Source organism: Saccopteryx bilineata, chromosome 8 (assembly GCF_036850765.1).
Source record: "Saccopteryx bilineata isolate mSacBil1 chromosome 8, mSacBil1_pri_phased_curated, whole genome shotgun sequence".
In the NCBI taxonomy this organism is placed as follows: domain Eukaryota; kingdom Metazoa; phylum Chordata; class Mammalia; order Chiroptera; family Emballonuridae; genus Saccopteryx; species Saccopteryx bilineata.
Window position 1 is genome coordinate 36,205,132 of NC_089497.1, and position 576,716 is coordinate 36,781,847.

The window sequence follows — 576,716 nt, forward strand, 5'->3', positions numbered from 1 at the left end:
TAGTTCTTCTGCTAACTACCCATGTAACCTTGAGGAAATGCATTAACCTCTGATTTTAAATTTCTTCAGCTGTAAGTGGTGTAACCATTTCTATACATGGTATACTGCTCACAAAAATTAGGGGATGTTTCAAAATGAATATGAAGTGATAAAATACCCCTTTAATTTTTGTGAGCAGTATATTTGAATTGGCTCAAAAATTAAATATGAAACTGTAAACCGAGCAGATAGCAAAGGATTTGCATTCAAAACATGTTAATTCTTTTCCTTGGGGGAGACTTGCAAGTGTTGCTATATTGGGCTTCACATGTTAAAAAACAAAAACAAAACAAAAAAACCCAAAGCAGAAACAACAACCCCTCCATCTCTACTTATATCTGACATTAAAGAAGCCTATTTATTATTTCTATACCTGGTCACAGCCAGGAATTTGGTAGGTACCCAATAAATGTTAGTTGAATTCAACTGAAATTAAATTACACCCCCTCTCGGAGTCTCAGTTGTTTAATTAGAAGTCGACCACAGCCCAGATCTCATCGGCTAGTATTCAGCCAACGTAGAAAAGGACGTCGCCCTTGCAGCGTCTCTGCTCCATCTCTAGGCCCTGCTTTTTTGTCATGGTTCATTCCAGCTGAACTAAAATCTCCCCAAACATGACTGGAGCAATGGGCCGAATCTAACAAGATTAAGTTTAATAGGGATAAATGTAAAGACTTATACTTCAGTCCAAAAAAGAACCTTGTACAAGTGCTAGATGGGGAATATGGGGATTAGCAGCAACATGTGTGAAAAAGACTTAAGGGTTTTAGTTGATATTAAGCTCAATTAGTCAACAGTGTGCTTTTTGCTAACAGGAAAGTTGATGGGAACTTAGCCTGCATTAACTCCTGCCCAAGCCTGGTGATTACCCCACTGCTTTAGTTCTTTAGATTTAGCAGAATCTCCAGGAAGGCTCATTACAATTCCGATTACAGTCCCTGCTCCCAGAGTTTCTGATTCAGTCTTTCCAGGGTAGGCCTTGACAATTCACATTTCTACCAAGTCCCAGGTTGGTGCTAATGTTGTGGCTCCTGCACCATACTTTAGAAACATTCTCTTGCTCTATATTCTACCTGGTCAAGTAACACTGGGACTACTAATAACAGTATGACAGCTTGAAAACATAAGAGGAAAGGCAAAAAAACAAACAAAACGGAAATGAATAGTTGTTAGGTGCTAGAGTAATATTAGTAAAATTAGTATTAATAGTTAATATTTATTGAGGGTTTATTGTAGGCTAGAAGGTCTACCAAACATGTCATATAGAATTAATAACAGTAATAGTACAATAATATCAGTAATCATAATAATAACCACTGCCCAAATAGCACTTACTGTGTATCAATATTTGTTACTTACTGTGTATCATATTTAACCCTTACAACAATCCTATGAGGCACATATCACTATATATAGTTCCCTCTTATCTGTGATTTCCCATTACCAAGGTTTTAGTTATGTAAGGTCAGAAAATATCAGATGGATGACCCTAGAATCTATGTAAACACAATTAATTAAATAAAAATAAATAAAGAAGAAAAGAAAATATCAGATGGAAAGTTCCAGGAACAAACAATTCATAAATTCTAAGTTTCACACCATTCTAAGTTGCATATGAAATCTCACTGCATCCCACTACATCCCACCTGGGATGTGAACCATCCCTTTCTCCAGCACACCCATGTTGTGTACATTCAGTAAAATGAGATATTTTGAGAGAGAGAGAGAGAGAACACATTCATGTAAGTTTTATTACAGAACATTGTTATAATTGTTCTAATTTATTATTAGTTACTGTTGTTAATCTTTTACTGTGCCTAATTTATAAATATAACTTTATCATAGGTATGTATATGCTGTATAAGGAAAAAACATAACATATATAGCAGTGGTAGTCAACCTGGTCTCTACCACCCACTAGTGGGTGTGCTAGCTTTCATAGTGGGTGGTAGTGGAGCAGCCAAAGTATAAATAAAAAGATAGATTTAACTATAGTAAGTTGTTTTATAAAGATTTATTCTGCCAAACTTAGCGAAAATTTGACATAAAGTACTTGGTAAGTAATTATTATTATATGCTTTTACTTGCTGTAACTCTGTTTTATAAATTTTATAAAGTTACTTTCCTACTTTATAAATCACCATTACTGTGGAACCAGTGGGTGGTTTGAAAATTTTACTACTAACAGAGATACAAAAGTGGGCGGTAGGTATAAAAAGGTTGACTACCCCTGATTTGGTACTATCTGTGGTTTGAAACATTCACTGGGGTTTTGAAACATATCCCCACAGATAAGGGGAAACTACTGTACTCTTTTTAGAGGAGGAAATAGCTCACAAGAATCATGGGTAGAATTTAGATTCATATATGCTGACAACAAAATTTCTCTGATACCACATGACCATACTGGAGGCATGATTTAAGTAAAGACTGAGTGTTGAGAAGAATAAAGAGAGAAAGATGTAATATTTGATGGTGAATAAATAAACTGAATATGGTATATCTATACAATAGAATACTAGTCAGCAATAAAGATGAACTAAACTATTGAACACAACATGAATTAAAAGTCCTTATAGCCTTGACTGGATAGCTTGATTGGTTAGAGCAGGGGTCCCCAAGCTTTTTACACAGGGGGCCAGTTCACTGTCCCTCAGACTGTTGGAGGGCCGGACTATAAAAAAAACTATGAACAAATCCCTATGCACACTGCACATATCTTATTTTAAAGTAAAAAAAACAAAACAGGAACAAATACAATATTTAAAATAAAGAACAAGTAAATTTAAATCAAGAAACTGACCAGTATTTCAATGAGAACTATGGGCCTGCTTTTGGCTAATGAGATGGTCAATGTGCTCCTTTCATTGATCGCCAATAAAAGAGGTGCCCCTTCCGGAAGTGCAGCGGGGGGGGCGAATAAATGGCCTCAGGGGGCCGCATGTGGCCCACAGGCCATAGTTTGGGGACCCCTGGGTTAGAGGATCATCCTGAAGCACAGAGATTGCCAATTTGATCCCTGGTCAGAGCACATATAGGAATAGCACAATGTTTCTATCTCTCTCTTTTTCTCTCTATCCCTCCTTCCTTCTCTTGCTAAAATTAATAAATAAATAAAAAGAAAAAATAGAACAATATGAAACAACATGAATGAATCTCAAGATAATTATGGTGAGTCAAAGAAGCCAGCCAAAAAAAAAAAAAATAGCAACTGCTATCTACAATGACAGAAAGCAGATCAGTGGTTGCCTTGGGACGGTAGGAAGGGAACCCTGAGAAGAGGTGGGAGGGTGTAGGGAAAACAGCTGTGTTAGGCTTGCTCATTTGCACTTTGCATGATTAGTGCATGAGCACATGGCAGAGCCACATGTGCACAGCCTATGTGACCCTACAGGTGCTTTGGCTCAGGGTGGATTGCAGACCGCTTGCCCACCACTGAGAGGGGCCATTTTGCTGTTGTTCCCCCTTACTGCCATGAGAAGAGATTTTCCCCTGCCTGTTTGCTCTGCTCATTAGCCCTTGTGAGAATCTATTAAACGTGAATGGCCCTATGCTCTCCGGTTCCTCAGTTCCTGTACGGCCTGCCCAAGTCCAATGTGAACCTGCCGGGCCCACGCCACCAGCATTACAGAGGGAAGGATTACAAGTGTGCACAAGGGGCACTGGTTGGTTTGCTCAGTGGATAGAGGATCGCCCAGCAACCAGAGTCCTGGATTCCATCCCAGGTCAGGGCACACATGAGCAGCGACCATTTGCTCCTCTCTCCTCCCTCTCTCCCTTCTCTCTTTTGTCCCCTCTCACACAGACAGTGGCTCGATTGGTTCCAGTTGTTGGCCCCAGGCTCTGAGGATAGCTCAATTGATTCAAAGAGGATAGCTCAATTGATTCAAGCATGAGCCCAAAAGGGGGATTACTGGGTGGATCCTGGTCGGGGCACATACAAGAATCGGTCTATCTCCCCTCCTCTCATTAAAAAAAAAATATGCACAAGGACATTTCTGAGGGTGACCCATATGTTCACTATCTTTATAGTGGTGATGCTTTCAAGGATGCCTAAATATGTTTAAATTTATCAAAATGTACAGTGAAGATATGCAGCTTCTTATGTTGACTATAGTACAATAAAGCTATAAAAACAATGTCTGGTTTAAATATATGAAGTAAACCCCACAAATCCTGTGAAATAGACCAGTGTTATTATTTTACTAATAACAAATTGGTAATTGTGTTCAGTAAAGGTTCACACCTATAGAACAGGTAATTTAGATAAACCAATATCTTCATCATATCTAACATAAACCCAATATGTCTTACCAATTTCAGAGTAGAAATATCAATTAAGTAATAATTTAAGTTCTATAAAAACCTAAATCTAAGGAAAAATTTATTACTCAATTCTAGTTCATTAAAAAACAATTCATCCTTAAAAAGTTACAGATTCTAAAATCTAAAATAATATGTAAATATAATTACAATAGTTAAGGATATAGTAATAGTAAAAATTTATTAAATTCTCCATCAAAAGAAATAATCCAAAAAACATTGGCACTTTTCTTCCAAAATTATTAATAGCATAGATAGGATTATTCTATTTAATAGACATTAATATTTAAGTTGTCCCAAATATCCTTTTTTCCTAACTTTTTTTTTTCTTAACTGCTTTTGATAACACAGATCACAATATGTTTGGAAGTTTGCTTTGCTCAGTGTCATAATTTGGTTTGAAATCCAGTTAAATGTCCTGGTTTGTCATTGAAGCTCACCAATAAGCATAGCAGTCGATGCTTTTTAAAGACATTAATTAGGAAAATAATAATACAATTAATTCAAACAGCACATGTGGTATTCAGACTTGGAAGAAATATGATGGCAGTGAGCAAAGATTTCTAATCAAATTTGGAGACACTTCTCTAGAACTACTCTTAGAATTTTTCAGGGTTACTTATATACGCCGTTCTCAAATTAACTATGGCTTAGTAGATACAGGAAACCTTGGCTCATGATTACAAAACTGCATGTGCTCTAGAGGTGGGCATATACCCACTACACATTCATATTAATTTCAAGGGGAAATGTAAGTTTTTCAATTCTCTCACTGTATTCCCAGGGAGAATAAAGTACTACAAGTCAAGGATAAGCTCAAGAATACAGCTAAGCTTCTAAGATAAAGAGAGTGATGGAGTTTGGTGCAGAAGGAGTGAAGAAGTCAAGTTCTCTAACCATGAAGATCTATTCTCATCTCTCTACTTCTCAGTGAGTAAGATGAGGAAGAGGGGAAAGGTCTAGAAAACAAGAATCAGACTTGTCTGGTGGGCGGCCCTGAAATTAAAGGGGTATAAGTTCCAGGAAGGAAAACCAGGAAGGGATTTGTGAGAAAGGCCATAGTGACATAATAACATGGGTGCATTTATCATTTCCACCTTATTCCCACTGTGGAGGTAGATGATTACATTAAACCTCAGAATCGAGGCCTTGGGTTTTATAAACTGACAAACAAGTTGGAAGGAATGAGAGAACATCCTTCTAGAATTAATTATTGAGATTCTATTAAAAAACAACCCCACCCCAAAAATATTTCATGTTTCTCATTGCAGTTTGGATAGGTATTCTAGGTCCATTAAGAAATTACAGGCCCTGGCCAGTTGACTCAGTGGTAGAGCATCGGCCTGGTGTGCAGGAGTCCCGGGTTCAATTCCCAGCCAGGGCACACAGGAGAAGCGTCCATCTGCTTCTCCACACCTCCCCCTCTCCTTCCTCTCTGTCTCTCTCTTCCCCTCCCGCAGCCAAGGCTTCATTGGAGCAGGGTTTGCCCAGGCGCTGAGGATGGCTCCATGGCCTCTGCCTCAGGCGCTGGAATGGCTCTGGTTGTAATAGAGCGACGCCCCAGATGGGCAGAGCATCGCCCCCTGGTGGGCGTGCCGGGTGGATCCTGGTCCGGCGCATACAGGAGTCTGTCTGACTGCCTCCCCATTACCAACTTCAGAAAAATACAAAAAAAAAAAAGAGAGAGAGAGAAATCACGTTTACATAGCCCTTTCTAGGCTCAATCATACTTTAGATTTCAAATGTGTGCCTGGGGACACTTGATTTGGTCAAGAACCACTGAGGACAAAGCCTTGTGTCAAAGGCTCTCAATAAATGGAGAGTAACCACGACTAGGTTGGGAGAAGGACCCGTGAAGCTGCACAAGACACCCCCCCCCAACTTGGTTTAAAAATTTGCTGATGCTGTCTTGACATTCTTAGTAAGTTTTGAACAAAGGGCTCTGTATTTTCATATTGCATCAGGCATAAAGTTATGAAGCTGGTCCTAAGGGTAACAACATAATATCTGAATCACCGATCCCTCGCTTTCGGCAAATCTCTTCCGCCTGGGCACCTTGCTCCTCCTAGTTGCATTATTTGTCAAAAGAGATTATCATTCAAAGCAACTGCTACTACCTGATGAACTATCTGTCCTATTGTTCTTTAATAATAATTTTTAAATCTTGCAAAATTCAAATTTATTTAATCCAAAATTTATTTTACATGAAAAAAAAAAGTGCCAGAACTGTAATCCTAGGAATATAGTTTCATGCAGAATGTTTCTTCTTTCCTTTTTTCCCCCGTATATTAAGTTATCAGGGTGGCACTGGTTAACAAAACTGTACAGTTTCAGGTGCACAGTCCCACAACATGTCATCTGCACACTGTGTTGTGTGTTCACCACAACAAAGCCTCTTTCCATCACCATTTATCCCCCCTTTACCCTGGTCCACCTCACCCCACTCCCCTCCCCATGGCAAATATCACATTGTTGTCACTGTCCACGACTTCTTTTTTCTTTTTTGCTCAATTCCTCCACCTCCTCAGACCCTAACACACACACCCACCAACAGCTGTTAGCCTGCTCTCTCTGAGTCTTTCTCTATTTTGCTTATTAGTTAATTTTGTTTAGATTTCACATATAAGTGAAATCATATGGTACTTGTATTTGTCTGACTGACTTATTTCACTTAGCATAATACTCTCTGGGTCCATCCATGCTGTTGCAAAGGGTAAGATTTCCTTCCTTTTTTACAGATGAGTAGTATTCCATTGTGTAAATGTACCACAACTTCTTTATCCACTCATCTACTGATGGACACTTAGACTGCTTCCAAATTTTGGCTATTGTAAATAATGCTGTCATTAATGGAAGTGTGCATATATTCTTTCTAATTTGTGTTTCAGGTTTCTTTGGATAAATTTCAAGAAGTGGAATCACTGGGTCATAAGGCAGTTCCATTTTTAATATTTTGAGGTAACTCTCACGGCTTTCCACAGTGGCTGCACCAGTCTGCATTCTCACCAACAGTGCACAAGGGTTCCTTTTCTCCACATCCTTGCCAACACTTGTTGTTTTTTGATTTATTGATGATAGCCATTCTGACAGGTGTAAGGTAGTATCTCATTGTGGTTTTAATTTGCATTTCTCTGATGATCAGTGATGAGCAGCTTTTCATATGCCTATTGGCCATCTGTATGTCTTCTTTGGAGAAGTGTCTATTCAAGTACTTGGCCTATGTTTAATTGGATTATTTGTTTTGGGGGGTTATTTGTTTGTTTGTTTGTTTGCTGTTAAATTTTATAAGTTTCTTGTAAATTTTGGATATTAAGCCTTTTTCAGATGTTTCAGTGAATATACTCTCCCATTCAATGGCTGTCTTTTCATTTTGTTGATGGTTTCCTTTGCTGTGCAAAAACTTTTTAGTTTGATGTAGTCTCATATTTATTTTTTTTTCTTTTGTTTCCCTTGCCTGAGGAAATATATCAGAAAATATATTGCTATGAGAAATGTCCAAGACTTTACTGCCTATGTTTCCTTCTAGGATTTTTTATGGTTTTGAATCTAACATTTAAGTCTTTAATCTATTTTCAGTTTATTCTTATGTATGGTGTAAAAAGTTTCATGTTTTGGTGTTTGTTTGTTTTTTGCATGTATCTGTCCAATTTTCCCAACACCATTTATTGAATAAACTATCTTTACTTCAATGTATGTTTTTACTTTGTTTGTCAAATATTAATTGACAAACAAAGTAAAAACATACATTTAAGGTGTGATTTTATTTCTGGACTCTTCTGTTCCATTGATCTATATGTCTGTTTTTATGCCAGTACCATTATGTTTTGATTACTATGGCTTGTAGTATAGTTTGATATCAGTTAGCTTGATTCCTCCAACTTTGTTCTTCTTTATCAAGAACAAAGAGAAATTTGTTTGGAGAACAAATTGCTGTGGCAATTGGGGTCTATGTAGTTTCACATAAATTTCTGAAATATTTGTTCTAGTTTGGTGAAATACAGCATTGGTATCTTGATAGGAATTGCGTTTAATTTGTAGATTGCTTTGAGCAGTATGAACATTAATGTTGCTAAATCCTTCCTATCCATGAACATAATATGTACTTCTATTTATTTTTAGCTTATATAATTTTTTTCTTCAGTGTCTTATAATTCTCTGAGTAGAGGTCTTTTACATCCTTGTTTTGATTTATTCCAAGGTATTTTATTCTTTTTGAAGCTATTGTGAAAGAGATTGTTTCTTAGTTTCCCTTTCTGATAGTTTATTATTGGTGTGTAGAAATACAACTTATTCCTAGATATTTATTTTGTATCCTGCTACATTACTAAATTCATTTACCAGTTCTAATTGTTTTTTGGTGGAATCTTTAGGGTTCTCGATGTACAATATCAAGTCATCTGCTAATAATGACAATTTTACTTCTTCCTTTTTAATTTGGGTGCCACTTATTTATTCTTCTTGTCTCATTGTTGTGGCTAGGACTCTCAGCACTAGGTTGAATATGAGTAGTGACAGTGGACATCCCTGTCTTGTTTCCAGTCATAAGGGAAACCCTTGTAGTTTCTGCCCAGTGAGTATGATGTTGACTATGGGTTTGTATATATAGTTTTTATAATGTTGAGATATGTTCCCTTTACTCCTACTTTGCTGAGAGTTTTTATCATAAATGGGTGTTGGATTTTATCAAATGCTTTTTCTGCACCTGTGGATATGATCATTTGGTTTTTATCCTTCATTTTGTTTGTGTGGTGTATCATGTTTATTGATTTGCAAATATTGTAGCAACCTTGCATCCCCAGAATAAATCCCACTTGATCATGGCTTATGAACTTTTTAATGTATTGCTGGATCTAGTTTGCTAATATTTTATTTAAGATTTTAGCATATCTGTTCATTGGGGATATTGGCCTATAGTTTTCTTTCTTATTAGTGTCTTTATCTGGCTTTGGAATTAGGATAATGCTGGCCTCGTAAAATGAGCTTGGGAGTCGTTCCCCCCCTTGAATTTTTTGAAATAGTTTGAGAAAGATAGTTCTTGGAATGTTTGGTAAAATTCACTGGTGAAGCCATCTGTTCCAGGACTTGTGTTTGTTGGGAGTTTTTGATTACTGCTTCAGTTTCATTAATTGTAATCTGTCTATTCAGATTCTCTAATTCTTCCTAATTTAGTTTTGAAAGATTGAATGTTTCTAGTAATTTTTAAATTTCTTCCAGTTTGTTCAATTTGTTGGCATATAATTGTTCATGATATTTTCTTACAATCTTTTATATTTCTTTGGTGTTAGTTTTCACTTCTCCTTCATGTCTGACTTTATTTATTTGGGTTCTATTTTTATCTTTTTTTGTGTGTGTGAGACAGAGAGAGAGATAGATAGGGACAGATAGACAGGAAGGAGAGAGATGAAAAGCATCAATTCTTCATTGTGGCACCTTAGTTATTCATTGATTTCTTTCTCATATATGCCTTGACCGGGGGCGGGGGAGTTACAGCTGACCAAGTGACCTCTTGCTCAAGCCAGCAACCTTGGCTTAAACTGGTAAGCTGTGCTCAAACCAAATGAGCCCACGCTCAAGCTGGCGACCTCAGGGTTTTGAACAGTTCAATGCTCTATCCACTGCACCACCGCCTAGTCAGGCTGTAACTTCTTCTAAACTAAAACTACACCCACAAGCTTTTTGTCCATATTCACATGCACAATCTATTCAAACGTGTTTGACTTGGATCTCCACGTGTAAAATCACGCAGATTAGTGGATTGTGCAGGGAACTGAAGTGAGTACTGACTGAGTCCTCGTCTGTCCCTTCTTAGCTGCAAATGCCACTGGCAGAGGAACCTCTAACACTATTTCCTAACGGACGAGGCCCAAGTGAAATGACCAGGACCTGCTGATAATTAAAGTAAAGCTGAAATACCAAACAGAGTAACTTTTTAAGAAAGATATGCCTGGGTCCAAGCCATAAAACTGAATTTTTTCCCTCCTATTGTTTTGTGTTATTTTATTTCCTTTATCTAAGCTAAATTTAAAGGGTTATGTCTACAGCAGCCTAGGGAACACACACAGCTGTGTCTGCTATGGTGAATTAGATTTTCTAGCTGCAAAAAAAAAGTTAAAAGATCTGCAGGCTGCCTCTTTGGAATGAAAAGAACAAGCTAAATGTGAATAAATGCTGCATTAGAGGTAATGGCTAAAAAAAACAGCTGAAAGATGAAGCCTACAAAATTAGGATGGTCAGAAACTGTTCATTTGTATCAACACACTCTTTATGCAGATTCTAATTTCAATAATTGTTCAAATAATTTCATAAGTAAAGTAAAACCCCATTAATGCTTTAAACTAAAAATCTGTATAAGCAATATGAAAGAACACTGCTGGTTTACCTTTCTATCATAGGCACAGAAATGACAACTATAAAGATGATTATTGAAAAATAAGCTATATTAAAAAAAAAACATTTTCAAGCTCCCTTGGGAACTTTATAACTAATTCATAGCTCTGTTAGGGCGTTAATGTTAAGTAGTTGAAAATTTCAACATTTTTTTTTTCTTTTAAATTCTGTAATGGAGATTTTCCTCTTTATTGAAACACTTTTACTCAACCATTAGGTGTTGAACTCCTACCTCAAGCGAGAGATTGTGCTAGATGTTGAAAGGAACATGCAGAGGAAGATGCTGTTCCTCACTTCAAGGATTGGATTTCCAAATGAATATTTCCAAAGGTAAACGAGGTTAGAATAGGAGTGACTTAAACAGCCTGCTATGAGAGAATAGACAAAGTGTATGGGTTTTCGGGTTCTAACAAAAGCTGACCCTGAGACAAGAATATGTGTGCTTATGGTTTATCTGGATGTTATGGAAAGCACCATTGGGAGCACAAAAGGTAGACAAGAAGGCAAGGTAGCCAGCAAATAATAATAATGATAATAATAATAATAATAATAATAATAATGGGAAGAAAGAAAAGGGGAAAGGATGCATTATTAAGCATATTCCTGCTGTGAGTACCTGGGGCTGAATCGTGCTGGAGAACTCTGGGGTACAGTACAGAAGAGGCCTGAGTTATCCTAACTGAGGGGCGGGGGCACCTGGGTGTCTATCCTGCAGCTTGCTTTATTCATTGGTTAAGAGTCACTCCTGCTCTTGTGACCTGCCCTGGGTCCAAGTACAACAGTCCTCAGGCAGGAGAACGATACTCTTAGATTAAAGGGTAGGGTCCTAATGGTAGCTGCTCCACAAGAGGAAAATGTGACTCCAGATATGATCATAAAAGAAGGCTGCTGGAAGATGTGGTGTTTTAGTAAGGCCATATAAAATGCAGGTGTTGATCGAGGCGTCACTGGTGAAGGGGTTTTTGCCCCTCCTCAAGATAGAAATCAGGAGAGGAGGCAAGACGGACTCAAAAGAAGACTTTTACTGAAAACTATAGAGGAAAAGGAAAAAGGGACAGAGTTTGATGCATCAAGGGAGCACAGACTAATGACAGCCTGGTTCCCCAAACTGCTGCTGGGATGTGGTTTACACTGGTTCCTACTGTGAGCTGGCGCCCACCAGAGCAGGCACAGAATGGAGCTCTCTGCATTCCAGAAGCTCTTCACTTCCAGGTTCCCGCGTTGGCTGCTTTCAACGGGTACAGGCGCAGAGCAGAGCTCTTTGAGGGATTGCCTGCAGAGAAACTTTAACCTTATCTAGGAGAGGTTTTACAGAATAACAGCAGAGCATTCTCATCCGTGTAAGAGAGGCTCAGCCTGTCTCAGAGGAATGGCAGCGCCAGCAGTAGTAACTCCAAGACTAAAAGGCACAGAGATGGAGGGGGTGCATAGTAATTAATCACTAAAGACAGCCCTGTAAAGAGAGTGCAGTTCACAAGGAAGGAAGGAGAGAGGAAAACACAGCTAAGAAGACAAACAGTAATCAGAATGAGAAGGCCTCTTTAAATGTCTTTGTCTACCAACTTGAAATTTTCTCCTGTAGGTCGTGAGGAGACTGAATATATTTGATTACTGGAGTGGCATGATTACATTTTTATTTTAGCAAGATTGTTCCAGAAACGTTTCCATGATGTTCAGGATGGCGTGGAGGAGGCGGACAGGAGAATGTTGCTGTCGCCAGGGTGAGACATAATTAGTGATAGTACAAGGGGACTGAAAAACGGAGAAGCTGTTCAGGTCAAGGCACTTGGTGAGGAGCTGCCGGAGAACACGTGGGAGGAGCAGAGGAGCACCCGGAAACGAAGACCGATGAGGCAGGAGATCAATGCTTTTCCCTGAGCTAATAAGTCACAGCAGGAAAAGGAGGTTTTATGGTTGGAATTTGAACCTGTTGACTTCAGGGTGGGCTGTTGTTACTCCGGAAAGGTCCAGCAGGCAGTTGAAATATTTGTCCAAGGCTTCAAGGGAGAGCTGGAGCCAGAGGTATATACATTTAGGATTCATTCAAAGTTACCATGGAAGAAGATAAAGTGAAACAACTCCAGGTGAGTCTCCCCAAATACTCAGTTAGTGATGTTTTCCTATAAATATAATCTGGAACAATCATTTTAAGATACCCAATAATTACGATATAGAATTTCCCTTTCAAATTTAGGTTTTAAGTATGAGAGTAAAAGGCTTATGGAACTATAAATATAAAAAGTTTCCTTCTCTTACTCAGTATAATTTATTTCTACGAATCAGAATATAGGAATTACAAGTGTAAACGGAGTATACAATAAATGCACTCATTATGTTTTTGAGTTATGGTGGCTGAACGTACCTGAACCACTATATCCTTACAACAGTGCTTGACTAATTCCAGAAATACACCAATTGTGTCCCAGGAGAGGAGCAACTAATTTTAAAGTATAAAACAAAGCAATTACCCAATTTACATTTGCCAAACTCCTCTAATATTCTAAATTGGCCACTTGACTTCTTTTTCCAAATGTTGTATACCCTGGTGATCTGTACCTCCAAAGTATCCGCAGAATATTCTTGAGCAACTATAGGCCACCTCTTTGCTGTTTCCTTACTAAAGCTCAGCAGACAATTAATGATGAAAACATAGCTTGCAGTTTGTGGAGGTCCAATAAATAACACTACTGCCTTCCTCACTTGGGTTTTGAGTCAAAAGATGTTAGGCCAATGAAAAAAAATAATATATTATCTTTATTATTATTAGGATGATGATCATCTTAATCATCATCATAGATAATGGCCAGGTTAGACACTGTGGCTTACATGAGGAACAATAATAGACATTCTAATGCTGAACCCCTGAATTAGACAGATTTATCCATCAGCTACAAATTCATAGTCTAAAGAGTTATGGAGAGTTGGAAAACAGAAAGTAGAATAAGAAAAGTCCTCTCAGATCACTTACTCTGACCAGTCAGTACAGGGAAGTGGAGTGATTTGCCCAAAGTCACACAGTTAATTAGTGGAAGATCCCTTAAGTTTGAAGAAGAGATCCAGAAAAACATCATCATTTAATTCCATATTTTTGTGCACCACTCAAAGGTGCTTTTGAGCAGAAACATCAACCAGATGGTGATAACTTTTCCAAAAAATCTCTAACCCAGAGCAGGAACTTAATGAAGCAGCAGATTTTCATATGGCCCTTATTTATCCTGATCTGAACAATATTTCCTAAGGCCGTTGGCTGTGTTCCTCCTTCTACTCTCAAGAGACCCAGTCTTCTCTACACAGAAAATGGCAAAAGATTTATTATGCCTTATTTGTTTCTGAAGACTCAACTCCTAGCACAGAGCCTGGCAGATAGCAGACACTCAATAAAAATGGGGAATGCTGAATGAGTAAATGAACAAACACATGAATAAAGTTTTCCTCTCATTTTGAAAGAAGAATAAGATGTAAAAAAAAAAAAAATCCTTGCTGTTTCAGCTAAGGCAATAAAAGAACTCAATAGAGAAATGCATCAATTTACTTTCTAAAAGTTTTGCCTGAAATGAACACAAATATTAACAGTTATCATTCAAATTGACATAAGTAGAGAGAACAGAAAGGAAAACCAAGAGGAAAGAAGCAACAGGAGAAATATTCAACTTAAAAAAATGTTGAGAGCCACAATAGTTATTAAGAACAGTCCTGAAAACCCCATGGTTCCCCGGAACTGACAAGAAAACAGTAAGCAATAAACCAGCTTTACTCCTGACCAAACTGCTCCCTTTCTAAGCACCAGCCCTAGAACATTTGAAGGTCATATTTGTGCCAGGAACTTTAATATGGTATTCTATTTCACTCTTATAAGCACTCCACAAGGTAGGCATTATAAACTCTGTCACAAACTACACAAACCACGGACCTTCACAAATGTTAAACTGAAATAAAAAGCTTATGCTATATAAATCTATCTTGAAGCTTGTCTCTTTTTCTCTCCTTTGGCTAAAATTTTCATCTTGCTCATTCACATGCCAGTGCATTAATTTAAAAAAGTATTTGTTAAGCACAGGTGGGATAATAAATTCATATGTACAGAAAATTTAAAATTCAGTAATGAAAGTTAGAATAAATTCTTTTTGAAATAACCTCACAAGGGAAACAATACTTAGGAATAAATTTAACAAAAGAAATTCAAGACATATACACTGAAAATTTTAAAACTTTGCTAAAGATGATCTAAATTTAAAAAAAGAGATAGTTTGTGTTCATGGAAAAAAAAACCACCTCAGTATTGCTAAAATGACCATTACATTCAAATTAATCTAGAGATTCAATGCAGTTCTTATCAAAGTTCAAGGAGGATTTTTTTTTGCAGAAATTAACAAGCAGATTTAGAAAGTTAAGTGGAAATATAAAACATCTATATAGAATTACAGAACAATTTTGAAAAAAAAGAACAAATTGTAAGACTTTCATGTTTCAATTTAAAAACTTACCATAAAGCTATAGTTATCAAGACAGCATGGTACTGGCATAAAAATATAAATAAATCAATAAAACAGAACTGAGAGTCAGAAATAAATCTTGTATTTATGATCAACTGGTTTGACAAAGGTATGAAGGCAATTCATTGGGGGGAAAATTCTGTTCAACAAATCATGGTCCTATGATAACTGAATATCCTCCCCCAAAAGGAAAAAACAAACAAACTTTAAAATCTTACCTTATACCATATACAAAGATTAACTCAACATGGACCAAAGAGGTAAATGTAAGAGCTAAAACCACAAAGCTTGCCTGACCTGTGGTGGCGCAGTGGATCAAGTGTCAACCTGAAATGCTGAGGTCGCTGGTTCAAAACCCTGGGCTTGCCCGGTCACGGCACATATGGGAGTTGATGCTTCCTGCTCCTCCTCCCTTCTCTCTCTCTCTGTCTCTCTTCTCTAAAATGAATAAATAAATAAATAAAATAAAACCACAAAGCTTTCAGAAAAAAATAAAAGAGAAAATCTTCTAGATCTTGGGTAGGCAAAGATTTCTCAGATATAATGTCAAAAGCACAGTGCATACCAGGAAAATAATAAGAGATAAATTGGATCTCATCAAACTTTAAAACATTTTTTACTTTAAAGTTTATCATTTAAGAAATGAAAAGACAAGCAACAGACTTGGAGAAAATACTTGCATAAATCATATCAAATTAAAGACTTGTATCCAAGATATATAAAGAACTCTTACAAATCAATAATAAAAAGATAAAAAGAACTCAATCAAAAAATGGGCAAAGACATGAAAAAAGAGTTGAACAAAGATCTATGAATGGCTAATAGGCACATGAAAAGATGGATGTTTAACATCATTATTCATTAGGGAAATGCAAATTAAAACCACAATGAGATATAATTTTGCACCCACTAGAATGGTTAGAAGACAGATAATAACAAATGTTGGAAAGTATGTGCAGAAATGTGATCTTTCATTCATTGCTGGTGAGAATATCAATGGCGTATCCACTCTGGAAAACAATTTGATAGTTTCTCAAAAGTTAAGCATAAAATTGCCATACAAACAAACAACTCTGCCTCTAGGTATCTATTCCTACCCAAAAGCAATAAAAATATGGCTACAGAAAGAATCACACTAGGATGTTCATACCAACAAATAATGAAAAACCCAAATGTCCATCAACTGGTGAATGAATACACAAAATGAGCTTTACCTATGTAATGAATATTATTCAGCAATAAAAAGGAATTATGTGACGAATGAACTTCAAAAACATTATGTGTAGTGAAATACAACAGACATAACAGACCACATTTTGTATAATTTCACTTATATAAAATTTCCAAAAAAGGACTAATTCATAGAGAAAGAAAGTAGAAAAGTGTTTGCTTGGGGTTGGAGAGATGCACTGGAATTAGCTATAAATGCACATGAAGAATCTTATTAAGGGGGTGAAAAGGTTCTAAAACTGATTTATGGTAATGGTTGTACCACTTGATAGAGTTACTAAAAATCCTTGAATTGTGTACTTAAAATAGACAAACTTTATATAAATAAAGTTGTTAAATAAAAAATAATATAATTGGCCCTGGCTATTTGGCTCAGTGGTAGAGTGTCCACCCAGTGTGTGGAAGTCCCAAGTTCGATTCCCAGTCAGGGCTCACAGAAGAAGCAACCATGTGTTTCTCCTCCCCTTCACCATCCGCTTTCTTTCTTTCTTCCTCTCCCGCAGCCATGGTTCAATTGATTCGAGCGCATCTACCCCAGCTGCTGAGGATGGCTCCATGGAGCCTCTGACTCAGGCACTAAATATAGCTCATTTGTGAGCATGGCCATAGAAGGGTAGAGCATTGGCCCCGGTTGCTGATGGATCCTGGGTCAGGGGGTATGCAGGAGGCTGTCTCACTATCTCTTCTCCCCTCACTAAAAATAAAATAAATAAATATATATATATAATTAAAAACAAATTAGTAAAAGCCAATGTATCATTTGATTTTAGATGCAATACAGATCATTGATTCAAGCTCAAATCTTAAGCCATTACTGAAGCAATCCTCTTCTTCATAGTCCTAGTCATACAGATCAGGTATCAAGGCCTTCCTTCTTCTTCCTGTGATCTTTATTGGACTAACCCATTTATTTTTCTTTTTGAAGCCATCCTACTAATCCAGATTTTCCTTACTTCTTCAGTTAATTTTGTTATACTTGAACGTGATTTCCCTAACTCTATTAACGCCCTGTAGGTTAAGCAATGTTATTAGGTTAATTCTCCAGTAACATTGGTTTTATCTGGTTGCCTTTTTTATCCCAGACCTTTAATTGCTCTCATTGCATGCAGTATACAATGAAAACAATGGCTTTCCTGTTTGGACCAACCTTATGTTTCCAATTTTATTTTTCACTCTTATAACAATCCCTTAACTCTATCAGATTGGTTTCTTCATTGTCCCCGACATTAGTTTTCAAAGGCTACCATAACAAATAGCTACAAACTACATGGTTTTAAATAACAGAAATTTGTTCTTTTACAGTTTAGGAAGCCAGAAGTCTGAAATCCCAGTATGAGCAGGACCATGTTCCCTCCTAAGTGTCCACAAGAGACTCCTTCACCACTTCTTCCAGTTTCTGGTGTTGCCAGCAATCTTTGGGGTCCCTTGGTTTATATACATATCATTTACATGGACTTCTGCTCTGTGTGTCCTCTCATTCTCTTCTAAGGACATTTGTCATTAGGCCAATCTTAATCCAGGATGATCTCGAAATCCCTAACACAACATCTGCAAAGATCCTTTATTCAAATAAAGTCATATCCCTCGGTTCCAGGTAGACACATCTTTTGAGGCACCATTATTCAATCTACTACATTCTCCAAGCACCTTTTTACGCTTTAGCCATGTTATTACGGCATTTAAATTTCTCTTCCAGTCTTTTTCCCAGATCCTGCTCTGAATCTGAGTATAGATCACAAAGCTTTTCCTAATCAATGTATCCTATATTACTTTTTTTGAACATTGTTCCTTTCAATTCTGTTTTGTTTATGTTGATGATTGTAGGTCCTCTTGGTCAACCAGCCTTGAGTCTCTTGTAAGAAGATCTCAAACTCTAAAGCAGTTGATCTTTGCTTTGGTTGCATACAGGAATCATGTGTGGATCTTTAAAAAGATGCTGTTACTTTTGTCCCACTCTCAGAGGTTCTAATTTAACTGATCAGAGTTGTCTCAGATACAAGTATTTTTTTAAAGTTTTCTTATTTTTTTTCTAATGTGCAGTCAAGACTGAGAATACACTGGGGTTTTGTTTGTTTGTTTGTTTTGTGTTTTAGAAAATTAAATTTAATGTGGTGATATTGATCAATAAGAGTACATAGGTTTCAGGTAAACATTTCTATAGCTGATTTGAACTGCTGACTGTGTTGTATACCTATCATCCACAGTCAAATCATTTTCTGTCACAGTATATTTGTCCCTCTTTACTCCCTTCTCCCCACTCCCTCATCCACATATCTCCCCCCTGCCCAGAACCACTTCACTTTTATCTGTGTCCAAGTTTCATCCATGTTGTCATAAATGGCAATATGTCATCATTTCTTATGGCTGAGTTGTATTGCATTATATCAATAGATATGTACCACACTGTTTTAAAGCATACTTTCTCCGCCTGACCTGTGGTGGCACAGTGGATAAAGCGTCAACCTAGAAATTCTAAGGTTGCCGGTTCGAAACCCTAGGCTTGCCTGGTCAAGGCACATATGGGAGTTGATGCTTCCAGCTCCTCCCCACCTTCTCTCTCTGTCTCTCTTTCCTCTCTGTCTCCCTCTCTGTCTCTCTCTCTCTCCCTTTCTCTCTCCTCTCTAAAATGAATAAATAAAAAAAAATTTAAAGCATACCTTCTCAGCAGGGAGGGCTAAAATTGGTGCTGGGGGTGGGATAGGGGTACAAAAAAAAATCTTAGATATTACAATGGGCCAAAATATATGAATAAGTTTATAGTAGATATGTCTATGGTACTACACATATCTAGCTCCATCACTGTATGCTTACAAATACCAAGTACTCTCCTAAGTGCACCCATGCATCACTTCACTTTATAGATGAAGAAACAGAGGCACAGCAAACAATTTGCCTGAAGTCACTCAGCTAGTTAAGTGACAAAGGAAAGATTGGAACCTGGGCATTTCTGCTTAGGTACCTAACTGCTAATCATAGGGCCTCAGGTACCGGAGCTTAAGAATCACTGTTGTGGAGGGTAAGTAATGTGCTTCTTAGTTCTCTTCCACTTCCTTCCACAAGGAATGGAGTGCTTCATATATAGAAGAGGGCAAAGAGCACTTATTGAGTTAATGACAATGATACAAATAAAGAACCAAAGGCAGATAATAGTAGGGCTGTGGACCACCCAGATCAAAATCATCAGTCTGGAACACAAGGGTTAGATTCCACTGGCTGACTGGGTTAGTTACCTAGAGTTACATGGGCAAAGATGAAGACGCCTTTGTCCTTAGGCTAGGAAGTGTAGGTGGTACTTTGGAAATCTCCACTTTATTATGACAATTAACATGGAATTAAAACAACAAAAATCTCAAAATGTTCATTGCTCATTGTTTCAAAAGCTACTTGATCGTTTTGAGATTCCTTTAGATCAGGAGTTCTTAACTTTCCTTCAGTTCCATGGACTGCTTTGGCAGTCAATCACCTGTGAAGTCACATAATATCAATTTAGAAAACTATCCTGAGAAAGGGTAAGTTGTAGATACTACTTCTCAGAATTATGTTCCTAATATGTCAACAGTTATGAGATTACAAAGGAAACAAATAGTACATTGGATTAAATTTATAAAAATATTTTAACTGTATGATACAGTGATATCTGTGTTTCCTTATTAACATTTTTAAAAAGATCTACTCCCAAGTCTAAAACCGATAAATTTGATTTAATGATGAGTGTGAATATTTCAAGTTATACATAACAACTAAAATGTAACACAGAAATAGAGGTGGGCACAAGTAGGTTTACAGTTGTGAGTACAGGAAACACAGGGTTTATTCTTATATTATTATTTATTATGTATTATTTATTTGTATTATAACTGTAAACCCACTTTGTCCACTCCTGTATATCTGTGATTACTATTGGTGACAGTCACAGGTACTGTTAATACTAATGTGGCTGTTGCCAAATTCGTAGTAGAAAGAAATGCTAATTTTTAGTTAATGTAACTAAAGATGTAAATGTTTTCCTATCCATGGACCCTGGGTGGACTTGTGGATCCCAGGTTAAAACCCCTGCTCTAGAACTGTAGTAGCCTAATCCTGTCTGCTAAATCCTGCCCAATTTGATCTGTCTTGGTCTAAGAAAACTCTACTGACTAGCTCCATCACTGTCAAAATCTTTCTTCCAGGAAAGTTTGTCTAAAAGTTCAGTACACAGTCCCTTGACAAAGAAGCAGCTTTGGACACAGTGACCCTGAACAATGATAAGAATTGAGCAGTGTTCTGGGGAAGGACTAGTTAGAAGGTGTTTCTGGAAAATAGACTTTGTCTTTACTTTGCTTAATAATCAACTTGAGAATCTAGAAAAATATGTATATTCTTGAACAGTCTCAGGACCCTGCACCCCAACATACCTCTCTCTCTTTTCTCTCTACCCCCCACCCCATGCACACATACCTCAGAGCTTCTAATCCAGTGGATTGAGGTGGACAGAAATCTGCAGTTAAAATGATCTTGCCAGGTGATTAAGTTGCTGCTGCTCAGGTGCATTAGCCTAGAGTCTAGGTTACCAGAAACTTCTTTGAGAACAATTTGTTTCCAAACGGCAAAGAAAGAAGCCAGCAGCCAAGTCTTGCTGAGCATTTCTCAACAGCAGCCAGGCCAGCACCTCAGGCGGCTGGTTTAGGGCAGACACAGCCTACTCTAAGATTCACCTTCAGGGCAGAGAAGTGAATGGTTCTCATCAGAAATACAATCTTGTAACTAAATTTTCATTTCAATAGAAAGAAAAACATTCTTCCCCCTTTTCTTCCCCATCTCCCCAGGATGCTGCAAAGACTAAAAGGAATTCCAAGAGAGCTTAAAATCATAACCATGGTGCCAGATAAATACACTGATGTTTCAAGAACCCCTTAACTTTGGAGCACAGAGCGTAAGGACGTTTTGGACTCAGGAGAATTCCTGTTCCAAAGTGTATAGGATAACTCCTTTATCTTATCTGCAATAACTTGATCTACAATCTGGAAGATAATTTCAGATTGTGTTAAGAGAACAATGATTTAAACCTCTGTCATTCAACCCTTGGCCTTTTTCCCTTGTTTTTTTGCAAGAAACACAGGAAGGAAGCTTGAGGTTTGCCTTATCCTTTTATGTCATTAGTCTCACCAGTCAAGGCTTTATATTAGAAACTTAACTAAAGTCACCTAGATTCCATCTAGCACACAGGTGGTAAATTCTTCATTCAGGAATGAATGTATCTAAACTGACAGGTTGGAGTTGGAGTTTTTTTTTAAGTTGACAGAGAAGCTAAATAACATATTTTCCTAAAAAGTTAATTACATCTTTTATATGTAACGCAATGCCAAATCACATTTATTAGCAATTACAGTGTAATTTATTTTTTTCCCCTCTTGTTGTAAGACTATTTATAGTTCCTGGTAATTAATTTAATTATAAGTATTTTAAATTTTTTAAAGCTTCATATTTAATAAGTGATTAGTCAGTGAATATATTGAATTTATGGATTCTTTCCAGTGTTCCATCCACCCAACACAAATAACATATAGCACTTATTATGACTTCTGTTTGTTTCCCTGATACCTCTCCAGTGCTCTTACAACAAAGACAATACTTATTGAATAAATTCTGAGCCTGACACTGTATTTACTACTTTGCTATATAGTTAATCTCATTTAATCTGATTAATTAAATATTCTTCATTAAATTCTATGAGGCCAATTAGAATTATTATCACAAACTCATTTTATAAACTCAAAAACATGAATCGGAAGAACACTGAATATATTTCTAAGATTTCAGAGTATCACTGGAAAAACTAACACTAAAACTTGAAACTGGCCTGACCAGGCGGTGGCGCAGGGGATAGAGCGTCAGACTGGGATGTGGAGGACCCAGGTTCGTCAGCTAGAGTGTGGGCTCATCTGGTTTGAGCAAGGCTCACCAACTTGGACCCAAGGTTGCTGGCTCGAGCAGGGGTTACTCGGTCTGCTGTAGCCCCACAGTCAAAGCACATATGAGAAAGCAATCAATGAACAACTAAGGTGTCACAATGAAAAACTGATGATTGATGCTTCTCATCTCTCTCCGTTCCTGTCTGTCTGTCCCTATCTATCCCTCTCTCTGACTCTCTCTCTTTCTGAAAAAAAAATACAAAAAAAAAAACTTGAAGCTGGTTGGACCCTGAGGTTTATAATTTTTTAATCCACGGGTCAGTAAATTATAAGGATAAGGGTGATATCTGGCCCCTGCCTGTTTTATTGAAACACAACTTATTTATGACCCCTAAGGATGATCTGAAATAAGAAATATTACAATCTCCAAATACTTCCTAAATCTCAATAAAAACTAAACATGTTGGAAATATTTGGCAATGTTATTATGTTGACAGTATTTCAATAAATAAAGTGTGTATATTTGTCAGCTTAATCAGATCTTAAAACATGAAAACATATGGACCTTTACTAGTTTATTTATTAACTCTCCATCCTGATGTTCAAAGGCCACTTGATTATAAGAAACAGAAGCGCACTAGAAGCTTATGTGAAGACTAAATTCAAAGAAAATTGCAGAATCCAAGGGACGAATCACTGAGTCTCAAAGCTGAAATGGACTAAGAATTAGAAAGCCAGCAGAGTCCATGGCCACTTATTTCTCTAGCTCTCACTCTTCTCCAAAGCCACATAATCTCTCATTGCAATGCTCCATGCCTGTTTGTCACATGACCCATAGTGAATGCCCCTAAATGGTGGCCTTGCTATATGACCTTATATATCTAGCTTTGTGGCCATTAACATAACCTCTGGGTCAAATTTCTTGTTCAAGCATCTAATGCACTGTTGGAGAAATATGTGGTATAAAAATCTCTTTCTTCCGATGTTATGAAGGGTCAAATTCTCCAAGAAATCTGTGTGGAGGAGAATAAATAATTGTCATCGCTTTATGTGCCTTATTATATAAAATGATTCTCAACATGATGGAGGTGGGTGTCTATCCTTCAGATTGCACTGTAAGAAACCACTATAGGAGGATATCATGTCTTTTAGTTTTGTTTATCTGGATAAAAGGTAGAAAACCATTCTCCAATGTGACTTATAATAATGTGTTAAGGAGAAAAAGCTTTGCAGAAGCATGACATTTTGAACTAATGCAACAGTAAGTGTTGCTACTTAAAATATTTGGCTCTGTCCTTTTGGCTCAGTGATAGAGCATTGGCTGGGCATGTGGATGTCCCATCTTCAATGCTCGGTCAGGGCACACAGGAGAAGCAACCATTTGCTTCTCCATCCCTCCCCCTTCCTCTCTCTCTCTCTCTCTCTCTCTCTCTTTCTATCTCTCTTTTCCCTTACTGCAGCCATGGCTTGATTGGTTCCAGTGCATCTCCCGGGCACTGAGGATGACTCCGTGAAACCTGCATCTCAGGTGCTAAAAATAGCTCGATGTGAGCATAGCCCACAACGATGGGCAGCGCATTGGCCCAGGATGGGGGTGGCCAGGTGGGTCCTCGTTGGGGCACGTGCAGGAGTTTGTCTCTATATCTCCCCTCCTCTCGCTTGAAAAAAGAAGATGAATAAATATTAACAAAGTTTACCAACTCTTTAAGAAAATAAAGGAGGAAGAGTGAATAATTCCCAACTCACTTTATCAACACTACTATCATACCAAAACTATAGAGAAATATTACAAGAAAACTATAAACCAATATCCCTACAGACTCAAAATTTCTCAACAAAATATTAGTTAAATCCAGTCATAAACAAAAATAATATTGCATCATGACAAAGTGGAATTTATCCTAGAAATGTGAGCTTGGTTTAATATTTTAATTATTTTAAAAGTTTAAGGTGAGGATTTAGAACTAAAATAAAGCTTTAATGAGCATGCATGGGGTAAATGACTGATAGAAGGATGCTAACCATCAAAACTAGTATCTTATTTTTCTGTAGCTTCATGGACTTGGACCCAGTTAGATGCACAGAGAGGGTTGTGCAATCCAGACCTCAGAGAGCCTGTTCATGACATCCTTCCGGCCACAATGTTTGGTTTTTGTGTGGGTCCGATCAGAGTGAGATCTAAAACTTCTTTTTGTTAATGAAAAAAAAAGTTTTCTCTTACTCTGGAATTTAAGTCATACATGCTATATCTAGAACTTCTGCAACCGTTGTGTTATAAAAGGGAAGCTGACATACTAAGGTCAGAGAGATAGTCGTAAAAAGAAACTATAGAAAATGAAGCCCAGATCCAACCCTTCACAAAGTCCTTTATACATCTGAACTTTCTCATAGCAGTTCATTAATTCCAATCTTGGTTGGGTTGTTGTTATTAACTAAGTAATAAATAACTATAAAGTGAAAGTAAAATAAGCTCGTTCTATTTCCATTACTTTATTATTTATTGTAGAAATTTGACCATAATATTTAACTTGTAGAACGTAAAATTGATCAATATCTGTATCATTCTCTTGAGTAGCAGAAAGTCTAGAGCACTAACTGAAAATTCCTTACAACTTACAACCATTTCACATGTATCTTTATTTTAGCCCTTCAAATTATTTTTTAGTGTTTACTTAGATTAACCTATAGATTTATGTTTATCATCTCTTCTTGAATCTCAGAGCATTGATTTAGAATCACCTTCTTCCATCTGCAGCACATATTTTAGAATGTCCTTAGGTTAGGGATTGCTGATTACAAACTCTCAGTTCTTGTTTGTCTGAAATATCACTAGATGGCCCTTGCTTTGAAATATATTTTTTAAGGCATACAAATCCAGGGTGAGAGTTCTTTTGTTTAATCACATTAAAATTATTTACTTTTTTTTTTTGCCTTCCATCTTTGTGTTCAGTTTAATTATCGTTTCTTGATAATCTGCTCTCTTGTTTTGTTTTCTTTTTTTTTTTTTTTACTTTTTTTTCTTTTAAGAGTTTCCTTGCCACTGATATTCTACATTTATCTCCAAGGTAGCTGTGTGTTTTTGTGTTTCTTTTTTAATTTATCTTATTTGTGCATTTTGAACCTTTGAATACATGTTTTCATTAGTTCTGGAAAGTTCTCTAACATTAATTCCTCTGATATTGCCATTGCCCCACTCCAACTTGCACCTTTTCTGGAATCCCAATTTGATATATGTGAAATATGCTACCTCTGTCATTTATCTGGCAATGTCTCTCCATATTTTTATATCTTTGTATAACATTCTGTATATTTTTAGTACTATCTTTCAGTTCAATGATTCTGACTTCAGCAGTTTTTCATCTGCTTTTAAACCAACTTAAGTTTTTCCAAGTATTACACTTTTCATTTCTAGAAGCCCTATATGACTCATTTTCAAATTTAGCCATCTTTTTGTGTTTTGTTTCTTTAGATGTATTAAACAAACAAATTATGTTGATAAAAGGGTTAAAGCTTTTTGTGGGTTTATTGATTCTACAAGGCCTTACTCATATGGCCATGGTTCCTTGTGTATTTTGTGATTTTTGATGATGACCTAGGAACACTTGGGATTTATCTGTAGAAATTTTTTAATGCCTGGATTGAAGGCACCTTCTTTCTGAGAGGACTTGTGTTTACATTTTCCAAACCTGAGAGAACAGTACTAACTTGGCATTATTTTAAACTAACTATTCAACTTCAAGTTTTTCAGACCATTGGGTGGGTAGTCTAAGTATGGGGTTGGCTGTGGTTATAAATTTTAAAGAGATCATTTTCCTCCTTCAACCCATATCAAACTTTTTTTTGCAGTCCCTTAGAAAATGAAGAGTAGTGTAGGTTTATTTTACTGTCACACTGAATAAGTGTACAGATTCACCATCAGTGTCTAGTTCACTTGCACATGGAGTATTCGACATCTTAGTGAAATATCAGAATCTGAAAATTAAACTCCTTAATTTGAGGAGACCTTGGAATTAATCTTTTGTCCCTTGTATTCCTCAAGACCCAAAAAGTGAAGTTCAAGTTCAATATTTAGTAACTGACACTAAAAGATACTTTCAGTGTTCAAGTTCATGCTTTCACTCAGTTTTGGCATCAACATATTTCATACTTTCTTGTCACTTTATTGATGTGTTTAAACACAAGTTTATTATTTTTTTAAAATCTAGCATATTGGTTCACTTGTTTTATACTGGGACTGTCAGTCTGGGTATCTTAGTCCATCATGCTACCAGATATGGAAGTCCTCTTTCCATGTCTTCTCTCAGGCTATTCTGTTAGCTGAAGACTCTCTTCTGACACTGTGCTAGTTTCTAATTTATCATCTCAATTCCAAATTCACTTTTTATTGCCTGCTATGCAAAAATACAGCTGGGTCTTTTAAACATTTTTTATTTGTCAGCTGACATAATGCTAGACTTTGGCAATGTGGGTGATGGAGAGACATTTGCAAAATAAATGGATTTTCCTTCCAGTTCCTGGTGTGTTTCCTCAGCAGACTTCTGCAGCATGGGCAGCTCCTCCAGCATGAGACTCCGGTAGCATGCACAACTTCCCAGTGCCTGGCTCCTGTAGTGCATATAGTTTCCCAGGCACCCACCTCCTGCATGTGGGCAGCTTCACTAGCACCAAGCTTCAGGACTCTGGCAGCTTCTCCAGTGCAAGGCAGTCAGCAACAAGGAGTAGCCTTCAGCTTTCCTAAGCACTGCTTGGGTTGTTTCCCAGAAGAGTGCCTTTAGTGAGACAACTCCTTGTGAATTGTTTGCCCTTGCATCTCCCAGGGTGCATTTCCAGGACTGCCACCACAGGAACTTCTCTGCCACTCAGAGACTGATGGGCGTAACCTTTTCTGGATCTCAGACATGGGGGACAGAGGGAAGTTCTTCTTTGAGTACTCCATTTCAGTGCTAGGGTTGGGTTGTGGCTGATTTTTACATCTGCTTTTTCCATATTCTTTAAGGTTTTCTGTACTTGTTTCTAGTCAACTTCTTTTTAATCAGATACCCCTATTCTTTACATTAAAGTTTCCCTATTCAGGCCCTGGCCGGTTGGCTCAGTGGTAGAGCATCGGCCTGGCGTGCAGTAGTCCCAGGTTCGATTCCCGGCCAGGGCACACAGGAGAAGCGCCCATCTGCTTCTCCACCCCTCCCCCTCTCCTTCCTCTCTGTCTCTCTCTTCCCTTCCCGCAGCCGAGGCTCCATTGAGCAAAAGGTGGCCCGGGTGCTGGGGATGGCTCCTTGGCCTCTGCCCCAGGTGCTAGAGTGGCTCTGGTTGCGACAGAGCGACGCCCGGATGGGCAGAGCATCGCCCCCTGGTGGGCATGCCGGGTGGATCCCGGTCGGGTGCATGCGGGAGTCTGTCTGACTGCCTCCCCGTTTCCAGCTTCAGAAAAATACAATAAATAAATAATAAAGTTTCCCTATTCAACTCATTGTATGATTTTTGTCTCTGATTCAACCCTGACAATAAACACCTTCATTTGGTAATCTTCTCCCCCCTCATCAAGACTCAATTTAGCCATCATCCCCTTTCTAGTTCAAGTGTATTAGAATGAATCATATAAAAATGTCATTTTTGTAGGTCAAAAATAGTTGAATATTGACAATTTCAAGTTGTTCAAACTAATATTTTTTTCTCTGTAGTTCCTACTACATATCTCTGCCCGCATTTATCCTACTAATTGAAAATACCAATTTTTTAAATCTAATGTTACCTACTATAAAAATACACACTCTTGGGAATGATTTTTAATCTTTTATTCTTAATGCCTAATCCAATTCACAGTAATTACTATATGCTAAAAAAAAAAAAGAAGCTTGTTGAACTAACTGAATACTGGCAAATCATTTAGTCTCTCTAATCTTCAATTTCTTTCTCTTTTAACTGGGATCATTAACACCTGCTCTATTTAATTCAAAAGTTCTGAAAATGGACTAAATGAATAGTTATTCCTACTTTCTTAGTACAATGGAAGGCAGATCATGCTACTAAATGTGTTATTTCATGTGGGAAAATAATTGAATAATTACTCTTTTAATAGTAAGATTTTATTTTTAAAATATTATAATTAATTGCAGAGTAATTAAAGAATACAAAAATATAAAGAAAATAAAAATAAACTAAAATCCTACTAACCAGAGATAAAATTGTTAATATTTTCATCTAGTTATTTCTAGTACTTTTTTCTATAAATATTTTAAAAGCTGAAATTAAGAAAAAACTCTTATGTAGGAACTTTTTTATTCCACTTTTTCCATTTGATGTAATGTTGTGAACATTTTCCATGTCATTAAATAGTCTTTTAAAAACATTTTTTATTGGCTGAGTAATATTCTATCATATGAACAAAACACCAATAACTTATAAAATTACTGTGATATTTATAATGTTTTAATTTTTTGCAATTAAAATAAATATTCTTACAAGTATTTATGCACATCTCTCATTGTTTCCTTAAAAGAAATTAGTAGGATGGTATAGAGTAGGTCAAAGCATACAAATATTTCTATGGTTTTTTGAAACTATTGCCAAATTTCTTTCCAAAAACTGCACTAATTTATACTCCAACATAAGAATAGCATTTCAATGCATACTCAGCAACAAAATGGTTTGAAAATCATGCCAATTTAGTTGTTGAAAATACTATCTTTTTTATTTCTAGTAATTATTGTAGGTTTTCATGTTTAGTTTTTATGAAATTAAGTATCTATTTGTATGCATTCTATTTTTTTAATGAAGACAATGTATTTTTACTGTTAATTTTTAAAAGTTATTTTTATTATGGCTATTAACCAATTTTTCATATATTTGAGTTTTTTATTTTAGTTATATGTGTGCAAAATACAAAATTTTGATAGTCAAGTATCTTGATTATGTATTGAATATGTAATCAATCAATCCTTTTCCTAGTATTTCTTGCACTGATTTTATTTTTAGAGGATTCTTCCCCATGCTAATAACAGAGATTCAACTCCATTCTACCTTCTTCTATCCAGTCCTAGCTATTTTATTATTTCAGCTTTAGGGTATCCCATGAGGTAGACATTTATTTTCTTTTAAAAGTATAATAATATATTCATTATTTGATAATATGGAAATTAACTTTAATATATTTGCAAAATCTGTTGGCAATGCTAAATGTTGGAGGGGAGTGTGAGGATTTAAAGGAACTGAGCTATTTGCTTTATAAAATGATAATAAATATGGTTATATTTTATGATTGTCTGATAAAATGTATAGTGCCCATAATGGGGTACCTTACATGTCTTTTATTATTTATAATTTTCATAACAAGATCATTCTTTTCTTTTTTTTTAATAAATTTTTATTTTAATGGGGTGACATCAATAAATCAGGGTACATACATTCAAAGAAAACATTTCCAGGTTATCTTGTCATTTAGTTCTGCTGCATACCCATCACCCGAAGAGAGATCGTCCTCCGCCACCCTCCATCCAGTTCTCTCTGTACCCCTCCCCCTCCCCCTTTTCCTCCTTCCCTCCCCCCACCCCCCGTAACCACCACACTCCTGTCCATGCCTCTTAGTCTCGCTTTTATGTCCCACCAATGTATGGAATCCTGCAGTTCCTGTTTTTTTCTGATTCGCTTATTTCACCCCGCACAATGCTACCAAGACTCCATCATTCCGCTGTAAGTGATCCGATGTCATCATTTCTCCTAGCTGAATAGTATACCATGGTGTATATGTGCCCCATCTTCAACATGTGAGTGAATCCTGTTTTCTAGATTTTTAAAATTTTTTAAATATTACTTTTTATTCTTGTTTTCTAAAGTGAATTTTTCCAGCTTATTTGAAATACTGTCTTTGCTGAAGGAGTGTGTGTGTGTGTGTGTGTGTGTGTTTTATGTTTGTGAAGAAATATCTGGCAGAAATTCCAGCAGAGCTAAAGGAGAACAGTAGCTTTACAATGTGTTGCTCTTACCCATTCTTCTGGCTTCCAGTACTTTCTGCCTCTTGCCTGCCACAGTGGGTGACTTTCTTGTATTTTTGTCCTCTCAACAACATCCAACATCCAGAGTCCTTGGGTTGAGTTGTATAAGGACTAAGGAGGATTCTAGGGTATTCTACTTAGATATGACACATAGTTTAATGGAATTTATTAGAATTCTCCAAGAGATTTGTATCCCCCACTCATTCTTACTGGAGTTTGTTAATACATTTCTCAGCAACCTAAAATAATTATCCTCAAGTTTCCTTAAAAATACAGAATGAATCAGTTGAAGGTCTTATTGAAAACACAAACTGTCACTCTGGCTAATTCACTAAAAAAAAAAAAAAAAAAAAAAAAAAACAACTTAAAAGTATTCAACAGCTCATGGTATCTCCACAAAGCCTGGACAACCAGGATCAGAGGCTATCCTGCCAGACACGGTGCCTCAAAACATGCTGCAGCACTGGCCCTCACAGTGTGGCTTCCACTGTAACTGCCACTACTTGACTGCCAGGATACATTCTGAGTAGTCCCTGTTTCTCCATAACCTGGCTTTGACACAGTATCCAGAGTGGGTGAATCTGACTTTCTGACATAGTTGCAAGGGAGGCTTCGAAAATGAATTGCTGGTACGTTCAGTGCCTAAGATAAGGGTTACCAGTTTTATGAGGGAGGGTTTCAGATGCTGGAAACACAAAAGGAATGTCAAATGTCCATTCTCTAGACCGTTGCAGATAAACATCCAGTGAGTTTACAAGAATCTGGACATAATTTAACCAGAACTTCTCAAATGAATCGACAGCATCTCCATATACCATCTTGAGTGTCTTATTTAGCAAATACTTACTAACAGAAACCTACCAGGTGCAAAGCATGATACAATGTGTAATAAATTCTTGTTATCCTCAGGAGACTATCTAATCTACTTGTAGAAGCAAGACTTACATCAACAGATTTTAAAAGATTGATTTCATTGAAACACAAGGGCAATGCAAAGTAGTGAAGAATTGCTGTCTTGGTTTGGGTTTCTCTCAAAGCAGAACCTGAGGCAAGAACTTGGTTCAGTCAGTGTATTTTGGACTTGGTCCCATGAAACAGAAGCGAGGGAGTAGGGAAAATGCATGAGAAAAAGAAAAGCCAATATAATAGTGTCATTTAGAGGTCACCGTTGTAGACAATGGAGGCTTATTTCTGCCAGGATATCTAAGAAACAAACAGAATAGAAATGTCCACCTAAAAACAACAGACAAAAGTATTTATCCACTGGTTCCCACACCCCATAGATGAAGGATTTTCCCTAGGAACAATTACTCCCCGCACATTTCCAGGCTGGGCGGTCCACAGCATGAGAGATTCCCCTTACATTAGAGAAAGCCTTGTGAGCATGTGCATTTGAAGTGGGTGAGGTGAGATGCCCATTGAGTGAGGTGAGTATGGGTTTGCATGGGTGCTGCCACTACAGCTGCAGCTGAAATCAAAGGTGGGTCTAAGGGATGTGACAAGGGCACTGGGGGTGCCTGTTACCACGGTCAACGTACAGAGACACTGAATAGGGATGAGCACAAGGTCGCTGCAGGCTGGAGTGTCTGGGAGGTTGCCCTGAAGGAGGCTAGACTCCAGCGGAGCCTGAAGGACGGACAGAATTTCTCATGCCAGAAATCCTGCAACACGTCAGGATCTGGAGCAGGGGTCCCCAAACTTTTTACACAGGGGGCCAGTTCACTGTCCTTCAGACCATTGGAGGGCCGGACTATAAAAAAACTATGAATAAATCCCTATGCACACTGCACATATCTTATTTTAAAGTAGAAAAACAAAATGGGAACAAATACAATATTTAAAATAAAGAACAAGTAAATTTAAATCAACAAACTGACCAGTATTTCAATGGGAACTATGCTCCTCTCACTGACCACCAATGAAAGAGGTGCCCCTTCCGGAAGTGCAGAGGGGGCCGGATAAATGGCCTCAGGGGGCCGTAGTTTGGGGACCTCTGATCTGGAGTTTTCCAAAGTCTGGCTGCGCTGAAGGTAGCAGTTACATATTACAGTGTACAGTACCTCCATGATTCAGTCTGTATTCTATTTCTTTTCTTAAAATAACAATGCATGGATGGTTATAGCATTTAGGCATCTTTCCAAAGCTTGCCTAAGCTTCGACACCAAAATGACTTTTCCTCAGATCAAGTGATGTTAGAGTATTGGAGGTTCTGATAATAGTTAACAGTGATTACTTTTTTTAAGTTCTTACGTAAAAAAGTATGATAAACTAATAATGATTCTCATCAAATAAGCTCCTTACTGCTGAGTGAAATAGGGACAGGATTTTCCCTGTGAATATGCATAGCCTTGCTTTTAAAGCATCTGTAAAATAAAAAAAGACATTTTTTTTAATTTTTAGGATCCAGTAATGATATCAAAATATGTATATTTTAAAAAGTATTTATAATCTTAATGTAAAATGTGGGGCTAGCAAGAGATATTTTTTCACTCACTTTTTCTTATGTATTGCTGTCAATACAATCTGCCCATTATATTGGAAGAAGGAAAACTCCATTTCTCTAAAAATGTATGTGATACAGACTTTACCGAAACCCATCTTGCGTACTTCCCTTCAAAGCCAAGTGATTTTAGAGTAACAAGTGACTGGTTCACAGATGCCCTTGGCATAAGGCCACTTTGGTTGTCTCCTTCCTTCCTTCCTTCCTTCCCTCACACTCACACACTCACACTGAAATGAGATTCCTCACTCCTCACTCCTCTTTCTCCTCCTGTGAACGACCATTACCCTGGTTGCACTTGAGGGTACTATGGAAAGGCATAGGAATGGAAATAAATCCCATGTCTTCAAGTCCCACTCTTCCTCCCTTTTTTCCTCAAGTCAGTGATGACCGCTGGTAACTGCTCTTGGTTCCTCTCCCTCTTTCATCCCCTTGGGTGACAGTTATTCCCACCAGAGACAACTGAGGGCACTGAGAGGTCTCTTTAAAATACCATTCTGACCTGACCAGGCAGTGGCACAGTGGATAGAGCATCGGACTGGGATGCGGAAGACCCAGGTTCGAGACCTCAAGGATGCCAGCTTGAGCGAGGGCTCATCTGGTTTGAGCAAAAGCTCACCAGCTTGAACCCAAGGTCGCTGGCTTGAGCAAGGGGTTACTCAGTCTGCTGAAGGCCCGCGGTCAAGGCACATATGAGAAAACAATCAATGATCAACTAAGGTGTCACAATGAAAAACTAATGATTGATGCTTCTCATCTCTCCGTTCCTGTCTCTCCGTCCCTGTCTATCCCTCTCTCTGACTCTCTCTCTGTCTCTGTAAAAAAAATAAATAAATAATATTAAAAAAATAATAAAATAAAATGCCCTTCTGCTTTCTTTGGCTTCCCTGACTTTTGACAGTTTCCTCAGTAAAATCCCTACCTTTTGACCAATGAAATAGATAATATTCTTAGATGGGGTTTGTAAACTAAGAAGCCATGCACGAAGGCAGTACATTCTCATTATTTGTGATCTCCCCAAATAACCCAGGGCAGGCCTGATGAATGGAGCTCATAGTAAGTGTTTCAAAAAAGCAAAAAAGTCCGAAGTGTTTCATAAAGTTTCCTTTCTCATTGCAAAAATACACATACTAATCAAGGAATGCAATATTCCATAAAAATGAAAAATAAAATATATACCTTAAATTTGGCCATCCGATATTAGCTAGATTCTACTAATTTTGTCCTTTTTTATACATACAAGTATGATCATATTATGTTTACAATTTCATAACCTGCCTTTTTCAGTTTACATTATAGTAGAAAAACTTTTACTGTTATTATATACTCTATAACATCCTATAAAGTGAAATATTTTATTAAAATTTTACATAACAAAAATGCCAATACCAATACCATTAACCTCTTAAACATTGGAAGGTATTCAGAAATTCCCTTGAAAACATTCATAATTTTTTCCAGCTATCCCCTCTAATTAAACTTGCCTTTACTCAAATTCACTTAAATACATGCATATTAAATAGGTTAACTGTCTGATATATAAATTACATCTCAATAAAGCTGTTATTAGAAAACATTATGGCCTGACCAGGCAGTGGCGCAGTGGATAGAGCGTCAGACTGGGATGCGGAAGACCCAGGTTCAAGACCCCGAGGTTGCCAGTTTGAGCGCAGGCTCATCTGGCTTGAGCAAAAAGCTCGCCAGCTTGGACCCAAGGTCGCTGGCTCGAGCAAGGGGTTATTTGGTCTGCTGAAGGCCCGCGGTCAAGGCACATATGAGAAAGCAATCAATGAACAACTAAGGTGTCCCAATGCGCAACGAAAAACTAATGATTGATGCTTCTCATCTCTCCATTCCTGTCTGTCTGTCCCTGTCTATCCCTCACTCTGACTCTCTGTCTCTGTGAAAAAATAAAAAATAAAAATAAAAATAAATAAAAAAACTTATGATAAAAAATATAAATCCATTTCCCCCTAAATGTGATTATATTTTAAATTATTTGATCATGTGGCAGGATGATTTATTTAAATGTTAATCTGTGTTTTAGCCTGTGGATGTTTCCTCTGCTCTCAATCCCAGATGATAGCCTAGGATTTTGGATTTCCTTCCATACGGAGCTGTTTGTATAGTCAAGTAGAAGTTCCATGAAGCAAATTCCCTCTCCGACCAGGATAAAAATCAAAATTCACCAAAGAGTTCATGCTTGCTAAAGGTGTTCCATAGAGGAGAGATAGAGAAGACCCTTTCAAAGTAGCAAAGGGGAAAGGACGGCTGTTCTCCAGCTTGGGGAGAAGTCACGGGTAGAGGGACAGAGCGGCCGGTGGCCCAGGATTGCCGTGCCTTGCAGCGCTGGATTCCAGACACAGATGATTCCAGACACAGAAGAAACCAGACTCACCCGGACTTGCTTTGCCCCAGCGGTGTCACTGCAGCATCAGAACACCTGAGACGAAAGGGTCCTTCGAGGCTGGCCTAAGTCCCAGTGGAAACGAGGGCTGACCTCCGGGGGGAACCAGAACAGCTGCCCGGGAGCTCTGGCTCTTAGCAGAATCTGGAGGTTCTGTGTGGACACCTGCAGGGACGAGGAGTGGGGCAGTGATCACAGGCTGAGCCTGTGGCCAACCTGGAGGCCGAAGGTGCAGGCTCAGGTTTAAACTGGTTTACAGGACGAAAAGGAATGCCATCATTTTCACTAAGAACATTCGTATTTGCTATCCTAGTACTACAACCATCTAGATTGCAATTATTTTCTAAATATCGCCTCTCATAGATGTCATTGATTTTTTTAAGGCTTTTTTTCTCTCTCCTATAATGGAGTAGTACTACCCCATTTTTTTAAACTTGGGAGGGATTTTGTGGATCTATTCCATCCTTGTAATTTTGTGGATTAAAAACTTAATCCTTCAGCCTGACCTGTGGTGGTGCAGTGGATAAAGCATCAACCTGGAAATGCTGAGGTCGCCGGTTCGAAACCCTGGGCTTGCCTGGTCAAGGCACATATGGGAGTTGATGCTTCCAGCTCCTCCCCCTTCTCTCTCTCTCTATCTCTCTCCTCTCTCTCTCTCTCTCTGTCTCTCCCTCTCCTCTCTAAAATGAATAAATAAAAAATTAAAAAAAAAACACTTAATCCTTCAGAGGTTAGGTGAATCTGCCAGATTTGAACCTGAGCTAGAATCCAGTATTCTTACTCCTAATGGGCGCTTTACCACTTTCCTGGAGTGGAATCTGCAGTCGCCACATTCCATTGCTAATAGATTGATGAGTTAGTTATCAAGCCTGGCCAGACCCGCCTTGTTCACTGTGTGGATACAAATGTGGAGCTGGATATGAGTCACGTGTTGAGTTGTGATAAAGCCTGGCTTTTGTGTTATTCACTTGAGAATGGTGGACTTTGAAGCTTGTGTAGTTCACCAGAAGAACATGGTTGCAACCCAAATTGCATATTTACAGTAGCCCTTCTCCCAAGAACATCAATGAGCAATTGTCATCATTATGATATACTGTAAAAGCAAAAAACATCTCATGCTGTATAAGGAAGAGCACATTTGTTTCTTTAAAGGTTTCTACAGTGATTTCTGAAAGACACACTTTGACCTAAGTTTTTAGATATCTATAATATAACAGTGAGATAATTCAGATGTAAAGAGCCTACAGAAATGACAACTTAGGATGCAAAGGATCAGAAATTTTGTGAAACAAAAGAAATGATACCGGTGCAAGTGTCAGCCTTACATAAGGATAAATAATAATGCAAAAGATTACAATCAAGTAGATACTTTCACTTGTACTCTGATTAGGAAAATCAGCATCACGTGGAGTAAGTGTACATGGTTTATTGTGATACTCGAAGCGCTATTCTTCTCTTCCTTGTCATCCTTTGAATGCTGGTCCAATACCTGTTAGCATTTTATCACCATTTAAGCACTTTTCCTACTGACTAACTTAGAAACAATGTAAGCAATCTTAAATTCCCACTCTGGGAAAATAAAACTGCCATTAGAAGAAAACACATTTACTTTGATTTATTCCTATTTGGTCCATTTTAATTCAAAAATATACTTTTCTGATTACATCTTTATTCAATAACTCCACCTACACAGTATAGTTTTACTGAAGGAATCAAATGTATGTTTTATGTGGTAGCTTTACTAAATTTTAAATCTAAGGATTGGACTTTTTTAGAGTAGTCTTTCTCATTATAAAAAAATGTAAAAATGTTAACAGTTCTCTGTGGAAGAATATTTTGTGACACTGGCAGGTCACCAGTGCTGAAGTTCAAGTTCAGAAATAGGGATATCAGAGTCAGGAGCCAACCAGCAGCCCTGGCAAGACCTTGAAGGGTCCATGACCTTTGCGGTGTTTCCCCAGATCACTGGTGAGCCTAGAACATTATGGAACTAGAAACTTGATTTTGTCAATGTACTCAGACTTGATCAATTCAAGTAAGTATTTCCTCTTTATTAAATTCTCAAGGAAACTTATCTATAAGCCCAGATGCAGTTTTACTCCTTTATAATGGTGGGAATAACTTGAGCTCTGAAGTCAGCAGAACTGAGGTCTGATCTAGAGTCGTCACGACTAACTGTGAGGCAAGTTACTGAATTTCTTCGAGACTTGATATTTGCATCTGTGAAACTCAACTGCCATGAGGATGAAAAGAAATGTATAAAGTACTTAGCACAATGCCCAGTCCTCAGTGAATGGTGGTGTTCCAATGAGCACGATGATGGTGAAAACAACCAAGAAAGGGGAGAGGGAAGAGAAAGGAAAGGAGGGATGGGAGGCTGCAGAATCACAGGTATTAGAACACTTGTGCTGGTTGATCAAAGACAGTCAAGAGAGGATTAGAATCTGATATAGTTGAAAATCAGAGCAAAGTGAATTAAGCGGGATATTATAAAAGCTTGGGCCTTCCAGTGATGAGGATCTGATAGATCCATCTCTGCAAGGGGTGTATCGATCTGGCAGGCAGGATAAACTATTTCTATTCCAGTACCTACAACAGTGCCTGGAAAAATGATATTTAATAAATAGTTAATAAATAAATAGGTAGAGTAGCCCAATTCATGGGTAGTGTAGCAGATAATGCTAATTCCTTTATTTTGGGGCCACCTATTTCTGGACTCGATACAGAAATTGCTCTCTCCCATTTCTCCCTAATCCCCATACTACATGAATACAGAATTTCTTCAGTAATATAACCAAGCAGTACACAGACTTCTCAGTTATATCAATCATGTTTAGACATTGCCTAATTAAACTCAAATCACTTCATCATTCACCACAACCATTTTTCCAAGTTCTGTGAGTTCTGCCTTACAATCTGACATACGCTTATGGCATAGGCTAGCAGATGCTCTTGAACTCACGTCTTCTTCCTGAGCACCCAGCTAGATTACATTTCTTATGAACAACTCAGTTAGGTGTGGACATATGACTAACCAATGGAACGTGTACACAAGTGATGTACATTTCTTTTGAGCCCAGCAAATAAAATCTTCCTATTTGCAACTGAGATCTCTATCTTCATTTGTCCAAACAAACATAGAAAATACAGTGGTCCTAGGAGATTATAGAATCAATAGAAGAAAAAAATCCTGGTCCCTGAATATCACATGGAGCAGAGCCTGTCACTCTTCTCACCATCACTTGCACGCATCAACCCTCATTGAACTATGATGTAAACGAGAAATATATCTTTATTATATTAAGTCACTGAGATTTGGGGGCTATTTTTAGAGCAGCTAGCCTGTCCTGACTAATTTAGTATTATACTTATGTCACTTTACTGAACTTTATTTTAAATATGAGTATATATTTCTTGAAAACTTAAAATGCTTTTTTTTGTCCTGTATTGCACATTTATTTGGTTACCCAAGGCTTCTTTCTTCTGTCCTCTTACACCCATATCACACAAAATCATCAGTAAATAATCACTTTGCCCCTAGATATCCATTTCTCTTCATCCCCACTCCCTGTACCTGGCTTATTAGACCCCCTGATTCTCCTACCTGGATCACTGAAATAGCCTCTTATATTTTCTCCTTGCCCTCAGTCTTTTTGTTCCTTCAATTCATCGGCTAACCATTGCCACAGCGGTCTACCTGACATGAAAGTCTGATTTTGTCATTCTTTTGTGCAGAATTCAGTAACTCTCCATTACCTCCTGGTCCATACCTAGAGGAGTTAGTTTTCTTTTAGAGCCTCTTTGGTTGCTTCTCTCCCATCCTCCACACTAAACTATTATAGCTCAATGGTCCCCAAGCGTGAGTCTGAAATACTTGGGCTCCCTGGCATTACTGAAAAGAATTCCAGGTTCCACAATTGGTTCAGGCATTTTTTGTTGACTGAGCACATGAGATATAGCATGTGCATACACACACATATCTTACTACTAAATGAGTTAACTTATAAATGCATGCAAGATATGGGAGCTACTGTTATGAACATTTTCCAAATGTATGTATTTGCTATTGTGACTAATAGAATAAAAGTTTTTTTGAATGTAGCTATTTGTAATACATTTCCCAATGGTAGGATGTTAAAATATAACTATTGTCAGGCGCATTGGGAATTCAATATTTTGATGTTAAAAAGGGATCAATACTTGACTATATGAGAACACTTCTCTAGCCATTCCAAACCATTTGCAGTTCTTTGAATGGAGACAGACACTGATTCTATATATGTGGTGGTTGCTGTGACTTGGATTGCTCAACCTCCACTCTGCCTTACTTTCCAACGTGTCTTCCTGTGCTGCAGAGACTAGAAAGTTAAAGGCCTTTCTCAACTTTATTTGAAGCTAGTTTTCTGAATACATAAAATGTATGTACTCTTCTGAGATTCAGAAATTTAAAACGAGGCTGAGGCCATCTCTCTGTTCTCCCAGCCATTTTTCTACTGACAAGCAGTTTCGTAGCAATCTGTTCCTCCAGCAGAGTCCCTGTGTCTAGTGATAGCAGCACTCAGGGCTGCCTTCCTGACTCCTCGACAGTGGGTACCAATGTGTTCTTGGACTGAGTAACTCCAGTGATTGCCTCAGGGGTACAGTACTCTAGTTATTTGGAAATCATTCCTGGTGGGCCATTCTTCCAGCCCTTCCATGACTTTGTCTTTATTACCTATAAATTTTTACCTACATCCTTTCCTTCTTAAAATGAGTCATTGGTTTTATTTCTTGCTCTGAAGCTTAACACAGGCCTTGGAAAATACTGTTGTCTAACACAGAACACAAGTCTTCTCCTCACCCTTTGTCCTCTTTTTGTCCTCAGTTCAAGTGTCTTTATTTCTAGGAAGTATTCACCAATCCCTGCAGCTGAGAAAAGTAATTTTCCTCTCTGCCCCAGTCTTAACCCAAGGATGGCTTTCTATTGAATATTAATGGCCTATATTTGTCTATGATTTGTCCATAAATGTTAACTACTAAAGCTACTTTTTATTAGTCATTTGTTCCTATATAAGTGCACCATAAAGTTTTGTGGAGTGAATGAATGAACACATGGATATTTCCATAAATAATAATTAACGATGAGTAACTGATGCATAAAGGACTAATACAGTAGCATGGAAGAAGGCATGTAGTTTTTCTTGCAAAGTGGTGTCCCACGCAAGTTTATGTAAAATAAGGCAGATTGGAAATTACATGAGTCCACGTATGCCCTCCTTACACCCCTAACAAAGCCACCCATGTGATCTAGACCAGGGATTGGCATTTTCTTTTCTGTAAAGGGACAGACAGTAAATACTTTTAGGCTTTGTAAGCCTTATGACTTCTGTCACAACTATTCAACTCTGCCATTTTCAAGAGAAAGCAACCAAATATATAAGCTGATATTATAGAATGGGAGTGATTGTGCTCCAATAAACTTTTATCTCTTAACACTGAAATGTGAAATTCATATAATTTCCACATATCACAAAATAGTAGTATGTTGATACTGTTCAACCACTTAAAAATGTAAAACCATATAAAAACAGGTGGGAGAGATGGAGAAGGGAAAAGGGGATTCGGCCTGCAGACAGTAGTTTGCCAATCCCTCTTTCAGAAAATTAAGGAAAGGCCTGAAAATCTCCAGAAAATTAAGGGAAGTATGAAGTGACCTTGATTTTTTTTTTTTAGTGGACCTTTAGGTGCATTTCAATTTCTTCCCATGTAAAATGAAGACTACAATATGTTAATTATGTTTTAATATATGACTAATAGAATTAACTCTGATATTAAAAATAATAATAATAGAGACCCTGAGGACAGGCCTTCGTCACTTGTTGGTCTCCTTATGTTTATAAATACCAGAATATTTTAAGTATTAGATAACATCTGACATGTTACCATCTAAGGCCTTGAAGTTCTAGGTATACTGGTGAGCAGTATGTGATAAGAATCCATTCTCCTTTCAATTTATAGCATGGAAAGTAAAAAGGCACAAAAATATGTGGAAAATTACCACCCCGCTCTTGTTCCCATCCAAAAATGGACAAATCACTGTAATTGCAGTTTTCAATAAAGCAGATGTCAAGAGATTATAGGCCCACACATTATACCTGGTTTAGTTTCTAGAAGAAAAGAAATTCTTGGAGCTTTTCCAAGACTCACAGAATTAGACCTGACTTGGGGTAGCAGACACGCAATACAATATATAGATGATGGGTTATAGAACTGTACGTCTGAAACCTATTGATATATACCTTGATTAACCAATGTCACCCAATAGATTGAATAAAAAATAATAAAAAATTTTAAAGTGTGTGTTTCAATAAAAATAGATAAATAAATAGCCCTGGCCGGTTGGCTCAGTGGTAGAGCGTCGGCCTGGCGTGTGGGGGACCCGGGTTCGATTCCCAGCCAGGGCACATAGGAGAAGCGCCCATCTGCTTCTCCACCCCCCCCCCCTTCCTCTCTGTCTCTCTCTTCCCCTCTCCCAGCCAAGGCTCCATTGGAGCAAAGATGGCCCGGGCGCTGGGGATGGCTCCTTGGCCTCTGCCCCAGGCGCTAGAGTGGCTCTGGTCGCGGCAGAGTGACGCCCCGGAGGGGCAGAGCGTCGCCCCCTGGTGGGCAGAGCTTCGCCCCTGGAGGACGTGCCGGGTGGATCCCGGTCGGGCGCATGCGGGAGTCTGTCTGACTGTCTCTCCCCGTTTCCAGCTTCAGAAAAAAAATACAAAAATAAAAATAAATAAATAAATAAATAAAAAGAGACTCATGGAACTAGAAAGGTGGAAGGAACACCTCCCCGATTGAATTCTCAGGTGAGAAAACCTTGGACAGAATGGTAGTGGTAGGGCTGCGGCGAACCCCGGTCTCTGAATCCCATAGCAGTGTTCTTGCTGCGTTATCAGGCTTTAAAAAAATTATGCTGCTTGCTTTAATTAAAAGTTTCTAAGATTAAGTCCAATAATGGATTTACAGTATAGTTATTTATATGTTTCTCTGAGTGGCAAAGGATTTCTGTTATATAAAACACGGAGATACAGCGTAAGAAGCTCTAACACCTTATATTTTATTGGTAACATTATCCATCACTGCAGGCCCCGAGACATGAATCCCAGGGGAGGATTAGAAGGGAGTGAACTCAGAAAGAGAAAACAAAAACAGTTCTTGCCATCTAATGGGCGAGTATCACTGAGCTTCTCTCTGCTGCTTTTCAGCTGCATCTGAGAAATTAAGGAGTGACTTCTCACTTCTTTTAGGCACTCCAGCCGCTCTCTTTGCCTAAAATTGCCCAAGTACAGAGAGCTCTATACAACTTCATGAGAAAAGGCAGTCCCCCCACCCTTTATGTTTAAGCTCACTGAGCTCTATCCCGATCATCTCATTAAAAATTGGGACGCCGCTGCCTCCGCGCCCAGCCTCCCTCCCCCTGTTCTCTCCCATAGCCCTTCTCCCGCTTTGCACACTAGGGAACTAACTCACTCTGTGAATTGTCCATTACATTTCTAACCTAGACTGGAATGTAAGCTCCATGACTGCAAGGATTTTATTCTGCAAGGATTTTCCTCTGAGTTGAGTACCTAGTCCTAGAATGTTGCTTTGCACACAGTAGGCACTAAGAAAATATTTGTTGAATTAATAAACAAAATTGAGAGAATGAAGACTAGGGAATCGGGCATATTTAACAGATGACATGATTAGATTTGAAAGAAACCTGGACAAGATGCAAAGGAAAGGTGTGGAAAACAGAATCATCAGAAGACAAAGCAAAAGGATACTTATTGAGTGCTACCACACGCCAGGAACCACACGGATCTTAAAGCCATGATCACAGTCTTCTCACCGTAACTACTATTACGCTCATTTTTTAGTTGATGAAACTTAGGCTGGATATCTTGGTCAGGCTTATAAGACTGATAGGGGTGGAGTCAGGACTCAGAAACCCACGTCTGACTCCAAGCCCATGTGTGTAGCCCCTGCGTTGTAACACACTATGCAGTGCCACCTATGTGAACCAGAGTGCTGGTGCAGCCATCTCAGCATATGGGCCTGATTTTATTCAAGTGGCTCAACAGACCAGTTTCTTTTGTGGGACACTAGCAGGTTTATGGTGAAGATATTTTGCTCTTCTGAGTTGCAATCTCCAAATTTAGCACATAAAGAATGTCTATTTCCATTAAAGCTAGGAGGATCTCCTAAAACCATTCTAAATTAAAAGTAAATGAGCATCGCTTCATCTACCAATCAACCTGCCAAATGATAAAACTTCAGATATCAAAGTCTGTCATGTTGTCTGTGCAGGAGAAAAGGGCTCAGCACACTTAGTATTCACAGTTCAACATACTGGGCAGCAAGCATCAGATTGGCCTCTGTGGCTCATCTGTCTCTTACCCTGTAACCACTTAGGTCAGGCAATAGAAAGGTAGAGACTTCTACCTGACTTCAGAGGCATCTTTTCCACACACTGCAACTATTGTTGCCACTTTTACTCATATAAATATAAATATATATATATATATCCCTGGCCGGTTGGCTCAGCGGTAGAGCATCAGCCTAGCGTGTGGAGGACCCGGGTTCGATTCCTGGCCAGGGCACACAGGAGAAGCACCCATTTGCTTCTCCACCCCTCCGCCGTGCTTTCCTCTCTGTCTCTCTCTTCCCCTCCCGCAGCCAAGGCTCCATTGGAGCAAAGATGGTCCGGGCGCTGGGGATGGCTCCTTGGCCTCTGCCCCAGGTGCTAGAGTGGCTCTGGTTGCAACATGGCGACACCCAGGATGGGCAGAGCATCGCCCCCTGGTGGGCATGCTGGGTGGATCCCGGTCGGGCGCATGCGGGAGTCTGTCTGACTGTCTCTCCCTGTTTCCAGCTTCAGAAAAATGAAAAAAAAAAAAAATATATATATATATATATATATATATATTCTATTTACAAACTGGAACATGGAAATATAAGTTTTATTGCCTCCACGGCTAACAAATTTTTAGAAACACAATCAGATAGCAATCACAGATATCTGACTGATGTGATCAAAATGGATCTGGAGTAGTGATCAGGACAGAAGTCTCAGGGAATAGGTTGGAGATGTCATAGGGATACATGCCAGGGATGTATGAGATTTTTAAGGACAAAAGGACTGGGTCAGGAAGGTCCGCTTTAACAAGTTACAACCTGGAGGTGTTTGCAGAAACCGAGGGACTCTATGGATCCCAACATACATCTATTCACTTTTGCTCCATCCCCAGCCCTACTCTTCAATAACAAGGATAATGTAACACATTATCTGTTACACAACAAGCAGGGAAAGACAATTGTTTCTGAAGTCTAGAAGAGAAAGTAAATGACTATTAATCAAATGATGGTTGTTAAGGCATAAAGAACAAAAGGTTTAATGTCTGGTGAGGGTTTTACAGTGTGTCTCATAAATGTTTTACACAAGTTACCATTTAAATAATAAGCACAACCTGGCTGACCTTTGGGAGTAAAGCTTGCATGGGGAACACCATCCTTTATGTGGTTTAGTCATGCTTAAGCTTAGGTGTTAATAAAAATCAGCTGTGGTGGGTTATTTACTTAAAATTCAGAGAATTCTTCACACATCAAGTCCAGGAATCTGAATTTTTAACAAGTCACTTGGATGATTTGGATGAATCACATTTTGAAAAATGCTATCATAAGACTGTAGAGTGCTAAAGATAAAATGGTGACTTGGAGGTAAAAATGAGTTCTTGTTCTACGACGGTCACATATTCAGAAAACTAAACAAGTTGAGTCAAAATTGTATAAATACTCTGAAATTTTCCAATGTTACCAAATAATTGTGAAGACCTCTATATTTTGTAAAGAAAACAGTTCATGCCATACGCTGTAAACACTGTTCCACCTGATATTGCATTTTAGCAATCTTCAAAGAACGGGTTACCCAAATCTTTCAAACATTTTAATTATCCTCAGAAGATACATTTTCTATTTATCTTCCAGGGCTCCATGTCACTGGACACAAAACATTATTCTGTATGGCAAGCCACACTTAAAATAAAAGCTACTACTTATTGAATTTGGGGAACTGTTTTTATATGCAGCATCCAGCTTAATTTTTGCAAAAAGCCTTAGAGGTAAGAACTATTATAATCCCCTTGTTACAGTTCAGGAAACTGAGGCCTAAGGCTTGGCAGGTTTAAGAAGTCTGTCCAAGGTCATACAACTAGTAATTAGCAGGGCCAGTGTCTAATTTAGATCTTTTTGACTCCAGAAGCACCACTTCCTAAGCTCTAAGCAATTCAGCCTCCACTGGGAGCCTTAGTTCACACATACCCGATGAACATGCACGGATAAAGCAAATATCAATACAAATTGCATAGCTTACTGAGGATACACATTCCCAGTAGAGTAACAGGTCTATTCCATATAAAAAAAATGACATAAAATCAAAATATAATTATTCTCCAAAATATAAATAAAAACTAAAATCTACATCAATATCCAGTGTTTGTCATTCTTACCAGACACGCTTCATCTATGGAAATAGTCATTTCTGTTGGCAGCACATAAACTTTTGTTTGTTCAGTGTAGCTGCCTCCTGAAACCTCCAGCGTACCGTATTTCCTGACATATCTTCTTATAACCACTAATATATACCGTATTTATTGTGCCGATACTCTTAATACATTTAGTCTCCTACTGAAATTTCTGAAGCAAATAAAATAGTCTCTCTCAACCACTCACTACTACACACAAGCCCACGAGTTTAAAAAGAATAATACTGACCATAAAAATTATAAAAAGAACAAGTCTTTTTTTTTTTTTTTTTTTATAATTTTATTTTTTTAATGGGGTGACATCAATAAATCAGGATACATATATTCAAAGATAACAAGTCCAGGTTATCTTGTCGTTCAATTATGTTGCATACCCACCACCCAAAGTCAGATTGTCCTCTGTCACCTTCTATCTTGTTTTCTTTGTGCCCCTCCCCACCCCCTATCCCTCTCCCATTCCCCCCTCCCCCCCGTAACCACCACACTCTTGTCAATGTCTCTTAGTTTCAGTATTATGTCCCACCTACGTATGGAATAATACAGTTCCTGGTTTTTTCTGATTTACTTATTTCGCTTCGTATCATGTTATCAAGATCCCACCATTTTGCTGTGAATGTTCCGATGTCATCATTTCTTATGGCTGAGTAGTATTCCATAGTGTATATGTGCCACATCTTCTTTATCCAGTCATCTGTTGATGGGCTTTTTGGTTGTTTCCATGTCCTGGCCACTGTGAACAATGCTGCAATAAACATGGGGCTGCATGTGTCTTTACGTATCAATGTTTCTGAGTTTTGGGGATATATACCCAGTAGAGGGATTGCTGGGTCATAAGGTAGTTCTATTTTCAGTTTTTTGAGGAACCACCATACTTTTTTCCATAATGGTTGTACTACTTTACATTCCCACCAACAGTGTATGAGGGTTCCTTTTTCTCCACAGCCTCTCCAACATTTGCTATTACCTGACTTGCTAATAACAGCTAATCGAACAGGTGTGAGGTGGTATCTCATTGCCGTTTTGATTTGCATTTCTCTAATAGCTAAAGAAGATGAGCATCTTTTCATATATCTGTTGGCCATTTGTATTTCTTCCTGGGAGAAGTGTCTATTCATATCCTCTTCCCATTTTTTTATTGGATTGTTTGTTTGTTTGTTGTTGAGTTTTATGAGTTCTTTGTATATTTTGGATATTAAGCCCTTATCTGAGCTGTTGTTTGAAAATATCATTTCCCATTTAGTTGGCTTTCTGTTTATTTTGTTATCAGTTTCTCTTGCTGAGCAAAAACTTCTTAGTCTGATGTAGTCCCATTCATTAATTTTTGCCTTCACTTCTCTTGCCATTGGAGTCAAATTCATAAAATGCTCTTTAAAACCCAGGTCCATGAGTTGAGTACCTATGTCTTCTTCTATGTACTTAATTGTTTCAGGTCTTATGTTTAGATCTAAAAAGGACAAGTCTTAAAGCGGCATTTTCTTTTACTTAGAATATAAAGCCTACCTTAAGAATAAAAGATCCCATAATCCAGTCCTTTTCCTTAGCCAACCAAGGAAAACCTCTTTGCTCTTTAAAACAGCTAAACTTTGAGCACCCTCAGATCCTGTGTTTGCACCTCCGCTTTCAGATTCCTCCAGCATTGTGAGTGGGCTTGCCCTGCCTCCATCCCTAATCCCAAGGAACATTCTGTATTATGTGCTATACTGTGTCTATCTCTGCTGCTGGACCATAATAAGCTCCATTAGCGCAGGTACCACATCTGTTTGGTGTCTCTTGCAATAACCACACAGTACCTGGTGCAGAGAAGGCACTTAATAAGTGTTGTTGAATGAATTAATGAATGTGAAACACATGGAACTTACTGGCTGGCTCCTAGACTTTGACTCTTTATTCCCACCACACCAGAGTAATAACTTGAGCTTTGTTGGATGCTCCTGGATGCTTTACTTCACTCAGGACTCACAAGTCACTGGTTTCTCAGATGACCATCAAGACCTGGGATCACCTATTCTCCATTCATGACTCCGAGATACTTTTTGAGTCAGAGCTTCCTCTTCTTTTGAAATGCTAGAGACAACTCCAGTCTATGGAGGATGGCAGAGCAGATACCGCCTCCAAGTTAGGAAGGGAAGACTAGATGGAATTGTGGAGAACGAAAAGGGGAGGGCTTTCTGCTGCCTGCTTTTCTCCTCTGAAGAGAACAAGTATGACGCAGAGAAGGCACTCCGGGACTCCACCCAGCAATTAAGATTCACCAGGAGGGATGCACATTGTCTAAGTCAGGATAGCCAAAGGAGGCCTCGTCCTTGCTGCAGCTGCTGACTTGGTTATGTCTAGAGTAGATGGGGACGTAGAGGGCAGAGACCCTTATCTCTCTGTCTGGTGTTGCTTAAGAGGCTTTTTTTTCCCCCTAATCGAAAATCATCTACTTAGGGAGAGGCTTATTGTATATTTATTCCCCCCCCCCCCCCGCACCTCCAATCGTTACTCAGGTCATATCTATTTTTTTTTTTTTTTTTGCATTTTTCCCAAGCTGGAAACGGGGAGGCAGTCAGACAGACTCCTGCATGTGCCCGACTGGGATCCACCTGGCATGCCCACCAGGAGGCGATGCTCTGCCCATCTGGGTCGTTGCTCTGTTGCATCCAGAGCCATCCTAGCGCCTGAGGCAGAGGCCACAGAGCCATCCCCAGCGCCTGGGCCATCTTTGTTCCAGTGGAGCCTTGGCTGCAGGAGGGGAAGAGAGAGACAGAGAGGAAGGAGAGGGGGAGGGGTGGAGAAGCAGATGGGCGCTTCTTCTGTGTGCCCTGGCCGGGAATTGAACCCGGGACACCTGCACGCCAGGCTGACGCTCTACCACTGAGCCAACTGGCCAGGGCCTCAGATCATATCTAAATGCAAAATCAGAACCAAAGTTGGTGGCTTCTAAAGTCATCCCAGTATAACTTCCCTTAGAATGCGTCTTCCTCCCTTCCCTTATCTTTCTCTTTCTTTCCTTTTTCCCTTTCTTTTTTCGTACCCTCCTATTTTGTGACAAGGAAAGTTACCCATTTCATTTTTCCTTCTCTTGAATAGTGTGGCCAGAGGTTAGCACTTTAACGAACTTGTAACAGTCAATCTGACATTTGGAAAGAAACTTTTGCAATTGGACAGGTTAAGGAGTTTGTTTTTGAATGAAGAAGATGGTAAGAAAAAGTGTCCAAGAACAGGGAAAGGAAAACAGCCTCTTACAAATAGGCATGTAGACCTATTCCATTTGTAAAGACACTTCAGCCCAATTTCAAGTAATGTAGTCAATGTCTCCCTATTAATTGTGCCCCTGAAACTTATATAATTTTATTAACCAATGTCACTAATATTAATTCAGTTAAAAATAAAAACAGCCCTGGCCGGTTGGCTCAGCGGTAGAGCATCGGCCTGGCGTGTGGGGGACCCGGGTTCGATTCCCAGCCAGGGCACATAGGAGAAGCGCCCATTTGCTTCTCCACCCCCCCTCCTTCCTCTCTGTCCCTCTCTTCCCCTCCCGCAGCCTAGGCTCCATTGGAGCAAAGATGGCCCAGGTGCTGGGGATGGCTCCTTGGCCTCTGCCCCAGGCGCTAGAGTGGCTCTGGTCGCAGCAGAGCATCGCCCCCTGGTGGGCAGAGTGTCGCCCCTGGTGGGTGTGCCGGGTGGATCCCAGTCGGGCGCATGCGGGAGTCTGTCTGACTGTCTCTCCCCGTTTCCAGCTTCAGAAAAAATACAAAAAAAAAATAATAATAAAAAATAAAAAAATAAAAACAAATAAATAGACCAAAAAATAATAATAATAAGCGCCCCCCTTCTGAGCACTGTCACATTGTTCTTTTCAGAGCTGTCCTTTCTGGTAGGCTAGCTTCAGTATATTTGTTTTTTGTCAGTAACTCGTATATGGTGGGGGTGAGCTGAGAGGTGAATCCATACAAAACCGTTATTTAACCATTATTCCCCCCCACCTTAGTTTTATTTCTTTACCTCAAATATCACTTTGTTAGTTTACTTCTCAATTGTCTGCCTCTCCTGTCTGTCCCATCCCACTTCAGAAAAAGGCAACATTTCTCCCAGCTGTACTTCCTGCATCACAACGCACCTCCAGAAAATGTCCCTGGCCTATTGCCTATCTCCGATCCCTGATAATCCCGCTTCATTTGGGGTTTAAATTATAGCTTTCTGTTGGTTGTGCCTTATTGTAACTTTACCTGTGCAGTGCTTTTAATAAATCCTCCTTGTCTTCAGCTAGTTCGAGCAGATTGCTGTAGAAAGCAATAGGAAGTAAAAAATAAGTTTAAAAAAAAGTTAAGAGACCACCTGGGTACTCTTAATGAGTTCAGACTTCCCAGATCTATTGGCTAATACCTGAGAGTTTTGACAAAACAGGTAAGTAAGTTAGAACTGTTGGAGATTAACTGAAAAAAGTATAATAAATAAATAAACATCTAATGAAATAGTTTCTTTCTAAGTATATGTGGGTATAAAATCAGGCCATAGACATTCTGAGTAATTCTGTTTAAATTTCTTGGGGTTGAGGGGAAAGGTTGGATTCTGCAAATTATAGGTTGCTGAATGAGACGTGGAACCTAGATAAGACCCTGGAAAGTGCTATGTCATAGACGACCCATTATAGCTTCCTGTTCCTGAGTTCACTTTACTGCCTACAAACACCAAGAAAGCAGCTCGCCATAATAGAAGAATCCTTGCCCCTAACCTGGTGACACTGGCAGTAAAGGAGGTGATGTGCTTTGGTTTCCATGCCTGGTTATCCTTGCTGCCCTTGACTTCTGTGAGAGACCCCGATATCTGAACAATTCCCTTTTTTCTTAAGCTTATGTGAGTGGCTTTATGGCCCTTGAAACAAAATAAAATCTAAGATAGACAAATAAATGAAAGATCTGTATGTACTTAGAAAAAGGACAAAGTAATCCTTAGAAGCCAGCATGGGGTCACTAAGACTGAGATAAACTTATTTTTCTGTTGTAACAGTGTTAATAAACTAATAGCTCAGTTGCACTGCAGTTGTTAGAGACTTTACAGACGTTTTGTTTTCACCTGCCCACCATCTATTTGCCTTCTTCTCTTAGTAATACTACTCCAATTTTCCTTTGGGAACCTAGTAACTTTCTTTGTATGCAATCTTTTTTTCTATTGTTTTCTTAAAATTTACTTGTGTTTTCAAAAAATATTTGATACATATAAAAGAATAACATTACATTTATGTAAGTTACAAAATGAGCCCCTGTGAACCCACCAAGAGCTAGAATGTTACCCATACATGGGATGCACCTAAATATTTCTGTCAGAACTCAAGTCCCTGCCTCCCCTAGTATAGCCCCCCTCCTCCTCACCCCAGGAAACCTTGCAGTCTTGGTGGGAGGGTCAAGCCAAGTGTCCTCTTCTATTCTTGCAAAGGGTAAGCATGAAATGTAGGTAAACACAATTGGAGTCTTCCATTCCACTCTCTTTAGTGTCATAAAAAAAAGGGAGGAAAAAAGTTTGAGCAAATTCATCATAATGAAGATATTCTCATCTAAAGTGATCTCAATCCCTAGAGTTGACAGTGTCGCTGGGCTTTCTGATATCTGGTTCTCCAGTTTTTTTTTTATTTTAAGAACTTTCCCATATCCTTCCATAATTTCCTGTTTTTGTTTTATGAACCAGAGTTATTATACCCCACTCACCAAAGAACACCTCTATGATAACAGTAGTGAATGAAAATTTCATAAAGCCTTTTGATTGTCACATCCGGTATTTCCATGAGTGGACTGCAAAGAATATGGATAAAATGAGAGTGAAATTACAATGTAACGGTCACCTCTGGGGTGAAATAGGAAGGAATTGGACCAAGGGAGGGGACTTCAACTGTATATGCAATGTTTTATTTCTTATAAAGAAATCTGGGGTAATATAATAATATATTAAGCTGTAATAAAGCTCCCACCTGATCATTATATTATATTTTTCTCTTTATGTTTAATTTTTTTTAATGTAAGTGAAATCAGTTGACTCTATTGCAGTTAACAGCTCTGGCCGGTGGTAGTGCTGATTACTGATCAATGTTAACCCACTGGAGGTAGGTGCTCTTGGTTTTGCTTTAGGCAATGCTTTTAAAAATGACTTGTAAAAATGTAAGGAAGGCATCAAATGTGTGAATAAACCAAAGATGGTAAAATCAATAGCAAATACGTTGAATGAAATAATCAGCACACAAAAAAGATGTGGCAAAATTGAACTCTAGGCTGAATCTATCTCATCAGCTAAAGAAAAAAAAAACTCAATGGTTTACTGGCTGCTTATTATATGACAAGCACTGTTTTAAGTATTTTACCATCCTTTTTATACGTGAGGAGCTGAAGCAAAGATAAGTTACATAATTTTTCCAGGTCCACAAAGTTAGTGCTGGAGCTAAGCTATTAACCCCATGTTGTTGTAACTCCAAAGCCTTGGCTCTTAACCACTACACGATACCAGGATTATTAAGGTGTATGCCTCAGTTTCTCCAAAAGCAATTATATAATACAGATAGTTTAATAGCACACATTTCTTTAAAAATATTTTTAAAAGATTTTATTTATTGATTTTAGAGAGAGAAAAGTGGGAGGGGGAGCTGGAAGTATCAACTTGTAGTAGTTGCTTCTCACATGTGCCTTGAATGGGCAAGCTCAGGGTTTTGAACCGGCAACCTCAGCATTCCAGGTTGATGCTTTATCCACTGTGTCACTACAAGTCAAGCTTAACAGCACACATTTCAAAAATGTTGTTTTAGAGAATAACCACAAAATTAGTCAGCGAAGTGATGTGACTATCAAAACAGCAAGTTCCATCTCAGGCTGCAGTAGTAGAGACTTTGTTTCCATGATAAGAAAGCCTTGGTCATGCTGTACTCACATAGCCTCAGCCCCCATCTGGTCTGGGCATCCCACTTGAAGAAGCATACAAACAAAGACAATAGGCAAGGTTTGAGAGGAGACCAAGAATAAAGATGGTTCCCTAGGAAGAATGTTTTAAAGAACTGGGACTATTTGCCTGGAAAAGACACAACTCAAGGCAAGTCATTAGAGCTATCTTCACGTATTTCAAGTGCCACAGGAAAAAGAGATTAGATTGTTCTTGGGGTAACAAGGGAATAGAAAAAGGAACAACGAATAACACTTAAGAGGGGAGAAGTTATGTTAAATATCCAAAAGAACTCTCTCTAGTGGTCAAAACCATCAGAAGATGAAATAGATTGTCTTGGGAAGAAGGGAGTTCCCAGGAGCTCGATGTGTCACAGCAGACGTTCCTTTCCGGGGATGTTGTTGAAGCTTCTAATGAGAAAGTGGCTAGAAGGACCATCTAATGCTAGTGCTTACTGATTTTATTTTCAAATCCATTAGTGTAAAACCACGGTCCACTTAGAGACCTATTTTTATGGTGTGATCCTTAAATGACTCCTTGGTGATTCCCCCTGCCCCCAAAGGCAGCTAGCTTGCAGAACTAGGTATCCGGAATGTTAGTACTAACCCATCTCCACTACTAGTTATACAATATTGAGGGACTCATTTAACCTTTCCCTGCTTCATTTTTCAATCTTTAAAAAGAAGTTTCCTCTATCTGTCTCACCTATTTCATGGAGATATATTAGTAAGTTTGCTAGGCTATCTCAGATGTGTCTTTGGAAAATTAAAATAAAAGGCAGGTATAACCTATGATGACTGATGTAAGTTCTAGTCACCATATCTGACACCCACTCCCCACCTTATCTGGAGCTTTTGTCATCTGTAAATTTTCTCTGATTTTTCTTAGATTTTATAGTCTTTTTGTTTGCTTGTTTTGTTCATATTTTAAAATATAAATCTTTGCTGAGTTATTGTTACATGTTAGGCAATGTATAAGTTATTGGGCTAGCCACTGTTGGATAGATAAATGACTAATGCAACAACGTTATTTCCTTTAAGGTGTTTGCCATCAAATAGAGATCTCTGTCAATACACAGATAATGTAACACGAGGTCAGATATTTGAATGCCTTAAGAGTAAGACAAATAAAATGCTACAGAAGATAGCAAGAAAGTGGGAACTCTGAAAAGTTTTACCTAGCATCACTCTAGGAAAAGCAAGGTATTCTTTTTTTAAATGTATTTCATTTTTAAATTATTTATTTATTGGTTTTTAGGGAGAGAAAGAAGGGAAAGGGGGAGAGAGAGAGAGAGAGAGAGAGAGAGAGATATGATTTTGTTGCTCCACTTAATTTATGCATTCCTCAGTTGATTTTTATATGTACCCTGATTGGGGTTTGAACCTGCAACCTTGGTGTATTGGGATGGTGCTGTCAACCAACAGAGCTACTTAGCTAAGGCAAGTTATTCTTCCTTCCTTCCTCCCTCCCTCCCTCCCTCCCTCCCTCCCTCCCTCCCTTCCTTCCTTCCTTCCTTCCTTCCTTTCTCCCTCCCTCCACCCTCCCCTCCCCTCCCTTCCTTTTCTCCTTCTTTCTTTCCTTCTCTCCCTCCCCCCTCCCTCCCTCCTTCCTTTCTCTCTCTCTTTCTTTTCTTTTCTTTCTTTTTTTAAATCCCCAACTCTGCTGGGGTTCAGTAGAAGCTGGTTCTGCTCTAGATGACAAGTTTTCGCATTGGTGTTGAGAAGCGGTTCAACTGTCTGAGTTTTACATTTTAGTCCTTTGCATTGGCCTTGAGAAAAGAGGTACTAATTTCTCTATTTCTTTTAAAGATGAAAAAAGTGAGCTCAGCAAGGTCAAGTACAAGTCAGAAACTTGTGCAAGGCATACCCTCATCACTGCAACTAGAGTTTCAATGCACAAAACAAGACTTGTTTCAGAGTGATTTATTACAAGTTTGCCTTTTTAGGTGTTTAATAGTGGCCACCCAGTAGGATGTTTGCTTTTTCCTGGGATCAGGCTTAACTCCTTTTTATGTGCAGAGATGCTGAAATTAGCAGAATGTGGGCTAAAGGGAAATTGTCAACCCTGGACAAGTAAGTTGCAATAGGTTTCATAAACTCTTATTGTCCCTATTTTACAAACTAGGAAATTGAGTCTTAGTGTGTTTAAGGAATTCTCCCAAGTTTACACAGTTAGGAAGTGGTGATATCAAGATTTTAATATAAAGAAGAAATATATGAATGAAGAAACAAAATGTTATTTATAAACCTACTTAATATATACACTTGTACATACACATTTACACATATTTAAATTCACTCTATAAAAATTATTTCATGTGCCTTACAGCACAGGACTCATATAAAATAAAGAAAATAAAAAAAATAAAAAAATCAAGGCCACGAGAAGGAAGATTATATTAACCATGTGAGCTTAACCTATATCATCAAATGTGAAAACAAGAAAGGGAAAACAACTCTTTTAAAAGCTATTTTACCCATAACGGTTGTTTTTATTTTCGTAACCTTACATTAACAAACTAAGTAAACACAAGGTAAGCTATGATTTTTCCCTGAACATATTTTTAATATTTGAGCAACATTGGAATTTAAAACTTCTTGATATTTATTCTTAAATAAAATAATTTAAAATTTTTAAAGTATTTCCTAAATGTTGCAGTACCACATTACATTTAGTTCTAAGCCTCTTTACCTTACTTAGTGTTGATATAAGAGACTGGAATTCTGTTTTATTCCCTTGCTTTTTTCTAGAATCTGTCGTGCACAAGTGCACAGCACCTAGATCCTTCCCAAATAATAATTGGTAAATGAATATTGAATGATGCCTATTATACTACTGATATATGTGTGTATGGGTTTAAAATGTGTCATTCTCTTCATCTAAAGGCTCCATCAACTCACAAGTTTACCAGTTGTTCCTTCTATGCACATGATTCTCTCTTGCATCAGTCCTGGTCAGTTAGCACCTCTCACTATTGGAAGTCCCCAAATTTGAATGCAAAAGCCTGGGGCATGTGCTAAGACTATATCATAGGACTTTGGGAAGAAAATATTAAAATTCTTAATTTATTGTATTTTTGTCTCATGCTTTTTTACATTTTGTTTATGTATGTGCTATGTAATAATACATACTATATCTATTCAGTGGTGCATTTTAAAAATGTATACATAAATATACAGATATTGAGGGAACATGCTCAAGCATTTTACTGATAGCAATGTATGATCTAAAAGCTTGAAAGTGTAACCAAATTATTCTGCTAAATTAAGCATAATTTAACCAAAAATAATCCTTACAACCATAAAAAAATTACTGCTTTACTATGGTTGGGTTTAGGGGCAGGGAGTGGGCTGGTTTTTTATATTTTTTATAACATAAATGTACAAGTAAATAATTCGCAACAATTCACTTAGCAATTAAATATAGTGACTCTTGGAGATTGCTTTTCCTTCAAAAAAGAGCCCAGTTAAATCCTGAGAAAGTTTTTTCTGGTTTTTCTTCCATCTGCTGAAGTTTGTCATTTCGAAGGAAGGCTGTCAGGTTACTCAAAACCTGTGTTGGGTATGAAAAGTCCAGTCCTGTGTTTAAGTTCCTTCTTTACTGGTATTCTGTGTAATATTGAGCACATTATGTAATTTGCCTCTATCTCATTTCTTTTACGGATGAAATAAAGATAATAATACTTAGAATCTACCTCATAGCAGTATAGTATAGATAAAGAACACTTTGTTCCCTCTGTCAACTAAATGCAGTGTTCTTAAGTAATAACCTTGAATAATATCAGTTTAAAATGCTGTGTTTTTATATACTTTTCCCTTTTAAAACTTATTTTCATTAAAAAACAAACAAACAAAACATCACATTTCTAAGTACTACTATTTGTTTTGTAAACTTCATACACTTAGGTTTTGTCAGTATCTATTTCTCTCGCTCTCTTTCTTCTGTCTGTGTCACACACATTCTCTCTCTCTCTCTTTCTCTCTTTCTCTCTTCCTCTCTCATTCAATAAGGAAAACCATAAGATGGCATCAAGCAAAAAACAGGGGATTTGAAGTGAGTTCTCTTATTCAACTTTCCTTTAAGTTTTAGGCCATCCAATGGTCATGTTTATTTAATCGTCATGTGTTTGTGTTTAAGAATAATCCACAGACTCTTAAATCAGCAGCAATCTGAAAACATTTAGAGCCTATGATAATACTTGGTATATAGTAGATGATGAATAAAAATTGAATGAAAGGAAAATGCAGAAAGCTTCTTAATTTCATTTTTTTTTAAAAAAGAAAGAAAACAAAACTTAAAACCAATTCTGAGCATTAAAGTGACTAAGTTAGTTACTCAAAATTGGTTCAGGTAGTTTAAGAGCTGGATCTAGAATTTATTCCTCTTAATTTCCAGCTACAGGTTTTTTACCTCAGCAACCTGTTGCTTATATAGGACTGTTAAATATAATGTGCCAAAGATGCATCATAGAAAAAAAAAATCAGAATCCCTTGGGTTCACCATCTCCAAAAGGCACCTAATTATGTGGCGTTCACATATCATGTGAAATATGCAAAGTCAATATCATATACAAATATGCAAAATATAAATCGTGCACGTATTGAATTAAAATGTTTATTTTTAAAAGGAAGGGGCCATCGGCAATCTTCCATGACTTATTCTACCGTCTAGCACTGTTTGTATACCCATACAGGTGACTTGCAGTCCTCAGACCAGCTAAAAGTAGATTAGCTATTTCATCAAAATGTTTATCTTTGTCTCTGTGTATTTCTGTAGTGATTTTCTCTGAATTTACCTACGAATAAAGCATCACAACCCCAGTGCACTTAATAAACTTATCTTGCACTATTTTGGCCTATGTGATAGCTAACCCATTGACAAAAGAAATTCACTCTGATAAAAGCCTTTCTTGGCCACTTATCAGCCAGATCAGGCCGTGAAATCACAACACAATGCATGCCTCTTCCATGGGGCACTATACAGCAGCGATTAAAAAAACCCCTCACTTCCATATCCAGTGGAGTTGTAGTTTATTACTATCACCCTCTTAAGTCCAAGGGACACCAGTTTCCAGCCTTGCAACTTGGTGCACACAGGGTTTTCCGCCCTTCCCTCACTCCGCTGGGCCTTTCTACCTGTCCTCTCCTACTGTCTACAGGTCCCGAACATTAGAAAATAGAAAATGTGATGATCTTTGTGTGTCTCTGTGAAATGTGTGTATGTGTGCGTGTGTTTGGGTGTAACGGGCCTTCTGTTTGGCCGCGCGGCCTGTCTGTCAGGGCGCGGGCCAATGGCAGGCTGCCTTATATAAAATGAGTGTTTTCAGTCTCTCCGGGTTGCATGTACTGTATGTGGAGCAGTGTACAGTGGAGCGGAGGCAGAGCGGCTCCGCGAGCTCCTCTCCACTTTCCCATAGAGAACCCCTGACTGGCCGGGGAGGGCGAGCCACACACACGCCCTTACAGCCGGCGAGCCCGCGAGGTAGGCGCCCCTCATCCCCAGCCTTCGCCGGCGCTCTCCCCGCACTTTCTGTTTTCCTAGTCACTTGCGAGCCGCCGGGCTGCAGCCCCAAGGACTCCGCGGCAGGAGCAGCGGCGGCGGCGGCAGCCGGTAGGGTGGACTTGAGGAAGACGGAGGGAACCCCGCGCGTCGGGAGCCGCCGCCAGCCGCCCCGCTCCCCGGGCACTTTCCCCCTCTGCCAAAACTTTGGGTCGGGAGAGGTCGGGGGCGAGGGTCGCGGCGGCCGCGCCGGCGGGGGCGGGGGGCGCGGAGGCAGTGCCCCGCGGGCGGGAGGCTGGGGGCCGGGCTGGGGAGTAGTAGGCCAGCCGGTGCCAGGCTGCGTTTGCAACCAGCACCTCTCGGCACACAGGCAGCGCCGCCCGAGAGGGGGCACGGGGGCCGGGGCGCGGGCAGGAGCAGCCCGAGGAAAACAACAACAGAGCCCTCACGCCGGCGGGCGGCTCGTGGCCGCCCGGGGAGCCCCAAACTTCATCGCGGCGAAAGTACGTGGATCCCAGCCTGGTCTCGGCTGCCGGGGAGGTGGGGCCTGGGGAGCAGGGGCAGGGGAGGAAGGTACGCGGAGCCAGCCCTCGGTGGATTTATGGAACGTGTCGTGTGCGTTGGTGACCGGGAACGGCAGCAGCCCGGTGGCTCGTTCATCTGGAGTTTGGGATTTGGGTGTTCCGGCCCCGCGGATCGCTGCCCTCTCACCCCCCGCCCCCCCAACCAAATGCGCGGCGAGTAGAGAAAGTGCTGTTTTAGTGCCAGAGTAGCCAGGAGGAAGAATAGGAGGAGAGGGAAGAGGGCGAGGGAGAAGGGGAGAGCGAAGAGGGAGGGAACGAGAGGTGGGGGGGGGGGGACGAGAGAGAGAGAGAGAGAGAGAGAGAGAGAGAAGAGGGAAGAGAAGAGAAGAGAAGAGAACGGGAGGGAAGAGAGGAGGGGGAAGAGGAGGAGGGAGGCTGTGTCAGGATTTTGCTTGAATGTGGGATTATGTTGTGTCAATAAGTTTAAGGTGGAGAGAGCCAGGCTAGGGGTGGCGGTGGCGGGGAGGAGGAAGGCCTTGGCTGTTTAAAGTCTTATTTCTGAAGGTAAGTTATGGCATTGCATGGTTGCGATGACAGAAAACTTGCAGATCTTTCATCCGGGGATGGGGTCGATGCCTCTCGACAGAGCTCCCCAGCTCTCTAAAGCCACACTCGTGTTACACTGTTATTTGCCGCGATCCGGGTCGCTAGTAAATTACAGAAATCAGACTCGAGGTTTCTTTTCCTCCTCCACCTCGTCTCCGCTTGCTCACCCTCAGAAACGTATTATTATTTTTTAATTTTTTTGGTATCGTATGAAACTTAACGTAACTGAGACCAAACCCGAGTCCTGTAATTTACAAGGACCCTGAATCCAGGAATCTGGAACACGTTAATGTGTGAAATATCCCCCGATCATTTCTGCTAAATGAGGAAGGTAAAACGAAACGATGCAAAAAGCTAAGACACAACATGTACGACAGAGGGGGGGGGGGGGGAGAGGGAGAGACGGAGAGAGAAGCTATTTTTTGCTTTCCTTTCTGTAGAAAGGAAAATAAAGCATGCATTCCCCCTTCCTTCCCGGTGTGGAGGGTCTAGTCAATATTTTCACTGAGGACAAATGAGTCCAGGTGGCTCTCGCTGAAAAGTTTCGCGAGGTGGGGTGGAGGTCGGGGGGGTGGTGGCTCGAAGGGGAAGGTGGGTGGAGGTTGTGGGGGATGGGGACGGAACGAGCTCTGCCTCTGCTAATGATCATTGGCCTGGGGCTTTGAAACCATTGCCTGTCCTGCTAATGACACGTCCAGTTCTCGTCTCCCGTGCGCGGCCGCCGGGCTGCCGGGACTGGGGTACTTTCCCCGCGCGGGGAGGGGCGTTCTTCGCCATCCCCTGGGGCTGCCCACTCGCGGCGTGGGGGCCCTCACGCGCGCCCCCTGCTCTGCGCGCCGCCACCACCTCTGCTCGCGCGACTTGTGTAGCCAGCCCGCGGCGAGGGGGCGCGGGGGTCCCCGGCGCGGACGTCCCCGTGCGGCCACCCGGCGCCCGGCCCCACGCGCAGCGCGCGGTCCGAGCCCGGAATGGCAGCGCCCGGCCGGGCGGCGGTGCCTCCCTGGGGGGCAGTGGAGGCAGCGGCGGTGGCGGCGGGATCTTCGCCGGGGCCCGCGGGAGGAGGAGAGAGAGGAGGAGGCGGGGAAGGAGGAGGAAGAGGAGGAGAGGGAGGCTTTCTCTGCCCAGGCTGCCGCCAGTTCGAGCGGCCACGGCCGCGGGGATACCCCACTCGTTGCTCCTCCGTTATGAAAAGGTGTTCAGCAGACTTTTACGCCCGGAGTGTGGGATTTGCACTTCATTTTTTTTTTCTCTCCCCTCTTCCCCAAAGCAAGATGGACTCTATTCTCTTTCTCTTTCTCCCTCTGCCTCTGTCTTGTCAGCCTTTAAGATCGACATTTTGTACTAAGATGCAAACTTGATGGTGACCAGCAACAAAGCCAGGGTGGGATCTCGTGCTCCCTCCCTCCCTCTCCGTTTCCCAGCGCCCCCCACCCTGAACTCGCAGACCTGGTGGCCGTGCACTTGCCGCCCGGGGCTCGGGCTAGTGTGTCTCCTCGTTCGGTTCCGATCTCCAGTTTCGGGATTGAGACCGGAGCCGGGCGTTTGGGCAATGGCTGTGGCAGCCCAGGTCTGCAGGGCTGAGGGCTGCGCTACCTGGCCCCGCTGCCATCGCCGTGCTACCTCCGCCTGGCTCCTGGGCACCGTGGAGGCTCGGGCTGCCGATCGATTGCTATGATTTAGTTACTGGTGTATTTGTCCTGGGGGCGGCGATCACTTGTGCAACTTGATGAATGGTCGCGGTGTGGGTTTTGGGTTTGCAGAATAGATCAACTTTGTGCTTTGTACAGACGGGGAGTATAGGGAGGTACCTTGGAATGCCATCCGGGCTACCCTCAGCCTCTGCCCTCTGACTGAAGCCGGGGAGCTTCTTTGCTTTTATTGCCCCACAGTTCGCACGTGGGGTGAAGGGAGGGAAGGGGTTGATGACAGATGGACTCCTGGGTTTTGGGGGAGTCCTTCGTAGATGTTGCAGGAGTTGGGACTCTTGGAAAGCTCTAACATACTGATGATGTACCTTTATTTGATACTTTATAGGTCACTATCATATGACAAAGGCTTTGCCGCAGTTCATCTCCTCCCTGTGTACTTTCCATTTGCCTTCCTGGGTAAGTATGCAAACTCTTCATATAGGAAACCCGGATGGCTTTTTTTACTAATGACTTAAGGGTCCTTACTGTTTACAAGAGAAGATGCTTGATTGAGATTGCAACACTGCAGAATATTAGTTTCACTGAGGTTCCCATAGCAGAAGCCAATTTAGGATTCTTAGTATTTAGATTTCAGCTGCCCTTACTGTTATTTTAAGATAGTTTAAATGTTCATTGCACGTTTATATGCAATTAAGTGTTATTTAAAAACTTACTTCCAAATAAGCATTTTAATCGTTAATGAAATTTACAGAGTTGAAGGCTTAGGATATTTAATGTTAGTTAATATTGTACAAAGAGTGCAGCTTATGAGTGGAGAGAATTATTGAAAACCCAGGGAAGCATTGTACAGAAGGCCTCGCTAATTATAGTGAGCAAGTTTCGTTTATTCCTTCCTAGGCCTCTTTCTTTGGCGACTTGTGTTGTTTGTGACAATGACTTTTGTAGCTGGAAAGAGCGGACGGGACAGTGTAGTAAATCTAACATCTAGTGTACCAACCAGCTTGATTGTAAAGGCAAATAACTGTGACCATATTGATGATAATTTATTTCCTTCACAATGTATGTATTTGGAGAAATTGGGTACATTTTAACAGTCTGCATATACAATAGATAGTGACTTTGAAATTCATTATTAAGTACCTTTTTCAGATACTGAAAAATCTGTGAAATAATGTGTGGGACAGCAAGTGCCTGAAAAACTTGTGAGAAGTAATGGCGTCTGTGAAAACTGAGGGTTTATAGAGCATTAGAAAGCATCACGATGAGCTCAAACTGTAGAAAACCAACTTGTAATTTTGCCTCTCCCTTGTAAGGAACTCCTCAGGTACTCTTTAAGTTGCTGATATGTTAAGAAAAGTGGTTGTTTTAATAATATAAATCAGCCGTGGTGCTTTGTAAGCCTACCATAGTGAAGATGGAGATTAAACAGGGTGGGCAAAAGTAGATTTACAGTTTGAGTATGCAAAACAGAGATTATTCTTGTATTATTATGTATTGTTGTATTACTTACTTGTGTTACAACTGTAAACCTGATTTTTCCCACCCCTGTATTTTGTGAATGAAAATGAACTTGGACTCAGTTTTCCATAATAGAAAAAAAAAGGGAACTTATCTGTATTGTTTCTTGGCTTGCTGGGAAATTGTGCGTGTACTAAAAGGTCATTTTAGTATTAAGAGGAATTGAGTTTGGAGACCAGGCCTTTCTGGTAATTTCCATACAGTAGCAAAATATACTTTAACATTGCTGAGAACCTTAGATGAAGTAAGATATAAACTCTGTGTCAGACATCTTTTATCAAATGTCAATATAACATTTCAAATAGTTTTGAGAACTTCCTAATATAGCATACATAAAAGGCCAATTGGAGTGGTCAGATTGAGATTGTTCTGTAAAGTGAATTTAGTGCACACCAAAATATATGGATTTTATATCACTGATTATTTTTTAAGCTTGTTTGGGAGAAAAATTCTTTATTTTTGAACATATGGCAAGAGTATTCAAAGTGCATTCTTGATTACTAAAGAACATCACAGTTATACATGTGAGACACATTATTTTGCTCACTGGCACAAACTTTTAATGTTAGTTCTTTCTCCATGGAAATGTATTTGGCCAATTCAAAATTTAATATGGGAATCTGTAATTTCCAGAATAAAAGCTATTTGATGGTCTCTCATGTATTTCTTTGAGATATCAAGTAACTGCTTCATTAAAATAATATTATTTTCAAGAATAGTCTTGGTCTTTGAAGTCAAAGAAGTTTTTATAGTATAAAACTTGTAGTAGTAATTGTAAAAAGTCACCCTAACAGTGAATTACTAGTTATTTGCATCTAAAATGTACTTGCTAGATTTGAGATTTAATTATCAAAACAAGAATTTAGATAAAGGTTTTGCTTCTACATCACCAAGTGTTTCCAGATTTCACATTATATTAGTCTACATATCTCTTATTCAGCTCTGAAACTGAAGCCTTAGTTTGCATCTTATCTTTAATGCTTGCTATTGAAAAGGAGACTCATCTATCTTGTTTTTCAGTGCTATATATTTGGGAGGTACTGTGGCAGTTTTAGAAAGAATCTTTCACTGGAGATTTAGATATTAAATATTGGCAATTGTTACACTTTTTAAAATCCTTCTTGGTTTTAGTATCCAGATTAAAAAAAAAAAAAGTTCCAGGTTTAAGAGTTTGTGAGGCAACTCTGCTTTTAACATATGTATAGCTCTGCTATAAAACTTGAAAAGTATATTCCACCATTGGCTTTATAGACCTGATCTTAATGCTTAATCCATCGAAACAGAGGAGTTTTGCCTAGACATTTGAGTGAAAGCTAGGATGAACATGTAAATAATTGCGGTTTGTTTGTGCTGTAAGTAACTATGGAGTTGCTAAGTTTTTTGTACGTAGTAAAGGAAGAAGAAACAACAATCTTAAAATAATGTGGCACAACGCATAAAAATCCAACTTGGCAGTTAAAGTATTTAGCCATGTTTTCAGTAAAATTACGAGCATAATTTTTAATTATTAATCAATAGCTATCATACTTAAAGTTTGTTTTCCCACATTTCATAAAGAACGTGGGTAAAGCAAGAACCATCCAAAGGATCTTAACCGTGAGTATCAGTGAATTTAATATTATAGAACTTTAATAGAAATAATAAAGACTTTACATCTCAACCTTATTACAAAGTCTTTTTGAAAATAGCCTCATTATAGGCATGCCTGCTTTTGCTGTACTAAAGGAAATTCTGAAGTTATTACTGTCTTACAAAAGTGCAAAAAATGTTTAAAATTGTGCTATTTAAATGTTCTAAATTCTTTATTTTTTAAGAGGCAGGGAGGCAGGTAGACTCCCTCATTGCCCACCTGACAACTGGGTCTGGGACTGATGCTCTGTCCATTTAGGGCCACTGCTCGTTGCTTGGCAACCGAGCTATTTTAGCACCTAAGGTGAGGCCATGGAGCCATCCTCAGCACCTGGGGCCAACTTGCTTGAACCATTCTATCCATGGCTGTGGGAGGGGAAGAGAGAGAGAGACAGAGAGAGAAAGAGAAAGAGAGAGAGAGAAGGGGGAGGTATGGAAAAGCAGATGGTCGCTTCTCCTGTGTGCCCTGACTGGGAATTGAACCCAGCACTTCCAAACACTGGGCAGACACTCTACCGCTGAGCCAACCAGCCAGGGCCTAAATGTTCTAAATTATTAAATTTAGGCAAGGAATTTTGGCATATTGCATCACCACCACTGTGGCATACCTGTATTTTAATATTTAAACTTAATAAGCAGGTGCTTAACCTAAGAAGTACTTAACCTAAGAAGTACTTAACCTAAGAAGTACTTAACCTAAGAAGTCAACACTTAGTGAACTTATTTGAAGTCTTTTTGTTCTTTTTCCTTTTTTGTTTTAACAATTCATCACTAAGGACACCTTTTAAAATAGGTCCGAGTGGTATCCTATAGTTTTCGTAGGCTCCCTTCCCCTTACTATGAAATGAAAGTGAAGTCAAATTATAAGAACATTGTCATTATATGGCTTCGTTTTTATCATGTGCCCCAGGTAAATGAGATGCAGGTAATCCTCAGGCTATACATGAGAAACACTGCTCTGAAGGAGGTAACTGAAGACTGAATGGAAGTTCTTCCAATTAAAAAATTCTTTGACTGCCATTCAATGGGGAGTGGGGTGGGGTTGTACTATCTAAAGGGCAGTTATCACGTATGGTGTTGAAGTGCAGAGATTCCTGTGTTTTAAGTCATCCCTGAGGAAAGCACTTTGTGAGTACAGCTTTCACTTAACATTCATATGTGTTCATATTATTCCTTAGAAGGCAATTACAGTTCCTTGAAATGCCAGGACATCATTTCAAAAATGGTAAAGATATACACAGAAAATCCTCCTGTATTAATGAGAATTGTTTTCTTTTTTTTTTCTTTCAAAGAAAGAGATAAAGTGAGAATTAAAAAATCAATTATACAGTGGAAATGCAAAATAAGGCAAGCCAGTAAAGGATTCTGTCTAAAAGTATATAGAGAGAAGGTGGAAGGCTATGGGAATGAAATGATTAAATATAGGCCTTGAAACATTGACACATACCAAAATATAAACTTATTAAGTTAGAATGTGTGAGTCAGTTCAAGGATCTAGAGAATGAAATAACTTCAGCTAGTGAGAAGGTTGTATAAAATCTAAAGTAAATATCAGAATGAGTTGAATCTTATAAAATTTTAGAAAAGTTAAAAATATTGTAAAATAATGATTAAAGAATTAAACCAAGTTAAACATGGCCTTAGGGTGAAAATATCAAGGAATAAATAAGTTCCTGGAATGGAATCACTGAGATCTAAAAGGACAGAGAAGGATTTTATCCATGAATTATTCCATAGAAAGGGATAATTGAATGAAAGATTGATAACTTATTTCAAAGGAGAAATAAGAACAAGGACAAAAGTTGTTTAAAGCAGCTGTATTTCTTCAATGTTTTTTGCTGAGATGTATATAAGAAATACCTTTTATGTCCGAATGCACATATAAAAACTGAAACAGAAGTTTTTTGAAGCAGTACTAAGAGCAGTGCCCTCTGATGTTTTCTATTCCTATCTAATCCTCTAAGTCTAATCTGTTCCACATTATTTAACTAAGATATAAATGCAGGGGTCATTCACTAAATTGACTTTTATGACTTACAGTTTGAGAAGCACCAACTTTCAGTGCTTGCTAAAAGGAGAAGCCTTCAGGCCCCACTCCAAGATATTCTGAGTCCATGTGTCTGGTGTGTGGCTCAGGAATCGGCATTTTAACTAGTACTCTAGGGCAGTGGTTCTCAACCTTTCTAATGCTGTGACCCCTCAATACAGTTCCTCATGTTGCGGTGACCCCAAACCAAAAAATAATTTTGGTGGCTACTTCATAACTGTAATTTTGCTACAGTTATGATTCGGAATGTAAATACCTGATATGCATTATGTATTTTCCAATGGCTTTAGGCAACCCTACCGGGGTCGCAACCCACAGGTTGAGAACTGCTGCTCTAGGGGATACTGAGGCAGGCGTGGGGTCCTCTGATACACTTTGAGAAACTGGTATAGGGACAGACGGCTAAAGGTTGAATGGGAGTTATGTACTGAATTTGAGCTTAGAGTTCATTGACTTCTGAGGTCTCTTCCAACTTCAGAATTCTATGGCTGTATGTCAGTCAGCCTTTTGCAATACTGAGAGGACTCTCACTGTCCTTGTAGATACACTTGTAGATAATCCTGCAGTAGCAGCTGTAGTACAAGGAACAGAATCTTTGCAGGCAAAGAACCTGAGTTCTACTCCTGCGTCTGTTGCTTACTAAGCTGAGAGACTTTGAGCATGTCCCTTTGGAGTAAGCTTCAGTTATCCTATGTGCAAAAGGTCATATTCTTTACCATGCTACAGAATGAGAATTACAAAGACAACGATGTCTGTCATGACCGTTATACACAATCAGCACTAAAAATCCAGTGTAGATTTTTATAGTTACATCTCAACTTCATCCTAACTCCCACTAAGTTTGAAATATGTACCTAAGGCCCTGGCCAGTTTCCTCGATGGATAGAGTGTCAGCCCAGTGTGCAGAAGTCCTGGGTTCAAGGCCTGGTCATAGCATACATGAAGAGTGATCATCTGCTTCTCTTCCTCTCCCTCTTCCCCTTCTCTCTCTCTTCCCCTCTTGAAGCCAGTAGTTCAGTTGGTTCAGACATTGGCCCTGGGCGCTGAGGATAGCTTGGTTGATTTTTTTTTTTTTTGTATTTTTCTGAAGCTGGAAACGGGGAGAGACAGCCAGACAGACTTCCGCATGCACCCGACCGGGATCCACCCGGCACGCCCACCAGGGGCGATGCTCTGCCCACCAGGGGGCGATGCTCTGCCCCTCCGGGGCATTGCTCTGCCGCGACCAGAGACACTCTAGCGCCTGGGGCAGGGGCCGAGGAGCCATCCCCAGCGCCCGGGCCATCTTTGCTCCAATGGAGCCTTGTCTGCGGGAGGGGAAGAGAGAGACAGAGAGGAAGGAGGGGGTGGGGGTGGAGAAGCAAATGGACGCTTCTCCTATGTGCCCTGGCCGGGAATCAAACCCGGGTCCCCCGCACGCCAGGCCGACGCTCTACCGCTGAGCCAACCGGCCAGGGCCAGCTTAGTTGATTTGAACATCGGCCCCAGATGGGGGTTGTGGGGTGCACCCGGGTCAAGGCACATATGGGAGTCTGTCTGTCTCCCCTCCTCTCATTTAAAAAAAAAGAAATTCCTCAAAGATTTACCTGTACCTTTAATTTTAGTTTTCTCTAAAGCAGCGATTTTCAACCTGTGTACTGTAGCACAATGGTGTGTCCTCCAAAACTTTAAAACATTAAATACTTGACCATTTAGTCGTAGGCCTGCAAACAAGAAAATGACAACAGGTTCAGGTATACAGTTCTGTAATACATCATCTTTCTATTGCCTGGTGTGTTCACCACCCCAAGTCAAATCGCCCGCCTTCACCACCTCTTACCCCTCTACCCCCTTCCTCCAGAAACCTGTATAATTTTATTATCCAATGTCACTCCAGTAAAGTCAATAAAAATTTTTTAAAATGACAGCAACCATCACAACAATAGATGTCTGGTGTGAATGAATCAAAATTGTATCTTTTTTTTTTTTGGTCAAGATATATATTTTTTGGTGTGCCACAGAATGTTAGTAATTAATATTTGCCACGAGATGAAAGAGGTTGTGAGTGGCTGCTTTAAAGTAATTCTCAGCTCTGGTATCGTGAAACACTACTGTGTTTTTCACTGGGTGTGAGGAGCTGTTCAAGTAATTGGTTACTGAAGGAAATAAGAGTAACCAGAGGAAAGAAACAAAAAGAATAGCTGAGGCTTTCATAGCTAAGTACATTGCTCTTTCAGGTTTGGAGAAGGATTTTTTCACCTTTAAAAAAAAATAAAGCACAGGACAGGAGAATAGCTCTTTTCATATTCCGAGGTGGTTAGTTTAGTATTCCCTCTGGTGACTTGGATACATCTTAGAATGCTTTAGAGCATCACTTCTCATACTTTCTTCTACCATGACACACGCGACACATAGTTCACAGGGTGATGAAGCCACTTCTTTCTCTATAAGAATGTCAGAATACACCCTGGCAGGGTGGGTCACTGGATAGAGGATCATCCCTGAGCACCAAGATTGCAGGTTCGAACCCCAGTCAGGGCACATAGGAGAAGTAATCAGTGAGTACACAATTAAAATGGGAAACCTACGTGGAGCAATGAGTTAATGCTTCTCTCTCTCTCTCTCTCTCTCTCTCACACACACACACACACACACACACTTCTTTCACTAAAGTCAATGGAAAATTTAAAAAAAAATGACAATACAAGTAAGAATCATGTTATCGTAATGAAAACCTTGACTATACCCATACACACAAGAGAAATCCTTTATGAACTGTGGTACTTTAACTCTTTGTAACTAATTGCTTAGGGCACTCTTCATAACCAGTTAAAACACCCTTGTGTAAAGGCATGAAGATTGAGAAGCATTACATCCAGAGCGCGTAACAAATTATATTGCACAGAACAGACACTTAGATAAAAAAGAGGCAAGTGAAGAAGATGAATGGGAAATACACCAAATCCCTGAAATCTCAAACAATGTGGAAACTAAAAGCTGGGGAAAATGCAACACGTGGTCAAATGCAAAGGATGTCAAAACCGCTACAAGCAGAATCAGAGTTCTCAGACAGTACTGTCTTCCTCAAATACTCGTTACCTCTAACAGAAACATTCATTTTAAGTAGTCTCAATATTAATTTTATTTGTTTGAATTAATTAAAATGAAATAACTTTGCATTTCTTAATTTTTAAGGTTATATTTCCAAGGAACATCTTTTCTGCTTTGCTAAATTTTAATTTGGTATACTCTTTCATCTTCAATAAATTGAAATAAGTAAATCAGAAAAAGCTAAGAACTGTATGATTCCATACGTGGGTGGGACACAAAATTGAGACTCATGGACATAGATAAAAGTGCTGTGGTTACCAGGGAGAGGGAAAGGTGGGGAGAGGGGAAGGGGAGGGAGAGGGAGAGGGAGAGGGGAAGGGGAGGGGCTTAAAGAGAAACAAAATCCAGGGAGACAGAGGATGATTTTACTTTGGGTGATGGGTATACAGCAGGCGTCGGGAACTTTTTTGGCTGAGAGAGCTATGAACGCCACATATTTTAAAATGTTATTCTGTGAGAGCCATACAACGACCCATGTATGTTATGCATTATCCAATAAAAATTTGGTGTTGTCCCAGAGGACAGCTGTGATTGGCTCAGCCACCCGAACCATGAACATGAGTGGTAGGAAATGAATGGATTGTAATACATGAGAATGTTTTATATTTTTAAGGTTATTATTATTTTTTTATTTTTTTGTATTTTTCTGAAGTTGAAAACGGGGAGGCAGTCAGAAAGACTCCCGCATGCGCCCAACCGGGATCCACCCGGCATGCCCACCAGGGGGTGATGTTTTGCCCATTTGGGGCATCGATCTGTTGCGACCAGAGCCAGTCTAGCGCCTGAGGCAGAGGCCACAGAGCCATCCTCAGCGCCTGGGTCAACTTTGCTCCTTTGGAGCCTTGGCTGCGGGAGGGGAAGAGAGAGACAGAGAGGAAGGAGAGGAGGAGGGGTGGAGAAGCAGATGGGTGCTTCTCCTGTGTGCCCTGGCCGGGAATCGAACCCGGGACTCCTGCACACCAGGCCGACGCTCTACCACTGAGCCAGCCGGCCAGGGCCGGTTATTATTTTTTTTATTAAAGATTTGTCTGCGAACCAGATGCAGCCATCAAAAGAGCCACATATGGCTCGCGAGCCATAGGTTCCCGACCCCTGATATACAGCATAATCGACTGTCCAAATGATGTGGAGATGTTTTTTATAAATCTATGTACTCTGGTTTACCAGTGTCACCCTGTTAAATATAATTGTCTAAATAAAAAAATAAATTAATAAATAAAAAAATAAATGAATTGATTAGCACCTGACCAGGTGGTCGTGCTGTGGATCAAGCCTCAGATTGGGACTCAGAGGGCCCAGGTTTGAAGCCCCATGGTCACCGGCTTGAACGCAGACTCACCAGCTTGCGCACGGGGTTTCTGGCTTGAGTATGGGATCATAGACATGACCCCATGGTCGCTGGCTTGAGCAAGGGGTCACTTGCTCTGCTGTTGCTCCCTGGTCAAGGCACATGAGAAAGCAATCTGAACAACTAAAGTGCCGCAACAAAGAATTGATGCTTTTCATCTCTATCCCTTTCTATCTGTCTCTCCGTCTCTGTCCCTCTCTCTGTCTCTGTCAAAAAAGAAAATAGTAAGTTAATTAGCTGTATATGTTTTGAAAATACCTTTGTATTTTCATCAGTAGTAGTATTGGTTATATATTCACAGTACTTTATCTAAAAATAAAATCTCTGAAAAACTAAAAGCTTTTTTTTTTTCTCTCCAAAAGTTTGGCATCAAAACTTATTTGGTGGTAAATGCAAAACCTGACTTAGCCTGACCTGTGGTGGCGCAGTGGATTAAGCGTCGACCTGGAAATGCTGAGGTTGCCGGTTCGAAACCCTGGGCTTGCCTGGTCAAGGCACATATGGGAGTTGATGCTTCCAGCTCCTCCCCCCTTCTCTCTCTCTGTCTCTCCTCTCTCTCTCTCTCTCTGTCTCTCCCTCTCCTCTCTAAAAATGAAAAAAAAAAAAAGCACCTCTTACCTAAGAGTGTGCCTTAAAAACCTGACTTAAACTGTCAAGGGCATGTTTAAAGTAGTTTTAAAGCTCACATAGAAAGAGTATTCACATACTTTGCTGTAGATATAGCAATATGTTTGATTGTGTAGGCTGTCCTAGATCTAGCTAGAAGTCGTAAATAATCTGTGCAATATACTCTCACCTTTTTAAAAAAATTTTATTTTTCAATTACAGTTTACATTAAATAGTATTCTGTATTAGTTTCATGTGTACAGCATGGCGTTAGGCAGTCATCTACTTTACAGAATGTTCCCCTCGATATTTTGAGTACCCACCTGGCACCTTGCACAGTTATTACATTAGCTTTTTGACTTTTTAAAAAACATACAAAAGTCTGAAGCATACCCAGATCTAAGGATTCCACATAAGGGATTGTGATTCAATCATACTAATTTCTGTAGTCTACAGAGTAAAATTATCTGGTATTACTACCCAGTTCACTCAATGAAAATTCTTTTTTTTTTTTTTTTCCTGAAGCTGGAAACAGGGAGAGACAGTCAGACAGACTCCCGCATGCACCCGACCGGGATCCACCCGGCACGCCCACCAGGGGGCGACGCTCTGCCCACCAGGGGGCGATGCTCTGCCCATCCTGGGCGTGGCCATGTTGCGACCAGAGCCACTCTAGCGCCTGGGGCAGAGGCCACAGAGCCATCCCCAGCGCCCGGGCCATCTTTGCTCCAATGGAGCCTTGGCTGCGGGAGGGGAAGAGAGAGACAGAGAGGAAGGCGCGGCGGAGGGGTGGAGAAGCAAATGGGCGCTTCTCCTATGTGCCCTGGCCGGGAATCGAACCTGGGTCCTCCGCACGCTAGGCCGACGCTCTACCGCTGAGCCAACCGGCCAGGGCCGAAAATTCTTTTGCTAATTCTGATGACTGATCATTTGAACATTTTCAGCTCATTGCAAGCTGGCGAATCATGGAAGATATCTTAACATTTTAACTCAGTAAAACTATCTGTTGGAACACTTTGGCTTCAACTATAAGGGTCGAAGGCATTAGAGGTTATAAAGTCAGATAAAGCAAAATGGTAGTAAGCAAAAGTAGTTACTATCTTACATACCTCCCAAGTTGAGCAGGGTGAAAGGTTCCTGTCCTGGGTAAGGAAAGCATAAACACACACACACACACACACACACACACACACACACACCTGTTAGCCGAACCTCATATATCCACTTGACATTGCAACCTTTATGTTGTTATAATTGTCAGTTTTATTAGATAAACAAACACACTGGTATCCATAAACATTTGAAATGCTTACCATGTTGAATGTTTCTTATGCTACAGTGAACAAAATTTAGACTACTTTCATTATGGTTGGCTGTTGTGAGAAGTTTCACGAAGGGCTATATTTCCCTTATTATATTTGCACAGTTCTTACATCCTATTAGAGAAGTAAAAATAGAAAAGGTCTTCTGTAAAGTTAGTCTACTCTCAGTTGAGAATGTTTTTATATTTATTGTTTTATAGTGGTACCTTTATGTTCAGTAATTAACTGTGAAAATGTAAGTTAAGATCTCGTCTATGTACTTTTAATTTTCTATAAAACGATAGAAAATGGAAAAATTGGATGTGAAGAAAAGTCACTATGACGTTCTTGAGGAATAAAGCGATAGCTGATGTGATCTGCTGTTATGGTTAGACTTAAGTCAGTCATCAGTTGGTATAGACTGAAACTGTGAAGGGCTCAAGAAAGTTCTTCTTTTATTATTGGTTGACTACCGTAGGAAAGCCACAGATTTAGTAATTCGGAGCGGGTCTTATTAGCAGTGCTGATTCTTTTAGTATTAAGAAATGCTGAGTTGTTTCCCACTTTTGGTGTACCTCTCAAACTCACCCAAGTGTAGGGTTCTCATTGACTGCAAGGGAATGTGGTGGAACATGGAACAAATGAGAAAATAATTCTCTACATCCAGCTGTCAAACTGATTCTCTTTGGAGTTACTGAAGTTATAATTTATATTCTTTCCCTCCTTCCTTTCCTTCCTTTTCCCCTCTTTCTTCTCCTCTCCTTCTTTCCTGTCTTTCTCTTTGTCCTTTCTTCCTCCCTCCCTCCCTCCCTCCCATCCCTCCATCCCATCCATCCCTCCATCCCATTCATCCCATCCACCCCATCTATCCATCCATTCATCCCTCCATCCCTCCATCCCTCCATCCCATTCATCCCATCCATCCCATCCATCCATCCCATTCATCCCATCCATCCCTCCATCCCTCCATCCCTCCATCCCATCCATCCATCCCTCCATCCCATCCTATCTCTTTCTCTCGGTTATCCTTTTGTTATATTCTCAAATGTGCCTATGTGTGATACTGCCTGCAAATATTTGATATTAGAATCTGGATTTGAACTTTTTAAAAACTATTATTTGATTTTAAAGATTTGTTTGTAGTTTTTGAGGTGTTTTAGAATTTATCACTGTTCATATAATAAAGTTGATGATATATGAATGTAAGACTTCACCCTGTTCCCTACATGAAAGTGTCAATTAGGAAGGGGTTATGAGGTGCCTTTAGCAGAGCTATGTGAAGTAGTTACCTGTTGTTTTTATGAAATAAATATAAGTGAATTCCTTATTCAGTTATATTTGTGTTTTAGGGTGATAGGCTTACTGTATCATTTCATTTATACTTAAGGGAAAGTTTAAAGCAGTTTTTAGAAGAGTTTGCCAAATAGTGTTTACTTTGGGAGGAAGAGAGAAAGTGAATTTGGACTGAGGGCCTCTTTATGAAACACACATTTTACTTTTACTAGTTTATTTTTCACAACTGTCTGATGAGAGGGAACCCTATTTTAATGATGAGGAATCAAAGTTGCTGGCTTAGTAACTTGTCTGAGGTCACACAGGTATGCCTGGCTGCAGGGCCAGTCTGTTGCACCTCTTCTGTATTTATTTGCCTTTAGAGCCACATTCCATGAGGTTGGAAATAAAAGGTTTGGGCAACTTTCAGCCAAGACTTGCCCCATTTCTTTCTTTCTCCCAAAAGAGAAATCTTCATTTTGAAGTGATAGGGCTGGATTGCTGTTCTCTCTCTCTCTCTTAAGGGGGATAGATGAGAAAGTTTCTGAGCTGGAACCTGTTATCAGTGATGTCCCAAAGAGTAACCAGTCCAAAAGTTACTTTATAAATTGACAGTGAACTTTCTATCCAGTTGGTATGTGTAGTACAGACATGTCTAATAATGACAGTTATTGTTCTTACTATTTAGTAATTCCTCTGGTACATCATTAGAAATGATTTGTTCTTTTTGAGGCTGAATATTCTCTGATGTTTTTACTCTGGTACGTTTAACACTTAAATTTGTGAGTGTATTTTACTAAAGAAATTTACCAATATAACATGGAGAGTGTTTATGAAATAGTTTTCTGACACTTGCTTTGAAAAAAAATTCTTTATTAGTGGAGAAGTTAATAATCAGATTCATGGACTTTATTTTAGAGTGTCTGATGAATTAGATATAGGGTCATTTAAAAATTGCCAGCTTTTGAAGTGGTGTATAGGTCTTTGATTTATTTTACCTAAGAAACCTATTTCTGCTCTGATAAATAGAAAAGATTTTTATAAATTATACATTTTATACAAGTAGCAAATCATTTAGAAAGTATACAATAATAATGTTGTATTTTTATATTAATAGCCCTGTTCATCCAAAATTCTTTTATCTTTGCAAAATCAACAAAGTCAGAGAGTTATTCAGATATGGGAAATTAAAATGTCATTTCTTTTTTCTTTTTTCCAAGTGAGAGGAGGGAAGCTAGCAAGACACTCCCACATGTGCCCTGACCGGGATCTACCCAGCAACCCCCACGTCGGGCTGATGCTCAAATCAACAGCACTGTTTTTAGCACTTGAGGCTGATGTTGGGACCAGCTGAGTTATCCTGAGCACCTGGCCCGACACTCTAACCAATCAAGCCACTGGCTGCAGGAGGGCAAGAGGGAGAGAAGAGGGGACAAAGGGGGAGAGAAGCAGATGGTCACTTTCCTTGTGTGCCCTGACCAGGAATCGAACCCAGGACATCCATACGTTGGGTGGAGGCTCTATCCACCAAACCAGCTAGCCAGGGCCATCTTTCTTTTTTTGGATGGCTTTCCTTTTCCTCTGATACTAAGCCATGGAAATAGGGTATTTCCTATTTTGGCAAAGTAGCTTTTGTGGATGGTAGTCTTATTAAGTTTGCTCTTGCATTGTTTTAGCTGACTGATACTTGACTAAAGCGGGTGGGCTTCCATTTCTTGTGTTTCATCACCCCACAATAAACACTTCCATGCTATTCTCATTCAAGTGGGATGGTAAATTGAAACATAAATTTATGGCATCAGATACCTTTCTTTCTTCTTTTCTTGGGTGTTCAAAGAACATTTTGCATATTAAATAATATGCAAATAAAGAAATATGGTTCAGTTTTGGTGATATTTTGGGAGCAAAAACGATTGTCAATTTAATTCAGCCTTCATGGATTGAGTTCCTATGGCATATTGAGTCTGATTTAGATCTTGAGATTAAAAAGATGAATATGGAACAGCTCTTGTCCTCAAAGCAAGTGTGTACTACTGGCTGGAAAAGGCCACTAGATGTAAGTACCTATCATATAAGTTATTCTGTGCTAATTGTTCTAACAGATACGGCATAAAATAGTACTGAGTAAATACCACTGAAAAACTAGTTAATTCCAGCGTGGGAGCTGGACACTGAAACAGCAGGGGGTGGGGAAGGGTCGGGTGGAGTTTGTGGCACTGTCATTAAGGTATAAAACTAATTTGAACCAAGCACTAGAGTGGATTTTAAAAATTAGATTTCTAATTGTAATTTGGCTTTTATTTAAATATTAGTGAATTCTTTTGGCTTTTGGTCTATTTTAAAGGCCACTGACTTTTTTTTAGATGAAGCTTTCTGTTAAAGTTATGTTTCAGTCAAGTGTTTCAGACTTCCTTTTTATTTCTCTTCATCTTTTGTTTATTGCTATTAATGTCACAATCTGTAATGACACTTTTGAAGTGAAGTGTTTGAGGATTCCACATATACCAAATCATGTTAAAAGCATACTAAATAGAAAATGTTTGAACTAAATTTGAAACTAGGGGTCCAAATACATGCCAATAAAATATTATAAACTACTATAGTTAATACTTACCTTTACTTAGAGAAATTATATTAGTTATGAGTATATTAATAAGACCCTAGTACAATTACTAAAGTACAACATGAGATTCCAAAAGAGGTGAAAATGCACTTTTCTATAGTCTGTGAGAGATTACAGATGGATGGAATCATTGGGTATAATTTTTAATCAGTTTTCAGGTTTTCCAGGATGCTTTCAACTTGTATTTCCAACTGTGGTTTGTCTCATGGCTTAGTAAGCCACGGGCTGGAGTCACCGATGAGTGTGGTTGCCTTAGTGATATGGGCTCTGGTGTTTGGATTCTCCTTTGACTTGATGGAACCTTTAGTATCACTTCTTTTCATCATGGCTTGGTTTATTATACCTCAGAATGTCTGCCTTTTCACCCGGTTTTTGTTGTGGCCCTCTTTTGACTGATCCTTTATGGATATCAGTTCAGTTCAGATTAAAACTTTGTTTCTAAAATATGGTGCTCAGTGTTCCAGAAGCCAGCCGTGGGTGCTTTTGATAACAAACAAATACATTCATAAGCAAAATCATAACAAAGAAGCCCATCTGGGAAAATGCTTCTTTATAAGCTTACAGCATTGATAATGACCCCAATGATTACATTTTAAAGCAGCAAGGAGGAACAGAGATACACAGAATAATAACTTGTCTTTCTTCCATTCTGTCTTGGGGCTGTTTGGCATCAAGGAAGCGTATACATCATGGAAGTATAGCCATTCAGATCTCAGTATTTACCAATCCTCATGGTAATAATGAAATTCTTTATATGTTCTGTGTATGGACATACATTCTTATCTCTTTTGGTGCCATCCGTTCTTTGTAGTCCCATAGAACATGTTCAGATTTGTTGTAAGGCCAGGGTTTTGTTTTATTTTCGTAATTTTCTATATATAGTCTTTGCATGAATAATACAAATCCATACAAAAGTTTTTGTAGTTTGAAAGGGCGTGTGGGAGGGGATCTATCACATGTGGACACAGAATTACACATATGAGAACTTTGTCTCATATATATAATATTACGTTTATTGCATGAGGAACTGTGACCATGAATCAATTGTTAGGAAGTAGATGTCCTTTTCTTTAATTTTTAAAAAATGTAATCACATATGTAATTCTGACATATCTTTCAGGTATAGCTAAATAGCCGTAAGTCTAATATATAGATCTTAAGAGTTAGGGTGATTGGTACTTCTTTTCATTAAAGATGTTTTCCTGAAAACTTTTTACTTAGTTTTCAAAATTAACTATATCATTATATATGTCATTATTGACAAATTCTAATTTCAATATGCTGCATGTGTATTTCTACAGGATCTATAGTTAGCAGTGGCTACTGATTTTACAGATTGAAGTTAACTATTCCCAGGATCCTATATTAAGTAATCAATATACACATAGGGGTGCTGTGTAAAGGAATCCAGTACTGATTATTTTATGAAGAAGAGCCATCTCAAATGATCATCCTCTATCATCTCTGTTTGGTAATTATGGGTTCTATATATTGAATTATCTTCATTTTGTGCAATATGTCTTTATTGAGTACTCAAAATGTATAAGGCTGGGTTAGGAATTCTGGGGCTTTTGGAATAAAATGGTAATGTTTCTGGCTTCAGCATGTTTCTAGTATAGTAATGACACACATATACCACATGTGAAATAGAAAATAGAGGTTCTGTACTATCCATGGGATGCAGGGATAGTAAGTATAGGGTGATAGGAGACAATTAGGGAGGAGAAATTGGAATGGACTTGAACTTTGAATTGCTTAGTATTTAGGTATTGTTGCAAGATGCTTACTTGAATTTATCAGGGAGAAAATGAAGTTGGTGGAAAGTCCAGGTTATAACCTACCTGGGCCAAGCACTTCATTCCAAATGTGTCATCATCTAAGCCAGTGGTATCTGGATTTTTTTAAATGTGGTCCTGTCCCTCTTTGCAAAAGCATTTGAGCATGTATTCTTGATACATTTATTGATAAATTGTATATACTCAGCTATTAACATGTATATAATAAAATATAAGTAGCATAGAAATAAAAATGATAAAGTGAATAGAAAGAAAAATTCTAATCGTTTCTTTCTTACCTACTCAAGTGACTCTGTCTTGTCTATGTTTGTTATTCAAGAGCCCTACTTTGGAGACCATGGGTCAAAATTGGGCAGTGTTACACTAAGTTCAGGCAAACTGCATTTGATCAAGGACTCTGTTTTGCTCACTGCTGTAATCCATAGCCCCTAGAACTTGGTAGGAGCTCAACAGATACTGTTGAATGCTTAGGCAGAATTAGGCTGTTTAGTGGGGATGGAGACGGAGTCTACCTCGCTGAGCATTAGGGACCTGGTAAGAATAGAGCCAATTTTTGTTTATTACTCTATCTCTCATGTCTATTAAAGTGCCTGCCACATATTAGGGACTCAGTAAATGTTGGTTGATTGAGTAGGCGTAGAGACCGTGTGTGACTTAACATGAGGGATCTGACCGTGGCCGTAGCTCCACGGGCATGAAAAGGAAAGGGCCAGGAGGTGCCCTGAAGTGGGACAGAGTATGTATGGCTAGCTATATGCAGGCAGAAAGTTATAGCCGGAGGTGGTGGTGGTGCAGATAGTGGTAGTGAGGGCACAGCGTTAGTACAAACATCTCAGAGGAAGCACTTTGGTAACCTCAGAGCTCAAAAAAGACAACATTCTTAAGCAGTAAGATCTGTATTTTACTTATCTTTGAACCCGCAGTGCCTAGGCCACAGTAGAGTAGGTGTCTGATTAATTTTTGTTGGCCTGCTCTGTTTTATACTATATATTAGGTGTAAGAGACGCTGCGTGTACAGGAATGGATCGGTGTCAAGATCAGAGGCCTGTAAATGAATCCTGTCCTGATTGAAGCAAAGCCAGTGATTCTGGGATGACCTCATACATAGATATGGTTTTAAGCCTTGGCGGTGGTGCCTGCACAGAGATGCTCTAGTGACCGCAACCGCCAAATTACAGTTGTTTATTTAAAGGTCATTATTAACGTACTTTTATTAACATATTATCAGCGAGGAAAGTGGAGTTTACAACAGAGTCGTTTGCTATATGCTATTATTCTCCTTCCCCATCACTAAAGCTGGGATATGTCATAGTTCACTGCAATGTAGATACTATTACAATTAGGACTGGATTTCTTTACACATAAAGGAAACAAGGTACTTTGCATTTTCTTGACTCTTTTTGGAATACCTTATTCAGACTTCCTCTTTAAAAGGTGGTACCAATGCTAATTTGGTAGTCATAAAATAAACCTGTTATGCATTATACTGAGTACTGTTGGACTGGGGAGAGCAAACATTTCCCCCCAGCAGTTATGGCGTTAACGCTCTCCTCTAGAAGCTGGCCAGATGAGGGCATCCGTTCTTTTTGGCTGTACCCTGGTCAGGACGGGTGCCTTCTTAGCCCCTTATATTTTTCAGTCTCATTTAGGACATATTTATTTCAAGCAGTTTCACATCTGCACAATTAATAAATTACTATGCTCTGATTTGCATTTCTGCTGTCCTGTAGTAAATAATAGGAAGTTCCCCTTTGCCTCTACAAAAACAGTTTGTTCTGCCCAAGCTTCCTAGCACTGGATAAAAATTTCTTCAGGAGCCCTCATACATCTTTAGCCACAGTCTCATCATTAAGTCATCAAATCATCAAATCTTTCTTTATTGCAAGGCTGTTACCCTTAAAGGCACAGTAGTAACATTACACTTGTTACTGCAATCTAGAGTTTACACTGTTGATTTCACTGACATCTTACTTGCTCTTTAAAACCAGTCTGTGAAGTAGATAGTAGAGTATCATTATTTTCATTTTGCGGATGAGAAAATAGGCTCAATGTTGTTAAGTGGCTTGACCCAGGTCACTGAGTTTGCAGTGGCTCCTGTGAGACCGGAACTCGGTCTGCTGCTGCTCCTCTAGTGAGCTGCCCACTGGACAGAGCAGAATATATCTTATTTGAATGAAGATTTGTTTTTTTTTTCCCCTTTTACTTCTTTTTAACCAAGTAAGTTATTGTAAAGACATGGAATAGCAGCGCCCTTGACGATATGGCAATTTAATTGTTTATGCCCAGTGGAATATAAAATATCAGTGAAATGGGCCTTTAAATCTTTGGTCTACTTAAATCTATTTGTGTATTTAAATAAATGTTTGCAGATCATGTGAAATGACTGTCCATTTGACTTAACTTTTTTGTAGCTAACGATGGAAAATTAAATACATAGGGACCACATTCTGACAAAGACATGCTTTAGAGTGTATATGAGGATTCTTAAGTGAGATTTAGATCATGTATTGGTGCCATTTTTTTCTTGGGAGACATTTCTGAAATTATAATGAAAATGACTTGGAAAATATGAATTGATATATCTAGATATTTGAGATACACCCATTTCTGGAGCACATTCATATTCTAATTTGGTATCAACTGGTGTTTTCAAACGTACGAAAGCATTCTTTTTAAATTTAAAAGACAATTTAATTTGGCACTTTGTGGAAAAGGAACATTTCACAGACTAGTTAGAAAATTCAATCCATCACCTCTGCCAACTATAAAAGAAGATATTTCTATCCAAAAATTACTACGGGATCAATTATTCAATTAATATTTTACATAGTAGGAAAGTTTTATTTGTTAGGATCTTATTTTTAAGTTCCCCAAGAGTAAATAGGCTCGTAATTATTTTACTGTGGGAGGATGTTAACGGATTGATTGCATTCGAGCTCCAGAAACTTTTTTAATATAAAAGATTTACAGTCTGACACAGAAGCAGTTTATTTAGAATGTTTTTATGGATTCCTTTTACTTCAATTTAATTTTTATAATTTGTATTTGAATATTTATACCAGCGTTTGGACATGATGTAGGTAGTAATAGTTAAAGAAGTTGGTTGAAGAATTGCAATTTGAAGGAAAGCCAGAGAATGTGGGGAAGGCATATAAAGATAGAAGGGTTTAGTAACTAAACTTTCCTTTCTTGAGGTTGGCTTTTCATGTAAGATGGGGTGTGAAAATAACAGTCCTGAGGATTACTTAAAATCCTCAGTTTTTAAGTGATTATATAAACTCTGAATCCAGTGGTGCCTCTCTTTCTACCTTAGCCTATGAAAAAGGAATTGTCTTCATTTTAGAACTTGCCTAAGGTCATTCTTCTGGTAAGTGATGGAGCTGACCTTCCATCTCCGCTCACCCTGTCTGTCTGAGGAGGCGAAGCTCTCCCTCCCTCACTCCCTGACACTGCCTCTTGTGCTTCCTGCATGGCATTTGAATCACTCCATAAAGCTCTGTACCTGTCCTGACTCCTACTGAAGTGTAATGCTGAGGGTTTAAGCCAGGGGTCCCCAAACTACGGCCCTCGAGCCACATGCGGCCCCCTGAGGCCATTTATCCGGCCCCTGCCGCACTTCCAGAAGGAGCACTTCTTTCATTGGTGGTCAGTGAGAGGAGCATAGTTCCCATTGAAATACTGGTCAGTTTGTTGACTTAAATTTACTTGTTCTTTATTTTAAATATTGTATTTGTTCCCGTTTTGTTTTTTTACTTTAAAATAAGATATGTGCAGTGTGCATAGGGATTTGTTCATAGATTTTTTTTTATAGTCCGGCCCTCCAACGGTCTGAGGGACAGTGAACTGGCCCCCTGTGTAAAAAGTTTGGGGACCCCTGGTTTAAGCACAGCTTTCTGCCTCAGGACAATTTTTTCTTTCCTTGTGTTTCTACATTGTCATGCCGATTGCCATATACACAATTACTCATTAATAATAAGTTTAGTTCTCAAGTTAAAGTTAGTATTATGTAGTATCCTAAGAGATCATGATTATAAAAAGTTGTGCCACCACATAAAAAAGGAAATAGTTTTGGGATTCACATAACTTCTTACATCCAAAGAAATTAGTAGAATTTTAGCTCCAGGAGAGAGATTGCAGATGATCTTGGAGTGACGTAATCCGTCGTTTTAAATTTGGGGAAAAAAGGCCTGGTGTAACAGATTGGGACCTAGACCATGCGGACGGCGGAGCTAGAACCAAGATGTGTTTCGCCTTCGAAATCGATTTGGCTCCAAAATAACCTAGCTATAATTTTAGTCAATTGATGGCACCACTTTTACAGCTGGAATATGTGACTTTTCTGTTATTATCTGTAAATAGTAAAAATAGTTAAAAACTAAAATGTATTATTAGATTTTTAATTGAATTTTATTGGGGTGACACTGGTTAACAATTATATGGGTTTTATTTATTTATTTATTTATTTTTTTATTTTTCTGAAGCTGGAAACGGGGAGAGACAGTCAGACAGACTCCCGCATGCACCCAACCAGGATCCACCCGGCACGCCCACCAGGGGCGATGCTCTGCCCACCAGGGGGTGATGCTCTGCCCCTCCAGGGGGTCGCTCTGTCGTGACCAGAGCCACTCTAGCACCTGGGACAGAGGCCAAGGAGCCATCCCCAGCGCCCGGGCCATCTTTGCTCCAATGGAGCCTTGGCTGCGGGAGGAGAAGAGAGAGACAGAGAGGAAGGAGAGGGGGAGGGGTGGAGAAGCAGATGGGCGCTTCTCCTGTGTGCCCTGGCCGGGAATCAAACCAGGGACCTCTGCATGCCAGGCCAACGCTCTACCACTGAGCCAACCGACCAGGGCCTATTATATGGGTTTTAGATGGTCTTCGTCCATCGTCATCATCATTTATCACCTCTATACTCTTCTCCACCGGCCCCCCCCCAATTTCCATATTGTTGTCTGTGTCCATGAGGGTTTGGTTTTGTTTTTTAGGATAAAGCTATATGTAATTCATTATACATACTAACTTTGAAATCATTTTAATGTCTTACTAGTTGACTTCTAATTTTTTGGGGAGTATAACAATTTTGTAGCCAACGGATAATAAACTGAAACATGGCTTGGTGTGGTTCCCTGAGTCCTGTGAAAACAGGAAGAATTTGCATAAACAATACCACATTGTTAAATGGCATCTCAGTTTATCAAATGTCCTAAGTTTATTACAGTATCGTTTTATGAAAAACCATTCCAGCCTTACAACAGTTTATCCTAATCTTAAGCAAAAGAGCCTTCAAAGTTTCCAGGGCTGTTAGATTTTGTTCTATCCATCAAAGTAAAAACTGCTCATTGCTGTTGATCAGGAGAAAGAAGTTTGTATAACCTAACAGCTTTATGAGTTATTTAACTGATTTGTGTGTTACAACACCTCATGGTGGCCTTATTAAGAAACTGCGGTAGTGAAACAGAGTGACTACATACCTTGTAACTCTGATTGAATCTACTCAAATGTATGTGGACTAAACATTAGTGAGTAGATGATATTTTCAAGGTTGGTGTTTTTATGTCTCATTTACGAGCGATTAACCTCTGCTTTGCAGTTCAGGGAGGAAGTCTGGTATGCCTTATCAGAGGTCTGCTTCTGGGAGTTCACCTGGGAATGTCATCCCCCAACACCTGACTTGAAGAAGAACAAGAGCCTGGTAGTCCCAGCATATGTTAGCCTATTTTTCTCCTTTCTGTATATTAGAAAAAAAAAGGCACCCTTTTCTTGAGATATTCTAGTCCAAATGTTGAAATATTGTTGTAATAGGTTGATTTTTGTTAGAAAAAGACGCTTCACTGGCTTTTGGCAGGAAGTTGTCATAATGAATGTATAGATCTAGGGTCTCTGCTGTGAATGGCGCCCCCTTTGGGTGATGCACAGAAAAAACTTGTGTAGCTGTACTTGAGGACCCTTCCAGGAATTGTAACCAAAGAATTATGTCTTTAGATATTAAACCATTACATCTGGAAAACTCTAAATATGGTGCTTAAATATAAAATACTAGTTATTTATGTAGTTCTTATTTTTAAATTTATAAACATTATAGAAATTAAAATGAAAGAAGAGATAATGGAGACATATCTTTACCTCTGCGGTGTACTGGAAAAAGGCGCTGTGTTCTACTGCACAGCTCTTGGCCCAACCGATTTAATATATTTTCAAAGTTAGTCTGGCTTTTGGAGTTCTGATTAAAGAAGAAAAACTTCTGACCTATATATAGGAGCATTCCTAAATTAGATAGGTGCAGTAATAGAATGCAGAATGACTTTAAGCATCCACCGCTTTTATTCATCAGTAACACTTAGTTGTCTCACCATATAAATGCAATTTGATGGGATTTTCCGCGTACCAAAAATCCTCAATCTGTGATGGGGAAAGTATGCTCTGTGAGGACTTGAATTATGGAAAAATAAAAGGAAAAATTAACTTTTTATAAATCTTAAGTGGCAGCTAAATGGAAATAAAAGCTTTCAATTTTTGTGTGAGAATAGTGATAGAAGATCAATATCTTGTGTTTGGTTGGAAGCATAAAGTTTCAGAACGCAGCTTGTCTGACTTGAGGGTGGGTGTTTGGGCAAGTAGAGATTGTAGAAGTTTAGTTCCCTACACATTTGGCAGGCTAATAATGCCTTCAGCATCTTTGTGCTGGTCCGTGGAATTATTTTCTGAAAAGGAGCAATAGCTACCTTTCTCCTTCTTATTTAAAGAGTGGCAATTGGTAGGATATTCAGCAGGAAATCCATTACTCTGTTGATAGTCTGGTGCTTCCCTGGTTGAGCCTGGAGTTTGCAGTAGGTATTGATGCATTAAGTAGTTATAACAATAGTTGTACTATGTCTTTTATTCAGCTTAGTGACATGATTGTAAGATATAGGATTCAAAGCACAGATTTTGAAATAGTGTTCTCTTACCAGTTCTCACAGTTTGGGAGAAAAGGCATAAAATGTTGCTGGCTCGTAAAAAAGGAAGACTGCTTTGACAATAGCTCGAAGGTGCTAATTGTTTCTAGTAGGACTGTTACACATGAAGCCTCAAGGTAATCCTTAACTTTGCACTTTTATTTAGTTCTCATTGGCCAGTAACCAGATTGCCCACACTGTAATACCAGATGTTTACTGCTGGCTTCCTGACTCATGGCAGACAGATTGGATAATTTGGTTTGTTCGAATCTAAACTTGACTGTGTCCTCTGAAGATCATTTCTAAGAGTTGGGAGCCACTGATCATCCATATTTGATTTCTTAACCGAATTGAGATTAATACTCTAGTTATTCCTGCCCCTAAATTACTGCTGTTTAAATTGATCACATTTGTAATTTACTGTTGTCATAATTTTTAGAAATGTTAGTACGAGTAATTTAAGGACTATATTTTTAAAAGTCTGGTTATTTGCTTACTTTGTTGACTGAATAAAATCCAGATTTTTTTAGATTTCATAATACAGGGCCACATAAATAAATCACTATTAAGTACTTTTAGTAACAACTGATTTAGGAAAGTGACAAAATTATTTATGCCACATAAGATACTTTTTTCAAGAAACTCATGTCTTCTTTTGGATTTAAAAAATTTTTAAGTATGGTTGGTATACAATCTTATATAGATTATATCAGTTTCAGGTGTACATTACACTGACTCAGCATTTACATATTTTACAATGTGATCAGCCCACCAATTCCAGCAATCCTCTGTCATCATGTAGACTGACCACAATATTATTGACTCTATTCCACTTCCCCTTTTCACTCACCCACTTTTCACTCACGCTCTCCCTTCTGGCAATCATCTCTTCGGTCTCTGTTTCTATGAGTCCGTTTTTGTTTTTTTGTTTATCTTATTTATTTTTCTTTAGAATTCACAAATAAGTGAAACCAAACAGTATTTGTCATTCTCTTCCTGCTTGTTTGACTTTGCACAATACCCTCTAGATTCATCCATGTTGTCTCAAGCGGCAAGATTTTATTCTTTGTTATTGCTGTGTACTATTTCATTGTACCACATCCTCTTTCTCCATTCATCTAGCATTGGACCCCTAAGTTGCTTCTGTATCTTGGCTATTGTAAATAATGCCACAGTGAGCATAGGGGTGTATATCTTTTCAAATTAGTGTTTTTATTTTCTTTGGCTAAATACCTAGAAGTGTAACTAAGTTATTTTTAGATAATAAAAAGGGACTTCTTAGCTAAAGAATACAAAAACTTATTTTACCCTCATAAAAATTCATAATAATCATGCTGTTTGTTAGTATAAGAACAAAATTTTAAATGTCATTACTTTAAATTGTATGAATTGGATTTTGAACATAATATTTGAAAAGCTGGTTGTTGTTCTGAGCCTTTCATTTATTATCTACACAAACTGCTGTAGTGCTAGAAAAGCTTTTGCTCTGATAACATGAAATGAAAATCACAAGGTTCCAGTTTGGGGGGTGTTAAGATTTATAGCTTTAAATCTTTGTGATAGTTGGGATATGACTTTGAGAAAAGTTTGAAGGGGCCCTGGCTGGTTGGCTCAGCGGTAGAGCATCGGCCTGGCGTGCGGGGGACCTGGGTTTGATTCCCGGCCAGGGCACATAGGAGAAGCGCCCATTTGCTTCTCCACCCCCACCCCCTCCTTCCTCTCTGTCTCTCTCTTCCCCTCCCGCAGCCAAGGCTCCATTGGAGCAAAGATGGCCCGGGCGCTGGGGATGGCTCCTTGGCTTCTGCCCCAGGCTCTGGAGTGGCTCTGGTCAGGACAGAGCGACGCCCCCGGAGGGGCAGAGCATCGCCCCCTGGTGGGCAGAGCGTCTCCCCTGGTGGGTGTGCCGGGTGGATCCCGGTCGGGCGCATGCGGGAGTCTGTCTGTCTCTCCCCGTTTCCAGCTTCAGAAAAATTAAAAAAAAAAAAAAAGAAAAGAAAAGTTTGAAGGAATCTATAATGGTTCTAAAATATATCTTTAGTAAATTAATGGTATTGATGACAATTTACTAAATAAATATCTGTTCAGTGAATGAAATTATTGAACTTCATCTTATTTGTAGAGGTGATCATTGTACCTTATATGCTTGACAGTACCTACTTCAGTACCTGTCAAGTCAAGAGGTGTATGGGAGTTACTGAATGGAGGAATGAAATGTAAGACTGAATTTAGTTTTACAGGCTTTTCTGACATGTATAATTTTAAGATCTAATTCGATCTTTCCCAGATTCTTATGAAACCTATATATATTTGCCCTACTCTTCATTAAATTAATAAAATATGATATTAAACATAACCTGTATTTACTACTTATCGTATGTACCTCAGGTGCTCTTATATACACTTTCAAATATCTCACTTTAGCAATCAGGACAAATCTGCTGGTTGATATAATTGTGCACCCTCCTCACTTCTATTTTTCTTCCCTCCCTCTGTTTCCTCTCCTCCCGAATTTTGAAACTCAGGCTCTAAGAGAATAAGCAACTTACCTAGCAGCACAGAGGAAGGCCCACAGCACCTGAGTCCAAACCCAGCGCCCTTTCCAGTGTCTTCTCTTATCCTGAGAATCTTATACCTGGACTCTTTTTTTTTGTATTTTTCTGAAGCTGGAAACGGGGAGAGACAGTCAGACAGACTCCCGCATGCGCCCGACCGGGATCCACCCGGCATGTCCACCAGGGGCCACGCTCTGCCCACCAGGGGGCGATGCTCTGCCCCTCCGGGGCATCACTCTGCCACGACCAGAGCCACTCTAGCACCTGGGGCAGAGGCCAAGGAGCCATCCCCAGCGCCCGGGCCATCTTTGCTCCAATGGAGCCTTGGCTGCGGGAGGGGAAGAGAGAGACAGAGAGGAAGGAGAGGGGGAGGGGTGGAGAAGCAGATGGGCGCTTCTCCTGTGTGCCCTGGCCGGGAATCGAACCCTGGTCCCTTGCACGCCAGGGCGACGCTCTACCGCTGAGCCAACCAGCCAGGGCCATATACCTGGACTCTTAAAATTTGATTGCTCACTCAGTTGCTTTTTAAAAAACTTTTCCTTATTTGATTGGCTTCTGTTTCATGATTTAAAACTGAGTTCTGGGCCTAGCCATAATCTCAGAAACCTAATTAAGCTGGTCTTTTAATATCTACCTGGGAGACACGTGGTTCAGAAGTATCATCAGGTGTCCGGTAATCCCCATTTGAATGCCATCTCTGCCGTCCCCCAGCTCGGTGAGTTTGGGCCAGGCACTTGTGTGTCTTGGGACTCTGGTTTTCAAATCTAGAAAGGACAAAAATAATAGTTAGCTTTTTAAAGTCATTTTGAAGATTAAAAGATAAAAACCTATGTAAAGCAGTCAAGTTCTTTGCATATAGACACTTTGCTATGAATTTATACTACTTTGTATAAATTCTTCTCTCTGTTAGATATATTGAGTGTATCTGTGTTTGTGTGTTTATCTATTCACAAGCATTAGATGATGTATTTACACTCATTTATGTATAAAAGACAGATTTAGAAAACAAGTGGTTTTCTAGGTGGTTGGTAGAATCCTGATATTGGGTAATAGTATATATTTAAAGATTAATAATATAATAATTCTAGCATTCATTCAACAGACTCTTGTTGAGCTTCTTCTATGGGCTAGGCTCTGTTTCCACTAAACATTGATCATTTGAAATATGGCCAGTCCAAATTGAGATATTTTGTTAGTGTAAACTACATTAGATTTCAAAGACTTAGTATGATGAAAATATTCAGAATATCTCAAAATTTTTTATATTGGTTACATGTTAAATTATATTTTGAATATATTGATTAAAGGTATATTTTTAGAATTAATTTTACCTTTTAAAAATGTGACTTCTAAAATTAAATTAAAAATGTGACTTCTGTTCCAGTCTCTGGGACTATTGCAGTAATAGGATGGTTAAAAAAATGCTGTCTGGGCCCTGGCCAGTTGTCTCAATGGTAGAGCGTCCGCCTGGCGTGCGGAAGTCCCGGGTTCGATTCGTGGCCAGGACACACAGGAGAGGCGCCCATCTGCTTCTCCACCCCTCCCCCTCTTCTTCCTCTCTGTCTCTCTCTTCCCCTCCCGCAGCCAAGGCTCCATTGGAGCAAAAGATGGCCCAGGCGCTGGGGATGGCTCCTTGGCCTCTGCCCCAGGCGCTAGAGTGGCTCTGGTCGTGACAGAGCGACGCCCCGGAGGGGCAGAGCATTGCCCCCTGGTGGGCAGAGCATCGCCCCCTGGTGGGCATGCCGGGTGGATCCCGGTCGGGCACATGCGGGAGTCTGTCTGACTGTCTCTCCCCGTTTCCAGTTTCAGAAAAATACAAAAAAAAAAAAAAAAAAAAAAAAGCTGTCTGGATGGTAGGGTACCTTCTAGTGGGGTAAAAAATAAGTTGTATGATATGTTAGCTGGTAATATATTACAGGAAAAATAAAGCCAAGGAAGGAGAGACAGTACAGGGTTGCAGTTTTCAACAGGTGGTTTGTGATTAGAGAGTGGTTTTGCTCCGTCAGCAGTTGGGCAGGTCCAGGAGTGGTTCATGCAAAGATGGAGAGCATGTTGCTGACTCCAGGAATGCCCTGTCCTCTTCCAAGTCCCAAGTGCTTTTTTTCTGTAACATTTTCATTTTATTTTTCAAATTATAAGAGAGAGTTTATTTAGAAAGTTACAAAGGTAGTAGAAGTGAGCCAGCTGGGCTGTGTAAGCTCAGGAGTCCAGTTACAGAAGCAAAAAAGAAAAGTTACAGCAGCAAAAGAAGCCCACTTGGAGGATAGGAGAAAGGCAGCGGTCTGGGCTTGGGGGAAGAAGAGGAGGAAGAAGGGGAAAGCACTGGCTTGCTGCTCAGAGGGAACGTGCACACTGGGTCCTTCCTCTTGAGAGTTTTAACGGCTGGGAGTTCAGGGCAGGTCTTACAGGAGGGTCTCAGTAGAATAGCCGTCAGCTTTACGCTGATGTGCCAGAATGAGATTTATCCTCCTGACTTCATTCATCCTTGGATGTGGTTGACACAGATGTCATTAATTGGGTTTTTGTTATCCAACACCCCGAGTAGGGTGATTTAAGCTATTTTGCCTTCTGATCAGGGAGGAGAAGTGTAAACCAAGTATTCTTGGTTAGGGAAGATAGGATTTGGGGATGTACTAGGTGGCTTTAAACTGCTTGGCCATTTGACTACCTGTGTCAGTTTCCCTATTCCTCGTCTTGGCTTACTAGTTTGTCTCATTCCTCTCCAAGAGACTTTGCCCCCTTTTTGGAGGGCTCTGGCACTCTTGGCAATATTTCTATTTAGCATAAATTGTGATACAGAAGTTTGTACCTGGTGGCCGGTTTTGGGCGAATGTACTATTATGCGTGGAAGAGGATGAATAGTAGTCTGGGTGGCTTTCTCTGTAGTTGGCAGAATTAGGAGCAACTTTGTGCATTCCTTGCAGCCAAAGTGCCCACTCATACTTATCTTAAGACTTTTCTGTCCTGGCCGGTGGCTAAGTGGATAGACGTTGGCTTGGCCTATGAACCATCCCGGGTTTGATTCCCAGTCAGGGCACACAAGAGAAGAGACCATCTGCTTCGCCCCTACTTTCTCTTCCCCCAACCTCTCTTCCTCTCCTGCAGCCACGGCTCCATTGGTTTGAGTGCATTGGCCCTGGGCGCTGAAGATGGCCCTGTGGAGCGTCTGCATCAGATGCTAAAAAATAGCTCTGTACTCGAGCATTGGCCCCAGACGGGGTTGCTGGGTGGATCCCGGCTGGGGCGCATGCGGGAGTCTGCATCACTATCTCCCCTTCTCTTACGTAAACAAACAAACAAACAAACAAACACTTTTTTGAAATTCTGTGATACAGTTAAGTGAACTAGTAAATAGACTTTTCAGACTGAAGAGTATCTTCGGCAAGTGCGCTGTTTATTAATTGTCTTTTTTTTAAAGTGCTGATAGCAGAAGGGGTACCTTTAATTATTAAAATAATCTACAAGGAGTCAAGACAGGGAGTAGTGTTGAGCTAATACTTTTTTTAAATATATTTTTTTATTGATTTTAGAGAGAGGAGAGAGAGAGAGAGAGAGAGAAGGGGCATAGAGGAGTTGATACTCACAGTAGTTGCTTCTCGTACATGCCTTGACCAGATGAGCCTGGGGTTTGAAACGGGGATCTTAGCATTCCATGTTGACACTTTATCCGCTGTGCCACCACAGGTCAGGGAATACTTTGTTTTCAAAAATTCTCTCCCCCTATATTTATTTATATATCTGTTAATTCTTTTAGCGTATATTTGTTGAGCATCTACTATGTTCTAGGCATTGTGAATGTTCTTAAGCAGATAAGGTGGGTAAAGTGGTATTCCTGCTCACAAGGAGTGTGTACAGTAGGGAGAGGAAGTACAGAAATAAGCTCTTTACGAGACACTAATGAGGTAGCACATAGGGAAGAAGCTAGCACATGCCTGGGTGCAGCGGATGCTCAACACCTGTGTGTTGACTTTTAGATGAATGGATTAGTCACACAGGAGAGTAAGACACTATGCTAAAATGATAGATGGATGACAGGTGAGGGAATAGTAACATCTGGCTTTGTTATTAGGGAAGTCTTCGTGGAAACTTGAAATGTGTCTTGAAGATTGAATGGGATTTGGTCATACCGCTTGAATATGGGGAAATTACCTTACTTGGTTTTGTATTTTTAACAGGTGGTACAGAAGCAGCTGTCAAATTTTTGTTGGATGGGAAAATAAGGGGAAAGGACCATCCTGGTGAAGGGAAAAGTGAGCGCATGGGCATCCCAGAGATTGGGAAGCCCACAGGTGAACGCGAGGGAAATACTGCTTCAAAGTAATAATGGAGTAGGTCGTAGAGGCTCATAATTGCTAGGCTGGGCAGTGGAGCATCTTGAAAGGAGGCTTTGTGCCAGCAACAGGTAACGTTGAAGATGAGGAATGACTGGCAGGCGCATCAGGTAATGAGACTATTACAGCATCGGAGGCCGGAAGTAATTAGGAACTCATCAAGGGTGGCCACTGATGGAGCCAAGTGATCATTTTAGAGGCTGAAGTGACAGCATGCTAAGCTACTTCAACTGGAGCCCAGTGGAACGGTTTTGAAGGCCTCCTTTTGCTATAGGAGCTCTTTGAGAAAATGAAAACATCCAATCATATTAACTGGAAGTTTTCTAAGATTTTAGCACAAAGTCCTTATAGACCCTATGAAAGCAAAGGAATGTTAAGTAAAATTGTTAGGAAATTTACACCAGAGTTCAATTTTTATATTACTGTAAATATATTTTTATAGTCCTTTTGGGTCCTTTGTATATTCTGTGTTATAAATACACACACACACACACAAACACACATGCACCAGGAAAGGAAAGGAAATACAAAAATAACCACGTATTAGTGATTTATTTGATGATGCATCTTGAATCAGTAATGTAGCCCAATGATAACACTTCGTTGATTTTTACATGAAAATTCTTTATAATCATCAGTTTTATAAAGTGGTTTCCAAGAAACATTTCAGGGAGAGTTTTCTTTTCTTTAATTTAAACAAACATTTAGAGTAGTAATGATGTTTAAGTTTTGTTTTGTTTCGTGAGAGAAGGGGAGCTAGAGAGACAGACTCCTGCATGCGCCCGGGCCAGGATCCGTCCCGCAAGCCCACTCGGGGGTGATGCCCTGTCCATCTGGGTCATTGCTCCGTTGCTCAGCAACCCAGCCCTTAGCGCTTAAGGGAGGCCATGGAGCCATCCTCAGCGCCCCAGACCAGCTTGCTCCAATGAAGCCATGGGTGCAGGAGGGGAATATAGAGAGAGGAGGGGGAGAGGTACAGAAACAGATGGTCGCTTCTCTTCTGCCCTCACCTGGAATCGAACCTGGAACATACACATGCCTGGTGATGCTCTACCACTGAGCCAACAGGCCAGGGCAGGGATATTTAAGTTTTATTTAGAGCAGGGGTCCCCAAACTACGGCCCGTGGCCCCCTGAGGCCATTTATCCGGCCCCCTCCGCACTTCTGGAAGAAGCACCTCTTTCATTGGTGGTCATTGAGAAGAGTACATTGACCATCTCATTAGCCAAAAGCAAACCCATAGTTCCCATTGAAATATTGGTCATTCTGTTGATTTAAATTTACTTGTTCTTTATTTTAAATATTGTATTTGTTCCCATTTTGTTTTTTACTTTAAAATAAGATATGTGCAGTGTGCATAGGGATTTGTTCATAATTTTTTTTATAGTCCGGCCCTCCAACGGTCTGAGGGACAGTGAACTGGCCCCCTGTGTAAAAAGTTTGGGGACCCCTGATTTAGAGCAATGGATTTTTGTTAGGAAAAGCATTCTTTAGAAAAATTGCCAGCTTTTGCCTTCATGTCTAGCATAAATATATAAGACTCTAAAAGAGGAGACAATATGAAAGTAATATGTATGTCCTTTCTTTCAAGATCACAGACCTTAGTAATGTACTGTGTGTGAGGGTGTAAGTGCTGAAAACTTGTGCAACCAGATTCTAGCCCTGGCGTTTGCACCACTGAAGAGTGTAGCCTGTGCCAGACATTGGATTTCCACAGGCTTCAGCTTTCTCATCTGTGAAATAGGGGCTGGCCTGGGATGGTCAGGAAGGGCCTTCCCGGGGCAGTGCCTTTGACTCTCTGACCTGTTAGAGCTGCAAAGCAAAGACACCCCCATAAATATTCACAAACTGTAATATTTCAAAACTCAAGTTATTCGGTATTCTACATAAGTTCTTGCCCTGTGTCATTTTTCGTGTAGGAAGCTGAAAGGCACATATTTACTTGTGTTGCAAAACATTGCCTTTTTTTGTGAGCAGAGTGCGAGACCCATGGACGATGCCCCCAATAAATAATTGCAGGGTATGTTTCAACTGTGAGAGACATTAGGGTGTTAAGGAATAGCTCTGGGCCTTGGTCTCATCCTTTGCTGATGTTAGAGAAGCAGCTGAAACAACTTGCTTTATTCAGTAAACTCTTGAGTGGACAGTCACAGAAAACCATTACATTCACTCAACGAGCATTTATTGAGCTCCTGCCATTTGTGTGACAAGTGTGGTATTAAGCCTCGGGAATATACAGTTAACAAAAATAGTTACCTCCAATGTCAGCTTCCGTAGCGGTAGAGAAAAGAGGTCTACGGCCATACCACCCTGAACGCGCCCGATCTCGTCTGATCTCGGAAGCTAAGCAGGGTCGGGCCTGGTTAGTACTTGGATGGGAGAAAACAGGCGTTATGGACTCAGTGCGAATAGGTATTACTCCAGTTACAGCTGGAAAAGCATGCAGTGAGTGTCCTCTAAATTATTGTTAGAAGTAAAAAAATAAAAAGTAAATGCACTAGAAAAAAATTAAAAGATAGTAAGACTCACCCCAGCTTCTCCTCCCGCAGCTGCAGGCTCTTTCTCTTGATGGAAGACGGCGAATTCTCGTCTGGGTTTCTTCACATTTCCCTTGTGTGGATGTGAAGAACCAGGGACATTTCTGAGAGTCGCAACAGCTGCGACAAGAGCAGGGAGATCTGCAGCCTCCAAGAACATTGCAGCTCCAATGCTTTAGCAATTTATAGATAAAAGCCATTTTTAGTCATTTTTGCTGAGGTAGCAAAGACCTCATTTTACCCATCCTTGAAGTACTGGACTTCCTTTGACTTAATAAGGAAGAAACTCTTTATTTCAAAAATTTTACTTTGGAGTAACAAAGCGACCTCATGTTGGTAAGGATCTGCTAAATTTGTCGAGTTTTAACAGTCTAGTCAGTAGTGAAAAGTTTGGCTTATTTGGTATTGAGACATCCCGTTAAAATAAAGGGTCAAAATCCTCACTGTGTTCTACTGATAGATTTATAAATTCTTCAGTATTTATAATAATAAAGGCTACTGGGTATCGAGCATTAATCACCGGGTATGTTGTGATAGGTATTTTAAATTACCTTATTTAATATTTACAAGTAAATATCCTGTGAGGTAGATTTTATCATTCCCCATGTTACCTATGAAGACCATATGGTTATTTCTGTGTTTCAGGATTTGAATTCAGGTCATTTTGACTCTATAGTCTAAGCCCAATTTTCTACTTTTCCCCATGCTCCCAAATAATTATGGCTAAGGTCTAAGCCTGTGTATTTTTATTTTTGTTATATTTATTGGGGTGACATGGTTAATATAGCATTATATAGGTGTCAAGTGTACAGTTCTGTAACACATCGTCTGTATATTGCATTGTGTGCCCACCACCCAAAGTTTAGTTGCTTTCCATCATAATCATGTGACCCCCTTTACTCTTCTCATTCTCTCCCACCCCCTTCCCTTCTGATAACCACCCTTCTGATGTCCGTTTTGTTTGTTCACTTGTTACTTTCTGTTTTATATCCCACACGGAAATGAAATAACACAGGCCTGTGCTTCTTATCGCATGGGCTAAAGGACAGATTAGGTAGATGAAGGTTGTGTCTGTGAGGACAGGATGAGGGAGGAGAGACTCAGGCATAAACAGGAGAGGTGCATTTTAGAAGCTAGGAGAAGATGAGAAAACAATAGCCAGGATGAGAACTGTTCCAGAGAGAATTGTTCCTGGACTGCCATGGCTATCAAAATCCACTGTGGTTCAGCCCTGGCCAGTTGGCTCAGCGGTAGAGCGTCGGCCTGGCGTGCAGGAGTCCCGGGTTTGATTCCCGGCCAAGGCACACAGGAGAAGTGCCCATCTGCTTCTCCACCCCTCCCCCTCTCCTTCCTCTCTGTCTCTCTCTTCCCCTCCCACAGCTGAGGCTCCATTGGAGCAAAGTTTGCCTGGGCGCTGAGGATGGCTCTGTGGCCTCTGCTTCAGGCGCTAGAATGGCTCTGATTGCAGCAGAGCAACACCCCAAGACGGGCAGAGCATCGCCCCCTGGTGGGCATGCTGGTTGGATCCCGGTCGGGTGCATGCGGGAGTCTGTCTGACTGCCTCCCCGTTTCCAACTTCGGAAAAATATAACAACTACAAAAAAATCCACTGTGGTTCAAATCCCTTATATGAAGTGGCATGACAGTGCATAGAGTCAAGCCCTTCACATCTGCACACTCCCTACCATGGATCAGAAATACTGCTTTCAGACCCCGATTGGCTGAATTCACAGGTGCAAAATCTGGGAATATGGAGGGCTGACTGTAAATTTATTGAAAAATATCTGCGTATAAATTGGTCCTGCATAGTTCAAATCTGTTGTTCAAGGGTCTGCTGGTATAATGGGTATATTTTTCTTGTGTTTGCCTCTTGGTTTAAGGTTTTAAATGTACCCAACTCAGAAAGGAATTTATAGATTTCCAAGGGCACTTTAGCAAAGAAAAAGTGGTGTTTAAACATTAAAATAATCTACGCAAATTGAGTTTTTCAATAAAGACCGAGGAGATATCTTGAGGAGTGCTTGTTAACTTTTTCAAGAAGATGTTGACTGCTCTGGTCACATCACAGCTAGAATCATAAAAAAACGTCCAACAGAAAATTATTCCTCAAAAAGCAGAAAGTACAGCCTGACCAGGTGGTGACACAGTGGATACAGCGTCAGACTGGGAAGTGGAGGACCCAGGTTTGAGACGCCGAGGTCAACAGCTTGAGTGCAGGCTCATCTGGTTTGAGCAAAGCTCACCAGCTTGGACCCAAGGTCACTGGCTTGAGCAAGGGGTTACTTGGTCCGCTGAAGGCCCGCAGGCAAGGCACATATGAGAAAGCAATCAATGAACAACTAAGGTGTCGCAACGAAAAACTGATGATTGATGCTTCTCATCTCTCTCTGTTCCTGTCTGTCTGTCCTTATCTATCCTTCTCTCTGACTCTCTCTCTGTCTCTGTAAAAAAAAAAAAAAAGTTAATTAAAACAAACAGAAAGTACAGCCTGAACAAGCAGTGGCACAGTGGATAGAACATAGGACTGGAATGTGAGGACCCAGGTTCAAAACCCCAAGGTCACCAGCTTGAGTGTGGGCTCACTAGCTTGAGTGTGAGGTCGCTGGCTTGAGCGTGGGGTCATAGACATGACCCTGTGGTTGCTAGCTTGAGCCCAAAGGTCTCTGGCTTGAAGCCCAAGGTTGCTTGTTTGATCCCAAGATCTCTGGCTTGAGCAAGGGGTCACTTGTTCTGCTGTAGCCCCCCGGTCGAGGCACTAAAGTGCTGCAACAAAGAATTCATGCTTCTCATCTCTCTCCCTTCCTGTCTGTCCTTATCTGACCCTCTCTCTGACTATCTCTGTAAAAAAAAAAAAAAAGGCAGAAAGTACACAAGAATACTGTCCCACTCAAGTATAAGAACATGATGTTCATCTTCTGGAAATACAATCTGCATCTCTAGGTTAGGAAGAAGGTTAAGGAAGCCCTAAGTAAGGGCTTCTGAGACACTGCTGGAGTGGAGAGCTGTCATGGAAGGAGACCCTCTTTTTGACTACTGAGAGCATCTCTGATTAAGGCTGTGAATTCACGGACAAAGACAAAGAATTATTCACACAATTTCTCCTGAATTTGAATGAGTAATAATTTCTTATAGGCCTAAAATTTCTGGGTAAATACTCCCCCCTACCCCCAAGCATGACCATCTTAAATAATAGGACAAAAATGATATAAACTGTTGTCCTTTGAAGATAAAAACTGAAAATAGACATTCTGAAAAAATATAACTTACTTACATTTATGTTTAAAAAGTAATGGGGGCCCTGGCCGGTTGGCTCAGCAGTAGAGCGTCGGCCTGGCGTGCGGGGGACCCGGGTTCGATTCCCGGCCAGGGCACATAGGAGAAGCGCCCATTTGCTTCTCCACCCCCCCCCTCCTTCCTCTCTGTCTCTCTCTTCCCCTCCCGCAGCCAAGGCTCCATTGGAGCAAGGATGGCCCGGGCGCTGGGGATGGCTCCTTGGCCTCTGCCCCAGGCGCTAGAGTGGCTCTGGTCGTGGCAGAGCGACGCCCCAGAGGGGCAGAGCATCGCCCCCCGGTGGGCAGAGCGTCGCCCCTGGTGGGTGTGCCGGGTGGATCCCGGTCGGGCGCATGCGGGAGTCTGTCTGACTGTCTCTCCCCGTTTCCAGCTTCAGAAAAATACAAAAAAAAAAAAAAAAAAAAGTAATGGGGGATTGTAGCAAGTAGGAGGTTTTGGAGCTTATCTGTAGTCTCGTGAGAAGAATGTCAGGGGAGGAAGCCTCGCTCTTCCACAACAAGCCCTGTCTCTCCTGTTAGATCAAGTGCTGGCCTGTGTGGCTCAGGGTCTGCTCAGCTCTGTTGTTCACAGGCTCTGGTATTCCTATCTGTTGCTATCCTGCCAAGTTTCTCCTAGATATTATGACTTTGATGTCCATTTTAGAAAAATATTGGTTAATAGAAACCACTGCCTATTCAACTATGATTCAGTAGATGTTTGTTGAAAAGGTTATATATACTTATTATTATATATAGAATGGCTCATATTAGATTCATAATTTTGATGTGTTTTATATATTTATTTTATTTTATTTTTTTAATTAGATGCTATTTTAGATACTGGCCTTGAGCCAGTCTTTTGCTAAGCAAATTTTCAAAGCCCTTCTCCCAGTAGAGGAGTATTCCATGTAAATGCTGGGTGTTCAACAGCCTACAGGTATCTGGTAACTTTCTGCAGCTATTTCTTCAGTTAACAGAACTGGTGGGACTGTCTCACTGGGGCTACTGTGGTTGTGGTGATTTTCTGTTATTTCCTTTGAAGAGGTTTTAGGAAATATGTTTTAAGACACGGATCAGTCTTAAGTGCTAAGTCTACCAGGTCAGCCATTTAAATGGATAGAAAGGGCTCAATTTATATAAAGTATTAAACAAAGATGTTAAAAAACTTTAAGGAGCCAAGCATTTGGCTCGATTCCGGAACTCTCTTAAATAAACCTAGAAGCCAGAAGCAGATGGGTCTTTGGTTTTATTAGTGCTCTACTTCTCAAATTTTTAATTAATGTTTCGGAATGCGACAAGAAAGTAAACTTATATTCTTATGAAGTCAGGGGTCTTAGGCCAAATTGTGCTACCAGAGCTAATATTTATTAAAGTTTCTAGAATGTTTTATCTTAAAAATTCCATTTGAATATTCTAGTCCATCATGTATATTTTTAAAAAGAATTTAAGGTAAAATTGACATCTGGTGAAATGCATAGATCTTAAGTATAGTGTTTACAAAAGCATACACACATCTATCAAGAATATACCTACATTGACTGGTCAGGTAGCTCAGTTGGTTAGAGCGTTTTTCTGATACATCAAGGTTGCAGGTTCTGTCCCCAGTCAGGGCACATACAACAATCAAATAATGAATGCATAAATAAGTGACACAACAAATCAGTGCTTCTTTTTCTTTCTCCTTTCCTCTCTTTCTCTCTAAAATCAGCCAATAAAATATGTAAAGAATATACCTGCATGTTTTAACATAGAAGTAGTATTTGAAAGTATTTTCTTTCTAACATTTTTTAAAGACTTCATTCATTTTAGAGAGGAGAGAGAGATGGAGGAGAAGCAGGAAGCATCAACTCCCATATGTGCCTTGACCAGGCAAGCCCAGGGTTTCAGACTGGCAACCTCAGCATTCCAGATCGACGCTTTATCCACTGCGCCACCACAGGACAGGCTTGAAAGTATTTTCATCAGAATATACATATAGGTTTTAACATAGAAGTAGTATTTGGAATTATATTTCATCATTATTCAAAAATTTACTTTTAAAATTTAATGGTTTGTCATACCACTCTGTATTCCCTAGAGATGGTGGCGGTGGACAAGGCGTAATCATTCCTTTTTTTTTTTTTTTTTCTGAAGCTGGAAATGGGGAGAGACAGTCAGACAGACTCCCACATGCGCCCGACCGGGATCCACCCGGCACGCCCTCCAGGGGCGACGCTCTGCCCACCAGGGGGCGATGCTCTGCCCCTCCAGGGTGTCGCTCTGCCGCGACCAGAGCCATTCTAGCGCCTGGGGCAGAGGCCAAGGAGCCATCCCCAGCGCCTGGGCCATCTTTGCTCCAATGGAGCCTTGGCTGCGGGAGGGGAAGAGAGAGACAGAGAAGAAGGAGGGGGCGGGTGGAGAAGCAGATGGGCGCTTCTCCTATGTGCCCTGGCCGGGAATCGAACCCAGCTCCCCCGCATGCCAGGCCGACGCTCTACCGCTGAGCCAACCGGCCAGGGCACATAATCATTCCATTTTGAGAAGCATGGACTTCATCAGGATAGCTGTACAAAATAACTAGACATCATAATGGCCTTTCTTTAGCTAAAGCCTAACATGAGCTAGAGAAGTTGGTTAATCTACTGTTCATCGAAACACCAAAAAATGTCTACTTCTCTAGTTGAAAATAGATTGTTTATCAAGTCAAGTAATAAATCTGTGATCAGGAAATTAAAGATTCATCCCTATTTATTGTTTTTACTGGTGCTCTATCTTATAGTAAGACTTCATTCACATGGATGTGATCTGTCACTTACCATCCTTGTCAGGATAACATTGGACAGTTTGCTTTGTAGCAGTCCTTCTCTAGAATCCCAGTCACAATGCACTCCCAGCTTTTTCTTCCTATCTGTTGAGTTTTTTTGTGAACATCGCCTGCAGCTGTTAGTGTTGGACTTCTAGGTTATCATTTCCTCCAGGTTATTTCAGAGAGCAGATATTAAAGTTGCCTTTCAGTAGAAATCAAATTTTAGTTACTGTATTTAGTGCAATGCACAATACAGTCAGCTCACTAGGTTGATTTCGGATGTAGATATTGGTGTTAGGTAATAGAGAAGACACAGAGTTGGCTAAGGATAGACCCTTTGCTCATGAATGTTTAGTAATATCAGGGGAGCTGATGATGGTAATTAATACTTATTAAGAGCTTTTTATATGCTAGGTACTCTTCTAAGCTTGCTGCCTGTATTGTCTGATTTTATATTCATAATAATCATTTGAGTTAATAATATGCCTGCTTTATACGTTAAGAGGCTGTGTATGTTAGGTCAGGTTTCCTAGAAGCAGGGCCGGAGATGCAGATTCTTGTGCAAGCGGTTTATTGAGGGGGGACACTGGGGGAACGTGGGCGAGGAAGGGAAGCAGGAGCGGGCAGCAGTGGTCCCTGGACCAGCAGTGACCGTGTCACTAGGTAGAAATACGTGTTCTCTCGTCTCACGCAGGTGAGCTGGGTGGCGGCCTATGGTTCACCTGGTCTTCCAGGTGATTCTGTGTGATACTAAAATTTGAGAACCACTTGGATAGAGGAAGAAGCCAGGTAAAGGTGAGGGTTTTGGTAAAAATTTAGCCTAGCAGGATCCTTAGAGGAGTTTAGGAGCATGAATGGCACCAACAAGTTCCACTGAGAAGAGGGCCACCTCCATACTTTGATCAGTTAGGCGTTGGCTGGGGGAGCAGGGCAGGAGGGGACTGCCCCGGGGACGGAAAACGAGAGAGGTATAATCTCTGAGGATCCCCGGAAAAGGTAGCTCCTGTGCACCTGTGGCCTGTGAGCTGTTTGCATCCAGCACTCCCAGCAGCTGGGCAGTGGGTATCCTGGCCTGAAGGGGACCTGGGTGGGGCATCCCAGCATCCACTACACTGACATACACAGAAGTTAACTAGCTCAGAGCCCCGCAGCTAGTCGTGGGATTTGAACTTAGGCAGTCTGGGTCCAGAGTCCATCTTCCTAACCATTAGCTGTACAGTCTCCTGGGGTCAAAACAACAATGGCAATAACTGTGAGGATGTAAATGAACAAGAGACAATTTAGAGGAGAGAGCTGCTTCTGACTGAGGTTTTGCCTTGAAGTAGAATAAGATCTGGGCATGTAAAAGTTTATGTGAGAGGCTTTTCAAGGTAGAAAGACTAGCGGGGAAAAGGCACAAGGGCATGCAAGTATGGATTTCTGTGTAAAAAGCTAGGTATTCTGTTTGCCTGAGATTTGGTTTATTAAGGAGTTCTGGGAGAAAAGTCATTCAACATGGTTTGAGGCCAGGTCATGGCTATCCTTAGATGCCAGGCAAGAAAAGATTTTTAAACTGGAAAGGGATTTAGTCAGAACTTTACTTTAGATCAAGGGTAGGGAACCTATGGTTCACGAGCCAGATGTGGCTCTTTTGATGGCTGCATCTGGCTCACAGACAAATCTTTAATAAATAAAATAATAACATTAAAAATATAGGCCCTGGCCAGTTGGCTCAGCGGTAGAGCGTCGCCCTGGCGTGCGGGGGACCCGGGTTCGATTCCTGGCCAGGGCACATAGGAGAAGCGTCCATTTGCTTCTCCACACCCCCCCCCCTCCTTCCTCTCTGTCTCTCTCTTCCCCTCCCGCAGCCGAGGCTCCATTGGAGCAAAGATGGCCCGGGTGCTGGGGATGGCTCCTTGGCCTCTGCCCCAGGCGCTAGAGTGGCTCTGGTCGCGGCAGAGCGACGCCCCAGAGGGGCAGAGCATCGCCCCCAGTGGGCAGAGCTTCGCCCCTGGAGGGCGTGCCGGGTAGATCCCGGTCGGGCGCATGTGGGAGTCTGTCTGACTGTCTCTCCCCATTTCCAGCTTCAGAAAAATACAAAAAAAATAAATAAATAAATAAATAAAACATTTTCATGTATTACAATCCATTCATTTCCTACCGCTCCTGTTCATAGTTGTGGGTGGCTGGAGCCAATCCCAGCTGTTCTCCGGGACAACACCAAATTTTTATTGGATAATGCATAACGTACACGGTCGTTCTATGGCTCTCACGGAATTACATATTAAAATATGTGGCGTTCATGGCTCTCTCAGTCAAAAAGGTTCCTGACCCCTGCTTTAGATTAATATGACAGTAGATATGTAGGATGAGTTTTGGGAGGAGAAACGGGATCAGCAGAAGGGAGACTAATCTGTAAGCAGTAGTATACACCAGCTATTTTCAACTTTTTTCATCTCATGGCACACGTAAACTAATTACTAAAATTCTGCAGCACACCAAAAGTATATATTTTTTGCCGATCTGACAAAAAATAGGTTTAATTTTGATTCATTTACATCAGATGGCTATTGTGTTGGCTATTGGCATTTTTTATTTAACAGTCTAAATAAAGAGATCACTGTCTCTGACTAAATAAACAAGTACTGCATGCTTTAAAATTTTTTTGTGACACCCCAGTGTGCCACGGTATACCAGTTGAAAATTGCTGGTGTACACGATAAATTAGGACCTGCTCTTGGCTGTGGCAGTTAAACTGGGAAATAAAGCAATTTAGGAAAGATATTATAGGCCCTGGCCATTTGGCTCAGTGATAGAGCATAGGCCCAGTGTATGGATGGTCTCGGGTTTGATTCCTAGTCAGGGCACACAGGAGAAGCACCCATCTGCTTCTCCACCTCTTCCCCTCTTGCTTCTCTTCCTGTAGCCATGGCTCGATTTGGAGCAAGTTGGCGCCAGGTGCCGAGGATGGCTCCATGGCCTCCACCTAATGTGCTAAGAAGAGCTTGGTTGCTAAGCAATGGAGCAACGCTCCAGATGGACAGAGCATTGCTTCCTAGTGGGCTTGCTGGGTAGATCCCGGTCGGGATGCTTTATGGGAGTCTGTCTCTCTGCCTCCCCTCCTCTCACTGAATTAAAAGAGAGAGAGAGAGAGAGGCCCTGGCCGGTTGGCTCAGTGGTAGAGCGTAGGCCTGGCGTGCAGAAGTCCTGGGTTCGATTCCCAGCCAGGGCACACAGGAGAAGCGCCCATCTGCTTCTCCACCCCTCCCCCTCTCCTTCCTCTCTGTCTCTCTCTTCCCCTCCCGCAGCCGAGGCTCCATTGGAGCAAAGATGGCCCGGGCGCTGAGGATGGCTCCTTGGCCTCTGCCCCAGGCGCTAGAGTGGCTCTGGTCGCAACAGAGCGACGCCCCGGAGGGGCAGAGCATCGCCCCCTGGTGGGCAGAGCATCGCCCCTGGTGGGCGTGCCAGGTGGATCCCAGTCGGGCGCATGTGGGAGGCTGTCTGACTGTCTCTCCCCGTTTCCAGCTTCAGAAAAATACAAAAAAATAAAATAAAATAAAAATAAATAAATAAGAGAGAGAGAGAGAAAGAGAGAGAGAGAGAGAAGAAGATATAGAAGATGCCATACAGGAAGTTGGGGGAATAAAGAATAACAAGCCATTGAAGAAGCTGCCAGCCTAAGAGGATGCTAGTCCTTGTACACAGGATGGAGCTTCCGCGCTGGAAGGCGTTGGAGAGTGTGCAGAGAAAGTGCAGTTCAGACCAAGGAGCAGATTCAGGAGTGTGGGATTTGCTATGAGGCATCCATGTGGGGATGTCAAGTAAGCAGTAGGAAATGCTGACCTAAAATTCAGGGATGGGTAAGACTTCATTGTAGAGGCAGTTATTGAAAGGCACAGGTCTGATAATAAAATTGTCAAGGATGGCAGTAATGAGAAAGGGTTAGTGTCAGGATTAAAATTCTTGGTCTCTTCTTGTTCAGTTTTTTAAATACATTGATTCACATGGCCTCCAAATGAATAATGAAGTTACATTTTGTATATTTAACCAAGAGAAAGTTAAACCTCTTACTGTTTTCTAACTCAGGGTAGGGATTACAATGGGAAAAATGAAAAAAAAATCCTTAAAAATTATTTTAAGCAAACCTGTCTTTTTTAGCAATTTCTAGGTAGTGTCTTGACTTTTCATTTTTAAATCTCTTGTCTTTTTTTCCCCCAAAGGTAACTAAATAGTTTGGCTTAAGAGTCTTTCTCTCTTGCTCTTGCTATAGCTTGGATATATAAATAACAGGCAAAAAATATTAGCTAAGATACTAAGTAAAGTCAAGAATTTAGAGTTAATAACTAATTAATTTAGAATTAAGAGTAATTTAAACTAAGAGTAAGATTTTATTGTGATAAACCATGAATCTCAGATTTAGTTATATTTTCAGTTGTTTCGTTTAAGATATGTATAATCAGTTGCTTTAGAAAATAATATTATAAATACTCTGTATAATGGAGCTATAGGATGTCATTATGTGCTATAGCTCATTTTCTTTCTTCTGAGTCCAACTGTCATATCAGAAAACACTTCCATTTGATGTCACTATTATTATTTGAAGAATGATTTCGTAGGCTAGAAGTTTCTGGAATTTATACTTGGCCGAGGAGTGAAAGTGAATTTATGGTGGACATTCTGTTCTTCAAAAAGTAAGTGGGAAAGTGAGACATCCCTGTCCTCCAACCACTAGGTGGTGGTATCACTCCCTGAGTCATGACAGCCTGAATGTCCCCGAGTAGGCAAAAACCACCTCTGGTTGAGAACCACTGTACTAACCTAAGTGAATCAAGAACTATGAAAGGGAATAGTTTGTATATAGGTGTTGTAAAATGTGGAATAAATGAAATTTTACCATTTTAGAAACCGATTCCTTGAACATTGTGTTTAGGATAGATTATCCTGGTTATGTAAAACCCATTTCAAATCAAAATACAGTTTGAGACAACCAGTTAAAGTGGAGCAATTTGTCAATACCTAGCAAAAGAAATACAACAATTCGATGTCTAGTTATACCCTAGAGAAACTGCCAAACAACAGCACAAGGGCACAGGTACAAGGACATTCATGGCAGAATTGACTTGTAATAGAGAACTGGAAATGCATCATTGGCCACCGGTAAGGAAATAGATACGGTGTATTTAGCACGATGGAAGAACCGTGAAGCAGTTAAAATAGATGAAGTAAATTAGTGTGGACCAATCTCAAAAATAAAATTGTTGAACAAAAACCAAATCACAGAATAATTGTTATTTTGTATCTTCCATATGTTTTAGAAAACAGCCAAAACAATGGTATACAATTCATGACAGTGTCCACTTCTGAGGAGGAAGGGATGAAGTTGAATGTTGAATAGGACTAGGGAGAGAAAAATGGGAGAATGTCAGGTTTATTTATTGCTTTGTTAATTTTTTAATTTTAATTTTAGTTTTTTAAAATTTTCCATTGATTTGAGAAAGAGGGGGAAGAGGGAATGAGAGAGAAAGGGATAGTGGGAGAGATGTTGGAAGTGAGAAAGGGGTGAGAGGAGAAAGAGAGAGATAGAGAGAGAGAGAGAGAGAGAGAGAGAGAGAGAGAAGCAGCAACTTGTTCCATTTAGTTGTGCATTCATTAGTTGCTTCTCATATGAGCCCTGACTGGGGATGAACCTGTGACCTTAGTGCACTGGAATGACTGTATCTACTGAGCCGCTGGTCCAGGACCATTCATTTTTTAAAAAATATCTGAAGTATATACAATTAAGTCTTGAATGATGCTGGAGTTAAGGGTTCTCTCCACTTCATGCAGTTGAAAATATGCATATAACTTTTGACTCTCAAAAACTTAGCCACTTGGCCCTGGCCAGTTGGCTCAGAGGTAGAGCGTCAACCTGGTGTGTGGAAGTCCTGGGTTAGATTCCCGGCCAGGGCACACAGGAGAAGCGCCCATCTGCTTCTCCACCCTTCCCCCTCTCCTTTCTCTCTGTCTCTCTCTTCCCCTCCTGCAGCCAAGACTCCATTGGAGTAAGTTGTACTGGTGCTGAGGATGGCTTCATGGCCTCTGCCTCAGGCGCTAGAATGACTTCTGTCCTAACAGAGCAACGCCCCAGATGGACAGAGCATCGCCCCCTGGTGGGCATGCCAGGTAGATCTCGATTGGGCGCATGTGGGAGTCTGTCTCTCTGCCTCCTCACTTCTCACTTCAGAAAAATAAATAAATAAAAAAACCTTAACCATTTTAACCTACTGTTGATTCAAAACCTTATTGATAATAGTCTATTAACTCATGTTTTGTATGTTACATGTATTACATACTGTATTTTTGCAATAAAGTAAGCTAGAGAAAAGAAAATGTTATTAAGAAAATCACGAGGAAGAGGAAATACATTTATGATATTTATTTCAAAAACATTCACCTATAAGTGGACCCATACAGTTCAAAATGTTAAATTTCGGTTGTAGGTTCATGCATGTTTGCTATCTTTTCAGTTTTCTTTTTTCTAAAAAATGAGATATAAAAGAAATACTGTAATACTTGAGATTGTATATTGATATTCTTCAGTGTTTCTGGATAATACTGACTTGTACCTTTTCCTGAAATACTTTTAGCTACAGGTTTAATTTTCAGTCATGTGTTTGAAGGAAGTGATTGTGCTGTGTGCTATTTCCTAGTCACATTTCCACGCACTAAGTCATGATTTCGTGATTCATTCTTACACAAACATGTGTAGATCTGGATTCTCACACATCGAACTAAACGCAGCTGTGTTTATTTCATTGAGATTACATTAAAATAAACACACATGCGATCCCTTATGAGCGTGAACCCGTAAAACACTTGTTGATTTGGTTCTGAAATTGTGTGTTCAAATAAACACACTTGTTGTAAGGGAAGTTTCACTTTACTCAAATGTTCATGCCTTGAACATGTGTTTTATAGTAGGGAGATGTGGACATGAGTTCTTTAGAGGTTGTCATTGCTTTTAGACAGAGGCAGGCTTTATTTGATGGGCTATTTTTAAAAATGTTTGTAGTCCTATGTAATTAATTAAAAATAATCTTTGAATATCATATTTTATATAATTCATTTACTCTTGACAAGTTAACTGACTGGAATAGAATTTTTAACAAATTAAATAACATGTAAAATATATATGTGAGTACATTTTTAGGAGCTACTAATGATAAATTAAAAAGTGGAGAAGTTTTTGGTTTTTTTCTTCAATTTTGGAAACTGCTTCTTGTTTAGCCAGACTTGAAGTCTTGTGTTTCTACATTCTAAACTGTAGAAGGAGAGTAGAGAGAAGTTCCAAACCAGCAAGCATGCTTTTCACATTTATAGGTATTTCTGCTCAAAGAGCTGTAGGTAACCTGAATAGAAATGAATTAGTTAATTGAACATGCTTCTGCCTTTTACAAAATATCACAGAATAAAACTTACAAAATTCCAATATTTGAGGTTATTTTTTCTTTAACCAAATGAACCACAAGACTATAGTAGCCAGAGACCTTATTTTTTTTTTGTTTTTAAATATGGGGGATATTTTTACGTGTTGTATTGTGTAACTATTTGGGAAGCAAACTGACATTTGTTTTTGACCTGAAAGCCTGGAAGTTAGTGTCCAAGGTAAAGCAAGGTCTGTGGTGTAGAAGCCTGTCAGCCCCACGGCCTCGGGCTCTGCGCAGCCCTTCCTGCTGTGTAGAAGGAGCTGGGGGCAACAGTGTGTAGTGCAGGGGTCCCCAAACTACGGCCCACGGGCCGCATGCGGCCCCCTGAGGCCATTTATCTGGCCCCCACCGCACTTCCAGAAGGGGTACCTCTTTCATTGGTGCTCAGTGAGAGAAGCATAGTTCCCATTGAAATACTGGTCAGTTTGTTGATTTAAATTTACTTGTTCTTTATTTTAAATATTGTATTTGTTCCCGTTTTGTTTTTTTACTTTAAAATAAGATATGTGTAGTGTGCACAGGGATTTGTTCATAGTTGTTTTTTATAGTCCGGCCCTCCAACGGTCTGAGGGACAGTGAACTGGCCCCCTGTGTAAAAAGTTTGGGGACCCCTGATGTAGTGTATGGTGGTGGGGAAGTAGGTGGGAGGTGGGAGGCTTTTAATGGAGGGGCATCTTCAAACAGTCTTCTTTGCCCAGTTAGGGCTGGAGTGTGGCCTCAGGGGACCCTTCCCTGCCTTTTTCTTAAGACTTGTGTCACTTGCCCACTACTTCTGTGAAGCCCAGTGTGGCTCTTAGCTTCATCTCTGAAGAATAGACACAAGTCACTCCCCTCCCCTTGGTGCCATAATGGATGTACAGATATCTTGCCACAAGTCTGCATTCCATTTATTAAACCCCTGTGTATAAAACATCTCATGTAGACAAAAAAGTCATTGCTGGATTTAGCCTTTTAGGAATATTTGTCCAGGCATTCCAGAAGGTTAAACATTATCAGTATATGCATAAATTCCTAAATGTAAACTATTATATTGAAAATAATCTTTTATTAAGTATTGAAAATTAGCCTGACCTATGGGCACGCAGTGGATAAAGCATCCACTTGAAATGGTGAGGTCACCAAATCAAAACTCGGGGCTTGCCCAGTCAAAGCGTGTATGAGAAGCTGCTAGGAGTTGACGCTTCCCACTCCTCTCCCCCCGCCTTTCTCTCTCTCTCTCTCTCCTCTCTCTAAAATCAATAAACAGTGAAATCTTTTTAAAAAATATTGAAAATTAATGTATCTATTTTCAGTAACATGCGCATACATTTTCCTTTGTCAAAAATCAACACATTCTGGAATAAATATAATTCTGGTTTATTTGTCCTAGTATTTACTAATTTCTGAAGTTAATTTAAAATGAAAAGCATTTTAATTATTTACTGGCTTCGATGTTTAGAGCCGGCCTCTTTCTTTCCAGAGAAGGAAGCTTTAGGGAAACGGGACTCGATGTCTGTTTTGTTGGTTCCATGTATCCGGTGCTGTAATAGAGCCTGATGCTAAATAAATGTTTGTGGATGAGTTCTGAATGAAGAAAAGATTCAAACTTCCTTTTGATTCTATTCCCCAATGATAATGTTTTGCCATCCACTGCACAACCTCCCCAAGCTAGATAGATACTGTGTCAGTCAGGTAGGTGTGTATTCTTTAGAACCCAAGAACCCTTTCAGTGCATTTACTTACATACATACAAATATATGTATTTCATTGAAAAAAGCAGAGCATGGTCATTATTTTTCTACACCTTTACCAGACTTGATACCCAACTTAAAATTTTTTCCAGTCTGATGTATGAAAATGGTATCTGGTTTTAATTTGAATTTTCTATAAAGTAGAGCATACTTTATCTGTTGTTTAGCCATTTTTATTTATTTGTTTATTTTTTTAGTTCCCTGCTTGTACAGTTCTCCCTTGGAGTCAGTGTGGGACTGATTCCAGAACCCCCATGGATGCTCAAGTCCATTGTATAAAATGGCATAGTATTTGCATATAACCTGTTCACATCCTCTTGTATAACTTTAAATCATCTCTAGGTTAATTATAATACTTAATACAATGTAGATGCTATGTAAATAGTTCTTACACAATATTGTTTGTGGAATAATAACAAGAAAAAACAATAAAGTCGGTACGTGTTCAGTATAGACGCAATCATCCTAAGCCTACCTACATGTCAGCAGAAACGCAGCGTTTGTTTTCCTGAGTATTTGAGACCTGCGGTTGGCTGACTGGGACCTGAGGAGACAGAGTGCTGACTGTCTCATTTGCCTGCTTGTTACCAGGCTTCCCTTTCTTTTCTTGCTGTTGTTTTTAAATTAGCTTTATATATATATATATATATATATATATATATATATATATATGGCCTCTATATTATTCCTTTATCTAATATATATTAATAAATGGTAACTCTCAGTTTATTTTTCTTCTAACTTTGTTTTCAGTGTCATTTCTCATGGGAACATTGACGTTGTCAATTTTTATGTAGTCAACTTTATCAATCTTGTTTTTTTTTTCCCTGTACATGCACTTCGTTAAAGGTCTTTTCTACCCCATAGTCACTGGTATACTCCCTTGTATGTTCTCTTATATGATATATGTGGACATCTGTTGGGTTCCCATGTGGAAGCCTTAGAAAGAGTCTTCCAGCAGTTTACCTGAGTGAGACAGAGACAAATCTTTCTTACCCCCTCCCAGCTCTCCACTTCCCCCCACAAAAGGAAAGTCTTTTGTACTTGAGCTAATCTGAAATGATTTTATCATGCACAGCTGTATTTGGGTTTGTATTTGAACTCACATATCATGTTCTAATGATGTCCTTTTCTCTGTTTCTGTAGAAATAAGTTAGAATGATACAGCTTTATAATACCTCTCTTACTAGTTTTACTGGTTTGTCAGTTGATCCTCTTGGGCATTTTCTTCCAGAAAATCAAATCCTATGTAACTAATAACAGTTGTATCACCTTATCTGATCTTTTGCTTTTTCAATTTTTCTTCTGTCCTTTCTGCTTTTGGCTAATGCATTGGCTGGTCCTTCTGGATCAATGTTGATTATTCCAAGTGATAGTATATAACTTTTGTACATATTTTAATACATCTAATACTTATTTCACTACTATAAATGATGTGTTCTATAAGCTTCTCCTAGATATTCTTTATTAGATTAAGGAAATTCTCTCCTATTCTTAGCTAGGAAATTTTACCGTGAATGTGTGGTAAGCTGTAGTAGTTTGTTGACTTGATCCACGTCATTTTTCTGCGTTTACCATGTTAATGTAGTGAATTGCACTGAAAAATTTTCTGATGTCAGTCATCCTTACATTACTGATATAAACTTAATTTGCTGTTACTTTTTCATGCTCTTTTATTATCTTTTTAAATTTTACTTAAGAATTTTATATCTGTGTGGAAGTGTTCTTGGACAATATTTCTTTTCTTGGCTAGTTTTACTAGGTTCTAGTATGGGGTTGTGTTAGCCTTGGCTTGCGTAGGTCCAGATACCTTTCTCTTCAGTGGCACAGTTTGCTCCAGGTGAAAGTTATTCAGAATGTTTACTAGACTGTTTATAAAACTGCCTCAGGTTAGTGCCTTTTTTGAGGGTGTAGATCTTTGGCTGCTGCTTTTATTTTTTTACTTTGGTTGTTGTCTTGTTAGGTTTTCTACTTGTTCTTTGGTAAGTTTTGATAATTTGTTTTTTGTTAGGAAACTGCATTTCACGTAGACTTTAAAGCTGTCGATATGACGTTGTTCTTAGTATTCTCTTCTAGTGCGTAATTTTTTCCTCTGTCTTTAGTCTTTCTCATGTGTTTATTAACTGTTTTATCCTAATTCTTCTTTATTTCCTAGTGCTTGTTTTGAAATAATTCATTTATTTTCAAAATGTTATTGTTTTTTAAATTGTCATCTGTTGTGCTCTTTCCTGTGGTATATCAATCACTTCGATGACATCTCACAGGTGTTCTGTGGAATGGTCATTGCTGATTTGAAATATTTAAAAATTGCACTTCGACTTACTCTTCAACCAGCAACTTAGCAATACGGTTTACATTTTTCATTTAAACATTTTTGGCTATCATTTTATTACTGATTTTTTTTTTATGTTACTGGATTTAGGTTATTGAATGTGCCCTATAAGACAGCAATATTTAGGAATGTATTAATATAAATATTTCCTTAGTTTGCTGTGTAATCAATCTCTGAATATTTCACATCTTTGAAAAGAAAGAGACTTCTTTTTATGTGGAGTCCAGAGCCAATTGAGTCACTGGCTGCGGGAGGGGAAGAAGGAAAGGAGAGAAGCAGATGGTCACTTCTCTTGTGTGCCCTGACCAGAATCGAACCCAGAACATCCACACACTGGGCTGATGCTGTATCCATGAGCCAACAGGCCAGGGCTTTTTTTTTTTTTTTTTTTTTTTTTTTAATTTAGCCTGAACATATCTCTGAATAGGTGAGTTTATATTTATTGTGACTTAAACCTGATATTTTTTAAAATTGTTTTATTACTATCTCTTTATTTTACCTTTCCAGACTTCTTTTGGAATGATCAAATTTTCTTTGTTTTATTTTTTATTTGCTCTGCTGGTTTGAACAGCATATATTCTTTTCCTATTTTTGATTTATTTACTATTTTCTCTTGGTTTTATTGAGATATAATTGATGCACAGGACTGGCTAAGTTTAAGGTATATGGCATAATGACTTGAATTACATATTTTGTGAAATGATTACTAAGTTAGCTAACATCATCTCATATCGGTATATATTTATTCAACAGTTTCAAATACGTATCACAGCAGTATTAAATATAGTTACGCTACGTGTTAGTGGTTTTCAACCTTTTTACATTGGGAAAATAAAATTATTTTGGGGACCACTAAGGTAGAAATCATCCTAAACATAAGCAAATTTGACTAAGATAATTGGGTATATTATCTTCATACAACATCAGGGTGACTATTTCATAGACTGGCAGGAAATTTCTGGCGGACTTGTCTGCAGACCAATAGTTTGAAAAACACTGTTGCCTGACCAGGTAGTGTAGCAGTGGATAGAGCATCGTACTACGACGCAGAGGACCCAGGTTTGAAACCCCAAGGTGGCAGATTGAGCACGAGCTCATCAGCTTGAGCATGGAGTCGCTGGCTTGAGCGTGGGATCATAGACATGACCCCATGCTCACTAGCTTGAGCCTTCAGGTCGCTGGCTTGAACCCAAGATCACTGACTTGAGCAACGGGTCAAATCACTTGCTTTGCTGTAGTTCCCCCCCCCCCCGTCAAGGCACATATAAGAAAGCAATCAATGAACTGAGGTGCTGCAATGAAGAATTGATGCTTCTCATCTCTCTCCCTTCCTGTCTGTTTGTCCCTATCTGTCGTTCTCTCTGACTCTCTGTCTCTGTCAAGAAAAAAAAAAGAAAAACACTGTTATATGTTCCATTCTCGCTTATTTATTTTATAACTGAAAGTTTACACTTTTTTGACCAGTTTCATCCAATTTCCTCACCCCAACAAAACATTTTTAACATAAATATTTAAATATGTTTTTCTAACAACTTCTAGCTCCTTTCTTCTAAACAAGAACTTGAACTTGGCCCTGGCCGGTTGGCTCAGTGGTAGAGCGTCAGCCTAGCGTGCGGAAGTCCCAGGTTCGATTCCCGGCCAGGGCACACAGGAGAAGCGCCCATCTGCTTCTCCACCCCTCCCCCTTTCCTTCCTTTCTGTCTCTCTCTTCCCCTCCCGCAGCCAAGGCTCCATTGGAGTGAGGATGGCCCGGGCGCTGGGGATGGCTCTGTGGCCTCTGCCTCAGGCGCTAAACTGGCTCTGGTCACAACAGAGTGATGCCCCAAATGGGCAGAACATCACCCCCTGGTAGGCATGCCGGGTGGATCCCGGTCGGGCGCATGCGGGAGTCTGTCTGACTACCTCTCCGTTTCCAGCTTAGGAAAAATAAAAAAAAAAAAAAAAAAAAAAAAAAAAAAAGAACTTGAACTTGCTCTGTTTTTTTTCTGCACTTTGTCTCCGGAGTCTCTTAGGTTGATAAAAACAGAAATAATCCCTTGCATTATTGTTGAAAGTGGAACTATCTCTTTTATGGATATTCTCTTTTTTCTTGATAATTTGGAACATTTTTGGTTTATCCTTGTTACTCAAAGTTTCTCCAGGTAACCATATGATTTTACTTACATGCGGAATCTAATGAACAAAACAAACAAAATACAAACAGACTCATATGCAGAGAACAGACTGACAGCTGTCAGAGGGAGGGGTGTGGGAGGGGCTGGGTGAAATTGGTGAGGGGATTAAGCAAAAACAAACAAGCAAGCAAACTCACAGACAGAGATAATAGTATGGTGATTACCGGACAGAAAGGTGGGTGAGGGGAAGATAAATGAGGGTAAAGGGGGGTATATGGTGACAGGAGACTTGGCTTTGGGTGGCGAATACACAATACAGTATACCGATGATGTATGTTAGTATTGTGCACTTGAAACCTATATAATTTTAGTAACCAATGTCACCCCAATAAATTTAAAAAAAATTTTTAAACTCCCTTTGATATGTCCAAGTGTTTTGTTTTTAATTTATCCCAACTGACACTCAGCGGCTCCTTTTTAATGTGAGGCTTTATTAATCATGTTCAATTATGTCAAATTCCCAAATACTGTTTTCAGATATTACCTCTTACCGACTCTCTCTCTTCTCACCTCTTTGAATTGCTGATAGATCGATGGAAGATAGATCTGTTCTCGCTCTCTCTGTGTCTCATAACTTTCTTTTTTTTACCCTTTATTTCATGATTGATTTTTCTTTCTGCAGAAATCTTTGGCTCAGGTTTGAGTTGACTAATTCATTCTTCAGTAATATTCTTTTAGTGGAGTTCCTCTGCTGTCTTTTAGTTCAATAAAAACTTTTTTTTTTTTTTTAATTTCTAAGCTTTCCAGAGTTTCATTTCCAGGATTCAGAGCTCTTTGAGTAGACATCCAGATGCTTTTGAAATATGTGTAAAATACATGTCTGCTACAAGCGTACTGATTCCAACAATCACACAGATCTCTGTTCAGATCTTGTCTCACTACGACTTAACTGTTCGTGGCTGTTACTTCATGCCTGTGTTTAAGCCCTTTCTAGCAAAGTTGTGATAAAAATGCCACTCTACTATACACAGTGTGCGGATGAGATTTCATAATCTTAATAATATTAGCTAACTTATTAGACACAGTATGACAGGAACTATGCTACGTTATTTTACTCGCAAAATGTTATGTCATTTAATTCAACAATTCCTTGATGGCAACCCTAAAAAATATTCTTGATAGTTTTGGGTATCTTATTCCCCTGGAAGCAACTCATCATGTTATCCTAGTTGTTGAAATTCATGGCAGAAACCAATCTTGACCACCGGCTCTCTTACTGGCTTCCCAAATGTAGTAAGTAAACAGTAGTTTCAAGAGAGGTAGGTATGTTTGGCCTACCCTTGACTGTGTGTCTTTTGTGCCGTGAATTCTCTTTTGTCCTTACTTTTCTGCTTAGTGTTTGGTCCTTCTGTGCACACATGTGCACGTGTGTGTGCACTCAGACACAACATTTGATCCACTTGTTGGGATTCACTAGTCGAGCTTGATATCATTGGTTCAGATTCTTTCTTCTTGCCATTGACTGTGTCGGACATTTACTCTTTCTAAAAATATAATGTATTTATTTTGTAAAGAAATCATTTATCAAGCCACTATGAAAAGGTAAATAAAAGTTACAGGAAATTGTGTCATACTAGAATAAGGTAGCAAGTAGTGTACGTGCAATCACCCAAGCAAGTACACTGCTTATTTACTTATTTTTCAAGATTGTACTTATTTATTTTAGAGAGGAGGGAGGGAGAGAAAGAGAGGAAGAGAAAGAGAAGTGGGGAGGAGCAGGAAGCATCAACTCCCATATGTGCCTTGACCAGGCAAGGCCAGGGTTTTGAACCAGCGACCTCTGTGCTCCAGGTTGACGCTTTATTCACTGCGCCACCACAGGGCAGGCAAGTACACTATTTCTTTAAGGTATTTAAGATGGTATAGTGACTGTGAACAGAACTGTTGTGTGCTGGTGGCTACTTCTGAAACTGTGCATCCTGAACTTGTTGGAATTGCATATTCAGAAGGTCCTTTCCTTCTCAAAATTTCTAGTGAAAGAATTTGTGACAATCACTTATTTTAAAAAAATAAGTGCAAAAAATTAAAACTCATTTAATACATTGTCTTGAGATGATTAGTGCCTATTAAAGGTCTATTTTACCAGGATTGTGATTCTTCAGAGAAGCCAAAAATGCCTGAAATGTATTGAAATGTATTGGACAGGGGTCTCCAAACTTTTTACACAGGGGCCAGTTCACTGTCCCTCAGACCATTGGAGGGCTGCCAAATACAGTGGTCCTCTCACTGACCACCAATGAAAGAGGTGCCCCTTCCAGAAGTGCAGTGGGGGTTGGATAAATGGCCTCAGGGGGCTGCATTGGGGCCCGCGGGCCGTAGTTTGGGGACGCCTGGTGGAGATAGTCATGTACTGAAAGTAATTGCATGTTAGTTTGTCTTTATATCTAAATATTTTATAATTACAGGTAAACTCAACGTGTTACATACATCCTTTGTTCTCTAACTTCTGATCATTAGTATGTTTTCAAATTCTTTTTTAAAAAGGTTAGGTTAACATCAATATGGTATAATCATTTCAGTGTTTAATACACAAATGTGTAAATAGGCTGATTTAAAACAGTAACATTTTAAATCATCAACCTTTCAAATGAAAGATTATTATAGTTATTGAAGTATGACTAGGAAAGCTATTTTTTTCAGGAAAGATACTGATTTGCCACTGCTATGTAAAGAATATAAAACAACACCAAACAGATTTCATTAATGGAAATTGTTAAATAAGCAACCCTATTTATTTTGACCTCAAAGATATAAGTGCCTTTAATTTACTACCAGTGTATCAACATGTTTCTGGCTTACTTAGACATTTTAAGTAAATTTGCATCTCCTACTAATTTTTAATGTTATCCCATTAAGTATAAATAGCAATAACTCAGAGAAAACAATGAAAATATTATACTCAATCTCACGCCCTTGTTATTGGAATAAGATCATATTCATAATAATTAACCTACTTTAGTACAACTTTCCTTAAGTATTTCAAATTATGTACATAAATCTAAATAACAGCAAAAATAAATAAGTTATGTTGAATGGAGATAAAAAGTATTCTTGATTATTTAGTAAAACCATTGAGAATCTGTATAAACTCAAAATTTCTTGAAGTACAAATGATAAAATATTTATGAAAAATTAAGTAGGCTTTAAAAATAAAATTTAGATTAAACATAGTTACAGTTTTAACTGTTTTTAGTAGATTTTAGAGGCCATGCCCTGTTTAAGTACATGTGTATTTTAAGTTATCTGTTAAGGTTTCGGCTGCCCTTTGGAAATGATGAAGGATAAAGGATCATGCCGTACATATTTTGGTATTTCTAAACCTAGCACAGTATCTGTATAATAATCACTCAATAATTATTTGTTGAACTGAAATAAAGGAAATTCTTCATTTGGAGCTTAATGAATAAAAATAGGTAAAAGGTATGTAGCAATATTTCTTGAAAAATCTAGTTTTCAAGACATCATTATTAATGTGACTTAAGATGAAACCACATGTCAAAGAATATCTCTTACCTCTTGTGCTGTGTGCTGTCCTTTCACATTATAAACATACAGATTTATTTTTCGGAAGGAATGACTCAAGGCTGTAGAGGGCAGTGTAAACCAACTCAAGTGGACTTTCTGGGTTAGTGAGGTGCTAGAGTAGTTGCTGTTATCTAAATGTCCAGTTATGTTTTGACACTCCAAGTTTCTGACCACAGATACTAGAATTATCTCAGACTTAAAAATAGAGAAAGATAAAGATACGTTAGAATCAAAGAATTACCTAAACCCACAAACACGCTGGTTATTAAACACTGTTTCTACTCTTCTAAACTCCAGTGGGAAAACCAAGACCGTTACCTGGATAATCTAGGCCTAAAAATTTTTGTTTCAATGAACTTGATGATAAAGTTTCCTGAAAAGAATTTTCCCCTTTAATTGTCTAATTATATAATTTCCAGCACCCAACCCCGAGTTTTCTCCTTGTTCTCTCCCCTTCCTCACCACTTGATGAAGGCATAGGCTACTTAGTTGTGGATCAAATTATGAGCCATACTAAATTTAGAAAATATTTAATACTATCAGTTCAGGTTTATTTGCCATTCTCTTATTCTGTTGCCAGTATTCATGGACAGTTTGATTGTCCCGGGTTTGCTTGATTATATCACTTTTCTGATTAATAAGATATTTTAGGACTATTTTGCAATAAGCAGCAGAGATTTCCATTTATGGGGGAAAAAACCCCTCCTATTGCACAAATATTTTAGTTTCTGGCAAAATTGCCACCAGTGTTGCCTATACTGACCCTCTGATGGGAATGTATATCTATAGTCTGAAGAAATAGTGTACAGGATTATGCTAGTTATAATACGATTTTTATTGAAACACCACCTCATCTACCCATTTCTCTTAGGTTTTTGGTTTTAGCTTTAGATAAATACAATGTCCATGGCTGAAAATTTTATAAGTAAAAATCATAACTTTAATTATTGCTGCCTCAGTAATGGTTATTGTACTAATTCCACTGGGGAATTATGTCTAATTTAAATAATTTTAATAGGCATGTGGTCCTTGAATAACATAATACTGTATCTCCAAAGTTTTTAATAAAAATGAAAAAGCAAGTTTTGAGGAAGCATATATGCCAGAAATGATAGGAGTGCTGACTTCAAGTCTTTCCTTCATCTCCGACACTTTCACACAGGATGAGAACGAAGGAATATGTAGTTTAGAAAGCCTAACTTCATCATTTTAGATCCTACCCATATCATTATTTGATTTTCAGAGCAACCTATTGATGTCGTTAGTGTTGCCATTATTGCCTTTGCAGATGTGGGGAAACTGAGGCTTAGGCACCACAAGGAACACGCTGAAGTTGAGGTCGCGGGTGACCCATAATGCTACAACTGGAATGCAGTCCGGCCGATCGTGTTTGCTTAGAATTCAATGGCTATTTTATTTTATTGGCATAAAGAGAAATGATTTCTTCAACATATTAAGAATCAAAACACTATATTTTGTTGAATGAATAACTCATCTTCTTTTTTAATTTTTAATTTTTTTATTTTTATTTTTTTTTAGTAAAAGGAGGGGAGGCAGAGACAGACTCCCTCCTGTGTCCCGACTGGGATCCATTTGACAAGCCCACTAGGGGGTGATGCTCTGCCCATGTGAAACCATGTTTTTAGTGCCTGAAGTGAAGGCTATGGAGCCATCCTCAGTGCCTGGGGCCAACTCGCTATAATTGAGCCCCGGCTGCAGGAGGAGAGGAGAGAAAGAGAGAAACAAGGGGGAAGGGTGGAGAAGCAGATGGACACTTCTCCTGTGTGCCCTGACCGGGAATTGAACCCAGGGCATCCACACACTCTACCCCTGAGCCACCCAGTCAGTGCCCTAACTCAGTGGTCCCCACCCTTTTTTGGGCCACGAACCGGTTTAATGTCAGAAAATATTTTCACGGACCGGCCTTTAGGGTGGGATGGATAAATGTATCATGTGATCGAGACAAGTGTCAAGAGTGAATCTTAGACAGATGTAACAGAGGGAATCTGGTCATTTTTAAAAAATAAAACATCGTTCAGACTTAAATATAAATAAAACGGAAATAATGTAAGTTATTTATTCTTTCTCTGAGGACCGGTACCAAATGGCCCACGGACTGCTACTGGTCTGCGGCCCCGGGGGTTGGGGATCACTGCCTAATTGACCTTTATTTAAAATAAAAAATATATTACCTGGAAATTCTCTATAATAGTATATAATTTCAATTTATTGACCTCATTAATCCACTAACTTTGGGGCGGTTTCTAGTTTCAGTTTTGCTTTAGAGGTCTTTTTGTTTGTGTATTTGATCTAAGCTTGTTTGTATATTTCAAGGATATGAAAGCCACAATAGAAGGCAATTTATAGAACTGTGACCAAGTGTATGTTAACAGGAAAAAATTGTAAGCTGAAAAAATTTGTGATGCAAATTTACTATCTGATGTATGTATTCTTTTGGTACAAGTCAACATTACAGGGATTGACCTATCTGTTATTTTACCTCGTGAATTATATAAGGTCTACTGGAAAGTTCTGTCCGTTTCTATCACAACAAGTTTCGACACATAAGCACATGTTTATTTGGCGCATGTGTGCCTCTCTATTTTTATCACTTAATGTATACATACTGACGTAGCAAATTAACTAAAACAAAGTTGATTCATGTTAGTCTTATGTGTGAAGCCATAGTGTACCCATGGCTACTGATAAAGTTCATTTACGCCACTGTATTGTATACAAATTTCAGCAAGGAAGAAATGCTACAGAAGCATGTAGAAATTTATGAAAGTGTTTGGTGAAGGTACAGTTTCTGATAGGACATGCAGAAGACGGTTCAAAAAATTCGAAACAGGTGATTTCGACCTTTCTGATAAGCCACGTTCTGGGCGACCATCTTTGATCGATGACGATGTTGTTAAGACCATGTTGGAGTAAGATCCTTTTCTGACAACATCAGAGATCGCAGAAAGGCTTAATTCAGCTCAGCAAACCATTTCGGACCATATTCGGAAGATAGGATTGGTGTGGAAATATATTATTTAATAAAGTTTATTGACGGTAAGAAAAATTTGTATTTTGTTTTAATTCCAAAAACGGATAGAACTTTCTGGTAGACCTTTTATTTTGGCATTAGGTTCTTGTGTTTGGCAATAAAGGAGTCACCAGTACTTATTATTTTTCCCCCAAAGCTCTTTATAAATATTAAATCATAAGAACAAAATTATTTTTACTGCACCTCCGAAAGGCACATACAGATTTTTGCCATAAATCCCATTAATTAAACTACTAAAAAGGATCCCTAACACACCTGTTTCTTTTTAAAGGGTGGATGTGCACCAGTTGTGATACTATTGGTGTGTGAAGCATACTGTGATTCACCTGGCAAGGAAGTGAATGCATATTTTTGTTTACATTTATTAAACAACATTTCCAAAGAGAAAAAATAGTAGGAATAGAAGGAAGGATTGGAAGATAAAGTCTTCTGCCTCTGTCTTCCTAAGAGAGGAATTTGAAGCTTACTTTAAGTGTGTGACTTTCGGCAAATTACATCAGTTTTCTTACCTTAAAGTGAGATAATACCCTGGCCAGGTAGCTCAATTAGATCATTGTCCCGATATCCCAAGGTTGTGGATTTGATTCTTGGTCAGGGAATATGCAAGAAGCAGTCAATGAGTGCATAAATAAGTGGAACAACAAATCAGTGTTCTTCTCTCTCTTCCCCGTCCTTTCTCTCTCTCAAAACAATTTTAAAAAAAGATAAAGTGGGATAACAACAGTATCTCTTCATTGACTACCGAAAGGAATAAGATAAAATATGTAAATGGTTTTATACTTCTTGGCACATGGTATTCTCTAAGTAATTGATAACAATAGCAATAGCTCTCGGTGCTTCAGTAATCTTAAATGAAAATGAATTTATATCTAAAGTTTATTGGTAGCAAAAGGAATGGACAAAAAAGATCAAATAAGTGAAGACTGGATAACTAGACTCCATAAGGCAGGGGTCCCCAAACTTTTTACACAGAGGGCCAGTTCACTGTCCCTCAGACCGTTGAAGGGCCACCACATACAGTGCTCCTCTCACTGACCACCAATGAAAGAGGTGCCCCTTCCGGAAGTGCTGTGGGGGGGGGGGCGGATAAATGGCCTCAGGGGGCCGCATGTGGCCTGCGGGCTGTAGTTTGGGGATGCCTGCCATAAGGGCTTCACAACTGGTACAGCGCGGTGCTGCAGGAAGGGGACCCCGACAGGGCTGGGCCAGTTCAGGCGCAGGGGCCTGTCTTTTAATGAGATGGTGCTCTCTCTTGCCTAAGAGACCGTTTCCAAAGAAATCCCAGTAAGGCAAAGTAGTGGTTAAAATAATTCAGGATAATTTTTTTTTGACACATTTATTTTACTAAATTGGTGCTTAACAGTCATCATTTTAAGTGCTTTTAGATAAAATGTGTATTTGGGGGAGGGGGGTGGGAGGGTTTCTCCTGCCTAAATAATTCAAGTTTTCTGTACTGATTTGTTTGATTAGTGCATGTTCTTCCTAAACAATCGAATGGCAAAATTCCTGCCATTACTTTAAAAGAATCAACTGTTTTTAAGATAACAGTATCTGGAAGCATGGCCAGGTACATTCTCTGCACTGCAAAAGGGAGACAGGGGGAGTAGTCAGGAAGCTTGTAGGTGGGAAGGGTTTCCTGTTTCCAGGCAACAGCGAGGAGCTACAGAGGGAAAGCAACTTGAATATCAATTCATTCAGGAGAGGACATTTTACCACATTGCCTTCTAGCCTGTGGGGACACAGACTTGATTCTGGAAGAGAGGGTGGGGTTTAAACCTCATTTGTCAGGGGGTCAAGTTATTGTAAACCAATTTCTCATCAGATTTTATGTCCACAAAAATAATAATAGTAGTAATAATAACAACATCCTAGTAGCCAGGTTAGAATTTTAGTGTTTTGAAAACAGTAGCACCTGCCTGTTTGCCTCCTTCCTCATTTTCTAGAAGCACGGGCTTCCTGTGGCTTTATCTCCCCATCTGTCTGCTTAGAGAAAGGAGGAGCTCATGGCCTTCCAGCCCACTCCTCCCCGCCTGCCCCCATCTGCAGGAAGGAGAGAGAAGCAGGGCACACTCGGCACCCTGGGAGGTGCTCCCTCCTCCAGTGGAGGCAACCCAGAGGCTCACCACGACCAGATGAGGGAAGCCCTCCTGCTTCCTGGGCCATGCGTGCGCGTGCGGCGCCCTACTCATCTGCTTGTGACATTTCCCCTGTCCTATGAAACGGAGGAGAGGTGGATTTGGAAGAGTGGAAGAAGCATTTGCAGGAGGCAGCTACCTGATGGGGTTAATCTTGAGGCTTTTGAGATACTAAGGAAGGTGGTTGTTTAAATATTGCCCCCCCCCTCCGAGTTTTTGTAAATGATACAGAAACTCCATGGGCCCTCAAGGACCCTCTTGTTCTATACTCCAGTCCTGGAGTGCATGGGCAGTTGTCAAGTTTACAGACCAGTGGGAAACCAGAGAAGGATTACACATGCTAACAGTCGATTTGTAGAACGCATGCGTTCTCATTCTTTGCTTTCATATTGTGTTCCTTCTAGAGCAGCAATTTTCAACCGGTGTGCCGCAAGAATTTTGAGAACATCCAAGACCTGACTATTTAGTCAGGGCACTGACCTCTTTTCTCTTAGGTTGTCAAATAAAAAAAATGACAACAGCCAACACAACAATAGCCATCTGGTGTGAATGAATCAAAATTATACCTATTTTTTTGGTCAGATCAGCAAAAAATGTATGTTTTGGTGTGATGCAGAATTTTAATAATTAGTTTATGTGTGCCATGAGATGAAAATTGAAAATCGCTGCTCTAGAGTTGTTGAGGTGAGCTACTTTTCCTTTAATATCTGCTTTGCATTGTTTCATTATACTACTTATGTTTAAGAGTTTTCTTTAAGCCTGACCAGGTGGTGGCACAGTGGATAAAGCGTTGGACTGGGATGCCAAAGACCCAGGTTCGAGACCCTGAGGTTGCAGCTTGAGCTCATCTGGTTTGAGTAAAAGCTCACCAGCTTGAACCCAAGATCTCTGGCTCAAGCAAGGGGTTACTTGGTCTGCTGAAGGCCCGCGGTCAAGGCACATAAGAGAAAGCAATCAATGAACAACTAAGGTGTCACAATGAGCAATGAAAAACTAATGATTGATGCTTCTCATCTCTCTGCTCCTGTCTGTCTATCCCTCTCTCTGACTCTCTCTCTGTCGCTGTAAAAAAAAAAAAAAGTTTTCTTCAAAATCTAAGTGAGATGCTAAGTCTTATAAAAGGGTGAGTAAGCACTGTGGTGGATCTTGCACGGGGATTTGTCCCCTGCTCAGACAAGAGGAGAAAAGCAGGTGCTGTTGTTGGAGGGCTGGTTTGGATGGGTTGTGGCGTTCTTTTTGGTCAGTCTGGAGCCTCCATTAGTCACTTGTCCCAGGACTGTGGGTGCTGTACACCCTCTCATTGTTACAGGGCCACAGAAAGAGCTGAGCGGCTGCTTATGCAAACAGGCAGGACCCAGTCTTTAGAGTGGATCCTCCTCACCATGTGCCTGAGGATGAATCACCTCTTGAAGGGTCTAATCTGTCTCCTTATTGTCCTGTCTGGAAAGCCACATTATTTAAGTGTAACTCCTGAGAGCCTGGCAGGTCTTTTCAAACAAATGTTGACAGATGCTCCTGCAGTCCCTCCCATCTCAGCAGATTTCTTTATGCTTCTTTTTTACATAGACACTAAACCTATGCTGAGGGTGCCTCTTTTATGACCCAAGAGAAGAAATTAAAGGACTTGAATCCTCGCAGTTTCTGTAGTTTGTTCTTCCCCAGGTTGCACAGCCAGCTTTTCGTCAGATGTCGACCCGTGTCCCTCGCTTTTCATCTGTCTTCCTCCTGTGCATATGTTTTCAGTATCCTGTGGGACATTAAGAAGGGCCCTGTGGTGGATTATCTTTAATCTTACTATCATTTTCTATAGAATTAATTTTTAAATCTAGTTTTAAGAACATGACTTGGCAAGTTCTGGTATATATTAATGGCAGTGGATTTTTTTTTTTTCCCCATGCAACTTTGGATTGTACTTGAGAAGCTCATTTAAATCAGTGCAACAGATTTTAAAAAGCCAATAATCTTTTATGTAAAATCCGAGTTACTTATGGCATTTAGATAGGCAGTTAATTCTGTCTGGTTCACTTTAACCACTTGATATCAGTTACAGAGTTTAATTTCAGATATAGGAAATTATGAAAATTAATGTAATAAAAATAGACTATGCACCATGCCTTTTTTTAAAAGGATAAAACAAAGAGTTTAGTTTACTAGGATTTGATGTTGGCTGTTTATCTAGCTTTTAAAGAAATTGCTTCTGTTTTGCTAGCATTTTGGACAGAAGATAAATCTAAGTCCAAAAGTTTTTCGTTGTTAATTTTTTTCTTATTCTCATTATTCTCTTTCAACATTGTTATCTTGCAACTTTTTTGAATGTTCAATACTGTTATCTTCTACCAGCACACTCATATGATAATATATATTAACAATTTGTTTTATTTTCCTGAAGATTCAAAAGTAAAATTTCCATGTGGAATTCAATTAATAAAAAAAATTGTCTTTTGATGTCAGACTCATTAAACTTTAGCTTCATTCTTAATAGGTAAAGACTTACCAAAAATGTGACTGATAAAAAAAGAATGTTACTGATATATAGGTATGCTATCAGAATATAATAATCTTATGATTTAGAAATATTAAACGGTCATTGTTTTTAATGAGATATTAAGTTTCACAGTTTTAGTCTTCCTTAATTATACAAATAAATGAACCTTTGTAAATTGTTATTCAAAAGTGAATTTTGAATGAGTTTGCTTAAAGAACAATCTATATTTAACTAATGGCAAATTTAAATCACACCTCTAATTTTTCGTAGAAGCTGCTTGTTTTGCCTTAAAATATCTTTAGTCGTACTTATTGAGCTTTTATAATCACACTGTAGTTCTGAAGTATGGGCTGGATAAAAGAAACTTAAGTAAGACCTTTCCCCTACATCCTGGGAAAGGAGTAGTCTGTTCCCCGATCGGTGATAAGGGCCAGTCTCTTTCAGGATTCCCAATCTCAGTAACTCCACTTCCGTGACCCGTGGCCTGTGGCCTGCTCCTATCGAGTTTACAGTGAAAGGGTCCTAGTTCCGCACTCTAGTTCATGCAGGGCCTCACCATGCTTTGCACAACTAGACAGGTAATAATTGTGGAATTGTGCCAAGATTTGTAAAAAGTAACTTGGAGAGTAGAATTACATGACAGATTATAACCAGTGTTTTGCTAATTGGTGTCCGTTGTGGGCCTGAACTGATGTTCAGTTTTTATACAGTGCTTGTGTCCTTGGTATTTAATATCCTTGAGTTGGCTGTTTACTTTGCAAGTCGGAATTTAAGATAAGAAAACTTATTGAAGTTATAGATAAAGAATACAATTTATCAGCAACAGGGCTGACTTTATAGGATTTATTAAGTTAATTCTCAGTCATGTACTCCGTCCCCTAAGGAATAAGTTGTATGGTATTTTTTAGAAGAGATTTATGGTATATTATTACTACTACTAAAACATTTAAAATAGAATTTAGATTTATCAATTTGTAGGCAGAATTACTCTAGAGTGGCATAATTTAGACAACTGTATTGCAAAGATTTAGGCAGAACAATAATTTGTTAGGGTATCAGATATTTTGGCAAACTTTCTCTTTAGTAAAATATTCATACTAACCTGGTAGAAATATTTTTAAAGTACATTCTATAGTTAGCAAATATTTTGCAGAATTGTTTTATGCTTTTGAAAACATTTGGCCAAAATTTGTACAGTTTTTATTTTTAGACTTTTTAGCACACATATGGCATATATGGAAACTCTTTTACACAGCCTTCCTCCCCCCACCAAGTCATATCTTTTGACCACTGTTACCCATCTGTTTTATATCCCAGTATCCAGTGTTTCTAGAACACAGTGTTTATAAAGATTTTCTTTAAGTATTGAAATTATCTTTGTAGTTGAGAATTTCTTAATCTGCCTTTTAAGTAGTCATCTTAAAAAACCCAGAGCCATTCAAATGCCAAGTGATACTAGTTTTAGGACAGCTTACAGAGGTCAATTTCAGCAAAGAAGAGTCTCTTTTCCCAGTTTTTAAATTTATTTTCTTGTTTCTTTTTCATCTTAAGTGGACACTTTGCTCACGAGTGTGTTAATAGTATTATTACTGTGTTATTACCTTACCAGTATTTTTCTTCCTCAAAGCTGTTGGCATATAACTAAGGTGGTACTTCCTGTGCTAATGTTTTATTGCTAGGATCATAATGTACCAGTTAAAGTATAATGCTTGTGAGTTTAAGCTATAGAAACTTTCTTAAAAACAGTTTTTAACTTTTTAAAAACTTAAGTCTAAATTTTTAACTTTTCAATGATGATATATTTTCTTGACTTGCTAAATAGAATTTAACAAACATGAATTTTTACCTTTTTTTGATAATTCAAAATTGTTACTGCTGTTAGGATTAAGAGGATAGTGTACGTATGGGGTATAAAGGTATATTGCGCTTTTGGCTTCCCTGTAAATGAATGCTCTCTGTTGCTGTTCTTAAAGAATGAGCTGCTCTTTCTTCCTATTCTCTTATACTGTCCCCCTTTTTCCTCTTCTCAAATTTGCTAGCCGCCTAGCTCCATGACTTGCTACTAGATAATGAAGCGCATTGCAACAGGGATCAGAATAAAAACCCTGATCAACATGTTGTGAAGCGTAAGGCCTGCCTTAAATGTATGGGACTTGTGAGGTGTTAATAAAAACAAATCCTGGCTATTCAGAAGACTTTTGATGTTTTTCACACTTACCATCTTTTGCATTTGAGTAAACTTCCCAGAAGTGGATTTTGTGATTAACTGGAATGTGTTAGGTTTCCTGGTCTATTAAATTTTCCAAAGTTTTGGGAAGGACCTCTAAGATCAGCTACTCAACCACTCGTTTTATAAATGAAGAGACAGAGCATAAATGATTTGCGCCTCATTACCAACAGCACAGGATACTAGAATTTTGTAGTAATTAATGCTGCGTTTATCATTTTAAGAGCAAACTGAGCCATTAAGAATAGTTTTAAATGTTAATTCAGGTTTAAGAAATGTTTATTCTAATACATTTATGGTTTTCTTTGTTAAAATCTGTGTTCTGCCCTGGCCGGTTGGCTCAGCGGTAGAGCGTCGGCCTAGCGTGCGGAGGACCCGGGTTCGATTCCCAGCCAGGGCACATAGGAGAAGCGCCCATTTGCTTCTCTACCCCTCCGCCGCGCCTTCCTCTCTGTCTCTCTCTTCCCCTCCCGCAGCCAAGGCTCCATTGGAGCAAAGATGGCCCGGGCGCCGGGGATGGCTCTGTGGCCTCTGCCCCAGGCGCTAGAGTGGCTCTGGTCGCAACATGGCGACACCCAGGAGGGTCGCAACATGGTGACGCCCAGGATGGGCAGAGCGTCGCCCCCTGGTGGGCGTGCCAGGTGGATCCCGGTCGGGCGCATGCGGGAGTCTGTCTGACTGTCTCTCCCTGTTTCCAGCTTCAGAAAAATGCAAAAAAAAAAATCTGTGTTCTGCTGAGCCTGAGTGGATGAATGATTCTGCAAAACCAGTCTTCAGTTTTGATTTCTGAAACTATTTTTTTATAGGACTGTATTATATTTTTAAAATGCCAGTATTTTCAACCTTCAGGGTAAATGTACTTTAAATTTTACATAGTATCGCTAATATTATTAGTTCTTCTAAAGTTCAACTAATTTTACGGTTTGTTTTTTTAACATCTATAAATGAAATTATGCATATGATGCTATTCTTTAATTTTACACTTTTAGAATCAAAGTCAGTAGTTTTCAGTTTAGTTTGTGAAACTCATTCCTCCTGTCTTCACTCCCTCCTTTCCTTCTTTCTTTCTGTCTTTCCTTCAGATGTTCAGGTACAGAAAGCTATGTGCTGGGTACCAGGATCATAGCCCCTACCCTGCATTTTAATGAGGGCAGTGGACATCAAATAATTACTCCTGCAGTTCTTTTAATTCAGATGATCACAAATGCTCGAAAGCCAAACAATGGAGTAGTAAGAGAATTATAAGTGGGACACTGACCGAACCTGTGAGAGCAGGGCAGGCTTCTTTGAGGAAGTGATGTTTCAGTCGAAATCTTAACTCATAGGCCTTTGGGAGGCAGAAATGCAGACTTTAGGAAGGAAGCTGGAAAGAAGGCAAGTGGAGAGGCATCAGTCACTGCAGGACCGGAAGACTGGCCAGGGAAGCAGGAGAAAAACCAGGAGAATGTCAAGTCAGTAACTCAGCTGGAGAAACCCATCAGGTGAGGCTGTAAACCACCTGTTGCACTTAGCAATGTTTAGGCCCTGGGTGATCCTCTGGAGAGTCGGTTTTTTTTTTGTTTTTTGTTTTTTTGTATTTTTCTGAAGCTGGAAACGGGGAGAGACAGTCAGACAGACTCCCACATGCGCCCGACCAGGATCCACCCGGCACGCCCACCAGGGGCAACGCTCTGCCCACCAGGGGGCGATGCTCTGCCCCTCCGGGGCGTCGCTCTGCCGCCACCAGAGCCACTCTAGCGCCTGGGGCAGAGGCCAAGGAGCCATCCCCAGCACCCGCCTGGGCCATCTTTGCTCCAATGGAGCCTTGGCTGCGGGAGGAGAAGAGAGAGACAGAGAGGAAGGAGGGGAAGGGGGTGGAGAAGCAAATGGGCGCTTCTCTTGTGTGCCCTGGCCGGGAATCGAACCCCGGTCCCCCGCACGCCAGGCCGACGCTCTACCGCTGAGCCAACCGGCCAGGGCCTGGAGAGTCGTTTTTGAGAAACGGAGGGGGTGAGCACCTGCGTCATAGTGATGTGAGGAGCAAGTAGGAAGGGAGGAAAAGGTGATAGTTGCTGTTGACAAATGTTTTAAAAAGTTTAACTGGGGGAGGGGGAAGAGAAAGAGGATAGTACCTGGAAATGGAATGAGGAGCCAAGATAAATAGGATATATTTTTATGTCCAAGTCGAAAAAAATAGCTTAATTTCTTAAAAGGTCAGTACTACGTATATGAAAACTAGTACAGATAAAAAGTCTTTATTCCATTTTTTTTTGTGATTTCTTTTCCAGTTCTGGGGCTTTTTATCTAACTCAATTTGCAAAAGTACAATTCTATTTCTTTTTTATGATCTTTTATTTTCTTTGGAAAATGTTTTATCAAAATATATATTTCTTAGTGATGCTAAATTGGCAGGAGCCACTTGAAATAATAAGGGAAATATTTCCAGAACAGGAAACCTCTGTTTTATATATATATGATTTTCCAGGTTACTAAAAAATGAACTTATTTTAATTATGTTATTAAAACATAGTAGAATAGTGCAGGAAAACAAGATATTAGGTTATAGTATATGTATTCACTTCACAAAGAAGGTCAGGAATACCTAAACTACGAGGTTCCTGAATCTTCATATTTCAATCTGCAATTACTCTTACAGGTTAGGGTCACGCTTCCTAATTTTTGGACATTTTTGTGGAAGAACAATAAGATATCAAGTGTCAGATGTGTTTTCTGATGCTCTTTCATATGACTTTAATGTCGAGCAAATGTTCTTATTTTAAGAAAACCCAATGCAAAATCAGAAGTTAATAACAGAGGATAATTATTTAACCAAAATAACTTATCCACATGGTTCTTTTTAAAAATCAGTAATCTGCTATTTGAAAGAATTTATTTGAATAATTTACTTATATATTATTAACTATTTTCCATCAGGGAACTATAGCTAATAGGCAGAGAAATTTAAGGGTATAAAATTTTAAGAATCACTAGCACTTAAATATTAGTCAGGAATGAACACTGGTTCAAGTATTCAGTTTGTTGTACAATACATGCCCATACTACAAATATACATGGACTCATTCCTTGAGAGATACCCTACTTCTGCTTTGTAAAATCTAGGTTTTTTGAACTTGAGTCAAGTAATGGACATATCCTCAGGGGTCAGCTGATTCTTTTTTTTTTTCTTCATTTTTCCGAAGCTGGAAACGGCAAGGCAGTCAGACAGACTCCCGCATGCGCCCGACTGGGATCCACCCGGCATGCCCACCAGGGAGCGATGCTTTGCCCCTCTGGGGCGTCGCTCTGTTGCATCCAGAGCCATTCTAGCGCCTGAGGCAGAGGCCACAGAGCCATCCCCAGCGCCCGAGCCATCCCTGCTCCAATGGAGCCTCGCTGCGGGAGGGGAAGAGAGAGACAGAGAGAAAGGAGAAGGGGAGGGGTGGAGAAGCAGATGGGTGCCTCTCCTGTGTGCCCTGGCCGGGAATCGAACCCGGGACTCCTGCACACCAGGCCAATGCTCCACCTCTGAGCCAACCGGCCAGGGCCAGCTGGTTCTTAATGAACTTAATATATATATATATTTATGTTTCCTGTAGCTGATAAATAAAAAAAGAAAAATCTATTTTGGGGGTGGCCCGATTAGGTAACTTATGATTGAACATCGCTACTTAGAGATTTTCATCTCTAAGTTTGCATTGGTGTTTATGATACTGTTGACAAGTTAAAGTGTACCTAAAACAAACATCTTACTGTTAAGATCATGTTTCTTAGACTGGGGTCCACAGAGTTGTTTGTGAATTTGTTTTTGTTGTCAAGGCTAAACAAGTTTGAGAAACAGTGTTCCTGATTATGGCCTGTGATTATTGTGTCCAATGATTTAAACAAATGATTTCACACTGTTGAGGGCTTTGATAGTTTATCTTGCTTTATTTGAAAATATATTTCACCACTACTTCTGAATATTTTGAAAATTTTTAATATTTTTTAAAAAAAGTTAAATTAGTTTTTCTAAGCTTTTGAGAATATAGTCCAAAATTGGAATGATTTGAATCTTGAAATTAAAAGTATTATGAGCTACATATTACTCTTCTAACAGTTCCTAAAGAATCGGTTGGCCCTGACCGGTTTGTTCAGTGGTAGATTGTTCACCCAGTGTGTACATGTTTGCCCCGGGAGCTGAGGATGGCTCCATGGCCTCTGCTTCAGGAGCTAAGAAGAGCTTGGTTGCTGAGCAGTGGAGCAATGCCCCAGATGGGCAGAGCATTGCCCCTTAGTGGGCTTACTGGGTGGATCCTGGTCGGGGCTCATACAGAAGGTTGTCTCTGCCTCCCCTCCTTTCATTGAATAAAAAAAAAAGAAAAAAAAAGAAAAGAAAGAAAAGAATCGATTAAGAATATGAAGTTTTTTGGCCCTGGCTGGTTAGCTCGGTGGTACAGTGTTGACCTGGCATGTGGATGTCCCAGGTTCGATTCCTGGTCAGGGCACACAGGAGAAGTGACCATCTGCTTCTCCACCCTTCCCATGCCCCCTCCCTCTTCTTTCTTTCTATTTTCCTCCTGCAGCCATGACTCAGTTGATTTGAGCACATTGGCACCAGGCTCTGTGGAGCCTCTGTCTCAGATGCTAAAAGTAGCTCAGTTGCAAGCATGGCTCCAAATGGGCAGAGCATCGGCCCAAATGGGGGTTGCTGGTGGATTCCCATTGGGGCACATGCAGGAGTCTTTTTATCTCCCCTCTTCTCACTTGGAAAAGAAGAGGGTAAAAAAAGAAAAGACAAAGTTTTCCTTTTTGTTATGTACTGTTAATTATTAAAAATTGGGACCTTGTCCTAAAGGAGAACCTGTCTAGGGGCAGATGCTTGCAGGAGCTAGGCAGGGAGCATGAATATGGGAACTGGGCATTGGGTAAGAGGGGTAAAAGGTAGGGGAGGTCATGCCTTAACTGGTGGAGCCTGCCCTATCTAAAATTACTTGGATTCCTTTTCACCTTTGCTGGGCAGGCCGGACCAACACAATTTGTAGGCTTTAGGCTCTTGATCCTCACCTTATTTGGGAGAACAACCTAGTTGGGGGAAGCAAAATATAGAGATGACATGGTTTAGTCATAGTTTGAGACAGTTGTTTGTTCACTCATTCATTCGCTCATTCATTTTTGCATCTATCCATCTTCTTCATTTATATATGCATTAATTTATCTTATTTTATTTATTTATTTTTTTGCACTTTTCTGAAGCCGGAAACGGGGAGGCAATCAGATAGACTCCCGCATGCGCCCAACCGGGATCCACCCAGCACGCCTACCAGGGGGCGATGCTCTGCCCATCCAGGGCGTCGCTCTGTTGCAACCAGAGCCACTCTAGTGCCTGGGGCAGAGGCCAAGGAGCCATCCCCAGCGCCCGGGCCATCTTTGCTCCAATGGAGCCTTGGCTGCGGGAGAAGAAGAGAGAGACAGAGAGGAAGGAGAGGGGGAGGTGTGGAGAAGCAGATGGGCGCCTCTCCTGTGTGCCCTGGCTGGGAATTGAACCTGGGACCCCCGCACGCCAGGCTGACGCTCAACCACTGAGCCAACTGGCCAGGGCCTATATGTGCATTAATTTATTGATCACTGAAGTACCTGTGATGTTCCAGGCTTTAGACATAGATGGAATCCTTGCCTTCAGTAATTCAATTTTACAGCAAATTGTCAGAAAGCCAACCAGAAATAGTACAGAAGTCACCTTGTTTTCATAATACATATCACTGACAAATCATTGTTGCATTTTAAAAATAATTTTATATATTGATTTTAGAGAGAAGGAAGAGAGAGAGAGAAGGAGATAGAGATAGAGAGAGAGAGAGAGAGAGAGAGAGAGAGAGAAAGGCAGGGCAGGGAGGAGCAGGAGGCATCAACTTGTAGTTGCTTCTCATATGTGCCTTGACCAGGCAAGCCCAGGGTTTTGAACTCACGACCTTAGCATTCTGGTTGATGCTTTATCCACTGCACCATCAGAGGTCAGGCAAATTATTTTTGCATTTTTTTTACTTGTTTATTATCTGTTCTTATGACAGTAGAATCTTGTCTATTCTCTTCCCCCTTTCTATCTCAGTGCTCACAGCAGTGCCTGGTATACAGTAGGTGTTAAGCAAATAATTATTGAATGATTTAAATGAATGAAGGTTCTGATTGTTCAGTAAGACTTTATGGAGGGGAGGGAACATGACTCAGATATTAAAAGGTGGTCAGGCATTGAGGAGGTAGAGAAAGGAGGAAGTGATTGACAGAAAGAAAGAGCTATATGTAAAACATGGTCACGAAGTAAGAGAAGGGGCCTGGAGCATGGAGGTTGGGGGTGGGGTGGAGGGGTAGCAAATAGGAGGATCAGTAAGGAAGCCAGCCAGGACTGAGGAGCCATTTTGTGTGGAGAGAAGCCAGGGGCTACAAGTTATTGAATGAAATGCAGATGGAAGGAGCAGAGGGAGGTGGCATAGCATTGCACTAAGAATGCAACTTGGTTGCTAGAGTGGAATCACACATTTTGGGTTCAAATGTGAGTTTACAACCAATAAACCAGGTAATTGTGTTCAAGATGTTTCACTTCTCTGAGCTTGAATTTCCCAGTTTCAGTAAAAAATAAAAATAATAATAATAAAAATGTAAAAAAATTAGTCATGAAGATTATGTTCATCAATATTTTTCATAAAAGCAGGAAATGTTTGTACTGTTTTTCCTAAAACATACACGAGTAAAAAAGAGCAGGATAAAAATTTAACATAGAGCACCTCGCACCTACTGAGGCGCCAGCTTTCGGGTTACAAAGAAAGAAAGAAAAGCGACTAGGAGTCAATATTGTCAACAGTAGTGTGATAATAGGTGATATTTATTTATTTTAATTTAAAAGGCACATATATTGTGTGCTCATGAGCATTCATGAAGGTGAGAAGTTAAATCTCCCAAATTAGTTAAGAAATAACATACGTGATGTTTACAAGGAACATCTGTGTTTTCAGAATTAGGAATGAGGTGTATTACACATACGTATGTTCATGTCTCCGTTGACGCCCATGAAACTTCTATTTGGCCTTTTGACATATCCAGTTAGAACCTTTACATATCATTTTATGTCATTTCACCTATTTTTAATGCAAGCTTGCTTTTAGTGGGGAACAATGTGTAACCATTTTTAGTTTATTATTTGAGCTCATTAATTATACTCAGTGAGTCAATATCTTTGGACATCTGCTGTTTGACCATTATTTTGTTATGTTCTATGGACATAGATGAAGAAGTGTATTTGGTTCCTTAATCTTCTAAAGCTTATAAAAGAACTAAGAAAACAAAGCTATTAGATAGAAGAGAGTAATTCGAGAATGGTTGAAATCAGAACAGTTTAATCCTGAATTCAGAACTATTCTTTGGGTTTCCTGCCTCCTAATCCAGTGGTCTGTCCCTTGCTTCCAGAGTGCCTCCTTGATCAAGTTACTTGGTCCTTCAGATAATTATTTAAAAACAAAAATATAACAGAGGAATGACTGCTGATTCATATACGCCAGCTGCTTCCAACTCATCAGCACTAGTTTAAGTGCTCAGATGACTCTTGGCACTGTTCCAAAAAATTCCACCAGAGGAAGCAGGAAAACCTAGCTGTTGACTTGGTTTCGAGCAGTGCCACATCGCAGTACTTTCTCAGAGTTTCAGAAGGGGATTATGCTCTTTATGTTTCTCTGCGAAGAGACCAAGAGAGGGCAGTTGAACCTGACTATATAGTTCAAGTACAGAAACATCTCATAATTTCTCAATCCATGTTTTGAGAAATTTGGCCTCCTTAATCACAGGAAAGGCACACTGATGTATTTAGAAAAAGGGCAAGATCTAGCAAAACAAAATTTGTTTTAAAAGTGTGATTTTCACAGTTGGCTAGAGCTTTCGGATCATGCTCCGTGAATTTGGATGAGGTTCTATATGCCTTTGTTTTAGTGCTTCCATCGTCTTGGGGTCTGATGTGTTCCTTCCATGTTTTACACCAGGTCCTTTTGTTTTTCTCCGGGAATATATGTCTTCACTTGTATAATACAGAGTTACGCAGTTTCAAGTATAAAGTATTTTCTTAAAGTGAACCTGTGTAAACACCGAAAATGTTTTTATAAATGACCATTCTGTGCGACCAGTGTTTTTATTTTATTTTATTGATTGATTTGAGAGAGAGAGAGAGAGAGAGAGAGAGAGAGGCAGTGGGGAAACAGCAGGTATGTACCTTGACCAGGCAATCCCAGGGTTTCGAATGGGCAACCTCAGCGTTCTAAGTTGATGCTCCATCCACTGCGCCACCACCGGTCAGGCAGTGGCACCAGTTTTAAGATGGTTTTACAAATCAAATAATTAGTTATATGCTTTATGATATGGTTAAACAGAAAATGACTTGTATGTGCATATATTTTTTATATCAGTTTTTAAGTCTTTCTCTCTCTCATTTTACCCAGCCCCTCTCGCTTCTTCAGATCACTTTTAAGGTTAAGCTGTGTCCACAGCACATCCTACCTGCATAGTCTAATTCCTCCTTCTCCTTGACCATGCTGGGCTCTCTGTCTCACATCTGCGAGCTTATTTATTATTCACTCCATCATCAAAAGCTACACCAATGGGCCTGAGACCCTCACTTGACTTTGGGACAGAGTGGGAATTAAGCTTTGGAGTGCTAGGTCAGGGATTCCACTCATCAATAAGCACAGGTTGTGTGTGGTCCCAACAGAAGTCACAGCTTTGCCTGCCCCCAGAATTCTGGAAACTTAGTCACTGACCTTCTATGACCTTGATTCCTTAACACTACACGTAAATACCTCTAGCTTCCAGGCAATATCTACTCTTGGGAATTGGCCAATTTCCTAATGGTTAATGGCATTCGAGCTAGTTTTCCCATAGTCTTAAGGACAGAATCATAGATTAAGTATAGAATCACATCATTAGTTTTCAAGGTATATATACTTTCTCCTTGGCACTTCTAAATCCTAAAAGAAGCCTCCCCCCCACCTTCTTTTTAAAACTATAACACCTATCTAAAGAAAAAAAGTGAACTTAGGTAATTTTCCAATGAGACCTCTAATGTTCTTCATTTTTCATAGGACAGTGAAGAAAGTTATAAAAATAATGAAAGAGTGCAGTAGATTAAAACCATGGTTAGAGAATTCAGAAGAGCAGGGCAAGTCCTGGGTTTAAGATACTGAAATAAGCAGTCAGCTGCTCGGTGGAGGTAGGAGAAAAAGGAGGCATTTTAGAAGCATGTAGAATCCCCCCCCCCCAAGTTACATACTGCATTGGTGAACAAATATGTTTTCGAACTTTTCAGTATAAGCCAAAGCATCTGATTTCAAGAAGACTGAGTTTAAATCTTGACTTTTCAGCTTATTAAGTAGGTGAGATGTTTGACCTCTCTCAATTTTGGTGAGAGAGGAATTATATTTAATTATAAATATAATTCTACTTTTTAAAATGTAGATTTTCATGAGTAAAAATTTTGAGGTATTATAGACCTATCTTAGATGTCTATGTAGCTAGAAGGCACTTGCTCTAAGACATTTGCAAATTATGACTTCCCAGTATGAAACTCTCAGATCTAGAGAGATGTTAGAATATGATAGAGAGAAACCTTTTCTTTGGAAAATTTACCAGATTAAAAAAAAACATGCATATATGTAAATAATGCTTTGCAATCCATTTTGAGAGAATGAATATAAGTCTACCAAATATGACATTTATTTTGTATGAAATTATAAAAACCAACAAATGTTACATGTGGCAGTAATCGTATGCACTTACAAGAAGACCCCAATCACATACTTAATCACATTTTATGTATATTGAATAGTCTTAGTAGTAATAGAAATATTTTCTTGAGGCAGACTACTGGATATCCGTATTTGAAATTTTTAGTAAGATTCATTAAAGTTAAAATCAAAATATTTATGTAGTAAAGAGAACCTGTAACTTGCTAATAAATTTACGCTTTTTAGGCTTTATAATCATTATGGTACAAAAAAATGCATTTTTTTGGCATTGAACATATAACTTTAACTTGTAGATGTTTATGACCCTGGCTTTTTAATAAAAAGATTTACCCCTTTAAGAAGTTGCTAATATCCTAGTTTAGTGTAACTTTGATATTTGAGAAAACCTGTAAGCCTGTCAGCCTGCAAAATGTAATCTACTTACTGTTCTTTTTATCTATCTTTCTCTTCTTAATGTTTTGGGTTAAAAAAGCATGTTAAGATCTTTAGGAGATTGCTGATTTTAGAAAATATCTTAAACTGATTTTTAGTTGAATAGCAGCCTTAGCAATAAATAATGTTCAACCTTAATGCGTCTTAGTGTCCAATAATGCAAGGAAATCTTAGGGAGATTTGAAACATTTAAGAATAGATCTTTAGGCCCTGGCCGGTTGGCTCAGCGGTAGAGCGTCGGCCTGGCGTGCGGGGGACCCGGGTTCAATTCCCGGCCAGGGCACATAGGAGAAGCGCCCATTTGCTTCTCCACCCCCACCCCCTCCTTCCTCTCTGTCTCTCTCTTCCCCTCCCGCAGCCAAGGCTCCATTGGAGCAAAGATGGCCCGGGCCCGGGCGCTGGGGATGGCTCCTTGGCCTCTGACCCAGGCGCTGGAGTGGCTCTGGTGGCGGCAGAGCAACGCCCCGGAGGGGCAGAGCATCGCCCCCTGGTGGGCAGAGCGTCACCCCTGGTGGGCGTGTCGGGTGGATCCCGGTCGGGCGCATGCCGGAGTCTGTCTGACTGTCTCTCCCTGTTTCCAGCTTAATAAAAAAAAAAAGAAAAAAAAAATAGATCTTTACATACAACCTGAAGTTTTTTTTTGTTTTTTTTTTACAACCTGAAGTTTTAAAGTTTATTTATTTTGCTGTGTTTACTAGGACATTGGACCTCAGGTTTTATTCACAAAGGGGTGTGTGAAATTTTGGGGAGTCCCCAGGTAACTTCTTCAAACAGGTATGTTTTCATTTATTAAGATAGTTATCAGCTTTGGCAAATTTCAATAATATTGGATGGTCATTGATTCTCAGTCTCCCTTCCTTATACATATACCTTAAAGGCCACCAATTTCTGTTATTTTATACCATATAACTTATGGAAGAGGCTTTTTTTAAAAAAAATTCTAGATTAAGGTAAAAAGTTGTCTTAGTACTGCCTTTTCAAAGAGCTCCATCGGAAAAAAATAAAAGTATCATATTTTCAGGATTTTTAAATTGTTTCTAACTATATTTAATTATAATTTTATACTTCTAAAAAGCAAATTATTTGATATTAGATGCTAACGTGTTTTGCTAAGTCTTTTAACACTCTTCTGGTAGTTCAAGGGTAGTCTGCATTTGTCCTATGGGGGTTCTAATAGCAATAATCAATTAATCAACCAATATACAAGTGTTTATCTGATACTGGCCTTGTTCTGGGCACTGTCCTGGATATTATGGGATAAATAAAGCCCCTTGAGCTAGTCAATAAATTTTAAGTGATCATGACCCTAAGTCATATATTTTGTCCAAAAACTGAGTACTGGGTATATATATGTTCAGCAAAGAGGGTATTGAACCATCATCCCAAAGGTGTTTTCTTTTTATTTCCTCAGAATTAGAATTAGTTACCCACTAAATTCTAATCACTTTTGGCGATTGAAGATTATCATTCTCTTAAGACAGCGGTTCTCAACCTGTGGGTCGCGACCCCAGCGGGGTCGCCTAAAGCCATCGGAAAATACATAATGCATATCAGGTATTTACATTCCGAATCATAACTGTAGCAAAATTACAGTTATGAAGTAGCCACCAAAATTATTTTTTGGTTTGGGGTCACCACAACATGAGGAACTGTATTGTGGGGTCACTGCATTAGAAAGGTTGAGAACCACTGTCTTAAGAGATAGGCTTCCAGAGTAAGCCCGTTGGCAAAAGAAAGAAAATTCAGTCAAAAAACAGGCTTGAAAACTTTCAGCTAATCTTTTCTAACATTTATTGAGTGCAACACAGTGTACTAGCTGCTGGGATTGTGAAGATGAACAAAACATGAATTCTCTCTCTTCTGTGGGCTCCAAAAAGGGTGATGGAGAAACCAGATCTGGAGTCACAAACGGGAGTCCTCAGTGCTCTCGTGGTGGCGTCTGCAGAGCATTTGGGAGCTCACAGGCTGCAGCCGAACTCTGCCTGAAGGAAATGGGCAAACTGTGGTGTCCGCCGGTCTCTTGAAAAAGTGAAGAAAACAGACTAGATTTAGACAAAAGCCACAGAAGAAAATAATGTAGATTAAAAGCCCAAAACGTAGCTATCCAAAGGAACTCTGAAATAACATTGCAGAATATATGATTTAAGATTTGCCAAAGGAATGGAATTTGCAGTGCAGGTAGTACTGTACCCTGATACTTTGAGTCAAATGCTTTTTATTGTGCCTGTATCAGGTCATCAATGAAAGTTGATTAAAGTGATCGCATTTTCCCCCCAGGGTCAGATCATTGTTATGTAGACAGGGAGTAGACACCAAATTATATCATAGGCCAGGTTTTGGACATTTTTATTTTTAGTATTCCTTTAGGCACCTGATAAAATTGTATAAATAAATATGTTTGTTTTTCTTAGGTGAGCCCCCTCCCCATTTCTCTGTCTAGTAGCTGATTTCTTTCCCCATGTTTCCAATTTCAGGCCACCATTTAGTTTCTCCATTCTGCTGCACTTTATTCTCTTCCAGGGAACAGCTTCTTTCTTGACTTCTTCCCTGAAGCCCTTCCTCCTGTCAGTCTCACTTAGTCACATTCTCCGCTCTTTCTGTCTCATCGCTGGGGTGCATCATAACTCGGGCCCTCTAGGCTAACTACAGAGAAGACTGATGGTGGAGGTGGAGACGATGATGATGGCAGTGCTGAGAGTAAGGGTGGTGCTATCATTATAATCCTTCCCAGAGAGTTTATACGACAGCTCGGAGCTCGAGCTGCGGAGTGGGGGGTGCTCGGGCTCGGTGCCAGCCTCTTCCACCTCTTAGCTCTGAGACCTACGCGGATTGTGTTACCTCTCGGACAGAGTCCTTCCTCATCCTTAAAACAGGAATGATAATAAGAGCATCTATTATGCTATAGGATTATTGGGAGAATTAGATGAATTAAGAGATGTCACATAATAAGAGCTCAGAAATGTTAGTTATTATTTAGTAGACTCAAGCTTGTAACTGGCGCAGTGCTGAGGATATTCTTTCTGACATCCCAACAACAGCCTTGTAGGTACTGTTATTATCTTTTACAGCTGAGGAAATTGAGGCTTAGCAAAGTTAAATAGCTTGCCCAGGGTCACATGGTCTGGATTCAAACTCAGACCTGTGTGATTCCAGAATGCCTTTGGACTGCCACCCGATGCCCTCCGGGGACGGCGGAGCAGCAGGAATGGTGCTGCAGCTCACTGCAGCCGCCCCAGCTGTTTCCGCGGGCCAAGCCCGTGCCCTAGGGAGCCGCGCTGGGCCATCCCACTGCAGGACTGAGTTCTAGTTCTGACAGCCGCGCTGGACCATCCCACTGCAGGACTGAGTACTAGTTCTGGCTTTCCGTGCCTGCCTTTTGATTTTGAGCAGGTCACTGAAGTACTTTTGAGGCTCAGAAGTAAATCAGTCGCCTGTAAATCACAGTATTGTTGCTTAAAGGGTCAAGTGAGACTATAATACTAATAACCACATAATAATTCATGGAAGAGAATAAAGTGCCTAGCTTGCCATATGGATATTTTAAATAAGACAGAACAGGTAATATCAGTTAACTTTTTAAAACCTTATCTCCCCTTTGCGGTTTTTTGAATTTTATTTGCTACTTTGGAAAGTGAGAGGTTTATTTCTGGGAATGAGTCTAAGGTAGTAGATGTAACTAGATTGGCCTGGCAGCTGAAGCTTTGGACTACCAATCACTGTAAGTAAAAACATTTAGTAAGCAGGTAATAAAAATAACATGTAGCTATGTGTTGGTGGTTGGGTAGGGGATGGACTTGATACTAAAGAGAATCACATCTGCAAAATGTTAGGGCTTCCTTTCTGTGAATCTTTTGGTATAGCAGACTGAGGTTTTGGATAGAACATAATATACAGTTATATCTTTCTATACATTACTCAGCCATCAATCAAGCAGTCTCAGTGATCCAGAATCCATCTGACCTCTGTAGAAGACACACATCCCTTAAATCCTATTTAAGAATTAAACAAACCGATCTAGTTAGCTTTCGGGCTGATTTCCACACCTGTAGCGGTTCGAATAGAGAGGAGAGCTCCATGCAGGCAGTCACTGGCGAGAAGTGAGAGGAGGAGCCTGTCCCAAAGGGGGAAGAAACCCAAAGCATGTTTTCTTGGTATGGACTCTAAGAAAAGCAGGTTCACTTCTGTAAACTCATCTCAGTTTTGTGAAATATATAGTTTAAGAAGGTGATGTTAACTTCTTTTTATAGGGAAGGAAATTGGAACTCAGGGAGTTTCATTACCCGCTCAGGGGCTGGCAGCTTGTGATGGGCAGGCAGGTCAGGAATTGAACCCACGTCTCCCACTTGCTGGCAGAAATGCATGGAGCGGCCTGACCTGTGGTGGCGCAGTGGGATAAAGCATCGACCTGGAACACTGAGGTCGCCGGTTCGAAACCTTGGGCTTGCCTGGTCAAGGCACATATGGGAGTTGATGCTTCCTGCTCCTCCCCCTTCTCTCTCTCTCTGTCTCTCTCTCTCAATCCTCTCTCTCTAAAAAATCAATAAATAAAATATTTAAAAAAATGCATGGAGCTAAACAGGAGGAACGTTGTAGGTCTTGGGGGCATCATATAAATGCCCAGCAGGATTGGTGTTCGTCATAATTGTCTGGGAAACACCAATGAAAGATTACATTATGTTGGTGTGGTGTAAGAAGGTGGGAGGGAGTTCCCCCTTTTAAGAATATTTTTATTTGTAAGTTTAAAATTAGGAGCAAAACTATTATGGTACTCAGAATATAACCAGAGGTAACTGGAAACGCACATAGCTGCTCTAAGTGGCTCTTTTTCTGAGGTTCTAGATTGCTGTTCTCTTCTAAACTCTGTAGTGACGCTTGAAAGGTGCTTTGGAATGGAAGAAGGGTGAACCAGTGTAGTGGTCTTTAAAGATTTGGGCTCCAGTAAAAGATTTTGAAAACTATGAATTCCCTCATTGGCATTTAAAATTTTTGTTAGAAGTTTAAATCACTTGTATGGTATAATTGTTGTTGATTATAGATACTGACATTTCTTTTTTTTCTATTTATTGATTTGAGAGAGAGAGAGAGAGAGGAAGGAGGGTGGGAGAGAGAGAGAAACATCAATTTGTTCCACTTATTTGTGCATTTATTGGTTGATTCTTATATGTTCCCTGACTGGAGAATGAACCTGCAACTCTGGCACATTGGAATGATACACTAACCAACTGAGTTAACTGGCCAGGGCAATAGTGACATTTCTTAATAAACTTACCATACCCTTCCTCCTAAAAAATTGAGTCAAACACCATAGCTGTATGATACCTACCACTATCCATTTACAAAGTACTCGGAACAGAAATTTTCGTGTTAATTTTTCTCTCCTTACACTTTTCTCACTAAATTTTATCCTTATGTATTATTATGTTTAAAAATCTATTTCTGATTACCCTATCACACTTTGGTGATAAAATGTAATTTACTGTGACAAGACTTTTTGTAATTTTTTAAAGTTATTACAGTGATTATTAGTATACAGTTGATCGTAATATTGTGTGAATTATAAATTTTGATAAATATTAGAGAAAAATACAATTTTATTGGAAATTTATCTCAATGTATTTTTGGTGTTTTTCTTCTAATTAGTTCATAAATCAGTGGATGAATATTATCCATTACAAAAAGTTCAGCATATTTTTCATACTTTTTAATATATATGCGGTTGAATTTTGTTTATATAAATAAGTTGAAGAGGATGAGAGTGTTAATAGAGCAATGTCAGTTCTTTCAACCTCATTCAGAATCACAACGATCTATCATTTAAAATATTTTTAATGATTTATCACCTGACAACCAAATTAGGTTCTCCTCTGCTATTATTACAAGCAAAGAATTGGCAAAGACATGTTAAGTTGCAAGAGAACACTGATTTGATATTGGCCATATGCTCATCTACCAACAGGATTTCTCCTGTGTCCTGCCCAGAGGTTCTTTATTGCCCCAAGCAATGCCTCAGAGTGAGATTTGTGATGGGTGAGCTGTGTGCCTTGATTTTGTGAAGTGGGAGAAGGGGAATTAGAAAGAGAAAGCGGGAAAGGTAAACCTTTTCTGTAGGGGCGTTCTCAGGTAGAAACCAATCTACCTAAGAAAAGGTGCTCTGGGATTGACTTAACATCTGTAGTATTTATACCTGTGTACTCTTCGTGCCCTTTGGAAGTCCCAGGTGCTTCCAGGAGTTCCCCTATCCTAATTTGAAGACTGTAGTTTTTGCAGCCAGTATATTACTGGCTCTCAATTTTAAAAAAAGTTCCTTTTACACCTGATGTGTATACATGGGTGTGTGTGCGTGTGTGTGTGTGTGTGTGTGCCCTTTAAACTTACAATACTGCTGACCAAGGTAAATTAGTTGTCTAGGGTAATGTCATAGGTCTTTATTGTTTCTAATTATCTGTTCATAAATTGTCCTTTTCTGAGCATGAGTCTTCACGATCCTAATTCTGTCTAAAACTCTCCAGATCAGGATTAACACTTGAAATGCCTTTGTAACTTGTTCCCCTATACATCTTTTCGCAGTCCTACTGATTTTCATCGGTACTTTGGCAAAGCGTATCTTAAATTAGCTCTCTATAAGCAATTACTTGCCATTTTGAGTGAACAACAAACAATTGGCCACAGTCAGATTACATTTTTTTTCTCCTGGCTTCTTTCTTTTGGGTATCAGTGCATAAAAATTAAAAACAGTTCAAGAGATAATCAGATATAATTTATATTAACTCTTTCCTTTTACAGAAAATAAAACCAGAGATATTAAGCCAGTTGTCCAAGGTCACACAGTTGGTGTTAGAATAGAACCTGGGTCTCCTAATTCCCATTATTACACCCTTTGCTACATCACACCTTCTGCTGCCTTTTGCTAAATTGCATTCCTCACCTCCGTCCTATTTAATATTATTTCTCCTGGGGATTGAATTGAGCTTTTGTGGACTCAGCATTATTTTTCATATAGAGAGGCATTTGCTTTTTTCATTGAAGACTTTTCTCAAAACAAAAATACTCCTTTATCCCCTGGCAAATACTTTCTGTAGCACAGTAGGACACAGCCAGGCAGGCCTGGGGCCCCGCGGCCCCATGGCAGTGGCCCTGGGGGAGGGGGGTGTTGACAGGTCAGAGTAGAGGTGGATTGGCAGAGCGGGGGCTGGTGGGAGGTGGGAAGCTTACATCATTTCCCTGCAACTGGGCTCTGGCGAGGCTGGAAGGCCTCACTTTCCCCTGTGTAATAGTTTACCAGATTGACAGAGATTCGTCAAAGGAAGAAACGGTAACGGCAGGACGGATGCTCACCCTGTTCATAAATCTGTGGTGGAAGATGAAACTGTCAATAAGTAACTAGAAGCAGCCAGGACTGTCTGTGTTTCGCTGCCCCCCCCCCCCCAGCTCAGTTCCTTTCTGCTCCGCCCCATCCCTGCTCTCTCTGCTGCTCAGATCAGCTTCCTGCTTCTCTTGAAAGCTGTTCTCCTACAAAGCTGGTCTGCTTTCACTGAAAGCATTATATTCATAAGAATGAGTCAGGTTTTGTAGAAGTATTGTTGGTTTGGTTTTCTTTTGGAAGATGGAAAGGGAGGGAAGAATTTAAAAAAAAAAAAAAAAGAAAGGGGCAGGCTGATGAAAAAGCAAAATCATCATGAATTTTGTTGTCACATCTTGCCGGTGTTACAACCAGCTCTGTAGACTGCCGCACTGAAAACATTTCTGTGAGAGGTATGTGCTCGGAAATGGAAAGGTGACTGTGGACTGTGGAGGAAACTGGCCGCCCAGCCGCTGCTCAGATGGCTGTGAGGTCGGAATTCTTTCTAGTGTTTTGATATGGCAAGGGCAGTCGTTACTTGAAACGTGCTACAGTTAACCAGCTGTTGGTAAAATGTTCAATGTGTGCTTAGTGCCCACATCAGGACTCCTGAAGTGCTCGTTCGTGCTGAATGTGTCTAGTCAAATCCACGGTGTTATTCCAGCCTCTCTTGGTGGTGGTTGTCTGTAAACAAAATGATGATCTTTAATACCTTTCTCATTATTTATGAACCACATGACATAGATTAATGAGAAAGACTTCCAGTAGCCCAGAAGAAGCTTCAGATTCATTAGGAGCATTTGCATTGACGGAGGGCAGAAATAAAAGGAAATGGTTGATGACTTGCCGTAACCTAAAGTGAAAGTTTTAAAGTTTAGAGAGTGTGTTATGGCTTAAGTGGAAAAAATCTAGAGGGGCCACTAAAATTTGGGATCATAACCCCACCTATTAGAGTGGTTGCTTGACCTACATATATTATGTCCAGAGGCTCTTGAACACATATGGATGTATCTTTTCAAAGGAAATTACGGAATGTCTATTTAGTGGTCAAAAGAATAGGCTTAAGAATAAGAATATAACCAACACTAAAGGAGATGTGGAGAACTGCATACTGGTTACAAAATACTTAGGCTGTTCTGCTGTAAAAAGTTTTAGAAAGCATTGAAAGTAGGAAAATATAACATAATTCTGTCATGTACGTTGGATAAGCGAGTGGTTCGCAGACCATTCAAAGTACGAAGTAGTTTCTGAATGATTTTTAAGAATTATTTTATCATGTAATAAACTTGGCAATTCTTGAATGTTAGACATGTTTTAAATTTATTTTACAAAACTTAGGAATTAAATTGTTAAAATTTATCAGCATATAACGTGCAGGTACTGCTGTTCTTTTCCACAGAGATAGTGGTGCTTAAATCCTTCAAAGCCTTTAATGATGAGTGAAATAGGTTAGCGATTGTAAGTCAACCTAAATGTTTTCCTTTAAAAAAAACTGTGCCATTGAAACTTCATTTCTTCTCAAATATGTGCCAGGAGAGCTCATCTTCATGATCATAGAGGATGACGTTAATAAGTTAAAAATGTAAGAGGCTCTAAAACAAAAGATCTGGGAAGTAAATCTAATTTGTGCTCCTGAGAAGGAATCCCGTCAGCATCACGCAGACAGGTGGCTGTCCTTGTTTACTCTCAAGAACGTAGGAGTAGAAACTCCGGGAGAACTTTCAATACCTACCATTGCCCAGGCCTTGCCCCAGAGAGTCTAATTTAATAGATAGAATTGTAACTATTCCCAGGTGTTGTTAAAGTGTAGCCAGAGTTGACAATAGTTGCGTTTCCTGAACATCCGCGCATCCGCGGTGAAGCAGCCCGTTCCCTTTTGTGCACCGTTTGGATCCACACCAGATCTACTTTGGTATGTGTCCTCTTGGGTCTGAACTTTGTCACTTGAAACTAAGCAGATATTTGATATGTCTCCCCCAAGACTTAGCTTTTTCAGGCTACGTAGTCCTGGTTCTTCCGTCTTCGGGATTTCTTTCTAGGTTCTCTCCTATCCTGGCCTCTCCCTGCCATGGAATTGCCCTTCGTTGGTATCACTCTCAAATAGGATGCCCGGCGCAGGATGCGGAGAACACGGTAAAGCGTAATTCCCTTGTGCCAGACGCTGCCCTTCTGTTATTGGTGGCAAAGATTATGTTAGCTTTTTTGGCAGTCATATCACGCTGTTGACTCATGGTGAGTTTGAACTCGGCTCAAGCCTGTGAAATATAAGAGGAAAATCCAGTGAATCAGTTATTCCCAAGGAGAGGGATGTATCCAAACTGAACGGCAAAAGTGTACTATGTGCCTATAGCAGCAACTTCAATGAGTGATCTAGCGTATTCATTTGAATCCACAGTTCAGTTTAATCTGTTAGTTTACTCTGTTTTTCAGTGTTCCTTCTGACTCATTACTCAACACTTGCTGTTCAAAGTTAAGAACCTCTATGACTGTGCAGCCCATGTCGATGTTTGTATTCAATATGTAGGGGAAGAAAAATACATTTCTTTCTGCCTTTCTAGGTTCTTCTGGCTGACCAAATAGTAACGAGACAAATCAATAGGAGAAAATAACCACATTTATTACATACTATATTTACATATGGGGGCTCCAGAAGAATGTGGCATCCAAGGACAATGGGGTGAGGCTTACATGCCAGCTTGGACTACGGAGAGGGAGGTGGTGGTCTAGGACTTGAAGGAACGGGACACAGAGAAGAGTCTTAATAGATTTATTGGAAGGCGATGGATAGCTCCCTTCCTTTTTTTTTTTTTTTTCATTTTTTTCATTTTTTTGAAGCTGGAAACGGAGAGACAGTCAGACAGACTCCCGCATGCGCCCGACCGGGATCCACCCGGCACGCCCACCAGGGGCGACGCTCTGCCCACCAGGGGGCAATGCTCTGCCCATCCTGGGCGTCGCCATGTTGCGACCAGAGCCACTCTAGCGCCTGGGGCAGAGGCCACAGAGCCATCCCCAGCGCCCGGGCCATCTTTGCTCCAATGGAGCCTTGGCTGCGGGAGGGGAAGAGAGAGACAGAGAGGGAAAGCGCGGCGGAGGGGTGGAGAAGCAAATGGGCGCTTCTCCTGTGTGCCCTGGCCGGGAATCGAACCTGGGTCCTCCGCATGCTAGGCCGATGCTCTACCGCTGAGCCAACCGGCCAGGGCATCTCCCTTCCTTTAATCAGAAATTCTATCTAAATTTCTTTAGGTGGGTAAGGGCGAGGTAAAAGACTATCTTTGAATCTTTTGTTTCTTAACAATAACTAGCTTAAAATAATTAATATCCCCCAAAAGGCATATTTGGGAGGCCCACTCTGCCACCCCTCAAATGCTTTGTCAAATGCCTTTCCAAAATCAGAATACATCATAGCCACAGTATTCTCCTGAATTATTTGCGTAGTATCTTTATTTTAAAAGGCAGTGTGTTGAATTTAGCACGGCATTCTTGTTTGATGAGAGAAATAGAAGAAAATATTTTGCGAATGACCCGGGTGACGTGTCCAGGATCACACAGGTCACTACTGTCAAGGCTAGAACACACTTCTAGCTCTGCTCGTCCGCTCTCCAGTGCTCTGTGGATCGAACCACAAGCACTGATGCCATTTGCTATTTAGGATAAGACTGGAGAAAACGGAAAGGAAGCAAAGCCTCCGTGGATGCTTCTCTGTCTCTTTTGGAACATTTAATATTTAATCCCTTAACATATAGCCCAACCAACTTTTGATTTTTTTATTTAGTGTTCTGCCCAGAGCAGTGAGCAAGTAGTAGAATGCCCAGCCAGCATTACTAAATTAACTGCAAAGAATAGAGTTCCAGGAGTTTGGGCATTCTATTCTAACTCCCCTTGGAACCTTGTCCCCTGCTCCCCCCCACCTGTTGATGGTAGTGTTACTTTGCTTATAATAAATTATACCATGGGAAAGTTTTGTATATTAAGGGAGAGGTCTGGATGTTCAGTTTTCTAATTTTCCAGATGAAGAAACTGATGCCCAGGCGGGAAAGGCTTGCTCTATCCACAGTGTGTAGCGGTGTGTTTAGTGTATCAGCATGCTTAGTACCCAAGACATACTTAGTAAAGAACTGGCTATTGCACAGCTTTCTTCAATATTGTTTTCTTTCCACGTAGGAATTGGTTTCACCTTCCTTTCTCTCCGGCCTTGCCTTTGGGCACTCATTTCTTAAAAGTGTTGAAATGGAACAGATTTTTCAAGAATACCTATTACTTTAGAAAAGCTCCAGTGATACAGTAAAAACTCGGCTAACCAGGCTTATTTTCCAGTTTTTGAGTTATAGGAAAATAAGTCCCTTTCCTTCCCTTTAAAAAAATTTGATTTAACCCTTTGAGTAGTGCGGATGTTCGTGTACGGCCTCATGCCTCCCGACTGTCCAAAGTACAATTGGGTTATTGTAAAAACGTGCAAGGCAACGTTAAAAAAAGGCAAATGCATGTTCTTCTTGTTTCATAAATTGCTTATCAAACAAACATGATTTTAAGTTAATAAAACTGTAACTGTAACTAATTTCATTTTTTGAAAAAAACAACAACACAAACTTACTCCCAAGGGTCAGTGAGCATGAAAAAAAAACCTCACTACTCAAAGGGTTAAGACAATTTAGTGAAAAAGTAAAAGTAGTAGAGCATCCAAAGAATAAATGGCCTAGGACCTGTCTGTATTCATCTAGCCCGATTTTCCGATGGCTTTAGGCGACCCCTGTGTTTTGGTTGTTCGACCCCCTGCCAGGGTCGCGACCCACAGGTTGAGAACCGCTGATCTAGCCCAATGTCCACATCTTCATTAGGGTCCAGTGAAAACCGATGCTCACAGCCAGGCTGACCCTACTGTGTGATAAGACCTGTAGTCACCAGTGATTTAATCATGTTCTCTATACTGTACTCACTAAATAACAGAGTATATCTTAATACATCGGAAAGGTTTACAGTAGCAGTGGTTGAAACAAAAAAGCTTTATGAGTAAATTTATTCATTCAGACTAGCTCTGTTTCTCTAGCCTTCGGTCAATATGGGTTTCACTGTGTGTCCTCCTTTACCTCCCGTTTGGAAACACCTGCTTTCGTGAACCCGAGGCTGGCAGAGTGTCAACAGCAGTGCCCTGGGAAGCCGCACTTCTAGAGCATCCCTCACTTGCTTTGCCCCAGCAGTTCCAAGTGTCTATTTTCTGTTTTCTAAGCATATTTAAATTGCTTCAATTAATAGTGGTTATATTTTTACATGGCTGTTGCTTTTATCATATATGCTGAAATTCATTCATGTAACCTCTTCATTTTTTTATAATTCAAAATGATGCCTCTAACCAGATGCTTTTTACAGAAAATGAGGATTAAATGGTTCCCAGAACCATGAACTATGCATGTATACATCAGCCATATAAAAGAATACACTTTGAAAACTATAATGCGACAGATTAACATGTAATTGCTAGTGAAATTAGTTAATTCTTAAGCAGTACTCAGTCAAAAGTTTAATTTTTTTTTAATTATTTTTATTTATTTTTTAGAGAAGAGAGAAAGAGAGAGAGAGAGAGAGAGAGAGAGAGAGAAGGGGGAGAGGAGCAGGAAGCATCAACTCCCATATGTGCCTTGACCAGGCAAGCCCAGGGTTTCGAACCGGCGACCTCAGCATTCCAAGTTGACGCTTGATCCACTGAGCCACCACAGGTCAGGCCAAAAAAGTTTAATATTTAATTTAAAATAAAAAATGGATTACCAGAGAAAAAAAGAGTTGGGAAATACAGATTCATTGCAAATCTTGTAGAATATTAAAATGTAAAGACTTTAAAACCTAACCTAAGTGACTATTCAAATACATATCTTCTAAAGCTTCAACCAAGTTACTTTTTACAAGGCACATCCCAGAAGTCATTTTTCTATGTGTTTTTCTCTTTGTTATTGTTTTCAATTATAATTAAAAAACTGATTGGAGCTTGTCAGACTTTAGAGATAAAGCTAGATAACTGAAATTTTAGGTCAATTTTTGGTATATATTTATAAAGCATGTCTTTTACACAGGGAACTTAACCTCTAAGAAAGTTTACGTCCATGTGAAGTTGCCCTTTAGGCCTATAAAACGACAAAGAATTGCAAGAAAGTAGGTAGTTTACTGGTTGCTGAAGCATTCATAATAAATAGCAGTCTGACTTAGTCTGTTGAGGCCGCTGTGACAAAGAGACTTGGTGGCTTATAAACAGCGTTCTTTTCTCAGAGTGCTGGAGGCTGGAGTCCGAGCTCAGGGCGCCCGCGTGGCCAGGTGAGGGCTCGCCTCTGCGTCACAGATGTCTTCTCTTATGCACTCTCTTTGTAAAAGCACTATTATTCCCTATGCCGTACACCTGAAACTAGTGCAAAATAATATTAACTGTAAACTGTAATTGAAAAAATGTTTAAAAGGGGTCTTAAGTGGCAGCCCTAAAAAATAAATAAAAACATTAATTGCATTCATGAGGGCTTCACTCCATGTCCTAAGCACCTCTCAAAGACTCCACCTAATGCCATCATATCTAACATTAATATTCCAGCACATGAATTTTGGGGGGAAACATTCAGGCTATAATATTTTGCCCCTGAGATTCCCAAAATCACATTCTTCTCATTCTCATATGCAAAATACATTACTTCCATTCAGTTGCCCCAGTACTCTTTTTTTTTTATTATTAAGTGAGAGGTAGGGAGGCAGAGAGGCTCCTGCATGTCCCCCAACCAACATACACCCAGCAAGCCCCCTATGGGGTGATGCTCTGCTCATCTGGGGCTGCTGCTCTGTTGCTCAGCAACCGAGACAGTTTAGCACCCCAGGTGAGGTCATGGAGCCACCCTCAGTGCCTGGGGCCAGCTTGCTCAAACCACTCAAGCCATGGCTACGGGGGAAGGAGGGAGAGAGAGAGAGAGAGAAGGGAAGTGGAAGTGGAGAAGCAGATGGTTGCTTCTCCTTTGTGCCCTGACTAGGAATCAAACCCAGTACTTCCACACGCTGGTCTGAAACTCTACTGCTGAGCCACGTCCTCAGAACTCTTAACTAGTTCTGACATCAAGTCAAAAATCTAAAGTCTCCTATAAATCTTAACTATAACAGACATGGTGGGACTGAGGGTATGATTTGTTCTGAGACAAATTCTTCTCCAACTGTGAAATCAAACAAGTTATGTGCTTCCAAAATATAATGGTGGGACAGGCATTGAATTAAATTCTCGCATCTGAAAAGGGAGGAGTAGGAAAGAAAGGGGTGTGGAAGTCCCCGAGCCAGTCAAAGCCCAATAGGGCAAATTACATCAAATCTTAAGGTGAGAGAATAATATAAGATTTTTTAATTTAAGATTTTATATATTGATTTTACAGAGGAGGGGGAGAGGAAGCAAGAGGTATTAACTCATAATTGCTTCACTTTAGTTCATTGCTTGGATGTTCTATGTGCCTTGACCAGTCAAGCCCAGGGTTTTGAACCAGCGACCTCGGTGTTTCAGGTCGATGCTCTATCCACTGCGCCACCACAAGCCAGGCAAGGCTAGAGAATAACCTTTCACTAGATGTTGTGCTCACCAGGCCCACTCAAGCAGGGGTCCCGCCTTCTGGACTCATTCAGGGCGATCCTGCCCTCATGGCTTTGCTTGGTGTAGCCCACACAGCAACTTTCCCAGGCTGGAATGGCATGCCTGTGGCTCTGTTGGTTTGGAGGTACCTGGTGGCTTCAGCCTTTTTCCTTCAGCTCTGTAGTGGGGGGGTCTCTGTGGTGGCCTCACCTTCACCATGTCCTCAGATTTCCTTCTGCCCTGTGGCTCCAGGAAACTCCACTCTCTGAAAGGTAGATGGAGGTAGCCACTCCTCCACTGGCTTCCATGGTTTGGGGTCAGTCTTCGTCTATTGAAACTCGGGCTGATGTCCTAGTCCCTTTTGAAAGTGAAAAGGAAGCCCTGAGGATCTCAGAATTGCCTTGAGGGTCCTCCCCCCATCTTGAAGAATATCATCTATTCCCAGTAGAATGCCTCCATGAATAACCTGTATGTTCTAAGAAGTCTGACGCCCAGCCTTCATTCATTCTTGTCTTCTTCGTCAGTTCAGGTCGGCTGTTTTCCTGCTGGGGTGGCTAAGTTCTGGGTTCACACCCATACTAATGTCTTTATCCAAGGGTCTCTGCCTCACCCTCAGTGTTCTCCTCCATGACACCGTTATAATATAGATAACTTGAGAATTTTCCAATTTTTTAAATTTCTGCTTTCCTTTTGATGAAAAATTCCATCTTTAAGTCATTTTTTTCTTACATATTTATAAGCATTTAAGAGAAGCCAAGCTGCGCCTGCCACGCTGCTTAGAAAAGGTTCAGCCAAATAGTCAGTTGCACCACTCACACTTTCATCACTCACACATTCCGTCTCCCACAAAACCCTGGGACGTGAACAATTCAGCCCCGTTCTTTGCTACTTTATAACAAGTATGGCCTTTCCTTCAGTTTCCAAAAGCCTGTTCCTCATTCCCAAGATCTCATCAGAATGACCTTTACTGTTCATGTTTCCATGAACATTCTGTTCACAGCCCCTTAGGTTTTAAAAATCGAGGCTTTCTCTACAGCTCGTCCCTTCTTCAGAGCCTTCACCAGAGTGGTTTTCAATGGTCCGTTTACAGCAGGGGTCCCCAAACTACAGCCCGCGGGCGCATGCGGCCCCCTGAAGCCATTTATCCAGCCCCCACCGCACTTCCGGAAGGGGCACCTCTTTCATTGGTGGTCAGTGAGAGGAGCATAGTTCCCAATGAAATACTGGTCAGTTTGTTGATTTAAATTTACTTGTTCTTTATTTTAAATATTATATTTGTTCCCGTTTTGTTTTTTTACTTTAAAATAAGATATGTGCAGTGTGCATAGGAATTTGTTCATAGTTTTTTTTTATAGTCAGGCCCTCCAACGGTCTGGGGGACAGTGAACTGGCCCCCTGTGTAAAAAGTTTGGGGACCCCTGGTTTACAGTAATGTAGGCTTTTTCTACCGTGCACTCCAACACTCTTCTCGCTTCTACCCATTGTCCAGTCCCAAAGCCGCTTCTCGTTTTTAGGAATCTGTCAGAGTAGCGCCACTCTGTCAGTCCCCGTTTTCTGTCTTAGCGCAGGCTGCTGTGACAAAATACAGACTGGTGGCTCATCAACAACAAACATCTATTTCCCACAGCTCTGGACGCTGGAAATCTGAGCTCAGAGTCATAGTTCGATTATGAATGACAGAGCCTCTGACTGGGAGAATTACTGTCACTGTTCTCTGTATATATAGGAAGCTCCAGAGAAAATGAATGTCATGGGTTTTAGCAAGTAGGCCTAAGTTAACCTAACTAAAAGCACCAAGTCAAATTTGTCATATATTGAAATATATTGATTTATACTTTGATATCATCTTTTCAGGAATCTCAGAATTATTTGATTATTTTTATTAAAACACTTTAATCAGATTTATTTGAAGTTGTATAGGTATCCTTATGCTTTAACAAGGGACCTGTCATAGTCTGGGGGCTCAGGCAAACCCATCATAGAGAAAGTGATGAGTAAGATAAGATTTGATAAGATTTGACTAATAGATTGGGGGGCCTGAGGTCAGAAAGAGCAGGATGCCTAAGAGAAACTAGAAGAGTCTATTATGATTGGAGTTCAGGAAAAACAGAAGGGGTGATATGATGCAGGTGGGAACCAGAATATATGGGATTTTGTGTGCTCTGATAAGACTGTGGCAAGCCTAGTGGGTAACATCGAAAAGTTCTCAGCTAAGGAATGGGGCGTCTGGATTTGCCTTTCATGGAGAACAGTCTGGTTGCTGCAGGAGGGACCTTTGGAGGGAAGCAGAGTGCGGATGCGGAAATCCTTCAGGAGATTATTCTAGTGGTAGTTTAGGCCAGGTGGTCGCAGTTGGGGGTTAGGAACTTGAATGAGTGGCATTTTATGACGGACTAGGTGTGTAAGAGTAAGACGGGGGAACCACACACGAGCTTTAGCATGTGATGCATTGGGTGGTGGAGTGACAACCACCAAAGCAGGGAAACCCCCAGGAGAAGCAGAGCTGGAGGCTGTGTGACATGTTTAAATGTACATGTGCCGAGCTTGAAGTGTCTGTGTGATACCTAGATTGAATTTTCATTTATCAGTACAATATATCTGGACTTTAGAAGAGAGGAATTGGCTGAAATACAGCTTGGCAATCGTTGGCATATGGTATTCAGCTTCCAGAATGAAGGATACCAGCTGAGGAGGAGTGAACAGTGAAAGTAGAGGCTAACCTGGTCACCTGGACCCAAGGCCCTGCAAAGGAGGCTCTTTCTACCCAGGGAACGCGAACATGAAGAAGCACGCAGTACTCCCCTGCTTTTTGTTCATGCATTTTAAAAATCAATATTGCTTTTATAAATGCCCTTTGCTACATGTTTTATTTTGAAATGATTGTGGATTCACACGCAGTTGTCAGAAATCACACAGAGAGATACGGACTCTTTATCCATGTTCTCCCTGCGGGGACGTCCTGCAGAACGGAAGTGCAGTGTCACAGCCAGAGCGCTGACATACATGCCGTTGGTGTGCAGACACTGCTCTCCCCTCAGGGACCCCTCAGGTTGCCCTTCCGATAGCCACATCTCCTTCCCTGTCGTCCCCACCTCCTTTGTAACTCCTCACAAACACTAATCTGTCCTCCATTTTTATAATCTTGTCACTTCAAGAGTTACAGAAATAAAGTCATGTGTACATAGTCTTTTTCTGTTTGTGACAGAGAGAGGGACAGATAGGGACAGACAGGAGTGGAGAGAAATGAGAGGTGTTAATTCTTCGTCGTGGCACCGTAGTTGTTCATTGATTGCTTTCTCATATGTGCCCTGACCGGGGGGCGGGGGGGTTTCAGCATACCTAGTGACCCCTTGCTCAAGCCAGTGACCTTGGGCTCAAACTGGTGAGCCTTGCTCAAACCAGATGAGCCCACGCTCAAGCTGGTGACCTCAGGGTTTCGAACCTGGGTCCTCTGCGTCCCAGTCTGATTCTCTATCCACTGCGTCACCGCCTGGTCAGGCCATAGTCTTTTGAAATTGGCTTCTTTTTGCATTCAGCATAATTCCCTAGAGGTTCATGTAGCTTAATAGTTTTTTATTGTAAATAGTAGTCTATAGTGTGGAGATACAAGGTTGTTTAACCACACGTTGAAATTTATCTGAGTTGTCTCCAGTCTGGGGCCATTATGAATAAAGCTGCAGTGAACATTCATGTACGTGTTTTCATATGAATTAGTTTGCATTTCTGCTGGAAAAATGCCCAGGTGTGCAATTATAGGGTTGTAATGATAACTGCATGTTCAATTTTTTCTATTGCATTTTGAAAGTTTTATATATATACAGGGGATCCTCGGGATACAACACTGGCCCTACAACAGTGACGTAACCTGAATTTTGGTGTAAGTCAAAACTTACCTTAACCCTAAGTTACTTATCTATCCTAACACAGTTGTAAAATTGTAATCTAGACATAAAAATACAACTAAGCCACAGAGAAAATGAAAAGGACATAAATTTACTGTACACTGTACTGTATAATAGAAAAAATTGATAAAAAATGAATATAAGAAAATTTTCTTACCTTTATTCGTGTGGTTGGCGTGCACACTGGAAGGGGCATTGCACGGGGGGAGAGAGTGACCTATTGGGAGGAGGAAGCTGGAGAGGCAGGAGAACCTGCAGAAGGTGCTGGAGATACGGGGTCAGGTGAGTCAGGATTGTCTAAGGAACATGCAGGAGACGCTGGAGATGATTCTACCTGTACTACAGGTGTTTCATCTCGAGAAGCAGCAGATGTAGAGGGTACAGGATCTGCTGCAGGCCACTCTACCTTCTTAAAGAATTGTTCCAGGCTAGTCTGGAAGCTTGATGACTTCTCTTCCAAAATGCACCTTAACACTTATGTCTCAAATTTTCAAGTTTTTATAGGAGTGAGCGTCATAAACTCAAAACGTCGTATGTCTGAGACTTGTCATAACCCGGGGACCCTGTGTATGTGATGTGTGTGTATTCTAGATATTAGTCCTTTGTCAGATATGTATTTGACATGCATTTATCTTCCCGTCTGTAGCTTATCTTTTTATTCTTTATAGGGTTTTTGGCTGAGCAAAAGTTTTAAATTTTGATGAATTTCACTGTATCAATATTTCCTTTTATGGATTGGCTTTCAGTGTCAAATCCAAGTCCAAGAATTTTTATTTTTAACTTAGCCCTAAATTACGAAGATTTTTTTTGTACATTTTGTTTTCCTAAAAGTTTTATAGTTTTGTGTTTTATACATCAGTTCATTATTTATTGTGAGTTAATTTTTATATATGATATAAGCGTTAGGTCTGGGTTCTCATTTTGCCTATGGATGTCCTGTTGCTTTGGCACCATTAGTTTGAAATGGCTATTCCTCCATTGGGTACTTTTGTACCTTGGTCAAAAATTAGATAGACATATTTATATGGATTTATTTCTGGGTTCTCTATTCTGTTTTATTGGTCTGTGTGTGTCTGCTCCTCTAACAGACCATACATTCTTATGACTGTAGCTATATATATATATTTATAATAAGCCTTGAAATGGGGTAGATTGATTCCTCACCCTTCATTCTTCTTTTCCAAAACTTTTTGAGCTTTTCTACTATCTTTGCCCTTCCGTATAAAATCAAGAATAATCTTATCTACTGTACCTACAAAATTCTTGCTGGGATTTTTTAAAAGAATCGTGTTAAATCTCTGTATCAGTTGGGGAAAATTAACATCCTTTTTATATTTAGTCTTCTAGTTTTTGAACACATATCTTTTATTTAGAACATAAAATTTTTTTTCTTCAGCACTTTGTAGTTTTCAACATACATGTATTGGACTTGTTTTATTAGATTTATAATTCACTGTTTCATTTCTTAAGTATTATGAATGATACTGAATTTTTTAATTTTGGTGTCTACTTGTTTCATTTCTAGTATATAAAAATACTTTACTTTTGATGTTCATACGTTCAGTGATCATATATAAAAATATTATTTATTTGACCTTATATACTCATGCACTCATTTTAGAAGTTTTAAAAATATTTTTTCTGAATCCCTGTTAAGGTCATAAGATTTTACTTCTTTTACCTGTTAATAAGATGGGTTATATTCATTGATTTTTAAATATTGAACCATACTTGCATTCCTGAAATAGATCCCTGATTATGTTGCACAATATTTTGACACATTGCCGAGTTCTATTTGCTGATAATTTGGTTAGGGATTCTTGCATCTGCGGTAATGAAGGATATTGGTGTGTAGCTTTCCTTTTTGGTATTGTCTTTGCTTTAGGTATCAGGGTAATAACCAAAATAATTTTTCTGTTTTCATTTTTTTAAATTTCTGCTCTTTATTTTTTTTAAATTTCTGCGTATTTGGGTTTATTTTTATCTTTTTCCAGATTCTTGAGGTAGGAGTTTAAATTATTGACTTGTAAGATTTTCTTTTTTCTAAGGAAAGTATTTAGTGCTACACATTACCCGCTAAGCACTACTTTTTGCTGTGTCCCACAAATTTTGATATGATATATTTTTATTGTTATTAAGTTCAATGTATTTTTAAAAATAATTTTCTGTGAGACTTTTGATCCAAGGATTATTTATAAGTATATTGTGTAGTTGGAAGTTTGTTGATGAATTTGCCTTATAGCCTAATATATAGTCTTCCTTTGTATGTATTCTTTGGGAACTTGAGGAAAAATGTGTATTAAATCCTGTTGTTTGATGTTGTTGAGTTCTTATATATCCTTTCAGGTTTTCTTGCTAATAATGCGATCAATTGCTGAGGAAGGGTTGTTGATGGCTCTCACTCTAACTATGGATTTATCTATGTCTCATTTCAGTTCTGTACATTTTTACTTCATATATTTGGTAGCTCTGTTATTGGTACATATACATTTAGGATTGCTATGTCTCCTTGCTTATATGGTTGGTCCTTTTATCATGATGTAATGTTGCTATCTGTGGGAAATTTCTTTGCTTGAAAGTCTACATTTTTTTCTCATTAGTATAGCATTGTTGGTTTGTTTTGATTAATGTTTGCATGATATACCATTTCCATTTTTAAATTTGTAGTCAACTTATATTTAAAGTGAGTTTCTTGTAGATAACATAATTAGATCATGTTTTTAATGACACTCTTTTTCATTAGTGCATTTACCTCTTTACTTATGTCTTTACTTCCTTCATTTATAATATGATCATCTTAAGTACTTTGTCTACATATACATAGAACTGCCATCAGACACTGTTATAATTTGTTTCAATAGTCGAACATAATTTAGAAAACTCAAGAAGGAAAGCCTATTGTATTTACCCATATTTTTATCATGTTCTTTTTTTATTCCTGATAGTATAAGTTTTCTTTTTTTATATTTTCTCCCCTTTTTGCTTATTGAACTTTTTAAAGATTAAATGAGAGATGGGGAGGTAGGGAGGCAGAGACAGACTCCCACATGTGCCCTGACTGGGATCCACTTGATGCTCTGCTCATTTGGGCTGCTGCTCAGTTGCTCAGCAACCAAGCTATTTCAGCACCTGAGGCAAGGCCATTGAGCCATCCTCAGCACCCAGGGCCAACTTGATTGAGCCATTCAAGCCATGGCTGTAGGAGAAGAGAGAGAGAGCGAAGGGGGAGGGGTGAGAAGCAGATGGTCACTTATCCTGTGTGCCCTGACTGGGAATCAAACCCAGGACTTCCACACACCAGGCAAACACCTTACTGCTGAGCCAACCAGCTAGGACATTTATTGAACTTCTTTAGCCACTCTTAGATTAGGTCTGCTGGTAAAAATTGAGTTTACCTTCATCTGAGAATATCTTTATTTCCTCTTCTTTCCTGAAGCATATTTTCACTGGGTGGAGATTTCTAGGTTAACAGTTTTTTTCTTGTAGCTTAAAAAATGTGCCATCACCTACTGATCTTTATGATTTCTGATTAGAAATCTGTCATTTGAATTGTTTTTCCTCTATCTAGTAAAGTCTTTCCTTTCTTGCCTTTTTTTTAGCCCTGCCCTCTTTTCTTCTTTCTTTCTGAATTTCAGTTAAATAGATTTTAGATTTTTTTTGTTCTTTTTTCATAGATCCCTGAGGCTCTATTTAGTTCTTTCCAGTTTTTACTTTGTTTGGATTGAATAATTTTTATTGTTTCTTTCCTAGTTCACAGGTTCTTTCCTCTCTTCCTCCTCTTCTGCTGTTGAACACATTTTTAAAAATTTATTTTGGTAATTGCGTTTTTTAGTTCTAAAATTTTCTTCCTTTTGGTTCTTTTTTATATCTTCTATTTTCTTTTTATTTTTGGCTGAGACATTTAGTTTTCATTTGCTTCAGACATGTTTGTAGTAGCTGACTGAAGCATTTTTATGATAGCTACCTTAATATCTTTGTCAGATAAGTCTAACATCCTTCTTTTTAACTTATCATTTCTTAATTGTCTCCCTTCATTCAGGTTGGGATATTCCTGGTTTTGGCATGAGAAGTGACTTTGGATTGAAACCTGGATATTTGGGGTCTTCTTTTTTGAAACTTTAGATCTCATTTAAACCTTCTGTTTCAGCTTTCTCTGACGCTGCTCTAGCGAGGAAATGGGATAGCATCATCTTAGTTCCGCTAAATGAGAAGTCTGGGTTCCCCACTTGGGCTCTGTTGACACCCAAGGGATAAAGGGGCTGTTCCTTCCAGGCAGATGTGAGAGTCTCTCAGTCATCCCCTATTAGGCATATACCGACCCTACTCTAGCTTGAAGAGATAGGAGTGTTTCATTACTGCTTTACATATGGCCTTCACTGACACCAAGAGTTGGGGTGTGAGAGTGACCTTATTATTGCTGGGCAGTGGTCAGAGTCTCAATACTTCACTAGTCCTCCTCTGACACTACCCAAGCAGGAAGAGGGAAGGAAACATGACCGCTAGGTAATGAAGTTCTGTGTCTGAGCATGATTTCTACTGGCTCTCTGTATTGGGGTGGGGGTTACTCTTTACCACCTGACAGGATAAGAATCCCAGCTCCCTATTTGTCTTTCTCTGACACCACCCCGTGGAGGGGGTTGTGGCTCATCTTTACAGACTGATGAGGATGGCAGTCTGGGTTCTACATTTGGCCTTAGCCGGCATTGGTAGGTATGAGGCTACAGACTTTTCTGCCATGTTTGGCTCATGTAGAGCAATTGTTGTCTAATAGCTTTCTGTCTCGCCGGGCTGCCACTTTCCTGGTCTCTTGACCAGAGAGAGCTGGCTTTTGTTGAGACTTAGTGGTCTGTGCCCTGTTGGCATATCTGGATTGCTGGCTTCTTCAGTTCCCAGTCTGGGGTATGAGGGGCAGAAAGGAAACCCAGCCACTCACCGCTCTGTCGTTCCTCCCGGAGTCCTGAAGTCCCTAGCGAGTCAACTTTTCTTTCTAACGTTCAGAGTCTTATGATTGTTTCACATATCATTTCCAGTGTTTTTAGTTGCCCTTAGTGAGAGAATTAGGGACAAGTATGTCTGTACCATCTTTCTAGAAGTGGAATTCCCTCGTGTGTTTTTTACTGTGGCAGAGAAAATAAAAACATCGCATAGATGGCGTTATGGAGAATGTAGCTTGACATTTCCAGGTGGATTTATTAATACCGGAATGGGTCTTCCCAAGACAGAGATTCTTATCTCAGGAAATCTAGATGACTTTCAGCCTGAAGACCTGATTTGCTGGTTGGTGACTGACAGTGACACGATATTCTTAGATTTTCTTTGCTATTTTGGTCTTGGTTTTGTATGTACAATAAGCAGGCAGTGTGCTGGGAAGGATTATACCTTTGTAAGTCATTTTAAATTCTGATGTTGTTTAGTTGATTCTATTGGCCTTTAGTGGAAAGGGCCAAGTGCCCCTTAATCAGCAAATTGATAGAATTCATCTTACAAATTTTTGTGTTATAAATCCTATAGCAGTTTATTTATTTATTTTTAACTTGGGCTTTAAAAACTTTTTACTTTTGAGGTTAACTGGCAGTATAATTGGCTTTTTGTGTATACTCCTATGAACTTTAAAACATGAATAGATTTTGTGTGCAGTTCAATGTTAACATTCAGAAAGCTCCATTACTCCCCAAAATTTCATTGTGTTTTCTGTTTGTAGTCACACCCACCTCTCAACCTCTGACAACCACTGTTCTGTTCTTTGTTCCTGTAGTTTTGTCTTTTGGAGCATGTAGTGTAAATGGAATCAAATAGTATTTAATCTTTTTGAGACTTGCTTTTTTCACTTCCTGTAATGCCTCATATTCATCCAAGATGTTGCTTGTAAACCATAGCCCATTCTTTTTTTCTGCTGAGTGATATTCCTATGTATATGTGTTTATAACATGTTACATATAGCATATATAATACTGTATATTACATATATTACATGCAACCATTACAGTTGTTTATCTATTTAGTCATTGGGTGCTTTTCAATTTATGGCAATTGTGAATAAAGCCACTGTAAACATTTGTATACACATTTTTGTGTGAACATGATTTTTTTTTTTTTGTATTTTTCTGAAGCTGGAAACGGGGAGAGCAGTCAGACAGACTCCCGCATGCGCCTGACCGGGATCCACCCGGCACGCCCACCAGGGGCGATGCTCTGCCCCTCCGGGCGTTGCTCTGCCACGACCAGAGCCACTCTAGCGCCTGGGGCAGAGGCCAAGGAGCCATCCCCAGTGCCCGGGCCATCTTTGCTCCAATGGAGCCTCGCTGTGGGAGGGGAAGAGAGAGACAGAGAGGAAGGAGGGGGGGTGGAGAAGCAAATGGGCGCTTCTCCTATGTGCCCTGGCCGGGAATCGAACCCGGGTGCCCCGCACACCAGGCCGACGCTCTACCGCTGAGCCAACCGGCCAGGGCTGTGTGAACATGATTTGATTTCTCCCAGGTTCATACCTAGCAGTGAGATTGCAGGGTTCTATCATGAGTGCATATTAATATAAGAAATGTCTAAGCCATTTTGCAGAGCAGCTATATTACCTTTAAGTCCTTTTTTATCTTCCCATCCTTTTCAAGAGTGTTTGCTTTACTTGACGGAACATTTTTATAAAGCTTCTCAAAAATCTTTGTCAGATAATGCTAACTAAAATCTGTGTCATTTTAGAGTTGGTATCTGCTCTCTTTTTTTTCTTTTCTATGCAAGTTGAGATTTTTCCTGTTTCTTTATATCCTGATCAATTTTAGATTTTATCCTGGACATTTTGATTATTTTGAGACTCTAGGTCTTTTTAAAATAATATGGAAAATATTGACATTTTAATTTTTGTAGGCAATTAATTGAGTTATGCCCAGGATTCAAGTTTCAACCAACTCTCTGTGAATTGTTTTTCCTGTATCAGTTCAGTTTTCACAGGCTTTTCTCGTTATTTGGACTTTTCCCACATCTTTGCCACCTAGTGGCCAAACTGGGAATGTAGCAGTGTTCTATCTAATAGTTCAGTTCTCAATGTCTCCATGTGATGTTGAGGATCAGATCCATGCGTATGTAACTGGGTGTGAGACCAGGAGTCCATCAGAACTCCTCGGCCAATTCCCACTTCATTTTGGTTCCCTGGTAGGGAGGCTGGGGCTTTAATGATGCTGTCCTGTGTAGTTTCCATGTCTGTAGATAAGCGGTGGGAAAATAAAGAGAGGAAAGAAAGCAACAGGGTTTTGCTCCACCCTTTTGGAACCAACATTCCTCCAATCAGAAATGAAGGTTCCCCTTGCTCAGGGTTTTTGCTCCTGTGGGCTTCTGTTTTTGCTACCTCTGTCTGCTACCACGGAAATGCTTGAGGCCCGGCACGTGAGGGAATGGAGAAAATGGTTCTCAAAACTTGTTGTTGTCCTATTTTCCTGCTTCTGAAGTAGCTGCAGCATGCATGCTGCCTAGGCTTTAGAGCAATTAGAGCAACATTTAGTGGGACAGACAAGATGGAGTGTATTTATTACATCTTACCCAGACTGGAGCCCATTGGGCTTGCTTTAGTGTTGAAATGACTGATGGGAAGAACAGGTATATCCCCAGTCTTGTGGAAACTGAAGGTCATTACAGTTTGTAGGCCTTCTTAAAGAAGAGGAATACAGGTTATAAATACGAAACAAGGCACAGTGTCTTGGATGAGGCTGTGAAAGTAAAGGACCATAAAGCTCAAGTTTCACTGGCTTTAATAAAAAAACTGTCTATGGAGAAAAGATAAGACAAATAAATATCGATTATGGATAAGGCACTGTGTACAGTATTTTTTTAACCACATTTTTATGTCCTATTTATAAAAATAAAGATGCAACCTATTTTATCTTTATTTTACAGATGAGAAAAACAGATTGAGAATATTAAATTACGCAGGTATAAGGGGCTTTAGAACTGAAATATTCTAAGTCCAAAGCACATGGTCTTTGTACTACCTATAGAACTTTACGAAATAAATAAACTAGAGATGAGGAGAGCCAGTATAGTCTCCTGGTTAAGAGCACAGGCTCAGAAACCAGACTGCTGGTGTTCAAACATGGCTCTGTTACTATGTGTGACTTCGAGAAAGTTCCTTGACCTTTCCTTACCTCTGTATGTCTATAAAATGGGGATAATAGAACCCACTTCATAAGGTTGTTGTGAAGATCAAAGGGTTAATATAGAGCATTTAGAATACCTTCTGCCATAGCACAGCTGCTTTTAGTTACCATGTATGTCTGTGCATTTGGGTAAGTTAAATATTTTTTGTGTTAGCAGCCTTCTTCAGTAAAAAAAAAACAAAAACAGGTTATAAGAAAAGGAGATTTTTTACTTACTTACACATTTTATTTTACAGATTTGGAATATAAGCTGAGACATGGCCATTGGTATAATAGCAAATATTTGCTGTGTTAGCAGCCTTCTTGGGTTAAAAAAAAACAACAGGTAATAGGAAAAGGAGATTTTTACTTACTTACACATGTTATATTACAGATTTGGAATATAAGCTGAGACATGGCCATTGGTATAATAGGCTATATATAATATAGTCAGTACTACTTTTATTTTATGTCAATAATTAAAGAATTTTTTTTAAATTTAAGAGATGTTAATCTGCTTAACAAACAAAGCTAGAAAAAATGTTCTATATAGTTAATTGAATTATCTTTGGACTATTACAGGTTAAATGTTTTGGAGAGGTCAAGTTGTTCAACAAAAAGAAAACTATACCTGTTTCTAGAGATATTTAAAGTCTTAAACATTCACAGGCTCTTCTTTAAGATGGAGACTGATACAATCTGTATTAAATTTTTTTCCAATTGATTTGAGAGAGAGAGAGGGAGAAGCATCAACTCATTTTTCTGTTTAGTTGTACACTAATTGATTGCTTCTCATACATGCCCTGACCAGAATTGTACTTATGACCTCAGCATGCCAGGAGGATGCTTTATTCACTGAGCCATCTGGCCAGGGCCTGTATTATCTATTGAAGTATAATAAAATAACATGAAATTTTTTAAAAAAATAAGCATTTATTATCTCAGTTTCTGAAGGTATGGAATTTTGGAGTGGCTTTGCAGGGTGGCTCTGGCTAATGTCAAGATACTGGCTTGGGCCCTGGCTGGTGGCCCAATAGATAGAGCATCAACCCAGTGTATTGACATCCTGGATTCAGTTCCCGATCAAGGCACATATGAGAAGTAACCATCTGCTTCTCCCCCACTCCCTCTCCTCTCATCTCTTCCTCTTCCCCTCTCATAGCCAGTGGCTTGGTTGGTTCAAGCATGGCCCTGGACACTGAGTGTGACAGTCTCAGGCACTAAAAATAGCTTGGTACTTGAGCACTGGCTCAAGATAAGGCTTGCCAGGTGAATCCTAGTCAGGGTGCATAAGGGAGTCTGCCTCTCTCTCCCCTTCTCTCTCACACACACACATAAAAGTTGGTTTAGTCTGTGTTCATGGTAGTGATATAAGTATGGCTTATTTTGAAAAGAACTTGAGTGTTTTTATGATATTTCAGTTGGCATCCATCAGAGCAAACAGTCTAAGAGAGATCAAGGCAAAAATCATGATGTATTTTATGACATAGCCTCAGAATTCTCTGTCATTTCTGTAGTATTTTACTGGTCACACAGATTATCCATATTATGTGTGGGAGGGAACTATCAGGAGGTAGAAATCATTGGGGGCCATCTTGGAAACTGGCTACCACCTCACCTTACAGGATTACTCTAACAGTTAAATGAAATGATTCCAGTAAAGTTTCTGGAAGTTATAGGTGCCCCATGTAATACCTGTTTGATTAGTGTCTTTTAAATTGATGTCATAGACCAGTGATTTTCAACCTTTGTTTCCCACGCACTCATAAACTAATTACTAAAGAAAAAAGGGCCCTGACCTCTTCTTCCTTAGTAACTAATTTATTTGTGCCATGAGATGAAAATGGTTGTATTTAGTCAGGGGCACTGACCTTAGTAATTAGTTTGTGTTTGTGCCATGAAAAAAAAAGGTTGAAAATCACTGTCAATAGAAAGCAGTTTCTCGTTTTCCAAATGTAGAGGAAGGTTTATATCATATATTTCTGTAAAAGAGATTTAGGTATCGTGATAGTAGCAATTAGAATTTAAGGCAAGAATATTGATAAATTCTGTAAGCAACAATTTTGACCCCCTAGCACATGATCATTGGAGAAGAATAATGTGTTTCTAGTCTGATACATTTTTGTGGGTTATTAAACATCTTTAGCCTCTTCTACTTTCTCTAAGGTTAAACAGGTTCAAAATATTTTCTTTCTTATTGTTGGTAGTGATATAAGTATGGCTTATTTTGAAGAGCACACTTATTAAATTATTTAAAATGATGCATAACAGGAATGTACAATAATTCAATTTGTTGTGAAAAAAATAAAGGGAAGATAAAGGGAAAAGAAGTCTTATTTAATGGTTTTCTTTAAATGGTAATATGTAAATATTTTGCCACTAGAGGGCTCCATATTTTAAAAAATTAAAGTTATAAATGGTCACTGTAACAATATTTAACAGTACAGAAAGATATAAGGATTTTTTTAGTAAAGATATTGAATGAAATAATTGCTGAATATAAGTGAAAATAGTGTGCATGTGAAAATAAAGTATATTTAACATATATTTGATTTCCCTTTTTTCTTACATTCAAATAAAAATAAAACATATTACCCAACTTCTTTTTTTTTTTTTAAGTGAGAGGAGAGGGGATAGAGAGACAGATTCCTGCCTATGCTCTGATGACCCACCTGGCAACACTCATCTGGGGCTGATGCTTGAATCACCCAAGCTATCCTCAGCACCTGAGGCCAACGTTCTAACCAATTGAGCCACTGGCTGCGAGAAGAGAAGAGGGAGAGAAGGGGGAGAGAAGCAGGTGGTCGCTTCTCATGTGTGCCCTGACCAGGGATCAAACCTGGGATTTCCACATGTTGGGCCAACGCTCTACCCACTGAGCCAGCTGGGCAGGGCCCCAACTACTTTATAAATAAAATATCTCCCAACTCAGGTGGCAAAATATAAAATTAGTCATTGCAAGCCCCTCAGCGAAAAAGGTCAAGAGAGATTCAATATTTTTTTCTTATCTCTGTCCTCATATGTACAATTTTTATATGAGAAAATTTCTTCTTTTAGGGTTCATTGATGTTATTTTTATTTAGTTTAACTAAATCTGCAGTTATCACAGTGAATGCTATGATATCATTAATAAAATTCACAGAACCTTAGAATACGTTTTGAAATTGAACCAAAAACAAAAGTAGATGTGGCATCAAATAGTTGATGATCACTGATTTTAGGGTCTTTCTTTGGTGTATAGTTTACATTGTTTTGCTCTAAAAACAGCTTCAGGACTTGTTTTCCAGTATTAGAGTAAAATGGGAACTTACAAAGTTGATAAATTAGAAACTCTTATAACATTCTTCATTACCTGAAGGAAGAATTTTTTTTTTGTCTAGAAAACTTGTAGATAGGTCATGTTCCTCAAAAAATTGCATCTTTTTACTTCTTTGATTTTTCCTACTTGAAAAAAAAAAGTGTTTTGATTTCTTCATAATTGTGAAGTGTTTACTTTTAAACATTTGATCTGGGCACCAGGGAAGCTTGCAGTTTCTAGGATAGTGAAGCATTTTTTTCCCGGGTAAGTTATGGGTTTCTTTGTACTCAGCTGTGGAACTGAAGCCGCTGTGCTTTGGGCAATCTGAGTCAAGTTCCCCAGTTACTCAGTGGCTCTTCACAAAGGAAGCTGTAATGCAAATAAATTGCTAAGGAGGCGGAAACAAACCCAAATCAAAGGGAAACAAAGTGAAAAACAAACAGCTCTGCCCTGGCCAGTTGGTTCAGTGAACTGAGCGGTGGCCCGGTGTACGGAGGTCCTGGGTTTGATTCCTGGTCAGGATACACATGAGATGTGACCATCTGCTTCCCTTCCCCTCCCTCTCCCCCTTCTCTCTCTTCCCCTCTCGCAGCCAGCGGCTCCATTGGTTCAAATGTTGGCCCCGAGTACTGAGGGCAGCTCGGTTGATTCGAGCATCAGCCCCAAATGGGGTTTGCCAGGTGGATCCGGGTAGGAGTGTATGTGTGAGTCTGTCTCTCTAGCTTCCCTTCTCTCATTTACAAAAAAATCAAAAATGAAACAAAAGCCCAAACAACTTTTATGCCTGCTTATTTGAAAATTATTCAGGGTCAATGGATATATAAATCACTACTTCACCATAAAAGGACCAATTATTAATATAAGGACTAGGATACCAAAACATCATGAAAGGCAGTAGTCCCTAAGTTAGTGTCAGTGGTACATATGATGTTGAGCAGCATTATGGAGTCATTTTTTGTTTGTTTAAGCCACTGTCATAGAAAGTAAGCAGTCTCATAGGTGTGTCCTCTCCCATTACCCTCACCGGTTTCATCCACCACCTACTCACACTATTTGTTAGTAGTATGTAAAAGATAGTAACCAAAGCCAATAAGTTTGGGACATGGGTTACATATTTTTTTCTTCTGTCACAAACACCATTTAGTGTCTAAGGCAGGGGTCTCAAACTCAACTCAGCATGTGGGCCGCAGAGCAAGATCACAGCCGTTCTTCGGCGGGCCGCACTAGGTCTACAAAAGGCAACTGTTATGCAACACTTTTCTCACTGCAGTTGAAAACAAAAAAAAATCAGTACAACAAGCACAATCGTACATGCAGTTTACTCAGTGTCACAAAACGACCAGAAACTGTAGTTCACATCACAACTGCTGTTAACTAAGCTAATATCTAGCTAGGATGCTAGAGAAATGAAAAATACAAGTAGGCCCCTACGCTTACTTAATTTTATCCAAAATATTTTGAACTTCGTGGATTAGTCTGCGGGCCGCACAAAGTTGTTCGGGGGGCCGCATGCGGCCCGCGGGCCGCGAGTTTGAGACCCCTGTTCTAAGGTGTTCTCTCTAATAGTGATTGTGGCGTACATCTGGGTGTAGCCTATAGGGCATACGGAGAAATTCTGCCCCTGTTTCCACAGCTGCATCCTTTGTTGCAAAACATCTGTTTAGACAATATGTATGGAAGAGAATGTAGGAAACAGCTTGATTGAATCTCCTTGCTGCCATGTGACTTTTAAAAAAATTATTTTAATTTATTGATTTTAGCCAGAGAGGAAGAGAAAGAGAGACAGGAACATTGATCTATTCCTATATGCACCTGACCAGGGATTGAACCAGCAACTTCTGGGCTTTGGGCTGATGTTCTAACCACCTGAGCTATCCAGCCAGGGCTGCCATATAAATTTGAAGACAACCTTGCATTTTTCGTATTGAGAAACTTTCAATGTTTTGTTGTTTTTTTTTACACAGATCCAGTGGTGGGATTCAGCTAGTTTGTACCAGTTTGGGAGAGTCAGTACCTAATTTTTTGTTGAGTATGGGGAACCGGTTGTTCAAATGGCACTTGTCATCAGGGTTCTCTCTAAGGTGGGCGCCTGGGGAGCCGCCCAATGTGGAAATCACAAGTTCACACTCCTTACTCTTTTTTAATGTTCATCTGCGCAACAGCGTGTTCTAAGTGCCCGTAGTCATGTTCATTCCGTCCGTAGGTGAAAAAAATTGCAAGTGAGGACACCAATCAAGAAGCAATATGGAAATGTTTTAACTGACAATTTTATTGTTTTTTGTCAGATATTATTTAATATTTTTTCATTAGTATCTTAAAACTTTTTCTTATGATTTTGTTTTGTGTACCTCTTATTGTTCTAATTTATGGATTAAATGTATGAAATGATAAACTACCTCTCGATGTATTGTTCTTTTATACTTTAAACCAGTGGTCCCCAACCTTTTTTGGGCCACGGACCGCTTTAATGTTAGAAAATATTTTCACGGACCGGCCTTTAGGGTGGGACAGATAAATGTATCACATGACTGAGACAAGCGTCAACAGCGAGTCTTAGACGGATGTAACAGAGGGAATCTGGTCATTTTTTTAAAAATAAAACCATTCAGACTTAAACATAAATAAAACAGAAACAATGTAAGTTATTTATTCTTTCTCTGCGGACTGGTACCAAGTGGCCCACGGACCGGTACCGGTCTACGGCCCGAGGGTTGGGGACCACTGCTTTAAACGGTCCTTAGGGCAGAGAACCGGTTGTTACGTGATTTGAACCCCACCACTGCGTGGATCTGTTCGTATGAATGGTATACACTGGGGCGGGGGGGAGGCCTGTCAGGGTGCAGGTACGTTCTTTGTATAAAAGAGAATAAACCTAACCAGTCAGATTCATTACTACCTGTGACCATTTTAACCCTGTTCTTCAACTGTCTGAGTTCCACAGCCACATGCACTAGCAATTTTTAACACTTCATTTCTATCACTTCACTGCTTGTATGTATATCTGCAGGTGTCGCCAGGCCAGGCTGCGCCTCAGAATCTCTTGGGAAGCTTTTACGGCCATGGATGCAGCCTTACAGATTGTTCTCGCAGAAGTGGTCTCAGGGCACTACTAATGTCTGGGCATCTGCATTTAAAGGGCGTCTCATGTGATTATGTTTTCTTGTTTTTCTTTTAAGTGAGAGGAAGGGAGTGATGGTGTTTTGTAGTCTGGGCTGAGAGTGATTCACACGAAACTTCGTTTGTGCAAACTTTCTAAGGCCCCCTACAAGCTATTAGTTAAACAAATGCCTCAGGGTAAATATAGCTACTCTTGATATTTGAATATCTTTTTGCCCCCACCCTGGAAGAAAAAAACAAATATGGCATTATTTTGGTTTCGGACATTTTGAACTGAGGTGAGAAGTGGGGGAAATGAAGTTAGATTTTCAGGTAGGGTTGGCCTCTTTCTGTTAAATTTGTTCCTTCTGTTACTTGCCAGTCCACTTATCTTCTCACTTGTAAACTAGTTCTAATAGTCAATAGAATAGCATGTGATCTGGCCATGGAACATGTAATTCAGTCACTGAAGTATACTTTGGCTTGTAGAGATCTTTGGGAATGTGTGGGGCTGTAGACATGAGGGAACGTCTTTTAAGAACAATGTGATTGGTGGTGACGTCACGGAAATGGCGCCGTGAGCAGCACGTCCGACAGCTCTCCCCTAAATCACAACAAATTTATCAACTAGAAACAGAAAAATTTATCCTCGGAGCATTCCGGAGTTCCACACAAACTGATAGCGAAAGGACTGTTATCACTTGAATCTGAGAGACGAGAGTGTGGAGGAATCGACCACAGGGACGTTCTTTCAAACCGCAAGGAAGTGCGCCTGTGGTGAGTCAGCCCATATACTTGGGAACCGCGAGCGGCCGCTGCGAGCCGCCGCCGCAAGCCGCCGCTGCGAGCCGCCGTGAGCCCCCGCGAGCCAACGCGAGCAGCCGCGCAGGCCCGGTCCGGTTGAGCACCGCTGACGTTCCCAGCGGCCCGCACACTGCGAGTGGGGGTCGCCGACCACCGGTGCCCGGAGCGCCCAATTCGCGCGCGTGCCTTGGGCATTCCACGCGCCCAGGGCGCCCTGCTGGCCCGCACACCCAGGGGGCTCCATTATCCTACGCCTGGTGCGGTCCAGCCGCCAGCGGTGGGGCGAGCGGGAGAGGCTTGGGAGATTTTCTCCGTGGGCGGGGCACCTCACCCAGCCATTCAAGCTAACAATCAAGCGTTGGGGGAGGGGCGCGTGCAGGCAGCCTAAAATACCTTCGGAAGCACAGCTGCGACCCAATCACTCAAATTAGCTTAACCCATAAAATCTGCGCACCCTTGGTTCTAATTGATAAGATCTCTCTCAGTTCAGCGATCCAAGACAAGAGGCGTGATATTTTTTAGTGCCTCTCGCTAAAGGGGCGGGGGCAACTTCTGATTGATAGAGCCTCCATATTCAGGGATAACCCATCAAAGCTATCCTTCAAGTATGAAGGAGATATAAAAACATTCACAAATACAGAAAAGATGAGAGAATTTATCAACAGAAAGCCCCCACTCCAGGAAATACTAAAGGGGGTTTTCCAACCAGATTCAAAGAACAAAAGAAAACAACACCACAAGTAACAGCTCCACCAAGAACACAATAAAACCAAACTTAAACTGTGACAACAAAGGAAAAAAAGGGGAAAGAGGATGGAGATTAACAGTAGCAAAGGATGATGAAGTGCAGAAATACTTATAAGATAGGGTACTACAATGAATATGGTAGGTACCCTTTTCATTACTTAATGGTAACCACCCTTAAAAAAACCACCACAAAAACACTTGACTTAAAAAAGGTAGCAACAGAGGAAAGAAGTATGGAACACAAACAAACAAAAACAAATGATAGAAAAACAAAAGAGAAGAATCAAACTAGATACAAAACTAACAGAAAGCAATTTATAAAATGGCAGTAGGGAACCCACAAGTGTCAATAATTACACTAAATGTAAATGGATTAAACTTACCAATAAAAAGACACAGAGTAGCAGAATGGATTAAAAAAGAAAATCCAACTATATGCTGCCTACAAGAAACACATCTAAGCAACAAGGATAAAAACAAATTCAAAGTGAAAGGCTGGAAAACAATACTCCAAGCAAACAACACCCAAAAAAAAGCAGGCGTAGCAATACTCATATCTAACAATGCTGACTACAAGACAGAAAAAGTACTCAGAGACAAAAATGGTCATTTCATAATGATTAAGGGGAAGTTGAATCAAGAAGACATAACAATCCTTAATATATATGCACCAAACCAAGGAGCACCAAAATATATAAGACAGCTACTTATTGACCTTAAAACAAAAACTAACAAAAATACAATCATACTTGGAGACCTCAATACACCGCTGACGGCTCTAGATCGGTCATCCAAACAGAGAATCAATAAAGATATAGTGGCCTTAAACGAAATACTAGAACACCTGGATATGATAGACATCTACAGGACACTTCATCCCAAAGCGACAGAGTATACATTTTTCTCTAGTGTACATGGAACATTCTCAAGAATTGACCATATGTTGGGCCACAAAGACAATATCAGCAAATTTAGAAAAATTGAAATTGTACCAAGCATATTTTCTGATCATAAAGCCTTGAAACTAGAATTCCACTGCAAAAAAGAGGGGGAAAAACCCACAAAAATGTGGAAACTAAACAACATACTTCTAAAAAATGAATGGGTCAAAGAAGAAATAAGCGCAGAAATCAAAAGATATATACAGACAAATGAAAATGAAAATACGACATATCAGAATCTCTGGGATGCAGCAAAAGCAGTAATAAGAGGAAAGTTCATATCACTTCAGGCCTATATGAACAAACAAGAGAGAGCCGAAGTAAACCACTTAACTTCACACCTTAAGGAACTAGAAAAAGAAGAACAAAGACAACCCAAAACCAGCCGAAGAAAGGAGATAATAAAAATCAGAGCAGAAATAAATGAAATAGAGAACAGAAAAACTATAGAAAAAATCAATAAAACAAGGAGCTGGTTCTTTGAAAAGATCAACAAAATTGACAAACCCTTGGCAAGACTCACCAAGGAAAAAAGACACAGGACTCAAATAAATAAAATCCAAAATGAAAGAGGAGAGATCACCACAGACATCATAGATATACAAAGAATTATTGTAGAATACTATGAAAAATTATATGCCACCAAATACAGCAATCTAGAAGAAATGGATAAATTCCTAGAACAATACAACCTTCCTAGACTGAGTCATGAAGAAGCAGAAAGCCTAAACAGACCAATCAGCAGGGAGGAAATAGAAAAAAACTATTAAAAATCTCCCCAAAAATAAAAGTCCAGGCCCAGACAGTTATACTAGTGAATTCTATCAAACATTCAAAGAAGACTTGGTTCCTATTCTACTCAAAGTCTTCCAAAAAATTGAAGAAGAAGCAATACTTCCAAACACATTTTATGAGGCCAACATAACCCTCATACCAAAACCTGGCAAGGATGGCACAAAGAAAGAAAACTACAGACCAATATCTCTAATGAATACAGACGCTAAAATACTAAACAAAATACTGGCAAACCGAATACAACAACATATTAAAAAAATAATACATCATGATCAAGTGGGATTCATCCCAGAATCTCAAGGATGGTTCAACATACGCAAAACGGTTAACGTAATACACCATATCAACAAAACAAAGAACAAAAACCACATGATCTTATCAATAGATGCAGAAAAGGCTTTTGATAAAATACAACACAATTTTATGTTTAAGACTCTCAACAAAATGGGTATAGAAGGAAAATATCTCAACATGATAAAGGCCATATATGATAAACCATCAGCCAACATCCTATTAAACGGCATAAAACTGAGGACTTTCTACCTTAAATCAGGAACAAGACAGGGTTGTCCACTCTCTCCACTCTTATTCAACGTGGTGCTAGAAGTTCTGGCCAGAGCAATCAGACAAGACAAAGAAATAAAAGGCATCCATATCGGAAAAGAAGAAGTAAAGCTATCACTTTTTGCTGATGATATGATCCTATACATCGAAAACCCGAAGGACTCCACAAAAAGATTATTAGAAACAATAAACCAATACAGTAAGGTCGCAGGATACAAAATTAACATACAAAAGTCCATAGCCTTTCTATATGCCAACAATGAAATATTAGAAAACGAACTCAAAAAAATAATCCCCTTCACGATTGCAACAAAAAAAATAAAATACCTAGGAATAAACATAACAAAGAACGTAAAGGACCTATATAATGAAAATTACAAAGCATTGTTAAGGGAAATCGAAAAAGATACAATGAGATGGAAAAATATTCCTTGTTCTTGGATAGGAAGAATAAATATAATCAAAATGGCCATATTACCCAAAGCAATATACAAATTTAATGCAATTCCCATCAAAATCCCTATGAGATTTTTTAAAGAAATGGAACAAAAAATCATCAGATTTATATGGAACTATAAAAAACCCCGAATAGCCAAAACAATCCTAAGGAAAAAGAATGAAGCTGGGGGCATTACAATACCTGACTTTAAACTATATTATAGGGCCACGATAATCAAAACAGCATGGTATTGGCAAAAAAATAGACACTCAGACCAATGGAACAGAATAGAAAGCCCAGAAATAAAACCACATATATATGGTCAAATAATCTTTGATAAAGGGGCCAACAACACACAATGGAGAAAAGAAAGCCTCTTCAACAAATGGTGTTGGGAAAACTGGAAAGCCACATGCAAAAGAATGAAACTCGACTACAGCCTGTCCCCGTGTACTAAAATTAATTCAAAATGGATCAAAGACCTAAATATAAGACCTGAAACAATAAAGTACATAGAAGAAGACATAGGTACTAAAATCATGGACCTGGGTTTTAAAGAACATTTTATGAACTTGACTCCAATGGCAAGAGAAGTGAAGGCAAAGATAAATGAATGGGACTACATCAGAATTAAAAGTTTTTGCTCAGCAAGAGAAACTGATATCAAAATAAACAGACAGCCAACTATATGGGAACTGATATTTTCAAACAACAGCTCAGATAAGGGCCTAATATCCAAAATTTACAAAGAACTCATAAAACTCAACAACAAACAAACAAACAATCCAATAAAAAAATGGGAAGAGGACATGAACAGACACTTCTCCCAGGAAGAGATACAAATGGCCAACAGATATATGAAAAGATGCTCAGCTTCATTAGTTATTAGAGAAATGCAAATCAAAACTACAATGAGATACCACCTCACTCCTGCTAGATTAGCTATTATCAACAAGACGGGTAATAGCAAATGTTGGAGAGGCTGTGGAGAAAAAGGAACCCTCATTCACTGTTGGTGGGACTGTAAAGTAGTACAACCATTATGGAGGAAAGTATGGTGGTTCCTCAAAAAACTGCAAATAGAACTACCTTATGACCCAGCAATTCCTCTACTGGGTATATACCCCAAAACCTCAGAAACATTGATACGTGAAGACACATGTAGCCCCATGTTCATTGCAGCACTGTTCACAGTGGCCAAGACATGGAAACAACCAAAAAGCCCTTCAATAGAAGACTGGATAAAGAAGATGTGGCACATATACACTATGGAATACTACTCAGCCATAGGAAATGATGACATCAGATCATTTACAGCAAAATGGTGGGATCTTGATAACATTATAAGGAGTGAAATAAGCAAATCAGAAAAAAACAAGAACTACATGATTCCATACATTGGTGGAACATAAAAATGAGACTAAGAGACATGGACAAGAGTGTGGTGGTTACCAAGGGTGGGGGGGGAGGGAGGACATGGGAGGGAGGGAGGGAGAGAGTTAGGGGGAGGGGGAGGGGCACAGAGAACTAGATAGAGGGTGACGGAGGACAATCTGACTTTGGGCGAGGGGTTTGCAACATAATTTGATGACAAAATAACCTAGACATGTTTTCTTTGAATATATGTACCCTGATTTATTAATGTCATCCCATTACCATTAATAAAAATTTATTAAAGAAAAAAAAAAAAAAAAGAACAATGTATGCTACAGGCACGCTGCTGGGAGGGGGGGGGGGGCTTCAGGATTAGTGGGCCCCACAACCGCTCACAGCAGCGCCTGAAAAATAGTCATCAGTGTCAGTCATAGGGAAGAGTGATGGTGCTTCCTGCTTCTTTCCTGACTCTTCTCACAGTGCTGGAACTGTTGAAAGGCAGGCTCCCCGGGTTCCTGAGACTTCAGCCCGTGAGCCCCTGTTCTCCCCGTCCTTTGATGAGGAGCCTGCATGACATCTGTCAACAATAGGTTTAACCTGTGTGCGTTTGGATGACTCACCGACTCTGCTGTCTGTTCAACTTTTCCTGGTTCATTCCATGTAGAAAAACAACAACACCACAATCTGGATCTCTGACAACTAGAACCAACTGTTTAGCTACGTCATCACCCCCTATCCACCAGGACACACAGGTTCCCACCACGGTGGGGCAATACCACAGGGCACTCTGCCCTGGCCTCTAAATCCCTGGGGCTCATTTTGAGCTCCTCCTGTGTGGAACTTAGCACATCTGACTGTTGCCTAATCACATCTCCCTCACAAGTTACCCCCCAGGCAGGCAGTGACATAGTTCTTCATTTAGATGAAAACAGGGAAGATATTTAGATTAAAAGAAAGGGGGAAAATAACATAGAATGTCTATTCAGCATGAGAATAAAGGTATCTATAAACTTGAATGAAGCATTGTGTTTAACACACAGTTTGTCTTACTCTTGCACACTTGAGCTAAAACCATTCTTCTTGCTTAGAATTAGCTTAAAAAAAACTGCAAAGGAAAAGCTAATAACTTAAGACATATTTTGGGGTCCTGTTTTGTTTTTAAAGACATTGTCTTTTTTAGTAGGGGTCTCTTGAATATATATTATCAGTTCATATATTCTTTTTGCTATTTGCGGATTATCCACCGCAGCCTGGGGACATGTCAGTCTCATGTCCGTTTTCCTTAGCCCCCAGACCCTTTAAATTCTCTATGATTGCTACCTTTCTGACCCGTACCTAAGAAATGTAAAATTCATTTTACTTTTAACCACAAGAAAGAAACATCAATAGTAGTTCTATACAATTTTAGATATTTAAAAACTTCAAATTATTCCAAAATGAACTGAAAATGGTTTTCAGACTACTCAGTGTTGTTGCCTTCCATTAATTAGCACTGGTAATCAGGAGCTGGCTAACGTGTTTCAGATCCTAGGAGGAACCTTTTGTGGAGCATTAGAAAGGTTTGTTTCTACTCCTCTAGCAGTGATTTTCAGTTTTTGCAAGTTCCTAGGTGTATCGACCTGCATTTTATTTGAAGTTCATTTTTATTGAGGAAATAGGATTTGTAAAGTTAGAGTTGTGGGAGTTTGTTTTTTTGCTTTTATGTCAGATGTTTGGGATGACCTTCAGAGAACCGAAAGACCTCACCAGGCGGGTATCAGACTTGTTATCTGCACAGTGGAATTTTTCCTGGAGTGTCCTATGATGGGGGGGGGGCACAATAGTGAAATCCCACAGGAAGTCAATTATAAGGTATGTTAATCCTGCCAAGATACTAGTCTCTTGATCTTCAATTCCAGGGTGCATTTACTACCCTGCAGGTTCAGCTAAAACTATGCTGAAAAATGCAAATTATATAAGGTAATGAAATAAAAATGTAGATCCAAGTCTTTAAGATACAAATCAGAAAATAAAATCCCTAGTCAAATGTGAGTATCTCACAAATCCTTGGCTGTCTTACAATTAGTAGCCCAGTCCTTGAGATGTTCGTAAAATAATGATTTTAAAAATGCACATAGAGAAGTCTTGTGGTTGAATGATTTACCCATCTGATAATTTTTATTTTAGAGACTTTTTTTTTCTTATTTGTGAAGTTGATGAATATAACTAGCTATTGTGGCTCTTTCTTCTCAATATGTAAAAGGGGGGGGGAGCTTAATGTCATTACTGTGATAATTCTTTATAGTGTTGATTCACTGTCCCTAGAGTGTTTCAGATTTCAAAAGCAGTTCTATGAAAATAGATAATAATACTATTTGTTTTGAATTTTTGTCTTCATCCAGTTTCAGCTCAGTGTCACAATAGGAGCATAAGCTTAGTAGATTTCCTTTGATTCCTTACTGCACTAGCACGTTTGACACTCGGAGCAAGGGGACAGTTGCTGGGCACCGTGACTGCTGGTCATAGTAGATTCCAAGCTTCATGGCTTCCAACTCTCATTTGCTTTGGTTTAGTAAAGCTAGAGAATCTTGAATTATTTGGACCTTAGAGCTAAGGCTTAGAGCTCTTGATGTCCTGCATGAATCTCTGTAACGTAACTTCTGATGTTTTTGCTTGAACATCTTCATTGAGGGAGAAATGTCCAAGGAACTCACTTCAGTTTTGGACAGATCTGATAGTTAGAAAGTATTCCCTTTTCCTGAACACCCTAGACTACCTCCTAGAAACATCTGTTCATTGATTACAGTTTTCAACTTGAAAACAACATATAAAATTTTATTTGATTCTTCTTGCTCAGAAGACACCAAAAGGCTGTGAAAATAGCACTTCTTTTCCAGAGTAACTTTTTTATTTCCTTTAACCATTCTGCCCCCAAGAGGGTTGCTGAGCCCCTGTCAACAGTCTTTCAGTGATCTGGTGTAGAGGCACTTTGATTTCTTTCTGATCTTACCTGACTCAAACAGCGCCTTTTTGGGACAGCTTAATTTTACTAAGTCTGATTTCTTTTTGCATACAGTACTTCATTCTGCTGACTCACATCGCCATGTCATTTTACATACTTTCAGTTGAGGTAGGCATCCCTTGTGCTCTGCTTTCAGACTTTTAGTCATTGCAATTGATACCGCTAAGTTTAGAGGACAGGTGTTAGCTTTCAGTGATAAAAACAGATAAAGATGATGGAACTTAGAAATCTGTGGGTGTGCTTTCAAAATGTTACTTACTCTTACTGCTCCATAGTTGGAGATTTTCTACTTAGACATGATAACCTGTTAGCATGCCAGTTTTCCTCATCAGGTAGTATTGTAAACATTCTCAGTCATTTATTTAAAAGCAGGGCTTAATGTGGAGGAGAGTGAGTGAAACAGGCTGGTTCCCGTAGTGGGGTGAAGAGTTTGGGGGAAGGGAGAAGGCTTGTGAAGGAAGTTTGAGGAGGCTTAACCCTAGCTTCAGTTTTTGCTTAGGATCAGTGTTATATAGTGCTTTTCTTCGAATTTTAGGTGTTCGTGTCGCACATGAGCAAACAGTTCTGTTTGTTGAGAATCTTTGCTGAGACGTGGAGTGTTCATGGGACAGAGCCCGTGGTGTTCCTGGGAACCTTATACAATGAAATCTAGATGGTTTGCAGCTGCTTGGTAGTCTCTGAAGGATGTCATATGGCATGACGGGTATTGTCAGGTTTACATTAGCACTATCAACTCCTCTTTTTTTTTTTTTTTAAGTAAGAGTTAGGTACCTCCAGTTCAAAGGGGTGGTGAAGCTGGGATGGGCAGAGCTGAATCTCTTGACTGCATTTTGTTTTGAGAATAAAAAACATAGACCAGAAAATAAATGGAAGGAAAGTATTATTTGAGTTCTTCTATTGGAACTTTAAAAGAGATTTCCCTTTAAATTAGCATCTTTCCTCTCCTTTAGCTTTATCTGATGTACCATTCTCAGGTCAAAATAAAATCAGCGTACATTCAAAATACTCAGTAAACACACTAAAAACGGTTGTTTTGGAGCGAGGAAGGGGAATGGGACTGGAGTTCCCTAAAAGGGAACCCTAATTAATTAGAATTATTTTGTCAGCAGTGATTTTAAATTGTATTGCAGATTTTACTGTACAGAAATCGACTTGAATTTCAAGTCTGTTCACGTCTGTATCTTAGACTATCTCTTGAAGTTTCCCCCAAATTCATTATATGAAACTTCATGTTGACTAGATTGCAGTATGGTAGAAGGGTTGAACTGAGTGACCTCTAGTTCTCATCTGCCTTCAAAATTCTGTGATTCCATGATTGAAGGGCATATTTAAGAAATATCATTGAATCCTCGGGGGCAGCAGTGTGGAGTAAACTAGGTCACAAACTAAGCTTTTGTCCGATCACTTCGGGCCTGTCTCAGTTACAGCTATAGAAATGTTGGGATTGGACCTTCCTGTTTCCCTCCAAGGGAAGTTTCTTGGATCTTTCTATTTAAAATAGATAGTTATTATTTATGGTATTATTTGTCCCAGGAATATCTGCTCTGTGAATACTAAATAACTGCAAAAGGAAGTGTGTATTGACACTTCCTGTGGATCACTTTTGGGCAGACGCCTGTGTGTCTTCAGATGGGTATTCTTGCAGTCAACGTGCCTGGAGCAGAACTCTTTTTGCTGCTACGATATTTACTAGAAATACTTTGAGCACACCTGAGAGGGACAGGAAGTCTCTCTAGATAATGCAGGGTTGTTGTTGTTTTTTTACCTAGCACAATACAATTTTTAATGCAAGTGTGTTTTTAAATAACATTACAAAAAGTTAAATTACATTTATGTTTATATTTAAGTCATACCTGTGTAACTCGATTAAAGGAAAAAAGGGAAAGACTAGTATCCTTTACTTCTTAGAAAGAATGTTTTCCATTTAAAATTATGTAAGTGGCTGATGTTTGACTTCCTTTTTTTTATCAAATGACTTTGGACTAAATTGTTTTAGTGAGAGAGATTTTCTCTGTGTTGTAAGTTATTGCTGATGTGCAAGCAGCGAAAGGAGCCCTTTCTTACCTCAAAGCACAAGATGGAGCTGAGGGCCCTGGCCGGTTGGCTCAGTGGTAGAGCGTCGGCCTGGCGTGTGGAAGTCCCGGGTTCGATTCCCAGCCAGGGCACACAGGAGAGGCGCCCATCTGCTTCTCCACTCCTCCACCTCTCCTTCCTCTCTCTCTCTTCCCCTCCCGCAGCTGAGGCTCCATTGGAGCAAAGTTGGCCTGGACACTGGGGATGGCTCTATGGCCTCTGCCTCAGGCGCTGGAATGGCTATGGATGCAACAGAGCGACGCCCCAGATGGGCAGAGCATCGCCCCCTGGTGGGCGTGCCGGGTGGATCCCGGTTGGGCGCATGTGGGAGTCTGTCTGACTGCCTCCCCATTTCCAGCTTCAGAAAAAATACAAAAAAAAAAGATGGAGCTGAGGTTCCTCCACTGGGTTTTGGGTTTCATTAGCAGAACCCCTCTCTGATGAGACAGGCTAACCCCTAAAGTGTGTAGGCCACAGTTTACTCGGGCTAACCCAGGTTCCCCAACGGCGAGATATCCCCAGGGCTGGATGATCCCGACCTTCTATTTTCCAGCTCAGCGCTCTGTGGCTTGATGGAACTAATGAATCTGCCTGAAGTACCTGGCGGTTTCTTGTTGGTATTCCGGATGTAGCTGCTGGCAAGCATGTTTTTATACTCTTTCTGGAAGTGAAACTCCTTCTGCCTTAAATGTGCAATTTCCCCTGACTGAGAAGGTCAAAGGCACATTTATACAGTTAACAGAAGTATAAAAGAGGCATTCACAGCCTCCCTGCTAAGCCACCTGACTGGCCTAATGCCTACTCATTTTCCACCTCTACTTACGGAAACTGGAGAAATGCATGGTTGCACCATGGTCCCTGAATCAACAATCTTATGGCAAATGAGCATTATAATATAATACCCATATCATCCAATTAGCTACCTGGAAATTGGTAGGAGTAGGAAATGCTTCTCAGACTGTCCGAATTAAACATGTTAAAACTACTAAACTAAAACAAAATCTGCAGTGGAACACCATTGAAACTAGCACTTTACTTAGAAATGCTGTGACTGTTCAAGGCAGACTTCAGTGTGTCGACAGCGCGCCTTTATTAAATGCTTCCCTGTCACTTAGCTCTAACTCCGTGAGAGAGTCAACGTTTATTCAGCACTTACTGTATGGCAAGCTTTCTGTATTTAAAATACCTTCTAATAATTTACAGTAACCTTTAGAGATGTAGGGGTTGTTATCCTAATTTTTCAATGTGGAATGGAGGCTCAGAGAACCTCGGGAATTGGCCCACAGTTGGACGGGAGAAAATGGTGGATGGAGGCGGGGCCCTAAGATCAGTATGCTTTGCAGAACACCGTGCTGTTACCTGTATCCTGCTGTTTATGAGACCATGGAGAGAGAGAGAAAAAGGGAGCACATTGCATTACTTTTTCATTCATCCACATTTCATATTCCATTTTTTGATATGAACTTTGCACTTCACCAGATCTGCGTTTGGTCCATTCTAGCGTGCTTTCCAGTGGTAAAGCCTGGCTGATCCTGCGCTCGGGCCGTGACACCCTCCTGTCCTCCCTCCCGTCCCACTTGTCACCAGTGCTTCAGCTTCCAGTTTTGTTCATGTCCTGCATGAGCAGTCCCTTGTGCATTCTGACTTTTACAAACACTCTTTGCTTACCATTTTGACATTATACATTTGTTTATTATTAAGTAACTTTTGTGTGTGTGTATGTATATGTGATTACTCAAGTAAATCATCAGCTTCCAGAAAACAGCAACTCTTGTAAATACCTTTTGCAGTGTTAATACATAGTAGGTTGTTAGTGGTTTTTCAAACCATAAACGTTATGTTGTTGTCATCTCTGTGCTGTTGGCATATAGATAGGGGATAGGCAGCTTTTCAAGCATACTTTTCTGATTGGTTAATAAGTAATAGAAGAGGTCCGTGCCATACAGTGAATGCTGGCGTTGTCTCTCTGCCTGCTAGTGTTTTCTAGCACCTCACTGGGAAGTCCAAACAGATGGACAAATCTGGAATGACTCAGTCGTTGCTTTGGTTTACTCTTGGATATCTATCTATCTAGGGAACTCTTAAGACTTGTTTTGCTTTTTAGTACTTTGTTTAAGGTTTCTTAACTGAAAGGCTCTGGATTGTGAGGAAATGCAAAGGGGTGGGGAGGGAAGGTAATAAAGCCATACTTCAGATTTGCATATTCTTTTAAGAGATTTTCATTCTCTGTAGAGCTGAGATTTGTCATTTCTGTGAAAGATTAGTGCTTAGCCAAAAATGACTGTGAAATAGCTACGACTTAAGCTTTAATTATAAAGACAAGCAGGGTGAGTGATTTTAACAACTATTGTTTTTATTCATACTTTCTATTGTCACTGTCTTATAAAGTATGAATAAAGATAACACTTGTAAAAAGCATATATACAGGCCCTGGCCGGTTGGCTCAGCAGTAGAATGTGGGCCTGGCGTGTGGAAGTCCCACGTTTTTTGGGGGAGTTTTCTTTTTTTTTTTTTTTTACAGAGACAGAGAGAGTCAGAGAGAGGGATAGACAGACAGGAACAGAGAGATGAGAAGCATCAATCATTAGTTTTTCGTTGAGCGTTGCGACTTCTTAGTTGTTCATTGATTGCTTTCTCATATGTGTCTTGACCGTGGGCCTTTAGCAGACTGAGTAACCCCTTACTGGAGCCAGCGACCCTGGGTCCAAGCTGGTGAGCTTTTTGCTCAAACCAGATGAGCTCGCGCTCAAGCTGGCAACCTCGGGGTCTCGAACCTGGGTCCTTCCACATCTCAGTCCAACGCTCTATCCACTGCGCCACCACCTGGTCAGGCAGTCCCAGGTTTGATTCTCGGCCAGGGCACACAGGAGAAGCACCCATCTACTTTTCCACCCTTCCCCCTCTCCTTCCTCTCTTTCTCTGTCTTCCCCTCCCACAGCTAAGGCTGTATTGGAGCAAAGTTGGCCCAGGCTCTGAAGCCAGCTCCATGGCCTCTGCCTCAGGTGCTAGAATGGCTCTGGCCACAACGAAGCAATGCCCCAGATGGGCAGAGCATTGCCCCCCAGTGGGCATGCTGGGTGGATCCTGGTCAGGCGCATGCGTGAGTCTGTCTGCCTGCCTCCCCGCTTCTAACGTTGGGGGGAAAAAAAAGGCATATATACATACACACACACGTAATCTATATGTATATACATATATTTAATGTATATGTATATGTGTGTATGTGTGTATATATGTCTGTATATATGTGTGTATATATGCACATATATATCCCTGCAGTTATCTTTATCTATATGAAGATATTTTATTTCAGAAAATGATTTGACACGAGGTTAGACTATCAGCATATCATTTCTCGGAAAAATGTTCTCTGGCCTGTGGTGGATCACAGTGACCTGAGGCATGGAATCCATTGGCCAAAATTGCATGACAGCTGGCATACATTTTTAGTACTATATGATTGTGTAATTAACCCGATGATGCTATTGAGGAGATTGAAGGAATATTAGCGTGTACCTAGGGTGGGGGGGGGCTTATATACACAGGACAAGGAAGGCTTTAGTTAAGTAATGAGAATTTTTTTTACTGCAAATATGGAATGTTAAAGTTTTATCTGTAAACATGTGGTCTATAAAAGAGTGAATTGAGGAAAATAGGAATTGTATTCAAGTAAAGAAGTAGTTTTTATTTCTTTAAGAAGATAGAAAAACTCTTATGAAAACCTGCATTGTAAAGTGGAGATTGGAACACATAATTGTCAGGAAAATGGAGGCAGCTAGCGAAAGATTTAGTGAAAAATTGGGTATTAAGACTGTTATTTGTGACCTGGCCTTGTTTTGGCTCTCAGAGGTCACGCTGACTCTTAGATTAAAAATGCAACCTCTTTCAAAGCATAAGCCTGAATTGAAAGTAATAATTTTAAAATTTGCTTTCTTGGGTGCTCCATTTTGTTTTATTCAGTTGTAAAAGCATGAGTATTCTATTTTCAGGAGGATGAGGGAGAAAAAAAATTATTTCCCTTTTTCTAGCAGTTTGGTTATTTTCGTTGTTTCTGGCTTCATAAATGAAGAGGCATCCGCACCAGGCCATGTATCATGACCAGCAATTTTCTTTTATATGAATGTAATTGTTCCGTAGCAAATAATTGCAGTCCAGAATGAATTTTATTGAGCTAGATTAAATTAGGGTTATGTATGAAAATGAGTTAGTTAAAGCTTAATCTATTACCCAGAGAATTGATGGAAACATCGGAAAAGCAGTCATTCACGGGGACTTTAATATTCCTCCCTATAAGTGGGCAACGTGGGTTCCTGGAGGTCCTTCTGCACTGACTTGGTAGTTGTGACATCAGGGAGCAAAACACGCAGTGTTGGCACAGAGGGGAGTTTTCCATGATGTGACTTTAATGTTATACTGGACATTAACATTAATTGGGAGTCTGCCTCAGTGTAAGAAGTGGCACCTCACCTTTTTTAGTCTAATTAGCTTTTCAAAATATAGCACCCCAAAGGGCAATATGTGACAGAAAGCCAGTTGCTTTGGAATATTTCGGTGATTGCTTAGTTTAGAGCTTTAAGATAAAGCACCTAAAAAACCTATTGGTGGTAAAAGGCAAATAATAGATATGTAATGAATAGCTGTCCCACCTGCCGTGATGAAGTTTTTCCGAAGGAATGCCACACTGGGCCAGATCAGTCTTAGCGAGGTGTGCATCCTGTGGGACACAGAACCATGGGTGGGAGATCGGTGTTTCGTAAGGGAAAGAAACATGTTCTTAACGAGGCAGTGGGAACTGAGCCCTAGGGAGTCAGGAAGCCAAGGCCGTGTGTGGGTGAGAGTGGGGGTTGAGAGGAAGCCACAGCAGGACCCAGAGAGCACAGAGAAGCGTGAGTTGGCTCAGGTGAGAATCTGGCCTGGCTGTAGTCTAAGGACACATTCGAATCCCTCCCTACTTTACAGGGTTGTGTTCACACTTTAGGCATTGCCACCTGCCTCCTGACATGTCTCACAGCCATCCATTTCCATCAAGTCAAAATACTTCATGGAGTACTTGTAACTTAAATTGTGGAATAGCTATGTTGAAACACGCTTCTGAAGCTACTCATGTGGGCGTTTGTAAAATCCAGGTAAAATCTGGAGTCTCTAAGTTTGGGTAGCCAAGGGAGTCTGTCTCAACGAGGGTCTGTAGCCTTGAAATCACCTTTGCTCTGTGGCTGACTCTCTGGCTTCTCTCTCCTAGTCAGTGAGGTCCAAAACAATTTCCTTGTTACCCTAAGAGTTTTAAAACCCATACTGGCCGGTTGGCTCAGTGGTAGAGCATCGGCCTGGCGTGCAGAAGTCCCAGGTTCGATTCCCGGCTAAGGCACACAGGAGAAGCGCCCATCTGCTTCTCCACCCCTCCCCCTCTCCTTCCTCTCTGTCTCTCTCTTCCCCTCCCGCAGCCAAGGCTTCATTGGAGCAGGGTTTGCCCAGGCGCTGAGGATGGCTCCATGGCCTCTGCCCCAGGTGCTGGAGTGGCTCTGGTCGCAGCAGAGCGACGCCCCAGAGGGGCAGAGCATCGCCCCCTGGTGGGCAGAGCATCGCCCCTGGTGGGCGTGCCGGGTGGATCCCGGTCGGACGCATGCGGGAGTCTGTCTGACGGTCTCTCCCCGTTTCTAGCTTCAGAAAAATACAAAAAACAAAAAACAAAAAAAAAAAAACCATACTGGTCACCTCCTAGGCAACCTCTTTTCTCTTCCTCTCCACTCATCACAGGTAATAAATTATTGAACAGTAATCAAAGTAAAGTATAGTTATAGTCCATTTGAGGGGACCATTTGAGCCAACTTCTTCTTGTAGAAACAAATAATTATAAATGTATCTGAAGATTATAAGAGTATATTTTTGATCCTAAAAAAGGCTCAGTATATAGGATCTATTAGCATGTGCCATTTTTCAGACAACATGTATTCACTTCTTTTTTTTTTTTTGTATTCACTTCTTAGACTAAAAATTAAACCAGTCTTTAAACCAAAATAAGAATTAGACCCATACTGTCAAAATTATGGTAGAACTTCTTTTCCCAATTTTGACAGTATTAATTATATTGAATTTTTAGTTTATACCAATTTATTTACCTGATAATTTTCATAGTCAATTTCTACTTCACAATATTTATTCATCTATTTTTTAATATTTATTTTAATGATTCTTCCCTTTACTGGTTTTTATGGATTTATATGAAGAAAAATTATGCAAATGAGTGTATGACAGTGTACATAGCTTCTTACAGCAGCATTTTAAATTTTAGTTGCCTATTTCATGATAATTAAAAATAGACTTTTACATGTTTCCTTAGTAAAAACATAGTCATTTAATTTGAAAGTTTTTAGATAATTTATGAGTCCTTCAGAGTTAGCTTTAAAGATTTGAATTTATTCTTTCATTCATACCTTCGTTTTAAAAAATATGGATGAATGAGTAGTATCTTAATGAAGCTACCTGAGACCATTTAATATTTTATTAGATAAATTGTACCAATCGGACACAGGGATGTAAAGTACAGATAGGGAATATAGTCACTAATATTTTAATAACTATTAAATATTTTAATAACAGTATAAGTCTGTTTTGCTTGTTCATTTATTTTGGGGTTTTTTTTTTGTTTTCTTTTTTAGATTCAGTTGTTGATCAATATTAATTTATTGCCATTTTATTGTTCATATTTTTCCCTCCTTCTTCTTAAAGAAGACCCTTTAACATTTCTTGTAATGATGGTTTGATGGTGGCGAACCCCTTTAGCTTTATCTTGTCTGAGAAGCTCTTTATCTGTCCTTGGATTCTAAGTGATAGCTTTGCTGGGTAGAGTAATCTTGGCTGTAGGTCCTTGCTTTTTAACACTTTGAATATTTCATGCCACTCGCTTCTGGCCTGCAGAATTTCTGTTGAGGAATCATCTGACACTCTGCTTGGAGCTCCCTTGTAGGTAACTACTGACTGGTTTTCTCTTGCTGCTTTTAAGAGTCTCTCTTTGTCTTTAAACTTTTGCATTTGAATTACGATGTGTTTTGATGCGGGCCTTTTTGAGTTGATCTTGTTTGGGACTCTCTATGCTTCCTGGATGTGTATGTTTATTACCTTCACCAGGTTAGGGGAGTTTCTGTCATTATTTTTTCCAATAGGGTTTCAGTTTCTTGCTCGCTCTCATCTCCTGTCAGCACTTCCATGATTTCAGTGCTGGAACACTTGAAGTTGTCCCAGGGGCTCCTAAGACTATCCTCATTTTTTTTTTGAAATTTTTTTTTATGTTGTTGTTATTGTTCTAATTGGGTGTTTTTTGCTTTTTATAGTCACTGATTTGATTCTCAGCTTCATCTACTCTACAGTTGCTTCCCTGTAAATTCTTCATGTCAGTTAGTGTATCTTTCATTTCTGATTGGTTCTTTTTTTATGTTTTCTATCTCCATTTTTATGTTTCCTATCTCTTTCTTGAAGTCCTCACTGAGTTCATCCACTCTTCCTCTAAGTTCGCCGAGTGTCCTTATAACCAGTGTTTTGCACTCTGCATCGAGTAGATGGCTGGTCTCCATTTGGTTTAGTTTTTCTTCTGGCTTTTGTTCTGTTCTTCATTTGGAATATACTTCTTTGTCTCCTCATTTTGGCAGCCCCCCTGAGTTTGTCTCTATGTCCCCTGGGCTTGGTAGTGTGGCCTGATGTAGTATATGTGTCCTGTAGGGTCCAGTGGCACAGCATCCCCATTCACCCAAGCTGAGCCTCCAGGCACCACCACCTCCCACCCCGTGGATGGTGTACACCCTCCCGTTGTCATTGAGCCTTGATTGCTGTTGGCATGCCAATAGGAGGGATATCCCCCAGCCTTTTGGTTGCAGGGACTGGCTGCAACCACCCACCGTGGACGATCAACGGTGCAGGGGCCCACCCCATGGAGCAGGACATACTTTAGTAGGGTTCTGGTGCCCACCGAGTTTGTCTCGTGAGTGTGTTCCTTGTGGAAGTGGCTGGGCAGTGCTTCAGTAGGGTCCGAAGTTGTCCACTGGCTGTGCTGGCTCTGAGGCCTTCTGAGAGGTGCATGTCAAGGTCTGCTGCCACCTGTGCTTTGCCCAGGGCAGCTCTGCATGAGCTACAGAGCAGTCTGCAGATGGCTGCTACCTGTGTTGGACTTGGGAGGTGCCCAGGAGAGGCCCAGCTACAAACCAAGTGTGGCTGTCACTAGTGTTTGTGAGAGGTGCTTAGCGATAGGTACAGGGTACACAGAGGCCAGATGATGCTTGTTTGAGAGATTTTAGGAAAGTCTGAAGCATGAGCCAAGACAGGCTATTTGTATGGAAAAGCTACTAAAAATAGCTTGCGTGGACTCAGGGAATGATCAAGGTGGTGAACAGTTATAGCCAAGTTGACTGAGACTCAGATATGGTGCCTGCCTGCCGGCTCTGTGAGGGGAGGACTCAGAAAAGAAATCACGGCCTTTTGAGGCACTTCTTTCTGGGAGAAAGCTGCCCTTAGCTCTCAGTCCAATGCCAGACACCTTCGTTCCTTCTGGTGTGTCCCCGGTGCTTTTAGAGCCGCTGCCCCAGCGCTGGAGCTTGAGGGAGTGAGTCTTGAGTCAGTCCGTGTGCAGGCACTTTAGAAGGAACTGCCTGGGACTCCAGCAGGCCCCATCTCCCTCCGTCTCAATCCCTGCTGATGTTTACAGACAGAAGGGATGGGACTTCTCTTCCTGCTGCTGGAACCCGGGGCCGGGCAGCCTGGTGTGGGGTTGGGGCCCCACACTTGGCTGAGGTGTCCTCCCCAATGTTTATCTGTCCCTCCTGTCAGTCTGTGTGTGGCTTCTTCCTTATATCCTTAGCGGTAGGACTTATTTTCAGCTGCATTTCAGGTGGTTCTAAATGATGGTTGTTCTGTAGTTTACTTGTAATCCTGATGTGGCTGTGGGAGGATGCGAGTGCCACATTGGCCTATGCTGCCATCTTGACCAGAAGCCAATCACTACACATTGTTGATATTTAATGTGTAAGGGCCAGTTCTCCCATAGCATAGTGACTGAATAGGGGAAAAAAAAACTTGAGCCAAGCCATAGCATTACTAACAGTTTTGATAAAGCTGTAGTCTGGTAAGTGATGCCTGATTTCTAGAGTGTGTTATAGTGCACTGATGATAAAGAAATATATTGTCATAACCTGCAGGAGGGACAGGAAATTGTCTTTTAGATGAGTGTGAATTGAGCATCATTGACGCACCCTAGAACCTAAATTAATGTCTCACATGGAAACTGAAATAACTTAATTCTTAAAAATGATACAGTTTAGGTATATGTTTATATTTGCAGAATAATATAAAATGGTCCGTTTAATTTGTGTGGGTACCCTTTTACTAATTTTGATCCTCTTATATTTACTGCATCACTTATAGCTAGAAAGAAATTTTTATTACCAACTTTCCTCTGTGTATGCATTTCTCTGTTTCCTCGTTTTGTTGTTTTTTTAAAAAACTATCTCATTCCACTCATTATCTTTAAAACATTTAAAAGATTAATTATATTAATATCTGAACCACAGTTTATCTGGTTGGGTTGGACCAGTCATTTAAAATAATAGTGAAGATGCCAGTATAACGTCATGGTTTTTTTTTTCAGACGATTTGCCAGTAATTCTACACTTGATTTTAGTCAAAAAAAAAAAAAAAAAAAGAGAAGCGATTACCTGTAATTCTTTGTCTATGTAACTTTTATCTCAGAATTCCCACATAGTAATTTTAATAACTATCTTTTCTGTTGAAGTTGAAAAAAACACTTGAGTTCACTATTTTCTAAATAGTGTTAACATAGGAATTTTTCATAATTTGTCTGATTTTGATTGTTTGACTGTTAATTCACTTTGGGGGGATTATTTGGTGAAGGACACGTTAGCTTTGTTTGAAAGGCTTTCCGGGCGCACCATTGTAACTGCTTTGCTATGGACCTTTCACAGAATCCTGCTGCATCACGGAGGCTGGGAGTTCCGATGAGCCATTGAAATCACAATGGAAAGTCTTGACTTGACCGGTAAGAACAGCACTGCAGGTGCCGTTGTACTTTCCTCAAAGCAGGGAGGCGTGGGGGACTGAGTGCCATCAGAGCTGGCCTCAGCTCTTTCTTATCTGATGTATTCAGCTTCCTTATTGATTAGGGAACTGTGACCATAATTGTGTGTTTTTTTTTCTTGTCCATTTTATTGTTTTTTTAAAGTGACATTTTAATCTCCGTCATCAAGTAAGCTAAATTTTTCTTTAAAATCATGAATTTATATGTTAACTTTTTCAAAGTCTCTAATTTATTTCTCCACAGTAATGGGCTGTTGGTGAAAAGTCAGATTAGTTTATTCAAGACCCAAATATCTAGAGGTTACATCACTAAATATTAAATTGATCTCTTCCCCAGAAACTACTTTTTGTACTGCCTTAGGCTTTAATTGAAAAAAATGAATCAGTATCAAAGCACTGTGGAGGATTCTTTTTTACCTTTTAAAAATAATAGAGGTCTGTATAGCAATATCCTGAGACTGTTTTGAATATGAAAACCACACGATGAATAAAAATTTGAGATTGTAAAATAGATACATGTGACAATCATATGAAACTACAACTTACACATACTACAGCTGTCCTCTTGTACATAAATTGTTTTCAAAGTTATTTCTTTAGGGCAAAGTTTTTAATGGTTTAAAATATAGCAATAATATAATATCTGAATAATTGAAAATTAATCTTAAATCTTTTCTGTTTTTTGTTTTGTTTTTCTTTTTGTTGTTTTGTGTGTGTGTGTGAGAGAGAGAGGAGGGGCGATAGAGAGATAAATTTCCCCATGCACCCTGACCAGGATGCACCCAGCAACCCCCATTGGGCCAATGCTCGAATCAACCTAGCTATTCTTAGTGCCTGGGGCTGACACTCAAACCAATTAAGCCACTGGCTGGCTGTGGGAGGGAAGAGAGAAAGAAAAGAGACAGGGAGGGGAAAAGAAGCATATGGTCACTTCTTATGCATGCTCTGACCAGAGATTGAACCCAGGACATCCACATGCTGGTCTGATGCTCTATGCATTGAGCCAACTGGCAGGGCAATCTTTTCTGTTTTTAAGTATTTTTATTGTTAGTTTCTTAAACCTGTCTAGACTATCTCTCTAGATCTTCTTGTTTTAGTAACTATATGACTGAATGTTGTTTTTATGATGTGAGCATAAATACAAAGCCTCGGAACCATTCTTTTCAATATCATTGTGTAGGATTGTACACTCAGTGTATATAATTTAGCTGGAAAGTATATTTACTGGGATTTTTAACACCCAACAAAATCTTAATACCGACGAAAAGATTGGATTTTAGTTACATTCTTCCTCCTTTCTGGACTATCCTTTAAAGCAAAACTCAGAAAAATACATTCTGGATTTAGGAATGCCAGTTAACATAGAGTTGATTATGGTTTTACTAGATCAGCAAAATAGAGTATAGAATATTTGAATATTGATACTGAAATGTCAAATAAGGGAGTTGAAAGGAGTGAGAGTTAAAGAAAATTCAGTTTTTACCAGTAGTCTGAATTTGCTAAACATGAATACATACATAAAAAGTAAAGCAGAACGCTCCCTGACCTGTTCAGAAAACTGAATCTTTAATCAACATTATGATGGTCTTGACTTTTAAGTAGCCATTTGATCTATGATTTCTGAATGTTATTCAGATTATTATTATTATTATTTAAGATTTTATTTATTGACTGATCTGTGGCAGTGCAGTGGATAAAGTATTGACCTGGAACGCTGAGGTCACTGGTTTGAATCCCAGGCTTGCCCGGTCAAGGCACATACGAGAAGCAACTACTATGAGTTAATGCTTCCCTCTTTCTCTCTCTCTCTTTCTCTCACTTCTCTTTCTAAAAATCAATAAACAAAATTTAAATAAATAAAAATTAAAGATTTTATTTATTCATTCTTAGAGAGAGAGGTAAAAGAGAGAAAGACAGGGGGAGGGGAGCAGGAAGCATCAACTCATAGTTGCTTCTCGTATGTGCCTTGACCGGGCAAGCCTGGGGTTTTGAACTGGTGACCTCAGTGTTCCAGGTCATCGCTTTATCCACTGTGCCACCACAGGTCAGGCCAGATTATTTCAATAAAACCTTTTTTATTGATTCTGAACAGAAATTGACAAAATTCAAATTGCTGATAAACTTTAAGGTCAATTAAAGGTAACTAACACTGTATGCTTCTAGCTTGCATATATATTCATTTCAAATGCAGTAGTAACTAAGAAATAGAAAAAGTGACATTCAAAACCAGGGATAATTTAGGAAACTAATCTTGGAAAGTGTTTCATGGTAAAAGATTGCCAGGGTCCTGTAAATCTAAGAAATAGGTGTTATCATTCAGCTGAGGCAAAGTTATGTTTTACAACCCAAAGAGTTCCCAAATTCTAGAGTTCGCAGCAGTAAAAGTTTCTCACTCGGGTTTATGTTCCTGCTGACTCTGTTGCCACTCTGTTTCATGTCCTCTTCATTCCTGGACCAAAGCTGAAGGAGCAGCCTCTCCGGAATGTACAAGGATTGTGGCAAAGGAACGGTGGTGGACTGGCAGCTCGTAAAACTGCTGCTTGAACGTGGCACATGCCACCACCCCTTGTATTTCCTTGGCCAGAGTATGTCTCATGTCATGAGGTAGGAGCAGATGTTTAAGAGGGGTGGGGTAGGGAAAGGCTGATAGGGAGGCACAGTGCATATTTTCACTATAATATCTAATAATATAAATAACCCCATTTATAGCTCTTTTAGAGAGACAGAGTACACATAGTATATTTAGCTTCCAAAAAGTTCCCTAGTAAATGTATCTGTTTAACATGTAAAACTGTTTGACCATGAATCCTTTTTTTGTTTACATGGAACACAGTGTTCTGTGATACCTTATCTATGACAAGTTTTAAGGAATGAGGAATTGATACAATCAAGAGTTTCTTGGTGTTTTGAACATTAGGATATTTTCCATGATGTAGTGATGGTTTCTGGTATACATAATAGACTTCCATTATTGTTTTTATAAGTAGTTTTAAAACAAATGAAAATTACTGTAAACCAGACCCTCTGTAGTTTGCATCTAGAATGAGAGAAGGGAACTAATGATACTCATGATTATTTTTGGCCTGTGTTTAATAGAATGCAGAACTTTGACAGATGTTAATCAAATTTGGTATAGGAAGAGAATGAGAAAACGGGTGCTTTGCTTTTTCCTGTGGAATGTAATCATTTCACCAGATAATCTATCCAAACACCTCCACTTAAGATCAATGTCAAGAATCATTATAGAGAAAGAGAATTTAGACACTGTAGAGAGGTTAACAATGATATACCAGGAGTTTTCTCAGGTATTCCACCTGCGGTCATACTCACTGTACATTGTTTATTGTCTCCTAACTCCTCTAGGAAATGATTACATACATGAAAGGCCTCAGCCAAGGTTGGTTTGATTAGTTCTACAGGTATTATAAAACAATGCTGCCAGACCCATGTGGATAAAGATGGTATAGAAATCTAGGAGTATATAAACAATGCTTTATTTGATAGTTTATAGCTCCTTATGATTAGGAAAAAGGAACATTCTTAGACATATGTGAATTCAGAAAAAATTAAAGCAGAAATCCTAGTTATGGCACTTGTTTTTTTTTTTTCTGAAGCTGGAAACGGGAAGAGACAGTCAGACAGACTCCCGCATGCGCCCTACCGGGATCCACCCGGCACGCCCACCAGGGGGCGATGCTCTGCCCCTCCAGGGCGTCGCTCTGTTGCAACCAGAGCCACTCTAGCGCCTGGGGCAGAGGCCAAGGAGCCATCCCCAGCACCCGGGCCATCTTTGCTCCAATGGAGCCTTGGCTGCGGGAGGGGAAGAGAGAGACAGAGAGGAAGGAGAGGGGGAGGGGTGGAGAAGCAGATGGGCACTTCTCCTGTGTGCCGTGGCCGGGAATCGAACCCAGGACTTCTGCAAGCCAGGCTGATGCTCTACCACTGAGCCAACCGGCCAGGGCCTTATGGAACTTTTTAATTGAGGAATTTGAGCAGTCATTTAACCTCTCTAAAATTTTATGTTCTCCTTTTAATATAGGATAATGAGCACTACAATGTAAGAATGTGAAAATTAAATGAGGTTAATTATGTCAAGTCCCTGATGCAGTGACTACTAGCACATGGGAAGCACTCAAGAAAATGTACTTGCCTGACCAGTGGTGGCACAGTGGGTAGAGCATCAGTCTGGGAAGCTGAGGACCCAGGTTTGAAACCCCAAGGACACCGATTTGAGCGTGGGCTCATCCGGTGTGAGTATGGGCTCATCGGAGTGATCCCATGGCCACTGGCTTGAGCCCGAAGGTTGCTGGATTGAAGCCCTTGGTCACTTGCTTGAGCTCAAGGTCGCTGGCTTGAGCAAGGGGTCACTGGCTCGGTGGGAGCTTCCCCAGTCAAGGCCTGTATGAGAAGCAATCAGTGAACAACTAAAGTCAGTGGTGGGATTCAAATAATTTAACAACTGGTTCTCTGTCCTAATGACCATTTTAAGTATAAAAAAGTGATATCCAAAAGGTAGTTTATTACTTCATGCATTTAATAAATAAGAATAAAAGAGGCACAGAAAACTAGATTATGTTATAAGAAAGAGTTTTAAAATACTAATGAAAAAATATTAAATAATACTGTCAAAAACCAATAAAACTGTTATTTAAAGTATTTCCGTACTGCTTATTGATTGGCGTCCTCACTTGCAATTTTTTTCACCTATGGAGGGAATGAACATGACTAGGGACGCTTAGAGTACACTGTTGTGCAGATGAACGTTAAAAAAGAGTAAGGAATGTAAATCTGTGATTTCCACATTGGGCAGCTGCCCAGGCGCCCACCTTAGAGAGAACCCTGATTACAAGTGCCATTTTAACAACCAGTTTGCCGAACTCAACGAAAAATTAGGTATCAGTTCTGTCGATTTGGTGCGAACTGGCTGAATCCCACCACTGCCCCATGCTAGAGACCTTACTTAATTAACCTTTACCTACTTATAGGTAAACCTACTTATAGACACACTGGGGTTTGGGGCTTCAACATATGAATTTAAGGGCAACCAACTCAATCCATAATAGAGGTCATTGTTTCTATACCAAAGAGTTAAGTGAAAGCTAAAAAAATACATTCTATATTATTTAATATATAAACAAGAAAACCTGGTTTATTATAGTCATCTAAGATTCAAAAATTTCTTTATATCTTTGAGATGGAAAACATTTGAAATTAATTCCTATTTCTTTCACTTTGAAGTCATTGTACTTGAAAATGAGTTTCTTGCAAGTGAAGGCATCAAGTCTAACAACTTGAAAATCAGAGTGTTTTGTGTAATGAGGGAATTACATCATTGTACAAATTGATTTCCATGTGTAGTTGTTGTTATCTAAGAATAGAGTGTATTTGGAAATTAGGTTTGGGAATAAGATATTTACTCAGCTTAAGGTTTGTATCTATTTCTGCTTACTTAGAAGCAAACCAATTTATATTTTTCAAGATAGTATTCTTTTACTTTGTGAATTCAGGGAATGGTATATACGTAAGATTTCTGGTACAGAAAGAAAAGATTATCTATTTAAAATAATGCTAGCAGAACCTGACCAGGCACTGGCACAGTGGATAGAGCGTCGGGACTGGGGCGTGGAGGACCCAGGTTCCGGACCCCGAGGTTGCCAGCTTGAGTGTGGGCTCATCTGATTTGAGCAAAGCTCACCAGCTTGAGCCCAAGGTCGCTGGCTTGAGCAAGGGGTCACTCGGTCTGCTGTAGCCCCCTGGTCAAGGCACATATGAGAGAGCAATCAATGAACAGCTAAGGTGCCGCAGTGAAGAGTTGATGCTTCTCATCTCTCTCCCTTCCTGTTTATCTGTCCCTGTCTATTCCCTCTCTCTGTTACACACACACACAAAAATAATAATAATGCCAGAGAATTCAAGGAGTCCTAAATCCATTACATCTACCTGTTTATTGTTCTACTTTCCTCTTTAAAACAATTTTTTTTTCTTTCCTCCTCTTTTTTTTTTCGGGTAGCAACTCTTATGTCAGATAATGGTTGTTTGAATTTCTCAATAATCTAAGTGCAAGTCATTGAATGTATAGTACTTCTTTCTTTTTATTTTGCAGTTGTATACTTTTTCTATTGGGTAAGTCAGTTGATGGATGTTTGAGATAAGTGTTGGATAAATAGTGTGTTTACATATTGGATATTGATGTAAGCTCAACTTAGTTTTATCTTTGAACATTTTTTTTGAAGTGTGTGTGCTCTATCACTAGAATAATTTCAGTTTTTGGTGATTTGATGCCTAAGACAAAAAATATAATCAAACGGAAATAACCTTGGGTGCCTTAAACACTTGATTGGTGAAATATACCATCTAACCTTGTGTGTTTATATACTATCTAACCTTGTGTGTTTATATACTAAAGGATAAGTGATTGAGCAGTGATCTGGTTTTGTAGTTGTCAGTTTAATTGGTTGAAATGTATCTTAATTTTTTCATCTATTCTTGAATTCAGTTTCCCCCAAAAGCTATAGAAAGAATGAGTCAAACTACAGCCCTATATATACAATACATTTCAGCAGTGTTTTTTTTTTAATAGTAGGATCAATCTGCTGCTTGTAATATTTACTAGTTAAGAACAGTATAAGTAAATTCAGCAATGACTTCACTTCATGCCTTAACACTACTATGAAAGGTAGTGGATGAGTTAAGTATTTTTATATTGAAGTCTCTATTCCCTCTGATATCTATTATAGAGGAGTATGTTTCCCCAGTGGAAAAAAAATGATTATAATGGAGCAAAATTTCTCATGACATCTCTCTGAAAATTTCTGAGCATTTTAGTATAAAATATGTACTGCATTTGCTGGATATTCTGTATATACACAGTTCAGTGTTGTATATATGAGTGCATGGATATAGTTTTTTCATATCACCTCTTTGAGAAGCTGAAGGACTTAGGTTTACACTAGAGACTATTTTCTTCGTGGCTGTGTCCCCCAAACCAAAAAACAGTGTCTAGCATATGAAAGTTGCATAGTAAACATTTAGTGAATTAGTATTGACAATTTACATTTCATTAATCCTGTATTCCATTGAACTGGGTGTTAATAAGCATCTCCTGGTCTACCTGGAAATCATTTCTTTCCCCCAGTCTGAGTTCAGGAAGAGGAAATGTTTTTAAAAAAAATAAATGTCTCTCTTCCCTGGCCGGATAGCTCGGTTGGTTTGAGCATCGTCCCAAAGCACAAAGGTTGCCTGTTTGATCCACAATCAGGGCTCATACAGGAAGAGATTAGTGTTCCTATCTTTCTCTCTGTCCCTTCCTCTCTCTTCACTAAAATCAATAAATAAAAACACAAGTAAATAAATGTTTCTCTGTGCCTTTAAGTTTGCAGTTAGTCCTTTAATCAATAAATGTTAACAGGTTTAAGAACATAAAATAGCCTGACTGGTGGTTGTACAATGGATAGAGCATCGATCTGGGAGATACCGTCCCAGGTTCAAAACACCAGCTTGAGTGCAGGCTCACCACCTTGAGTGCAGGGTTGCCGGCTTGAGCGTGGGATCACCAACATGATCCCATAGTTGCTGGCTTGAGCTGAAAGGTCACTGGCTTGAAACCCAAGGTTGCTAGCTTGAGCAAGGGGTCACTGGCTCAACTTGAGCCTCCCAGTGAAGGCACATTCAATCAATGAACAACTAAAGTGACACAACTACAAGTTGATGCTTCTCATCTCTCTCCCTTCCCGTCCCCCCCCCAAAAAAAGAGAAAAGAACTTACAGTGAGCAGCAAAAATTATCTGGGTACCTATTGGCTCATCTGTAGAGTACACTGAGTCAGCAAGGGTTTGTAGAGACATATAATCCTTCTGCCAAGGGCTTCTCTGACACTCCCATCAACAGCCCTGTGAATGAAGTGCATATTGAAGGTTGTGAGGTTTAAGGTAGAAAACTGGTTCAGGCTGGGCTCTGAGAGATGCTGTATGACTTGGATTCAGTTCATGTGTACCAGGAAAGGTTGACCCAAGTACACTTTTAGGTGTCTTATTCTGGCAGAGTGGAGCAGGGCGTCTTTAGGGTATTTCTGTATTCAGATTGATCTATAAAGATGATGCATATGACTACTGTGTTTTGGGGTTTTTTAAATTTTTTTATTTTTTTTATTTTTCTGAAGCTGGAAATGGGGAGGCAGTCAGACAGACTCCCGCATGTGCCCGACCGGGATCCACCCAGCACGCCCACCAGGGGCGACGCTTTGCCCATCCCAGGCGTCGCTCTGTCATGACCAGAGCCACTCTAGCGCCTGGGGCAGAGGCCAAGGAGCCATCCCCAGCGCCCGGGCCATCTTTTTGCTCCAATGGAACCTTGGCTGCAGGAGGGGAAGAGAGAGACAGAGAGGAAGGAGAGGGGGAGGGGTGGAGAAGCAGATGGGCACTTCTCCTGTGTGCCCTGGCCGGGAATTGAACTCAGGACTCCTGCACGCCAGGCAGACGCTGTGTTTTGGTTTTATATTGACTTTTATAACTTGCTTAGTTTCATTTGCTATTGTTCTGTCTGTTATGGTTATAGCACTCTTTTGAAAAAGTGAACAAATTACGTAATTATTTCAGTGTTCCTTAGTATTTACTATAGACCATTTGTTATCAGGTGTCTCTTCATAGCAGAAATATTGTACTTCAGGTAATGTTTTACTGATTTTTTTTTAGCGGGGGGGGGGGGTTGGGGAAGGAGCAAGAAGCAGGAACTCATAGCAGTTGTTTCTCGTATGTGTTTTGACCAGGCAAGCCCGGGGTTTAGGATCGGCGACCTCAACATCTAGGTCAATGCTTCATCTACTGCGCCACCACAGGTCGGGCTAGTTTTAAGGTACTAAAACCATTATTACCATGGGCACATGCAGTGCACAGGTTTCTTGAGGGATCCAGCCAGATGAGGAGGATCTGACTTCTAAACAAAACTTAAACAATGAAAAGCTACCATAGATTATATGAATCCTGTCCTAAGCATGTCCAATGATAATATAATGAAGAATTGCTGGATTAGAAAGAGGGTGAAACATACAAAATGTGAGGTGTATTTGTGTGCAGCGTAGTGTATGCCCATTAATCCACCCAGGCACCACCTGGATGAACATGGACATGAAACTGAACCACACCTTCAATATACTTTCTAAACATCGACTATGTTTTCAGCGTTACTAGAGTTAGCAAGTCATCAAATAGGTGGATTCTATGAGACAAACAGAGAAAAGTTTGAAATGAGCAGCCCTTGTCGATCCTTTTACAATACTAAACTTCTTTCTATAGCATTCAGTCAGCCCTGCCGTATGATGAAGCTTGCTTTCTGTTCCTTTGGTGAAGTGAACACTTAAAGGGAACGATCTTTTTCAGGTTTGAAAGTTTAGCTGTTCCTGTTGAAATGATGTGTGTTGCCTTTCTTTATTATTCACTGAGAGTTTCACATTTTAGAGAACATAGATAAATCTTTCTAACAAGGCTGTTATATCGTATTAATGGTAAAGGTGCCCCAGTTATGTATCTTTTTTATGAGGTTTTACTTAATCACCCAAGTCATTGAATTTTTTCACAATTATTACTATTTTATATATTAAAGTAGTATATTAATAGATTTAGCATATTCAGTATTAAATAATAGTATATTTAGTGTTAAAATACTAAAATATTTTATACAGTAGAGTTTATAATGTGTCTGTGGAGAAATGTTTTAGAACTTCTACCTTGTCATGCTGATAAACCCCCTTATTCTTGCCTCTAGATCACCTAATGGTCACTATTGCTTCCTTGAGATTAATAAGGATACGCAGAAACTCGAAGATTTCCTTGTATTGATAGAATACAGATTTAAGTGGATTACCTTTTTCTTTTGAGCTCTGGCTTTATCTCAGACACATGGCGCCAAGATAAAACTAAATCTCACTCAGCTGTTGACTGTGGAGGGGACATGAGAAAGTTCCTTAGCTTCATTGTGCAACGGGATGAACACCAACCACGTAGGATTGTTGTGAGGATGGAAAGTGCTGGAGGGTGCGATGCTAACTCCTCACGTGGCAGGGCTATTAAGAAATGTATTTTTTTTTCCTCACAAAGAACAGTAGGTCAAAAGTGGCATTTGACGTTTTTGCTCCTGAACTGTTCCATGAAATTGAACTTGAAGCACGTTACCGTCTCCCCTCAGGAGCAAAAGGAGCAAAAACATGTGACGTTTTTGCTCCTGAACTATTCCATGAAATTGAACTTGAAGCACGTTACCGTCTCCCCTCTTCCTCACAAGAAGGAGAACGTTTGGCTTCACATTGCACATCTTTGTTTTATATTGGAGGTTGAATTGGACCCAGGATGGATCTACTTTACATCGTTAGGAAATAATAACATTTACTTTTTATGTTATTAAATATCTTAAAATGTTTTCTACATAACCCTAAGTGATAGAAGTTTGATTTTAATGATACATTCCCCAATTACTTTTGCAAGTATATTAAAACCCAAAGTTCAAATACATGAAAATATTAGGAGATAAGCCATCTATCATTCAGTGTATTATAATTATTTTAGGAATATTATTCCTTCATACTACTGGTATTAACAAAATTATCACTCCAGACAACAAGTAAATTGCTTAAGCATAACAAAATTTTTGTTATCAACGTAATTTTTTTTTCAAAGATTATCATTATTTTAACAAAACAGGGAAACCTACATTATGAATTCTGAATGAATTTTAAGGCATGAGAGCTATTTTTATAAATTGATGATCTCAACCACTTTAATTAAAAAAAAAATTAAAGTTAACTCAGTTAGGACCTAACTCTGCTAGCTTATTCATAAACTAGAAAAATCATATTTCCCTTATTTTAGGCTAGCAGTTTATATTTCACAACTAATTGATCCAAGAGAAGAAAGTATTTTTCTACATTTGCAGAAAATGCTACCTCTATGCAAGTATTTACTTTCTAAAAACTTTCATGCACTATAACTTGGTCTTTTGTCCTCAGTATCAGTAACTTTTTATTTATCACTTTTAAATATCTCTTTATAATTAATATATCTAAATTTGTTTTAAAGATGTAAGTACCACCTATGACAATTCTTTGTTTCCTTCTAAAACCTGCTCTATAAGTTAGCATGCATCTGTTACATGTTTGTGGTTTTATTGACATTTTGCCCCGTTCCTAGTTGAATATATGAATTCTAACTGTAACAAGCATGGATTTTATAGGCTCGCCAGTTACTAGAATATACTGAAATTCTAAACCATTCTTGCCCACCTGTACGGTGTGCTCTTTCTTGAGCTCTGTTGTAGTCCCTTTTAGGACCCGAACTTCCTGCAGAATACTCTGGAAAATGTTTCATTTAAAGATAAAGTAATCTACTTTCTGTTCTATTTATTTACTAGTAAATATATATATATATATATATATATATATATATATATATATATATATATATTTTAGTAACAAGGAACATTTTGATAAGGTTTTTTTGGGGTTTTTTTATTGATTTTAATTTATTGTGTTTACCTAGATTCTAGTGTTGCTCTGAATGCATCCCTCCTCCCCCTATTCCCCATTTGTTCACTAGTGAATATTTACTAGGCTTTTACTATGTGCAATTCATTAGACGCAGTCAGGGTTATGATATGATAAGAGAAAGCAAAGGCAAATTCTAAGTAGACAGAGAAAGGAGGGAGAGACAAATGTCATTCATTCTGAGGAGGGGGGAATGTACAGAAGAAGTCTGAGAAGATGAGTAAAGCCCTCTGCCATTTGGAGGGGAGATATATGTAATTGTCAGGGTGAGTTTACATTTCCCCCCTGTAAAGACAGATGAACCGTTAGAAATGTTTAAGCAGACCGTATAGATGGGATGGATTGGAAGGGAAAAGAGGCAGGCCTTGGAAAGATTGATCGGAGGGGAGAGGAGTGTAATGCTGGTGGCCATGGCCAGGCAGGTTCATGTTGGATTCGGACAGACCGTAGAGAACTGCGGATCCAGAAAGCATTGGGCTGTTACCATTTAATAGAGTGGCTCAACAGCAGATGGCAAATGAGCAAACAGGCAGGGGAAAAGCTCTTCTCATGAAGAGCAAAAATGACCCCTCACAGTGGCTGGCAGGCAGGCAATCCTCAATTCACAATCTGCCTGAGGGCAAGCCCCACCCCGACCCCCCAGCCTTACTTAGACTATACATGTGTGGAGCTGCCATGTGCTCACACACTAATCAGGCAAAGTACAAGCAAGCAAACCTAGCACAGCTGTTTTCCCAGCAAGGGGCTTGAGCAAATTCTAGGTAAGAAGAAACTTGTTCTTGTAAATCGGACCACTATGAGAACATTGTGAAGGTTATACCCTGTATCTCAGGATATTTGGATTGAGATAACCAACTCACAAAATCAAGTAAGTTTTCCCAACTCTCAGGGCAAAAGTTATCACTCAGTTAATGATTCCTTCATTGAAGAACTCCTCAAACACTTGCCACCTACTACTATTTAGCCTGTTTATGTCTGTGTCTTTGAGTATTTAGTGATAATAAATGTAGCTTTCACTGTTGGGCAAAGAATGTAAATCCTTTCCTGCCATCTGAACCAAATGAGTGATTTAAAGGACTTAGCAATACACTGAACTTGTGACGTGGGTCTAGACTAGGGGTGGTCAACATTTTTATACCTGCTGCCCACTTTTGTATCTCTGTTAGTAGTAAAATTTTCTAACCACCCACCAGTTCCACAGTAATGGTGATTTATAAAGTAGAGAAGTGACTTGACTTTATAAAATTTATAAAGCAGAGTTACAGCAAGTTAAAGCATATAATACTAATTACTTTATGTCAGATTTTCGCTAAGTTTGGCAGAATAAATCTTTATAAAAACAACTTACTATAGTTAAATCTATCTTTTTATTTATACTTTGGTTGTTCCACTACCGCCCACCATGAAAGCTGGAACACCCACTCGTGGGTGGTAGGGACCAGGTTGACTACCACTGGTCTAGACTCTAGAGGGAATCATAAGTAAGGAAGTGATGGGGAGTGTTGAAAAGGAAGTCAAAGATAGGGCTTACATTTAAGTATAGCTATTTAGATAATAAATACTCCATGCAGGAGTAGAGAGATAGTAATAGAAACGGATTTGTGCTAGGGGAGATGGCGTTTGGGATGGATTGGATTTGAAATGCAGAAAGGTTATCCGTGTGAGTATGTACAGGATTTGGTAATAAAGGTGAGATGAGTTCAGAAGAGAGTCAAGGTGAGGATAGGTAGAGCTGAAACCTTGGAAATTGGTGAAAGTAGAAATATGGTTATGACAGAGCTTTTGAAAACATCTACCTCTTTGTTCAGAGAAGTATAAAGGAAAGAAAATCAGATCTGTGGTGGGAAAATCAATAGAGTATAGGACTAAGGAAGATGGGGAAAAGTTTACAACAAAAATGTTGAAAAATACTGGCACATCTAAGTGCCTGAAAAAGGTGTTCAGCGTATGTGATCTAGGGGCCCTCGGAGATAGCAGATTTTGTACAGTGGTCAAGGAAGAAGCCATGTTGTGTTTCCAATATTTCACCTTTCACTGAGAAATTTTTAATTCTCTCTTTAGCTGAAACTCTATGTTGATCCACTGAGTTCATGGAATAATCTGTAATGATTTACAAATCCACTCCCTGAGAGCATGAAATTCTTCTTCAAGTGTAGCTTTAATAGTCTTTTCATTAAATATGTTACCACAGATTGCTTTAAATTAAAACTTATCCAGGTGCTAATATTTCCTCATATGCCCTAAAGTAACTTTTGTTAAAATACCATCAGCTTAAGTACTTTCTGAATAACTCACCTGTAGGATTTATATATATAATTGGCATTACAGCAGGATGATTAACGATCTCCCTGTCAATTGCTAGCTCTTCTTTTATAGTCAGTACAGTCAAACTTCAAATAAGGCCTACCATCTTAATAAAGATCCTTGGGAAGCCCTTGGGAGTAGTAGGGCCCCCTGCGTGTGAAAGTTCTAGGATAGAACCAGATATAATCAGATACAGAGGCACTTCTATTTTCATGTGCAGAGAATAACTGTAAGAGTACACAAGACTTGCTCTACGTAGAAATAATAATTATAATAATTAACTTCAGTTGTTATTTTTACTTTTTTTTTTTTGCTAATATCTGTGTGTGTGTATTTGCTCTTTTTTTTTTTTTTCACAATGACCCTTAGATGTTTAGGCATCATTATTCTCATTTTATACATGAAAGAATGAGGCTAAGAACATTATCAATTGTCTGAGTGTCTTGGCTAATTAAAAACAGAGCCATGATTGGAATCAACTCTCTCTGATTTTCAAAGGCCATGTTCTTTACATGGCTCATACAGTTTTATGATGTATTTGAAATTTGAGCTTTAACACCTTTGATGGCAACTACTCACTCCAGTTTGGAAGCTCAATGCCTCATTACTTTCTTATCTTTTACCTCCAACTAGGGAGGACTAGATCACTTTTATTGGCTTAAACGTATTGCCAATTTGACAGTTGATTGTCAGACACTTTTCTGTATATTCAATACTGTTACAGGTATATGTATTTAAACTTCATAACAACTCTACGAAAGGCAGTTATATTTCCCCCAACATTTTGTTATGAAAGTTTCAAATACAGCATTACACACTTATGTACTCTCAACCTAGATTCAGCCATCAACACTTTGCTATATTATCACATATCGATAATCAACCCATTGTCATTTCATTTTTTGATGCACTTGAAAGCAAATTATAGACATCATTACATTTGCTCTAAATTGTTTATTGACTAGAGTTTAATATTTATGTATAAGGGTTTTTTATGTAAAATTTACATTTAGTGTAATATGCGATCTTAAATGTATATTCCCTGAGTTTTGATAAATGCTTATACCTGTGTAACCTAAATACCTTTCAAGATAGTAGGACATTACTATTGGTAGGTCTCTCTTTCCATTCCCCTTGGTAGATGAGGAAATGGAAGCACACAGAAGTTAAGCGATCTGCCTCAGGTCACACTGTTAGTAAGTGACAGAGCCGGGAATCAAACCCTGGCAGTTTGGCTGCAGGCTTTGGGCTCCTAGCCACACCACCATGCTGCTTACGGATTGTCCTCGTGTGTTCAGGCACCTCTTTACAGTCACATGTACAAATGCACTGTTTATTTTTAACATAAGTGTGTAGACACAGAAGTAATACACTTGGGATTAGTGAGAAAAGAAATGCTGTTATAGAAATGCATTGGTTCCTTGAAGAGGTTTATGTAAAGGGCAACTAAGGGAGATGGCAGTTTCCTTCATCGGAGTACTGGGGTGAATCTCTGTATAATAACAGTCTTGACCGGCATCCTGGATTAGTGTTTCCAAATATGTAGTGACAGTTACTTAATGACAACACTGAGGCTCAGGAAGATCCTAACGTGCCACTTGAACAATTAAGGGTAGGTGATGTTTAGTATAATTTTTTTATTAAGGATATTTTGGTCAGTAATGAAAAATTGTTCATCTGTGTGTGGTATATATGGTACCTGGTTACCTCAGTCTCCAAATTATTAGAATTAACCAATTCGGAATTCATACTTGTGAAATTTGTAAAGTTGTTAACAAAGAAACTGAATAGAATTCTTTGGCATAAAAATATGAATAAGTATTAGAATAGATTATATTAAATTTGATTTCTGGTTTGGAATACTTAGGTGAACCTTTCCTATGGAAAAAAAAGTGTGCCTTTTTCATCAGTTGTGTTCATAACACAAGTCAAATCTTAAAAGTTGACCAGTTCTCACCATTCACTACTCAGATAATGAAAAATTAGCTATCATATACATTTTTTTAAAACCTTATGTTGTGCACAAAAAGGAACTTAAAAAATAAAGCATTTAGCTAGCAAATCCTAACCAATCACTAGAGGGCAGAGCAGTACCATACTTTAGGCCTTATTTGAAAATTGCTGGTTTAAAAATTGCTGAGCATGGAAAATATATTGATGTACACTTGAATAGAAATTTCTTTGTATTCTTTTTGTCTTGTGTGAAATCCAATAACATGCTTCCACTTATATCAAAAGAACTTTTCTGTCAATTACATTGATTGCTTCCAACAGGGCATGATTATTTAGAAAAGTATAAGTATCCCTTAAGAGAAAATACTAATGCTTACAAAAGGTGGTGCATTAAGTCATTTTTATTCATGTATAACCCTGAAATTAAATTGCAGTATAGACTTGAGTGAGACATGATGAGAGAGCAAGTGTGAGACAAGTTTACAAGTATTTAGACCTAAGAATTTATTGAAATGTGAAGGACCTTTTGCTTTTTCAGCTGAAATTTGTTGAATCCAGACCTTGAAATTATAAAGTGATCAACTAACTCTAGCTCCTATTTTAAATGTTAAAATTTTGTGAAGTGAATGTTCACTTAATTTCATTTCTGTTTTAAAATTTCTGTCATCCTGAGATACTTTTACTGATTTATTATTTTTTGATAGAATTTTAAAATAAATGAAACCCCGACGAAAAGTAGCCTAGTAAATAAATAACCCGAGTAGTTCAATGTCCCAAAAGATAAAATTTTTGTCTTGACTGTGTAGTTTGAATTTTATTTTATAAAATGTTTGGATTTATATATAATTTATTTCTAATAGAGACGGCATGTGATATCAGAGAAAGTTCTGGGTTTTGGACTTAGAAGATTTGGGACCCCAATTATTATGTGCTTACTTGTGACCTTGGGCGAGTCACATTGCCTCTCTGAAGTAACCATTTTCTGAATTGAAGAATTGGGGAAAATACTTCCTTATTTGCAGCCGGGTTGTTTTGAGGATTATGTTTGTGCCTTTGTGTATATTTCTCCAAAGATGAGACCTGGTAAAGATGACTTTTAATGAAGATACAAGCTCAGAAAAACCTTAGAAATACCTTTGAAATGGTAGATGATATTAAGTTAGTAGCATGTGGGCACCTATTACCTGAGTAAATAGACCAGAACTGTGGTCTTCAAACCCCAAGCCCCAGTTCAGATTGCTGATTTCCTCCTGTCCCTGGTGTCTTTGGCTGCTTAATCTCTGTGACTCCTGACTCTTCCGCTCCTCTCATTCTCTGTTCTGTCTTCTGTGTAGTTCCATGTCCCCTCTCTCTGTGTTTCTCCTGACTGTCTTTGGTCTCTCTCTGTGTTTTTCTTGTCCCAGGCACCCTCAGGAGGAGCCCAAGCCTCTAGCGGTACCTGGTATCATCTCCAGCATGTTTATAGATGTGGAGGATTCACTGGGATATTGAGAAATACCAGAGGCGAACTGTTCCACTGTAGTAAGTCAATCAGCATTTATTAAGTGACTACTGTTTACAGAGCACAGTTGGTGGTGCTTTGGGGAAAAAAAAAAGAAGTTAGGGCATACATAGCTCAGAAAAAATCAACTTGTAAAGTCTTGTCAGCGGTTCTTGAAGGATGGTAACCCATGCAAACAAAATAAAAAGCTGACAGATATACTGAATGAGTGGTGGTGTATGTATGCTGAAGAGGGCCTGAGTCTATGGAGTAGAGAAAACCAGTTAATATCCATCGGGGTTCCTGTGTGAGCTTAAAATTACCGGTAGGTTTTTGAAGTATGATTGGAAGAGGGCTAAGGAAAGAGAGGGTGGAGTGAGTAATTTCTGTGGGGCTTTCAAAGCCTGTTCCTTTGCCCCCGTGAATTCCTGGTGGGGGCATGGAGGTGGCAGGGAACCGGAGTGATGAATGTCAGCCTGCCAACAACAACGAACTTCCTTAAACTTCCCATCCTAGAGAAATCCAGTTATGAAAAATATAGCCAAGTTGAGACTTTCCATAAACATAATTAGTATCTGTTGCCAGCTTTAGAATTTATAGAATTTAAGAGTAAATTGTGATTCTGAAGCAATACAAAGGTGTTAGGAAATAAAATTAACACCCACTATTATAACCTAAAGATACATTTTACATGCTAAAAGGAATTAAAATAGTAAATTGTAGTATAACAAGTTAATCTTGCTTTTGTGTTGGAAATTTATTTTTGCTATTGTATTTTAGACAGTTCTAAGGACAGTTGTACCATGCTTTTCTGAGTTAGATATGGTGTGAACCCCGCCTCCACTAGCTGTGTCAAGGTTGAGCAATCTACGTAACAACACAATCTCAGTTTCCTCATCTGTAAACTAAGGATGAAAATATTTATATTAGAGTTGTTGTGTGGATTAAAGAAATAATTTTGTAAAGTCCTGAGTACATCTAGGTGCTTGTTACTTGCAGATACTTAAAGTACCTTTTAAAATAGTTTATTAAATACAGTGTTACTTCTGAGAGCTTTTTCAAAATAGATGTAACCCTCATAGTGTTTAGAGAAGCTATGTATATACAGGGCGTATTTATAACGTGTGAATAGGATACAAAGAATAGCGTTAACATAATTAACTAAAGTACCTACCACTAATTTAGGAAATAAAACTGCTCCTGGCCGAGATTTTATCATCTCTCCCTTAACCTCCCCACCACAATCCGAAAGGTTGAGTTAATTATTTCCCTGTTTTTCCTTATATTTTTACATATTTCTGTATCCCCTACATTAAACTTTGCTTGTTTTTAAATTTTATGTAAATAATATGTTTTCCCTGTAACACCTATTGTATAGCTCAACATCATGATTTTTTTTCAAATATTTTTAATTATAGTTGACATACAATATTATATTAATTTTGGGAGTACCAGACTATCAATACTTATGTGCCTTATGAAGTGATCACCACAGTAAGTCTAGTAACCAACTGTCAATGGTACAAAGTTTGTATAATACTATTAACTGCATTCCCTATTCTGTACACTACATTCCACTGACTTCGTTTCTAACTGGAAATTTGTGCTTCTCAATCCCCTTCCTTTTTCCTGCCCATCCCCTTCCCCGCTCCCCTCTGGGAACCATCAGTTATTTCTGTTTCTTTTGTTGTTCATTTGTTTTTAGATTCTACCTATAAGTGAAATCATATAGTATTTGTCTTTCTTTGTCCTACTTATTTCACATAACATGATACTCTCTGTGTTGTTGCAAATGGCAAGATTTCATTCACTTTTATGGCTGAGTAATAATCCATTTTGTTGTTTTATGTATACATATGTGTATATATATATACAGTACACGCACACATTATCACATCTTCTTATCCATTCATTTATTGTTACTGACCTAGGTTGCTTCTGTATCTTGGCTATTGTAAACAGTGCTGCAGTGAGCATAGGGATGTATGTGTTTTTTTGAATTAGTGTTTTCATTTTCTTGAGATAAATATTCAGATGTGGAATTAATTGCTGGGTTGTACGGTAATTCTGTTTTCAGTTTTTTTGAGGAATCTCTCTACTGTTTTCCATAGTAGCTGCACTACTTTACAACTCCACCGACAGTGTACAGAGGATTTTCTTTTCTTCACATCCTCTCACACACTTATTATTGGTTATCTTTTGATAATAGCCATTCTGACAGGTATGAGATGATACCTCTTTGCAGTTTTGATTTGCATTTCACTAATGACTAGTGATGTTTAGGATCTTTTCATGTGTCTGTGGGCCATCTGTATGTTTTTAGAGAAATGTCTATTCAGGTCCTCTGCCCATCTTTAATAGGATTATTTTTAAATGTTGAGTTGTTGGAGTTCTTCATATATTTTAGATATTAATCATTCTTGGATATATTATTTGTAAGTATCTTCTCCCATTCAATAGGTTGCTTTTTCATCTTGTTGATGCTGTCCTTCGCTGTGCAAAACCTTTTTATTTTGATATAGTCCCCATTTGTTTAGTTTTGCTTTTGTTGCCTTTGCTGAGGAGATACATTTTTAAAAATATTGCTAAGAGTAATATCAAAGAGTTTATTTACTGCCTATGTTTTAGTTTAGGAATTCTGTGGTTTCAGGTCTTAATTCATTCATTTAAGTTTATTTTTGTAACTAGTGCACATATCTATCCAGTTTTCCCAACACCACTTACTGAAGGGAGACTATCTTTTAATCATTGTATATTTTGCCTCCTTCATCAGATTAATTGACCAAATAAGAATGGGTTTATTTCTAGGCTCTATGTGTGTTTTTGTGCCAGTACCATATGGTTTTGATTACTATAGCTATGTAGTATTGTTTGAAATCAGAGACCTTGATACTGCCAATTTTGTTCTTTTTTTAAGATTGCCTTGGTTATTCAGGGTCTTTTGTGGTTCCATATAAAATTTAAGGTTATTATTTCTAGTTTTGTGAAAAGTGCCATTGATCTTTTGATAGGGATTGTATAGAATCTGGAGATTGCTTTGGGTAATATGGATATTTTAATATTCTTTAAATCCATGACCATGGTATATCTTTTCATTTGTTTATATCTTGTTCAGTTTCTTTTATCAGTGTCTTAAAGTTTTCAGAGAATAGGTCTTTTACCTCCTTGGCTAAATTTATTTCTAAGGTATTTTATTTTTATATTTTTCAATGCAATTGTAAATGGAATTGTTTTCTTAATTTCTTTTTCTGATAGTTCCTTATTAGTGTAAAGATCCACAACAGATTTCTGAATATTAATTTTGTATCCTGGAACTTGACTGAATTTATGTATTAGCTCTAATAGTTTTTAGTGGAATCTTTTGACTTTCTTATATAGTATCATGTCATCTGCAAATAGTTACCATTTTCCTTCTTCCTTTCCAATTCAGGTATTATTTTTTAATTTTTGTCTGATTGCTGTGGCTAAGACTTATAATACTTTATTGAATAAGATGGTCAAGAATGGGCATCTTGTTTTGTTCCTGATCTCAGAAGAAAAGCTTTCAGCTTTTTGCCATAGAGTATGGTGTTAGCTGTGGATTTGTTTGTGTTCTTTATTATCTGTTGAGGTATGTTCCTTCTATACCTAGTTTTTGAGAGTTTGTATTACAAATGGATGTTGAATTTTTGTCAGTTGCTTTTTGTGCATCTGTTGTAATGATCATGATTTTCATCCATTTTGTTTTATGTGGTGTATCATGTTTATTGATTTGCAGATGTCAAACCATCCTGCATCCGGGGGGTTGATCATGGGAAACTCTTTAGCGCTCTTCAATTCTGAAGATAATCTTGTTGGATAGAATATTCTTGGCGAAGGTTTTTCCTTTCATCACTTTGAATATATTGTGCCATTCCCTTTTGACCTCCAACTTTTTTGCTGAAAAATCAGCTAATGGTTTTATCAGGACGCTCTTGCATGTAATGGGATGGTTTTCTCATTGCCTTTAAGATTCTCTAACTTTTGGTGTTTTCGTTATGATTTGTCTTGGTGTGGGTCTCTTTGGGTTCATCTTGTTTGGGACTCTCTTCACTTTTGGAACTTTGATATCTGTCTCCTTCATCAACTTAGGGAATTTTTCTACTATTATTTCTTCAAGTATATTTTCTGTCTGTTACTCTGTTTTTCTGGGACCCCTATGATTTAAATGTTGATGTGCTTGATTTTGATCTAGAGGTCCCTTAAACTATGCTTTTTTAGTTAATATTATTATTACTTGTTTATTTTTACTGTTCTGATTGGGTGGGAAGTCACGGAGATAACTCCACTACCTTGTGTTCCAGCTCCCTGACTTGTTCTTATACACCGTCTAATGTGCTTTTGAGTTCCTTTAGTGTATTTTTCTTTTCAGTTATTGAGTATCTCAGTTCTGATTTTTTTTTCATGTTTTTTTCTTTGTTGAAGTTCTCACTGAGTTCACCTATTCTTCTCTCCAGTTCATTAAATATCTTTATAAACATTGTTTTGAACTCTTCATCTGGTAGATTGTTTCATTTAGTTCTTTTTTATGGGGTTTGGGTGCTGTTGTTTTTTCCTTTTTTTTTCATTTGGAACATGTGTTTCTATCTTCTCATTTGGACTGTCTCTGTGTTTGCTTCTATGAATTAGGTGAAACAGAAACCTTTCCCAGTCTTGAAAGAGTAGGCTTGTCTAGGAACTTTTTTTATTTTTGTAGAATAAGTGTAAGGGGCATATTTGTCAAACCAGCTGGGGCTGGAGTTTGGGCTGCAGAGAGACCGGGAGCAGGCTGCACTGGGGCCACCTTGGTGGGCAGGGTGAAGCTGGAGCTGGAGCAGCTCCGGCTGCAAAGAGACCAGGAGCAGGCTGCACTGGGGCCACCTTGGTGGGCAGGGTGAAGCTGGAGCTGGAGCTGGAGCAGCTCCGGGTGCAGAGAGACCGGGAGCAGGCTGCACTGGGGCCACCTTGGTGGGCAGGGTGAAGCTGGAGCTGGAGCTGGAGCAGCTCCGGGTGCAGAGAGACCGGGAGCAGGCTGCACTGGGGCCACCTTGGTGGGCAGGGTGAAGCTGGAGCTGGAGCTGGAGCAGCTCCGGCTGCGGAGAGACCGGGAGCAGGCTGCACTGGGGCCACCTTGGTGGGCAGGGTGAAGCTGGAGCTGGAGCTGGAGCAGCTCCGGCTGCGGAGAGACCTGGAGCAGGCTGCACTGGGGCCACCTTGGTGGGCAGGGTGAAGCTGGAGCTCGAGCAGGTGCAGGCTGTGGGGAGTCCTAGGGGTGCAAGTTGCACCACAACCACCATGGCCGGGTGGCCGGGAAGCTGGCTCAGGGAGTCTTGCGGCCAAGGTGGACTGGAACGGCCTTGGCAGGCTTGCTGGAACTGTAGTTGGACTGGGCTTGGAGCAGGGGGAGTCTTGGAGGCACGTTATATGGCTCCCAGGGCTCCAGGAGCTGGAGCGAACATGGGCTGTGGGAAGTCACGGAGATAACTCCTGCCGCAGCAGGACACCTGGGCAGGCTGGTTCAAGGTGTAGTTGGAGTGAGTTGGGACACGGAGTCCGGGAACAGCCGTTGGGCTGGAGCCAGGAGCTGCGCTGGAGTGGGCGTGGCCTGCCTGCGGGAAGTCTCCGGGAGGAGCGGAACGGGGCGGGGCTATTGGATGGGTGCGGACCGTAGGGATTCGGGGGACCAGCTGCCCTGGGCCTGGAGCTCTGGCTGGGGGGACTCCCATTGGCAAGCTGCGAACCTGGTACGGGCTTGGGGTCTGGGACACAGCGGGGTGCCTTTGGCTCAAGGTTGATTCGAGTATCTAGAATCTAGATCGTGCAAACAAGGTGGACGGTGAGCGCTACAAATGGCGCTCTCCTGTGTCTCCAACACTGGAGTGAGTTCTGCCGTTCTCCTGTTTGGCCGATGTTCTAGGGTTTGAAAAGGTTTCCTTACATATATTATAGATGATTTTTAAACCACCTTTTTCGCTGTGCCCCCAGGCGGGATTCTGTGCGTGCCCTTCAGAGATCCCTCCCTACTGCAGGTCAGGCGCAGGGGGTGGAGTTTCCCAGGTCAGTGGCTTCTCCTGCCTATTTCTACGTGGCCTCTCTGGCTTGTGCAGAAGCCGTTCAGTCAGCCTTCATTTCTACTTGAGAGGAATTGCTTTGTCTCTAGGTGTAGATTCAAAGTGATCGTTGGAGGAGGTAAGTTCTTCCTTGCCACCATCTTGGACCTAGAAAACTTCAATCTCATGTTTGATATGGTCATCTTGCTTATACTTGTGATTCATTTGTGATTACAGTTGTATTTCACTTTATGGAAATACTACTTTATCTGCTTTCTCTTGATGGTTTTTTGGGTTGTATTAAATTTTGTGTTATTAGAAATAAAGTTGCAGAGAAAAAATCCTTGAGGTTCCTGTACATGTTTCTCTACAATAAAGGTTCAGGACTGGAACTTCTGGGTCAAAGGATATTGCCAACTTCAAACTCTACCAGATAATGGCAAATGGATTTCCACAGAACTGGTTACATTTTATACTCTTTAGCCAAATGTGTTTCCCCCTCTATATTTCCTATAGTTCTTTACAATGTCCAGATCTTTGTTTAAAGAATTTTGTAAGTTATCTACTAGATCTTTGTTTAAAGAATTTTGTAAGTTATCTGTAACACTGGCTTAACAATAACCGCGATGGACTTTTTTTTGTTTGTATAAATTAGTTTTATTCTTTGCAGCAGCTGCTTTTATTTCTCTCTGTTTTCCAGTTGTCAACAGTACCTTTTCTCAAACCAGTATAAATACAGAGATCCGGAAATAGCTGGGTACGTTTGCTAGCTAAGTTTTTTTTCTCCCAAGGAAACCATATTAAATTGTAATGTTCTCCTATGTTAAATGATAATGGTCAACTGTACCTGATTTCTAAGACTCTTTGAACAGGGAAATGTACATCTTTTTCTGATTTCTTTTTTCCTTAATTCAAGTTGAGAAAGAGTGACCCACCGACGTCTGTGAGCTGCGGTGACTTACTCAGCCTGTGTTTTGTTCTGCTGTGCAAAAGTCCCAGGAGATTGAATAAATGATTCAACTTGTACTTGTCAGTCTTTTCCCTTTTCTTTTTTTTACCCACTTTGTTTTTCTGAGATGATTTTTTTGGTATCTGATTATACTTGTATACCATTCCAATTTTTATATCACAGTTCCTCCTAACTTTATACTTGGTGGTTCATAATTTTAGTTGATTGATCTTAATGTTTTGCCTTTTGTCAAACTTGTTACCACTGTCTGCACCATTAATTTCCTAGGTTTTCCAAGGAACCATACTAGGATCTAACCTAGTACTTAGTACTTACTCTTCAGTAGATGTTTAAGGAATGAAGAAAGGAAGATGTAAATGCAATAACACTGAAATCTCAGCAATAATAATTTCTCTTAAAGCAGTAGATAAAAGTCACGAGTACTGTAAACAGTTGTGCCAGTGAGCAACTTTGTTCAAAAAAGAATGACCATACACAGTTCATTTCTTGAATTTCACTCTGGTTTTTGGAATAATGAGAGTGGTAGACAAAGATTCCTTTGTGACTCCAACAGTTTGTATTCTATTTTAAATTAGAATGACAAATAGTTTCTCATTGGGTGTCTGGGCACCATTACCGAAGCCTGACTCTTACAGTACTGGACTTTTGGCCCATAACTTACTGGGATTTTGGACCACAGTGACCTGCCAGTTATTTTCTCTTATATCCTCGGCAAGTGGGGCATACATCAAATTTCCCTTCTTCTTTGTTCTTTAGTGTTGATTTATTCTAGAAAAATAATATATTTATCTTTGAGAAAGTATAATGAACGCCTTTGGCTTCCCTGTTTCGTTCCCCAGGTAACGCAGGCATTGTTCAGTGTAGAACCTTGAGTTCTGCCCTCTGGCTTCTGCTACTGCTCCTCCGACCCCACAGCTGTGACCAGGGCAGTTCATTCTACCCTTTGTTAGTTGCTGTCCAGTTTAATCCCCTGTCTTTTCTCACTATTTTAGAGCCACTGTTGGTTTTTACCACTGGGCTTTTCCTAGGATTCCTGTGTCTGTTTTCCTCTGGTGCTTGAGGCCAGTTGCCCGTTCCTTTCGCCCGTGGTTTCTCTGCTAGGAACGTCTCAACTTCGAGGCCTGAGTTCTTTCCCTTGCTCCCTTCGCTCAGTCTTCCCATAAGAGGATTCCATCTTAAGGGGATGAGTGCTACCACCACTTTCGAGGAGTATAGTCTGACTCCAGATTCTCACATGACTGACATTTCTTAAATGTGTTTTCTGTTCAGAATTAGTTTTGTGAGTGCCTCTGAACGTGTGGATCAAAGGCAAAGAGCACCAGAGAACAAGCCCCAGAGAGCAAGGGATACAAACACTATCTTAACCTTCTGTAAATTGTAAACACTGCCTAATCACTCCCGAGAAGCCTGGCCTGGGCGCTTTGTATCTGACCATGAACCAAGAGTTAGGAGTTTCTTTCTGACTTTCGTTGAGGGACCCAAAATAATCTAATTTCGTCATGATCTTATGGAGCTGATTTGTGAAAATCCCATGTAAGTTTGGAAGATATTAGGCTAAGAAGAGAATAAGGCAAGGGAAGAATTTTGTAAACCTCCTCCAAAAATGAAAAAGGAGTAAAACTTTAATGAAGGGCTTATAACTTAATTCTATATCAATTTGGGAATTGAAAAAAAACTTTACTTTTTTTTTTTTTTTTGTATTTTTCTGAAGCTGGAAACCGGGAGGCAGTCAGACAGACTCCCACATGCGCCCGACCGGGATCCACCTGGCATGCCTACCAGGGGGCGATTGTTCTGCCCATCCGGGGTGTCGCTCTGTCGCGACCAGAGCCACTCTAGCGCCTGAGGCAGAGGCCAAGGAGCCATCCCCAGCGCCCGGGCCATCTTTTGCTGCAGTGGAGCCTCGGCTGTGGGAGGGGAAGAGAGAGACAGAGAGGAAGGAGAGGGGGAGGGGTGGAGAAGCAGATGGGCGCTTCTCCTGTGTGCCCTGGCTGGGAATCGAACCCGGGACTTCCGCACGCCAGGCCGACGCTCTACCACTGAGCCAACCGGCCAGGGCCTACATTTTTTTTTTTTAATGTTAAATTACTTATTACTGAGAGGCTGTTGTTCTCCAGCCTTCAATTCACATAAAAGACTCAAGATTTTCTGGACTGTCCAGCCGTGAAGAACAAGAAGCTGAACTATCTTTGATAATTCACTCCTCCTAACTTCTTACTTGACAGAACTTTACAAAGATACCATCTTTCCCCGTGCGTAAGATACTCCCATGTATAAGACGCACCTTAATTTTGGGGCCCAAAATTTGAAAAAAAAAAATGTATTACATAAAGTTACTGAATTCAAGTTTTATTCATCCTAAAACTCATACAACTTCTTATCTGGACGAAAAACCTGGAAATGCAAGTAAAAAAACGACAAACACTGTATAAGATGCACCCAGTTTTCAGACCCAAATTATTTTGAAAAAAGGTGCGTCTTATACAAGAAAAAATATGGTATATTATGCGAAATGTTCTATTTCAAAAGAAGCAAATTAATAATACAATCCTATCTCTAGAAGAACAGCTAACTTTTTGTTCCTCAGGAAGGCGGGGATAGAAATATCCTTTTATGTTTAGAGGGAGAAAATGGGAGAAATCCCCTGACATGAAAACTTGACTGATAGGAGAATGCTCACTCACCAGTCTTACATTGTGTCTTTGATTAATGTAAAAGGCTTGACCTGTTAAGTATTCACATTAATGTTTGAAATTATCAGTGACAAAAGTTTCCTCTGTAATATTAATTCACTCAGTATTTTATTAATTTAGACAGGCTAGAAAGTGCTTTAGAAAGTTTACAGCACTCATTTAGTATTCTTATTTTAGTTACTTTTGAAAGAAAACCACATATTCCGAAATGAGTAAGTTTCAGCAAATATTAAAAATAAACTATTGTGTTAATAAGTTGAGTCATCATTAAATAGAGTAGAAAATTTATAATGTATATAAAGTATACAAGCATGATATAAATTTTTTTCAGAGATAACGAGGAAATGCATTTATTACAGATTCGGTATTGATTGGGCTTAACTTGTAAGAGCAATTTTGAAAATCTAAATTAATAAATTTTGAACTATGTATTTAATTTTTACTCATGTTTTAAATCTGTTATACAGCAAAGTTAGTAATGTATAAGTAAGCTCAAAGTTGAGCTTTATGTAGTCACATTATACAAAATACAGATTGTAAGTTAATTTTAAAAAGCATCTTATTAAAGTAGTTCTGAATAACTTCATTTAAATCTAGGTATTACTAGAATAACAATATTCACTTTGGGAGTTTATATCTGGATAAGAGAACAGTGAAATGTTCAAATGGGTCTGTAATTTTGAAGAAAAAGTAGTGAGCAATAAATCCATTTTTCTGAAGTTAATTTCCTACTATATTACTAGTTATTATCTAGCTGCAAAATCCATATTTCTAAAACCCTGACCAAGTTTTATTAAATCTGAGAAAATAAATCACTAAATCTTTTTAATAAAAGCAACAGAACAGAAAGGCTAGCAGAAGCTGTTTTGAGGAATTGGGACTCCTGTTGGAAGCTCACCTAGATATTGTAATGAGATTAAAGATCACTAAAGATGGCTTTCTCTTGTGTAAATGCTGAGATCTGTTTTCTCCCACCAAATCTTACTCAGAATTGGTACGTTTCTTTTGTTCTTAGTGGACAATTGACTCCCTTTTCCTGTGTTAGCCAAGCTCCGTGGTTCATTTGAATGATGGCATCATTGCCTTTAGGTTAAGGTCTGTTTTGAGCTTAGAGGAATCTTGGCTACACTTTATCCATTTATAGTCATTTGTTGTTCCTTAACCCTACACCAGGTAGATAGCAGTGTTACTGCCCCTGAGTCTCAAGCTGCCCTGTAAACAAGGCTTTGTATGTTAGTCATTTAGTAACCTGCCAACTGCTAAGAACCAAAGAACCACTCGGGCCCTAGGGAAGGTGGTGCTCTAGAACTCTGAGGCAGAGGTTCTAGATATCAGCGCCAGGGCAACAGTGGGTCTGATTTTCACTGAACTAGAGTCATCCAGTCAGCTGTTTTCTTGGGATTAAAGCTCATCAAAACAGCCCTTCTTCTGCTCCTGCTGGGGCTTACTCAAGGATTGATTTGAGTATGTTTCGTTTTACTTCAATTTAAAAAAAAAAAAAGTGTGTTAGAGATTTTTGTTGATTTGTTTGAAATTATTTGCATTTAAATTATTTCAAAGACAGTTTTTATAGAGAGGTTCTGGCTCGGGTCTGATTGTGTTCTCCTATTTCTTCCTTTCGATTTTTTCTGAAACTTCAAAGACCAATAAGGGATACCAACTCTTCCTCATCTGCCTCCTCCATTTAGAGTTTAAACTTATAGGGGACATGAACTGTGGACAAATGTAACTTAATGGAATTTAAATCTATGATTTTCACTGAGGGACTTGATGTTTAAGACTCACTGTCTCTAATTAAGAGGCTACTGATGATGATATAGATGTGTCTAAAGTGAGAAAAAATTAGAGGCTAAGAGGCACAGATTTAACATAATAATTCAAGACAATAATAGAAGAGGATCACAGTTTTATGGCTTGTGCCGTAGGGAGTTAGGAAATTTGGAGGAAAGTAACATTTTTTTACCCAGGATTATATTTGACCTTCATGGCGAGGAATAGAGAAAGGGCATTTTAAATAAGGGAATTTCTGGACAAACAATAAGAGGCAAGAAAGTACCTAAGTGCTAGGAAGCTCAATCTTGACTACATCTTTTGGGAAATCAAAGACAGAGAAAGTTGGGGGGGGGGGGGAGGGGCAGGGAGGAACCAAAAACTGTGGGAATGCCAATTTAAGGAATTAAATGTTGAGAGTAGGCTGTGAATTGCCATTGAAGAGCTTGGATTCAGAAAGTGAAAGACTCAAAGCATAATTCTGAATAAATCTACTGATAGAGATTAGTTTAGAAATGGAGATTATCGCTTAGAGCAGTGGTTCTCAACCTTTCTAATGCCGTGACCCCGCATTACAGTTCCTCATGTTGCGGTGACCCCAAACCAAAAAAATAATTTTGGTGGCTACTTCATAACTGTAATTTTGCTAGAGTTATGATTCGGAATGTAAATACCTGATATGCATTATGTATTTTCCGATGGCTTTAGGCAACCCCACCGGAGTCGCGACCCACAGGTTGAGAACCGCTGGCTTAGATTGGTACCATAATCATTTTAGGATGAGGTGGTCTCAAATGGTATGAGGAAAGAAGAAGACAGTACATTCATTTATGCTTTTTTTTTTTTTTTTAAGTAAGGCAGTATATGTATGGCACTCTAAAGGGGGTTTTCCATATTATCTTCTTCTATTCTTACCATTCTGTGAAGATAAATTCTAACTTACTTTTATACATGAGTGAACAGAGGCCCTTAAATCAGACAGCTAGAAGTGGTAAAAAACTAGCCCGGCCTGTCTGCTAAGTCCAGTCCTTTCTATTCCTTGCTCTGACTCACAGAACATTGAAATAGAGAACAGATAGCCCTGGCCAGTTGGCTCAGCGGTAGAGCGTCGGCCTGGCGTGGGGGGGACCCGGGTTCGATTCCCAGCCAGGGCACATAGGAGAAGCGCCCATTTGCTTCTCCACCCCCACCCCCTCCTTCCTCTCTGTCTCTCTCTTCCCCTCCCGCAGCCGAGGCTCCATTGGAGCAAAGATGGCCCAAGCGCTGGGGATGGCTCCTTGGCCTCTGCCCCAGGCGCTAGAGTGGCTCTGGTCGCAGCAGAGCAACGCCCCGGAGGGGCAGAGCGTCGCCCCCTGGTGGGCAGAGCGTCGCCCCTGGTGGGCGTGCCGGGTGGATCCCGGTTGGGCGCATGCGGGAGTCTGTCTGACTGTCTCTCCCCGTTTCCAGCTTCAGAAAAAAAAAAAAAAAGAGAGAGAGAACAGATAAACTTTGTATTCTTTATTTGACTTGTCACATATGCCAGTCTTAGAAATTATTAAGTGGATCCAGATAGGACTATATTCTTGCATATTTTTATATACAAAATTGCACGTATAGCAGTATACTTGAGTCTGAGATTGGTGTTAAGTATTAGCCTTAGCTATTTCTCCATCACAGCATTTGAGAAAATGCTCTGACACTTTAGAGAAAAACAGCAGTTGACAAAATTTGTATCATTAATATATTTTTTTTCCAATTTAAAACAACTAGGAAAAGAGTATATTTATTACCAAATAGTAATTTTATTATATAGGAAATGAAATCAGTGTCCCAATTTTCTAGGATAAAAACAATAGGATAAACTGGAGTATTTAGAAAAGAAGAATTTTGGTTAATTTAATTTTCTTATTCATTGAAAGTTAACTAAAAAACTTTTAATTTTAATGTTTATAAATCATTGCAAAAAATGCACACAACTGAATTTCTAATAGCTTGTTTTTTTTGTTTTGTTTTGTTTTGTTTTGTTTTACTTTTTTAGATTTTATTTATTCATTTTTATTAGAGAGAGAGGGGAGAGAGAGAGAAAGGGAGAGATAGAGAGAGAACGGGGGGAGGAGCAGGAAGCATCAACTCCCATATGTGCCTTGACCAGGCAAGCCCAGGGTTTTGAACCAGTGACCTCAGCATTTCCAGGTCAACGCTTTATCCACTGCGCCACCACAGGTCAGGCTAATAGCTTGTTTTTAATGGGAGCATGATCTTGTTCATCATTCTAATGATTAATAATTATTTTTATTCTACATAGAAGAGGTTGGAGATTTGAAGAAGTAGGGACTGACATTCAGTGAACACTAGCCACCTATCTAAGACATTTTGGGAGGTTTTTTTTCTTTGTTTCTTTTTTTTTTAGCCAGTAAGTGACAGAGACGGACGGAAGGCAGAGAGATGAGAAGCAACCCTTAGTTGTGACACCTTAGTTGTTCATTGATTGCTTTTCATACGTGCTTTGACCAGGGGGCTCCAGCCGAGCCAGTGACCGCTTGCTTAAACCAGCGACTCTTCACTCAAGCGCGCAACCCTGTGTTCTGATTATATTTTACATTGATGTTTTATCCTCAAATTGTGCTAAGTGGAGGCCTTTTCATGTAGGAACTTTTTTTTTTAATTCTAATTTTTATTTCTCTTTCTATAACCTGCATTTTCATTAGAAAAAAAAAAAGGTTTTAGTTTCACCATCAAGAAGCAGCTGTCTGATGTGTGCGTTATTCGGTGAAAAGTAATGAATGCTTTAGTTCACCAAAGAAAATCAGTCCAAAGAATGAAATGAGCAAAGCTAGAAGCATATTGAGAAGGATGTCCCAAAAGACTTTTAGGAACTGTAAAGTTGAGTGCAGTGGTATAAAACTGTTCACACATTTTATTAACTCAATATAGGACGGCAAACTGATTGCCTCAATATAGGACGGCAAACTGAGAGACTGCTGCTATAAATATTTAGGGGAAAAAAGAGTGTTAAGTATCTGGCATAAGTAAATATTCATGGAAGAGTATATTAAAAGAATAAATTTTATTACACTTAGAAATCCAGGTTAATTTTATGATTCTGTTTTCTGAAATTCTTTTCTTGCAAAGTTTCTATTTGTAACTATTGTTCCTTGGTAGGCATAGAAAGATTAATCTGGTTGGGAAAAGTTATAAACACCAAATTATGACCATCGATAAAACTTATTATTAAAACTTGGTGAATTGGACATGCTACCTACCTCCTGTTGGATGACTTTCAGTTGACATGTAATGTTCTATCTGAAATAATTAATTAAAAATTAAAGCAGATGTCTTAGACTCAATTGTGTGAGACTTTAGGGATCTCCTCACCTTAGCTCCCCAAGTATAAAATAAGTATATTGTTTTACTTATTCTCATATAACTCTTAGCTAAAGTTATTTGAGAAAAAAATGTTCTTATGCTGAAATCACAATTTGAAAAGTAAGTATTGGGAGGATTTGACCTATTAGTAGAAAGGCCCTGCCTGACTGGTGGTGGCGCAGTGGGTGGAGTGTTGACCTGGGACGCTGAGGTCCCCTGTTCGAAGCCCTGAGGTCGCTGGGTTTAGCCATGGAGTCACTGTGCTTGAGGGTGGGTTCATCAGTATGATTTCATGGTTGCTGGCTTGAGCCCAAAGGTCACTGGCTTGAAGCCCAAGGTCGCTGGCTTACGTATGGGGTCATTGGCTCATCTTGAGCCCCTAGTCAAGGCACATCTAAGATGCAATCAGTGAACAACTAAAGTGACGTAAATACAAGTTGATGCTTCTCATCTCTCTTCCTTCCAGTCTCTCCCCACCCCCAGCCCCACTGAAACAACAACAAAAAGTCTTAGCTCATTGCAGACATGCACTTCAAAGTGGTATTTTAAGTTAGAGGGGATTTAGGATAATATATGACTGCAGTATTCAAGCAGGTGACTGTGGCATTTCATGGAGTGGACCTAAGTTGAAAATGCTTTGTAGTCTAGGTAGAAACTTCATGGAAGGCTTACAGTATTTTTGAATCTGGAGTGTGCTCTATTTGTCACCAGTTCTCAAACCAGCATCACCCAAGTACAGTATATGGTGTGGGTTATGTAGGGACTGAAGTTTGGGATGTTATGAAAAGGTAGCTGGAACAGAGAGGAAGAGCATACAGGGGTGGGCAAAAGTAGGTTTACATTTCATTACTTATTTATTAGTTATTATATTATTATTTGTATTACAACTGTAAACCTGCGTCTGTCCACTCCAGCATAAACTATGGTATTTCTTTTATTAAGTGCTGTAGCCTTTTGGAATGAAGTGTGACCAGTTCATTAAACTTTCTGGGAAAATATGTGATCTTTTGATAAATTTTTTCATGGGTTGGAATGCATTCTTATTCTCATATATTGTTTTGCCTTTTTTTTCAAGGTGGTTGGCAAAGGCAGTAGGTGCTTAGTAAATTTATTTTGAATGTTAAGTGACTTGGTAATTTAAATAAAATGAATTTAATGGTATGAATTTTAATGAAGTCGATTTTGATGAAACAAAATATTTATATTTTGTTAAAAGTGGCAATGATTTGCTTTGTTGTTTTTAAAAAAATATTAAATGAATAAACTTAAGTTGCCTACAGATATGATACCTTTGAGACTTTTTTTTATGATGAATGAAAAGGAAAAATTAACCCCATAGACAACTTTGTACTAGTTCCAGCTCTTCTACTTTGAAGAAGTTCTGAGACCTTGAGCAAATTCCTTAGTTTGGACCTGAATTTACAATAGGGGAGTTAACTTGAATAATCTTTACAGTTTGTATGTAGTTCTGTAAAATCTGTGATTTAGAATGAAGAATGAAGTAGGAATTCACAATATGTGTTCCTATATAAGTTAGTTGAGGTTAATAAGAGGAGTTCCACACCCTGTAAATTTTTAGCAGAATTTTGATTAGGAAAAAAAAAAACCATTTTGGTAGGGAAAACAATTCTTATAGTAGTAGAAATGGTGTAAGGAGTTTTATAGCAATAAAACCTTGTACAGGATGTCATGACAATGAAATTTGTTTGATTAGAGCAGCTTTTTTCTCGGGGTAAGATAGAGAGTTTTTATATTCTGGATCTAAAAATCAATTTTTGATAAAATGGCCATTTGAAGTCTATTTTTAATAAAGGTTTATTCTGCATTTTTAAAAACTTCAGCATTTTTGCTTTAGAACCACCTACCCCCCAACCCCTCAAAACCACAGGAATCATAGTATTCATTTCCTCTTGAACTGAGTTGCATAGTTTTCTCACAAAATTAAGACCATAGTCCAAGTTAAAAAATTGTCAGGCTGTTGGAGAATGAGAATAATATTGATAAAGATCAAAGTGTGCCTCCTTTATAACAAGATTTTCCTTTTTATAAATTGCTCTTGATGTGAGAGGACAGACTATTAATAAGACCCATTAAATTTTCTTTCTGAGAAATACCTCTTATTCAGGACAAGTTTGTCTACTAAAAGCGCTTTCAAAGATCAGTGTAACATAGTACATACAGAATTATTTTAAAAATTAGAAAACCTATTTGTCAGTAATACATTTTCTAATCTCAATATGTACTTTTCTTCATTTGGTAGTTTCTTTTTACCTAAAAGACTCAGAACAGCTTGTATAGAAGAGGAACTGTCTTCAGTGACAATCTTCAAGTATTTCATTTATGCTGGAGGACAGAAATGAACTGCATTTTACGGTGATATGGATCACAAATATAAAGTTAATCTCCCTTTGGAAAAAATGCGTTCAAAGTTACATATGATGTAATTTGACCAAAACCGTTAATAATACTCACGATGATGCATTTTTCAAGGGAAAAGAGCCTGTAAATAAATCTGTTCTAATTCCTTAAAAGTTGGAAATGTTCAAGAGGCCTGAAAATAAGGCATTCACGTGTAAATATCTTTGAAAATTCTCAGACTGTGTACCTAGTATTTAAAACTACGCTTGTTGATTCTGCTTGATTCTTTTAATAAGTGCCAGTCATACCTTTTCCCCAGAAAAGTGAGTGTGAATGTTCTTTCAAACACACATATTGTGGAATTCCTAAGCCATTGTCTTCACCACTCTTAATTTTTCACAAATTATTACAAGGCTATAATAATAACATTAAAAAAAAATCTCCTTTGTAATGATTTCAACGTTATCTCTGTCAAGTTTCAGACTGGAAACTTTTTGCACCAGTAATAACTTGGGGACTCTTGACGTCTAGCTGGGTGACTGATCCCAGTGTGTGCGGCTGCCAAGCGAAGGGAAGACATTGAGGCGTGAGGGGCATGACTTGCTTTGACTCACCCGGTCCCCTGGCAGCGCTCGCAGCCTGGCGGCAGCAGCTCCAAATCTGTGCACTTCCAAGTTTGAAAGCTGCTTTTCTTAGGCTCCCAAAGCAGTTTGTATAGAGGAGGAGCCAAAGTAAGATGTCTATAGAGACTTGATCAAAAGCAATTCACTTGTAACCGACAAAGAGCCCCTTTTAGATTTGGTGCCATCACTACACTCCTCAGACTCGTGTTAAAGCCTTTGCTGAGGAAGGAGAGCTAGGAACAGGCCTGATGAGTTTTGTTCTGTTGAAATCTGTTGTAGTCTTTTCAAGAAATACAGCCTTAGAATACTTTAGAATTGAAAGGGCCTCTCCGGGGCCGGATGGGGGGAACCAGAGATTCTCAGAGGCTACGTGATTTAGCCTAGCCGGTATTTAAATCAAGTTTTCAGGCTTTCACTTTTGTGTGTTTACTGTGTCAGAAGTATGGTCCTATGAGTAATAAGAAAGAACAAAATAATAACGGAAAGAACATTTTAAACTGGAGCTTGAAACTTAAAAAGAAGTGTCAGTTGTGTGAGATACCGCAGGAAAACATCGATAGGGAAAGGTGTCAGACCTTGGAATTTGAAACTTATTTCAGAGCCGAAAGAATGTGTGGTGTGTATGTATGTATTTCCTCTGTGCTGTGACAGGAGGTAGAAGATAGCAGTTTTGAAGTAAATAAGAAGTTTTGTTCTCAAATGCTAAGGGCTAGTCTGTGCACTTGTTTATCAGCCGTCACATTGAGTGCCTGTGGAGGAGATGATGCTTCTCAGCTAACACAAACTTATTGGTGGGAAAGCAGAAACGGCTTCTTCTGCTCTCTCACTCAGTAATAATTGTTCCCACTTTTCTAACTGCTGGTTTTGTTTCCTGGTATCTTGGTCCCCTGGTTGAAATCACTGTTGTAAATTGTTCCATTGAAGCTGCTTTGCCTCCATCTTGCTATTATTTTCCTGGAGGATTGTGAAGAAACTCACAGTTTTAACTCCGTTGTTGCATGCGTACCTGGACAGTAGTTAGTTACCCCACATGGACCTTTTCGATTAAAAATGTAACTGTAGTACCCTATGAAATGGAAACATTCCATTTCTTTCTGAAGAAAGAATAAAAAAGCAGTGCGGAATAGTGGAAAGAGTTCTGATGTTGTGGTCAAGAGAACTGGATCTTAACTCTTCTAGGCTGTTGACTATAAGGTAACCTTTGACCCCTATGAATCTTGGTTTTCTCATTTGTAATTTGGAGGACACAGTGACCTCCAAAAACTAGACTTGTCGTCCTAACAAAATTCTAATGAGCATTTTATTTTTAGAAGAGTAGCTTTAATCAGATAATATCCGGTAAATTCAGTCTGGCACCCAAGAGCAGCCATAAATCATGCAAAAATTTCCCAAGGAAACCAACTACAGCAGCTTGCTGACAACTCTTTTCAAAGTCAAAACTTTGCCTGACCTGTGGTGGTGCAGTGGATCAAGTGTCAACATGGAATGCTTAGGTCTCTGGTTCAAAACCCCGGCCTTGCCTGGTCAAGGCACATACGAGAATCAACCACAATAATTGATGCTTCTCTCTCCCCACCCCTCACCCTGCCGTTCTCTCTTTCCTCTCCCTAAAAAACAAACAAACAACAACAAAAACAAAGTAAAAACTTGATTCCATCAGTGAGTTAGGATACTCTCCAAATAAATCGATCATTTCCGTTTAGCAACGTAGGAATCCAAAAATATCTAGAGAATTAGAAGCTTTAAAAAATATGTATAGACTGCTTCTAAAGGCAAAATGTTGAGTCTATAAATAGGAAAATCTAGGTAGATTTGATTTTCATCTGATTTAGTTTAGCCCTAAACATTTATCTCAATTATCACAGATTAAAACTAAGTATCTGGTTGTTTATCTCAGCCTTTAACTTTGCCTTGATTATATATATTTCCACATTAATTCTATTGATTAACTTAACTGCTCTTAACTGTGTTACTGCCTCCCTAATGGTAGAAGGCCTTTGCTCCCTACACATACAGGGACATGGAACTATTTTTAAAGACTTTGCTGGTAACCTTATTGATTTCTAAATATCAGATGTTGCTTATATAGACCAAAGGAATTTATTTTCCTATAGCTTAAAAGAGTGGTAACAATGATTTCTGTCCTGATAATAATAATGCTAATCTTTTATTATTATCAACTGAAATGAATGATAAAAGCACCTTTGTTAAATTGGATTGTCTTTCTAAGTTTTGCATGCTGTCATTATATGGCCAGGACCACTTAGGAGATAATTGGGCTCTTCCTTATTCATCAGAGGTGTATTTTTTATAAGTGATATATTGTCTACCAGCTCAAGATCGGTAATCAGTGAGGAAAGGCTGCAAGGGATCGCTACTTCCTCATATGGAGTAGCTATTTATTTTCATTGAGATACATTGACACATAATGTTATATTAGTTTCAGGTTTACAAAACGATTTGATATGTGTTTAATTGCAAAATGCTCACTACCATATCCATCACCACATAGAAAAAATTTTTCTTGTGATAAGAACTTTTAAAATGTACTCTTTTAACAACTTTTAAATATACAGTACTGTAGTATTAACTATACTCACCCTGCTGTATATTACATCCCCAGTATGCGTTTGTTTATTTTGTAACTGAAAGTTTATGCCTTTTGACTACCCAGGGTAGCTTTTCTAAAGATAATTGGTTAACATTGAAGTGTAAGCAGAGAAACTTTATTAAAGCATCCACTAGGTGGCACTTTATAATTGTATTTAGAACCAGCCCTGTAGCATTCTTGACTGGAAGGTATCATTAAAACTAAGTATCTTTATCTGAAGCTTGGAGGTTGTTCATGAGCATCTGGACTCATAGAAACCTTAAAATAATTGGAAAGCTTCTATCAGACATTTTTGTTGTATTGCCTACTCATTGTAAGAAATGTTTCTACAACATCCCTGATATGTCTGAAACACAACCCAACATTGGTAACCTGTATTGATAACATTCGGGTACCTGCTTTTTCTGGCTCAGTTTCTTAATTTTATAAAAATATGGCAAGTATAAAAAATGCTTCTCTATTAGAATACCTACCAATTAGAAAATAATACATGTTTTCTGGCAGGTGTAGGACATTGTGCTTATAACAGATAGAAATGATATATTTGGTGTGGTTCCAAAGTTCTTTCTAAGTTAAGATTAAAGAATCACTGTCACAATCCTGTGAAAGATTTTTAATCTTTGATTTCTTTTTTAAATGGTTAATTATCAACATGATAATATACTTATTCTTAACAGTGCATACAAGTTTATGAATGATTTGGTTAATCTATTTAGCCAGTTAGTATTTTCAAAAGTTTATTGTTTATGAGAGCTTACTCAAATGTTTTCTTACATTTTTGTTTTCAAATTATTTGTATTTTAAGTTAAAGTTACAAAATAAAGTTAGCAAAAAGAAGGAAAATGCACCCATAAACCTGTCAGAGATAATGTGAACAATTCAACGTTTCTTCTTCCAGGGTTTTTTCCTTGTCTGTGCATATAAGTACATATTTATCATGTCTTTTATCAAAAAGAAATCATCCCATATAATTTGCTCTTTATTTTCATATTACAGATGATCTCAAACATGTATTCATGTCAGTAAAAGTATTTTAATAGTATTCTTATTACTTTAAATGGTTTGTTTAATTATTTATTTATTTATTTATTTATTTATTTATTTATTTTTTGTATTTTTCTGAAGCTAGAAACCGGGAGAGACAGTCAGACAGACTCCCGCATGTGCCCGACCGGGATCCACCCAGCATGCCCACTAGGGGGCGACGCTCTGCCCACCAGGGTGTGATGCTCTGCCCCTCCGGGGCGTCACTCTGCTGCGACCAGAGCCACTCTAGCGCCTGGGGCAGAGGCCAAGGAGCCATCCCCAGCACATTAGAGCCTCGGCTGTGGGAGGGGAAGAGAGAGACAGAGAGGAAGGAGAGGGGGAGGGGTGGAGAAGCAAATGGGCGCTTCTCCTGTGTGCCCTGGCCAGGAATCGAACCTGGGACTTCTGCACGCCAGGCCGACACTCTACCACTGAGCCAACCTGCCAGGGCTAAATTGTTTATTTTTAATTAATCTCCCACTGATTATATTTAGGCTTCTCCATTTTCTTCTCATAGAATTTCAAATGCAGAGGAATTCTTTTACTTGTAATATTTACTGACAACAGAACTAGATTAAAGCAGAATGGATTAAACTAGCACAGTATCTATTTATAGTCAGTTCTCAGTAAAGTTGAATGAATTTGTTACTTTTTGGCTTTATGAGGTAAATGATTAATAGTTAATTGTAGTTGATTTCAAGTTGATTTGAATGTTTATATTCTGTGATTAATCATAAGCAGTGATAACAAAATAGCAAATGTTCATACTCACTTTATGAAAGGTACGTGCACACTTCCTATATGCATGGCAGTACTCTAGGCAGTTTATATATATATATGTAAATATAAACAAATTGGTTTTATGTGGTAAAAACTATTATTGTTTTTCTTTTTATAGATAAGGTTGCCAAGGCACAAAGAGGTTAAGTTACTTGCCCCAAGTCATACAGTTAACCTGTTTTTCCAGGTTCATGAATTTAGGAAAAAACAAAAAGTCGGCACTGTTAGCTTTTGTGCCAAACTACATGAAGCGGTAGAAGTAGACAGAGTGGAATTGAACAGATGGTATGGGATTTCTTTCAAAGCTGTATTTAAGAGCTTCATTTAAAAGACTATAGATATGACAAAGAATCATTTACAACAACATGAATGGACTTTGATAACATTATACTGAGTGAAATAAGTAAATCACAAAAAACTAAGAACTGTATGATTCCATACATAGGTGGGACACAAAATTGAGACTCATGGACAAAGATTAGAGTGCAGTGGTTACCAGGGGGAAGGGAAGGGAGGGAGGGGGTAGGGGGAGAGGGGCATAAAGAAAACCAAACAAAAGGTGATGGAGGACGATTTGACTTTGGGTGATAGGTATACAACATAATCGAATGTCAAAATGATATGGAGATGTTTTCTCTAAATCTATGTACTTTAGTAAGACCAGTGTCACCCGTTAAAATTGTCTAAATAAAATTATTTTTTAAAAAAAGACCATAGATGTACTGTATTCCCCCATGTATAAGACACACCTTTTTTTCAAAAATTTTGGGATCTAAAAACTAGGTGCGTCTTATACAGTAGTTGTAGTTTTTTAACTTGCATTTCCCACTTTTTCACGCATCTTTTTGCGCTCATTGCTGAAGACAGTGATTTGTCATCAGACACATGAGGGCAAGCTAATGGATGGGAGTTTTGACAGCGATGAGGAATTGTATGAATTATATGTGAATAAAACTTGAGTTCATTAACTTTATGTAATACATTTTTTTTTTCAAAATTTGGGCCCCCAAATTAAGGTGTATCGTATAAAAATGGAAAAGTCTTATACATGGGGAAATATGGTATATGACTCTTTTTAATATGGTATCTGTCATTAGATTTTCTTGTTCAATGGCGTACTGCAAGTTGTAAAATTCTAACATAGATCACTGTTATGCTACATAGCAAATGCTTTATTTTGTGAAGATGACACAGATACCTAATTTTAACTCATATGTAATTTATAGCCTGTGATAATAGTTTACTGTATATTATCCATAATTTAGGTTCATGGAGTTTTCTGTGCTTTGATTTAGAGCAGGCTGTGTCCAGGTCAGGCTGCTCTGAGAGTGGAAGCGGCGTGGCTTTCCAGCTGCAGAGACATTTATTTTAATGAGCATTTATTAAGTACTTAATACATGTATTAAGTGTGTGCACTGAGCACACACAGATAAATGAGACGTAGCCTCTTTAAGAAGTGCTTGTGTGACCAGCAGCGTTGAAAAGATCTCAAAAGCAGACTTCCATGATAGTGCTGGCTTTCTTGCTTTAGGGTTGTGTCTTTATAAAATGGGGAAAAATGTATGAAAACAAGATCTTAGTCCAGCCAAGGCTTTGTCTTTCTTCTGAATCTATAAAAGCTCCCCTCACCATGAGGACACATGCCTAATATTTCTCCATGAAGAGTTAGTCATTAAAAATTACTCTTTGCCAAAACGATTTTTAAAGTAAGTGTTAAATTTATTTACTTGCTGCCTCTTGTCTCACTGGAACAGCCCTGTCTGTGACAGCCGAGGAGGAATCAGAACTGGCATTTTTAAAGGAGAAAGTCTGGTAGCAATAAGCTGCTCCAATAAGAACGTCGAGTCTGAGACCCAGGGATCAAGGGAGGCTGGGAGGAACAAGTGTATTAGCAGAACATAATTCAAGATTTCAGCTGCTTCCTGCTGAGCCCATAAGTATTACTGTGGTTAGAAGGCGGTCAGACACTGACAAGTGAGTCTTATTTTTGGATGATGGAGGGCCGAAGAAGCCAAACCTTGCTCACTGGCCACATGGGTCTGGAAAAATTGTTTTCAGAGCAGAGTTGAGAAGTGGCATAAATGAACAGAGCTGCCTTCCCAGCTTTAACTTGTTTACCATTTCCAGGAGTTATTTATTCCCAAGGTAAAATATGCTGAAATCAGAGCAGGATTTCAGAAGCCCAAGATCTCTAAAAAGAGGCCAAGGAGTTGAAGTGGCAGCAGACATGCAGAAAGCAAGGGTGAAGCGGTTTCCAGCTAAAATGAAAATGTTGGTTGGCTTGGCTCTTACCACAGAGCCAGCTTATAAAAGCATAAGGACTTGCTGTAGTCGACAGACAGAAGGAGGCTGGGTTTGGACTCAGAAACCATGAAGACCACTATTTCTGTAATATTTGTAGGAGACCGTTTGTGACTAAGAAATTACCAGGTCTTGCTATGCCAGGCGTTAACAGGCCTCTTCAGGTACGGATAGGTCCTGGAGGGCCCTGCACATGTATTGGTAGATAAGGGCAGCACTCCTGTTTCAGCTTCCACCCTGAGTGAGTCTTCATTGCTTATAACTTTAAAAAGTGCAGATTTACAGTTCCGGATAACCTTTCATTAAATGAACCATTTGGATTTTTGTTGATCTTCTGAAACATTTAGAATTGCGCCTTCTATTTTAGAAATGCCTTCATCTCTTTGCATGGTGTGGCTAGCCAGGAGGCCTTAAACCTGCAAGAAGACTGTTTCCCACTGGGTTTTGGAGTGAGCACCTTTGTGTTGTACTACGGTAGCCTAGACAGAGGGGGTCACAGTCTACTCCCTTACCGGGATGCTTTTTTAAATAACTGAACAGTGGAAGCGTGATGGTAGTTTGAACAAATAATGCTTGAGAAACCTGTTTTAACACAGTTAAACCAATTTAGATAGCTCAAATGTAATCAACACAAATATGCATGGAAATGTTAACTGACATAAGAAGTTTTATGTCATCAGGATTATAAATGATCAGGGGGCACAGAAAATATTCAAGATGACCAAGGACACTTTAAAATATAATGTCGCTGAGCATCGCACATTCCTGAAAATATGAGGGGTGGGGAGGTTGAGGTGACTGTGGTGTTAATGTAATTACTGAGGAAAAATCCAAATGGAGGTGTTTTTTTTTAGGGATTTATAATTAACTTCTTGAAAATGTGAATTTTTAGATATCAGGTTTACTTAGAGCAGTGGTTCTCAACTAAGGGAAAATCATACACTCCCCAGGTAATGTTTGAAAATTTCTGGGCTATTAAGTCGGTGACTGGGGGAATGCTACCACCTGGAATTGGGGTTGGGGGTGAAAGGATGTGGAAGGAGCTGAGGTGTGTGCTGACTCAGCAGTGAGTGGAGACAGTATAGCCTGGCAAAGAATCAGCCCAGCCGAATGCCAAAAGTAGCCTCATTAAGAAATGCTCATTTACAGTGTACAGGATCTTCCTAAAAATTAAGCTGAACTAGATAAGTAATTGGAAGTTCCTGCTCTTGGGACTCGGAGAATGCCTGCCACAAACATAAAGAATAAGTAAGATGGTACTATAATCTTGTAGCAATTTGGGGGGTTTCTGCACTTAATATTTTATTGAAGTGAATTATCTTGTGACTAGTTTTTCTCAGTTGCTTAACTGAAGATAAATTTTATTTCCCAGTCTCAGAATAAAACTCGCAATAGGGGGGCTATACATAGGAATGCCCAGAGTCTAACACCTGATGGCTAAATAAGTCAGTCTAGACCAGTGGTAGTCAGCCTGGTCCTTCCCGCCCACTAGTGGGCATTCCAGCTTTCATGGTGGGCGGTAGCAAAGCAACCAAAGTAGAAATAAAAAGATAGATTTAACTATAGTAAGTTGTTTTATAAAGATTTATTCTGCCAAACTTAGCAAAAATCCAACATAAAGTACTTGGTAAGTAATTAGTATTATATGCTTTAACTTGCTGTAACTCTGCTTTATAAATTTTATAAAGTAAAGTTACTTCCCTACTTTATAACTCACCATTACTGTGGAACCAGTGGGCGGTTAGAAAATGTTACTACTAACAGAGATACAGAAGTGGGCGGTAGGTATAAAAAGGTTGACTACCCCTGCTCTAGAGCATGGAGAAGGCAGTACCTGCAGCTGCACCTCTAAAGCATGTTCTCAGCAGCTACTGATGATGCAGTCAAAGACAAAATGACACACTCAGCACGGGGTAATGCAAATGACAACGTAATTCGTAGTTAGAGAAACAGGTTTGGTAAATGTATTACAGATAAAACTATTTTTGTTCCTTTTTTAAAGGCAAATGGTGGATAAATTCATGAAGACATTAGGAACATGGTTGGGATTGAGTGGAACTGAGAGAAGAATAAAAGATTTAAGCAGTTTAAGACTTTTCTTTTTTCTTTTTTTTTTCTTTTTTTTTTTGTATTTTTCTGAAGCTGGAAACGGGGAGACAGTCAGACAGACTCCCGCATGCGCCGGACCAGGATCCACCCGGCACGCCCACCAGGGGCGATGCTCTGCCCCTCCGGGGCGGCGCTTTGCCGCAACCAGAGCCACTCGAGCGCCTGGGGCAGAGGCCAAGGAGCCATCCCCAGCGCCCGGGCCACCTTTGCTCCAATGGAGCCTTGCCTTCCGGGGGGGAAGAGAGAGACAGAGAGGAAGGAGGGGAGGGTGGAGAAGCAAATGGGCGCTTCTCCTATGTGCCCTGGCCGGGAATCGAACCCGGGTCCCCCACACGCCAGGCTGACGCTCTACCGCTGAGCCAACTGGCCAAGGCCGACTTTTCTTAAGACACATTTACTAGTTCCCTTTCGGTGTTTTATGTTACTGAGGTTGCAGATGATTCGCTGATTTCTTGAGCCATCTCTGATGTTTGTCTGCAAATTTAGTTATTTCTAGGACAGTTCATTCATTGAGTGCATTCTTTGAAATATGTATGCTTCAGTCAAGTGTGAAGACAGACGTGCAAGTGTGAAAATACCTATCCAAGGTGATAATGTCACCTTGGCTATGTGAATAAAATAATGTGGGGCCCAGAGAACACGCTAGCTAATCAACTCTGGCCTTTGATCCCAGTATGGAAATCACTGAAGTTTTCTGGCAATGAGACACAACAATGTTTCTGCTCTACTAGACCCAGAATATTGACTAATAAGCTAGGATGGCACTGCTATAAACAGACAGTGGGGTTTTAAATTCACTTTTAATTAGCCAATGATATGTGGAGAGTCTGCTTTCTTTCTACACATGTAGTCCAAGTATATGTGTCACTTCTTAAAACTAAAACTGTAAAACCTTCCCCAGTAATTAAATTACTGACTAAAGGTCCTTTTGTTTTAGTTGTACTCGTTATGTAGAGAAGCCGTTAATTTTGAGCAAGTGTGAAAAGATGTCACATGGTCAGAGACAGGCTCAGACAGAGACGATGACTTTCCACTACAGCTCATCAATCGGGTACCTCAGAAGTCTGCTACTTTGTTCTTTATTAAATTACATTTAAAATACTTGATTTTAAAAATAATTTACTGGCTTGCTTTTTTACTTATGAAATAATACATACCAAAAACACTAGGAAAGCATGAAGACAAAAATAAAAATGACCTTGAATGCAAATTTTATTCCATATCCATTGTGAGCATTTTGGGGTTTTTTCCCAGGCGTGTAGACACACTTTATTTTACTGTTTTATTTGTATTTCACAAAGATGCTAAGATTCGGGGTTTGATGTGCGGAAGGGTTGTATGTTTTTATAAATCTGTCCTTTATATGTTTCCTATATATCTGTAAAATAACTGCTATTTGATAAAGATGGGAGGCAAAGTTTTTTTTTTTTTTTTTCCGAGGAAAGAGACATAGCTATTTTGCTGGAGAGGAAAAACTTCAGGGTATTAGAAGGATGTCTTTATGACAGTGTTTGCCTGATGCTGAACAGAGACAGTGACACTTTTGATTACCATTTTTTAATTTTCTTTCCCAGGACTTGACTGCAGATGCTGTAAATCACTGCGGGTTCACATGCTTGAGTAGTTAATGCTCCTTTTTGAAGGTGAGCTGTCCGGCTGTCAGTCAAGAATCTAGTGAGCGCTGCCTTCATGGATGGAGTTTCCAAAGTTAGATTTGGCTTTGGCAGTCGTGTTCGAACAGAACCATATTTTATGAAATCATGAAATGCCTGACTGCCCCAGTGCAGATAGCCGTTGTCTAATACCTGTCACTCTGTCAGCTGGGAGAGAGAGAGAAACCGAGCGTGCACATGCCTGTGTTAACTTAAAAAACCTAGTTCTTTTCCATGGAAGGTGTTCTTTTCCTTACTGCCCAGAAAGAGTCTCTTGTAACGGGGACCCTTCACCTGTGATTACAGATCTTCCTTAGTGCGTCTTTCTAGTAACCGAGCTTTAGGGGCTACTACGTACCAGTTAGAGCGCTGCCATCATTTTACTGTCTCTCTTTTTATCACCTTGTAGTAAAAGACCCACACAAACAATAGCAGTTCAAGTTAAGAAAATAATTTTGAGTCAATGATATAATGCTGCGATATTTATCTTCCCTAATTGTTTAAAATGGACCGTGGAGACACTAGGGATATTTTTATTGTTTTAAAATAGGCTTGTTTCATTACTGAAGCTACATTTTTTTTTCCTGTAATATAAAATGTGAAAGGTTGAGAATAGAATTTGTTTTTAAGTATGGAAGTTAATGTTTAGGTTTAAGGTGCTCAAAATTTTTCTCATAGTGGCAGTATGTTTTGCAGTATGTTTTGCTCCCACCCAGGGAGATACTGAATGATTTTCCAGGACTGTCTGACATCACACAGAAGGAGTTGAGAGGTCTACCAGGTGGTCAGATGAAAGCTGTTACTAGAACAAGTTCTCATAGCGTCGTAGCAGGCAGAAATATCCCAGGCAGCAGAATGTAAGCAGCCACTTCTACGCTGACAACTAAAAGCTGGTAACTCACATGATTGAATTTCAGGAAACATTTTTCCCATAGATGGTAGTGGGTCCCTAACTGAATCACCAGTGTCATATGTGAACAGTGAGAGAAAAAAAAAAAAAGCTCTTTTAAGATCAAAGGCATATATCTGTATTTGGAATTTTTTCAAGAATAGTAACTTTGCAATTACAAACATACTTTTAACTGTGGTATTTTGTTATCTTGTCTTCAAAGGAGAACTGCTTGTTGATAGGCCACTTCCTGCCTTTCATCTTTTTCTCTGACCAGGGACTAAGGCAAAAAATAAAAAATGTCAGCCCCATAGTCGTGGCGATCCTTTCTTATGAGTTGTTTTATAATACGGGCAAATGAGTTAGGTATTTTAGATAGTAAATTTGGCTCTCATATAAATACAGTTTTAATTTTTGGATGGCTTTCAGATAATGTCCTGCCAGATTGGTAGCAGAGGTCAGTAGTATAATCTGTAGGGAAACTAGGGGATGGAAAATAAGAATTTATAAGCTTTATGAACCAGGACCTTATACAGACTGACTGCAGGCTGCCACCATGGAAAAGCAAGTTTTAAAGAATAGAAAACTACTTCTGATAGGAGACAGTACTCAACAAAGACCCTGATTTGTCTGCTTGGCAAGGTTCTTGTTCTCGGAATCAGCCTGAAGCTCCCTTGATCTGCTTTCCAGACGGTATTTAATCAGGTGCTTCCTGTAAAGAATTTTGAGGGTAGTAATTTAGGGCCACATTAGGCTGGTTGTAAAGTCAAACTTGAACAACCTAAACAAGATGATTTTTCTAAATGAAATGGAAGGAAGGAAAGGGAGGAAAGCTCATTCAGATTGAAGTCAAAATCTGCTGAAAATTACGTGTGAAAGATACACCATTCCCTTTCGTTATCAGCTTTTATTTTTCTTCATGGGCTCTTGCCAATGATGTGTCTGTAAGGGGGTAATGCAGGTTATTCTGCCGTGAGTAATGGACTCTGGTTTCCACTTCTCTGATTGCTTACTTTCTGCTGTAAGGAACGCCTTACAGACATTCTGCCTGCGCCACAGAGCTTTTTACCAAGGCTGTGTTTGGGCAAAAGTCCAAGTAACTTTCATTCAACTTTTCTGATTTTTGTCTTTACTGATTTTCATTTAAAATTATACAGCTTTTTGCTGTCCTATATTTTATGACCACAGAGTTTTTTTGTTGGTATGTACTTTTTCTCTGAGATATTTTATTCTTTCAATAGCAAGTAACCTGGAAAATTATATAAACTGTTCTCAAAGTAGATAATGTATTGCTTGCTCTATTTTGCAGTGGCTTTTTTCTCATTAGAATAAGAGAATAAATTACCATTTAGAAACTTTTTCTTTATTGATCCAGCTCATTTTAGAAGCTAAAATTGGCAAAGAAAGAAACCAAGAGTTCTTTGTTACCTTATTGCAAATAAATTTGGCAATTTTTAATTTTAAAAATAGCAGTTTACTCATTTGTCTTAGTAATAATACATCTTCCATGCAATCTCAGGTTTGCAATTTAGTTTACAAACAACCTGATAACAACAATATCCATTTGCTCAGAAGGGACCCAAACTTTAGCAGGGGTCCCCAAACTACGGCCCATGGGCCACATGCAGCCCCCTGAGGCCATTTATCCGGCCCCCGCCGCACTTCTGGAAGGGTACCTCTTTCATTGGTGGTCAGTGAGAGGAGCATAGTTCCCATTGAAATATTGGTCAGTTTGTTAATTTAAATTTACTTGTTCTTTATTTTAAATATTGTATTTGTTCCCATTTTGTTTTTTTACTTTAAAATAAGATATGTGCAGTGTGCATAGGAATTTGTTCATAGTTTTTTTTATAGTCCGGCCCTCCAATGGTCTGAGGGACAGTGAACTGGCCCCCTGTGTAAAAAGTTTGGGGACCCCTGCTTTAAAGTAACTCAAAGGATAACACTATTTAGTTTTACACTTAACCTTTTGTGGACTTAGTATCATATTTTAGATCTTTAAATTGACGGTGTTAGATTCTGATTGCTAAGGTTCCTTTAAATTTTAACATTGCCGTTTTTTAGTTAACCAAAATTTATATCTCATAAAATCAATATCTAGAAATAACCTTGAGAAACCTTCTGGTTTGCCTCTCTCTATTTTAGCAATAGTAGAGTCCAATTTTAGTATTAGAATAACTGTTCATACTGTTTTCCCCTTTTAATGTGTTCAGAAGGAGTCTATCTTTCTTGGTGTTAGGAATCCTGCCAGTAATTTCTGACTGCAGTATGTTTAAGGGAGCATCCTAAACAGGCCTTGGGGACAGCAGCTACAGAATTAGTGACATAGATCCTGTTATGTTGATGAATGAAGTAGCGAGAGCTCCTGTACCGCCTTCCCCTGCCTGCAACACACTTGCTTTAACCCTATTTGGTGCCTGAGATTGGCCGTAATAGAGGAAAACTTAGGAGTTAGGGCTCTATAGCTGCTGGGTAGCAGTGATTTCAAAAACTCAGAATTTTGGAAAGTTGGTGTAACATGGACTCCAGGATATTTGGGGAATATTAAATAAAGCAGATGCTATCCTGACCTGTGGTGGCACTGTGGATAGGGTGCCAGCCTGGGATGCTGAGGTCTCCAGTTCGAAACCCCAGACTTGCCCGCCCAAGACACGTATGAGAAGCAACCACGACAGGTTGATGCTTCCTGCCCCTCCCCTTTGCCTAAAACTAATAAATGAAAAATTTAAAAATAAAGCAGGTCCTAGTTGTGAAGTCATTAATCAACCAAAGAGTAGAGAGAAAAATCACCCAAGAAAATACTAATCTAGATTCTAATATTTACTTGTTATATAAAAACCATTAAATGAACTCAAGAATATTTAATAATATGGCCCTTATAAACTGCCAGGGTAAGGCAATGATTTAATTGTAGTTCAGGCTCATATTGCTAATTAAAGTGAAGTTAAATTGTACTGAGCCACTTTAGCAATATGTGGTGCATGTCACTTGAATAAGAAAATCACAGGTTAAAACTGACAAAGGCAATCATGAATTTTACCTCCGAACCCCTTGATCTTCAGAGGATTTAATGGGATTTTTTTGGTTTAATTATATTTAAAAAACACAACAGTGTTGCAACTGCCGAGTTTACTGTTTTTCCAAATGCTTCTAGAGCCGCCTACCGTGGACGAGAAGTACTGAACGGCAATGTAGCGTGACAGCTGGACCGCCGGAGTCCGAGTCCCGGAGCCCCGTGTCCTGGGTTCCCAGCTGTGTTCCCTGCGCAGGTTCCGCTCTGGGCCTCAGCTGCCTTTTCTGTAAAATGTAGATAAAGATAATTATGATTCTTGCTCCCCAGAGTTGTTTTGAGGATTAAGGGAATTGATGAGTAAAGTCACAGCAATCCCCTGGAGTGGAATCTAGTCCAGAAAGAGAAAGAGGTGTCACACCATTCTGTTCTCCCTATTCTCTGTGCTTTGTTATCCATGAAAATTCTATTTTCGGTTTTTAGTATAAAAACTATAAGGCTTCCCTTACTTACAGTGAACTGTAGTTTTCCAAACTGAAAGTAAGTATCTAAAAGGAAGTGTTTATCATTGTTTTTATTACATAGCATCTCTTTGACTTTGTAAATCCTCAATTTTTTTTTTTTTTTTACAGAGAGAGAGTCAGAGAGAGGGATAGACAGGGACAGACAGACAGGAATGGAGAGATGAGAAGCATCAATCATTAGTTTTTCGTTGCACGTTGCAACACATTAATTGTTCATTGATTGCTTTCTTATACATGCCTTGACCACGGGCCTTCAGCAGACCGAGTGACCCCTTGCTCAAGCCAGCGACCTTGGGCTCAAGCTGGTGAGCTTTTTGCTCAAACCAGATGAGCCCTCGCTCAAGCTGGCGACCTCGGGTCTCGAACCTGGGTTTTCCGCATCCCAGTCCGATGCTCTGTCTACTGCGCCACCGCCTGGTCAGGCATAAATCCTCAATATTAAGAGTACCATATCAAGTAGATATATTCTGACTGGATTACTAATACTATAAATCTGTCGGAAATTTTAGGAAGAAAAGTTTTTTATTGTCTGGAAGATCAGGTGTTGAAAGAGCAACGACAGAAGGTGCCTGGACTTGGCACAATTAATAATTTAGGGCTTTTCAAGGACAGACCCCTTCTTCTGGCTGCCATGTTTCGGGGCCCTTGGAACTCCCCTTAACTTTTCCATCGTGAAAGAGATAGATCTTCAGGACCCAGTTGGTCTCCCTCCTGGCACAGGAGTGGTGTGAAGTGATGTGAGGGGCCCAGGATGTCAAGGCCCAGTTCTGTCACATTTATTATTTTTCTGAGCTGCATATTGTAATGTTCAAATTTTCCAGTGTGTCATAAGCAGAGTTTTGCTCCATGTGATTTTTTATTATTATAATTGATTTTAATTTCATGTGATTCTTAATATATGTAAAAGTAGGGCTGAGGTGGTTTATCCTAACCAACTTGTTAGAGGTCTGAATCTCCTAGTTTTTGAAAATTCAGCATCTCCATAATAAAGCATACGCCGAATTATTAAATGTAAACAATTACTGGGGGCCTCCACGGCTTTGATTTGAAGCTATTAGAAATTGACTCTTTCTTTTAAGGAAAAAGCAAAGTGCTTTTCCATACACTTTTAAAAAGTCAGTGGGAAGTGTTATGTAAATGTTGCTAAAGTTATGCTTTCTTAATATAGAAATCTAAGAAACTACATGGAAAGTGTTTAAAATGTTGTAATTAAAAGAAAACTTAGTGAAGCTATACAAAGGTCAAAATTGGACCTAATTTCCAAATTTTAGAATCCCATGTTAGTTAATAATGGAAGAGGGTTTGCGTAAACTGGGAGAAAACAATGTGGGAAAGAGACGTTAGAGAGCTGTTGGAATTTCTTAAAGGCCCGCTCACAGGTGAGAAATTACCGCTAGTGTCAAGGCCGTGTGAGGGGCTGTGAAAGCTGATTTTTATTTTATCTTCCTAGGGGGAAGGGAGGCCTGTGCATAGGAGAGGGGGCCTCTGCACAGCCCGGTCTCAGCCGGAGATGCTGAGGTAAAATCAATTAGAGAATAATAAAAATGGGCCTCCAAGGTCATCTTGGCCAACTTGCTAACGCCTGAAGACCTTCCACAGTTTTTCTGCTTCATCAGTTGCTAATTTTGTCCTTGAACAGACTTGGCTTTCGATCCTTCTCATTTTCTGAGGTGACAACCAGGACTAGATGCTGAGTGTCCTTACTTTCAAGCTGGTTCTATTACTGGTTCCATAGTTCCCTGCTTCTCCCTGTGCAAAAACTTGACAAGCAAGAGGAAAACGAGTGTGAGAGCGTAAAAGGTAATTAGGCTTTACACCTGGCTCAGATCGTCTTTGACCAGTTTCTGTGGGATTGCAAACAGAACTCCAATTCTGTTCGCCTGTAAGCAGTACTTTCCCATGAAGTCCTAGCCAATTCTTAAGACAAGCTTGAGATTTCAGGAATGGCCAACCACCTACTTTTTTTCCAGCTCCTTCATCCCATGGAAAGTTGCAGACCCTCCCCTTAGTTTTAAATAACACAGCAGGGATCTGGATACTTCTTTTTAGGGTTTTTTCAAAGGACTATTTTTGCTGATGCCCAGAAAGAGAAGCCAGGTCAGAGCTGGCAAACTTTGCAGTTATGGCAAAGTCTGAAGTGACAGGAAATTCCTGGAATCTGGAGTTCGTCCTTGGCTGTGTTCTCAGTGACATGTGTAGTATTTAAGGGTTAAGGGGACAAATTGGGGCCATTATAGTGAATAAAGAGAATTCTTCAATTGCCAAGTGTGTGGATACCAGAATGTCTTATTATTACATACTTTCTGTTCCCTAATAGTTTGGACCACGTGTTGCACTCTATTCCATGCTATCTAGTTCCCTAATAGTTTTGCAATTATATAGATCTAATTTCACCACCATATTCTTTATTGGTACAACTCATCTTTTATGTGTGTCATCTCTCTTCATGCTAGTCCATTAACTGGTCTTGGAAAGGTTGATTTGAGATCAGGAGGCCCTTGTAGGGGAGCTCTGTAAGAGCCAGAGGAGGAATTGACCCTGGCTGTACCTCTCAAGTACGTTTTGGTAGTCATCAAACCCAGACATCTGAGAGGGCTCAGCAAGTCTCAGCGAGCCTTACCCCCCAGCTTGAGAAATGCCATATTGGGCTCTAAGTAATGTGCCAGACATTTACTGTGAGGTTGTCATTTTTGATATGCATTAGACAGTGCTGGGTTTTATTTATTTTTCCCTTAAAATCAGGCTGATCAAGCATACTTTATTCATTCCAGTCGGTTCCTCTTCAAACTCTCACCTAAATTTACATTTTTTCCCCCAGACTTACATTTATGTTACTACATATTTTACTTTCTTTTTCTTTTAATGTTTATTTTATTGATTTGAGAGGGGAGAGGGGGTGGGGAGAGACAGGAACATCAATCTGTTCCCGTATGTGCCCTGACTGGGGATCGAACCAGCAACCTCTGCTCTTCCAGATGATGCTGTAACCAACCCAGCTGTCCGGCCAGAGCCTGTTATGACATATTTTAAAATCCAGTAAATACTTGTGCATATGGAGGACCTTTTAAGATTAAATATATTCCGAGTTTTTGCTTGTGCTTAAAAAAATATTTGCAGCAAACCTAGGAAATCGTGTGCTGCCTGGGGTTATGCAGCAGGTCTGTGAGTGTCCTTTGCCTTACCCGTCATGTTGGGTGTGGGGGTGACAAGCTTTCATGATACCTGTCAAACTGTAACCCGCCAGTTGTGTTCACTGCGGAGTGCTGAGTGTAGTTGAGAAATCATGTTTGTTCCACCCTGCCTCTCAGAATAATTAGATGGAGATGCATGTGTTCCCCGTAACTAGAGCATATTTGTTCTGAAAAGACACAGCACCCGTGGGGTGTCAGTCACAAGGACTTCTGAGAGCAGTTTAGGAGCTGCAGCACAACATTCACAGAGTGCACAGTGTAGAAACATACACGAGTCACAGACACATATGCTTTCTTGTTCCACGACCGCCTCCTGTCCCCAAATATAGTAAAATGTATTTACTAAGGCTACATCCATACGAAGGACTATTTTGAAATACGAGCAGAAATGTGGAATTCCTCTGGCTAACATAAATGCTGAGAGACTAATTAAATGCTGCAAAGGATTGTAGGCCACTTAAATGCTAAGAAGGCTTATAAAATGGAATTACTTTCCCTTCCAAAATAATTGTATTGATTAAAAACTAAAATCAGTGATAGTTAGATGGAAGAAAGTACCCGTGTTCTGTGATTAGTGCCCAGAGCCTTCAGCTGTGTCTCTGGTTTGCGCCTTAATGGCATTGGAAAGATTAAAGTAAATGTCTCTGAGACGTCTCTCAGTAAGTGATAAAAGGGACATAATTATACCCCCTTCAAGGATTGTGTAATATTAAGTAAGTTAATGCATGCAGTAAAGACTTTATAAACAATAACGTGTAACATAATTGGGAAGTAGCAATTAAGGTAGTCCAGGAGGTCTTAATAGCAGTACTGATTTTTCTCATTAGAAAATATGTTTAGAACTTACTAACAAAATGGACTCAAACTTTATATTGTAAAGAGCTTTATTATAAAAATGAAAATAATTTCTTAGATATGTCATCAAAATAACTTCCATCTTTGAAAAAGAAAATGGAAGAGAAAACAGAGTGGGCAGATGGGTAGCACTGTAGCCCCTGCTGTTGATTATGCATTTTGCCCACGAACTCTGTGGCCATGACAGATCGCTGTGTACGTAAATAAGAGTGCTCCCTTCCCTGTGCCTCCCTCACGTCACGCCACTGAGTTAGTGTGGAGAGACTGCTTATAGGTACTCACACAAAATACCATGGAGATTCCAGGCAGAAAGGAACTGAATTAATGAGAAGTGGTCTTAGTAGCATTAAGAATATTACTTAGGGGAAAAGTGATTCTCAATTTGAAAATTCCTGCATTTAACTCAATACACTATAATTAGATGATTGCTTCTTCTCCCTAAAATCAGTGAACGCCAATGCCTTGATACAGAAGAGTTCTTAAATGATTTTCCAGGTTTATATGGTTTATTCTTCTTTATAGAGGGACTTCTGTTTTCTTTATATTATAAAGCATTACTTTAACCTTTGTATTTAAATAGGATGCCAGGATATAAAAATTCATCCAGCAGAGGGAGCAGATTTATGTAAATTAGACTGTAAGAAAAATACTCCCAGATGCCTCAGTAAAAACGTATCTTGTGGGTAGTGCCGTTCTCATACTGTGTACAGAGAGGAAGGAGGGCTGAATTAGGGTCATACGGAAACATCTAGCTACTTCTACTCTCCTCTGGGGAGAGAGGGGCAAGCAGATACACTGTTCACAAACTTGGGGGATATTTCAAAATGAATATGAAGTGATCAAACATCCCCTCAGTTTTGTGAGTAGCGTAATGTACAAATGGTTTCTGGTTAATTCTATGAAATGAATTTAAAACAAATCTATAAATTTAATACATTTAGTAAATGAAAACAAGATTTTCAGTATTTGGTATGGTGGTTAAAATACATTCAGCCCAAACACCTGGAAAGAAAATACAAGGAAGGGCTGAGGATCTGAACAGGACCCTGTTGTGACTCTGGACCGGCAGATCAGCACTTTGATATCATGTGCATTAAATCAGAAAATAGGACTACATATAAGAAAAAATGTCACTGAGTGTGAAGCAAATCTAAAACAAATGATTTTTTGTTTGTTTAACTCTAGCTAAATAGAAAATATAAATGTATCGTAGCTTGCTATACATTCAAATTAATTTCCTAGACAAATGTGCAGTCTGATATACAATCATTAAATTCATGTTTTTTAAAGCATTTATTAAAATACACACTATATTTAGCCTGACCAGGTGGTAGTGCCCTGGATAGAGTGTTGGCCTGGGACACAGAGAATCCAGGTTCTAAACCCTGAGGACTCCGGCTTGAGCGTGGGATCATAGATATTACCCATTGTCATGGGCTTGAGCCCACAGGTTGCTGGCTTGAAGCCCAAGATCGCTGACTTGAGCCCAAGGTCACAGCTTGGACAAGGGATCACTGGCTAGGCTGTAGCCCCCCATCAAGGCACATATGAGAAAGCAGTGAACAACCAAGGTACCACAACGATGAATTGATGCCTTTCATCTCATCTCTCTCCCTTCCTATCTGTCTGTTCCTATCTGTCCCTCTCTCTCTGTCTCTGTCGTTCTAACTAAATATATATATATATCAATATATATAATATTTATTATATAATATAATATATAATATACTTATATATTTATATAAATATAAATATATTATCTGTTATATTTAAGGCAGCATTCTAAGCATTTAAGACTGAAGATAAGTAACATCCTATGTTCATGTAATATATAATCTAGTAAATGATGAGTTAACTCAGTTCTAGTGTAAAACAGTGGGCATTTAGAAGCTGGGATAAGCTACTTCAGTAAATACTATAACTACTAAAATGAGAAATATTGATTCTTTGGTAGAAAGTAAAGACCGAGAGATTTTGCTTTAAGTGAACTAAATTTAACTGTAACTTATTTCTCATTTTTTTTAGATTAAAGAATATAGCTTAGGAAAAAGAGATTCCAGCAGGAGATACAGATTGTTGATTCTCAACTAAACCATTCTTTTGGAAAGGGGAGGGAGAGAGAAGCAGAGACATGTTTCCACTTAGTTGTGCCATTTATTGCTTCTCATGTGTGCCCTGACTGGGCCTGAACTGAGGAGCTTGGGACCAAATCAGCAGCACCCTCAGGGTGAAGCCGGGACTTTGCGGATCCAGGACCCGGTTTAGACCAGTGACCTCGTCACTCGGGCAGGGCTCTATCCACTGCACCGCCAGCTAGGGCTGAAGCATTCCTTTTAGTTAGTTGTTGTTTTTTGTTTTTTTTTTTTGCTTAAGTTTGATAGATCAGGATGAGTGAAGACATCCAAACCCTTTTTTTTTTAAGGTTTTATCTATTGGTCCAGGTTGGTTTGCTCAGTGGTAGAGCATCAGCCCAGCATGCCGATGTCCCAGGTTGATCCCTGGTCAGGACACACATGAGAAGTGACCATCTGCTTCTCTTCCCCTCCGTCTTCCCCTTTTCTCTCTCTTCCCCTCTCGCAGCCAGTGGCTTGGACACTGAAAGTACCTCAGTTGATTCGAGCTTCGGGCCCAGATGGGGGTTGCCGGGTGGATTCTGGTCGGGGAGCATGTGGGAATCAGTCTCAGTATCTCACCTCCTCTCTCTTAAAAATACAAAAGATTTTATTTACTGATTTTAGAGAGAGGAGAGAGAGAGAGAAAGGGGCAGGGGGAGGAGCAGGAAGCATTAACTCATGGAGTTGCTTCTCATATGTGCCTTGACCTGGCAAGTCCAGGTTATGAACAAGTGACCAGCGTTCCAGGTCGGCACTACCCACTGCACCACCACAGGTCAGGCTCTGGACATGTTCTTTTCATTGTTATTTTTAGACTTAAGCCTAAATCATATAAATGAAAAAAAGTGATTATTTTTTCAACTTGGACCATTTTAGATGAATTTTAATAGATTTACTTTTTAAAATGTGTGCTATCACTCCTAAAATTTAAAGGGCTTTCTGTATACTGGTATGCAAACTTATCAGTGTTCTGTGATGGGTAAGGGAGAAAAGGGAAGAGATAATTATTTGTCTGGTGAGGTCAAAATTATTTGCTAAGAGTCATTTTGACATCTGCTGCCTAGAAACTATTTCTAAACCAGTAAACTCGCCAGGTGTTCTGGTTTGGTAGTTTGAGGAAGCCGTCTGAGTGGGTGTCAGGAGTTTGTGCGATGCAGGATCACAGAGCGAGAGAAGGGAAGAGCAGTGCATCATGGGGAGGGGGTAGAAAAGGAGCAGCAGTAAAAGAGGAGAAGGGATAAAGGCAATAGGATCGGACTTCGGGGAACAGACCTGCAGCTCATTCGTTCAAGTATTTGCCCAGAGCGTGCCTGGCTCTGTCTCAGACCCAGGAGATACCATGGTGAACATTCCTCGGCCCTTGTTCTCTGTTACAGTCAAGTGGGATAGAAAGAAGGAAACAGACCATTCCATTGTGGGTTATTGAGTACAGAGGGCTCTGGGGCACACAGGAAGCGCCCCTCTCAGACTAGAAAGGGCCAACAGAGAATTGAGTTTGAGGTAAGAGCCAAGCCAAGCCCTGAAGCAGGGCTGAGAGTTGCTCTGTGAGGGACCTGTGTTGCAGATACCATGAGGTCATAGTCCATGGCATTCCAGGGGGTGGCCTTGGCTCGGTGTGGGCCGAGCTTCAAGAGGGAGAATGGAGCAAAGAAACATGAGCCTTAGAAGTAAACAGGGGCCGAGTCAGCAGGAGTCTTTTTTGTTATGTGAAGGAAGAAGTTTGGTCTTTTTCCTGAGTACATTGCAAGACTAATTAAAAGAGCTCATGCAAGAAGAGGGTGTGAGCAGAAATTGGTAGTGTGGAGAATTGAAGCCAGCAGCTACAGGGATGAAGACCAGACAGCTAACCCAATGTGGTAAGGATGGAGAGGAGTGGACCACATGGAAGAGGTAGAAGGGACAGGACAGAACCTGGTGGGAGAGTAATTAAGGCAAGAAGCCAGTTGCAATGATTTGAATTTACAGTGAGAAAATGGAAGAGTTATGTATGCTTTCCAAATGTTTATGTGAAGAAGGTTACCAGTTTAAAGTCTGCATGCCTGACGCTTTGAAATGTCAGAGTCTGAAGTAAAGAAAGGCTTGTTGATAGAGAAGCTGCCATCCAAGAAGATGGAAGACCTACTCTTCAAATTCAACTTAAGAAATTACAGAGTTGAGACTACTTTTATGTCAAGGGAAGATAAAATGGGAAGGGCAAGAGGTAGTTGACAATCACAGACATCTGGGTGCCAGTAAGGGTCCAAGGACGATTTTGCTAGATGATGTGAGTCCTATCACAAGATTCCTGCAAATCTTTGATAAACAGTACATACTTCCCTTATCTCCTCAGGGAAGGGACTGTTTTTGTAAAAACTCGAGACAAACAGAATTCCTCTAATGGTTGACATGTGTTTGTGCAAGACTAGGCAGAAGCAATTAGCCTGAAGGCCACGGGACCAGAGCAGGCTTGAACAAGAAATCTGAGAGGCCAGGATTTCTCTCTGTTCCAGGAAGGAATATCCATTTCTTGTCATGTCCTCCAGAGATATGGTGGAGGCAGAGGCCAGGCCCAGACAAGGAATTTTCCCAGAGAGGCTAGAAATCAAAGATGTAAGCGTGAATCATAGTGAGGTGAGAAGCCAGAGCCTGTGATGTGACGTGGTTGGAATGAGTTCTGAGTGCTTTCTAGGAAATCAGAACCAAGAAGATGAGGAACCAAGTGAGTAAATGAAGTACAAGGTAGAACCTGTCAGCCGTGTTAGTACCAGGCAGGCCCGTTCTTGGATGTTGGTTGTGTGGCTCAGAGTCAGGCAGTCTCCTCTTCTGAGGGCTGGGCTAGTTTTTACAAAAAACAGGATTACCTAAAGGAGGAGGGGTATTCAGAGAGGGCTTTAGACACTATCTAGAAGGAACTGTTGACAGTTTGTCAATAGTTCATCAATAGCCCAGAGTAGCAGGAAGGGAGAGTAAAAGCACAGATTGGGAGTGAAAGGAGTTGACCTTGAATCTTTGCCTTTGACAGATGATGGAAGAAGAAACAAGTTTTGAAATTGGTAGGCAAGGGGCTTTGGAAGAGTCCACATATGAAGATGATCCTGTTAAGCAGGAGGTAGAAGTCCAAGTCACCCCCACACAGCAGCCGTCGGTACTAGTCTAAACGCGTGTTCCAATGGCTTTATTCCCTTCTCTGGTTGTTTGTCAGGAACTCTCATTTTTCTCTCAGAATAGGATATCAGAGCATCCCCTTCCGCTCCCCAGCTCTCTTCTTCTTTCATAATTGGCCTGCTAATAAACCTCAGCCCTGCACTCATTCCATCGTTCTTCTTCTCCAGGTCTGCCCCCGTTACCATTTATTAGGGTAACTGGGATTGCGGTGAGAAACACAGTATGGAGAAGTCATTGGAAGCTCAGGCTCTGGGGACAGAAGACCTAGATTTGAATCCGGGCTCCTCCACGTATTGCCAGAGTGGCCTTTGACATATTGCCAAAGCTTTGTCATTCTCAGTTACTTCGTTTTTTAAAAATTGATTTGAGAGAGAAAGAGGAAGAGAGAGAGATAGAAGCATTCATTTATTGTTCCGTTTAGCTATGCATTCACTCATTGGTTGCTTCCCAAGTGTGCCCTGACAAGAATCACACCTACAGCCTCAGTGTTTCAGGACGACATTCTGAGTGAGTAAGCAGCCAAGGCCTCAGCTGCTTCATTTTAAAAATGTGACCTTATAATACTTTTCTCCAAGAGTGGTATCAAGGATTAAAGAAATTAATTCATATAAAGTATTTAGCATGTAACAAACTTTCAATGAAAAGTGTATTTTGCAGACAACATTGTATAATGGTCAAGAAACAGCTCTGAAGCCAGACCTCCTGAGTTCAAATACTGGCTCTGCCAATATGTGCTGGCAGTGTGACATTGGACATTAGGTCATTTACAAACATAATGCATAGTCATCAGGTGATCAGTAAATACATAGTCAACTGCACTGACGATAGAGGAGGAGACTCCACGAGCTTGTCTTCCTTCTTGTGCTTTGACTTCTCTCCAGAGCTATAATTATGTCCTACTTATGTGACAAATGCATGTAATAAAAAAGCCTTTGTTAATCTGTTTTCTGTGCCTCAGTTTTCTCATCTGCAGAAAAGGAGATAATAATACTCTATACTTCTTAGGCTTGTTGTGAGTTGAGAGAATGAATAAAGCTCTTAGTTTTTGACGCAAGGAAGCAATATGTTATATATGTTTACTTGCATTTTATATAAATCTAAATTTATGTAAAATTATTTATTTTAATAAAACATTATTATGCTCACTCATCATCAGTAGGGGTTGAGGAGAAACCAAGAATTGGTGACGGTCACTGTGACACTGGATGAGACTGAATAAGACAATGAGAAGGATTTCTGACTGGCACTGAGACTGGAAACCTGACAGTGGTATCAGACCGTGTGAGCAGCTGGCGAGCCGGGGGCAGACCTGGAGAAGAAGAACGATGGAATGAGTGCAGGGCTGAGGTTTATTAGCAGGCCGATTATGAAAGAAGAAGAGAGCTGGGGAGCGGAAGGGGATGCTCTGATATCCTATTCTGAGAGAAAAATGAGAGTTCCTGACAAACAACCAGAGAAGGGAATAAAGCCATTGGAACACGCGTTTAGACTAGTACCGACGGCTGCTGTGTGGGGGTGACTTGGACTTCATTATCTTTATTGTATCACCTTGTCATTCCACCCGTTTCTGTTCTCTCTCCCCTCCCCTCCTGAACAGCCCTTGCTAGGTTCTTATTTTTCCTCCTCTGCATATTTTCTTTTCAAGCCTAATATCTTGTCTGCCTTCCAGCAAAACAACATAAAGAAACGTATAATAAGAAAATGAAGAAGTATTGTTTCTATATTTACTTTGCCACATATTCTTTGAGCATGTGGCACAGTGATGTTTGCTCTGACAGATCCAGAAAAAACAAAACAAAACACATCTGGCATGTTCATTACCCTCCAGGGTCTCAGTGGGAGGAATTCACATGAAATTATTATGCACGTATTGTACATAAAAATGATAATTGTTACACAATCAAATGTCAAAAAATAAGGCAAAGCTATTGAATGTGGGTGGTCAAAAAAAGGTGCTTGGGAAGAAAAGACATGAGCTGGGGCAAATAAAGACAGCCTTTTAGAAATGGGATTGAGAGAGGCTTGCACGGGAAATGAGAATGGGGTTTGTGGTGCAGAGTGTGGGTCTGGGAGATCAGAGGACACAGTGGGCAGCACAGGACCGGGCTGGCTAACGGCCAAAGCCAGCCTGGCAGGAGAGCAGAGGCGGGTGGTGAGTTGAAGGGAGGCAAGGCTGGGCACATAACACCCAAGTGCATAGCTTGCCAAGGCATCAATAAGTATGTGTTTTGATGCATTGAGAATAAATGAGAAAGAGACTCCTATGAGCTTATATTCTTGTACTTCACATTCTTGTCATTGTGATAATTATATCCTAACCATGTAATAAGTGCATTAAAAAAGAAAACCTTTGTTAATTTAGAAACTAAAAACTAGGACTGTTGAAAAACAGGAATGTGATGGCTTTCTGATTAAGAACATAGACATCATCATAAAATTATAGGAAAACAGAAAACTGGCTTTTTGTTGGGTGCGGGGTTGGGGCGTGGTCTGGTGGGAAACATATCCTAGCCTGTTACTGAATTCTTTATGTAAACAGCTTTTCCTCAACCACCCCTTTTGATGCCTTATCTCTTTTCAAGGTAGCTGCTGTCTCTATCTGTAACCTAAGGCAGCCGCATTTTTGAGAACCACGTTAAGCTCTCCCAAGACTAAATGTCAGGGACTACAAGTATTAGAGATCATCTATATTCCTTCATGGGGCAAGGGCACAGGGACCAGAACTGCAAGTACAGTTAAGCCCTTCTTTGAATAGTGGGTGCCTTATTAGTATTCATGAGGAGCATGTAGATAACATCTTGACAGAGTTAAGGTTTCAACTTGAAGAGCCACTGCTTTTCAATAAGGAGTGTATTTAAAGATACTCCGTGCATGAATAGAGAGACCAAATTGCTTCTAAAAAGAGAATATTGCTTTATTGAATGAGATATTTTTTATTTAATCTATCTACAGTTTAGAATTGTCATTAGAATTACAATAAATAATGATTAGCACTTGTAGGGCTTTTATCTTCAAAGAGTCATAGAGTGAATCTAATTTAATTGTGGCTTGAAGCCGGCAGAGATGTGCTCTTGCTCTTCTCCCGAGCAGGCCCTCTTGCTGTCTGTGGGCATTTCCATGGCCCATGGCTCTCTGTTTTATGGGAGATGCCTCGAGAGTCAGATGGGAGTCTTCCTGTTAGAACTCCTTGTCCTAGCTGAGCATCTGTGCTCTCAAGTTCGGCCTCCTGGTTGCAGTGCCAGCTCCTACTCTGCTTTTGTGTGACCGTCAGCAAGTGACTTACCCTCAACTTCTTTATCCGGGACTCACAGTACCGGCCTCAGAGAGTGTTCATGTGAGAATCAATGAGATAATATTAATATATACTTAGCACATCATTTTTTGATAAATATTAGCTATGTATTAGTAGCGTTTTAAAGTTATTACTAAGAACTTGTCATTCTGGAAAGTTGATATATGTGATAAAGTGTTAGGTGAGAAAATTATAAGACAATAAATACCTTTTTCAGAAACTGCTGCTGTGTACCCGACTCAGTAAACACTGGGACGAAAGGAGGAAGCCACGGTGCCTTCTCCCTAGAAGTTCCAGTTTGTTGGAAGGGGGTGGGAATAGATAAAACTAACTGTAGAACAGTGTGATGACGGCTTGACCTAACTAGGTCAGGCACAAAGTTCAGGAGATTTTGACTTAAGGGTTTCACAGAAAGTTTTCGAGAGGAATGCAACCCGAGCCTTGGAGGATGAGAACAGAAAACAGGAGAATTTTAGGGTGAGCAAGGCTACAGAGTTGGGGCGCTTGCCAGCTTCTCTGTCAACAAGATACCCTGACAGATCGAAGCAAGCAGTGTCTTGAAAGCAGCAGGCCTCTTCTGGAAGATTTGAAGTAGATGGGTCTTATTTATGTGGGAGCTCTAGCGCTACCACTCGGTCACTGCTTCTCTGGGCTCTTCCTGCCTCTTCTCTGTAGGCCCGAGAGAGCTGCGAAGCTCTGCAGTCTGAGTCGGACCCACAGAAGGCCTTCCTTGTGGTTAGACTCTGTGGTTTTCTAACGGCGAGGTTTCAGGGGCCCTCCTTACCTTCCTCTGTCTCATTGCATCTGAATGTCCATCGATACGATTTGAATGGAAGTTTATTGGCCACTTTGGAAACAGTTTAAACCCTATAAAATACCCCGGTGACACAAATTCCCTCAACGTTTTAAAGACTGGCGTGTACTCTCGTTGCTTGAGCAGCACATATACTAAAACTGGAACGATAACAGAGAAGATTAGCGTGGACCCTGCGCAAGGATGACGCGCAAATAAAGATTGAAGTGCACTGATTGCCTAAGTTGTAAGACAAGGTACTAGAAAGGCTGAGAGGACCTTATGCACAAACCACGACTGCACCAAAACACTGTTTCTGACTGAGTATTACTCAAAGAAAAGGAAGTTTTCCATCTTTTTTTTTTCCAGTTTCTGAGGCTAGCAGTCACGTCATCTGGGTCACGTATGGATCGCTGTTAAATGGGAGACATCTGTGCTTGCCTGAACAGCACCTTGTGCTTTGTTTTAGCGATCAGATGTTGCCAGTTACCGTATTTTTCGCTTCAGAAGACACACCTGACCATAAGATACACCTAGGGTTTTAAGGAGGAAAATAAGAAAAAATATATTCTGAACCAAGTGATGTGTTAAAATATTTAATAAAATACCATATTTTGTGCTCCATCAGACGCACAGGCATTTTACCCTCCGCTTTTGGGGAGAAAAAAGTGCGTCTTATGGAGTGAAAAATATGGTAATCCCATACTCCTTCTACAAAGCTTATGGGTTAAGGGACGATTTACGAACATTGAGTCAGAGCCTTCTAGGTGCCAGGTTCTGCACTGGATCTTCTATAAATAGTGTTCCCCCAGTAGAGCTGCTGTTCATTCAGTTTTAACATATGAGGAAGGATCAGCAAGATTAATAACTTTACAACTAATAGTGGCAGAGGCAGGATTCTAAATGAGACTTGTCAGGCTCTGTGTCCATTTTTTCCTGTTGTTAAATGAGGTGTTTGCTTTGTACTGTTTCTTCTATGATATTTCTTCTTTAAATTTCTCATGAAAATTAAACTCAATCGGTAAAGGTCTTCATGAATGGGCTTGCTGCATTTGAAGAATACAATTAAGTGAAGTTTTTCTTAATTTATCACCTAGATGATTAACATTTAATTCAGTACAATGAGTGTCTAATTGCTTATCCTGGTATAGAAAGGGACACACATGGTTTGTTTTGTTTTTATAAGATAAAAGAATATTTTGGGTATGTACATTCAGCCAGCATCATTTAACAATTTTAGCAGCATAATTTGTTACTGAGTCATCAAGTAGTCCACTGACAGCTAAATAACCTAACTTCAGTTACTCTAGAATTGCAGTGTAGAGTGGAAAAATGACCCCTTTTGAATAAAGTCTAACAATTGCTTCATTTATTTTATATAGATTGTTGGCTTAATATGCACTTGTTCAAGAACAAGAAGACAAACTTTACAATGTGTGTGGGTTTTAGTGGCAAATAATTACAAGGGTGTAGTCCTCTGTTACAATAAAAAGTTAACAATTTTTTCTCTCCCTCATTGTTGAAATAAGATGGTGACAAAGTTAAGTCTCAAAGTTCTACCTTCTGTGCCCATCTTTCTCACTTTGTCTTTGTCTTTTCATGCATTCTTCTCCCTTGCTTTCCTTCTTCTCTTTTGCTTGCTTATTCCGAATGACAGGCAGGAACAGTTTTTTCCCCACTCTTTTGCCTTCTTTTAATACTTTGAAAATAGATCCATAGAGAATTAAAAACTAATTAGGTAACTATAAATTATTAAAGTTTCCAGTTAGTCGTGTGAGGTATTTCATTGTCGTCAGATCAGTTACACTTTACTTGACTATTTTGCCGGAAGTATGCTCTGTCCGATTTACTTCCTCATTGATTCACCTTTCATTCAGGCTAGGAACATTTCTTGCGCAGCAGCCGCTGTGTTCTAGGCTCTGTGCTAAGGGTTGTCGGCCTCACTGCCTGGGTGCTTCTCACACACATGCCACCTTGGGCTGCATATTAGTTATACACAATTTTCAGCTCCCCACCCTCCTTTTCCCCACTTAGGAAATAATATCTGAATTTAGGAGAATGAGAGAGAGGGAAGCTAATTCTGAAACCATTCTAGTGTATAAAAATAGTGAAATATCGCCATAATTCAGCTTGGACACTCATATAAACTGCTCACAAAAATTAGGGGCTATATTATTGCTCCACATTTGTTTTTGAAATATCCCCTAATTTTTGTGAGCAGAAAAATTGCTTATAATGACCCTGGTCTTGATGTTCTGGTGAGCCAGGATGATTCTAGATATACAATGATAAGTAAAGTCTTGTATCATCAAGAAAAAGGCCTGGTGATGGAGGTAGGATATATCCAAATAATTGTTATTTAACGTAAAATATGGTAAATATCATTAATACAAAATCTTTCTAATGCATTTCTAGGAAGGAGAGATTAATTTAGGGAGCATCAGAAGAGATCTGTAATATCTGTATCAATAGTGGCATGTGAGCTACATGACTAGAATTAGAACAGTTGTGGGGGTTAGGGATTTATGTGATTATTTTGAACCCAAAAGCTACATATACGATCCATTAATTTGATTCTTGATATTCTATTTTCTGCTTGAATACTGAAATTATACATATATACATAAACGCACATATACTTAAACACATTCAATGAAATAGCATAATCAGAATCCTTATGGCTAAATGATTTATTTTTCTATAGATATTGGCATTCACTTTGACCTTATAGTTGATAACAACTTATAGTTTCCCATTGATTTCTGTTACTGTTTAAAAAGTGTGTTATCTCATAAAATATTGGGCTTCTGGTATGAGTTTAATTACCACTCAAGCAGCTCATCCTAAAGTGATTAATAAGCCGCAAAAATAACCATTTCCTCTTCTCTCTGTATAGCATTGGTATTTTTAGAAATTGGGTTTCCTTTGCTAAATTTTATTTGTAGATAGAACATGAATTGTTAAATGGTCTATTGTCATCAATTCACAAGAAATCTTTGTTCCTTTATTAAGCATATACCAGATAACTAATTCCATTTAGAGTTTTCAGTAACTTCCTCTACTCTTGAGGCAGCTACACAAACCATGTAACTGCTTTAGATACTCAGCAGAAGTTTCTTGCTAAGAAAACCCTAAGAACATGGTTTTTTGTTCTCTTCCTTTTAGTTAAAATTTTTTCTTGACTAGACATGACTTTTAATAAATTAATGAGGATTTTTATCAAAATAAATATTTTAAAAATATTTTAATAAATAAGGAATTTTTATTGCAGCATAGGAAATCATGTGAATGTTCATCAATAGTAGAATAATTTAATAAATTATGATACATTCTTATTTTGTAATATTACAGTTATTATTAGATAAATGAGAATGATCGAGGTATACTGACTTAGAAGAACATTGTGATACAGGCAATATAAAACTAGTAGTGGCTGTGTTTGTTTTATTTGTATATAAAATGGTACAGAATGATAGAGTTCTCAAGGATATTAAAATTGCATAGGATAGACGAGACAGATAAGAGGGGGAAGTTAATACAGAAGAGAATTTAGAAATAGACTCATACACGTGTGGTAATATTGGTAGGATAAAAGTGATATTTCCAAGGAATGGGAGAAGCCTGGATTATTTAATAAATGGTGTTAGAAAAGTTGTCTGAGGTATTTGGAAAAAATAAGCTATTTCCCTTCATCAATCCTTTATGAGAATGAATTCTAGGTTAAGTATTTAAATGTTTTAAAATAATAAAGTCATGCAAGGTCTAAAAGGAGGCATTGTTGTTGTTTTTTTTTTTTAATTTGAGGTGAACAAAACCTAAGCATGACCCCACAACCAGAAATAACTTAAAAAGGATAAATTTGCTTACACCATATTGTTTTGAAGGCTTAAGAACTGGATGAATCTCGAAACTATATATTTATACATGTAGCCCCATTTTTAGCAACATGGCGTTAAAGGCTTATTGATATCACTTTGCAAGCATTTGGACCAACACAAACTTACCCGGACCAAAGAGGCCATTACCCTGTGTTTTTAGCAACTACATTTGTGTTTGCGATGGTCATCATGAACCATTTAAGGTGATGGCATTTAACTTTCTTATTTGAATATTTGCATGAGTATATTTAAACCATAATTTGTATATTGTTACTTCAAATGGATGAATGAAAAATAATAAATCATACAGATTGTGATAAAATATATAAGAAACTGGACATGTACAGTTTACCTTTGGGTGTTGGGGCTGGACGTGATGACAGACCTCATTTCATGCTATTTTCACCTTTATAATATTAATGTATTGTTTTTATTGTTGAGAAAAACTTTTCTTTTTTTTGTCATCGAAAAGTAATTTAGAATTTGGGGCTTCAAAAAGATTTTGTCTTATTGATAGCCTGGCTATTGCCCAGCTGTTTCAGCCAGTCACCCATTGGGGGGAAAGAAGTGGAGTAAAACTTTGTCACTGGGTTGCAGTGCACATGTCAGGGAGAGGCACAAAGGCGTTTATGATTTGTGTATCACTATGGGTACAAGAGCGACTCATCCCACTGAGTGAGCTAGAGTGTTCATGCGCTGCGTCCTTGAGGGCTGCATATAACTGGTATCATTTTATGAAAATTTTATTTTAAATCTAAAACATTTGATTTCTACAAATTATTCATTTTGTTTAAGAATACTTCCAGTCTCAGACTTATCATGGTGTAGAGTGGAAAATTTATGAGAATGTTACTACAGGAGCCATTCGAGAAGGTATAGAGTGCCACCACTGTGAGCACCTCTGCTCCCCTGGGGGGCATCTTGTACATTTCTCCGATGGAAACCTTTGAGAAACAAACATGCCCCTGAGAAAATATGAACAGGTGATGCTACTTTGTAGTCATCCTAACACTTTATTTAGGTTTTGAGTTCTGAAGTTACAGAGTGGAAATAGATTTCATAAAAGGTAAATTTTATTAGCTCAATTTGGCCCATTAAAATGAATATTTGCTTATGTACTTAGAATTCTTACTGACTTCAGTAAAATGCCTGAACTGGTAGATACTTTGGTCATTAAAACTATAATCCGACAAAAAAAAACCTCAATAAATTTAAAAATAAATAAAAATGTAGTCCAATTAAAGCGAAGGAAGCTAAATAAACTAACTGTAGTCAAACTTTGTTTCTCGCCCTGATTTCCCCTTCCCAGGTCACAGTAATGAAAGGCAGTAGCAGAAACAAAGATCACTCAGCGGAAGGCGAGGGGGCCGGGAAACGACCGAAGCGGAAGTGTCTGCAGTGGCACCCGTTGCTGGCCAAGAAGCTGCTGGACTTTTCAGAAGAGGAGGAAGAGGAAGACGAAGAGGAGGATATTGAAAAGGTCCTTTCTCCGTTTAGTATAGAAGTCTTAAGTTTATTTGAGCATTCATTCTGGAAACTTCAGTGAACACCTGTGGAGTGAAAAGTGTTCCTGAAAGTCTGTGTAACCTGAATCCTATTTAACTACTTAATCTACACTTTTATTCCAAATATTGTTGATTCTTAAGAGTATCTGTATTTCCTAATAGTTGAGACTGAAACAGATTCTTCTTAAATAGTATTTCCATCAATAAAGTAATGACTTGAAGGTAATATCAGATGCAGCAGAGATGGGGGTGAGTATACATAAAAGTTGGTCTGCTCACCTGGCACCCAACCCATTGCTGCTCTGGCCTCTGTCGTTGCTTCTCGCCTCGTCCTGCCACCGTGCTCAGTCTGGAAGCTACTCCGACCCTCAGCCCTGTGGCACCGGCTGCTCTCACACCCCACCGAGCCTCTGGGGCAGGCAGGCCTCCGAGTCCCCTTCTCTGGGCTCGTGAGTAGCCAGCTCTTGTTTAGGAAGTGAGACAACCATGCAGATGACTGTATTTTTTATTGGTTGATTGATTTTAGAAAAAGAAGAAGAGAGGGAGAATCGTCGATTTGTTGTTTCACTTATTTATAGTCATTGATTGACTTTTGTATGTGCCCTGACTGGGGATTGAACCCACAACTTTGTCTTATTGGGGTGGCAATATGAGCTACCCAGGCAGGCCCTGCAGATGACTTTAGAAATCACATATTCCTCCAGGTCTTGGCATCACTCCTCATCATTAAGGACTATCTTCCCAGTAGATGGAACCTCATCATTTCACCTCATCATTTCAGGTTTTCCTCCCACCCAGTTCATTCCAGGTCAAAGGGTTTCCTTTATAGCCCTTTTTACTATTTGCATTGCGGTGAGCTGTGTGCTTGTTTACATCTGTCTTTCTAGACTGAATATAAACTCAGTAAGCTCAGGGGTCTGGCCCGTCTTCTGATCCACTCCTGTCTTAGAACCTAGAATGTTACCTGGCACATAGTAGGTACTGTATAGATAATATGCTCAGTAGAAGAAGAAAGGACTACATATTTTGTGTCACTACAAATTATATAAACACATTTTTTATATTTTTCAGGCCTTTGACATTCATTTATTCTTTTGCCCTTGGCTTGTGTCAGCTCCCTCTTCCACTGTCTCAGCTGGACCTGTGAACATTTTCCTGTTTCTCAGACATCTCTGGATACTCTTTAGGTTTCTCTCACTCTAGACCTTTTTCCCTCTTTCATAAAGAAAATAGAGGCCACCCGAAATGACTTCTTCAGTTTCCTTTCCTCCGTTCACCTGTATACTTGTCTCACTCCTTACCCATCTTTTCTTCCTCCTTTCCTTGTTCAGAGAAATAGGTGTTCCTACTTCTTTTGGAGGAAATTGCCAAGTTTATACTTAATTTGGTCTTTCTGACCATTCGCACCTGTTGATCACTTTGTCCTTGAAGCTGTTTCCTTGGCATGTATTTGTATTTCTTCCTTCCCAGATGTACTTTTCTAGCTCCTTTCACTTGCTGCCCCTCCATTATTCTACCCACAAATGTTGTTTTCTTCTGGAACTCTTATATTAATTTCTATCTGTATCCTGGACCTTTCTCCTAAACTCTGGATTCAAATTTCTGACTATTTACCTGACACATCCACTTAGATATCATATCGGAATCTTAGTTTGATTGTGTTCACAATGAAGCCTTTGTCTTTCTTCTCTCCAAACCCCATTCTTTTGTATCTTATCCTCCCTTTCCCAGTAAGAGGCAACTCAAACTTTCAGGTCAGTTCAAACTGAAACCTTGTCTGTTTCCTTTTGCACAAGTCTCACATTTATTCATCCATCAGCAAATTATCACCTTCAAAATATATTCTCAATTTGATCCCTTCTTAGCAACTTTACTACTACCAACTCCAAAGCTGCCACCATTTCTAGAGCAGATTATTCTCTCTCTCTCTCTCTCTCTCTCTCTCTCTCTCTCTTTCTCTTCCTCTCTCTCTCTCTTCCTCTACTCTTGCCCTTCTACAGTCTGTTTTCAACAAAGCAACCAGAGGGATCCTTTCAAAGTGGAAGGCTGGTTGGGCTGCTCTGGGAATTTGTATGCTCAATGCTCCGTGTCCAGGACTTACAGCACTGCCTGGGCGTATCGATGCCCAGTAAACAGTTAAGGAAGGAAGGAAGGAAGGGAGGGAGGGAGGGAGGGAGGGAGGGAGGGAGGGAGGGAGGAAGGGAGGAAGGGAGGAAGGGAGGAAGGGAGGAAGGGAGGAAGGGAGGAAGGGAGGAAGGGAGGAAGGGAGGAAGGGAGGAAGGGAGGAAGGGAGGAAGGGAGGAAGGGAGGAAGGGAGGAAGGGAGGAAGGGAGGAAGGGAGGAAGGGAGGAAGGGAGGAAGGGAGGAAGGGAGGAAGGGAGGAAGGGAGGAAGGGAGGAAGGGAGGAAGGGAGGAAGGGAGGAAGGGAGGAAGGGAGGAAGGGAGGAAGGGAGGAAGGGAGGAAGGGAGGAAGGGAGGAAGGGAGGAAGGGAGGAAGGGAGGAAGGGAGGAAGGGAGGAAGGGAGGAAGGGAGGAAGGAAGGAAGGAAGGAAGGAAGGAAGGAAGGAAGGAAGGAAGGAAGGAAGGAAGGAAGGAAGGAAGGAAGGAAGGAAGGAAGGAAGGAAGGAAGGAAGGAAGGAAGGAAGTCATTGCATCCTCTTTTCAGTCCACATCCAGTGATCTCCCTTAGTCTTAGTACCTTGATGCTAACACCTCAGTTCATGATCCCAGCAGAGGCTTTGCTGAGAGTCACTTCGAATTCAGTCTGCTCAGTCCTGATCTCTCTGCTCCCACCAGATCTAATTTCTCTCATTTGAGAAAACGTAGTCTTTGTTGTACAATATATGAAGGAGTCTTGCCATCGAAGCTAGCTAGAAATACTCTTCCTTTCTTAGACTTTAAATTCTTTCAGACACCACTCTTGGTTCTGCTTCATAAATAAATATGGTCTCCGTTCACACTTATCCATTCTCATTGTTCCTGCCTTAATCAGTCCTGTTCCCTTTCTCGCCTAGATAGTTAAGACAAACTTTTAACTACTCTCTCTAGTTTTTACTTCTAGTTTTGCTGTTATAATTCATGCTTTACACTGCTGACAAGATTTCTCTTAAAATACAAATCTAACAGTGTCTCACCTGTGATATTAAGCACGGTTTCCATATCCTGGTCTAGTACTAACTAGTGTGTTTATTTGTTACTAAGTATTACAGTACTCGGGCCCTAATGAAAGAAAAATAAATTCAGGTACAGAGTTTTTCATTTTTTTATGTAATTTTACTTCTTTCATCATATATTATTTGTTTATTCATTTTTTTTGGCTCATATTAGATAGTTCAGTAGTTAAAAACATGTTTTCTGATGTTTTGTACTTGGCAAAATACACTGCTCACAAACATTAGGGGATATTTTATAGCTTCATATTCATTTTGACATACCCCTCAAGTTTTGTGAGCAGTATAAAAAGTGGCTATCTGTGTTGATCCCCCAAGGGTTTTTTTATTGGTCCGTACAATCTGAAACCACTTATTTTCATGATTAAATACGTGTTTCTTTTAGGTGACAAGACACATTCTTCATGAAGTGGCTCCTACCTTCTTCAATCTCCCATCCCAGATTCCTGTTCTCATCTTTTATATAGCAGTGCTCCTGAGCTGCCTATCGCTGTTTGAATAAACCAGCGAGTCTTAGTCCCTGTTAGTTCCCCCATGTCTCCCCAGCTGACTGCCTGACAGATTCTAATTCATCTTTCCGAGCTGAGCTCAGAAGGCACTTTTCCTAGGGAGACCACTGTGTGCTTCCAGGCATCTATGAGGGCTTCATTATGCCCTGGTTCCTTGTTGCAATCAGCATACTGCTTTTTAATGTATTTGCATATTACCTTTCTCCCCTCCCAAAACAGTGAGCTCCTTGGGCCAGGATCTTACGTTATTTATCTCTTTTCCAGCTCTTGGCTTGAGTTTTATAATTTAGTAACTGCATTAAAAGTTATTCTTTTCTGAAGGGAAATGTAATTACTTCCTCAGCCTACATAGTACATTTTTTTACGCCTGGCATTTCTTTAACTTTTTAGTTAGTTTCAGAGTGCTAAATAAATATTCCTTGAAAATGCAAATTATTGTTAATGATTATATACATAATAAGAAAAACAAATCTGTAGCCTTCAACTCAATAATAATCCCTAATGTATTTCCAAATTAGATAGCAATGATTTCAAGTTTGTACCATACTATTTTTTGAAGATAATTGATGGTTAATTAAATGCATTTGCATACTTAATTTTAACTTAAAAGACTTTCTAAAAAAATACCAAATTAGATTAAACTAGTGCTTCGTCCTGGAGTATCTTATCTGTAACAGTTGTCCAATAAACATGATGTAGAACATGGCTGTCTCATAGCAGTGGTTCTCAAAGTGTGATTTTCAGACCGGCAGCGTCAATATCAGCGTCAGCTGGGAATTTGTTAGCTATACAGATTCTGAAGGCCAACTCTAGATCCACAAAATCAGAAGCTCTGGGAATAGAACCTAACAATATATTTTAACGAGACCTTAGGGATTCAGTGCCCACCCAAGCTTAAGAACTACTGTCCTGCTGTACAATGCAGACTGACAACAACCTCGAGCCTTCTTGATTTTAACTATGAAACAAAAAATTTTTTAAATGTTTTTTTTGTGAGCATTCTGGACTTCTGTTCACAATTGTACTATTTCTAAGAAATTTGGTAGAATCATATTTTAGCGTGAGAAGATATTTAACAATCATAATAGATTTTGTGATGAAAGATGTGCTTTGAGAAGTTTAATCTTCAGCCATATACAAGTATTTGTAAGAGATTAAAAGTAGAAAGACTAGGCCGTAGGCCAGAGTGGTAGAGGGACAGTAGCAGTGACAGTTACACAGATGGAAGGGACGGGATCAGAGCTTTGCAGAGTCCTTGAAGACCTTGAACTGAATAAAATGCTTAGAAAAAGGGAGGATTCAGAACCAATTTGAAGGTTTAAGCCTGGATGAGTTTATTCCGATCACCATAGCATTTCACTAGACAAGAAAGCTTAATATTTACAAGCTTGAAAATTTACAGTGTAGTTCTTCCTTCAAATAATGTTAAATGTATATTTTGATTTTCACAGCTGGAGGCTTTACTTGTGATGTACACAAAAATATTGAGTACTGCATATTAGATTTTTATTATCTATTTCCTTTCTGTCTTTTTTTAAGTGAGAGGAGGGCTGATAATAAGACAGACTCCTGCATGCCCCCAACTGGGATCCATCCAGCAACCCCCACTTGGGGCCATGCTCGAATCAACTGAGCTTCCCTAGGCACCTGAAGCCAACGCTTGGACCAACCAAGCTGCCCACAGCACTCAGGGCCAACGCTCGAACCAGTCGAGCCACTGGCTGCCAAGGAGGAGAGAGAGAGAAAGGGGAGAGAGAGGGGGAGAGAAGCAGACGGTCACTTCTCCTGTGTGCCCTGACCAGGGATCAAACCCAGGACATCCACACACTGGGCTGACGCTCTACCGCAGAGCCAACTGGCCAGGGCCTATTATCCATTTTCATGTTAAACATCTTAATGTTATTAGTCATAGGAAAGCATTTTATAAAAAGAGGAGAAAGACAACTCTTAATATTATTGTTAATCTTGAGACCCATATACTGTACCACAGAATAGGTTTATTCATTCGTTCAAAATTAAGTACTAATTTACACCAGGCATTGAGCTAGGTGCTGTGTAAGAAAAAAATATATAAGCAATTACTGTACAATGTAACATATGCTGTAATAGACATGCACAAGTTGCTATAGAAAGTAAGCAGAAGAATACATCATAAATTGTTGCCAACCACTAACAGTGGTTGATAAATTTTGTAAAATTATTTTTTTTTCTCTATTTGTAAGTTGTTCAAATGGAGCCAGAAAAAAATACTATTTGAACACCAAGACTAACTGTTAAAGAAAAACCGTCCATGATTTGTTAAACATCTGGCTTTTGTTTTGGTTGGTAATAGGTTCAACTTCTTGGGGCCGATGGCCTAGAGCAAGATGTTGGTGAGACTGAAGATGACGAATCCTCAGAACAGCGAACCCGGAGACCAATGAATGCATTTCTCTTATTTTGCAAACGCCATCGCTCCCTTGTACGTCAGAAACACCCCAGGCTTGATAACCGAGGTGCTACCAAGATACTAGCTGATTGGTGGGCTATTCTTGATCCAAAGGAAAAGCAGAAATACACAGACATGGCCAAGGAGGTAGGTTCCAATGGCACGGTCTTCTGATGGTTGTGAGCAACCAATTCTGTAACCCCCGGTCAGCAAATAAGGATTTCCCGCTGAAGGCCTAGCAGCGGGGAGGTGAATCCTGAATTAATTGTTACAGGAAAACATAAAGAGCTTTGGTCCTGTTTTTGAGTTCTGAGTTACCTTCCAAACACTAGAGGAGTGCCAAGAACAATCTGTTACCAATAGGTTTTTTCACACAGTATGTACACTGATTGATAGGATTGATTTTTTTTTTTTATTGATTGATTTTAGAGAGACAGAAAGAGGAAGGGGAAGGAGAGAGAAGGGAAAAGAGAGAGAGAGAGAGAGAGAAGTATTCATTTGTTGTTCCACTTATTTATACATTTATTGGTTGCTTCCCATATGTTTCCTGACCAAGGATCGAACCCACAACCTTAACATTTCGTGACAATGGTCCGACCGACTGAGCTAAGCGGCCAGAGCCTTAGAGGGGATTGACTTTAATGAATGGTGATTTATTTATTAGGAATGTATTTTTTAATTGTTTTTCTAGGAACTCAGCTTCTGTTGTCAGAAAGGGCCCGTGGTAAAGATGACAAGCTTGGGTTACAGAGCTGTGTCGTGGGCAAGAGTCTTCATCTAGTTCTGATGCTACACAGCCTTGTGATAGTATCTAAGCCAAACCCTGGGTCTCATTTTCCTTTTGTCTTTTTTACTATTAGAATGAGGAAGTTGGACAAAAAATGTGTATCCCTTCCATCTCTAACATATTTTTTTTTATTTTACAATATACACAATTATCAAGAGATATGCCTTGATTTGTTTGTTTTGTACGTAGTGCAGCCTGAATATCTACAACTGGTAAATGAATACATGGCAGTGGAACGGGATGTCCTGTGATGTGCGCAGGCGTATAAACACTACACAGGCAGTAGTTAGTGGGAAGCATGTCCGTGCCAGAAAGCTATTCAGAGAGGTAGAACATTCATCAATTCTAAAGTGGTAGCAGTGACTAAATTTCTTCAAAAATTGTATACTGGTCTGTTTCTAAATTAATTTTAAATTAATGTGAGTTCATTGTCCATCTAAAATATATTACATATGGATTTATCAAGTAAGAGGAAAGCAAAGCAGTACCATTGTGGTTAAACCTCTAAGGACTAATTCTAACTATTTCTTCAGTGTTGCCACTTGCAAACAATCTTGATTCTTGAAAACCCTGCTGCCCAAGTATTTGGTTAAATTCTGTGAAAAGATGAACCAGCAGGGGACAAAATAAAAAGAGTTTCAAGTGACACATGTTATTAGACTCTCAGTGTGTGGAAAATAATTATTTTAATTGCTGTGGTTTTTATTGAGTTGTTTTAACAAGCTAACATGGAACATAAAAATTTCTTAGGCAATGTTCAGGGAAATTTAAATTCAGAGTAAATGATTAGCCTAGTTACTATGTAATTAATGCTTACATAAGGCTTCAGGAATTGACTACTAAGCATCTGGAAAATTTAAAATCAATGCCAATAACCTACATGATTTTAAATGTTTCAATAGATTCCCACTAGCATAACTATAATTAACAGTAAAACTTTCTCATCAAGTACAGTAGCTTTAGATCTTTTCAGAGTCATGCTTATATGGTAAAAGAAACAATTTCTGAAACCTCATAAGGGGCTGTGTTAGTTTCCTCTAATTAAACAATTGAGTTTGTTTGGGATAACATGCACCCTGTAGCAAGTCTGTGGTTTGCCTGTTCTTAAATACTGCTAATTTACAAACCCAACCCAACAGGTGGCTACTTTTTAGAGGAGGAAGTATTATTTTCCTACAAGAAATCCCTTACTAAGTACTTAATTAGGGTCACAATACTTGCCATTGTAATGCATTGTAATCACCTGGTTGGGTGGCCCCCTGCAGTCTACTCCAAGTGGAGCATAGCTGTGTCTTCTTCCCCTTGCACCTCTGTCTACAGCTGTTCCTATGACAGGTTTCTTGTGTGCAGTGTGGAAGTGTCAGCCGCATCCGAAATCCTTGTACAGTTGGCTCTAGGCATAAGTGATGTTTAACTTGTTTCAACTTTTTTACTAATGGTTTTGAAATTATATTAAAGTGCAGGTAATTGTAATTTTGCGCTTTTTTTATATTAATATTGTAGCCTTAATTGGAATGTCAGTTTAATAAACAAAAACTTATGACTGGCTTCAAAGTCTATACTGCTTGCTGCTGATAAATATGATCTCAGTCCCTCCCGGTCCCCCTCGGGCAGTCGTTTTTAAAAGTATTTTCTATATGTAACCTTTTCATATTAAAACTCCAATTTAAAATATGTTCCTATTAGGACAAGACAAATCCTTTCAGCATAGTTAAGTGTAACTGTGAATGCTTACGTGATATCCACCTATGTCTGTCCTGTCATAATCAGTTAAATGACAAACATTTCATTTTTTTCCTTTTTGTTTTTACAAGAAACATTCTAAAAACAGCAGTAATAATATAACTTTAGAGGGATTTTTTTTAACTGCTAAAACTTTCTCTGATCCTTTCCTTTCTTCCGATTATCTTCTATTAGTATATCTGATGAGAAAAAGCACTCGTTTTGGGATTTATTTCCCGTTTCTTGAAATAATTTGCCCAGTACTAATTTGCATTGTTGAAAAAAGAGTCAAAATGAGGGTTTCATGTTCTCTGATGAATCTCATTAGAACAGTCATTGGTTATAAGTAATTTAACCCTTTGAGTAGTAGTATAATCGTTCATGTTCATCCTCGTGCCTCCTGACCATCCAGAGTATGATCGACTTATTTTAAAAATGTGTGAGGCAACATTAAAAAAAAGGCAAATATATGTTCTTTTTGTTTCCATAAATTGGTTATCAAACAGACTCTTTCATGAGCCCTGACCAGGACCCAGCCAACAACCCAGGTCTGGGGCTGATGCTTGAATAAACCGAGCTATCCTCAGCACCTGAGGCTGATGCTCAGACCAACCAAGCCACTGGCTGTAAGAGGGGAAGAGAGAGAGAAGGGAGAGAGGGGAAGGAGAGAGAAGCAAATGGTCTCTTCTTATGAGTTTCCTGACTGGAGATCAAACCCAGCACATCCCTATTCTGGGCCTAGCTCTGTCCAGCTAGGGCCAGAGTTGCTTTCTTAAATCCAGCAATATGCAAGATAATGCACTGTCGTGGCTGTTCACATATTCTGATTTCTGACTGTGACTGCTTGTTAGGAGATGCAGAAATAATACTACTTTTTAAAAAACATTTGTATATATACTCTTACAAATACAGGAATACAAGTCTGCCTTACTGCCTAGGAATATTACTAGAACCTTCCTCTCTTCTTTTAAACCAATGATTATAATTAATTCACAGTTAGTGGATCACATATCATGACCTTCAGGTTGACCAGAGCCCAGTGCAAAGGAGAGGGGAGAATCTGGAAAGTTAAGGCAATTTTAAATGACGTTTATAATATCCTCTCTCCTTTTGTGTAGAATCAGAGCCATGGGGCATTTGATTGATTGGCTGGTTCATCGTGGGCTTAATGTTTTACGTAAGACCAGCATGTAAAGTCAGTTGTGATTGTCCCATTTCTTCAGGACAGGGAGTTGTTATCTTGATCACTCGTCCATTTATGAGGCTGGATACTCTTGCCTATTTGACTTTAGCATCCTTTCACTATATGCTGCTCTCTTTAGATGCCTGAGAAATAAGTAGATTTGAGTACGTATGGAAAGAAAAGTTACAATAAAACGTCATGGGTCTTAGGGGAAAAGTCTACCTCTGCTGGGATGAGATTAAATGGGAGCATTTCAGGAGCGGCTTTAGAACTTGATAAAAGCTGGCCTGGGCATTGGCATAGGATTCAGAGAAAGAGGTAAGGGTAAGAGCAGATATAAGAAAGTAAGAACAAATACAGAAACAAGAAAGTTAGTTTTACCGCAAGCCTAGCCTATATGTAGGAGAGTTAACAGGAACTGATGATATTAAGGGAAAATCGTGAGGGACCAGGCTGAAAAGTTTGGAGGTTCAGTTGTATGCCAATAAGAAAGCTATGGAATTAAGCACAATAACATGTAATTTGAATGTAAACTATAATGCCTTTTGTAAATGTTGGTATCTGTTTTTGTCAATACATTGTCACTGCCACACAACTCCATGGAGTTTTTTTTAGATTTTATTTATTCATTTTAGAGAGAGGAGACAGAGAGGAAGAGGGAAGGAGCAGGAAGCATCAGCTCTCATATGTGCTTTGACCAGGCAAGCCTGGGGTTTCGAACTGGTGACCTCAGCATTCCAGGTCAATGCTTTACCCACTGTGCCACCACAGGTCAGGCATAACTCCATGGAGTTTTTAGTGACTAGTTCTTTTTCTATACCTCAAAATAAAATTAAATTGTTTTTGGATATTTATTAATAACAAAATACTTTTTGTAAAGACCATTCATTCCCTTGTTTTTGTTTCATCAGAGATGGATTCTTCTCAAAAGAAGGTATTCTCTCATTTTCTCATGCATTATAACAAGAATTCTGGTAGCTGTCACGAAAGAACCTGTATTCTTACAACCTCGTGGTGGCACCTTGCACATTCCTACACTGACAGTAGCCCCTCGTTTACTCAGCATCTTTAAGAAGCAAATGTTACACATTGCTGTTCTTTTAAATACTTTTTATGCATTTATCCTGGAAATTCTACTTACAATTCTGTTTATGTATTTCCTTACTTCAGGTATTCAGAACGCCTTTTGAATTTTTTTTGAAAGTTTCAACTCATTGTACACAAACAAGAATTATTTTATAATGTGTAATTTGGTAAGACCTTTGTAAACAATTGCATTTTATTCACATTGTTGTCTGTGTATTAAATGATTCTCAACTCTTTTGTTCTTTTGAATTTCCTCTTGCTTTCCCATGGGTCTTTTTTTAAGCTGTGCCCTCCACTGTTGATTGACATTTCTCTCCTCTGTCAGTTTCTTTTAACTACCTCTAATGAACTGACTTCCTGTTGATGGGGTTTTCTGGATGTGGCTTAAGTAGGGCTCCCACCATTTGGGGGGGGAAATGTGGATAATAAAAGCAAAGGGTTTGGCTCTATGTTTCACAATATTCCCTGTTTCTGAAACCTTTCCCATTCCTGTGTTTCAGATAACAGTGCCTTTTTACAGTATTTAAAAAAAATAAGCATTTGTCTTTGAAATTGTAGTAATTAATTTCTGAATATTGTTCCTCCTTTTATAAACATTTAACTCTCAAATGAAACCCATGAGGTAGATACTGTATTTCAAAGCTAAAGAGGAAGAAACTGAGGCCCAGAAACACTGTTACCTGTCCAGGGAAGCGGGTAGTAGTAGCAGTGCTGAGGCTTCTGTGCTTGGTCTTCTCCCTGCTCAGACCTTTGTGAGTTTCCACATCCGGAAAGTGGCAGTAAAGATGCTTGCCCTCCCTGGGTCAGGGTGAGATACAAAAAAGGCAAAGGTAGGTACAAGCATTCTGTAAAGTTTAAAATGCTATAAATGTTACTTTTATTGTTATTCCTGAAGAGCAAAATTATGTTTGTTTGTATTTGATACCTCTATATTTACTTTTTTTAATTAGGAACTTTGAATACAATGAAGGGCTACAAAAATGCAAACTTTGTCTTTGAAACATAAGAATCAACAAAATGAAATGTATCATTTGCCCAACTTGGCAGACACTGTCCATTGTGATTAATAGCCCCCAAGAAAATAGATGTTCAATTAGGTGAACTAATGACTTGATTTTAAAAAATCAATTTGCTAGTTGTTTAGTAAGCACTAGCATTTAAATATTCAAATAAAATAAAATGATAAGGACTTTATAATGACCCCATAAACAGTGATAGACCTCATGGAGTGTTAAATTGAGAATTTAAACTGAGTCTCCTAAAACTCATTTTGATGTTAGTTTCAGATGTTCATTTTTAGATTGGTTGAGGGGCCTAATACTGGAACATCATGTAAGAATTTTGGTAGTTTTTATAAGAAGACAGTTCCAGTTACGAGCCACGCTGCCGCTAACACTCAGACTTTTTGTTCCTTAGGTGTCCCCCCCCCCCCCCGCCCCTCGCCAGGGTTGATCCACTAGATAAGTTCGGCCCCAGTAAGATATCACATCCCTTGCTGAGAATCATGTAGTAATATGCTTTGGTGAAAATCAATACATGTACTGAAAATGATAATACTGTCATCCTTATGCAAGAATTATTACCAGCATCAACTCTTCAAAGCACTGATGATACTAATAAAAGCCAGCTTAAATGAACATATAATGCAGAGCTGTGCTGAAAACAACACCATGCGGTGACAGTCACTGACCATAATCATTTCTTCTTCCACATACGCTCCCCACACACACACACACACACACACACACACCCACCTCCATCTCAGCACTTCGTGAGCGTCAGCTGGATGACAGACTGCTCAGACACTGGGGAGGGATGAGAGCCCTGCTCAGAGTCTCTGGCTCCATACTGTTTACAGTCTACAATGAGCCACACAGACATACAGGGTGGGACAAATGTAGGTTTACAGTTGTTCATGTAGGAAGTGATACAGTAATTAATAAATAATGATACAGGAATAAACTCTATGTTTTGCATACTCACAACTGTAAACCTACTTTTGCTCTACCCTGTTTTATTTCTTTGTACACAAGGTCCATAGACCCTCCCCTGGCTCAGTCATGAAAAGTGGTTTTGCAAAGGGTCTATTAAAGGGGAGGCTACCTATGGGTTGAAGAACAAAGGGCAAGAAAAAGGCCTGGAGTATGTGGGATTTTATGGAAAACGGTAACTGAAAAATCATTATGAGGATCAATATGCTGTCGCTGTCACAATATTAATCTTGCAAAATTTTAAACTCAGTGTAAATAATCAATACCAAGACAATATTTATCGGCCCAATCAAGTTATATGGAGCAAAAGATTAAGAATGTGTGAGATAGAGAAAGGAATAGCACAACCCTAGTCTCTAAGGAGTTTAATGCTTAGACGGAGAAAACATCAATTCCCGTAAAGGTAACCGGTCAGTGCAAGCAGGATATGAACACCAAGTGTGGACAAAAACAGGAAGAGCCTCAGGGGGTCAGGATGTCTTACCTGTCCTTGGAACTAGGCACCTCATCCATCATTTGCTCTGATTTCAGCTGTAAGACACAAGAGAAAGGCCTAATCATTTGTTGTGATGAGGTTATTAAGGAAAAGAATTACAGAGAATGCTGAGAAAGACAGAAATAAGGGAAGACTATATTTGTCTGCAACAAATAACTGAGTGAAACTATTAGCATGCTGGTCTACCACGTGAGCAAATACGTATCATCACAGGATTAAAAGGGCCAAAGAGATAGGCCCACCCATATGAACCTGCAGGGCTGGGATGTTCATGTTGGGGAGGAGAGGAAGCTCAGTTGCCCTCTAAGCATATCAATCTCAGGCAACTGGTTCTACCTTGTAAGTAACCTTTTGCTAATATATAATTGCCAAAAATCTCCCATTAAAGTAAAAAGTCACTTCATGGCTTCCTTTTTTTCCCCCCTGCAAATTTCCAACCCATTAGATAAGCTAAGTGGTTCTACTTCATAGTTACAGCTCCTGATTCATGCTAGGTGCTCAGTAAATGCTGGCTCTCTTCTCTCCAACCCCAACCACCACATTTCATTAGCAATAATGAGAAATCGGTTGTTCAGAAATGGTAATAAATACGTCTCCTTTGTGACAGCATTTTGCCCACTTCATATATGACAATGGCATTATTATACTATACCAAAAAACAATGCCTTATGTTAATCTTTTAAAAAAATGGGCTTTAACATTACTTTTCCAGATCATTTATAAGAATGAAAATTTGATGTTAAAAAGCAGCTTAAAATTAATGAAAGATATGTCTACTATTTTCCAACTGTTTTCAGTTGGGGGGGTGCTACCTTAAAGTCTAGTAGTATTTCTAGTTCTTAATACAATCTAGATCAGGGGTCCCCAAACTGCGGCCCCCTGAGGCCATTTATCCGACCCCCGCCGCACTGCCGGAAGGGGCACCTCTTTCATTGGTGGTCAGTGAGAGGAGCATAGTTCCCATTGAAATACTGGTCAGTTTATTGATTTAAATTTACTTGTTCTTTATTTTAAATATTGTATTTGTTCCAGTTTTGTTTGTTTTTTTTACTTTAAAATAAGATATGTGTAGTGTGCATAGGGATTTGTTCATAGTTTTTTTTATGGTCCAGCCCTCCAACAGTCTGAGAGACAGTGAACTGGCCCCCTGTGTAAAAAGTTTGGGGACCCCTGGTCTAGCTCTTGTTAACTGTTGAAAGGGAATGGCAACTCTGGGGGGGTCCAGTAACAGGGAGCCTGGGAATGTCTGTACAAAATAACACAGTTGATTCTGGTGCAAATATGTGAGCTATTGCCATAAAATAAAATCTACCAGAATTTTGGAGGATAGATGACACAGTAAATTATCTGATATTTTAAAAAGAGATGTGACACATTTTGTAATTTTATAACTGCAGGAAGCTAAGTAAACCCCACTATAATACATTCTGAGACCGCTATACTGCATTCAGTGGCAGGCAGAAATCCTTATCCAAGGGTGAGAGAGGAAAGGAAGATTTAAAAAGTGGCACCAATCTCTACTTCCTTTGTTCTAGGACCTTCCCTTCACAAAAATGTAAAAACCTTACTATTTAAATAATAAGTCTCAATAGCACTATCAATCTGAATTATTGTTACTCAATATCTTTAACAGAAAGAAAATTAGACTGTTTTATGTGACGGAACATTGAATTAAGTTTATATGGTCTTGACAGAACAAAAATCTTTTAAGTTATACATTAACCTGCAAAACTTTCATGATAAAAACAACTCCAGTAAAAATCACACACTTCAAAAACTGACTTGACTGAGTGGCCACGGAATTGCTTGGTGGTTCTATTGTGGAAAAGTCGTAAAGGAAAAACTGAACGCAGTGGAGTTGGCTATAGATATTGTTACCTAAACTGGCTCTAAGGATTACTGTGGCTTCAGTAGTTCGTCTTCAAATGTAAAATCTTTCAAAGGATAATTTTACTTCCTACTTTGGGTAATTAGGAGAAAAGTCAGTTTAATCAGTTTATATTACAAAAAAAAAATCAATTTCAGAATTTCTTTTTGAATCTGGTTTTGTTACTTTTTCGAGAGTGAATAGGGATCTGGGTGAGTAAACAGCCACGTTTCTGAAAGAGCATTAAGAGATAAATTCACATTAAATAATTTGAACTCTAAAATGTTTTTGTTTTGTTTTTTAAATGTGTTCACTGAGGTTTAGTTAATTTCCTTAAACACTTCAGACTTTCCCCTAACAAAATAGTTTATGGCATGAATTTGCAATATGCCAAACAGTGCAGAAGTATAAACAGTAACTTTTATGTATATTTGAATGATCACGAATTCCAAAGTCGTCAAGATTTACTGTAGTAAGTGGAACTTTCATAACTGGAACTTTTTTCTTATAAAAATACCAGATTTTTTTTTCCTTGTGACAAATATGTTAATTTGTTTGAAAGTCTTTTGTCACGTTATAGAGTGGTGACCTTTGTCTAAATGACTGTTCATCTGACAAACCTAGCCTGTGTGTCGCTTGGTGGAGCACAATCATGATGCGTGTGTCTGCTGCTTCCATTCTCACCTCACCTACCATTTGTCACTTCCTATCTCCAGACAGCAGGCAGGGCGACCTGTCTGCCCCAGCTTCCTGGGTGGTCCTCATGTACCTGTAGGGCAGCGCATCTTGTCTGTCGCATTTATACCTCCAAATACATGCTGCCACGTGAGGGTACATTCTAGTTTGGCTCTGACCTTGTGTCCCATTTTCATTATTTTTGTAAGAAAGGTAGAACTATCTTACCATTTTTTTATGCTGACTTTCCTTCTACATGCACTGATGTATCAAGTGCAGATATTCAGCTTTTAGTAAAAAATAAGGGATTTTTCAGAAAATTTTAATTAAGATAATTCTAAGTAATTCCACACCATTGACTATCTACAGTACGATTTTCATTTGTTATGATTTGAAGTTGTGAAGTGCTGAGAAAAGTTTGTTATTTGAATTACATATACTTTCCTTACACCAAGGATAAAGGAACCTTTTCCTATTGGGCTAAATAAAAAGCTTTGGAGTTTAAAGGAATTGCATTAAGTGAATAGAATATCCAGCGGGAATAACATATAACGAGTGAAGAATACATAGACTATCCATTTTATCAGGTGACATAACTTTTGGCAGTATGTAATGAACAGCAATAAATTCTTCAAATTTCAGTTTGTCGGAAAAAGGGGATGAAGTGGCAGATGGGAAAGAAAGGGCTGTAGGAGAAAGCCAGGGGAAGGTAAAGGGGAAGAGAAGGGGTCAGTGGGGGCTGAAACCTCCAAGTGAGGATGAAGTTTGTGCTGGATTGATTGCAACACCGCACATTACAGCTCTCAGTGTATTCACACGGACGATCACGGGTACTCGTTACAAAACTCTGAGATGTTGCCCAGTGCAGTCACACTTTATGAATGGAGGAATTGATGGAGGGGTTGAGGCTGAGAAGGGTTAAATAACTGGTTTGATGTCCATAGCTGGCAAATGGCATAGATGGGTTTTGAACCTAGGTGTCCAGACTCTGCACCCAGTACTGTTTCTCCTACGTGGCCTTGTCTCTTCAAATGGCTGAGAAGTTACATAGTACTTTGCCCTACCTTGTTCCCTTCTGTTCTCGATCTGGGTTTATTTATCCCACAGCTGATTACTTTGCTCTAAGTTTGCCTGCATTTTCCTTACTAGTACATCAAAGCACAGATTTAATTTGTACCGTACTTACCAAATTAAGCAGTGAGAAGAACCTGGCTACTGGCTTTGATACTGACTCACACTGTGTAATATGTACCAGATACCATGCTATCTATGCACCACTGTTCACAATAACAGTAGGCATTTCGGTGGTTTCAGTCTATGGAAACTAAGGCCGAGGTCCAGAGATGTTATATTCTCCATTTTTGGTTCCACCTTGATCACTGTAGTGTAGCCAAAGTAGAAGTGTTAGGGTTTGAATTCTGGTTTTTCTGTCTTCAAAGCCCTTGGCTCTCTTCATGACAATAACTCCCTCTCTTCACCAAGGTCAGGTAGCTTTTTGTATACTAACAAAATATCGAGGATTAAAAGATAAAATGTTGGCTACCTCTGTACCCTCATCCCACAAATGAACATTTTATTAAATGAATTCATTTTGTGAATTGTTGTTCTTCTACAAGGAAAGCCATTGAAGTTATGAAAGTGGTTTTTTTTCCACTAATTATCCAAATGGGGTGATGACATGAAGGCTATTAGAACATTTTTTCTCTATGTGTTAATTAAAATCTGTTGTTTATTCTTTATTTATAGTATAAAGATGCATTTATGAAAGCAAATCCTGGCTACAAATGGTGTCCTACCACAAACAAGCCTGTGAAATCCCCAACACCCACTGTCAATCCACGAAAGAAGTTATGGGCCTTCCCATCTGACTCTTCAAGAGACTTGCCAAGCCCCAAGAAAGCAAAGACTGAAGAAACGCCTCAGCTTAACTTCGGAATGGCCGGTGAGTGTAAACACTAGTTATACCTGTTCTTTAAGGACAGGGCAATATATTTAGGCAGTGCTTTTCCCAATTGATACAGAGAGAAAGAGAGAGATAGAGAGAGAGGCAAAATATATGACCAGTAGGAAATAATGGCAAATGTAACATGACACATCTTAAAGCTTTGGAGCATAGCATAAATAGAAGAATGAGTGTATATAATTTAAGAAAGGAGGTACAGACCAAGTGGTAGAGTCATTATACAAATATGTGTGAATTCCTGATGTTTGTTGGCATTATGGGAAAGCAGAGAGCAATGTGGAGACTGTCAGTTCAGGGAATTTTATTATGTAACAAACCCATAGTTCATAGACACATACCCAGTAAGCTGTCTCAGTAAGCTCCTTAGTTATGATGCATACTTACACAGCCACAATTATCTAGTTCATCTGAGGATGTGAAACATCAAGGGCAATAATACAAATATGAACAGCCCCATCACAGATCTGAGATGGATCTGCCAGCTGTTTCTTAGAGGGAGTTCCCATCCTACCCCCGTTCCCATATGGGCTGAGCAAATTTAAAATTCCAGATGGTCCCATTTGTTATGGGACCTTTAATACTCTTTAACGGTGGTAAGGAATCGCTAACGCTCTAACAGTGAAATGAAATAGACTCACCCTGTAAATGGCTCTTCTCTTCCCTGGCTGTTGCAATGTAGTATTCAATGGAGGGGTTTTCCTGGATGACATTGAGAGATTGGGCAGGATGGAAGCAGTGGAGTTGAGGTTGAGCTGTACAATTTCTATTTTATTATTATAAGTGAATTTCTTCTCAATGAGAGCACTGAACCGTTGGTAATTGGAAAAGTTGGGAAAGGAGGTTGATTCAGATGACACTACATTTTTTTTTAAATGGCCAGTAGGCCTAATGCGACTTAATGGTTTAGCGTGTGATTTGTGATATAATGTGGTAGTGTCATACATAAACCTAAGAAATGCAGTCTGATATAATGGTGGCATTCTGGGAGAACACAGTCTTCAGGTGATGGTTACATAAGTGTCTATAGAATGAGAGCTTCCAAAATGATACCATATTTCTCCATATATAAGACGATCCCACGTGTAAGGCACACCTTAATTTTAGGGCCCGAATTTTGAAAAATAAAATGTATTACATAAAGTTATTGAACTCAAGTTTTATTCATCATAAAACTTATACAACTCCTCATCACTATCAAAACTCCTATCTATTAACTTGTCTTCATCTGCGTCTGACGACAAATCACTGTCTTCAACAGTGAGCGCAAAAACAAGTGCGAATAAGTGGGAAATGCAAATAAAAAAATCTGCAAGCACTGTATAAGATGCACCCAGTTTTTAAACCCCAGAATTTTCTAAAAAGGGTGCGTCTTATACATGGGGAAATGCAGTACTTTCGCATATCCCAGAAGAATCAAAACAGGGATCTTTCCTTATTTTAATTGTCACTTTGTATAATTTTAGCTTCAAACCACTTGCTAGTAGTCTTGGTGAGCATTTTGGACTTCCCAGATTATACCAGTTGGCGTGTTTTATAAAACGTTTTGTTATCAGGACCAAAAAAAGAATATATGGATGATTGGCTTCTAACTGAATTTCTTCTATTATTATTTATCTTGCATTGCTTTTTCTTCCAATTTTAAATCTGGGTCAGTCTATGTAGGGTTTTTGCATACAGTGGCTCTCTACAAATAAAAAATAATTGTAGATAAATTACATAATATTATGAATGATGTCTGTTTCTAGCACTGCTTCTGACAGCTTATTGTTCTACCTTTTATACCTACAAATTTAAAACAGGACCTAGATTTCAACCAAGATATTTATAGGTCAGCTTTTAAAAACTGTTCTCCAGAGCAAATACAAGGAAGAAAATAAAAACACCTTTCTTGCATTTATCTCATTCTGTAGGGGCTTGTGGTGGATATTGGAAATCTATGCTCAGAGCCCTTGTTAAGTTAGTATATAGTGTCTAACATTGATTTGATATTCCTAGTTCTTTTTTCAATACAATGAAAGCTAATTAGTTTGCCTTTAAGACATGGTTCCTAGCTGTTTGAATCTAGGGGATACTGTAGGGTTATTAGGGGCCAGTTTAAGCTTTTCCTCAACATGGAATCTGGTTTTTTGGTTTGTTTTGTTTGCCTTATAGTTCTTGTCACTTGACTTTTTGCTGTTTTGAATAACCTCAAAGCAGTCAGTTGTATGATCTCCAGCAAGGGAAAGCTACGTAGAATTTAATTGAGTATAAACCCTCTTAGTGAAGGGAAGGCATACTCTTGATGTAAATATATTTTGGATATTTCTAAGTAACATTATATAATTATAAATTAACGCAAAGCATGATGGTAGTTTCTTGGTCTGTATTTTAGTATCTATAGCAGATTTCTTGCAAAGTTACATTGGTATATAACTTAAATAAAATTTATCATATAAGTGTTTTCCTATTTTACTTTATAATTTAAATTAACACATTTATATCTTTATTAGAAAACCATCCTCTAACTCTCCTGCTCTGTAAAATTGACAGCTGCAAAAGTATTTAGCTGCCCAAAGAACCAAAGTAAACTTTTTTATTTTGCTAAATTCATTTCCCTCTCCTGATTTTTATTTTTAAATAGGCGGAAGTGTTTTAACAACCACAAAAAGTTCTTAACTAACAAAAAGCCTTATTTCATCAAATCATTATGTTCCTGCGTATTCTATATGTGCGTCTTCCTTTGTGGCTACTTTTAAACATTAAGTCTTGACCACCCTATCATTTGGTGACCTATTTTCCACTTGAATAACATCTTCCATTTTTTATTTAACTACTTCAGATTTTTTTTTCAATTTTTAAAAATATTTCTATAGAAAATGTGATCATAGTTGCTTCAGGAGTTCTTAAGACAGATTGTATACAAAGGTATTTTTAAGGGCATAACTTTAAACAAATGTAAAAATGAAAACAAAAACAGAAACTCTTGAATGTTTTTAGGCAACAGTATGCCTGATCTTCATTTTTAATTGTAGAGATTCCTAAAATTAAAAAGTCATGTATTGAGGGCCTATGTGCACTACAGTAGGCACTGAGTTAGGCTTTTTCACTTATGTTATTTCATTGCAGTTCTGAAATTTAATTAATTTAAGATAGCCTTAAAGAATATAGGTTCTAAATGTCTGAACTACTTTCTTTTATAACCCCGGGTCATAGATCTACCAATTTGCTGTTTTTCTTTTTCCTTTTTGTTTCTGTTGATTATTGTGGGAATGAAAACAAAGACCTTCGGGAGTACAGAAAGGATTCATTTTGAATCTTAAAGCTATTTCAAGAAAGAGCCTGACTGTACCCCTAAGATTTAATATGTCAGAGAGACATCATTTTTCAAGTTTTAAAGAAAGATTATTTGAACAAAGCTTACTAGATTTTGCAGGTTCGTTTATAAAATTTTCCTCTGTTCTCTAGTTCCTCTGACACCTGGTACTTTTATCAGCCCTGATTTTCCATGGCAGAAATAACAATTTGAGAATAACAGTCTCAAACGTTTTAGAAGATAACCATAAGCACTCTTTTGTTTAAAAAACTTTTTTGCCTAAATTCCCCATGCAGCAAGGAAAGAAGCATCACGTTAGGGACACAACTTGTGTTATGAACAGCTGTAGTATTGAAGAATGTATTCTGTTGGAATGGTGGAACACAATGGTATTAAAAAGGTTGACAAAAGTGTACGTGCTAAGTTCATATATGCCAGGCATAAAGAGTTTTGAAAAGTTTTCTACAAAAAGCTATATGTGGTTCTGTTAGTTTTTTATTGCTACTCTGTGAGTTTTCCTCTTTGACTCTGGATTGTACATACTTCATGGTTGTAAATTGATGATTTATTTGCTTTTGACTTAGATCCAACTCAAATGGGAGGACTGAGCATGCTGCTGTTAGCGGGGGAACATGCTCTCGGCACGTCAGAGGTAAGCCGGCTCCGCGTCCCTCGCTGCTCACGCCGGGGTCTGAGAACACAGGCATTAGTATTCTGTTCACACTGTTAGCTCTGCACATCCACTGTTTACAGCTCATGAACAGACTTCGCTTTTGTTTTCATTAAGCTCTGTCTATGTGTTATGGAGGGTAACGAACAGAAGTGGTGTAAACGAGCCCAAGAGGACAAACACAAGTCAGGTGCAGATTTTGGGGTTCCACGAACCTCAGAGTAAGAAATACAACAATACAACGTACGGATAATTAGCATTTGTCAGAACTTTGTATTGAGCCTGTGTCTGTGTTTTGGGGCGGGGGGATATCCTATGATTCATTTAACTCTTCATAACATTCCCTACTTCTGTCATGTTCTCATTTAGACTTGCTAGTGAAAAGATGAGATTTTAAAAGCACAAAACTGTCTCTCTGGTACCTGAATAAATCCAAACTTCTGTTTTAGAAAATCAAGGAGACATGGCATTCCAAAGTTATTTTATTCTTTAAATGGAAAATGAGAAGTACCCAGGCCCTCATGACCTTGGTTTAATGGTCTTTTATTCTCTTGTATTGGTCTCCTTTTGCTAAACATTTCTAGGCATGGTTTTGATGGGCTGATAGTCACAGTTACCCATGCATAGTTTGCATTTGTGGAATTCTTCTATATTCTGGACTCATTTAACAGAGACCAGATGAATTAACCTGAAGGTCATGTTATTTTACACTGAGGTACTTGAGACGGAAATTTGTCAATCCCCAACCAGAGTTGCTATGTAGGGCAAAGTAGCATTAGGCTCAGTATTATTACAGATACATATATTTTTTTACCTTCTTTTTTTTTTAATTGTGAGTGTGCCATACAGAGTACAGATGAAGCCTGTTCACATAGTGATTTTAGAAGATAACCATGTAAGATGTTCATATCCCAAAAGCCTTTTATTAAACTATAAATAGTTTACATTTAGGATCCATAGTAGTTGATGTTCAGTTTGACTTATTTTGATTCCATTCAGTTCAGTAGAGCAAAGAGTATGTAAGTTGGTGGACTGGTAGCTATTGACATTATAGTAATCTTTTGCTGAAAAAGTAAACAGGTCACGTGTGCCTTTGCATACTCATTATTTATCCTGTTTGTACGTCTTAAACATTATAGTGTTCTTGAGCATCAGTTCACTTTCCAACACATGTCTGCTACCTAATAGCAATCAGACTAACCCTCACTTGGGTGTGGAGTATCCCAAGCAGGTTCCAAAGGGTGAATGTGAATGTTGGAATAACAATGCACGCTTGACCTTTCAGCACAGTCTGACTCGTGATTCCAACAGTGCCCTGTACTGTGAAAGTCAGCATCATCCTTTCTAACAGGTTAGCTTAGAATGGTGTGTTTTTTCCCAACATCTCTTAGCATTTTTTCTAACTTTCAGGAACAAATGTAAATTGATAAACATCTATAGAACTTACAGATAGATAAAATAATAGTCAAACAAAAGAATGTTTCCCCCCCCCCCTTGCTTAAAGTTTTACTTCTAGACTCTTTAGTGAGAATTTCTTCTCCCCGCTTTTAAGAACAGCAGAGTTCTGACACAAGCCGTGTTCAACCTTTTATTTCTGATGGGGAGTGGGGGAGAGAAGCCATTTTGAGAATTATCAAGCTAAAGAGATAACGCTTACTAGCTTTAAGAAATGAATCAGCCTGACCAGGTGGTGGCGCAGTGGAAAAAGCATCAACCTGGAAGGCTGAGGGCCCAGGTTCAAAACCCTTAGATTGCCAGCTTGAGCGTGGGCTCACCAGCTTGAGTGTGGTAAATGGCCCCATGGTCACTGGCTTGAAGCCCAAGGTCACTAGCTTAAAGCCCAAGGTCGCTGGCTTGAAGCCCAAGGTTGCTGGCTTGAGCAAGCGGTCACTGGCTCTGCTGGAGCCCCCTGGTCAAGTCACATATGAGAAGCAATCAATGAACAGCTGAAGTGCCGCAACTATGAGCTGAATCTACCTATCCCTCTCCCTTCCTGTTTGTCTCTGTCTCGCTTGCTATTAATAAAAATGAAGTGAATCATATAGCTAAGAAAGAAGTTGCCAGCAGTTACTTCTTTAAGGAACCATTTCTAAGAATACAACTTTTTATACTCACTTGCTTTTACAAATGATTTATTTCTTGTTGCTTTAGAAAAGGAAGTATTTAATAAAGTGACAAGATAATGTGCATTCAGTGCAGTCATATGATGGGGGGAAGGGAGGAATGGAAAAACATTACAAACTAAGGTTGTTAGTAAGAAAGCTCCTTAGTCATAAATAGGAGAAAAAAATAATTTTGAACAACTGCTGCTGCTTTTATTAGGAAAAACTCTACAGCCATTTACAGTCACTTTATTTCTTACCATTTTGGGTGGGATGTTTGAGATGTTTATCAAAATGAAGTTAGTTTTTGACAATGTAAGTATACTGACAATCTAAATTAAACCCTGATTTACTTGAAAAAATATGTACAGCTTTTTAAAGCTTTTTTCTGCATAGTCCCTATTTTTCATCTTAGAGCCACTCACAAAGTTTGTGATCATCTGAGAGCTGCTCACAAAAATTAGGGGATCAGGGAACGTGCAGATACTCCAGGACTTTCAGCCTTTTCTATAGTGCATTCTCACCAATGAAATAACAGTTGGTTTTGCATCTCATTTGCATAATTGAACAACTTTATTTGACTTGTTTGCTTTTCTGATATTCTTGTTTAATAAAAAAAATCAATAAAAAATTTTTATCACTTCATGTTCATTTTGAAATATCCCCTAATTTTTGCGGCAGTATATTTAGTTCATTATTGAAAATAATCTTGAGATACTGAAATAATAAAGCAGTGAACGTTGATGAAATCATGCTGTCCCCAAATATAATTAGCTACTGAGACTGGGTAAAATATATACAATGTAAGCAGAGATGTCCCATTAGGAAATAAACCAAGAATAGTAAAGGAGATGAAAAGGAATGTTTACAGTGAATATGAGATTTTAGCAAACCTATTTATATCAGAAAGCAAATGGAAGTTGTTTAATCAGTTAAACATGATATAGGTGCCGGCCGAAAATAGGCTAGTAGGGGGCTACAGAGAACCCTTCTGTTCAAATGGATGCCCAGAGATTTGAGTAAACATAGAAATTTTTTTTAAGGGATATTTTATTTTATTTTTTAATTTATTCATTTGAGAGAGGAGAGGGAGAGACAGAGAGAGAGAGAAAGGAGAGACAAAGAGAGAGAAGGGGGAGGAGCTGGAAGCATCAACTCCCATATGTGCCTTGACCAGGCAAGCCCAGGGTTTCGAACCGGCGACCTCAGCGTTTCCAGGTCGACGCTTTATCCACTGCGCCACCACAGGTCAGGCCTAAACATATAAATTTTTAAAGTAATAAGAAAGGAAAAGTTGAAGACATAGAAGTTATAATGTTCACATCAAACTCTGGGAAGAACTAAAGGGAAGGCAGTTATATTAAGAGAGTTTTTTTAGCCCTTATGTTTCAAATCAAGTTATCTACAGATGAAAATGCAATAAATAGAGTATAACTATTTGATCTAGAGTTTCTAGAGATAATCTTCAGGACTAAAAATCTTCTATACACTTATATTTTTTACGTTAATAAAAATATTAGGCTAAATTAAAATTTAAAAATAAAGGCAGGAGGTGATACAATTCAGAGAAGGGGGGGAGATTATTCAACGTATAATGTATAGAATAGGTTGGATTAATATTGGAGAGGACCACATTCAGTATTGGACCTAAGAAGAGGGTTTGGAGAATAGTGGGAAGTTAGAAAAGTCAGGCAGAGTAATCGTAGCTGGTGAAAAGGTTTGAAGGCTCAATGTCTATTGAGTTGAATGACTTAAGTCAAACTTTCGAATGTATGGAAAGTTTGACTTTTTCTAATACAAAATGTATTAGACTTTGGGTCTGTGATTTTAGAATGCCTGATTCCTTTGTTGGAACCAAGAGAAAGGACAGTCAAGTTATGATCAAGCCACTTTTTTCTTTGCTTTCCATCCTGTAAAATGGAGCTAATAATATTCTCTTGTGTCTAACTCCCCAGACATCTGTGAAGATTTTAATTAAATAAAACCTGTAAGGCATTTTTAACTCTCGTGAAAAGCATTCTTGTAGGTACTTAGTGTTATGACCATGTTATTCTAGGCATTTCCTACTTAACTTGAAAGCTTACATTATATTGGGCTTACTTCTTCAGGCTGTATAGTGTGCTTTACTAGCCGGGCGTGGGCACGCACACAGTTCCTGTTCATTGAAAACTTGTAGGAAAGTACAGTTGTAATGTACTCTCTTTATCACCAAGTGCTCAAGGAGAAAACAGCTTTTTAGTGCCTAAGAGACACCAATATGGGAAGTTCAACTTGAGTAGTAGGATAGCTGGGTTAGCCTCAGAGTTGGTGGAGAAAATGCTAGCAGATGATGGCACAGCTCCTTTAAGAGACTTACAGGTCCTGGATAGGAACTGAACAGTATAGTAGGAACTGTGAGCCATCTTTGTACACATTGATTTATCTGACAGGTGTTCATTGAACGCTTTCTGTGTTCCAGACACAGCAGGGAACAAACCGGAAACAAGTCTCCCTGGTAGTGTTTTAGGATTAGGTTTTTAGAGATAGCAGTTCCTCACATACTCCTGGCCTCGGAGAGAAACACGTTGATTTCCATTTGTTGATCACCATCTGCCTATTTAAAAACAAAACGTTTTGATATGACTGAAATTTGAAAATGATAAATATATGTTGTTTTATATATGTAATATTAATCTCTCACCTCCTCCAGGAAGCCCTTTCTGTGGGTTTTTTTTTTTGGAGCCAAGTTTGATCTCTTCTTACTCCCTCATAGTTTTTACTGTCAGAGTTCTATATTATAGCACTTGATTTTATTTAGTTGGTTGTGTTCTTTATTACAACCTCTATAATAAAAGTATTAAAATTTTGCTCATTGTTGTGTGTAAGACTTGACTCATCAGAAGACTTGAAGCCGTTGGAGATTGGGAATCACGTAAGGACTGAAGCTTCAGGGCTCTCCGCTTGCCTGTAATGTGATCAGTGGTGCTACTAACATTTAGTGATCACTTCCTTCATTCCAGACATTGTTCTTAAGTACGTTACGTAAGAGTAACCTGGGATTTTCATAACAACTATAAGAATTCAGCCTGATTTTCCTTTTAAGTCAACATTAAACGATCAGGTGAGGAAATAGAAGCAGATAAGGGTTGAATAACCTTCTCAAGACTGCAGCTACAAAGTGACAGAACTGGGATTTGAACCCGGGGGGAGGAGGACTAGCACCGGTCTTTGAGTAGCAGACAGGGGCCTTTGTGACTCAGCCCTCCAGACCTCAGTGCAGGCTGCTTCTCTCGCGAGTCCTGCTTCTGGCGCCGGGCACTGTGCTAAGCACGTACGGTGATGATCTCATTTCGTCCTCCCATGAGTTCTGTGAAGTTGGTTTATTATTATTATCTCCATTTCATAAATGATGAAAATAGCCTCTTCAAGGTCATAGAGCAAGAAAGTCTTAATGCTAGGGTTTAAACCCCTATATTTTTCATTAAATGATGAACTAGCTGGAATCTGAGACAGAGGAAAGGTGATTGATTATATCGTATTTATTAAATGAATAAATTATTACATCCGTATTTGAAGTACTGTTACATCCCTTTCCGCCAGATGGTTTAACACGTGTTCTGGTTTGGGGAGTGCGCAGTTCTGTGTGGCCGTGTTTGGTTGTGCTCTGCAGGGTAAGCCTCTCCTCGGCTGTAGCTCAGTCCTGGTACCAGCCGGCCGAGCACAGTGCTGTAGGACTCAGGTTCTCCTTAACCCACTTTAGGTTTAATTAAGAGTGGCTTCATTTTAATCCTTAAGAACGTTTCGAAGGGCTAACTTAAAAGCTTGCATTTAATTGACCTGTGTTTAAGATGAAGTTCCCTTCAGAGCTTCATTTAATACCTCATATTAAATGGAAATAAATGATCGCTCAGGCACTCTGTCACGGAAAGATACCTGACAAAAGCCCCCAAGTGTATGAGTGTTGGAGTCACCCAAGAACTTGACAGTTTTTACACCTGAACTCTGAGATGGAATCTCTCTCCCAAGCCCTCTCCTGCCACAGCAGACAGCCCACATCCCGCCCCGCCTAGCCTTCTCCTTCCCTCACGCCCCCTTTTTCAGTGTAATGCCTTAACCTACCTTAGAAAAACTGGCATTGTCTCTCTCCCCTGCCTTCGTCAGCGCTGACATCCTTCCAGACAATTACTGAGGCCTCGGAAAGACCATCTCGGATTTAATTGGGGCCCCACATCTCAGCGGGTCTGTTTCCTTCCTTTCCCTTCCCAGTCAAGGTCACCGTGCACCGCACTGACAGAATTATCTAACGGCATGTAGCTCATTATGCAGCGACTCTGACTGCAAACCTTGGCTGGCTCCCCATTACCTTCAGTCTACTTTTCAAACTTAACATAGAATTCCAATTCCTCTCAGCCTGATTCATCTCCCAGTACATTCCCAGACGTCTTCATCTTTGGCCACACCAGGCAAGTCACCGCTTCTCACACATACAGGGCTCTTGTCTTCATATGGTTCCTCCTGCTGTTTAGCGCCTCTTCTACAATTCGGTGTTCCTTCTAGGTCTATCTCAGATGCTCCTTATCTCCTCCCAGCCTCCCTAGAAGGAGTGGAGGCTGCCTCTCTGTCCTCCCACAGGCCTTGTAACAGTCCACCATTGTGCACTTACACTCTTAAATGTGTACCCTTGTCCTGCATTTGAACAGCAGGCAACTTAAGGGCTGGACACAGGACACACTCCCTTAGTGTTCCTTTATTCCCCACGTACAATGCATATGCATAGAATGTAAGCATCTTGAAAACAGCAGTTTGGGGGGCTGACATATCATAGGTGTTCATTGAATATTTGGGGAAGGAGTGAGTACTCAGTAAATATTTGAATTAGCAAGGGCAGGGATGTGTAGTTCAGGTACAGGCGGCACACTTACGTTTCGTTGACTGTTCATCACAGCCCAGCTGGGAGTAGCTGAGGTCATTGTGCCTTGTGCAGTAGTAACAGGCTTTTGGTAATACCCAGCTTTCCTAAGCACTGCAGTGCATCTGACTGGTGTGGTCTTGTTATATATCAGGGGCCTGGATCGTGGGTCTATATCTATGGTTTTCAAGCTCTGAATTGCACCTGTGAAGAAAAAAAATACTACTTCATCATAACTCTTAATTATACTAATATTCATCTTTCTTGGTTATTGTGACTTATAGCTAAACCAAAGGGAAGATTGGGTTTAAAGGAAGTTGAGTATGTGGTTAACTTTACCCGTGAAATCCCTTGAGCTGTTTTCTTTCTTGGGTATATAGCTACACCTAGTGGCTTTATGGATTATTTCAAGGACTATTTCGAGAAACCACTTACTGGGTTTTTCTTTTTCTCGCTTTATTTAACCTCTGTTCATTCAGTATCTTTTCTTTCCTCGTAATTAAGGAACAGATACCTTTGAGTCCTTATATTATCTTATATTTGGAAGGTAAGCTGACACTAGCCTAGGAGTGGACACTGAGGAGTTGATGTTTGTCTATACAAAGTATACCCTACCTAGTAGGTAATTTGGAGCGCTGTAAGTACAAACCACGAGGCAGCAAGGCCTGGGCTCCTTCAACTAATAACATTACTCAAATAGCAGCCTTTTGTGGGAAGTACCCTCTCTCTTTTATGTGGATATAACCCCAGATTTCTTTACCAAATGTGTGTGTGCATACCATGCACCCTTGCGTTAGATGCCTTGTTTATCAAGCACTCAAAAATGACTCTCCATATATATACATCTTCCATGCCATTGAACCATTTTTACATTTTGAGTTTAGGATGGAAATATGTCTAGCATGTATGGCATGCATCTCTGCCTTTTAATAAAGGATATATTTTATTCTTATCTTGACAACTTAGAATCGTGGCTATAAACATTAATAACTGCAATGAACTGATGCCTTCAGCAGAAACTGTGGGGCTATTTGTCCTACTCTAGTTTCTTTTAGGTAGACTCCAATGCTTTCTAAACATTTGTGTCTGTTTTCTTTTTGGCTTTGCTCTCTTCCCTCTGTGTCTTCTTGCTTCTGGCACTGTTTGTTTCTCAACTTTCTTTCTTTTTCTTACCCCCATTCTTGGCCCCATCTGATTTTCTGCTTCTATTCTGCTGTAGACTAAAGAATCAGGTAGTCTTACAGTTTAGTAGTAACCCACTTTACCTGGCTCCTAATTTTGTTCTGTTTCCATTATACTACACTGAAGATGTATGTTAAACCCACGCTGCTTTAAAGTAAGAGTAACTAGATTTTTAGAAAGGACATTGTCCACTGGAGTCCGATGCATAGCCTTAGTGAGGCTGTTCCTGTTGTTTTAACCGTTGGACAGCCGCGTTGTGTTATTCCTGTCCAGGCCATTGAGATTCTTTGTCTTCATACACACAAACAGAATCAACTTAGTCAGCAGGAACTGGCTGTACATGTGCTGTGCACGCAGGTGCATGGTGAGCACAGCACACATGCGTAGACATCTTTGATTGCATGGTGCAGCTGACATAACATGTGCGGCATTGCACATACCTTGATAATTGCTCGCATTTGAACTCTCCATTTAAAAAGAAAGTTTTATTTGTGCCTTTCAGAACAATTTGCAGAGGGTCTTGTTTAATATAAAACTTCATGACTTGTATAGTTATGGCCAAATAATCTATAAATGGCCCTTGAATGAAAGTTCACTTACAGTTAATTTGAATTCTTACAGTTAATTTGAATTCTAAGCCATAGGGTAGTCTAACTCCTTATAAATGGTAAATATTTCTAATGCATCTGCAATAAGAATACATGTTATGCAGACTTCATACTGTATAGCTCCCTTAAATGATAATATATTTAACCCAAATATCTTTTGTAGATTTCTGTCATGTGGACGACAAACATTAATTAAAGTTTCATAAAGACACATTATAAATTTCATTTAATCCTATGTTTGATTTTAAATCAAGTTTGTTATTTACCAAGTTATCTAGGGGCTAAGCACACAGAATGTCTTTAAAACCATTTTTATTATTCCCAAATTACAGTACAAAGATAGATTTTGTTCGAATACTCGTCTAATAAGGAATTTTTTTGTGGCTTGTAATTTCAGGATTGGTTGGCCTGCTTTTTAGTGCATTTTGTGTCTCCCCAGCTTTGAATCCCTGGGGAGCAAATAAAAACACTGGCGGGCCATTTAGCACACAACTTGTCCAGCAGTCAAGTGCCAGTGAGGGAGGCAGGCTTTGAGTCCAGCCACAGGCTGCAGCATTAATCAAAGCTTTGAGTCTTCTCTGTGGAGCTTATCTCTGAGAGAGATTGGCCATTACTCTTTCAGATCTAAAGGTGACAAAGTTTCAAATGCTTGTGCCTGCCCAAGTGTCTGTGACACTTTGAGAATCACATCCTCAGCCTAATGAAGAAGTTCAGTGAGAGACTATTTTCAGGAATGTAACCTGAGTGACTGTCAATTCTTTCTGTTGGATTCAGCCATCTAATATAATCACTAGCAGCCGTTAAAACTACATTGGAAAAGGCTTACTAACACAGGAGAACGAATGCATTTTTTTAAAGAACATTCTATAACTACAGTTGCCATATCTTATTTTTGTTGAACATATTACCTGTGTATACAACTGGAAAAATATACACAGAATATGAGTATGCTTATCTTTAGTAGATAACATTGTAGATGGTCTTTCTGCTGTAATTCATTTTTCTTTTAAAGTGAAAGATAACTTTTTTCCCCTAGCATTCCCTAACCTTGTCATTCAAGAGAGAGGGAAAGGAATACACTGATGTGTGATTTAGAAGGCCAGTGGTCAACTTTCATTTAGTCCATTGGACAGATACGTCGAGTATCTATATTGTACCCAGGCGGTATTGAGGATTCTGTGTGAAACAAAGCAGAGAAGACGGACAGTAGACAGATAGTTAGGTCTCGTGGTGATCAATGCTAAGTGCCTTGTACATAAGGAATGAAAAGGTTATTGAATGTAGGGGAGGGGAGTGGTGTTACTTACCACTCTGGTGCCAAGTTCCTTCAACTGTAAAAAGGGTTAGATCAAAGGAATAATTAAATCCTTCCCTCTCTAAAATTGTGATTCCTATGATATTTGAATTACAGCCGTCTACCTAAAATGCTTATGTCGCTCAAATGCAGATATGAGTCGGTTTTCCACATTAAAATGAAAGAGGAACTGTGTACCCTGAGAAGAGTACTGAATTAATAGCAAGAATTTTGAAAGGATAAAGAATCAGTGATGTTTTCATAACTGTAGTTAATAAAATGAAAATCACATATGAAAATAGCAGAGCCTTAAAATGTTTACCTGACAAGATAAAAAGAGTACAAAAGAAAATATGTAGTATAAGAGAAATCCCTCTTATGTAAATACTAACCTTTCTAAGATTGGGGCTTATGTGTAAACACATAAAACCCTGGGAAACACGAATCTGAGTTTAGTTCTGTTTTCCCGAAAGGTCTGTATTTTCACACCTCATTTGAGTGGCCATGTAGCCTGGTGATACGAAGTAGTAGAGAAACACAGAACATGCAGGAAGGAGACAGTTCTTTCGATCTGGTGGCAGAAAGCCAGGAGCTCAAATGGGCATCACTGTAGACATTTTTTAGGTGAATATTAACTTTCTAAAATGCATTGTCTTACAATCTCATCTGTGATTTATGGCATCATTTGCAATTGAATGGCAAATGTATAAAACTTTGCAGCTCTAACTACTTTTTTGTCACAGTATTGCCTCAAACTGGGGCAATCACACCCTTTCTTTCTTCCAATAGGAACGTTTCAGGTGGCACTATCCTCTGTTGTATTCCCGACACTACTTCTGTGATGCTTCTTCACACCGTCTTTCTTTGTTACAGGTGTCCTCTGGCTCTTGCAGGCCTGATGTTTCTGAATCCCCGGAATTGCGCCAGAAGTCACCGTTGTTTCAGTTTGCTGAGGTACTATACCGCAGTTTATACTTCATAAGGAAATTGTGAAATGAGCTTAAATTTAGGCTGATGACAGCTTAGCTCAATTAACCGTAAATGGGAAAATAGAATCAAATTTTTGAAAAGATATTTTGGAATACCAGAGTCTCTTAATTAAGGAATAACTGAGTATTTATAAAAGCTGATCTGCATATTATTACACTTTAGCCTCATCGATCACTTTTTACTCATGGATTATAAAATTGAGAATATAAATGGATTATTGTTGGACTTTAGTCACGTGTCAAGTGTTTAAATCAGAAAACTCATGGCAACTCATGGTTGTCCGTTGGCCACACATTCCTTTTTTTTAGCACGCATTTTTTTAAGATGAAACTTGAGCATCGAGTGGCAGTTTTTGAAGCCTTATTGTCTCTTGTCAAACCTCCTGGGCCCAGTACATCTCCAACATTGGTTGAAAGAGATGATGAGGAAAAGCACGTTATCCTTGATTCCAAGTGTGAAGGTTAAGACTGTTTCCCAAAATATCTTCATTTGCCCTAGAACTCAATATGGAACCACCATCGATCAATTTTCTCTGAAGTGCATCGTCTTCCCTTGATCATTCGAGTTGTCTCTCGCTAGACCCTCTCTCTCACTGTCACCCTCCAAACATTTGCCTGTCGTGTGACAATTTTCAGTTTTTGTACAAGAAGAGTATTTTTTTAGTTTCAGATTTTTTTTCCCTTTCTAGTATGCTTTTCTGGTGGTTCCCAACATTTTCATTGGCAAACTGCCTTTTACAGTGACATATTAAGCCATTCCTTTTAAGACATTGTTTATAGTATGCCCACATGCCCTGCAGATAGCGTAGGGATGCTATAATATTTGCTCACGTGCTCTTCCTGATCTGTCACTCTCCTCTCTGTCTTTTTGTGAGATGTGGCATGAATTCCAATCGCTTCATGTACTGTTTCCGAAAGCATTGATGTCATAAAGGATTCGCTCTGCGCTCTCTTCTCCAGTAGTTATAGACGTGTTAAACAACGTTGGTCCCAACTTTGAAAACAGAGACCCTTAATCATTGATTTCTGAACCCCCAGGGATCTAATGAAATCTCTGAATTTTACATGAAATTTGGTTGTATCGGCATATGTTCGTTTTTGTGGGTTTTACAGCATAATGGAGGATTCCAAAGAGATCTCCTGACCCTATTGTTTTATATAAAGGGTCCCCAATCTAATATTTCGTCAGGAGCTCCCTACTCATGTCATTAACTGAATATCTCCTTTATCCCCATATTAATATGTAAAATAAACATTTGTTTAGAAACCTGTGAAATGCTTTCCAAAAATCTAGATGGTATTTATACCATTGATTCTGTTTTGTTCACTGACGTAAACCTTGAAGAAAGACATTTTTCCTTACATAAACTGTTTATCTTCCCAAACTTTTATAGATGACTGGTAGGAATGACAAGTGATATCTGAAGCAGTACGTACCTGGTTTATAATTCCCAGGACTTCAGGAAAATCCTTGTGGGTTCATAGTTGCAATCTCTCACAACTTGCCCATAGCGGTCTTTTGAAATGATAGATTTCATGGTTTAACCATGGAAAGGTCTACAATTTTACCCTGAAATATCTTCAGTGTCTTCTGAGCACTTGGTTAAATCTTACCTGTTTATAATTGTTTATACCTAGTTTGTTAAAGAGGATCTAGGGGATCTTTTATCTTTTTACTGGTGTTCTAAAAATGCTTATATGTCTGATTCAAAACATACAGTGGAATTAAAATTCCTATGGGCCTCATCGGGATAAAATCAATGATTCCATATCTCTTTTTACTCTTTCTTACCCCTAAATATCACTTTGATACCATTTGATAACTGTATCACCAACTGGTATCATTGTTCTTCTAATGAACCTCATTTAATTGAGATTAAATAATGATTTTTGTGGTTGAAGAGTTAGGACTAAGGTATATTTTTGGTTTGTAATTATCCTTTGATGGAGTTGGTGAGCACAGTTAATTGAAGAAAAAGACTTTTATTGAACTTGGAATAGGCTGAATTTATATTTATATTGCCAGGATTCCTGCTCCTGTGGCTCATTTTCACCCTTCACTGTAGCTGGATGGAAGCTTGTTCGCTGTGGAACCAAAATTAATAATTGACTTTACTCTTAAAAAATCCTCGGAAACCTTATCCACATGGTCCTCAGAACAAACTAATGAGGCTACTGTAATTACCAAGTGGAAACAGAAGGTCTTCTAGTTAAACCAAATGTGGTGTGGCAGAATCCCCCGTCCAGTGTCGGGCAGCTGAAGCGTGAGCGTGCACTCGCGCACAGGGTGTTACGAAAGGAAGAAATGCTGTGCGTTCTCAGTGAACAGTTTATTGAGTTCTAGTGCCAGAACTTATTTTCTTCTCACCATAGTCCAGGAACATGGAGATTATTATCATCACCATCAATTTACAGTTGGGAAAAAGACGTAGGAGAAAGATTAGCTGAGCTGCCCAAGGTCATGTAGCCCGTGAGAAACAGATCTGAGATGCAGTCCCAGATATCCTGACCCGCATGCGTGTGCTTCTGCAGGATTGCTTCACAGCTGCCTGTCAGCGGAGAACAGCTGGGGGTGGGGTGGGGTGGGGGGTGGAGGGAGCAGACAGAGTGACTGGCTTTACTTGGAGCTTCCAGCTTTGAGTATTTTAAGAAATTTATTGAAATAAGGAAATTCATCTCAACAGGTCTCACTGCTGTTTGACACGTACCTGATACCCTTACAAACGAGTCAGAGCTGGTCTTGTTTTTTTCAATCATCTGTTTTTAGAAACAGGGCCTTTGTCTTCCCTTATCATTTCAACTGTTCTTCTAAAAGTGATTGAGGGTGATGACTCATGTCTTCATCTTTATCCGTGTCTACCAAGGAAGTATATGGCAAAAGCTACTAGTCTAATATGGGAAAATGTCCCTGTGCATTAAAAATGACTTGTTTCCTTTCAGATATCTTCAAGTACGTCCCGCCCCGATGGTCCTTCAAAACAGTGTCAAGCATCAGCCTTGTTTCAATTCGCAGAGGTATGGCATTCTTTTTCTTAATATTTACTGGGTTCAGAAAACATACTGAGCTCAGGAAATACTGGAATGAGGTTTTAATGACGTATACCGAACTTTAGGCTGCCTCTTGCCGTTCCCGCCATAACACGCATAACAGAATGCGCACTGCTTTTTGCACTAATCGTAGTCAGATCAGTCATATATTTTATACCCATCGATAACTATTCAGATTAAACACTGTCCAGTAATTCTTTATTTCATTTTTGCCTTGTTTTGGTCTATTTTTAAAGCTTGATAAAATTGCTGTCAACATGAAAACCATAGGATTCTAATTTACTGAATTTGTCCAGTAATGAAATTATACTGCTCACAAAAATCAGGGAATATTTCTAAATGAATGTGAAGCCGTGAATGACTCTCACAGCAAGTGCAGTGCTGAATCTGACCTTCAGGGGTCCCCAAACTTTTACACAGGGGGCCAGTTCACTGTCCCTCAGACCGTTGGAGGGCTGCCACATACAGTGCTCCTCTTACTGACCACCGGTGAAAGAGGTGCCCCTTCCGGAAGTGCGGTGGGGGCCGGATACACGGCCTCAGGGGGCCGCAGTTTGGGGACGCCTGTTAAATCATCAGTGCTCAGCTTTCACTGTGGTGTAGCTTCAACAGCGTTTTTATTAGCGTTTAATCCCAGGCTTAGGTCAGGTCAGCTCTTACAAGGTCTCAGATTTCTCTTGTTGTCAGCCAGCGAGAGAGCACAGACTAGAGAGCATTGTCGTGGTTGGTATGATCAGGAGGCAACTCTGGTGTGCTTGACTTTGCCACAAAGCTCTGGCTTACACCATCGGCTCATTTCTAGCGAACACTATCTATGGCAAATAAAATGTATTTAGTTCTTGAAAATGAGGTGCTATCTGCTTCAGGTCCTTCCCCCCTTTTCCTCTATTAATTCCAGGGGAGGAGAAATGCATATCGTGAACTGAGCAGTTTTGTATAGGGTTGAGAGAAAATGACAGGCAGGGCTGTTCCATTTAATATTGATGTATTGAATCACTTTGATTCATCAAATGAAGAATGCTGTGTAAGTGCAATATAAAATGATATCCCTTTGGCAGGAGAAAACCCAACATTTTACTTTGAAAATGAAATAAATTACTGTCAGCCCTTACATTTAAAAAAAAATGCTGCTCCTTTTGGGACAGTTGTGCCAATCAATCACTGTGACTTTACACCACCAGTTGCCTGCTTCTGGGTTAGAGCTCATTGCCACAGAGTTTGCTTTAGCTGTTGAGGGCTATGCTAGGAAAGTGGTAAAAAAAAAATATATATATATATATATGTATGTATATATATATATATACACACACACACACATACATACACACACACACATACACACATATATATGATGTTATTTCACGTAGAACAATTTGCTTGATGAATCTGACTAAATTAAGATTTATTATAATTTCTGATTATGATAAACGGGCTCTTTTCACTGTCCAGGGAGATAGTTTTATTTAATAATTCCTTGCTTTTCTCCACTGTTAAACATACATTTGTTTGATACTAATAACTTTTTCAAGAGTTAAAAAGGACCTTTGCCATGGTGACTAAATTTATCTCTAATCTTGACACCCGAGCCTAGTCCATCCAACTGTGTAGAAACACTTCCTTCAAAAGAGAACATATTTGCCACATATTCTGTTTGATTAAATTCCACACTCTCGCATTAATTTTAAAAAGGCGGGGAGTGCCTCATCTCTGACACACCTGATATTTGCACCTTAACTACCAAGAGTATTGGACTTAATTTAAAATGTAAGTACGGGGCACCTCAGCGGGGTGCTGGTGCATTTTCAGCAGTTATCACCAGTCAGAGCATTATCATTACTGAAGTGGTACTAGCATCACATTGATTAAGAGCTCCTGAAGCCCGGGCCAGCCCTGAAGGAGCAGTTCTATGGTCTGACAGCCTCAGTCCTTTGATTCTGGCGGGTGAGATTTCATGCCTTTTTTAAACAAGTCAGTTTGTCCTTGCTGCTCAGTCTACTCACTCCTCAAAGCACGAGGAGGCCCCCCCCCCCCGGGGTGGGGAGGGGGAAGAACCTCTTCTGACTCGGGAGTTGTACAAAGAGATGCTTCCAGATGTCACCCCCTCAGCTCAGTAGCGCTTGTCTCCTGAGGGCTTTTTTTTACCATGGGCCACATAGAAGATTTGAGGAAGCTTAAAAAAGTAATAATTGACTTGGAAACTTATGAGTTGTTTCAAGGCATCATAACAGAGGAAGGCATGCATAGTGGAAAAATCCAAAATAAAATGTTTTGCCCTAAAACCAAATGCAGCTCCCTCCAAACTCAGCATATTATTTTTGGTAGTCATATTTTGCCTAGGTTGATAATATAAGCCCTTTTAATTCCTAAGCAAATTAAACAAATTATTACGTACCTTGTTATTGAGTTGTAAATGTTGTGTGTGATTATATAAGGTAAATACTTGCTTCTCCCCAGTATATAACTTCTCTAGTCACTTTCCTCTGCTGACCCAAGAGAACTATAAGGTTCATTCTCAACATCTCATGAGTTGACTTTATTGTCAGCCTAATATTGGCCTGGTTTATATAAAACTAAACAAGACCTAACTAGATGAACTAACAAAATTACCTACTAAAATCTGCTATGAGCATATATATTGCAGAAATATAATAGGCTATAATTACTGTGATCATATCCCTAAAGCTTTTATAATTGCTTCATAAAACACCCATTACCTTTGAGAAAACATTAAGACTCTAGAAATTCTTGTTTTAATTAGCCTTAGTAGAGGTTCTCAAACTTTAAATAACTTCAGTGTCACCTAGAAGTCTTATTTAAACACATATTGCTGAGCCCCACCCCCAAGGTTTCAGATTTACTAAGTCTGGAGTGAGGCCTGAGAATTTGCATTTCCAGAAAGTCCTATTAGGAAACAAGAGTTTGAGACCACTGCTCTGTAGTTTACAGTTTTTACCACAGGTTGTTCATTCGTCATTATTAAGGCACCTCTAGCATCTCTGGGACCTCATAAAGAAAGGATGAAATTAGGAAGAGATGGACATATAGTGGAAAATCCCCCAATAGGCCACTTTATTCCCCCACCCCTTTTGAGAGGGATTCTCAATCCTGTTGTGTATATGGAGAAAAGTGGTTGTTTCTATAATTTAGGAATCAATTTACTGTTTTAAAATGCTTAACCCTTTGAGTAGTACGAATGTCCATGTACGCCCTCGTGCCTCCTGACCAACCAGAGTACGATTGTACACGTGTAAGGCAACATTAAAAAAAGGAAAATATATGTTCTTCTTGTTTCCATAAATTGGTTATCAAACAAACATGATTTTAAGTTACTAAAACTGTAACTGGAATTAATTTCATTTTTTGAAAACAAACTCACTCCCAGGGGTCAGCAAGCATGAAAAAAACTTACTACTCAAAGGGTTACTTTTATAATATCATTTAAGATCAGGCTTGCAAAATTCTTAGAAGCCATTCCTGCTAATTCAGTTTACAAATGTCAGTTTCTCCAGGAAGATATTAGCTACATCTTCTCTTGGTAACAGGTCATTTATTATGCAGTATCCTTGTCCTGGAAACAAACTATTAACAAAACTGTAAGCCTTGGGCATTTCTTTATATTGAAAATGTTTATCTGGCCCTGGCCGGTTGGCTCAGTGGATAGAATGTCAGCCTGGTGTACAGGCATCCGGGGGTTTGATCTCTGGTCAGGGCATGCATGAGAAGCCACCATCTACTTCTCTGCCCCTCCCTCTCCCCCTTCTCTCCTCTTCCCTTCTCACAGCCATAGGCTCCATTGGTTAGAGCATGCCCCAGGCGCTGAGTATAGCTTGGTTGGTCTGAGCTTCGGCCTCAGGGCTGAGAATAGCTCAGTTGATCTGAGCATCATGGGGGTTGCTGGTAGATGGCAGACACATGCAGAAGTCTTTCTCATAGTTTCCCCTCTTCTCAGTTAAAAAAAAAAAAAGAAAGAAAAAATGTTTTTCTTTCACATTGAGTCCTAAGTCTCTGCCTTGCAAACTAAGAAAGATGTTTCCCTCTTAACCAAATCTAGTAAATTTTAACACTCATGGAAATTAACCTATACAGAAACATGAAACTGAATAAAAAACATTTTTATTTGTAGGTTTCTCATAAATGTTTACATTTAAAGGAAGAAAACAGGTCTGCTTTGTAAGAGCTAGAAAGAAATAGAGAGTGCAGACCGTTTTCCCCCATTCCGTATTGACACTGTATTCAGCCGGGCCCATCTGAAGAGCCACCTATCACTCCGTTTCCAGGCCCCTATTCAGTAAGTTGGTCAGAGGAGTTTCCTCTCTGCATCTCTTGGTGCTTACTGGTAGAGTAGCACATCTGTCACTTTTTAGATCGCATTTACCAAAGGCTAATGAGCGACTGTAATGCCAGAAGGGAGCTCTTGTCTCCCATGATTTAACAAAGCTGAAAACCCTGATGGTGTTCTCTTCTCTGCTGTGTGGATGACTCTTAACACCTAGAGCATATCTTTGCATTGGAAAATTACATACTTACTGTGAAGACAGAGAACTAACCTGGACGATATAAACAAATAAATTTGGATACTAAAACTTTCCTATAAGGGTATTTACTTTGCCAATACAAATACACCCAATTTAAGGCATTGTCACGAGAGAATATAAGCAATAGGTGCAAATTTAAGGCATGATGAAATGCTCAATGTGTCACAGAATATTATATATACTCAGAGAAAACGCAGTGTACTCACACTGCAGCCAATCAGTGTGAGAGTGCTTTGTGTTTTATTGGCAGCGTTAATATTAGGTAAGGGAGAGCAGGCATCTCACATTGTCCATTTGTTCTTTGATTCACTTATTTATTCAATTATTATTGGTCATTTCCCCAGGCTACAATGTTTATGAGACCCCTTATAATTGCATAAGACTTCCACCATTACCTGATTTGCTTTTGATCTTGACCACCTGTTTCCTCAGTGCCCTCCCCTGCCTCAGGCCAACTATAAAATGATCAGTGTACTATCCAGGTGAGAATGTTTCTTAGCACTTTTGCTGTGCCTCACATACTATTCCGTCCAACCTTTTTAATCAAAATATTACATAATAACCAGAGGAGAGACTACAGTGGAGTTCACGGATTATCAAGCACCATCAATTCAAGGAAAAGAAAAAGCAACGCCAGGAACATACTGTGCAGTGTGGCCCACTAGAGCCCTCCACCCAGGAGTATACCCAACATGCACTTCCTGCCACTGGCTGACCAGTCATGAAAAACATATATTAACTATATTGTTCTCACTTGAAAGGATATATGTGTCTTAAATAGAAAAAAAAAAAAAGGCAAAAACCTGTGGGGACTGAACCAGGGGAATAACAAATGGCCATTGTGCAGGTATGCCTATAATCGAAGCCGTAAGAATAGATGAGATTATGGAGAGAAAAATGTATAGGTGAAAAGAGAGGAGGCCTTAAGGCAAAACCGGAAGGAAAAACATTGAAGGGGTCACTGTAGAAAGGAGAGCCAGCAGAGGCGAGCACCGGGAGTGGCCTGAGAGGCAGGAGGGGAGCAGGGACCAGCAGTGTCCACGCCCAGGGAAGGGTTCTGCAGAGGTCCGCGTGGGGACGGTGCAGAGAAGCCAAGAGAAGGCTCGAGCCCTGGACGTTAACCGATGTTGGGTTTTTCAGTCCCCACCCCACTTAATAAGCCAAAGACAGTTTAGAAAGCGTATCTTGTCACTAAGGCATCCCATGAAAACTTGATTGTTACGTAAGGGTTGAACTAAAATGCATTGGTCCTTCCCACACATGCCCCTTGGAAATCAGGCTTCCAGAAACTTTGAGCATTTACAATTCTGCCCTGTGCCTAAAATAGGAAAAACCCTCCCATGGGCAGTGAGGAAAACTGTTCTTACTAAACTTACGTGATTCCTAGTGAAAGCAAGGAGCCATTCGCAAGTCCTGACTCTTGACTGCTGAGTATAAACTCCGGTGGCGGATCATGCACCCATGCCCTCATTAGTTCTTCACTGAGCCTCTCGGCTGTGCCGTGCACCGCATCCGGCACAGGATATGTGACAGTGAACACAGACATACAGAATCGGGGAGCATAAACCAGCAGCCACCAAAGCGACAGCAGGGGGAGCCAGTGGAAGAACTAGGAACAGTGTGGTGGGCTGTCAGTGCAGCTCTGCCCAGCTTGTCCCCCAGCAATTCCTGAGGGCATCGTATGGTTATGTGACAGATTTAACATTCTAAAAATTATTAACCTTTATTATTATTCTCTGACTTTGCAATGTTTAATTCTAGTCCAATTTCAGTGTGTAACTAATTTTTGGAATTGGATTAAAGGAGTTTATGTTTATTAGTGTTAATAATGATAGGTCCTATTTACTAATAAATGCTTTCTTTATTGAAAGCATAATATGGGCTCAGTACTGTGCCAGACTCTCCACTAACATAAACTCTAATCTTCACAACAGTAATACAGGGCAGGTGTTACTGTTTCGGTTTTGAGCATGAGGCTCAAAGTCTTCAGTATTTGCTTAAGTCCACACAGCAGAAAGTTACTGAAGGCACATCTGTCTGACACAGAAGCCTTGTTCTTTCTGTTATACAGCCTTGGTTCAAGGGGCTGGTGTTCATGTTCAGTTCCTCATTCCCTCAGGTCACTGAGAATTAATGTGTTTGTTTCTTTTAGTCTAGTGATAAGGTATGAGTAATTAAATTTGACTTGTCTAGAAAGGGTAGAAAGTGGCATATATCAGGAAATTTAGTGAGAGAAAATTTTTCCAAACTTCAGAAAGGTTGAGCCCCATAAGCTGATCTTCTAGAGAAACAGTAAGTGATTTGGATGAATAGGAAAGGACTCTTAAAAATGAGAGTACCTAAGGAGAAAAAGTCCTTCAACTTCTTACGCTAGGCCCTTCTAAACAGCCGAGGCAGGTTATTAAATATCCACCTCTGCAAAGGCCTCTGACGCAGCAGGTGTTCTAGGGAGAAGCCCCGCTAGCAGCGAAGCACCCAGTCTCTCCGGGAGCCGACAGTGCCACAGAATCCCCTGTGGGAGTGGGTCCCCTACAGCCGTTGCCTCCGAAACTGAGCGGAGAAACACATCTGTCTTAAAAGAGAATTCAGAATCACAAGGGATACAGAAAGCCAGCGAGCTTCTCTAATGATGACAGAACTTCTCCGGGAGAAACATAACTTTGTAAAGGCCCTTAATGTATGTCCTCCTCGGCTCTTTACCGAGTTAGGCAAGAAATTGGAGACTGTTCTTTGTTACCAGTGCCTGGCTGCTGCTAAGCCCGATCTGAAGAAGAGTGTGGAGGCAATATAATGTTGGATATATGTGCATGTACTATAACATAGATTTGGGTTTTTTTTAAATTCTATAACTTATTTAGATTTGTGGTCATGATTATCCATCTTTATGTGGACATTAGAACATGCTTTCAAAGCCAGAGCCAATGTTATATATAAAATGCTTAGCTTCCTCAGTTCCTGCCTAGGACATTTATATTGGATTCTCAAAAATATATCTGACTTGATGATCTTTCCTCAGAGCTCTCAAGTATATATCTTAAAAAATTAACTAATTTCTTTAGTAAATTCAGATGGACTCTAAATAACTCTTATATTTGACCAGTTGATGAGTTGATGCTTATGTAGAAGTGAAAATGAGTGTCTCCTTGTAAGGTTGGAGAATTAAATCTAAAGGCTAGAATAGAAAAGATAATATTCTTGTCATTAAATAGTCACCCAAGTCATGCCTGTTTTTTGTTACTATTTTGGAATTACTAAAATGTTTTTCAAAATGATAACCTCAAGCATGCCACATTTAAAGTCATTTGGTACTTGGGAGCGATGGTGTTCTCCTAATCTAAGGAAAGTTCCTGACTGTGTCTGAATGGGAAGCAAGGTTTCTGATATCACAATTAGTATTCTTTATGTGAATTGTTTTCAATCCAGATTTCTTCGAACACTTCGCAGTTGGGCGCCGCTGAACCCGTGAAACGCTGTGGGAAGTCTGCACTCTTTCAACTGGCAGAGGCAAGTTTCTAGGAGTGTTCTGGGATAAGTCCTGCAGAGCTGGAGATCACAAAATGCTCATCATAGCAGTATTCCGTAAACTGTACCGGATCGCCTGTGACCATAAAGTGTGTTGCATCTAATTTTCAACAATGAGGGGGTTAACTTTGAATTTAGAAGGAAAACAGGCGTTTTGCTACTGAAAGTCCTTAAGCGTTGAAAAAGGTTACTCAAGGAAATCGTAAAATCTTTTTCACAGATAGTATTTTAAAATAAGGTCAGTTTTGTCTCTCTCAGATGGTTAAATCAGTGCAGCCAGAAACCCAGAAAATGTCCCACATCACTTTCCTCTTTGCTCTTATAACAACATCTGTGTGTCCCTAGAGTGCACTGCTGTTCAACCAGGTAGCTGAAGGTTTAATTGTTGTTGCTTTTAGTGAAGAACTCAAATGACATGTTCTAACGTCTGGCTTTATAACATCTATCCGTTGTACATCTGATGTGACATGGGTTTAAAATTCCTTTGGCAGAGTAGTAAATGTGTTCTCATAAAGCCCGTGAGGGACGGAACCCTCACCTGGTGGAGGGTGGGTGGGGGAAGAGGATTCCTGAAGCCATTTTCAGTGTGAGCGGGAAGCAGTGACCTGTCTGCCGAGCCGAGGCTGCGGAGCCGGAAGGGGGCATGTGGGAGAGATGTCTTCAACGCCGGGACACTGGAGTAACAGTTCTTTCTTTTGGTGAAGCAGTTAGGAGGTACAAAAGTGGGGAACCAAAAGTCTCTTATATTATGAACTTTTTGTTTTCTCTCATGTTTCTGGCTTGCTTCTCATGAGTTTCTTCTGAGGTGTTTTGAGTGAGACAGTTCTCTTAAAAATCTTTTGTAATTTGTTAACTTAGTGGACTGACTTGTCATTTTCTAAATTTTTTTGGTAGCTTGTATCATAAAAATTCAGAAGTTTTAAATATCTTAACATTAAGCTTTTAAAGTCTAGCCAGATCCAAACTAGAAAAATAAACATGCAAAGGCCTGAAATATTAGTAAAGAAGTATATATAATATAAACAGTAGAACAACCTAATCCATTGTCATCTGACATTAAGCTGACATGCTTTCTGTATAAAACAGAGTCAGACCCAGATAGACTAGAAAACTTTTGAAGGCCACAGAGAACAGTTTTAAAAAGAACTGGGTGAGTCAGTAGCAAAGGACCGTGTCAGGTGGAACTGAAATGGTAAGGATCTGGCAAGTAATGCGCCTCTGGAGTTAGAGATGTAAACAAGCCTCAGTAAACTGAGGTCATGAATTTGTCTAGTATCTTTAAGACTATATAGATTGTGAGGAGAGTTTATTTGAAAGAAGTGGTTATTTTTCTTGAATAATAGGAATGTATAGCCCTGTCTTCATATCCTAGTTGTGTGTGTGTGTGTGTGCATCCACATACATACAAACATACACATATGGTTTTTATCTCTATTTTCTAAGTATAGACAAAAACAAAAACATTAATTTGAGACGATATATGCACCCCTGTGTCGATTGCAGCACTATTTACAGTAGCCAAGATGTGGACGCAACCTACGTGTCCATCGATAGATGGATACATACGGCTTTTTAAATGTTAAGCACTAAATTGTAAAACGACCTAACTTTCAGTATTCCTCTGTCTTCACTAAACAGTTTTCTATTAGAAAAGTATGAAGCTTGGAGGTGCCTTGCTGTGGAGGGCAGGTGCTAGATAGATGAAGTTGTCTTTTCATTTTCTTTCTTTGGCATAAGTCATTTAAAAAAAAAAAAAAAAAGGATTCCCTATTAAATCAGAGCTCATTAAAAAAGAAAACTCTTCTAATTTGTAGGGATGTATCCCAAATACGAAACAGATGCTGTGGTTTAACAGCTGTTTGAATGCGGGTATAATTTAAAGGGGCAAAATGGCTGCAGTAAGCCTCTTCCAATTATAGCCAGTCAGCTTATACTCAGACTTCGTTTCGTATAACATCTGAGTAAAAATACGTGCTTTTGATGAAACAGGGTTGCTAAAAAATAATTTACCAAGAAAATCTTCTCACATTATTTTTGCCACATGAATATGATGCCATAGTGCTGATAGGCCGTGTTACAGAATAACACCCTAAAGACTTCCCAGTTTCTAATTAAACACAGATACGTGAACAATGGATTCATCAGCCTCTCCAAATAATCACCAGTAGAAATGTGCTCCCTCAATTTTTTGTTGATTCCATGTGTACTTGATGCTTCTTTTTCTTGAACAAAACATAATATTTAATTATGTCGGGTGTCTCTTTAAGTACATGTAACAGGATTTTGAGGAGGATATTTTTCTGTTGGCCAGAGTTGGTGGCACTGTCTGAAATCGGGGGAACCGCTTTAAATTTGCACGTTCCCAAGGGCTTTCGAAAGGGATGGCCAGAGTTCAGCTGCTGTCCAGCACACTTGCTACTACAAGGGCTTCTCCTCTCTCCCCCACCCTCACCCCCAGCCACCAGGGAGTGGCGGGGTCCCGGGGTTGTCCGTCACCCAGGGTACTTTGGCCCTTTCCCTAGCCTGAGGAGGAAAGGAGAAGGGCTTTTCATTCTTTACCTCTGCCTGCTGTCAAGAAAGGGAAGGCGGCTCCGAGAGAACCCCTGTTAAAGAAGTGGCGAGAAGCAAGAAATGTTTCAGACAGAGACTCACTGCCACATCCTGCACCCCTCTGAGCAGGCGGAGAAGAACTAGGCTGGCAGCGGGGAGAGACTGGGAATGGCCTGCTGCCCTCCGCTTTGGCATTGCAACGAGGTGTGCGTCTCCCGGGGTCCAGCGGATAAATAGAAAGTAGTTCAGCTTGATCAGATGAGAGGCCACGGGACGGTCGTGGGGCGTGGTTGGCAGGGGGCCGGCCTAGGGTGGTGGGACTGGCTCTCATGTCGGGAAGTATTCAGTAGAGAAGGCTTCGCTCAGGATACTTCCTAAGCAGGAGTGGTGTTCGGCTGGCTTGCATCAGTACCGCGGCCCTGGTACTAAAATACTTGGTGGTGTTAGTACAAAGACTGTGACCCAGATCCCCTCAGTACCCTCACAGCAGTGCTGCCGGAATCCCTGACCCCTCCAACAGCTGGAGGGCACACAGGGGGCCTGCGGGACCCTGTCCCAGCCCTGAGACCACATCCCTTCTGTTCGGTTGGCACCCCTGCCTGTCACTATTCTGTTTACCATCCCTGCACTTGGCACCCCCTGACAGGGTCGTCTGGTGTTCTATACTGTCAGCAGGAACAGACAAGAAAAGAGGTATCAGTTTTGCCTCCACCACTTCTTGATTTATTCTCTAAACCAGAAGCTTTAGGCTTTTATGCAGGAAGCTCCAGGCACCAGCCAGCCCAAGAACTAACCACTCCCTTTCCCAGTTCCATTCGGTGGGCTGACGTGGAAGGAGGAGGGACTAAGAAGACCCCCCAAAGACAGGGCCTGTGGCTTGCAAGGAATGTCTTCTCTTTGGTGCGAAGCAAGAAATATTATAGGCATATATTTATTGCTGGCCCTACGCCCACTCGGACAGGCAGAAAGAAACTGGAGAAATGGGCAACGGACACAGAGGTGTGGGTCGGCCCACTCTTTCACTGTTGGCGTTGTGAGAACCCTCTCTTTTCCCTGGTTCCTGGACCAGAATTTACTCTGGGGAAGGCCCTTCTTGAGGCATTTGATTGGCATTTTAAACTGAGTGGATTGTTAATAGCTGAAAGTGACCTGAAAAGTCTGGGAAATGTTCCAGGTGTTTTTCAGGAATCTACTCCAAGTAGGAGGGAGATTTGGTATAGTGCTGCTGAGGTCAGGGAATTGAGAAAAGTACAATCCTTTACGTTTGAACCTCCATGAGGTTCATACTGTTCAGTTAATCAGTCACTTAATTGGCACACGTACTCTAATATATTGTGTTTCTTTTCATTTTGAAACTAATTAGGTCAGGTTATATAAAGATCAGCAAAGCATCAAAGCATCCCCCTAGAGATCATTGTGTATTATAGTTGCTATAGTTGGAGTCCACTCAGAGACATCTTTACCTGTACATTTTAGCAAAGAAAGTTCTATACTTCAGATCTCTGATACCATAAGTAGCTAGTATAGTAAGTGGAACTGTTCATTCATTTATTCTAAGGGCCAGTAATTATTGAGGGTCTACTCCATGCCAGTAGCAGTGAGGCTGCTGGAGCTTCCTGCATATGGATATGCAGGTTTTTATTCTGATGAGATAACCTGTGAACTCTTCTAAGATCAGTGGTATAAGAACGCCTCACCTCTACGTACAGTGTTGGTGTTTTGGCGTGCCACTAAGGGCTGGAGTGTCAGCCTAACATTATTACTGCTTGATTTACCTCTAATTTTTCTGAAATAGTTTTATGTGTTCTTTTAAACAGATTATAAATTTTAATAGCCAATTTCATCAGCAAGTTTTATTATCTAACCTAGGATAATAATAATTGACATTTATTAACTACTGTTTGCTAGGACACTTTTTAAGCACTTTCTATGGACTCATTGAACCCTCACTCCCATCCTCTGAGGGTAGCACTCTTACCCATTCCTCAAGCGCATTAGGAAACGGAAGAGCGGGAGGTTTGGTGTCTTACCTAAGGTCACATGAACAGAAAGCGTTAGGACCTCAGTAGAAAACGAGGCAGTCTGGCCCCACAGCTGGGCTCTTCAACACTGGGCTACTCTGTCAACTTGTTTTCGATGAATATAGAAGTCTGTGCAAGTAGCTTGTTATAGGAATTTGTATATGATAGAAGGCTCTATGGAAGACAGCTTACTCCTACACATGTATGTACAGCTGAATAAGATGACAGATTGTTCAAGACTGCTGTCAAAAATGGAGCTGATATTTCCTTTTTAAAAAGTGTCTGTACTTTTAAAACTGCCAGGATACATCTTACACACTTGAATAAGTAAGTGCATATTTGTGAATTTGGAAGCTGCTGTGAGTGGGAAATGACAGTGTGTGACTCCTTTCCTCCAGGAACTTATTCTTCACTTGCGAAGAAATACGGGATAAAAAGTTAAGGGATAAATGAATAAATAGTGCAGGTGGTTTCCTAGGGACCCATGCCATGAAAAGGCAAAGCTCCCCCTGAGTGATGAGTGATACATGGCGTGAGTGTGCAAAACCAGGAAAGGGAGACATTTATATTCATGGAGTGCTCTGGGGACCCACTACGGGAGAGAGCAGGACGGTGGGTCTTGGTGAGGAACTGTTGAAGAACTGAGGTTGAAAGTAGCAGCCAACTTGTGGAGTTGCTTTGTTTGGTCCATAATTTTTGACCTGTGTTGTAGTTTACATTTGAGTTAGTGGCTAATATTTTTAAATTAGAGACTTAGAGGAAATACAAATTTCTGATTTCTCATGAAAATTCAGAGATCTGGGAATACTGGACTGACCTTCCTGCATAAGAACAGTTGTTCAGAACTAGTAAGTAGCTGCCCCCTTGTAGAGGTGTTTGCTGAGCACCCTCTTCTTTCCTTCCTGAGCCCTGTCTCTGAGGCCCAAGTCTTTGCCAGCATCCACTTTCACTTGTCCACCTCCCTCTTTTATACCTGACTGCCCACACACGGCAGAGACTGTGACTAGTGCGTCCGTCCACGGAGAGGCTGGGGAGATGCGGCAAAGGGATGTAGGCAGCCCAGTGTGAGATGCGTAGATGACAAGTAATCAGGAATCAGACTGGCAGGAGTGGAGGAGACTCGTGGAAGGTGAAGGTTGAGTGCAGCTGCAAGTCAGAATTGGGAGGGTGTGTGAAGCATGGAAATTTCTACTTGAACATAATGAGGTGCCCTGGAAGGTTTGGGGCGAAGGGATGCAGTGATGAAAGCACCAGTTGAAACACGTGGTAGCTTTGCGTAGAATGGAGTAGACAGCCTCTGCAGACATCCGGGCGCGAGAAGACAGGAACCAGCACGGAGCTGGCAGTGGAGCGGGGGTAGAAACAGACGCCAGGGAGGTGGCTCAGGACTCAGCTGGATGGCTTAGTTGGCATGAGAGATAAAGCAAGAGCGGTATCAGAGGTGACTTCACTTCAGAACCTGCGTGTGTGGGAGAAGAGGGCTTCCCAGGTTTGGACTCTGACCTCGGAGCCCTCTTGAGGAAGCCTGGTGCCTGTGGGCAAAGAGGAAGCCTAGCAGTATGAAAGAAGGGACAAAACATGCTGAAGGGTAAAGAGGTAACCAAAGAAAAATGTCAACAGGAGAGGGTTGCCAGCAAGGTCAGTAGTTGAGTTTGAAAATCAGAGCCCCATGTTCCTCTGAGCACAGCAAACAGGTGAAAAAACAGTCCCCACAGCTCGGCTGAATTTGGCCCACAGCTCCCACCGTCTGTGCTGTACTTTCCTTCTTTATTTCAATTTAAGAAACTTTAGTGGTTATATATTAAGGTGAAGTTGAAGAAGGAGGATACTGGATTTCTCTAGATACACTCTTTGTATATATAAAAAAAGGCAAGATTATAGATCTGGTGATTATACGGGAATTGAAAAAGTCCTTGTTTATTCCAAAGGATAGAGACATTTTCAGAGGCCTCAAAGCCTTGTTTTTCTTATAGTCTAACTTGCAGAAGTTGGTTATAATTGCAAATAGATAAAAAGTACATTTATTCTAGGATCCATAAAATATCTTAGGAAAATTACGGCTCACTTTAAGAAAGGATGGATTATGAAAAAAGTAGGAGATCCCATCCCTCCAATCGCAGTAGCATTCCCCACTTCTACCATTTGAAGGTGGTATCAGACTGAGGTAGGACTCTGGTTAAGTTTGTGTTGTGTCCTCATGTGTTAGGGATGTGCTGTATCCCTTCCTTCCTGTCGAAATCCCTGACGCCCAGAACCTCGATGTGTCGCTCCCATGTGAGCTACACCTACACTGTCATCACATAACTGAATCCTAATACTTATTTCAGGGGGCTTTTTCTTATCTATTTGTGCAGAGTTGTAAGTCATATTTAGAATACTAAAACTGCATATCATTCCCAAACTGCACAGCTTGTACTGGAGGAACTAAACTACAGGAATGCACCTAAAGACCTCCTCCGGTAGGTGGCCTTTTGGAGCAAAGGCCTCCCCCACCCCGTTTGGAGTTTCCAGAAATGGTATAATTTGTGAAGAAATAGTAGGTAAAGATAAACATCTGAGCCACCAATACCCCTGCCCCACTGTTTCAGCAAACCAAATAGTCAACTATTTAATATGCCCAGAGCTGAGTGTTGAGAGACTCTTAGATCATTATTTGGTAACCAGTTATCTTTTATAATAAAATTGAATTTTTTTAGAGCAATGATGCTATTTATTCTTTGAAACCATCAGCTAGTGTATTTATATGACAAAAACATTCTGGTTTTATTCAATTATTGGAGAAAAGCACATCTTGGAAACACTGCTAAATGCCATCCTTGGGTTATGTCTACATGGCTTGGTAGATAATAAGTCAGTACAAAATGACTGTAAACATACCTTGGCTGCAAATCATTTGTTTTTTCTAAAAAGCAGAGATGTTGAAATTGAAACTTCTTGAATAGTTTCAGTGGGTCTATTTTCACACTACCTTTGTTTTTAACCTAGCTGGTGCCTTTATAATAATAGACAATGGAAGACAAAGAGTAACTAAGAGTGAAATAATATGGTATGGTACATTCTGGAACTACTTATCCTTTTCTTTGTACCAATTAAAGGGTTTCTACTCTCTATGGTGTCACTTATCTAGTACACATGATTATTTCTCACTGGTCATGTCTCTGTATTTTAAAGCGGGACACATTCAAGAAATGAGCTGATACCTTAGCTTTTGAAGCTAATGTCTGATTCAAAGAGATAAAAGCTTGATCTACACAGATTTACTACGTCTTTAAAGCAAGTCCGCAATAACAAACACTGAGCCTGAAGGGTGGTTTTAGGTTCTGAGCTGAAAATGACAGCCTCCGTGAACCCCACAGCATAAAAAAGTATCCCTCTAGTTTATCTCACCCCTTCAGTGTTCGTATTGCATATTTTTCTTTGCAATCATCTTTAAGGGTATAGTTTTATATATATCCGTTGAGCATGTACATGCTTAAGATCTTAGTTTCAGCATACTGGTTTTTGTTTTTCTTTTGGGAGTGAGTTCCATTTTTTCTAGCACATAAGTGATGTGCTATTCAGATTACACAAAACACTGAGAAACCTGACTATTTCAGAATTAAAGTATTGTCAGAGATAAAATTAAAATATTGGTGATTAATTTTTACTTGGGAAGCGTAACTAAGGACAATGTGATTGCTTGTCAAGGCCAACCAGTAGGGAGGGTCATAATTAGCATTTTTTTTTATAAACTTGTAAAATAACTCTTTCTTGGTATGAATCAGAATGCATTTTAGATTCATCAGTTATCTTAGAACTAGTGAATTGTTCATTTTAGAACAGTTTTCTCTTGAATGCATTTGTTATGGAGGTAGGTGATGGGATATGCTTGGTGAAGAATACAAGGTGAAATGGGTACATTCTGTACCCCCTGAGTTTCAGTTATAAAAAAAGAGCAGTACCTGAAGGAATAGACAATAGATATCAAATATTTATGCCTGGCATTTGATTTAAAATACTGAACATTTTGCCTTACCAGGCAGTGGCACAATGAATAGAGCATCGGACTATGATGCAGAGGACCCAGGTTCAAAACCCTGAGGTCGCCGGCTTGAGTGCGGGCTCATCCAGCTTGAGCGTAGGCTCACCAGCTCAGTGTGGGTTCACTGGTTTAAGCATGGGATCATAGACATGACTCCATGGTCGCTAGTTTGAGCCTGAAGGTTACTGGCTTGAAGCCCAAGGCCGTTAGTTTGAGCCCACGGTCACTGGCTTGAGCTAGAGGACACTGGCTTGGCTGTAGCCCCCGGGTCAAGGCACATATGAGAAAGCAATCAATGAACAACTAAGATGCCACAACAAAGAACTGATGCTTCTCATCTCTCTCCCTTCCTGCCTGTCTGTCCCTATCTTTCCCTCTCGCTGTCTCCCTGTCTGTCTCTATCTCTCTCGCTAAATAAATAAATAAAACATTTAACAGTTGAACTTCTGTGAATACAGCCAAGGGAATTCCATCTGGAAGGGGTCCTGCAGGTGATTTTACATTCTCACTTTCAAATAAGGTGATTGTTCAATTTAAATATAAATAATAGAAGAATAAATAATCATTTACTAAGGCATGTTCTGTTTCGAGGCTGATTAACAACTAACCTTCTATTAAGGGCAACCTCATTAATTAATTACAGGCATTAATTCTGTGTTTCCCACAATGCATTTTTATTCACTTGAGTTCACAATGAGTTATGTTCTTTGTGTACACTATGTGCTTCCCTGTACACACGTCCTTGCATATTTATGTAATGTAGTGTGTACATGCTTCTCGAAGTCCCACTGACATGTTGATACAAGCACCCAAAAGTAGATATAAGAAGATATGTTTGTACACAAAAGTAGAACTGAGCATAATACCTGTTTAATAAGAGTTGCTTCTTGAAAGGTAACTGATTTAAGATCTTCCTAAATCTAATTTTGTTGTATATGTTTCTTTTTTTTAAACTATAGAATCATTCAGCCCTACAATGAAAAATTAGAGCAAAGCAGTTAGTCTACCAGGGCCATGATGCATTATAAATAATACCAGTAAGGTTATTACTACTAATAATAATAGCCAACATTAATTCTATATGGTATAAGGTCCCAGAGGGATGGTTGTCACAATATCTTATTCTTGTTCTGTTCTAAGCACTAATTTAAGTACTGTACGTTTGCAACCCATTGAACCTCACAGTAGTCCTAAGGCAAATACTCTTAACAACCTTGTTTTATACATTTGGGAAACTGAGGCACAGAAAGGTGGAGAGAAAATAAGCTGATCAGTCTGCAGCCCTACACAGTCCAGCTCTAGAATCCCTGACTTGTGAGACTGCCTGTCAGCATAGAATTTGCTCACAGCTAAGGGGGGATGGCATCTTCTAAGAGTTATTATATCCTTAATTATTCTCAGGTTTAGTGTATGTCATATAGCAATATAGACGATTAATTCCCAAAGACTTTTGGAAATTATTTCTAATAATATAATGTTTGAGCTCATTGAAAAGGATATAAAAACTGGAAATTATCAAAGTTTCCCTGAAAAACATGTCAGATGTGCTAGCCCAGGTCTGTGTGCCCTGCATGCTGGCCTGTGTCCCAGGTGGCTGCAGACGGCCTTTCCTGGATTCCCGAGTCCCTGATGTCCAGCGGGTTGAGCCAGGGAGAGATGCTGGCCGGGGTCAGGAAGGGGAGAAAGGGAGGCTGGGTGGTGCAGAGGAGGAAGGAGGCGGCGGGGGCGGGGCCAGCAAAAGGCGGCCTCTCTTCTGTGCATCCAGCTCTCTCCAGACAGGCCTACCGTGGTTCCATTCTGCTGGGGACCCGGCCCTGGGCTTCAGTGGCACTCTTCCCCCATTCCTACCCACCGTGGCTTTCTACTGTAGCTAATCCCTGGGTTGCCTAACCACCTCCTGTTTGGGACTCTCCCCATTCTTCATGACTTGTTTGACCAACTTATTCCCTGTATTAAATTCCCTCAGCTGGATATGTGTAAGTTGTTTTTGTCTGCCTAGTTAGACCTTGACTGGTACGTAAGCCATTTTCATTTTCTGTTTGGTATGATTATAAAAGAGGCTAAGAGAATGCTGTTGGCATATTATATCCAGATTTCAGTAAGACTTTTGACAGATAATCTTATGTCCTTGTGAACACAATAGGGGGAATTTAGACTATTACAAATTTTCAGATTGCTAAAGTTTATTAATGTTCAAGTCAACCTGATGAAAGGGCTCTAGAGGTTTACCAGAGGCTCTGCCCTTGGCCACGTCCTACTCAACATTATTAACAAAGATCTGGACAAAGACAAAACGGCTTTTATCAAATGAGTTCCTTAACATGAAGCAGATAGGTAATTTAATTCAGATTTTGAAAGGATAAACTTTATAAGGAAAATCAAAAATCTTGCATCTAGGTACAAAAAATACAAAGCTATAGAATGAGAGAGGCCAAGCTTCCCAGCATATTATGTGGGTAAAGAAATACAGGGTTTTAATTGACCACAAGCCACATACATGCCAGAGGTATGACCTGTGTTTAAAGGAAAATGGGGTGGGATTTGACTTTTGGCCCCATTAGGGGAGTAGTGTCCCTGTCAACTGAAAACTAGTTCTACTTCTCTTCAAGAGTATTACAGGAAGAGTAGGAACTTAATCTAAAAAAGATATTACTAAACTGAAGCATCAATATTCTCCAACCCTTGTAAAGCCTTATGTTATTTACAAGTTGTATTCAGACATATTTGTTCACCCTTGCCTCACAACAACCCAGTGGGGGATGTACTGTTACCCCTTGTCTCAGCCTTTCTTTCCTTATACGGGTTCAAGTCTAAGGTACGTAGCTCACTGTGTGGCCTTAGGCAAGGAAGTTCTGGTGCTTGGTCCAGAACCCACCTAATTACAATAGAGCCCATTCTCACCTCAGGACACATGCTGCATCGAGATCAGAAGAGTTGGGAAGCTTTTACATGCGATGAGCAGTTAAGGGAACCTGGAACATTATGGTAGGAGAAGAGACTTGTGGGAACAATAAAATATTCTCTTCCAAAATTGGAAACTATCACATGAGAGAAAGAGTAGATTAATTTATGTGGCTTCAGGGAACAACTAGGACTTTTTGCTCAATATTTTAAAATTTTCAAACAGAACTGCCCTCTCTCTCGGTAATTTGTTTTTGTGTAAAAAGCTGGATAACTGTCAGGAATGTAGTAGTAAAATGAATTCCTGTGTTGGGAAAAATGTTCAAGTACATAACTTCTAGAATGACACCCTACTCTAGCTGATTTGTTTTTGGGTTTTGGTTAGTGAGATTTGTGGTTTGTAGTTTTTTGATTAGGAATTATTGGTTTTATTTTCATAGTTTCACTTCTAGGAACATAATTGTTTTGCTTATAATTTAAGATGAACATACTCTATTTGTGAAAAAAACTTTTAAGCGCCTGAAACAAGGAAGTAAAGCATGACTAGGGCTCAATGTAATTAACTTCACAAGAAATATTATGCTATTTCCAGGAATATGTCCCCAGAGTGAATGTCTGCATTTGTTCCATTTTATTCCTTACCGTAGAATCCTATTGGGGTGATGAGGAAAATCATTTTGAAATATAGTGAAGCAGAGAATAGAATTTGCAAATTATTATTAAGTTGATAAGATGAACTTGTGCAAATGCAAACTGTTGGCATGTCACTGTAAAAACCAGTATCTAGATGGTAAAAGGTCCCTGAGATGACTTATGAAAGGCCAGCAGAGTCACAGTGATTGGAAATCCGTAGAAGTTACCTTGAGGAAGCCTTTCTGATCTTTCCAGAACTAGTGTAGTCTTTCTCCTCACATTGGGATAGTTATGTTCATAAAGGGCTAGGGCAGTGATCGGCAAACTCATTAGTCAACAGAGCCAAATATCAACAGTACAACGATTGAAATTTCTTTTGAGAGCCAAATTTTTTAAACTTAAAACTATATAGGTAGGTACATTCCTTATCGAGGTAGCGCCCGCACGTGGTATTTTGTGGAAGAGCCACACTCAAGGGGCCAAAGAGCCACATGTGGTTCGTGAGCCTCAGTTTGCCGACCACTGGGCTAAGGTAACTGAGGAAAAAAAATAAAAATTATTTCAAAATTGATACAAGAAACAGCAAATCTTCCATGAGAGTAAAACACGCAGGAAAGATTAAATGTATTAGTGTTTCAGAATTAAGATAACATCTGGCTTTGACCTTATTTCTGCCTAGGTTTAATAAAGGGAAGTTCTTACTCTTCATAACTACTAGCTGAGGTCTAAAAGTTAACTTACTTGATGTCCTGAAAAAGCTTTGTTGTGAACCCATCATATTTCGATCTTCCCTGTGAATTAGCCAAAGGACTAGGTACTCCTCTCATGTTCATTTTTTAGAAATCTTGCACTGTCTGCCCCCACTTCCACCCTTTATCCAGTTTCCCCAGACTCCTGATCGTAACATAATTCTCATGGAAGAATGTAAGAGACATTGAAAGTACTGAGGGATAAAAAATGAGGTAAAAAAAAGCACCTGATATTTAATTCAATGTATTATCCATTTAAAATTTGAATTTGTAAAATAAATTTTACAGATATTAATTATCTCTGACAACTTGCCATTTGATAAAGTGGTGATTTTTCTTTTAAAAAAAGTCAATTTCCTACTCATGTACTTGATTTGGGGCTCAGCAAGCCCCAATACTCTTTTCCCTCTAAGTTGCTTAATGCAAAGTAGATAAAAGTAGTAATACGTAAGGATTCCTGTGCTGTCCTGGGCCTAATTAACATGATTTCTCTTTTGTAATCTCCTATTACATAATGTCCTATATGTAAAATTTGGGGAGTTCAAAACTTCACCAAATTACTGTCAGATATTTTTTGGTATTAAGAATTTTTCATATTTTAGGAAAATGATAATACAGTGTATAAGTCTTGTATTATGCAGTCAATTCCCCAGTGCATATTCAAATGTGTGAAGATTCTGATAGCAAATGAAAATGAATAATCACATTAAGTGAGGTAAATTAAGACATTGAGTGTTTTCACATTAGTTCTGGTCAGAATTTGCAGCCCTATAAATTTGGCAGAGATCGAGTTTGCCACCAAATGAGTTTTAAAAAATCACCATCACTTAATTTTCAGAGCTTTTGTGATCTTCAAGTTATTGGCATTTGTGGACCTATAAACTTTTATTCATTTACAAAACCTTCTGTAGTTGTTTGATATCTATTTCTAATTTCAAGTGGATAGGTAAAAATTGTTGCTATTTTCTCATTTCCCCAAGAAAGCAGGAAGGGCGAGCATCGGAACAGAATTTGGGGATGATTTGCTAAGTATTGCCATAAGAACCTCATCTCTGTTAGACCCCATAGAATCCTCTGAGACAAATTGTTTTTATTTTACAAAGGCAACAGAGGTGTAAGGAGTGAAATAACTCTTTCCAGCTACAAAGTTAGTAAATAGCAAAACTAAGACTCAAACTCAAGATTTTTCAACTCTAGATCTTTTACCAAATCTTGTTTTCATAGGAAAAGCTTCTGATGAAGCTGGAAAGTGAGAACTCAGGTATATGCTTATCTAGAGTCCAATGAATGTATCCTGATGCCTAAAACCTTTTATGAATTTGAATTAAAATTAGTTTGGCAGAAGTGGACTGATTATTGTAAAATTTCAAAGTTTGATTATTTTTTAAAAGGGATAATCTAAAAGTTTAGGCTAATGTTAAGTATGGAATGATAATGATTTTTTGTTAGTGGTGTTCTCTCATTTTTGTTTTAACTATTTAGATGTGTCTGGCATCAGAGGGGGTGAAAATGGAAGAATCCAAGCTAATAAAAGCAAAAGAATCAGATGGCAGAAGAATTAAAGAATTGGAGAGAGGAAAAGAAGAAAGAGAAATAAAAATGGAGAAAACTGATGAAACCAAGTTACAGAAAGGAGAATTTGAAAAATCATTTAAGGAAAATGTGAAAGATTCTAAGGAATTAAGAAATTTTGAAGAGCTGCGAATGGATGATATAATCGCTATAAAAATGGAAGATCCCAAAGAAACTAAAAAGGAAGAGTTCGACGAAGATCAAAAATGTGGTCACTTCTCCGATTCTTCTTACTCGGCCAGTAGCAAGATAATAATAAGCGACGTTCCCAGTAGAAAGGATCACATGTGCCATCCTCATGGAATTATGATCATTGAGGACCCCACTGCATTAAACAAACCAGAAAAACTGAAGAAGAAGAAGAAGAAAAGCAAAATGGATCGACATGGAAATGATAAATCCACACCTAGGAAGACTTGCAAGAAGAGGCAGTCCTCAGAATCTGACATCGAGAGTGTCATATACACCATTGAAGCTGTGGCAAAGGGAGATTGGGGCATTGAGAAGCTTGGAGAGACCCCTCGCAAGAAGGCCCGTACCTCCTCAAGTGGCAAGGGAAATATGTTGGATGCCAAGCCACCAAAGAAAAAAGTGAAATCAAGAGAGAAGAAAATGTCAAAGGAGAAATCCTCAGACACCACCAAAGAGTTAAGACCTCAAGATTTCATTAGTATTTCTACCAGCAAGAACATTTCTAGTGAGGTGCCCGAGGATATCAAAGCCGAACCATTGGCCCCCATGGAGGATGCATTACCACCCAGCTTAGCAGGACAGGCCAAGCCTGAGGACAATGAGTGTCACAGAAAAATCGAGACTTGCGGCTCCCGGAAATCCGAGAGGTCTTGCAAAGGTGCTCTTTATAAAACCCTGGTGTCTGAGGGCATGCTCACCTCCCTGAGAGCTAATGTTGACAGAGGTAAGTGACTTCTACAAATCAGAAAAGATGATTGAAACCCAGCAAAAGTACTTCTTTAGACCTATTGAAAAGAACCACCATAAAGAACAATATGGTATCAAAATAATATTTTACATTTATAGAGTTCTTTATGGTTTATAGATCACATACATCTGTTATTTGTCATTTTACTTACATGTTTTCTAGGATCTTTGAAGAGAGTGTCTTCAGGATATAAGTGTTTAAAGTAATTCAAATCTTTTTTTTTTTTTTTTTTTACTGTTATGGGCTGGGTTTTTGTTTCTGAAGGGTCAATATTGCGTGTCTGGAGCTCTTAGTCTCTTTTCTAAAACTGATGGAAAAGAATTTCCTGAATCAGGCAGATATCTTTGCCTGAATCTTGACCTGTAGGGTCCATAGGCAAAGGACTTGTCTAGCCCTCTCTATTAGGTTATCAAATCTATAACTAACATGAAGGCTCTTCTAAACACAGCAGTATTGGCCCTAAGCCAGTTAGCTCAATCAGTTAGAATGTTGTCCCAAAACAACAAGGCTGTGGATTCAATTCCTGGTCAAGACATATACGAGAAGCAACCAATGAATGCACATCTAAGTGAAATAACAAATGAGTGCTTCTCTCTCTCTCTCTTTCCTTCCTCTCTCTGTCTTTCTAAAGTCAAACAATAAAAAATAATAAAAAATAACAGAAGCCAGTTAGTGAATACCTTTATCCTATAGAGTTTTTCATATAAATTCATCTATTTGAAAACACAGCATCTGGCTAGGGGATTACCTTTGGCCAAGCTAACTTCCAACTAGAGATATGTGAATACTAGGTCCAGCAAGCCCTGAACGAAGATCCTCAGGAGTACATTGCCCTCTGGGGGTGTCATTCCAATAAACCCTGGAGAATTAGGTTTTATATACCCACCAGCACAGGACTCTCACACCTTACGCTGATTCTGTAATGGAAAACCTGGCAGTAGTTGGTCTGTCACTGGACTCACGTAATACCTGTTGAGTTATGACAAGACAGCTTATCTCACAGGCTGTAAGTCACTCCTGTGTGTGTTCTGTTATTAAGGGTGGCCCATCCTGAATCACCCTGAGACTCTGAATAGTTAAAAGTAGCATCATACCAAGTATACCTAAGGGGTCAAGGGGTGACTTGTGAAGCAGCTCAGATGATTTCCCTTCTATCCCAACGTACAAAGCACACCCTTTCTCTTGAATTTCCTTAGGGAAACGAAGCTCAGGGAAAGGAAACTCCTCCGATCACGAAGGGTGTTGGAGTGAAGAAAGCTGGACGTTTAGCCAGAGTGGGACCAGTGGGAGCAAGAAGTTCAAGAAGACGAAGGCAAAGGAAGACTCTCTCCTTGGGTAAGTGCCTGTGAGCTCAGTCGGCTACACTGCGCAGAACCCAAGAGTGGTAGGGTTTTCAAGGCAAACAGAAATCTCTAACTACTTATTTCTTGAGTATTCATTAAGCACTTGCTAACAGTCTTAGTAAGCACATGAGAGAATACAAATCAAGTATAGCACATGATTCCTGCTATTAACACAGTTGTGAGAGTGACAGTGTCATTGACATTTTAAGGATCAGACTTAGGCCTGAGTTTGAATTGAGGCCCACTGTGTATTACTGGTGTGACATTGTAAATCCCCTAATATCGCCAGGATACATTTTACTGTCTGAAGTTTACAGTGGATATTATATAACTATTTTAAAATTTTACATACTACATATACTTTATTTAGTATTCCTAAGGACCTGTATACATTTTGTAAAATAATGACAGCTAAAAAGGTAAGGTAAATAAAATTATGTTTTTATGTCTTTGTTTTGTTTAAACCATGTTCTACTGCTCTAAAATAAAAATAATAGGTTGAATATTCTCTATGCAGACAATATTCAGTAATTAATTATATATTAAAATACAGTGTCAAACAGTAGTAGCATACATCAAGATAAAAATCATTGAGAATTATTTCATTTTTTTATGTTATGCTAGAGACTCTAATACCACTCTTAATATAAAGCATTTTATAAGTTAGGAGATCCAACACTTTATACTGGTGAGGAAAGCATCTTAACATTCAGCTGTGCTGTTTTGAAAATCCTCTGGGATTTCCTTTAGCCCAATCTGAAAATAATTTATTGAACAGAAATACATTATTGTATTTTCCATATATTTTTCATAAATGTGTTTAAAGATATGCAAATATTATTCATTGGGAATACTATGTTTAGTTTATTCACAAATATTTGCATTTCTGCTTGTGGACTAATGTTTTTTCCTTGGATGTTACAGTGCTTCAAGTCTGGTTAATTCTCAGGTTCTAGGTCATCATAAAGTGTGAGAGTGCAAATTATGTCTCACGATGATGATTCTTCAGGATAATTTCTATCAAGATGATCTATTTATACATTTATATATTTTCTTTCTAATATTTTTTAATGTCCAGAATAGTTAAAATTAGTTTGGCTTACATTATGCTTCAACAGTGACATGAAAAATCCTCACATTTGTCATTGTCAAATGGGACTTTTCAAATTGTCAAATGAAGTATTTCCTAAAAGAAGAGGCCACTGATCATCAGGACCGGTGCTCTGTAGCTTCTGGAACTGCAAGTGCTCTGAATGTCTCCCTGGCAAGAGAGGAGCAGCTCTCATTGCAAACAGTGAAATCTCGGGGAACACAGCAGGGCGGAAGGGTTCCCAACAGGAAGTTCTCTGGTGCTTCCTTTAGGTGTGAGAGAGATGTGTTCGCAGTCCTCTTGGAGGAATAAGAAAAGTGAAACAATCTTTTGAAAATCTGTCCCTACAAAGAGATTGCTATGTGGGTTGATTTTTTTGTTTGCTTTGAAAAAAAATCGTTTCTAAGGAAGCCCCGTGTATATTCCTTGGAATGTAGTTTTCTACAGGCTTAAATCAGCAGTGAACTTCTGGTCTCTTCCTCCAGTCTCTCCTTTAAATAATGGCCTGTCAGAATCAGACTATCTGAGTTTGCTTTGTTGAGAACACACCAACATAATGCACTAACAGTGAGAAATGCCACTTTCTGTCAGTCTTCTCTGAGATTTCTAAATGAGCATTTTAAACCTTTTTATCACAGAAAATGTGCTACCTGCTTAGTTAACTGTAGACAAGAAAAATTCACTCAGTATAGGCAGTTCTAATTTTATAGACTTATCCAAGAAAAACTTAGGCGGTTATTCTAGTTGAAAAAAGAAAATGGAACCCCGAGAGACTTTAGGAGTTACATCTCACATTTTCATATTTTTCTCTTGGTTATTCTGAGTATCTGAAAAATTTACATCTTACAGATAGCTTTCTAATACATCTAATTAATATCAGATAGTGTTTGATTTTTCCATTAGTATAAACATTGTGGATTTTTTTGTTGCTGTTGTTTTTTTTACAGAGACAGAGAGTCAGAGAGAGGGATAGACAGGGACAGACAGACAGGAATGGAGAGAGATGAGAAGCATCAATCATCAGTTTTTCGTTGCAACACCTTAGTTGTTCATTGATTGCTTTCTCATATGTGCCTTGACTGCGGGCCTTCAGCAAACCGAGTAACCCTTTGCTTGAGCCAGCGACTTTGGGTCCAAGCTGGTGAGCTTTGCTCAAACCAGATGAGCCCGCGCTCAAGCTGGTGACCTCGGGGTCTCAAACCTGGGTCTTCTGCATCCCAGTCCAACGCTCTATCCACTGCGCCATTGTTTTTAATTGAGATTGAAAAAATGCTATTAGGGCGAAACATCACCCCCACCCACCACCTTTGCAGCTCTGACAGGACTTGATAATGGCCCTTTTCTGTTGACGATTCTGGTGGTTATCTGACTACCCCACCTCCCAGCTCTTGTACATTCCTCCAAAACAGACAGTTAGGTGGACACATCGTAAGTCCACCCCGTAGGTAGCAGCCTAACACATACACCTTCTTGTAAATTGCTGCTCAAAGCTCTGCCCTCCCAGTGCGCCTTCCGTTTTCCATCTGCCAAGCACAGCGCTCCTGCTGCCGCTTCTCCGGTCTGTCCGGGCTGCATCTGTCTGAGTGAAGACGGCCCCCTGTCCGTGAAAGCCAGCAGCCGGCCCAGGACCCCGCAGCCATGCTGCCATCGCTGTGTGTGGGGAAGGGAGGCTTGGAGACGGGCAAAAGCAGCCCAAGGATTTCCAGCTTTGCTGATGGCATTTCCAAAGTCACTTGTAGTTAAAGCGCTGTTGCCTTTCCATCAGCGTGTTCATTGAAACCTGGCTTTACTTTTCTCACTGAGTGTTTTATCCTCATCCTGGTCAACTCTCCAGAATGATTTTCTTTTCTTTTGTTTTTTTTTTGTATTTTTCCGAAGCTGGAAACGGGGAGAGACAGTCAGACAGACTCCCGCATGCGCCCAACCGGGATCCACCTGGCACGCCCACCAGGGGGCAACGTTCTGCCCCTCCGGGGCGTCGCTCTGCCCCTCCGGGGCGTCGCTCTGCCACAACCAGAGCCACTCTAGCGTCTGGGGCAGAGGCCAAGGAGCCCTCCCCAGCGCCCGGGCCATCTTTGCTCCAATGGAGCCTTGGCTGCGGGAGGAGAAGAGAGAGACAGAGAGGAAGGAGAGGGGGAGGAGTGGAGAAGCAGATGGGCATTTCTCCTGTGTGCCCTGGCCGGGAATCGAACCCGGGACCCCTTGCACGCCAGGCCGACGCTCTACCACTGAGCCAACTAGCCAGGGCCAGAATGATTTTCTAATATGTAAAATGTGTGCATGCCTTTTCTTTGTGTGTGTATGTTTTAAAGTATATACTAGTCAATAAATATTTTTTTAAAAACCAGTCTTACAAAATTACTAGTAAACCGTACTACCAATAACCTTGCCAGTATAGATACATATATATGACTCTTCAGACTGAGAAACTTGTCTGGATGGATATACTTTGTATTGAACTTAATGAAAAGTCCTCATGCCGGTGGAGAAAAAGACTTATTCTCCACTTCAAAAATATTCAGTATTTTAAATATTTTTGCAGCTTTTCCTAGGTAATAAGGTAACCTGTCATGTGAGTTTACAAAGAAAATTGTGTTGGTAAATCTTAAACTTTTCTGCAAAGAGGTTTTTTGTCCTTGCATAGAATTTATTAACAGCGACCTAATTCTCAGGGACCCTGTTATCAAAAGAAATATCTTAAAATATAGCTTGTATTATTTTCTGCTTAAATATTTATATCGTGTTGATTTGTTACATCCCTTCTCTTTTATTAGCTCAGCAAAGCTGGATGAAGAATTTGAAAAAAAATTCAACAGCCTCCCTCAATACTGTCCTATTGCATTTGACCGGAAATGTGGACCTGTCCCAAGAAAAAAGAAGAAGTCCGGGAACATGTCCTCAGAACCGACTAAAACCAGCAAAGGTTAGTTAGATGTGTGCTCTGTCTTCCCGCAGCGTGGCCAGAACCTCGGCTGTGCCCTGTTCTGAGCTTCTGCAGCTCCCGCTAGATGTAATTGGGTTTCGATTGAGGCAGTAGGGAGTTTGAATTTCAGGCTGTTTTCCCAGATTATCTTGGTAATAACTTCTTTCTCCCTTCTTTCCTTCCTAATTCTCCTCAGCCTCTGTCCTTTGCCATCTCAACCTATACATTTTCCCTTAAAGGTGTAGGTTTTTGAAAGTGTTATACATGGTCTTTGACCCTTCTGCTCTTTGGAAATATAAAATGTTTCTTAAGCAAAAATCGCTGGCTGGTCTAATTCTTCTGTTCTCTGTATGTGCAGCGGGTTAGACTCTAGACTCTGAAATTGTTCCATTTGCCTAACAAGCAGACTTCTTTCTTCACTGGAAGTGCTAACCACATGAAAATAAAATTCCCTGTAATACTCTAGCAATATTTTTTATTGGTTTTGTTAAATTTAGGAAAATGCTTTATTCAGCATATTCATTTTCAAGAATAGCCGATTCTCCCCTACATATTTTAAAATTGTCACAAGTTGGGTGGATGTGAGCGGTTGTCAAAGGCAGTGTTGTAGTTCAAAGCGGGGCTTTAAAGAATATGGTGTGATTTCAGTGGTCTCGGCACCCAGGGTCATCTGTGCAGGGGCAGGGATTCCGGACAGCCTAACCTGCTCCGGATACTCAAGCACAACTAAGGGTCGCCCTACCCAAAGTGGCAGTGCTGCTCACCTTGAGAAACAGGTCTTCTAATTCTACTTTAGGTCTAAAGATTGGTGGAGGGAGTGGACCTCCAGGTTTCCACACAGGTGGGAGACTGTGTTAGCTTAGCTCTCCTATAAGGACAGTGAATGGGGAGATGAAGACTGGGATGGCTGAGCTTCTGTTGCTAAAATTCTGAGCAGGGTTTGATGGAAGAGTTCTTGTAATGACCCTGCAGAAGTGGCTGCGTGGTACCTGCTTTATGTCAAAGTAGGTTAATTCCCTTCTTTTGTGTACTTCGGACAGACGGATGGATGGATGGATGGTTAAAATACACTATCTACCTTTTTGTAAATCTTACTAAATTCTTACAATCATGAATAATGATCAAAGATAAATTACTGAGGAAATACAATTTTATGGATTTTGAGAGAATATCTAAGGTATTTTTCTAGGGTAATTGATGGTTTCTCCTCTGAAGAAACCTGAACCTTTATCCCTTGGTTCCTAAAACCCTTTGTGTACTGCTACTAATATAGCAGAGGGGGTTGCTTTGAGAGCTGTATCTTAAGATAGTTCTGCAAGGCGGAAGAAAATTCCCCCTGTGTCATTAAAGGCAGAGGGGAATATAAAAGTGATTTTAGCTTAGTTTTTCCTCTGTGGTTAATAAAAAATAAGTCTAGTGAATAAAGAACTAAAAAAAATGAGTCACCAAATTGGCTCATCTGAGAAAATAAACTAGGGTTGTAGCACAGTCTTTCAAGATAGGTAAGAAAGAAATCAGGTGGCGTTGTTGACAGGTAAGTAGCTGAGCACCTCAGTGGGTTGATTACCACATGCAGTGACAGTCTTTGTGCCCTAGAGATATTTAGGAACAGGCACAGTAGCCCATTGAGCCCAAAGATGCCAGGTATCTTGAGCTCTCATAAGTCTTGGATTTAAAGTTGCTGATAAATAAATACCTGACAAGACAATAAAATGGATCTTGATTGATGTACGAGATGCATTGGCTTCCTCCATGCCTTGATGTTCACGACATTCCTTTTAGAGCTCTGAAGATGGCTGATTATCTATCAGGAAATGTAACTAATTTACTTTTGTAAAGCTATAAAAACCCCTGAAGTTAGGATCTGTTTTCATGAGACCTTTCCTTAGTTGTCTGTGGTATGTTTTTTCTCTCCCAGCTAAGATTAACGATATTTCTTTTCATGTGAAATAGTGTTTTGGAGGTTTGGATTATACTTCATGCAACATCATCTTAACTCTTCTGTTATGCCTCTTCAAGCCACCAAGTCACTGGTTCTTATATAGTATATCCATATCTTATACAGTACGCCAGCATTCCAACTCATGGAGCATAATGGGATTAGAGTAAAGCAGAAATTAAATAGTACGTTCTCTGTTTAGCAAGCTAAAGAAATGGTATTTGTGACTGATGGTAATTTGGCATTAGCAGCACCAATGTACTATTGTACAAGTTATTAATGAAATTATTATACCAGCTGTGCTGTAATTGCCTGATCTTTAGAGGATAGAAGAGATTGTTTTCTTAGACTCTAGATACTTTGCACCTTTGCATAATGAATCCTTCAAAGCAAAAAGCTGTGTAAGAGATCATTAGTTCATTAGTAAAAGAGCATGTGTCCATAGGAAACCTCATTTTTCCTTTGACAATTTACCATTTGTCTATATTTTATCTTCTCCTTCATTTGTTATCATTTAACATTCATTATGTTTTTTTTTTCTTGCTTTATAGTAGATACTTATTTAACTATTCCAGGTTATAGGAAATGTGTAGTCAGATAGAGAAAGACAAATACCATATGATTTCACTTAAATGTGGAATCTAAAGAACAAAATAAATGAACAAACAAAACAGAAACAGACTCACAAATTCAGGAAACATTTTGACTGTTACCAGAGGGGAGGTAGATTTGGGGACTGGGTAAAAAAGGTGAAAGGATTAAGATGTACAAATTGGTAGTTTCGAAATAGTCATGGAATGGAGTACAGGACAGGTAAAAAGTAATATTTCAATAACTATAACTCTGTATGGTGCCAGGTGGGTAGTAGTTTTATTGGGGTGATCACTTCATGAATCTCTATTAATGTCTAACCACTGGGTTGTACATTTTAATATAACATTGTACATTAACTGTAATTTAAAAATAAAATTATTTCAAAAAATGTATAGAATTTTTCCAAAATGTAATTTCTAGAGGAAATGATTATGGGTGCATTTATGCATCTCAGAATCATAGTACCTTCTTGGGTTTTTCAGTGGTCTCCTTATTTATATCTATATTTCCAAGTAGTGTCCTCCCCTTTCTCACTGTTCCCTTCATTCTCTCTGCCTATCCCTCTCTCTATGTCAGCGGTTCTCAACCTGTGGGTCGCGACCCCGGCGGGGTTGCCTAAAGCCATCGGAAAATACATAATGCATATCAGATATTTACATTCTGAATCATAACTGTAGCAAAATTACAGTTATGAAGTAGCCACCAAAATTATTTTTTGGTCTGGGGTCACTGCAACATGAGGAACTGTATTGTGGGGTCACGGCATTAGAAAGGTTGAGAACCACTGCTCTATGTAATAGGTCTTGTCAGAAACTCTAAAACAAAAAGGAGGAAAATAACTAAATGCCACCTTCTCCAACAGGGCTCCGGCTACATTATAGTAGGCAGAGCCCAATGACTTGGGAATAGAATTTCTGAATTACAGTCCATCTAACTCGGGGCCGATCAGCTGAAACAGCCCATGCTGACATGTTTTCTGCTCTCTCTCTCTCACAAGCCCTTGTACATATTCAAATGAAAGCTTTAAATTATGTCTAAATTTAATTGTAACTCCTTAAGAGATTTGTTTTGACACATTATTTTAAGTATACTGTTAATGTATGAAGCACATTTTAGGAAAGTGTCAGAAGTCAAGAGTGCTCTGCAAAATAAATAATTTTCAAATGACATAGGGTCATGGAAAAAAAGTTAATTGAGTTCAATTTGGAGTGTTTAAATTAGGCCCCAGCTTGACCCTTGACTTTACTTTTCTTCTTTTCTCTTCTGTCTTTTCACATTGTTTCTTAGCCCATTAAATTTGCTGTTGGTTTTTCTCATATTTTTCCAGAGCACATTTATATGTAAGATTGGAATTTCAAATGGTTAAGCATTTGAGATTTGAATAAAAGAAGCAGATTTATAAAATCAAAGGTTGAGGACCGAATCCCCTGTTTGGGATTGAGCTAAACTAAGGATACTTGCAGTGTTAAAGAACTAAGATCTGTTAGCCAGGCAAGCCTGTCCTCAGGAAGTGATAGTTTCCAGCTTGGGAAGACTCTGTATTCTATCCTCCAAGTGTATCTGAGAGTCTTCATTGCTACCAAACATTTTCAGGAACACGGTGATGGCACGTTTGCAGGTATTGAAGAGTATACCAATAGAATCCTGAGCTTAACAAGGCATGCATGTCCAACCCGAAGAGGTGGTTCAGTCCCGCAATCAGTTCTAACTTGGTTGTGATTGGTTTATTCAAGTCAGCAGATAATGACCAGCAGCTGGGGGCACTTTGCTATAAATTATTGCTAACTTAGTGTTTCATTGGTTATTCATTACTTGTATGTTCATTGAAAAATGACAACTTAGTTTTAGACTAAAAACCTCTGCTCTTTTTATAGCTTGAAAAAAACATGAAATTGTAGAACGTGGGCATAAGCCACTACTATTTTGAGCTATGCCTAACACTTGTTTCCTATGACAGTTCACTTAATTCACCTTACCTATTGATCTTGAAGAATTTTCATACCAGGCCAATTCTGAACTGGTTACTGTGTCACTAGCTTCTCACACCAAAAAAATGTCTCCTTTTCAGCAATCCATGAACAACATTAATGTTAGGAAGGATTATTATTGTTACTGTCTCTATGGCACCCCTCTTACACTCTCAGATTGCTTTTCTCTGCTACTTTCTACCCAGCTGTGAAGTTGGTGTGCAAAAGAGAGATGGATACTTCAGGTATAGGGCATCCTGCCCAGAAACTTAAGTATTGAGCCCTAAGCTAGTTTACATGCCACCAGCAAGGGACTTTGTCACAAAGATGTGGAGGCTGATGCAAGCGCTCTCTCAGGAAATTTGGTAGGAAGAGGAGGGATAGCGATGGGAGGGAAACTCGAGGTGGTAGTTTACTGAAAGACGGTGTACTTTAATGAAAACTGCACTGAAAGGTAGCTTAGTTGAGGATTCTTTGCTTTCCAAATAATTCCTTTGAAAACTTTTCTCTGCTTTTCACTTCCTACCTTCTTCCTACATGGAGTCTAAACATTAATAATTAAAGGTGGGGAGGGAAATAATAGTAAATTTATGTATACTTGTTGTTTATTCCAAATTTTGACTATTTTCTTTAGGCAAAATATCAAACGTATGTACCATACTGATGGGGAGAAATTAAGTTGTTCATTTCTTGACTCTGATGTTGCTGCTTTTCAGTTACTCATTCAAGTTTGTCACTTTCTTTTTTTGTCTGAAATTGTCTTTTAGTTAGATTTGTTTAATAGCTATAGTTTAGGACAGTTAGGAGCAAGAACGTTTAAAAATAAAAGTTTGCAGTAGCTCCTGTAAGTACTAAACCACTCCGGTTGTTCTTTTTTCATGTTAAAATTGACAAGTTCTATCTTTAGCTTTGTCCTTAAACTGTGCTCTTTAGAATTCTCTTTTGCGTATGGTTGGATCTGAAAATATGTTTCCTTTTCTTTATTATCGGAACCCGTACATCCAGCAATTGCTTCCGTGAGTTATTGCCTTATCCCATTGTCCTCACAACAAATAAACACACAGTGATAAATATAGAAACCGTTCTCCCTGTGAGCCAATTCCTTCTTATTATTAAATTATTTTCCTACAGGATCCTTATGGTCCTGAGAAGTCTCAGAATGGCTTCTTTTCTTTTTTCTACTTCTGTTTTCTATAATTGCCCATGTATCCATTACTCAGGTGCACTAACCTGAAGTTTCCTGGGTTGTATAAAATATGTATGAGATAGTGATTGCAAATGAATTCTTGAAATATTAGTGCAGTATGTACACATGGTATATATTTTTGTTATATTTTTAAAATTTATTTTCTTTCTGTTGCTCACTCTTTCTGGGGAACAAAAGCCAATAAGAGGATTTTTTAAAATTTCTATTTTAAACCACCATCAACTAATTCAGAAGTATTTGCTATTGGTTATTTAGGATGGCTTGGTGTAGTCATCAAAAAACACACAACTTTATGTTATCAGTAATAACAGCAATAACTGTCATTTATTGAACTCTTCCTCTTTGCCAAAGAGTGGGGTAAGAGCTTTATCTGTTGATGCAACAAATATTATTGAGATTGAGTTATGTGCTAAGCACCATTGTAGGTATCTATCTGTAGAATGTATTTGTGAATGAAAACAAAGAACTGTGCTGCCATGGAAGTTACATTATGGTGGGGTATCAGCCAATAAACAAGCCTAAACAATAAGCCAAGTATATAATGTATTAGAAGGTGAGAAGTGCTGTGAAAAAAAGAATAAGTTTGATGGAACAACTAGGCAAAAGGTCAACAAGGTAGGAAAAGAAGTCTATATACATCAGCTTCTCTGTTATAGAACACTCCACCCAATAATAGCAGAATATACATTCTTCTCAAGTGCACATGGAACTCTCTAGAATGCAACATATACTAGGCCTTAAAAGGATTGAAATAATTCAGATTATGCCTTCAGATTATGGATTGGAATTAAAATTTAACAACAGGAAAACAAATTAAGACACTCACAAATATGTGGAAATTAAATAACACACTCTAAATAACCAATAAATCAAAGAAGAAATTAATAAATAAATAGAGAAATGAGGAAAGACTTTGAAATGAACAAAAAAGGAAAACAATATACCAACATTTATGGGATATAGCTAAAGTAATGGTGAGAAAGCTTATAGCTGTAAGTGCATATATTAAGAAAAGAATTTAAGTTAATAACCTAACCTACATTGAGACACTATAAATAGAAAAGCAAATTAAACCTAGAGGAGATAAAGGAAATAAAGATTAAAGAGGAAATTCATGAAATGAAATTAATAAAATAAAGAGTAGAAAAAAATTAATGAAACCAAAACTTGGTTCTTTGAAAGGAACAACAAATCTGAGAAACATTTAGCTAGACTGACCAAGAAAAAGAGAAAGAGGACTCAAATTAAAGAAACACTGTGAACAATTCTATGCCAATAAATTAGATCAATTGCATGAAGTAGACATTTTCTAGAAAGACACAAGCTACCAAAATAGACTTAAGAAAGAATAGACAATCTGAATAAACCTTATCACTAGGAAAGAAATTAAATACAGTAATCGGAAAAGTACCCAGAAAAAAAAATCACACAGAATAAAAGAAAATACCAAATCACATATCTGATGAGGAACTTCTGTGTAGGGCATATAAAAAACTCTTACAACTCAAGAAGACAAACAGTTAATTTAAAAATGAACCAATTATTTGAGTAAATGTTTCCCTGCAGAAAGTATACTAGTGACCAATAAGCACATGCAAAATGCTTGATACCATTAATCATCAAGGAAATGCAAATCAAAACCACAGTGAGAGAGATACCACTTCACATCCTTAAGATGGCTTTAATAAAAAAGACTGATAAGTATTCATGAAGTGTGTTTTGAGGATGTCAGAAAGTCTGACAGTTCCTCAAAAGGTTAAGCATACCGTTAACCTATGAGCTAGCAATTTCACTCCTTGGTATATGTCCAAAAGAAATAAACACACATACCCACACAAAAGCTTGTATATGAATGTTAATAACAGGATGATTTATAATAACCAAAAGGAAGAAACAGCTTAAATGTCCATCAACTGACAAATAAACAAAATGTGATATAGCCTTATAATGAAATATTATTCAACCTTAAAAAGGAGTGATATGCTGACACATGCTACAACATGGATGAGCCTTGTGAACATTATACCAAGTGAAAGACTATAGATACAGAATACCATAGTGTATGATTTCACTTCTACGACATTTCCAAAATAGGAACATATTTATATATAGACAGAAAAGTAGATTAGTGATTGCTTAGGGATAGGGAGAGTGTAGTTATAGGGAGGGGTGATAGCTAAAGGCATAGGATTTATTTTTGAGGAGATAAAAATGTTTCGAAGCAGTGATGCTTGCAAATACCTGGGAATATAAAAACCATTGGGTTGTGTACTTTAGACAGGAGCAGAGTTTGCCTCTGGAAGGCACAGCATGTGATTGCAGGGCTGGGTGGTGGGTAGATGCAGCAGGGGCAGTTAATAGAGCTTCTAACATTTTTAATCCTCACATCAAGCCTCTGAATTAGACATTATTATTATTCCCATTAAAAGATGAGGAAAGAGCAGTAATTTAAATGAGTAAGTCAGTTTCACATAGGAAAATCAACAGAGCATGTAAATAACCTAATTGGGGGCGGTCATTGCTATTGCTGGCATTTCTGATTGGTGACTAAAAATGTTCATTTCTGTTTCTTCTCTCTGAGAAAACTAAGATACAATCTAAGGCTTCTCCTCCCTCCTCCCTACCAGAAATAAAAGTCTTCTCAGCAAATATTTTTCCTATTTTTAAATCTCTTATTTCTTTCTAGAATATTCTTTTGAAAAGGCTAGAAAGCTATCTAATGCTATCGGACCAGCAGTTATACTGAAAATGCTGTCCTTGTGAAAATCAGTTTCTTGGGAGAGATGAAATGCCGATGCCGTCCTTTTCTTTATGATATTTAGGAATCGAAAGAAAATCTTTTCTTTGTTACAGACTACAGCTACTCTGCTGTTATTAGTTGTGGTCTGTCTCTAGTCACTAAATCTGGAGTTTCTGCTGAGGGCGTCCTAGCCTTAATGGAGGCTTCTGCCCAATACATTTCGAAGGAAAATCTCACCGGGTTCTGTCTAAGCCTAAAGGAGGGCTGAGCGCTAGTTAAATGAGTAACAATTGAAGGTGACATTTCTTATGGCTCAGTTTGCTCATACCACAGGTGGGGAGGAGGGTGTGATTATTTTAGAACACACAGCATTGTTTTATGGAACATTGTGAATTTAAAATATATTTATATTAATATTGTCTGTAGGTCCTTTCCAGTCTCAGCAAAAGAACTTATTCCACAAAATTGTCAGCAAATATAAGCACAAAAAGGAGAAGCCTAATGTTCCAGAAACAGGTATTGGCGCTTCCATCCTCCATTAAGGTTTCTTGGCCACCTCCATTGTGCACTCGTCTCTGCGTAACGCTTCCGCGCTCTGCCTTGGCCTCTTCCCGTCCCGTGGCTTTTTGCTTGCTTCAGTGTCGTCAGCTCCTGGTGCCAGCGTCTTCCTTATTGCTAGATTCTGCAGCTATTTGCAAGGAGATCTCCTTCACTTGGATTTCTTCTCCAATCCCGCAGTTGTCTCTATTTTCAGAGTTCCATATGAAATCTAAAATTGCCTTTTCTCATCTATATTTTGGTGCATTTGGTAATTTAGTTTTCTTGAGCTCTTATCCGCCTATTTTCTACGACTCTCCGCCTTTTTCTCATGCTTGGCAGCCTTCACGCAGGGCCCCATTTTCCTGCCTCCTGCAACCTTACCAGTTTCATAATCATAAGAAAGTCCCATGGTTTCTGTACTTTTCTCTGACACTTGAAGACTCTTGTCAAGGAGGATTGCACTCCTGAGTCATAACCTTTTTTTATCCAACTATGTACTTCATCGTTTGCCAGGCTCTTCTTTCTGCCTCCTTCAGCCACAGAACTCCCTTCCGGAGGGCCCTAGAGATGTGCTGCACTCTGCCTTTCCTCCACTCTGAACGTCTGTCTCATTGTTACGCTCCTGATGGGCCCTTGAACCTCATCAGGGCTCATCTGAAGGTTTTTTCTTCTCATTGTTCCGGACTCCCACTCTTCTTTCACATGAAAGATAACTCTCCCCGTTCCGTTCACTACGGCTGTGTGTCCCGGAGACAGGCTTTCTTTAGCATCTCCCTGCATGTTAGTGTCGTGACTACCATGAGCCTACTCATCCGATGCCATTTGGGAGCCCACTTGCATGGCCAGATGTGAAGCCTTTTATGTTTCTGGGACGAGACTTAAAATGCAGCTGTCTCCCATGTGTAGACATATGTGCCTGTGTGTTCCTCTGTGTAACCTGTTACTTAATCTGAATTTTATTTGCACCTCCACTTCAGCCTCTTATTTTTGTTTTATATATTAGTATTTTTTTTTCTCTGCCTCCAGTGGAGAAATATCACTTTTTAGGTAAAATGTGAGCTTGTATTATTCCCTTTTAACTGATCAAGATTGTCTTGATTAAAATCATAGCATTTTTCCAACAGTGTATTTCATAAAAGGTAAATGTGTTTATTTTTAATCCATTTCCCGTATAGTCTAATTAATTTAGTTGGCAGATACAGTTTTGAGAATTAGTTGAAATAAACTTCTGCTTTATTTGTGTGATAATGCTTTCTATTTAAGTTGTTTTGTATCTTCTCTTATCATTATAGTGTATATATCTCTACTACGTGTAGAATTTCACTTTTCTTTTTTGTCATTCTTTTTAGGATGTGGGGATAAATGGTCAAATAAGCACTTCTTCCTGGACACCATTCACCCTACAGAAGGTAAAAAAAAAGAAAAGCAATATTAATTGTATCGTTTCAGGTCATCTTTGCTGAAAATGGCACGATTTTCTGTGTGTGTGAGTGTGTGTGTGTGAGTGTGTGTGTGTGCCCCATATTGTGTATCCAGCACCCCGGGTCTCCTCTGTCAGCATTACGCCCCCTCCGCCCTCCTCTGCCTCCCTTCTCCTGCCCCTCCCCAGCAGTCACTCGCTGTTGTCCGTGTCCGTGAATTTCTTCTCTTTCCTATTTCTTTTTTGCTCAATCCCTCCACCCCCCTACCCAACCCTCACCCCCCCACCACCACCCCACAGCTGTCAGCCTGCTCTCTATGTGTCTGTCACTACTCTGCTTGTTATTTCAGAAATGGCATGATTTTAATCTATTTAAAAGGTGTAATTTATATGGGCTCAATCAACAGCATTAGACCTGAGTGTTCATAATTGGGTTCTTTTAAATTTTCAAATCAAAACTGATATTATTTTGACCCTGCTTAGGGTCAGGCAGTGTGTCATATGGAGTTTAATATGTCAGAGGAGGATTTCTCAACTTTGAGCCACATGAAACAGATTTTTCGTGACTAAAATTTTTATTTACTTGTGCAGTTCACGTTGCAGAGAGATGCTTATGGGAGTTTGGATAGGGCCAGCACGGGGCTGTCCTGGCAGGGTGGGCATGGGCAGACCTGTGGAGTGGTTACTCCCCCGGGCCTGTAAACATGTTTCAATGGAGCGCCCTTGAGGTGTATACAGAGCCACAAAAATGGCCTCTGTAAGACCAGTACATGTTACAGGTCCTAGGTGTAGACTTCAATTCAGTATTTCTCACAATTATATTTATTTGTGATGTCATCTAATTTCTATTAAATATTCAGCCCTCAGATGAATACTTATTTCTGTAGACTTCATTTCAGTATTTCTCACAATTATATTTATTTGTGATGTCATCTAATTTCTATTAAATATTCAGCCCTCAAATGAATACTTATTTCTGTGATGGTTAAGGGTCACAGAATAATGGTAAGAAGGGAAGGATTCTTTTCCATTGCAGATAATGTTAAAGACCTGACCGTTTTTGTACTGCTTAATTAGGAGTTGATTAATTGGAAAACTAGAACGGTTCTTAGAGGTCATCCAGTTCAACCTCTTTGATTTACTGATGGCCAGAAAGGGGAACTCGGTGCATAGCCCACGTCTCTGGACTCTCAAATACACTCGCGTTCCTTTACTAAAAAAAGAGAAAAAAAATTAAGATGCACATTTAGCCTAAATCACTTATCCAAAAATACCCATGTCTAAGCCCTGGCTGGAAAAAATACTTATGTCTTAAAGATATTTATCAAAAATACTCGAATTTGAGTTCATTATAAACATGGACTTTTTGGTTCGGTAGCCACAGTTCGCAGGAGCCACTGCCAGCCCGGTATCATTTACTTTTTTACAGAAAGTGCCAGCAGCGCATCTGCTTCCTGACCTGTTGTGTCACATCACAGCCTCCACGGGGTATCATTTCTGCATGTAGCTGGCAAAACAAACTATGAATTCTTGTGCTGCTCTCAGCACTAAATCCTGACATCCCAAAATTGATCTACATTAGCTCTTGTGTATTTAAAAAATATGTTCTACACACATTTGATACATGTAAAGTACTGATGAACTATAAGAGAAATCTAAAAGAGACATTTGAGACCGCAATACTTTATTCTTTTGTTTTTAATGATACCGCTCTAAATATGTTGGTGGTTAAATAATGGAAACCCTGCCTCCTATAAAATGGGTTCGATCTACCACAGCTCGTGCAGTGTGGTAGAAAGAAGGACTTAGGTAGGAATAAGGTGACCTGGGTGCTGGGTCTCTGATTTGCCACTAACATGCTTTCTTCAGGAGGCCAGATTGTTAACCTCACTAGAACCCACTGTCCACGTCGGCACTGAGTGTGTGTGTGATATGTGCACTAGGGAGGGCTGGAGGATGAGGTGTGGTAGTGCACGAACCATAAATGTCATCCCCCCGTCTAACGTCACTCGATGATTTTACTACTGTGGTGTCTTGAGCCAGTGGTATGATGCTGAAAGTAGGTTAATTCTGAAGCCCTAATTTTCTGCCCTTTAGGGAACAGGAAAGTAAATCAAGTTTGAGCCCTCTAGGCAGTCCCAAGGGTTTAGTTGGAAATAGAGTTATTATTGGTGATATTTAATTATACTTATTACTAATGCACATGGAATAAAACCTTGGAGAATGTGTGCTGGAAATTGGCTGTCCTTCAGTGTCGAGTGCAAATTCATTTTACCTGGCCAGGAAAAAAGGAATCGGCTTGAACACTTGAAATCACCAGTCATTTAAAGTGACCTTTTCTTGTTGCTTATTTTCATAGCATCCCTTGTTCGGGTGGTGAACTGTGTACTTTGTGAATTGTCCTGGCCCTTTCCTTCATCCTGTCTCTCACTTACGGGCACATCACTGCTTATTAAAACCTTACTGCGGAGAGTGTAAAAAATATAAGACAATGAAACCATAATCAGGATAAGTGTAGCATGTGTAAGCCACCCCGGGCGAAGATTAGACAGGAGTTGTCTGTAACTGATGTCTGTAATAACGATGTTGATGCAACTGAGGCTGCGCAGCTGTGAGTTCCCGACTTCTTTTCAAGTGGAGGACTTCAAGTTCGCTACGCTGTCTTTATATCAGCTCGAGTATAATTGGATTGCAATTTATGTTTTTTCCAAATATCAGAAATATTTAGGTACTTCGTAATCACATCTGAGGTTTAAATGCTAAGCTTATAATCGGTTTTAAGTATTTTCCACATGCTTTTAAAATCTAAAGTCACTAAACCATTTTGTGAAACTTTTGTGGATCATAAAAAATGATTGCCTGTAGCCTAGAATAAAAAGGTAAAATTTTAAGATAAACCAAGACACCCTACCTCTATCTCTTTATCTTTCCACCAAGTTATGTTGTCACGCTCAGACTGAAGCTAGATAATGATTTCTAGTTGTAATAGAAAGGATGATGATAATTAATCCCTAGTATTACATTTTAGTTTCCAGAGGGCTTTTACAAATATACGTATATTTTTGTGTGTGGAACTAATCTTCACAGCAGTCTCAGTGAATTCAGGAGGCCCCAGGTACGTACATGGTAAGGAATTGAAGCCTGACCAACATAAGCAGGAAGGAAAACCCGGTAGTCTTTCCCGCGAGAGCACACTGGCCACCACAGGTTCCGGTTTCAGGCATCTCTGTACATGGCCCTCATTTGCCTCAGATGCTGAAATTAAAATGCTATCCTGGCCTGACCTGTGGTGGCACAGTGGATAAAGCGTCAACCTGGAAATGCTGAGGTCGCCGGTTCGAAACCCTGGGCTTGCCTGGTCAAGGCACATATGGGAGTTGATGCTTCCTGCTCCTCCCCACCTCCTCTCTCTCTCTCTCTCTCTCTCTCTCTCTCTCTTCCTTTCTCTCTCCTCTCTAAAATGAATAAATAAAATTTAAAAAAATAACAAATAAATAAATAATGCTATCCTATAAGAAAAGAAAATCGAAAACCTACGATGGGACTCACCATAAAATTAGAGTTTTTTGTGTGGGATTTTTGTTTGTTTTGTGTGGGTTTTTTTCAATAGATCTAATTACAGGGGAGAAAATCTGGTTTATAGTTAGATTTTCAAATACAAACTCTATAGCACTCAGGCTAATTTGATCTCTTTTCTCAGTTCAAAATAGTTGTTATATAACTTGAGCAAGGCCTTCTGGGATCTTAGATTAGGTTCATTCATTTGATTCTTTTTCCTGTATTGCTCTCAGCGTCCGACTGCATTTTCAGCTCACAGGAGACCAACCAAAGGCAATGAGATTCCGGATTTGGCTCTAACAATTTCAGTGCCAGTCTGATTCCCCTCATTGGAATGTGAATTCATGACTGTGGAGCACTCTAGTGGTCTCCTGGGGTACAAGACAAAAAACTTGCTCCACAGTTTGGGAGTCGAGTTTAGAAACCCAGAGCATGTTACTGCCACATTCCTAATGTTGCTCCAGGAGTGAGCTCCCATTATCACTGTCAGATGAGGCTCTCCAAGTGTGTTATGATGATCGTGGAAAATGGAAACTAGCCCCGTGGACTTGTTTTGCAGTGCGTGGGTAGGTTTGTATGTTCAATTACAAACCGAAAGAGAAATGACTTAATTTGTTTGTAGGCGACAAAGCCTTTCTTTTCCCACATTCCCATTAGTTTGTCAGGGAGAAAGAAAAGGAACTGGCTTACTGTCTTGATACCCAACTTGGACATTTTTCCTCTTTGAGCTTTTTCTGTTTCCTGTCCCTAACCACAAGGCTTTCTTTGCTGGGCTCAGATCTACTGGCCTGTCCCAGACAACTACTTTGATTTAACCTTATTGCCGATCCTAATTCTGTCTCCCTGAGTGCTGACCCTGAAGGCTGTCTGTGGTCTAGGCCACCAGGCAAGGTGTCCTGGGTTAACTCCTGGGTCAGAGCGTGGGCTAGGACTCACTCCTTTTTGTATTTTTCCAAAGTGAGAAGCGGGGGAAGCAGACAGACAGTCTACTGCATGTGCCCAACTGGGATCCACCCGGGACGCCCACCAGGGGGCGATGCTTGGCCCCTCTAGGGCATCGCTCCACTGCAATCTGAGCCATTCTAGAGCCTGAGTCAGAGGCCATGGAGCCATCCTCAGCACCCGGGCCAACTTTGCTCCAGTGGAGCCTTGGCTGCGGGAGGGGAAGAGAGAGACAGAGAGGAAGGAGAGGGGGAGGGGTGGAGAAGCAGATGGGCGCGTCTCTGTGCCCTGGCTGGAATCGAACCCGGGACTTCAACACGTCGGGCCGACGCTCTACTGCTGAGCCAGCCGGCCACGACCGGTGTAGGACTCACTCTTAACTCCTCTTCCAAACTCTAGCAAGGTCCCATTACTCACCTTTGTCAAATGGAGACAATCTGCAGGGCCCACAGTTACTTCTTGATCTGACAGTAGTTTTAGAGAAGATGACATCTAAATGAGAAGTAGCAGTGCCTCCTCTTCAGTGAGTTATGAGAACTTGCAAAACATTCTCTTTGTTTTGCTCTTAGTCTGCAACCTGACTCACTCGTTTTCCGTCTCCCAGTCCACCAGCCACGCAGACTTGGTGGTTGCCCATGTCTGTTGGCTGGCCTGCCTCTGCCCCCTGGCTCCTGGAATGCTCGTTTCTGAGCCTCCCCCAGTCCCAGTGTGCGTTCAGTCTGAACTGCACCCCCACTTTGCAGCCACCCCTTGGCTTTTATTATGTGTTTACCGATTAATCTGAAACACACAAGAAAATGAGTAAGCATTGAATAGAAATGAAACCATTTGAAGGCTCAGAAAAAAACAAAATCTAATAGTCCTAGTCAAGGTAGTACTCTTCATTTTAGTTTTTTCAATTACAGGTGACAGTCAATATTATTTTGTATTAGTTTCAGGTGTAGAGCACAGTGATTGGACAATCATATACTTTATCAAGGGAGTATCTTTCCTGGCCTTGAGCCTCTGGAGCAGGCTGGAAACTTGTTTCTCCCTGGTCAGGACAACTGATTCGAGGCTATGTGGCAAAATGAAAAGAATTTTAGGGCTGGGCGGCTCCCTTGCAACTAATCTATCCAGTTTCCATCTTTACATGAAGAAACTGAGATCTGTGGTCCCACAATTAGTGAATTTAAAAGTCATGAGTAGACTCCAGGTGTCTCTCTGACTGTTACTTCCATCACCCCGTGATCTTTGTGTGGAAACCAGGTCATCTTTCCCAGTGCGCTTGGCCCTTTGCTGGGTGTCCATGCCTTCTCTTTGACCCTCTTGTTCTACTTTCAATAACTAGTCTTTAATGTAAGACATCCTTCCTCTTTGCAACGTGCTGTACCACTATTTTCACAAGTTGTGGATTTTTCTGGGAAGAGGAAGAGAAGGAAGAGGTAAATGCTTTTTCTGGAAGGTGCATCTATAATATAGTAATCATACTAGAGAAGTGGATAAGATTCCTCCTGTGATCAGAAGGGACCACTGATGAGTCTAGATAAGAAACTGAATATTTTGAAGCTCGTGCCTCTCCAGTAGAGGTCATTTAATTCCCATTTTGAACTCAGATTTGGGCTTCTTTACCTATAGGAGGCTCTGAATTTCAAAGCTACTGCAGAGTCATGAAACATCATTGGAGTGTCTCTAACCAAATTATCTTTTATTTTGCTTTTCTGTAGCTTTTATTGAAGTTCAAAGTGAAATGTAAAAATAGGCCTTGGCTGGTAGCTCATTGGATAGAGTGTTGGCCCAGTGTATGGACGTCCCAGGTTCAATTCCTGGTCAGGGCACACGGGAGAAGTAACCATCTACTTCTCTCCCCCTTCTCTCCCTCTTCTCCTCCCTCAGCCAGTGGTTCAGTTGTAGCATGGCCCCATGTGCTGAGGATGGCTTGGTTGGTCTTAGCACAACAGCCTCAGGAGCTAAAAACAGCTCAGTAGTTGAGCATCGGCCCTAGATGGGTTGCTAGGTGGATCCCATTTGGGTTGCATATAGGAGTCTGCCTTACAATCTCCCTGCCTCTCACCTAAAAATAAAATAAAAATATAAAAATATATACCACCACTGGCATATGTTATGTTAAATATCAAAGTCTAAATATGCTAAAACTATTTGACCTTGGGATAGATACAATTTTAAAAGAGCCTTTTTTCTAAGTTTTGATTATTTGCTTAAAAGGGTGTTTGGGAATATTGCCAAATAGTGGGTGTGTGTTTCTTTTAAATAATGATTTCCTGTCCCACAAAGCCATCTATTATGCAATATTGATGGAAGACCAAGCCCCAAATTAGGTTACGATTTATGCTTTACATCCGTCGTTTCATGTAACTGAAATTATTTCCCACTTGTTTTGTAATTGGAAGCCTGGAGTCAGTCTCTCGAGGGCAAAGATCTTACAAATTCATAGCCCTCCTTTCTCAAGGATGTGTCTAACTAAACCCATTAGAGAGCTAGATTAAAAATGAAGCCTATTCAAGTATATACATGAACACTGAGTTTTTCCCATACCCTATTCTCGCTCTGTTCTTTTCCTATTACAGCTTTTCTTTTCTTCCTATGTTTTATATATATATATATTTTTTTTTTCTTCTTCTTCTTATTTCCAGTGTCTACCTTCACATCCTCCTCTGATAAGCACTTTCAGTTTCCTCCAGGGTCAGTTTGCACAGAGTTCATCTGTCAGACCATAATTTTTTGAACCATACTTTTCTCTTTTTTTGTCAAAAACAATTTCGATGCATCTCTTTCCTGCCCAAAAGACCTTCGGCCACTGGAATAAAAAAAAAATCCCACTCATGAAACCTGACAACATGCATGTGCTCGTAAATGCTTACTCGACTCATATCTGCATATTCTTGTCTTATTTTGAAGTTAAGGGGAAAGAGAGAGTGAGCTCCTAAAGAAATGAGTGTATAAGAAAGGACAGAAGCAGTCCCAAACTGTTTGAACCGGGAGCAAGTCTTTGGTGACAACTGTGTTCCTCACTCTTGACAGTCGCGATGAGGGTACAGACGTGTGCTATGAAATGATTTACTGATAATCCAGTTAGAATTAGGGTACCTAAAGCTAAACTTTCCAAGAAGCCCTGCTGACAGTGGTACTTCATTAAGTTATCTCACTGAGCACATTCACCTGATCCTAGAATTTAGCAAATAGAAGAGTTTCATTACATACTGGCTACACCAGTGCTTGTCAGGTCCTTCCTGGGCGGTCAGTAAGAAGGCGGCTTCTTTATCTGATTAGTCCATCTCGGTGATTGAAAGCAGATGCCCTAGTGATAACTGTTGCTTTAAGAACCACATATTTAATCCTCAGAAGACGAGAAATTTCTTCCGTCATCTTCTTCAGACCAGCTGGCCAAAAGGATCTCAGCTAGATTGCTGGCCACACGTAGAAATTGTGGTCAGTTGGGAAACAGTTTATACAGATTTGTATACACTATCCTCTCCACCAACTTGTCAGATCCAGACATTTAGAAAATGTTACTCCAATGGCCTCTTGGTGTTTAGTATTCTATTAAGAGAGTGACAGGGAGAGGGGGCATCTTAATACTCGGTACTTAATCTATCAAAGCAAATATAAATGTATTTGTTTAAAATTATGGGCATTGTTGTATTTTTCCCCCCATCAATACTTTGAAAACTCTGAATGTAACTTCTCCGTTCAGATGGGTCAGACATTTATAAATGTTTCCTTCCAAGAGCAATGTTGGTGCCTTGTGTTTTTGTGTGTAACTATATATGGTTTGTCCTATTTCAGCCATATTTACAGAAGACAAAAACACCACAGCGCCTGCTCATAAGGTTAAAAATGCCCCATCCATTCCCAACACTCCAGAGCCAACAGCAACGCAAGAACCCCTGGTGGGCAGCCAAAAGAGAAAAGCGAGGAAAACCAAGATCACACACCTGGTCAGGACAGCAGATGGCCGGGTGTCACCAGCAGGAGGTACTCTGGGTAAGCAGAGGGAGCACTAGGCAGAGGTAACCAGACCAAACAAACAGCCGACCCCCGTGGGCACTTGGGCTAGCGAGTGACTATCCGCCAATTGTGGGTCGTCACCTAAAATAGGTCTGTTCTGCAGGTGTGGTCACAGTAACATTTTCTCTCTCTGGATCTCCTGGGAGCTAGTTTTCTACAGACTCCCAAATGTACATATTTTAGTCCATGTTTTAAAACCATAGCTCTTTTCCCAAGAGCATATCTTGAATTCCTAGAAACAAAAGGTAAATTTTAGGACTGGCAGCTTCTCCTTCCCTTTCTCAGCGTGCACAAAAGCAGGCTTGGTTAAGTAAATTCCCAAAGATCCTCGACTTTTAAAAATATCAGATGAATCAGTGTTTCTCTGTTCACCGCTCCAGTCACTACAAACCAGGTCATCAGGTATTTAAACCAATGAAGAAAGGCACCTTAGAAAGCATCCAGCACTCTCCAATGCTGGTCAGACCACCAAGGGAGCGTGAGAATGAATGCTTCTGGATTTCTTGAGTTCCCCGGGCTAATTTTTAACCAACTCTTAACTTACAGCGAATTTCTCCATTTGCAGTCGTGGTCTGTGGTCTCTGTTGTTCCTGGCCATCTCCATGGCAGCAGAATTGCCTGATGGGCCCAAGTTTAGAGTGAGGTCAGAGAGTGACACTGAGCCTCCTCCCTCCATCTTGGGGGTGCGACACCAGCTAAACATTAGTGGTCATAGCCATTGCCTTTCTGCCTTTGAGCACACCTAGCGTGGTCTGTCAGCCCTGACGGAAGTACCCTCCCCCAATGCTAATCCAGTTTCCAGAAAAAGATCAAGGGCCCGTTATGAATTCTCCAAGTATGAAAAAAAAAATGGGTGTTTTTTGAGAATAAGATTTATAAACATCTGATTTAGGTTAATCTAGTTAATACAGATTCATTGTTTGTTGAGCTAGAATTAGAGGACAGTTAGTGAGTTCTGTGTACTTCTCTTGTTTTGCATATGTAGATTGTTAGAACCGTCAAGCATAGTAAAGATCCCTGATTTTATCTTGTCATATAAGAGGTGAAGCTTAGAGAGGTAGAATTTTGTTTCTGAATGCTTTGAACTACTACTAAGTAGGGTGAGGAATAGAATGTAGTTTTCCCGATACTGAGTCCAGCAGCCTTCTTCCTGTTCCGCTGTGGGTCTGTTCTGTGATTTTCATTTCATAAATGGTTATAGCCTCATTTTGACTTGTAGGGAGAGTGAAAGATTTTAGAAGATATTCTCTTTCATGTAGAAAAGCACATAGCACTTTCATGTTCATTTAACATATGACATTTACTGCCTTTATCAATTATTTTCTCTAGTTGAAGTGTGTTTAAAACCATGATAAAAACCTACCCCTCTATAATGGCTACATAATAAAGAACACGCACTCACTTCCAGCAGACACACTGGCTCTCTGTCTTTCTCTCAGTAGGTCTTCAGAGTGGGAATGCAAACCTGGGACCTCACTGGGACTGGTTAATCTCATTGGGATTAGTGTTGGCCGTCCTAAATGTTGGTGTCACAGCATTCTGAGTGTCCAGCTTGCTGCCATGGTAGGGCATGCTATGGCTTCCTCAGAAATATTTGGTCAGCTGGGGTTTTAAGGGCCCCTTTACAGCAGCCACAGGCCCCTCTGCAGAAGTCCCTTGGGTTTTATTGTGGCCAAAGCCCATTTTTCCTTCTCCAGGCCTGACCTGTTCCTTGACCGTGACTAAAACACAGCGTCTCTCCTGCCCAGCTTCAGGGCACAGCGCTGCCCACAATTGCGGTTGAGCTTAATTACAGAGTTTTGTGACCGTGGAAGAAGAGATTTCATAAAAGCCTTTAATATTCTGTGGCTGACAAAAGTGAACCGTAAAGAATCTTAAACTCATTTCACATTGTCTGGCACGGAGTTTCCTCTGTGTCTTTTCCCGGGAGAGAAGAGAGGGATCCTCCCGTGATGGGTTTCCGTTTCGTTCCAGATGACAAACCAAAGGAACAGCTGCAGAGGAGGCCCCCCAGAGTACCGGCGGGCGGCTGCGGCGAGGAGTGCGCGCACGGCGCCGAGGCCGCCCAGACGCGGAGCAGCACGCCCGAGATGCCGGCCGTGTCCGCCTTCTTCAGCCTGGCCGCGCTGGCCGAGGTGGCCGCCATGGAGAACGTGCACAGGTCAGTGGCGGAGAGCCGAGCGCCTCCGGGCTTTGCGGATGCAGTTCAGCCGCACGCCTCCCGCGGAACATGGATGGAGAAGGCAACAGGAAGCCAGACTCACCCGTTCTCACGTCACTGGTGATGTTTTTTCACGATGCGTTGGGGTTCATATGTTTGGAACTAAGAACTCTTGCTTTATGTGAGGTTACGAAAGTACATGTGCTAATTAGCAGTGTGGGAAAAATATTAGAGAAAATAGCCAGGCTAGTATTTTATTTTGAATAATATGATTATGTGGCTAAACTTTTTTTTTTTCTCTGTAAAAAGTCTGATAGAGCAACAAAGCAGCATTAGCTAATCGATTATTAAGCATGAGATTTGGAGTCAGGCCTCCCACATGGGTTTGAGTCCTAGCTGCAGACGGCAAGGTCTTGAGCAAGATCATCCACCTCCGTGCCCTCCATTTTTTCTTCTATAAAATGGGTGTCACGGGCCCTCATTCCATAGACACGTTATGTGGAGTCAGTCTGGGGGCCCAGCGCTAGCAGGTGGCAGTGGGCACCAGCAGAAGAAAACGGGCTTGCTTCAGGAAAAAGAGGATCTTGCCGTCTGACTCGTGGCAGACACAGGTCTGGGTTTATTTTCCCCTCTCTGTGTGCTACAAAGTCATTTATTTCTCTGGGCCTCAGTTTTGTCATCTTGCACTAAACACAGTAAAATCCAGGGAGAATCACAGTTACAAGGATCAGCTGAGATCATGGATGTGAAAGCCTCGTGAACTTGGGAAAGCCCCACAGAAAGCATATTAAGGTCTAAGTGCATAATTGAGTATTTTGCTACTTAGTGGATCTTTCAGGAAGCTGAAAAAGCCTTTTGTAAATTCGGATATTTCATATTTGTATTCAGAGTGGATTACCCACAGATAAGCTATTTTCTCAGCTTTTCGGTCTTCAGTACAAAGAGCTTGGCTGGTGTCAAGGACAACTTGTCTACCCACCTGGCAGGCTTCAGTCTCCTCCTTCACACCCAGGTGTAGGAGGCCCTGACACAAACTGGGCTTGCCTCCTGCTCTCCACCTGTCCCATTGCAGTTCCAGGCCTGCCTCGCAGACAGCCTCTAACTGCCAACAAGTCCAAGTTCTTTCCATGTCTGCTCCTTAACGGCCTAACAGCACGTGAATGCTAATAGACATTGTTAAAATTTGCTCAGGTCTCTGAGGGAGATAAACGCACAGGCACTTCTCCACTCGTGGAGTTTTCCAGTCGAGTACAGAGGACAAACTAATACACATACAGAAACACATGCCTGAGTATTCCTAAGCACCCCCATAAATTGTGGAAATAAGAGGTAATAGGTGGTGAACACACAATACAGGGTATAGATGATGTGTTGTGAAATGATGCACCTGAAACCTGTATAATTTTGTTAACCAGCATACCCCAATAAATTCAATACAAAAGAAAAATCTAGAATATAACTGTTAGACTGAAAAAAAAAAAGGTAAGAATTCAGAGGGGGGGATAATAATTCAGGGCTCAGAAAAGGCTGTCACAGAGCCCCCCTTGCTGTCGGCTGTGGTCACACCATTGCTCAGCAACCCATCCCACTCTTATCACCACGCCCTGCTCAGGTGGAATGGCTTGCTCCCGTCCACAGGAGCCAGTTCTTCCCTCCCTCTATTCCTTCTCCTCTCAGGCGACCTGCTGCCCCTCCTCCTTCCGACCCCAGCTCTCTGTCTTCTTCTCTCCCCCTGAAGCCAGAAGCCTCCCTGCTCTCCTTACGCGCTTCTCAAACCAGCTGCCACGTTGGTTTGTAACTTTCTGTCCAGGCTTCTGTCTCCTTCCAGTATATTTTGAAAAGAAAGCACTAGTTTTATCCTGCATGTCTCCGGCTGCCTTAGTTCCTGTCACATCAGTGGGTAAATAACAGATGAATGGGTGAATGAATAAATGAGGTGTTCTTGAGGTATGACTGCTTAAGTTAGCTAGCAGGCATGGAAAAAGTGGTATAAGTAAAGGTGGTTGGGTTTTTTTTAACCTATTAGAAAGAACAATGTTGCTTACTAGAATTTTACTATCAACATAACAGATGATGAGTGTTCTTAATATATAGAAAGACGGATTCCCCCCTAGGGAACGTTAGCTGTAAGTTTAGCCCCTGCTTGTTAAAGCAGAACTACCAGGCCTTCCTCTACCTATAGACGTAATGAAATTGTACCTGGTTGCACATCAATTATTTATTGCTAGGCATCACCTAGGTTCATAATTGAGTGCATAGTCAACAGAGTTAAGGGTAGAAATATATAACCTTCATTCTTGCCACAAGGTATCTTAACATTGGGTTCAAAAACCCAATGTAGAAAGGCAGTTCTAAAAAAATGCAGGAAAAAGGAAGTTTAATAAACCTTTGTGGACAGCCTGTTTATGTACAGAGTGTTATAAGGAGGAAAGTTCATTAAACTTTAATCCTAATATCAACCCTGCTAGGTGGGTCATTTTAGTCACATTTTAATGTTGGCTCAAATGGTGAATTAACTTGCCAAGAGCATGCGGCCAAAGTGAGTTAAGATTTGAACCCAAGTCCCTGAACTGCAGTGTCTTTGCCCTGGCCCCAGGGTGCTGCTTTAGCAAGCATTGTCACCTCGAGGAAAGTCAAGAAGCCTCTCCCTGACCTCCCCCAGGAACCAGAGCGATCAGTTAGTAGCAGCCATGTCATTTTCTCCCATCATGCTCTGGTTTCTTTTTCCATTAAGTTGGATTTTCACCCCAAATTCTCCCCCTCTTGCTGTTTTCTTTTTTTACATTGGACTTTTTATTTCTTACTTTACTTGCTTTTTTCTTTTTCTTTCTTTTTCTAATACTTATTAAAATTCTTCTGGTTTTATAATATTATTACATATTCAGTCATAGAGGTAAAAATAATTTCCATTTCATCTTTCTCGAACAGAGTTGAACATGTTGAACAGTTGATTCTTCCAGCATCCCCACATGAATAGACGAGTTAGTCCAGAAGTTTTATTATAACACGTGATTTGTTTTTCTGAAGTGTTAATAATCACTTAGGCTAAGTGATCATTGGATTCTGATGTCCCCAAATTTTGGCATTTGTCTGCATTTTTCTTTCTTTTCTTTGCATCAAAAGAAACGAATTGGATATAGTTATGGAACAGATGTAACTTGAATTTTAAAATAGCATTTTTTGTTCTATATAATCTGAAGAAGATACTGTATGGAAACCTTCAAACCAATGGAAACATTGCGGCTACACCGTGTCTTTTAAGCACAGTGCTGTGCACTGCAAACCGTTGTAGGCCAGAGCAGAGCGCGTGCGTCGTGTGGGCGTAGTGAGCCTGTTGGGAAATATCAAGGAAGTGCCCAGTCCAATCCTTATAGAATGAATAGCCCTGTAGAAATTACCAAGAATTTTGAACAGTTTATTCTAATTATGAAAGAAGTCATATTTTGTCCTACTGATTCAACAAAAGCTGAATGACAAATCAGCTATGTTTGATATAATGCCAATCCAAGTGATGGGAATTTCTATGAATTTTCTAGTCTTGCCCAGAATTCTCCATGTGTGTTGATTTTGGCCCAGATTGACTGGATTTTCTCACACCCTAAAATTCAGTCAGTACAGTACTTGCCCTTTTCCCTATGCAAACTCTGTCCATATGCCTGCGAACCCTTTCTTAAGTTAGGAGGGTTTCGGAGTTTTTATTTTTTGAGTCATAGTATACCTCTTTCTCTTCAAGGACCATTGCTTTTATTTGCCTTAAGTTTTAAATTGGGTTCATTATTATATAACTTAAGAAATGAGCCTGAAGGTTATCAATTCGAATAGGAAAGTTTCTCCCTCAGGCAAGTCAAGAAAAGGAATGTGTCATTTTTTAGTATCTGTGGATCAAGAGGAAGATTTATTTTCCTAGAACCTTACTTAGTCCTTGACTTAAAGTTTCCCACTTCTTAAGGAATTTCCCAAATCTGTTGTCACTCCAGATTCTACACAGTAGAGGTGGCCATTTGAGGACAGAATATGGTTTTGAGTAGTGTGAGGGGAATTGAATTAAGAAATTCTTTTTAAAAAAACATATATATGGAAAGAAAGAAGCTGTAAAGATAAAATTGGGTTTTAATTAAACAGTATAAGTAACAAGTCAGCAGCAGCTATTAAACAAATGTTTGGAAAGCTATTTGTTATTAATCATCTTCACCTATTTTTGATAACATAGTCTGAATAAGTAATTTCTTTTGTTTTTGCTTTCTCTTGCTCCCCAGAGGTCAGAGGTCAACTCCGCTCACCCGCGACGGACAGCCAAAAGAGATGCCACAGGCTCCTGTACTTATTTCCTGCGCTGACCAGTGAAGCGCCCTTTAATTGTAAAACATTGTGCTTTACCTACTACCCTAGCCTTGTCTTTACCTAGGGATGCTAGTGAGTCCATGTGGTGGGAGAATAGACTGCAGACCAGCGCTTGTTGCCCGACATGGCCCAGATCCCCTTGAAGCAGAAGGTAGCCTCTTGGGCCCATGTGTTCTTTCGGAACCCAGAGTCTTTGAGGGTGTTATCTGTCTGAGAATGAGTAGAAACGGAATGATCCTGGAGCTTTGCTTTCTGTTGAAGGCTGTTGATGGTAATAGGTGGTCACTTGGTAAAAGGCTGCCTTTACTGTAGCTCATCCAGCATCTCTTTTACCAATCAGAGAGTGTGAAACTAGTTTCATATATTACCTAGTTACTCTTTCAAAACAAAAACAAACAAAAAAAAACAAAAAAAAAACAAAAACTGACGCACTGCACTAGTTATTATTAGATATTCTTAGTCTTTTTTGTACATGGAGATTTAAGTTCTAAGAAGGTTTATATAATAGGTTATACCTACATTTATATTGTAGAATAATATTGAAAGCCTGTCCTGAGGCTCTCACGCATCTCAGGCAGGCAGATGTACCATTGTTAGTGGTGTATGCTCGGCCTCGTGGTCCATATATTCTGCACTTTTATATTTGCCACCAGAGCGGTAGTTTGCTGGCAAAAAAAAAAATAAAGAAAGAAAGAAAAGAAAAAAAATTACCATTCTTACAAGCTCAATTTTTTTCTTAGCCTTGAGTGACCAAGAAGAATTTGCTTGGGGCAAATTGTGGCAAATATTTTCCCAGACAGGGGAAGAGTCCTGCAGATTACAGATTACTGATGTTTTCATGCCTTGAGGATTCTTTTATTTTTACACAGGGGTCTAAGTGACCAATGGATCGTTCATACAAACAAACAAAAAAAAAGAGAGAAAAAATATTATTCAGAAGTGACCTTAGTATTACTTCACTATTCTGAACACATTGAAGACACTCACGTCATGTGGACTTTGAACCACAGACCTTTTCCATCCTCCCAGACTGGACGGGGAGCATTCGCTATGCACAGCCTCACTGGCACGGCAGGCTGTTAGAGCCATTTTGAGTTTGTGTTGTTAGGAGGTATTTTGTAAATGATAAGGGAGGCGTGCCTGGCCAGAGTGGGACTCTCCGTCATAGATCCACCTGCAAGTTTCTGTTTCCCTTTTGTGTTTTGTTGTTTTTGAACATAAAACCCACCACATTCGCCAGTGCCAAGTGGATCAACTGGCTTAGAACATTCAACATATGGACTTAACCACCTGACATTCAGTGTCTTGTTTCCTAGCAACAGATGCAAAGTGACAAATCAAAATTAGTCAGAGGCTACAGAATTTACAGGGTATTTGTTCCATAGCACAAAGTATTTCCCCACTCTTGCATCGCAGCACAAACTACCAAATTTCAATTATTGGATTCCAGCAATAATTTTTATTGGTTTTCAAACTGGCGGAATTTTGATAGTGTTAGTTCAAGTTTGAAGCTTTTGAATTAGATCTCCAAATGGTGACAGTTTACAAGGTTTTATCTAGCTTTCTTATTTATACTTGACTGAATCATAATGATAATTTTTTTTTCTAATCGTAATTTGACCTAATAGCCATATAAAAAAAAATGATTCTATTAGTACTGACTAGGTTTAGCTTTTCGTGGTTGTAGATATTACTTCAGTTCCGGTGCTGGAAAATATGTACAACGTACTAACAGAATTGAAGAAGAATGTATAGAGAGACTTTTTTCTAAGCAGGTAAAGAGGGCAGCAGAGCATTGGTATGATATTCTCAAAAATGCATACTCATCGTACTTGCAGAGGAGGAAGGGATTAGTAAGCGAGACTAATCAGAGCTCAAAGCTTAAGCCCATTCACATAGAAATAAATCAGGTGAGCAGCCCCAGATTGCAGCATAATGTTTTTACTATGATGCTGTTTTATTAATATTTTTAAACTCTCAAAACACAAACTGAATGTTTGGAAATTGCTGGGTCCCAGTGTTGGTGGCTGTTGGGAGTTCTTGGACCACTTGCTAGCAGTGATTTTAACATTATTATTAGCTAAAATCCAAAAAATTTCAAAAAAAACAAACCAACAACAAAAATTGTACGGTGCAGAACATGCACCTTGACAATGGTACTAACTTGTTATTCCGTAGGACTCGTTAGAATAGATCTATTTTTGCCAGAGCACCCTCCTTCAGTCCTCTGATCGCATTTCACTAGAGATCCTCAAGAGATTGCTGTATATTCACGGGACCTTTTTTTAAAAAGAAGCAAAACAAAAGATTGCTTTTTTTCTATGTGATTAATATCTTACTTGATCTGCTTTTCCTAAACCTCAGTGGCTTTTCCCTTAGGCAGGGGCGGGAGTGGGAGGGGCGGCCTACTGGACATGACTGTTTTCAGATACTTTAAAAAAAACAAACACTTTTTGTAGAAATGCTTAATTATTAAGCGCTTAGGCACTGAGAGTAGCAGAAATCCTGCAAAGCTTTATATAGTCCTTTAGAGTTAGACACTCGCCTTGTCGTTCCTCTGAGTGCAAGTCTTGATTTCAATAATAGTGCTTTTCTCATGCCCTGAATCCGCTGGGAAGGGGTGTTGGTATTTTTTCAGGTAACAACATTTGTTAGCACAACTATTTCAGACAAATGTGTCATCCTCCCCTTTTCCTCATTTATCATTTTCATTGCATTTCTCTCATTCTTCTTTATTTTTGGAAAATTGTATTGCTGTAGTGTGTACCCTTAACCCACCAACGAAGACCATCTATACTAACATTTGTCCCACAAGCATCCTCAAGAGAATAAGTTGTTGCACCTTATGTATAATCTCAAGCAAACCAAAATATGATGCTCTTCTGCTTTGTTTTATTCTAAATTGTTGTATCATATCTTTCTGAAACCATTCTGAATTTAGTTGAAATTATCAATATTTATACTTTTAACCTTAATTTCTGGATTCAAACCTGTATATAAATCTTTTTTTGGGGAAAAAAAAAATTGTCCTAGCCCTTCTCTGTGATGCTGGAAGTGGATAATTTAGTCTCAAATGGAGACACAGTACTGTTCCAGTTTCCTTTAGCCTTTTATTTATTTAGTTATTCTGGGTATTTCCTATGTAATTTTGAAGTGTGTAGAGTATATTATAGTGACTGAAGCTGCAGCTCGAAGAAGCTGAGTGAAAGAAAAAATACTGTAAGACATCCTTTTTGAGTTTTTACTTGTTTGGATACTGTAATGAGATTAGGAAAAGGAAAAAGTGTCCCGCCGCGACATCAAAATACAGGTTCTTACCCCCTAATTAGGTTAGCTTTCCGATTTTTATATCAAAAGTGTTAATTCGTGAAAACCCTTTTTTAAAGGATAGATCATACTGTTGTAATTCTGACAGTCTGATGTCAGAAATATATTTATTATATCCTGTTAGATGAGCTTTCTACCAATGCCATCTCAAAGCCGAAATGCTGACATCATTCCCACGTTATCATTGATACTCTAGTTCCTGCCATTAAAACTGCTGGAGGGAAGAAAAGTGATGGAACACTATAAACAATGAGCATCTGAACTGGTCTGGCTGTTTAGAATCCAAGATGTCTAATCCTGTCGTTTTCTTAGTAAGTCAGATGCTACTCTGTCTAAGTCATAAAATTTTGTTTGCACTCTGCAGTCTTTGGCTCATTATATGACAATGTTTGCACCTGTATAAAAGCTCAAGCAAATTATAAATTGTTACAGAACCAGGTGGAGGCTGAAAACTGAATGACACGTTTTGTTGATACAGTCTGTGTGGGGGAGGGGAGGGACGGGAAATGTCCGACAGCTCCGTTCCAGGTTTGGTGTTTGGCATTAATGTGAAGCAGTGGGACCATGCTGCCTGCTAAACTACTGTCTGAATCTTAAGTGTTCTGGAGACCAGCAGCTGGAGGCTGGAGCCGGCATCCATGCACCAGGGAAAAGTGTCACCTCTGCACGGAGAGCAAGCAAGGAGGACTCGAGAGGCCCAGAGTCCTCACCCGCCAAGGGAGCGTGTGGTGCATGCGACACTGTGGAAGAGATTCACCTTCGATTGCACTGCTCCACAGAGCCCTCAGATACGGCCAATTCTAATGGGCTACCTCGGCTTTAAAAGTTCATTTCATTAAGTCCTGTTTCAAAGATTTGTCTGTTTTTGCTTCTACCTTCAGTGCCACTATTTTCCACTGCAGTGTTTTGACTTCACAAACCGCCTTCTCCAGAGAGAACAGTGTATTGCTGAAAATGGGCAGTAGAAGCAAATGCAGTTATTACATGTGACCTATAAAGTATTCAGAGTGACTGCTAGGTGGAAATTAAGTTGTAGCTTTCCCCGCATAGGAACTTGTTTTGCACCTTATGAAGAGTGTACTAATTGTTAATTAGATGCTGTTTTTATTTATACAAGCATTCCCAAAGAATTAGATTTGGATTTTGTTTTTGAGTTTTGGGATTCTTAAAAATTATCTTACTTAGATCACTAACATTATACTTAAAGTGAAAAAGAAAGAGTTTTGTTCAGTTCATCTTACCAGATATGTCAGGTGAAGTATTCAGGGTTCGATGGACTGCTTTGCTTTAGTTTAGAAGTGATAGTGAAGTTATCATACTCCATAAAAATGACCTTGTCCTTTTCACTGGGGACATTATCTTCCTTACATTTCAGAACAAAGAAGCAGCAAAAGAGGAAATAACAAAACCAATATATCTGATTTCACAATACACCTCCATCTGCTCATCCTATGCTTTTCTTTAAAAAATACACATTTTCTTCAAAGAAAATGTTTCCTCGCCTGACCAAATTTTATCTGTGGTGGTGTGATTTATATTAATAAATTAAAAGAGGAAACCTTGCACTTAAAAGTTCTATGGCCACTATTTTCTTGTTGCAGTCAGTGGTCAAAACGATCCTGCCCTCAGTTTGGTTTTTATGCACAGAATTAGTTTTTGTGAACATAACTACTACTTCCAAAGATTTCCTAATAACTTAGGCCAGAGCTGGTTACTGAGTAACAAAAGCCTAATTCAATGCCTCCAAACCCTCCCACCCACACTGCAAATCTTACCTCACAAGCTCAAAATCACAAATGCACGCATGCTCCACAAACGAACACAGCCCTCTTTGTGGCCCCCGAGAGGCTGGCTCGTGGCCCCCGACACCTCGGATCAGTGCCTCCGGCTCTGAGAGGGGCAGACCCGGGGAAAGGGAAGGTTCATGATCTGGAGCTCAGCACATGCTCAGCAACATTTTTCTTATTTCATTAGCACTAAACAAGTCTCTTGCTCTCAGGAATTTATCAAAGAGAATAAAAACCACCTGAGATTCCACATGCCAGATTATGAACTTGTCTCATGGGTTTGAATTGCTTACTTGTCATAAATTAACCACAGCTTCATTTGACCACCAGGTCTTGAAAGTCTGTAGACAATTTCAGCATGACCTAATCGCTCATTTTATTTTATTTTATTTTTCCTTTTTTTTTTTCTCTTTTTTATTTTCTTTTTTGCTTTCAGAAATTGGCTTGGTTCTCTTTAGAGTTGGTGTAAACATGCCATGTAATAAATGATTTCTACTTAATGGTACAACAGAATTATTGCTTTCTTAGATGTATGTGTAGTAAAAGTCAATATACACATTTATATAATTTCTTTCTTCAAAATCTTATACTTAATTTGATATTTCTAAAAATTGCACATGTAAGTCATGTGTATAACATGCTAAAGTACTTTAACTGTGATCTTAAAACTGAATAAAAATATTTAATAAAAATTTGAAATATTTTAAAGACATTCAAATGTATTTCTTTGTGTTCACCCTACTGACCACTGAGTATGTGCCTTCAATACACCATGTTCTCTAAAATAGAGAAAATACTCTCAGCAGAGGAGGCTATTTCAGAATGTCAAATGATGGGCTCCCCTAAGCCGTGGGGCTCAGATTCACCATGGTCTGAGCAGCCTCAGTGTGCGGAGCAGAAATCAGCCGGACGAAGGAAGAGCTGTCTTAGTCTGCTACTCGGGTCAAGCATTTCTGAGCCATCTCCTGGAGAAAAGCGTGGTCCCCTGACTATAGAACAACTGATGCAAATGATATTAAGACTAACCTCAACTATAAACTCAGATTTCAGATTTGCTGAATACAGTGTTTCTGAACCTCAGGACCTTGGATACACACAAAGCATAAATACATATTCATTATATAAGCAAGCATTGCATTCAGACAGACTTGGCTTTATATTCTGCTCCACCCACCAGCTTACCACTGGGGTTTTTAACCTCTCTGAACCACACTTCATCTAAATCATGGTGTGGATAATACCTCCTCACACCATTGCGGAGATGAAAGGAATAGATATGAAAATGTTGGCATCGGGGCCGTAATGGAGATGCTCATTAAACAGTCATTGTTGATTTTATTTTGATTTCATCAGGTATGTTTAAGTACCTGTATATTGAAAAGAAAAACTAGAACTTTCTCTGAAATGATGATGCGTTAGCGGTAAGCTGTTTTAGGAGCTGAAATGGTATGGAAATCGCTAAAGTCACCTAGCTAACTCAGTATGTAGCATCAGAAGATTTTCCTATAAAATTAGTCTACCTAATGAATTCAACTTCCTTTGGATTACTCAGGCAAATGTGGGGGGTAGACTCCAAACCAAAAATATAAATGCTGTTAGATAAAACAGGTGACAGAATGTACATGTATGTGGTTTTATGGAGCTATGTATATTAAAGTTATATCTTTTCAGGCAGGACATGAAATCTGAAGGATTTCATGCATACTGAAAGGACATAAAACTGCATTATAATTTATCAGAAACCTTTCCACCTCTTGAAATTATGGAAAAATATATGCAAAAGTAGGCCATCCTTGTACCCATCACTTAGCTTCCACAAATAACATTTTCTTAATTCCTGTTTCATTTCTATTTTGCCCATTTTCCTCCATTTCATCCCCCAACCTCAAATATATCCCTAAAGTGTGATATATATAAATACTTCCAAAGTGGCCTTTAAAAACAAATCTTTTCATATGAACAATTTTCATTTTTATGTTATCTTCACAATTCCAAAAATGTGTCTATTTCCTGTCTAAAGCAAAAGGAATTTCATGAGCCACAAGAACAGCAGTGCCGGAGTGAAGATTATTTGGAAAATACTTTTAATTGAATATGTCCATGTTGGGCAGATAAAATATATTATGCTCACTTTGTTAAAGATGGCACTGCCCACGTGGAGGTCGTCACCCAGGTGATATTAAAGTGTGTTGGGGGCAAGCTGTGGGCAGGCAGGATCCTTGTAGCCTGGGGCTTGGTTTTAGGACTAAGCCTTTCCCACCCTTTTTGATGTGGGGTAGTACAATCCCATCATGCCTCAGAAAAGTGACTTTGTATTAGAGACTTCCTTATTTTGTATATTGGATTAAAGGTTTTGATTTCTACACTATGAAATGAGGGCAGAACAGGAGCTTGCTCTCTGGGTTCCTGAAATTAGCATTACAGAGCAGAGAGGAGAGGGGAGAGAGGCCATGTAGGGGAGGCCAGAAGAAGCAGCCAAGATGGTGGAGTGTTGAGTGAGAAGCCAGTTTGTGCAGGTAGAAGGAAGGAGATGGGGAACAGAGGTGAACAAGGCTGATGAGATACAGACCTTTGATTCTAGGAAACTCAGATAAGTCAGTAGCTTTGTGAGCACTGAATGTGAGTGGGTTTTGGAGCCCAGTGTGTGTGTCTTTACTTGCCCGCTGGGTGCAAGCTAGGATTAAAGACTATGGCCTACCAGTTTTTGACTCCGTTGTTTCTTTACCAACTGTCCGAATCCAATGCGAACCTGCATGGGCCAGGCGGCTGTGATAGTGGCCGTGGATACAGGCTTTACAGTTCATATTTACCTTTTTTCACCCACAGGTTTTCAAAGAGATTTAACTTGATCAAACAAAGCCCTTTCTTAGCATGTCATTCTTTTTATGATCTTTTCTCCAGACTTAACGTCTAAAAGGGCCAAAGTGCTAAAACTTTTATGATTTTTGTATTAAACTTTTATATGTCCTTTCCACTTTTCCCTCCAGCCCTGTTCCCACTGTTGTCTTCCTCCCCTGACATGCAAGAGTGAAATATATTGTAGGGCAGTGGTCCCCAACCTTTCTTGGGCCACGGACCAGTTTAATGTCAGAAAATATTTTCATGGACCGGCCTTTAGGGTGGGACGGATAAATGTATTACATGACCGAGACAAGCGTCAAGAGTGAGTGTTGGGCAGATAAAATATATTATGCTCACTTTGTTAAAGATGGCGCTGCCCATGAGGAGGCTGTCGCCCAGGTGATATTAATGTGTATTGGGGGTGGGCTGTGGGCAGCAGGATCCTTGTAGCCTGGGGCTTGGTTTTGGGATTAAGCCTTTCCCACCCTTTTTGATGTGCGGTGGTACAATCCCATCATGCCTCAGATAAGTGACTTTGTATTAGAGCAGGGGTCCCCAAACTTTTTACACAGGGGGCCAGTTCACTGTCCCTCAGACCACTGGAGGGCCGGACTATAAAAAAACTATGAACAAATCCCTATGCACACTGCACATATTTTATTTTAAAGTAAAAAAAACAAAACGGGAACAAATACAATATTTAAAATAAAGAACAAGTAAATTTAAATCAACAAACTGACCAGTATTTCAATGGGAACTATGCTCCTCTCACTGACCACCAATGAAAGAGGTGCCCCTTCCGGAAGTGCAGCGGGGGCTGGATAAATGGCCTCAGGGGGCCGCATGCGGCCCGTGGGCCGTAGTTTGGGGACCCCTGTATTAGAGACTTCCCTATTTTGTATGTTGGATTAAAGGTTTGGATTTCTACACTATAAAATAGGGGCAGAACGGGAGCTTGCTCTCTTGGTTTCTGAGATTAATATTAGAGGAGAGAGCAGAGAGGAGAGCAGAAAGAGGCCACGTGGAGGAGGCCAGGAGAAGCAGCCAAGATGGCGAAGTGTTGAGTGAGAAGCCAGTTTGTGCAGAGTTTGTGTAGGAAGAAGGAAGGAGATGGGGAACAGAGGTGAACAAGGCTGGTGAGATACAGACCTTTGATTCTAGGAAACTCGGATAAGTCAGTAGCTTTGTGAGCACTGAATGTGAGTGGGTTTTGGAGCCCAGTGTATGTTTTTACTTGCCCGCCGGGTGCAAGCTAGGATTAAAGATGATGGCCCATCAGTTTTTGGCTCCTTTGTTTCTTTACCAACTGTCCGAATCCAATGCGAACCTGCATTTGCTGGGAAGCTGTGATGGTGGCTGTGGCTGCTGGCTTTACAGTGAGTCTTAGACGGATGTAACAGAGGGAATCTGGTCATTTTTTAAAAATAAAACATCATTCAGACTTAAATATAAATAAAACAGAAATAATGTAAGTTATTTATTCTTTCTCTGTGGACCGGTACCAAATGGCCCATGGACCAGTACAGGCCCGGGGGTTGGGGACCACTGTTGTAGAAGACAGGTGGGGACAGAATTTTAGATGACCTCTGGAAAGCTGGTGCCAGAGGTTTTTTTAATCTGCAATTCTGGGTTAACAAGCCAGAAATTAAAGCATAAAATGAAATTTCTTGCTGAAAGAGAGAAAAATCACAATGTTTTCTTTAAGGCCCACCCACCTTAGAGATCCCTGACCCAAGGGAAGTTTACAGAAGGGCACTTTGTCTCAGGAGCACGTATTGCAGAGTCAAGAGAAAAATGTGAAGATTGGAAGTGTTGGGGGTGATGGAGGATGAAAGGGAAAAAGGGAAACTTCATACAAATATGCCGTTAAACTTTGGTGTCGAAAGTCAAAATGCTTTTAAAGCCAGCATGAAAATATTTCCAAGAAATATATTCAAGTAGAATGATTTTTTTTCCCTATCCTTTTCTACTATTGGGCATGATATCAGCAGTGCTTCTGGAAGGCAAATTGGATAAAATTAGCATCTTCCAGAAGTGTAAGCACTGAAAAAATATACAAACAATAGAAATATAATACTAGGTCGATACAAAAATAGGTAATGAGTTACCATCTAATTTGAAACATTAAAATATATTTACTAGGAAGGCAGTACGGATAGTAATTAAATTTTTTTTTCCTAAGATCTATAATCCTTGAGATAAATATTGGAGAAGTTTAGACATTTTATAAAATAATTTAAAATTTTTACTCCTCCCATAGTAGATTTTGGCTTGGGTCTTTATAGCAATATATTAAAACTGTAAGAACAACATTCTGTCCATGAGTCCTTGAAAATCTAAATCCCTTTGGTGAATGGAAGCATATACAATGTTGATGCTGGCTGCATCTACATTAAACCTGTATTATATAGTAAAATCAAAACTGTATTGTTAGAATGAAATTGCTGAAGAACTGTCTGGTTCTACTTCTCTATTTCAAAGCCCATGAAAATACTTGACCTCCCTGGCTTTGACTCCAGAGGAGTTCTGCTAACCGTACTGCAAGTCCGTTGAACCGCTCACGCCTTGCTCCTCGAAGCATACACTCATTCAGCAAGTCCGCACTGAGCGCCTATGAAGTACCAACAAGACAGCCTTTGCGGCTCAGAGATTCTCCATTAAATGCGATATAGATGAGGTTGGGCAAGGAAATCGAAGGCTGTCAGGAGTTACATATAAATTTATATGAAACTTGATAGTCGGCATTTTGGAAGACTTTATGAAGTGGGTATGTATTACTGTGGTACTTTGAAAGAGTTTTATTTTAAAATTCTCATACAGAGATCTTGGCACAAGAAAAGATGGTGCTGCTAAGAGAGTCGCAGATGTCCGAGACTTACAACATGTCTAGAAAGAGGTCTTTGGGGACAATCGTGGCGCAAGTCAGTGTACGTGTCCTTCATGCATGTCCTGGGGGTTGGAACATCCAGGCGAAGGTGAATCCAGGACTGATGTCGTGCAGTTGGAGAGAACAGACTTGGCATGACCCTAGGAAAATTGTAGGGTCAAGCAGCACAGTTTGAGCATTTGGTTATTATGGTAGCCAGATAGGTGACTTTCTTCAGATTAGTCCCAACTTTTGCATATTGCTGAAATTTAATTTTTTCAATCTTGGCATTTTTATTCAATGATGACACACCCTCTTCCAGATCCTCCAAAAGTTGTTTTAGATTTCTCTCTGTGCTTTATTTTTTTTTCTCCAGTGCAAATAACTGAGGTTTTTATGGCAGGGTAAATGACTCCACAAACCTTTGCTCCAGGTACATTTCTGGAGGGAAAAGCCAGCGTTGTGAGGGATTCTCATTTTTGATGTGTGCCGCTGACATTTCACTCAGGGCCTCAGTTGGGCACCTGAGCTATCCTTTGCTAATCGTCAGCCTTGGAAAAAGACTTCACTAAGGAAACGCCTATTCTTCTCTAGGATGCTGAGGGATTTCTTTGGGAGTGCTGAAGACTTGCGAATCTATTTTTTAAACTGAACAGTCATCTCAGTGTGGCCAAATCAAAACTCCCTTTTTAGGGATCGATAGTTAAAGACATTCTTTAAGTCCAAAGTCGTCTTCTTTAAGAAGCAAGATGATCTCCTGCCTGACTAACAGTGGTGCGGTAGATAGAGCATTGACCTGGGACACAGATAGCTCAGGTTCCAAACCTGAAGGTCACAGGCTAGAGCGCAGGCTCATCAGCATGATTCCCAAGGTTGCTGCTTGAGCAAGGGGGCACCCCGAATCCCATTCTCCCCCGACTCCCCACCCCGTCAGGGCAAGTATGAGAAGCAACCAGTGAACAACTGAAGTGTCACAACTGCAAATAATGCTGCTCCTCTCTCTCCCTTCCTGTCTCTCTCTTTCAAAAAAAAAAAAAAAAAAAAGTAGCAACATTATCTCTCCTAGGTATGCAAACTACACCGAAGTTTGTACAAGGAATCTGAAAAGTTTTCAAAAATTAAACTGTTAAATTTGAAGTTCAGGGAGATGACGTCAGAGTAATGGTGGGGTAGGAAGCAATACCGATAAATATCCCCCAAAACTCAACAAGATCTTCAACCAGAAACAGAAAAACCTATACTTGGAGCTTCCAGATGCTTCGCAATACACCCAAAGGTATGATTGAGTGAAAAATTGGCTAAATATATAACCAAACCCCGAAGGAAATAGGGAGTAAGAAATGCTCTGCCTTCCTCACTAACCTAAACAGGGCGGCTTTCTCTGGTAACTGTGAATATAGAAACTGAGGCGGGCAAAGGGGGTAAATAGATCCAGGCCGCCGCGGCACAAACGGCCGAACCAGGCTGTGGCACGAAGATCCAAGCCGAGGAAAATCTGATCCTGTGGCAACCCGGGCAATACAAGCTAACACTCGCTCCAAACCCAAACAAAGAAAGACAAGCGGAGCGGTCATTTTACCCAGTCTCCTGGTCGGTGCGCAGTTAGTGGGCGAGAATTTTTTCCTAGGCCCTGAGAGTGGGTGCCCGTGTTGCCCCACGGAGAGGCAGGGTCAGAGGCCTTTCTGTGGGCCGAGGGCAGAGTCTCTGGGCAGCCCCAGCGCCCTGGGAAAGCCACGCACAGGAGGGAGTGAGAACTAATTCCAACGGTGGAGGTTTTCCGTGCTGGAGGGTGTTTCACTCAGAGGGAAACGCGGCCGGCCTCCGAGTGCCTTGACAGTGCGCGCCTGTGTTATCGCACAGAGGGGCAGAGTCAGGGGCCTTTGTGTGGGCCAAAGCGGAATCTCAAGCTGCCCCAGCGCCTTGCAAAAGCCGCGCACAGAGATGGAGCGAGACTCAATTCCAACGCTGCAACTTCTCCCTGCGGATGGGGGTTTCACTCAGAGCGTGAGACTGCTGGCCGGATATCCTGGTCGCAGACAGTGAGTGAGAGTTTCCTCCAAGCGCCCCGGAAGTGGGCGCCCGCTTGTGTTACTGGACAGAGTGGCAGAGCCAGAGGTCTTTGAGTGGGCGGAAAGCCCACCTGATTATGCTAGCAGCTCTGACTGACTGAGCCTTACCCAGAGCCCTGTGCTGAGTGGAAATAGAGTGGGGAGTTGCCAGCTCTTTAAGCCTCTTACTATCCAGGCAGAGGCAGCAGCAACCCCATAGCTGGATTATCAGGCTACTAATTGAGGAAGGAAAGACTAGGAGAAAGGCTCCAGGAACATGGACTCTCTCACTGTCAGAGCCTATAAATGCTAATGAGCCTCGACTCCCAACGAGACTAAAGCACAATACATGACATTGCCATAGAGACTTATTAACTGCAAACCTCTACCTGAGCGTGCCAAAGGGGCAGAACCCAGGGTACAGAGTCACCGACCAGGAAGAGGGAGAGAAAAGAAAAAGCTAGAAGATAACCTCTCAAAATCAAGAATAATCTGCAGACTTTATAACCTATCCCATTTTATTATATTTGTTCGTTTGTTTCTCTTATCTTCATTCTTGATACTTTTTTTTCCTCCTCCAATTTGGCCGATTAACTCTCTACCGGTCTAACTCTCTCCTCTCCTTGAACTACACTACCCATAAGTGTTACATCTCCCATTATCTTTTCTCTTCTCTTCCTTTCTCTCTATGAGGGTTGCACTCCAAAACCCTTAACTCTCTCTCTTTCTCTCTCTCCTTTCTTTTTTCTTCTTTTAGTGGTTCCCTCTTTTTTTCTCTCTCTCTCTTTCCTTTCTCCCTCTATATTAGTTTCTTCCTTTCTCCTTTACATCTCCTCTCATTCAAACCTCAATAACAAACAAATTATCTTATCTGGGACTCAAACCTATGTTTGTGGCATTTTGGGGGGGGTTTACTTCACCTTTTTAACTCACTAGCACTGCTCCCATCCCTGGCTCTCCATATTATCTAGTTCTTGTTCCACTAAATACAATAGTAAGTTTTTAATTTGTCCCCCCATTTTTCCATTTTCCTCTTATTCCTCTCATCATAACTCTTAGACAACCAACACCTAAAAGCAAATCATTTTATTCTTGACCCAAATTTTTTCCTTATTTGCTTTTTGTGGGTCCATACGCTCTTTTTTTTTCTTTTTTCTTTTTTCCTTTTTTTCCTTTTTTTTTTTTTTCTTTTTTGCCCCTTTATTACTTTTCCCCAATTCAGGCCCTCCATCACAGGCATTGTTTGTTATAATTCACAGTCCACCACAAGATTTTCTCAAGAAAGAGGGGAGAGGAGAGGAGAGGAAAAAAGGAGGGGGGAAATAATTTCCTTTTTTTAAAAATTTTTATTTTATTTTATTTTTCTTTATTTCATTATTAATTTTTTTTAAAAAACAACTCTTTTCGATTTTTTTTATTTTTTTTAACTTTTTATTCTTTATTAAATCTCATTAATACTATCAACAAAACCACCCTCAGATGCCATTAAGGAAGAGAAAATCGAATATCATGGATACAAAAGAAAGAGAGGTAACACAGCTAGATGAGGAAAAATCTATGGAGAAAAAATTTAATATATTGGAAACCTTGGAGCTAAATGACAGAGAATTCAAGATAGAAATCCTAAAAATCCTCCGAGATATACAAGAAAACACAGAAAGGCAATATAGGGAGCTCAGAAAACAACTCAATGAACACAAAGAATATATGTCCAAGGAAATTGAAACTATAAAAACAAATCAAACAGAGATGAAAAACTCAATTCACAAGCTGAAAAACAAAGTAACAAGCTTAGCTAATAGAACAGGTCAGATAGAAGAGAGGATTAGTGAAATAGAAGACAAGCAACTTGAGGCACAACAGAGAGAAGAAGAAAGAGACTCAAAAATTAAAAAAAATGAGATAGCCCTACAAGAATTATCTGACTCCATCAAAAGGAATAACATAAGAATAATAGGTATATCAGAGGGAAAAGAGAGAGAAAATGGAATGGAGAACATACTCAAACAAATAATAGATGAGAACTTCCCAAGCCTGTGGAAAGAACTAAAGCCTCAAGTTCAAGAAGCAAACAGAACTCCAAGTTTTCTTAACCCCAACAAACCTACTCCAAGGCATATTATAATGAAATTGACACAAACCAACAGCAAAGAAAAAATTCTCAAGGCAGCCAGGGAAAAGAAGAATACAACATATAAAGGAAGGCCCATTAGATTATCATCAGATTTCTCAGCAGAAACTCTACAAGCTAGAAGAGAGTGGACCCCAATATTTAAAGTCCTGAAAGAGAGGAACTTTCAGCCACGAATACTATACCCATCAAAGCTATCCTTCAAATATGAAGGAGAAATAAAAACATTCACAGATACAGAAAAGATGAGGGAATTTATCATCAGAAAACCCCCACTCCAGGAATTACTAAAGGGGGTTCTCCAATCAGATACAAAGAACAAAAAATAAACAGAGCCACAAGTAAAAGCTCCAAGAAGAACACAATAAAACCAAATTTAAACTGTGACAACAACAAAAAGAAAGAGGGGGAGAAGATGGAGATTAACAGTAGCAAAGGACGATGGAGTGCAAAAGTACTCACAAAATAGTTCACTACAATGAACAGGGTAGGGACCCTTTTCATTACTCAAAGGTAACCACCATTGAAAAAACCACCACAGAAGCACATGAGATAAAAAAGATAGCAACAGAGGAAAGATGTATGGAATACAACCAAATAAAAACAAAAGATAGAAAAACGAAAGAGAAGGATCAAACAAGACACAAACCTAACAGAAAGCAAGATATAAAATGGCAATAGGGAACTCACAAGTATCAATAATTACACTAAATGTAAATGGATTAAACTCACCAATAAAAAGGCACAGAGTAGCAGAATGGGTTAAAAAAGAAAATCCAACTGTATGCTGCCTACAGGAAACTCATCTAAGTAACAAGGATAAAAACAAATTCAAAGTGAAAGGCTGGAAAACAATACTCCAAGCAAATAACATCCAAAAAAAAGCAGGTGTAGCAATACTCATATCGGATAATGCTGACTACAAGACAGGAAAAGTACTCAGAGACAAAAATGGCCATTTCATAATGGCTAAGGGGACACTGAATCAAGAAGACATAACAATTCTTAATATATATGCACCAAACCAAGGAGCACCAAAATATATAAGACAGCTACTTATTGATCTTAAAACAAAAACTGACAAAAATACAATCATACTTGGAGACCTCAATACACCGCTGACGGCTCTAGATCGGTCATCCAAACAGAGAATCAACAAAGACATAGTGGCCTTAAACAAAACACTAGAGCACCTGGATATGATAGACATCTACAGGACATTTCATCCCAAAGTGACTGAGTATACATTCTTCTCCAGTGTACATGGATCATTCTCAAGAATTGACCATATGTTGGGCCACAAAAACAACATCAGCAAATTCAGAAAAATTGAAGTTGTACCAAGCATATTTTCTGATCATAAAGCCTTGAAACTAGAATTCAACTGCAAAAAAGAGGAAAAAAATCCCACAAAAATGTGGAAACTAAACAACATACTTTTAAAAAATGAATGGGTCAAAGAAGAAATAAGTGCAGAGATCAAAAGATATATACAGACTAATGAAAATGACAATACGACATATCAGAATCTATGGGATGCAGCAAAAGCAGTGATAAGAGGGAAGTTCATATCGCTTCAGGCATATATGAACAAACAAGAGAGAGCCCAAGTGAACCACTTAACTTCCCACCTTAAGGAACTAGAAAAAGAAGAACAAAGACAACCCAAAACCAGCCGAAGAAAGGAGATAATAAAAATCAGAGAAGAAATAAATGAATTAGAGAACAGAAAAACTATAGAAAAAATTAATAGAACAAGGAGCTGGTTCCTTGAAAAGATCAACAAAATTGACAAACCCTTGGCAAGACTTACCAAGGAAAAAAGAGAAAGAACTCATATAAACAAAATCCAAAATGAAAGAGGAGAAATCACCACGGACACTGTAGATATACAAAGAATTATTGTAGAATACTATGAAAAACTTTATGCCACTAAATTCAACAACCTAGAAGAAATGGATAAATTCCTAGAACAATACAACCTTCCTAGACTGAGTCAAGAAGAAGCAGAAAGCCTAAACAGACCTATCAGTAGAGAAGAAATAGAAAAAAACATTAAAAACCTCCCCAAAAATAAAAGTCCAGGCCCTGACGGTTATACCAGCGAATTTTATCAAACATTCAAAGAAGACTTGGTTCCTATTCTACTCAAAGTCTTCCAAAAAACTGAAGAAGAAGCAATACTTCCAAACACATTTTATGAGGCCAACATAACCCTCATCCCAAAACCAGGCAAGGATGGCACAAAAAAAGAAAACTACAGACCAATATCTCTAATGAATACAGATGCTAAAATACTAAACAAAATACTAGCAAATCGAATACAACAACATATTAAAAAAATAATACATCATAATCAAGTGGGATTCATCCCAGAATCTCAAGGATGATTCCACATACGTAAAACAGTTAATGTAATACACCATATCAACAAAACAAAGAACAAGAACCACATGATATTATCAATAGATGCAGAAAAGGCTTTTGATAAAATACAACACAATTTTATGTTTAAGACTCTCAACAAAATGGGTATAGAAGGAAAATATCTCAACATGATAAAGGCCATATATGATAAACCATCAGCTAACATCATATTAAATGGCACTAAACTGAAGGCTTTCCCCCTTAAATCAGGAACAAGACAGGGTTGTCCACTCTCTCCACTCTTCTTTAATGTGGTACTAGAGGTTCTAGCCAGAGCAATCAGACAAGACAAAGAAATAAAAGGCATCCATATCGGAAAAGAAGAAGTAAAGGTATCACTTTTTGCAGATGATATGATCCTATACGTCGAAAACCCCAAAGAATCCACAAAAAGACTACTAGAAACAATAAGCCAATACAGTAAGGTCGCAGGATACAAAATTAACATACAGAAGTCAATAGCCTTTCTATATGCCAACAATGAAACAACTGAGAAGGAACTCAAAAGAATAATCCCCTTCACGATTGCAACAAAAAAAATAAAATACTTAGGAATAAACATAACAAAGAATGTAAAGGACTTATATAATGAAAACTATAAACCGTTGTTAAGGGAAATCGAAAAAGATATAATGAGATGGAAGAATATACCTTGTTCTTGGCTAGGAAGAATAAATATAATCAAGATGGCTATATTACCCAAAGCAATATACAAATTTAATGCAATTCCCATCAAACTTCCAATGACATTTTTTAAAGAAATAGAGCAAAAAATCATCAGATTTATATGGAACTATAAAAAACCCCGAATAGCCAAAGCAATCCTAAAGAAAAAGAATGAAGCTGGGGGCATAACAATACCTGACTTCAAACTCTATTATAGGGCCACGACAATCAAAACAGCATGGTATTGGCAGAAAAATAGACACTCAGACCAATGGAACAGAATAGAAAGTCCAGAAATAAAACCACATATATATAGTCAAATAATTTTTGATAAAGGGGCCAACAACACACAATGGAGAAAAGAAAGCCTCTTCAATAAATGGTGCTGGGAAAACTGGAAAGCCACATGCAAAAGAATGAAACTGGACTACAGTCTCTCTCCCTGTACAAAAATTAACTCAAAATGGATCAAAGATCTAAACATAAGACCTGAAACAATTAAGTACATAGAAGAAGACATAGGTACTCAACTCATGGACCTGGGTTTTAAAGAGCATTTTATGAATTTGACTCCAATGGCAAGAGAAGTGAAGGCAAAAATTAATGAATGGGACTACATCAGACTAAGAAGTTTTTGCTCAGCAAGAGAAACTGATAACAAAATAAACAGAAAGCCAACTAAATGGGAAATGATATTTTCAAACAACAGCTCAGATAAGGGCCTAATATCCAAAATATACAAAGAACTCATAAAACTCAACAACAAACAAACAAACAAACAATCCAATAAAAAAATGGGAAGAGGATATGAATAGACACTTCTCCCAGGAAGAAATACAAATGGCCAAGAGATATATGAAAAGATGCTCATCTTCTTTAGCTATTAGAGAAATGCAAATCAAAACGGCAATGAGATACCACCTCACACCTGTTCGATTAGCTGTTATTAGCAAGTCAGGTCATAGCAAATGTTGGAGAGGCTGTGGAGAAAAAGGAACCCTCATACACTGTTGGTGGGAATGTAAAGTAGTACAACCATTATGGAAGAAAGTATGGTGGTTCCTCAAAAAACTGAAAATAGAACTACCTTATGACCCAGCAATCCCTCTACTGGGTATATATCCCCAAAACTCAGAAACATTGATACGTAAAGACACATGCAGCCCCATGTTTATTGCAGCATTGTTCACAGTGGCCAGGACATGGAAACAACCAAAAAGCCCATCAATAGATGACTGGATAAAGAAGATGTGGCACATATACACTATGGAATACTACTCAGCCATAAGAAATGATGACATCGGAACATTTACAGCAAAATGGTGGGATCTTGATAACATGATACGAAGCGAAATAAGTAAATCAGAAAAAAACAGGAACTGTATTATTCCATACGTAGGTGGGACATAATACTGAAACAAAGAGACATTGACAAGAGTGTGGTGGTTACGGGGGGGAGGGGGGAATGGGAGAGGGATAGGGGGTGGGGAGGGGCACAAAGAAAACAAGATAGAAGGTGACAGAGGACAATCTGACTTTGGGTGGTGGGTATGCAACATAATTGAACGACAAGATAACCTGGACTTGTTATCTTTGAATATATGTATCCTGATTTATTGATGTCACCCCATTAAAAAAATAAAATTAAAAAAAAAAATTTGAAGTTCATCAAGCATCTGTTTGTGGCCCCCAAAGACTGTCAATGAGATGTGTGTTGTCAAAAGATTTCATTGGTCTTCCTCCACTTCCCATAGATCAGACTTTAAATGAGTGGGTCACATAGGGAGCAATATTTCCCAAGGACCTACCTAGCATGTGCCAAGGACTGTGACTAAAGCATCAGGGAAGGTCTTCAAAACCCACTTGACATAATACCCACCTGAAAGTCGAACAGGGATTCACAGGGGCTGACTATAAAGCATGTGACAGTCTTCCCAGGGACATTGTCCAAACTGGAATCAGACCAAGATTTTTTCTTCTATATGCGGGCATTTATCCAAGTGAATTACTCTTCTTGGGTTCCTCTTTCACTCCTACCCACACATCCAATATTCCATATGCCTTCTTTTAAAAAACAAATGGTTTTCTGGTCTGGGTGTGCACTTTTCTCTTTCAAGTGCCTTTGTGTGACATTCTAGCCTGACACCAATACCACCTGCTCTTCGGCCAAAGGTCTATTTTATTTTTTTATTTTATTATTATTATTATTATTATTATTTTATTTTTTTTGTATTTTTCTGAAGCTGGAAACGGGGAGAGACAGTCAGACAGACTCCCGCATGCGCCTGACCGGGATCCACCTGGCACGCCCACCAGGAGCGACGCTCTGCCCACCAGGGGGCAATGCTCTGCTCCCCTGGGGCATCACTCTGCCTTGACCAGAGCCACTCTAGCGCCTGGGGCAGAGGCCAAGGAGCCATCCCCAGTGCCTGGGCCATCTTTGCTCCAATGGAGCCTTGGCTGCAGGAGGGGAAGAGAGAGACAGAGAGGAAGGGGGGGGGGTGGAGAAGCAAATGGGCGCTTCTCCTATGTGCCCTGGCCGGGAATCGAACCCGGGTCCCCCGCACACCAGGCCGACGCTCTACCGCTGAGCCAATCGGCCAGGGCCCAAAGGTCTATTTTAGATGGACTCTGCCCCAGCTTTTGAGCCTACTGCAGAGGGCAGTGCCAGTGATTGGTGGACGCTAGAGGAACTGCATCAGAAATCAGCTGATGAATTATTTTCTGAGGAAGAGCAAGCCTTCACCTGCGGTCAAAGACAAGACAGAACCAACCATGTGGTAAGACTGCACAGCAGGTGGGGTCCTGGAAGACCCCCCAGTCACAGAGCAGGGCACTGGTTTTTCCCGGGTGTGTCACCTTTCCCTGTCAAGGAGCATTGGCTGCCACCACAGTCCTCCAAGACATGGACAGCCAGGGATCTAGAAAGTAAACTGCTATAGATGAGCAATGCAATTCACACTCCCGGTCCCCATTCATTTTCCTTAGTTAATTTTATATTAAGATTAAAGATTTTTTACTTTAATGTTAAGCTCATATTAGCTTAAACCATTCACCTTCAAAATGTACTACACACACACACAGTGCTCAGTTTGAAATCAGGCGGAAGAAGGGTGATCCAATTTCATGTAAACAATGACTGACCTTGTGTACCCAGGATACAAAATGTAAGCTAAGAAATAGGCACTTCTCCTCCCATAATCTTCACCTTATTTTCAAAAAATAAAGCTCGTAATCTGTAACACTGATGTTGGACTTACTGCCCAAGATGCTTAGATAGAATGTTATATGCTTCAAATCCACTCCACAACAGCCTGATCCACTGTTTCCAGTTTTAAAATGAATGTTCCCCCCCCCCCCAATTGCTCAATGAGCTTGCTGCCAGTTTCACAGAGAGGCCTGTGCTACGAGGTTGTATAAACCTAATGATGTTCATTTCTATAAAGCCTCCCTTTCTTTGTCATGTGTGCCAGATAAGCGTGACTCGGTGTATAAATCATTTGAAGAGCGCTTTCTCTCAGCCTCCTTGTCTGTCTTCCACCTGAGACGGGGACCTGTTTCTCACATACCGTCAGAGGCTGAGAGCGTCTGGCTCCATCCCAGATCAATAGGCACGCCACCGCCTGCAACGAGGCCTCCAGGGAGCCGGAGAGGGAAAAGGACCAGCCTGAGTTCATTTGTGCTTTCCACTTGGCTATGATTATTAGCCAGAGGATATTCTCCTGAGATGGCTGAGACCGGGTCTATTTCAACTGATTTCAAAAGGACGCTGCTGTCATGGCGTACTTGAGGAAACTGCCAGCTGTCCAAGGAAGAGAAGCGGCATTCTGAAATGTGATAGCAAAGCATAACTCTAAAATGAAAAGCAATTTAAATGTATTACCAGACAAAAACCATTAGCCCAATGAATATAAATAACCTTCCCGAGGAAGGGCACTGTTTCCAGGTATCTTCTCCCTTAGTTTAGAGGGAATTTCTCTCCTATTGGAAGGCCTTTTGAGTGTCATTAAAGGGCTTTTGCGAGTTAAACATGTCATCAGAAATATTTTTTACTTCCGCAAGCAACTCCATTGGAATTTACTGTGAGATTTTTGCAGGCAGGGCAGCCAGTAACAACTGGTATAACTAGAACCAGGCAATGTCGCTTCCAGAAAGAAGGGTCGTCAACTGTTGATTATTCCTTTCCGGATGACCTCACAGAGGCTGCCAAATTCCTACTGACACGGCGCTCAGCATTAACCACTCCAATAAACTAGTTGTATTATTAATGCTATCTTTATTTAATCCGATTCCGCAAGAAGAAAGGGCTCTGGAAAGATGGGAAGCTCAGAGACCTGCCTGGTCATCCAGGTGGGTAGAAGTTGGCGTGTGGTGCCCTGTGCCTGGGTGTCAGCCGGTGGGATCGCCCACCGTGCGCTTATCACGCTGCATGTGCTGCACTGGCCGCACGCTGACCGTTTATTCAGCTGGTGCTGCTGAGCCTCCAGGTGTGGTGCCCTCCCCCCTCCCCCGGGGTCTCAGACTAGAGAGTAAGCTACTGATCAGTGACCCCTGAAAAATGGTTTCACAATTGGGCCAAAGGCAATATGTCAGTTCACAGAGAGATAGGGTTTCAGTTTTTTGTTTCGGTATTGATTGTTGTTGGACTTTTTTTTGTTGTTGTTTTTCTTTTTGTTTTGTCTCATTTTTTGTTTTGTTTTGCCAAAACGGGAGAGGGAGTTTTCAGGACAATCACCTTGAACTCAGAAAGAAGCATTTTGAAATCTCTTGTCTTAATGTAGCTGCTCTCCGTTGGGACCCGGACCACTAATGAACAGGATTCCTCTATGTGAGGGATGTGAGGTGAAGACCGCCAGGTGTGGGATCTCTGAAAACTAGGATCCTCTTCAGTATAGATGTTCAGCCTAGCACAAGCAGGAAAGAGACAGCCCCAGGAGGCCGAGAGCCTAGTTGGGAGGAGGTGCAGCTATTTTGTGCTGTCACCTCTGCCTGCACAGTGTCAGCACACAAGAGGCGACCAAACATCCCTGGACTGGGGCAGATCTTGTCCTGCATTCCACCCTGTGTGACAGGAATCAGACCACCTCGCCTCGCTGTTTCCGTTGCTCTAGCCTCTACCTCCAGAGCGTTCTTTGTGTGTGCAATGAAACACTACATTTGAACAAATACGTAAACTCCAAAATACTATAAACAAATATAATATTTAAAAAACACCTAGAGGCCCTGGCCGGTTGGCTCAGCGGTAGAGCATCGGCCTGGCGTGCAGGGGACCCGGGTTCGATTCCCGGCCAGGACACATAGGAGAAGCGCCCATTTGCTTCTCCACCCCCACCCCCTCCTTCCCCTCTGTCTCTCTCTTCCCCTCCCGCAGCCAAGGCTCCATTGGAGCAAAGATGGCCCGGGCGCTGGGGATGGCTCCTTGGCCTCTGCCCCAGGCGCTAGAGTGTCTCTGGTCGCGGCAGAGCGACGCCCCGGAGGGGCAGAGCATCGCCCCCTGGTGGGCAGAGCATCGCCCCTGGTGGGCGTGCCGGGTGGATCCCAGTCGGGCGCATGCGGGAGTCTGTCTGATTGTCTCTCCCCGTTTCCAGCTTCAGGAAAAAAACCCAAAAAACAAAAAAAAACCTAGAAAGCTTTAGCAAATAAAAAGACAAGCCATAGACTGAGACAAAATATTTGCCAACACATATCTAATGAAAGATTTGTATTACCCCAGCTATAGAAAGAACACTTAAAACTCAACAAGGAAACAAGACTAAGAAGTAGGCAAGAGATTTGAACAGATACCTCACAAAAGAAAATATAAAGATGGCAAATATGCATATGAAATGGTGCTCACATCATATGTAATTAGGAACTTGCAAATTAACCCCACAGTGACATAAAACTGTATTCTTGTGAGAGTGGCTAAATCTCAAATACCGACATGCCAAATGCTGATGAGAATGCGGAGCAACTGGAACGCTCACTCTCTGGTACTGGAATGAAAGCGGGGCAGCCACTTTGGGATGGTTTGGCGGTTCCTTACAGAACTAACCAGCACATGATCCAACAACTGTCCGCTTAGGTATTTACCCAAACGAGTTGAAAACTTTATATCCAACAAGGACCTACAAACGAATATTTATAGAAGCTAATTATCAAATGAATGAATGCCCTAAACTGGAAACAACCACAATGCCCTATTATAGGTGAATGGATAAGCAAACCATGGTACATCCACAACAATGGAATGTTATACAGAGAAAAGAAATGAGTAATCGAGCCAAGAAAAGACAGGGAGAAACTCTAAATGCATAGTACAAAATGAAAGAGCCCTATTTAAAAGGTTAGATACGGTATGATTCCAACTAAATGACATGCTAGAAAAAGCAAAACCAACCATGGTGAGAGGATCAGGGGCAAGAGAAGGGATAAGCACAGAATTTTTGGAGCAGTGAAGTATTCTTTATGATACTGTAATGTTGGATAGACGCATGGTGCATCTGCCGAAACCTATAGAGTAAGCACCTCAAAAAGTGAACTCTTGGCCCTGGCCGGTTGGCTCAGCAGAAGAGCGTCGGCCTGGTGTGAGGGGGACCCGGGTTTGATTCCCGGCCAGGGAACATAGGAGAAGCGCCCATTTGCTTCTCCACCCCCCTCCCCTCCTTCCTCTCTGTCTCTCTCTTCCCCTCCTGCAGCCAAGGCTCCATTGGAGCAAAGATGGCCCGGGCGCTGGGGATGGCTCCTTGGCCTCTGCCCCAAGCGCTAGAGTGGCTCTGGTCACGGCAGATCAACGCCCCGGAGGGGGAGAGCATCGCCCCCTGGTGGGCAGAGCGTTGCCCCTGGTGGGCGTGCCGGGTGGATCCCGGTCGGGCGCATGCGGGAGTCTGTCTAACTGTCTCTCCCTGTTTCCAGCTTCAGAAAAATACAAAAAAAACCCAAAAAAACAAAAAAAAAAGTGAACTCTTGCCTGAGTTCTACCCATGGTGGCACTATGGGTAGAGCATTCGACTGGGATGCAGTGGACCCAAGTTCAAGACTAGAAGGTTGCTGGCTTGAGTGCGGGATCACTGGTTTGAGCGTGGGATTATAAACATGAGCCCAAGGTCGCTGGCTTGAGCAAGAGGTCACTAGCTCTGCTGCAGACGCCCATCCCCCCCCCATCAAGGACGGCAAAGAAATGTACCTAGCTCTGTCTTCCCAGAAGAGCCACCCCTGTCAGAATGTGAGTCAGTCTCAGAAGACATTTTCCACATGTTTGAGTAGCCAGGGAACACAACAGAAACTATTGAGGTGTGGAGAGTAGGGAAAACAATTTTATTTCAGTGCAGAATTTACGGGCACCAGGGGCAGAAGCACTGGAGAGAAAAGCCTTTCATTTGAGGTGTGCTCAGGGTCTCTCTTGCAAAGGGCTGCAATTTCAATGTGGCCCAGTAGATTTTACCTACAGAGAGGTTGGGCAGGACGTCCTCACCGGCTCAGGGCATATGCGACACTAGGCTACTCACATCAGGGACAAATGAAATCTCGAAGTCTGAAGTGACTTTTCAAAAAAGAAAATATTATTACGCCAGGAAAGAATACTGTATAAGAAAGCCATTGGCCGCAACCATATGCTTCTTCAAGACCTGGGTGTCTGTACTGGAAGACAGTGTTTTGTGTGCTGTGAACATTGAAAATATTTTACCTGAATCTCTAGCCTGTGTTGCAATCAGTGAGTTCACGCAGGAGAAATGCCTTATATGTGCAGTGAATGTGGAGGTAGTTTTGCCAGTAGCAATAGCCTCCTTTATCATCAGAGAATTCACAATAAAGAAAGATGTTATGAGTGCATTGAATGTTGAAAATCTTGTAGCAATAACCTTCATTATCGTCAGCATTCACACTGGAGAAAGGCCTTCTGCCTGCAGTGAATGTGGGAAGTGTTTTTCTCGTATCAGTAACCTCCATTATCACCGGAGAGTTCACACTAAAGGAAAGCCTTATGAGTGCTGTGATTGTGGGAAATCTTTTACTAATAGCCATGGCCTCAGAGAGAGAGTTCACACTGACTAAAGGTTTATAAGTTCAGAAAATTGGGGATATATTTTACCCCTTAGCCGCCATTATCATCAGAGAGGTAAGAGGTCACACAGTGAAAGGCTTCGTGTATGCAGGCAATGTGAGAGATCTTTTACTTGTAGCACTAACCTCCATCATCATCAGAAATCTCACTCTGGAGAAAGGCCTTATGAGTACAGTGAATGTGGAAAATTCTTTTTCTATCGACCTCTCCTTTGTTCTCATTGGAGAGTTCACACTGGAGACAGGCCTTATACAGACAGAAAATGTGGGAAATCTTTTGTCTAGTACTCACGGCCTCTTTAATCAGAGTTCACACTGGTTAACGGCTTCAAGCGTAAAGTGAGCATGGGAAATCTTTAGCCATAAATCTATACCCCTTTGACATTGGAGATTTCACACTGTGTAAATGGTTAGCTTTTGCCCTGGCCGGTTGGCTCAGCGGTAGAGCGTCGGCCTAGCGTGCGGAGGACCCGGGTTCGATTCCCGGCCAGGGCACATAGGAGAAGCGCCCATTTGCTTCTCCACCCCTCCGCCGCGCCTTCCTCTCTGTCTCTCTCTTCCCCTCCCGCAGCCAAGGCTCCATTGGAGCAAAGATGGCCCGGGCGCTGGGGATGGCTCTGTGGCCTCTGCCCCAGGCGCTAGAGTGGCTCTGGTCGCAACATGGCGACACCCAGGAGGGTCGCAACATGGCGACGCCCAGGATGGGCAGAGCATCCCCCCCTGGTGGGCAGAGCGTCGCCCCTGGTGGGCGTGCCGGGTGGATCCCGGTCGGGCGCATGCGGGAGTCTGTCTGACTGTCTCTCCCTGTTTCCAGCTTCAGAAAAATGCAAAAAAATAAATAAATAAAATAAAATAAATAAATAAATAAATAAATGGTTAGCTTTTACGAAATGTATTATTGCTTTATTCAGTGTAACGACAATGGAGAAAACTTTCTGAGGACCCATCAATCTGAATCGAATTTTATATGAATGTTCATAGTGCGGACATTTCTCAAGTTTAATCTTTAAGTTTTGAAGAACCTAACAAAGTATGATATAAATTGATTGTAACGTTTTGCATTCTTACTTGTAGTATATAGGGGTTGAATTTCTCCACCCTAGTAAAATCTTAATTTGTTTAATTTTTTGTTAATTTTATCCCTTTTGATAGGTTTGTCCTGCTCTCACTGTTATTTCAGTTGCATTCCCCAAAGGATTCATTGAATATTTTTGCAGGTATGTATTTAGTACTGATAAGTTTTCAGTAAAATGTATACGCACACCATTTACCTGTTCTTTTCATGAATTTGGGCTGCTCTCCTTCAACAAACAGGACAGTGAAACAACAAAGATACATGTTGCAATGTCATCCATGTTCACTCCTTGAAAAACAAGTGACTTTTGCTTTATGGAATAATTATTTTCAATAGAGGAAAAATAATTCCTAATTATTCAGATTTTTTTTTTTTTGCTGCACATAATGATATAGGTACATATTATATACTTTAAAGGATAATCTGCATTATTCACACACTTCATCACTCTTGTAAGTACAAACATTTAGTAAGATAATAAAGTCTTGCTTTTTAGTGTTAAAAAATAATATATTGCTATTGATTCACCAATTGTAACAAAGGTACCACACTAATGCAAGACAAGGGGTTGGAAGAATGAGAGATTTAGGAAACTCTTTGTACTTCCTCAATTTTTCTGTGAACCTAAAACCAATATAAACAATGAAGTTATTGCCTGACCAGGCGGTGGCACAGTAGATAGAGTGTCGGACTGGGATGCAGAGGACCCAGGTTTGAGACCCCAGGGTCACCACCTTGAGTGTGGGCTCATCTGGTTTGACCCAAGGTCGCTGGCTCAAGCAAGGGGTTACTCGGTCTGCTGACGGCCCGCGGTCAAGGCACATATGAGAAAGCAATCAATGAACAACTAAAGTGTCGCAAGGAGAAACTGATGATTGATGCTTCTCATCTTTTTCCCTTCCTGCCTTCCTGTTTGTCTGTTTCTATCTATCTTCTCTCTGACTCTCTCTTTGTCTCTGTAAAAAAACAAACAAACAAAAAACAATGAAGTTATTAATTAAACAAAAAATTAGAAAGTTTCCTCCATGTTTCTACTTTTCTAATATCTCCAAAAAGGAAACAGTGTACTGGCTAAAAAGCCATGTTAATTTTCTTATTGACACTCTTCTGTTTAATAAACTAAATGAAAAAAATACAATTTTCTTCCTTTGGAATACAAAGGAAGAAAAAAAATAAAACTTTTTTTAAAATGTGGATGCTGCCATGGCCAGTTGGCTCAGTGGTGGAGCATCAGCCCGATGTGTGGATATGCCAGGTTCAATTACCAGTCAGGGTACACAGGAGAGGCAACCATCTGCTTCTCCATCCCTCCCCTTCTTTCCCTCTCTCACTCTCTCTCTTCTTCTCTTGTAGCCATGGCTCAATTGGTTTGAGCAAGTTGGCCCTGGGCACTGAGGATGGCTGTGTGGCCTCACCTCAGGCACTAAAAAATAGCTCAGTTGCTGAGCAACAGAATAATAGCCCCAGATGGACAGAGCATCTCCTGTTAGGGGGCTTGCTGGGAGGATCCCAGTTGGGACACGTGCAGAAGTCTGTATTTCTATCTTCCTGCCTTCCTGCCTCTCAACTAAATAAATAAATAAATAAATAAAATTTAAAAATAAAAACTTGTATGGAAAAAAAATAAGTCATTGGTAAACTTTTCCTTTTCCTGAGTTGGGCCATATACAAAGACTGGTAACCTCTGCATCTAAATGAAAATAAAAAGAAGGTTCTCTGTGGGCGACAGCAACCCACCTACTTAGGTGCTCTTGCTTGGTTCCAGATATAAACGATGTGTATTTTTAAGAGTATAATCATCAGAAACACCTGATACTGCTGAAAGGGCTAGGAGTTGTGCCTTGTCCTGTATTTTGTGAAATTTTGTCCTGTATTTTGGGGAAAGGGACTTACAAATATTCCACTGTGCTAACACTCGTTTGGAAGTAGTACAACATTTATTAAGACCTGGAAAAAAATCTGAGAAGCATGAGTCTATCCTGAGAAGTGATAGAGCTTCACTCTCTCACAGATTCATTTAGCCATCCACTCAGCAAATACGTAACCTACTGAGAACAAAGCCTTGAACGTTCGGTGGGAGATAACATTTCTGCCCTCAGTGAGCCATCTGAACTGTCTGTGACCCAGGGAACCAGAGGGCATATTGCACACCCACACATACTTCTCTGTGGAGGGAGACTGGCTTCTGTTTCATTTCTGTAGAAAGCAGAAAGAACCGGCATAGAGAGAGAGGAAAAAGGCATGGATGGATTTCCAAGTGAGCACAAATATTACAAAATGTGATCATTTAATCTTATTTCTTTACAATGTTTCAGCTGGCAATACTAAATCCCAGTCATTTTTAATTAATTAGATTTTCCTAATAAAATTATGTATAATGTTCAGCAATACTAAACAAGAAATCGGAATCCCTCTTTGAGTTTTTGTAACAAAAGCATTGATTCTTTTGCCTTTGAATGTTGGCATCCTGTTCTTCTTCTCCATTGGCTGTGTGGCTGTCTGCACTTTAATATACCCGCCCCGATGTGTAGTGTAGGGGTAGATACGCTTGCCCAGCAGACGCAAGACCTGTTTGCATTACTGACTGGCCCTCACTAGAGGCACTGGATTACTCTAGGGAAAAAACTCAGGATATTTTTAAGGCATCAACAAAGCTGGAGACCAAAAATACTTAGAAAATTAAATTTGACATATGATACTGTATTCGTTAAATCGCAGCAAGAAATAGATGACATTCAAATTGGGCAAATAGGGAACTATTTACAATGGCGTAGGGAAACTGTAAAAGACAGTGTAAGGCTAATAACAATGTACCTTGTCACCCACCTCCCTCCCAGGCCCAAGAGAGACTTGAACTTGGAGACACACAGGGAGCTGAGTGAAGAAGGCACACGATTGCCACAGTTAGCCCATGGGGACATCAGGTTTACCCTCCTTCCTTCTTCTTTCCTGCTCTGTTCCCCACTGGCCAAACAGAGTGGAAAGCCAAGAACTGAGAACTGGTTGAAAGAGTTGGTTCATTTAGCATCCCGAACACAGAACAGGACACAGAAAGGCGGAGAGTAGAACCGGACAGCAGAGGAAGGCAGTGGTGGGATTCAGCAAGTTTGCACCGGTTCGGCAGAACCGATACCTATTTTTTTTGTTGAGTTCAGCAAACCAGTTGTTAAAATGGCAATTGTCATCAGGATTCTCTCTAAGGTGGGCGCCTAGGCAGCCGCCCAATGTAAAAGTCACAAATTGACATTCCTTACTCTTTTTTAACTTTCCTCTGCACAACAGCATATTTTAAGTGCCCGTAGTAATGTTCATTCCATTTGTAGGTGAAAATAATTGCAAGTGAGGACGCCAATCAAGAAACAATATGGAAATACCTTTAATAACGGTTCTATTGCTTTTTGTCAAGTATTACACTGGGAACAAAATTTTTGTTGCATCCACAAAAACACTTGTTCTTACCTAATTCGAGTGTGCTGATGTCAAAGCTGACATTAGTTTTTCTCTGTAAGCTACAGTTATTTTGCAATTCAAAACTTTAAGTTTTCATCTTATTGTAAAAGTTTCAACATTTAGTTTAACATAATAAAGTAGAATGTCTTCTTGAGCCTCATCTTTGTGAAAATATAATAATTTATATAATGCAGTAAATATACTAATACACAAAAATATATGATTGCATCAGAATTTGTCTACAATTTCGAAATAGAACATATTAAAACACTTATTTTAATCATAAAATTTGTGCAAAACTTATTTAAATTCTATCCAGGCAAAAAATTGCCTTTGTAGCTCTTGTGTTTGTGTACTTGTTGAGGACAATCTCATCTGATGCTCCAGCAGTAGTCTGCTCATTACTAACAGCTCCAAGATTTTCGGGAAACTTATCAAGGTGACTGTTCAGGAAGTGAATCTTAATGCTCATGTTATATCCAATGTCATGGAAAGCCAACAGCATCCTTTGAACCAGAAGTTTATAGTTTTTTGCTTTTTTGTTGCCATGGAAGTTCTTTGTAACTGCCACAAAAGACTGCCATGCTGTTTTTTCATCTTCCTGGCAAATTCTTCGTCACATATGAGGGTTTGAATTTGAGGTCCATCAAATACACCTGCTTTTATCTTCTTGAAAGACAAGGCAGGAAAAGCAGAAATAATATGTTAAAAGCATTCACTTTCTCTATTCAAATCCTGAACAAACTGCTTCATTAAGCCAAGTTTAATGTGAAGTGGGGGAAAAATGATCCTGTCTCGATTAAGTACAGGTTCATTCACAGTATTTTGCATCCTTACTTCCAAAGCTTCATGCTTTGGCCACTCCTTCTGTATCCAGTGTTTCTCCTGAGCTCGGCTGTCCCACAAACACAGAAAGCAAGGATACTTCGTGAAACCTCTCTGTTGTCCTAGCAGGAAATTTACCATTTTAAGATCCACACAAATGATCCAGTTATGTTCCTCATACTTCAGAAATTTGAGGACAATTTTTATGTCATTCTTACTAAGTCATTCAATTCAGGTTGGCTAAACTGCTGAGGGGTTAATGACTGCTTGGCATCAGAAGACCCTTCAGATTCTACAACCATTTCCTCATACATCTTATCAAAATATACTTGATCACCATGTTCACTTTCTTCGTCCTTAGAAGAAATAAAACTATTGAAAACTGGAACCGGGAGTGTCTCAGACTGTGGGACAGGTCGTATTGCTGAAGAAATATTAGGATATGCAATCATATGCCGTTTTTTCTTGCCAATGCCTTTTGTATGGATCAGACAGAATTAATAGTCACTGCTGTGGTCTTTAGGTTCACGCCAACCATGGGAATACCAAAAGGCATTCCTTTGTGTTTTCCTTTTGTCCACTCACAAAGCATTTTCTTACAATTATGACATACAATATGAGGAGCCAAATTCTTGTCTTGATCGTCAAGTGGAATTTGAAAATAGGCAATATATGCACATGTCACAAATGATGAAATATTGTGCCTTTGACGTTGAAGTGTGTAACAACCACATATATAACAGAAGGTGTCAGGATTATTCTTACATTTATGCCTACTCGAAGAAGCCATGATTAGATCTTAAAACAAAATAAGAGGGTGTTTTATCAGAAATAATTTTTTACATTTAAAAACAACTACGATTATGTAAAAGTGATGTTTGTAAAACATTAATTTCCTTGTGGTTATGTTCAATCCAAGAGTCGTTGACCTTTAACTCCAATTTAAAAACCAATGTGGAGTGACGTCACGGAAATGGCGCCGTGAGCAGCGCGTCCGACAGCTCTCCCCTAAATCACAACAAATTTATCAACTAGAAACAGAAAAATTTATCCTCGGAGCATTCCGGAGTTTCACACAAACTGATAGCGAAAGGACTGTTATCACTTGAATCTGAGAGACGAGGGTGTGGAGGAATCGACCACAGGGACGTTCTTTCAAACCGCAAGGAAGTGCGCCTGTGTGCTATCAATAAGACCACCCTCAGATGCCGATAAGAAAGAGGAAATCGAATATTATGGATACAAAAGAAAGAGAGGTAACACAAATAGATGTGGAAAAATCTATGGAGAAAAGACTTAACATATTGGAAGCCTTGGAGCTAAATGACAGAGAATTTAAAATAGAAATCTTAAAAATACTCAGAGATATACAAGAAAACACAGAAAGGCAATATAGGGAGATCAGAAAACAACTCAATGAACACAAAGAATATATTACCAAGGAAATTGAAACTATAAAAACAAATGAAACAGAAATGAAAAACTCAATTCACGAGCTGAAAAACGAGGTAACAAGCTTAGCTAACAGAACAGCCCAGATTGAAGATAGGATTAGTGAAATAGAAGACAAACAACTTGAGGCACAACAGAGAGAAGAAGAAAGAGACTCAAAAATAATAAAAAACGAGAAAGCCCTACAGGAATTGTCTGACTCCATCAGAAAGAATAACATAAGAATAATAGGTATATCAGAGGGAGAAGAGAAAGAAAATGGAATGGAGAATATACTCAAACAAATAATAGACGAGAACTTCCCAAGCCTGTGGAAGGAACTAAAGCCTCAAATTCAAGAAGCAAACAGAACACCAAGTTTTCTTAACCCCAACAAACCCACTCCAAGGCACATCATAATAAAGATGACACAAACCAATGACAAAGAAAAAATTCTCAAGGCAGCCAGGGAAAAGAAGAGTACAACATATAAAGGAAGGCCTATTAGATTATCATCAGATTTCTCAGCAGAAACTCTACAAGCTAGAAGAGAGTGGACCCCAATATTTAAAGCCCTGAAAGAGAGGAACTTTCAGCCAAGAATACTATACCCACCAAAGCTATCCTTCAAGTATGAAGGAGATATAAAAACATTCACAAATACAGAAAAGATGAGAGAATTTATCAACAGAAAGCCCCCACTCCAGGAAATACTAAAGGGGGTTTTCCAACCAGATTCAAAGAACAAAAGAAAACAACACCACAAGTAACAGCTCCACCAAGAACACAATAAAACCAAACTTAAACTGTGACAACAAAGGAAAAAAAGGGGGGAGAGGATGGAGATTAACAGTAGCAAAGGATGATGAAGTGCAGAAATACTTATAAGATAGGGTACTACAATGAATATGGTAGGTACCCTTTTCATTACTTAATGGTAACCACCCTTAAAAAAACCACCACAAAAACACTTGACTTAAAAAAGGTAGCAACAGAGGAAAGAAGTATGGAACACAAACAAACAAAAACAAATGATAGAAAAACAAAAGAGAAGAATGAAACTAGATACAAAACTAACAGAAAGCAATTTATAAAATGGCAGTAGGGAACCCACAAGTGTCAATAATTACACTAAATGTAAATGGATTAAACTTACCAATAAAAAGACACAGAGTAGCAGAATGGATTAAAAAAGAAAATCCAACTATATGCTGTCTACAAGAAACACATCTAAGCAACAAGGATAAAAACAAATTCAAAGTGAAAGGCTAGAAAACAATACTCCAAGCAAACAACACCCAAAAAAAAGCAGGTGTAGCAATACTCATATCTAATAATGCTGACTACAAGACAGAAAAAGTACTCAGAGACAAAAATGGTCATTTCATAATGATTAAGGGGAAGTTGAATCAAGAAGACATAACAATCCTTAATATATATGCACCAAACCAAGGAGCACCAAAATATATAAGACAGCTACTTATTGACCTTAAAACAAAAACTAACAAAAATACAATCATACTTGGAGACCTCAATACACCGCTGACGGCTCTAGATCGGTCATCCAAACAGAGAATCAATAAAGATATAGTGGCCTTAAACGAAATACTAGAACACCTGGATATGATAGACATCTACAGGACACTTCATCCCAAAGTGACAGAGTATACATTTTTCTCTAGTGTACATGGAACATTCTCAAGAATTGACCATATGTTGGGCCACAAAGACAATATCAGCAAATTTAGAAAAATTGAAATTGTACCAAGCATATTTTCTGATCATAAAGCCTTGAAACTAGAATTCAACTGCAAAAAAGAGGGGGAAAAACCCACAAAAATGTGGAAACTAAACAACATACTTCTAAAAAATGAATGGGTCAAAGAAGAAATAAGCGCAGAGATAAAAAGATATATACAGACAAATGAAAATGAAAATACGACATAGCAGAATCTCTGGGATGCAGCAAAAGCAGTAATAAGAGGAAAGTTCATATCACTTCAGGCCTGTATGAACAAACAAGAGAGAGCCGAAGTAAACCACTTAACTTCACACCTTAAGGAACTAGAAAAAGAAGAACAAAGACAACCCAAAACCAGCTGAAGAAAGGAGATAATAAAAATCAGAGCAGAAATAAATGAAATAGAGAACAGAAAAACTATAGAAAAAATCAATAAAACAAGGAGCTGGTTCTTTGAAAAGATCAACAAAATTGACAAACCCTTGGCAAGACTCACCAAGGAAAAAAGACACAGGACTCAAATAAATAAAATCCAAAATGAAAGAGGAGAGATCACCACAGACATCATAGATATACAAAGAATTATTGTAGAATACTATGAAAAATTATATGTCACCAAATACAACAATCTAGAAGAAATGGATAAATTCCTAGAACAATACAACCTTCCTAGACTGAGTCATGAAGAAGCAGAAAGCCTAAACAGACCAATCAGCAGGGAGGAAATAGAAAAAACTATTAAAAATCTCCCCAAAAATAAAAGTCCAGGCCCAGACGGTTATACTAGTGAATTCTATCAAACATTCAAAGAAGACTTGGTTCCTATTCTACTCAAAGTCTTCCAAAAAATTGAAGAAGAAGCAGTACTTCCAAACACATTTTATGAGGCCAACATAACCCTCATCCCAAAACCAGGCAAGGATGGCACAAAAAAAGAAAACTACAGACCAATATCTCTAATGAATACAGATGCTAAAATACTAAACAAAATACTGGCAAACCGAATACAACAACATATTAAAAAAATAATACATCATGATCAAGTGGGATTCATCCCAGAATCTCAAGGATGGTTCAACATACGCAAAACGGTTAACGTAATACACCATATCAACAAAACAAAGAACAAAAACCACATGATCTTATCAATAGATGCAGAAAAGGCTTTTGATAAAATACAACACAATTTTATGTTTAAGATTCTCAACAAAATGGGTATAGAAGGAAAATATCTCAACATGATAAAGGCCATATATGATAAACCATCAGCCAACATCCTATTAAACGGCATAAAACTGAGGACTTTCTACCTTAAATCAGGAACAAGACAGGGTTGTCCACTCTCTCCACTCTTATTCAACGTGGTGCTAGAAGTTCTGGCCAGAGCAATCAGACAAGACAAAGAAATAAAAGGCATCCATATCGGAAAAGAAGAAGTAAAGCTATCACTTTTTGCTGATGATATGATCCTATACATCGAAAACCCGAAGGACTCCACAAAAAGATTATTGGAAACAATAAACCAATACAGTAAGGTCGCAGGATACAAAATTAACATACAAAAGTCCATAGCCTTTCTATATGCCAACAATGAAATATTAGAAAACGAACTCAAAAAAATAATCCCCTTCACGATTGCAACAAAAAAAATAAAATACCTAGGAATAAACATAACAAAGAACGTAAAGGACCTATATAATGAAAATTACAAAGCATTGTTAAGGGAAATCGAAAAAGATACAATGAGATGGAAAAATATTCCTTGTTCTTGGATAGGAAGAATAAATATAATCAAAATGGCCATATTACCCAAAGCAATATACAAATTTAATGCAATTCCCATCAAAATCCCTATGAGATTTTTTAAAGAAATGGAACAAAAAATCATCAGATTTATATGGAACTATAAAAAACCCCGAATAGCCAAAACAATCCTAAGGAAAAAGAATGAAGCTGGGGGCATTACAATACCTGACTTTAAACTCTATTATAGGGCCACGATAATCAAAACAGCATGGTATTGGCAAAAAAATAGACACTCAGACCAATGGAACAGAATAGAAAGCCCAGAAATAAAACCACATATATATGGTCAAATAATCTTTGATAAAGGGGCCAACAACACACAATGGAGAAAAGAAAGCCTCTTCAACAAATGGTGTTGGGAAAACTGGAAAGCCACATGCAAAAGAATGAAACTCGACTACAGCCTGTCCCCGTGTACTAAAATTAATTCAAAATGGATCAAAGACCTAAATATAAGACCTGAAACAATAAAGTACATAGAAGAAGACATAGGTACTAAAATCATGGACCTGGGTTTTAAAGAACATTTTATGAACTTGACTCCAATGGCAAGAGAAGTGAAGGCAAAGATAAATGAATGGGACATCAGAATTAAAAGTTTTTGCTCAGCAAGAGAAACTGATATCAAAATAAACAGACAGCCAACTATATGGGAACTGATATTTTCAAACGACAGCTCAGATAAGGGCCTAATATCCAAAATTTACAAAGAACTCATAAAACTCAACAACAAACAAACAAACAATCCAATAAAAAAATGGGAAGAGGACATGAACAGACACTTCTCCCAGGAAGAGATACAAATGGCCAACAGATATATGAAAAGATGCTCAGCTTCATTAGTTATTAGAGAAATGCAAATCAAAACTACAATGAGATACCACCTCACTCCTGTTAGATTAGCTATTATCAACAAGACGGGTAATAGCAAATGTTGGAGAGGCTGTGGAGAAAAAGGAACCCTCATTCACTGTTGGTGGGACTGTAAAGTAGTACAACCATTATGGAGGAAAGTATGGTGGTTCCTCAAAAAACTACAAATAGAACTACCTTATGACCCAGCAATCCCTCTACTGGGTATATACCCCAAAACATCAGAAACATTGATACGTGAAGACACATGTAGCCCCATGTTCATTGCAGCACTGTTCACAGTGGCCAAGACATGGAAACAACCAAAAAGCCCTTCAATAGAAGACTGGATAAAGAAGATGTGGCACATATACACTATGGAATACTACTCAGCCATAAGAAATGATGACATCGGATCATTTACAGCAAAATGGTGGGATCTTGATAACATTATAAGGAGTGAAATAAGTATATCAGAAAAAAACAAGAACTACATGATTCCATACATTGGTGGAACATAAAAATGAGACTAAGAGACATGGACAAGAGTGTGGTGGTTACCAAGGGTGGGGGGGAGGGAGGACCTGGGAGGGAGGGAGGGAGAGAGTTAGGGGGAGGGGGAGGGGCACAGAGAACTAGATAGAGGGTGACGGAGGACAATCTGACTTTGGGCGAGGGGTTTGCAAAATAATTTGATGACAAAATAACCTAGACATGTTTTCTTCGAATATATGTACCCTGATTTATTAATGTCATCCCATTACCATTAATAAAAATTTATTAAAAAAAAATAAAAAATAAAAAAAAAATAAAAACCAATGCATGCCATTAACTGTAACAAAAAGAAATTAAAATCGCATAAGAACTAGAGCATGCACCAAAAAACGGATTTCAGATTTATAATCAGTGATGCAGAGATATATAGAAACAGTTCTAAAACCTCATGCAACAGAAAATAAAAAAAAATTGTTCCCCAGTGTTATTTAATATGTTTCATTAATATTTTAAAACTCTTAAAATCTACTGTATTTCTCCATGTATAAAATGCACCTTTTTTTGAAAAAAATTAAGCTCTAAAAAATGGTGCATCTTATACAGTGGCTGTGGCATTTCAAATGCCATATATTGAACTGAGAATGAGGCAATAAATGAAAACAGTGATTCGTCATCAGACACAGATGAGGACAAGCTAATGGATGGGAGTTTTGACAGTGATTAGAAGTTTTATGAATTTTAGGATGAATAAAACTTGAGTTCAATAACTTCATGTAATATATTTTTTTCAAATTTCAGCCCCCAAACTTAAGGTGCATCTTATGCATGGGAGCGTCTTATACCTGGGGAAATACAGTAGTTTCGTGTGCTTCTTTTATTGTTCTTATTTAAGTATTGAATGCATGAAATAATAAACTGCCTTTTGGTATATCAGTTTTTTATAGTTAAAAGAGTCATTAGGGCGGAAAACCAGTTGTTAAATTATTTGAATGCCACCACTGATGGAAGGTATCTAGCATGGGATACTCACATACTTATAGATGCCACCGAAACAGTCTTGACTTATTTTACATCTCAGTATATAATTTTGAAATATATGGTGGGGGAGAGAAACCCTAATTGCTTTCATGCTGTAAGCCTCCCCATTTTGTGTGTCTGACCCAAAGAGTAAGGTGTTCTAATTTGGTATTTTTCAGTCAGCTCCAGCCCCGGATGTCAAAGGCTCGTGCGGTGGATGTCTGCTGGGCTCAGCTGAGCACCCTGGGCTCTGAGCTGCGGAGCTGGGCTGTCAGCCTGAGAGGCGGGCAGAGCCGCCCCTGCTGCTAAGGGGGCACCGGTGCCCTGCCACGGGCCCACGTCCGACAGGAATGGCAGCACCCTTCAAGCCTGTCAGAGTAGAGAGATGTATGTACTTCAGGAGGCAAGCGGTCCCACCAAAGGGGGTGGGGGTGGGGGTAACACACAGCCAATTTAGAAAAAATCTGGGGTTAGTACACAGCACCCTGGTGGATTTTTCCTGGGAAAAAAATGTTTGTGGTAAGCTAATAATGTTGATATCTCTCAGTAGCTCTCAGAAGCTAATAGCAACAGAACATTTCCATCCGTACTCTGATGAAATACCAAAACAGAACGTTTGTATTTAAATATTTGAGTTAAACATATCTTGTGTCCGTAGAGCATTCATGCAGCTGACATGGTTCCCGAGCTGCCCTCTCCTGGGAGTTGGAACCCGTCTTCAGTATTAGTCTATGAACCTTAGAAAGCATCTGAATAGGAATCAGGACCGTGCGAGCTACTCAGACGGGGCCTTGACTGGAGAGTGAAGACGATTGACTCGGGGCTGAGGACTGCAAGGCAGGCAGGTGCCTTAGAGATCATATTACTGGTGCTCTTCCTTCTCATTTCACCTTCGAGGGTGTGCATTTGACCTCATTACCCAGGCCCCAGCTAGGAGAGAGACGTGGCTCTTCTCCAGGGCGAAGCACTCCCTTCTATTTCTAGCTAAGTATCTACTTTGAATTCCTAGAAGGCTCATCCCTGGCCTGTTTACACTGGCCTCACATACTTGACTCCACTTTCCTCTGCTTAACCGGGCCCTTAAATACAGAAACAACGACCCGGTGTCTCGGGAGGACAGGAAATTGATCAGCCGCGAGCGGAGCCATGGAGCAGGCGGCGGAGGCGCCTGTGTTGACGCCACCCTCTCTCTGCAGTATCCCCGTTTCACTCTCATTTGTTTGGACGAGAGGGAACCTCCACGCTGGCTGACATGCAAGGGTGAGAGGCTTCCAGTCCACAGCACCAGGGAAGGGGCCAGGACGAGCTCCCTATCCTCTCTCTCTTCTGACTACTCAGCTTTCTGAGCTGGCTCTGTCAAAAAGCTTGGGTGTCAAGAGTGCTTCATTTAAGGGGCCACACCTGGGCCAAGGGAGAAATGAGAGCGCCCACTGAGAGCTGCGCATTTTCATGAGTGACTTGGGCCCGACCACAGGTACATGGTTTCAAAGAGGGGGCTAGCAAGATGCAGCGTTATCCGGGGACTCGGGGTGACGCCGCAGGATGGAGGGGGTCTGTGGTGGGCGCTGACCGAGCCCCAGACAAAGATGTTGGAAATACTAAGCAGCCCCACTCTGCCTTCTCCTGCTCTCCCCTAGTCATCTATCTGCCCAGCCCTCCCCCAGACAAGCCTCTTCAGGATGGGGGTGGGGACAGGGGCCCTGTTCTTCCTACCTGCACTATGCTATGCAAAGTCGGGGACAGGAGAAGCGATCATCTATCTGTCATTGCTATCCGAGACCTGGGACCAGTGGGCCATTGTGATGCTAAGACTTAGATATATCACTGTCACTCACTTGGGCCAAGAGCTGTAATGTGGGCTATCAGTGTCTGACTCTCCCTCCCAAGCAGGGAGACACATGCTGGTCAGTGAGCCCTGCCCCTCAGCACCTTTTTAGTAACATTTCCCAAGGGACCCTGACACTCAGTTTCCCACCTGGGAAACCCCATTGATTCCCAAATAGCCAACTCTTACCGCCCCTGAACGAGTTCTTCTGGAAGAGTACCGCTTCCACACTCATTGTTGCTGCTCTCAAAGCCGTTAATAGCCTGAACCCCAAAGGTTCCTTGTCCCTGACCCTCTTCCGTGCTCCGTTGGTCGGACCCTCTGCCTCCACAGACTTCTGTTCTTTGACATTCATGGCCTCCCAGCTGCCGGCTGCTCCCACTGCTTGTCCAAGCCCACTCTGCTGTCACCTTCACTGCTTCTATAGGTTATTGAGGCCTTTTGGTCACGAATGAGCTCCTGCCACCAAATCAGTGCCCAAGGCGGCTGCATAACAATCTTCTTCCTTGATTAGAGCATCCTAATTATGTTCTAGGAATTTGCTTAAACAGATTAATCACTCTCGAGGACAAATTTAGAAGCTATGCTTACTGAAGGATCTGCTCTGAATATCTCCTGGGGAAATTCTGATTCCACCTGCCCGCAGGGCTGTGGACAGGAGTGTGGGTACATCCGGGACGTGACCCTGGCTGGAAGCCCTGAGCTGCCCCTGCACCCATCGTCGCTGCCTCCCCTGGACCAGCAGGGCAGGCTCTCAGATGGAGCGAACACCTACCTGGTGGGGAATGTGGTTAGAGACTGAGAGGCGAGTCCTGGTGCTCCCGCTCTTCCGGAGTACTGTCTGCTCTCCAGTGAGTGGATCTGTAGACCCTTCCTCGATGAAATTAAACTCATATTCCACTTCTTTGTGGCAGCCTGGGCCCACAGTGGTTCTCATTAGAATACCTAGCTTTTCAAACTGACTGACATTGGCGTATCACCCCAAGGCATCTTCGTTGGAACCTCCGGGCTACGCCATCTCTATTTTGGAAAAGCAATGGAAAGAGACCACCAGGTGGTTGCAAATAGGGCCAATTGGAGAACAGCAGCAATATCTGAGCTCTGCCAGATGGCTGACTTCTGTGCACAGACATGTGGGGTGTCAGCCCTAGAGTCCGTTGGTCCTGAGGACAGATCTGATACTAATGGAATATAGTGTAGGATCCCATCCCCCAGAGGGGTATTCACAGACCTTGAAGCTGGGAACGCAGCTTCCTGGTGTTCAAAAGCCAGGGCTTCAGAACAGACTGTGTGGAGTTAAGTGTCGTTCTACCATTCCCTAACTGTGTGACCTTGAGTAAGCTACTTAACCTCTCTGAGCCCCAGTCTTCTCATTAAAAGTTGTAGCAACTTCATAGGAGTGTAGAGGGATGTGGATAAAGCATACAAGTGAAGAATTAGAATAGTGCTTGGCATCTAATAAGTTCTCGGTAAAAGTTAACCATCATTACTTTCCTCACTATTCTCTTCAACATCCCCATGTGGCTCAAGGATAGGACAGAACGTTCATAAGAACGCAGGTCAGTAGACTTTTTCTGGTGTTTTAATCTGGGTTCTCCAGAAAATAGAACCAATAGTGTATATTTTATGCTTCTCCTTTATAATACTATGCTTCTCTTGCCCATCTATCTATATGAGGTTTATTATTGGAATTAGTTTGCGTGATTATGGAAGCCACTTCCTGCTCTCCGCAAGCTGGAGGATCGGGGAGGTTGATGTATAATTCAGGCGCAGTTTGAAGGCCTGATGACCAGGTCACCGGGTCCGAGGGCTGGAGAAGCTGGACGTCCCAGCTCAAGCAAAGAGCACATGTGCTCTTCCTCCACCTTTTTGTTTTGTTCAGGCCGTCAGTACATTGGTGAGAGCTACCTTCTTCCCTTAGTCTACTGACTCAAATACTAATCTCCACAGACACAGCCACACTTAATGGTTTACCAGCTAGCTGGGCATCCCTCAGCCCAAACTGACATAAAATCAACCACCAAAGCTTCATCACTTGTCAAATGGGCACCCAGACACATGTCCTTAAACCGTGATTCATCTCCAAATATAGACAATAATAAGATCATAATTCTGCTTGACATAACAACTATTCTGTGTACAACTAAAACACATACTAATTCCTTCCCCAGAAGAGTACATAAAGTCCTTAAGTGATGTTTACTCCTCTCTTGATTTCCTATAAGTTAAGTACTATAATATAAAACTACCAATATTTAAATACTGATATACATTTGATGCAACTTATGTTACATGGTAAAAGACTTAGGAAAGAAAACAAAAAATATTTGCAAAATAAATGTATTTACACATACAAATGTATTCATAACAAAATAAAAAGGTAAGACTCATAACAATGAAGGTCCTGTTTCTATAACTGGTCACATGGTTGTAGCTGGTATTTATAACTAACTTATTCTACTACCCACTCTGTATTCCCTCTGCCTTCAGCAAGCACCTTAGCTGGTCATTGTTTTTTACCTGGTGCGGTGACCCAAACCTTCATTCCTGAAATCACTATCCCATTAGTAGGCCTGGTTAGATTTCCTAGTGTCTCACTGACCTTAATCACAAGGCACGGAAATCTATGTGACACTCTTGAGGCAATGGTCCCCAACCTTTTTTGGTCCACGGACCGGTTTAATGTCAGAAGATATTTTCACGGACCGGCCTTTAGGGTGGGATGGATAAATGCACAAAATAAAATTATGTGAGTAGCGTAAAAACTGTGGTATTTTTAAATATAATTGTCAAACTTATGAGACAAGCATGAAGAGTGAGTCTTAGATGGATGTAACAGAGGGAATCTGGTCATTTTTTAAAAATAAAACATCATTCAGACTTAAATATAAATAAAACGGAAATAATGTAAGTTATTTATTCTTTCTCTGTGGACCGGTACCAAATAGCCCACGGACCGATACTGGTCCGTGGCCCAGGGGTTGGGGGACCACTGCTCTAAGGGTCTCCTGAATTCCAGACATAGTCTTCCTTACTGCCACTGTGAAACAGCAGTCCAATTTCCTCTTGGTAGTCTGGAGCAATCACCCCAGCTAGCTCTGTAATTTCCTGTTGATTCAGAGGCATAAAGAGCCCAAAGCGTCTGGGAGGCATCTTACCTTCCAGTTCAATGGAATCTGCATTATATCTCCTGATGGAAGCATTCGTGCCTTGGGAACTAAGACCTCTAGGCCTGTAGAGCATAAAAAAATGGGAACAAGAAGCAAAAATGTTGCTAGTGGTCACTGGGAGAAATAGTGAGTGGTACCACTCCCATTTACACCCCTTAATTCTTGGACCACAAATCCTGAAAAAGAGAACCATTGAATGCTGATTCATAACATATACAGCTTTCTAGAGAACCTAGGTCTAACCCTGCAAGGTAGTGCCACCTAAGTGGCAGTGTAACCGAGTCTTCTTCAAAAGGCCATTGCACTGTTCTAATCAAGCCAGCTGCTTCAGGAAGGTGGAGAACATGATGAGAGCAGTGAATTCTATGATTACGGGCCCATTAGTACACTTCTCTTGCTGTGAAGTGAGTCCTTGATCAGAAGCAATTTCTATAGGTCCCTGGATCATAACTGTGGCAGAAGCATTGTGTGCAAGGAACTCAAATCTGTGTCCAGAGTGAGTGTCTATTCCAATAAGAACAAAATGCCCCTTCTATGACCGAAGTGGGCTAATATAATCAACCTGCCACCACGTAGCTGGCTGATCACCCCCGAGAATGAAGCCATGTTGGGGATTTGCTGTCGGTCTCTTCTGCTGGCAGATTGGGCGCTCAGCAGTAGTTATAGCCAGGAGGCTTTGTAAACAAAACTCTGTATTGCTGCGTTCATGCAGAGCCTCTGTCCCTGCCAGGACGGCCTGTTGAGTCATGAGGCCTCTACACTGTGATGGGGGTGGGGGTGGGCAGGGTACGGGGCTGACTGGTATCCACAGAATGGGTCATCCTATCCACTTAATTATTAAAATCCTCCTCTGCTAAGTTACCTTTTGATGAACATTTACATGGAACACAAATATATTCATATTTTTTGCCCAATCAGAAAGATTTATTCATATATCTCTTTCCCAAATTTCTTTATCAGCAATTTTCCAATCATGTTCCCTTTAAGTCCCTGATCATCTAGCCAAACCATGAACTGGTGTATAACTATGTTTGACTACTTCTCCTTCCAAAGTGAACAGCCAGGTACACTGCCTGAAGTTCTGCCCACTGGGAAGACTTCCCTTCTCCACTGTCCTTCAGGGATGTCCCAGGAAGGGGCTCGCAGTGCTACAGCTGCCCCCATCCAGGTGGTACCTGCATGTTGTAGAGAACCATCTGCAAACTGGGCCCAAGCGTTCCCTTCTTCTCTGAACTGATTGCAGGGAGCTCCCATGGGCCACAGGAGTGAGCTGGGAGGGAGAAGGCAGCATAGCAAGCATGGGGACCAGGGGTCTCCAAACTACGGCCTGCGGGCCACATGTGGCCCCCTGAGGCCATTTATCCGGCCCCCGCCGCACTTCCGGAAGGGGCACCTCTTTCACTGGTGGTCAGTGAGAGGAGCATAGTTCCCATTGAAATATTGGTCAGTTTGTTGATTTAAATTTACTTGTTCTTTATTTTAAATATTGTATTTGTTCCTGTTTTGTTTTTTTACTTTAAAATAAGATATGTGCAGTGTGCATAGGAATTTGTTCATAGTTTTTTTTATAGTCCGGCCCTCCAACGGTCTGAGAGACAGTGAACTGGCCCCCTGTGTAAATTGTTTGGGGACCCCTGATGTGGATCATAGACATTTGGGCCACTTCTACATGTGACTGATGTGTGCCTTCAGAGCCTGCTGGCACCTGATCACATCTGTACCACTTCCGTTTGGGGCTGGAGTGCCGCTGCGCGTGCCGACCGGATGGCAGGTGGGTCGGATAGCACCCAGCTCCTGCGGGCAGCTCAGGTCACATGGTGACTTGGTGATCCACAGTCAGCTGTTCACTCTCTACTAAGGACCCATAGCGGCCAAGAGCTGTTTCTCAAAGGAAGGGTAGTGTTCAACAGACGAGGTCAGGGCCTCGCCCCAGATCATCTGGCCCAAAGAGCAGAACAACTTACATGACAGCAGAGTCTTCTCTTACTCCGGGCCCTGTGTGAAACTAGCAGCATCTCAGGTTACTAGGCAGATGGGCTGGAATAACACACCCGAGTGAGGAGCGTGTTGCCTTCAAAACCCAAAGAGAGCCAGGATATTGTCCCTCTTTCTTAGTTGTAGGGGGCTTCCGATACTGCATCTTAGCTTTCACCTTGGAATGGATATTCAAACACTCCCCACGCCACTGGACCCTTGGAAATTTCACCGAGCTAAAAGGCCCCTGAATTTTAGTCACACTCATTTCCCACTTTCTGACATGTAAATGGCTCACCAATAAGTAAAGTCTATTTCTCACTGACTAGGTCCAGTCAGCATAATGTCGTCAGTGTAATGGACCAGTGTGATATGTGGTGGAAGGAAAAGGCAATCAACATCCCTAAGAACTAAATTATGACATAGGGCTGGACAGCTGATTTCTCCCCGGGTCAGAGTGAAGTTACTACTGCTGGCTTTGCCCGCTGAAAAAAAATTCTGCTTCTGCTGGGCCTTATGGGCGAGGATAGAGGAAGAGCCGGGTCCATGGCTGCAAACCAGGTACCAGGGGATGTGTTCATTTGCTTAAGCAATCAAACCACATTTGGTACAGCAGCTGCAATTGGAGTCACTACCTGGTTAAGCTTGCAGTAATCCACTGTGATTCTCCAAGATCCACCTGTCTTCTGCACAGGACAAATAGGAGAGCTGACTGGGGGTGTGGTGGGGATCACCACCCCTGCATCTTCCATGTCCTTGATGGTGGCACTAATCTCTGAAATCCCTCTAGAAATGTGGTAGTGCTTTTTGATTTCCTATTTTCCTAGGTCGAGACAGTTCTAATGGATTCCCCTTGGCCTTTCTCATCATATTAGCCCTCACTCCGCACGTCAAGACGCCAAAGTGAGAATTCTGCCAGGTGCTAAGCCTGTTTATTCCCATTACTCATTCTGGAACCGGGGAGATGACCATAGGCTGGGTTCTGGGACCCCTGTGAGATGAGCCTGAGCTTAAATTCACTGCTCACCTGACTTTCATAAGTGCCTTCTCTGAAGGGCCACTGTGACATTTTTAGTTTCTTGGAACCAATGTCAATTCAGAACCGGTGTCTAATTGTCCCTGAGAGGTCTGATTATTTCCTTTCCCCCAATGTACAGCCATAGGCTCCTCTGGGGAAGGTTGGGAGGAAGATTGACAGGATGGATTTCTGGTAGTGTGCTGAGATTCTTCAAGAGTACCCAGCTATCTCTTCATTCCAGGGGCTCTAGTTCTGTAGACTGGCTCAAGTCTGGGAATGGCTGCAGGGGCTGTGACTTTCTGTTAGAAATAAACTGTTAGCCCTTCCTAATTCCCCAAGCTGCAACATGAAATGCAAAATCTCTGCTTAGAGAGCCCATATCCATAAATTCAGCCTGTCTAACTTTATGTTATTGTCACCATTATCCCACATCTTAGTATTCGTTCCCATGGATGTTCCCTGGGTTTCTGTCTGCATAAATTAGAGAACTCAAGTAGTTCTCCTGGAATGTAACACACTCCCTCACGGGTCACATTTTGTACCTCACCTTGAGTGGCTGGCTGGGACTTGAGTCTAATTATAGTTCTAGAAGCAAAGAGGGGGCGTGGGGGTCCTGAGGAGAATCAGCTGTCTCTGGAGAGGTCATTATCATTTTCTCATGCAGGGCTCATTTCATCCTTTCAGACTGAGATGAAGAGGCCGTTTCTACTGGGCTGAGAAGGCCCCTTCCTCCGGATTTGGGAAGGCCAGTTCTGCTAGGGCTGGGGAGACTTCTCACACTGGCAGAGAAGACTCATCATGACTTAGGGGCTCGCTATCCCCAGCTTCATCAGGATCTTACATCACCATTCCACCTCACAGGGTCTCATTCTTTTCCCATCGATGCCCTCCGTTTAACAGTGCACACTGTCAGGCTGGGAGCTCCACCTGGGCGGTAATTCAGCCAATCACAGGATGACGTGCTGCAGTTTTCAGCAATTTCAGCCTTGTGGCTACAGGAGCTAAGGCCCTCCTTCAGGGAACGGTGGAAGCTTTCGGGTCATTTATGCTGCACTAGAGTTGGGAATTTGAACCCTTAAGTTCATCCTTTTCTTTCACCACTTTGTCCAGTAACATTAGGACCAACGAATCAACATCATTCTATTCCTTAGTGTTCCAAAGTGTTCGAAATTATCATACGCAGAGTCGCTTAGCTCATTGTTTCTTGTCAGTGGTTGACTGGGAGTAGCCAGAGCATATATAATATTTGCACCTCTCTATAGACAGTTCATCTCATGGACTATCAGTGCTCTCTTTATTGCTAGAAATATAGCCATTAGGGTTTTTTAGTTTAATCATATTAGAGAAACTATTCTAAAAACTCCAGAACTGATTCAAAAAATTCATCCTTTTAAGCATGTTCCTCTATAATCACTCCCAGTACCCACATCTGCATTGGCCAGGGAGCTCCAAAGAAATATTATCACTAAGCTATAGATATAGATAAGCCAAGATTTACTATAGGAATTGTCTGACATAATTCTGGGGACCAAGAAGTCCCACGATCTATCCTCCGCAAAGCAGAGAACCAGGGAAGTCAGTGGTGTGATTCTGTCTGAGTCCAAAGGCCTGAGGGGAGCCGATGATATTAAGTCTGAGTCCAAGGCCCCAAGAATTGGGGGAGCAGTGATGTAAGTCTCAGAGTCCACAGGTCAGAGAACCAGGAGCACAGGTGTCTGAGGGCAGGAGCAGGTGGATGTCTCAGCTCAAGCAAAGAGGGCAAATTCACCCTCCCTTTGCCTTTTTGTTTGAGTTGAGCCCTCAGTGCACTGGTGGGGGTGATCTTTGACTCAATCTCTTAATTCACATGTTAAACTCTTCCAGAAACATCCTCATAGATATTCCCAGAAATCAAGTTTTACCAGCTATTTGGGCATCCCTTAGCCCAATCAAGATGACTCATAAAACTAATTATCATATCTAGCCAACAAAGCTCAATTTGAAACAAATCATCAACAGATCCTTTGTTGGTAATTTCTATGTAAGGAATAACAAGGAATTATATCCCACGTTCTTTTCAGCATTTATCGTCACATTAGAACCAGATTAGTCTATTGTTTGTGGATTGTCTCTTGAACAATTTTTAAATAGTTTAGAAAAGAACCAGAAATAAACAACGCTAATCAACTCAAAAGAGTGAATTCCAAAAGTATATAAATAATGGCCTTAAATACAACACACTAGGCTGACCCATGTTTTAGCTGTAAGTCTTGTTGTATAAGAAACTGCTAACACAGCATGGCTTCCCAGGGCAGCAGAGAGCAGGAGAACTCAGCACGACTTGGAGCGGGACGGGCGTGCTGCCTGGCTGGGCGCGTGTGGGGCTTGCGTGGAGGGCAGAGTGAGATAAATGAGCAGGACCGTGCCTCCCTGAACCGGGCCAGAAAGCATGCAATGGACTCTGATGGCCAGGAGCCCCATCTTACTATGTAGGAAGAGTAGTGTAGAAAAATATTTTAGACAGATCTGGAAGAAAAAAAGATCAGAAGCAGAGACACTGATCAGGAACATATTTAATCAAAGAAGTGGAAAGATGCAAAAATACTTAGCCATTTGTTAGCACTGTACTTAAAGCCTTCATATCTTTAGGGGAAAAATATGTAAGTGATCTGAGTTTTTAACATATATCTTTGGCCTTAGCAACTATGTGAAATGTAAGACCACATTAGAAAAAAGATTTCTATTTTTAGATTAAGATAATTTTCTTTTTCCTGATGTTGCTTCCCTAGACAGTAAATTGTCAAAGTAAACATATATAAATTTTCATGTCACATCAATAGATACTTCATGCACATCTCAATGTGGGTAACAGTATGGGAAATATTAGACTACATTAAAGTCATGATCTCTGCTATTGGGGGAAATAAATCATAGTCTAACAGGGAAGTCAAGGGAAGCCAGACAAGCAGCTCTCCGTGTAGAGCATGCTGGTATGGGAAGACAGTGTCCCCGACAGTAATAGGACATTCAAAAATGCTGTAGTCAACAGAGGAATGTGGCATCGTGACGAGATGGAAAGAGAACCGGCCTGACCAGGTGGTGGTGCAGTGAGTAGAGCGTCGGACTGGGATGCGGAAGACCCAGGTTCGAGACCCTGAGGTCGCCAGCTTGAGCACAGGCTCATCTGGTTTGAGCAAAAGCTCACCAGCTTGAGTCCAAGGTCAGTGGCTTGAGCAAGGGGTTACTTGGTCTGCTGAAAGCCTGCAGTCAAGGCACGTATGAGAAAGCAATCAATGAACAACTAAGGTGTAGCAACCTGCAACGAAAAACTAATGATTGATGCTTCTCGTGTCTCTGTTCCTGTCTGTCCCTGTCTATCCCTCTCTCTGACTCTCTCTCTCTCTCTCTCTCTCTCTGTAAAAAACAAACAAAGAGAACTGAACAGGTTCTGGGCTCAAGCCACAGTCTCACCAGCACTGACCTTGCCTGGCCTTGTGAGCATGGGGCTCCTTCGTGTTTTTTAGCCTCGACTTCCTCTCCTGTAAACTGGAACTAAAGTAACATGGGCTACTGACTCATGCTGTTCCAGTCCTGTACTTACGCAGCTTATTTCTTAGGTCCTGGTAGAAGACTTGACCTTGATCTCAGCCAATTTTTATCTTGGCTATAATTTTCAAAGATGTGAAGTGTTAGTAGTGAGTGCATTTGTGGAGAGATTAGTCATAGTCTCCGGGACCAGGGGCCAGAAGCCAGACAGAGATGGGCAATAGAAGGAGAGATAAGGGCCGGATGAATCAGTCCTTTTCTAACCTTCACAACAGAAATAGGATGCCTCCTCGGTGTCAGGACGGAGTGGGTTTCGTGTCATTTGAGGTGTTAAGAGAGGGACAAAGTCGAGATGATTCAAGCATCAGATACTATCTATTCCAGACAGAAAATAGAATTAATGGCACTAAATAAAATCTAATGAACATGCGATGAGAATACAAGGCAGGAGACGGCCTTCTGGTTGAAGGCTAATGAGAAGGTTTTCATTTAGGAGACTTTCACTGCCGAGAGCTGACTTTCAATCGAATACATTCTTTTCTTACTTTTTTGAGATGATTCTATTTTAAGTAATTCTTAAAATATATTTTACTGGATGTAAATATATGTAAGTCTTCTTTTCTTTCTGAAGGGAATGATTTCAATAAAATTATTTAACCCTAAAGTGCCCCCCAAAGGTAAGCTTAAAAAATAGTAAATAATTTTAAAAGGCTTTTCTATTAACATGTAGGAGTTTATGTGTGTGTGTGTGTGTGTGTGTGTGTGTGTGTATAACTGAACTACAGGAAAAATTATATAGGTCTTATTTTTTAATACATTTAAAACCAAGAATTTAGGTATATATAACAATTTTGAATCTTTCATCAGATTTCATAGGGTCTATGATTCAAATTAATACTACTATAGGACTTAAAAATGAAACTCAGTGAAATTATGAAATAAAGACAGGTTATCTATTTCATGATAAATATTTTAAGACAGCAATGACTACATGCTTGTGCTGGTGAAGCCCCTTACCGTGCCCTTCTGTTATCTCTGTATATCTTCACTACAACTTTTGCCACAACCTGTAAAATGTAATCACTCAGTGTCTCCTGCCTCCTTCTGTTCAGTTTTTCTTTTACAATTTTTCCAGAACACTTCTTTGATAACAGGTGTATACTGCAGTTAAAATAAAAATAGAGGAATCGGCCCTGGCCGGTTGGCTCAGTGGTAGAGCGTCAGCTTGGCGTGCAGAGGTCCCGGGTTTGATTCCGGCCAGGGCACACAGGAGAAGCGTCCATCTGCTTCTCCACCCCTCCCCCTCTCCTTCCTCTCTGTCTCTCTCTTCCCCTCCCGCAGCGAGGCTCCATTGGAGCAGGGATGGCCCTGCGGATGGCTCCTTGGCCTCTGCCCCAGGAGCTAGAGTGGCTCTGGTCGCAACATGGCGACACCCGGAGGGGCAGAGCATCGCCCCCTGGTGGGCGGAGCGTCGTCCCCTGGTGGGCCTGCCGAGTGGATCCCTGTCTGGCGCATGCGGGAGTCTGTCTGACTGTCTCTCCTCATTTCCAGCTTCAGAAAAATACAAAAAAAATAAAAAAATAAAAAAAAATAGAGGAAGCATAAAATGAATCTAGGCTATGACTACAAAATATTTTACTGGGTGATCACCTACAAGAAAAAATAAATAAACAAAACCAAGGATGTACTAAGGCTCTTAATTGTAGGCAGCTTAAACTCTACAACTGACTCAGATTACTTTTTCCACATGCCTATTAGCAGTCTCTTAAAGAGCCACTCCTGTGGGGGGTTTTGAAATAATTGTTGAGAATGATTGATTGTATTCAATCTGAATGCTCAATGAAGTAGAAACACTTATTGCTTTGTCATCATTTATCTGAATGTTCTTAAAGACAATCACTTGGAATATTTATTTTAATGAAACTTATTAGGTAAAAGTTTACATAAAATATTATGCACTGGAAATCTCATATTCTACTTTGTGTTCTAAAAATACTCTCTGTCCAAGTGTCAGAGATTTCAGGCAGGGCTTTGAAATTTCTGATGCTGCTGTAAAGTCTTGAGTCCCCTGGTCCGCCCTTCTTATCATCATCACCTGCATCCTGACTGGGTAATGTCCTGTCAGGGGGGTGGCCACTTCTACTGCAGTCACCAAGCATGAGCTCAGCCAATTACACTGATTTTCCTCACCTATAAATAGAAGTTTTATGTGTTTTTCTGTTCCAGCAATTTCTTCTTCTTCTTCTTCTTTTTTTTTTTTATATCTCTAAAGTTATAAAGCCCTGCTATCTCCATGATTCTCAACCTTGGTTTATATTTCAATCTCTGGAAGCTTTTAAAAAATACAAATGTCAGTACTTACAGCCATGGTTCTTGAACTTCAACATTAGAACCACACAGATGGCTGGGCTCGACCTCACCCTCACCCCCAGAGTTGCGATCCACTCGTAAGTCTGGAATGGACCTAAGAATGTGAATTTCTAACACGGTTGGAGGCAGTGCTGAAGTTCCTGGTTCAGGGACTGCACTCTGAGAATCATGACCCAGTGCTTTGAATTGATTGGTCTTAGATGGAGCCTGGCCATTTATAGTTTTGAAAACTCCCCAGGTGATTCTAATGTATAATTAGAGCTGAGAATTAGTATTAACTCTGATAGACTTCTTTCTTAGAAACATGTATTTTTAAAATTTTTATATCAAGGTTAAGTGGAACATGGGAGCTCTTATGCTAAGTACAAAGATAACATAACACCAACTGCTGAATGTTGAGCGGACCTAATTTTAAATGCACTTATTGACTTAACTATTACAGCAACACTAGCTCTAGCTGCTAACACATATAGTACTGTACTTGGAAGGCTATGGATATCTCCTTAAAATAATTCTTTCTGCAGACTTAAAAAAATGACAACGGGCTCACTTAATTGCACTATCAAGTATCTTTCCATTTGTTCTACTCAGACCTCACTGTGGTCCTTGTTAGAGGTTAACAAAGTGTTGAACAAACATGGAGAAGCTGAACAAACAAATGTGTTATTGGCTATAACATGGGAGCAATGCAACACATTTTAGATGAAATAAGCTCATTTCAAATTAATGCCAACACTAATGAACCTATGAAACCTTGATTTAGAATTAAGTATTTTGTTGCTATCATGTATCACATTGGATCAATAAAGGCAAAATAAGAAAAAGCAATTTGGGGAAAAAATTTTATGGATAAATCATTGAAACAGAGTATTGGGTAAATATCTTTAAAGACCCATGAGTGTGTTTCTCTATATACATGGTCTGGAAACCCTATATCAGAACTCGCTTTGGGTCTAACAAAAATCTCTGGTGGAAATTACCCTAAGGAGATTTTTACCAGAAGGCTGAACATATTCTATTTGGCATATAGCTCTGCCTGTCAGAGATCACTGGGGCTCCGGGGAGACTAATTTATAATTTTGTACAATAGGCATATATTCTGAATGGAATTCTTTAAGATCAAACTGATTCAAAATATGGATAAGGAAGCTTTTAAATATTAAATTGTGTTTCAATTTTAAGAATGTTTTTCAAAAACAAAACCAAAAACCTAGCGGAAGTAGATATATCCCATGTGAAAGTTTTATTTCTGTTTGCTAGTTTAGAAGGGTTCCTTCAGCTAGAACATAATAGACAATGTTTGGAGCACTTTACAGTATCAAATCACACACATACACATATATGTATTATCTCATAAGATCCAGGCTTAATAAAAACATATTACTTTTTAGTAAACCTATCCCGAGAAAAGAAATTAGAAAATAATTTGCCTGCTTTTGTTCAATGATGCTTATCTGTGATTTATGTATGTTTGGTAGCAGCTGAACCAGAAGTGGGCAAGGGGGGAGGGAGCCACAAGCCCCCACAGGGTGTAGGGCAGGGGTCCCCAAACTATGGCCTGTGGGCCGCATGCGGCCCCCTGAGGCCATTTATCCGGCCCCCACCGCACTTCCGGAAGGGGCACCTCTTTCATTGGTGGTCAGTGAGAGGAGCATAGTTCCTATTGAAATACTGGTCAGTTTGTTGATTTAAATTTACTTGTTCTTTATTTTAAATATTGTATTTGTTCCCATTTTGTTTTTTTACTTTAAAATAAGATATGTGCAGTGTGCATAGGGATTTGTTCATAGTTTTTTTTATAGTCCAGCCCTCCAATGGTCTGAGTGACAGTGAACTGGCCCCCTGTGTAAAAAGTTTGGGGACCCCTGGTGTAGGGTAAAGGACGGAGCTGCTTGGAGGTGGTCGAATGAACTGAGAGTCTGGAGGCCTTGCTAGAAATAAATGGTAAAGATTTATTCAAAGAGTTTTCAAACTGGAAATACAGCTCAGCCCAAACTCAGAAGATAAAATTCTTATACTGAAAAATACATTCTTGAGAATGATCAGTTCTGCATTCTTAGCCATAGGATTAGTCCAAGATGGTTATCAGTCAGCTGACAGGCAGTCAGGATGACGGATGCCAGGTGCCTGGAAGGTGAGTGCCAGGAGGTCTGGTGGTTTCGATAGTAGAGGTCAAGTGGACATACAAGTGAGTCCTTCAGGGAGGGAACAGAGGGTTATCTGGAGGTCCAGATGTATATCTAGGCAATGATGCAAGACTGAAAAGTCCAAAAACATATTAAAATACCAGGCTTGTTAGAACAAGAATGTAGTTTTTCCTAAGTGTCAACCTTTATAACAATAATTTCAGCAGCTGGGTTAGAGAGAGGCCGTTTCATATATTCCAGATCTTCACTCTTCCTTCAGGGGCCTTCTAAGTACTGATGGAAGTCCACTGCCCTGCCCGGTGCAGCTATCCGATGGATGCCCAGCTCCAGAGACGGATGCATCTCAGGCTGCAGGTGATCCGACCAAGTGAGTGCAGAATCAGGGCTGAATCCCGGCATCTCTCATCTGCCAGAAAGGCGTCTAAAGCTAGATGGATGAAAGTAGACACTTAAGAGGGTTTCAAGATCAAGGACAACAGAGCCAGAAGTGGGTCACGATAAAGAAAATCAAAACCAAACAAAGCAAAATAAAACAGGAGGATTGAGAAGAGGAGAGACCACAGAGGAGACACAGAGGGCGCGTGGGCGCTGAGACTGAGGGCCCCTGGCCAGGCCGGCGCAGGCGCAGGCGCTGCTGCTTCTGCGGCTCTGCTCCTGCCATTCCGACATCACTGCTCCGCGTCTTCCCCGGTTCAGAGGAATGGATTCCACAGTTGCAAGCTTGAACTTTTCCCATGGATTCTCGTTTGATTTTCTGAGTGAAACCGTGCCTTGGCTAACAGTATCTTTTCAGTAGGAATCCATTGCATGCTTTCATATATTTTTTTATTTTACCAGAATAGGCCATCGTCTCAGATTATCTGAATATGCTTGTCATGTCAACTCATACAATTAAGAAACCTTTTTTTTTTTCCATAGTTTTTATGTGGTGAAAAGATGGGGACAGGTTAATCTATCCTTGCCTATTGCTGTAGAAAATTTAAAAAAAAAAAAAGAGCACACACATTTCTGAAAGCACATTTTTAATCCCCTTTATTACTAAGCTAGATCAATTCCCTCCTTCCTACACACGCAATAATGAGTCCCAGGCAGGAGCCCTTATCGTCCTCTTCCTCTGCGCCCAAGAGGCTTACCCAGCTGATCCCCTCCACGTGACGCGGCTCCATGTTCCATCCCCGGAAACAAGTGTGATGCTGCTTCTTATTTGTAAGACCCATTCCTTTCACTTTCTGACTCACATTTGTTATCTGTCTTGTCACAGCTGCTCGTTCAACAAACACATTCAGTTAGACCTTCCCCTTCATTTCACGCAGTAGCAGCAGCAGAGGCAGGACGAACGAATGAACGAACGTGGCATTGAAACCTGGGCTCTGCAATGCCTTTGGGCGCAATTTAAAGAGCCCACCGAGTATTCCCATCCGGGCCCCTGGTGACAGCTCCATCGCGGTGATTGAGTGGTCCGTGTTGCTAGGACTAACAGGCTGGCTGTTTCCTGTCAGCCATGTTCTCATTGTGGGCGAGCCTCTGAGCATTCTCCTTAAGTGGTGCTTAGAGGAATCTGCCCGGAGGTTCGGAACGCTAGACAAAATACCAACATTAATATTGAATCCTATTACTGGCGGAAGCGGGACTGAGCAGGTAAGAATGAAGTGTGGATTGTGGCAGAAGCCAGTGGGCGTGAGGAAGGCTAATCTGGGACCTCACTGCAGAACAGGGCTGGGAGCAGGCCCGGCTGCCAGCTGAGGGGCCTAGGGGCTAGGCAGGAGAAGGCGGGGAGGGTGCAGGCTCAGGGTTCAAGAGAAAAGCAAGCCCCAGCCATCCAGAGGCAAAAACTGGCAGGGCTTTTTCTGCACTGAAGCAAAATGCCGACCTGGCAGGTGAGCTGAGCCTTCGAGTTGGAACCAGGACAGGTGGCCCAAAGGTATGGAGCAGAGCAGGGTGACATCATGGGCTGGCAGCCTGAGCAAATATGCAGAGCCCAGAACGTGGTTCAATGTTCTGCTTTCCTGGTCTTAAAACTCTTAATTTTTTAACAAGGGGCCTGGCATTTTCATTTTGCTCTGGGCCGGTCCTGAGTAGTGTTTTGCAGCCTGGCCAAGGGAGGGTAAGGTGGCATTTCTTTTCAGGTGACATGGTCCCGAACATTAATTTGGGGCTGAGGCAAAACTCCATCCCACTCGACAATCTCTATCACTCTCTATCTCCTGCTCTGCTTGATGTTTCTTCAGAGCAGTCTTCACTTTCTGAAGTTACAGTATGTATTTCTTTTTTACTTGTTTATTGCTCATTTCTCCTTTCCCCCCAAGATGTAAAGACTTTGTCCATATTGCTCATTACGCTATCCCCAGTTCCTACAACAGTGTCTGACACAAAAATACATGCTGTGTGAATGGTTACCCCCAAGCCCTGAGAATGCTAAGCTTGCCAGCTCCCCCCCCCCCAGGGGTTGCTGGACTCCACAGGGGTCCAGTCCTTATACCGGAGGCTCAGCAGGCTGGCCCAGGAGGTAAGCAGCTCTGTCTCAGGGAAGGAGGCATCCAGTGTCCTGGGAGAGACTGTGGTAAAGGCAAGATCAGTGTTTACACTGCTTACCTGCATCCTGCCTCCAGCCATATGGAAATTGGGAGACTGGACAGAATACATAAGTAGGTAGGAGAATCACTAAGTAAACCTGAGGCAGGAAAAGGCAGAAGCAAATCCAGGGGTTGCTGACACGGTTTTTTGACTGCTTAAGAGTAATGTCCAAATTGGCAAGTGATACATTTGTGTTCTAAAAATAAAACAGAAAAGTAAACCGATTGTGCTGAATTGTTCTCACTCCCAAAGACTGTGGCAGTTTCCAAAGTGTCACAAAAGTAACGACTTATTGCACTTGCCTAGGGGACTTGATTTAAGACCTTACTCATGATGTCATCCCACTAAGTTTTAGGATTGTCATAAAACTAGCTTTTGTCAATGAAGTTCTCATTCTGCAAATGCTCCGTGCTCACGAGGCCCTGTTCCGTGGCCACAATTGCTTATAGGGGCCGCCTGACCCTGGAGTGTGCTTTGTACCCACAGTGAAAGCTCCGGTCCTTTGGATCTAGAGAAATGATCCAAAATGAAATAGCCTTTCCCTTCTGCTCTGTCTCTGAAGTCTCTACTCACGCATCTCTGGATTTCCCCCACCCTAACTTCCCCTGACTTGTACCATGGACAAACTGAGGTGCTGTAGCCATGGTCTCCATAAGTGACAAACTTGTATCCTTATAAGCAAGCCATGATGATAAATGAGGAGACATTGGGCATAGGGTAACTATGTTGATTTCTGATTAGTTCTAAGGACACCAGTTAAAGCAAGAAAGGCCTTCGATACTGGCAGATCTGCTGCTGTGCCCCTTACTGTCACTCCTAGTCTCAGGTTAGACAGACCCAAGTCTCTCCTCCTCATTCTCACCCCCAATCAGATGACCTGAGGCTTGACCAAAGGGTAAGCAACCACTAGGTTTATCATTTAGGTAGAATGTGAGCTTCATTAATAAAGAAGGTATTTTGTTTTTTGTATTTTTCTGAAGTGAGAAGCGGGGAGGCAGATAGATCCACCCGGCATGCCCACCAGGGGGCGATGCTCTTTCCATCTGGGGCATTGCTCCATTGCAACTGGAGCCATTCTAGTGCCTGAGGCAGAGGCCATGGAGCCGTCCTCAGCACCCGGGACAACTTTGTTCCAGTGGTGCCTTGGCTGTGGGAGGGGAAGAGAGAGACAGAGAAAAAGTTGAGGGGAAAGGGTGTAGAAGCAAATGGGCGCTTCTCCTATGTACCCTGGCCAGGAATCAAACCCGGGACTTCCACATGCTGGTCCAACGATCCACTGCTAAGCCAGGCAGCCAGGGCTCAGAAGAAATTATTATTATTTTTTTTTAATTTTTAATTTATTCATTTTAGAGAGGAGAGGGAGAGACAGAGAGAGGAGAGACAGAGAGAGAGAAGGGGGGAGAAGCTGGAAGCATCAACTCCCATATGTGCCTTGACCAGGCAAGCCCAGGGTTTTGAACCGGCGACCTCAGCATTTCCAGGTCGTCGCTTTATCCACTGCGCCACCACAGGTCAGGCAGAAGAAGTTATTTTTTTAAGTGTTTGACCCTTGCCTTCCCTGTAGCCTAGTGGTTAACTCTAAAGTCTCTGAAAGCCACATTGTCTGCATTCAAATCCTAGTTCTGACACTTGTCACTACTGTGGCCCTCAGTAAAATATTTAGGTTCTCTGTGCCTCAGTTTCTCTATCTGAAAAATTAACTCCTGCCTTATTGATGAAGATTAAATGAATTGGTTATCTTAGTCAGTTTGGGCTGCTATAACAAAAATATCTTATACTAGGAGGCTTAAACATCATTTGTCTCTCACAGTTCTGGGGGCTGGAAAGACCAAGGTCAAGGCGTCAGCAGATTCTGTGTCTGGTGATAGTCCACTCCCTGGTTCATAGATAACTGTGTTCTCCATATAATGTCACATGGCAGAGAAGCAAGGAAGCTCTCTGAGGCCTCTTTTATGAGGGCTTTTTTTTTTTTTTTTTTTTGTATTTTTCTGAAGCTGGAAACGGGGAGAGACAGACAGAATCCCGCATGCGCCCGACCGGGATCCACCCGGCACGTCCACCAGGGGCGACGCTCTGCCCCTCCGGGGCATCACTCTGCCACGACCAGAGCCACTCTAGCGCCTGGGGCAGAGGCCAAGGAGCCATCCCCAGCGCCCGGGCCATCTTTGCTCCAATGGAGCCTTGGCTGCGGGAGGGGAAGAGAGAGACAGAGAGGAAGGAGGGGGGGGTGGAGAAGCAAATGGGCACTTCTCCTATGTGCCCTGGCCGGGAATCGAACCCAGGTCCCCCCCACGCCAGGCCGATGCTCTACCGCTGAGCCAACCGGCCAGGGCCTTATGAGGGCTTTTATCCCAATCCCTTCCCTGAGGTCCCACCGCTTAATACCATCACATTGTGGATTAAGTTTCAATGTATGACTTTTACAGGACACAAACATTCAATCCATAGCAGTGATACATATGAAATGCTTAGAATGGGGCTTGGTGTGCTTTAAGAATTCAGTATTGACTGTTGATGTCATTTCGTTATTCTTAGCACCACCTTTGTCAACCCATCGCTTCTGATGGGAAATCAATTCCTATTCTCATTTATCCTCTTCCTGCTTGGACTTAACTACTCCGGAGGCAAGGGTGTAGGCTGAGCTGTATGGCATTTCTCAATTATTAATCCATTATTTAATCAATTAGTAAAGCTCTCACAGTTTACCCAAAGGCATAGCATACATAGTGCAGGGAATGGACTCAGCACTGCCTGACCTCTGGCGGCCCAGCCTGACGGTCATGTCATGCTGAGTTTATGGCCTGTTGAGCACAGGCTATTTGATGGGGTGACCAGATGTACCATGTGACAAGAAAAGATAATTAGACTATCACTATGGAGTGTGTCATTTATAATGTTCATTTAGGTCAGTTGATTAGAACATTGTCTCGATAAAGCAAGGTTGTGAGTTTGATCTCCAATAAGGGCACATACGAGAATCAACCAGTGAATGCATAAATAAAGTGAACAACAAATCAATGTTTCTCTTTATCTCCTGCTTCCTCTCTCTCTAAAATCAATGAATTAAAGTAACTTTTTAAAGTATAATATTCATTTAGGGTTCCCTAGAATCAAATCAAGTCTAAGGCTCATTGGAAAGAATGGGAACCAAATCAAACCGATTATCAGGGTGGGGTATCTCTTTCCAAGGCCCCTCATAACCAGGCACACCTCCAAGTCATGTAATCTGCAAAACAGAGATAATTACACCTGCCTGCTCTGTGCCATACAGAGACAGTGTGAGGATTAATTAAATCATGACTGCCAGGAACACTGAGCTCCTTTGAGATAAAGGCTCTCCAAATGCAATCTTAGATTATTATTCAGAACTCTTTTCTGTAAATGTCAGGACAGACCTGCAGCTTGAGACCAGACTACATCTGGACAGCTGGAATTCCCCCAGGGGATAGATAGAAAGCCTGTCTGGAACCTTTCCGACCACCAAACTAACACATTACTGGAGAGCTTCGGCTTAATACCGTCACATGCAACCTGACCGATGCTTTCTTAACTGTTCTCAGAGCCTCATACCAGGTGCTTGCATTTGTAGTTATACCTTCAGTAGCAACATTGTTCTCTTCCAGAAGCAAATCTCTATGGTTAAGGCCTCACTCAGCTGATTCCATTTCATGTGACTTTATCCTCATCACCTCGAGTGACTAATTGTCCTAGTTTGCCCAAAATGCAGGACTTTCAATATTAAAATCAAGGTAGTTCTGGAAAAGCTGAGCCAGTTGCTCTCCCTGCCATGTTACTAAATAACAATGTTAGAGTGCTTTGTGGCTGGGGAATTTACTTCTGAGTTCTGGGAAATTATCTTTTGAGTTTTATAAGATACTAGCTTTGCACCTTATAATAAGAAATTACTTTGTACAAGGAGCAGTTGTAAATACTTTGTTTAATACTCACCATAACTCCTGAAGGAGGGCATTAGCACATTTGCTTAATACTAGATGAGGCACGTGGAGATAAAGGAATTTGCTTAAGGTCACACAGCTGACAGATCAGGAGTGGGGCTTCCAACCTGGGTGACAAGGTACCGCCCATGCTCTTAAACACCATAAAATACTGGCTCTTGAAGACAGCTTCCAAAATGTAGAGTTGATGCTTTTTCTACAAAATGAAGCCATTTTTCTTTCTTTATATCTGACTGCTATAAGAACTCAAACTAAGGGTACAAATACTGATACATATCGCCTCTATTTCTCTAATTACAAACTACAAGTCAGCTTAGGGACTCCCTATGCCAGATGGTCAGCAGATCTGTTATCTCCCTTTTGAGAGCTCCCTCCCCCACTGAACTGTTCTAGGTTGCAGGCTACGCAGGACACATGAGGAGTCAGCCACCTCCAACTGTAGAGAGCGCTGGTGACGTCCTCTGGTACTGTGGCTGCCATGCCTTTGTGCTACGGTGTAGGCTCTGCTGAGAGCTAGCCCCACAAGCTGCCCACCACAGTGACCCTCACTGGCCCGGACATTGCATTCTGAGATGCACCAGACAGTCTGTCAGTGCCCAGGATGGCCAGAGATGACACTCCTTGCTTGACTTGCTGGGGTCACAGTTCTCTATGGCCTGGGTCAGAACAGTGCCAGGGCTATGCCCACTTATGGATGCAGACCTTTCTCCCCTCTCTTCCCCAAAGACTAATCTATCTTAGTATCATTTTGCTTTTCCTTTTTCAAACTAAAAAAGAAAGAAAGAAAGAAAAAGAAAGAAAGAAAGAAAGAAAGAAAGAAAGAAAGAAAGAAAGAAAGAAAGAAAGAAAGAAAATGCTGGTTACAACATTTTTTTACTTCAACTGAGTTTTTCTGTTCAGAGTCCTAAGGACAGCAATCTTATCTCTGTTGCTGTAACAAATACCATAGGCTGGGTAGCTTAAACAACAGATTTATTTGCTCATGGTTTTGGAGGTCTGAGATCAGGGTGCTGACAGCATTGGGTTCCGCTGAGGGCTTTCTTCCCGGCTTGCAGAAAACTACCTTCTCAGTGTGTTCTCACATGGTGGACAGCTCTGGTGTCTCTTCTTCTTCTTATAAGGGCACTAATCCCATCATAAGGGCCCCCCTCTCAGGACCTCACTAATCCGAAATTAACCTCCCAAAGCTTCCATCTCCAAATACAGTGCTATCATACCAGGGTGCAGAGCTTCAACGTATTATTTGAGGGTGGGGAGACACAATTCAGCCCATAGCAGCAGCTGACTGATAATCTTCTACCTCCCACACCTCTCCCAAAGGGTAAAGCTAGCTCTGGTAGCTTAAAGGTGATTTACTTCCCTTATCACGCCCAAGCCAATATGGCTTTCTGAGCACTCCCCTGTTTTTTTTGTAGAAAAAGAACAAGAAATTACTTAAATCTCCAAGAAAGCATCTCACCTTAAATGTTCAAAACAGCATTAAAGTGATGACCTAAGTTACGTAGGGCTCAGTGACCAATGTACTGGATTGTGGTTCCAAGTATATATATACCCACATTCTTACTTTTGATTTTGAATTCAGAATTAAGGTTCATGTAGCTCAATCGAAACCAAAGTATTGTTTTTTCCACTCTATAATTAACCATCACCATTAGCTAGATGCCAATTCCTAGTCACATCGCGTTTAGAGCTTCAGCATATGCAGAAGTGCTCACACGAATCACAGAGCCCAGAGCAGACACCCTGTGATGCAAGGGGGGACAGGACTGGATTATTGTGCTAGCATGATTAGGCCATCTGGACAAGTGGTCTCTGATTACCTGAACACGGACTGATTGGAGGTGTTCCATACACCATAAAATTTCACTGATGCTTCGAACATCTGCCTCAGTTTTTTGTTTGTTTTCATTGCCATGTCCTACCCAATCCCCTACTCAAGCTTTGGTTTCATGAAAAAGCAATATATTTAAAAGCTTAAAGTGTTTCTCTGGTACCATGCCACCTCCCTGGAAACACCATTGATAGTTTGTCTTCTCAGGAGGGTAAAAAACAGGTCAACTTTGGGATCCTGCGCTGGTGGTGACCTGGTGCTAATCCCATCCCCTCTGCTGTGGGTTGGGTGTCTTTGTCTAAGAAGCACTGCGAGGATTAAATAAAATAACGGGCATAAAACACGTAGCATCGTGTCATGTGCAATGAATGTTAGTTGATTTCATTATTTTTATTCTCCGGTAAGACAGAGTTATTATTTGTGTGTGTGTGTGAAATAAGAACAGGCGGATGAATGAATATTTGTTGAATAAAGATTATCTAGACCAGTGGTTCCCAGAATTTTGGATTTCAAGGCCCATTGAAACTTCAAGAAAGAAATTGGAATTTATATAGAGCTGTTTATGTCTTATTTTTCTAAGCTAAGGCATGGGGAAATTAATTTCCAGCTACTAGCAACAATGCGACGCTACAAACAAAGGGAGCTGTATTACAGATGTAATCTATAATTAAAGTGGAATCTATTTAATTTGTGGAAAAACATGATATACTGCTCATATTTTCCTCATTTTGCTGAGGAACGGTGTTCACGTAGTGGTCGGACACTGGACCATGAGCCAGTATTCAGGAATCACTAATTTAGTCTAGAGAACTTTGCCTTCAGAAACCATCTGAGCCAAACGTTTGTCGATCCTAATTTTAGGGATGAAGGTTTCACAGTCCTCCTGGCAGCTTGTTCTAAAGTTTAATCACACTTAGTTTTATATCTGAGCCACCAGAGGATTAAATCAACCAAGTGAAGAAAAAAAAAACAGCCTGACCTGCCTGCCTGCCTTCTGGGTGGGCTGTGCCTGCTGGGTGTTTGCATTTAAAATCAAATTTTCTGGTCATTCAGACTTGAAGACAAGCCCCATGGAGAAATGGTCCCCACATTAGAAAAATAAGCAAGCAACATGTAACTCTCACTGGAGGCTTTGTGACCATGTCCTTCCTCTTCTCTCTAGGGACAAACCATATAGTCACGTGCCGCATAATGGTGTTTGGGTCAGTGATGAACTGCATATACAATGATGGTCCCATTTAAAAGAGTATAATGAAGTTGAAAAAGTCCTATTGCCTTGTAGCCATCGTAAAGTCACGTAGCAAGGCATACTCATGTTTGTGGTGACGCTGGTGTAAACAAATCTACTGCACTGCCAGTCATATAAAAGTATAGCACATTACTTTTATAATACTTGAACATGAAACGAATGATCATGTTACTGGTTTATGTGTTTACTATACTATACTTTTTATTGTTATTTTACTTTCTACTTTTTTTTTTAAGTTCCTATAAGCGGTGCACCATGTTACCCAGGCAGCAGCCTCGCACATCTTGTGTTTTCTGTCTCTTTATTGCGTCATTTTTTCTGGTGCGGGATTTATTCGCACGTTGTTTGGAACAGTACCATGCTGCACAGGCTTGTAGCCTAGGAGCAGTGGACTATACCACGTAGCCTAGGTGTGTAATAAGCTGTCTCGTCTAGGTCTGTCATGTTTGAAAAACAATATGAAATCACTTAAAGGTGCATTTCTCAGAACATATCCCTGTTGTTAAACGGTGCATGACTATATAAGTATTTGGGAAGTATTGGAATCAATATAATTCATCCTTCATTCAAGCCATCAGATCTTCAATCAGAGTAAATATGAAATGAAAACCAGCTCGCTGCCATAGCCTGGTACATCTCTACGTGAAACCAAGCAGCCACGTGAGCTACAGGATGCGTTCTAATGTTCATCCAAATTTCTGGGACTCAGAAAAAGTCTTTTAATAGCTACCGTCATTATGAGAAAATGACATCAGAACCTCTCTACTTGACATCTGTAACAATTAGTGCAAGACTCTGAAGGCTCTTGCTCTCCAGAAATGTTCAATACCCTGGCATAGTCTACCTCAGGGGTAGTAGACAACCTTTTAATACCTGCCACCCACTTTTGTATCTCTGTTAGTAGTAAAATTTTCTAACCGCCCACTGGTTCCACAGTAATGGTGATTTATAAAGTAAGGAAGTAACTTTACTTTATAAAATTTATAAAGCAGAGTTACAGCAAGTTAAAGCATATAATAATAATTACTTACCAAGTACTTTATGTCGGATTTTCGCTAAGTTTGGCAGAATAAATCTTTATGAAACAACTTACTATAGTTAAAGCTATCTTTTTATTTATACTTTGGTTGCTCCGCTACCACCCACCATGAAAGCTGGAACGCCCACTAGTGGGCGGTAGGGACCAGGTTGACTACCACTGGTCTACATTCTGTTTGGGGTCGAGTCAAGTAAAATAGGAAGATAGATTTTATTTACCAGAAGGTTAATTCATGCTATAGATAAGCTCCACAATGGAGATGACTTTTCTTTATCCCCTTTAAAATAAAAATTACAATGCTGATTATCTATCACCTTTTGTTTCTTTCAGTTTGGTCTATATGGGATGGCTCATTGCCGATGTGTTGCATGATTTGCACCCATTTGTTGTCTACATGTAGTAACAGAATGGTTAGAAGATAAAGCAGGACACAGACTTCATTTTAAATAAATTTAGGTGCCAATCAAAAGATTTATTTGCTTCAAAACTCTTCTAGTGTAACAAGTACTTATTTTGAAATGAAAGTTGGGATAATACATTCTGTGTATTTTTATCATGTTCTACAATTATTCTCCTTCAGTCTTTACCTAAGGTGATATCTTTTCTATACCCTCACATCAAGAGAAATGATCTAACAACAGAATGGAATATTTAAAATTTTGATTATCCTAGGGTATGTTAAGATATAAGGCCTCCATTTACTGCATATAAATTAAATTCATGAAATATCAAGCTGTAGTCTTAATTATCAGGAGGCTAATTTATATATTTCTATCTTTATAAATACAACTCAAGATAAATCAAATAAATTTTTGTAAAGACAGATTCATTCATTCTTTCCATGAACGAGAAAATTGCTCCAAATGCACTTCCCTTAGTTACCAAATGTTACTACTACATTAAACATTTCTTTGATTCTGAATCAATAAAGAAAGGGTTATGTTAAAAACAAAAAGTGCTCCCAAGAATCAAGCAGACAGCTGAAAGCAGAAAACATGTCGGTTTTATTCAATCCACACCATCTGAAGGAGAGCATCGTTCCTCAGAGGGAGAGTGTGCTTTGGGGAAGACGGAAACCATATCGCTCTGCAGGGGAATTTTCTTCGGCCAGGTGACTGTGCAATAAATCCTGAGAACTAAAATTATGCAGTAAATTCAAATTCTCTCTATGATATGTCAGTCTTTTGAATAAACGTCTAATTGTACCCTTTGCTTGTCTCCCTCCAAAAATAAAAACAAATTTTTTAAAAAAGCAGAGAAAAATCTAGTGCTACATGAATTCACTCTATAGGATTCTTGCCTAAAGGAAGATATATCACTGTTAAAATAGAAATAGAACTGGCTCTCGTGGGCTTTTACAATCCAGTGCCCCTGCTTTTAGCAAATTCAAGAAACCAGGACATTGCCAGGTCCATGTACTATCAAGGGATTATCTTTGGAATACAAAACACAGCCTAGACTGCGTGAAGGACATTTGAGAAGGCCACAGAGACACTGAGCAGGGAGAATGGTAGTAATGTTTAAACGAAGCCTTTATGGGAGCCATTGGAAAGAGAGGCCCAGCGGGAATAACACTTTCTGGGAAACGTTTAAATTATAAGCCTCAAAGGTACAACTATCCACGTGTGTATGGACCACGTCCCCATAACACTGCCAGTCTTTGCTGATGTATTACAGCATCTGTGCTATTTATAATCAACAGAATTACTAACGCTGTAATCATGTGAGTTTGGTGATAGTAATTATGACAGAATAAATAGCAGTCAGAATGCCTTGTTGCAGTTATTGATGTTGGTGGCAAACACAGCCAAGGAATGAATGAATTTATTTATTTATTTATTTATTTATTTATTTATTTATTTATTTATTTAGGGAAGCCATCCAACAGGGCAGAACCTGCACGTGTTTGCCAAGAGAAAGATTTTATATACCATTTAAAAATAAACTTCCTGAAGAACTGGTACTTCAAAATGCAGATGGGGTTAAAAAAAAAAAAGATTATATGTTAAAATCTGGTATGCTATGTACTACTCACCTTCAAGAGTCAAGTAAACTTTCTGTCCAAAACTTAAAAAAAAAGACTTCTTGAAAGATGTCAGAAAGGTGCATTGCCTCTTTAAATAATTTAGAAATAGTTCATTTATTTTTAAAAATGATCACATATGTGTTGACATAAATTATACATGCAAACATATGCTCACCAGTCCCTCTCATGGAAAGGCTGTGGCTCCCCCAGATTTGCACTGACACTGTCTTTCCACGGCCCCCCTCCTCAGGAGCGCATCCCGCTGTCCCGCCAGAGCGCCTGTGCGGACAGCTCCCTGGGCGCCTCACCCCTCCCGTTCTCACCACTGATGCTGGGTGACAAATAAAACCCAGAGACTTGACTACCTATAATTAAGAGTTCTACCGCTGCTGTGATAGAAAGACTGAGCTGTTTGAGAAACAGACATTTTATCTGGTGGTTGGTTTTATTTTCTCGTGGCTTAAATTATGAGTAAATGTTTTCCTTACTTTTTACTTTTCCCGTAAGTAGTCTTTTCAGCAGCAAAATGACTACTCATTTTTAAATAACTACCAAGCAATAAAGTGAGATGTCTATTTGGGAGACACTGGTTATGCATTCTAATTATTCCATTCATCATGATTTTAGGATCGCAAAGGCTGGGGCGGCGGAAGCCTCGGGGGAGGGTGGTTTACAGACGACAGGAAGCTGGTTTCAGTGCTTTGCTTCATGGTCGTTCTGGGATTGAAGAGGCACAGGCAGATAAAATCCAGTCAATCCTCTCACAGTTAGGAACTCTGTTATGCAGAGCGCTAGTTGGAGCTGATTTTGAAACGTCTATGCCTTTCAACTCAGCAATGTACATTTCTAGGAACTGATCCTAAGGAAATAAGTAGATCGATGGGAGGTGCCCGTTCAAGGACATCCTGTGCATCAGTGTCATCGTTCCTGTTTTGGTTCAGAGTCTGAGAGCAGGACTTGCCTAGATAGAGGCGGGTTTGTTTCCGAGGTGATTCTGAGAAGCCAGAGGGAAAGAGTAGGGAAAAAAAAAGGGAGAAGCAAATGGAATGAGGCAGATGCTTTGAGCTACTGGGGCTCAGCTCCAGGCACCCTCATGGGTATCGTCCGGAAGGCCTACAGGAGACTTCCTCTGGACCGACAGGAGGCTGCAGCACTTACTCACCAGGCCTGCCCCCCACTGGTTGGAGGTTGCCTAGAGGCAGGGAGGACAACTCTCTCTCTCTCTCTCATCTACTCCCTGCCTCCCTCAGCACTGGAAGCGCTCCCATGCTGGCCTGAGCTGGAGCAGTCAGCACAGGGTGAGTCTCAGCTCTCAAGACCCCTCACCGCAGCAGTTGTGGCTACAACCAGAGGTCTGCCAGGGAGCGTGGTCCTGGGACACAGAGGCATCAGCCCAAAGCGCAAATGCCCAAAATGTTCCCTAATTGGAGACTGTTTAAACCAGGGGTCCCCAAACTTTTTACACAGGGGGCCAGTTCACTGTCCCTCAGACCGTTGGAGGGCCAGACTATAAAAAAAAACTATGGACAAATCCCTATGCACACTGCACATATCTTTTTTTTTAAGTAAAAAAACAAAACGGGAACAAATACAATATTTAAAATAAAGAACAAGTAAATTTAAATCAACAAACTGACCAGTATTTCCATGGGAACTAGGCTCCTCTCACTGACCACCAGTGAAAGAGGTGCCCCTTCCGGAAGTGCGGCGGGGGCCGGATAAATGGCCTCAGGGGGCCACATGTGGCCCGCGGGCCGTAGTTTGGGGACCCCTGGTTAAAACAAATTGTTATAGATCCATACAATGGCATATTTTGCAATTATCAACAATGATCATGTCTGTATAATGTATTTATTGATATAAAGAGGTATTTGTCAACAACAAAAAAAGCAAGTGACAAAGATATATATATATATATATTTGTTTTTTTTAAAACCTATAAATATACAGAAGTATCTAGCTTATGGCACACAGAATGAACACAAAGTTGTTTCATGCAAATTGTTCCACGTGGTACCTAATTTAATCTTAGAGCCACAAGGTCATCCAGTGTGCTACACAGAGCCCGGAGCGAAGACACACGGTGGGAAACGCAAGTCCCAGCCCCCGGACCTCCCCACCATGCACTCTGACTCCAGCGCTTCCCTGGTGGGGTCTCAGGGAGTCGGCCATGCTCATTCGTGTGTGTGTGTGTGTGTGTGTGTGTGTGTGTCCTTCACTGTCACCTCACTAACTGCTACTGCAGAGCGGTGATAAGGAGCAGGCCAGCAGTCGGTTGGAAGGCTTATAAGGAAAAACGCAGCATCCCCGTACAAATGTTGTGGCTAGTCACAGATGGCTCCATACTTTTAAAGATTTTGCCTTTTTTTTTTTTTTTTGAAAATCATTTTAAAAGGAATAGTAACACTGCTGGTCCTGATACAAAAGCAGCAGAAGCAAATCTAAACCATTTCGGTGCGTATGAGTCGTGATTTACTCAAGGCCTTTGAACACTGATGATTGCGTAAATTGGAAGAGGTCTTATATACCCTAAGAAAAATGGTTTTCTCTGCACGGTGGAATTTCAAATTATGCTTCTTCGTTGACTTTTTTTTCCCCCCTAATCTACCTCCCAGAAATTATGTTAGCTGAGTAAGAAAGCATGATGATGGAAGGGGGTAGGGAAGAAAGACAGAGCGTCTTCTCCATCTCCTGCAGTCTTTAGGGGAAATGGTCACTCATAACCCACGGGCAGGCGGTTGCCGAACGTCTGTATAGGCAGGCAGCCGTGGGGAGGAGCAGGCCGAAGCGGTGTTCACTGCGCCTTAGGTAAGATAGAGACAACATCGACTCCAACCGCCTCTGTCGGAAATGAGGGGGCGTGACCTGTAGAGGTGCTGGCCAAGGCTTCCCCTCCCTCACTTTCACCAGCCCTTGACATGTCTTCTAGCTATCTTAAAAGGTGACCCTCCAAGTGACAACAGTCTGGGCTGGGGTCTCACTTTATTTCATGCACATTTCTTTTTTTTTTTTTTGTATTTCTCTGAAGCTGGAAACGGGGAGAGACAGACAGACTCCCGCATGCGCCCGACGAGGATCCACCCGGCACGCCCACCAGGGGCGACGCTCTGCCCACCAGGGGGCGATGCTCTGCCCCTCCGGGGTGTCGCTCTGCCTGCGACCAGAGCCACTCTAGAGCCTGGGGCAGAGGCCAAGGAGCCATCCCCAGCGCCCGGGCCATCTTTGCTCCAATGGAGCCTTGCCTTCCGGGGGGGAAGAGAGAGACAGAGAGGAAGGAGGGGGTGGGGGTGGAGAAGCAGATGGGCGCTTCTCCTGTGTGCCCTGGCTGGGAATCGAACCCGGGTCCCCTGCACGCCAGGCCGACGCTCTACCGCTGAGCCAACCAGCCAGGGCCTCATGCACATTTCTATAGCACAAACCAGCTTCTTGACTTCACAGAAGGGCAAGGCCGGCTGGCTGGAACGTGGCTGGAAGCAGACTTTTAAAGAGCCGCTCGCTCTGACCACCCTGTCAGTTCCCTGGCCCGGCTAGTGCTTCCCTGATTGTGAACGGCCCCGTCTACACGGCCAGATAAATCAAGCTGATCTAACTAAGGGGCACTTATTGTGAGCCTTTGTAGAGGAACTGCCTTTTTCTTTTTTCCAGTTGGTTTTTTAAGCTACGTGTACCTGGATTCTTTAAAATAAAAACACAATTATTTCCTACTTATTTTTAAATGATGTTATTTTTAAAGTGCCGTGTATTTTAAAATATGTACGTTCCCCGGCTGAATGCAGCTATAATAAATTCTATAAATTGAAGTTAATAAATATTTAAACTATTCTGTGCATATAAAAAAAAAGTGAAGGTTGAAGGGCACCGAGAGGAACAGGAACATTTATTTAAATTTCATGCATTTTAATAGAAGAAATGGTTCGGCTGTCCTTCCTTCCTTCAAAGCAATGATTTTCAGGCTTGGATTTTCAACACCCCATGGTATCGCCAATTATCTCAAGGGAGGCCACAGGCTTGTCGATGTTTTGTGTTCTGCTCATCACGTTCATTGATTTACTAGGTCCACCTGGACATATTTCAAAGGCAGTAATTGAAAACGCAGCCTGACAGGTTAGCAGGAGTTGGGGGGTTGCGGCGGGCAGGGGAGCGGGGAAGGGTGGCCGCGGGCTCGTCGGCCACTCCAGCAAGGCGCGTAGAACGCTGGCGCCAAGGATGCTGACCCAGGGGCACAGGCAGGTGCGTTTTCTCCGGCTTCTGATTGGCCTCAGAGAGAGGCTCAGACCTGGGAGAGAGGCACGAGGGCCATGTGACAAAATTATGCTCTTTGCCTGTGAATCTAGAAAATTCCAAAGCAACCATATTATGGAAGCTGTGTGTTATTTTCTCATTATCCGAAATCTTTTTTTTGGCTAAGTGAACTGCCTCAAACTCAAGTATTATAATTGAGACCTATTTATATACATCCACTAAAATTGTTGGTAGCAGTAGTGGGATATTAACTTTTATAAACCGTTTTACTTTTTATAAAATATTAACTGAAGCTTCCACGTCTGTGTCAGTGTTTCCCACCGCTGTCTCTGTCCCTTCGGGGGCCTGAGCTCACTGCCTCGGGGGACACATGACTGCAGGGAGCACGGAAGACAGCGCCCCAGGCTAAAGCTAAGGACTTGGCAGTGAGCAGAGCTTTAAGGAAAAATTAGAACATTGTAAGGAATTATAAGGGAAGAAGTCTTCTCTGGGGACTGGGTTGGATTTCCCCAGAATCAGTGGAGACCAGAAAGCAGAAGACAGATGTTTCCTTCCTGTTAGTAACCAGGAGCTAAGAGACGATCTTAGAACCAGGTGACAGATGAGAAGAGCTGATCGAGCCCAGGGACAGGAAGATCCCAGAGAGAAACCTCTGAGTGAATATAGGAAGAGGGCCCGCACCTGGTCTCACAGAGAAATTCCTGTACCTCCGAAGGCATTCAGACACAGTGGGGAGACACATGGGGCCTAAAGGTGCCCATTGGACGGAAGGAAGAAATACGTCATTGACAATCTGTGTGTGCCAACCGCTGAGGACACACTGGTGCCCCGGCAGATCTGTGTGTAGAATATCAGTGCCCCTCACTCCTCCCATTGCCACACCTTGGTACTCTGTGAACTCCCCAAACTTACAGTTAATTCTGTAGGAAGGAAGCATAAGAGTGACGGAGGTGGTATCTCTGGTCACTCTAAGAATAGTTAATGTCTATTTAATGAAACAGGGATTAAATTTATTGGTAGAGAATAAAGTTTTGTACATCTAAGTTATGAATAAAGTTTATATCAACTACAGTGTTATTTATCCTTACCTTATTTTGTAGATGTTAGGATAATTAAACCATGGTTGTGGAATTCATTTCAAAGCATTTCCATGAACTTGTTAAAATGCAGTCGGTCGTAAGGGTCTTATGCTGTTGTCATATTCCTAGATGAGGGTGCCGAGAAACAAGGTGGGAGCAACTAAGGCAGCGGTTCTCAACCTGTGGGTCGCGACCCCGGCGGAGGTTGAACGACCAAAACACAGGGGTCACTGCCTAAAGCCATCGGAAATACATATTTTATTTAAAAATGTATTTGATGAATTAAACAATGTCCTCAAAACTCCATTTATTAAAAAAAACCCACAGAATCCTCACACTAAAAATGTATTGTATAATAAATATGTATTTTCCGATGGCTTTAGGCGACACCTGTGTTTTGGTCGTTCGACCCCCGCTGGGGTCGCGACCCACAGGTTGAGAACCGCTGAACTAAGGAGACTGGGCGACCTCCCACAGCTGATGCCATATCCAGTTTCATCGAGCGGTGCTTATCAATCCTTTCTGGCCATCCCACCACCACCTTCCACCGCCTACCGCCTCATGGACCTCTTCTCTATGAGAATCCTAGTGAGTTTCAAGTCTTCTTTAGCACGATTTTAAAAATAACCTTCTAAAACAAATAGTGCATTTAAACAAATATTAAAGCAATGGGACAGGGAATCACTTTGCTTTTTTTTTTTTTTTTGTATTTTTCTGAAGCTGGAAACAGGGAGAGACAGTCAGACTCCCGCATGCGCCCGACCGGGATCCACCCGGCATGCCCACCAGGGGGCGTCGCTCTGCCCACCAGGGAGCGATGCTCTGCCCCTCTGGGGCATGGCTTTGCTGCTACCAGAGTCACTCTAGCGCCTGGGGCAGAGGCCAAGGAGCCATCCCCAGCGCCCAGGCCATCTTTGCTCCAATGGAGCCTTGGCTGCGGGAGGGGAAGAGAGAGACAGAGAGGAAGGGGGGGGGGTGGAGAAGCAAATGGGCGCTTCTCCTATGTGCCCTGGCTGGGAATCGAACCTGGGTCCCCCGCACGCCAGCTCTACCGCTGAGCCAACCGGCCAGGGCCGGAATCACTTTGCTTTTAAAGTTTATTCTGCCCACTTCCAACTTTCTTTTTTTTTGTATGACAGAGATAGAGAGAGAGACAGAGAGAGGGACAAATAGGGACAGACAGACAGGAAGAGAGTGAGATGAGAAGCATCAATTCTTCGTTGTGGCACCTTAGTTGCTCAGTGATTGCATTCTCATATGTGCCTTGGCCAGGGTGCTACAGCAGAGCAAATGACCCCTTGCTCAAGCTGATGAGCTTGGGCTTCAAGCCAGCGACCTTAGGGCTCAAGCCAGTGACCATGGAGTCATGACTATGATCTCATGCTCAAGCCAGCAACCCCGTGCTCACGCTGGTGAGCCCGCGCTCAAGACGGTGACCTCGGGGTTTCAAACCTGGGTCTTCTGTGTCCCAGTCTGATGCTCTACCCACTATGCCACTGCCTGGTCAGGCATATTTCCAACCTTCTTAGATATTACTGAACTGGTAAGCTTTTGAGAGTAAACACCACTTCTTATTCATCCCTTTAATATATTTTGCATAGAGCTACCCACTGATTGGTTCATTTATTATAGAGCTATTGGGGCAACATCAGTTGGAAATACCCAGAAAGAGAGGCCTGGGACAACATTGGAGGCTACATGTTTTTAACTCCCTGCTCATGTAGTGACATTGTGACTGTCCAAGGTCACACAGCCAGCTAGGGACACATTGAATAGTAATAAAACCTGAGCTCCTTATTCCCTATACTTCATTACTAGTTAGCTTGAGCAAAAATAAACTCAAATTTTGATGAATTTAACAATGTCCTCAAAACTCCATTTATTAAAAAAAACCCACAGAATCCTCACATTAAAAAAAAAAAACAACAAACCAATGTTAGCACATAACTCTCTCCTTACTTGAGATGCTTTAAAAATATCTTCTACATAGAAAAAGGAGTCACAATAAATTCCTCATATTGAAAATGTCAAGGTCTAGTTTGTTAAATGATGATGTCAGTGACTACAAAATATGAATTTCTGGTTAAGGATATAAACTCTACAAAAGACTTGGATTCCAATATCTGTAGAGATATAAGTGATAACAAGTAAATTGCTTTGTGTGATTTGGTTTGAAACAGTTGTGATGACTGTCATTGTTGGTAGCAGGGCTGAATATGTGTGCGTCTGAGAGATCGCGCTTGCTGATATTTGTACTTATATTTGTCACTGTCACTCAACTTCCAAGCGGATATTGCCAAACAGCCTCATTCTCATGCAAGAGATGATGGCTGACAACAGGAATGACAAGGTATCAATATCTGTTGAGTATCTAATATGTCTAGGGATCATACTAAGAAGATGTAGTGCTTCCATTTTTGTAGGAAACTGGATGACCTGCCATGGCTTGAATACACTATGACTAACTCACTATCATCATTGATACATCCACTCACCGAACAGTCTACATGCGTGCACTGGGCTTCGAGGTAGACTTCTTGGTGCTAGCGATATAGCAGTGACCAAACTAGACAACCTCGTTGCACACTCCTCTCCCCCAGTTTGCACTCCAGAGAGGAAAGAAAGGAAAAAAAAGTAAGAAAATAAATGGACAAGTTAATAACTCTTTTTCTTGTTTTTATTTTTTTATTTTTATTTTTATTTTTTTATTCATTTTAGAGAGGAGAGAGAAAGGGAGAGAGAGAGACAGAGAGGGAGAGAGAGAGGAGAGAGAGACAGATAGAGAAGGTAGGGAGGAGCAGGAAGCATCAACTCCCATATGTGCCTTGACCAGGCAAGCCCAGGGCTTTGAACCGGCGACCTCAGCATTTCCAGGTCGACGCTTTATCCACTGCACCACCACAGGTCAGGCAGCTCTCTTTTTCTATACAGTGCTAAGCACTTAAATTGTACCATATCATTCAATTATCAGAACATGTGGGTACTACTATTCACTTAATGTTACAAATGAATAAAATGATGGACAGACAGGGCAAATAACTCTTACCAAGCTCTCAAAGCTACGAGTTGCAAATGAAATACTAACCCGAAAAATCTTATTTTGGGGCTCATGCTCTTACTTATTACACTATAAAACTTTATGAAAACCACCTATTAAATGCTAAGACCAATCACCTAGGCTGATGTAGGAGACAGAAAATGATGGCATACTGTGACAGGTGGCATACTCATGTGGACAAAAAGAAACAAAAATTTTCTTTTCAATAAATCAAAATGTGACCATGAACTGAAGCTGACACGCTCAAGGAAAGCCTGCACAACGGCCTTGCAAACTCAGGGGACTAAGGTAAACACAGGACGGTCAAATCCAACCTTTGTAACTGCCTGCGGTTATGGTGGGTAGTAACGTCTTCGGGAGTTATTCTCTATCTGAACTGAGGTCAATGCTTGCTTTGAAGCCTGACTGTTGCCTTTTGCATCTGCAATGATGTACCTGAGAACATGCCTTGGAGGTGTAGGGGTGATCTCTCTCTGCCCCCTCAGGGCTGGTGTCCTACCAGAGCAGAACCAACAAACCATTTCATTGTTATTATTATCATGTTAGTTAACTTGCAGGTCTTGTGCCTCCCGATGTAAGAGAGGTGTTAGTGTATCCATTTTCACTTTTATTCCATCCCAGAGACCCCTGCTTAGCGTTCTCCCACCTCCCTAATCTATCACCAATCAATTTCAGGTGACTCCTTTACGTCTTCCCCTTTTCCCCTTTGATTTTACGTCTTCCCCTGTGATTCTGATGTGTAAAGTAAGTGGTGGAACACCATTTGCCAGAGCACTTTCTCAACCTGTTGAGACTTTGCTTCCTGGCAGTTGTCAACAGTTTGGCTCAAATAAACTCACAAAAAATTCTTATAGGTTTGAAAGGCTTCCCCCTCCGCACCGTTGACACTTTCATAAGCAAACTTTTATTAGGTGCGCATAAAATGGGCAACGTACCCAGACTCTGGGCGTCTAGAAAGGCTTTCCGGAGAAGTAGAGGCCCGATGTGCGTCTTGAGGAACAAATGGAAATTAAGCAGGGGAAGGGAGGGAAAGGCACTGCCAACCGAGACGGCAGCCTTAACCGAATGCACGACCTGCACGTGCGGGGAGCCTGAGACAGGGGCCCGGAGAATCGAGGGCTGCATGCACAAGGGCCTTGCGTGCCGCCGCTAGTAGTCTGGTCTTTTTATCTACAGATAATGGGAGCCATTGACTGATTTTAAGAAAGAGAATGAGGCCCTGGTCAGTTGGCTCAGTGGTAGAGCATCGGCCTGGCGTGCAGGAGTCCAGGGTTTGATTCCCGGCCAGGGCACACAGGAGAAGCGCCCATCTGCTTCTCCACCCCTCCCCCTCTCCTTCCTCTCTGACTCTCTCTTCCCCTCCCACAGCTGAGGATGGCTCTGTGGCCTCTGCCTCAGGCGCTAGAATGGCCCTGGTTGCAACAGAGCAACACCCCAGATGGGCAGAGCATCGCCCCCTGGTGGGCATGCTGGGTGGATCCTGGTCGGGCGCATGCGGGAGTCTGTCTGACTGCCTCCCCATTTCCAACTTCAGAAAAATACAAAAAAAAAAAAAAAGAATGACAGGTTTTCTTTAGACCTCTCTGTGCAGTGGCCACCATGTCCTTGAAGATCCAGACAAGCAACGTAACCAACAAGAATGATCCCAAGTCTATCGACACCCAGGTCTTCATCAGAAACCTTAACACGGCTGTGATGAAGAAGTCAGATGTGGAGATCATCTTCTCCAAGTATGGCTATGTGGCTGTCTGTTCTGTGCACAGGGCTATGCTTTGTCCAGTGTGCCAATGAGTGCCATGCCCAGGCAGCTGTGTTTGGAAAGAATGGGCAGGTGCTAGCTGAGCAGACCCTGGGCATCAACATGGCTGGCAAGCCCAACCAAGCAGCCCCAAAGGATTAAAGGGAGCAGCATCTACCATTTACAGGCTCTTCAACCTGTCACCCTTGCCTGTCCCCAGGGCTGTCCCTGTGAAGCAACCCTGGGTCACAGTCCCTTTGGTATAGTGTGTCAAAACCACCATTCCCGTCGAGCTCTTTGCCCACTCCACAGCCATCACCACCTCAGCCAAGATGAAACTAAAGAGCAGCGAGCGGCAGACCATCAGGCAGAGGCAACGCAGATCAAGTCTAACATCGATGCCCTGCTGGGCTGTTTGGAACGGATTGCCTAGGAGCTGAAGCCAAACCCAGATGGCAAGAAGAAGGGTGACAGTGGCAGCAGCAGAGCAGCAGTGGTGGCAGCAGCTGGCCACCCCACCCCCACCCCCCAAGAAGATACAGCTTCTGAAGAAGCACAGCCAGGGCAGAGGCACAGACCGGCACTGGCGGCTATGAGGAGGGGCCGCTGACCCACGGCGAGGAAGAGCCGGAGACGGCAGGACACAGCTGCGAGGAGGGGGCTTTGCAGTGAGCAGCTGGACAGCAGCAATGGCTGCCAGCAGAGCGACTTGCATTATAGCAGACCTCAAGCTGGGCACCCACCAGATGCCACCCCAGGGGGTCCCAGAGGAGAGTTGGCAGTGGGCACCTCATCCGCCATGCATCCCAGCCAGTGCCACATCCTCTGCATTAGAGTTAGAGGCTTCTCCTCCCCATGTGTCCTCCCGGGGGGCACTGCCCAGGCCAGAGGGCAGAGCAGAGTTCCCCCACACTCTGCCTCCCTGCCCCAGGACACTTCCAGCCTTGGGATTTTTCTATACGTTTGAAGAGGAGTGGGGGGAATCAAGAAGGAGACCCCCACAATAGAGACTGGATTTCTGACAAAAACTGAAACAGGATGATACAATCCTATTTGCATTTTAAATGATTCTTGGTAAGAGAAGCCCCTTTGAGCCCTTCCTGTTCTGTTATCCCAGCTCCCAGGAGCAACCTGGGCCTGGTCTCTAATAACCAGCCATACATCCTAACACCAATAAAACATGCTATTATTGATATAAAGAAAAAGATTTTAAATCGAGATGCAAGCTGACTAAAAACCAGCATGGTTAGAAAACATTCCGGATCATAGCTGTTATCTTTTCCCTCTGCTGCATCATCATACCTAATGCAAACCTTGAAACCAACAAGATAGCAGGAGTCAGGAACCTATGGCTCGCGAGCCAGATGTGGCTCTTTTGATGGCTGCATCTGGCTCGCAGACAAATCTTTAATAAAAAAAATATTAACGTTAAAAATGTAAAATATTCTCATGTATTACAGTCCATTCATTTCCTGTTCATGGTTGCGGGTGTTGGAGCCAATCACAGGTGTCCTTCAGGACAACACCAAATTTTTATTGGATAATGCTTAACGTACATAGGTCGTTGTATGGCTCTCACAGAATTACATTTTAAAATATGTGGCGTTCATGGCTCTCTCAGCCAAAAAGTTTCCCGACCCCTGAGCTAAAGATTCGGCAATTGTCAGATGATCCTCTCAGCTCAGCCTCTGTCCCAGAGCCTGCGGGACTTAGCAGAGCTGGGACAGGGAGACTGGCTGGGAAAAACTATGAATCAAGAGCCAAGACATCATTTCTGGCTTCTTCCTAGTTAAGAAGGCAGTTTTGCAGTGTAGAGAACCCTTGAACTTTGGAGACTGATAGAACTAGATTCAAAGTCCTCCCACGAAGGTTATCAACTTCACGGTAGCATATTGAATTTTTTTTAACAAAGACAAGGGAATAAGACTATATATTCACTATTTGCTTTTTATGCATAAATCAATTTTGGAAAAACACACAGGAGCCAATAACAAGTGGTATGGGGCTGGGCGAGTGGGCACTGAGTAGGTGGGGATGGGGGCAAGAACATTTTCATCTTGGGCAGACATATTTTTAAATCTTTGAATCAAGAGGCCTGACCTGTGGTGGCGCAGTGGATAAAGCGTCAACCTGGAAATGCTGAGGTTGCCGGTTCGAAACCCTGGGCTTGCCTGGTCAAGGCACATATGGGAGTTGATGCTTCCAGCTCCTCCCCCCCCTCTCTGTTTCTCTCTCTCCCTCTCTCTCTCCTCTCTAAAAATGAATAAATAAATAAATAATTAAATTTTTGAATCAAGGAACTAAGTGACCCATTTAGAATATATCTCATCTCTAAAGGGGATGGAAACATGATTACTGGCTAGATTGTGGTGAGAATTGAGATAAATCACGTGAAATGTGAGAATCCTGAAACACAAGCGTCTAAGAGATGGACCCGTCACCCTTCAGGAGGGGCACGTGCTCGGTGTCTTTGCAGTTTCACGATGGTGGTGACCAAAGACTGTCTTTCTTAGTCACGGTATAGAGAGACAAGACGGTACCAGAAGAAGGTTACTGACTCGACCAGTAACCTGCCACTAAATACAGCAGAAAAATAACAGTTTTCTCTTCCAGAACAGTCAGTCAGAAGCCACTCATTTTATTTTTTTATGGTTACAAGTGGACTTGTGAGCCGGTGAAGTATTCACTATTTCCAAATGAAAAAAACGAAGACATTTTTATTTTAAGAAAGAATCGAATACTCAGCTGGCCTAGAAGTACACTGTACACTTTCCTTTCAGGTTCAGATATTTGGCTTGGCTAAAACTCTTTTTTGTTGTTGTTGTTTTTACAGAGACAGAGAGAGAGAGTCAGAGAGAGGGATAGACAGAAACAGAGAGAGATGAGAAGCATCAATCATCAGTTTCTAGTTGCGACACCTTAGTTGTTCATTGATTGCTTTCTCATATGTGCCTTGACCTTGGGGCTACAGCAGACCGAGTAACCCCTTGCTCGAGCCAGCGACCTTGGGTCCAAGCTGGTGAGCTTTTGCTCAAACCAGATGAGCCTGTGCTCAAGCTGGCAACCTCAGGGTCTCGAACCTGGGTCCTCGGCATCCCAGTCCAACACTCTATCCACTGTGCCACTGCCTGATCAGGCTAGCTAAAACTCTTTTTGAGAAATATGTGGTTGAATGGCAAGTACAAAAGTCAGAAAAACGGCGTCTCAGTAACTTAAACTTATAGTTATGTAAGTTGTGAAATTGCTTGAATTCTTTGTAAAGATTAATAGCTAGTGATTTATGGGTTTGAGCATGACTTAACATTTGCTTTTACTTTCATTTCAGCAAATATTTATGAAGGGTTCTCTGTGTACCTAACACTATTTTATATGCTGACCAGGCTTGTAAAGAAATACTGCATATAATTCAGCTCCTGTCCTCAACAGATTTTTTTTTCCTTTTGGCAAAAATATAAAAAGCAGCACAGAAGTGATTCTTTGCATATATGTAATAAAGCGCCAGGGTAGTAAGAAAGCCATATTGGATGGAGTTGTCATGAAGAGGGGGAATCTTGGATGACCTTGGAAAATTAGGCAAGCAGGATGTGAGAAAACACTAAAATGAATTCTTTTCATTGTATAATTTCTCCATGGCTAAACAGATTCAAATGTGAATTGTATATTGCACTGTAAAAATTAAACAGTGAATATAGGATCATGCAGACTAGAGGACTAAATCATCTGCTTAGTCATTTGTTCCTAGGTCACCTTTTGATGATGAATTGTTATGAGAAAACTGGGGCAAGAACTGGCTTGTGAAAATGGGGAAATAAATCCTGGTGAGGTGTGAAAATGACACCTCTTTCTCTTTTTAGCCTTGGCATTGTGGTGGACCGGAGACACAACAAGAGCACCCCCGGGTGTGGTCAGAATACCACGAGCACCCTTGGTGTGCTTGGGTTTGGAAAATCGGTTAAAAAGTGTTTGGCAGAAGTTAGCTCAAATGTTCATCATCACGTAGATTATAAGTTTGGTGAAGATTCTTTTTTTTTTTAATTTTTATTTTTTTACAGGGACAGAGAGAGAGTCAGAGAGAGGAATAGACAGGGACAGACAGACAGAAATGGAGAGAAATGAGAAGCATCTATTATCAGTTTTTCGTTGCGAGATCTTAGTTCATTGATTGCTTTCTCCTATGTGCCTTGACTGCAGGCCTTCAGCAGATTGAGTAACCCCTTGCTTGAGCCAGCAACCTTGGGTCCAAGCTGGTGAGCTTTTACTCAAACCAGATGAGCCCGCGCTCAAGCTGGCGACCTCGAGGTCTCGATCCTGGGTCCTTCCTCATCCCAGTCCAGCACTCTATCCACTGCGCCACCACTTGGTCAGGCTGGTGAAGATTCTTAGACAACCGTGACCTTTTCTCAGAATAATGTCTTTTGATTAAAAATATATATGTATGTAAATATATAAACATACATACATACATGTACAGAATATGTATACTCACGTTACTTCATAATTTAAAAAGCAATAACCCGCCTGACCAGGCGGTGGCGCAGTGAATAGAGCGTCGGACTGGGATGCAGAGGACCCAGGTTCAAGACCCCAAGGTCGCCAGCTTGAGAGCGGGCTCATCTGGTTAGAGCAAAAGAAAAAAAGCTCACCAGCTTGAACCCAAGGTCGCTGGCTCCAGAAAGGGGTTACTCTGTCTGCTGAAGGCCCGCAGTCTAGGCACATCTGAGAAAGCAATCAATGAACAACTAAGGTGTCGCAATGTGCAACGAAAAACTAATGATTGATGCTTCTCATCTCTCTCCGTTCCTGTCTGTCTGTCCCTGTCTATCCCTCTCTCTGACTCACTATCTGTCTCTGTAAAAAAATAAACAGAAAAAAAAAAAAAAAAAAAAAAAAAAGCAATAACCCACTTAAATAGAAAGCCACCGCCCGATTTCCTGCAGCCACAGGTCACAACGTGCTGCACCTGTGCCCCGCCCTGTGCCCGGGTTGTGGGCACCGCCTTGCTGATGGGTCTGTGCAGCCTCCACGGCCTGACCACCTGACCACCGAAGGAAGTGAGAAGAGCAGAGCAGACAGCAGGCGGGCAGCAGACAGTGCTTCTTTAAAGTGAACATCCCCTCCGTACTAGATGGCTTATCTTTAAGCCTAGAAGCCAAGGGTGAGTGAATCCTTCGAATTAGTCCTGGGGTCACCATCAGGGATTCAATAAAGTTAATGAAATGACTAATTAGATGCAGAATATTTTGCTATCGTTACAGTTCACTAAGAAGTAAAAATGTGACAGTCTCTGCTTTGGAAGCTTATGACCCTGAAGGAAATACAAACAGACCTCAATTTCCTTTTTTCTCACCTGAGTGGATATATCTCATGCCTTCCTGTCAAATCAGAAAGGCTCTGGTAGGGAGATTAAGCTCCTTTCAATACGTACTCAGAAAGACACCTGAAGAGTTAGAACAGTGAGTGCAACAGAATCACTTGTTCCAAAGGCTTGAAGGGCTCCTTCCAAGAGAGTCCTTGGAATACAGATCACCCGCTCCTCCCATTCCTGGTCTCAAACAACATAGACTGTGGTGCATGTGCAATACGCCTAGAACACTGAAGAAAGTCATGGTCAAAAGCAGAAAATCAATGGTTGCAGACCCTCTAAAATGATACAGTGGTTTATTTTACTTACTTAAATGACTATTATTTTCATTGTGAAATCATGGTACTTTATTTACATCTGCTGACTTCGTGCTTATGTACCTGCAGAAAGAGGCTGTGGGTACTGAAGAGACATATCTAATGGATAGAAACACAAATTGTAATGCTTTTCTCAAAGGGCAACCCTATGATTTCAATAAGAATTGAGCAGCATGGTGTTTTTATGTGAATAGCCCAGAGTAAAGGTGTGCCAATTGTAAATGAAAGAATTAACACATTTCTGAGAAAAAGCACTGGTGCCCTATCTACAAAAGTTCCCTAAGTTGTTTTTGAGTGAAAATTTAGTTTTAAGAATTCTTTTCAGTTGTTTTCTGTGGGTTCCTGCCTTTTCTTCTCCTGTCCCAGAATAACTTCTGGGCTTTTCTTTACTCACACTCACTATTCTTCTGACACCAGACGTGTGGGTTTTTCCCCCACACCAACTAATTTTCTGACAGCAGCTGAGCGCCCTACACTTCATTTCAGTTCTAACAGTATCTATTTACTTAGCATTAGCGTGGATCCCAGAGGTGAAGCGCTCAGACTCACCAGGCTGCCTCTGCTTCAGACACCAGGGACAAATCCCGATTGCCAAAGCGTGACCTGTACTTCAAACCGAAGCCACGGAATGCGGTTCTTACAGCCTTCTCTTTGGATCTGATAATTTTCTAGAAGGGCAAGACTTTTACCAGTTTATAAGAATAAATAAAAGATACCAAAGAATAGGCAAATAAAGTGACACAGACGAGGTACAAAGGGCTCCCAATCGCCGGAGCTCTGTTCACACGGAGGTCGGGCGCAACACCCTCCCATCACGCGGATGCGTTCAGCAACCTAGAAGCTATCAGAACCCACCTTCTGGGGATTTTAATGGAGGCTTCGCCACATAGGCATGGTCAGTCTTTAACTCAATTTCTAGCTCCTCTCTTCTTTCCGGAGAGTAAGGAGTGGGGTTGAGTGTTCCAAGCCTCTAATCATGACTTTGTCTTTCTGGTCATGGGCTCACGAAGAGTGGCCTCACTGGAAAAAAAAAAAAAAAAAAAAAAAGATGTCTTTGTCATCTGGAAAATTCCAAAGGATTTAGGAGCTCTGTGTTAGGAACTGGGGTCAAAGACCAACTATTGGCAGGAGCTTGGTTCAGAAACCAGTGTGCATATATTTATTATTTCACACGTAGCCTGTCAGTTTCCTGAAGTGAAAGGCCAATGGCATATGGCCCATTTAGGGATCAGCCCTAAATCTGTGTGCACTGAAGAAGAGCTGTATCAGGGCAACACAAATCGTCCTGCCACGCGGACTTAAGATCAGATAAGGCCGTCTGGGCGTCACATAGAAAACGTTCCAGAGCCTGACCTGTGGTGGCGCAGTGGATAAAGCATCGACCTGGAAATGCTGAGGTTACCCGTTCGAAACCCTGGGCTTGCCTGGTCAAGGCACATATGGGAGTTGATGCTTCTAGCTCCTCCCCACCTTCTCTCTCTCTCTCTCTCTCTCTCTCTCTCTCTCTGTCTCTCTCTCTCCCTTTCTCCTCTCTAAAATGAATAAAAAAAACAAAACAAAAAAACTTAAAAAAAAAAAAAAGAAAACGTTCCAGGAAGCAAAGTTTCTCTCAGACCCGCAAACTTTCGGGATCAACTTCGAGACCATGCATGGTTTCCAGGCCTCTTTGAGCCAGTCCTCTCCCACCTGGGCATGATTTCGAGTTGTCTTAATCGGTCCTTCGATTTCAGCTTCTGCTTTGACCCCTGAACCGGCGTCCCCCAGCCATGTGCGTCCTTCTCGTTTCCCAAAGCCCCTTGATTGGCAGAAGTCAGTCTTCATTGTCTGCTTTTGTGTCTCAGCTACATACTTTGTGCCTCCTCAATTTATACTCTGAAAACCTTCAACTTTGTACCCTGAAAGCCTTCAATTTTGTAACTCTGTGGGAAAAAATGCAATATCCCCGGGATGGAGAGCTTGTTGTGGCCTCTGGAGCACCTTCCGGACACGCGCTGCAGGCTGGGGCGGGCGGGCTGCTGTCTGTGGGCTCCTGGCAGCAGCATTTTTCATGAAACTCGGTGCTCCGGTTGGTGTTAGCTTTTTGGACTCCAGTATAAAAAGAAAACAGAAAACAGAATAAAACGTGTACTGGAAAAAGTACTTTAAAAAATACTTGAAAACATCTGAGTTCTGTGTCAGTGCATGAGATACAAATTGTTCGATTATCATAAAGAGCGCGTGTGACAAAAAGGATGTGGGATTAACATCTGGCTATTCACGTGTTATGGAATGAATAAGATTTAAAAGTCCTTCTGATCGAAAAAACATCCTTAGTAGTATATTATTGTGTCTGAAAATTCATATTTTCATGTCCAGAAGGCCTCTGTTTAAATGTAACCATTTTTTTTCTGGCAGGTACATACACAAATGAATCACTACTAACATATTAGCTGTAGTAAGTGGTACCGGGTCATTTGAGCTAAACAGGCTCTGAAAAAGGTCAAACATGGATGTTGGGCAGATAAAATGTATTATGCTCACTTTGTTAAAGATGGAGGCCGTCGCCCAGGTGAAATTAATGTGTGTTGAGAATCCCTGTAGCCTGGGGCTTGGTTTTGGGATTAAGCCTTTCCCACCCTTTTTGATGTGGGGTGGTACAATCCCATCATGCCTCAGAGAAGTGACTTTGTATTAGAGACTTCCCTATTTGGTTTATTGGATTAGAGGTTGTGAAGCTACAATATAAAATGGGGGCAGAACAGAGTTTGTGCTCTTGGTTCCTGAGGTTAGCATGAGAGAGCAGAGGGAGCAGAGCCAGCAGCGGGAGGAGGCAACGTGGAGGAGGCCAGGAGAAGCAGCCAAGATGGCGGAGTGCTGAGTGAGATGCCAGTTTCTACAGATTTTGTATCTGGGACAAGGAAGGAGATGGGGAACTGAGGAGAATAAGGCTGGTGAGCTAGAAACCTTTGATTCTAGGAAACTTGGATAAGTCAGTAGCTTTGTGAGCACTGAATGTGACTGGGTTTTGGAGCCTAGTGTGTATGTTTTTACTTGCCCGCCGGGTGCAAGCTAGAATTAAAGACTATGGCCCATCAGTTTGTGGCTCCGCTGTTTCTTTAGGGACTGTCCGAATCCAATGCGAACCTGCATGGGCCGGGCAGCTGTGATAGTGGCCCTGGCCGTGGATACTGGCTTTACAATGGAAAAATCATGTTTTAAACACAGGGCATGTTGAGGGTGTTTATTTTTCTTTATTTTTACAGGGAGAGAGTCAGAGAGAGGGATAGATAAGGACAGACAGGAACAGAGAGAGATGAGAAGCATCAAATCATCAGTTTTTCGTTGCGACATCTTAATTGTTCATTGATTGCTTTCTCATCTGTGCCTTGACCACAGGCCTTCAGCAGACCAAGTAACCCTTTGCTCCAGCCAGCGACCTTGGGTCCAAGCTGGTGAGCTTTGCTCAAACCAGATGAGCCTGCACTCAAGCTGGCGACCTCGGGGTCTCGAACCTGGGTCCTTCCGCATCCCAGTCTGATGCTCTATCCATTGCGCCACCGCCTGGTCAGGCATGTTGCGGGTGTTTTAAAATTGTGTTGCCAATCAGGTAGATATTAGCTATGTGTGGCTACTTACACTTAGATTCATATCTAAATTAATTAAAATGCATAATTTATTGCTCAGTCACACAAGCCACATTTCAAGTGCTGAATAGCTGCATGTGGCTAGGGGTTGCCATATTGGACAGTGCAGATATGAAACATATCTGTTAGTAATAAAGGTTTTATTAAACAGCTGTGGTCTAGAGCAGAGGAAACTCAATGGAGAGGGCAAGTCTAAATGGACTGTTTTTGTGTTGTACCTGGAACCCACAGCACCACAGAGAAAATACAAAGACGTGGGGGCAGGGGAGGGCTCCATTAGGGAAATGAGATCACATACGGTGCGGTGTCAGGGAAACCAAAAGGCAAGCATGGCCGACTCCGCAATTCTGCTGGAGCCGCCTGATTCTATGTTCTACGAGGGAAAGGTAGACTTCAGCTTATGCCTGGGTTCAAATTCCAGCTCCGCAAAATACTAGTTTGGTGGGTAAGTTATCAAACTCTTCTTAACTTTTCCTCATCTGTAGAACAGAGATGATATTTTCTACCTTGCATCATTGTCGTGAAGATGAAAGATGGTATCTGTTATTCTGGTACACCGTGGGTGCTCAATAAATTAGAGTAATTATATCATGAAGCCCACTAGCCTGCCTTGCACCATGGGCCACGGCTCACACTTCTTTGTGTCCGTCTCAGATTCCTGCACACAGTAGGCACTCCAAAAATAGTCGTGTTTCATTTCGTTGACCCTGTGCACTCCCTCTCTCTCTCTCTGTTTTACACTCCTTTCGCTATGAATAAAGATCGCAGGAAAGATGCTGCACCAATTCCCATGGTGTTGGTAATGTGAGAGTAATTAACATGAAATAGGATCAGAATACAACAATACCTTGAAAGCCAATGCTTTTCAATGAATGAATTGAAAGATTGTCATTCATGAATAGCACTTAAATGGTACTGCTTGGACAGTTACTGCTTGATATTTATATTTGTTGAATTTTTGAAATTGTGCCCTTCACAGAATTGCTTCAGGGCACAAGAACAAAAAATTAATCCATTAATTATCATACATGAATCATTAAACAGCAACAGTAATTAATGGCTTAAGCTAATATATTTTTAAAAACTTTTTTTTCCCAACAGTAGCCTTAGTCCTCCTTTGCTGAAGAAAGTTGGTTCAAGAGTTGCTGATTGGCAGAATAGCAGATGTGAACGTGGAAATGGAATCCCGTGAGTTCATCTGGCCCATTCTACTGCTTTCGTGTTAAAGCCAGGGTGGATGGATGTCCCCTCATTGTAAAGCTTTTTATAAGACATGTAAAAACCATTCTAGGTCTGTGCTCATTGTTGGGATTTCTTTTTCTTTATAGATATCTAAAGGAGTTCATCTTTACCTAGGCACTAATAAGCAGCACCTGCGTCTGCATTTGTGAATCTGTCAAACAAAACATTTGAGTTTTTGATGAGTTTTTCAACTTGACTCTGAGGAGTTTTAGAGAGAAGGAGAGCATGTGTGAACAGGCTCTTCCCAGCCCAATACTGCCTCCCAACCCTGATGAAGCCGGCGCAGCGTTTTATACACTTCATTTGTTTGCTTTAATGGAGTTCGTAGAAAAGTTTCTAAAAACTTAGAAATAGGTTGAAAATCACTGAATTAGATAATTCTAAATTTCTGTTCACTTAAGTCCTCGTAAGTCCACTTGAGTAGTTCGCAAACCTCTCCGCCAGATCCCATCCCCACATATTCTGATTTAGTGCTTTTGCTGGGGGACCCTGACATTTGAAAAACTTTCCCCAGAGGATTTTAACTTGCAGTCAGGGCTGAGAACGACTTTTTAGTAAAATTGTATTGATCTCTTTTTAAGTAGAAATGAGTATGGGCTCATTTAGTTTCTCATTTTTCTTCTGCCAGAGAATAGAGTTTTGCCCTGGAGAATTAATGTTTATAGAGATTATTTTATTCTTTTCCCCATATTCCTACATAAATCAATATTCTCACCTTGACATCTACCAAGAATAACTGCTATGCTTCTCAAACCATTTCATTTCATCATTTAACTGTACTGATTTGTATCTGTTATCAAAGATATGTTTCATTTCATTAAGATGGACTTTTTAGTACATCTGTAAGTGCCCACATATAAATGTTAGTGTTGAGACTGCTAAAACAATGTTGGACTCTATTGTGCCTTACAACTGTTATTTTTTGTGCCAAAATTGAACTTATGATTGTGCTTTGCGCACAGTAGGTCCCCACTGAGTGAATAATATATCACAATAAGAACCAATGCTTTAACCTATTTATTTGTTACAACATCAGCTGTAATCGCATACCGTGCATTCGGAGCTGGGTGTTTGCTGACACCCAAAGGACCAACATCAAGTTAACAAGGTCAGCATTCCAGAGTTTGTTCAATTTAAATTTAATTTCTTTTTTTTTTACTAGTCTTGTGTTCCAGTTAGTGGCTTTAAATTGGGTAAACAGGCACCAGGTGAATAAAAAACACCCCACACTCTCCCCCAGGAGTTTGATCAACCACGAAAGATCGAATTTTATCATAGGAGAGGTGACTGGAAGTTAATACTCACCCAGGCAAACTTTGTCACAAAAGATCACACCTTCCATCTGTTCTTCTAAGGGCCCATTTACCTCTTCTAAAACTCATCAACTCTTTCCTACAAGGCCTGCACTTCCCTTTCCCTGCTAAGGGGGTACTTAAGCCTGAATTCTCAGCTACCCGTCTGAGCTCCCTATTTTCCACTGGGTATCTTCCATATATACATGAAGTATACATGTTAATAAAATTTTTTTTCTTTGTCTCTTATTAATCTGTCTTTCATTAGAGGGTTGTCAGCTAAGAACACAGAAAAGCAAAGGAAAAATTATTTTCTTTCCCTTCATACTGAAGCTCCTAAGTGGTAGAAATAGGCATCATCCCATTTCCACAGCTGCCAAATCATCAACTCAAGCACTTATCACTTACTCTCCAGTTTAGTTTACTCTTAGTGTTTAGCCATTGGAAATCCCTGTACTGCCTAGTATTCCCAGGTGACAATTTAAAGACATTCATTTATGTTTATCTAAGATCCGTAGGTATTTGGTAGATGAAGAATTTTCAGTTTATTCAGTCTACGGTATAATTGAAACTAGTATCTATTTTTCTATTCAAATATTGGGTGGGCTGGTAGGACTCTAGGACTTCTGAGACCTCACTGGCCCAGGCAAAGCCCAACTATGAGACAATGCCTGCCGCTCTGCCCTTGACAACCAGGTCATGAACATAGAAACCTCTCAGCACCAGTCAAGGCATGGGTTCAGTGGGAAGACAACTATAGTGTAGTATTTCCAATGGGTATACCTGAGCTCTATGAATACTGTCTACTTCAGTTTCTCCTGTTTATGATCCTGATATTGTTTGTCCTTGAGAGCCCTGACTCTTCATTTCCAGATTTCTTTTGAGTTTGTCTCTATTGCCCCAGTCTTATACTCAGCCTTATCCTAAGCACTATTGGGTTAAATTTGGTCTCTTGATTCAAATTTGCTTTTTCCATCTTTCTTGTTCTTCCTCCTGCCTTATCCCAAGATTTCAATTTATGACTTTTCCTTTGGAGAAAGGATCTTGCCAATCCTATCTTCTTTTTGGTGATATAGTTTGTTCCTTTCAGTATATGGCTCTGACCCAAAAAGATATTGCAACTAAATCTGTACAACTATGTATAGGTGGGGCAAAAGTAGATTTACAGTTGTTTATATGGAAAATAATACAATAGTTAATAAATAATAATATAAGAATAAACTCTGTTTCATGTACTCATAATGTAAACTTACTTTTGCCCCACCCTGTACTTTGAATAACTATGCAATACCCAAGGGCTCAATCCCTGGGACTCAATTCTTTTGGTGACCCATGGTCTTATGGTGAGTGGAGGTGCATATGAAGAAGAATTTATAGATTGTGTCTAACAGTCTAGTTTCTTGACTTTAGTCACTGAAAGAAGGAAATGAGGGTTATGACTCTGCAACTTATAAATGGAAATATTTTGGAGTACAGAAAACTAGTATCTGAGCATTTTTAAAGAACACTGTTTTCAAGTATTTTTCTCTTTTTTTTGAGATAAGACTGTTAAAACCTTGATTTCTCAGCTTTAGGTTAAACTTCCTTAAGCACAGTGAGGGGGGGTGGTAAGATTCCTGGTCCCTCAAAAGGAATTACTCATCAAACAGTCTAAAACTGAACCAGCAGGTAGGGGCTCAAGAGATTAAGCCAGGGTCACCCATGTAAGAGGTGGGTTAATTCAAGTATAAACCAAACAACAGAGATAGCAAATTGCTAGAAGTGCCCGAGATGCCCATAATGAAGAAAATCTTTTTTCTTTTTTCTTGTTCTTTCCCTTTCTTCCTTCCTTCCTTCCTTCCTTCCTTCCTTCCTTCCTTCCTTCCTTCCTTCCTTCCTTCCTTCCTTCCTTTCTCTTTCTTTTTTCCCTCTTTTCTTTTTTCTTTCTTTCTTTCTTTCTTTCTTTCTTTCTTTCTTTCTTCTTTCTTTCTTTCTTTCATCATAAGTATATCTAAACTTTTATTATAGGCTTTATTAAGGTATAATTGACAAATAAAATTGTATGTATTTAAAGTACATAACGTAATGATTTCACATCACATACTTTGTGAAACAATATTATAACCAGGAGTTAATGTAAGACCACCCACACCTGTAGAAAACTTTCATAGAAATTTATTTGATCCAAACAGAGGATATGCCTGGAAGCAAGTTCTCAATGGACTGAGAAAAATGCTTTGAGTGCCTTTTTCCTTTAGAAGGGCTGCAGCTGGTTGGCTTTTAAAAAATCCTACAAACTTTGATCTTTAGGCACATATTTCTGTGTAAATATTGCCAATGGTTAGTGATAAGAAGGCAATCTCTTAGTTTTGTTAAAAAAATATTTTCCACTGACAATTGACTGATTTGTAGATTTATATTCAATGATTCATAAATCAGGCAGTATCTAATCTAAGAGATAGAGAGGAGCTCTGAACAGCTTTATAAGGGCAAGAGAGTTTTTAGACTGACATGAACAAGGAAGGAATACTGGGCATTTGTTCATTGGTTAAAACTACGTTACTTTCCTTATATGGAGCAAAGGGAAATCTCGGAGCCAGGTCAGGTTACTTGTATTGATCCAGCAAGCACTGGCTGACCTATAGCCTCCTTTTCTGAGAGAACTGAGCATAAAAACTTAGTTGAGTTCTGGCTTGCTGACGCAGGGTTTAGCAAGAGTGATGCCATTTTAGGCCTAACCTGGTTACTTTAATAATAGAGAAAGGAGAAGAACATTTAAATATGTGTCAGTCCTATAAAGGCTAAAAGGGTAGCAAATATGCCACACCCAAATATGCCTCTTTGGCATAAGATTATTTTGAGAAAAGGCAAACCAAAGGAGAAGCTCTGAAAATAGCGAAGTTACTCTTTTGTAAAGGAAATTTAGATTTATAAAGGAAATCTCCATTGATAAGGGTGTATTCCTCTCTGCACCAGGAAGGGAATGCTGACTGCAATGGATAAGGAACTCTTGTCAGTGGAGAAGGCACAGACTTATATACGCATGACAAATTATGCCCTATGCTTTTCCTGGTGATGTCCCGCAACTGGTCTCTGCCTTACCACCCAACAGCTTTCTTTTGTCTTCAATTGAAGATGTTATTTAAGGTGGTGGCTTGAGCCATCTCAAAGAGTTACTCATTTTTCCTGGGTATCTCCCATGTACACATATGATATACATGTTAATAAATTAAGGGGTTTTTTTTTGTCCTGTTAATTTGTCTTAGGGCTGAGATACCTTATTACTGGTGTCTCAGCCAAGAACCCAGAGAAGTAGAGGGAAAATTATTTCTTCTCCCTTGTAAGCTCAACTTTTACTGTTAACCTTTCAAACTGACTAAACTTCTTAGAGATTAACTCTCCTTTCAGTCTTTAAAAACAGAAAGCACGCAGTCCTTCCCTCTAGTATCTACTGCAAACATGTCAAAACAAAACAAACCTCTTCATTTGTGCCTCTGAACTTCATTATACCTTTCAAAATAGACTGAATAGAAACGAAGTGCTCAAGACTGCAGAAAGACCATATTTTGTGACCAGAGATTGTCTTATGTTGTTGGGCAAAAGAATTTCCTGGAACAAGCAGGTAAAGTCATGTTGATATATGTGGTCTCAATTCTCAGACAGAAACCTCTGAGCTTTCTGACTCTATTAACTGAGAAAAACTTGCAAGGACTTTTTGCCTCCTTTTGAGACCAAAGAGACTGCTTTTCTTGCTTTCCAATGGGGGCCCTGGAGGCTTTGTCGGCCCTCCTTCCTCTGAATAGCTAACCTACCTTCTTTATTCGCTTGCTGACTCTCAGTTATCATTTTAGCACCAGCTGGACTTCACCTTCCCCAGGAAGGCCCTCCCCTGGCCACTTGGTGGCCCAGCCATGGATCCCCCGTCTCCTTCTCAGTCACTCCATGTTGTTTAAAATCCTCTCCTTGCCTGACCAGGCGGTGGCGCAGTGGATAGAGCGTCGGACTGGGATGAGGAAGACCCAGGTTCGAGACCCCAAGGTCGCCAGCTTGAGCACAAGCTCATCTGGGTTGAGCAAAAAAAAAAAAAAGATCACCAGCTCGGACCTAAGGTCGCTGAGCAAGGGGTCACTCGGTCTGCTGAAGGCCCACGGTCAAGGCACATATGAGAAAGCAATCAATGAACAACTAAGGTGTCACAACGAGAAACTGATGATTGATGCTTCTCATCTCTCTCCGTTCCTGTCTGTCTGTCCTTATCTATCCCTCTCTCTGACTCTCTCTCTGTCCCTGTAAAAAAAAAAAATAATAATAATAAAAAAAAAATTAAAATCCTCTCCTTGACTGTCTCTCTCCCCTTCAAGCCTGTGAACTTCTTCTAGAGGGCAAAACCTGCCTCAGGATAACATTCTTCTCTGCTACTCACTACCTGACGCACAGCACAACAAAAATGTTTGTAAGTAAAAATCTGTTTATCAAACATTGCACAATGCAAAAAAATTGCAGGAATTCTACATCTACAGTTCAGTTGGTTTTGTGATACTGAACACAACCACGTAAGCAGTCCCGAGGTCAGAGAAGAGAACATTCCCAGGACGCAGAAACCCTCCTTTGTACTCTCCTCCAGCTGCTGCCACTGCGCCCAGTGACGCCTCGTCTGACTTCTAGCATCATGCCTGAGTTTTGCCTATTTTTGAACTTTATATAGTGTATAATATATATAATATAATAGTTTGCATTATCTTGTGTTCTCTTCTTTTATACAACATTATGTTTGGAAGATTCACCTAAGTATCTTTGTGTGTTTGACTGCAGTTAGTCTGTGGCCCTAGCTTGTTAGTATATCATGGTTTATTTATCCAGTTCACTGCTGTTGGGCAATTAGGTCTCTAGTTTGGAACTATTATATCTAGTGCTGCTATAAATATTCTTTTTGGGTTTTTTCTTTTGTTTTTTTCTTTCTTTTCTTTTATTTCAGAGAGAGAGAGAGAGAGAGAGAAAGAGAGAGAGAGAGAGGAAGGGGTAGAGAGAGTGAAACGTCAACTCATTGTATCACTTAGTTGTGCCATTGATTGCTTCTCATATGTGCCCGGGCCGGGACTGCAATCCATGACCTCGGTCAGTGTCGAGCCAGCAACCTCGGTGCTCCGAGACAACGCGCTCTTTATGCACTGCGCCACTGGCCGGGGCCATAAACATTCTTACATATGTGCTTTGGTGTACATATATTTACATTTGTAAGAGAAAAGTTGATGAATCATTGATTTTTTGTGTATTTCCACCTTTCGTAGAAATCACCAGTTTCCCGGAGAGGCGGTGCCGGTTTTGACTCCCAGCAGAGATATATAAGAGTTTAATAAATGTATGTATAAATAAATTAATAAATGAGTAAAAAAAAAGCTAAGAGTGTTTCCTCCCTAAGTTTGTCTCCTAAGGGGGTCACAGTCTCTGTAGTTGCCCTCAAAAAAAAAAAAAAGTCTTCTCTTCCTTTGATATTTTGTTCTGATATTTGTTAATGAGTACTAAACTATGGTAAAATGAGATTATATATAAATGCTACCTGTGAGAAAACTTCTAAGTCATTGAAAGAAAGCTATAATGCGGATGTTTTCTTTCCTGTTTTTATATTGTAACGGCTGATTACCCTTCTGGGAACAACTAGCTTAGCTGGATATCAGGTAGTGAATAATTCTGAGAATATATTTAATTTTTCAGACACATGTGAGTAATATATATCTTTCTTTGTGGAACTATTAAGAACTCCCCTGTTGCTGTAGACATATCCTAATCAAAAGTAATTGTGAAGTGAAAACAATGGAGACCAATTCAAGTGCAGTTACCATTTGCTGTACGAGTTCACCAGTTTCTCTGCCCCTCCGCAATGGCAACTCTGCTTCTGGGATCTAGGCAGCTACCTCCCACTACCTGGTCTGAGCAACCCTGAATCTCAGCAGGTGAGAATTGAATTAAGAGGAAAAGGTAAGTGTTGCTAAGAGGTAAAGTAATTTATTAAAGAATCAGCACCATTCTTAAAGAATTGCTATTTAACAGGCTTCCCTGTCTGCGAGTCTATACCATTTGCTGGAAGGCAGCTTACGTTTTAATACAGAATGAACAGAGGATGGGCTTTGTCAGCTTAGTGAATTTCACCTCCTGGTAGGGTCTGCTGTGTGATGTGTATCAGGAATTCATGTGGACAGCCCCCCCTACAGGCCTGTGTGGGGATTTCTCAAGCAGCTGTTTCCAGTGCCTTACTAATAGTTATCTTAGGCCTGAGAAAACCTGGGTTTGCCCTGCTTCAGACACCGTGTGTATGTTGCTTTGATCCACGACCTTGTGTGGAAACTTGGTAAGAGTGGGATGAATAAAAGTTCAGCGGTTTAGTTTGAAAGACTAAAGAAAATTCAGTGACCGTGGTCAAAGATTTAAATCGGTGGGCTTTCTGCCCAGGCCTCAAAAGTTGGGCCTGAAAACGGGGCCTGGAGCCAAAGGCCGTGCTTTGCCTAGATCAATATGGTAAAAATGCTTCATTTCCGAACTGTGTTCCCTAGTACAAAAAATTCCTGTAAATGGTAGGCTGAAGAATAAATTAAGGAGGCCAGAAGGGTTTCACTGTCTTTAAATTAGATCTTTGTGGATTAATGGAATTCAATTCAACCAATACTTACTAAAAAGGCAAAAGGCACCATGGAAGAGACAGCACAAAATCTCTACCTCCACCAAGCGTTTCATCTCATCCTGTATTGACAGAAAAGAGGTAGGCATGATTTCTGTCGGGTGTGTACTTGTCTTCTCTGGGAAGGAAAGCTTTTCAGCTCCATGGGAGGACCAGTCAAGAGGACGTTAGGCCCCACTGGTATAGACCCACAGAGTAAGACTTCCAGACTGGTGGGATTCAGGACCTGCTGCTCTAATAAAGGGCACCCTGGCTCATTGAACATCTTAAACTGAAAAAGTCTTGAGAAAACAGCCTAACGAGGAAGGTCATTCTGGCCCATCCTCACCCACCCTAAAAGATCCATCCGTATGGATGCATCAAAGCCCAATCAAATACAAACAGAAATTTGCAACCAAGAAAATAAGGGTTTATTATTTCAAGAAATGATAGCAAGCCTTCTGGTGTCCAAAGACCTGGCTCCCTGTTGGCTTCTGGCAGATGGGTTATATAGGGGGAAATTCATTAATCATGGTTGCTAAAGGAGTTGGGGTTGTGGGCTCTACTTATTGATTGGGGCCAGGGTGGCGAGCAGTTGATCGTTCTGTCGGTTCTGATGTCAGCCATGACTTTGTTCTGTCAGGTTTCTTGAGGATGGGTCCATAGAGTCTTTCTGCTTTCGTGGGCCTGGGGCTGAAACAAAACTGAAGTCAAGATATTATCATTAGCTTCACCAAGACTCTGTTTCTGTAGTAAACAGACTTGAGACTTTGTTCTGAAGACAGTTTGATGCTGGCCAGAATCTGATGTCCTAAGGGCTTGATGATTAAGAAAGGGAGTGGACAGATACAAAGGAGAAAGGGTCATATTTAAAAACATGAACTTCCTTCATGTTTATACCTCTTCCCTGAAAGCACAAGATAAATCTCCCAGGCCAAAAGGACCCTCCCTGTACCAGGAGGGAAACATTCCTGTTACCAGAGACTAAGAAATTTGGGGTCAATATATCTCTGTACAAATAAATCTTGTTAAACTAATTCTTATCTTCTTAGTTATTTTCTTATCCCATGTTACCCCGAACCCAAACCTTTTTGTCTTGTGAATCTTTGTTTTTACTTCTTTTATTGTTTCTTTATTTAAAAATTATCAAAGTTCCCTGATGTGGTTACTTATTCATTGTTTATACTCTCTTATGAAGGCTCCCATGTACATGTATTTAATAAAATGTGTATGCTGTGCTTCTGTTAATCTGTCTCCTATCAGCTTACTTGTTAGGCCTGCAGAAGGGAGAGGAGAAGATTTCCTCCCCACAGTTCATTTAAAAAAACTTAATGAATTCTAACTCTGTGACCAAAACCTATTAATACAACACTAAATATATTAACAAGAAAAAGAGATTATAAAAGTTATGTACCTAAATGGGTATATTTAAGTATATTTTGTACTCTTTGCACATTGGTAGGTTTAGAATTTCTGTATTTACACAGACAGGAGATTTCTGGAGCCGAGACAGATTATTCTCACTTACCCACAGTAATAATCTCCCTGGGTCCCCTTTGTCTCAGTGTCTCCCTCTGGAGAGCGGGGGCGAGAGCAGAATCTAGTGGGGGAGGAAGAAAATCTTCTCCACCCTTCAAAGTTCTTTAGGCTGGTCTAATAATTAAGTCTACATGAAACAGATTAACAAAAGAAAATAACTAAATTTAATTAGCATGTGTACATAGGGGAGCCCCAGACCCCCCAGAGGCTCAGGGACAGAAAGTTAAAATAAGGACTCTATACGATTCTGAGCTAAGGATGATGAAGGCACCCCAGGGCTTCAGAGGGGAGAGCAGGATGATCAGAAAAGCAGGTTTTCTATAATTAATAGCTTTCCCTGCCATATTTTAGAAAAGGTCAAAAAAGTATATCTTTGATAATCTCTTATTATGGGCGAAGCCTCTATCTAAAATTCCTCTAGGTAGTTAAGGGGGCACAGATATTTCTCTTGAGTCCACCATGTCTCAGTTGCCTTTAGCTAAAAAGATCTGAATACCACAGAGGCTCCTGAGCTGCAGGATTGTCCTCCCTATACATTCCAGGTCGTGAACTGTAGGGAAGGACACCCCCCACCTTCCACGTAGGAATCTGGGAGCCTGTATAAAATTTCTCTTCCTGAGGGCTAGAAATAAACTTAATCTCCCTAATGAAAGCAAAATTCCCTTAGGAAAAAAAAAGACAAAGGAAAAAGTGTTCCTTTACTATCCTTTGAAAAGTAAATAAATGTCTCCAGTGGAAAGAGAAGATATCATTTCTGAGTTTATAGCCTCTGGGATGTCTCTAAGACTTTGGGTGTGATTTTCCATAGCCCCCACCCACCCATGAATTTCAAACACATACTTCCTGGGAAGAAAATCTTTTCCTCTTTATCCAGTCATCATTAACGTCTAAGACTTATCTTTTAGCCAGTTCCCAGGAAAATCTGCCAAGAAGGCCCTAACCACACAGCAACAGAAGAATGTTAACTTCCTGATATGCATCTCATGCATGACTTTTGACTCAAGTAGTTGTTTAAAAGAAATGTTTATTGTATGCCTTTTCTTTTAATCACTAACTTTATTTTGAAAAGCATTTGAGTATTTAGGCCAGTCAGAGATCCTTAAATATTTCCATATTATATGGAGAACATTTTATCAATTTAAAAAAATCATTTTAATGTCATCTACTCATTAGCAATTTCTATGCTTTGAATCTCCACCTCAGAGCTGCGGAAAGGAGCTATGGAATAAGGGATGTATATTTGACATTCAGTACTCCTGAAAATAAGCATTTGGATAATGTGTAATAAAACAATCCTAGTCCTCTATTAACTAAAAATTAAGGTTGTCTTTGTGGTAGACTGCATTTCCCAAAACTATTTCCATTAAGAGCCAGAATTTAGCTCTCCTCCCTTTAAACCTGGGTGTGTCTTTGTGTTTGTTCTGACAATAGAGTATAGTGGCAATGATGCTATGTGACTTCTGAGGCTAATTAATTAATGATTTTATATCTAATTCCAATGTGGGAAGATTTTTTCCCTTGAACCACTGAGCAATTTTCTGACACCAGCTCAGTGTTTTACAATTCAACTCAATTCTGACTCTATGTACCCCGAGGTATCATCAGATGCTACCGGGTAAAGGCTCGGTCTCACAAGACTGTCTTTCACTTCAGATGCCAATCACAAGTCCAGATTGTTACCTGTGTTTCTGACTGACTGGCTGTAAGTCATGGGATACGGTGTCAAGGAACTGCAAAACTGTTGATACTGCCTGACCAGGCAGTGGTGCAGTGGATAGAGCGTCAGACTGGGATGCGGAGGACCTAGGTTCGAGACCCCGAGGTTGCCAGCTTGAGTGCGGGCTCATCTGGTTTGAGCAAAGCTCACCAGCTTGGACCCAAGGATGCTGGCTTGAGCAAGGGGTTACTCAGTCTGCTGTTAGCCCCACGGTCAAGGCACATATGAGAACGCAATCAATGAACAACTAAGGTGTCGCAACGAAAAACTGATGATTGATGCTTCTCATCTCTCTCCATTCCTGTATGTCCCTATCTATCCCTTTCTCTGACTCTCTCTCTGTCTCTCTAAAAAGATATAATTAAAAAAAACTGTTATATAAAAGATAAAATAAAAAAAAAACACAAAAAACTGTTGATACTGGTATTTCAAAAAGAAGAGTCAGACCCCCTTACCCGTCCTTTCTGAGAAAAAGAAACCCAAGAGAAAGAGATTTAAGGGTTGTAAAGCCAGGAGCCAAGGCCAGGGCCACCATCAAAGCAGCCCGGCCAGTGCGGGTTTGCATTGGATTCGGACAGTCGGTAAAGAAACAATGGAACCAAAAACTGATAGGCCATTTTCTTTAATTCTAGCTTGCACCCGGCGGGCAAGTAAAAATACACACTGGGCTCCAAAACCCACTCACATTCAGTGCTCACAAAGCCACTGACTTATCCGAGTTTCCTAGAATCAAAGGTTTCTAGCTCACCAGCCTTATTCTCCTCAGTTCCCCATCTCCTTCCTTCTCCCTGCATAAACTGCACACAAACTGGCATCTCACTCAGCACTCCGCCATCTTGGCTGCTTCTCCTGGCCTGTTGGGCAGATAAAATATATTATGCTCACTTTGTTAAAGATGACGTTGCCCACGTGAGGCTATCGCCCAGGTGATATTAATGTGTGTTGAGAATCCTTGTATGTCCCACCCTTTTTGGTGTGAGGTGGTACAATCCTATCATGCCTCAGAGAAGTGACTTTGTATTAGAGACTTCCCTATTATGTATATTGGATTAAGGGTTTGGACTTCTACACTATAAAATGGAGGCAAAACGGGATTTGGCGCTTGGTTCCTGAGATTAGAAGAGAGAGCAGAGGAGAGCAGAGAAAGGCCACGTGGAGGAGGCCAGGAGAAGCAGCCAAGATGGCGGAGTGCTGAGTGAGATGCCAGTTTGTGTAGAGTTTGTATCTGGGATAAGGAAAGGAGATGGGGAACTGAGGAGAATAAGGCTGTTGAGCTAGAAACCTTTGATTCTAGGAAACTCGGATAAATCAGTAGCTTTGTGAGCACTGAATGTGACTGGGTTTTGGAGCCCAGTGTGTATTTTTACTTGCCCGCTGGGTGCAAGCTAGATTAAAGACTATGGCCCACCAGTTTTTGGCTCCATGGTTTCTTTACCGACTGTCCGAATCCAATGCGAACCTGCATGGGCTGGGCTCCTCTGATAGTGGCCCTGGCCTTGGCTCCTGGCTCTACAAATGGGAACTTGCTCTCTTGGTTCCTGAGATTATCATTAGAAGAGAGAGCAGAGGAGAGCAGAGAAAGGCCACGTGGAGTAGGCCAGGAGAAGCAGCCAAGATGGTGGAGTGCTGAGTGAGATGCCAGTTTGTGTAGAGTTTGTATTTGGGATAAGGAAGGAGATGGGGAACTGAGGTGAATAAGTCTGGTGAGCTAGAAACCTTTGATTCTAGGAAACTCGGATAAGTCAGTGGCTTTGTGAGCACTGAATGTGACTGGATTTTGGAGCCCAGTGTGTATTTTTACTTGCCCGCCAGGTGCAAGCTAGGATTAAAGACTATGGCCCATCAGCTTTTGGCTCCGCTGTTTCTTTGCCGACTGTCCAAATCCAATGCGAACCTGCATAGGCCTGCCTCCTGGCTTTACATGGCCACATGGCCTCTTTTCGCTGCTCTCTGCTCTGCTCTCTCATGCTAATCATCCCAGGAACCAAGAGCGCAAGCTCCCGCTCCGTCCCTATTTTATAGTGTAGAAATCCAAACTCTTAATCCAATATACAAAATAGGGAAGTCTCTAATACAAAGTCACTTCTCTGAGGCATGATTGGATTGTACCACCCCACATCAAAAAAGGGTGGGAAAGGCTTAATCCCAAAACCAAGCCCCAGGCTACAAGGATTCTGCCTGCCCAGAGACACACATTAATATCACCTGGGCAACGGCCTCCACATGGGCAGCGCCACTTTAACAAAGTGAGCATAATACATATTTTATCTGCCCAACAAGGGGCAAAAGTTAGTTAGTAATCATAGTTTATAGTTCTCTGGAAGGACTGAGGCCACTTGCTAGACAGAGCAAAGGAGGTGGAACTTATTTGAAAACTTCTTCCCCTTCCTTAAGAGCTGTTAGGAGACAATGTTTACATACCTTAATTAAAAATTCCTACACTGATCCTAACTCTTCCTCCCCTCCTAGAGTCATGAGAGTGATGTGTACCTCTAGACCAGTGGTAGTCAACCTGGTCGCTACCGCCCGCTAGTGGGCGTTCCAGCTTTCATGGTGGGCGGTAGTGGAGCAACCAAAGTATAAATAAAAAGATAAATTTAACTATAAGAAGTTGTTTCATAAAGATTTATTCTGCCAAACTTAGCAAAAATCCAACATAAAGTACTTGGTAAGTAATTATTATTATATGCTTTAACTTGCTGTAACTCTGTGTAGAGCCAGAGGCCAAGGCCAAGGCCACCATCAAAGCAGCCTTCTGGCCCATGCAGGTTCGCATTGGATTCCGACAGTCAGCAAAGAAACAGCGGAGCCAAAAACTGGTGGGCCATAGTCTTTAATCCTAGCTTGCACTCGGTGGGCAAGTAAAAACACACACTGGGCTCCAAAACCCAATCACATTCAGTGCTCACAAAGCTACTGATTTATCCGAGCTTCCTAGAATCAAAGGTTTCTAGCTCACCAGCCTTATTCTCCTCAGTTCCCCATCTCCTTCCTTATCCCAGATACAAACTCTACACAAACTGGCATCTCACTCAGCACTCCACCATCTTGGCTGCTTCTCCTGGCCTCCTCCACGTGGCCTTTCTCTGCTCTCTTCTGCTCTCTCTTCTAATGATGATCTCAGAAACCAAGAGCACAAACTCTGTTCTGCCCCCATTTTATATTGTAGCTTCACAACCTCTAATCCAATATACAAAGTAGGGAAGTCCCTAATACAAAGTCACTTCTCTGAGGCATGATTGGATTGTACCGCCCCACATCAAAAAGAGTGGGAAAGGCTTAATCCCAAAACCAAGCCCCAGGCTACAAGGATTCTCAACACACATTAATATCACCTGGGCAACGGCCTCTTTAACAAAGTGAGCATAATACATATTTTATCTGCCCAACACTCTGCTTTATAAATTTTATAAAGTAAAGTTACTTCCCTACTTTATAATTCACCATTACTGTGGAACCAGTGGGCGGTTAGAAAATTTTACTACTAAGAGATACAAAAGTGGGCAGTAGGTATAAAAAAAGTTGACTACCCCTGCTCTAGACAAAGATCACGAGCCCAATCCCCTTGCTTGAAAAAACCTGTATTCTGTAATATTTTATATGCTTTCTAATAATCATCCTTCTGAGTTTCTTTATATGTACAAGACTTATAAACTAAGCGAGCAGAGACTAGCTTACTAATAAGCTAGCCCCAACACTTTGAGCAATAGTAATTTCATTTAGCTTCTCTCCTTATCCTAGACTAAACATTTCATTTCCCACTACTGTGGCAGCAGGGATAAGCTATAAATCCTGGAAGATTTGGGAATGTCTTTGATATGTAAAACATTTGTATCTATTGTGTTGGTATATAAAACAACATTTATGGCTACTGTGTTAGTATGTAAAACATTTATCACTACTGTGTTATCTTTTTTTTTTTTTTTCTTTTTTCTTTTTTCTTTTTTCTGAAGCTGGAAACAGGGAGAGACAGTCAGACAGACTCCCGCATGCGCCCGACCGGGATCCACCCGGCATGCCCACCAGGGGCGACACTCTGCCCACCAGGGGGCGATGCTCTGCCCATCCTGGGCGTCGCCATGTTGTGACCAGAGCCACTCTAGCGCCTGAGGCAGAGGCCACAGAGCCATCCCCAGCGCCCGGGCCATCTTTGCTCCAATGGAGCCTTGGCTGCGGGAGGGGAAGAGAAAGACAGAGCGGAAAGCGCGGTGGAGGGGTGGAGAAGCAAATGGGCGCTTCTCCTGTGTGCCCTGGCTGGGAATCAAACCCCGGTCCTCCACACACTAGGCCGACGCTCTACCGCTTGAGCCAACTACTGTGTTATCTTGTGGTCTTGATATGTAGGGATGTTTTTCCTTTTAATAGATCCTATAGATAAATGTTCCAAGCTTATCAGTAAATAACTTTTGTACCGTGTGCCCCTCCTTTTCCCCCCAACCAGTATGTGATCATGTCTATATAACCAGCCTCAGAGCTATATTCTAGGCTGCACGATTTGGGTGAGCTGTACCCCATGTATGTTGCCAGCTTTATAAATAAAGCACTTCCTAATATTTCTATCTTGGTGTCTCTACGTAACCCCCAGATTAAGCTACTTTATAACAGTTGGAAGTTCCTACAATCCCTCCTTGGGTTTGAACAATTTGTTACAGAATCTCACAGGACTCTAGGAACTGGTCTCTTCACTGTATTACCTATTTATTACAAAATATAAAAAAAATCAACAGCCAGATGGAAGAAGAGCATAGGACAAGGTGTGAGTAAAGAGCAAGGGGTTGCCTGACTGGGCAGTGGCGCAGTGGATAGAGCATCGGACTAGGATGCAGAGGACCCAGGTTCGAGACCCCGAGGTTGCCAGCTTGAGCACGGGCTCATCTGGTTTGAGCAAAGCTCACAAGCTTGGACCCAAGGTTGCTGGTTTGAGCAAGGGGTTTCTAGGTCTGCTGTAGCCCCACGGTCAAGGCACATATGAGAAAGCAATTAATGAACAACTAAAGTGCCTCAACAAAAAACTGATGATTGATGCATCTCATCTTTCTGCGTTCCTGTCTGCCTGTCCCTGACTTTCGCTCTGTCTCTGTAAAAAAAAAAAAAAAAGAGCAAGTGGTGTCCACACCCTCTCCGGGCAGCCACTCTCCCCAAATCTCCATGTGTTCGTCAATCCAGCAGCTATTAGAACCGCATTCTTGGGAGGAAGGGGTTGTAGAGGTTTCATTACATAGATGTAATTGATTAAAACATTGCCCATTGGTGATTGAACTTAATCCCTAGTCCTCTATCCTCCTAGGAGGTTGGAGGGCAGGACTGAAAGTTCCAACCCTCACCGAACTGGAAACCAGCTTCTATCTTTAGGTGCTTTCCAAAAGTCACCCTGTTCACTTAACAGAAGACACCTTTATTGTTCTCATTATAGAAAATGTATACATATAAATATATAATTATTATATATCATATATTCTTACTATATATTTCTTCTTATAAATCACAATATCACAGTAATAAATAAATACAACCTCTGCCAGGCTCTCCCTCACTCAGGACGTGAACTCTGAGCCACCCTGTAAGACGTCCAACTACTCTGATGCAGCTCTGCTGAAGGGACCACAGAGAGACACTCAGAGATAAAGAAACATGCCTAGTGTCCTCTGGAAGTTCCCAATCCTAATTTTTTTAAAAAAAATTTATTGATTGATTTTAGAGAGAGAAAAGGAGAGAGAGAAAGAGAAAAACATGGATTTGTTGTTATTTATGCATGCACTTGTTGACTTGTGTATGTGCCCTGATGGAGGATTGAACCCACAACTTTGATGCATTGGGATGATGCTCTAACCAACTGAGCTACTTGGTCAGGGCTAAAAGTTCTAAATTCTAGCTGACTTTTCCAAGCCTACATGTCAGATAGATGAGGAGCAAGCACTCAGAGCATTCCAGCACCAGCCGTCATTTGACTGCAAGTACAGGAAACACCTTGAGTGAAAACATCCTAACTGAGCCCAGCCAACCTCTCAAAGCAGGAGAATTAGTAATAAAACAGTTGCTGTTGTTTCACACCATAAGCTTTCGTTTGTTATAGGACAATATATAATCAAAACATTTTTTGATTGTTTAGTGAAAGTAACCCATACAAGAGATGAACTATCTTCATAAGTAACATTAGTTAAAAACTCTTCATATGAGGTGGGGGTGACTTGGAAACACCAAATTTAATAAGGGCAAAATCTCAAGAAAAAAGGAACATGTGTGATTATAACTATTAAAGAGAAAATCACGGGCCCAAAATGGCAAATTTGTGCTCCTGATGTGAAGGAGCACAAATTTGTTGAGGCACTTTAGTTGTTCATTAATTGCTTTCTCATATGTGCCTTGACCGTGGGGCTACCTAGATTTAATACCTGATCTCATTGCAGTTTCAAACTCTTTCAGTGTCCTAACCTTACTCAGCTAGTCTGGACATTTTTGGTCAACATCAGTGAAGTATCTGTCGTGTGGGCTCTTTCTGTCCTCCCAAGAAAGAACAAGCAGTCTGTATGATAAAAAACCCTTCCTGTTCTCTTCCCGCCCCCAAAGATGTCCTGCTCCTGCTCCCCAAATAATTTTTTCTTTCTCTTCTTTTGCCCCACACTTCTTCTAAAAAACTTTCCATTGTGCACAGCTGCTCAGAGAGCCCTTCTTGTTGCTAGATGAGATGCTGCCGATTCATGAATCACTTAAAGCCAATTAGATTTTCCAATTTAGTAGGTTGAAGTATTTTTAACATAACCAAGGAACTGCTTCTGTCCAAACTAATGTGCCAGATCTGGAGAAAGACAGGAGAGTGGGGAGCGTGGAGTCTACGTAAAGAGTGCTGCCAACCAGATGTTACTGTATGCCATCCTGCACCCTTCAATATACCCAGACATTGACTCTGGTCAACTATGCAAACAGGAATGACTGACTGAGCTTTTGCTATGACCAGGACGATACGGCCCTCAGGAAGAACTGCTCTCCCTGGTGCTGACACCCTTGCCTGTTCAGGAAGCTGATTCAAGTCAGGTGTCTCTTTAGATCTGCCCATAAGGAGAAACTGTGATGACCACACCAGAGCACAGGACAGTGCTGATCCCAGTGGCAGTTGTAATTCTATCGGTGAGCGATGTCCCCTTTACACATCAATGCCTTCAGAGATTAGTTCATGTAAATCAACTTCCCTACGACCTTGTCACTTCAAAGTGAACGGATAAAACCTGAGTTCCTTGATGCAGTAAAAATTATTGAACAGGAATCTCATTTAAAAGAAAATCGAGGCCCTGATCAGATAGCTCGGTTGGTTGGAGTGTTGTCCCAATACGCAGAGGTTGTGGGTTTAAACCCCAGTCACAGCACATCCAGGAACAAACTATAGAAATGATCCCTGAAAGTATTGTCTTACGTCCAGGAGCAGATGCATTTCTCTCCCTCTCTTTCTCTCTCCCTTTCTCTCTCCCTTCCTCTCTCTTTAATAAATCAATCAATTTTTAAAAATGAAGTCGAGAGGCCAGGAGGAGGATCTCTCATGCATAAATTGATGGTGGAACCCAACAGGAAGAACTCTTTGTTTATATTAATAGTAGTTTTCCTGTTTCCTCTTCTCCATAAAATAGTTTTCTCTGTTTCTCAGGACATGTGCATGGTTCGCCATTAGACCACATGTTCCAAATGGCAATTCTTGGTTGTTCTCAAATAAACCCATTTGCGGCAGAAATATCTAGCAGTTTGTTTGCTTAAGGTCAACAGTATGCAAGTCTGGTAAGTGGGAAAAGACTGTGATAATTCCTCAAAGACCTGGTCATTCTGGCCTTACTTGGAGTTGGTATTATACATAATACTTTAAGTATCCAACTTGTATCTAATCAACAAAATGCTATTTGTAATCATTATTATTGTTTAACAACATCTTAACTAAAATACTTTACTTTATTGAGTTAAAATATTGAATCTATAGAAACATAAAAAAGATATGGATTCTTAAATAGATTAAATTCTAAACTATGTCCTGTAATAAATAGAACAGTTTTTATTTATTAGTTTTTCCATGCTGCCGTCAATGTAGATTAATAATAATTATAAAAGTAATAATAAGAACTAACTAACATTAAGTGTTTACTTAGTGTTAGGCATGCTATTCAAGAGGTTTGTTTTTTTTAAAAAACTTAATCAACATTTAATGGCATCTTTAGTGATTTTTTTTTAAGGTCAAGTTATTGAGGTTATAATTTACATATAGTAAAACTGACCCTTTTAAGGGTACGGCTCTATGAGTTTTGACAAATGTATATGATCATGCAACTACCACCCAATATAAATATAAAATATTTTCATTATGTCAAAAGTTTCACACATGCCCCTTTGTGGTCAGTCTCCTACCCCTGCTCCTAGACACTGGCAACCATTGAGTTGTTTTGGTTTTCATATTTTTTCCCTTTCCAAAATGGCGTATAAATGAAATCACAAAGCATGTAACTTTAGGAGGCTGCTTTCTTTCACTTGGCCTAATGCTCTTGGAGTTCCCTCATGCTATTGCACGCGTCAGTTATTCACTCCTTTGCACTGCTCACTAGCATTTCATTTATTTATTTATTTATTTATTTATTTATTTATGAAAAGAGGGGAGGCAGAGAGACAGACTCTCACATGTGCCCTGACCAGTATTCACCCACTAAGCCCACTAAGACACAACGCTCTGCCCATCTGGGGTATTGCTCTGCTGCAACTGGAGCCATTTTTTAGCACCTGAAATGGAGTCCATGGAACCATCCTTAGAGCCTGAGGCCAACTCACTCGAGCCAGTCGAACCATGGCTGTGGGAGTGGAAGAAAGAGAGAGAGAGAGAGAGAGAGAGAGAGAGAGAAGAGGGAGGGATGGAGAAGCAGATAGTTGCTTCTCCTGTGTGCCCTGACCAGAAATCGAACCTGAGACTTCCACATGCCAGGCCGATGCTCTACCACTGAGCCAACCAGCCAGGGCTACTAATACTTCATAGTATAGCTGTACCATATTTTATTTAGCCATTCAACAGTTGATAGCCATTCTGGGTCACTTCCCAACATGAGTAAATCTGCTTAAAGGACCCATTTGTGTATAGGTTTTGGGGTGGCATATATCTCTATTTGTCTTGGGTAAATATCTAGAAGTGATATAACAACAAGTTTTAAACATTGTGTGTCAGCTAATCTTTTCTAGCAGTCATTTGTGGGAAGTATTATTGTGAGTTCCTCTTTAGAGATAAAGGTAAACACATAGGGAGATTATGTGATTGCTTAAAATTACTTGGCCAGTGGGGAGAAACCCAGGCTTGTTTGACTGCAGAGACTGAGGTCTTAATTATGTATTACTTCTTCTGTAGCTACTCCTAACTCATTCCCAACTAACGTTTCGCACTTTGGAAATTAAAGTAAAAAGTGTAATCTCATCACTCCTGTGATCAAGACTTGATTTGAGATGGAGAAATGAAAGGATTAGAAAGTATAACATGAAAAGTCTTTGTAGAGTTGACTTTGGGGAAATCAGAACAAATCACAAAGTGGGGGGGAAAAAACAGCACCTCCTTGAATAATGTCATTTTGCTATAATTGCCAATGAGGGAAGTAAAGCTCAGTTCCCAGGCAGGGGTCACTGTCAGCGTGGAGTTTGCAAGTTCTTCCCCATGTCGGTGTGGGGTTTCTGCAGTTACTCCAATTTCCTCCCACGTCTCAGAAAGGTGCGCAGTAGGTGAACTGGCGTGCCTGAAGTGTTCCGATCTGAGTGAGTGTGGGGTGTGTGAGTGGCCCTGTGTTGGAAGCGCATCCTGTCCAGGGTGGGTTTGCACCTTACGCCCTCAGCTGCAGAAATAGGCTCTGGCCACCTGTGACCCGGAACTGCAATAAGCAGGTTGGAAAAGAACTCTCTTGTTTGTTTTTATTAATCTTTCTTAAATGTATGTACAGTTCACAGTTATTGCAATGTTTAACATTAGAAGTGTTTTGGATCCTTATTTAGAAGTTTAATGATTTTTTTTTTAGTGTGTGTGACCAGAAATATGCCATAGAAACTTAATTCTAGTTTTTATTAGTCAGGCTATGGTAAAATTGATTCATTTAAAGCCACAGTTTCCAAGACCCTATCGATGACATAAAGTGAGGGCTCATTGAATATACAGATGATCATGAAAGTCAAAACAAAACTTAACTTCTAAGATGAATCATGATCTTTACTTTTCTATCCAGCTCTATCAGTATGGACTTGCACCATTTAAGCAGAGCTGTGATCAATATTTTCTCATAAGTCTCCTCTGCTCTTAACACCTATTAGTTATCATGTTAGCACTAACGCAAGCATAAACAGTATATCCCCTGAGACACATACTTACATTAGTGCATTTTTAATGTCCTTTTGTCATAATAATAATAATAGCAATACATTTTGTAGATGAATAATTAACATCTCTAACAGTTGCATTTTACATTCAGATATATATTGCTTGGATTCCAAAGTGATATTCAGAATAGGAAGACGAGAGAAATTGCGGTAAAGATTACCTCTAAAAATACATTGTGGAGACATTGGAGCTCATCTGTAGGATTTGAAATAAAAAATTGACAGTGAAATATCAAAGTAGATCATGAATAGTTAATACTCAATTTTTCTATGATGAAGAGTTAAAATAACTACTCAGTAGTCACCCCAGTGACAAGTTAAGACAAATTTGTCATCCTTTATTGCCTAGCACCAGGCCTTGCATTTATTATGAACTGAATAAACACTTGCTGAATTAAACTTAATCTTTCTGAGATGAATGTCTCTAGGAATGGTGAGATAATAGGGGCAAGTACTCTGTATAAAGTCTGTGGGCTTAGTGTTAATAAAGGCAACATATTTTTGTCTAGCTGCCAAAAACAAAAGAGGATACAGATCTTAATGTGGTAACCTACTTTCCCCAAGAATTTCAAACTGTTTGGGATTGTTGACAGTTGTGACTGACACTTGCCACTAAGGACAACTCTCATAAAGTCCTTCTGAGGATCACACACAGGACACTCTAGCAGAACAAAAATGATCACAAAGAATTCAGCATCTGGAATCTTCCATTTGGTGAAGGCAGAGTTCACCTCCCATCCCAAAAGCTGGATTTGGCAGAAATTCTGCTCACCGCCTTCCGTGCAGCCAGGGCTCAGGATGTAGGCTCTGCTCCTCAGAGGCGCTAGCCCGTTCCAGTGGGAGTCTAAGGACTTGAAGTTGGAGAGCTCTACAGAATCCACTCTGGCAAGTCTGGGGACAGAGGTGGCAGGATGTCCAGCTTCCAGAAGCTGCAGTAGCCATGGTTCCAGTGGCAGCTTTTGGCTTCTGCTGCCTGGATCACTAGCGGTTTATGGTCTGGTGTCTCTGCCCGTGGCTGGTAAAAGTGGTGTCCTCCTGGGACTAATTCTGTGGTGATGTGGGTAGAGTTCAAAGATATCCTTTTAATCTGGAACTGAGAACTTGACTACTTTGTGACTGTCTTTGTAGAGTAGGTTCAAATAGTGAAAACATATAAAATATTCCCAAGGAATAAAGTAATTAGGGTATACTGTTTATGTCAGAGGCAAATTTGATAATGATCTAGAACTCAATATTAGTTAGAAGAAGACAGAAAAAGTTTGTTCATTGTGCAAAAGAGTTGTTCCCAAGTAACTGCAAAATAAGGGTGCTGCACAGGTAGTCTTCATAGAGGTTGGTATATTTTGAATGCTGCCTTGACGGTTGTCTCACATTAGGTTGGTTGCATGGACCAGTGGACTACTGTAAGAGTCAATTTCAAAACTTTACTGTTCTGGGAATTATAAATTGTTTTGTCTTCTTAAGAGAAACTACATTCAAATAAGCATCACAGGGAAATGAATGTAGTGCTTGCACCCCCAGGGTTCGTGTTCTCTGTGCCCTTTCTAATAAAACCCAGGGCTTCCTAGCCGCCCAGTCTGGCTGGAATTGATCTCACAGCAGCTCTAAGGATGTATCCTAGTCATGATGATTGGGAGAAGATTATGACTCGAACTGTCTTAGAAGGACAGGATGGAGATGTGTGGAGAAGAAAATTATTCTTTCATGATTGCTACAAAAAGGTGCTCCTTTCTTCTACTGGTTGTGAATGAGAAAGCCGTTAGCTGCAAGTAATGCCTGTGGCCATGACACTATCCTAAAGAGTGACAGCCTTAGGGTGATTCTGCTACTGGGGAAGGCAAAACAGAAAAACAGAAAGACAGTGGGCTGCCTCATGCTATTACTGGCTGGACCAGACATCGTCTAAGTGTCCATTCAGGTCCTCCGGTAAGCAGACACAGAGATGGAGTTACCAGTACCCGGGATTTCCTGGTGAAAGGTAAACGTGGAGGAAGAAGCACACTGGACAGTGAAAGCCTTTATCCATGATGCAGGTCTGACCCTATGAAAGCAGAGAAGAAACGCGATTGGGCAGTGGGAACCCAGACTGCGGATGCAGAATTTATGGTCTTAGCCAACCCATCAAGGAGCTTTAGAGCAGGGGTCCCCAAACTACGGCCGCGGGCCGCCTGAGGCCATTTATCCGGCCCCCGCCGCACTTCCAGAAGGGGCACTTCTTTCATTGGTGGTCAGAGAAAGGAGCATAGTTCCCATTGAAATACTGGTCAGTTGGTTGATTTAAATTTACTTGTTCTTTATTTTAAATATTGTATTTGTTCCCGTTTTGTTTTTTTACTTTAAAATAAGATATGTGCAGTGTGCATAGGGATTTGTTCATAGTTTTTTTTATAGTCTGGCCCTCCAACAGTCTGAGGGACAGTGAACTCACCCCCTGTGAAAAAAGTTTGGGGATCCCTGCTTTAGAGTGAAGATTGCTTTTTAGAGAAGTCCCACATTGGGTAGGAATGCCCAAGTCCTGGTATTCTTGCTGTGTTTATTGACCGAGTGGTCCAGAAAGAGTGTGGTCCCAGCACAAGTCAGGATCCCGAATGCCCAGTAGCTGGTGGCTGCCAGGTACTCGCGCTCCTCACTGTTGACCAGTTTGCTTTCTTTGGAAAACCCAAGTACTGCCATACTTCCTCTATCTCCTGATTTCTTAAATACTTGACCACTAAATTATTTTCTTCTCATTGTGTTGTTGCTGTTGTTATTATTAAAAGGATTTGACTACAGTTCTCTTCTCCTCCATTGATTTGACTGAGAGAGAGAGTGAGAGACAGAGGAGGGGAGAGAGAGAAGTGTCAACTCGTTCCATTTAGTTTTTTCAATTTTTAAAAGTTGTGTACGCATCCATGAGTGAGCCCATGACCTTGGTACACTAAGATGACACTTTATCCATTGTGCCTCCTGGTCAGGGTTTCACTTCAGTTTTCTTCTACTTGTGACCAAAGAAATTTTAACTAGTATGTAGAGTAATGTCTTTAAATTTATTTTTATTTTTATTTTTTTAAATTTTTTTTCTTTTTTTCTTTATTCATTTTTAAAGAGGAGAGAGAGAGAGGGAGAGAGAGAGACAGAGAGAGAGAAGGGGGGAGAAGCTGGAAGCATCAACTCCCATATGTGCCTTGACCAGGCAAGCCCAGGGTTTCGAACCGGCGACCTCAGCATTTCCAGGTCGACGCGTTATCCACTGCACCACCACAGGTCAGGCAATGTCTTTAAATTTAAAAAGATTATCAGCTCAGCCTGGCCAGGTGGTGGTGCAGCTGATAGAGCATCAGACTAGGACTCAAAGGACCCAGGTTCAAAACCCCAAGGTTGCCTGGCCTATGGTGGTACAGGGGAGGGGCGTCGACCAGGAATGCTGAGGTCGTCGGTTGAAAACCCTGGACTTGCCCGGTCAAGGCGCGTATGACAAGCAAAGAAAGAACAACTAAAGTGAAGCAACTATGAGTTGATAGTTCTCGCTCTGCTCCCCCCTCCTCTCTCTGTAAAATCAATCAATAAAATCTTTAAAACTATTATTTAAAAAAACCCAAACAACCCAAGGTTGCTGGCTTGAGTGCGGGCTCATCTGGTTCAAACACAGCTCACTAGCTTGAACCCAAGTTTGCTGGCTTGAGCAAGGGGTCACTGGTTTGGCTGTAGCCCCATGGTCAAGGCACATATGAGAAAGCAATCAATGAACAACTAAGGTGCCACAATAAAGAACTGATGCTTCTCATCTCTCTTCCTTCCTGCCTGTCTGTCCCTATCTGTCCCTCTCTCTGTCTTTCTGTCTCTGTCGCTGTCACACACACACACACACACACACACACACACACAAAGGATTATCAGCTCAGTTCAATGCACACTTAAGGAGCAAGGTACTTTATTTATATTATCTCATTGTCAAAGACAAACAAATGGATGAACAAATTCAGCATATATCACAGAACTGACACGTAGTTGGTACATAATAAGTAGTAGCTATTATGATTGATCTCCATTACAGTTATCTTGCTTTTCAGTGTTTAATAATGGTAGTTGAGTTTTTATTGCCCCAAAGGTGCTCTTTTTAAACAGAAAGTAATATTTATATGTCCTTATGTTTGTGTTAATACTTAACTTATAAATGGTATACATTTTATAACTTAGTTTTATAAGCCTTTATTTATTTATCTTTAGTGTAATGAAGAGACAGAGAGTGAGACAAACAGTGAGAGAGATGAGAAGCATCAGGTCATAGTTGTAACACCTTAGTTATTCATTGATGGCTTTCTCATATGTGCCTTCACCAGTGGGCTTCAGCCAAACCAGTTACCCCTTGCTCAAGCCAGCAAACTTGAGCTCAAGCAAGCGACCTTGGGCTTTAAGCCAGTAATCATGAGATCATGACTATGATCCCACACTCACTCCAGAAACCCGGCATTCAAGCTGGTGACCTCAGGGTTTCAAACCTGGGTCCTCAGTCATAGGTTGATGCTCTATCCACTGTGCCACCTACTGGTCAGGTTATAAGCCAGGGATTGGGAAACTTTTTGGCTGAGAGAGTCATGAACGCCACATATTTTAAAATGTAATTCTGTGAGAGCCATACAACGACCCATGTATGTTACACATTATCCAATAAAAATTTGGTGTTGTCCCGGAGGACAGCTGTGATTGGCTCTAGCCACCCGCAACCATGAACAGGAGCAGTAGGAAATGAATGGATTGTAATACATGAGAATGTTTTATATTTTTAACATTATTATTTTTTTAATTAAAGATTTGTCTGCGAGCCAGATGCAGCCATCAAAAGAGCCACATCTGGCTCGCGAGCCATAGGTTCCCAACCCCTGCTGTAAGCCTTTACTTTTAACTTACACATCTTGTCACTATATTTGCAAATGATATGGTTAAGTTTTAAATACTTAAATTTATTTATAATTTGATGAATGCTTAATTAGTCTATACATTTTGAGGATTAAACCATTAAATGTTAACATTATCTAGAAACTTGGTTAACTAGATTTTCTTTTTTTTTCTTTCTTTTTTTTGTATTTTTCTGAAGCTGGAAACAGGGATGCAGTCAGACAGACTCCCGCATGTGCCCGACTGGGATCCACCCAGCATGCCCACCAGGGGCTGATGCTCTGCCCATCTGGGGTGTAGCTCTGTTGCAACCAGAGCCATTCTAGTGCCTGAGGCAGAGGCCATAGAGCCATCCTCAGCGCCCGGGCCAACTTTGCTCCAATGGAGCCTTGGCTGCAGGAGGGGAAGAGAGAGACAGAGAGGAAGGGGGGGGAGGGTTGGAGAAGCAGATGGGCGCTTCTCCTGTGTGCCCTGGCTGGGAATCAAACCCAGGACTCCTGCACGCCAGGCCAATGCTCTACCACTGAGCCAACGAGCCAGGGCCTAACTAGATTTTCTTAGACAACTAAAACTATATTTGCCAACTGGATAAACTGATTCTCTCAAATATTTCAAACACCAATTAAGGCAAACTTACAATCTAGCATGAACGATATTTGTATGTGTGCTTTTTTTTTTATCAAACTCTTGTAAATTTAATAAATCAGATTTATAAACTTAATAATAGGGATTCTCTTATCTATAACATCTTAAAACAGATAAAGCATATACAAAGCAACACAATAACTATGAAACTGCTTACACAAAAAAGTCAACTTTATTTGAATTTTTACTCTCGGAGATGCACACTCAGCTCCCCAACCGAAGGAAGCAGATTATTATTAAGAACCTGTTATGTGTGACAGAAAAAGACAAAAACTATATAATGCATTTATATGTAGAATATAAAACAAAAAATTGAACTCATAGAAACAGAGAATGCAAGGCTGGTTGCCCGAGGCTAGAGGGGTGGGTGAGATCGGCCGAAGGCTGGTCAGAGGGTACCAACACTTATAAGATGGGTAAGTTCTAGGGATCTAATGTACAGCATGGTGACTATAGTTAATACCACTTTACTGTATACTTGAAACTTGCTAAGAGAGTAGATCTTTAGTCTTCTCAACACACACATTTAACTATGTGAGGTGATTGATGTGTTAATTAACCTGACTGTGGTAATCATTTCACAAAGTCTATGTACATCAAGTCATCACATTGCACACTTCATTTGTCAATTATATAAAGCTGAGAAACAGAGGGACCGCTTTGCTTGCTTGGTTGAAGAGCTAGGACCCTAAGACAGTTACAGATCCAGGTCAGGATGTCACCAGAAAAGAACCAGGCCCAGTCTGTCAACCTTGGGCCGGCCAGTAGTGTGTGGGTTCTTGACTTCATGCAGGAAAGATTTCATACCACAAGTCCAGGTGCTTTTAAAGAGTATGTTTATTGAAGCTGGAGACAGTGAAATAAGGAGGGGCTTAGGGAAGAAGAAGCAGCAGGAGAGCCTATCAGGGGTCCCTAAACTTTTTACACAGAGGGCCAGTTCACTGTCCCTCAGACTGTTGGAGGGCCGCCACATACAGTGCTCCTCTCACTGACCACCAATGAAAGAGGTGGCTCTTCCGGAAGTGCGGTGGGGCCCGGATAAATGGCCTCAGGGGGCTGCATGCGCCCCGTGGGCCGTAGTTTGGGGACGCCTGGTAGGTGGTGCTTGGCACTGGCTCTCCAGACAGGTTCTAAGAAAGAAGTGAGCCAAGGCAGGGCTGCTGTCAGCTCACTGAGAAGTCAGAGGAAGATGGGCCTGCGAGACGGGTTCAGGGGCAAGCCCGGGACCAGCGGCTGCCGGCTGCTTCGCTGCTGGCTAGACTCACGGGGACCCTCAGAGTCTAGGAGAAAAGGAGAAAAGTAAAGATGCATGCTTAGAAGGAAGAAAGCCGTTGGTGTGTTCCCTAGTGAGCCCACGTGGGTCTTCGTCTTGAGGATGCTTATCTGTTGTTTTTAAAGGCGGGAATTTTAGGGGAGGTCTTAGGGGCGGATCTCAATAGAATATTCATCAGCTTTATGCTGACATGCCCAAATGAGATGACTCACCTGACTTCATCAGTCCTTGGTGTGGTTAGCACAACTGGCCTTAGTTGGATTTCTGTTATCTACCTCCCTGATAGGATGATTTAACTACCCTCTGGTTGGGAAGAAGGGAAGAAGTGTCAAACATTTACTGTTTTTCTTTTTTTTTAATTGATTTAAATTTATTGTGTTTACATAGATTCAAGTGTCCCACTAAACCAGGGGTAGTCAACCTCTTTATACCTACCACCCACTTTTGAATCTCTGTTAGTAGTAAAAATTTTCTAATCGCCCATCGGTTCCACAGTAATGGTGACTTATAAAGTAGGGAAGTAACTTTACTTTATAAAATTTATAAAGCAGAGTGACAGCAAGTTAAAGCATATAATAATAATTACTTACCAAGTACTTTATGTCGGATTTTCGCTAAGTTTGGCAGAATAAATCTTTATAAAACAACTTACTATAGTTAAATCTATCTTTTTATTTATACTTTGGTTGCTCCACTACCGCCCACCATGAAAGCTGGAACGCCCACTAGTGGGCGGTAGGGACCAGGTTGACTACCACTGCTTACTCTTTAAGTGTGGCTTGGTTAGGGAAGACAGGATTTTGTGATTTAGTAGGTGGCTGTAAACTGCTTGGTCATTTAACTATCTGTCTCAGTTTCTCTATTCCACTATCCCTGCCTACTAACCTGTCTCAAGGGTAAGGACGGTGGCTTAGAATAGTGCTTATGTACTTCTTCAAGGATGAGACTACTTGAGACACAGGGCCATACTCTCTGAGTCCTTTCTTACGGTTTGGTTTTAGCTGCTTTATTCCTGGCAGGCTCCAAGCTTGCAGTTTTCAGCTGGGATAAAATTTATCTGCACAGTCCAGTGTATCATATGTGTCTTTCAAGTTTTATTCTTACCTAAATTTTCAACATTTTATTATTTGATTTTCGTAGACAGAATTCTGAATCTCCTACCAAAATTGCAACTTATCTCTTTGCTGCCTGATTAGACATAACAAATTCAGCGCCCTCTTTATACAGCTGACCTTGAACAATACCTTTGATATTCATAAGTCCACTTTTTTGCAGATTTTTTTTTTTTTTTTAGTAAATACCTGTATTCTTCTTGATCCACAAGTTGGGAGTCCATGGATGTGAAGGGTCAACTGTATGCCTTGATCTATGCCATTTTATACAGGAAACTTGAGAATCCATGAGTTTTGGTATCTGCAGGGGTCTTGGAAGAATCCCTCATGCATACACGAGAAAACAAGTTTTGGGGGTGTCAAAGTTATGTGGAGACACTCAACTGTGTGAGGGCTGGTGCACCAGCTGCCAACTGGTTCAAAAGTCAATTGTGGCCCTGGCCAGTTGGCTCAGTGGTAGAGCGTCGGCCTGGCGTGCAGAAGTCCTGGGTTCGATTCCCGGCCAGGGCACACAGGAGAAGCGCCCATCTGCTTCTCCACCCCTCCCCATCTCCTTCCTCTCTGTCTCTCTCTTCCCCTCCCGCAGCCGAGGCTCCACTGGAGCAAAGATGGCCCGGGCGCTGGGGATGACTCCTCGGCCTCTGCCCCAGGCGCTAGAGTGGCTCTGGTCGCAACAGAGTGACGCCCCGAGGGGCAGGGCATCGCCCCCTGGTGGGCAGAGCGTTGCCCCCTGGTGGGCGTGCCGGGTGGCTCCTGGTCGGGCGCATGCGGGAGTCTGTCTGACAGTCTCTCCCCATTTCCGGCTTCAGAAAAATATAGAAAAAAAGAAAAAAAAAAGAAAAAAAAAGTCAATTGTATTTTATGTTTTCATTTGTCTTAGCTATCTCTCTTCCAAAGTAATTTACTGAGAAAGAAAACATCTTCTTTGCCCTAAGGAGTTATCTTTCTATTATAGATGGCCGAGACATTTATATAAATCACCTATAAAAAAGGGCAAGAATAAAGACTACTATAAAAGTATTATAAGCAAATTTCTGGAAGATCATTGTGCTTGACAGAATTCTAAGATGCCTCCAGTGAACTTTGCCTTCAATGTTACTCCTGTTATTATGGTACCTTACACAAAAGAGAATTTGCAGATGTAACTAAAGTCACTCATTAGTTGGCCTTAAGTTAAGGAGGTTACCTAAATGGATCAACCTGATCACATGAGCCTTTTAAAAGCAGGGAGTTTCTGAGCCTGACCTGTGGTGGCGCAGTGGATAAAGCATCGACCTGGAAATGCTGAGGTCGCTGGTTCGAAACCCTAGGCTTGCCTGGTCAAGGCACATATGGGAGTTGATGCTTTCAGCCCCTCCCCCTTCTCTCTCTCTGTCTCTCCCTCTCCTCTCTAAAATGAATAAATAAAAAATTAAAAAAATAAATAAAATATAAAAAAATAAATAAAAGCAGGGAGTTTTCTCTGGCTGGTGGCTGAAGAAAAAGTCAGGGAGATTAGAAGCCTGAGGGTGAATGAACAGGAAGGAAGTTGTTGTTTTTTTTGTTTGTTTGTTTGTTTGTTTTTTTTTTTTTTACAGGGACAGAGAGTCAGAGAGAGGGATAGATAGGGATAGACAGACAGGGCCGGAGAGAGATGAGAGGCATCAATCATCAGTTTTTTTCATTGGGACTCCTTAGTTGTTCATTGATTGCTTTCTCATATGTGCCTTGACCGGGGGCCTTCAGCAGACCAAGTAACACCTTGCTGGAGCCAGCGACCTTGGGTCCAAGCTGGTGAGCTTTTTTTTATTTATTTTTGCTCAAGTCAGATGAGCCTGTGCTCAAGCTGGCAACCTTGGGGTCTTGAACCTGGGTCCTTCCTCATCCCAGTCTGACGCTTTATCCACTGCGCCACCACCTGGTCAGGCAGGAAGTTGTTGTTGACATGGGGTGGGAGACCTGTAGAGCAAGGACCTGAGAGTGGCCTCTAGGAGCTGAATGTGGTCCCTAAGTGACAGCCACCAAGTGAAGACCTCAGTCCTATCAGCACAAGGAACTGAATTCTGCCAATGATATAAATACAAATGAGTCTGAAAGAGATTCTTCTCTAGAGGTTCCAAATAAGAGTCCAGTCAGACTGATTCCTTGATTTTAGCTTGATGAGAGCTCAGTTGAACCTACCTAGACTTCTGACCTGTAGAACTGTGAGCTGTGAACTATGTTTTAAGTTTCTCTGTTTGTGGTCATCTGTTATGCAGAAATAGAAAACTAGTACAACACATACATAAAATTTCTACTCAAATCCAAAGACCCAATTTATTAAACTTTAATTAATCCACAGTTAGCCCTCAAAAAAGGTGGAGGTTAGGGGGCCGACTCCTGCACTGGCAAGAATTTGTGTATTACTTTGACTCCCATAAAGCTTAACTACAGTCGTTCCTCAGTCTCTGTGGGGGATTGGCTCAAGAACCCCCTGCAAATACCAGATCTGCGATGCTCAAGTCTCTTATATAAAATCGCATAAAACAGTAGAACCTCAACATCCATGGATTCCCAATTGTGGCTCAACAATACTGTTTTTCATCTGTGGTTGGCTGAACTTAAGGATGCAAAACTTGGGGACAGGGAGTATCATTTGTATTTATTGAAAAATTTCCATGTATAAGGTGACCAAGGAAATTCAAACCGGTGTTCAGGGGCCAACTTGAACAATAACATATACTATAGATATGTATGTATGAAGGCATCTTTAAGGTAAGGCGATGTCAGGATTTAAGAACTGGTGTTTTGTGGGGTTTTTTTAGTGGAACTAGGAGTGAGATTGGCAGGCTAAGCCTTGCTTGAGTAAAGGAGGGCTTAGGAATATGCGTAAAAAAAATTTAAATGGAGAAATCTCAAATGTCCACAGAGGTTTCCTTTATTGGCTTTGCCAGAAATGTCTATGCCATTTTCTTTTCAGAGTAAGGCATTACACTGAAGCATCTTCCGGTTTAAATAACACATTTAGTCACTTATTGGTGAGAAATGTTTAGCTTATATTATTTATCTAAGCTGCCAGTTACCTTGCAAGACTCTGGAGAACGGAGTTGAGGACAGGTAAACGCTGGTGGGGAAGGGCCGAGGGACAGAGCCAGGACATAGGGGTGCTGTCTGAGAGGCAGTCCAGGTGGGGGCCACAGCCGTGGCACCCTGAAGAGGCCGGGGCACCGCAGCTGACAGAAGGATGCGTCCAGGACAGAGAGTGCTGTCTGAGAGGCAGTCCAGGTGGGGCCCACAGCCTGGGCACCCTGAAGAGGACGGGGCACCACAGCTGACAGAAGGATGCGTTCAGGACACACGCTGGAGGGGGATGAGTGTGTGACCACGCTGGCATTTTGTCCAGAGCTTGCCTGTGCCAGGAGAAACAGGAGAGAAACCCTGTCTGCCTTTCATATTCCCCACGGAAGTCCACATACAGGGAAATGGAAGGAAATTTATAAACCGACCGCTTTTATGTTGTGTACACATTCTCCCCCTTTTCTTTTCTGGGAAGCAGTAATGACCTGGTCCTACAATGTCTTAACTAATAGAGCGCTTGCGCTTTTTTAAAGCACAGCCTATATACAAAGATCTTTCATCTCTCGACTGGACATAAGGATGAAGTTTATAGTCTTTTTATTGTTAGTATTTTGACATTTTTATATACTTTTCCTCACATAGCATAGGACATGTTACCCCCTATAATTGCTTTTATATACTACTTGACTTAAAGATTGCTTCAAACCTACTTGCTCCTAAATCATTTTTATTTTTAAGCAGTCAGAACAAGGGCTAGGTGGTTTTTTAAAAAGTACCAGAGTGTCAAGGTGAAGGTATTGTTTTTTACTCCTTTCTTATGCCCGTCTACGAAAATGATACCAACTATTTTTTAAGAAATGAGACAAAAAGCTATTTCTAGTTTTTATCTTATTTAAGCCCATTATGTATAAATGTTATATATATATATATATGTTATATATATTATGTGTCATATATACAGTGTGTCTGTAAAGTCATGGCACACTTTTGACCAGTCACAGGAAAGCAACAAAAGACGATAGAAATGTGAAATCTGCACCAAATAAAAAGAAAACCCTCCCAGTTTCTGTAGGATGATGTGGCAGCATGTGCGCATGCGTAGACGATGACGTAACACCATGTATACAGCGAAGCAGCCCATGGCCATGCCAGTCAAGATGTGGATGGTACAGAGGAAAGTTCAGTGTGTTCTGTGGCTCGCTAAATTCGAATCCGTGACCAAAGTGCAACATGAATATTGGCACGTTTATAACAAAGCGCCACCACATAGAAATAGCATTACTTGGTGGGATAAGCAGTTGAGGGAAACCAGCAGTTTGGTGGAGAAACCCCATTCTGGTAGGCCATCAGTCAGTGACAAGTCTGTAGAGGCTATATGGAATAGCTACCTTAAGAGCCCTAAAAAAATCTGTGCGTGAGCCCATATCGAACTGCACTGAATAGGTATGAAACTGGGAGAGTTTTCCCTTTATTTGGTGCAGACTTCACATTTCTATCATCTTTTGTTGCTTTCCTGTGACTGGTCTAAAGTGCCCCATGACTTTATAGACACACTGTATATATAAATGTTATATATAATATATGTATAAATGTTATATAGAGTAAGGACGAATCTTATATATAATGTATATAATGTCTCAGGGCCTGGACTCAAGGGCTCAAGTTGTGAAAAGGACAAAGGAATGTAAACAAATAATCTTTTAACTATATATTCATTATACTGTCACCCTGACTGGTGAGTTAAGTGGTCGAGCGTTGGCCGGGCATGTGGATGTCCTGGGTTCGATTCTCGGTCAGGGCACACAGGAGAAGCACCCATCTGCTTCTCCACCCCTCCCCCTCTCCTTCCTCTTTGTCTCTTTCTTCCCCTCCCGCAGCCAAGGCTTCATTTGAGCAAGTTGGCCTGGGCATTAAGGATGGCTCCATGGCTTCCACCTCAGGTGCTAGAATGGCTCTGGTTGCAATGGAGCAACACCCCAGATGGGCAGAGCATCGCCCTTTAGTGGGCTCGCTGGGTGGATCCTGGTGAGGCACATGTGGGAGTCTGTCTCCTTGCCTCCCCACTTCTTCAGAAAAATACAAATATATATATATATATATATATATATATATATATATATATATATATATATATATTCATTATACTGTCAATGATTGTGTGCATACTTTTCATCTATAACAATGCCTATATTGAAAGGCAATAATAGCCTGACCTGTGGCGGTGCAGTGGAAAAAGTGTTGACCTAGAATGTTGAGGTCACTGGTTTGAAACCCTGGGCTTGCCCGGTCAAGAAACATACAATAAACAATCAATGAGCAACTAAACTGAAGCAACTATGAGTTGATACTTCTCACTCCCCTTCTGCTCCCTCTGTAAAATCAATAAATAACATCTTAAAAAAATAATGATAGAAAGTTTCATAAGTGAAAGAAGCCAAGTTCTCTAAGAACATGGAGAAAGAAGATTTAGGTGAGGAGGAAAGAGCAGAGTCATTGCCATGGACGGTCCTGGGGCTTGCCCTGTTTCTGACTCATATTAAGAGCCCTTAAACAGCCTGACCAGGCAGTGGCGCAGTGGATTGAGCGTCACACTGGGATGTGGAAGACCCAGGTTCGAGACCCCGAGGTTGCCAGCTTGATCGCAGGCTCATCTGGTTTGAACAAGGATCACCAACTTGAACCCAAGGTCACTGGCTCAAGCAAGGGGTCACCCAGTCTACTGTAGCTCCATGGTCAAGGCATATGTGAGAAATCAATCAATAAACAACTAAGGAGCTGCAACGAAGAATTGATGTTTCTCATCTCTCCCTTCCTGTCTATTTGTCCCTATCTGTCCCTTTCTCTGACTCTCTCTGTCTCTGCCACAAAAAAAAGCCCTTAAATATAGTATAAGTTAACATTTCTGAACTACATTTTCCTTATTTGCAATAATAATTTTATGACTTACAAGGAAGCTTAAAATTAAAGTTCTTGATACAGACACGATTAACAATTGTTTTTTCTTCATTTGTTGTTAGAATGTCTCTAAAATAAAAATTAACACTAAACTTATATGTAAAAAGATTCATAGGCCTCTGCTGAGGCAGCCTTAATAAAATACCATAGACTGGAAGACTCAAACAATAGTAATTCCTTTTCTCATGGTTCTACAGGCTGAACCAAGGCCAGGGTTCCAGCATGGTTGGCTTCTAGTGAAGTTTCCCTTCTTGGCTTATAGATGTCTGCTTTCTTGCTATGTCCTCACATGGCACACAGAGAGAGCATACACCCTCTGATTTCTTTTATTATAAGGGCAATGACCCATTAGACCAAGGCCCTACCCTGAAGACCTCATTTAACTCTGACTACCTCCCAAAAGCCCTATCTCTGAATACTATGACATTGATGTTTAGGATTTTAGCTTATCAATTTAGGGAGAGAACAAACATATCAAGTAAGGTGACAACATCAACATGAATGAAAAGCTATTCCAAAAGAAATTTTTTATATGACTTATTGATTAGCCATGGTATATTGGTATATATTTTTCTAAACCAAGAATCAAAAGACAATTTCTGACCTGTGATGTATATTCCAAATAGGAATGACTTTGGGCTACAAGTGATAGATAATCCATCTGATATTTTTTTTTTTTTTTTGTGAGAGAGATAGAAAGAGGGACAGATAGGGACAGACAGTCAGAAAGGGGGAGAGATGAGAAGCATCAATTCTTTGTTGTGCCTCCTTAGCCTCCTTAGTTGTTCATTGTTTGCTTTCTCATATGTTCCCTGACGGGGGGGAGGGGCTATAGCAGAGCGAGTGACCCCTTGCTCAAGCCAGCGACCTTGGGCTCAAGCCAGTGACCATGGGGTCAGTTCTATGATCCCACACTCAAGTCAGTGACCCCGCACTCAAACCGGACAAGCCCACGCTCAAGCTTGCAACCTTGGGGCTTCAAACCTGGGTCCTCTGCATCCCAGTCTGACACTCTATCCACTGTGCCACCGCCTGGTCAGGATGATAATATCTTAATCAATAAGACATTTGATTTGATTTTATAGATCAATGCGGTCAAGGCCGGCATTTCCAGGTTTTAACCCATGACTTGGTGAGACCACTAGAGACTCAGCTTCCTTCCATCGTTTTGCCTTGCCATCCTCAGCAGAATCACTTTTATCCTGAATCTGCCCTCTCAAGGTCATGTCATTGTCACCACAATCAGGGCACAATGTCCCAACATCAGCCTTTTAAACAAGAGTGAATAGGCAGAAGCAAGAGGCTTTTGCATCTTTTTATCACTGGGAATAAAAGCTTTCTCGGAAGCCTCTTTTTGGTTCATTAACTAAATCTGGGTCACATGCTTATGTTTCACCAGCTGACAAAGAATCCGGGAAGGCAATTCTTCTCACTCTCAACCTCTATCATGGAAGTTGCAGAAGGGAAAATGAGGGCTAGGAATAACTGTTGTATTAATCAAGAATAATGTTACACACATGTGAAAACATGACAGAAATGGATATGTTTCGGGAAACTCTTGCACATCTGATCTACCACTACAGATATGGAGGGTTAAGTAGAGGATTTATTGACCGGCCTAAAGTGGCCATTAGAGTAGGCAGCATCTACAGAAATCATAATGCTGTTGTGACAGTCAAGCCAGGAGTTTTAAATACTGTTTTGTCTTCCAGGCTTTTCCTAGGAAGGAATAGTGAGATGATGATGTTTTTGATGTGCTTGAGAACCTTTTATAGAACCAGGGCTGGAGACCATCCCTGAGAGCTTAGCATTCCTCCTAGTCCTCTCCCACATCCTCACCTTTACAGAGCCGCTCAACAAATACTCCTATGAGTTCATCATCATCATCACCACAAGCACTCCTGGAGTCTTTTCTGAAAAACAACCAAATGAATGGCCCGATGACGGTTAGATGTTATGTTATATATTATATTATATGGCATCTCCAAAAGATCTCAAAATCATACTTTTATCTATTTTCTGACTACCGCTACATAAGAAACATGACTAAAATTCTCTTTCACTAAACATTAGAAGAAATGAAAATCTCTCATCTTTGGAGCTGTAATACTGGATAGCTAAGATTAAAGAAACTATAGGTCAGCTTCCGGGGACTAATGACACCTGTGGAACAGAGTAAGTGTGTCAAGTGTCAAGGAGAACAATGAGATACTTGATTTGTGGTTTTTGCATGCCCTGTCATTTCTGCTTCCTGTTGCTTGTAATAATACTACATACACAGTCATTAAGCTCTTTGTATTGGTAAGTCCAGAAGCACTGTACTAACATTAGCTTAATAGGTATGAGAGTGTTGAATTGAGGCTATTTTATTTAAGTGGCAAGCATGGGCCACCTCCTTTGTAAGTAATTGCGAAGGAAGCTCACATTTTCTATGTGTCTCTGCCCTGAATCCAGTGCCCTTCTGTGACCCTGAAGTGTTTGTTTGCTGCTGGACAGGGTTTTCCTCCCTGGGGGCCCTGGTGTACTTCCACAGCCATAACGCAACTGCCTAAAACCAACACGCAGGCAGCACTGCCTGCTCGTCCCTCGCCCCTAGGAAAGTGTTACTCTGTGAAATGTGGGAAACTAGGCACAATCATATTACAGCAGGGGTCAGGAACCTTTTTGGCTGAGAGAGCCATGAACACCATACATTTTAAAATGTAATTCCATGAGAGCCATATAACGACCCGTATACATTACGCATTATCCAATAAAAATTTGGTGTGGTCCCGGAGGACAGCTGTGATTGGCTCCAGCCACCCGCAACCATGAACATGAGCGGTAGGAAATGAATGGTTGTAATACATAAAAATGTTTTATATTTTTAACATTATTATTTTTTATTAAAGATTTGTCTGCGAGCCAGATGCAGCCATCAAAAGAGCCACATCTGGCTCGCGAACCATAGGTTCCTGACCCCTGTATTAAAGCATCTTTAACAGGGTTAAGTGAGCTGATTCAGGCTTCACAAACAGCACAGCCTGACCCACAGGGGGCGGTGTTCTTGGATTTTTCACGTGGCTTCTGAAACAAGTTAGGGAAGACAAGAAGCAGTACATTCTCATCTAAAAGTACAGAAATGTAACTACTTTATGACCTATGGGAATAATCAGGTAGGTTCTCCTCTAGTGCTTTTATTTTTCTATAAATAGCATAGAATAAGTATAGAATGTTATGTATAACATATAGAATATAGAATTATAGAGTAAATGTTAGTCTATAATTAGCCACAAAATGGAATCATGACTCATACCTGTAAGGCTCTGGTTCTCAAACTTTATCATACATGAAAATATTAGAAGGCTTGTTAAAACACAGATTGCTGGATTCTGTTTCCCTTCAGGAGGACTAGGATGGGGCCTGAGAATTGTTCTTTCTCGTAAGTTTCAGGTGCTGCCAGTGCTGCTAGTCCGGGGACCACACTTTGAGAACCACTGTTGAAGGTGTGACATGAAATTCTGGTTCTCCCCATATCACACTTTTGGGGTTGAGCCTCATTTGCTCAAGTTTTACCAGGGCCTGGACTGCTTTTTCAGAGACAATGGGTCTAAAGTATTCGAACACTGAAACTGTGGGTCAGCACCGGGAAGAGAGCGCTGGCGATGGCTTGGGCTAAAATGGAAGGGTGCCGTTGGTACCTTGTAGAAAACACTGCTGCTGAGGCCCCAGGGCTTAATTCCCGAGAGCACGCAGGTGTGCAGTCCGCCTGCGTACCTTGTTAGGTGATGATAGGAGTGTCACATAAATGCCCTCCTTGGCTCTATATAAGAAAATACATTTCCCCTGCTCAGTGGCAGGGTTTTTTATCACCTCTGTTTGGGGCTTGTAGGAGAAGTGGCAGGCTCCTCTGGAGGTGTTGCTGTCTTTGCGCTCGCAGTGGTGCAGCAAATTATATCTTTCCACGGCTGATATTGACTTGACTGGAGAGGGGCTGCTTTCCCACAGCAGTGCTGCGCCTTGCGGGGCACCGAAACCACCCCGCGCACCTACCACTGTTTCTTTATGAGACGGGATTGATTTCTTTGCGAGTGTGTGTGTGTGTGTGTGAGCGCGCGCGCGCGCATGTGCATGTGTGTGTTTTAGAAAAACCTCCAACACCTTAATTGCAGGTTTCTTAATAGCACTGTATGAAAACACTCATAGCTTACAAGCATTTATAAAATTCAAGCCCTTAGAGTATCTCTCACACAGCTCTTTGATCTTTGAGGTTTTCCCCCTCATTTACTCTGCTTAACACAGGTGAAACTCATTTTCCATCTACGCCACAAGTATCCTGTTGAAGTGTCTGAAAAATTTCTGCCTGGGAAAAGCATGATGAGACGCGAGATTTTCGACGACCTGGTGTTCTGTGACAAGTGCCTTTGCCTTTTCATGTGTGCAGCGCTCTGTGGAGAGCACACTTAGTCTCAGCAAGCGCAAAGAACGTTATTTGATGCAACAGAGATAAAAACGATCGTGTTATCATTTAGAAGTCAGTGTGTGATCAACTCAAAAAACCTTAACTACCAGGGCATAATTAATCCTCTCCTGGTCCAATACTTCACACCCGCCCTCTCACTTCTTCTCCCAGAGGGCCACTCTGGTGTGATTGAACGAGGGCATGGATGTCTGCCATTGCATCAAACTCAGAGGGCTGCGGATGCCTCCTCCAAGCATAAGTCATTTTTTCTTAATAACCAAGTAGGAGTCTACCACCCTCAGGCACTATGACTGACACCGAATAGGTGCTTTTAAGTGACTTATGAATGAATTAATAAGTGAATATCATCCATAAATATGACTAAGCCTTCTTGAACCTAGGAATGCATTCAATTTATTATATACCTCATGGGTTAATGAATTCCATAAATTTACTCTCTGCTTTGGAAAATATTGTTTCCTTTTTTTTAAAAGCTTAAAGTTATCTTTCTAAGAGAATTGCTGAGAGAAAGAAGAACCTACCTCTAATAATCTGGGAATTGTCCAAAACAAAGACATATATTAGATATCTTTTGTGGTCTAACAAATTACCCCTAAGTTTAGCACTATAAAATAACAAACATTTATTATCTCACAAAGTGTCTGAGGGTCAGGAATTTAGATTCCTAAATTAACCTTCTTAGTTGGATAGTTTGACTTAAGGTCTCTCACAAAATTTTAGTCAAGATGTTCTAGGGACTCAGTCATCTGAAGGCTTGACTAGGCTGGAGTAACTCCTACCGAGACGGCTCATCACGTGGCTGTTGACAGGGTTCTGCACTTTCCTACCACGTGGACTCCTCTTTAGGGAACTTGAATGTCCTTGCATGGCAGCTAGCTTCCTCCTGAACAAATAATCTAAGGGAGCACAAGCAACTGAAGAGGAAGCCACGACGTCTTTTATGATCTAAAATACTAGACTCCTACATCTCATACCACCATCTCTACTTGATTTCATATTTTAGAAGCGAGTCAGGCCTGATCAAGTGGTGAGCAGTGGATAGAGCATCCATCTGGAATGCTGAGGACCCGATTCAAAATCTCAGGACTTGAACATGGGCTCATCAGCTCATCAGCTTAAGGGCAGGGTTGCTGGCTTGGGCGTGGGATCATAGACATCACCCCAGGGTTGTTGGCTTGAGCCCAAAGGTCACTGGCTTGAAGCCCAAGGTTGCTGGCTTAGGCCCAAGGTTGCTGGCTTGAGAAAGCATTCACTGGCTCTGCTGGAGCCCCCTGGTCAGGGCATATATGAGAAAGCAATCACTGAACAACTAAAAAGTGCTACAACTCCAAGTTGATACTTTTCTTTTCTCCCTTCCTTTCTGTCTGTCCTGTCTCTGTCTCACTAAAAAAAAAAAAAAAAAAAAAAAAAAGGAGATCAGAAAGTCCAGCCACATTCAATGAGAAGAAAGTTAAGCTCTACCTCTTTTTTTTTTTTTGACAGAGACAGAGAGAGGGACAGAGAGACAGGAAAGGAGAGAAATGAGAAACATCAAGTCTTTGTTGTGATTCCTTAGTTGTTCATTGGTTCCTTTTTCATTTTGTGCCTTGACTGGGGGGCTACAACAGAGTAAATGACCCCTTGCTTAAGCCAGCGACCTTGGGCTTCAAGCCAGTGACCTTTGGGCTCAAACCAGCGACCATGGTGTCATGTTTATTGTCCCACACTGAAACCAGTGACCCTGCGCTCAAGCAGGTAAAGCTCCTATCTCTGGAAGGAAGAAATAGCAAAGGAGTTGTGTATGTTTTAAAACTACTGTAATGAACAATAAAATTAGGGAACAAAAGTATTTTAGCACATTTTGTGTTGGTAAAATTAAATAGCAGACTTATAGGACCTCAATTCTTTCTGTAGACACTCAAGGTGCCCTACTGGGGGTGACGTGACATTTTGAAGTTAAAAGGGGGTTGTTGGCACACATATTATTCATGTATAATATATTAAAGCATATATAGACTATATCTAGTAAATGTTTGAATTCCTCCTATCAACCTCTGCTTGGACACAGGAATAGGTAATCTTTTGCTTCCTGAGGTAGCCCAGTATATTTGAAGGGAACTTTAATTAGACATATTTATTTTTTTTATTTATTCACCCATTTATTCAGCCTTCACAAGGCATCTACAAGGTAGCAAATCATTTTAAGATTTTGATATACAAAGATGAATAACTCATGATTTCTATTTCAGAAAGAGAAATCTAATGAGAGAAAAAAAATAATGTAAAAAAATAACTAACCAATTAGTATGAGAAAATTATACATATTTTATGTGGAAGAAGCTATGGGATCCTGGAAAAAGGAAATAGTAAATTTTCTCGGAATGCCAACTGGGGTGGGAGAGGTGAGAGAAGGATTGGAAGGAGTTTGACACAGTAACCTTCCATCTAAACCCTGAAAGATGAGGAAGAGTGTACTAGGGGAAGGAGGGATAAGGAGATCCACACAGGGTTATGACATGTGCAAACAAACAGAATTGGGAGGCCATATGGATGCATTCAAGAAACACAAAATACTGTGATCTGGGTGGAGCATTAGTGGAGGAGTGAAATGTGGAGCTGGAAAGGTATTTGGTTAGACCAGTAGTTAAAGGTCTTTTACATTATACATTAAGTTTGAACTTTATTATCATAGTCTCCAAATGGAATAAAACTTTATCCTAATGAATGACTTACAGCACTGAGGAAAGAAAATTGTTATAAACTGAATGTTTGTGTCCCTTCCTAAATTCATATGTTGAAACCCTATCCCTAATGTGATATTAGGAGGCAGAACCTTTGAGAGATAATTAGAATTATATGAGGACATGGGAGAGGTGCCCTCATGAGTGAGATTAGTGCCCTTATAAAAGTCACAAGTGAGCTTCCATCTGTTCTCTTTCACTATATGAGAAATCAACACTTTGCAACCTATAAGCAGGCCTTCAGCAAGAACCTGACCATATTGACACCCTGATCTCAGCCTCTAGAACTGTAAGAAATGTTTGTTATTTAAAACACCCAGTCTTGGGTATTTTTTATAGCAGCCTTAACAAAGATAAAATGTTAAGGAGTGACGGCAGAGAAATGGTGATGTGAGAGATCTCCTTGGTCTCTCCCTTTGAAATTTTAACAGTTTGAACAGTTATAACTCAACAAAGGATCCCCAGTTCAGCATACAAGCATGACTGAGAGATCTGTCCATTGAAGTAACTAAAGGTAGGCAAGGCAAAGCAGATGGAGAAGCAAAAAAAAAAAAAAAAGAAAAAAAAAGAAAAAAAAAGAAAAAAAGGAATCAAGAATGTAATCAAGAATGTAGCCTTGTAGCTGAGAGCTCATGACAAGGCTCAGCCCAGAGAGGAGAGAAATTAGTATTTTTTTCTGGGTTTTCTTCTGCCAGGAGGAGTGGAAAGATTTTGTGAGCACTGCCACAGGAGCAGCAGTTGAGAGCAAGGACCTGGGCAAAGAACATAAGGCTGGCGCACTGCAAGTTTTCCTGAAGTCAGCCTGCAGTTGGCACTCCAGGCAGAGAAACAAAGACACAAAGTCCCATAGTCCTCCAGACTCCCAGAACTTGCCTCCCTTCACCCTCGATGTCAGTTTGCAGAATACATCAGCCATATACCCAAGAACTGATTCTATAAAACCACTGTTTCCCCTGATATAAGGGGATGCTCTTTGTCTGATCTCCCAGAAGAGAACATGTGGAGGCCCAAGGTTGCCATTATGAGGAGAAAAAAACAAAGAAGTTGACCAAATTCCTCCACCCCACCCCACCCCCAGCATGGTGGCTACACTGACAGCAGCCAGCAAGAGGTAGGTATCAGCCCAGGGATTTCACAGAGCTAAAATTTGTGATTCAGTGCCACCTACTGGAAAATAAAAGAAAGACTTCTTGGTAGTAACCTGTTAAAAAAGAGGCACTCATACAGATACCTAAATGGAAGAGGAGTCCATCAGATACCATGAATAACCAATGGAGGGATGCAGTTCATGAAGAAAATGAAAAATGTCCAGAAAGCAAACTTAAACACATGGAAATTTGGGATATAGATGAGAGCCAATTCAAGACTGAAGTTCTTGAAATATTCAAAGAGATGAGAGAAAATACAGACAGGCAACTTAATGCACTCAGAAAACAAACTAATGAACACAACAACTGCTTTTCCAAAGAGATAAAAAATTTTAAAAAGCACCAAACAGAAATTCTGGAGATGAAAAACTCAATGAAAGAGAGCAAGAATAAATTACTGAGCATAGGAAATAGAGTTGATCATATGGAGGAAAGATTTAGTGATAAGAAAGATAGAAATCTGAAAATGATACAGTGGGACAAAGAGAAAGATTTGAGCATAAAATAAATAATGGAGCTCTACGAAAACTACGTGACCCCATCAGAAAAAAGCACTATAAGAATAACAGGCATACCAGAAGAAGAAGAGAGGAAAAAGGAAACAGAGAGCCTATTCAAACAAGTAATTAATAAGAACTTCTTAAACCTATAGAAAGATCTAGATCTTCAAATCCAAAAAACAGACAGTACACCAAGTTACATAAATTCAAAGAGGTCTTCTCCAAGGCACATTGTATTAAAACTGTTAAAAATTAACAACCAAAAAAGAATTCTCAAGGCAGCCAGGGGAAAAAAAATAACTTATAAAAGAAAACCCATTTATCATTGAACTTCTTAGCAAAAACTCTATAAACCAGAAGAGAATGAGACCAAATATTCTAAGTACTGAAAGAGAGGAATTACCAGCCAAGAATAATATATCCAGCAGAGTTATCCTTTAAGTATGAAGGAGAAATAAAGACTTTTCCAGAAATTTAGAATCTGAGGAAATTTATCACCAGAAAACCCCCATTTCAGGAAATACTCAAGAGGGTTATTCTACCTGGAACAAAAACCCAAATGTCATACAACTATGAGTAAGACCATTAACAAACTTACAGCATAAAGGAGGATAATTTGTGACAACAAAAACATAAAAGGGGTGGGGATAAAGGTTTGAATTAGTAAAAAAGGATGGAGAACAGAAGCATTCAAAAGAAAAAGGACTACTGTATATATGAAACTTTCTTTTTCAGTAACCTAATGGTAACTACCCACAAAAAACCCAAATCAGAGACTCATAGCTTAAAAAAAAAAAAGAAAAAAAGGAAAAAAGTATGGAATACTACCAGACAAAAACAACAGAGAGAAACACAAAGGAAAAGAACCAATGGAAAGACAGAGCAACCAGAAAACAAAAGATAAAATTGCTATAGGAAATTCTCATGCATCAATAATTACCCTAAGTGCAAATGGACTGAATTAATCAATAAAGAGGCATAGAGTAGCAGATTGGATCAAAAAGCAAAACTCAACCATATGCTGCCTTCAGGAAACACATCTAAGCTGCAAAGACATAATGAGATGCAAAGTGAAAGGGTGGGAAATGATTCTTCAAGCAAAGAACATTCACAGGAAAGCAGGCGTAGCCATACTTATATCTGACAAAACTTGTTTCAAGATAACAAAGGTAAAAGAGACATTTTGTAATAATAAAGGAAATACTGCATCAAGAAGATATAACACTTCTTTTTTAAAATTTTTTATTTATTGATTTTATCAAGATGTAAGAGAGAAAGAGAAATTGATCTGTTTCTGTATGTGCCATGACTGGGAATTGAACCAGCAATCTCTCCTCTTAAAGATAATGCTCTCATCAACCGAGCTATCTGGCCATGGCAACGCTTCTTAATATATATGCACCAAATCAGGGGGCACCAATCTATATAAAGCAACTACCAACAGAACTAAAGAAAGAACCAGATAAAAACACACAATCATACTTGGGGATCTTACTACTCCATTTACAGCTCTAGTTAGATAATCCAAACAGAAAATCAATAAAATATATATATATATATTGGCCTTAAGTGACACAATCGACATTTACAAAGCCTTTTATCCCGATATACACTCTTCTCCAGTTCACATGAAACATTCTCAAGGATAGACCACATGTTGGGGCACAAAACAAACCTCAACACATTCAGGAAGATTAAAATCATGCCAAGCATATTCTCTGACCATAATGCTTTGAAATTAGAAATCAACTGCAAAAACGAAGTAAAGAAACCCACAAAAATATGAACATTAAACAACATACTAACTAAAAAAATGACTGGCACAAGGAAGAAATAAAAGGAGAGACAAAAATATATAGAAAAACATATGAGAATGACAATATGGTATATCAAAACTTCTGGGTTAGAGCAAAAGCAGTAATGAGAGGGAAATTTATATTATTACTGTCTTCTATCAATAAACAAGAGGGATTCCAGGTAAACAACTTAACATTATATCTTAAAGAACTAGAAAAAGAAGAACAAAGGCAGCCCAAAGTCAGTAGAAGGATAAAGTAATAAAAAGTAGAATAGAATCGAATAAACTAGGGAACAAAAACCTATATAAACAACACAACTTTGTAAAGATTAATTAAAATGAAAACCTCTGGCTAGACAACAAAGGGAAAAAAATAACTCATATAAAAAAATCAGAAATAAAAGAAAAGTTACCATAGACATCTTATACAAATAATCATACTGGAATACTATGAAAGACTATATGACAGCAAATTCATTAACCTGGAAGAAATGGATAACTTCCTAGAACTATATAACTTCCCTAGATGGAATCATGCAGAATTGGAAAATGGAAATAGACCAATAAAATGTGAAGAAATTGAAACAACCGTCAAAAACTTCCCCCCAAATAAATCCAGGAGCAGCTGGCTTAACTCGTGAATTGTACCAAACATTCAAAGAAGATTTGATACTCACCCTTCTCAAGCTCTTCCAAAAAATTGAAGAAGAGGCAATATATTCTAACACATTTTACGAGACCCACATAACCTTGATACCAAAACCTGGCAAGGTTGATATCAAGGTTATCCTTGATAACCTTGATACAACACACACATAAACACAGACTATAGACCAATATCTCTAATGAATACAGATGCAAAAATCCTAAACAGAATACTAGCTAATCAGATACAACAGTACACTGAAAAACTAATACATCACGATCAAGTGGGCTTTATTGCAAGGGCACAAGGATGGTTCAACTTATGCAAATCATCAATGTGATACACCACAGTAACAAAACAAAGGACAAAAATCATGTGATCCTATCAAAGATGCAGAAAAGGCTTTCAATAAGATACATCAATTTATGATGAAAACACCCAATAAAATAGCTGTAAAAGGAAAGTACTTCAACATAATATAAGCCACATATGGCAAATCCTCAGCCAATACCACACTAAATGGTGAAAAACTGAAGATTTTTCCATTAAAATCAAGAACAAGGCACTCTCTCCACTCTTATTCAACATAGTACTGAAAGTCCTAGCCAGAGCAATCAGGTGAGAGAAAGAAATAAAAGGCATTCAAATTGGGAAAGAAGAAGTAAAAGGGTCAATTTTGCAGATGACATGATTCTCTATATAGAAAACCGCAAAGACTCCACTAAAAACAAAACAAAACAAAACAAAAAATCTATTAAAAATAATAAACAAATACAGTAAAGTTGCAAGATACAAAATTAATATACAAAAATCTACTCCTTTCTTATATGGTAACAATGAAACTTCAGAATAAAGAAATGAAAAAAAATTTCTTTTACAACTGCAACAAAAGAATACAATACCTAGGAATAAAGTTAACAAAGAATGTGAAGAGCCTGACCAGGCGGTGGCGCAGTGGATAGAGCATTGGACTGGGATGTGAAGGACCCAGGTTCAAGACCGTGAGGTCGCCAGCTTGAGCATGGGCTCATCTGGCTTGAGCAAAAAGCTCACCAGCTTGGACCCAAGGTCACTGGCTCGAGCAAGGGGTTACTCGGTCTGCTGAAGGCCTGCGGTCAAGGCACATATGAGAAAGCAATCCATGAACAACTAAGGTGTCTCAACAAAAAACTGATGATTGATGCTTCTCATCTCTCTCCGCCCCTGTCTGTCTGTCCCTATCTATCCCTCTCTCTGACCCTGTAAAAAAAAAAAAAAAAAGAATGTGAAGAACCTATATACTAAAAACTACAAAGACTATTAGAGTATGAAAAAGACATAATGAAATGAAAATATATTCCATGTTCATTGATTGGAAGAATGCACATAATTAAAATAGCCACATTACCCAAGCCATATATAGATTTAGTGCAATCCCCCTTAAAATCCCAATGTCATTTTTAAATAAATAGAACAAAAAAATCATCAGATTTGTATGGAATCACAAAAGACCCTGAATAGTTAAAGCAATCCAGAGAAAAAGGAATGAAGCCAGAGGTACCATTCTACCTGACTTCCAACTGTACTATAGAGCTACAATAATCAAAACAACATGGTACTGAAGGAAAAACAGACAACCAGAACAATGGAACTGAATCAAGAGCCCAGAAATAAAACCATATATATGTGGAAAATACTTTTTGACAAAGGAGCAAAGACCACGAAATGGAGAAAAGAAAGCCTCTTCAATAAATGGGACTAGCAAAATTGGAAAGCCACATGCAAAAGAATGAAACTAGATTGCAGTTGGTTCCCATGTACAAAAATTAATTTAAAATGCACCAAAGACCTAAATATAAGATATGAAACAATAAATTACATAGAAAACATAGGTACTAAACTTATGGACCTTGGTCATAAAGAACATTTTATTAAATTGACCTCAAAAGCAAGAGAAGTAAAGGCAAAAATATATCAAACTAAAAAGCTTTTGCACAACCAAGGAAACTGACAGTGAAATAGAGAAACAGCCAATTGAACGGAAGATATTTGCAAACAACAGCTCTGACAAGAGATTACTATCCAAAATATATATATAAAAAATTATAAAACTCAACACCAAACAAAGAAGCCAATTAAAAAATGGACAGAGGACCTGAACTGATACCTCCCCCAAGAAGACATACAAATGGCCTACAGATACATGAAAAGATGCTCAGCTTCAGTAGCTAATAGGAAAGTACAAGTCAAAACTACAATGAGGTACCACCTCACACCCGTTAGAGTCGCTATTATCAACAAGACTGGTGGTAATAAGTGTTGGAGAGGTTGGAGAGAAAAGGGAGCCCCCAGTTATTGCTGGTGGGAATATAGATTGGTATAGCCATTGTGGAGAACAGTCTGGAAGTTCCAAAAAAATTAAGACCAGAGTTACCACATGACCCAGTAATCTCTTGTGGGTATCTACCTGAAAAACGAAAATATCTGTTTGCAAAGGCATATGCACTTGCTTGTTCACTGCAGCATTATTTACAGTGGACAAGACATGGAGACAACCAAAGTGGCCTTTGATAGAGGATCGGGTCAAGAAGATGTGGTACCTATATATAATACAATGGAATACTACTCAACCATACGAAAAGATGAAATACTCCTATTTGTGACATGAATGAACCCTGACAATTTATGCTAAGCAAAATAAGTCAGTCAGAAGAAGCTAAGAATGATAAGATTCCACTCATATGTGGTATATAAATCTGAGACTCATAGACACAGACAATAGTCTGATGGTTACCAGAGGGACGGGAGTCTAGGGGTGGTGGTAAGTAAAAGGGGGCCAAATATATGGTGAAAGAAGATAGTGTGACTTTGGGTGATGGGCACACACTGTAATATACAGATCATGTATCCTAAAAATGTACACTTGAAACTTATTTTATTCAATGAATATCTATCTCCTCTTTGCCTAATATTCAAGATGTGTCTGTCGCTCCTTATGTGTGAATTAGGCCTTCTGTCCTCCCAGGAAACTTTCTCTACTCAGTTGCTTCACAGCATTTCTCGATGTCCAAAATTGAAGCAGCTTGCCAAATGTACATACAATATGATTTTGTGCAAACGGTGGAGAAATTTCTCCATTTTGTTTCTAATTCTTATTCTAATAACCATTGGTTATTTTTACTTTTGACTTTAGCAATACATTGCTTCTGCATCTTTGGGGTACTTGATAACAGAACTTTTCCCTCTGCAGAATAAAAGACACTAAATATTCATTATCTGGACAGATCATGTCAGGGCCTATAATCTTATAAGTAATTTCTGTTCTCTTTTTTCTTAAAAGGATTTCCTCTTATTTTTTATTTTTATTTTTATTTTTTTCCATTGATTTGAGAGAGGGAGAGGAAGGGAGAGAAGCTTCAACTCGTTGTTCCACTTTTTAGTTAGGAACTCATTGATTGCTTCTTGTGTGTGCCCTGACCAGAGATCAAAATTGCAACCTCAGTGCACCACGATGACGCTCTGTCCACTGAGCCACCTGGCAAATATCAAAGATAGTTTCTCTTGAGTCACTCATCTCAAAGCTCAAATGCCACAACATGTCCCATATAGAGTCAATCATTTCTTTTAGTATACCATTAATCTACCTAAGAAGGCTGAACATCTCTATATCCCTAAAGGTATTTTTCTTTTATATTTCCTCTTCCTGAACATTTATAAAATATGTTTAAATGGCACTCTTTCCTGAAGGCACCGTTTCTTATGCTTCTTTATCCAGAGAAACACTTATTTGTTCCTAAACTTTGATTTGCCTCCAAATCTTTATTTCTTAGCAAAACATTCTCCTTAGGGGTCCCCACGCTAACTTGGGCTGCTGTTTTAAATCATCTTTGAAATAAATTCTCTTGGAGGTTTTTAAAGAGTGGAAATAAAGCAAGTTCCCTAGTAGTTCCTATTTCCATACCTAATGCCTCCAAGTCTGGGAGCTCCATCAGGAAAAATCTCCTCTGATAGAAACGGTATTGTTTTATTTGTACTATGTGCTGAAATGTTTAGTGATTCTACAGTTTATAATATTATAATTTTGCTCAGTTACCCAAGACCTGTCTGCCAAGGTCCTCATCAACAATGGCAGGATGCCTATTTTGATCAATATGTACACATTCCAGCTATAAATTCCTTCCAAATGCTTGGGTGGGTGCCCGTGATTTATTTATTTTCATTTGCCAATTAGTTCTAGAGAGTTATGCTAATAGACTCACTGAAAAAAAAATGAAAAAAAAATCTTGAAGAGAAAAGCTGAACCAGAAAAGAAAAACCATTCTGCTCTCTAAATTTAGAATAAATCCATTACCATTTTGGTTTTACCTCAATTAACTCGGTCCTTCTGAATACATCTTGTTTCCAAAGAATCTTAGAGCCTGGAGGATTACTCCCTCAGTCTGGACTTTAAAAGTCCTTGTGCGAAGTGTAGTCCCCGTGACTAGGGAATCTGAGTATATTGGTAGTTCATTATTATGATGGTACTCGTGGGCGTCGGGAACGCTAATGTCTGTAGTTAATGGTATTTGTGGCTTGCCCGTGGCTTGCAATTACCTACAAAGTGCAGTGGCTGGGTTGAAAGCATGATTGCTGCAGCCCATTTTCAGAGGTATCCAACTGGCTTCTTGATAATAATTTGACTTAAAGCCTGTGTGTGTCTGTGTGTGTGTGTGTGTGTTGCACTGCCATTTCTTCATTCGTTCCTCCTGAGCGGTAAGAGGAAACTTCCCAAGGACTTGAACAATTCAAATAATAAATTTCCTCAACCCTGGACTTGCTTAGCCAGCTGAGTAGTCTTGATAAAACAGCAACTGGTGTCCTGAACCCACCCCTTAGGCAAGAGAAGAAGACCCGTCCGTGGAGAACGAGCTGAGTTTGCATGTGGCCAGAACAGCATGAGGCTCTAACGGAGGCATCTGGTCTCAGGAGAGCTTTATGGTCCCCAGGGCTTAGAGTCTGTCAGGAGCTGCTGATGACTCAACCGTTTTGTATTTATTTGTCCATGGTGTGCCAGGCAACAGCTGTCACCTTTTTCATACTCTTTTTTTTTTAAAAAAATACAGAAACAAAAGAAAACACTGCACAGCTTGGACAATGAAACAAGTTTCCCCCCAGCACTGACAGTTGAAATACTGAAGTTGCATCTACAGAGCTGGCCGTGAACCAGAGAGTGTGCACCGCAGGACTGCACATGCTCACTGCTGTGCAAATGCAAGGCTAAAGATAACAGCAACCCAAACCCACGCAAACGTGTAAACCTCGCTCTTAAGAACCTTTAGTTTTTAAAACGATGCAGGAGAGAACTTATAACCGTTGTGCTTTGTTTGATGTATCACTTTAACAATTTTAATTATTTTATTTCCAGTTAGAATAGAAATTAATTAAATTGTCTGCCAGTTAGTTATTAACAGTTCATATGTTACAAAGAGCTTTCGGAAGGGGGTTATACATTTTTAATATGTAATTACTGTAGAGCAATTAGAAAGCAGGAATAAGTAAAATAAAACAATATAAATATCTAATAGTTATGTTACCCTCACTACACGCTAGGCAGTTTTATAAATAATTCTCTGTTTAGCTCATTTAATTTTCAAAGCAACTTTCCGAGGTCGGTTGTTTCCTTCCCCCATTCTACATAAGGAAACTGAGACAGAGAGAGTTTGAACAACTCTCCCTAAGTCCCCAAACAGTCTGGCTCCAAAGTCTGTGCTCTTCGCCACACTGTTGTTGTGTTCCTCTCTGTAACTCTTCACAATACCCCTCCCTCATGGATAACTTACAATTAACCTGGGTGGGTAGCATTCCAGACCTTTTTCTGTTAATATAGAAAAAATGAATATATGATTCACTTGTATATATACATAACTGTACTTTCTATATATGTCGTATTTATTTTTTACTATGACTCACTGTGGGCATTTTTATGTTTGAAGAGAGAAACAAGCTTGGAGAGGTTGAGTAACTTGTCCAAAATCTCACAGCTCTGGTGGCAGAGAAACCTTTGTTTTGGTACACTCCAGGGGTCCCCAAAATTTTTACACAGGGGGCCAGTTCACTGTCCCTCAGACCATTGGAGGGCCAGACTATAAAAAAAACTATGAACAAATTCCTATGCACACTGCACATATCTTATTTTAAAGTAAAAAAACAAAACGGGAACAAATACAATATTTAAAATAAAGAACAAGTAAATTTAAATCAACAAACTGACCAATATTTCAATGGGAACTATGCTCCTCTCACTGACCACCAATGAAAGAAGTCCCCTTCCAGAAGTGCGGTGGGGGCCGGATAAATGGCCTCAGGGGGCCGCATGTGGCCCGCGGGCCGTAGTTTGGGGACCCCTGGTATACTCCCTCCATCAAAGGGGTTCTTTTCTCTGTGCTAAGCTGCCTCCCTGTCTTTCAGTTTGGATTTTGAGGAAGCACATTATTCTCTGACGTAGGACGTGTCTGCGGGTGGAAGGTGTTTAGGCGGTGGAGTGGGTCTGTCAGTGCCCCACCCAGCTCCACCTGACCAGCCGGCCCGCCTGTCCCCCAGAGCTGCCCTGCTGGCTAACGGCCACCTCTGGCTGTCCTCTTCTCCGGAGAATTGGGTCACATCACCCTCCCCAAGGTCTGCATCTAGGAATCGTCACTGAGTCAGGTAGAGGAGAGATCTGGCGTTGACAACACACACCTCCTCTGCACAAGCAACTCGGCACCCACACTGACGCAAGGGCAGCCTGCCTTCAGGGGCTCTGCAACAATCTTCAGCATTTTAAACCTTGAATCAGCAGTGATACGGTATTTTTCTTCTCAGAAAATAAAACGACTACGTTTTCCAAAGGACTTTATTAAAATATTCGTTAAGGCGACTTATATGGACCAAAGAAAGGCCTAAAAACCACTTTAAACACATTTAATTCAGGGTCATTTCTCATGTTTCCCTACTTCCAAGCTTTTCCATTTCAAATTGATTGCTTTCTATTCGTTTTTAAGCACATGTATTTCAGAGTTATAACAGAAGAATAACTGAAAAACCACCCCTGCCTTCTTCTTTAATTTCATAGTGGCCCCATCTGCCTTCCATCTCCTTTGCTGAAAGTTTCCTTTTCTCCATCCCGGCAATTTCACAGCCGGTGTCCCCGAGCAGCGCGCACACCCAGCTGTTAAAGCACTCTCTGTCGCAGCCGTCTCCCCAGGTCCTCGCTCCCGATGCCATACTTTCACTTCTCCCCCCCCCCATTTTCCTCCCTTGAAGCCATATGTAGGTTTCAAATCCAAAGTTTTTGAAATGATTCTTTTTTTTTTTTTTTTGTATTTTTTCTGAGCTGGAAATGGGGAGAGACAGTCAGACAGACTCCAGCATGCACCCGACCGGGATCCACCCGGCACGCCCACCAGGGGGTGACGCTCTGCCCACCAGGGGGCGATGCTCTGCCCCTCCGGGGCATTGCTCTGCCACGACCAGAGCCACTCTAGCGCCTGGGGCGGAGGCCAAGGAGCCAGCCCAGCGCCCGGGCCATCCTTGCTCCAATGGAGCCTCAGCTGCGGGAGGGGAAGAGAGAGACAGAAAGGAAGGAGGGGGTGGGGGTGGAGAAGCAAATGGGTGCCTCTCCCATGTGCCCTGGCCGGGAATTGAACCCGGGTCCCCCACATGCCAGGCCGACGCTCTACCGCTGAGCCAACCGGCCAGGGCCCTGAAATGATTCTTGAGTGTAGTTACCACCATCATTTTTTGACCTAGAAATGTTTGAGGACTAGCGTAATTCTTCCGAGCTGGAGACGAATTCAGTAGCGTTAGAATTCTCCTGTGTTTCAGTTTCCATCTCCGTGCCAGCTGCTTCATCACGTTTTGTTTATATTCCGAGGCTGATTAAGGTCGGTTGAGGCCACACACACACTCCCTCCCCGGGGTGCAGAAGAAGATATTGGGCCCCATAAAAAAAAGAGAGAGAGACAGGGAAAATAAAAATACATGTTAACCACATTTTTAAATAAATAAAAAATATTGTGTAGTACTAATGTTAAAATTGCACATATGAAACCAAACTTGGTGTCATTAGAAAAAAGAGTAAAGTTGGGGTTTTGTGGGGCCCTTCAGGAATCGGAGCCCAGGGCGCGCACCCAGTATGCTCCACCTTGAAGTCCCTCTCTGTTTATATTATTGCAAGAGCCTCTGAGCTGAGCTGCCCACTGCCCTCCCCACCCCCATCGATCCAACCTCTTCAGAGCTGCTGAAGCAGCCTCCCGAAACCCCTGTCTCCTCGTGGTGTGTCCATGCCCAACAGTTCTCCCCTGGCCCCACTGCCTGGGGAAGACCGTTCAGAGAACCCGTTAGACCGATCTGCCGCACCTCTAACAGAGCCATTGCTGGTCACCTTCATCCCACCACAAGGGCATGTGTGTGAACATTCAGCTTACAATCAAGTTCTGTCTACAACCCTCCAGCCTCCACCTGTAAACAGTCATTCCCTGGTCACTCTTGGATATATAGCGCACACCAAATTTTCTTGATTAAATCAAAATGATAGTATACAATGCGATCGGTTGAATGTTTTTTAAATCACTTTTTATTTTTTGTAAAGGCACTGGAATTTTTGTCTCATTGCGTTTCTCACGGTCTGGACTTAGCTGGGTGAACCCCCATGATTTCACCTAAGATGTTGCTCTGTCCCTTGTATTTCCTGTCATTGCTGAGTATGGAACTGGGCCAGAGTCACGTTTCATACTCTTGACAAAACTACTTCACTGGAGAATCCCCAAATCTCAGTGGCTCAGTGAGACTAATACTATCTCTTGTTTACAGGGCTTCAGGTTAGCTTTTTCCTCCAAACTGGGGGTTGTGTTCGGGTCTTCTCTCCCTGTCTTCTCCTTCTGGGACTCGGGTGAGAAAGCAGACATTACCTAGTGCTTGCCGTTGCTTTGGTTGAGGACACGCTCAGGGAGGGCAGAGCCAACTCACGCGTTTGCTTCTGCTTGGAGGTGGCATCTATCCGGTTAGCTCATGTTCCTCTGTTCAAAGGCAGTCTCACGAGGGAAGTTTATGGGGCATGCCAGGGAATCACAGCAAGTCTGGAGAAGAAATCAAGAAATTATTACTATTTTTTAAGTGTAATAACGTTACTATAAACATTTTTCTAAAAGAACTTCTTTTCTTGAGGGAATTTCATCATATATGGGATTTGCTTCAAGAGAATCTAAGGGTTGAGGAGAAGAAGTGCACAATGTATAAAGAAAGAAACAGGCCTTAAATTGGTAATTGAGGAATATGAGTGATGGGCGCATGGGAATTCAATATTAGAGTTTTGCTTTTTTTTTTAGACAGAGAAAGAGAGGGACAGACAGATAGGAAGGGCGAGAGATGAGAAGGATCAACTCATAGTTGTGGCACCTTAGTTGTTAATGGATTACTTTCTCATACATGCCTTGACTTGGGGGCTCCAGCTGAGTCATATAACTCCTTGCTCAAGCCAGTGACCTTGGGCTTCAAACCAGTGACCTTTGGGCTCAAGCCAACAACCATGGGGTCATGTCTATGATCCCACGCTCTAGCCAGCAACCTTGTGCTCAAGCTGGTGAGCCTGTGCTCAAGCCAGTGACCTTGGAGTTTTGAACCTGGGTCTTTAGCATCCCAGGTCGACACTCTATTCACTGTGCCACCACTTGGCCAGGCATTATTTGACTTTTTACAATTCTGAATGTGTGAAATTTTTAATCATATATTTTTTAAAAGAATGTTCTAGAAGAACAATGACATAGCACAATGCTCATATTATATAATTAAGTGAAAAGGTAGGTATGCTACTTTGTAAAATAAGCCCAGATATTTAGAAGAAAAAAAAGGTAAATATATATATATATGCACACACACATATAAAAATATACATTATTTATATTTAAATGATGAATGGTCCTCTTTGTGTCACAGATTATTTTCATTTTAGTTTTTGTGTTTTTATGTATATTCCAATTTCTTAATACTACTTTCACAGTCAGATAAGAAGGTAAGTGTTACTAAGTAAGTGACTTTAACACAATGGCTACATCTCCACTTCCTTGTTTGTATGCTTTCATGAAAATGGCACCTCCCGTTTTTAAGCCATTATTTCATGCCTGAAAGCCTGTGCACTCTCCTCTCTTCTTGTCGTTTCCTCCCATGCCGCACTGTCCCTGCCTCAGGGGGCCTCAGCTCTCTTCCATTGCTGGATGCCAGAGTCAAGCAAATCAGGACCTTAACTCAAACTGGCAAAGGATGCAACTTACTCCTCCCTGCTTAAGACTTTTTTTTTTTTGAGAACAGTTTCAGTTTCATGGCAAAATTGAAAGGGACAGAGATTTTCCATGTCTCCTGTGGCCCATCCGCGCACAGCCTGCCCGTCATGAACATCTGTCACCAGAGAGGAGCGTTTGTTAAAACTGATGAACTTACATGGGGGCATCATAATCATCCAAAGGCCATAGTTTAGTTTATTTTTTTATAATAATTCTTTTATTTTTTTACAATTTATTTATTTTTTACATTTTATTTATTCATTTTTTTTTAGAGAGAGGAGACACAGAGAGAGAAAGAGACAAAGAGAGGAAAGAGACAGAAAGAACAAAGGGAGGAGCAGGAAGCATCAACTCCCACATGTACCTTGACCAGGCAAGCCTGGGGTTTCGAACCGGAGACCTCAGAGTTCTAGGTCGACGCTTTTACCCACTGCGCCACCACAGGTCAAGCCAAAGTCTGTAGTTTATTTTAGGGTTTACTCTTGGTCTTGTGTATTCTATGAGCTTGGACAAAATAATTAGAATCATAAAAAACATAGGTTTTCACATTGGCTTCTTTCACTTAGTAATTTTCACTTGAGTTTTTCTCCATGTCTTTTCATGGTTTGACAAACTCATTTCTCTCTAGCACTGAATAATATTCCATTGTCTCGCTTACATTTGTCATCTCTAGTTTTCTTCCTTATATCTGATCATTTTTATTACTAATATCAATAAAAACACAGGACATTTAGCTTCTTAATTATTTGACACATGTTAACTTATTTAGTTTTCAATACAACCTTAGGGTTTAAGAATTACTTCTCATCCTTACAACACAGAGAGTTCTGTCCAGGCAGAATGGGTGCAGACCAGAGAGAGTTTATGAGGCTTACCCTGGCCCACTTCAAGCGAGAAGCAGAGTTGTTCACGCTCAGGTGCGTCTGGGTCCAAACTTCATGGTTTTCCCACTCGGTCCTGCTTCCTTCTTTAAAAAGAATAGAAAAGAAGAGGGGAAACCCTCTCAAATTACCCTACAGCAGAGATCTGCCAAACATTACAGGTTTGTATTTGTTTCATTATTCTGTGCAATGGAATAATTAATGCAACGTGTGTTTCACATTAGCCCTATAAATGTGCTCTTTTGTCTTTGGATTCATTCTAATAACAGTAGAATTCAAAATACACAGTAACAAGATTTTGGGTTAAACTGTCCTATTGGGAAGGGTGTGGAGAAGTAACCATCCAGGGCTGCTTTGTGCAGAAGGGAGAGGAGCCCCAGGGCCACTGAGAGCAGGGACAGGAGCAAAGAGTTCGAAAGAGGAGAGAATTCCACCCGGGCAGGAACGGAGCCCCACAGCCCTGAGGCTGTGCCCATCTCGGGGGTAAAGGAATCAAAGGAGCTGAAGTACATCCTTTTTCAGGAAATGTCTGCACATTAACTTTAACATCCTGAGTAATGTCATCTTTGGCATAGTGTTACTTAATGAAAATATGCTCTTCCAAGTTGTAATAAAATAGAAAGTTTCTAAAGTACAAAGCATGCCTTTTAGAAATGAAAACCAAAACTAAAGAGTATTTTTTTATGGCAGGCCTTCTGCCAATAAATTGAGTGTATCTTTGATGTTTCCCAATTCACCCTTTGGGACTGTCACCCCCACCAACCCCAGTCCTATCTGATGACCAAACCCTGCTGTGGTCCAGGCACCGCAGGACCATCCACAGCCAGCCCCCCGGCAGCCCACTCCCTCGGATGGGTAGAGCCCTACGGGTAAAGAATTCTTCCTCTTGTCACATCACACCTCTCCCTCCGTTACAGACTAATCTGGTGCCCTTGGGACGCTACACCCACACTGTATCGAGTGGGAATCTGACAAACCATAGCAATGTTGCCCATGAGTTAGTTACTTTTCCTAGGAAGATATTTACATTATTTTTACATGAGTCTTGGAGAGAAAATACCTTAAACCAGAGGAAGGAGTTAAACCACGGAAACTTCAGACTTTGGGAGAAGGTAAAACAGGTGATATTTGGCGGTAGCTATAGCCTCATATACTCATGACATCACACTTCACACACACACACACACTCATATACACAGACAGGTAGACTCAACCTCTTTAAATACTAACAGTTTGGAACAGTGCTATCTGTGGACATTTTTATTACATTGAAAAACCTTAGAGACAGATAGGGCAGTGGGACAAAGTGGGGGATAAAAGAGAGAAAGAGGATATTGATGAAAATAATACAGAATGGGAAGTGTGCATAGAAGAAATGACCCTTCCGTACTGGGGGAGCTTTCTGGTTGATTGCATCCTGGAAGTATTTCTCTTTCTGCCCTGTCAAGCCAGTAGCCGGGGCCTCCATCACAGTCGGTAAAGAAACAATGGAGCCAAGAACTGGTAGGCCATCATCTTTAACCCTAGCTTGCACCCGCAGGCAAGTAAAAACACACACTGGGCTCCAAAACCTACTCATTCAGTGCTCACAAAGCTACTGACTTATCCAAATTTCCTAGAATCAAAGGTTTCTAGCTCACCAGACTTATTCACCTCTGTTCCCCATCTCCTTCTTTCTCTCTGCACAAACTCTGCACAAACTGGCTTCTTCAGCATTCCACCATCTTGGCTGCTTCTCCTGGCCTCCTCCACGTGGCCTTTCTCTGCTTTTCTCTCTAATGCTAATCTCAGGAACCGAGAGAGAGCAAGCTCCCGGTCTGCCCCACTTTATAGTGTAGATTCAAAACTTTTAATCCAATATACAAACAAGGAAGTCTCTGATACAAAGTCACTCATCTGAGGCATAATGGGATTCCTCATGAGAGTGCACCACCCCACATCAAAAAGGGTGGGAAAGGCTTAGTCCCAAAGCCAAGCCCCAGGCTACAAGGATCCTGCCTGCCCACAGCCCACCCCCAACACACATTAATATAATCACATCCATCCCAAGCAAGAAGGGCAACTAATATCATCACCTGGGCAATGGGCTTCCACATGGGCAGCGCCATCTTTAACAAAGTGAGCATAATATATTTTATCTGCCCAACATGCCCTAAGCTAGCAGAGCCCACAAACCCATCCCACCAAAGCAGTAAGAGTGGGAAAGGCATTTCTAGGGAGCTGCCATTGAGCTTTGCAGAACTTGAGAAAATGCCCTCTTCCTGCAGCTACAGCATTTGTCTGATCTATGCAGTAGCACATAGAAGCAGAAATAGCTGGATACAGGGAAACACATTTGAAAATTCCGATCTGGGAACAAATGCGGGCACAATCTCTGAAATTTGACTCATCCTACAGCAAAAGGCCTGACTCACTCAGCCTGAACTGTGGTGCAACACTGGAAAATATGGATAAGTACGACATTAAGAAAAAGATCAGAAGACAAGGTAAAATCAGACCTCAAACCAAAACCAGAACCTGAAGCCAATTTGGTCAGTTACTTTCAAAATAACTAATACTTACTGAGTTTTTACTCTGTGTGTTTCTGGCCTTATTCTGTTTTATACAGATTAATTCAATTTTACACTTTGAGGTGGATACTGTTTTCATCCTTATTTTATAAATAGCTTCTTCGTGACTAAGAAACAGATAAGACAATTACATTTGACTGGAGTTATATAACTAGTTAGGGCAGAGCTAGGATTCAAACCCAAGGACTTTGGGTTCAGATCCAGGGTTGGCACTACACTGCCAACAGTGGGAATCCCACCGTGCGGGCCAGCTTGGAGGGCAGTCCAAAGTTTCATAACTCCGCTTGTTCAAGATCAACTCCTACTCCGTGTATCAATTTTTCAACCAGGAAAGACAGAGCCATATCCCAGCATTCTAAACCCCAAACACAAAAGTATAAAGCTGATTATATGCTCCTTCCCTCCTTCCTGGCCATTTCTTTCCCTGGCAGACATGGAATCTTGACTCCAACTCAACCCCTCTGTCAGAGGCCATAATATGCTTTTTTTCTGGTCCAATTTCTTATGTTTATTTACATGGAACTTTAATATAATCATTCCTCCTGGATATGCAAAATCTGTTTAGTTCTTTTATTACCTCTCCCTGAGACATACTCTCTCCCTACTTTGCTCAAGACCAATGATGCATTTCTTGAGAACTTCCCTGTAGTTCTCCTCTACAAAAGGGCCACTGGCCTCCCAGGAAGCCAAATTCTTAAGCAAGGCTGAAAAGAGACTGAAGAAGAGAGACCTACGGTGTAAAGCCAGCAGCCAGGGCCACCATCACAGCAGCCTGGCCCATGCAGGTTCGCATTGGATTCGGACAGTCGGTAAAGAAACAATGGAGCCAAAAACTGATGGGCCATTTTCTTTAATCCTAGCTTGCACCCGGCGGGCAAGTAAAAACACACACTGGGCTCCAAAACCTACTCACATTCAGTGCTCACAAAGTCACTGACTTATCCGAGTTTCCCAGAATTAAAGGTTTCTAGCTCACCAGCCTTATTCCCCTCAGTACCCCATCTTCTTTTTTATCCCAGATACAAACTCTGCACAAACTAGCATCTCACTCAGCACTCCGCCATCTTGACTGCTTCTCCTGGCCACATGGCCTCTTTCTGCTCTCTGTTCTGCTCCCTCTGCTCTCTCATGCTAATCATCCCAGGAACCAAGAAAGCAAGCTCCTATTCTGCCCCTATTTTATAGTGTAGCTTCACAACCTTTAATCCAATATACAAAATAGGGAAGTCTCTAATACAGTCACTTCTCTGAGTCATGATGGGGATGTACCACCCCACATCAAAAAGGGTGGGAAAGGTTTAATCCCAAAACCAAGCCCCAGGCTACAAAGATTCTGCCTGCCCACAGAGACACACATTAATTTCACCTGGGCAATGCCATCTTTAACAAAGTGAGCATAATATATTTTATCTGCCCAACATACGGTCTCCTTCAAATATTTGCAAGTACAGAACCTTTTAACCGGAAATGTAAGAGGCAGGCCGATGATATTACTGTGTTATTTATAGCTTCTTGTGCATTTAGTGAAATTGTGGAGAATTCATTTCATTGTTTTGGTTCAATAACTCTCAGTTTTCTGTTTAATTGTTTTCACCGAGTTCCAGAGAAAGGAGCGTCTTCAGATGTTTCAGAGGAGGGGATTTGAGCCAGGTCCTTCCTCCTGCTGCCCTCACCAGTGCAGTTTGGGGTAAAAATTCTGGTGCCTAGACTGTGCAGAGATCATCAGGTGCAGCACGCTCGCCCCTGGACTGGTGATAAATAAGACTGAATCCCAGTTAGCTGCCCCAAGCATCTACCGCTTCCTCTGCCTGTGAAAAGGCAGGGCAGGACAAGTCCTATTACTCATTCGGGACCACTTTCCTGCTCCCACGTCTACAAGAAACCGTCCAGGTTTACTCAGGCAATGGCATTCTGACCAAGGGGACAATCTGTGCCCTGTGAGGCTCGGAGCAATGGGGAAGATAGGCTCTGGCCTGCAGGCTGTCATGGTAAGAAACGCCCAAACTTGTAGAGAATTTTTATGAGTTTATTTGAGCCAAACTGACGACAATTGCCAGGAGGCAAGAATCTCAACGGATTGAGAAATTGTTCCTGAGAAAGACAGTTTTATAGTTTATTTTATCCATTAAAATAAACGGAGGAGACAGAACGTGAAAACCATGGTGGTAGATGAAGGGGGGTGGGAGAGGCAAAGTGGGGAGATCTCTGGGGCTGGAAAAAGTAAAATGGGGTGGGGAGGGGGGCCATGCTTCTCTGACGCTGGTGGGTACAGGAGAGCTGATTACCATTTACAGCACATCGAGATGGTATGCGGGAGCCAAGATAACAATGAGCGCTGCTGTCTCACGCTCTGGTCAGAGGTTGTACCCTGGAGGGACTGGAAAAAGAGATTACACTGACATTTCAAGGGTATGTTATCTTAGATACAAAAAGACAAGAGACAGGTTCACTTAAGGTAGAGATTGACCTTTGTCAAGGAAGCTGCAGACCCAGGACGTGATTATCCACCATGACTGCTTTTAGTCAGGAATTGTTTTGTTCAGAGACGTCCTCTCTCATTACTTTCGGTCTCTGAGCTGATAAGGGCTGACATGCTGGCCTCCCTCCCCTGGCTTGCCAGGTGTAGTACGTGGCCCCCTTCCGTCCACATTGCCGAGGAGCGCGGGCGAGAGGCCCCGCGCAGCCTGACTCGAAATTGCCCAGTTGCGTGTTTCCCTTGGCTTCCACATAGAAGGCCACTGTCCCGGGCCAACTGTTAGCAAAACAGAGGAAAGTTGTTTTTTTTTTCCCTCCTAAGACTGCCAACATCCTTCTTAAGATCCAGCACCCCCCGCCTTAAATCCCCTGCTAAGTTTCTCAAGCCTTCTTTTTTTCCTTTACTTTATCCATATCTTACCTGCAGAAGAACCTGACATCCACTCAACGTACTGTGAAAGTGACTGGTCAGGGAGCAAAGCTCCCGGTTTTTTACTAAGGGCTGTGATTCTCAGGCTGGCTTAAAAAAACGCAGATTCTGGGGCTGCTGGTCTTCTGACTGCACTCCCTTCCACTCGGAACCTACACCGTGAACCAGAGCCCACAGGGGGTGGCGATGCTGGGTGTCACGCTTGGAACAAACTGGCTGAAGGTTAAAGGTATCAAGTGCTGAGGTTTTTGCTTACAGGTAAGTGTAAGGCTGGAGGGACTTGAAGGACTTGGTCTACTGCCTCTCCCCTCTCTTGTTATAAAGTACCGCACCCCAGATTCTGAAAGGCACTGTACCTCACTTCATCGAGTTCACGTAGAGACACCCAGTCCAGATACATTTTGGAGGAAATGTTAATATGCTGGGTGCACATGGCTGACACAGGGCATCTGCAAGCCCAAATCGTGCAGTGCCAAAAATAGTTCACGGGTTGTTTATATACCCCTGATCACACAGGGGCGGGGGAGAGCATGACATCACGGTACAACTGGCAACATTTGTTTAGGGGATACACAGAGACATTAAGACTCTCAAGGTAACACAATCAAAGATGTTTACAAATCTTGCAGGGTTCATCTTCCCTCACTAGCCTGGAGGTGTTTTACCCTCAAGATTCCAGGGACGGGGAGGAACTATAGTCAATGCAAGGTGGTATGTAAATGCTGCCTCCTATTGAAAGAGAAGTTTCTAGGTTAACCTTTATTTTATCTTTTTCTTTTTAAGATTTTATTTATTCATTATAGAGAGGAGAGAGAGAGAGAAGGGAGGAGGAGCAGGAAGCATCAACTCCCATATGTGCCTTGATCAGGCAAGCCTAGGGTTTTGAACGGGCAACCTCAGCGTTTCCAGGTTGACGCTTTATCCACTGCGCCACCACAGGTCAGGCCTAACCTTTATTTTAGATTTGAAACGGAATGACCCATTGTTCTTGCAAGCCAGAAACTTCTATATTCTTCTCCCTCCCCTCCCTAAAGAAGGGACGGGACAGGAAAGTCTGATCTTTCCTCCCAGAATATCAATATCAATTTTCAGCTTTTTGGTACCTTACAACACTCTCACTACATAGTATGGGTTCCACTTTGTTCCCCCAAAAGATGAGTTGAAGTCCTAATGCCACCTGAAACGGGGCACGTGACCTTAGTGGGACATTAGGTCTTTGGAGAAGTAATCAGGTTAAGATGAGGTCAGAGTGCACTAGAGTGAACCCCGATACAATGTGACGGGTCCTTATGGAAAAAAGGAGAGAAAAGGTGCCCAGACACACACAGAGGGAAGACGACGTGAAGACACACAGGGACAGTGCCATGTGACAGTGAAGACACACAGGGACAGTGCCATGTGACAGTGAAGACACACAGGGACAGTGCCAGGTGACTGAAGCATCAAAGGAGTGGTGAGTCCATAAACCGAGAACACCAGGGATTGCTGACAAGTGCCAGAAGCTCTGAGAGGCAAGGAAGGGGTCTCCTCTACAGGTTATAGCAGGAGAAGAACCCTGCCAACACCTTGATTTGGGACTTCTGGACTCCAGAGTTTGAGGCTATGAAGGTCTGTTGTTTAAGCCACCAGTTGGCATTGTAGCTTTTTGTGATGGCAGCTTTAGCAAACTAACATACCCCCCCCTCCCAAACAAATTCACCCTCCTCTCTCTTCAGGCACTTCTTCCACTCCTACCTGGGCAGTGTAGCCTGTCATTGTCGCTGCCCCACCCCCAGGGCTGGAACCCTGTGGAGCATGGAGTCCACAACATTGGGTCGTCTCCTGACCTCTCAGAGAAAAAGACGAACAGACCATGGACTTCCCTGGGCGCCTTCGGGATTAAACCAAAGGCCCATCAGCTGTAAATGGAGACAGGAGAGAAACCAAATGAAGCTCTGCCTTCAATCCTAAATTGCTTCTCCGGAGCTAGAGAAAATGGACTTTTGATCAGAGGCAGGGAGAATTACCCTGCGGTCCGAGTCTTCATTATGTCGGGGTGTGCGTTTCCTCTAAGAATGTCTGCGCTTTGTTACAAAGGTCCCTAACTCTCTGTGCAGAGGGAGAAAAGGAACAAGAGCAGGATGGAGATGACAGCAGGGCTCTTTTAACCTTCTCGGGGTCCAAGCAAACTGTAAACATTAAAGGGGATTCTCGGAGGTGAAGTGATCACAGTGATCATTCCAGAAAGCCCATTGTCCGACTCATCTCACTCCACTCTCTGACACTCATACTTTCATAGTATGTAGCTCTATAGTGTCTTGGAAAGAATAACAGTCATGAAACCTACCATTTATCAAGTACCATACACTGTACATCTATTATTTTATGTCCTCAGAATAACTGCATGGCACACACTCTCTCCCTCTCACAGGGTAGGCTCGGAGAGACTGCAGAATTTTTCCAAGTGCACAGAGCTGTGGGTGGCTGAAGCAGCAATCAAGGTCAGACAAGATCATCTTTCCACCAGTCAGGTTCAACTGTCACAAAGAAAAACACACCTTCAGTTAGGCTTGGACAGAAATTATCTGGCAGTCACTCTGTCCTTGAGTTAAGATGGCTACTGGTAGGCTTAGCCCTTTTTTAAAGCTCTCCTAGGCTTTCTCATTAGTCTCTGCATTTTCTTTTGAAGTATGTACAAAAAGTATTTATAGAAAAAAAAACACACGCACACACACATAAACACACACACACATTGATGGGCAGATAAAATATATTATGCTCACTTTGTTAAAGATGGCGCTGCCCACGTGGAAGCCCGTCACCCAGGTGATGATATTAGTTGCCCTTCTTGCTTGAGATGGGTGTGATTATATTAATGTGTGTTGGGGGCAGGATGTGGGCAGGCAGAATCCTTGTAACCTGGGGTTTGGTTTTGGGACTAAGCCTTTCCCACCCTTTTTGATGTGGGGTTGTGCACTCTCATGAGGAATCCCGTTATGCCTCAGATGAGTGACTTTGTATCAGAGACTTCCTTGTTTGTATATTGGATTAAAAGTTTTGAATCTACACTTTAAAGTGGGGCAGACTTGGAACTTGCTTTCTCTCCGTTCCTGAAATTAGCATTAGAGAGGAGAGCAGAGAAAGGCCACGTGGAGGAGGCCAGGAGAAGCAGCCACGATGGTGGAGTGCTGAAGGAGAAGCCAATTTGTGCAGAGAGAAGGAGACGGGGAACAGAGGTGAATAAGACTGGTGAGGTAGAAACCTTTGATCCTAGGAAATATTTGGATAAGTCAGTGGCTTTGTGAGCACTGAATGAGTGGGTTTTGGAGCCCAGTGTGTGTTTTTTACTTGCCCACTGGGTGCAAGCTAGAATTAAAGCTAATGGCCCACCAGTTCTTGGCTCTGTTGTTTCATTACCGACTGTCTGAATCCAATGCGAACCTGCATGGACCAGGCGGCTGTGATGGTGGCTGTGGTTACTGGCTTTTCTCACACACACACACACACACACACACACACACACACACACACACACATATATTTAGCATGCACACATGAGAGAGAGATGGATAGAGGAGGAACAGACAGACAGGAAGGGTGAGAGATGAGAAGTATCAACTCATTGTTGTGGCACCTTAGTTCATTGATTGCTTTCTCATATGTGCCTTGACCCCGGGGCTTCAGCTGAGCTAGTGACTGCTTGCTCAAGCCAGTGAACTTGGCTTCAAGCCAGTGACATTTGGGCTCAAGCCAGTGACCATAAGGTCATGTCTGTGATCCTACGCACAAGCCAGCAACCTAGGGGTTTTGAACCCGTTGTCCTCAGTGTCCCATGCTGATGCTTTATCCATTACGCCACCTCGTGGTCAAGCTAAAGTAAACATACGAAAAGTTTCTCAAGTCAAGCACTGTTGGGCAAATAAGTTTGTAGAATGTGCTTTTAGGTTTGCTCGCTTACATTTTGCATTGGCTTGGCCAGCGCCATGTGCGTGTAGCCTGTGAAAGGCTGAGGTGCTTGCCTCAGATTGAGGATTTCCTGTATGCTTGGGAGGGGCCCTTGTATTGCTAATGTTTGCTGGAGAAGGGAATTTTTCCCCAGCCTGGCTTTTGCAGGAAGAGAAGGAGTGCAGATGTGGAACCTGAGCTGAGGGGCTTTAAGAGCTCCGCTGAGGCTGGCGGGGGCCTTGATTCCACGAGGAGCCAGAGAAGATTTTCTAGGTCGGGGAACCAGAGAATGCATCAGGTCTCTGGATGCGAGGGAAGCAATCTCCCCTGCCTGTTTGCTTGTCCCCGGGTACAAGACTTTAATAAGGAATGGCCCACCATTTTTTGGCTCCACTGTTTCTTTACTGTCTGCCCGAATTCAGTAAGAACCTTCTTGGCCATGACAGCGGCGGCCACTGGCCTGCAAGCAGAAAGAACAGAAAGTACCCTGATCACTTCATGGTTTGGCGATAGTTGGAATTCATTAAAACTTAATTTGCATTTTATTTTGGAAACCTTTGTTACACTTGTAATATCTTCTCCACACAGATTGCCCAAAGCATTTCTGCACATCAGATGTCCTGAATTTAAGGGAGCGGAAAACTGAAAATGACCCAAACCTCATGAGGTATCCAGGTGCACTTCACCTTTTTAAATGCTTAAGGGCTTCTGGTTAAAGAGAAAGTTTGTCTTTTGCATATGTGTTCTAACCTGTGAGCCTGTTTAGCAATTAAGCATAATGGTAAATTTTGGCTTCAGATAAGAGAGAAAAGGTCTAACCAGAGGGATTAAAGTGTTATTATTATTTTTTTTCTATACCTGTTTTACTTTCTTTCTTTTTGTAATTTTTTTGTATTTTTCTGAAGTGAGAAATGGGGAGGCAGACAGACCGACTCCCGGAAGCACCTGACTGGGATCCACCCAGCATGCCCACCAGGGGGCGATGCTCTGCCCATCTGGGCCATTGCTCTGATGTGACCAGAGCCATTCTAGCACCTGAGATGGAGGCCATGGAGCCATCCTCAGTTCCCAGGCCAACTTTGCTCCAGTGGAGCCTTGGCTGCAGGAGGGGAAGAGAGAGAGAGAAAGGAGAGGGGGAAGGGTGGAGAAGCAGATGGGGGCTTCTCCTTTGTACCTTGGCCAGGAATTGAACCCGGGACTCCCGCATGCCAAGCCGACGCTCTACCACTGAGCCAACCAGCCAGGGCAATAAAGTGTTATTTAATTCTACAAGCAGGTATTTAAGACTTCTCAAATGAAGGTTATTTGTAGAGATCGCACTGATGGGTGGTTCTCTGTCTTCCCAGAAGCTGATACTGAGAAAAATGACCCTCCCTTGCTATGTAAGATTTAGGCTAGTCATGAACTAGAGCAGTGGTCAGGAAACCTTTTCTGCAAAGGGCTGGAGATATATTTCTTTAGTCCTTGCAGCTATGCAACTCAGCTACTAGAGCGTGAAGGTCAGCACAAACAATGCGTGGATGTAGGACTGGCTGTATTCTAATAAAACTTCATTTACAGAAACAGTCAGGGAGCTGGGTTTGGCTTGTGGGCTATAGTTTTATGACCACTGACACAGAGTTACTAGAGGAAAAACCTTGCAGGAGGTTTTTTAAGAAACAGAGTGGCAGTCACTTGTTTGGTTTGACCTATATACATTAACTTCTCCATTTGGTCCACTGTTTGACTTTGCTTTATATACTATATATCAGGGGTCCCCAAACTACGGCCCGCGGGCCGCATGCGGCCCCCTGAGGCCATTTATCCGGCCCTCGCTGCACTTCCGGAAGGGGCACCTCTTTCATTGGTGGTCAGTGAGAGGAGCATAGTTCCCATTGAAATACTGGTCAGTTTGTTGATTTAAATTTACTTGTTCTTTATTTTAAATATTGTATTTGTTCCAGTTTTGTTTTTTTACTTTAAAATAAGATATGTGCAGTGTGCATAGGGATTTGTTCATAGTTTTTTTTATAGTCCGGCCCTCCAACGGTCTGAGGGACAGTGAATTGGCCGCCTGTGTAAAAAGTTTGGGGACCCCTGCTATATATACTGCTCACAAAAATTAGGTGATATTTCAAGATGAACATGAAGCTATAAAATAGTATCATAAAGCACATTGTTGCCTCAACACGAAGAATCTTATACTCAGTGTTGTCACATGACTACCGTTTACAGTTACTGTAAACCTCTTTTCTTACTAATACATTCAAGCACCAGTTAAACGTTTAGAGAAACATTTCTTTCCATGTCTCTAAGCCAAAGACGACATCATGGGGGATGGGGTTGTGAAGGGGATATGGCAGCCACAGAGTGTGGAAGCATCTGAACCCTGCAAGTACTTGGATAGGAGAAAATGCAGATTCATGAACACATCATATCTTTTCTTCCAGATATCTCTTGTAGTTTCAGAAAAGAAGTGCTCAATAAAACACAGTGATGAAGATATGGCAGATAGACAGGAGCCAACCAAGAGAACTCCCAATGGCCCAAGCTGAAACAATTTGGGCAACAAAATGAATAATGTAGTATTATGTCATAATCCAAAGTGTAAAGAGTCCTTACTGATACAAATAAATGACTGAATAAATAAGTTACTGAGCAAATCAATAAGTCTCCCATACAGAAGTATTCCAAATATTTTTTTTTTTGTATTTTTCTGAAGTTGGAAACGGGGAGGCAATCAGACAGACTCCTGCTTGCGCTTGACCAGAACCCACTCTGCATGCCCACCAGGGGGCGATGCTCTGCCCATCTGGGGCATTGCTCTGTTGCAACCAGAGCCATTCTAGTGCCTGAGGCAGAGGCCATGAACCATCCTTAGCTCCTGGGCCAACTTTTTGCTCCAATGGAGCCTTGGCTGCGGGAGGGGAAGAGAGAGACAGAGAGGAAGGAGAGGGGGAGGGGTGGAGAAGCAGATAGGTGCTTCTCCTGTGTGCCCTGGCTTGAAATTGAACCCAGGACTCCTGCACGCCAGGCTGACACTCTACCACTGAGCCAACCGGCCAGGGCGTATTCCAAATAATTTATTCATATATTTCATTTCAGGGAGGTGAAGTATTACTCCCCATTCTTAAAATGTGAGTTGTGCACAATGACTCTCTTCCAAAGAGTACATTATGGAAAAGAGGGGAAAAAAAAGAGTAATTGTACAATGGAGAAGCCTGACAAACATAACCTTAGTCACGTGAGCAAGGTTAACATCAACAGTGATTAGTCATGTTGATAGCATGTACCTTTGATATGATGTGATGAGAACTTTGAGGTCTTTGCCCAAAAAAACTCATAACTCCAGTCTAATCATGTGACAGATACCAAATAAACTCTAATTGGAAGACATTTTCTAAAATAGCTAATCAGTATTCCCCAAACTGTCAAGATCATCAAGAGCAAAGAAAGCTTGAGCAGATGACAAGGTCTAGAGCAGCCTAAGGAAACATGATTATATTTAATGCAGTATGCTAAGTGGGATCTTGGGGGGTGGGTGGGAAGAACATTAGATAAAAGAAGGAAGTCAGAATACAGTATGAAATGTATTTAATAATAATGCATCGACATTGGCTTATTAGTTGTAATAAATGTACCATACTAAAGTAGAGAAGACTGGGTGTGTGATATATAGGAATTCTTTTGTACTATCTTTGCAGCTTTTGTGTAAATCAAAAGCTATTATAAAATAAGAGTTTAATAATTAAAAATGGACAATAAATTTAAACATACTTGGCCAAAGAAAACATACAAATGGCCAATAAGCACATGAAAAGTTTCTCAACATCGTTAGTCGTTAGAAAATGCCAATTAAAACCATAGTGGGATAATATTATACATCCACTAGAAAGGCTAACATTATAAAGACTAACAAAAGAAAGTGTGGGTAAGGATGTGGAGAAACTGAAATTTTTACATACTTTCCAATGAAATAAAAAAAATGGTACAACTGCTTTGGAAAACACTTTGGCAATTTTATGAAATTATATGTACATTCTCATAACACAATCATTCATTCCTAGGTGTTCACCCAAGAAAAATTAGAACATATATCCACATAAAGACTTGTATGTTTTTATGGATGTTTATAGCAGCTTTATTTATAATAATCCCAAACTGGAAACAATGCAAATATCCAATAACAAGCGAATGAACAAACTGTGGTATGTCCCTTTAATAGAATGTTACTTATTAATGGAAAGAAGCAAAGTATAGCAGTATCATGGACAAATCTCAGACATATTATGTTTTGCCAGAGCCAAGAAAGTATACACTGTATTGTACCACTTACACAAAATTCTAAGAAACCTCAAGAAACAGCAGTTGCCGAGGGCATGGGAGCAGGAGTCGACTTCAAAGGGGCAGGAGGAGTCTTTTGGACGAACAAAGTATTCTGTTACCTTGACTGTGGTGATTACATGAGATTATGTATATGTTAATACTCAGCAAGCTACATTTATGATGGAACATTTTATCTAATATAAATACACTTAAAATTACTTTTTTTTTTTTTTTTTACAGGGACAGAGAGTCAGATAGAGGGATAGATAGGGACAGACAGACAGGAATGGAGAGAGATGAGAAGCATCAATCATCAGTTTTTCGTTGCAACACCGTAGTTGTTCATTGATTGTTTTCTCATATGTGCCATGACCGTGGGCCTTCAGCAGACTGAGTAACCCCCCGCTCAAGCCAGTGACCTTGGGTCCATGCCAGTGAGCTTTTTTGCTCAAGCCAGATGAGCCCATGCTCAAGCTGGCTCTCCTGGGGTCTCGAACCTGGGTCCTTTCGCATCCCAGTCCGACGCTCTATCCACTGCGCCACCGCCTGGTCAGGCAAAAAATTACTTTTTAATAGAAGGTGTCCTAGCAGGGATTCTGGGACAGGCAGGTGTCCTAGCAGGGATTCTGGGAACTGGCATCTGAGATCCTTCAGAGATGACAAGTTGTCTCCTTCAGCTCCATGGCCCTCCCACCACTCCACCTCCTCCCTGCCACACCTCCCACCACCCCAGGGAATCAGGGAGCTGTTTGACATCTGACCTTTTTATTTTTTAAAATGTTTATTTTATTAGTTTTAGAGAGAGAAAGGGAAAAAGAAAGACACAGAAACACTGATTTGTTCCTGTATGTGCCCTGATTGGGGATTGAACCAGCGACCTCTATGCTTTGGAATGATGCTCTAACCAATTGAGCTATCATCTGGCCAGGGCTGGCCTTTTAAGACTGAAGTTCCTAGGCCTGACCTGTGGTGGTGCAGTGGATAAAGCGTCGACCTGGAAATGCTGAGGTCGCCGGTTCGAAACTCTGGGCTTGCCTGGTCAAGGCACATATGGGAGTTGATGCTTCCTGCTCCTCCCCCACTTCTCTCTCTCTCTCTCTCTCTCTCTCTCTCTCCCCCCCTCTCTCCTTTCTAAAATGAATAAATTTTAAAAATTTAAAAAAATTAAAAAAAAAAGACTGAAGATCCTGCTTATCAGGTGATTTCAGGAAGCAGAAAGAATGATGGATGAATCAATGCTAGCAGGGCTCAGAGAGATCTTGTAGTGTGCCAGAAAGAGAGAGGGCGGGGCCATGCCTCCTTCAGTCCTCCTTCACTCTCGGAAGACCCCGCTGTCTGGTGAGAGCACAGGGATTAGCATGTCAAGGGTACATGCCACAAACTAGGATGAGGAGAGCCTGCTGGGTGAGGCCAAAGGACCCACAGCTGTCCCTCTAGCATGGGCATGGCCAACATACGGCCCGCCGGCCCGCATAAAGAGTTTATGCGGCCTGTGGTTAAATTTTTAATATTCTCCGCTACTTTAAAATCTCAGCTACTCAGAAGCAGAAGCGTCTTTGATTATTGGAAATCGAGATATTTAAGAAGATAGTGATATGCGGAAAAGAATTCCGCGAGTGACTAATCTAGGGTTAACTTCCAATAATTGGTAGAATGGATTCGCGATACTTTTTTATTTTTTAAAAAAAATTCCATTATAAAGATTTACAACTTCTGTACTCGTCTGTATTTGATATGAACTGTTGGACGTTCAGCGGCGATGTGAAACCTACATTCTTTTAGGCGGAGTTTGCCAGTGCTCACCCAAGGTCAAACAACTCGTTATTGTTGTGATCAAGTGTGCTGAATCAAGTGGCACTGTAGCACATAGACAATAGCTGCAGTTAACTGAAAACGTGTCCAGGCTGTTTGTAAAACAAAATAATTGCTTTATTTGCGATATAATCCATTCAGGCTCATTCTATTAATTAAATATTGTTTCGAATGATTGCCATACAGTTTGGATATTTATACGGTATGTAATTATATTTTTATTAAAATAATACTGTATATTAAATTTTTTTTACTCACATTTATTCATAAACACATTACATAATAAAATTTTATTTACTTATTAATTAACAATTTGTTTAAACGAATCGTTTTTGTATTTAACATTTTTTTTAATATTAATATCTTTTTATTAAATTTAATGCAGTGACATTGATAAATCAGGGTACATATGTTGAGAGAAAATATCTCTAGATTATTTTGACATTTGATTGTGCTTTATACCCCTCCCGCAAAGTTAAATTGTCTTCTGTCACCTTCTATCTGGTTTTCTTTGTGCCCCTCCCCTCCCCTAACCCCTCTCTCCTTCTTCACCCCCCCCCCCCCCCCCCCCCCCCCCCCCCCCCCCGTCCCTGTTGCCATCACATTCTTGTTCATGTCTCTGAGTCTCATTTTTATGTCCCTTCTATGTATGGATTCATCTCAGTTTTTTTTCTGATTTACTTATTTCACTCCGTATAATGTTATCAAGGTCCATCCATGTTATTGTAAATGATCCGATGTCATCATTTCTTATGGCTGAGTAGTATTCCATAGTATATATGTACCAAAGTTTTTTAATCCACTCGTCCTCTGACGGACACTTGGGCTATTTCCAGATCTTCGCTATTGTGAACAATGCTGCCACAAACATGCGGGTGCATTTCTCCTTTTCGAGCCGTTCTATGGTGTCCTTGGGGTATATTACTAAAAGTGGGATAGCTGGGTCAAAAGGCGGTTCGATTTTCAGTTTTTTGAGGAATCTCCATACTGTTTTCCACAGTGGCTGCACCAGTCTGCATTCCCACCAGCAGTGCAGGAGGGTCCCCTTTTCTCCACATCCTCGCCAGCACTTATTCTGTGTTGTTTTGTTGATAAGCGCCATTCTGACTGGTGTGAGGTGATATCTCATTGTGGTTTTAATTTGCATTTCTCTAATGATTAGTGATGTTGAGCATTTTTTCATATGCCTATTGGCCATCTGTATATCCTCTTTGGAGAAGTGTCTATTCATCTCTTTTGCCCATTTTTGGATTGGGTTGTTTGTCTTCCTGGTGTTGAGTTTTACAAGTTCTTTATAAATTTTGGTTATTAACCCCTTATCAGACGTATTGTCAAATATGTTCTCCCATTGTGTAGTTTGTCTTTTTATTCTGTTCTTGTTGTCTTTAGCTGTGCAAAAGCTTTTTAGTTTGATATAGTCCCATTTGTTTATCCTGTCTTTTATTTCACTTCCCCGTGGAGATAAATCAGCAAATATATTGCTCCGAGAGATGTCGGAAAGCTTACTGCCTATGTTTTCTTCTAAGATGCTTATGGTTTCACGGCCTACATTCAAGTCTTTTATCCATTTTGAGTTTATTTTTGTGAGTGGTGTAAGCTGGTGATCTAGTTTCATTTTTTTGCAGGTAGCTGTCCAATTTTCCCAACACCATTTGTTAAAGAGGCTGTCTTTACTCCATTGTATTTCCTTACCTCCTTTGTCAAATATCAGTTGTCCATAGAACTGTGGGTTTATTTCTGGGTTCTCTGTTCTGTTCCCTTGATCTATATGCCTGTTCTTATGCCAGTACCAGGCTGTTTTGAGTACAATGGCCTTGTAGTATAACTTGATATCAGGAAGTGTGATACCTCCCACTTTATTCTTCTTTTTTAAGATTGCTGAGGCTATTCGTGTCCTTTTTTGGTTCCATATAAATTTTTGGAATATGTGTTCTATATCTTTGAAGTATGTCATTGGTATTTTAATTGGTATTGCATTGAATTTATAAATTGCTTTGGGTAATATAGACATTTTAATGATGTTTATTCTTCCTAACCATGAGCACGGTATATGCTTCCACTTGTTAGTATCTTCCTTGATTTCTTTTATCAATGTTTTGTAATTTTCCGAGTACAAGTCTTTAGTCTCCTTGGTTAAGTTTACTCCTAGGTACTTTATTTTTTTGGTTGTAATTGTGAAGGGGATTGTTTCCTTAATTTCTCTTTCTGACTGTTCATTGTTGGTGTATAAAAATGCTTCTGATTTCTGAGTATTGATTTTATATCCTGCCACTTTGCTGAATTTATTTATCAGGTCCAGTAGTTTTTTGACTGAGACTTTAGGGTTTTCTATATACAATATCATATCATCTGCAAATAATGATAGTTTTACTTCTTCTTTTCCAACTTGAATGCCTTTTATTTCTTCTTCTTGTCTGATTGCTGTGGCTAGGACTTCCAGGACTATGTTAAATAAGAGTGGTGAAAGGGGGCACCCCTGCCTTGTTCCTGATCTTAAGGGTATTGCTTTTAATTTTTGCCCATTGAGTATGATGTTGGCTGTGGATTTCTCATAGATGGCTTTTATCATGTTGAGGTATGTTCCCTGTATTCCCACTTTGCTGAGAGTTTTGATCATGAATGGGTGCTGGATTTTATCAAATGCTTTTTCTGCATCTATTGAAATTATCATATGGTTTTTCTCCTTCTTTTTGTTTATGTGATGAATCACATTGATTGATTTACGAATATTGTACCAGCCTTGCCTCCCCAGAATAAATCCCACTTGATCATGGTGTATGATTTTTTCCATATATTGTTGGATCCGGTTTGCTAATATTTTGTTGAGGATTTTAGCATCTATATTCATCAGAGATATTGGCCTATAATTTTCTTTCTTTGTGTGGTCTTTGCCTGGTTTTGGAATCAGAATTATGCTGGCCTCATAAAAGGAGTTTGGAAGTCTTCCTTCCTCTTGAATTTTTTGAAATAGTTTGAGAAGGATAGGAGTTAGTTCTTCTTTGAATATTTGGTAGAATTCCGTTGTGAAGCCATCGGGCCCCGGACTTTTCTTTGTTGGGAGTTTTTTGATAACTGTTTCGATCTCCTTTGGTGTAATTGGTCTGTTTAAGTTTTCTGATTCTTCCAGATTGATTTTTGGAAGATTGTACGTTTCAAGGAATTTGTCCATTTCATCTAGGTTGTCTAGTTTTTTGGCATACATTTCTTCATAGTATTTTCTTACAATATTTTGTATTTCTGTTGTGTCAGTTGTTATTTCTCCTCTCTCATTTCTAATTTTATTTATTTGAGTCCTCTCTCTCTTTTTCTTGGTGAGTCTACTTAAAGGTGCATCAATCTTGTTTACCTTTTCAAAGAACCAGCTCCTAGTTTCATTGATCCTCTGTATTGTTTCTTTAGCCTCTATGTCATTTATTTCTGCTCTGATCTTTATTATTTCCTTCCTTCTACTACATTTGGGCTTTACTTGCTGTTCTTTTTCTAATTCTTTTAGATGCAGGGTTAAGTTGTTTATTTGAGCTTTTTCTAGCTTCTGAAAGTGTGCCTGTAGTGCTATGAACTTCCCTCTCAGCACTGCTTTCGCTGTGTCCCATAAATTTTGAGTTGTTGTATGCTCATTGTCATTCGTTTCTAGGAATTTCTTTATTTCTTCTTTGATCTCATTCTTAATCCATTCATTATTTAACACCCTGCTATTTAGTTTCCATGTGTTTGAGAATTTTTGAGCTTTTCTGCTGTGATTCATTTCTAGTTTCATGCCGTTGTGATCGGAGAAAGTGCTTGATATGATTTCAGTCTTCTTAAATTTGTTGAGAGCACTTTTGTGCCCTAACATGTGGTCTATCCTAGAGAATGTACCATGAGCACTTGAAAAGAATGTATATTCTGCTGCTTTAGGGTGAAAGGTTCTGAAGATATCTATTAAATCGAGTTGATCTAGTGTTTCCAATAAGTCTGCTGTTTCTTTGTTAATTTTCTTTCTTGAGGATCTATCTAGTGATGTTAGTGGGGTATTGAAATCCCCTACTATTATAGTATTGCTGTTGATCTCGCCCTTTAAATCCATCAAAGTCTGTTTTATATATTTGGGTGCTCCTATATTAGGTGCATAGATATTTATAATAGTTATATCTTCCTGTTGAATTACTCCCTTTATCATTATGTAGTGGCCTTCTTTATCTCTTACTATATCCTTTGTTTTAAAGTCCAATTTGTCTGATATAAGTATTGCTACCCCAGCTTTTTTTTCATTTCCGTTTGCATGAAACATTTTTTTCCATCCTTTTACCTTCAATCTGTGTGTGTCTTTTGTTCTAAGGTCTGTCTCTTGTAGACAACATATGTATGGGTCCTGTTTTCTTATCCATGCAGCTACCCTATGTCTTTTGATTGGATCATTTAATCCATTTACATTTAAGGTTATTATTGATATGTAGTTGTTTATTGCCATTTTCTTCTTTAAAGGTGTATTCCTTTTTCTTTTTTTTTTTTCTGTATTCTTTTCCCACTTTATCTGTTTACACCAGGCCCCTTAATATTTCCTGCAGCTTTGGTTTGGTTGTAATGAATTCCTTGAGTTGTTTTTTGTCTGGGAAGCTTTTTATTTCTCCTTCAATTTTAAACGATAGCCTTGCTGGATAAAGTAGTCTTGGTTGTAGGTTCTTGTTCTGCATTACTTTGAATATTTCTTGCCATTCCCTTCTGGCCTCAAGTGTTTCTGTTGAGAAGTCAGATGTCATCCTTATGGGGGCTCCTTTGTAGGTGATAACTTTTTTTTCTCTTGCAGCTTTTAATATTTTCTCTTTATCGCTTAGCTTTGGTATTTTAATTATGATGTGTCTTGGTGTAGGTTTCTTTGGGTTTCTCTTTAATGGAGTCCTCTGTGCTTCTTGGATTTGTGAGAGTTTCTCTTGCATTAATTTAGGGAAGTTTTCAGCTATGATATGATTGAACAAAGTCTCTATCCCTTGTTCTTTTTCTTCTTCTTCAGGAACCCCTATGATGCGGATGTTATTTCTCTTCATGTTGTCACAGAGCTCTCTTAAGAGTTTCCTCTGACTTTTTGAGTCTTTTTTCTCTTTTCTTCTCTGCTTTCATGCCTTCATTCCAGTTGTCTTCTAACTCGCTGATTCGATCCTCTGCTCTATCTATCCTGTTTTTAATTCCTTCCATTGTGGTCTTTATTTCTGATATTGTATTTGTCGTCTCCAACTGATTCTTTTTTATACTTGCTATTTCTTTATTTAGGTTTTCAAACTCCCCCTCCATTGTTGTTCTAAGATCCCTAAGCATCCTTACAATCATTATTTTGAACTCCGCATCTGGAAGTTTGATTATTTGCATATCACTCAGTTCATCTCTCAAAAGTGTCTCTTGTGGTTTCATTTGGATTGCACGCCTTTGTTTTCTCATCTTCTTCTTCTTTTTTTTTTTTATTTGTAGAGTTGATTGAGTCTAGGCTTGGTGTTGTCTTACTCCAGTTTTCAGTTGTGTTATTTTTAGGTCTTCGTGGGTTGGTATCAGCTATTATTTGTAATCCACTTTCGGATTTGGGCAGCTTTGAAGTCTTGATTTGTTTGTTTTCTTAACAGGTGATAGTCTTGTTAACTGATCTCAGCAGGGGGCTTCCTTGAAACTGTATCCAGGAATGCTGTGGGTGTAACCTGAGATGCTGAAGGTCTCTTCCTCCAACTAATCTCACTGGGGGCAGGGTTTTTTCTCTCAGCTTTAGTAGGGGGAGGTGTATCTCAGATCTCCATGGAGACCTGAGTTACTGCCCCTCCTCCCCACTTCTTGTTTTCAGCTGTGTCTTGTTGTGCTGATTGGAACTGGATAGATGTCCGGAGATCTCTGATCCGGAAGCACTTCAGCTCTGTTTTGTGAAAGGTTCAGTCCCTCCCCCAGCTATGGCTGCCTCCAGCACGAATGAGTCAGCTTTTTTATTTTGTTTCTTGCATACCTTAGCCCCTCGCAGTCTGTCCCTCTCCCTGTCTTTTCCACTTGGGAGATAAGCTGGTCTTTTCAACCCACCTTGCTCCCTGGTCGCCAGGTAAGTGGCTGTGAGCAGTAGTTTCTGCTCTTTTTCCTCTGTGAAATCCTCTCTGGGCTCTCAGCCTCACCCCCCCTCCGTTCCTGTAAGCAGAGGAGATTCAGGCACTCCTTACCAGGATTATTGTGGCTTCCTCTTTGCTCCTTGGTTTTTGAGAGCTGTTCTTGCAGTTCAGTGTTGGTTTTTCATGCTGATTTTTTCTAAATTGATTTGTATTCCAGTTTGGTGTTGAGAGCTGGGTGTCTGTGCATCCGCCTACTCCGCTGCCATCTTCTCTCTCCTGTATTTAACATTTTTTAACTTTAATATTTTGTCCGGCCAGTGAAAAAAGTTTTCTTTCTAATCTGGCCTAGGGGCAAAAACTGTCAGCCATGCCTGCTCTAGGGTAAGGGAATGTGCTCTGTGAGGGGCCTAGGGCAGTGGTCCCCAACCTTTTTTGGGCCACGGACCAGTTTAATGTCAGAAAATATTTTCACGGACCAGCCTTTAGGGTGGGACGAATAAATGCACAAAATAAAATTATGCGACCAGCATAAAAACTGTGGTATTTTTTGCCTGACCTGTGGTGGCGCAGTGGATAAAGTGTCGACCTGGAAACACTGAGGTCGCCGGTTCAAAAAAACCCTGGGCTTGCCTGGTCAAGGCACATATGGGAGTTGATGCTTCCTGCTCCTTTCTGTCTGTCTGTCTGTCTCTCTCTCCTCTCTAAAATGAATAAAAAAAAAAAAAAAAAACTGTGGTATTTTTAAATATAATCGTCAAACTTACGAGACAAGCATCAAGAGTGAGTCTTAGACGGCTGTAACAGAGGGAATCTGGTCATCTTTTAAAAAGAAAACATCGTTCAGACTTAAATATAAATAAAATGGAAATAATGTAAGTTATTTATTTTTTCTCTGCGGACCAGTACCAAATGGCCCATGGACAGGTACCGGTCCGCGGCCCGGGGGTTGGGGACCACTGGCCTAGTGTGAAACAAGACATGCCTCGGGAAACCATGCAGGTAACGTCCACAGAGATGCCGCAGCAGCAGATGCCGTGGAAATAAGGTGGCACGAGATGAGACCAGGTCTCCTCCCACAGCTGACACTGAGTCAGGACCAGGGAGAGGATTTCTGTCTTCTCTGCTACGCTTGGTCTGAGGAAGTGGGCTAGACAGCGTCAGCCCAGAGAGAAGAAGCTTGGCTCTATGAACCATGACAGCTAATAATATTGAATCCTGACAGAATATTCAACAGAAAGAGCCTAAGACTTTAATAACCAGATTGGATTACAAAAATCAGCAGACCGGACTAAGGAATAAACAACAATAGGCCCCAAAGTATGTATGCTCTGGGTAGATTAGAAAACTCAAAAAAGTTTTGAGAATATAGCAAGCTTCATTTAAAAAATATATATATTTGCAGTGTTATACCTCAGCCCAAATGTTACATTTATATATGAATAATAGTTTATAATACACTGTTCTGTAACCTGCCATTTTCACTGGGCTATCCATGTCACTGGAAGTCTTCTCCAACATAATTAACAACAAAAAAAAATTTCCCATTGATTTGCGAGACAGAGAGAGAGGAAGGGAAGGGAGATAGAGATAGAGAGAGAGAGAGAGAGAAAGAGAGAAGCATCAACGTGTTGTTTCACTTGGTCGTGTACTCACTGATTGCTTCTTGTATCTGCCCCAATTGGGGATCAAACCCATGACCTCAGCGTGCTGGGGCGATGCTCTATCCACTGACCCACTTGGCCAGAGCTTCAACATAATTTTTTACATCTATGCAACATTCTGTCATATAAACGTACGTATTTTATGTAAATAGCAGCTCATTGTTGGACATTAAGGCTCTTCTGCTTTTTCAGTGTTATAAATATGATGAAGACTTTTACACACATATCTCTTCACACATCTCTGATTATTTTCATAAGATAAATCCACAGTTAAGGGATTGCTGCGACATAAGGTATTCATATTTTAAGGGGTTTTTAACACCCTTTGGAAGGTTTGTCCCAATTTACACTTCTACTAGAAATTAAAAAAAATTTTAAGGCTAATTTTCATTTTTCTCTATGCCTACTCTGACTAAACAATGATTTGAACTGGCTAAAAGGGTGGTCATAAACCCATGTCCCTTCCTTTGTCGTGTGCTAGTGAGAGTAAGCTCAGTGCAATAAAGTTAGCAGTGCTGGAGTTTCTTCTCAGTTTCACCACAAAAACGGCTGTGTCCATGTTATAGTAATGGAGTTACTAGTACTAGTAATGAAGTTAACCTTTATTGAGAGATTATATGGTGGCAGCATATACAGTACTTAATGGGTCTCTCTGTTTTAAAGAAGAGGAACTGTCACAAAACATTTAGTGCCTTGATCAAACGTAGTTTTTCCATGTTAATATGTACCACCATAACCTGGATTGTTTTTGTATTTCTGTACATCGTATCTCTTTTTATTTTTATCAGATCTTAAAGAGTGAATTTTCCCTCTTACAGATTACACACTGACTTACAGAGAAACGTTTGATCGAAATATGAAATATGGTGCTTGGTGGGTTTAGGGGGCTCTCTGTGGGAAAATCCTAGAGATGCTGTGTTGGTCAAATGGGTTTGTAAATATGATGTATATGTTTGCTCGCTTGTGGTTTGCATCGGGTGTGGGGGACAGGCTGTGGGCAGGCTCCCTCGTTATAGTTTAAGGCTTAGTTTTAATACTGAGATCTTTTCAAAACTAGGCTTTTCCCCACACCCTTGACTGTTGCATGATGTGGGGTGCTGCACTCTCATGAGGAATCCCATTTATGCCTCAGATAAGTGACTTTGTATCAGAGACTTCCTTGTTTGTATATTGGATTAAAGGTTTTGATTTCTACACTATAAAATGGGGCAGAGGAGCCCATGCTGGAGGAGAGCAGAGAAAGGCCATGTGGAAGAGAGGAGAAGCAGAAAAGATGGTGAAGTGCTGAAGGAGAAGCCAGTTAGTACAGAGTTTGTGCAGAGAGAAGGAGATAGGGAACAGAGGTGAATAAGGCTGGTGAGCTAGAAACCTTTGATTCTAGAAAACTCAGATAAGTTAGTAGCTTTGTGAGCACTGAATGAGTGGGTTTTGGAGCCCAGTGTATGTTTTTACTTGCCCGCTGGGTACAAGCTAGGATTAAAGATGATAGCCCAGCAGTTCTTGGCTCTGTTGTTTCATTACCGTCTGTCCTAATCCAATGCGAACCTGCACGGGCCAGGCGGCTGTGATGGTGGCCGCGGCTACTGGCCTTACAGGCTGCCCCTCACTTCATCTTGCAGGTGGCATACATGGCAGTTTTCCTTCCCTAGCACTCTGCTGTAACATCCAGTCCCAGTAAGTTGTGAAGCTTGCCACAGGCATTTTGTTACAACTAAAAAAGTTCTAAACTTGCAAATGAGTTAATTTTCATGCAAATGGTGTGAATGTCAAGTCACTTGTGCTAAGGTCACTCCCCCTCCACACAAGTCTCTTTGACTTGTTTCTCCCCCTCCACACAAGGGAGCAGCAGCCTGCTGTCCATCTTATCTCCGCCCTCCCCCCCCAGCCCGGGCAGGGCGTGGCACATGTGTGTACAGCAGGGGTCCCCAAACTTTTTACACAGGGGGCCAGTTCACTGTCCCTCAGACCGTTGGAGGGCCGGACTATAAAAAAAACTATGAACAAATCCCTATGCACACTGCACATATCTTATTTCAAAGTAAAAAAACAAAACGGGAACAAATATAACATTTAAAATAAAGAACAAGTAAATTTAAATCAACAAACTGACCAGTATTTCAATGGGAACTATGCTCCTCTCACTGACCACCAATGAAAGAGGTGCCCCTTCCGGAAGTGTGGTGGGGGCCGGATAAATGGCCTCAGGGGGCCGCATGTGGCCCGGGGGCCATAGTTTGGGGACCCCTGGTGTACAGGTTTCTTCAGGAAAAACACGGCAGCCACAGCTCCAAACTGAATGTATGCAGGCGTGAGGGGTGGGGGTATGGGGAATGAGGGTGAGGTGGGGGTGTTGACAGAATGACTAAAGAGTAGGAAAGGCGTTTTTGTTGAAAAACGACAAAAGAAATATTTAAAACATTTTGATTCTTCTTTCCTTAGTCATCATCCCTCCCCCCCCCCCCAATAAAAGACAAGATATGTATGCACAGCAGGGAAAGACGCTGAAAGCACCATGTTGGTGCTTGAACGTGTCAAAGGCTATCAGGGTGACCATGAGAACAGCAGGGATCCTGGACCCAGAACCTTCACTTAAAAAAAATGTTCCTTATTGATGAACAGCTTACCAAGGCCAGATCAGAAACTTGAAAAGTAGGAAAAAATTCTTCTGTATTTGTTTATTCAGAGAGTTGTTCTTAATTCACTGGCTCATAACTTCCAGAAGGAACTGACCCTCCCGGCTCATTGGTCCCGGGAAAGGCCCGTTCTTCCGTGTTGAGTTGACTTTTCCTTTGCTAATTTTGCAGTTTAGGTTATCAATGCTCTTGCTTGCTGATGAGCATTTAGGGTCACTGTCTGCTAATGAGGTCAAAGCCACTGATTATAAATCCCACTAGGACAGTTAATTCATTGTCTTTCAGTTACAATCTGGATGCCTAATCCCCACAGACATCCTTCAATTCCACACCTACGTTCAGGGCCAGCACAAGCTTAGCCTCTTCTGGAGAAACAAGTCAAAGCTGTGTTCTCTCAATGTATATTTTGGTGTATGAATCAGAAATCACCATTATTATTCAAAGAATAAACATTTTCCTAATTAAGAGCAGCCGGGTTGACAGGATTCCCAGCTCTCAAGCTCTTCCTACTGCTTACATGGCTGATCCTCCCTCCTTTCCCTGCCACCTTGCTTCAGATGACTTTTGCTGGAGATTAATATCAACGGAGCATTCTCTCATTGTGCACCAACCTTATGACTTTAAGCAGAGGTAGTCAACCTGGTCCCTACCACCCACGAGTGGACGTTCCAGCTTTCATGGTGGGCGGTAGCGGAGCAGCCAAAGTAGAAATAAAAAGATAGATTTAACTATAGTAAGTTGTTTTATAAAGATTTATTCTGCCAAACTTAGCGAAAATCCGACAGTACTTGGTAAGTAATTATTATTATATGCTTTAACTTGCTATAACTCTGCTTTATAAATTTTATAAAGTAAAGTTACTTCCCTACTTTATAAATCACCATGACTGTGGAACCGGTGGGTGGTTAGAAAATTTTTCTACTAACAGAGATACAAAAGTGGGTGGTAGGTATAAAAAGGTTGACTACCCCTGCTTTAAGGTGTCTGTTTAAGATGGGTTGAGTTTTCTTTAATATTTTTGCTTTTTTCTTTTAATAAAAATCACATATACGTGTTAGTCAATATGGGAAGAATTTTGTAAAGGAACTGTAACTGAATGATTAAGCAGTTTTTTTGCCTTTAAGTGATTTGATTAAATTATAGACAATCTTCTGATTAGATTCTATATTATAAAAATAATTTATAACTATCTCCTCATGTTATTGTTTTTACCTAGTTGTTTATTTAAAAATCATTATGACAGCTTTTCTTGCATAAATGTCAATATCTGCCTCAGATGCTTCTCTATAAATATATTTCAGAATATATCCTTCTTTAGAAAACTACTGCCATTAAAAATCCTGTAACAGAAGAGATTGTTCTAATACAGGCAATTAAATATTTCCAAAAATGTTGTGTAAATAAGAACAACATTTACCACTGGAAATCATTATTCTGTTCACCTTAAACAAACACAGGACTATATGTCAATTATATTTTAATAAAATTGGAAAAGAATACACACAAAAATTTATCACTTGAAGAGATAAAAAGGAGTCAGTGAATTGGAGCAGATAAAACTGTTTATACTTAACAACTAAGATCCATAATCGTTAAATATGCCCATTGAAACTATTTTCTTTCTTGTTTTGTCTTGGTAGTAGCAAATTTTAACTGCATTTAAACTGTTTATAAGTCAAAGTAGTCAGACAATTGATTCCGTCTCACATTTCTACATACATTAGGAAAAAGAAACATTTTCACTCCTCTAAGGCAGAAGTGCTTCCTTAGCAAAGGATAATGATTTTCAGTTCCAGTCCAACTGTAACATTTCCAGAGAAAAGAAGGCAAGAAAACAAAATGAAAAGAAACGAGGATGTAGGTCAAATAAGTTTGTAAATATGATATATATGTTTCCTCGCTTATAGTTTGCATTGGGTGTGGGAGACAGGCTGTAAACAGGCAAAGTCATAAGGCTTAGTTTTAAGAATAAGCCTTTCTCACCCTTTTAATACTAAGATCTTTTAAAAACTAAGCTTTTCCCCACACCCTTGACTGTTGCATGATGTGGGGTGGTGCACTCTTATGAGGATTCCCATTTATGCCTCAGATAAGTGGCTTTATATCAGAGACTTCCTTATTTTTATATTGGCTTAAAGGCTTTAATTTCTACACTATAAAGTAAGGCAGACCACGGGCTCTCATTCACTCAGATCCTGTCATCAGCATTGCAGAGGAGAGGCAGCCAAGATGGCAGAGTGTTGAAGGAGAAGCCAATTTGTGCAGAGTTTGTGCAGAGAGAAAGAGATGGGAAACAGAGGTGAATAAGGCTGGTGGGGCCTTTGATTCTAAGAATACTTGGATAAATCAGTGGCTTTGGGAGCCCTGAATGGAAAGAGAAGTGTTTTCCCACTGTGTGTATTTCTCACCTGCTTGGTTGAGAGCTAGGATTAAAGCTAACGGCCCACCAGTTCTTGGTGCCATTGTTTCATTACCATCTGTCCAAATCAAATGCAAATCTGCACGGGCCAGGCGGCTGTGATGGTGGGTGTGGCTACTGGCTTAACAGGGGGCAGCTAGCATTTATTTCACTAACTTAAAATATCGTAGTAGGGAAAGGGTCTGTGTATTGCACGAGATCAACTTCGTTTATAATTGGGAGCTTCCCACAAGGTCAAGAGTGTATCTTACCCACCCAGAGAGAAAAAATTAATCCACCCACCCACCCCTCTGACTTGGAAAAATGTAATCTGTTGCCAGGAGCTGGGTACTCCGGCCCAAATGCCAAACTATGCTACGAGAACTTAAGGTTTTTGACCTGAAGAATCACGGAATGCTAGAGAAACTCTAGAGCAGGGGTCCTCAAACTACGGCCCGCGGGCCACATGCGACCCCCTGAGGCCATTTATCTGGCCCCCACCGCACTTCCGGAAGGGGCACCTCTTTCATTGGTGGTCAGTGAGAGGAGCACATTGACCATCTCATTAGCCAAAAGCAGGCCCATAGTTCCCATTGAAATACTGGTCAGTTTGTTGATTTAAATTTACTTGTTTTTTATTTTATTTTATTTTATTTTATTTTATTTATTTATTTATTGGTTCTTTATTTTAAATATTGTATTTGTTCCCGTTTTGTTTTTTTACTTTAAAATAAGATATGTGCAGTGTGCATAGGGATTTGTTCATAGTTTTTTTTATAGTCCGGCCCTCCAATGGTCTGAGGGACAGTGAACTGGCCCCCTGTGTAAAAAGTTTGGGGACCCCTGCTCTAGAGCCTTGCATTTCTCAGAGTTTGGAGGAAAGTGTATTACCAGTGTAATAACAGTCCAGCAACCTCTCCTTATGAAGAGAAGGCTTGTGTGCCTTCACTTCTGGCATAGGAAAGAACCAGAAAAGCTATGTTTTTACTCCATTCGCTTGCAGATTTGCTGTGTGATTTTGGACAAATCACTACATCTCCCTGGACCTTTAGTTTCCCAAGGGGTACAATGCGATTCTTTCCAATTTTGACACTCCACGATGCTCCTTATTGATGGGACTGTAAACCAGAGAGCGCTGCTGACTGGTCCTGCGAACGCTACACGAGCTGAGAGTTGCTGCTGGTTGGTTTCTTCAGGTTCCTTCCGAATCCACAGGCTCCAAAGTTAATCACACAAGCAAATGCATGCACCACTGCTTGTCTCCTTAATCCATTTTGCTGATAACATATACTAATACCTAACTCTTTGACTGTGGGGGCAACAATAATTTTGTCTTTCATTGTTCAGTTACTTATAAGTCCCTCTCTCATGAGGTTTCATGAAGGGAGGGACCAGGTCTTCTTTCTTCATCGCAGTAACCCAGTTCCCACCACAGCAGCCATTCCACGGTGAGCAGATATTTGCTGAATGACTGACCAAGCAAGAGCTCTTTATTGAAAATTCCCTTCTTCTGGTCACTATAGTTCCATCTTAGAAGCTATTTTCAGGAGTAACGCTGCAGATGCTAATTTTTTTTATTTTTTTGGTACCTTTTTTCACTTTTTCAAGAGCTCTCCCTATGAAGAGGCTTTTGGTTTTGGCCAAGGCAGCTCTGATTTGAAAGCTGCCATTCTCTCTTTCTTCACATGTCCCCTCCTTTACTTAGTGATACAGGAAGTTCAAGACCTCCTCAAGAGCATGCTTGTCTTTGAGACATAACGTGGCGATTAAGAGCAAGCCTGGATTTGGCTCTGCCCCTTTCTAGCCACCTGATTTCGGGCAAGTGACAGCCTCAATTTCTTCAGCTCTACAACAGAGATAATAATAATAGAACAGGTTGTCTTGAGAATTTAAAGGAGGTAATCAATGTGAAATGGTTAGTTTCGTAGCCTGACACATAGCATGCATGTGCTTATAAACATTAGATTCTGTTCAGTGAGATGTTTCACTCAACCCCAGAAAGAAAGTACAAATGCTGAGCTCTAGGGCTGGGGGATTTCTTTGGAGGCATTTTTCTTTGTGTTCTGTCTACCTTCCTATTGCATGTACTCTATCCTATATATTTATACTTTGTGGTCCCAAACGGTTGTAAGCAAACTGATAGGCTTTAAATGCTGACCCTATTCATCTGAAGTCAAAAGCAGATCTGAAATTTACAAGCCGATGATATAAAATGGCTGATGACCATTATTTAATCCTTGGTGAGATGAATCATATTTAGAAATAATTAATATTTTAAAGTCAAGCCACTGTCTCCTAGTGAGTGTTGGTGCACTGGCATTTGGAGACTGCTCAGTAGACCGAGCCCTTGAAAGCAGAGAACCGGTGACCTTCTAAACAGAAATCGTAGCATGCCTACTGCCAGGGTACCAAGAAGAATTTAACATTCCACTCCTACCCGTCCTCCCTCACTTCCCAGCTTCAACAACGTGGTTTTTAAATGAAAAGTACATCCCAAGTGCTCTGTGTAGGTGGTGGAGTGGGAGGAGGCGAAATGCAAGCGTTATTTTCCCGCCTGCCTGTCACCCAATTCCCTGCTTTCCTCTGACTTTCTTGAGTGATGAGGTCATCCAGGCGCAGAAAAAGCACACTCCTATTTTTCAAACCCAGTGAAGGCGGGCATTGTGTGTCTTACATAAACACAGGCCAGAAGGGTAGGGTAGCGGGAACACGAATGGCCCGCCCTCTGGCGGTCGCCTGAGTTAGTTGTGTGCTCCGCTCCGCTGAGCAGCGACAGGCGGGCGGAGAGGGTGCGTGCTGAAATGTAAGCTAAAATTAGATCAATTGTCAGCTTGGCTCTCTCCGTCAGTGCTTCGCTGGGAGAGCGTACAACCACATATTTATAAGCGAAACCCGGCATTATCTTCCTCTTTCAGGACGCAAAGATGCATTCTTGCGCGCGACAGGGTAGAACATGCTGCTAGGAGCTGGAGCCAGCCACGTCACCGCCTCTCCGGCTCGCCCGGGACTTCTCACCAGCCTCGGACGCGCGCGGGGAACGAGTGGGAGGGGACACTCCTGCAGACAGTGACCCCACTGCTCTCTACAGTATACTTTCCTTGGGCGTGTCCCCAAGGACTCACTCCCGTCCATTCCTTACCTCGAAGGAATTCTTAGTCTTGAAGCAGAGAAGGTCAAAAAGGCAAACAACCATCAGGGCCCCTCCTGCAGACTCAGCGCGCACACTGGCTGCTTCTAACCACACAGGCTTGTCTGCCCGTTGAAGGAGGTTTCCAGCCTAGCTTCCCCAAAGGACTGCATTACTCGGTGCTTGCTTAGACAATTGTTGCTGTAAATAGCTACAACCCCTCTCCTCCCCCGCCAAAATAAGGCTGAAAATGGATTTACAGCAATCTGCGTTATATTGAATGCTTTGGTGAGATGAATCCACCTCCATGCAGTCTTTGACATAATGGGACATCTGGGCACTCCCAGGCCAGTTTGCTCAGTGGGTGGAAGTCACCTCCTATATATGAAGAAAGGCCACACCTAGCATTTGTGTTAGAGTTGTCCAGTTGTGTTCAGTTTTTGAAAAATGCTACAGAAAAAGAGGAAAAATCGGATACAGCACAACATCCTTGGAAACACAAGACCAAATCATATTTCTGGGAGAAAATAGGTATTCCAGTCATATATGTGTATCTGTTGTATATTTTATAGCATATACCATGTATTTTTATTTTTTCTCAATCTTTGCCTTTCTCTATTTTATAACTTCCTTTAATAAACAAGTACTATATTTACCATAGAAAAACTTTAAAGAGCTAAAGAATTTTAGTTAGCTTAAACTATATGAGATATATTGATAGAATTAATTTATTATCCTTTGACATAAAAAAATTTTGAACTAAAGATAGAAACTGAACTATTCCTTTAGAAACAACCTTTTCCTCCTCCTCAAATTCTTGTTGGCTTGCTTCCAAAGTATCGCCTGCATCTGTCCCTTTCCCCCCATTGAGATGGCTCCTAGCTTCGTAACAAGTCACCATTTATTATCTCTCACCTGGATTACAGAAATGGCATCTGTCTAGTCTTCCTGGATCCCCTCTCTCCCTACTGCAGTCTAGGCGTGCTCCACACAGCAACCAGATTGCTCTTTTAAAACGTAAATGAGTTCAAATCTTTTGTCTTTCTAAAACCTTCCTGGGTTTCTATATTGTATCTTAGGACCCAGATTCTTCACCGTAACCCCACTGCAGTGTGTGTTCTGGCCCTTAGCCACACACCCGAGCTCGTCTCACTTTCTCACTTTTGTCATAGCACGGTTCCACATATCACCTGCATTCTGAGTCTCAAGCCCACAAATTCTTAGCGCTTGCTGTGCACCCTGTGAGATACTATTCTCAAAGCTGCTTTTATCATTCCAGTCTCAGCTCGGATTTCAGACACCTGGGCTGACCGCCTCCTGACCTGCCAGACCTTATTATCATCACGTTACCCTATTTTATTTTCACTCAGCAGTTAATTGGAAATTTACTTGTTTACCTGTTGAATTATGAATTTATTCTTCCTTTTCGTGCATTAGAATGTAAGCCCAATGAATACAGGCTCCGAGTCTTTCTTGTTCACTACTATTCCTTTGGATATAGGAACAGTGCCTGGCCCATAGTTGGTTTCAATATATTTATTGTATAAATTATTAGGTGTGATTTCCTAGTATCTCTGGAAAAGAGATATTGTGCATATTCTACGTTAAATTTTATAGTCATGTTTACACTTGTGTGTTCCCTCCTTTCATGTGTAAACTCCCCGAGGCAGGATCACATTCACTTCATTTTATTCTGTATGGTCTTATGGAGTCTGGCACATTACAGATGTTTAGTGTATTTATTGAATTAAATTGCAGCAAGTGACTGAGAATAAGCTGATACAATATGACTTTAGCCCAGGTCTAGCTTTGATCAAGAATGAATGTAAAAATATTATATCCAAAGAGAGAGATTGTTGCTTTGGTCTTTATAACACCACCACACACAATATTTCTCTGAAAATATTGAAAATACACATGTATTTTCAATATTTTCAGAGAACATTCATATTCATGATTATATCCCATCTTAATGCCAGCTCTGTGTGATGGGCTTTAATGATCTACACTTTACAAATGTAGGAACCAAAGCTTAGGGACATTAATTGACCTGCTCATGCTCGCACAGCTAATATGAAGCAGATACAGAACTAGGGTTTGCTAATTTCAAATATTCCAAATAGGCACACATGAAACAATGCACACATTTGCCCACATTCACCAGCATCCTCCCTTTTCAACCACATTTGTGGTTTGGATCAAATGAAATCATTAATGCAAGCTACGTTGAATGGAGTCCGGTATATGACAAGTTCCCAATAAATGATCATTCCTTCCTCTTGCCTACACCGTGGTTGCCATAATCTCTCCATGCCAATAAAGAAGAATGTGTCTATCTTCGCGTGTTCTTTTTCTTGTTAAACTAACCTCCAGGATCCGCCTTCTTGTGAAATTTTAATACATAATGTTAATTAGATACTTTCACAGATCTGCACAATAGTAAATGGATTTTTGTTAACTGGCAACCGATTGCTCTTTCATTTTTTACTCTGAATACAAAGCAAGGAGAGATATTTGTGAATACCTACCACAACATGTCAGCTTAAGTTGTGCAGTTCAGTGTCGGTGAGGAAATGGCACATAAAATGCCCAAGCTTATCAATCCTAAACACTAAACATAGCACAGCTAGAGGGGTCAAATAATGTCCAAAATTAGCCTTTCAGTTGGCAAAATATAGAAAAAGCCCATTCTTCTCATTCATGTATTCATTATTTAGTGAATGTATTTATGTGCCAAGCACTGTACTAATTGTTAGGAATATAGAGGCAAGGAAAAATTGATGCAGTCTTTACCAATATGGGTCTAGTAGAAAAAAATAGATTTAAACCAAAGGGTCATACAACAAAGATCAGTGCTGTGAGAGGACAAAACAGGAGAAACGGACATAGAGAATTCGGGGAGAATTCCCTAAAGAGTGATAACCAAGTCGAGCTGTGTCTTGGGCTTAGGTATCGCGAGATGCCTCCAATGATTACTAAAGACAGACGCGGAAGAAGAAATAATCAAGTAAGTAGGTAATAATAATGGTAACTAACTTTTATTTTGTTTAAAAAATATTTCTTGAGTGCCTACTGTGTGCCACATGTTGTGTAGGTGCTGAAGATTACAGTACTACTGGTCAAAGCTAAAATGTCTCCCTCGGGGTCTTGGATTGTAATGGCAGAGGGCATACAATAAACTGATAACAAATTCTAATACAAAATAATGTTAGCTGATGATTTCTGTTAAGGAGAAAAATAAGCCAAGGAAATAAGACAGGAGAGTGGGTGGGGCCGGGCAGTGAGGTACAATCTTACAAAGGGTAGTCCTGGCAGGCTGTCTCTGAATAATACATTTGAGCAAGACCCCCCAGTGATAAAGGAATGAGTGATGCTGATCTGAAAAGCAAGGTGGTGACTGCAGAGGGGAGAACTCTCCAGCAGTACCTGAGACAACAGCATAACTGACTTATCTGAGGAAGTACTACAAGGAGACTGCTGTGTCTAAAGTAAGTGGATTAAGCAAGGGGCTAAGTAGTAGATAAGTTCAGAGACCTAATGGATCTTAAGGGATTCTGTTGGATTGTAAAGATTTGGAATTTTACTATAAGTGGGATGGGAAGATGTTGGAAATTTTTGAGCAAATGATTGACATTACCTGACATGTGTTAATAGTCACTCTGGCTGCTATGTTGAGAGCACTCATTATGTTCCCAGTAATGTGTTAAACAGATGACCTCATTTTATCTTCCCAATTCTGAGAGGTATCCATTTTACAGGTGAGAAAGTCAGGGTGTAGGGAGTTTAAGAACTTATACAAGGTCATATGGCTAATAACTGGTAGAGCTGGAATTAGAAGTCAAGCAGTGCAACCCCAGCAGCCCAGCCCTCAGCCACAATGATAGGGCGCTTCCCTACCAGACACGGCGGTGGTAGGGGGTGGTGAGAGTTACAGAAATGCCTGTCCTCAACTGAGGTCTTCTAGTCACTGCCTTAGTTTTTCTCATTAATTTTGTTTCCTTTCACACAAACCCTTTCGGATAGGTATTATAGCTCTTTTATTATAGATAAGGGAACCGAGACTCGGGGGAGTTATGCAACTAAGTTCAGTTTATAATTAGAAGTTAGAATTTAAACCCAGAGCTCCTCATCTCAGAAACCCATGCCTTTATGCCCCTCAGATAAGTTTGTTGAACTTTTTCTTTTTAGGTAAGTATGTTAAACTTTAAACTATCTTTATTATAAGAAGCTTATAATGGAGTCTTTGTGTTTTTTTAAAAAAAACTTACTCTATTTTTTTTATTAGTGTTTAGTCCATTTATTTATATAATTACTGAAATAGTTGGTTTGATTCTGCTTGTTATTTTTTCTATTTATCGCCTCTAAGCGCCTTTATTCCTCTGTTCCTGCCTGCTTTTGAAGTATTTATATACCACTTTCCCTTTTACTAGCTTTTTTTGTTATTCATTCTTGACTTTCTTTTAGCTTTTACCCTAGAGCATCAATATATCTTCCTAACTTCTCAATACACATCTTAAGTAAGTTTTTTTTACTACTTCATAAGTAATGCAAGAAACTTACAATTGGTTAACCCCATTTTAGACTCTCCAATTCCTTGTGATATTATTTACAATTTTACCTCTAAGTTATATTTTCACAAATCTTTCCTTATTTTTGTTTTAAAAGGTCAACATTTAAAATATTTATACACATACTTATCCCTTATAGTGCTTTTTATTTCTTTCCAAAGTTTAATATTTCCACTTGGGGATATTTTTCTTAGGCCTGAAAATTTTCCTTTAGTAAAATCTTGTGGTGCCATTTTCTGGAGATAAAGTCTGTCAAGGTTTGTTTGTTGAAAAACATATTTATTTCAATTTATCTTTAAAAATTTTTTTTTAGTCTTTATTGATTTTAAAGAGAGAGGAAGCAAAACAGAGATTGATATAAAAACATTTATTTTTTCACTTATTTATACATTCACTAGTTGATTCCTGTATGTTCCCTGACTGGGATCAAACCCACAACCGTAGAGTATTGAGACAGTGCTCTAACCACTGGATACTTGGTCAGGGTTATTTTGGCTTATCTCTTGAGGTATATTTTCACTTGGTGTACTATTTTTCTTTCAGCTCTTCAACTATGTTAAAGCATTATCTTCTGGCTTTCATAGTTTCTATTGAAAATTAGCTCTCATGCCTGACCGGGCGATGGCGCAGTGGATAGAGCATCGGACTGGGATGCAGAGGACCCAGGTTTGAGACCCCGAGGTCGCCAGCTTGAGTGCGGGCTCATCTGGTTTGAGCAAAAGCTCACCAGCTTGGACCCAAGGTTGCTGGCTCAAGCAAGGGGTTCCTCGGTCTGCTGAAGACCCGCAGTCAAGGCACATATGAGGAAGCAATCAATGAACAACTAAGGTGTCACAATGTGCAATGAAAAACTAATGATTGATGCTTCTCATCTCTCCATTCCTGTCTGTCTGTCCCTATCTCTCTCTCTCTGACTCTCTCTCTGTCTCTGTTAAAAAAAAAAAAAGACTCGCTTTAAAAAAAAAAAAAAAGAAAAATTAGCTCTCAGTCCTGTTACTTTGAAGGCAATGAGTCTTTTTTTCTTAACTCCCTTTTAGTTTTTTTTCCTGTCTTTAATTTTCAGCACTTTGACGATGGTTTTCCTAGATGTAGTTTTCATTTTTGTATTATCTTAGTGCCCCTGTTCTTGGATTTGTGGGTTAATATCTTTGATAAATTTAGGGAATTTTCAGTTGTTATCTCTATAACAATTATTCCTTCTTTCCTCACCTTCTGGGCCCTAATCACACACATGAATATTTTGACTATGTCTCTTACATTTTATTCTCTTTTTTTTCTACTCTTTTTTCTCTTTCTTTTGTTTCAGATTGAGCTTTAAAAAAATAAAACTGATCTTGTGTTTGAGTTAAATATACTGTATCCCCACATGCTGTTAAGCTCATCCAGTGAGTTTCTAAGTTTAAAATATTATCTTTTTCAATTCTAGGATCCCGCTGTGACATTTTTAGCCACTTCAAGTCTCTGTTGAGTTCTTAATCCTTTAATCTATTTCTTTTCTATTTTCTCTAATTTTTTAATACAATAATTTTTATTTTAAAATTCTCCTCTGCCAATTGCTTCTATTGTTTGAATTTATTGGCTCTGCTTCTATTGTTTGATTTTTTTCTCTTATCAATCAATCTTTCTTCTCATGTTAGTAATTTTGAATTGTATTATAGATATAGGTATTAAAAAACAACTCAATGCCCTGGCCGGTTGGCTCAGCGGTAGAGCGTCGGCCTAGCGTGCGGAGGACCCGGGTTCGATTCCCGGCCAGGGCACACAGGAGAAGCGCCCATTTGCTTCTCCACCCCTCCGCCGCGCTTTCCTCTCTGTCTCTCTCTTCCCCTCCCGCAGCCAAGGCTCCACTGGAGCAAAGGTGGCCCGGGCGCTGGGGATGGCTCCTTTGCTTCTGCCTCAGGCGCTAGAGTGGCTCTGGTTGCAACATGGCGACGCCCAGGATGGGCAGAGCATCGCCCCCTGGTGGGCAGAGCGTCGCCCCTGGTGGGCGTGCCGGGTGGATCCCGGTCGGGCGCATGCGGGAGTCTGTCTGACTGTCTCTCCCTGTTTCCAGCTTCAGAAAAATGAAAGAAAACAAACAAATAAACAAACAAAAAAAACAACTCAAAACAAACAAAAAACTGCCCAGAGAATGTTCAAATGAAATTTGCTACGAGCAAAGGTTCCTCTTTTCCTATAATAGGCAGACAGGCAGAGATTGAGCTAGGTATGAGGTTGGGTTGAAGTTTTTAGTAAGTCTCAGTTTACTTCTGGATTGTCCTTGTTCTTTGCAGAGGGCACTTCTAACCTTTTGATGGGGAACTTAGTTGCTCCCTGTACCATCAGTTGTAAAAGTTCTGCTCTTCAGAGCTTCTGAGCTTACATCTTATACTTCACTACACACAAGTTCAAAATCTGGCGCATGGTTTAAGGGCAAGAACTGTTAGGCATTCATTGCAAACCCATATTTCCAGCATGACCTTGTCTTTTAGGCACAGAAGGCTGCGAAAGATCTTACTCTTTCTCTCTGTTTCAGCCCCTGTAAGCCTCCCCACCACACTAGAACATAAGGGAATGAGGCTTGTATTTTGTACTTCTTGGTTTTCTAACCCATTATTCCAGTTCTACACATTCACCAAAAATTCTGCTTGTTTCTCTTTCCCCCAGTAAAGTCCTGCTTGACCCAAATTCACCCTTCAGCCTGTACGCACAGTGGGAAAATTCTCCTTGGGGAGCAAACAACTTGTAATTATAAGAACACTTGGGAATTTTAGTTTATCTAATTCTCTTTGCATCCATAGCTCTTCAGTGCCTTTAATGATGTTTGCGATATACCAGTTCTTTCCCCCTCTTGCCATAATGTGAATTTTAGCCTGCTGTATTTTTCTACATTCTATCCGGAAATGAATGTCCCTCTCATGTAGGTAGAATGCAGAGCGTATTCCTAGCAGCTGTGGCTGATGCAATGCTGTGAGAACACTCCAGCAGCTGAAACCCTCCTAGACACACCCAGGAGGGAGCTCGCCCACTGTGGGGAAGTAACTCAGTGCCAACCAGGCAGCTCCCTGATCTTTTCAGCCATTGGCTGTGAAGGACACGCTGTAACACCGTATAGGCTGAACCTGTGTACATAAGCTAGCTTACTTCCTTAATAAAGCGGATCTGCGTCACTGAACCTGGTCTCCGGAGTCGGGTCTTTGCGTCTCCATTGTCCTCACCCCCAGCGGGCCTTGTCCACACTCTCAGATGTATAAAGGGTTAAAAATTGGAGCTGGAAAGGACTTTGGCATTTACCTAGTAAAACCACCTCATTGGATATATTGAAAATAGATGCTCAGAATGGTAAAGTGATTTGTTCAAGACCAAAAACTAATAAGGCTAGAAAGTAGACATTAGGGAAATTTTGAGGTGGGTCTCCTGGCACCAAGTTTAGCATTCAGGAGGACAAGAAGGGGAGAAGGACAGAAATAAAGAGAATATGCCATGGAAAGGCCTCTATCTGAAATGGAGAATAATTTTGGAGTCCTTGCTATAGCAATCCAGGTGACAAGTTCTAAGACATTCATGTTGGAAAACCTAGCTGAGGTTTTTTAATTCAGTCATAAAGGCTAGCATGTGTTCATTTCTCCTTCTTTTCCCTACATTGTTTGAAAACAGGATTTAAAATAGAGTACCAGGCAGAGGAGAACAGAGCTCCATCTCCACACATGCTGCAGATGGCTTTTCCAGTCTACCTGAATCATTACCAGCTAGAAGCAGCGGTCACTGGGACTTGGACATGAGCTGCAAGGTATAAAATTGTGACAACAATACCAGTGCCATACGGACTTTTCCTGGATGTGGACTTTCCCTGGACTCCTGCTCCTTGTGACAGCTCCTAACGGACTGAACTGGGGTTGGGTTGCATTTGCAGGGATTTGGAATGGTGTTGGTGCCAACTTGGACTTGGTGAACATGTTAAGGACACTACTCTTTTATGGATTCTTGCTGTATTGGCCAAGAGCTTGCTTAAAGGCCTTAATCGCTGTAAAAAAAATAGAAGACTGGATAAAGAAGATGTGGCACATATACACTATGGTATACTACTCAGCCATAAGAAATGATGACATCGGATCATTTACAACAAAATGGTGGGATCTTGACAACATTATACAGAGTGAAAGAAATAAATCAGAAAAAAAACAAGAACTGCATGATTCCAAGAACTGCATGATTCCATACATTGGTGGGACATATAAACGAGACCAAGAGACATGGACAAGAGTGTGGTGGTAACGGGGGGGGGGAGGGAGGAAGGTGAGGGGCACAAGGAAAACTAGATAGAAGGTGACAGAGGACAATCTGACTTTGGGTGATGCGTATGCAACATAATTGAATGACAAGATAACCTGGACATGTTGTCTTTGAATATATGTACCCTGATTTATTGATGTCACCCCATTAAAATTAATAAAAATTTAAAAAATAAAATAGAGTACCAGTGAGAACGTTATAGATAGGGTGGTAATGTGGAGAGTAGGAAGGTTGCTATCAGAACTGAGAACGTTATCCTTGGCGGGGGGATACTGGTAACTGATGGAAGTTTAGGGTGTTGTAGGTTCATGAATTGTGCTGCTCAACAGAGTAATTGAGGCCAAGACTGGACCATGTCTTTTGGAAACATAAAAGGTGAATATTTGTATCCTTTTCTATGTAGGGAGAGTTTGTAACTGCCGCCTTTCTCCTCTCTCATTGTTGAGCTAGTCAAGGCTTGAAAGGAAGGAAAGAGAAAGTGCAAGATTAATTATTAGATGGAGCCATGGAACAGGGAGCAAAGAGACCCACCCCTTTTCTAAGATACTCCTCAGCCTTCTACCAACACGGTGAGTTACTATGGTTAGCATGGGGGTACGGAAAACCATTTGAATTTGCAGAAAGTCAAAATCATGAGAAGATACTTTAAAATGAATGTGATTTTTATGTTTAATCTTTAATATGGTAGAAGTATATTTATTTAAGATTCTTTTACTTGGTCCTATACTTGATTGAAATGTTTTATCTCTACTCAAGCCTACAGGAGAGGTTGCTAAGCAATTGAATAGTATAAACAAGTAAGGGGTTGGGGTTCAGGATCCATTCAAATTCCTAGAGGAACAAACTGTATTTAAAGATATTACCACATTATTGTCTACATGTAAATGTGTGCTATTTGTAAGTGAGTCACATCTCTTCATCAAGAAAGAACATCTTATTTATTATTCTTGTAGCAGTTTCTGTGACAATGAAATCCCAATATTTTCCAAATTATCCACTATTGATGATACCTAACATTTCTTGCATACTTCTATATACAAGCATTTTCCTAAATGAAGATTTCTCTATGCAAGCTATTGCATTTAATTTCTATAGTAGTTCTATGAGGTGGGTACTTCTGTTATCTTCTTTTTTAACAAGGAAGAAAACTGAGACTTAGTAAAGTTAAGAAACTTTCCCAAGAACATCTAACAAAGCGTAGAGTCCAGTACAGTCTGATCCGAAAGCCCATGTGCTAATAATGATTTTGTGCTTATCAGAGTGGTCTTTCAGAGGCTCCTAAGGAGTGGTCCAGATCTTTCCTTTTGAGTGATGGTCAACGAGGGGCTCAGTTCCTAACAGCAACTCCATTCCTTCTGTCTGCTCTATTCAGCCAGTCAGTTTGGTGACCAGTCTTCTCTTGCAATTAGTGATGAGCATCAAGCTGAGCTGCCTGCAGCATGGAAACAGGACCCGAGCACATTTTGGAACTAAGACTGACCTGGCATCTTCTCAGCGGCAGCAGCCTTGCTGGGTGCCTTCCTGCTCACACGGCCTCAGGCTAGTAACGTTGTTACTTCTCATCTGTAAAATTGGAATAATATTACCAATCTTGCCAGCTTGCTGGGGGGAAATGAAACACTGTATGTAAAGTGTCTAAGTCAAGGCAGGCACATGATAGGATTTGTCAAAGATGAGTTCTCTTCTCTTTCCTGTTTCTATCAGCAATGCACCTTATGGAATATCTCTCTTCAAAGTTAATGATTTGTTTAGGAGATTTTTGAGTACTTTGTTGATATCCAGACTTTGAAAATACTGAGGGAGTTTTATAAGATGACTGCTGTGAGGGTATCTTTAGACAAGTAACTATTCAATTCCTACTTTGTCCTCATAATTCTAATACTTGCTTTGGGAGTAGTCCTCCATTTTAAATACTATCTGATTTTCCCCTTTGGCCAAAATATTTTCAGCTCTTGCTCTCTCTTGCCCTCCCCAAAATAAGTCCCATGATAACATACCCCCAAGAAGTAAAATTCAGGATTCCTTCCCTTCATCTGGAATGAGCTGAAGTTGAACAGCCCACTTTGAACGGGGGTAACTTTCTTCTGTGATCCACTTGTCTTCTTGACAGACTCAAGCCACTGACCTCCAGGTGGAGCTGCATGAAAAAGAGACAGAAGGGAGCAGAAGGGGAAAGCCAGGTTGGCGCTTCAGGGAAGCAGATAGCCTGAGAAAGACACAGTAAAACACAAAGATGATGCATGGTCCTTAGGGGATTTGCCGGGGAAGGAGTGACGTGTGAACTGATTCAGCCATTTTATTTCCACAAGAATTTGAAAAGACTGCCAACGTGTCCAGCCAGCCCAGGGTGGGAGTGGAGAGAAATGAGACAAGGTCTCCAAGGAGCCGCTGGTCCTTGGGAGTGGCAGCGCGTAGATGTGGAGGAAGAACAGCAAAAACCCCATGGCATTCAGTGGTAAATTGCAGTGATGCTTAGGACATAGTTTCATAAATGAGAGAAAGGCTATTATTATTATTATTATTTATTTTGCATGTTGCTCTATTCCAGGCACTAAGTTAAATGGGTTAAATAGATAACCTCATTTAATTTAATTTTAAAAACAAGCCTTTGACATCAGTTCATTTTGATGGTGAAGAAATTAAAGCCCAAAATGATTTAATAAACTGCCCCATGAGCCAACAGCAAGTGAGCTATAGGATCAACTTATGTCTGCCTGAACGCGACAGTTCTGCTCTCAGAAGGCGGAAAATTGATTGCTAGCTGATGACTAAGCCCTCCGAACCATTCTATGCCCCAGTTTCCTAATGTGGTGAATGGACAGAGTAATACTGCGTGAGAATTGTTTGGGGGTAGTGCTTTGCTTGAACCTTCCTCTCTGACAATATGCCCCTCCCAACCCCCATTCTCTCTGTTTTCTCGGGCTGAATGAGCTTCTGCAACCAATAGATCTTTCACTAGAACAAACACTTTCCTCATAGAGCCGTTGTGAGGAATCCATGAGATAAAGTAAATTACAAAGGGCAAGATAAATGAGACCATAGCCATTCATCTTAGGGAGTAAAATAGCAATTTGGCCTTTATAATTGGGTCCTGAGATTTTCTGTTTATGGAATGCTTCGTTATGTCAAAAGGAGGATATGCACCAATTTCACTTTTACTTTTCCTGCCAGAAGAAACCAAAGCGGCTGACAGTTGTGTCAGTCTAAGGCTGCACAGCCCCTACCCAGGTTCTCTGTATTTGGGACAGCGTGGCTCCAGGCTGGTCCTCTGGGAACCACTTTGAATTAGGTTTCCTCTGGAGCCAGGTCCTATGTTGCGGGATCTTGTAGAGAAATGCATGAAGAGCCCAACTGAATGACGGATGGACTGCTTGACTGGCTGGCTGGCCCCACCGCTCCACACAGCTGTGTGAAGACTCTGAGAGGAGTGCGCGACTCGAACCCAACAAGTAGCTTCACCAAAGTGACATTTCATTTGATTTGGTTCAGTATGAGCTGGTCGTGTCATTCAAAATGGCCAAGGTGACTACATAGGCATATATAAGCGCAGCCCAGGAATACAAAACCGCTTCTTTTAAAAATAAACTAAACTTCACACTGGATGTTTTAAGGCTGGGTTATTTAGTGTCGCAAATGCTTTACCTTTGGGCTAATGGTTCAATGGATTTGAAGAGCTGATCTGACACAGCATATTTTCTGCGGGTGTCTTATGTGTCACACGGTTGTGTGTTGCTTTATTTATCATGGACCTCAGGCTGCCCGGGCTTCCTTTGTGTCTCGTTAATTTCCATACGTCTCTGAGTCAAGGGGAATCCATTTAACTGGATGGCCCCCGCTGACGCTGACTGCCTCCTGTCTCACTCCGCACTCTCCTGCTTCCCGGCGGATTGCATCGCTTCGCTCCCCACCCAGTCAGGCAGCAGAGGAAGCAATATCTTTTGTGTGTTCTTCCTCTGTGGCTGCTTTATTATTTAACTCAGACCAGGTAAATCAGCAGTCGGAGGGTGGCCTTTGAGTGAACCTCATTCTAAATCTCAATTGACTGGTGCAAAGACGATCAGTATATTTTCTTGCTACTTTTCACAAATGTCACCTTTCTCAGCTTTTGCTCATTGGGAGCTGTTGGGATTATTTAAAATAAAATATCTCTTGTTGCTTTATTAAGGATTCGCTCTTCCGCCCCGACCCCCAATAAAACAGCAAGTCAGTGCTTACTCTTTGGGGATAATTTTGGAAGAGGTTCACAGGAGAGGATCTGTGAGGGTCTTTAATCTGCATGATTTCTCAAAAGAGATTGCTGGATCCTACTTTGTAGTTGGTATCCTTTAATTACCAACGTCATAAGAAAAATAAATTGTACCGTAATCTCCTATTGGTGGATCACATTGTATCCACCAGACAGAAATGTCTTTTTAGAACAGCCTTCCCTGAGAGGGGTTGTGGAGGGGGTAATACTTGCCCAGCTGCTTGCTCTGTGTCTTAGAATCTTAGAGGTTAGGGTCAACCCAGGAGAAATAGCTACCTAGAACTGTCCTGAATGGGTTAATTTGGGACTCTTTAATTCAACAATAAATACCCACCCAGTTTGTGAATTATAAATATATACAAATATAAAATAATAGTGTCCTGGTCGGATAGGAGAACTTGGTTGGTTAGAGCCTTGTTCTGAAGCACAGAGGTTGCCAGTTCGATCCCTGGTTGGGGAAGGTACAGGAGCAGATTGATGTGCCTGTCTCTCTTTCTCTCCCTTTCTCTCTTGCTAAATCAATAAATTAATAAAATAAAGTCATAGTGAATACTTATCAAGTGTTTACTATATGTGAGACATGAATCTTATCTTATCCTCTGAGTAATCCTATGAGGTCATGACAGTTAAAATGTATTGAGCTCTTACTATGTGCCAGGAATTATTTCAAGTGCCATCCATGCATTAACTTATTTATTTAATCCTTTTGATAAGGCTATGATGTAGGTACAGTTTTGTTTTGTTTTTAATTCAGTGAGAGGAGGAGAGGCAGAGAGATTCCTGCATGCGCCCACACCAGACAAGCTGACTAGGGGACGATGCTCTGCCCATCTGAGGCATTGCTCTGTTGCTCAGCAACCAAGCTCTTCTTAATGTCTAAAGCAGAGGCCATGGAGCCATCCTCAGTACCCAGGGCCAACTCGCTCCAATTGAGCCATGGCTGTCAGAGGGGAAGAGAGTGAGAGAGAGAGGGAGAGAGAGAGAGAGAGAAAGAGAGAGAGAGAGAGAGAGAGAAGTGAGAGGAAGAGGGGTGGAGAAGCAGATGGGTGCTTCTTTGTGTGCCCTGACCATGGATTAAACCTGGGACATCCACACGCCTGGCTGATGTTCTACCACTGAGCCAACCAGCCAGGGCCAGATACAGTTTTTAAACTCGTTCTATAAATGAGGAACCTGAGGTACACAGGAAGGGTAAGTAACTTGTTCAAGGTTCTATACAGTTGGCAAGTGGTGAAGCTGGGATTCAAACCAGCAGTCTGATTTCAAATCCTGTGCAATAAACACCTGTCTTTGTGAAAGATGCATGGTGAATGAGGACCAGTGGAAACTTCCAGTGCCTTCTGTGTGTGCCTAGGGGAATAATGCTGCTTAAATATGAGAGCACATTCTGTGTCTCAGAGCCTGCTGATGCTCACAGGGGCCCCCACTCTGTTCTTGCCACAGTCAGCCTGTGCAGAAATGGTGGTGGTTCCTTGAGGGGCCTTGTTACTACCTGGAGATTTTTCTCCATTTCTGCTGATGTAATTTCTCAGATTCCCCTTTAAAAACAGTCTTTGTCTGTTGATTTCTATGGAGATTGGCTCTCCCAATACTTTCTGCAAAATACCTGCCTCTAATTGCCAAGAGACGCCTCTCCCTGGGTTTGTTTACATGGCCCTGTGGCTCTGTCTGCTCCGACTATGACCTCTGTGCCCCGTCTCTGTTCCTCTCCTCGATTAGCATTCTCTGCTACATTAAGGCTGTGGAAAGAGCCATATTTCTCTGTGTTCACTAGGAAGAAACATTTTAATATTGGGATTTCAGCTAAAATGTGAAACCCATTGGGCATCTCTATTAATATAATTAGATCTCTCCCAGTAATAAGAGCTCAGGAGTGTTTTGACTTGTTTTAAGCATTTTATACCTGATATCAAGTAGGTTATATAAAAAAATGGGGGTACGGCCTTCTCCAAAGAGACAGAGTAGCAAAGAAGAATAGACACAGACCTGGTGTCAAGCAAACCCAGGTGTGTATCCGGTTCTAGTACTCACTGCCCATGTGGCCTTGGACTACTTCCTGAACCTCGCTGAGTTTTCTTCTTTCATAAAGCAGAGATAACAACACTTCATAGAACTTCTGAGGGTCAAAAGTGATAGTAGACGTGATGTTTCTGATGTTCACTATGTATACAATTGTTTTTCTTTCCTTTCATCAAATTTCCTGTTACACTTAATCTCTCTGGAACTCATTTCCCTCGTTTTAAAAAACGACGTGTTAAGATAAGTAGACTGCCAAGGTCTCTTCCAGCTTTATTTTATTTTTATTTTCTTCTAGCTTTAAATGTTTCTTGTATCAATATTTGTAAGTGTGCTAAGTGTTCCCCTTCCATTATCTCATGGGATCTTCTTAACAGCCATTTGAGTTAGAGCCTGTTGTAATTCATATTTTGCAGGAGAACGCTGAGACCCAGCGAGAATGAATAATTGGTCTGGCTGGAGCGTGAGGATTTCACCCAGAGTCTGCATGCCAGAACTCAGAGCCATACCCAGTAGGTCCCTAAGAAATGGCTGCTCAGCAGGTGTTTTTAGTGCTCTTGAGTGTTCAGACCATGTGTCACCTATACTCTGACATGGTGGGGTGTGCCCTGCCCAGCAGGTTTACTGTGACACAAACTCAAAAAGTTAGAAATGTCACTGGGAATGACAGGACAGTGCCTCACGCAGGACGCAGGCAGGTGACAAGGAGTTACTAACTTGCTGACTGACTGGCTAGATGGCTCATCAGCGACCTGACCAACTTGGGCAGACATCATATACGGTGAGCATTCTGACAGAATTGACTGCTGAGTGAAATATCTGGCAAGTATGCGGATCATTGTTTTGGTGCTATCAGGGTATTTGTCTGAAATAGCCCATTCCCTTATTAAGTTTCTTGCCTCTAATACACTGTGGGCTGAGAACCCAGCTAACCAAACTTGTTAGAATTTTGCTCGAATAAGGGGAAGAATGTTGTGAGAAATTGCCTCCGCGGCACATGGGGACGTGTCAGGGCTTAGAGATTGTGACATTTCCGTGTCGTCAGAGAGAAAGAAAAGCCATTCAAAATAATTTGAAGCTAATCAAATGTTTATACTAATTTACATACGCAAAACACATAGATGTTTATGTCTGCTACACACACATTTAGCTCTGTTTGTTTATTTATTTTTTATTTATTTTTATTTTTTACAGGGACAGAGAGAGAGTCAGAGAGAGGGATCGATAGGGACAGACAGACAGGAATGGAGAGAGATGAGAAGCATCAATCATCAGTTTTTTGTTGCAACACCTTAGTTGTTCATTGATTGCTTTCTCATATATGCCTTGACCGTGGGGCTACAGCAGACCAAGTAGTAACCCCTTGCTCGAGCCAGTGACCTTGGGTCCAAGCTGGTGAGCTTTTGCTCAAGCCAGATGAGCCCACGCTCAAGTTGGCGACCTCGGGGTCTTGAACCTGGGTTCTCCGCATTCCGGTCCAATGCTCTATCCCCTGCGCCACCAACTGGTCAGACCATTTAGCTCTGTTTATATGTTTTCTATTCCTTGCTAATCACAAACATAGATTCAAATAGTAGCTCAAATAGATTTAAAAAAGGCAACTTTCTCACATAAATTGCCTAAAACTCCAGGTACTAACTTCTAGTCATTTTATGGTGTATTTCTCAGGAACTCACATTGGCATGACAATTATCAGCTGGTAGGAAACTGATACGCACTTTCCTGAGCTTGTTACCTACTTTTTTCTTCTGCAGATGTTATGGCTTAACAATGCTCCAGGTGCACACATATGCTTACGGGATTCTGCTGTGTTTTCCTTAACTTAGTAAATAAAATCGCACCCACCAGTGATGTTCTAGATCCAGGTGAATTTTTATTTCACCTTAAAACCACCAGAAAAATTGTGCTGTTCGACTTGGAGTAGCAGCCCACAACTTCCATCAAAAACTCAAAATACTTCCCAGATATTAATTAAACCCCACCACAGTGTAGCCTAGTCCTATGCTATGTTCTATCTTTTTTATAAAGAGCCTTTACAAGCAAGTAAGTGAAAGTCGTACATGGCAGAGTAAAACGAAAATTTCTTGAGGAAATAAATTTGAGTTCTCAAGTACTAGAAGCATCTATTTCCTCTTAATAAAATGCTAATCTCATCCCTGATTGCATTTGACTGCTCATCTTCGTACATATTGAGCTGTTGATCCAATCTTCCTTTCTACAATCCCTATTCTCTCAGCATGGGCAGAAACGTTTGCTTCTTGCTTTTATTGTGATCAGACTCGGTAAGGCTGTGGCCCAGAGGGGAACTTTAACACTTTCTAAGGTAACAAGGATATTGGAAACTTTCCCAGTGTCACACCCTGTGTATCTGGTACACTGGCAACAGAAAGACTCTAAGCCAGGTTGAGTCCCTTGGAAATAGCAAAACCTGAGAAATTAAAACTGGAAATATCGGATTTCATGCTGCCTGTCACCAATTCAGCCAAAAACGTAGAGAAAGGGGTTGAACCTTTCTGGGTGCTTTATTCAGATGGTTGGCGATTTGGGGAGATGGAGATTATATTCCCAAATAATCGCACCTCCTATCCCCAGCCAACCTTTTTATAAGGGGAAGAAAGGATAGATAAGGGTTTTAGAATTTTAAGGGAGAGTTAATCAGGTGACAGTCAAAGTTAAGTGGGTCATAGTCAGCTGATGTTAAGTTCTTGGACTACAAAGGCATTGCTAGCAGTCCCCTGGGGCACAGAGGTGGGTGGCTGGCAGATCTCCTTACGTCATGGAGGCTTGTTCAGGCATCCCAGTTCCTGGAACAGAGTTTTCACTTGCGTTAACTATTATCTCAACTGACCATAATCGAAGCCACCATTACCTAAGCTAAAGTTTTAACTCTTGAGTTCACCCTATCAGAATGAGAGCTAGGTCTTAAGCTTCGCTTGGAGCTCTGAATTGCACCATAAGGTCATAGAAGGAACCTAGAGGGACGGGGCACAAATAAAGGCAGGTGCAGGCAAAGTTGTGCTTCGCTGGCCGTTCCCGCAGCTGATCACTCTTCCAACCCCTACAAAAAAGAGAGCTGAGTTGCTAAACCTGAAACTGCAAAGTCTTTTTCTCAGAAGTCCTCTGACTCAACCAAGCAGCAGTACCACCTTTAAAGCAGAAGTTGGCTGCCAGTTAGAATTTTTTTATTTTTATTTTCTTTTATTTTTCTGAAGCTGGAAACGGGGAGGCAGACAGACTCTCGCATGCATCCAACCGGGATCCACCCCGCATGCCCACCAGGGGGCGATGCTCTGACCATCTTGGGGCATCGCTCTGCTGCAATCAGAGCCATTCCAGCGCCTGAGGCAGAGGCCAAGGAGCCATCCCCAGCGCCCGAGCAAACTTTGCTCCAGTGGAGCCTTGGCTGAGGGAGGGGAAGAGAGAGACAGAGAGGAAGGAGAGGGGGAGGGGTGGAGAAGCAGATGGGTGCTTCTCCTGTGTGCCCTGGCCGGGAATCGAACCCAGGACTCCTGCACGCCAGGCCGACGCTCTACACTGAGCCAACCGGCCAGGGCCCAGTTAGAATTTTTGACTGGCTTTGCGTCCAATTCAGTTTCACCAGTCTTTAGCTCTCTAGATACATCCAATCATGCTTCCTGGTGTTTTATGGTTTCCATGCTTACTGGATTCAATATCTTAGGTACATCTTCTTCATCAATTATTATTATTATTTTTTTTGTATTTTTCTGAAGCTGGAAACGGGGAGAGACAGTCAGACAGACTCCCGCATGCGCCCGACTGGGATTCACCTGGCACGCCCACCAGGGATGAAGCTCTGCCCATCAGGGGGCGATGCTCTGCCCCTCCAGGGCATCGCTCTGCCGCAACCAGAGCCACTCTAGCGCCTGGGGCAGAGGCCAAGGAGCCATCCCCAGCGCCCGGGCCATCTTTGCTCCAATGGAGCCTTGGCTGAGGGAGGGGAAGAGAGAGACAGAGAGGAAGGAGGGGGGGGGGGTGGAGAGAAGCAAATGGGCGCTTCTCCTATGTGCTCTGGCCGGGAATCGAACCCAGGTCCCCCGCATGCCAGGCTGACGCTCTACTGCTGAGCCAACTGGCCAGGGCCTTCTTCATCAATTATTATTATTATTTTGCATCTAGTCTAATATTATCACTATATAAGTGTTATTGCTTTGTTGTTATTATTTATGTCCTTAACAATATAGTAGTGTAATCAATAGTTTTAAAGAACTGGGTATCATATATAACAGTAATGACAATACCTTTTATTTTAAAATATACTTTTATAACTTGTATCTCACATCTTGAATTCATTTCTTTATTTGCTCATTTATTCACTCATTCAACCAGAGACTGCTATAGTCTCATTGGGGATAAAACAATAATTAAAATATGGTTCCTGGTTTCAAGGAGCTAACAGTGCAGAGAGGAGACTAGACGTGTGAACAGATGCCAAGAAGAAAGTGTTGTGCTGGAGATAATCCTCAAATCATTTATTTACCAATGAGAAGGAGAGACAGGAACAAAAAAGACCTTCACAAGGTCACACAGCTACTTACTTGCAGAATAAAAGCTAAAATTCAGACCTCTGGATATTAAGCCACTAACTTTTTGCCAATTCTGCTGTTTGGTTTTCTTTAGACCAATAGGTCTCAAAAGTATAGACAAAAAAAAAAAAAAAAAAGTATAGACTAAAGAACAGCAGTGTTGATAGCATCTGAGAACTTCTTAGAAATGCAAATTCTCAGACAACCCCAGACCTACTGAATCCAAAATTCTGGAAATTGGAGCCCAGAAATCTGTATTTTAATAAGCCGTCAAGATTATTCTGATACACAGTAAAGAATAAAAAACCACTGCTCCAGATCAAGGCTTCTTAAACTTCAGTGTGCATAGGAATCATCTGGGGATTTTATTAAAAATAAAAATTTTGACCCTGGCCGGTTGGCTCAGTGGTAGAGTGTCGGCCTGGCGTGCAGAAGTCCCGGGTTCGATTCCCGGCCAGGGCACATAGGAGAAGCGCCCATCTGCTTCTCCACCCCTCCCCCTCTCCTTCCTCTCTGTCTCTCTCTTCCCCTCCCGCAGTGAGGCTCCATTGGAGCAAAGATGGCCCGGGCGCTGGGGAAGGCTCCTTGGCCTCTGCCCCAGGCGCTAGAGTGGCTCTGGTCGCGGCAGAGCGACGCCCCTTGGTGGGCAGAGCGTCGCCCCCTGGTGGGCGTGCCAGGTGGATCCTGGTCAGGCGCATGCGGGAGTCTGTCTGACTGTCTCTCCCCGTTTCCAGCTTCAGGAAAAAAAAAAATTATATATATATATATTGATTCAGTAGGTATGAGGAAGGGTTTTTGATTCTCTGTTTCTCACTGACTCCATGGTTATGCCCAGGCTGCCAGTCCTTGCTTGAGTGGCAAGGATATAAAAAGAATTAACACCAACAGAGAGCAACTGGATAAGCCCAGTGGACGAGTAATACTGGAGTGTCAAGTCAATTTAATGAAGTTATTTTCTGTCATCTAGTAGCTCATGCACTAACACAGACACTGTTCAGATAGACTTTGAAGGCATAAAAGCTATCAAATGACTACCGAATGTGTGTGTATGTGTATGCATGCAAGAATGTACACATGCAAGTGTGTGCACACATGTGCAAACACGCACTCGCATACATACACACAAAGACAATGAGCAAATATTTAAAGAGACAGTACTACATAGCAGCACCTCTCTTACTGAGATCACTTGAATTTATAGGCATTGCAATCAAGCACTAAAAAAGCCAGGAGGCCTAAAACATTTATCTCAATAATAAAAATGAATACCATGAAGTACATCATTTTAACTGATAGGTTAGTCCTTTAAATCATTATTTAGTTATTTTTTTAATTTTAGACAATATCTTAACATAGTCACAATAAAAACATATTTGAAAAAATAAATTGGATAGGCAGGGTCAAGATGCCATAGACAGAGAAAAAAAGATGTTATAGGTAGGCATTCTGACAGTAGAGACATACCAATTGGCAAGAGGGAAAAACGTGTGTGTGTGCATACAAACATAAAACTGAGCAGATTGCAACCATGTAATATAGGAGAAACACATGAGTAAGCATCAATACAGAACATCGTATAGAAAGCAAGTGTAATGATGGAAACATGCTGAAAATATTAAAAAGACAAAATGTTCAAGATATTTGGAAAGCATGTAAAATATTTTAGACAGTTTTTTTCTCTTAAATGACAGAATTCCTAGATCTAGCAAATAAAAATGGTTTATTTGGGAATCCTAGAAATTGTTAAAAATAAGAAGGCTTGATAATCTCTGGAGATTTTATTGATGTGGCTCACCAGTTCTCTGAAATGCTTCTTAAGACCAACTGTAAGGGGAGTTTGTCGGGTGGTGAGTGAAATAGGAGCTGTTGGGGATGTACATTTGGACGGGAGGGTCCCAGGCAAGGTTACTACGGGCTTCTCAGCTAGTTGAGAAGGGTATATTTGCCAGGATTGGTTCCAGCTATAAGCAACAGAACAACAAAGTTGTTGCTTAGACAGGAAAGGAGGCTCGAGTTTCACGGCACAGAAATCAGAGCTAGGCAGTCCAAGATGATCGGAGTCGGCCATCAAGGGTACAGATTCCTTTAGTCTTATTTTTTCGTCATCCTTAACTTCCTGTCCTTGACATTATCAAATGGCTGCTGCACTTCCAGACCCTAAGTCTAGGTCTCAGGCAAGAAGAAGAGAAAAGGCGAGACCATGATTCAAAGCTCAAGAACACATTGAGGCAGGATAGGAGGAAGCTGGGGAAATTCCTGGACAAGTGGAATCACGGAAACTGAGACAAAATAATTACATAAAGACAAACAATTTGAGCAATTTACAGCCAGCTCATGAATCACAAGGTCTTATCTTCCCTAACTGAGGACACTTAGGAGCAAACAGTTTACACATTGCAGACCTTCCCAAACAGACCGACCTTGGTCCCGGTCTCTCTTTGATAATATTCTTTAAAAAAAAAAAAAGAAAGAAAGAAACTAACCAGAAAATAACCCTGACACTTTACACACATTTTAATTAATCAACATATTGAAGGACACACTTGGAAAGCTAATGAATATTCTGATAAGACCCTCCCCCGAGATCTCTCTTAGGATTCTTGTTGGCTAAAGAAAGATAAAGTTCTCAAAACAGAGAACTCGGGAGGACTCAGTGGCATAATCTTTCTAGAGCATACCTGCTCCTTTCTCCCTTACTCGAAGTGGCTGCGTGAAGCTCACAACCAGGGGAGCACGGAGCAGTGGCAGCTTGGACTAACACCCTGAACTTGTCTCCAAAGCCCCCTTTATCTCTGACTTTCCAGTCAGCCAAGTAGCGCCGCCTGGTTCTCTCTTGTTGCTTCTTTCGTAAGCCCTTCCTTCACTGTACTGTCCACAGCTGTGATAAACGTGCTCTCAAAATCAGCAGGACTCATGCTGAGAAATCCTTCCTGCACAAAGTAGAGAACCCACACATTACTGGTCACCGCTTTGTCAACCCATTCTGGGCCCAGTCCCCAACCAGTAACAATATCAGCTGAAATTGTCTGTAAAAAATATTCCTGTAAGTTGTGCCCAAAGAATTTTGCTTTTTTTCATCTCCTTGCCCAGAATTGCGTCATATGGCCATTTTTTAATAGTGTGGCACCTGGAAAGTTATTTTAAGTTGGAAATATACACCCTGAATAAATTTTAAGCTTCAGTTGGTAAGAAAAAAAGAGAAAAATAAATGAATATTGGGTGGGCAATTAGCAATGTGTGTCTTAAGGAATTTTTGGAGGAAGTGGTACAGTAATACCTCGGTTTTCCTTGACTTCGGTTATTGTGGGTTTCGGTTTTAGGGTTTCCTCGATTTTTTCCCAGAATGACTTGTCTTGGTTTTCATCAGGTGCCTCGGATTTCGTAGGCGTGGCCAAGTGACCTCACCGCTAACTTTGCAAAAACAAAGGGCAACCCATGCGTTCTTCTGTGAGTGTGGCGTTGTTTCTCATTATGTGAACAATTCCATTGCTTTCCAGTGTTTTTGTGCTTTTTTAAAAATTGATTGCGAGTGCTAATACAGTAAATGGATTTACACTGATTCATATGGAAATAATTGCCTTGGTTTTCGTCGGTTTCGGATTTCGCCGATCTTTTCAGACTCAATGAAAACCGAGGAATCACTGTATTTCCACAGCGGATGAGAGGAAAGGAGGAAGGATGTCTAAATAGTGGAAGAGTCAGCCCTGGCCGGGGAACTCGGTTGGTCAGAGCATCAGCCGAAGCGCAGAGGCTGCCGGTTTGACCTCTGGTCAAGGCACATACAGGAAGATATTTCTGTTATCCCACCCCATGCCTTCCCTTCTTTTCTCACTAAAATCAATAAATAAAAATTTAAAAATATAATGGAGGAGTCCAAGAGATATTTGGAAGCATGAGTGAAGAGGTTTTATTATTTGGATGTTAATGAAACTATTATATGACCCCAAGGATGGGTCAAATTGCCCAATTCGAGGTCAGGCTCCATTGATGAGATCTAGAACATGTCATTTGCTTGCTTCTCTGTACGCCACATTGTTATGGAAAACAGTTTAGTGCTGAGTGACAAGTGTTACGTATTTATTTGACACTTACTTATTAGTAAACCATGCTGCTTTTCAATCTAGTTTCATTTGAGAAACATGGTAGGCAAGCTGTCTGGGCAACTGATAATCTATTACAGGGAGAGCCTTATGATATAACATTAACCACCATTACAGGCAAAATGGGAGTATCTTTGCAGTCTTCACAGCATCTTCTGCTCTTAGACTAATGAAATCTATACTATATATAAAACAAATGACTACAGTATATCAAGAAAATAGTGAGACATTGGGAACAATTTATAAAATAGCATTGAATCAGACCTTAAAGGATGAATAAGATTTCACCAAGTGAAGCTGACAGAGACACTCAAAAAGAACTGGAAAATTACTTTGTTAGAGAACTGGAAAATTACTTTGAGAAACTTGTTTTGCTCTTTCAGAAAGATTGGCTCACTTGATTTTTACAAAGAAAAAATTTAAAGAAAAAGTAGATAAAATAAGTTTTCTTGAATAGTGCATTGGCTTTCTGCTTTAATTCTGATTCAATTATCCAGGAAAACATAATTCCCCAAGTCCTTTAAAATACTTGACCTTTTACCTGAATCCTCAAGCATTTTTCTCTGTCACGGTGTGTTTTGTAAACATTTTCTTCCTTTCTCTCCCGCAGATAGTACAGATAGCCCAATTCTGTTCATTTCTTGACAGGTAAAAAAGTGGCAGTCTCTTATTTCACCTCCGTTCTAAGCAATATAGAGAATTGTTTCTCCCTGACTCGATATTTGTATGTTGGGGGGGCGGGGCACAGAAGGGAATGAAGAACAAAATTGGGAAACGAGATTAAGAACATGTTGCTCCAGACCCTGAGAGCAGTCAAATCAAGCCGCCAGCTGCAACAAGAATCTCTCTAATAAGGAAATTAGAGCATGATCATTTCTGGCTATGTGACTCTGATTCTAAATAGGTTTTACAAATAGATTGTGATTGAACTTGGAAACATAAACAAATTGGCTTTGCAGAATAAAGGCTGAACTACATTTTGGTTAGAGAATTAAACGCTTTTATGGGAGGCGCTCTGGGAGAAGGGACAGACAGCTAGTTTAATGACAGCATATGCATTTCTGAAACATGCTGGCTTTGCTGGCTTCTCTTCTGAGAGTCAGGTCTGATAAACTGAAAAGAAAGTTTCCCAACAGGGTCCCTAAGAGGACAACTGATAAAGGCAGGGGATGGGCAGTGTGGATTCGAAATCCCTTGTTCAGGTGCTGAGAGGAGAGGTGCCATTTAAAAATAATAGATTTTAAAATATCATAGCTTATAAAATTCTAGTCAGCTATCTCCCTTGGACATTTCTTTTGTCTCTTGGAGGGCTGGGAATAAAGGTTCTTTAAGCTCTCTTAATACATTTCACTTATAAATATTCATGCAGTGTTCCCGGTACCTCCCCGGCTGACTCAGTGCAGGCTCCCCACTCAGGCACGCTGGTGGTACCCGAGGAGATGCGACATTTCTAACCAGGCCCTGGGTCAGCCTCAGACAACCCAGAACCACTTGAAAACACCAAAGACTTTTCAATCAAGATAAAGTGTGATAAATGCCTGTGTGTCCAAGCTTATAGTCCACGCGAGAGGATTAGCTTTCACTCTCTGCAGACTCTCCCAGGGGTTGTAAGCGTGGCTTTGTGTGTTTTGTGCTTCACATAGTGAGAAACAGAACTGCCGGTTGGAAAGATGCTTTTTTTATATTTCTCTTTTTCTAAATCCTCTGGTTACTTGCTAAGACCTGATCCATCATTAAGTACACATCAGCAAAACCTCTCTGATAGTACCTTTAGACACAGAAAGTGTTAGACTGAGTAGGAATCACAATGGTCATTGGCTTGTTGACTAGTGATTTAGATCCAGGCTGTGCACAGGGTATTCCACTATCTCCAAATGCTTATGCCATAGAGATTTTTCCTATTATCTAACCCTGGATCTTTCTGTGCCAGCTGTTCTCCCCACATCCCAGGTATATTAGTGGGAAGTAGGTGAAGTCTAGAGCTATGTTTATTGGGATATGGGGTCTGTCACATTACTCCCCATGGCCCGAGTAATTAATTTCTCCCAGTAAATGCTTTCTAGGGTTCAGTGAATGCGTATACAGAGCTTATGTCTCCAATTACATCTATAGCCCCACTATACACACACAAAAAAATCTTAATTATATAGGGAAATAAATTTTTTTGCTAAAAGAAGCTTATATTGTCTTACCTTTTATCCAGATATTTTATTTTCATTTATGATTTAACTTTACATGGGTATTTTGCCCTAATATCATATGTTAGTACCTATTGATGCTTTTTCTGTCAAGCATATAGAAATTTATAAATAAATCACCAGGTGAACCCTTTATTTAAGTGAAACTTTTACATTAATGCATTGTGAAAATAAAATTTCTGCTCTCCTTAACTCACCCACTCAAGATAAACAGTTTATTTTCTTTACAATGTGTTCTTTAACAAGCACAGAGGAAAACAGATCAAACTGGTTGTCCTATGACTTAGATTCTAGACATAGCTCTTCCACAAATTGGTGAATCAATACAAATCATACATAAAAGGATGGAATTGTGGCAGATGCATTGACAAGTGAACCTCTCAAACTTTACCATGTGTATTAGTCTCTGTTCCAAAGAAACAGAATAAATAGAGAAAGAAATTATCTATCAGCTATCTATCTATCTATCTATCTATCTATCTATCTATCTATCTATCTATCTATTTCTCTCTATTATCTATCTATCATTTATTTTCTTCAGGGTGGGCTAGCAGATTGGAGACCCATAGAATTGCAGTTAGAATCAAAACACAGTCTTCTGGTAAAATTCTTTTTTTCTAGGAGGTCAGTCTTTTTCTATTAAGGCCTTCAACTGATTGGGTGAGGACCACCCACATTATGGAAACTAATCTGCCTTACTTAAAGTCTACTGATATAAATTTTAATGTCATCTAAAAAATTACTTTAAAGGAACATCTAGATTATTGTATGACCAAATATCTAAGTATCCATATACCATGGCCTAGCCAAATTAACACATAAAAATTAATGCCTGACCAAGCAGTGACATAGTGAATAGAGTGTCGGACCGGGACATAGAGAACCAGGTTCAACACCCTGCAGTTGCCGACTTGAACGCTGGCTCACCAGCTTGAGCGCAGGGTTGCTGGCTTGAGTGTGGGATCATAGCCATGAACCCATGGTTGCTGGCTTGAAGCCTAAGGTTACTGGCTTAAGCTCAAGGTCACTGGTTTAAGCAAGGAGTCATTGGCTCTGCTGTACCCACCCCTTGGCCCCAGCAAGGCACATATAAGAAAACAATCAATAAACAGTTAAGGTACCGCAAAAAAGATTTGATGCTTCTCATCTCTCTCCCTTCTTGTCTGTCTGTCCCTATCTGTCCCTCTCTCTGTCTCTGTCAAAAATAAGTAAATAAATAAATAAATAACCATCACATCATGGATAAGAATCACCCAGAGAACTTGTTCAACATAGATTCCAGTGCTCCATCATCAGAGACCCTGATTCTAATTTGCAATTATAATGAGCTCCTATGTGATGCTGATGGAACTTTTCTAGGTATTACTTTTTGAATACTATTATTGGTCTAAGTGTGCTACTGGATGATCATGGTCCAGCCTCTTCTACATGAGAAAACCGAAGCCGAGAGTTATAAATGGACTTGTTCAAAGGAACGTATATAATTAGACATTCTACTCCAAATCTTTACATCTTATTTCAGGGTTCTTTCCACATAACATGCTGCCTGACATGTAGTACAAATGAACTTGTTTAGGATGAAATCGAGTCTTATAAATCGAAACTTCCTCAAAACCAAAGTGAACTAGTGGAATTTTTCATGGAACTTGACTACCTGAACCTAACCGTCATGTGCAAAATTCAAAGGCCACCAAGTCAAGGCAAGTTTGAAGAGGAATGAGGGAAGACCAACACTACCATATTTGCAGGTGTTTTATAAAACTATAGAAATTAAAGCAGCATGGTACCGACAGACCATTGTAACAAATCAAGGACCTGTTGTCAGACCATAAATATTTGAGATCTCCATAACAGAGTTAGCATTGTGAGGAAAAGATAGATAATCATAAATACTACTAAAAAGTGACCATCCATGTAAGACAAAAATACACTTTCTACCTATAATACATTGGAAAGGAATTTGAGATGGATTAATGTAGAAGCAACACTTTAAAACTTTTAATAGAAAATTTAAGATATTTTTATATCGGAGCAGATTAATGTTTCTTAAATGAGACATTAAAAGCACAAACCATAAAGTAAAATAATAACAATAAGCCAATATGTATTGAACTATTCTATGTGCTACACAGTATTCTGAATACATTATATATACTAACTCAGGCAATCTTTATGAAAACCCTGTGAAGCAGGTATTATGAAGATCTTCATAAAAGACTAAGGCTCGGAGGGACTATTGACTTCCCTAACCTGGGCAGGAAGTGGGAGAAGTGGGAGTCAATCCCAGGCATTCTGGCTTGAGAGCCCCTATTCTACGCTACCTCTCAAGAGAAGGAAGTTGAATGTGTTCCAGTTAAAGGAACATGTATCACATAAACTAAAAAATACAAACTAGTACGAGGAGAAAATATTTTAGTGCATATCATCATCAAAGGATTACACACACACATATTTACATATTGATATGAGAAAGAAACAATACAAAAGGAAAATGGGAACAGATTGTGAACAAGCACTTTCTTGAAAAAGAAGCTCAAATGATCATAATCATATGAAAGTATGCCGGCAGGTAGAGAGATAAGTTGGTGTAATCACTCCGCAATTTGACAATTTCTACTAAAGTAAAAGAGGCACGTTCCCTGCAACCCAGGAAATTCTTCGTATTTTCAAAGGAAGTTAGTGCTGAGTTGTTCCAGCAGAAACGGCAGATAATAAAACTCTGTAAAGAAATGATGTAGCAAATTGTAGAATAATTATGCTTTGGAATATGAAGTAAAGTAGATCTAGATATATCTGTGCAGATAAAGTTGAAAAACTTAATGTTGGGTAAAAAAAAAGATTAGTTGAAAAATGACATATAGTGTATGATACATCTTGAATAAAGTCTCACCAAATAATGCTATATATTGCTGTGGGGCATAATATTGCCATAAGAATATTAGATCAACTTCAGGATAGTGATTACCTTTGAAGGTAGGAGGCAAGAAAAGGGAGACAGGGGGAATGAGAAGGAGAATTTAGCTTTATCTAGTTATTATTTTGTATTTATTTATCTTGGTGCGCCGTTCCTGGCAGTGCTTCAACACCAGGTCAATGCACGTAGTTCTAGTTCCAAAAATGCATTTACCATATTGTCTTCAGATAGAGGCTGTACCAGATATTAAACTAATAAGAACACATTCCTGACCGGGCGGTGGCGCAGTGGATAGACTGTCGGACTGGGATGCGGAGGACCCAGTTTCGAGACCCAGAGATCGCCAGCTTGAGCGCGGGCTCATCTGATTTGAGCAAAAGCTCACCAGCTTGGACCCAAGGTCACTGGCTTGAGCAAGGGGTTACTCAGTCTGCTGTAGCCCCACGGTCAAGGCACATATGAGAAAGCAATCAATGAACAACTAAGGTGTTGCAACGAAACACTAATGATTGATGCTTCTCATCTTTCTCCGTTCCTGTCTGTCCCTATCTATCCCTCTCTCTGTCTCTGAAAAAAATTAATAAATAAATACATTAATAAGAACACATACTACACTTTACCTTATCCAAATTCTGAGAAGCAATAGATAGCTAGTTGTTTTATTTTTAAAATATCTCAAGAAAACATGCCAAAATACTAAGATGTGTTCAATCTGGGTGGTGGGCACCTGAGTATTTTATCATTTATTATGTATTTGAAACTGTCCATAATCACATGTTTTTAAAGAAATAAAAATACTATCCCCACAGTCATTATTTTTAACATACAATGGTATTCTTTTTTTCTGGGGACTAACACTCATGGGCATTCTTCTTTCTGCATATCATATTTTCTCAGGTATCATTTCCTACTTATTATAAAATCTTTGAGTGGGAAGAAAATTTAGAGGGCGTTTGTTCAAATCTACCTTTTAACACAGGCGGTTCTGGATTCAAATTGATGTTCCAGGTACAAATGCTCACGAGAATTTTCTTTTATGCTTAATAATCTGGAAAATACGGTTTTTGTTAACTGGATGTTTTGTTTTAACTGAGTCAAGGTCCATAGATAATGAGTTTTTTAAAAAGTAGAACATAATAAATTACACTTAACATTAATACTATGCTGAACATGTAATTTTATCTCTAATGACACAGAAGGTTGTTATGAATTTCAGGGTCATCATCATAACCATCAATTATCATTATTTTGGTAACACGTGGAAACAATAATTGAAAGAGATCTGATTGGGAAAATGTCAGATAATATAGAATAAAAGGAATACGTGGAGTGAAGGTGTTGGGCAGATAAAATATATTATGCTCACTTTGTTAAAGATGGCGCTGCCCACAAGAAGGCTGTTGCCCAGGTGATATTAATGTGTGTTGGGGGTGGGCTAAAGGCAAGCAGAATCCTTGTAGCCTGGGACTTGGTTTTGGGATTAAGCCTTTCTCACCCTTTTTGATGTGGGGTGGTACAATCCCATCATGCCCCAGATAAGTGACTTTGTATTAGAGACTTCCCTATTTTGTATATTGGATTAAAGGTTTGGATTTCTACACTATAAAATGGGGACAGAACGGGAGCTTGAGCTCTTGGTTCCTGAGATTATCATTAGAGGAGAGAGCAGAGAGGAGAGCAGAAAGAGGCCATGTGGCCAGGAGAAGCAGCCAAGATGGTGGAGTCCTGAGTGAGAGGCCAGTTTGTGCAGTTTGATGCTGGAGAAGGAAGGAGATGGGGAACAGAGGTGAATAAGTCTGGTGAGCTAGAAACCTTTGATTCTAGGAAACTCGGATAAGTCAGTAGTTTTGTGAGCACTGAATGTGAATGGGTTTTGGAGCCCAGTGTGTGTTTTTACTTGCTCGCCGGGTGCAAGCTAGAATTAAAGATGACAGCCCAACAGTTCTTGGCTCCGTTGTTTCTTTACCAACTGTCCGAATCCAATGCGAACCTGCATGGGCCAGGCTGCTCTGATGGTAGCCTTGGCTGCTGGCCTTACAGAAGGGAATTATCATTTATTAAGGTGTTATGGGACGTGTTTTCGATATATACTTTCATTTAAATCTTGTGGCAATCCAGTGCAATAGATATTGTTATTAGTATTTTCAAATAAAGGCATTGAGGTTCAGAGCGATGAGGTAATTTGTCTTAATTCCTATTAAGAAAAATTATTTTAAACCTCAAAATAAGGTACAATGATGACTGCATGTCCTTATGCCCTTTTAACATACTGGAGCTTTATCTAATTGGAGCCCACAGATCATTAATTTTTTAAGGAAATGTATCTTTGTTTGACTTATATTTACTATTTATTCATATCCGGCTCTGTGCAGCTTTAGGATAACTTGTAGATTTTTGTCTAATAAAGACACAAATGATTTCAGTCCAGCTGAAAAATATATGTTCCAAGGGGCATATCTATCCATCTATGTATCTGTGTATTTATGTATGCATAGATATAAACTTCGTCTCTCCTATTTTTTTTTTTTAAGCAAGAGAGACAGAGACAGAGAGAGGGACAGATAAGGACAGATAGGAAGGGAGCAAGATGAGAAGCATCAGATTGTAGTTGCTGCACTTCAGTTGTTCATTGATTGCTTCTCATAGGTGCCCTGATGTGTGTGGGGGGGCAGGCAGGGGCTGCAGCCGAGCCAGTGACCCCTTGCTCAAGCCAGTGACCTTGGGCTCACGCCTGCGACCATGGGGTCATATCTATGATCCCATGCTCAAGCTGGTGAGCCTGCACTCAAGCCGGCAAACTCGGGGTTTCGAATGTAGGTCCTCTGCATCCCAGGCCGACACTCTATCCACTGTGCCACCTCCTGGTCAGGCTTATCTCTCAATTCTTTTTTCTTTTTCTTTTTTTTTTGTTTTATTTTTTTTTATTATTACATTTTTTATTATTAATTTTAATGCAGTGACATTGATAAATCAGGGTACATATGTTCAGAGAAAACATCTCCAGATTATTTTGACATTTGATTATGTTGCATACCCCTCACCCAAAGTCAAATTGTCTTCAGTCATCTTCTATCTGGTTTTCTTTGTGCCTCTCCCCTCCCCCACCCCCTCTCTCTCCTTCCTTGCGCCCTCCCCCCCCACCCCCTGTTACCATCACATTCTTGTCCATGTCTCTGAGTCTCATTTTTATGTCCCATCTATGTATGGAATCATATAGATCTTAGTTTTTTCTGATTTACTTATTTTACTCCATATAATGTTATCAAGGTCCATCCATGTTATTGTAAATGATCCGATGTCATTATTTCTTATGGCTGAGTAGTATTCCATAGTGTATATGTACCAAAGCTTTTTAATCTACTCGTCCACTGATGGACACTTGGGCTGTTTCCAGATCTTCGCTATTGTGAACAATGCTGCCATAAACATGGGGGTGCATTTCTCCTTTTGGAACAGTTCTATAGTGTTCTTGGGGTATATTCCTAAAAGTGGGATAGCTGGGTCAAAAGGCAGTTTGATTTTTAATTTTTTGAGGAATCTCCATACTGTTTTCCACAGTGGCTGCACCAGTCTGCATTCCCACCAGCAGTGCAGGAGGGTTCCCTTTTCTCCACATCCTCTCCAGCACTTATTCTGTGTTGTTTTGTTGATGAGTGCCATTCTGACTGGTGTGAGGAGATATCTCGTTGTTTTAATTTGCATTTCTCTAATGATTAGTGATGTTGAGCATTTTTTCATATGCCTATTGGCCATCTGTATGTCCTCTTTGGAGAAGTGTTTATTCATTTCTTTTGCCCATTTTTTGATTGGATTATTTGTCTTCCTGGTGTTGAGATTTACAAGGTCTTTATAAATTTTGGTTATTAACCCCTTATCAGATGTACTGTCGAATATGTTCTCCCATTGTGTAGTAGGTCCTCTGCATCCCAGGTTGACACTCTACCCACTGCGCCACCTCCTGGTCAGGCTCATCTCTTCAATTCTTTTTTCTTTTTCTTTTCTTTTTTTTTTTTTTTTTTTAACAGAGACAGAGAGAGAGTCAGAGAGAGGGATAGGGGATAGACAGGGACAGACAGACAGGAATGGAGAGAGATAAGAAGCATCAATCATTAGTTTTTCATTGCAACACCTTCGTTGTTCATTGATTGCTTTCTCATATGTGCCGTGACCATGGGGCTTCAGCAGATCAAGTAACCCCTTGCTCGATCCAGCGACCTTGGGTCCAAGCTGGTGAGCCTTGCTCAAACCAGATGAGCCCATGCTCAAGTTGGCGACTTCGGGGTCTCGAACCTGGGTCCTCCGCATTCCAGTCTGACGCTCTATCCACTGCGCCATCTCCAATTCTTGAACCAGTTTTCCAATTCTGTTATTTTCTCATTAATAGATTACCTGAACTGTAACCTTTGTTCTTTGGATATTTGTATGAGAGTCATACATTTACCTTATTAAAAATTATGCTTTGCCAGTCCCACAGCGAAAGCCAGGATGGGTCTCAGAGCGCATGCCCTTGCTCCCACACCTTCTTTTGGCCATGTTTAGTATCCTTCATTACTGGAAACCTGTGCTTAATTAAGGAACTAGTCCTCCAGAGGCAGGGCAGAGAAAACTTCATTATTAGAAAAATAGTCCCAGTTTTCATCTGTTTGAGAGGTAGATCGAATATGGAACAATCCCATCCCTGGATGTGCACCTCCTAATACACAGAGGCCTCATCACTTGGGCGCATAAAGTTGCTATTTTCCTTTCTCCCCAAATAAGGGGATAGTGCAGCTTATCGGCAGTTTTGCACTATGTATTTTGTACTTTATACTCTGAATTGAATAGAATGTGTACCCTAAATGAGTAGAGACAATGTCCTTATCTGCAATTTCTATCACCATCTTTACCCACACAATTTCTAGCTTGACAGCAAATTCCTATAACCAAAGGCATTTTACCAAGATAGTTTTAAAAACCCCCAAGAACATACATTCACCAATATGTACCATGAAACTTCACTCACTCAAGGTAATGAGGGAAGGCGGGACTGAAGTAGTGAATATATGGAACTGTGAAGTACTTTTTGTAAACTGAAGGAGTAGAAGAGAAAAAAAAAACTGAAGGAGCATTATTTTTAAGTACATATGGGCTGGTGTTTCAGTTATGAAACAAGATCCAGTATTTGTCCTTGGGGACTTAATTAAAGAGGAGATAAAAGTGGTATGTAATCAGCTTATCAACAGAAGGAAGAAATAAGCATTTTTAAGTGATTGCAAAGTTTGTTTTCTTAAGCAGGTTAAACAACTCTTAATTTCCTTATAACCCTTTCCAGGTTATCAACTAACACGGATGACCTTCCTTGATAAGAAAAGCCAATAGGATTCTTTCCAATTCAAAACAGGAATCTGCAAACTAAGAAGGTTTCAGTTCTTTTACATTTTTCCTCCTATAGATTTCCTCATTAAATGAACTGATTGGCTTAGTCTACATCCCTGGTAACACTGTCTAGAAGTAAAACATTGGACAGCGTCTCCTGGCAACTGGTGGCCACTGGCTTTTTTTGCCAGGATAAAGGGGGCTGCTGCTGTACCAGGCAGAGCCCAGCAGGCATAGGCAGCAGTCTGGCAGTGCTGCCTGCTGATGCTAATGATCCTAGTCTGGGGAACAAGGAGGAGAGAAATTGAAGCCAACTTCTTGCACAAGGTCAAATGTTTCCGGAGGAAGGGAAGCCGCAGTGAAATGAGCAGCCATAGTGAGGTAGGAAGCTGGGTGGAGAAACGCAGGCTGGGAAAGGAGGGGGACAGGGAAGTCTGGAAATGAAAATGAAAACAGCAGTAAGAAGTAATTACGAACACATATCCCAACTTGGAAAGCCAGCCACATCCCACACCAGGGCCAGACTCGGAGCTCTTCTGTTCCAAGGAGGTTAGGGCAGGCTCAGGGAGAGGAAGGGACCGTGCGAGCCAGCTGCCTGTCTCTGGCTTTGGAGCTGTGCTTCCCGAAAAGGAAAATCCATCTTGAAAGAGAAAGCAAGGGATATTTCTGCCTAAATTCTCCATTAAGATAAACATTCTCCGTACGTTCGATGGATCTATCCTTTTAGGACTACTTAATAGCAAAAACAAAAAATACTTGTCTAACATCAACACAACAGCAGGGGAAACCTTTTCAGGAAATGTAAGCGTTTGTGAAACTAAAATATCTCCCTTCTCTGTAGTTCATCAACATCACTGGAGGCAAGACGCTGTTTGTGGGAGGGATAGATATCAGGAGGAAAGGAGGAGGAGGGCGGGGAGGAGCAGGGGAAGCGACGCTCGCTGATGTTGGGGAGAAATCTGAATGGGATTGACTGCTTGGGATTGACTGTTGTGACAGTTGCTTTTTATTATTTTTTCCCCTCCAACTTCAGAGCCATGACAGACAGTTGCTCAACATCACATTGATGAGTGAATATTTCGTCAGGTCTGGTTGCCTTAACAACTAAAGTAGCCAAAATGTTAAGACAGTCAAATAAGACTGATTTTTTTTTTTTTATATATATATACAATCTGTGGGTGGCTGACCCTGGAATTCTCAGCCTAACCATGCATGTGAGCACAGCGGCTGTATCTACGAATACAAAAACAGCCACGACAAGGGAGAAATCTGTCAGTCACCTGACTGCCTCATCTCTACAGTGTCATGGGAGAGCATTCAGAGAAACACCCAAAAGTCTTTGGGCTGCTCTTGGATGCTGGCTGTAACAGGAGGCAGCCAGCCCTAAAAGCTGGGAATTTGGATCCTCTCAGTCTCTAGAAAAGAGACAGAGTCTGGCTTGTTTTGGAAAAACAGATTTCCTGAAATCGTTATCTGCAGGTGCTGAATCATCCATGAATGTCAGCAGATGACACCAACCGTGGTATCATTTCATGGGGACTTTATCTGGTGTGAACCAAGAGAATTCTACTGGATAAATTTTCTTTAAACATCCACAGATAATTGTTGCGCTGTGTCATAGACCAAAAGGGAAATTAAATTTCTCTCATAATTGGATTTGATATTTGAAGGCTTGCCTGAAGAAAAGGGTAGGGAAATTCATTTTAGATTTTTTTTTAAATCTTGAATTAAAAAATTGTAATTATTATATCAGGTGCCTGAGTTCAACTCACCCCGTGCAGAGGGACGGATGCCTGACTAATGATATAGGTACAAAAGCTTCTTGAATTTCACTCTTGTTTATTTGTTTGTTTGGTTGGGTGTTTTCTTTTTTTTTTCACTTTTAGTTCTAAAAAATTATTATTTGATAGCTTGGTGACAATGCAACCTGTATTGAGAAAATAGGAATTGATTAAGAAGTGAGAGACAGTGAGAGACGGAAAATGAGTAGGGAATAAAAATCCTACAAAGCATTTACAATGTAATTTGCCAGTACAGATTTGCGAAGCTACCACATGCAGTTAGGAACAGGTGCATTTTCAAGCCAATTAAACAAAAAAATAATTTCTGGATTTTCTTCTTTTCTAAGAGAGTTCAAGAAAATACAATGCTAAAGTCGAAGTATTAGAATGGCATTCATTTAAACGCCTAATTGCTTGAAACTTGAGTCAGTCGCAGTTCTTGGAGGTCCTGACTTAGGTAGCTAGCGCACACTTGGAGGCTAGAGAAGAACTGTTGCAACATTAATTTATGGAAATAAAACATTAATCTGGGCCCTGGCCGGCTGGCTCAGTGTAGAGCGTCGGCCTGGAGTGCAGGAGTCCCGGGTTCGATTCCTGGCCAGGGCACACAGGAGAAGCGCCCATCTGCTTCTCCACCCCTCCCCCTCTCCTTCCTCTCTGTCTCTCTCTTCCCCTCCTGCAGCCAAGACTCCATTGGAGCAAAGTTGGCCTGGGCGCTGAGGATGGCTCTGTGGCCTCTGCCTCAGGTGCTAGAATGGCTCTGGTTGCAACAGAGCGGGGCCCCAGATGGGCAGAGCATCACCCCCTGGTGGGCATGCCGGGTGGATCCCGGTCGGGCACATGCGGGAGTCTGTCTGACTGCCTCCCTGTTTCCAACTTCAGAAAAATACAAAAAAACCCAACACATTAATCTGTAAATATCAGTTTGCTAGATTAATTAACAATGACATTAACTTGATTATAGCAATTCTTTTTTTTTTTTTTTTTTTTTAATGAGAAGCGGAGAGATAGAGAGACAGACTCCCACATGTGTCCTGACTGGGATCCACCCGGCAAACTCTGTCTGTGGCCGATACGTGAATCAACCAAGATATCCTCAGCACCTGGGGTTGACGTTGGACTAACCGAGCCACTGGCTACGAGAGGGAAAGAGAGAAAGAAGGGGGAGAGGGAGGGGGAAAGAAGCAGATGGTTACTTCTCATGTGTGCTCTGGCTGGGGATCGAACCCAGGACATCCGCCCGCCAGACTATCCACTATCTATCCACTGAGCCAACCGGCCAGGGCCTTTATATATCAATTCTTAAATAAATCTGTGCATATGTTTAAAACATAGTATCACATCTTAGAAAGCTTTATATTTTACCAGTGACTTTTCTTATTTTAACTGGTCCAGACCACAGGCTCTTGGAGGTCTACATCCACACTGGCCTGTGCTGGTGACGACTCGGCCATGTGGTCTTGGCTGCCTCTTCCTTCCAGCTTTAATTGTTAAGAGCTGGACTTTTCTTTATACAAGAGTGGTCACTAAATGAACAGGAACAGGATGTGATCTAAACACGGATGATCCACTTTGAAGTCAGCAAACGACCTCTTTCCTGGGAGCGTGAACTGGGAAATTCCTAAAGAATAAGCCAGTGTTGAGAGCTGATGAAACGTATGGTAGAGAGAAGCTGGAAAGGCCGCGATGCTGGCTGAGGCTCTGAGAGCAAAACCGAGGCAGCACAAGTGATAAGGAAGAGACAGAGGCGGCGGAGGTGGGCGGGGCGGGGGAGAAACTGAAAGGCGGGGAACAGTCAAATCAGATACATCTGAGAGCACCAGAGCGGGACCCCGTGACTTCCTGCCGCTTAGTTCGCTGCGATCTGCCTTCAGCTCTGGGGCAGCTGCTGCTCCCGCCCTGGGTTTGGTTTTCCTTGGCAACCCTGGGTCACATGAGTGAGTCTCTACTTTATGCATCCAAGGGAGATTGACTAATAAACAAGTATTGTTATCCTCTAGGTTGCTACTGAGGAAACCAAAGCAGAAGGAGAAAGTAAAAACTGTTCCTGAAAAGATGGACTGTTAATACATGTTTTACATGTTAATACATGTTATATATGTATGAGCTATATAATTATAGCTCATAGCACACAATAGAATGTAGTGGAACCAACACACATGCCCAACCTTTTTAAAATTTGGTGCCGATTTCTGTTTATCACACTAAGGCGTTTTGAAAACATGGCCCCCAAATCCTTTGATGCTACTTCCGTTAAGAGGTGGTTTCTATGTCTCCTGACCTTGAGTCCGGTTGGTGGGGGGAGAGCCTGTGGCAGTTCCAGCCAGTGGAGAGTAGAAGAAGTAGTGCTGTGTGAGTTTTCAGACTAGTTTAGAAAAGATTAGGCTACTTCTACTTGGCCCTCTGAGATGCTTTTGGAACGCAGCCACCATGCTGTGAGGAAGCCCAACCTAATCCACATGGAGAGACTGTCTGGAAAGATCCTGAGTGAGAGAGATAAAGAGGGGGGGGGGTCTTGACAGCTTCCAGCTTTCCCAGCCCTCCTTTCAGTCTCACTTCTCCTTTCCCACGTACCCAGCCCCACCTCTATTTTAAGTTCAACCACTGTTTGACTGCAAGTACGTGAGCGACCCGAGCCAGACCCACTTGGCTGAGACCTTCGTGGATTCCTGCCCCACGGAAACTAGAATTAAATTAAACTTAGCTGTTGTTTTTAACTAAAATTTAAACATAGCAATAATCATTTGGTTAGAGAGCATTATTACCAAATGTGTACTAGGCTCTCCTAAGTGGTGGGAGGGGCATGATACAATACTTTGTTTTTTCTCTTGAAGGGGATGGCCTGGCATGCCCCAAACCACGGGACCCCTACAAGTTTTATTGATATGGTAGGGCCCTGAATCGTCTTTATACGTACGTATCTTATACTATCTGGAGTTTGTGTGTCTTACCAAGGCTTCCAAAACACTTGCCACTTTTTGCTTATCTGATTTGATTAACATGATGTCACCTGGACCAATGTTTGCTTCCCTGGAATGCTCAAACAGGTCGGTCACTAAATTATGACAGAAGGAGAGAGTTAATCTAGCTGTGGGGGCAAGATTTTAAGTATTTACGGTTTATCTCATACGAAGATCAGTGACTGCATGCCATTGATAGATAGCACGCTAATCTGCTCTAGCAAGAAATAACACTTTTGGTACAGCAGCTATAACTGGGGCTGCTACTGCACTGAGTTGTCCTAGTCTACTCACACTACAGGCTGCATCAGGCTTTCACAGGTGCAGGACTGGGGAAGTAAACGAGGGTAAGGTATGTAGTGAACAGGGGGTAGGATTCTGTATTCTTTAGGTTTTCAAGACTGACACTGATCTGTCATTTCCCCAGGATGCGATATTGTTTTTAACTTAGTGTCTTGTCCATGGTAGGGGAGTGACAATAACTGAGGCTTCCATTTGACCTTTCTCCTTACTATAATTCTTACCTCAAGGCGAAGGAACCAATATAGAGGTTCTGTTAAGTTTTTGTTCCAATTACGTATTTAGGGGCTAAAGAAATGACTACTAGTTGGGTCCATACACTAAGTTGACCTACTATGAGCCAGGTATGAATGCTAACACACAGTGTTTGAAATGCTAGGTATTTCCCTTTGCCCAGGATGTGGTTCCCTAAGTGGGCACCTCTGGAGAAGAACTGGGAGAATCATAACAGTAGAATATACCGTGATCTTGCAGGGTCTTTTTCAGATGAGAGCCAGCCTTTCTTTCAGTAGATGGTCTCTGGGTTAAGAATTAGATGAGGTCCAGAAATGTAGCAAGAGGTTGTGACATTTTAAAGGGGCCGTAGCCTTAGCCTTTGTTTCTTTTTGTTGTATAGATTGGGAAACCACCTTGCTGCCTGCTCGTTCTGTCTTGACCCTGGAAACACTGTATTCCATGAACTATCTCCATAGCTCCCTGTGAGTCATGCCATCCTCCCCCAGCCTCGCCCTTCTTTATAATAATTGAGCTTACTTTGTTTTGTTTTGTTTTTTGTTTTGTTTTGTTTTTGTATTTTTCTGAAGCTGGAAACGGGGAGAGACAGTCAGACAGACTCCCGCATGCGCCCAACCGGGATCCACCTGGCACACCCACCAGGGGGTGATGCTCTGCCCCTCCGGGGCGTCGCTGTGTTGCGACCAGAGCCACTCTAGCGCCTGGGGCAGAGGCCAAGGAGCCATCCCCAGCACCCGGGCCATCTTTTTGCTCCAATGGAGCCTCGCTGCAGGAGGGGAAGAGAGAGACAGAGAGGAAGGAGAGGGGGAGGGGTGGAGAAGCAGATGGGCGCCTGTCCTGTGTGCCCTGGCCGGGAATCGAACCCGGGACTTCTGCACGCCAGGCTGACGCTCTACCACTGAGCCAACCGGCCTGGGGCCGCTTACTTTGTTTTTGATAGTTAAGTGCTACCATACGGCCTCTATTTACTTAGGAGCCTATCCGCATTTTGGTATCTGAAAGCCAGGACTGCAACAGCATCCTCCAAAATCAGTCCTGGTCTGCAGAAGTCAGCCACCATGAAGATTTTTAACAATGCTGGTGTCCCTAGCAAATGTCATTTCCTTTGGTAAATGAAATGTCCTCTGAACTCTCACAAAATTAATAAGCTAACAGATTTTCTGACAGTGCATAATATAGCCACTTCAATATGTCCCAATACCTGAGCCTTTAGATCCCTCTTCTATCATTTGCCTCAATAATGTTGGCCTCTCTCAAGGTTCTTGCCAGCAAAGATGAGTGAGTGGTCTGGCCCTGGCCGGTTGGCTCAGTGGTAGAGTGTCAGCCTGGCGTGCAGGAGTCCCGGGTTCGATTCCCGGCCAGGGCACACAGGAGAAGCGCCCATCTACTTCTCCACCCCTTCCCCTCTCCTTCCTCTCTGTCTCTCTCTTCCCCTCCCTCAGCCGAGACTCCATTGGAGCAAAGTTTGCCTGGGAGCTGAGGATGGCTCCATGGCCTCTGCCCCAGGCGCTAGAATGTCTCTGGTCACAACAGAGCAACACCCCAGATGGGCAGAGCATAGCCCCCTGGTGGGCATGCCGGGTGGATCCCGGTCAGGCGCATGCGGGAGTCTGTCTGACTGCCTCCCTGTTTCCAACTTCAGAAAAATACAAAAAGGAAAAAAAAAAAAGATGAGTGGTCCAACATCTACAAGCTGTCCTTTATCCACCTTTATATTTCACCTCCTTTAATCCAGCACCTCCAAGAATCCATTCCTTTGTATTCTGCTGGGTCTTGCCAGTAATGTTGCCTAGTTTCCTCAGTTCCTCAGGTGTATAATCTCTCTCCTCATTTTGCAATCCCAGTATGTCCCCAGCTGGGTTATGTTATTTGACCCTAAATTATTCTTCTGGTGTTTACAAAAGGAGGGTTAGACTATGAGGAATGTATTTTGCAAGGTATAGGTTTCTGCATCGTGCTCAACTAAGGAGAAGCAGCCTTTAACAAGAAAGAGTGGGCCTTTCTAGGTCCCCAGCAGACTGTGAGGATATAAATTCCTCCTCTCAAATCTTAGGGCTCTATTCCTTCCCAAGCAGGACTATGACCTTAGTGCAGGAGACCTGTCAAGGTGCATTTCAACCTCCATGGAGCTCTGCTACTCTTATACTTAAATCTGGCCCGGCCCTCAGGTTTGTCTGTCTTCCTGCTGCAGGGGATGAGAATATCTTTAAATCCTGCCAAGGTGGCCCTCCAGCTTTCACACTCTGCTTACATTGGTGATTAGTTGCCGTCAGCCTTTCATTGACTTCCCCGAATGCATGGATGGACCCTTGCAACAAGTCATCCAATTCCAAAGTCCTTACAATGACCATTTACCACCAAACTCTCAAATGCCAGAATATTGTACTTGCTAGTGCCATTCCCTTCCAACAGCATCCCATCCCGGTTCACCACTGGTAGAAGTTTTAATGATTTAAGTGCCAGTGCGTGCCAAGGGCTATTAATGTTTTATCTCCCACCAGTGACGGAGTCATCACTGCCAGCTGGCTGAAGTCTGCTTTCTCGGGCGTCTTCTGGCACCATCTGTGGCAGGACAGGTTCCCTAGGAAACAGACTGGAATTCTTAGATTTGTGTGCAGGAGGTTTAGAGAGCAAGTACTCTCAGGAACAATAACCATAAAAGGTGAGGGGAAAGGATGGGCCTAGAAAAAAATCCAACTGTGCTGCAATTACAAAAAAAGGCCTCAACCAGTCTTAAGAGGCATTCTTGATGGTCTTTGAAGTTGTACTGTCTGTCCTGAGGCAGGGATGTTGGGCCTTCTTTTTTTGTTTGTTTTTAATTTTTTATTTATTCATTTTAGAGAGGAGAGGGAGAGACAGAGAGAGAGGGGAGAGAGGGGAGAGAGAGAGAGAGAGAGAGAGAGAGAGAGAGAGAGAGAAGGGGGAGGAGCTGGAAGCATCAACTCCCATATGTGCCTTGACCAGGCAAGCCCAGGGTTTCGAACCGGCGACCTCAGCATTTCCAGGTTGACGCTTTATCCACTGCGCCACCACAGGTCAGGCGTTGGGCCTTCTTAAACCACCTGCCTCCCAAGTCGAACATCCTGCCACCAGTCAGAGAGGGGGACTTTGGTGGGGCCAACTCTCTCTCTCTCTGTTGTTTTGTGTTTTGGTTTTTTGGGGGTTTTTTTTGTATTTTTCTGAAGTTGGAAACGGGGAGGCAGTCAGACAGACTCCTGCATGCGCCCGACTGGGATCCACCTGGCATGCCCACCAGGGGGCAATGCTCTGCCCATCTGGGGCATCGCTCTGTTGCAACCAGAGCCATTCTAGCGCCTGAGGCAGATGCCATGGAGCCATCCTCAGCGCCTGGGCCAACCCTGCTCCAATGGAGCCTTGGCTGTGGGAGCGGAAGAGAGAGACAGAGAGGAAGGAGAGGGGGAGGGTGGAGAAGCAGATGGGCGCTTCTCCTGTGTGCCCTGGCCAGGAATCGAACCTGGGACTCCCGCACGCCAGGCCGACGCTCTACCACTGAGCCAACCGGCCAGGGTGAACCAACTCTCTTTGGCTGTTGCCATATCCTGGAGAGAAGCTTAGCCAAGAGCCCCCCCTCCCCCGAATCTGAGGGAGTGACAGCCGTGGTCCTGAAGGAAGAATCTGGTCAGCACAGCACAACATCCACTGTATCTCACAGGACGACCGTGTTCCCTGTCTGCGTTAGGGCTTATCAGATACTCGTGAAAGACCAGCTGCTCACCCTACTCTGGGCAGAGCAGAGCAACAAGGGTGGGGTGAGAGAGCGGGAGACAAATGCTGTTCGGGTAAGAATTCCCGGTCCTGGCTTCCCAGCTTTCCTCCGGGGGGGTGGTGGGGTGGGGAGAGTCTGTGCATTTGAAACCCATGATCCCATAGCGCACAGGAAGTGAGCGTGGAAAGGACATTCTATCCCAGGCTTTCCACAGGTTCTCAGGCCAGATTAGGTACATTGCACAAGTCTGACTGGTCTGCGAAGTGAAGGAGAGGGTCCTGTTAGGTTGTAATTTATAAAAAGAAATAAACATTTGGTTTTCCTTCTATTCCTGGCACAGAACTCTTAGAACCCTTGCAAATTCCTAACTTAGAACTGTGATGGTGTTTCTTGTTATGTTAATGAGGTGACTTTTGGAAAGCCCCTAGGTAACCAAATGAGGTAGGTTCTTTGCCAGGGAAGCCACCAAGTGTTTAGAGGGTTGACACTTTCAGTCCCGCCTCCTCCACACCCCGGAGTTGCAGGGAGGGGAGAGTGCTGGAGAGAGAGTTTAACAGCCAATGGCCAATGACCTCAGTCATACCTATGAATTGAAGCCTCCACAAAACCCCAAAAGGCTGGGCTTCAAAGGGCTTCCTGGGTGATGAACACAAGGAGATTTGGGGGGAGGGGCACTCCCGGAGAGGGCACTGAAGCGTCCTGCCCCTCCCCCACACCTTGTCCTGTGCTCCTCTTCCACCTGACTGTTCCTGACTTATGTCTTTTCATAACAAACTGGCAATCTAGTAAGGGAGCTTCAGTGAGCCACTTCAGCACATTAACAGAACCTGGAGAGGAGGTTGGAGGAGCCTGTGAGCTGCGTGGGTATGTCAGAAACACAGGTGACCATCTAGACCAGGGGTCCCCAAACTACGGCTCGCGGGCCACATGTGGCCCCCTGAGGTCATTTATCCGGCCCCCACCGCACTTCCGGAAGGGGCACCTCTTTCATTGGTGGTCAGTGAGAGGAGCATAGTTCCCATTGAAATATTGGTCAGTTTGTTGATTTAAATTTACTTGTTCTTTATTTTAAATATTGTATTTGTTCCCGTTTTGTTTTTTTATTTTAAAATAAGATACGTGTAGTGTGCATAGGGATTTGTTCATAGTTTTTTTATAGTCCGGCTCTCCAATGGTCTGAGGGACAGTGAACTGGCCCCCTGTGTAAAAAGTTTGGGGACCCCTGATCTAGACTTTTGGTTAGCCCCTGAAGCTCAGGCACGGGGCTGACTTGTAGGACTCGGCACTTAACCGATGGGATCTGATGATACCTCCACGTAGATACTGTCAGAACTAAGTTAGTAGTTTGGTGGTATGGAAAAAAAATATTGAAGTACCAAAGCAACAAGACTTGGACTTTCAGCATCATTTGGGCCATAGTCAAAGGATCACCAGCAAGGTGTAGAGGGAAAATCTACTGCCCTTGGAACCAGGAGATACACAAATTGGGAGTCTAGTTCTGGCTTTGCCACTCATTAGTTAAATTACTTTGGTTAAAATCAGTTAACCTCTCTGCATCTCAATTTTTTTTTCAACTATAAAATGAGTATAATATGGCCAAATTGTGTTATAACTCATTTTACAGGTGGTTGTTAAAACCAGAGGGGCAATGTTTGTGAAACATAAAATATCATTATTGTTTTGGTTTAAAGGAAAATTTCTTCAGGGATTGTAACAAGGGCTATAAATTGATTTTATTTTTATACTTCACTAGCTTTGAATCACTAATGGGCAATTTTTTCCATATTACACTTACTATTTTACTTTAAAATAGTTGTTTTCTGCTCTCTACAAGATTCTAAGGACAAACCCAAAGGAAATCTTGACAGGTGTGACTCATTGACAATCAGTCTTGGACGCTTTGGTTTGGAAACCTCCCTGTGATAAGTATCAAAAGGACCAATTTTAAACAAATCACGAAATAATAAAAGAAGGCCATTTTCTGCAACAGCAAAACCAAGAGTAATGCTCACGGAGTCTCCCAGGACAGCCATCCTCTGAAATAGACAGAGAGGAGAAGACAGAGGGGAATGATAATAATACTTTGTATTCATACAGATTTTCCCCTTCATTGATTTGCAAGCATTTGGCAAACTTTAATTGGCTAATCCTCACATAGTCATTTGAGGTTAAGTAGACAGCAGGTATTATCCCTGATTTCAAATGGAGGAATAAAGATACAAAGAATTTAAGTCCTTTGTTTGGGGTCACAAACGTGGATTAGTGATAAAGATGGGAACCAGCACAACACAGGACCTGACTCCCTAGTCCACAGTCTAAACTCTGAAATCGCGCTCTGTTGTGTCATTTGAGTCCTCTGTTGATCTTTCTGAAGCAAAGTCCTTGACAATTCATTTTGCCAAAGAAACAAGATATGATGTCTTTGTTCCTATGTAACACTTGCTTTGGATCAAAGGCAAAGGTACCTATTTGCAGGCACGATGAACTTTTTCTGCAGTTCAGCAAAGCTCAGTGTGGGCAGAAAAGAGATCTTTCATATGTATGTTTAAGTTCCAAGTAAGACATTGATGTTCTTTCCTGGGGCTGAACACCCTTTGAATCCAACAGCAAGGCAGAGCCTGCGAACAAAACCCTCCTATTCACTTCAAACTGTAGTATCTTTGCTAAACATTCTTCAGAGAATTCCCAGCTTTGTTTAACAGATTACCAAGGCTTCTCTTCAAACTTCCCAGCTGACCCTGTTCATCTAGTATCTTCAGTGCTGCCAGGAGAAACAGACTGACCTCACCACATGAAAGCTTTCTGTAAGATAGAAGACGATTTTGTGTTCAACAGAAATGCTCTGATGAGAATTGCAAAAAGCCTTTAGGTACATATGCAGCCAGAAATCTGTAAGTCAGTAAGAAGAGAATTATTTCACCTTATCGAGGCTCACAAACGCGGAACCTTGTAGAGCCCAGTCAGTGCGTGGAGAAAATGGAGTCTCCGTCCAGATTCCATAAATGCTGTGGTGTGTTCGGGGCATCCTGTCGTGGGCTTCACCAGAGTCCCGAGGACCGTGGTGCCCGCAATGCTAGCCCATACTCCTAAGGAAATAATAACCTGAGTTTTTTAAAACTTAGAAACTCAGAGGAAGAAAGAGGGAAGGGGTTTCTTGGAGGGGGAGTGGAGGAGAAAGGGAACATTGTAAAAGGACAATGGGCACCCCCACAAATTGGTAATAATTTCCAGGCTTTATAGTTAAATCAAACGATGCCCAGTTTCTGGTGCGAGTATGAATGCGTTGTGTTAAAAGATAAACTGAGGCGTATTAGAAATTTTAAGAGTTCGTTGGAGCATTTATCCATTTGCATGGGGCAGTGCCAGACCAGACATGGTCAGTAGCCCTCGGCCAACAAGAACCGGGGAAAGACATGCAGAGGAAGTGCAGAAACCAAGAGAAGAAATGATTTATTTTTGTTTGTTTGTTTGAGCTTAAAGCTGCCTGGTTGTTTGTGAATGGTTGTCCTTAGTGTTTTGATTTTGTAACCTGAGACATTTACAGGCTAAGATTTTTTTATTTTTTATTTATTTATTTTTTATTTTTTGTATTTTTCTGAAGCTGGAAACAGGGAGAGACAGTCAGACAGACTCCTGCATGCGCCCTACCGGGATCCACCCAGCACACCCACAAGGGGCGACGCTCTGCCCCTCTGGGCATCGCTTTGCCGCGACCAGAGCCACTCTAGCGCCTGGGGCAGAGGCCAAGGAGCCATCCCCAGCGCCCGGGCCATCTTTGCTCCAATGGAGCCTTGGCTGCGGGAGGGGAAGAGAGAGACAGAGAGGAAGGAGGGGGTGGGGGTGGAGAAGCAAATGGTCACTTCTCCTATGTGCCCTGGCCAGGAATCGAACCCAGGTCCCCGCACACCAGGCCGATGCTCTACCGCTGAGCCAACCGGCCAGGGCCTAAGATTTTGTTTTGCTTACAGGCTGACACTGCATTAGAATTCACCAGTCTAATGGCCTCCTTGTTTAATTCATTTAACACAGTGAGTCCAAAGCTCATGGGACTTGACCCCAAGCTCTGGGGCTCACTAGGCCTGTGACTTTGGGCAAGGCTTTTGACATTTATGGGCCCCAATTTTCTCATAAGTCAAACAAGGGATTGTTACTGGAAAGGGGACCAGGCCCAGTGGGTCTGCCTCTGGTCGGCCAGTAGTGTGGGGGTTCTTGACTTGCTGCAGGAAAGAGTTCACAACATGAGTCCAGGTGATTTTGAGAGTACAGTTATTAAAGCTGGGGACAGTGAAACAAGGAAGGGCTGAGTGAAGATAGAAGAGGCAAGAGGATAAATTAGGTGAGGCTGCTTGGACTCACTGAAGAGTCAGAGAAAAAGGGGGCCTGGAGACAGGCTCAGGGGGTGAGCCTGGGACCACCTGCTGCCCACTGTTGTCCCGATTCAAGTCTCGTGGGGACCCTTAATGTTTAGGAGATAAACGTCTGTGACAGAAGAAGAAGACAGGTGGAACGGAAAGTCCCAGGAGGAGGAGAGGGCTGGATCCTTTGTTCTGAGGGTGTTTAAAGACTGGGAGTGCCTGGCGGGTGGTGATGCAGTGGAGAGAGCATCAGTCTGGAACACTGAGGTCACTGGTTCGAAACTCTGCGCTTGCCAGGTCAAGGCACGTACAACAAGCAATCAATGAACGACTAAAGTTGAAGCAACAAAGAGTTGATGCTTCTCATTCCCCTCACCCTTCTCCTCTCTCTGTAAAATCAATAGGAAAAAAAAAGAAAAGAAAAAGACTGGGAGTTTAAGGGAGGATTTCAATAGAATATTCGTAAGCTTTTCCAGGTGTGCCCTTTCTGGGTTGTGATCTGTACTTGGTCAGTCCCAGGGCAGGGGGTCATTAGTCACTGAAGCAGGTTCTGGGGTCAACCACCTAATTTTGCTATAACTGAGGCCTGAATGTTATCTCTATGGAGGTGACCTTCTGCATCTGGCTGTACAGAGCTCAGCCAGTTTATTTAGCTGTCTCAGTTTCCCCATTCTACTTGCCAAGGAATTTCCCTAGCTTCTTACTATTGTTCCTCAGAATCTGTA

General features: G+C 40.6%; 1 protein-coding gene, 1 non-coding gene and 3 pseudogenes across 12 annotated transcripts; 4 read left to right on the plus strand and 1 right to left on the minus strand.

Moving 5' to 3' along the window:
• The first annotated feature begins 58,060 nt into the window (after positions 1-58,060).
• Positions 58,061-355,960, plus strand: BBX (BBX high mobility group box domain containing). 11 transcript variants are annotated; one of them, XM_066241806.1, is made up of 19 exons: positions 58,061-58,195; positions 61,378-61,448; positions 191,940-192,013; positions 209,242-209,359; positions 260,603-260,773; positions 266,810-267,052; positions 278,459-278,654; positions 282,552-282,619; positions 293,585-293,665; positions 296,641-296,715; positions 304,707-304,787; positions 319,163-320,168; positions 321,389-321,527; positions 325,400-325,548; positions 334,422-334,511; positions 335,885-335,944; positions 344,242-344,439; positions 346,438-346,744; positions 350,881-351,015. In XM_066241806.1, coding segments are annotated over exons 5-19 (2,856 nt in total). In that variant the 5' UTR covers positions 58,061-58,195; positions 61,378-61,448; positions 191,940-192,013; positions 209,242-209,359; positions 260,603-260,611; the 3' UTR covers positions 350,882-351,015. The 11 variants fall into 11 exon arrangements, with proteins under 11 accessions (XP_066097903.1, XP_066097905.1, XP_066097906.1 ...); XM_066241808.1 differs by lacking the exon at positions 209,242-209,359 and having other exon boundaries at positions 346,438-346,624; positions 350,881-355,960; XM_066241809.1 differs by lacking the exon at positions 209,242-209,359 and having other exon boundaries at positions 344,242-344,430; positions 346,438-346,624; positions 350,881-355,960.
• On the plus strand, positions 94,330-94,437 carry LOC136312394 (5S ribosomal RNA; annotated as a pseudogene).
• Positions 255,551-255,655, plus strand: LOC136312356 (U6 spliceosomal RNA). The gene has a single exon (XR_010726953.1). It is a non-coding gene; the product is annotated as a U6 spliceosomal RNA (small nuclear RNA).
• Positions 355,961-428,475: 72,515 nt separating the features above from the next.
• On the plus strand, positions 428,476-436,344 carry LOC136311667 (RNA-binding protein Raly pseudogene; annotated as a pseudogene).
• A 121,073-nt stretch (positions 436,345-557,417) lies between these two features.
• LOC136312305 (U2 spliceosomal RNA) lies at positions 557,418-557,576 on the minus strand (annotated as a pseudogene).
• Between the last annotated feature and the right edge of the window lie 19,140 nt (positions 557,577-576,716).

Bases quoted from the DNA above. Each gene is read 5' to 3' on its own strand.
- BBX (XM_066241806.1), top strand. From the start codon at position 260,612: ATGAAAGGCAGTAGCAGAAACAAAGATCACTCAGCGGAAGGCGAGGGG. The intron at 260,774-266,809 runs GTCCTTTCTCCG...GGTTGGTAATAG, and splicing joins AAGAGGAGGATATTGAAAAG to GTTCAACTTCTTGGGGCCGA. The intron at 282,620-293,584 runs GTAAGCCGGCTC...TCTTTGTTACAG, and splicing joins ATGCTCTCGGCACGTCAGAG to GTGTCCTCTGGCTCTTGCAG.